Source organism: Malaclemys terrapin, chromosome 13 (genome assembly GCF_027887155.1).
Source record: "Malaclemys terrapin pileata isolate rMalTer1 chromosome 13, rMalTer1.hap1, whole genome shotgun sequence".
Lineage (NCBI taxonomy): Eukaryota > Metazoa > Chordata > Testudines > Emydidae > Malaclemys > Malaclemys terrapin.
In genome coordinates this window covers 12,790,638-13,362,561 of record NC_071517.1, presented here as the reverse complement: position 1 = coordinate 13,362,561, position 571,924 = coordinate 12,790,638, and the positions used below count along the sequence as shown (strand labels likewise).

The following is a 571,924-nucleotide window of genomic DNA, read 5'->3' as shown; positions in this document are numbered from 1 at the left end:
CCGATCCTGCGGGTGGTGAGAGCACCAACCCCAAGTGCTAGGCAGTGCTTAAGAATGCACATGTGCCCGAGATGGCACGGCCTGAATTCATGTCTCTTAACCCCTGCCCCAGCTCTGCCATTGGAGCTGAAGGCACATACGAGCTGAGGGTGTGCGGAGGGCAGGAGCTCCTGTGCATGACTCCTTTAGAGACAGAGTGTGAGGGGCGGGGTGTTGTGTGTGTCTGCCCAGGGCTGGCTCCAGCTTTTTTGCCACCCCAAGCGGTGAAGGAAAAGAAAAAAGAAAAACGCGATTGAGCTGCCGCCGAAGAGGAAGAGAGGGAGTGAAGGACCCACCGCCGAATTGCCGCCGCAGACCCGGACGTGCCGCCCCAATAACGGATGGCGTGCCGCCCCTTTCTACTGGCCGCCCCAGGCACCTGCTTCCTTCGCTGCCCATCCTACTCCCTTCTCCTCCAGCAAACAGGATCTGCTCTTGCCGCTTCGGCCCACGTGCTTAGCCCGTATCCAAGCCTTGCCGGCTGGTTTCCATCAGGAGACATGGATTATATTAACACAAAGCCAGTATTTCTCTGATCCAATCTTGGTCATGTCCCAAGAAGGTGCCCAGAGCCCCGTTTGCCTGAGCACAGTGGGAACAAACAGCAGCAGGCAGTTTTCTTGCTCTCAGTTTCTAAGTCCGCCCCTCCCGCCAGCCAGTCCTGTGCCCAAGGAGCTCTGTCCCTTGGGGCTCTCTCATGCCTTCCTCTTCCTTTCTGCTGGGATTCTCCTCTAACACCCGTGCTCCTGCCTTTGCACCCAGTCCCAGGGACATCTCTCAGGACACTCTTAGCCCCACTCAAGCTTCATGGTGCAGACAATTGTCTTGCAGGAGCTTCAAGTGTCTCCCACTCTCTCACCCCAGCCAGGACTTAATTGCTCATTCCATTGAGCCTGAGCTAGCTGGTTGATGCCCCCATTGGCTTTAACCATGTCTGTGATGTTTATAAATCAAAGACTAGCTTGATGGCTGCCATTGACACCTTCCAGCATCACACTCCTCTTCACCAAGACACGTTCCTCCTAATCCTGTGACCCTCAGGCACTGGGCAGGACACAGCACAGAATCCCATCTACTGAAAGACTGGAATTTCATCCTTTGTGTGTCTCTAGAAACCAGGGCCGGAAAAGGCCTCTGCTGGGGCGGAGGTGGGGAAAGCCCTGCCTTCCGGCCCTGGCCCAGCAGTGTGGGTGTTGCACAACAGCCTGATCGGTCTTGAGGCATAGATGAGCACACAGCCGCTCTCGGGGGCGGGCTCAGCGATGTGATCACGCACAGCCTGGGGCTGTAGCTGTTAGAAGTGGGAGGATAGGGTGGACAGAAGGCAGTGGCATTGGGGGACTCTCAGCCACAGCAAAGGCTGTGCTGCTGCTCTAGGTATGGAGCGAGCTGGGAAGAGCAGGAGCAACAAACCCAAAGCCAGGTAAGTTTCCTAAAGGTTCAGGAACAAGCCCTGGTGCTCCAGCAGCGTTCCACCTACTATTCCAACACACACGGCTTTTCTGTATGATTGCACTAGCTAGATGACTTGCTGTCACTCCTGGGCGTGCAACCAAGATCAGCCATGACCAAAATTCATTTCTAGATGACATCTGTCTGTTGTCCTACAACGTGACCAGGTGGGCCCAGGTGCGATCCAATGGGAGAAGTGGCCACGTCACTAAAATCGCTAGTACATTTGCTACCTTTGTTGGCTGCGCTAGCAAAGCGGGCTAGGACTGAATGGGCACTGAGTGACTTATCTTCTCCCACAAGAAGGGTGTGGACCTTGGCAGAGTAACTAGGGGAAGCCTTCACTGCTATTGCCTGTGCTATGTGCATGAATTCAGGGGAGAGAGGGCCGCAGCCTTGCTTTCATCAACTTGCCTCAGCAAAGTGTGTTTGGTTCTGGTCAGCTCTGGGATGAGAGGGATGGTAGGAGCCAGAACCAGCCAGAGTAGGGACCTGCTGCACTGGGAACAGGGCATCAAATAGGGCCCAGATGGGGCCACTCTTCACCCCAGCATCCCTGGGACTCTGCAGGGGAGACTCACCCATGTACTCTGGGGGCATTAGGATCCATGTGATACCTCCCACCCCACTTGGCCTTGGAAAAACTGCAGAAAGGAGCCATCCAGGCCCCAGCCCCACTAGGAGCAGCTGCAGAACCAGTTAGAGCAGGGAGGGACCTTCCGACATCCAGAGACCTTTCGACTGGACTTTCTCTGCCGATTGCTCCACCCAATCTCTTCCCCTCTGCTTTATTCCACCGCTACCCCTCGACCCTTCTCCACCCCTGCCCTCGCTCCCCTCACCCTTCCCTTTTCTTTCCATGTAGCTCGTTCCCTCCCAACTAACCCCACCAAAAACAAACAAACAAAAACCACAATGTTTGCTGCCATCCCATTGGTCACTCCGCTTGGATGCGATACCTCTCCCTCCGTGTCTGTCTGGTCTCTTTGATTGCGAGCTCATTGGGGCTGGGACTGGCTAGTACCCTGTAGAGTGCCCAGCACAATAGCTTAGCCGGCCCGTAGGCACTAGCGCAATAAACACGATTAGTAAGACCAGGCTGCTGCAGGAACTGGCGTTGGCAACTGGGCTGGTGGCGCTGGTCTCTCTCAGACAAGGCTAAACCGGATTCCCAGCATGGGCTGCGGCAGTGGTATGCTGCAGCTGGTGCCATCTTTCAAATGAGATGTAAAAAGGAGCTACTAGCAGCTGTAGTCGTAGAGACCGTGGGCATTAAAGATCACATGGCACTTTAAGTAAGAGAGAGGGAATTAGCTCCAGTGTCCAGGTTTGGGGTCTTTCCTTCTGCCCGAGCCAACTCCCTCTGCTATTTTAGCTGGCTCCCCTATTCTTCATTTCCTGCCCAAGATGGCTGTATGAGGCTGAAGTGCTCTGTTAATGCAGCTGCCCGTAGAGAGCAGCTTTTCAATGGTGGGTGGAGTGGTTCAGACGCTTGCAAAGCACTTTGGAATCCACCGAGCTGAAAGACCTGGTATAAATGTACCTTGTTCTTACTGCTGACAAGCTGGAGCTGGGATCCACCGAGCTGAAAGACCCAAGTATAAATGTACCTTGTTCTTACTGCTGACAAGCTGGAGCTGGGATCCACCGAGCTGAAAGACCCCAGTATAAATGTACCTTGTTCTTACTGCTGACAAGCTGGAGCTGGGATCCACCGAGCTGAAAGACCCCAGTATAAATGTACCTTGTTCTTACTGCTGACAAGCTGGAGCTGGGATCCACCGAGCTGAAAGACCCCAGTATAAATGTACCTTGTTCTTACTGCTGACAAGCTGGAGCTGGGATCCACCGAGCTGAAAGACCCCAGTATAAATGTACCTTGTTCTTACTGCTGACAAGCTGGAGCTGGGATCCACCGAGCTGAAAGACCCCAGTATAAATGTACCTTGTTCTTACTGCTGACAAGCTGGAGCTGGGATCCACCGAGCTGAAAGACCCCAGTATAAATGTACCTTGTTCTTACTGCTGACAAGCTGGAGCTGGGATCCACCGAGCTGAAAGACCCCAGTATAAATGTACCTTGTTCTTACTGCTGACAAGCTGGAGCTGGGATCCACCGAGCTGAAAGACCCGCTATAAATGTACCTTCATGAGACAGCTCATGGTATCCGACACCATCAGGTGGTCCAGAGACATCTACATGGCACACATCACGGGACACCGCCAGTACCACCTCGAGTGACCGAGACCACTGACCAGGGAAATAACCCACTTCCTTCCCTGACGCACCCCACCCATGGACTTATTTGCTACACCGATACTGACTTGGACTCTTAATACATTCCATGAGTGGCGTACCCGAGCCCACTTATCCACTGACGCTTTAAAAACTCCCTCACCCCAATCTCAGTCTGTGCTGGTTATGTCATATGTATGTATCTCGTGAACCTTGTAACCGATACCAGTAACCCCTCATAACTCGAGCCTGACCCCAGATGTACAGGACCTTCCCTCTTAACTTGTGTGTATTTAATTTTAAACAACTTTAATAAAACTTTTAAATCTGTTCTTACTGATGACAAGCTGGAGCTGGGATCCACTGAGCTGAAAGATCTGGTATAAATGTACCTTGTTCTTACTGCTGACAAGCTGGAGCGGCTCCAGTGCTAAATTCACTTGAAAGCAGAAGAGACTTCACTGGCAAATGAAACCCAGGACAACGCAGCAGGTGCTGCCTCCCCGCAGCGCCTCACAATGGACGCTCCAGCTCCTTGCTCTTCCGGGCACCAAAAGAAGCAGCTGCTGCCTTCACTTTGCTGTGCACACCTGGCAGCTAGTAATGCACTTTCCTGGCAGGTGAGACTTTCCAACTTCACCTTTGGCCCAAGGCCAAGCAGGAGACGTGTGAGCCCAAAAGAGCGCTGAGAAAACCCCCTAGAGGTGGGAATTAAGAGTTCAGCAAGGCAGGCCCATCTCTCCCTCTTCACTAGTGCATAATTACATGTCATTAGTTTAGCCGGTTGCTACAAATGTGCCACCTGCTGTTTGGCTGTGGGAATTACTAGCGGGCCTGGTAGGATTGGCCTTTTACCGTTATTTATAGATTTATCAAAGTGCGCCCATGATGAAAAGCTCGGTACCCTGTCTACACAAACACCGGTCCCCACAGCGCTGCCTTAGTTCTCCTAGGCAGTCCCCCGCAACAGGCAACATTCTGAGTAAACAGTTGAGCTTTGCCCTGAAGGTCAAGAAAATCAGGATCTGTCACTCCTGGTGCTGTTGGCAAAAGCAGCCCAGCAGATCCCAGCCATGGCAAAGAGTCTGTGAGGAACCAGACAGGCCCCAAACCATGGTGAGCTATATGGAGCTCAACGTCCCCTCCTCGAACTGCAGCTGGAAGCTAATGTGAGCTTTGGAGAGCAGATATAACACGCTCCATGGGCTTAGCAGGGCTATGTGGGGAGGCAGTGTGGCCTAATGCATAGCAACTGACTGGGACGTACGAGACCTAGATTCTGTTCCTGGCTCTGCCACTGGTCCACTGGGGTAACCTTGGGCAAGTCACATCACCTGCCTGTGCCTCAGTTTTCCCATACGGACAATGGTACTGACCTCCTTTGTAACGTGCTTTGAGATCTACCAATGAAAAGCACTGTATAAAAGCTGTACAGTGGTGGTGTAGCCATGTTGGTCCCAGGATAGTAGCGAGACAAGGTGGGTGAGGCAATATCTTTTATTGGACCAGCTTCTGTGGGTGAGGGAGACAAGCTTTGACCTCAGCCAAGTCATTCCCTGCCCCCCCCCCCCGTGCCTCAGTTTCCCCATCTGTAACTTGGGGAAATACTTTGAAATCTGTGGTTGAAAGGCACGGACTAAGAGGTAGATATTACTAATTAAACACACTGTGCATACCAGAGGAATACCACCTGAGGAGTTAATAAAAAGGACGTGACCAGCCAGGCCTCCCAACAGAGCTTGAAAAATGCACTCACTGACTCGCTGCTGCCAAGAGGGAAAGTTGCCCTGGTAATTAAGCTACCAGGATAAGGGCCTGCGTACATACTTTATAAGTACCATATTCTTTGATGGTTCCTGACTAGAAAGTCCAGGCCTAGAGGGTATAAATTAATGAGACACAATATCCTCTTGGGAATGTTCCAGTCATTTAATTATACCTGGAAACACTTATTGTTAAGGAAACGGCTTGGGTTTTAATACTAAATGTTGGGGAAGTGAGAGTTGCCTGAAAAACAGGAGAGTGGAAAGTCCATCCTACGTGCCTGGGACAAAATGCAGTTGCCTTCTCTAGACTGAGCTGTGTGTTTTCAATCAGGAACTTTATCACACCCTGACCAATGTCACACACAGAATTATGGGCACCATACAATACTAGCTACGAGCCTGCTGACTTTGTGCTGCCGTTCAACAGAGTCTGTGCTGCACACAGAGCGCGTGGGAACAGACACCTCCAGCAGGGCTGTTTCAGAGATTGGGACTTAATTCTGTCCCAAAGCCCCCTTCTAAAGCGCGGCCCAGCACCCAGCTCTCCTGCTCCCCAACTGGCCTCAACCTTCACACTTGTAAAAAGGCTCTTTCAGTTATTTGTCCATTTTCGCTGTGTGTGAATGGGGAAGGCTACAAGAGTGGGGGTAGGAACAGGGGAGGGTGTGTGTGGCTGAGGTTAAGACTGGAGCGGGGCTGGGAATGGGGTGAAAGGATTGGTCAGGAATGAGGGAGATGTGGGGTAAGAACGGTGGGAGGAAGGGGTGGCTGGGGGGGGCAGGAATAGGGGGAGGAAGTGGTGGCGGCGGGGAGCTGTGGGTTAGGAATAGGAGACTAAGGAACAGGGATCCAAGGGGGGGGCTGGTGGGGGAGTGATAGGGTAGGAACAGGGGGACTGGTGGGGTAGGAACAGGAGGATCAAGGGGGGGCTGGTTAGGGCTGAGATGGGGATGGGGTGGTAGGAGCAGGGGGGACGAAGGGGTGGCTGGTTCAGGTTGGAGGGGGACAAAGATGGGGCTGGTGGGGGAGCTGTGGGGTAGGACCAGGGGGGACTGGTGGGGGAGCAGTGGGATAATAACAGGGGGACCAAGGGGGCTGGTGGGGGAACGGTGGTAGGGACAGGGGGATGGGGGGGCTGGTTAGGGCTGAGATGGGGATGGGTTGGTAGGACCAGAGTGGGGAAGGGGAAGATAGGAGCAGGCGGGACAAGGGGGTGCTGATTCAGGTTGGAGGGGGACAAAGATGGGGCTGGTGGGGGAGCTGTGGGGTAGGAACAGTGGGACTGGGGGGGAGCTGTGGGGTAGGAACAGGGGAATCAAGGGGGGCTGGTTAGGGCTGAGATGGGGATGGGGTGGTAGGAGCAGGGGGGACGAAGGTGTGGCTGGTTCGGGTTGGAGGGGGACGAAGATGGGGCTAGTGGGGGAGCGGTGGGGTAGTAACAGGGGGACCAGGGGGGCTGGTGGGGGAGCGGTGGTAGGAACAGGGGGACGGAGGCAGGTTAGGGCTGAGATGGGGATGGGTTGGTAGGAACTGAGTGGGGAAGGGGAAGATAGGAGCGAGGGGACAAGGGGGGGCTGGTTCGGGTTGTGCGGGGGGAGAGCGGCCTGAGCACGGTACTGGGCGGTTCCTGCCCGGCTGCACCCGCTTGGGGGCAGCCGCGGAGCCGGCCGGTCCCTCCCTCTGGCGGGCGGGGCGGCTCATGGCGGCGCCGGGCTGGCTGCGCCCTCGGGCCCGGCTGGCCGCGGCCCTGCGCTGCGTCCGAGCGGCGCGGAGCTGGAAGCATCGGGCGCAGCGGCCGCCCCGCGCAGAGCCGGTCCAGGCGGCCCTCTACGTGCACGTGAGTGCGGGCCGGGGATGCCCGAGCCCGCGGGGGGGCGGGCCACGTGCGCGCGCCCTATCCCGTGTGAGTGCGCGTGCCCGTGCCCCTGGCACACGTGTGCGCTGGCTCGGGTGCATGCCGTGCCCGTGCAGCGTGTGCCCTTGTGTGCGCCTCTGGCTGGTGCCCCGTAGGGCCGGGGGGGCTCCTACCACCATGTGCGTGGCGGGATGTGTGTGGACGGGAGCTGAGGCACAGGGCAGGGGCGAGGGATAGCCCCTCTCGATGAATGAATTCAAGGAGCCTTGTGAGTGACCAGTGTCATGCAGGCGGTCAGACTAGATCAGTGGTCCGTCCCCAACCTTTCTGTTGCAATAGCATATTCATGTTCCCAGAAGAGTGTGGCGGGCGCTGGACGACCAGCTGCCGAAATGCCGCCGAGAAGCAGCGTCACCGAGAAGCGGCGGCGCCGAAATGCCGCTGCTTCTCGGCGGCATTTCGGCGGCGACACTTCTCGGCGGCATTTTGGCGGCTGGTTGTCTGGCGGCTGCGCTCCTCGGCGGCGGGTTGTCCAGCAGAAGCACTCCCTTGTCAGTAGGCGGGCGCACATAAATGCCCTGGCGGGCACCATGGCACCCGCAGGCACTGCATTGAGGACCCCTGGACTAGATGATCACAGTGGTCCCTTCTGGCCTTAGAGTCTATGAATCCTGCTCCCCGTGTCTCTTAGTGGCCGTACTGCCAGAAACGCTGCAGCTACTGCAACTTCAACAAGTACATCCCCCGGGGCCTAGACGAGGAGTCCATGAGGAGCTGTCTCACTCGGGAAGCCCAGACCCTGATCCGCCTCAGCCGGGTCCAGAGGTGGGTCCTGTGGCAAGAAAGGGGAGAGTGGCGGTTGGGGGAAGGGGAGGTAGTGTGGTTCCTTGTGGCTTTACACCAGAGCCCTAACAGCAACCAGGGAAAGGCATGTGAAAAGGTTGTGAAATCTGCCCTGCTATATTCCACAAAGGCTGCGCTGGCCCCTATCTTTGAACCCAACGAGGAGCTGCTGGGGGGCTGGGCGTGGCTTCTTTGACGCTGTTCCCCTTTCCTGCTGTGGCGGGAGCTGAAGCTGGGGCATTGCACTAGGGGTCCATTTTGGTACGAGGGTGGGGACATCTTGCCTGAAAGCAGGTGTCCCCTGGGGCGTGGGAGGAGGATTCCTCCACTGCAGTGAGTCTGGAGGTTGCCTGCCCAGCAGCCCATTCACCCATGAGACTCCGGGCCTCTCTCCCCTCTGCTCGGCAGGATCAGCTCAGTGTTCTTCGGCGGGGGCACCCCGAGCCTGGCCAGCCCGTTCACCATCGCTACTGTCCTGGAGACCGTCTCCCGCTGCACCCACTTGGCGGCGGACGCTGAGATCACTCTGGAAGCCAATCCCACCTCGGCAGGTGCCTCGCGGCTGGCGGGATTCCGGGCGTCGGGCGTCAATCGCCTCTCCATCGGCATTCAGGTGAGAGAGCAGGAGATTTGTCCTCCTTATCCCTCAGGCACGTTTCCCCTCCTGCCCCCCATGCTCCTCTCTCAGGGACACACTCTACCTTCTCTCACAGGCTCCTGCTCTATCTCGCTCCCTCCTTCACTCTCTTTCTCCCTCTCGCTGTCTCCTCACGTGCCCTTCTCATCCCTCTCTGGGGCTTCCCTGTGCTTCCACCCCCAATCCTCTCTATACCAGGCAGCCTAAAGCACCTCGCTGACGGTCATTCTTGTTCTTTGCAGTCCCTGGACAATGCGGAGCTGAGGCTCCTTGGGAGGAACCACACAGCTGATGAGGCTCTGGGGACCTTGGAAGAGGCAAAGAAGCTGTTTCCCGGCCGCACGTCCGTTGACCTCATCTTTGGCCTCCCCGGCCAGAGTGTTTCCTCGTGGGCCAGGGGGTTAGAAGAGCTGCTTCAGCTGTGTGATGACCATGTGTCTCTGTACCAGCTGACGCTGGAGAGGGGCACCTCCCTCTTCAAGCAGGTCCAGCAGGGCTCTCTGCCCATGCCCAAGCAGGAGGTGGTGGCAGAGATGTATGAATCTGCCCGGGAGATGCTGCGGGACGTGGGATTCCGGCAGTACGAGGTCTCCAATTTTGCCAGGAATGTGAGTCCCTCCCCTCGGCCTGTCCCTTTTGCGGTGTGTCCCGGATCTAAGGGGGGGAGAAAAAACCCAAATAATTCAGAATTCAACTGGTGAGAGGATCTGAGCTCCCAAAGCAGGGGACATGTGCCGGGGTGAGATGTGGGGGAGCAGACGTGGGCCCGGGGGAACTCTCTCTGGATGTCGGGAGTGGGGACGAGTGCTAAGCATGCCCTCTGCTAGCAATGTGTGCTGAGATTCCCTCTCAGCAGGGAGCCGGGGTGGGCAAGGAAACTGGACTGTCTTCTCAGCCCAGGAGAGAGATGGGAAGCCAAGCACTGAAAGAGGAAGCCCTGCTTACTCTGCACGCTGTGAGGAAGACAAACCCAGAACCTCACATGATGGGCCTGATCCTGCTAGGTGCTGAGCACCTGCGAGTCCCGGTGAGACCAATAGGGAGTCACCTTGCCGGAAGTCTTGAGCATCTTGCAGAAATGGGTCCAAAGATATTCGATTCCTTTTCCTGGCTTACTGTGTGTCGTTTTCTCCTGCAGGGGGCGCTCAGTACCCACAACCTGTCCTATTGGCTAGGCAGCCAGTACATAGGGATCGGGCCAGGTGAGTTCCCTGGGAAAGTGAGAGGCACACGGGATCTCACCAGGTGGGGCTGTGTACAGGGCTACTGGGGTCCAGTTGACCTCTACAAGGAGCTGCTGTGAGGAAGCTCATCCTCCCAGGGTTCTGTTGCAGGGCCCTGGGTGATGACTGACCCTTGCAGGCACCACGTTACGCCCCCCAGCAGCCCCATGGCTCTGACCCAAGGGGCAGTGCTACTCTGGGGGTGATGGACTCCAGCGGGGACGGGATGCTGCAGAAATGCCTGTCTTTATCCTAGGAGCTCATGGGAGGTTTGTGCCGCGAGCACATGGCGATAGCCTCCGGGAAGCCAGGATACAGACCCTGGAGCCGGACAGCTGGATGAAGGAGGTGCTGGCCTGCGGACACGGGACCCGGAAGCGGACTGTGCTGAGCCAGCTGGAGGTGTGAGTATTGGGGCAGGGCCAACAGTCAGCTCACCCCAGGTGGTGTCTGACGCCTCCTCCTCAGCCTCTTGGTGCATGTGGCCTTTCCTGCAAGCTACTGAGATACAATAACCTGGGTGCGGGTCACTTGCCGGGACTGTCTGGGTATATCTCACCATCACTTCCCTGACTTTGCGGGGCCTCGAGCATTGATGCACCATTCTCTGCCTGTGGCACATATTGGGTCTCCTGTGGACTGTGAGACTTTGGGCTAGTTTTGGTTGTTGGGTATAGTGTGCGGGTGCTGGTGGTGGCCTGTGACATGCAGGAGGTCAGGCTAGATGATCTGGTGCTCCCTTCTGGCCTTAAACTCTATGATTCTAACCGAGCGGGAGCCCAATCCTGCCGTTCTCCTGCTGGCTAAAGTATGAAAGATGGTGGGAGCTTTGTCAGCAGAGCTGCAGTCTCCCTTGAAGGAGAACAATGTGGACAGCCATTTCCCACCTGCACTCAGATGCTCCCCTTTGCCCTCCTTGCACCTTCAGCTCCAGATGCAGGATGCCTTCTGGAGCCCCATAGAGACCCCGCAGCCCTCCAGCATTGCTCTTTGTGTTATAGGTTGGAGGAGGTGTTGGTCCTCGGGCTCCGCACGGACATCGGAATCACACACCAGGTGAGAGCTGGCTCTCGGTTGTAGCAGCCTGCCCTGGGGGGGGTTGAACTCTCAGAGCAGGAGTTCGCAGCTGGCAGCGGACAGGGCCACCAAGAGGAACCATTTCCAAGGAGAGCTCTGGTCAAGTGCTGCGTGTGGACTGGCTCAGCAAGGAGTGGTCTGTACTCCGTTGGGATTCTGAGCAGCTCTGGAACTCTCCCAGGGATTCCCTTAGTCTGAATTGCCAAGGTGTCACCCCCCTAGCCCAGTACTGCTGCTCTCAGCTGAAGGCCCCAAGGGGCAGATGTTTAAAGGTATTTAGGTGCCTACAGATGCAGATAGGCATTTGAAATGAAAGGGAGTTATGCACCTGGTAGCTTTTGAAAATCCCACTAAGTGCCTAAATGCCTTTGAAAGTTTGGCCCAAGGTCATCAAGTCCAAATGGTGAATTCAGTAATTCCACAAACCTTTACAGTCAGGATACAGGTCCCGGTCCCAGTCACATGCGGTAGGACAGGATTTGATTGTATGTGGCACCTTTGATATTGCAATCTCATGCTTGGATCACACACTGCTGGGCCCAGTATACAAAGTCCAGTAGAAACTCAGAGTTACGAACACCAGTTACGAACTGACCGGTCAACCACACACCGCATTTGGAACTGGAAGTATGCAACCAGGCAGCAGCAGGGACAAAAAACAGTACAGCACTGTGGTTAAACATAAACTACTAACAAAATAAGGGAAAGCAGCATTTTTCTTCTGGATAGTACAGTGTCAAAGCTGTATTAAGTCAGTGTTCAGTTGTAAACTTTTGAAAGAACAACCAGAACATTTTGTTCAGTTATGAACATTTCCGAGCTATGAACAGCCTCCATTCCGGAGGGGTTCGTAAGTCTGAGGGTCGACTGGAAATGCAGTTTACAATAATAGTGCAGTGACTGTGAACCGTCGTGTGTTTAGCAGCTGCTCTCGCACGGTTGGATGGTAGAAACTGTTCATTGGCCAGGACTCATGAGTTGTCCCTTTCTCTAGTCTTTGTCATGAAATATCCTGAGCTCTTGAACTCCCAGCGAAGACAGACAGAGGGTATCTCTGTTTAACATCCCTCCCAAAAGGGCAGTGCATTCAATACTGCATCCCTACCACCAGGGAGTGCAGCATCTGCCCTGGCTAGGAGCCTGAGTCCCCGTGCGTGGGACTTGGCAGACAGGTTCTCCCACCCTTTAGCCCTGACGTCGAGGGGTGAGAGAGGAGTTCAGTTTCTACTGACCAGTCAGCCCTGGTCCGGTAGAGGCAGGTGTATTACCCACAGGGCCATGCGAACGGCTCCTTGGACTGCATGCCACAGCCAGAGATTTAAAGGGGCTGCTGTCCAGACTCCTTTTTTAATTTCCACCCATAGAAACTGCCCCTGTACTTCGGGCGCCCTCGCCTGGAGATGCAAATCTTGTCATTTAGGCAGCTGAGCACCTGATTTCTCTCTGTGTGAACGTAGCTTTCACACGGCCCCCATCACTGCAGCATCAGGGATTGAACCATCTAAATGAAGGGTGCAAAACCATGTGAGAGCCATTTTTGCAGGAGCAGAAAGGCAGGCAGCCCTGAGAAAGGCTAATCCTCTCCGAGAGGCTCACACCCTTCCCTCTAGAGCTTTGTGTGGAATTTGTTATTAGGCAGGTGAAACGAACCCACAAAATAAAAGATCAAAGCCCCAATAAACTCTGTCAAGTCAGTATTTACGATGAGTCTCTCCCTCGCTTCCCTACCAGCACTGGGAGCAGTTTGCCGCCAGCCTGAGCCTGTGGGACATGTTTGGAAGTTCAGAGGAAGTGAAAGAGCTGGAGGATCAGGGCTTGCTGCTTTTGGACAATAGGTAAGGGACGGACTGTGGCTGTGGGAAGGGCCCTGTTCTCTAAGGGGTGGGGTGATCCATGTCCTGCTTTTTTTCCAGGGGGCTCAGGTGTTCTTGGAAAGGTTTGGCGGTGCTGGACTCTCTCCTGCTGACCCTTCTCAACCAGCTCCAGCAGTCCTGGGCAGACAGAACAGCCCCTGGGACCTGAAGCTAGACAGCTGTCAACCAGGAAGCAGCAGCCTTTCCCAGCAAACTCCAGCAGTCCTGGATGGACAGGGCAGACCTGAAAATGGACAGATCTTGCATCCAATCTGGAAAGCATTTCAGAAGGGGAGGCCGATCCTAAGTCTCCAAAGGAACAACTTGGCTCTTGGCTGGAATCAGTTTGGAGCTCTCAGTTTGCAAAATCCAGGATGAGGGCCGGATCCAGGCTTGGAGTAAATCGGTGGAATTTGCATCTGCTTATAGCAGAGAGGAAGCTGGTCTTTTTTTTAATGTGCACAATATTTGCTCAGTGGCTGCTGCAGAAAATAGGGTAAAAGCATTTTCGTTTTAGATTGACTGGAAAGATACATAATAGTGTGGGATTCAGTGACTTAAACTACTTCAGTGAGGAAAGTCAGTCTCTTCTCTGCAGTCAGCATGCGATACTATCTCCGTGCAGCAGATGGAGATGAGTGAAGCAAAAATACTGCAATGTCAAACCCCGTGGAAGGGCGAGCAGATCATTTCCTGCCCGAGGCGCTGGATTGAACTCCTCACGGTCAGCGCGGGCGACCAGACCGGCTAGAGCTACCTCTCATTCTGGCCGAGTTTTCGGAATCCCTCCGTCTCGTGCCCACTAATAAAGCATGTGGGTGCGCCTTGCTCCCTGTCCCCCTGGCCTAGCTCTGTAGCTCTTTAGTAAGATGGACAGGTGAGCTAAGGGCTACCTTGCAAAGGCTGTTGGTTATTCTCTTTGCCTTTCCCTTGGACTCTGTAGAGTAGCTTGCTGGTCTCAGCAGCCGCCACTCAGTACAGAAGCAGGACACCCCAAGTCTAACTCCGTCTTTCCCTTACTGTCCTGGATACTGGAGCCACAAGCAGAGGGGGTATCACAGAGATACACATCCCCCAATGCCAGAGAGCTGGGAAGGTGCAGATTATGCAGCCAAGAATAATACATTATTGAGCTCCATTTTCTACCAGGTGCATTAGCGCCTGGGGTATCAATTTACTTCTGGAGGGAATTCAGTGCTGCCGTGACAGCGCTGGGGAATGAAGTGCTTTTTGCCCACTGACAGTTACAGCATAGGCACTGGCAGGCCAAGGCTCTCCTACCCCATCCCGCTAACACACCATAGCCCTGACTTCGTGCTAAGAGGAGAGTTTGTCTTCTGTGGCCCTTTCACCCCTTGGCCTCACTGCTGAATGGAACGAAGGTTTAGAGACTTGTCTTTAGACGGCAATTCATATGACAGTAGCACCTAAAGGCCCCCATCAGGATCAAGGCCCCATTGTGCCAGGTGCTGTACATATACATAATAAGAGACAGTGCCTGCCTTGAAGAGCTTACAGTCTAATCGGACCAGACAGACAAAAAGTGGGAGTGGAAACAGAGGTCACACAGCAGGTCAGTGGCAGAGCCAGGAGTAGAACCTGAGTCTGCCGAGTCTTAGTCCAGTGCTCTATAGTCCAGGCTACAGGACAGTGTCCAGCCCAGACATCACTTCCCTTTTAAACCAAAACAAATGCAGATATTACTGCACAGAAACTTATGCTTCCTTGTGATCCTTGCCTTCCCCGTGCGAGACCCAGAGGTGAGTGCCACATATCTTGGATCAGATTCAGGCCCATTATATTATGCCTAGCTTTGGTGGAGAGCTGTGCCGCCATTGGACATTCCTCTGGTCTCTGTCGAATGCAGAGTGAAGAGCTCGGGCACACTTGCTGATCTAATCGGGTGTTGTGATTGCTGCATTCATGAGGAAGAAGTTTTGTTTTGAATAAACCAGCCTGCAATAGTTTGGCTCTGACTTAGTCTGGTAATTGCCGTTTAGCTGTAAGATCAATATTTGGATCCCGTGATAGATTACTCATACCGTTTTCAAAACATGGCGGCGGTTGTTCAAACAGAGAATAATCATTTTAATTTGCAATTTGTCATGAACTCCTGGAAGATGAAGAGGTCAGCAGAAAAGCAGATTTCCTTGCAGACAAGAATCAAGACCAAACAAGGGTTCTCTGAGTGCTTTATAATGGAATCAATGCCATACTGCCTGGGCAGCAACTCTGTGGGCAGAAGCACCAGCCGTTCTGCAATGAGCAATAGTTCATACGTAGTCCCGGAGCATAGAACCTGCTTCCGATAGAGAGGATGTGAAAGCTGAGAGGCTCAGGTTAAATGTGATCGTTCAGGGCCACCAGAGATGGGTAGAAGGGATCGTAGTTTTAACTTCTAATAGAAAGCTTATACACCTTGAATTTACCGCCCCTTTCATTCTGCAGTGTTGGGCTATAGTCAGCCTTTGGAAGGAGAAGTCCTTGTGTGGCCATGGAACATTTTGAATGACCTTCTGGCCCAAAGACAAGAATGCTACAGTGTCAACAAAAGTTTATGTTGTGTATTCAGCGATTCCAAAACCAGATTGAATCCTGGGGCTCTGCCCTAGATATGTGGTTGCATGAACTGTATTTAGATTTTTTATAGGTGTTATTAAAGATTCTAAAGAAATATAAGTCCAGAGGTTGGCTGACTCCTTGGTTGTTATAATCGATGGGGAAAATCTCTCTGCATCCATACAAGCTGAGGGCCTGTCCTGTGTCAGGGATTATGAGTAAGCCATGTGCCAGAACAGCTGTAATTATTTTGCATTGCAAATTCTAGGTCTATGTTTCAGATGTTTTTGTTTTGCCTTTTCTCATCTTCCACTGCTATTCTTAGCTCAGAGTGACTAAGGCTTTGGCTACACTGGACTTTCGTCGGTAAAACTTTTGTCGTTCAGGGGTGTGAAACAACACACCCCCTTCCCCCCGCCGCCAAACATCAAAAGTTTTACCGACGAAAAGCGCCGGTTTGAACAACGCTTTGTCGACAGGATTGCTCTCTGCCGACAAAGCTACGGCTGCCCATTGGGCGGTGGAAGTTTTCTGTTGGTCGGAGAGCTCTCTCCCGCTGACAAACAGCAGCTACACTGCGCGCCTTTTAGCGGCATGGCTGTAGCAGCACAGCTGTGTTGCTAAAAGGTGTGTCGTGTAGACATAGCCTAGAAAGTAAAATTCTGAGTGATACTGCAGAAATAAGGAATTTATTATTATTTCTTTGTTTTTATTACACAAGTGCTTAGAGGCATGCCTGGCATCAGAGCCCCATTATGCTAGATGCTGTCTAGACACAGAGTAAGAAATGGACCCTCCCTCAAAGAACTTATAAGCTAAATACATGTGACAGATAAAGGGTGGGAGATAGGAAGTGAAATACACCGGACCCTCGCTAGAACGCGCGTCTGTATAGCGTGAATTTGCATATAACGCGGTCGCGGTCATGGATCCCAAATCTAATTACTTTAATTGCAGTTCATTTTAACGGGGTCCCCGCGTTAACGTGGTACCGTGAATGGATCCCAACTCCCGCGTTCTAGTGAGGGTCCGGTGTAATTAATAGGAAATTCCACTTGCTGCCATCTGTGGCTTTTGCTGAGGAGTCTCCTGCACATGTGAGTTAGGCAAAATTAAACTCTCCCCCATAAGAAATCTGCATGGCCTATTGGTCTTGTCAGATGGCCTCGCTTCGACTGATTTGGAAAGCCAATGCCATTTTTCACATTTGCTGATCAGCTGGTGTATGGCACCTCTGAATGGATTCTGTAGGAGGCAAAAAGGTTTTTTTAAAAGAACAATCAGTTGGCTAGTTAACATTTAGTTAACATTAGTTAACATTTAGCCCTACGATGGCGGTGGGATCCAGAGAAAACAGTGTTCTTCCTGGTGATTTCCAAGGCTGTTGATGTAATTGATTATGCTAATGAACAAATAAGGACATTACCAAAATCAGGCAAGCTCCCCTCCCCTCCATTAGGAGTATGGGTGGGAGAAATGGGAACAAAGTTTGCCGGATGCAACTGGACAAATATTGTGCATTAAGTTACACCTCCACCATCCTCTTGACTTTAATGGGCGTAAATGAATCCAGATGCGTCCAAAATTGGTAGGGAAAGAAATGTTGAGCCTTTGAGAAGAAACTACACCTCTACCCCGATATAACGCTGTCCTCGGGAGCCAAAAAATCTTACCGCGTTATAGGTGAAACCGCGTTATATCGAACTTGCTTTGATCCACCGGAGTGCGCAGCTCTCCCCCCCGGAGCACTGCTTTACCGCATTATATCCAAATTTGTGTTATATCGGGTCGCGTTATATCGGGGGAGAGGTATATATGCAAAGGAGTACTAAAATCAGTACACCAGTATTTGAACCGTGTCCCTTTGAGGAAAGCACACTGTATGGATTGGTATTATTGTTTTTGTGAAATCCATCATAGCCAATTTCAATATATTCACATTCAGATCTACTATACTATGGGCACAGAAAATTCCTGTTACCAATAACTATTCTCCATCCACATTCAGGGCCTGATCCAAAGAAGACAATAGAAAGACTCATCGATGTCAGTGGGTTGTAAATCAGGATTGAAAAGGGCAAGAGAGCCCTTTATTGGCAGATGAGAAACAAAAGCATGCATTGAGTGATGCTGTTCTCACTCATCCCAGTATATACCATTGATTTGGAGTTATTCCTGATTTACACCACAGTAAGTGAGAGCAGACACTGCAGAAGAATAAACATCTGATGAGAAGGGACATAAATATGAAGACTAAATTCCAGCTCTTAAAAACTTACATTTGGTCTATGTTAAATTACAGCTGTGAAATATGGACATTCAAACAGTTGATAATAAAGAAACTACAATCCTTCACATTATGGTTATGGAATTCTGAAACTATCACAGATAGACTGTAACCAATGAAAAAGTATTTGGAGATGACTGGAACTCCAGAAACGCTAGTTAGAGATCTTATTAAAAGGAAGATTTGATTTGCAGAGCATATTTTAAGAGGTTCAAGTGGCAGTGCATGTTTATGGGCACTGGAAGGGAAAGTTGATGGCAGAACATGAGGCAGAAAAAGAAGATTTTGGGTGGTGAGATGATATCCTGGGTGGATTAAAAGGACTGCTCATCCACAAAGAGGTTAGAAGAGGACCATACAGAACGGACTACCATTGTTGCAAACCTCCAGTAATGGAGATGGCACAGAAGAAGAAGAAGTTGACATGAGGGCACATTATTTTTAAAGTCTTTTAATATAATTCACAATCAGTCAAACATGTTTCAGATCATTACAGTTGTTGTTATGGGAGGCGGCATCATCTGCTTGACAGAGAAAGAAACTGGAAACCAAGAGAGCTGGGTTCTCTTGCAGGTGCTGTCACAGATGCATTGCTTGACCTTGAGTAAGACACTTAACCATGGTGTGCCTCAATTTTACCAGCTGTACAATGGGCATAATACCCAAAGTGCTTTGAGATCCCCAACTGACAGGTGCAGTGGAAGCACATAGCATTAGCACAGTCTCACTAAGGAAGGGGAAATAAGACACCTGAAAGGAATGCAGTGAGGTGATGAGGTGCAAGGGCCCAATTATTCCTCATTGACACCTTGATTGTCAATTAGTGGCCTAACAGGTTGAACTAGTAATTTCACCCACTTCCACTGATTAGAATAAATCCCCACTGTTGCTTCCTGAAGTAAGGAGTTTGTCACCCAGGTGAAATACATGCTTAAGCCTTCCCTGAGTCAGTCTCACTGAGCCTAAGAAGCAATGACTCATGCTAACAGTCTCTGACACGTTCCCCTCATTATCAGCCTGCTGGATGCCATTTGGTCTTTGCTTTAGGCAAAGGGGCCAGTTACCTATGCGCTGCTCTGTGAAGTGGTAAGGAATGTGCTCGGGGCTGGCAAGCTTCCATCAGTGCTGATAAGAGCAATCCTTGAATTTGTCCTTCAGTATGTGCTCTGTGTGGTTCTGGGAACAACCAAGGTGACAGTAGAGGGTGACGTATGCCGGAATTAAAGGGTGGGTGCTTTGCTAGAAAGAGTAAAGAACCCGAGTCTGTCAGCCCCAACTCTTTTTGAGGGAGAGAGTATCAGAGGAAGTGGTTTCCCAACCCACAGTGCATATCTGGGACTAAGATAAGGCCTCCCAAACTCATGTCACCCAAGGCCTTCAAACGCTACATAAACCCAGGTGTCTTGAGCTTTTCTAGCCTGAGCCAGTACAAGGTTTCTAAGGTAAATATAGGGGGACTTGCTTCTGTTTCCCTAATATAAATCTTCCCTTTCCCTTTTTAGCCTAATCCAGGAAATTTCCATTACTGAAGATTTGTTACTGGACATTTTTGAAGCAGGAACATGGACTCTCCCTCAGCCTGGGCTACAAAGAAATAGTTTTGCAGTGCTCTGTGCCTTTGACATGAGGAAGCTCTGGGTGTAGGGAGATGCAAGGCCTCAATTTGCACATACAAGTGTGTGGTAGTGATGGCACTGAGAGGCATGAATCCCCTGAAGACATTCCTAGCTTCATTCAAGGGCTGTAACTAGTGCACTACAGCTGTTACCTTAGGAAATTTTGAACAGAGCAGAAATTAGCATCGGTACCTATTGGAAGGCATACAGGCCACATTTGTCCCATCATTCTTAGTTGACGACAGCTTCACTTGACCAAGAAGATCAGTCACATAAGGTCGATCACAACCACACTGTGCTCATCACTGGAAATTGACCCTAAGCCTCAGCTGGCTCTTTTCCTCCAGGTGTTTGCTCCACATCCGGATGCCCTGTCTGATCAGATGGTTGTGCCATGAGCAAAACAGGGATGGGCCCTTGAGCCAGATGAATGTACTTGCCTGGAGAATCTTATACAATAACTGTCTATCGTGATGATGCTGAGCAGTGCAGGTGAGAGGAACCTTCTGTCTGACAAGCACGTAGTGCATGCTGGGACCTTTAATCACTCTCGGTTGCACCGCTAAATTATAAAGAAGGGTCGATGCCATCTGCTTCATTGGTGGGCCCTTGGGCTTCTAGCAAGCTGCCAACGTAGCCCCTCTTTGGGCAGTTTAGGTGCCTTGGGCAGAAAACAAATATCTTTGGAATGAGCAGCAAGCTTCCTGTTGTAACTTGCTTTGGCCATGACCTAGTAGCTCTGGCAGCATTCCCTGCTTTGTAGATGGTGGAGTAATCCACACCAGCAGCTCTGTTTCATGCAATAAATTGCAAATAAATATTCAGAAGGGGAGACTTCCTCCAGCCATGTTCTTGAGCTGTTGTCATGAGGTGGGGTTTTGTACCCACCATTTTGAGAATATTGAGTATTTGGTCTTCTGTTCATGCTCATCAGCCAAGTAGCCAGACAGTGTGTCCATTTGCATTAGAATTGGGATTTCTTTGAGGAGAAGCAGAAGATCCAAATATCCTACTCCCGTGACCTACTCCAGGACAGGCCCAACAAAGAAAGTAACAGAACCCCACTGGCCGTCACCTTCAGCCCCCAACTAAAACCTCTCCAGCGCATCATCAAGGATCTACAACCTATCCTGAAGGATGATCCCTCACTCTCACAGATCCTGGGAGACAGGTCAGTCCTCACTTACAGACAGCCCCCCAACCTGAAGCAAATACTCACCAGCAACCACACAACAAAAACACTAATACAGGAACCTATCCTTGCAACAAAGCCCGTTGCCAACTCTGTCCACATATCTATTCAAGGGACACCATCATAGGACCTAATCACATCAGCCACACCATCAGAGTCTCGTTCACCTGCACATCTGTACAGATATATGCCATCATGTGCCAGCAATGCCCCTCTGCCATGTACATTGGCCAAACCGGACAGTCTCTGCGGAACAGAATAAATGGACACAAATCAGACATCAAGAATTATAACATTCAAAAACCAGTCGGAGAACACTTCAACATCCCTGGTCACTCAATTACAGACCTAAAAGTCGCAATTCTCCAACAAAAAAAACTTCAAAAACAAACTCCAGCAAGAAACTGCAGAACTGGAATTAATTTGCAAACTGGACACCATTAAATTAGGCTTGAATAAAGACTGGGAGTGGATGGGTCATTACACAAAGTAAAAACTATTTCCCCATGCTAATTTTTCCCCTACTGTTACTCACACCTTCTTGTCAACTGTTTGAAATGGGCCGTCCTGATTATCACAACAAAAGTTTTTTTTCTCCTGCTGATAATAGCCCACCTTAGTTGATTACTCTCATTAGAATTGGTATGGCAACACCCATTTTTTCATGATCTCTGTGTATATATATCTTCCTACTGTATTTTCCACTGCATGCATCCAATGAAGTGGGTTTTAGCCCACGAAAGCTTATGCCCAAATTAATTTGTTAGTCTCTAAGGTGCCACAAGTACTCCTCATTCTTTTTGCCAATATCCTGAAGGCATTCAGTCTAGGAACGCCTCTTTATTACTCACATCCTCTCAAATGAAATTAACATGGGGTGACAGTGTCAAAATCTGCCGTGGCGAAGACAGGTTTTTCAACAGGAAAGGTTTTATGAACTAAGGCCTGGCTCACGTGGGTTGCTAAGCACCTTATGTTGTTGACTTCAATGGGAATTGGGGAGACTATAGTGTTCAACAGCTTACAGGATTGGGCTTTGTATTCTCCTTTAATTTGTCAGAAATTATGCCTATTGATGGGATGCTCATTGCCAAACTAATTAGTCAGAGAACCCCAGGACACATGATCAATACCTGCCAAGAATTTGCTGTAATCGTCTTGCTTTATCTTAAAGCTGTTTCTCAATATTGGAAAGCACCACACTGAAAGACACTGTGATGAGACAAACTAAAGCAATTATATTTTTGGTCACCAAATGGTGCTGGAAGTAAAGTATAATACAAAGCTCTCAAAAGCCGAAACTGTGACATAGGCCTTTAAAATGTACGATGAAGAAAATGGAAATATTAAAAAGGCCCAGCAATAAATAGCAGTGGAGGAAGCAGGAAAAGAAACAATGTGCCATTCATTTAATTGGTGTAAAGTTTGATATCACCTTGGTTTGAAAAATCAGTATTTCTTATCTCTTAACATAAAGCACTAATAGCGCCTTGTTATCGTGGGTTGAGGAGAGGTAAATTTAGAGCTAAAGCATGGCCTAAAATGGATGAAAATGAGCACAAAAGAGCTACATCCTTTTGTATGGTCAAGAACTATGCTGCTATGCTGCTATGAAGAAGAGGTGAATCAAATCCACTCACAGGAATTCTGCAATCTGCTCTTCTGGTAGCCCTCATCTTTAAATATAGGGTCAGGCCCAGGGAAATCACAGAGCCAAGCACGCAATGCTTCAATGTGAGCCAGGTGGCACTTTATTATGGAGGGTGCTATGCATCCCACAGTTCTGGAAGATCTCAGCATGCAATGATCAGTTATGAGCCAAGCAGCACTTTAAAACCAGAGAGATGACAGGTCCCAGAATACAATGCCCCATCTTTAATGTGGGGGGAAGCGGTAGGCTTTGGGAGGGCAGCCCACAGAAAGGATAAGTCCCAGCATGCACTGCACCATCTTGAGGAAAGCAAAAAGCATTGCATGTTGGGATCCAGCCCCATAGCTAAGGCGGGACATGAGGTGGACTGCCCCCTCCCTGGACATTTTTTTGTCCCTCCCTCCCGTAGAAATAAGATGTGTTGCAGGTTTTTTCTCTAGTTTATTAGCTTGTCCTCAGATGTGTGATAGTAGGCCTAAGGCCAGAGTAGTAGTCACGGTTCCGATAGCTGAGGTGTGGAGAGAGGGAATGCTATTGACCTGTTTCAGCTAACTGAAGAGTGGCGGCTGCATCACGTTGCTGCTATAAGAAAGGACGTGGGTAACCCTGGTAAGAAAGTGTCTGCAGAGAAGGCCTCCGCATAGAGCTTGCCAAGCGGGGACATAGCATTCTGTGCTGGGAGTTCCTGTGACCAGACACTGCCTTCCTGTTTGAAGGGCAAATAAGGCGAGAGGAGAGGGAAGTTCCTTTTGAAATGTGAGCGAGCAGAATGCTTTTGGAGCGCACACGCGTGGATGGGCTGCCAAGACCGGAACATTCCTTTGTGCCCCAGAAGAAACCTTGGATGGACTGTCTAGGGGCTGGGAAGCTACTGCAGAGTCAAAGGGGATGCAAAGATTGACAGGCACCAGGGCTGTGGGCCCGATCTCCCCAGTGACTGGGGCTGGTTTAGATCTTTCTCCGTTTTGTGCTGCTTTTCCATCACGCTAATAACCCCCTTTGAGGGGAGGTTCAGCCTCGTGTAGGGCGGGGAAGCCGCCTTGCTGAGAGGGAAGGTATCACAACGCTGCACAAAGGCCCAGTGGGCAGGAGGTGCCAGCGGGAGGATCAGGAGAGCAGCCCCAGAGGAGGCGTGGACGGGCAAGCCCCCGAGCCCAGCAGGAGGGCAGGGGAGGAGGAGGAAGATGCAGGCACCACTGGTGGCTGCTGAAGGATATAGGGGCAAAGCACGGGCACCACCCCTCACAGTGCCACGCTGCCTCTTTAATTGCCCCAGTCCTCGGAGCAACGTCCCCTTGCCCCCCAGCATCCTCATTGCCCTTGTGACCTATGGGCAACACAGCCCAGCTGCAAGCACGTCTGAGACTGATACTGCGCATGCGCAGGGTGAACCTGCTTTCCAAGGCATGCGCGCGCTCCCACCTGAGTGGATCGCGCATGTGCACAACCGCAGCCCAGCGTGCGGTGACGAGTCCAGGGAGCCGTCACTCCCCTCCGCTTCCCCGGATCATAGAGGACGGGAGGCGGAGCTTGTCTCCCGAGGAGCGCGCGCAGGCGCTGTGGCTGTGGTGGAGGGGGCGGTGCTGGAGGTTGCCAGGGGGACCGGCCCAAGCCTGTTGCCTGCCCGGGCCGTCCGGGATGCAGACGCCGGCAGCGGCGCCGCCTCAGAGCTTGAAGAAGGAGCCTCGGGGCGGCCGCAGGGTCCCCTCGCTCATCGCCGTGTCCGAGACCATGAACAAGTCGAGCAAGAAGGACGCCCGGACCAAAACCCCCCAGGGTAGGGGCGGGGCGCTGGGACCGGCAGCACCGCCCCCCCCCTCGGCACTGCTGCAGGGACCCCCCCTCCGGGCACAGTGTGGGAGCCCGGGGAGTCCCCTCAAGCACAGAGACCCCCCCTCCGGGCACAGTGTGGGGGTCTGGGGACTCCCCCCAAGCACAGAGACCCCCCCTCCGGGCACAGTGTGGGGGTCTGGGGACTCCCCCCAAGCACAGAGACACCCCCTCCGGGCACAGTGTGGGGGTCTGGGGACTCCCCCCAAGCACAGAGACCCCCCCTCCGGGCACAGTGTGGGGGTCTGGGGACTCCCCCCAAGCACAGAGACCCCCCCTCCGGGCACAGTGTGGGGGTCTGGGGACTCCCCCCAAACACAGAGACACCCCCCTCCGGGCACAGTGTGGGGGTCTGGGGACTCCCCCCAAGCACAGAGACCCCCCCCTCCGGGCACAGTGTGGGGGTCTGGGGACTCCCCCCAAACACAGAGACACCCCCCTCCGGGCACAGTGTGGGGGTCTGGGGACATCCCCCAGGCACAGTGACCCCCCCCTCCGGGCACAGTGTGGGGGTCGGGACTCCCCCCAAACACAGAGACACCCCCCTCCGGGCACAGTGTGGGGGTCTGGGGAGTCCCCCCAAGCACAGAGACCCCCCCTCCAGGCACAGTGTGGGGGCCCGGGGACTCCCCCAGGCACAGAGACCCGCCCCTCCGGGCACAGTGTGGGGGCCCGGGGACTCCCCCAGGCACAGAGACACAGTCCAGGCACCTCTGCAGGGACCCCACCTGCCTAGGCACAGTGACGGGGGAAGGCACCGACAGGGCACAGCACTGGCACCAGCTCCAGAGCCCTGCTGTGCTGTCATACAGCTAATAGGCATTGGTATCATTGCCAGGCAGTCACTGGGGCACGGCTCTGGCACCACCTCGGGGTCCCTAACACATTGGGAGGTTGCACATCCTGCCATCGCCCAGGTAGTGTAGCCAGAGATCCACTAGGACGATCTGGGAGCCCTGGCAATGTTCCCATTGCCCGCTGTCACCACCGCCAGCCATGCATGAAATGGTGATGGAGTGTCTGAGTGGACCTTGCATTGCCTTGACAATCCTGCCTTGGACCGATGGGCCAAAGGGCTGGGAGTATCCAAGTGAAACTGACCTTGCTTTAACAGCACTGTGAGAGCCACACGCTGAACAGGGATAGTCAGTGGTTCTGATACTGTTACCAGCTACCTACTGTGCGTTAACTTTAGAAGAGAAAATCTCATCTCCACCTGCCCTTATGTAGACTTTTACCAGGTCGTTTTTTTTATAGGGAGGCAGGACCCAGCAGGTTAAGTTTTCCAAAAGCTGCACCTATGTTGGAGAGGTAGCAGCAGCTCCAGTATGTCTAATTGGGTGTGTGGTAAGACGTGCTTTAATATTTTCAGCAGGTGATAGAAAAGGAACATATATGCCTCCAATGAGATTGCAGAAATAACTGGGCAGGTCTGGATGGCTTGGCTAGCCCTACCCTCAGTATACATGCAAGTGATTTATCACAGACGCACATTATATCCATATCTAATCCACTTACCCAGATAAATATTGGAGTCCTAGGGAGAATGATTTCCAAATACCAATTATAGTCAGTGAGAACACTGCTAAATCTGCTTCTGAGAAGTGCAGTGATCTCATAGGTTTTCAAAATACGTATTACATAAAATTAGAAGGAGGTTTCACCCTGATATTCTTTTTAACGTTTGAAAGGGATTGAAATATAACACTGCATATTCCTAATTATGTTAACATACCTGTCTCAAAAATAAAAAAAAATTGACTGACTTACTACTGATTTTCTTTCTGGTTGGAGAAACTTTTGTTGCTTTGAGTGAAAGGTGGGGAAAGCCTTTTAAAGCTAGGATTATTTCTTATTGAATAGTGGTAACACTGAGGGTCCGCAACCAGGGTCTATTGTTTTAGGTGCTGTCAAGCACCTAACAAAAAGATAGTGCTTACCCTGAAAAATTTACAATCTAAGACCAAAAGGAGAGACAAGGAAGATATAACATCACAAGGTAATGAGGAGAATGCCACAACTCAGGACATGAGCAGATCAAATTATCAAAGCCGTGATGATCAATATGCATTTATGAGCAGCAAAAATGTCTCCCTGAATATACAAATCTGATATTTTTGCACACATGATAGAGTTTTTGTTTAAGGACTATCATGCAGTTGAGTGTGTAACTGTGTTAAAGTTCTCTATTTCCATTACCATTTGAAATAGGAAACTTTTGTAAAAGTTCTTTGTTTCCATTCTGGGTTGTTGCCTGCTGGAAATGTACTACTTGAAAATGTATAGCATTGTGTCTAGACCAGGGTGAAGGGAATGGGGCAGATGAAACCCACTGCCCATGTTCAAATCATGTGGATACCATGATGTGCTGAGCACGGACGATACCGAGTTGTAGTTTTCCATACACCTTGAAGACTAGTACTGCCTTTAAGGCTTTCTCAGTTGTCCAAAAGAAAGAAGGGGTTTCCCTGGGAGCAGGAGCGCCTCCAGCTTTTCTGCCGCCCTAGGCGGCAGAAGGTCCCACCCCGAAATGCCGCCCCCCGACAGAGGCGGCAGAAGGTCCCGCCCCCGAAATACCGCCACGGTCGCCGCCCCCCAAATTGTAGCGCTCTAGGCGATTGCCTAGGTCGCCTAATGAGTTGAGCTGGTCCTGCCTGGGAGAGGAAGACAAAGTGTTTTTACTTCACTTGTGTTTCAGATAAGAAGAGAGTGAAGACATTTGAGCAACCCTCCCCGCCAATTCAAGAGGAGCCCGAGCCTGTCAGCTCTGTTCTGCAAGGAGATGAAATCCAGGCTCTGGCAATCAAAGTGGAAGATCTAGAGAAGGTGCGTATAAAATCTTGCGTCCCTTGTCACAGGGAGTAACTGCCTTCACTGAAACTTTCCGTTTATCCTGAATGGGGGTTTGGGGGGGGTCTCATCAAAACAAACTATAGGAGCTTTGCTCTTGTTCCACTTGTCGCTGTCCTACTTCTGATGGCCTGTCAAATCATCAGAATTTTTAGCTAGTCTTTGTGTAAAAGCTGCTGAAAGTGGAAGATTAATTTTATACTAAGATCTTAAATGTCAGGATGAACCATCTGGTGCGATCAGAATCACACTTCCAACTTTTTTGTTTCTTTAAAGATTTCTATGGTTTTGAAAAAAATATAGCACCTTTATGAAACCCAAACTAAACTACTTAAGAGGTAGCACCCACCACTAAGCTGTGGTGCAGAAAATTCTTGGGGGAGGCCATTCAGAGATCATTCCCCTGCCCCATCACAGCAGCAGAGTCAAAATAGTTAGGATGTTACTTAATCTGATAACTGTACAGACCTTGGTGAGTTCTTTACTTCCAGGCCCTCCCCAGCAAGATCAGAAGGGTGGAGATGAGGCAGTGCTGTACCTAACCTCATTGGGACTGTGTATTCTGTTTCTGTAGCTCCATACTCCACGCCTTCCCCAAGAAGGGGAGAAAACTCCTATTACCAGGAAGTTCCTCATTCGAAGACACAAACCCCAAGAGGCTGGGAAGAAGGCACAGCTCCTGGTAGCATATCCTGCTGATACTGATGCATCCAAGAGACCACTGAGTTATTCTGGTAGGGTTAAACTTCAGCTCTTACCTGTTGTTCTTGGTTTTGCTAGAACTACCTGTGGCTAGACCTTTCAGAGTCCAGAAATGAACCTGAAATTCTTGTAGTCTGTTACTGTTTCTGTCCTCTGTGTTTGATGAGGGGCGCTCTGTGGTCTCATAGTCTGTCTTGCTTTATTGCAGGGCCAGAAGGACCATTTGTTGATAACTGTGAACAGATTCTCCCGCACAGTATCTTAGGAAGTCTCCAGGAATTTAAGAGAGAAGCCTTAGCTAGAGGAAATGCTGAGGTTGGTTTATAAAGTTGTGAAATGGCTGCCATCAAATGCTGTCCTAGAAGTAGAGTGTGAGTAGAGTTGGATGAATTTTAGTTTATTCACTGAAAAACGGACTTCCAGTTGAGCCAAAGCTATTTGCAAACTTGTCATTTTCAACCCCAAATTTCTTTCTGGCTAGATTCACAAGGGGATTTGTGTGGCATTCACAAAACTGAGGAGGAGGTGGTAATGGTGCCCCCCTTATGCCCAATAGTCCACTGGTTGGGGCACTCAGTATGGATGTGGAAGACTCAGGTTCAAATTCCTCCTTTGGTGCAGAAACTTGAACTCAGGTGTCTGCCCTCCCAGGTGAGTGCTCTAACCACCAAGCTATTGGGTATTCTGGGGAAGCCCAAGTCTTTTCTGTTGAAGCTTCCTACTTTTCATGAAATATTGAAATATTCATTGGGTCACAAAGAGAGAGAAGTAAGATTCTGTAGCCTAGTGGTTAGGGCACTCACCTAGGAGTGGGAACTCCTTGGTTCAGGTCCCTAGTCCAGAGGAGGGATTGGAATCTGGGTTTCCTGCATCCCAGGTGAGTACTGCCATGGGGTTATTGGGGGAACCACCAGCACGGAAACTGGGAGAAAATAGTTTTGGGTCAGTCCAAAATGTGTTTTTTTTGTTTGGCTAGTGAACCGAAAAATCTAATTCACACAGTTCTAGTGATGAGTGCAGTAGACTTAGGTTTAATTGAAAATGCTTCCGAAAATTCTCTGGCCTGAGACATGGTTTGCTCATATGGGAGGAAATTGCTTGCAGAGTAGCTGCAATGCCAGGCCTATTAAGTCGTGTCTGGAGAAGAGTCCCATAGTAAGAGAAATTGGACAGTTCCAGGTTCCAGTTCCATCAGCAGTTTTGCTGAGAGCACCATTACTGAGTAGTACAAGGAGAAGCGAGGTGATGAGACAGTGCCTTTCCTTATGTCTGACTACTCAACGTAGTATAGTCTTAAACAGTCTGCGAGTGATGCTGTGAATGCCAAAAACTCTGTTGATCCAGAAGTGGTTGCATAGAGATAGTGCCAATCCAGAACGTTCTTTTCTTTACCCCTTTGCCCCATTTGTTTTTGTGTTGCCTATGCATGGATGGATAGGCTAATCTAACATTTTAATTTAATAATAATAGCCCACCTTAATTGATTAGTCTCGTTAGAGTTGGTATGGCAACATCCATTTTTTTATGTTCTCTGTGTATATATATCTTCCTACTGTATTTTCCACTGCATGCATCTGATGGAGTGGGTTTTAGCCCACGAAAGCTTATGCCCAAATAAATTTGTTAGTCTCTAAGGTGCCACAAATACTCCTTGTTCTTTTTGCTGATACAGACTAACACAGCTACCACTCTGAAACATTTTAATTTCTGTTCAGTTAGCTCAGCTGATTGCAGACTCACATCTGGATGGTACAGTGGCAGCTTTAGAGAAGTACAGAGAGAAACATGGGGAAGGGAAGAGGAGAAAGTCTCTCTGGGCCCCACCATCACAGCACAGGGCCCTCCAGAACTGGCATCATAATGCGGCACTCAGGAAGAAGCAGCAGAGAGTTCTGAGTAGTGAGTAAAGCTGGGACAACTTAATTGTGTGGAACGCCATGTAAGACTGTGTGAACCAAACACCATCACAGTAAGTTATTACTGCCTCAGGCAAACCAAGGCCTGGCTGATTTGGGAAATTGTATTGCTGTGCAATTATCCACACATTTTCAGGGCTCCCCAGACTCCAGTTGTGCTTGGTCAGTTGGTTCAGCACATTCTGGCTGTGAGGATGGCCTTGGTGGCTTGTACGGCTGTGGCTGGAAGTAGCAGTGAGGCAGATTTTTTTTGGGGGGGGGGAGAAGGAGACTGGAAGAGAGTTACCGTGCTGGAGAGGGAGGTAGCTGGAAGGAGTGAGGCTGATTTTCTGGAGATTCTGGTTGGTAAAAGAGGTGATTCTGTTTTGCTTGGTTTTAGAGTTTCTTCGGAAACCAGAAAATGAACTGCTGATGAATCTCTCAGAGGATTACAGACGAGTCCAGGAAGAGCGGTATCTTATCGACCGGAGCCTCCCTGCTCTGCACTATGGGAAGGTGAGAGCCCCACTTCTTCAGAGTCCTGATTATTCTGGTCTTGTGGAAGGGGGTCATTTGGGCTAGGATGTTAGTGTCATGAATAATACTGTTGGAACTGGCATTGAGGAGCCATCTTTAGGCATCTACCACATCCACTGCAGGTCCAAAATGAATTACGGAGCTTTCAGTTAATTCAAAGAGAAACATCATTTGATTTAAAAATGGTGGTGATATAACAAGTATTGGTTAGATCTAACTGATGCTGCTCTTGTGGGCTCCTTGCTAAAGAGCTTTAGTGCATGGGGCACTGCCATGCAGTGAGCCTCCTACTAAGGACCAGCACAGGCTGGGGAGATGGCATGGTCGTGTGCCAGAAATTACTATTACCAGACAACAAAGATCTAATGGCATCAGGGCTAGATGGCAGAGGTTCCCATTTGGAAGATGCTCTGAAGGGAAATGTTCCTTGGCTAAAACAAGGGAGTCATTTGCTGTGTATTTACAGCACTAAAAAAGGATTCACATCAATGGGAATATATTGTGTTAATATCATTTGATCTTTCATTCAGTCAGAGTGTCCATTTGGATTGAGGACAGGTCATAATTGATTAAATCTTCTTATAAACAATGTGTGATGCCTTCTGCTTAGTTCCTGTGAGACTGAGAGACAGGTTATCATTGCATGGTGGTGACCTTCTTTTTCCTCCCTAGGGTTACCATGTAGGAAGTGAGTTCTGGAGCCAGCCTGAGTGCATCGGAGATGAACTCACTGGTCTGATGATGACATTGACCCAGAGGGAGCGAGGCTACCCAGAGCCTATCACTCATGTAGGGAAACCTCAGAGTGTCAGGATGGAGATGGGTGAGGAAATGGGTGGAGGCACAACATTAATGGGGAGGCGTGTGGAACAGCAAAGATTAACTATCCAGTAGTTTTAAATTGCTGTGAGGAGGCTCGTATTGCTAGGATCCCTTCTGGCAGTGGAAGGGCATTGATGTGAAGCAGCTTACACTGTCGGGCATCTAGTCATCACATGGAGGGACCTGCCAAGTTGAAGGCTGCACTGCTGTAGCCCTAGGTGACACTGCCAGGGCACTCCTAAGATTAAGTTCACACTGATGGAACTTTGTTTCTCAGAGATACAGATGGGGATATTTGGACTGTTGCAAGATCAACTGTCAGGGAGAAAGTGAAACCAATAGGTGTGTGGTGTGTAAACACTGAACTCACATGTGATTAATTCCACAGGTTCCAGATCTGCAAAGGAGTCCCCTTTCCGTCTCACCTGGGATAAGAGTCTCTTCCTGATGTATCGACGACAGGAGCTAAAATCCGTCCTAGAGGAGCTGGATTTTAATCACCCTGTAAGACCAGTGGACTCTCTCCTAAGCACAAGGCACTGTTTTTTAAGGCAGCATACTGTGCTTCTCTCCTTCCTTATCAAAGGATATACTATAGCCTATCTTGACTATGTCTGACTTCTGTATAAGGAGAAAAACTAACAGATGTCCTTTTTCTTTTTTTATGTCTATTACCTTTTGTCAAGGACCTAGATGGCCTGGAAGTGATTGGTAAAGGGCAACCTTTCACTTCTGTCTCAGCACAGTATTTCCCGCTGTGCAAGGAAAATAAGGAAGGCACCACTGAAGAGAGAGTGAGCCTGTAAGTTATGCTTGATGATAGTGATAAGGAATTGTGGATACTGACCAACAGTCTTTGAGGATTTCTCACTTGTCCTTATCCAGAATGGGCCAGGTTCTCCACAGAGGATAGGGAAGTGGCCTTAAAAAAGCCAGAAATAGCTAGTAGAGAACTCCCCCTGTGCAGGGAGAATTCTCCATTGGTGGAAACCAGATGGAGGTAGCTCCACTGCCTCCAATACCGACTGCCCTCCTCATCCCTACGTAAGGGGCCATGTTGAGAGTGCTCCAGGGTGCAGCATAGGTGGAAAGAGGAGGAGGTATGGCGGAGTGAAGCACTGCTATGGTCAGTTCTCCATTGGCAAAGTTAGAGGTGCTCCTGTGTGACTCTGAACTAGCACCGGGGCCTCATGGCTGAGGATCAAGGATCTGAAACCAAATTCTTGTGGCCCACCCCCTTTCCACTCACTGTGCCCTAGGTTAGGCAGGGTGGAGAATCTGCCCCTAGTTATTCCAGACTGTGCATCTCCTTCAGGTGTGTTCAGTCTTCCATCTTCCTCAGATATCTTTTTCTGCCCACGGTGGGCATTACCTTTGGTCCATTCTTTGGTGGGTACTGCCTCTTCATTTAGTAATCTGTCCCCAGCCTTCCTTAGACAGATGTCTTTGTCCATTTCCTCAAGCATGAGTTTCATCTTGCCCATTCTTGGTGGTGACAATATCAGTCTATGTTTGTAGTTCCTTCAAGTTTGGACCCTCGAAGCTGCAGTCCAATGGCACTGTCAGTAATCAGAGGACTCTGTGATTTGATGAGTTTTCAGTCTGTTGGCTACAGTTGAACCCTAAAGATGAAATGGTTAATCAGAAATGAATCCTCTGTTTCTTGGTTAATGCGGTTGTTCTAAACAACCACTCTGTTCCTCAGTGCTTGATAATAACTTGCTTGAACAGTCCCAAGACAATATTGGCCATTGCTTTGTTTAGCAGTGATCCCTTAGAAGATTATCCAGATGTGGTTCCAGAACCAGTATTGGGTCCATCTTTGCAATTTTGTGGACAGCCAGCTCGTTGGATCAACAGCACCACTTTGCATAGGGTAAAATTGCAATTGTTTTGAAATCTGATAAGGCTAAGTTTTTTTTTCTTTCCCAAGTCATAGATATATATTGAATGTAACCAGCAGGGTTATTCTGGACATCATAGAGTGGTTGCTAAACTTGTACTTGTTTTGGAGGGATCTAGAAACAGAGACAGGGAGTTTTGTTTGTGTTTCTGTTCAGCCTCAGTCCACCTCCTGAGGGTGGCAACTTGGTGGGTGCCTTGTAGCACTTTCTGTCAAGGTGGATCTAATAGTTTAAACAGCCAGCTGTAGTATCACTTCATTTGGTCATGGGAAGGCAAATCCTGTGGTTACCTTTTTCTTTCTTTCTCCCCCACAGGATGAAATTGGCATTGCTGCCCGGGTCACCTTTGAAGTTTTGGCGGGTGAGAAAGCTGAATCCTGCCTGACAGTAAGCAATGATGGCACAGCTGCCATATGGTATGATTGGCGGAGGCAAGCCCAGTCAGTTACCTTTGAAGAAACTAAGGAGAAAGGGATGCAATATTTTTACTTTAACACCAGACCAGGTGAGAATTGGATCTCTTAAAGATTACCGTATAGGTTTAATACCCATGCCAAAGCAAACATGTGAGGTGGACATGTTCAGGGGGTTATCTGAGTCAGGCCACTGCTAAAGCAAACACATGTGGTGATTCTCCTTAAGAAGCTACTTGGGGTTCCCAAAGCAGACTAATGCCAGAGGAGATGTGTGAGAAAGACCCTTTCAAGGGTGGTTGGAGGAAAGAGGATGAGTCCTAGCCAGAATTTGTATGGGTAGAATATCTAAAACCACCTGATTTTCTATTGAAAAATTGGGGCAGAATGTGTACTGAGAGTGTTGAGATCAAGGTAAAATTAGGGATTGGAAGGGTGAAGAGAAAAAGTCCATTCAGCAATCTGATGGATGGGAGTAAACCTGGAAGATGGATGGCGATATTAGCTGTGATATCTGGCTGAAAAACAGACATTGACACCAGAAAATAAGCAGATCTGTGAAGTATTTGGAAGAGGATTCAACGGCACAAGAGAACTCTTGTACTCAGGTGACTGATGTGCTCTCTCTGTTATTCTTAGGTGTCATTCTGCCTGGAGAAACTAGAAACTTTTCCTTCTTTTTCAAGTCGGGGAAGGCAGGAATCTTCAGTGAGTCGTGGGAGTTTGGTACTCACCCCATGTTATTAGGAGGGGCTGTCCTGCAAGTATCCCTGTGGGGTATTGCTGTGTATGAGGATAAGTTGGCTGGCCTCAGAGATGAATTGGAGGTAACCAAGTGGTTAGTTGTGTGACTATAAGCTTCAGACTCAATGTGTAAATATAGAATATAGTATGATGTGGGTGCTGCAATGTTCTTATTGCCATAAAATTGGGACTAAGGGTAAGGTTATCAGTTACTTATATAGCACTCAAAGGTGTTTTGTTTTTTGTTTGTCTTTTCTAGTTTTAGTTAATTAGGTAGTTATACAGGTTTTCCAAATGAAGTGGCATCAGCACTCCACATCACCTCAATCTATTTTCATTCCTCTTGTATAAAATCTAATGATGTCTGTCCTAAAATAGTTACTTTGTCCTTTTTAAAAAAAATCCTTCTACCCTTTTTCCTTTAAGTTTCAGTTACTGGTATGTCTGGAGTTTTAATGACCTACTAAGTAAAGTCAAATTAAATAATAATTTTAAAATTATACCAACATCTGTAAAATATAGATGTTTGTGTGATCATTTTAATGACCACCGTATTGGATGTAAATACATCTGTGGATTTAGGTGTCCATGCGACTGAGCATATATGTTAATATATGCCTATAGTAGTGTGTGTGTGTGTATATGTGGATCAAGGAATCAAATCTCTTTTGGTTACTGTGGTGCCCCAGAGTGAGCTGGCTGCACGAGAAGTTGCTGTCATAGTGAAGGAGAATCTGAAGGAGCTGCTTGATCGAATTCGGACACCGGAGCGAGTCCCATCTCCGGTGGATGCTTACATCACAGAGGAAGAGTTATTCCACAGAAAGAATCCAGAGGTACTGCTTGCCACTTGATATTCTACACTGAACTGAGCATAAGTACTCGGGAATTATGATGCCGTGGCCTATGTGGTGCATCCCAGGGTTTCTAAGCAGGAAGATAGAATAGTCTAGCTTGTCGGTTTAATCACTAGATGGTGTTCTAGATAGTTGCAAAGTAAGACTTGTCTCACCTCTCTATTTATCTTTTCCTTTTCTGTTATCACAGTTGCACTATCAGCACCAAGTGGTGAAGGAGCTCCATGAATTGTGGAGGCAACACTTGAATTTTCCCTCAACTTCAGAGGAAGAGGAGATTTCACGCCAGAAGAGCATAGTGCAGTCAGTCTCAGCCCAGAAGAGCACTGTACAGGAAATTTGGTGCCGGAAGAGTGCTATGGACATTGCATTTCAGAAGAGCATTCCCGGGGAGATCCCACGCCAGAAGAGTATTGTGGAGGCGATCCTAAGCCAGATGATTAATGTGGAGGAGGAGGAAGTGAGCCAGCCAGAGTGGAACCTTTCCTTTGAGGATTTTAAACAGGTTCTACCCCTCTGTCCTTGTTCAAATTGTGATGGGTTGGCAAGGAATGGAGGTGTAACCATTTTGAGATTTGCTTGCTTGGGAATAGTCTGGTATGTTCCAGCTCCCAAACGAATGAAGTCGTGTGTGTATCAGAAGCTTGAGTAAATCACTGCAATGAGGTGAGAGGGGTGAGTCACTGAGTGTGTCAGCGAAAGCCTAGCAGGGAATGAATCATCCTTCAGCCCTGCTGACCATGTCCTGGGTTCTCTTGTGAAGAGATTCCTGAGGGAGACTTTGCAGCTCCTGTGTAATGAAGGAAAAAGAATTAGGTAACTGTGTTTAGTAGTATTTAGCTTGTTGGAAAGCTAAAGCTTTTAGTATGGCGGAGAAACGCTTGTTCATCCTGGAATTTAGAATGTGAGGGGCAGGGTCATGGTCCAGCCCCCTCTGTTTTCCTTACAGATCCTTGTGCTTGAAAAGTTCTCTTTATCCATCAGAGGATTTGGAGGCCTAGTACTCACAACAGGGTGCAGACAAGGTATTTTCCAATTCTCTCCCTCACTGCAGTGTTAGTTTGGACTTAAGAGTCCAGACTGGCCTAGCTTATCAGTGCAAGTTTTGCTGCAGCGCACTGTTGGAAACCTGTCTGTTGCTTTTATAGCTTTATTCCCCATTCCCTGCCGTTTTGGATCCCCAGGGTCCTCATTCTAGCTCTGAAGCTGAGGAGTTGCTCACTAGGGTTTCTATCCCATCAGGCTTTGCAGTTAATCCCTGAGGAGGAAAAACGAGAAGCAGCCCTGACCCAGCTCAATAAGGCAGCATTGGCACTTTGTGTGGAACAGAGGCCAACTCAGTCAGACCTCCTGTACCAAACATGGTATGTTACCATTGCAGAGAAAAGCCCTTTCCTGCAAATACCTTTGCTTAGTAGCACTGGCAAACTCCAGCAGAGAGCGGACAAGTGTATCCAGCAATATGAGTTCTATCAGTCCTCTACATGCAAGGTTTTCTACAGCTTAGGGATAGCAGCTGTCCAAGTCGTAGATCCCATTTTACTCTGGAGATAAGTCAGAATATTGATCTCTTGCTGCTTTGGAGAATACTTGAGATCTTTTCATTCTCCGAGATTGTTATCTGGCAGAATATTCTGTGTTACCTTTATGAGGGCCTCACCTGGCAGGCAGTTTTCTCTAACATTGTACTTGAAAAGGTTGTTGTATCCCATATTCTGTCATTCACTCTTACTTTAGGGCTGTAAACACACTGAAAGTTTCTGTTCACCTGTAAATCAGAAGGACACAGGAACTCCAAGATGCAGATGGGAGTCTGATCCACATTGACTCATGTTGAAGAGGAAGAAACCTTATTTTACAATATTTATGGATCCAGCTGACCTCTGTTTCCCAAACTGTTGAGAGCCATGGGGGTATAACTTCATAAAATAATTTCTCCTGAAGCCATCTATGCACAATTGTCCGACCTTGGATGTTAGCACATTGAGTTAGTTGGAAGCAGCAATAGCTCTTACTGGTTAAGGTGTTTTTGTTCATGGGCACAGGGTAGAACAAGATGCTGGGAGAAGCAAAAACCCTGCCTTGTCCTGGCAATGTGCATATGAATCTTCTCCTGGACAACTTCTGGCCATGGCAAATACTGACGGTTTTGTTTCTCAGTTTCCAGCTGTGGCGTGAAGCAATTGATGGTCTGGTGAGCCGCTCCCTAATGCTGAGATCCCTGCTCGGCATGCCTGAGAAGGACACTTCCGTAGAAATTGTTCCAGAAGAAATAGGTAAATTTAGAGTTGGAGCACACCAGCCATTTAAGCAGGTTTTCCTGGGCCTTTTAAGTGGATTTCAGTTCCATTTAATTTTAGGTAATTTACTGAGCTTCAACTGAAATGATTGCTTGAGCACTTCCCCCACTGAGCCCTTTGTGAGGCAATGTATCAGAAAAAGTAGTCCAGAGTATAGTACTCACCCTGATTTGTAGTGTGGTTTCTTAAAGGAACAGAAACCTGTTGGCTTAGCATTAGTATTTATATTTCTATTAGGATTTAGGCCTATTTCTCACCCATACTAATAAAAACATTACCATTATTGTCCCTTTACATGCTAGCCCTACTGCATATTTATTGCTTCTTATGTCCATCCTTAAATAAGACTATACCCGAGAAGTCAGTGTATTGTACAAATGCTAATTTGCAGTATGCTTCCATAAACATCAGATAGATAAGGAGGGAGGGATAGCTCAGCGGTTTGAGCATTGGCCTGTTAAACCCAGGGTTGTGACGTCAATCCTTGAGGGGGCCACTTAGGGATCTGGGGCAAAATTGGTCCTGCTAGTGAAGGCAGGGGGCTGGACTCGATGACCTTTCAGGGTCCCTTTCAGCTCTATGAGATAGGTATATCTCCATAGATTATAGAAAGAGGAAACTACATTGTAATATAATGTATTTCTAATGCACAGAGGCATTGGATTTGCAGCTCTGTACTGGATCTTGAAAGAATGCTCTGGGATCACTGGAATTTTTTGTTTGCAGTGGATCTGAAGCAGATTGTAAAAGGAGGAAAGGAGGACCGGAAAGCCTTGCAGAAAGAAGAGAAGAAGACAGCGGGGGGGAAGGAAAAAGAGGACAAAAAAGGAGCAACAAAGTCAACAGGAAAAGATAGAGAGGTATGTGGTGGAAATCTAGAAGATGGAAAGTGATTAACTGGTTTCTGAGAGAGTATGTTACAGATAACAAGGGTGTGTATATTGGGCTTGTAAACCTCCATCTTCCTGTGGAAGAGTTTATTTCCTCTCTTTTGAATGAATTGCTGTCTCTGATGTGCAGCGTGCTCTGCAATTTGAAGGATTTGAAGGTCCTACCTTTGTCTGTCTTTCTGTGTACGATCAGGAACGTTCAAACAGCAGGAAGACAAAAGGGAAAGATGAGAAAAGAGTAAGAACTCCAAGTTTCACACGGGAGGTGAAAGAATTGACGCCGCTGGAAGGCATAGATTCAGACCAAGTAGAATCTCGCCAGGAACAAGTAGATCCCATTGTACTTGAGAAATACCGTGAAAAACTTTATGTTGAAGTAAGTCTGGTCTTATCTTCCCATGTTTCTCGTTCTCCTGGGTTTTGTGTCACCTTTTCTCAGTTGCTTTTGTTCTGTGCTGTCTCCTCTTCTTTGCCTTTAAGCTTAGCATGAAGCTAGGTGCACAGCTGAGCATTTTATCAGATTAAGAAAACCTAATGAACAAATTGTCAGCAAATGTTAGCATGGGCTGCTGTGTCAACAGATCCCCAAGCTGGAATGATTCCATCATGTTTTCAGCTGCATGCCCCAGTTCTGACCTGGAATTTCTTCAGCATGCTTACAGATTCTTGAGGGATCATCATACTTAATTCTATGTCAGATAATGTTAAACACACTTTCCTTTAGTTCAGACAGCTCTTGTTAGGGATAAAAATATGTAAAATCCAGATATTTCTTTGAGCATTACAAGCACCTTGTTGGGGCGGGGGTGTATATAAGAGAGATGCTTTTGCTTCAATCAATCCATTTGTTATCATGTTTTCATTAAAAGGGGCTTTGTATTGTTTTCTGTTCTAGGTCTATGGCCTTCTGGAGTCAATGGTGGACAATATGGTTTTTCTATTTGAAGAGCTAAAGAGGGATGCCCAAGAGCGGGAGCGTGAAGCATTTTCTGTCTAAAAATACATTGTTGCTGTTCTTTTTAAAGAAATAAATATTCATGTTTCTACAGATCCAGTGTAGTCTCCTTTTCTGTATGAACCTGGCAAAAGTGGCGAAAAAAAACCTGACCAGGATGGCCCTCTTCTCACATTTTGCTATTGAAGATCCATCCTGGGAGACATTCCTAGGTCATCTGTTATTTAGCCAAAAAAATATTGAATAGGGAGAGTTCAGTGCATGGGGGTGTCACAGACTCACAAATGGTTGAGACTAAAAGAAGCTGGAGAAATTCTGCCTATGGAAGAGAGCTGAAAAGTTCCAATAGCTCAAGGCACATTGCCAGTCTTTGTTTCTCAGTCTCCTATCTCTGAAGCCAATGAGGAGAGAGAGAGAGAGTGCACCAAGTGTTCCTGAACCCAACCATCATGACACCAACACAGAGAAATATCATTAGAAAGCCATCTTTTTTTAAAATTTCATCTGTCTCCTTGTGTCAGATTTCTACCTGGTGGAGCTGAATTGAAGTTGGTAGAGTTAAAAGGGATGAATTTGCTCCCTTCTGTTTATTTTTCAGTAACTATTTCAGTTCTAGGTTTTTTTTTCTCTCTGATTTTTTTTCGTGTGAGTTGGGGTCGCATTTTTTCCACCATGAGGCCTCTACTCAGCTGCTTGTCGTACCTCCTCCTATGACTTCTCAACAGTGGCGCTCTTCAGGAGTAGCTTGAACAGGTTAGGATTTGGAATCCAGGGCTTACATAGTGAGACTTTAATCTTCCGATTTGGGTTGGCCTTTTCTCCTGTTTATCCCTGCCAAGGATTTGGTCAAATTGACAGAACATGGCCTCCTGTAGATGGCCTTCCTACCTGACTTGCCCTAAAACTCCATGTTTAAGCAGGAACATCCTCGTCCTTCCCTGCAGCATCGGCCTGGCTGTAATTAGAATTCTCCAGCCAAGGAGCAGAAGTGGACCCTTTTTATAATACTGTTCCCCACCTCAGTGGAGTAGTGCATTGCTAGTGGAGATAAAAGCAGCACTCCCCTGCCTGGGTATGAAATCATCATCCCACACAGGAGTGAGACAGGATTCCAGTGTAAAAGTGCTACAATTCAGTCATCTGCCTTCTCCCTTTTCTTTCTCCTGTTTATATAGTGTTCTCCCTTTCTGTTGATCTTTGCATATGTCTCTCTCTTTGGCCATCTCAATGTATCTGTGTCTCACTGGGGGGCAAATCTTATTCCCCTTACTCCCAGAGCTAGTCCCATTGGAATCAGAATCAATGGAATTGACTCTGTGAGTGAAGAGAGCAGGAGTTAGCCCTGTTAGCCTCTATTTGATCATCCCCTCTCCTTGTGTGTTGGTTTGTTCTCCATGTGCGTCTGCCTGTGTTTCCCCTGCTGCCTCCTCAGTCTGGATTTCCTGGTGTGTCTGTCCGATACCATGGCATCTTTTCGTGGAAACTTATCGATCCTTAATGCCACACCCACCTTGGCTTTAGCCTTGGCTTCAGGACATTTTTCAAATCCAGAGGAAGCTGTGATGTAGAGTCTATCTCAGCTTGGCACCTTGTTTCAGAAACGTGCAGCCTCCCCATTAAAGCGGCTGGACTCTGTGCACTAGAAAACGCTTTGGCATTATGAAGAAAATATATCAATATCTATATTAATTTATGTTTGCAACATGCCTTGAGATTCTTGGGTGAAAGGTTAAATGCAGTGTTGCTAATATTAGATATGCGCACACACAGTAACACTTGTATTATCTGAGATGATTCATTGTATTTGAATAAATTCCTTTTCTGACATAAGCCCTTACAAGTACTAGCCTCAACAGAGGCAGAGAACACCTTTCTACCTGCAGAGCTAACAAGTGGTAAGAGCTGATTGCCCACTTAGAAAGAGACCCTGTTGCTTCAGGAGGCATCCATCCTCCTCCGTCATACACCCAGCATCCTCCTAGCGGCAGCAGGTTTGATGGGAATGTTAGGAGCCACACCAGAGCCATGTTTGAGCCTACCATGACCTTCGGAAGCTGCCTTGCCCCTTTCCATTGGGCTTGGGCTCCAAGTTTCAGACAACAGTCAACATTTGGTGGCTAAACCCCAATAACATGAGACGGTGGTTACCATTCTTCCCCTTCCCGAACGATGACTTTGATTATGGACACATCAGGAATAGGTTGGGGAGCCCACCTGACCATCTTCAGATATAAGGGACATGGGACTTTGCATAAACATCCTGGAAATCAGAGTCATACGGTTACCTTATATGGCTTCCCTAGCTGTTCTATAAAATCCAATAGTGCAGATCCTGCCAGACAACACATCTGTAATGTAATATGTAAACAAGCAAGGAGGTGCCAGCTCATCACCCCTCTGCCAGGAAGCTATCAAGCTCGGAACATGGTATCACCAGCCCGGGGATAACCCTAGATGCTCTTCATCTCCTGGGAGTCAGCAGCAATCTAATAGACTACCTAAGCAGACAGTCTGTCACCAACCATGAATAATCACTGCCAAGGTTCATCACAGAGCCAGTGTTCTATTGATGGGGGACTCCAATCACAGATCAAGAATAGCACCGAGTGTCAGAACTTTTGCTGCAGAAGGAGCATGAACCCTGAATCATTAAGAAATGCCTTCCTTCTGCCATAGAATCAAGGCCTCTTTCATGCCTTCCTACTGATTCGTAGGGTGATATCCAAGATCAGGATGGATAGAGCCACACTCATTCTTGTAGCTCCTTACTGGTCGAGACAGTTGTGGCTGACAGACCTACTACAGATGCCCATCCAGCGGCCTAACCAGCTCCCAGACTGCCTGGTCCCAGTATCTCAGAACCATGGTCAGATACTTCATCCAGACCCATAGTCACTGGATGTTGGCTGGCTGAGTACTACTGAAAAAGACTGCTCCTTGTAGGTTCGGACTATCCTGATACAGAGTAGGAAGATGGCTACAAGAAAGACTCCCCCCCCCCCCCTTGAAATGGGAAAGAATCTCAATGTGATAGCCCAACACAACCTGGACCCAGAGCAGGTTCTGATGTTGAAGATCCTTGACTACTTATTGCATTTAAAACACTTTTTGCCTTTTGTTCAGCTCTGTTAAGGTCCACCTGGCTGCAATTTCAGTTTGCCATCCTCCTTTACAGTCGTGCTCAGTCATCCTGCACCCGACGGGATCAAAGTGCCTCAAAGGCCTGTTATGTGTTTACCCATAGGTCAGAGAACCTTGCATGGGACATCAATATTGTCCTCCGGAATCTCACGGAGCCTCCCTCTGAGGCTCTTTCAGAACACTCATTACAGTGTCTTACTCTCCAGGCAGTCTTTCTAAATGCCATAATTCTGGCAGGGAGAGTCAGTCAGTTGCATGCACTCATGGCTGAACTTCCCTGTGACCTTACTCAGAGACAAGGTGGGTTGAAACCTCATCCTATGTTCATCCAGAAGATGGTCTTGGAATTCCATTTGAACCACTCAGTTAATCAACCTATCTTCTTCCTGAAACCCCATTCTGTACCAAAAAAGAACTTGCGTGTCTCCAGAGTCTTACTTTATTACACTGACAGAACAAACCCGTCCAGACTGGCTCCTTGTTTATCTGGAGCCATAGCCAGCCACTCATAAAGTCAAATGATTCATCACAGAGAATATACCAGAGCATAATACATGCCATCTCAAAATGTTACTAGTTGGCTAGTATCTCTCCTTTTGGATGTTAAGACTCACTCCACCAGAGCTCAAGCGACATCTTCCACCTATTCCAGGAGTGTGGCAATATCCTAAATCTGTAGGGCAACAGCATGGAGTAACTCACTGACCTTTGTCAGCCATTACACATCGGACTTAGCTGCTAGGTTAGATGCCAACATCGGGAGAACAGTGCTACGATCACTATTCAACTAATGCAGCTGAGACTCCTCATTCCCACCATCTTAAGGGCACACTGCTTCCCAGTGACCTACAGTGGGATTCCCGTTGACATATGCTCAAAGAAGGAACGGTTATCTATTGTGCAGTCACTGTCTATCGTGCAGTCACTGTGGCTCTTTGAGATGTAGTTGGTGCAGATCCCATGACCCACCCTCCATCCCTCACTTTTCAGAGTCCTCAGCAACCCCAGGCTTTGCATTATGAGGCAGGGTCATGGCCATTCTGCCCTATATGCCCTTACATTGGAGCATGAGGTGGCACAGGGCACCTGCGCAACCCCTACAGACACCGCTGTGCAAACACACTGATCTTGCACATTTGGGGCCCATGCATGCCCACAGTGGAATTTTCACTGCCAACACCATCTCAAAGAACCACAGCGAATGCAGGGTAAGTAGCCATTCTTTGTGCTGAGTTGTTTTCCTCCAACCTTTGGTGTCTATCAGCATCTGCTAGTCGTTTGAGTAGCATATTGTCTCAAGGAGGAGTTTGTATTTCTTTCCACACTGAACTGAAAGTGTGCGTCCCTTGCTGAGCAGGCAGGGCAAGGAGTAGCCCTTCATTTTCATTATGTCCCATTTTCTCCTAACAGGTGTGGGAACTAGATTTTTGGCTTCCACTTGTCGTGTGGTGGTGTCCATTTCATCCCACTTGGCTCTACAGTTGCAAACTTGGTTGATGTGCAAAGTAGCTTGGTACTTCTTCCTTTCAGGGGAAAACACCCTTGTAGGGCCTGGCTGTATTCAGATGACAAAATCTATTAAGCGCCCCAATGTGTGCCCTTCCATTGGAATATAAGCCCTCAAAAGAGGGTCATTTCTTTAACCAAAGGGATAATGGGTGATCTAGATCCCAAGCTGCCAAGCCATACAGGTCAGGCAGGAAGGATCCCTTTTCCTCCATGCTTTGGCATTTATTTGTAAGTATTTAATAATTTATAGCATGGTATATGAAAAATAATTTATAGGTGGCATATGACTGTATCCCATATAACATCAGAACACAGACATCCTCATAAACAGAAAGTGAAGAAAAAGAAAAGACAGTGACTTAGACCAGCCAGATGGTATTCCTCTTGATTTATCTCCACTACGGAGATTCTGTTGGCCAGCTCATGAAAGCAGATTCTGGTGGTGGTCTTTTCCACTCGCGCTGGGAGTGGATGCTCTAATTCCCAGGGAGGAGCATGATCTGGCATACTTCTTTCCTCCCTTTCCTCTGGTAGGCCGTCTTCCAGACAGCAACAAATCTGAGTTGAGGGTCATCCCGAGGAGACTCAGAGTGGCCCAGGAGGTGGCTGTTAGGTATCTTCCTAGATTACCTTCTCTGGTGTAGCCTGAGGCAGAACCTTTGGCTCCATGGCTCAGGTCGCCATGAGTAGCCTGCTTACATGTGTCTTGGCCTGGCTTTGGAGTGGTCATACGTGGGACTGCTTTCAAAGCTCCCACTCTCTGTGCATCATATAGAGGGGGCGTGGGAGGGAATTAATTACTGATTACCCACAAGAATGTCTCTGCACAAAAGATATATTCTCTATTAAGAAGATGTCAGGGATTTCTAATATTAAAAAAAAAAAAAAAAAACCCTGAAATCCTGTCAGTGATTAAAATAATAGGCCCAGGCTGGGGGAGAGTGTGGGTGGTGATGATGACAGCAAGAGATCTGACTTATTCTGGAATGTCATTCAGTGCCTCACTCCCTGAGCCAGAGTCTGGTAGTTCTTCAGGGAAGGGCCACCACAGATAGAAGCGGAAAATCTCGCTCCCACAACTGAGGAGAGGCTGAAAGCGAAGGGCTGCTCCTTTGGGTGAGGTTTGTTCCAAACTTAGATCTTGTAGAATCCTAACAGATGTGACTGAAAGGGGCTGGGATGCCATTGGGGTTGCATTGGGATCAGCTGGCGGAGTCCAGAGGAAGCTGCAGCTCTGGACTACATTAGAACACTGGCTTAAAAAAAAAAAGTGACTGGCTGGAAGCCAAAGGGGACAGTGACTGAGCGTTTAAACATCCTCCACCCTGTATACACTGTCTGCATTTCTCCTTCCTCCAGTCTCAGCAAAGGGGTCCCTTCATCATTTCCCTATTGCATACAGCGCCTAAAGGGTTCAAGAGAGCTGGGAGTTCTCTGCTAGCCCCCAAGGCTTCACAGGGGCATATCATTGCTGGGACAATAAGAGCTGGGAGCTTTTGTAAAGTCTGTGGACCTGAAGGGGTTAATGAGAGCAGCCAATCCTGCCCGTGTCCTGTTAGAGCTGAGACAGACCTGCCCAGCCAGCTTAGCAACTTTCACACAGTGCAGCAAGGAGCAGAGAGATTTCTGACAGTCTCAGGGAATAACTACAGCATCCACCTCCGAGCACACACTGCCTGGTCCCCGGGGGGAGCAGCGAGGAAGGGATGTAGCCCTTTCTGGATTGGATGGATTTAGGAACTCTGGGATTGAACCTGCACCAAGCCTGGACAGTCAGCTGCAGGGACCAGTATAAGGGCTGATCGGAGCACCGTCTGCCGATTGCACTCTGCAGAGCCGGGGAAGCTGCTCAGAGTCACAGAGACAAGAGAGGAAGCCAGTGCCAGAGGTAAGACTCCTTTCTCCCTGTGCATTGCTGAGCTGGGATGTCTGGGGACCATAGCCAGGGACAGGAGCTAAGCAGGAAGGTGACTGGATAGCAGGGGAGGCAGGGTGGGGGTGGGGAGGAAGGTTCTGGACGCTGGAGTATCTCAGACTGCAGTGAAGCACATTTTTTATTTTCATCACTAGTTTGGCAAAGCTGTAGGATTTTTTTCCCCCCAACAGAGCTCAGGCAGCCCACTGCAGGAGGGCCCGAAGTTTCTGAGATGAGGCTGCTTCAGGATGACTGAGGTAGGGCAAAACCTCCCCTACTCCCCCAACCTGCCCAGGGTACTGGATGGTGGTGACTGGGGCATGTTCACTCACCATATGGATAGAACAGCACGGGGGAGCCTTCCCAGGGTCAGGGCTGGTTTGAAGTGTAGCCCCAGCGCCTAAACCCAACCCCTTTCCTTGGTGTCAACTCCCCCTCCCTGTCTCCTCCCCCACCCTCCCTGGTGTCGGACTGGTCATCTGAGCATTGTGGCCACTTCCACTCAGTACAACCAACTTCCCCGGACTGGCTGGCTGACTTCAGCTCAGGCCTCCCCTCAGGACACCTGCCCTGGGACGGAAGTGGTGGTGCCCCTCTGCCTGTGAAATACCCTCCACACAGGAGAAGGGCCTGGAGTTCCAGACGTCTGGGAAGGGAAAAGAAGATCCCGGGGGATTATGTAATTCCCCAAGCTATCGCAGATCTGAATGGAGACATATGCAGCCGAGGGGGTAAGTGTGTGCTTTGCGTGTGCTTGCATGTAGTTACCTGAACACGTCAGGGTGGGCCCCTGGCTTTGATTTGATGCTGGGTAGGATTTTCCTCAGAACCTGAGTGTTTGGTTGGGCTCTTGGCAAGTTTCACCCTTGGTCTCGCAGCCAGACTCCCTCCCTCTCCCCCTCCCTCCCTGTCTCTCGCTCTGTCTTTTCCTCCCTTTCTATCTTTGTCAGCTGTAAGAAGAGCCCAACCCCTTCCTAGTTCCTGTAACTTATCCCCCTCCTTCAGTGCTGGGTACTACCCTGTGAGCCTGGCACCCAGTGGGGCATACTGAGAAGGGGGCAGCCAGTGGCAATGGCCTTTTGGAACCCAGCTGCGAGTTTGTTAGGAGCATCTCTGGCACAGGGGAAAGCAGCCATGGATGGAGCCTTTGCTGAAGGCTGACTCCTCGCACTGTTATTCTGATTGCTATTTGGATTTCACCTGCTTCTTCTCTTTGCTTTGGCCAACGTTCTCTCTAAGAGGGAGGGCCGTGCACATTGCTAAAGTTAACAAGACTTTTCCCATCTTTCTCTTCTCTCTCTCCTTCTCCCATCCTCATCTTGCTGACATATTCCCTTTCCCTGTCTGTCACCCTGAGTCTTTTCCTCTGTTTCCTCATCTCTTTCAACTATCAGTCTGCCCCCCACCACTCTACCCCAATCATTATTTGTCTCTCTTCCTCTCCCTTCTCTGCCTTTCTCTCCCTGTCTCCTCTTGCTCTGGTCTCTTTCTCTTTGCCTCCCGAGGCCCTTTCTTTTCCCCTTTGCTGGGATCACTAAAGCTCTCTGGTTGGCGGAGACCCTGCAATTTGGTTCAGTGCCGAGCCACTGTGTCCTTCTCCCCACCTGACTGCTTTTTGCTCAAGGTCACTGCAGTAATTCCATATGAGGCTGCCTGGTGCTGCCTTATCTACCACACGGTTTCTGTTTCACTCCCTTTATATTCCTGGGGATATTGTGTTCGATAAAACTCACTGCTTTTAACACCATTGGCAGGGCTCCAGGCACAAACACTCTGCCTCCTCCGTGCTGCCACCCATGTCTGACTTTTGTTTTTTCTCCTTCTTTCGTTCCTGCGTCTCTGGACGTCATAAAAACTGAAAACTTTCTGGGAAGTTTTGCAAGCCGGTGAATAATTGCACGGAGAGCACACGTTGCCGGCTGGAGACAGCCCTGGTGCTACTTGGCACATTGGGAATGTATGGACCTGGGGCTTCTACTGAAGAGGGAACCTGCTGGGAGCTAGAAGGGAATGTCCCGAGCTGAGGCTTTGATACAAGGGAGAATTTAATCAGCAAAAGCCTAGCGTTCACCAGCAGGGAAGGTGGAACTTCGTCAATAACCTTGTTGCAGTCAGAAGGGAAAGTGCTGATCTTGATCCTGAAGGACTTAACTTGATCAGCTCAGTTGTTTTTAAGCAGTAAGGAGTGAATGTCTCTCCCCACCCCCGTCGGGTACTGCTGTCTCTGGTTGCAGTCATTTTACTGGCATTTAGCCGCACTAAGATCTAAAGACAGTAAGCGGGCTGAGCTGGGCTGCACTGTGAAAGGAAATCAATACAGGGAAATGTCTTGAAAGAAACTTCTTTAGTCTCATGAGCCATCTCTGCGGATTCCTCTCTTTCTGCCTCAGTGAGTGTGATGCCTACACTGGCTGGGGGTCGGGGGGTGGCCTGTTCTTCACCGATGGCCATGGGGTTAACCAGGCCATACCCAGGCAGAGGCAGGGCCTGTTCATCTGAGGTGTTCTCTAAGCAATTCTAGGACATGACTGGTTTAATGGAAGGTGGTGGGAGATGCGTACTTTTCATGGGTGTGTTCACGTGAAGCTATTTTCAGCCCCAACTCCGTCATGGAGAAAATGAGGTTCCCTAATGGAGGTTATAGCTGAGTCACTCAGGAAGGGTAAGTAAGGATGAAAACAAGATGTAGCAACTGAATTCCAGGGAGCAGTCACCTCCCCACAGTTGCCTCTCAAGCCAGGAGGTGAGGACTGAAACCACTGTGTCGCCGCACTCTTGGGAGTGCTGGGTCAGGGGCAAACCCAGTCAGAGTGTGGAATTGGGATAGGATCTCTAGCACAGGTCAGACTTGAGCCTTCTCTTTGGAGCAGTGCGGGCAGTGCTGTGCGGTGATCTCCAAGCGTACATTAGCTGGAGCACAAGAAGGGAAGCAGGGGAAGTGAAGGGGATGGGCCTAGAAAGCAAAGGTTGGCCTTGAGCACAAGCAGTCCACGAGGTCACTGGGGTAGCTCTGCAACTCATGGTTTGCCCTTCTCCTGAGGAAGGAGGAAACAACTCATAGGATCCTTACGCTCATTCCATCACCAGAGAATTGGAGTGGGGGAGGGGAAACTCCTGCCCTGATTGTTCCCCCCTTCCAGAAGCTTGGAGCCCCACAGGTTACTCAGAGTAGATTTAAATGACAGTTTTAAGACATCAGTACTCTGTCTACGCTGCAGCCGTTACCGTCACTACCGTTGGTGGAGAGTCATGGGTCCCAATTTCCTTTCTGTTGACACAGCTTTGAAAACCTCATTGTAACATGCATCGTCTTTTCATCGCAACAGGGCTGAGGGTTACTTTCTACACATGCAAATCCTGTCCCTGGGACTCTGGAGGGTGGCTTAGCTGCTCTGCACCCCCGTGTGTGTGTGTGCGTTCGAGTGTGTGTGCGTGCATGAGGGAGAGAGAGAGATACTTTGTGCACATTCGAAAGAAAATTCAATGTAAAACGTTCTCGTTTTTCTGCACCCACCACCTCCACCCTCTATCAAATTAATTTCTCCCTCCACCCGCCTCTCTCCTGCTACCTCTGCTTGGATATAACATTAGCAGTTAGGTGGGCTGTAGCGTGGCAGGAACATGACGGAGACCCCGCATGGGGAATGCACTTGTTTAAAAAAGAACTTGTAGCGAGTGTCGTGCTCTTGAAAGGTGCTGGAGATTCTGTTCTATCTGCAGGACAGGCACAGTGGCAGCAGGAGGCCATGTGGTCTGGTGGGCTGAGCCCAAGGCCAGTGACAGAGCCTTGTGTGTTCTCATCTTGATCTGCCGCGCTGGCTTGCGGAGTGTCACTTGACCTCCGTGTCTCAGTTATCCCTTCTGTCAACGGAGGATCACAGCCTTTCCCTGCTGTGGCGAGGACTAATTGAGTTAATGTGTGTGAAGTGCTTGAGGTTATTGTTACAGGAGAGGCAAGAATAGTGCAAGTTTCCTGCACCAGAATGACCCGAGCCTGACTGGGAGAAGCCACCAGGGCAGCTGGAGGGTAACCCAGTCTCCATGACCCAATCTGCATTCAGCTTCTCTGCTGAGACTGATAACAGTGGGGTCAGTTAGCACCGGGTGAGATGTGGACACCCAGGAGCTGGACTGAAACCACCACACTTGTTTCTGATACACCACTAAATACTAAGTCCAGGCTTTATCTTCCTGTGCTTCAGGCAACAGGGGCTCTGTGAAATGCCTGTTCTCAGACCCTGGGGGGGAGTATTGCTTGGCGTATCCCACCTTCAGATTTACTGGCCCCCTCAGTGTCCATTCCAAGAACAAGGGGTTACCTCGGTAGTGCCGTGAGAGAAACTCGGAAAGAGAGGAAGAGGTTTGATGAACCTGCCAGTCATTTCTCTACAGAGATGCAGGCTGGAGATATCCCCTGAACAAAACTCCTGCATCACACTCTAACTGAACCCAAAGTCTGAGGTGAAACCGTGGCTCCACTGAAGGCAATAGCAAAGTTCCTGTTGACTTCAGTGGAGCCATGATTTGGCCCCTGGTGCATAGAGAGTCTCTAAAAATCTCAGCATTCTCAGACCTCAACATTCTCAGGGTCAGTTTGACTCGCCTAAGCACTCCAGAGTTTGGGATGCTTACCCAAAATGCCTGGGTGCACGGAACTGGGTCAGAAATCTTGTCATCTCTAGCACCTTTGTTTCTGATAGGAAATATCATGAAATAGGCCCACTTGTGGCATTGCAGCACCTGCTTCCCTTGCTGGGATCCAGAACCAGCTTACAAGCTCAGAGAATGGTCAGTTTGAGTGTGGGAGTACAGGTTTGTTGGGGGGAAAGTTTCTTATTTTATCCAAACTGGTGCACTAATCTCAGTTTTGAGCCAATTGTTCTCTAACAGGAGAAGGCCGTGGATAATTTCCAGGAGAAGAATCACAGTTCGACAAGTGATTGGGAAAACAACAGCAGGGGATTCCATATTTATTGCCTCTCAAAGAAGCTCATTTGCTGAGTTTACTTGTAAAAAGGTGGCTGTTTTTCTGACTGCAAGCTCTGCCAATGCATACTGGGATCTAAGAGTCACGCTGGTTTTCTTTTCCTTCTGTGGCATCAGCACCAGTATAAAAAACCCTGTTGACTAAAAGCAGATGCATTTGGAACTTAGTTAACAATTCTGATGATGCATAGAATCGACAGAATGGAATCCATTTCCCTCTCCCATAGTGTGTTTCCATTGAAAAAACAGTATACACCTATTTTTGCCACTATGTGTGACTTAGTACATAGAGGAAGCAGATCTTTGGGGGAAGAAGGTGCCATTTTTAGACAGTTACTTTTAGGAGCAGAACCACATGGTAAAATCCGATCCAAATATTACTGTAGAATACAAGAGGAGATATCTGGAGAAACTATAAGAACCGACTATTTATTTTCTATATGATTTTTCCTTTGGATTCATCTCGATCAAATAAAAATTTAACTTGTTTGCCTTTAGCTGCAGTAAGTAGCAAGGTTAAGTCACAAAATACAAGGCTGTTTGGAATAGAAGTATTATAATTTTTCATATTACATTTAATATGTCTTGATGATAGACATTAAAGGTGAAAATTACTGTAGGTGCTGCCAGAGAGCAACAGAAGTGCTTTGGGAAGCAGACTGGGTCCCTTTTTTACTGGTGATTGTATTTAACACTTTCTGTCTGTTTTCCAGATCAACGTAAAACCTAGTGAGGTAGAACTCTTTCACTGGTGAAGTTGGAACGGTGACTTTCCCACTGGGTCCCAGACTGTTTATTCCTCAGTTCTTCATTGCCCGTTGTGGACTTTCTGCAAGGTTCAGCTATGACTACCTCTGCCTTGCGCCGGCAGGTAAAAAACATTGTGCACAATTATTCGGAGGCGGAGATCAAGGTGCGTGAGGCGACCTCCAATGACTCCTGGGGCCCACCCAGCTCCCTGATGTCTGAGATTGCAGATCTGACCTTCAACACGGTGGCTTTCGCGGAGATCATGGGGATGATCTGGAGGCGGCTGAACGACAGTGGCAAGAACTGGCGCCACGTGTACAAGGCACTGACCCTGCTGGATTACCTCATCAAAACCGGATCGGAGAAGGTGGCCCATCAGTGCCGGGAGAACCTTTACACCATTCAGACTCTGAAAGACTTCCAGTACACAGACCGCGACGGCAAGGACCAAGGCATAAACGTGCGGGAGAAAGTCAAGCAACTCATGGGCCTGCTGAAGGATGAGGAGAGGCTGAAGCAGGAAAGGGCTCATGCCCTGAAAACCAAAGAGCGCATGTCCACCGAGGGCACGGGCATCAGCAGCAGCCAGCAGCTCTCCTATGGCAGGCGGACATCGCAGTATGGAGAAGACTATGGCAGGCCGAGGGGGTCTCCATCATCCTTTAATTGTAAGTGCTGTAGTGCTACCGACCGTGCGTGGTATGGAGGACGTGGGTGTTTCTGACCCAAGGGAAGTGGATCACTGGGTGTCTGAAGTTCAGAAGGAACATTTTGGGCTTGCTCTTGTCTATCTTGGCAGCCCTGTCCAGAACACAATAGTTTAGGGCAGCGGCTCAAAACCCATATCGGTTACTTTCTGGCCACATCACCAGTAGTCTCCACTGTGAAGCAGACACAGTTTTCTTTCTGTTTTAATATCCTGGGGTAAGTGACCTTTGGTCTTCCTCTGGGCCATCCTCACATGCAGCTGGCATTCTGGAGAGTGAAAGCCCAGGCTGTGACTCTACGTCTCACAGAGTCTGAATTTCTTCCTGTCTTCAAGGCATTATTAATTAATGGGTAAACAAGGCACTCAGAATACAGAATTGAAGGAAGCACCACACAGATGCCCTCTCGAACACCGGGAGCTTGTTTATGTTAGGCGGTTGCAACTCTAAAACGTTTCTCTAGCTGCTGCTTTTTTTAATATTAGCCTCAACTACTTTCCAATAGTTTCCTAGTCTCACACCAAGCTGCCTGCTTTGGTGGAGTCCCCCTGCCATTGTGTAGAGATTCTTGTGCTAACAGGGTCCCTGCTGACAAACACAATTTTATTCCTAGCACACTGAGGGGTAATTGTTCCACTTGCATCCTGACCCCTATCCCCACCCTTCTCCTTAGTCAGGCCTGTGGTTGAATTCCAGCTCTTTAAAGGCAGACTGTCTCTCTGAGTGCTCTGTGATGTCAATGACATTAGGAGCAGCTTCCCAAACATTTAGGGCAGTTGCTAAGCACGAAGGTCCTGTAGCCTGAGCTGGGCGGTGGGAATGAGGGGAGAGCAGAAAAGCCGTTGAGGAGGAGAAGGTGGGTGATCATTGCGGATTGACTCCTAGAAACATCCCAACTCCAGAGATTCTGTTTTTCTTCCTTCTCCTTCAATCTGAACTCTTCCTTTTTTTTTTTTTTTATCTCAGCCTCTTCCTCGTCCCCTCAGCAAACCTCAGACCTGGAACAGGCGAGACCCCAGACGACTGGAGAGGAGGAGCTGCAGTTACAGCTTGCACTAGCCATGAGTCGAGAGGAGGCTGAGAAGGTAATGTTTGCTGCCGCTCTCCTGTGGGGTGGGGTGATTGCCTGCAATGTCACGTGGCCCATCCAGGACTGCTGTGAGCAAATATTTCCAGCGGCTGGAGATGGGACGCACACCGGGGAGGGCTCTGAGTCACTTAAGAGAATTCTTTCTCAGGGGTCTGGCTGGTGGGTCTTACTCACATGCTCAGGGTCTAACTGATTTGCCTTATTTGGGGTCAGGATGGAATTTCCCCCCAGGTCAGAGTGGCAGAGACCCTGGATGTTTGTTCCCTTCCTCTGCAGTGTGGGGCACGGGTCACTTGCTGGTTTGAACTGGAGTAAATGTAACTGTATGAGACTGTAACTGAAAGTCTTTAAATCAAGTTTTGAGGACATCAGTAAGTCCACCAGAGGTTATGGGCCTATTACAGGAATGGGTGGGTGAGGTCCTGTGGCCTGCGATGTACAGGACAGACTACATGACCATGATGGTCCTTTCTGGCCTTAAAGTCTATGAGTCTATGGGATCATGGTAGTAAGGCATGAGAGAGAGATTTCTAGGCTCTGTCAACCCCCATGCTAGTGTGCACAGTATTGTTTTCTCACTGGCTGCTCCATGCAGACACAGCACATCAGCATCTCGTGGCATGATGAGGATTTATTGCACAGTTGTTGCCCATTTCATATACTGTGCATACAAGTGAGACTATGACTTGGTGCGTGCACTGTACCAGTACATCTTAAATCAATTCCAAATGGTCTCAGAAAGATAGATGCGGTCCATCTAAATCCTTTCTTCCATGCGGTTGCCTTGAAGATGAATGGTCCTTTTCCATGTGCCATCAGGTGGTTTCAAAGAAGGTAAATAGAATCCAGTCTGGAGATGAGGAATAAGGACTCCCTACAGCTCATATGTAATCCAGCTGCTCTAAATACATTGGGTGAAATCCTGATGATATTGAAGTTAATGGGAGTTTTGCCATTGACTTCAGTGTGGCCCAGATTTCACGCATTGTCTTTCATGTATAAATTACTCTGATTCTATTACTTTAACTATGAAGATTTTATGCTGATGTGCCCAGAACGATTCTGTTATTTCCTTGGCAGATACCAGGGAGAACCTGTGTCCCCCAGGGAGGATGGGTTCTGTACCAGGAATTGCAAACATCCTGGAGAACTGGTCCGTGTACTTGTGACTCTAGCTGTCATTTGAATGCGGTTGTGCTAGTGTGTCTGCATCTGATCACTAAGTTTATTCCACATGACTGTGTTTAATTAGGTCACTTTGGATCATTTGAAATGAGGCTAGACAAAGGTCTGGAAGACACCGTAGAAAGTAGTTCTGTCTTGGCCAGGGGGAGTGGAGGGGAGGGTAGAAAAGATAACTTAACGGGTCTTTCCCATCTCACTGTTATATTCATCATTTTAGAGTCAGCCCCAAAATCCCAGCCTAGAGCATGTGTTGTCCTTCATGTACTTTCCCAAGCTCTCTTATCAGCTGATCTGCTTCCCCCTTTCCAGGCAGAGACTGTTTGTTTACACACACGCAGTTTGAGATTAACGCCAACTGGCACTGCCTCTCTCTAACGATACTGATGATATTTGAGGAGGACAAAGCCACTGAGGGACACCACCAGCCTTTGGGTGACCCCTCCAGGGTCAGGGCTTTCCCGCCTCACTGTAGTCTATATTTAAATGAAGCTTGGACCAAAATGTCTCTCAAACACCTTCTCCTGGCTTAGCCTCTGGTGGTTGAGGTTGTCCCTGTGCCAGGATTGGCTCTAGGCCTTAGCATTCCTCTTTGTGCTGGAGCCACGCACAGTTGCTGGAGGCCTGGCTGGTTATAGGATTGCTACCTACATGGCCACCATCCCTGTTTCTGAGCAAAATAGTCACCATTTCCCACCCTTCCCTTCCTGGAAGCTGTTTGATGGACGTCGAAGAACTTGTCTTTATTTTTGTCCCAGAAATGTAGCTATTTGTAGCTTCCAAGACCTTATCAGGGAAGCTGCTGTGGTTAGTGCTGAGGGAACATTCTAGTCAAAGAGAAGCCCATTAGAACTGCCCATCTAGGCAGGCCGGGCACAACCGGGGAATGGGGGAGGCAAAAGGGACATTTGTTCCCCCCTCCTCCCCACCCAACATTCTTCAAGGGACCCCACATTATGGTCAGAAAGGCCAAAATATGTACAAAGTTATCCAATGTTAAACAATGGAACAGCAGCAGACGGTGAGTCTTTACCTTTTCACAGGTAACCGTTGACACAGGAGCCAAGTTTTCCTTTTTTAAACTCTTAAAATCCAAGCGTTTCCAGGGGTCTAACTAGCCCTTGGACTCCTGGAAGGTTGTTTTGTTTCTAAAATAGTGACCTCCCAGGGTCCCAAACTACTTGCCCCCCCACTCCAAGTAATGGGACCCTAGAGCCACCCTCTGCGTCTAGGTCACACTGCTTCATGCAGAATAGCCCTCTTCCACTGCTCCTGGCTCCGTTAGCACTCATGAGTTCTCACAGACCATCAGGCCTTGCTGAAGGATTCTGTAGGGATGTCAATTGTTGCGGCTGGTAGTTGTGGTCCCATCTGCATGTTTGACCTTTTAGTGGAGAAGGGCCCAAACTGTATGTCCACCAAATCAACGTTTTCAGCATGAAGGGACATGGTCAAAATGCAGTCTGGCTCTTTTACCATTAAAGTGTGGCTCATGGAGCCCCCCTGTCCCTCCCCCCATTCTCCACCTACCAGACTGGGGAAGAGGGGGAAGCTCAGGACCTCTGCCTGCAGCGGGGTGGTGGGATAGGGGCTTCTGCCTAGTGGGGAGGGGGGGTCTTGGGGCTTCAGCCCTGCGGGGCGCACCTGACAGGGTTCAGGACTTCAGCAGGAGTGGGACTGAAGCCCTGAGCCCCGTCAGGAACCTCCCGCAGGGCTGAAGCCTGGAGCCTTGGCAGGTGTGCGCTGGCTCTCGAACTTCTGAAGATTGTTGTATGCGGCTCAGAGGATCAGTACATTTGGCCACCCCTGCACTATAAGATCTTTGCTTAGACCTGGTCTACACTAACCCCCCAATTCGAACTAAGGTACGCAACTTCAGCTACGTGAATAACGTAGCTGAAGTCGACGTACCTTAGTTTGAACTTACCGCGGTCCAGACGCGGCAGGCAGGCTCCCCCATCGACTCCGCATACTCCTCGCGCCGAGCAGGATTACCAGAGTCGACGGCGAGCACTTCTGGGTTCGATTTATCGCGTCCAGACAAGACGCGATAAATCGAACCCAAAAGTTCAATTGCCAGTCGCCGAACCAGCGTGTAAGTATAGACAAGCCCTTAACCTATCTGTATTTCAATTTTTCCATCCGAAAAGTGGGGATAATGCTGTCATCACAAGGGTGTTGAGGATTAACTGGTAACACCCATAGAACTCTCTGATTCTCAGAAACTGCTATAGCAATGCAAGGAGCTGTTGTTATTCTTTATCAGTGTTATTAATGGAAGATCTGCTAATGATGTTCCCATGGCGATAAAAGAGCAGAAACATCCACTGAACTCCTGAGCAGTTTGCAAAGTGTTTAGTTTTTGCAAAGGCTGCCCTTGATATGCTCTGACCTCAGCAAGGGGAAGAAGTGTCACGGGGGAAGCTGTATGGGTTAGAGGCCTGACAAGCCAGGCAGCTAAAAGTCTAAACAAAGCTTATAACCATAAACACAATGCAAGATAGAATCTTATAGGGCCCAGATGAGCCTGAAGTGGCAAGGTGTTTGTCTGTCAAATAATAGCGGACACACAACATCTTACATTAATATACCACCTTTCATCCTGAAGGATCCCACAGTGCTTTACAAGACAACGTCACTGAAGTGCAGCCACCTCTGAGGTGGAGCGCAGCAGCCAGCTTATGACACCACAGTGGGAGGACTTAAGAAAAGTGCTATGGGATCTTTTATGTTCACGTAGTACAGATGGGATGTTGGTGTTACGGCCTCACCTCAAAGACTTTGCATAAGAAGCTACATGTATATATCTAAAAAATGTGAAGGGCTAAGTCAACTGTGCCAGGATTCAAACCTGTGGTTTCAAGGTGGTGTTGTTTCAACCCAGAAGCTTCTAAACCAGCCCCTCCAGCAATGGATTGATGGGCAGAGTGCTAGAAGAGTAGATGAACAGACAGACAAAACAGTGGGTGGGTGAATGGCTGGATGGAAAAGGAAAGAGAGACCGACTGATGATATGGAGGAAAGATCAGATGGATTGGTGCATGGATGATGGATGGATGAAAGAATAGACATTAAGATCGGTGGTTGACTAGCTAGATAGAAGAAAGAGTAGCAACAGATGAATGGATAAATGGCTGAATAAAAAGACTTACTGTATAACAGGCGAGGGATTGAAAGAAAGATGGTTACAAGGAAGGCGATAATTTGGTAGCAAATACAGAGACCTGGGGTCAAAGAAGCAATTTCATTCAGTTCTCCTTCATTGGCAGCAGCCGCTTCCTCCAGCAACCAGCACAGATGAAGAATTGCAATTGCAGATAGCGCTCCGCCTGAGCAAAAAGGAGCATGAGAAGGTACCCCACACCTGGCAGATCAAAGGGCACTTTCCTCTTCTTGGATTCTAGCTTCATGAGTTTCTAAATGGACCTTTGCAGGATTAAACATTGTGTAACTTTCTGCCTTGCTTGGTGTCTTCCTGGGAAGTGGTGTACCCCAATCCTTCTGCTTGGTGCCTGCTTGGCTGTAAACTTACGTTCACTGCTCTTAAAGCTGTGCGCTGAACATTCCTGACAGTGGATTTATCATGAAATGTGCAAATACATCAGTAAAAGAAAACAAGGCTGCTGCTGGCTAATGCCCGAAACTGTAATGCACAGCAACCCCTGACCTTGGTCTCTCTGCAGAGAGTCAGTGCACATCGGTGATCATTTATCCTGTGTCTTTACTGTTCACATCCCAGACATATGCACTGTCCATTTTGACTGCAGGAAGTGAGGGCATGCCAAGGAGAGAACTCACTGCTACAGAGGGCACTGGAAGAGACCCACATGGGTATCGAGGAGGAGAAAGAAGAGGATAAGATGAAGAAAAGTCAGGTGAAAAGCTTTAGTTGGTGGTCTGGATGGCTGGGGACATATATAATCGGGTACAGAACATTTCATCTCTTGGCCTCTGGTTCAAATCTATCCTAGATTGGTAATGAGCAAAGGGATTATTACTTGATGGCTGTTCAGTGGTGTATGTGACTTGATCTGGTGATCTCAGTGTAATTCTTCATGTCTGCATGATTTAAAAAAAAAAGACTGTCCATAACAGTTCACACCTCATTAGCAGCCTAACCAAGGAAACTGAATTACCCCTGGATTGTCCCTCCAGGATGGGCTTGAACTGGCTGGGAGACACTTGCTCTGTTTCTGCTCTGCTGTATTGGTTTTGTGCATAAGTAGAAGAGTTCAGCTGGCCTTGCTGTCCCCCTAGCTTTGTGCATGAGCACTGCATTCACTTAAAGCTTTAGCTGGAATAGATTTTAAATGACATAGTTCTTGACTACAGAGAGAAGCCAGATCAGACCATTCCTGCCCAACTCTAAGATCAGGCTGCTTCTCTGCAGGAAGTACAGACGCCCCCCGGGTTACACAAACCCGATTTACGCAAATCCGGACTTACGGAAAAAGTTCCGTAAGCTAGAAATAGGTTTTGTTTGTTTGTTTTTGTTTTTTTGCATAATGGTCGGGTATATGTTTCCGACTTACACAAAATTAGTTACGCAAGGCGTTCTGGAACGGAACGCTTGTGTAAGTTGGGGAGCGTCTGTATAGGGTGATGTCTGGGGTTACCTGGGAAAAAACCCTCTAGTAGCCCCTTTCGCTCCAGGAGCAATATCGGACGAGGCCTTGCAGGTATCCCTGATCCTTAACTTGTTTCTTTTTCTCCTTACAATTCTAGTCCTCTATTGTGGAGCTGGCAGACATTTTTGGACCAGCGCCAGTAACTTCAACCCATGTTTCAGCTGACCCATGGGATATTCCAGGTGGGGGCAACTCTCAATCTGCTGATGCTTGGGAGAATGGCAGAACCTTCTCCCCTCCAGCTCTGTCCTTGTCCAATTCTGGGGAACCTAACAGTAAGAATCTTTGCTTGTGTTCTCTCTGTTTGCCCTTTCCCCTTATCCTCGGCTCACTCACTGCATTCTCATAGCAACTTTTAACCACACCTGGGCTATTGAACAGAAACGAGAAATGAAGGAAGAAGGGTGACAAATGGTAAACATGGGCTGATTACTAAATGCGTCCTGCCTTCTGGCCTCATTTTGCTTTATGCATTTCTTTCCCGATTACCTGCTCTTTTCTTTTCTTTCTTTCTCCTGCTCCTCTCTAACCTATTTGCCTCTTTGCCCCACCCCTGGCTGTGTTTCAGTTCTCTCTGCAGTGCCTTTGACTGGTTCCCTGCCGGTGTTCCACAACTTCCTGTGTGTCTTTCAGGTCTAAAGTCCAATGTGGAACCAGCAGGAGCTTCTTGGGTCCCCTCTGCAGACCCCTGGGCTCCAATCCCTGCTGCTTCCGGGGATCCTCTAAACCAGATGGCAGCATCGATCAACCAGACCTCCACAGGGCCTTGGGATCTTCCTCCCATAGTCTCCTCCTCCTCCTCTGATCCTTGGGAGAAGACCCCCGTCTCTTCAAGTCTGTCATCAGCAGATGCCTGGGTAAAGGCATCCCCACCTTCTAAAGCTTCCGCTCATGCTACTTCTGCTGCTGATCCTTGGGGAGGTGTTGTTGACAATCCTCCCAGGGCAGGTAAGAGAAGCTCATTTTGTTCGTCAGTTTCCATTGCTACTTGAAGCTCGGATTATTCTTCCTGCCATCCTCACGATACTTACCATCACATCCCCTTCTTTTGGGATCCAGTATCCTCTGATCCTCTAAAAATCTCAGCCAATACCTGCGTCCTGTATTTCCTTCCCAGGGAACGTCTTTGATGGTCCACTTTGCCAGCTCCACTCTCATCCCCTCTCCCGAGGAGGCGAATGTAGCAGATCTTTCACCTAAATCTTGAGCACACTGGGAGACCTAGACCCACTCTTAGCCATGTCTATACACAAAATAGAGTTGTAGTGAAAACGGTACAGCCCCCTGGGAAAAGAATAACAAAACCACAGATCAGGTCTGTCCAGTGTATGGTGAAAGCCCTTGCAATGCCCAAAGGGGAAAACCCCAGGAGGACAGTAGTGTGTGATGGAGGAATTTGCATTAGTCCCACTGGGAAAAAAAAGCTACAAGAGTTGGACTTACACAGTGTGATACCAGTGCTGATAAGGCCCACACGAGGGAAACAGAGCCACAATGTGTAGAAGCACAAATTTGCAGACAAAGAATACTTTCTGAGGGAACAAATTTCTTAGGGCTAGAATCAGATCTGAGTTACAGTGGTGTAAACTTTGCCGTAACTCGACTGAAATCAGTGGAGGAATGGATATTTAAAAGAAGCCAGATTCTGATCTCATTGACACTGACATACATTCATAGTGAAATGACTCTGAATTTAAATCCATGTGAATGAAATCAGTCTGGCCCCTAGTGAATACCTTTTCCTTGCCTTAGTTATTAATTAATTATTATTATTCATGTATTATTTGTATTGCCATTGTGCCTTGGAGCTACGGTACCAGGGCCCCCCTGTGCGAGGTGCTGTACAAACACAACAAAAGATGGCCCCTGCTCAACACAGCTCAGAATTTAAGTAATTCTCAACAATGATTCTTTCCTTTAGAGAAAGGAATTCAGGTCACTGGCATTTCTTTGGGTTGCTAGCTTTGCTCGGTCTATGCAGGTGACGGGTTTCTGGAGTCATGGGGCGTGCCTGTCCCTACAGGTCTGGGATTGGTCTGAACACACCTTCCTGTTGCCCTCTGAGGCACTAACTGTTGGGGCAGCCTGCCGGGCTGCAGAGGATGGCATGTATGAAGTGGGCCCTCCCTTGCGTGCTAAGTTTCTCTGTCTTGTCCACTGGCATTGGTTGGTCAGTGGGTCACTGATTTGGACTCAGTGGCTCATTCATACAGGTAGCTTCAGGACTCACTGACCTATTTAATTCCTTTCTCCCTCTCGCTGGTGTTCTATGTTCTCCTTAACCCCTAACTTCCCATCTCTGCTTGTCTTGCCTCGTTTTTGTCTCTTTTAAAAATTGATTCCCTCTGTCCTTCCTCTGTTGTTTTCCTTCCCCTCACTTCCCTTCTGGGTCTGTCTGTCTCCCTTCTTCCTCTCAGCTTCAGGTGATGTCACTTTTGACTTGTTTGCGAAACCGCCACAGCCGACAGAGCAGCTGGAACATGAGAGCTCACAGGCCCCATCCTCTGTCAAGCCTAACAGCCCTGTTGGTAAGAGAGTCCAAACAGATCAAGGGTGCTGGGGCCGGAAGGGTAAATAGGGCATTGTGGAACGGGGGGAAGTCAGCGGGTGTGTTTGCAAGTGAGGGTGAGAGCTTCCCTGGGGCTCTGTGGGAATATTGTGGCATGCATCTGCGTGATTATAACTCACCATGGCATATGGCCACTGGCCTCAAAGTCTCTCACTGTCATAGCGTCGTACAATTTCATCTCTGCGTTCGACATCTGACTAAAGGGTTAACTATCCCAAAGTGTTTGCATATGGGCAAAGGTGGAGTCCATGCAAGCTACTGTTTTTCCATTAGCTAGAAATACTTGGGATCAGATGGGGCAAACTTCCATTGACATTTGTCTTCTGAGTCTGGCAACAATGCATGCTGTGACCTGCTGAGCAGACAGAGGACGCAGCTTCTTGAAGCAGAGACTGCTACTTCTGAGCTAGACTCCCTGCAACGACTCTCTGTGTTAAGGGAAGTTTGTCCCAGATAAAAGAGAAGCGTTTGTGAAGGCAATCCAAGCGTGTGCTTTGTGACTCTTCAAGACACAACAGTCAGCAGAGAGAGGCAACGTTACTTGGCTTATGGTGCATTCAGTCTGCAGGATGCACTGTTCTGCTTCTCTCTCATGTGACAGTCCACACTTCTGCCTGTTGTTCTCTTGACACTCATTATCCCATCTCTGTTATGCTATGAAGTCTCTGCTGTTTGTTCTAGATTTGGACCTGTTTGGCGACCCGATTCCCAGCACCAAGCAGAATGGAGTTAAGAACACAGAGGTTTTTGATCTTGCGGGCTTAGGAGACTCTCTTACTGACTCCGACAAAGAGAGGAAAGATTGTAAAACTCCAGAGTCCTTTCTTGGCCCAACTGCCTCCTCCCTGGTGAATTTGGACTCCTTGGTGGTTGCCCCCGCAACCCTGAAGACTCATAATCCATTTTTGTCAGGTAGGTCATGGGGCCCAGGGCCCAGTCGAAAAGACTGCTGAAGGATGTTGTGCAGTTTCTGAGGGTATGTCTACGCTGCAGCGTAGGGTTCAAACTCAGGCTCAAGACTAATCCCCATTCTGTCTACACACAAATTGCACTAACCCAGGGTCCCAGGACCCCACAGGGGTGAAGGGTCCGAGCCTGAGTCAACCCGGGACCCAGGGTTCAAGCTCTGTTGCTTTGCAGTGTAAACGCAGCCCCACTGAACTTGTGCTCTGGGAATCCGCAAAAAGTATCCCACAGTCCCATGGGCCAGCTTTCTTTGTCCAAGTTTGGTGGACAGTCAGATTTTCCCACGCTGCATCACGAACAAAAGGCTAGAGCAGCCACATTTTGGGAGGGTGCTAGGAAGTCTGGGATACGGGTGGTTGAACTTGGGCCTGCACAATGCAGTGTAGATGCTGGAGCCCCAGGCTAGGGAACCCAGGGTTCAGCAATTCCTAACATGGGGTTACAAACGAGTGTAGATGCTCAAGCCCTAAGTTAACAAACCCAGGGTCTGCTAACTTGAGTTCTACTAACCCTGGGCTTACGTTGCAGTGTAGATGTACCCTGAGGCTCTTGGTGGGCTATGAGGGATGACAGGTGGGACCTTCGGGTGGCTCATGAGCTGATGTGAATCAGAAGGTCACAAAAGGATCGGAACATTTTCACAATGACTTGGTTTAACATGCAGCACCTACAGTGACTGAGCTCTGCCCTTAGTATCATAGTGAAAAACAAAACCACACTAAAGTTCTGATCCTGGCCAGGAAACGGAGGTCAGCCTGAAACTCATGACAGAGACTTTGGTTTGAATTTAACCTCTCAAGCTAATTTTTTCAGTCTTCTGTCTGAATTTCTGGGGTTGAGTCAAACCCTGAATGTTCCTGAACTACCGGTTTAGCAGTTGAATTTAATAGCAGTATGTTTTGAGACCAGTGACTAGCCTTGACATTTAACCCTATCCTCTAACTTCCTGTCTAGTAGACTATATCCCTGATGATGCTGTGTACTTTCTCCTGACAGGTCTCAGTGCGCCTTCTCCCACAAACCCATTCAGCACCAGTGACCAGATCAAACCAACACTCAATCAGATGAGGACCAGCTCCCCAGTGCCAGGCATGGCCATGGGGATGACCATGAACTCCATGACCTACAGTGCTTCACTCCCTCTTCCGCTCAGCAGTGTCCCAGTGACCCTCCCCGTCTCCATGAGTGCCTTCCCGCAGGCCGGAGCAGGGCCGTTTCCACAGCTACCCAGCAACCTGCCTCAGCCTTTGTTGCCACTGACTGGCTCTGCTCTTCCCCCCGCCTCACAGGGGGTGATGAACCCTTTCCTCTGAAGTCTCTGGATCTGTGTTACGTGTAGTCTCTCTTGTCCCGCCCCCAGCTATTATGGAAATCTTTGCGTGTTCTCATGCAAAGGCCTTGTGGGCACAAGTTCATTAGTTGTGATGGAGGAAACTATTCACCCGAAACTCCTAACCCAACACCTGCCCAGGTCCCAGAGACCAGTTAGCATGAATCTCCTTGCTTGAAGTGCTATAGAAGTACCTGCTCCAACAGTGTGGGTAAAGGACGGCTAGATCTGCCTCTAACGGCAATAAGGACACTCCTGTCATCAGCTGGCATTCCCATGCTCTGCAGAGTAGATGGAGGTTCCCTAAGAAAGGGCTTTAATTATCTAGGGCCCTCCACTCTCCAGCACCGGATGCTGGTACATAGAGAGCCCAGTATGAAGCATCTTAACAGACATTTTCTAGTCGCCATAGATCTCTTAGAGATCATCGTGGGCCCGTCAGTGGGATAGAGGAATCCTTCTGTCATCTGCATGGAAGGTGCAATCACTTGCTGAGACTTGCAGCCAAAATGCTTGCTGGAGGTCAGGATGTTCCCAGGGACAGGAGGAGTACTCCTTAGAATCCCTTTCCTCTGCCAAGTATCGGGGTAGCCCTGTTAGTCTGTATTCACAAAAACAACGAGGAGTCCGGTGGCACCTTAAAGACTAACAGATTTATTTGGACATAAGCTTTCCTGGGTAAAAAAAACACTTCTTCAGATGCATGGAGTGAAAATTACGGATGCAGGCATTATTATACTGACACATGAAGAGAAGGGAGTTACCTCACAAGTGGAGAACCAGTGTTGACTCACTCTCATAGACCTTGGGAAGTAGACCAGTCCTCGCTTACAGACAGCCCCCCCTGACCTGAAGCAAATACTCACCAACAACTACACACCACACCACAGAAACACTAACCCAGGAACCAATCCCTGTAACAAAGCCCGTTGCCAACTCTGTCCCCATATCTACTCTAGCGACACCATCAGAGTACCCGACCACATGAGCAACAACATCAGGGGCTCGTTCACCTCCACATCTACTAATATGATATATGCCATCATGTGCCAGCAATGCCCCTCTGCCATGTACATTTGGCCAGACCAGACAGTCTTTATGTAAAAGAATAAATGGACACAATTCAGACATTAGGAATGGTAACATACAAAAGCCAGTAGGTGAACACTTCAATCTCCCTGGACAGTCTATAACAGATTTAAAAGTAGCCATCCTTCAACAAAAAAAACTTCATAAACAGACTTCAAAGAGAAACTGCAGAGCTACAATTCATTTGCAAACTTAACACCATTAATTTGGGCTTGAATAGGGACATTGTAGTGGCTGGCTCACTACAAAAGCAATTTTCCCTCTCTTGGTATTGACACCTTCTCATCAATTATTGGGAGTGGCCCATATCCACCCTGATTGAATTGGCCCTGTCAACACTGGTTCTCCACTTGTGAGGTAACTCCCTTCTCTTCATGTGTCAGTATATTTATGCCTTTATCTGTAATTTTCACTCCATGCATCTGAAGAAGTGGGTTTTACCCACGAAAGCTTATGCCCAAATAAATCTGTTAGTCTTTAAGGTGCCACCGGACTCCTCGTTGTTTCCTCCGCCCGTCACCTGTATGCTTTTCCCTATGGCCCTGGGGATGACTGAACTCTGATCCCGAGAATCTTTTTCCTCTTCTGCTGTCTCCCATATGTTCCTCTCTTTGGATGCTAATGTTTGGGACCCTCTTCTGTGCCTGCCTTATCCAGATGTTTTCCTCCCCCACATCTGGGTGTCACTCTTGGGAACCCTGTTTCTCTGCTGCTGTCACTTGGATGTTACTCTGCTTGGGTGCTGATCTTTGGAAACCTTTTCCGCTGATGCTGTCCTCTGTACTGTTCTCCATGGGGTGCTGACCTCTGGAACGCTGATCCTTTGTGGATGTTCCCCATGTGTTCATTGGCCTTGGTGCAGATCCTCATAGCCTGACCCCATCTCCCTTAAACTCGACAAGAGACAAAACCCTTCTGAGACAATCCACACAGGCCTGGATAGCTTCAGTTACTGGATCCCAGTTTCAGCCAGTCAAAGCCCTGGTGCCAGGACTGCTGTGCTGAGTGGGAAATACATTGGAGTGGGGGAGGAGGGGCTAATGAACTGGGATTGTAGGGTGGGGACAGTGTGAGGTTAACGTCCTGAGTGCCAGCTGTGTCTTACTTTGAGGACTCCATGCCAACTCCATTAGACCCCTGTGCAGAGGGAGGGGATGACTCTGAGACACTAACACAGCAGAGGGAGGGGTGACGGGACAAGGAAGGGGGAGTTGCCCTGCAATTGTTAGCTCTTTAGTGCATACGTTTAACACTTCTCTAAAGCGGCAGCAGTAGCAGCACAGTAATGGAGACTTCGTGGCTATAACCGAACTTAGGAAAACATGAACTGACTATAAAACAATAAAATATTCTAGTGTATTTTGGTGTGGGGCTTCTGACTTCCAAGGAAATTGGTCTGGGCTTTACCCTTTATTTCCCTTCCTAAGTTTGAAGAAGGCTTTGCTTCCCCCTTCTGTGTCTTTTACCGTCTACCCGTCAGCCTCGTCACAGCAATGCCTGGCCTCTGGATCCAGACCCATCCCTGTTTTGATAGCTGCCCGGTCTCTGGCATTCACACTTGCCTTGCACCTTGGGGATTCATTTACACGTTGCCAAGCAGGTTTACAATGCTGCCATTCTGATTTGCCAGCATTTCTCACCCACTTTGTGCTAGTGTAAATGCCACACGAAGGGCAGGGCCGTGGGGAATCAGGCCCGCTGACGCTACGGTGGTGGGAGCCATGCATGTGCCTGGATGGATTTATAAAGCATCTGTCACAGGGATGTTGGTTTCCTCCCAGAACTCCTGCGTCTTGTTCCCCATATCTGGGATGAGAGTCTGTGCTGTGCCTCCAGGGGCTTTCAGCCACTTTTGCACCCTCCCAATTCTGACCTGCTACAAGGGGCAAAATGGTCCTTGGTGTAAAATAGAGCAGTTGGGGTTCCACCTTGGGCAGCCTCTGGGCTGCTGCAGCCTAGACTCCCTGGTGCAATGGGCAACACCCCATGTTCCTGGGACATCCCCTGCACCAGGCCTGGCAAGGGACCCAGCGTGTAGAGATGCTTACGGTGGCTGTATCAGGGGCATTCCCTCCCCCTCCCCCCAGCCATTTGCAGGCTGTTTCTGGCTCGTGCATACCAGTGCAGAGGCCCATAGAGTCTGGAGCAGGGATGAGAATCTCACTGCTGACCTTTTCTTTTACCAGTGCTGTGGGCTTTCTACTCCCCATTCCTGAGAAATGCCCTTCTGCTTCTCCCCTCCAGTTGTGAACATCCTCCTCCCACCCTGGAGCTCTCTCCAGCACGGCCTTGCTCCTAGTCCGTCTGACCTCAGCAGTGCTCAGCTGCTTCTTGTCCCCACTTGGAATCTTTTGCCAGGCCTTCTGGGTGAGTTTGTCGAGCAGGAATTTGAGCTGTTTCCGTGTCAAAGCAAAGAGGGCTGTCTCTTTAAAGGAATGAGCCAGGGACTTGCTGCCTTGAGCTCTGAAGGACAAGAATTGTTTCTGACTGAGCCAGGCCCCTGCGAGGAGCATCCGGCTCACTGCTGGCCTGCAGATCCTCTGCCCGTGGAGCAGACAGAGGGGATCTCAGTTCTGGCTTTGCTCGGGGTGTATTTCTGCCATTCGCTCTCTTGCCCAGCTACGTTCCCTTGGCAGCTCTTTGGAGATGGTTTGTTGTTTGCCTGTGTGGGGGACATGGACATGTCAACTCCATCTTCTCCTGTGGAACAATAAACATGGCTAACATCTGTCAGCTCACAGGCAGTCTCAGCTACAGCCTTCTGTCCAGGCGGCCTTTACATTGAGCCAGAGAGGCCACTATGTAAGGCCTGGAAGCAGGCCCAGACTGGGCTCCCCCATCTCAAAGGCAGTGATAGCACGCTAGAGGGGCAAAAGCGACTGGGTAGCATGAGGGGCTGTTTAATGTCATCTAGATGGAAAGCACAATATTCCTCCCAAGACAAAATCAGATCCCGCTTGTGTGTTTGACATTTCATGGTGTCCCCAGGCCTGAGTCACCTTACCACCCCCTGCCTCCAGCCAGAGGGAGTCTGGCCTGAGGTGGCTGGTGTCCGCTCCCTAAGCCTGTCAGCCCCTTGACCACTCTCCTCTGGGTTTTGCCAGCCCTGAGTTCGTCTTGCAGGTTAACAATACCTGCAGCCCAGTCCCCGAGTCCCAGTGATAGCTAGTCCCTGCCACTGGCTACTCACAGAAATCCCACAGCCTCTGCCCCCAAAGGAGCAGTGTGTCTCAGTGTGCCAGTTTTACCTTAACGCCCCCCACCCCCAACGCACAGCACTTGTAAGAAAACAAAAGACGGTTTATTTGAGAAAGGATAGCGATTCTCCTAGAAACAAGTGTGACGGATGGAAACAAATGGTTACAATACAAAACAAAATCATCAAACGGAAACTGGGTCTACACTTACTAATAGTTACCTTTCCTAGCTAATAAATTAGGCTTTCCCCTCAACGTTCAGTCTGTTGCAGGGCTGGCTAGCTGGCTTCCCGGGAACCAGTATCCAATTTTTCATGAGCACGCTGCCTCTGCCTTCCCCGATGTCTGCTCAATGAATGGATCCAGGGGCCTTTCCCCACCCTGTGTTATACTGATACAGTCTTTTGTCTTTATCCAGAGCCAGGGTGATCCCCCATCTGTTGTAATGTTCCTTTTTGACCTCCAGGCGATTTTGATTGTTTGCGGTTGTCTCTGATGGTTTTTCATTGAAGGTCTTGGGGTGGAACAAGGCTAAACAATTGAGCCTGGTATTTTTAGTGGCTAACCAGGGCAGGGTGACAACTCCCTCCTGCTTGAATGGGCTACCACTGAGACACATTATCCCCTGGTGATTAACTTTTACTCTCAATCCATAAAGCAGACTTTCAATATAATTACCTTATAGGGTTGCCAACTTTCTAATTGCACAAAACCGAACACCAGGGACGGCTCTAGCTTTTTTGCTGCCCCAAGCACGGCAGGCAGGCTGGCTTCGGCGGCATGCCTGCGGGAGGTCCCCGGTCCTGCGGATTCGGCGGCGTGCCTGCGGGAGGTCCGCCAGTCCCGCGGCTTCGGCGTACCTAGGGTGACTAGACAGCAAGTGTGAAAAATCGGGACAGGGGGTGGGGGGTAATAGGAGCCTATTTAAGAAAAAGACCCATAAATCGGGACTGTCCCTATAAAATTGGGACATCTGGTCACCCTAGGCGTACCCGTCGCCGAATTGCCACAGAATCCGCGGGACTGGCGGACCTCCCGCAGGCACGCCGCTGAAGGCAGCCTGCCTGCTGCCCTTGCAGGGACCGGCAGGGCGCCCCCCGTGACTTGCCGCCCCAGGCACGTACTTGGTGCGCTGGTGCCTGGAGCCGCTGTGGCCGAACACCTTTGCCCTGCCCCACCCCTTCTCCGAGACCCTGCCCCAACTTGCTCCATCCCCCCTCCCTCCATTGCTCGCTCTCCCCCACCCTCATTCACTTTCACTGGGCTGGGGCAGCAGGTTGGGGTGTGGGAGGGGCTGAGGGGTTCAGCTTGGGGGGTGCGGGCTCTTGGGTGGGGCCAGAAATGAGGGGTTCAGGATGCAGGAGGAGGCTCCGGACTGGGGCAGAGGGTTGGAATGCAGGAGGGGGTGCAGGCTCTGAGGTGGAGCCGGGGATGAGGGGTTTGGAGTGTAGGAGGGGGCTCAGTGCTGGGGCAGGGAGTTGGGGTGCGGGAGCAGGTATAGGATGTGGGCTCCGGGAGGGAGTTAGGGTGCAGGAGAGGCTCAGAGCTGGAGCAGGGGGTTGGGGTGCAGGATGGGTTTCCAACCTGGGGCAGGGGGTAGGAGTATGGGAAAAGGTTCGGGCTTCAGCCAGCCGGCGCTTACCTCAGGCGGCTCCCGGCTGGCGGGGCTAAGGCAGGCTCCCTACCTGCCCTGGCTCCGCACAGCTCTCAGAAGCGGCCGGCATGTCCGGGTCCTAGGCACAGGGGTGGCCGGGGGCTCCGCGCCCTGCCCTAGCCCGCAGGTGCAGCTCTCACAGATCCCATTGGCCACGGATCCTGGCCAATGAGAGCTGCAGAGCTGTTGCTCGGGGCGGGGACAGCACGTGGAGCCTCCCTGGCCACCCCTGTGCCTAGGGGCTGCAGGGACATGCCCGCCACTTCCGGGAGCTGTGCGGAGCCAGGGCAGACAGGGAGCCTGCCTTAGCCCCGCTGCGCCGCCAGCCAGACTTTTAACGGCCTGATCAGTGGTGCTGACCAGAGCCACCAGGGTCCTTTTTCGACTGGGCATTCCTGTCAAAAACTGGACACCTGGCAACCCTATAAAATTATTCCTTAAATATCACCCGTACACATCTCATAATGACTATAACTCTTGACAAGTTACAAGCTTTCTCTAGATACCTTACTTGTTATTCTTTATGGATAAATATCCTGTAACACATCGCTGGTGTACTGAGTTTGTCAGGTCTGAGGTAAGCATCATTTGCAAAGAACAGGGGCCCCTTTGCCAAGGAGCTTCTGTGTCACATTATTGCCCTATCCCAAGCTATGAATTTCCCCAATCCTTGAAAGACATGAGAGGCTCTCCCCAAATGAATTACAGTGAAATGTGAAATTCCTTTGTCATGTAACAGAGAGTTCACTTCTGGCCACCACCCCAGACTCTGTACACTGTTCTGGCAACATATAGGGGCTGCAGGGCTGCTATGATACTGTTGGGCCAATGTAAGTGGCCCTACGCTGCCCCCCTTACAGGTAGCTCCCAGTGCAGGGGCCATGCCTGGGGACAGGTCAGTAGCATCCTGCTCTACAGGGGAGTCTGGCCTTCCGCACAGCTCAGTGTTGGCTGCCAGAAATTAGAGCACCCGCAGGACTACTCTAGTTTATACCAGAAACTGCAGATGCCCTGAGCACACAGATATAACCTGCCTTGTGCAAAACTGGTTTAAAGCCACCTTCGCCCCCCTTCTCCCGAAGTTTCACTTTCTGGGCTGTGTCTCGGAGCACGGACTGCTACAGACTGGACAGGGCCACCTCCACCATATCTGCAAAGATCCCTCGTCATTCTCAGCCATCACAAAATTCCAGAGCCTTTTCGGTGTAACCTAGAGGACGAACAGGAATAATATTGTGTCTAGTATCAGGAGGTAGCCGTGTTAGTCTGTATCCACAAAAACAACAGGGAGTCCGGTGGCACCTTAAAGACTAACAGAGCTGTTAGTCTTTAAGGAATAACATTGGAACCAGTCCACTGATCCATCCATGCCATTCTCTTGGCTTTGACCATGCCCAGTGGCCAATACTACAGAGGGAGGCAGCACCTTCACCCCAGCTAAAATGGCATGGGGGAATTTCTGCCTGACTCCAACTGGTGATCACCTTCCAACCTAACACACGGGGGCTGAAATGGGGTTGAAGTGCGAAGGGTTCTTCTAAGGCAAAGTTGAACCAACGTGGACCCTGACCTCCCTTCTTACCCAAGGCTGGAATGGGCCCTCCATGGCAGGGGGGCAGAGCATAGCAAGCGGTGGTGGACTGCTAACCGTGAATGAACACAGAGCCTGAAGTCTCCTCTCTTAAGGGGTCAGGATGGAGGGGTGATGGGGAAAGAAGTCAGCACAACAAGGTGTTATAGCTGATCTTTTAGTAACAATCCAGCCAAGACACAAAGCAAAAATAAAAAAAAGACAGGAAGAAAGAAAACATTTCAAGCCATCCCCTGGGGAAGAAGCGAATGTCATATATTCCTGCTCTCGAAGGGGCCTGCCTTTGCAGTCCTGATATCTGCTCTGCACGTTGATCTTTTTTGCTGCAAAAGCTTTTTCTGTACTTGTTACCTAATCCCCCCCCCCCCCCCCCCCCCCAAGGCACAGCAGGAACAAAATAGAAACAATCTACCTGGGTTTAGCAGGTAATCAATTTAGTCAGGCTCCCTGTGCTCCGGGCGCTGCAGTTACATTGTACCCATCAGACTCCAAGCGTTTGGAAATTCAAGGTGCTGACGCTGGGGTTTGGGGGAATGATCACTCATCTGTCAATTACCAAGCAGCGCTGCTGGTTTCATACCTTCATGACACCGAATATTTAAGACCATCTTCTCTTCACATCCTGCAGCAAACAAACATGGACTCGGCGGGGGGAGGGAAGCCAATCCATTGCAGCACTGAATCAACCCCCTTAGCAAAAATGTGCTTTTCCTCCCACCGTGTCATTAATAAACGTCAGTAAAAGGACAGCCTTGTGCTTTCTCAGGCGTCTTTTTTCTCCTCACCGCTGCACAAATAGGAAATCGATGCTCAAGAGCTAACAAGAGGCAGGGGGAGGTTAATGTGGCCCAGTCCTTCTCCTCTTTGGTGTGAGCTGGGCAGGGGGGAGTGCAGGTGTGCAGGTTACCCAGTGGCGCTTAAAAGCAGATCAATGCCGAGCAGTTAATTGAATAGTAAGGCAGCTGCAGAAGGAGTCTGGAGTGGAGCAATCTCCTTGGTTCAGAAAAGCTGATGTTGGGCAGGGAAAAAAGGCACAACAAACCCATCAAGCCTTGTTATTTTTCTAGGCGTGATGACAAGCGAGCGCTGGGCCTCCATCCAGCGTGGAACTACAAACAACAAGGAACCAGCCACACAGAGCTGGTGTGTGATGTGATGTACATTGTCAGATGCTCTATACTGCTGCACTCTACTTTCTGGCAGATTGTCCTCTCTTGCATACTGGATGAATTTTATTAATATATCCTCATTGTTTCTCTGGGTGAAACACCAAATTATTGTAACTGAAGAGTAAGTGCAAATGGTTGGGAGCTGTTCTGCATGTGCATAATTCATGTTGCAGTCCATTATGGGCAGCCAGAGGAGGCGAATACATTTCTCGGGCTATACTGTGAACTCATAGACAAGAACACAGTTCTCCATTGGTTTCCCAGAAGACCTTGGATTCCAGGGCATCCTGGTCTGGATACCAAACCTAAGAGGGACTGGGTCCATAATAGTCTGTTCATTGCTCCCTGGCCTTCAGGACCATGAAGGACTCATAAATAATAATACTTAGTATTTATTGAGTGGTTTTCATCCATAGATCTCAAAGCACTGTACAAAGGTGGGTCACCATCATGATCCCCATTTTATAAATGAATCAGAGAAGTTAAGGGCCAGATGTTTAACTCTATTTAGGCACCTAATGAGGCAGCTAGGCACCTTATGGGATTTTCAAAGGCACCTACATGCCTGACTCCCACTGATATCGAGTTATCTTGAGTTATCAACACTCAAGTTACTTCTGTCGAATTAGCTGAACTTGAGTGAAAGCAGCCATGCTACGACAGGGGACGGATCACTTGATGATTATCTGTTCTGTTCATTCCCTCTGAAGCACCTGGCACTGACCACTGTAGGAAGACAGGATATAGGGCTAGATGGACCTTTGGTCTGACCCAGTAGGGCCATTCTTATGAAGTAACACTTGTTCTTTTGAATTAACACTATGCCCCTGCTGGCGCTGCACTCACCCGTGAGTCATTAAGACTTCTGGGGCCCTATCCCACAGTTCTTTGGCCTGCAGAAAGCGGAGCCACTCTGTGGCTTCTTTCTCAGTGAACTGTGGGAGAAGTCATCTGTCCTTTCTGCGTACAGGGTGGGGGTGGGAATTGTGGGAAGGCATTGGAGGACTAATGGCACTTTAATGGAGCTAGTCAGCAACCACACTAGCATGGTTGTATTAGCAGCTGACACGTTGTGCTGGCTCCAGCTTTGGCCTATACCCGCGATGGGGCCAGACAACTTAGCTCAAATGCAGTGGTACCATTGCCTTAAGGGCTTCGGTGTGTGAAAGTGATTCAAGTTAGGGGGCAACATTTGAGTTATAACAGGAATTAACTTTGGAGCAAAGACAAGCTTGTGAGGGCTGTCCTATACCTCCAGTTGTGCTGGCCTAGTGCACTACTGCGCATGGGTGAGGGATTTGTGTGTGGCTGGGAGTTGAGTTACCAGGAACAATCAAGCTACACCATGGGGATGACGCTGTAGTAGCACCAAGGCTTACGGTGCTTTTGAAAATCCCCACCTCAGTTCTCTAAAGCTAGAATCTGCTGCTCCACCAAGGAAGGAAACAGCAAAGGCAGAAGGGCTCACACAAGAGATCCATTCGAGTTAGCTACTCACAGGAAAAGTAAAGAAATTACATAGACAAGGGCTACTCTGTTCCCTTCAGTCAAAATGTACAGTGTGGGTGAACATAAACTGATAGGTTCCGAATATTCACTCTGAAAGGAAACATCCTACGACATTGCAGCCCCCAGGACAAATGTATCCCTGGTGTTTAGCTCCATTGAGTTAATGCTTGTTCCATCTGAGTCAGACTACACTGGAGTTACACAAAGGATGAAATTGACCTCCGTTGCTTATGGTGGATGATAAAACCACTCAGCCTTCTGCAGAAGGTTTCAGTCACTGGAATGCCACAGATCAAGAACAGGCTATTTTGAAGTGATCTGGCACAGACAGATCCTGATGATGTCAGAGTGACTAAGGAGGCGCAGGGGGAGTCTCCTACAGTCATTCTGACACATTGGCCTAACCTGATCAAGCTGTGTTGAAGGATCAATGGTGTTTTATGCAGCTTGTGCAGGAGTGGGGAAATTGGCTCCGCCCACATATGGGAAGGCAGCCATCTACACTGGGGGGTAGCAGATGGTGGTGGCAGCTCTTTTTGGCCACAACCACCAGCATAAGGGCACAGAGACACTAGTGACTTGGGGAAGGATAGAGGAAAAGGGAAAAAAATCCTATTGGGGATAGTGTGGCCTTTTTTTCACCAGGAAAAAAAGTGTGTACTTACCTCGTGCTAGGTCACAAGAGGTAACTAAAATGAGGTAAAATCTTAGGAAGACAAGGCAGTTGTAGTGTTAACACACTACCAGGTGGTGATAAACCCATGCTCCCCCAAGGTTTACTTTGAGTTGTAACGTGAAAACTACCGACTACCTTGTCTTCTCTAGGATTTCACCTGATGTTAGTTACCTCATGATAGCTAGCATGGGATTAGGACACACCTTTTCCCCACTCAGGTGGAGAGAGGTGGTGGCTAGAGTAGACAATCTGGATTATTGCCAACTCTCATGATTTTTATCATCTCATGATATTTGGAATTTTTCTGAAAGCCCCAGCTCCTGGAATCACATGAATCTCAGCTTTCATTCTTAAAAAATGGACGTTTCTCTCTCTCATGGTTGCAGAGAAAAACTGGAAAATGTGACACCCCCCTTAAAGGTTCAAAGCCCAGAAGGTGAATAAAGAGCCCCCAGTTTTATTATTGTTTTCAGTCTCCTCATTTGGGGAGCTCTGACTCATGCTTTTTGAATGCCTGGTGTTGGCAATACTGGCAGGGACTTTGACTATGTGTGCAGTGGAGAATGATCACCAGTCCCTTATTTAATGCCTAATATCCCAAGAGCGGTATCCAGGGTAAGCTTTGCTGTACTGTGTATTCCAACAGTGATGACCAAAGAATGGCCATACTGGGCCAGACCAATGGTCCATCTAGTCCAATATCCTGTCCTCTGACAGTGGCTGGTGTCAGATGCTTCAGAGGGAATGAACAGAACAGGGCAATTTATCTAGTGATCCATCACCTGTCACCCAGTCCCAGCTTGTAGCAGTCAGAGGTTTAGGGACACCCAGAGCATGGGGTTGTATCACTTTGACTATCAGCCTGTGATACACTTAACCTTTATGGACTTATCTAATTCTTTTTTTGAACCCAGATATACTTTTGTCTTCACAACATCCCCTGGCAATGAGTTCCACAGGTTGACTTCATGTTGCATGAAGTACTTCCTTTTGTTTGTTTTAAACCTGGTGCCTATTAATTTCACTGAGAGGCCAGTTTTACAGACAGAGGTGTTGGCATGTAGTCCTGTAACAGGGGATCTGGCCCTTCCTGGGAGCAAAGGCTTGGGCCCTAGCCCAGCCTGAACAGAGGACTGCAGAGAGGGGCTCAAACCCCAAAGCCTTGCAGGGTCCCCCAGGATTCAGGCCTGGAGCTGCCCCGGCTCAGGACTCAGACCCAGAGCCAGCAATCGCCTCCCATTCTGGGGATTCAGCCCCAGTCACCCCCCAAGCCTGAGCCAGGGTCACCCCTATCCTGGGGATTCAGAACCAGGGTCACCCCCAGGGCCTGAGCCAGGTCACCCCTGTCCTGGGGACTCAGCCCCAGTCACCCCCCAAGTCTGAGCCAGGTCTCCCCTGTCCTGGGAACTCAGCCCAGGGCCAGCCCCGGAGTGCGGGCAGGCGGAAGGCCTTAGCTGCGGCCGGGCTCCTCCTCCCCGGCGCAGCGCGCCTGTCCCTCCCCGCGGGCCCGGGGCTGTCCGGCCGCTTCTCGTTCTGGGCAGCCGCTGCCGCCTCCTGCCGGCCTCCCCGCAGCCCGAGCCCGGGAGTAGGTCGCTGGCGGCGGCCATGATCTCCGCCCCCCTCCTCCGCCGCTGCTGCTGCCTCCTGTCCCGCCGGGCCGGAGCGAACCGAGCCGCCTGGACTCGCAGGTACCGGAGCAGAGCCCAGGGAACGGCCCGAACGGAGCCGGGCCAGGGATTGGGCCCGGGGTCCGGAGACACGCTGACATGGTCACAGCGCCACAGGATCCCCGAGGGGAGCAGCCCTCCCGGCACTGAGCCAAAGGGGGGGTCGGTCAGGCCCAGGGGGATCCCCCCAGTGCCCCCCACAGGACTGGGGGGAGGGAGGCTGTTCTGTCTGACCCAATGGGACCCGCCCCCCGGTCTGGCGCTGTCCCAAAGGGGCGTGTGGTTCTCTGACCCAGTGAGAGTCCCTGGCTTGTCTTTGAGCCAGCCCCGAAAGGCGGGGGAGAATGTGTGGTTCTGTGTTTTGGTGGGACTGGGAGCGCCCTGTGTTGTTGCTGCTACTGACGCTTGGGTGGTTCTGTCTGAGCCACTCTCTGCCTAGGATACGGATCCAAGGGCGATGTTGTCTGCCCCGGTAGGATCCCCTTGTCTGGCATTGGTACTGATCCATTGGGGGGCAGCGTTCTGTCCAGCCCAGCGCGCCCCTCTGTCTGTGCTGGTGCTGACAGTTTATGATCCCTTTGCTCCCCCTAGTCTGGCCCCGAGAGCATTTCTGCCACACCCAAGAGTGTTGTCCTGCCTGCTGCTCTTATTATGAGGCATGATTTGTATTCTGAATCTGGCAGCCCCTAGGAGGCCCATTGTGCTAAACACTGTACACGTTACGTGCGTGACAAGAGATAACTGGGGGATTCAACAAACAGAATGGGTGGAGGTTATACAAGGTTACAATAAGGTGCCCTATCTATCCTACTGCCAGTCACATCACCAACCCCAGTATAGCCCTATTCCCCTTTGCCACCCCTAGGACTGAGGCATTCCCTTCATCGCAGTATGAGAGTAAGTGTTCTCTACAGCTAGATCTGACCCAATATTGCTCCTGGGAGTTATGTGTTTGTTCAGCCTGCCACGGATCCCGTTCAGATTGGTAATGACCAGGGAGAGATCAGCTGCCGCATCTGCCTGTCCCTGAATCTGAGCCCCATTCCTCCCTGTTAGGATGTTCGATGTCGTGCCAATGCCTGTACATTTGCCTGGTGCAGCATGGATTTTTTGTGGGTTGCAGTCTTTGGAGCTGATCCCAGAAGCTGTGTAATGTCAGGATCACTCCATGCTAATCCCCCTTATAAGTGTCTACTCTACCTGTCTGTCTTCTCTTGGCCCAAGCTGTGCAGTTAACCTTTCCTTTCATTCTCTTCTCTCGCTCTTGTCTTTGCTCTGTCTCCCACATTCCACACCCCCCCCCAACTGGAACCCCCTTCTGGACCTTCTCCACCCTGTCTCCATCTTCTCCTCCTCCTTCATGTCCTATTTCAGGAGTTACTCCATTCACAAGGCCCACTCGGTCCTTGGTCTTCTCCAAAATGATGGCAAGAGAGTGAGAAAAGATGAGCCCCACAAAAAGTGTGGGACCCAAGAGACCCGGCTCACTGAATTACTTGTGTATGTTACTTCCTATCCTTCGTTGGCTTCAAGCCTCTTTAGGTTGGGAACTCTGAGGAAAGACCTTGTCTCTGGATCAGTGTGAGGAGCATCTGGCTTGTTTTGGCACTGTGTAAATGTAAAGTCCCTGTTGCTGGTTTCCTTGGGGAGTGAGTCAAGGCTGTGAGGCCTTTTAAGGTCTGTGGGTACAGTTAGGAGGTAAAAGGAGAGATGTTTGGGGCGGGGAGTGGTTCAGCGGTTCAGCACAGAGGATCCTGGGGGCTGAGTTTCCTTGGGGTGCTAGGAGGTTGTGTGTGGTCCAGGTTGGGACACTGGCTGGAGACTTTGGAGACCTGGGTTCAGTTGCCTACCCCACCGTGTGTAACTTGGGGTGAGTCACTTTGCCTTTCTGTGCCTCGGTTCCCCAGCTGGAAGCGTGGGGAAGATAACTGTCCCCTACCTCGCAGGGGTGTTGTGAGGCACTCACATACTGTGGGAATGAGTACAGGTACCTGCGGCAGAATGAGGTGGCAATTCTGAGCTTTAGATAGGTGGATGGTCTGTGTTGGACAGAAAGGGAAGGGTTTTGGAGTGTGCTCAAAGGAGCCGCATACCTATTGGGCTGGGGGCTGTAGGGAGAAGAGCCATGTGTATGCTGAGCAGGTATCCTTCTGGGGTATGGCTAAGGAGATGGTATTTGGCTGGAGGGAGAGGACACAGCCCTCCCTTGCTGCAGCTGTGCACCTGGGCTGTGGGAGCCGCTCTCAGCTGGGCTATGACACAGCTCCCGCATCACAATGGCAGCATTAACACTCCTTCCCCTGCCCACTGGGGGCGTGCTTGAGCTAGCTTTGTGCTGGCGGGGCCTAAGTCACCTCCACTCAGACCCCTGCAGTAGCCCAAGAGGTTAGTGTCACAGCTCATGACTCCAGCCTTGGGTTTGCAGTGAGGAACCGGCAGCATTCACAGATACAGACTGACCACGCTGCCGCAACCAGCCCACCGGGGATCACTCCAGGCGTGTACAGGGACCTCAAGAAGCCTGGGCCGTATGCTGATCCAGTCCTTAGCAGTTCTTGGGACTTTGGTGTCTTATTCGACTTCGGGGATGAGTGATGCTAACAAACCTCTGTGTTCCTTGTCACAGGACTGTGTTTCTGAGAGGGGGCCCAGCCATGGCCACAGGAGGGAAAAGCAGCCGATCTAGCATCCATCGCTACACCAACCGTCTGATTAACGAGAAGTCTCCCTACCTCCTCCAGCATGCCCACAATCCGGTGGACTGGTGAGAGAGAGCCTTCCCCTCTTCCCTTTTATTGTACCAACAGTGAAGCTGGGTAGGGTCCGTGGGATCTGGGATGGATGGCAGCACAGTTTAAATCAGTGGTGGGCACCCTATGGCCAGCGCCTGTGTATAGCCTGAGTTTTCTATTCGGGACATTTGTGTGTGTGTGTGTGGGGGGGGGGTGGGCATCACCCTGATGCTATGGAGTTGTGTGTGTGTCACCCTGAGGCTATGGAGTTCTTCCCTTCATGTCGTGTATGCTCAGATTTGTGATAACCTTGCGGGGCAGGAGGTGACCATGTGCTACAGGCCAGAGCCCGGAATAGGACTTGATTATCCACAACGAGCACACTGATTGCCTCCCATCTTATAACAGGTCCTCAGCCAGTGTAAAATATATCATTATAAAACCCAGCAGCCCCTTTCTTTCTTTTCTTCCAGGTACCCGTGGGGCCAGGAAGCCTTTGATAAAGCAAAGAAAGAAAACAAGCTGATATTTCTGTCAGGTAACCCAAGAGCAAATGCACTGAGCTTCCCCATGTATGGTTATGTAAATTACACCATAGGCCAAGTGTCTTTGTCTCAGGCTGGTATGTGAATGGCACTGGAGATCCTTTGAGAAGGTTGCCTGATAACCTTGTACTATGTATCAGCATGAGAGGATCAGATAGTTTTAGGGTTTGTCTACACAGAGGTTATTCCAGAATAAGATAGGATATGAATTTAAATAACTATAGCTATTCCTGAATACCATTTTGGGTGGATACACTTAATCCAGAATAAGAGTGCTGTTTTCAGGTTTTGCTCAATCCACTTCCAAAATGGATTAAGCATGATCAATTCTGGTTAATTCCCACCGATAGACTAGTTCTTAAATGGACACTAATTTAAGTTGGGCAAAACCATGCTCTGAAGTGTCCCTAGCCACTGTTTGCCAGAAGCTGGGAATGGGCGACAGGGGATGGATCACTTGATGATTACCTGTTCTGTTCATTCCCTCTGAAGCACTAGGCATTGGCCACTGTCGGAAGACCGGATACTGGGCAAGATGGACCTTTGATGTGATCCAGTATGGCCGTTCTTATGTTATTATCCAATGGGTTCCTTCTTGTTTACAAGAGTCTATGGGGCAAAATCATAGGGGTTAGAGATGGAAATGACAGAGTGACCTAACCTGCATTCCCCAATGCAGACTCATTCCCTGCAGTTTACTCTCCAATCTGATTTGTAACTGTCCTATTCAATGGGGATCCCCTTGGGAGAGTATTCCACAGTGAATAGATTTCATTAGTAGGACATTTGTCCCAGTATTCAGCATGGAACCTTTCTTTAATTGACAGTATTTGTTTTCAGTCGGCTATTCCACCTGCCACTGGTGCCACGTGATGGAGCAGGAGTCCTTCAAGAACAAAGAGATCGGCAAGATTCTGAATGACAACTTTGTGTGCATAAAAGTGGATCGTGAGGAGAGGCCAGATGTGGATAAAGTTTACATGACCTTTGTGCAGGTGAGGAGGTGGGTCTGATGTGGGACAATGACAAGAAAGGGGAAATGCATGACAAGAGGTGTGGGGAGAACCTCTCCACCATCCCTGGGTTAGATACACACATTATGATACCAAGGGATGGCCGAGAGATGATCACTTATCCATGGTTTTTCTTGCAGGCTACCAGCAGTGGAGGGGGCTGGCCAATGAGTGTGTGGCTGACTCCTGACCTCAAACCCTTCATAGGTGGGACGTATTTCCCTCCCGAAGATGGAATTTACCAAGTCGGCTTTCGAACGGTGCTTCTCCGAATTGCCGATCAGGTATACATTTTTGCTGCGTGAGATTTTGTGGTAGGTTTTTGGGTCCTCATCAGAAAAATACAGCACAGAAACCTGGGACAGGGAAGTGGACTAGCCTTTGCTATTAGCACCGATTGTTTGATTTGGAGGGTTGATGGGGAAAATTGGATTTGGGGTTGGGATAGTGGGGACATGTGTGTTTGGGGGACAAGCGAAGTGGATGTGGGGAAAAGAGGGGGGCCAGTTAGTGAGAAAAGCACCGTCTGATGGACTCTGCATAGGGAAGAGGTACAGAGCTCTGGATAGGTTAGCGATTGATTAGAATTTATCGGGGGAGGGGAATCATTGGGTGCTGGACCAAAGAACTGGACTGGGGTCTGAAGACAGAATCTGGATTTGAATAACACAGGGAACCTCATCAAGAGGGGACAAAGGCCATGAGCAGCTGATGGGGCAAGACTGACCTTCCGGCTCTTTCATGGTCTCCTTCCTAGTGGAAGCGGAACAAAAATGCCCTTGTGGAGAATAGCGAGAGGATTATGTCAGCGCTGTTGGCCAGGGCTGAGATCAGCATCAAAGGGGAAGATTCGCCCCCACCTTTTCCAGAGGTGATGGCCAGGTGTTTCCAGCAGCTATCTGAATCATATGATGAGGAATATGGCGGCTTTTCAGAGTTTCCAAAGTTCCCCACACCAGGTCAGTCCATTGTCTCCTAGCTGAGCCATCGCAGCAGAAGGGAGCAGCGCAGGGCATGGAACTGACCTCAGGTGCGCGGCTTTGTTATTGTATTGCAGTCAATTTAAATTTCCTGTTCACATACTGGGCCCTACACCGGGCATCCCCTGATGGTGCACGGGCCCTGCAGATGGCGCTGCACACTCTCAAGATGATGGCCTATGGTGGGATTCATGATCACATTGCTCAGGTAAGCGGGGCTGGGTGTTAGATGGCCCGGAGCGATGGCTCTTGGAGGCATCTTGCTTGGGTAGCATGAAAGAAAACCCTGGAGGTCTAATCGCATGGCTGACCAGGGATGTGCTGTGCCCTGGTCCACGTGTACTGTTTCTGTCTCTGCAGGGATTCCACCGCTACTCCACTGACCAGAGATGGCACGTTCCTCACTTTGAGAAGATGCTGTATGATCAGGGGCAGCTAGCAGTGGCCTATGCCAGGGCGTTTCAGGTAGGCCCACTGTAACTCTTAGCCCTAGTGATAACTTAAGGTTCTGAATCAAAACTCAGAAGAATTGGCCCCTGAGCAGAGGTCTGATCTCAGCAAGAAGCAGCTCATTTCGGACAGTCTAGACTGGAGAGTGTGCTTGGTGTGGGGAAGACTGGGAAACTTGCCAGCTGTCCTCTGGTGCCGAGAGAGAGACAGATACCATGCTCAGCCTGGTTCCAGGCTATCCCAAGACTCCTGCTCAGGTGAGGGGAGGCTGGGATGGAAAGGGGCTGTTGACAGGCTTGTCCCTGACAAAATGTCGGTGGTGATGGGGAGCAGCAGCAGTGCAGCCGGGACTCCCTGGTGAGAGGCTCTCCTGGCATTAGCCGGCTGTTTGGTTCCACAGGAGCGTGATGAGAGCGGATAGGAGCGCCTAGGGCGGCAATGAGAGAACATCGCTGAGCAGTTGGATTTACATGGCATTATCCGAGGCTGGGGATTTCCGCAGGGGAAGGAGAACAAGAGCTGGCTTGCCAGAGCAAAGCCTGGTGACACGGGCTTCCTGAGGCAGAGGGAATTCCAAACAAACCAGCAGGCAGCTTCTTCCCGGCATCTTGGGACACGCCCACCACCTTCCCCCTCCTGGCAGGCTCTGCCAACATCCTCTTCCCTGGCCCCATTCACTGCCTCCCCCCTGAGATCTCAGGCTTAGTCCCTTAGAGTAACGCTGTGACTTTGTGAATGCAGCACCCAGGGGCCTCTGAGAGCTTTACAAAGCGGGGGGGGTGGGGGGGTGGGGGGTGAGGAAGTAGCACTGCCCCCGTTTTACAGCTGGTGTAGCTAAAGCACAACAAGGTGAAGTGACTTGGCCAAGGTCACACGTCAAGTCAGTGACAGAACCGGGACTAGCCCCCAGACCTCTACTTTACTGGCTCCAGTCAAAAACTCCATCGGACCCTCTGGCGGGCCCTGTCCGTAGCACTGAGGGGAAGTTTGTCCGAGCTTTGTGCCGGCCAGGCGCAGAAGCTGCTGCACAAGCACTGGCAGGACGAGAGGCGAGAGGGAGCTCTGGGCCAGGCCGTCGACAGGCGCCGAAGACAGTTAGGTGCCAGATCATTTCAATGACCTTTGGGATCCCCGCTCCTTGTGGCTCTGGAGAATCCCAGCATGTTGCAGAGCAAGTGCAGCACTTGTGTCAAATTGGCAGCTAGTCGGCGTCCCGTCCCCAGCACTGGTACAGCACCAGCAATGGCAGCACACCCCTCCCCCGTGCAGCCCTGCCAACATGCCCCAGCCCTCACCGGACACTGTCAGCAATGGGCATTGTTGTGATGGCAACATTGATCCACTAGCATCTCACCCAGGAACCGCGGACTCGTTCCCCGCAGACCGCTGAGCAGAGAGCAGATGGGAAGAACTGGGCCCTCCCACCGAAGACAGGCTGAGGGAATCTGGCAGCAGCTTCAGATACAGATGCTGCTCACTCTGAGACCTGACGGGGTTTCTTAGGGTGCCTCCCTACTCCACCCCTGTATGCCAGGGTCCCTCCACCCTCCCCACATGTCTCGATTGTGTTTGAGAGTCAATCGGTCCCCTCTGAACTCCCGTTAGCGAATGCCTTTGGAAACGCTCACTTAGACGCTCCACCAGTGTGTGTCCCAGGGCACAAGCACTGGTTGTTGACCCGTGGCTGAGCGCTGGAATGCACGTTGGGGGAGTGTGTAGATCAGGATGGACACAGGTGTTAGCCACCTCGGGTTAACCGGCGATCAGTGAACTGGAGTTACGGCAGGGCCACAATGTCTAGTCTAGACATACCTGGGTGTCTCAGCATATCCGCTCCGGTGTGTCAAGGTCCCTGCACCAGCCCCCCAGTGGCTCCCTGTCCCATCTCAATACTCTTTCCTTGGTCTTAACCCTTTCTCTGCCAGGCTCAGTAACACCACCCTCTTCCTTCTCTCTGCTGACAGGTTGGGGAGGGGAGCGTGTGTGAGAGGTGTGAACCCCTGGTCTCAGAGAGCCGGAGAACTGTACATGGGGCAGAGAGCTGCAGATGGGATGGGGAACTTCATGTTTGGGATGTGTCCTAGGAAGGACCCGCTTGTGCTCCAACTCCTCTGCCAGGAGCATGGGGCAGGAATGTCTCAGGAGCATCGGAGTCATGCATTTGGGCGGCGGGCATGAAGGATGCCCCTGCATTCCTCATGCCCCCAACCTGCCTGGAGTGAAGAGCCCAGAGGAAGTTGCTGGCAAGGCTGGCGTTAGCTTGGCTTCACGAGCTGCCTGCAGGTTGAGGCTCCTCTCCCTGTTACGCAGAGGGGGGAGAGGAAAGCTATTGAACCTGCGAGCCATCAGCCAAAAGCACGGCATAAGTGGGAAGATCCCTCAGCTGAGCACCCGTGGAGACGCCTTCCCAGGGCAGAGCGTGGACACGGACCCCACTGGGAGCTCGGCACCCCCGGCACAGGGAGCAGCGGGTGTAAATCAGCAGGAGAGAGGCTGTGCGTGGCCACACCAGAGCAAGACAAGGTCTAAGTGTAGGGCCCAAGTATGATGGATCTGAGGATCCTGGTTACCTGTCACCTGCAATGGAGGCAGATGAAATTACTGGCCCATCTATTGTCTTGAGATCATCCCAGGAAACTTGGCTTGTCTGAAGCTGGGGACTCTGGCCACGCTCTGCCAGTCTCTGGCAGACGGGGATTCCTGCCTCACCCTGCTAGCCTCCAAAGGGTTTTGCTGCCGAGGTTTCAAACACAAGCAAGAGTGGAGCTTTGGGAGGGACATTCTGAGCTTGACTTTGTGTAAGCATCCAAAGGACGTCTGCTCTCAGCAACCCTGGGGTAGATCTGCGGTAACTCACAGACTCCAGCAGATTTCCCTGGTGTGACGGCGACCCTCCAATCCAGTCTTGGGTGTGCAATCCTTGAACCAGTAGATTTGCTGTTTCCCTGCGTGAGCTCTTTAAAACAGGAGCCCTTGCTCGATCTTGTTAGCGTCGCTTTTCCTTCCTTTGTTAGCACTGGAATGGAATCCTCATTGTGTCTTTAACAGATTTCTGGCGATGAATTCTTTGCAGATGTTGCTGCGGACGTTCTGCTCTATGTCTCCCGAGATCTGAGCGACAGGGTAAGTCAGCAGCTTCGCATGGGTGCGGGAATCACTTGCCTCATTGCTGCCGTCACGTCCGGCGGCTCCCGTGCTTCGCCAGCAATCAAAGTCACTGGCACGAGGGCAACCCGGTCTTCCGCTCCCCGTGCCCAGGCTCCTTCGTGCCTGTGTATCCCCACCTCTGCTGGCTGCAACAGACTGGTCTATGTCAGTTCTGTCTCCTTCTGTCTTGTCCCCTGCAGCACTTCCTGCTGGCTGGGACAGAGATGGGTCTATGCCTGACCTATGTAGGTATTTCCATAGTCCTCACGATGGTTCTGTCTGAGCGCTCACAATCAGTAATGGATTTTAGCCTCACAACACCCTGGGGGGAGGGAAGTGCCATCCCCATTTTATGGAGGGGGAACGGAGGCACGGGGAGATTTAGGGATTTGTCCAAGGTCAGACAAGAAACTGAGCCCCTAACTGAACCCAGATCTCTTGCATCCCCAGACCAGTGCCCTATTAACTATACTGATATATCAGTACACTATACCTGGAGTATCCCTCTCTGCACTGTTCCCTGCAGTGCCTCCTGCTGGCTGGGGTGGAGATTTCTCTATGTCCGGAGTATCCCCCTCTGCCCTGTTCCCTGCAGCGCCTCCTGCTGGCTGGGGTGGAGATTTCTCTATGTCTGGCGTATCCCCCTCTGCCCTGTTCCCTGCAGCGCCTCCTGCTGGCTGGGGTGGAGATTTCTCTGTGTCCAGAGTATCTCCCTCTGCCCTGTTCCCTGCATCGCCGCCCGTTGGCCGGGGTGATCAGTTATAGAGGCTTGAACATACATGGCTAACGCATGTGTGGTGAGGGGGTGGCAGCTCTGACCGGCCAGCGTGTCTGTATTAATGGTGCTGCTGCGTGTTTCAGGCTGGAGGATTCTACAGTGCAGAGGACGCAGACTCCTACCCAACAGCCAAATCCAAAGAGAAGCGGGAGGGGGCGTTCTGCGTGTGGACGGCAGAGGAAATACGGCGCCTCCTTCCAGAGCCTGTGGAGGGGGCCTCGGAGAGGAAGACTCTGGCAGATGTGTTCATGCATCACTATGGGGTGAAGGAAGGTGGGAACGTGAGCCCAGCAAAGGTGAGGTGGGAGAGAGGGCCTCACACTATGGGGAGGGAAATGGAGGAGGGGAAGGAGGGACACGGGGGACACTGGCCTCTGAACTGCGCGGACAGGTGTAGTGAAGGGAGAAGGAATCCAAAGTAGCTATATGGGCACGGGGATTCTGGGAAGGCGTATGGAGATATCGACAGTTAGCCGGACTGGGAGGGGATGAGACGTGGCAACTGGGGGTACTGGGAGGAAGTGACTCTAGCAGCTGGGGATACTGGGAAGACACCATGTGGAAATATTGGCTGTTAGTCACACTGGTAGCTGTGGTTATTGGGAGGAAGGCGCACTGGTGGCTGGGGATACTGGGGGGGAGTGGTGCTGGCTGCTGGGGAGGGAGGTACTGCTAGCTAGGGGTCCCTGGAGAGAGCCACCCTGGGGGTAGGATGCAGTCACCCACTTGAGTTTGTGATGGGAGGCCGTCCTGGCTGTTCCTGTGTGAGAGAGAGGTTCCTGGAGGGCACGAGTGTAGGCCCCGCCGGGGGTGCAGCCTCATCTGGTCCCTGAGGTGGGAGCTGTGATGCTGCTGGCGCCTCGTTTCAGGACCCGCACAAGGAGCTGAGGGGGCAGAACGTGCTGATTGTGCAGTATTCCCTGGAGCTGACGGCAGCCAGGTTCGGGCTGGGCCTGGAACAGCTCAAGACGATGCTGGCGAAGAGCAGAGAGCGGCTCTGCAAAGCCCGGGGTCACCGACCGCGTCCGCATCTGGACACCAAGATGCTGGCGTCCTGGAATGGTGAGAAGGGTCCCTCGGGCTCAGGGGAGTCACTGGGTGTGAAAGGTGCACACGACTCGCTGGGAGTCACGTTCAGCTACTAAAGCAGCCAAGAGGCCTTGTCTAAACCATAGTCCAGGGCTGGATTACAGAATCTGGGGTCCTGGGCCCACCCCATGACATGGGACCTCCCTTGCCCCCCACTGCACTGGGGCACTGCCCCCACGACATGGCTCCACGCTTCATTTGGAGAGCTTGGGCCAGCTCACACCTCTCCGAGCTGTTGTTTCAGGTTGTGTGCAGACTCAGGCAAGTGTCAACCATGCTTGGGTCACATGATCAAGCTTTTCTCCACAACTCCGAGGGCTAGGAGCTTACTTTTTTTTTTTTAAATGAAAGTTGAGATTTGGCTGTTATCACATGACTCCAGGAGCAGGGGCCTTGTGCCCGGACCTGTGGGACCAAGCTCTAACCCAGTGCTGCCATAGTCTCATCTGCCCAGGAGTGGGCAGCCCATCCAGACACTGAGATCAGCTGAGAGAGTGGTTTGAGGGAGGGCTCTTTGAATTAATTGTCCCAGACACCAGGAGGTGCTACAAGAAATGAGATGGGGAGAGACCCAGGGCGTAGAGCAGTCTTGGGCCCAGCCAGCGGGAGGCAGTGCAGAGCCTAGAGTCCCTTTTGGACCCCTGAGTTCAGTGCCTTTAGCCCACGGTCATGGCTGAATTCCCTCCCTTTCTCCCTGTTTTGATTTGTCCTTTGGCTCTGCCTCCTGGCCTGCCAGTCCCTGGAGGGAATGGTCTGGGGGCCTGCAGAGCCTCCCAGTGTGAGGGTAGGGGGTGGGAGGTATGTCAGGCTTCTGGGGCATCCTGGGCACACAGAGGTGAAGGGTGATTGCTCGAGGGGTCCCTGCATTTGTTACTTCACAGCCGAGAGCCGGCCCTGCCAAGAGGTCTTGGGCTGGGAGCTCAGCAGCAGGGCGGCTCCATTCCAGGCAGGGCTAAGTCCGGCCAGCCCTATGCCCTTTGTTCCCTTTCCTTCCCTCTAGCCCCCAGTCTGCCTTCCCCTTCCCCAGCCCCATCACAGGCTTTCCTTGCATCTCCTCCCTGACAGTCCATGGCTTCCCCTCCAGCCACCCCTCCGACCCCTTCTCCTGCTGATGGTCCCTGCTGGGCTCTGCTCTCCATCTGTTGGACTGTGACCTTTCTTCACCTCTGGGGCATCTCCAGCGCCCTGGGTCAAGCTGAGAGGCCCCCTGGGAGATGGGCAAGGTGCATCCTCCCTCCCGGGAAGGCATCTGGCAGGACAGTGCCCCTGCCTCTCCTGCAGGCCTGGTGCAGGCCTGGCCTTTGTTCCCAGGTGCTGCTGAGCTACGTCCTCTCTGGGGCTCTCCGCCTCCCGGTCCTGGCTGTTTCTCTGGGAGTGGCAGGGTTATAAGGGAGCAAACCCAGGGAGGGGGCACTCAGGACTGCTTGCCGAGACGGTTCTCCCATGTGCCAGCAGGGGGCAGCAGAACCTTTCTCCGGTTTTCAGGGCAGCCTTTGTAGAGGCTCCTTAACGCATGTAAACTGTCAAAAGTGTCCGTGTGGCACAGTGGGGCTGCGATGTCATGGGTTCAAGTCCCAGGCTAGGATCAGAGCCCATGGCCAGCACTGACACTGCTGGCTGGCATGGGAGTGAAGGGGCCAGGTGTCTGTCTATCGCTGATACAAGCCCAGGCGTCCCATGGTAGGTAGTAACCTCTGTCCTGACCGGCGTGCCCTCCCAATGAATCAGGCTGCGTGCGAGCTCTCCCGGAGTCCGAGTGGCTGCTGCGCTTGTCTGTCGTGACCGCACGGCGTGGCTGGGGTACTGCAGAGGAGAGGGACTCCGTATTCCACCAAAGGGGCATTTCGGAGCTTTTTTCCTGGCAGCTGCCACTCTGATGAGACGTGATGTTCTCAGGGGCTTACGCTGGTTATTGGGCTGCTTTCAGCCTGGCTTCGACCTCAGCAAAGCGAAGCTCCAGGCGGGCTGTTTAAACAAAGGAGTGGAGATGGCTGGTCAGTGAGCGAGACTCTGTTCTCTCTCTGACCCGTGCAGGCCTGATGATCTCAGGCTTCGCTCAGAGCGGGGCGATCCTCGGCAAGGAGGAGTACGTCAGCCGGGCCGGGCGGGCTGCTGACTTCCTGCGAAGCCACCTGTTCGATGCCAGCAGCGGCAGGCTGTTGCGGAGCTGCTACCGGGGCAAAGGCAGCTCGGTGGAGCAGAGGTGAGTGCGGGAGGAGTCGCTCAGCGCAGCGTTGGGGGGGGCATCAGCATAGAACTAAGAAGGCCGATTGTCTGTCAGATCAGTCGGTCTGTCTCTTTAATCTGCCTCATCTGTTCTGCTGCATTTCAAAGGTGGCCATTGCTGTGGTGTCTGGGCTCCGGTTTCCGTGAGGAGCGGGTTTTCTGCGTCCCTTTGAGTGTCTTCCACCCTATTCATAGCCTCCCACTTCGCAGGCCCCAGCCGTCCCCTTGGGGGCCCTCACGCTGCCCAGCCTGCAGGCAGCCAAAGGACTGCACTCACTGCCCCCGCTGCCAGGCTGCGGAGGGAGAGGCTGACGTTGGCTCGTGCTGCAGGACGTTGCCACTGGTCTAGCAGACTGGCCGGTTGGCTGCAGCCTTGGAACGAGAGAGCAGGGGAGAGACTGAGAAGCAGGATCCCAGCCAGGCCACGCTGGCGTGGCAAGTCCAGAGAACTCTGTGTACAGCTGGAGGGACCCTCTATCCAGGGGGCCTGTCTAGACCATTGTCTGTATGGCCGTGCAAGCCTCTCTTCTCACAGATCTGTCTCCATGCAGCCCTCTGCCCGTGGGTCCGTTCAGCTCTGTCTGCCTGCCCCCTCGGGGCTGGGGTTCTGCCCAGAGGGGCGGATGCTGCTACAGCCTGGGGCAGGTCTGTTTCCCGTGTCTGTGTGTTTGAGGTTAGCTTAATTCAGCTCAGGGTGGATGGGCTCCCAAGAGAGCTCAGAGGAATTAAGGTCAAATCCCTCCCAGCTCTTTCTTATCTTTACCATTTGAAGACACCTTCTTCCCCTGCTGCCTGCAGAATGACAGCTCCGCCAGGGGGCTGAGTACGGTCAACGCCAGTCTACACACAGATCAAGATTGGACAGGATCGGTAACAAAGCTCCATTTATCAAGGGCCAGCACTAGTCGCTGCCCAGAGGGAAACACTCAAAGGGCCCGCTCCAAACAGCTTCTGCTAACCCCCCACTACCCCCGCTGGCCTCCCACGCCTGTGTGCCGTGCCTTTGACTACATCTCCCTCTAGTGGCTGGCCCCTCTCAGCCTCCCACTGGTGGCGAAAGGTTCCAGTTTAGCTTATGCCGGAGGGGCTTTAGTGACAGATCATCCCGTTGGCGACCCCTGCTGGCGTCTGGGAGGCCTTGGTGTGTTTGTTACACGCACCTCCAGAGTGACGCACACCCCGACGCATGGTGTAGACATACAGAGAGTGTAGGGCAGGGGCAGACTTGAACACACACACGTGTGCCCGTGCCTATGAGCACACCCGCACACGTCAGTGCATACGGTGCACATGTGCGCAAGGAGCATGCGCACCAGCAGGTGAGTGCAGATACAGGTGCAGCACTGGTACCTGCACAGACCCTCACGACGCACACGCAGGCCCCCTTGGAGTCCAGGCGCGAGGGAGCCGGCTGCACGCTCGGAGCTGCACAGCACCCCAGCGATGGGCACTTCCTTAATATTTGCCAGCAGCGCCGATGAAACAATGGGACGACTGTGACAACAGACGGCAGTAGCTCCACAATCCGGATGAACCCCCTCACCCTCCACTTCACTTCTTCCTTCCTTGCCACTGCGCTCTCCTGGGCAAACACAAATTAGGCGTGTGTCAACCGGGATGAAGACAATTTGAATGGAAGGTTATTTGCCTGGCTAACGACTGACTGCAGCGTGGGACGGGCTGCACACGTGTTTGTGGACCCTGTTGTTTGCCTGGCAGGGCTCCGGGCTTGGGGGCGAATGTGAGGCCAGGGAGATGGGTCCCTAACCGTATTCCATTCACCCTTCCCAGCACTGGGGCATCCGTTTTGGGAGACAGGGCCTGATCCTCAGCGGTGCTGAGCCCCTTCCTTTCTCACTGATTTCAGTGGGAGTTGAGGGGCTCTGACCTTGTGAAGTCAGAGGATCCAGCCCTTGGTATCTAGTTCAGTATCCGGGTTGGTACTTTACTACTCATGTGGGAGATGGCTGGGAACCATGTGCCGGCAAGAGGGTGTCAGGTTACAAATAACGGGCCAGATCTCAGCTGGTGTAACCTGGCTTAGCTCCAGTAAAGTCAGTCTGCACTAGCTGAGGGTCTGGCCCAATATCCTTCAGGTCATAAGCTGACCACAAGCTGGGCTCAGGAAGACCTCCACTGCATGGGGCAGTGTTCCCCTGCGGAGTGCCCCGCGGGATGGGGGGTCATCTGTCTTCCAGTGTTAACAGGAACCGCAGACCCGTTCCGGTGTGGTGGATCTCACGGTCTTCTGTCCCTCCCTTCCCTGACTGTCTTTGCAGCGCTGTTCCCATTCAGGGCTTCCTGGAGGATTATGTCTTTGTGATCCAGGCGCTCTTCGACCTTTACGAGGCCTCGCTGAACCAGAGCTGGCTGGAGTGGGCCCTGCAGCTCCAGCGCAAACAAGACGAGCTCTTCTGGGACTCCAAAGGCTTTGCATATTTCTCCAGCGAGGCCGGGGACTCCTCTCTGCTCCTCCGCTTGAAGGATGGTAAGTGCCCCGTGGAGCCGGGCTGGGCCCCCAGACTCAAGTGGAGAACGAGGAAGTCTTGAGAACTCATCGTAATGTCATGCTGGGCACAGTGGGGTTTATGTGTAGGACCTACAAGAAGCTGGGCTGTCGTTTTTGTTAGTTGTAGTCGTAGTTTCATCAAGAAGCAGAGAGTGGGATACCCCCAAAGCAGCAGAGTCCTCAGCAGTGCTTTGTGTGGTGGTGCCGGGCATTGGCTAACAAGGGGGTGCTGATATGCAGGGCGTCGCCCATCCATGCTAGTCCTTGCTTGGTTGCAGAGGTCCTTGCAGGCTAGCATGGGAATTCTCTGTAGCTTTCCCAGCCTAGACAGTGAGCGTCCCAGTCAGGCTTGGAGCCTGGGTCTCCAGCATGGCCGTGCAGGCCACTACCCTGCTGCCGTGAGTTGCTGAGGGCCTTGGTAATGGCTTTTAACAAGCAGCCCGGGTTTGACCTCTCCACGATGAAGCTGAAACAGGCCCCAGGGAAAGATTTCCCAGCCCCTGGATCTTTCATGCTTTGTCCGTGGCTCAGGTCTCGAGGCCGCAGCCTTCGCAGACATCTGCCCTGAGTGCGTCTCGGAGCAGCATCCCTGGAGAGGCTGAGCGGTGCCCAGCCCTGACACCAAGCACGCGGACATGCTTCTTCGGCGCCGTCCTGCTGGCATGCCAGGCAGCCATGTCCCCATGGCGAGTGCTGCGCCTGGGGGGCACTGGGCTGACAGGCTCTTGTCTCCCTGTAGATCAAGATGGCGTGGAGCCCAGCGCCAACTCCGTGGCCGTCGCTAACCTGCTCAGGGCAGCCTGTTACTCCGGCAACATGGAGTGGGTGGAGAAAGCCGGGCAGATCCTGGCTGCCTTCTCGGAGAGGCTGCTGAAGATCCCCGTGGCCCTGCCAGAGATGGCCCGAGCCACCGTGGCCTTTCACCGCACTCTCAAACAGGTAGGGAGTTTGGCCAGCGGATCTGTGTGGTCAAAGACTCACCTGTTGCTCCCCCGGCACGTCCTGCTCCGCCCTAGTGTAGAGGCCCCTCCCTCGTATGTTGAGGGCACCTCTGAGGGGGATCTGAGAGAGAGGATGGCGGTGTCTGTGTGAGTTTGCTCTTGCCCATAGGCACATGTCCTTGTGTCTGGGTGTGCATCTGGATTTGTGTGTGTGTGTGTGTGTGCACGGTTGTGTGTATTTGTGCATATGTGTGTATCTATGGGCCTGTGTGTTTGGGCATGAACGCATGCACCTGTGTGCCTCTGTGTCTTGTGGTTTTGCTGTGTGCATTTGTGCATGTGCATGCCCGAATGTTGCTGTGCATGTGTGTGTATTTGGGAGGGGAGACGCCGGAACGGAAATAGCCCTCTTTGGAGCGCTGTCCCAGCCCTGGTGAATGGCAGAATCAGACAGAAGCGCTCCGGGTGGGTGGTAAGAACATGCCTGTCATCCTTGTCCTTAACCGGCTTTAGGATCGAATGCAGGTCATGGGCAGAGCAGGGGCAGAGTCCCTCCCTCCCGCTTTCCCTTGCTTTAATTGTGCAGCTCTTCGCGCTGCTGAGTTGCTTCGTTCCAAGCCAGCTCTTACAAGGGAGAATCCCGCAGTGCTGGGAGGTGACAGTACAAGGCAGAGGGGCTGAGGTCTGCCTGGACTTGGCTTCTGAAGGGCTGGCTGGCTGACTGTGTGTCTGGGCCCATTGTTCCTGCCCCCTGCCAGGTGATTTCTGGGCACCGCTGCCCCGTGGAGTGGTTAGGATTCGGGAGGATGGCTGGGTTTGAAGCCCCACTAGGGAGTATTACCCATGCGCTGTGCCGTCTGTCTGTGATTCCAGAGCACCGTACAAGCACTCGTGAAATCCCACAGCTCCCATGCAAGGGACCACCATCCCCAGTCCACAGCAGGGAGACACTGAGTCCCAGAGTGGGGAAGACACGACAAACCAGGAATTCTACCCTCTAAACACGAGCCAGGCATCCTCTCAGCCTAAACTCCGAGCCCCTCTGTGCAGACAGGGGTCCTTAGGCATCCCTCTGCACTGTCAGATCACCAGAGGTGAGGGAGGGCAGAGTCTGAATTGCTGGGGGCTTGTGGGGGAAGCTGTGCAGGCTTAGTCCCAATTGCTGGTGCCCTTGTTGCCCTGGACCAGCTGGGTGGCGAGGCTGCCGCTCCCCAGCGGAGGCACATTGGTTTGTGGCTGGTGGCATGTGCCCGGGGGAAGGGATGGGGTTCTCTGCCTGGCAGCTCCTGTGGGGATATTAGGGTGTATAGGGCTGTAGGACATACCCTTCCATCCCGCAGAGAGCCCCCGGGGAGGGAGGGGAGAGAGCAGTGCCCTTCAGAGCCCCCAGCTGGCTGGAGCCTGTGTGCAGCCAATGGCCACGGCTTCCCCGTTCGGGAACAGCTGGTGGCAATTCTGCTGTGTGTATCCCCAGGGGTCGGATTAGGCTGGTACCGTAAGCGACTGACTAGGAGTGACTCTGAAATCGCCCTGTGACCATTCCATGAACTCCTTTGCTTCTCCATCTGTTTCTGGTTGGTTTGGTCCTTTGCAGGCTTTCTACTCTCTGCCTTCAGGCAGACTAGATGGATGAGAGGGGAGGGGCGAGGCGGAGACGAATGAATCACAAGGATGAGTGAGCCCATAGCACGGGGGATCCCAAAATTCTGCTTACCGCAGGGGAAGGAAAAGGTCATTTCCCCATCACTGACATGCAGCCACCTCTGGGGTGCCACACGACAGCAGGGAGAAAGCACTCAGCAGCACTACAAAGCGGTTTGGGACAGGAAGTGAAGAACAATTGAAACAGCACGAATCCAGTCAGCTGACTTAGATGTCTTCCTCTCTCCGCAGTTCCTTGTGTCCCTCTGCTTTCTGATACATAGGCCCTACCTAGACTTGTCCCTTGCCATGGTCCGTCTGATACCCCCTGGTCTCTGATACCCCCTGGCCTCTGATACCCCCTTCCTGCCCCTCCCCTCCCCTGGTCTGCCTCTCCCCTGGTATCTGTCATATTCCCTTCCCGCCCCTCCCCTCCCCTGGTCTGCCTCTTCCCCGGTTTCTGTCATACCCCCTGCCCACCACTCCCCTCCCCTGGTCTCTCGGATACCCTGCCCTCCCCTCATCCGTTCTCTCCTGGAGATCTCTGACAAGGGGCAGGGCAGACAGGTGAGCTAGCTAGGCTGGGTGAGGGCTGAGTATTGCTATCCACGACGTTCCTTCCAAAGGGCAGAACAGGCTGCTGAGCCCTGATGTGCTCGTGTCACGCCCCAGGTTAGTGTGCAGGAGACACCTCCTTGCTGAGCAGGTTGAGAGCAGAGGGCACATGCGTGTGTACACGGGCATCAAGTCAGTCTTGGCTGACCCCACCCCCAGTCTGTCTGCCCCCCCCCCCCCCCCCCCCCCGCTTGGCTCGCTTGTAATGCTTAGAAGAAGAACCTGGGGCTGCTAACTCACTGTAGGTCAAGAGAGCCTTCTCCCGCAGGGTGGGAGCAGGGGGAGCTCTCGCTCGTGGGGCCACACTAACCCGGCAGCAAGCACACAGGAGAGGCGAGCAAAAGGCAGTGCCACTCGCTCCAGGGTATCCTGCCTTTCTTAATGACAGTGGCTTGGATCCCCGCCTCCTGCCTGCTCTGTGTTGATGCAGTTCAACACCCAGCCTTGGCGCACAGGCCCCCCACCCCCCACTCAGCGGTTTTGGTTGCCCTAGGTCCACCCCAGAGCCCACATCCCTACTGCAGTCAGTCATGGGGAGTGAGCATCCTTCTCCCCCAGCGTTATCCCCTCCCTCTCTCTGCCTGTCTCCACTCCCACTGGAATTCAATGCAGCCTTCGAATGGGCTAGCAAATCCCGCCCAGACCCGCTGCTCCCAAGCTGGGGACGCTGCTGCAGGGCCCAGCGCAGCGGGCGGCTCTTAGGGCAGCTCCGGTTATGGTGCCATGACCCTAATGGGGATTTACACAGGGCTCTGCCTCTGGTCCCCAAGCATTTCATCCCTGCCAGTCACACACCTAGCGCCTAGAGGCTGCGGTGATGGGCACGCTTGAAAATCAGCGACAGAGAAAGATTCCTATAGAGCAGATGCTCTCACAAAACTGGGTGACTAGGCAACAAAATGGCAGATGATATTCAATGTTGATAAATGCAGAGTAATGCACATTGGAAAACATAGTCCCAACTATACATAGAAAATGATGGGATCTAAATTAACTGTTACCACTCACAAAAGAGATCTTGGAGTCACTGTGGATAGTTCTCCGAAAACATCCACTCAGTGGGCAACGGCAGTCAGAAAATCCAACAGAACGTTGGGAATCATTAGGACAGGGATAAATAATAAGACAGAAAATATCATGCTGCCTCTATATAAATCCATGGTATGCCCCACATCTTGAATACTGTGTGCAGATGTGGTGGCCCCATCTCAAAAAAGATATATTGGAATTAAAAAAGGTTCAGAAAAGGGCAACAAAAATGATTACGGGTATGGAACAGCTTCCATGTGAGCAGAAATTAATAAGTGGGATTTTTCTGCTTGGAAAAAGAGACGACTAAAAGGGGATATGATAAAGGTCTTTAAAATCATGACTGGTGTGGAGAAAGTAAATAAGGAAGTGTTATTTACTCCTTCTCATAACACAAGGACTAGGGGCCATCAAATGAAGTTAATAGGCAGCAGGTTTAAAACAAACAAAAGGAAGTATTTCTTCACACAACACACAGTCAACCTGTGGAACTCCTTGCCAGAGGATGTTGTGAAGGCCAAGACACTAACAGGGCTCAAAAAAGAACTAGATAAATTCATGGAAGATGGGTCCATCACTGGCTATTAGCCAGGATGGGCAGGGATGGTGTCCCTAGCCTCTATTTGCCAGAAGCTGGGAATGGGCGACAGGATGGATCACTTGATGATTACCTGTTCTGTTCATTCCCTCTGGGGCATGTGGCATTGGCCACTGTCAGAAGACAGGACACTGGGCTCGATGGATCTTTGGTCTGATCCTGTATGGCCGTTCTTATGTTATTTTCTCCCATCTGCATCTGGCCTGCACACCCTACCCCACCTTACGGTGTGATCCTGCCCGGCTAAGCCAAGCCAACGCTAGCATGCGGGAACCCAAGGTTCAGTGCAGTCATGTTGATGATTCAGTAGGGGACGCCCTCCCCTTGAGCAGCACTGAACCAGTGTCCCCGCAGCCCCATGCTAAGAGGCCCTTTGCCACTGACGGTGCTGTCTGTGGGGTGAGACGTACAATTGGAGCCCTGTTCTCTTGTGCTCAGTGATACCCCTGGGCTCTTTGCGTGTGGTGACCCCAGTTTCCTGGCCAGATTCTATCTTGGAATTATATTCTGTGACTCAGAGTCCTCCTGCAGGTTCAGTTGAATGAGACGTTTCTTGTGGCTGGCCCGAAATGTTTGCGGTAGTGTTGTTGAGCGCTGTTAAACAGCTGCTTTGTTCCGCCCCAAAAGTGGCTGCATTTGAATGGTGGGGGAAGCGATCCCTGAATAGTTTGTCGGTTGGTTCCTAGGCAAAGAGCTTTGGGATCCTGTGAGTGAGAGGGAAGAGCCAGTGGAGCAGATCTGCAGCTGGTGTAAACAGACTTGGGGAGCCGGCCTGATGTGGGTGGGCTTTACAGCCTGTTTCCATTCACCTTTGCATTCCTTTCTCTGCGGACAGGTCGTTATCTGCGGCGCCCCAGAAGGAGAAGATACTAAAGATCTGCTCCGCTGTGTCCACTCCGTCTTCGCTCCAAACAAGGTACCCTCTCCACAACCTGCCAGAGGGGCACACAGGCTGGTTCTGCTTCCCTGCCTCTCTTCACACCTGGCGGTGGCTCTCTGCAGCCTGCTGGATTCCTGATGCTCTTTCTCCCCCACCCACTCTTCCCCCTTTCCATCCCCGCCTCTCTTTTAAAGGGGTGCCCTACTTTCCCCACACGCCCTCCAGATGCTGTGCCTTGTTTATCAGCTTGGGAGGCAGGGACCATGAATGCCACTCCCCGGGCACCTCTCCTGACACAGAGAAATGGCCGCAGAGGCTCTTTCTGTCAGCCCGTTCCCGGGAAATGAATTGTTACAACGCAGCGTATGTGTTTACATGGGGCTCCCAGAGAGAGACACTTGTTCCAGGGCGGACGTAGCCGGCTTGGCTGTCAGCACTGAATTGCACATGTATCTAGGTTACTGAACTCAGCAACACAACTTCTGCCTGGAAATGCAACATTTTCTTCACTCCCTGCCCCACGGCCTCAACTGAAACCCTGCAAACTCCCCCAGAAGCTCCTCTGATCCCTTAGTTCCTGTGCCAGGAACTCCCCCCCCCCCCCCCCCCCCCCGAGCCTAATGTCCTCTTCCAGCCATTTGAATCCCCAAACCTCCCTTAGATCCTCCCTCAGCCCCAGCCTCTGAGACCAAGATCCATGCATCCACTCTCAGGTCCAGGAGTTCCCATGAGCCCAGTGCCGCCCCCATTTTCCTCGCCCCCAAGTGCCTTGTGCTGTCCGTGCTATGGGCTGAGGGCAGTCAGCTCTGCGCGGCGCAGTTGCCTTGGGCATGGGGGTTTGTCATTCACCCGCATGTTGGATGCAATCCCTTTAGATGTTAAACAAGCCCCTGGCGCGCGGCTGTTCCTTGCAGTTAGCGGTGACTGTATTTTAAGGCATTCCCCTGTGGAGGATGAGCAGAGGTATAACATCTTCCCATCGCTCACCTCGTGTTCTGCTCTCCCAGTGGAACGGAATTGATTCGTCACTCCTGATTAGGGCTGTGCGGCTCTGCCGGCCCCGGCGTGGCTGGGAAGGAGCACAGAGCACCCCGGCTGGGGGCCGGAGGAGCTGCAGCGTTGCTGTCTAGGGATGGGAGTGGAGCTGTCGGATTGCCATGGAAGAGGCAGAAATCCCTCCGAACAGCGTGACAGCTGGACCCCGTGGCAGCTGGACCCCGTGGCAGCTGTCACATTCAGCCGGCAATGTCTCTGCCCCTTTGATTGACAGCTTGCTTACTTGGTAACATGTCGAGCTGAACGAAACAGGGCAGAAAAGAAGGGATGGGGTCAGTGCCAAAGGAGAAGAAAGTTCGTAGCTGTGAACAGCTGGACCGGGTTCATCTCTGACAGCAGCAGTTCAGAACCTTAATGCCAGGAGTCACGCCCAGCCGCACGCTGGAGCGCTAGTGCCAGGAGTTGCATGCCCAGCCACACGCCGGAGCACTAGTGCCAGGAGTCACACGCCCCGCCAGAGCGCTAGTGCCAGGAGTTGCATGCCCAGCCACACGCCGGAGCACTAGTGCCAGGAGTCACACGCCCCGCCGGAGCGCTAGTGCCAGGAGTTGCATGCCCAGCCACACGCCGGAGCACTAGTGCCAGGAGTCACACGCCCCGCCAGAGCGCTAGTGCCAGGAGTTGCATGCCCAGCCACACGCCGGAGCACTAGTGCCAGGAGTCACACGCCCAGCCGCACGCTGGAGCGCTAGTGCCAGGAGTTGCATGCCCAGCCACACGCCGGAGCACTAGTGCCAGGAGTCACACACCCCGCCGGATGCCGGAGCGCTAATGCCAGGAGTTGCATGCCCAGCCACACGCCAGAGCACTAGTGCCAGGAGTCACATGCCCAGCTGGATGCCAGAGCACTAGTGCCAGGAGTTGCATGCTCAGCTGCACACTGGAGCACTAGTGCCAGGAGTCACACGCCCAGCCACACACCAGTGCACTAGTGCCAGGTGTCGCACGCCCAGTTGCACACCTGAGCACTAGTGCCAGGAGTCACACGCCCAGCCGCACACCGGAGCACAAGTGCCAGGAGACGCATGCCCAGCCGCACACCGGAGCGCTAGTGCCAGGAGTTGCATGCCCAGCTGCACACCGGCACACTAGTGCTAGGAGTCGCACGCCCAGCCGGATGCCGGAATGGTAGTGCCAGGAGTCGCACACCAGAGCGCTTGTGCCAGGTGTCGCATGCCCAGCCACACGCCTGAGCACTAGTGCCAGGAGTCACACGCCCAGCCACACGCCTGAGCACTAGTGCCAGGAGTCACACGCCCAGCCGCACACCGGAGCGCTAGTGCCAGGAGTCACACGCCCAGCTGAATGCCAGAGCGCTAGTGCCAGGTGTCGCATGCCCAGCCGCACGCCTGCGCACTAGTGCCAGGAGTCACACTCCCAGCTGCAAGCCGGAGCGCTAGTGCCAGGAGTCACACTCCTGTCCTAGGAGCTCTCCGTGCACCTCTGCTACAACACACTTGCTCTCTGTATTGCTCCTCGTAAGAGCCCTGATGTGTTAGCAGGCTGGTTCGACTCAGTAAGATCAGTCACTGTGCACATCATAGCCCTGCAATGATCCCAGTGAAGTGAATAGACCCTCAGCAGTGCCCGCAGGATTTCAGTCCGGCCCGGTGTATGTGTCTGGCAGGACCCCGCAGCCGTGATGCTCTCTGCAATGGCTTTGGTGCAGCCCATCACTGCCCCGCAATCTCTCCCTGGCTCCCTGGACCCCAGCCAGTCACTGGCTCCTGTAAGTGACTGTGGTCTGTGTCTGTAGCAGCCCCGTCATCTCCTGGCCTTTCTTCCCTGCGCGGGATGGTCACCGTCCATTCTACACAACAGCCCTGTGCCCCTCCCTGGGATCTGCCTCAAGAGCTAATGTAGGCAGCACGGATACGTGCCAGGGAAGGGTCAGCCTGGATTTACTCAGGGCTGCAGCGGCTTGAGGGCCTCCGGGGTGGGAGGTTGCAGCAGTGGAAAGTGGGGTTCTTGCGGGGAGCCAGTGGGTGGTGCTGGCTGAGCGTCGGGTGTGACGCAAGGTGGCTGGGCATGCACAGGTTCCGCTGCAGGCTGGGCTGCCTCACAGGGGTGGGTGGAGGCAACCCCAGAGTGTGCCCTTCCTTAGGATGAATCCCCTGTGGGCAAAGGAGGTGGGGAGGTGTAATGAAGGGAACGTGGCTCCTGGTTGCCCAGAGCCTGTTCTTCTCCTGCTGGCTCCAGCATCTCTCTGGTGCTGGCTTCATGACAGGCTGGCCTGTCCCATGGCTCCAGTGTGCCCTGGGCCAGTCCTTGTTCTGCTCGGGGGGTCTCTTTCCTCCCTCTCTCCCTTGGAAGGATTAAAGCCAGTGACCCACTTTGCCGGAATTGAACGTACTGTTTTGGCAGCGGGAGGCTGAGTCCTCTGGTGCCACTGTTAATAAATTACTCCCTGTTCAACAGCTGGGCCAGCCTTTGTTCTCTGCAACCTGAGCAGGTTCTGCGAGGGGGACTCGGACGACAAACCGACCGGGGAGCGCGAGCAAATCAAATGGCAAGGAAATTCACTTCCTTTCTAGCTGTTTAATTCAATTGCCTCCAACTGCAGCACGGAGCTTTGGAAGCCAAAGCCCAGCTGTTCGAGACATTCACTCCAGCACTGCAGAGATAGGTGAGGGAATATCTCTTGCTCCTCTTGGTACGGGCGATGGAAACTCCCTAAAAGTGGGAGGGCCACCTATGCCCAAACCGTGACCCCGCCTGCCCCGCCCCCTTTCCTCTATGGCCCCACCCCTTACCCGAGGTCCCGCCCCATGCCACCCCTTCCCTCTGAGGCCCCACACCCATGCTGCCCCTTCTCCCCAAGGTTCTGCTCCCGTGCCACCTCTTCCCCCCAAGACCCTGGCCCCGGCTCGCTCCTCCTCTTCCCCCCTTCCCCCCCCCGCATTCCAGTGCCCCTGCCTCTTGGGTTTGCCTTCCCCGCAGTACCAGGCAGGAAAGAGCAGGAGGAAGATTGGTCCCTTGAATGGGTTTCACGTCAGAGCCTGGACTTGTGGAGATAGTTAAAATACCAAAGTGTGGGCTCCTTGGCAACCGCCCGAGCATTCCATGTTTGGCCTAGTCTCTGGGGTTGTCAAAGGATTGTGGGCTGTGACCTCAAAGGATTGTGGGATTGGGAGCAGGGTAAGAAACCACAGCTGGTTTTTGGCTGATGAGCGGAGGAAGGTTGAGAATTTTTTGCCCAATTGTTTGTCGGCCACAACTATTAGTGCATGAAGAACCCAGCAGCCATCTCTGTTTTTAGCAGATCGGTTAGCAGAACCAGAGCAGGTGCCCTCCCCCGCTCCTTTAACAACAGCTGTTGCTCTTGTGTTCCTGTTGATCTCCTGGAGCCTTCCCTTTTCCTGCCTTATAGAAAGGAGCCTGAGCAGGGTTGCACCTGGTGATGGATTTGGGTTATCCTCTTTGTGGTTCCATCTGACTCCGGTCCTGCCAATGGCTATTGAATTAAATGACATGCTAGTGTTCTGTTGCATGGTTTCCATTTGGTTCCTAGTGAAAATTGTGGCACTAAAAGGCTCCTTCCCTATCCCTCTAAATAAACGTTGCCTCTGACATGACGTGTTATTTCCCTGTTGTTGCATCACATCCCAGTCTCTAGAATCACTTTGCAGAATGCAGAAAGAAATAACTTACTTTGGAGTCTTTCCATGTGTCTATAAAAGATTCCAGTAAAAAGAGCAGAGAAGCCCTGGAGACTGACTGACTGATAAACCAGAGACAAGGACAGCCTCAGCAGAGAGATGGCTGTGCTTTGAAATGAACTTTCAGTGCTTTTTAGAACAGCTAGGTATGAGTTGCTAGTTCCTGAGCACAGCCAGTGAAGAGAACAATGGCATTGTTGAGATGCAAGCAGAGGAATGGGCAGCCGCCTTGTGTCACTCAGGATATAAACAATGACATGTAGGAGAACACACAGGAAATGACAACAGCCTGTTGAACAGGAAGTAAAATGTGACATCATCAGGATGGGGAGCTGACTTGTCAATCGTGTCATTCGTAGCACTATGCAGAGGACAGAAACTCTGTTTCAGGAGGATTACGAGATTATGAAATTTGGTTTAAGTTCTACTCCGAACAAAATGCAAAAATTTCAGAGTTCTCCATGAAGAAAAGCTTCATTTCAGATCAGTCGAAACGTTTTGTTTCTATTTCTATTTGAATTTCATAATCTCTAATAAAATTCAAAATTTAAAAATGTTGAAGCAAAAAGTTGTTCCCGGGTAAATAATCAAAACTTTTTGTTTTGAGAACGTCGAAACGGGATTCTTTGATGTTGGCGGAACTTTTTCCCAGATTTTTCTCCACAATGAAATTTCTATGAAATCAACGTGATTTTGTGAAGCGTTTTGATTTTGATGGAACTTCATTTCCCAGGGGAAAATGGTTCCGTCCAAGGTCTTCTGACTGCCAAGACTGTAACAGGGTTCAAAAAAGAACTAGATAAGTTCATGGAAGATAGGTCCATCAATGGCTATTAGTCAGGATGGGCAGGGATGGTGTCCCTAGCCTCTGTTTGCCAGAAGCTGGGAATGGGCGACGGGATGGATCACTTGATGATTATCTGTTCTGTTCATTCCCTCTGGGGCACCTGGCATTGGCCACTGTCGGAAGACAGGACACTGGGCTAGACGGACCTTGGGTCTGACCCAGTCTGGACATTCTTATTAGTTGGGGATGTGAGAGGGGCTCTTGTCAGTTTTCCATAGGGATGGGCCTAACCAGAACCCTGGATTCCAACCCGCCTGAAGCTTGGGAAAATTTGGATCAGAACATCTCAAGTTACACAGACCAGGGTCCATGAAGGACTCTCCTGGTGCTGGTGTCTTCAGCGAGCGAGGTACCGTGCCCTGCTCAGCCTATCTATAATGGACAGGATGTCAGAGGCCTGCACCCGTCCTGGTGATAGCTGCCTCTCTCTCTCTCTGTTGTCTCCGGGGCCTGGGCTGAGAGATCCTGTCTCTTCCACGTGTAATTGAGTCTGACAAGGAGACAGAGCTGCTGAACACAAGCACCTCCTGGATTGTCGTACTAGGGCTTACCTGCCCCCTCGCATTTTGATTAAACAGGGCTGAAAGCAGAAGAATCAGAGCTGAAGTGTCCCGAGTCTCCTGTGAGTCGCTACCTCGGGGCTGCGGCCAGAGCAGGAGCCAGGCGCGGCGTCTCTGCTGCCACTGGAGGGAGGGGGCAGCTCTGTCCTTGCTGCAGCTGAGAGGTTAAGTGCGCAGGGAACTCCAGGCAGGAGCCTGAAGAAAGATGCCTCCATGCTGCTGGGTCCCATGGATGTGACCGGGTTTGCTGCTGCTGGGGCTTTTGACACACTGTGCTGCTGAGAGGTGCCAGGCTGTCAGTCCTAGGGCTGGCGTCCTCTCTGTGCCCAGAATCGGCAGTGCAGGCAGCAGCAGTCCAAGCTCCCCCACGCCATCCTGCCCGTGTGCCTCTGGTGTGACCTGCAGAAACCCACCTCTGAGGACGAGAGAAGTGCTGCTAACTCAGTCTCCACGGCTCCCAGGTCACCACAGGAACTGGACTGAGACCATCAACTCATTTCCCAGCCACTTCCAGTCATGACCGGCCGGGGCTGGGTTCAGCAGAATGACCTGGCAGTGAAAGGCTCTGAGCGATTTAATGATGGGATGTTATTTGCAGACTCAAGGGGCCTGTCTCTCCCCTGCCCACTAGAGGGGGACAGAGCACTAGGTTACACCGGCACCTCAGGCCGTCTCTGGCCCCCATGCAAACGCTACCAAGGGGTGCAGTCCGTGCCTACTTGCACCAGTCTCCGTGCCTGTCCCAAGAACAGGGCAAGGAGAACCAGCCCCAGGAGAGTTCCCGCAGGGAGGATAAAGCTAGGCCAGGGTACAGGCTTGCCTTGAAGTGGGAGCAGAGTCCCAGGGTCATCCAGGGAGTGGGCTGGAGGGCTCCATTCTCCCCAGGGCAAGCAGGGAGCGTGAGCTCCGTGGAACCCACCAGGGAGCATGGTCGAGTGTGGGGCGGGCGAATCCAGAAGGGCTGGAGCTGGGGCACCGCTGGCTGGGGGATTTCAGCACGGCTTCCCCCGGGGATCCCTGGATGTGCCTGGCAGTGCTGCCGCCTCTCCGGCCTGCTTCCCGTCTTCTTTGTGCGGAGCCCATTACGCGCCTTGGCAGTTAACTGGCTCTTTTTCCCCGGCTGCCCACCTCAGCTAAAGGAGAGGAGGGGCAAAGCCTTCAGCCACACTGCTCAGTATTTGGACAGGCTCAGACACCGGGACCCCAGAGCAACTTCCCTGTCCAACGAGACGCGTGGCAGCCTGGGCCCAAACTGCCTTTTCCCCCCACCAGAGGCCACTCGCCCGAAGCTCATCACAGGCATCTCCACCCATTCCGGGTCCCTGCCCACCACACTCCATTTCTCCACCCCTCTCTCGCTCTGGAGACGGCAGGGCTCTGGGGAGCAGCCGTGTCTGGAGTTTAAGAGACGTCAACGCGACGCCCCCGCCCGCCCACCCATTGCTGGCAGGCTGCTGGGGGCTAGCCTCGGCTGCATTGATGTAATTAACTAGGTCGTTCCAGTAATTAATTCCTCGCAAACATCACAGCGAAATCCTTGCCGTAGTGAAAAAACAGCATTGAGATTGGAGAGCTGGTGAATTTACATTGGCTACCAGTGTTGGGGGTTGGGGGGACACCCGAGGCAAGAGAGCAGCCATTGGTCTGTGAGGAGGGAGGAATCAGTGAGTGCCGCAGAAGGACATGTTCATTTAACCCTTTGCTGTGCTGAGCTGGGGTAACAGGGACCCACGCCTGGAATCTCAGGCCTGTCATTTTATATGGTAACATTTCAGGGAAAGGTGCATGATAACCAGGGGTTAATAGCGATAGCATCCTTCGTTTATCTAGCATCTTTCATCCTTTAGACACTTCACCAACTGATGGAAGATGTGGGGCCTGAAGGCCCACTTCTCCTCCCCTCCAAAGTGCAGCCTACTCTGGGGCAGAGCACGGCATCTCTTTAGCAGCCATCAGCAATGCTACCCGGCAGCTTGGGAACGAGAAGTGAAGCAGAAAACTATACAACTTAGGCTATGGTTACACTAGAGAGTTTACAGCTTACAACCCTTGGTTGTAGTGAGCCGGAAGTCATGCACCCCTGTTCCTGACCTGCCGCTGATTTGCATTGTGACCCTGGACGGGTCTTTTCCCTGCTTTGTGGCTCAGTTTCCCGCACCCCAGAGAATGTGGGTCCTTTACCCGCTGTGACGCTTGCTCTTAGAGTCACCCCCACTCTTGTAACACGCGTTGAGCTCAAAGGAAGCTGCATCTGTGTAGTTCTTGCCGTTACTCTTTCAAGGGTCCCTGCATTCAGTAGGCCAGGGGGTCTCGGGCTGCCCCATGTGGTTGTGTGACTATTATTGTGCTCTCTGAAAGAGGTGGATGAGCCCTTCATTGAAGTCTCCTCTGACTCTGAAGGTGGACTAGGCTTGTGGGGCTCTTGCTGATTGGCTAGAAGGGGGGAGTCCAGATTTTACCTGTGAGCTGCAGCCCTCCTTGCACTGCCCCTCTGAGAACATGCCCTGGATTCCCCACTCTCCGGGCCAGCAGGGGCTGGTGGACTGGGGAGGAAAGAGACATTGGTGTCTTTTCCTCTTAATCTTGCCAGTGCTAGGGGCCGAGGGCAGTGTCCTGACGGTGGCAGGCAGATTTCAGTCACTGCCAGAGGCCTGGCACGGGCCGGGGCCTGAGCCTGCTCCTGGGTTAATTCCCTGGCCTGCTAATGGCCTGCGGGGTAATTATGAAGGATTTCATTATCTCCTCTTCCACGGAGCGTGTGCGCGCCGGCCCTGCTTTGTCCTGGCCCAGCCAGAGGACCTCAGGGAGGCTGCGAGAAAATGAATAATGAATATCAGATTGGATATGAATTGGTAATTAATCACTCCTGGAATTAATTCCAGACAAAGCCAGTGGGGCACTGGGGGGAGGCGGTAGGGGGGTGGGAGAGAAAGGATGCCCATTCTGAGCTGGAGCCAGGGACAGGGGAGGGGGCCCTGCCAGCCAGGGAGGGGGCAGCTAGCTCCAGGCCCCTGTGGAAGAGATGGGAGCAGGCTGAATGGGAAGCGCCCTGGGAGAGAGAGATGGTCCGTAAGAGGGCAGCAGTGGCTGCTGTGTGACGAGGGGGCCTGCCGCCCAGATGGAGGGGACTGGGGCAGGACAGCTGTTGGGATGAGGGCGGGAGTTTGGGGCATGTCAGAGAGGACAGTGGGGGGGAGACTAGCCGGGTCTGTGCGGAGCAGGCTGAGGCCTGGTTGGGAGGAGTCCGGGGCAAGCCTGGGGCTTTAGCAAAGGAGCTAGGAGAGGTGTGTGGGTCGCAGGGTTTGAAGCAGGCTCAGTTGGATGTGGGTGGAGTTGTGCTGGTGGGGTGCAGTGTGTGTCAGTGGGTGGGATTTTGGGGGAGTTGGTAGGCGGTGGTTGGGGTGGGGAGCTGACGTGTGTTGTGTGGAAGCGCAAGTTGGGGTGATGTGTGCAGTGATTGCTGCTCTAGGGTGTTGTATGTCAGTGCCGGGGAGCATAGGTATGATCTGTGCTGTGCTTGCTGCATTAGGGTGTGAGGGTTGTGTCAGTGGTTGTGTGTGTGTATATGTGTGCTTAAGAACAGATGTGATCCGTGAGGGGGTTGGGGTATGCTATTGCTGGGGAGTGTGTGTGTGTTTAGGGGTTAGTGGTGTGATCGGTGTGATGTGTACGGTTGTATTGGTGTGTCTGTGCTGAGGGGTGTGGGGGTGATCTGTGTGGGGGTTGCTGGGTTAGGGTAATAGGCATGTGTTGGTGTCAGGAGTGTGTCTGCTCAGGGGTGTGGGTGTGATCTGTGTGGTGGTTGCTGGGTTAGGGTGATAGGCGTGTGTTGGTGTCAGGAGTGTGTCTGCACTGAGGGGTGTTGGTGTGATCTGTGCAATGGTTGCTGGGTTAGGGCGATAGGCGTGTGTTGGTGTCAGGAGTGTGTCTGCACTGAGGGGTGTTGGTGTGATCTGTACAGTGGTTGCTGGGTTAGGGCGATAGGCATGTGTTGGTGTCAGGAGTGTGTCTGCACTGAGGGGTGTGGGTATGATCTGTGCAGTGGTTGGTGGGTTAGGGTGGGAGGCTGGGAACTGTGCGGTACCCCTGCTGCCTGGGGCAATGGGGCCCCCTGAGCCGCTGTGGGGGTACCCTGCAGCTCCCAGCAGCCACGGGCAGCAAGGCAGTGGGAGGACGCCGCTGCTCTGAGCCATAGGTGGCGGGGGACCCTGGAGCTCTGGGCTCCCATGGGCGTTGGGGGCCCCCGGACTTCCCCCCGCAACTGCCCAGCCGTGGGAACCCTGCAGCTCCCCATTTTGTCACGCATATTTTTACTGAAAGTCAGGGACAGGTCATGGGCCTCCTTGAATTTTTCTTTATTGCCTGTGACTCGTCCATGACTTTTACTTAAAATATCCGTGACAAAGCCTTAGCTTTAGCCATGAGCCACCAGTGGCAGGGTTGTTGGACAGCCTCCCGGTGTCATTGCATCCTGCACCAGCACTGCTCTGCCCCATGTCCCCTGCCTTTGTCCCCCCTCTGTCTGGCGTGCTGGAAGGTTTGTCCCCCTCTCTGGGCTCTGTAGGTGGTGTCGGGGGAAAGGGAGTCAGTGCTGAACATGCAGCCCTGGCCTGAGAGGGGGACTCGGTTATTTAGCGTCTGCCCCAGTTAGGAAATCGTCTCCTTGTCAAATGTCGCAGGGCTCTGAGGGGAGCGTTAACTCTCAGGCCGGCTTGGGTCTGTCTGGGCTGCGGCTCTGACTCCTGCCCGCAGGAAGCTGGCATGGCTTAAAAGAGATTAACGCCGTTTGAGCTCAATTAGAGAAGTGAGTTTGAAGCCTGCTGGGCAGCGGGGGTGTTGCCAGCAGCGCTGTTGATCACAGTTTGTTCGTCGGGTAAACAGGACTTGGGTGGGTTTGCGACAGAGTTAGTCACTGCCCTAGCACACGGCCCAGCACCATGATGGGCCCCACGCGGCCGCTCCCAGCCGGGAGCCGACAGGGAGGGGTTGTGCAGCTACACATACGAATAAGCATCGAGCACCCGGCCGGGCACCCCCACTGCACATTGTGCCCCCTGGCGGTACCCCTCATTGTATGCCAGCGCACCCTTGCACAACACACCTCCCTGCACACACAGCCCTGGGCACTACTGCCCCCTGCATGCCAACCCTGCCCAGGCACCCACACACAGAACACACCGAGCCCGCAGGCAGTACCCCTCACTGCACCCTGAGCCCCCAGGCGGTACCCCTCCCTGCACACCGAGCCCCCAGGCGGTACCCCTCCTCTCCCTGCACACCAAGCCCCCGGGCAGTACCTCTCCCTGCACCCTGAGCCCTCAGGCACTACCCCTCCCTGCACACCGAGCCCCCGGGCAGTACCCCTCCCTGCCTGCCAGCCCTTCCCTGCACAGCTCCCATCACTGCACACTCAACCTCTCGTGATACTCAGCAGTGCATGCCCAGCCCTCCTCAGGCCCCACCGTCACCACACCAAGCCCTGTGTGACACCCTTCACCGAACGCTGAGCCCTTTCAATATACCAGCAGGGTGGCTTGAGTGGGGGTTGGCAGGGATCAGCACCTTCCAGGGTGGAGCCCTAAATTACCACAGATACAGTGAGAGGAGAGTGACATAAGAACATAAGAAAGGCCGTACCGGGTCAGACCGAAGGTCCATCTAGCCCAGCATTCTGTCTACCGACAGTGGCCAATGCCAGGTGCCCCAGAGGGAGTGAACCTAACAGGCAATGATCAAGTAATCTCTCTCCTGCCATCCATCTTCATCCTCTGACAGACAGAGGCTAGGGACACCATTCCAATGCAATGACCTGCATTGAGGAGCTCTGGACATATGCTCTGATGCTCACTCTGGTCAGGAGGGTGCCGTACATTTCTGTTGCTAAGAGGGGAAAACGGGCATTTAGGCCTCAGGGGAGACACGCACAAGGGGTGGAGGGGTAGCAGGCTGAGTCAGGCAGGATACGCCATGTAGGGGGGGTGCAGGAAAGGGGACAGGGCTAGAAATGGGGGCAGTTAGTGGTCCCACATTCTTCTGGCAGCATGGGTTGGTCTGTCGGGCCCAGATCTCTTTGAAATAGAAGCATAGGACTGGAAGGGACCGCAAGAGTCATGTAGTCTAACCCCCTGCCAAGATGCAGGCTTTGTTGTGTCCAAACCACCTGAGACAGGTGGCTCTCCAGCCTCCTTTTGAAAACCTCCAGTGAAGGCGTTTCCGTGACCTCCCTAGGCAGTCTGTGCCCTTGGCCTCCTGTTCTTACAGTTAGGAAGTTTTTCCTGAGATTTAATCTCAATCTGCTGTGCTGGAATTTGAACCCATTGCCTCTTGTCCTGCCCCCTGTGGCAAGAGAGAACAACTTTTCTCCATCTTTTTGATGGCAGCCTTTCAAGTAGCTGGCATGTCATCCCCTCCTCCCCCGCATCTCCTCTCTTCCAAACTAAACATACCCAGTCCCTTCGGCCTTCGAAGAGGTTAGTAAATAGCAGCAGTGAAGTGTGGGGGGATGTGATCGAAGGGGCTGTGCTCAGTGAGACATACCCTAAGATCTGTATCTGGTTCTCTTCGCCTTCCATCCTCTCCTCTCCTAGCATGTCTAGGTGTGATGCAATCAGCACTGGCACTTCCCGCGGGGGGGCCAGGGGAGCTGACTGGGTCTTGACTGTGTTCTCACTCCATCCCTGACCCTCTCCGTCTCTGTGTATCCCAGGTGCTGATGCTGGCGGACGGGGACAGCACTGGATTCCTGTACCACCACTTGCCCTTCCTCTCCTCCCTGGAGAGGAAAGACGGAAAAGCCACTGCTTATCTCTGTGAAAACTTTGCCTGCTCCCTGCCCGTCACCTCCTCCCAGGAGCTGCGCAGGCTGCTGCTGCTGTGAGCTGTCAGCCCGTGGCCTCGCCATGCACCCTGCCGTCTCGGTGAAGGTGAAAGAAAATAGACTAACGAGAAAGCCGCGGTGACTGTGCACGGACACAGCGCAGAACTCTGCAATAAAGTCACCTTTTGCCCAAGCCGCCTGCCGGATTGTTCTTAGTGAAACTGACAAGCAGTCACAGCCCTCCATCCCTGCTGGCTCCCCCCGCCCCCATCCGTGAGCAGCTCTGTCTTCTGAGATGGTTTTAGCCCTTGTGTTTCTGTTGTAACAGTGTCTTTCCTCCTCCTCCTCATCAGGAAGACTCACATTCCACAGTTCTCAAGAGCACTGCCCATTGGGGGCAGATTATGATCCCGGCATTCAAATCTCCAGGGACAGGTGCAGTCAGTTCTAATCTGAACCATGCAGTTGAGTCAAATATGAAGAGTCCACACGCAGTGGAATCTAATCATAGCAATGTCCAATCAGGTTGCTCCTTTTCTTATGTAGGTTTGCACCACCCCGGGAGGTGGCATTGTCCCTGTTTATGGGAACTGAGGCACTGCGAGATTCATCTGCCCAGGTTAGACAGGAAGAGCCAGGAATAGAACCCAGGAGCCCTGACTTCCCCTCCCCCTACTCCAATGTTTCTCAGCTGGTGGGTTGCGATCCCTGGGAGTGGGGTGGGTGTTGTGTAAGGCAATCCAGGGCGCGGGGCGGAGGCGGGGGCAAGGGGAGGCACTGGAAATTTTATTACAAATGAAAACAAAGAAAGTCTCACTCCCTGCACAGCCTCCCCTTTCAATGTCAAGGATTCTCCGTCAGCCGCTCCAAACACACACGCACAAATCAAACAAACAGGTTTATTAGCACTGTTAGCATGAATACAGTTTTACTCATACTTTGATCGTAAATGCAAGGACGGTCACAATATTTTTTTACCTTAAATAAGGATCTGCCCTCTGAAAAGGCTGCGAAGCACTGCCCTCGTCTAGCCAGCGTCAAGGGGGATGCAGAGGAGTGTCTAGTTGTGAGCAGTCATGCGCAGCAGTGGCTAATTCAAGTGGGCCACAGGCAGTGTGGTCTAATTCAGGGGTCCCTAAACTTTTTTCCCTGTGGCCCACCTGTGCAGCTTCACTAGGCACTGCGGGCCCACTATTAACACCACTATTAACAACTAGGATGATTAGTAATTGTAATTATTACATACAGCTAAACTATAACACTGTAAATAAAGAATTCCCATGTTTCCTTTTCATTTTAATGTAAACAGTTGTAAGGATAGAAATCCCTAGCAATATGCACTCAAAGACCGGCTTTAAGCTCTTCGAAACCAAACAGTTTTAGTAAAACTACACTTTAAAAAAACACCTTGAGAGCAAAATGTGGTGTTCAAACAGGGCAAACAATGTAGAACTGTACCATGTAAAAACTGAACAATAAGCAACACAACAATGTTAACAAAATTGTTAAAAAACAGTTATTATTTGTTGATTTTAAACTTTGAACCCTCTATTGTGATTTCAATATTTTTTTAGTGTAAAATCTGATTTTAGTGTTGTGTAAGTAAAGACTGAACCGTACTCTGTACTAATTAGGAAAAACAATCAAATATTGTACATAAAAATAGAAAATAACAGTTCTGTTATAACACACTGAGGCAACAAGACTAACACGGCTGCTACTCTGAAAACTGAGGCAACAGGTACTCAACCCGTCTGGTAAAAGAGAATCCAAACCTCAAGCATGCCTCATCGTATTTTCTTACCACTTTATTTTTTTGGCTGGCTCATTTTGTGTCACTGTAGATGGTCCAGGACTTTCATCATCTTCTCCACCCGTGCATTCTTCTTGTTTCTGAAAAAGAAATCCAGCCAGGTCAGAGAGAAATACTGCTTGCCATTTTTTTTACAGTTGTAAGTGGCGTCCTGTGTGGACATTGCTAGGTTACCTTGCAGTGAAATGCATCATTGTACTCGCGAGAATTCAACTGGACATATTGCAGCTTGGGTTTTTATAAATAAATAAAGTTGTTTTCTATACTCTGTCCAGCATATACAGCTCAAAACGTTTCATTGCTATAGCTTTTGCTCACATGAGTCGCATGGAGTTAAAGATTTACTAAGAGCTTGACTGGAGAGCACAGTTACACTGGCGGACCATGCCGCAGCCCTCAGTTTGGGAACCCCGGGTCTAATTCCCTGTGTCATGGGGCGTTTACTCATGTGCAGGGGGGTCTTTAAGAGTCAGTGGTGCAGCCTGCAGCGGCTGCTGGTTTTGGTCCAAGTGGGAGCAAATAGCTCCATTTCCCTCTTGCCACCACTGGGAACCAGCGTACGTGCCTGGTTGGGGCTAATAGCATCCCTCGGTTAAAGCCTGACTCCCCTGGGCTCAGAGAGTTCCGCGTGGGTCACTTTAAACACATGCTCAAACCGTATCAGGTAGAAAATAGAAGCGTGGCTAATTGGGTACGTGGTGCCTGGGGCAGGAGCGGGCTGGGACACTGGCTCCCATTAAAAGCAAAGTCATTGTCAGGCCAGAGGACGGGAGATGTTTCCTTCAGTGCGGTGGAGTCTTCCTTGCACTCACGCCCCCTCACCGGTGGTGCAGGCAGGCAGTTCATTCCCACACCAAAGGCAGCTAGCAGAGCATGAAGCCAGGGAGGGTTCTTGGGGCAAGCCCCTCCCCTCTTGGGCACTGCAGCTGTGTCGGGAAAGCAGGGGGTGAATTAGTCAGTACTCAGTCTTCCAGCTGTGGCACTGCTTGATCTCCCCTTTGTTTTTCCCTTCTTTGTAGCTCTCCCATTTGCTTTGCCTCTCCTACTCCTGTGCCGGCTCTCTGCCTAACTAAAGGAGCCAGAAGAGATTTAGGGGCCTCTAACCATCACCATGGAACAGGCTGTGGTGGAGGGATGCTACTCTAGTAACTAACCCTATTGGGCCTGACCTGCTACCTTTGTGCTGGCTGGTACCATAGGTACAGACACAGCCCAGTGATAGGGTTACCCATGGGAGCAAGGGACCTGAGTAAGTGTAGCAGAATCGGGTCCACCGTAAGAGAATGAGGACCCGATACATTGGCTTGACCATCATCCTCTCAGCCCTGTTGTCGCCTGGGTGATACCAGTCTCAGCTGCTTGCCCCTTGGACTCCCAGCTCAACTCCTCAGGAGCATGTTCACCTATGACTAGGGTGACCAGATGTCCCGATTTTAGAGGCACAGTCCCGATTTTTGGGGCTTTTTCTTATATAGGCTCCTATTACCCCCTACCCCCTGTCCTGATTTTTCACACTTGCTGTCTGGTCACCCTACCTATGACTGATGACTGCACAGGAGGCAGAAAGGGGAGGGGACAGTGTGACACTGGAAAGAAGAGGCAATGACTCTGCTGGGCATGTGATGGATAGAGAGAGGGGCGGGGTCTCCGAACCCCGCTGCTGTTCCTAGAAGGGAACTAGCGAACGACATTTCTGGACCCCATGGCAACAGCCTCACTCCCCGCCTAGCAGCTCTATTTGCATTACCTACAGCAAATCTGGAGCTCGACTGACCTGGTGACTGAGCAATTTGCTTTGAGAAGTGCCAGTCAAAAGGAGATTAGACCAGCCTGATGTGCCCCCACAAACTAACAGCTAGCAAGAGAGCCCGCAGCAGCTGGGGGAGCAGTGGGCAGTGCATCCAATGTAGCTACTGACTGGCCATTGCTACTGAAACTTGATTGCAATGAAACCAACATTTAGCACTTACAAACAGCTGAATAACCCTTTACCTTTCCAAAGTGGGGATGGTGTCGGAGAAAAACTCTGTTATTCTCCGACAATGGGGATGACACAGACAGAGAAGTCAAGGCACAAAGAAGCCCAATGGCTTGTCCCTGATCACACAGCAAAGCAGAATTGATGACTACCCATCCTGGGGTCAGGCTTAGTCCAAAGGTTTCACTCTGCAGACCTGTGTGTAGGAGACTGTTTTATTGCCCTAGCTCCTCACCACAGATCCCCTATGGGGCAGTTCTTGAAATGTTCCATTCTGTGAACCACCAGGAGGGGCTGCTTGGACTATAATGTCCATCCACTTGACTTGCAGTGCATTAGGCTGCCCCTCAGAGCCTTGAATTGCCTAACTTCTAGGCAGACTCCAACTTCCTAGAGAGACCTGGGAGGATTCATTATATGTGCCTATTTATTCCCCATTCTGATTGGTTGAAGCCGTCCTATAACCACCAGGCTGCAGGTTATAAAAGCAGGCAACAGCTCACTGCTCCCTTTGCTCAGAGGCAGCATTTTTGGAAGACAAGATGGTTGCCAGCCCTCAGAAGAACGATTTACACACTAGGGTGTTGTGCAGTGTAAAGTGGGTCTCTTGTTGCCCCTCTGCTGGCTTTGTGAAATAGGAACAGCAATCCTTTGGGACAGAAACATTACCTTGCTCTTGAATCACAGTGAATGCTGGGCTAAGGTTGAAATTCCAATAAGCCAACTTGCTTTCCCTGTCTTTTATTTACTGATTTATCTTTTTAAACAGGTACAGAGAATACACAGAGTTATACAGGTAAATGACATAAACAGGAGGCAACTGATGGATATTAACAGCCCTGTGTTACATGGGCAGTAGAGTAAGAAGCGAAGCTGGGGTTTGGTGTAATAAGTCTGTGTATACAAGTAGCAGGCAGACATGCAGGTGAGCCAGTCCATATGCTATAGCAGAGGTAATTGGGTGCTGTAGTCTGCAGAATGCTGTCGTAGAGCAGAAATAATGCAGTTGTGTGTCATTGTTTTAGTTTCCTGCATGTTGTGTTATTGGGGAGGTAATGAGGAGGTCAGAGCTTGGTGTTTTAGTCTGCCAGAAACTATGCTATAGCTCAGTAATGCAGTTGTATTGGAGTATTTGATTCTCCTGGATGCTTTGCTCAGGGAGGGACAGTGGGGCCAGGTCTCAGTGTTAGAGCTGGTTGGAAAATGTTTTGGGTTTTTTCCCTCTGGAAAATTTCAATGAAAATTTTGATTCAGAAATGCCACAGTTGTGTCTTATTGAAGTTGTAGTTCATGTTCCCCCTTCCCTGCTTCTCCTCTATGTACTATGTTCCCCAGTTGGACTACACCTTCTATGATGCAACACCGCCAGGACTCCCATGATGCACTGCAAGAAGGGAGGCCATGGTGCACCATGGGCAGTGTAGTCCAGCTAGGAGAGAGGACTGGAGCCATGAGGCACCCAAACTGCAATTCTCATAAAGAAGCATGGTGGTATTTCTGAATCAAAACTCTTCAACTTTTGACATGGGAATCATTTCATTGGTTTTTTTTGTTTGTTTTTTCAGAAAACTGCCTTTTTGACACCCCCACAAAAAATAATCAAAACCCAAAAATTTGTGGCTGAAAATGTTTGGTTTTCAGCCAAAAGTTTTGGGTTTTGATTATTTTTTTGTGGGTATGTCAAAAGTTGAAGAGTTTTGATTCAGAAATACCACCATGCTGCTTTATGAGAATTGCAGTTTGGGTGCCTCATGGCTCCAGTCCTCTCTCCTAGCTGGACTACACTGCCCATGGTGCACCATGGCCTCCCTTCTTGCTAAGCTGCTGCAGTGCATCATGGGAGTCCTGGCTGTGTTGCATCATGGAAGATGTAGTCCAACTGGGGAGCATAGTACATAGAGGAGAAGCAGGGAAGGGGGAACATGAACTACAACTTCAATAAGACACAACTGTGGCATTTCTGAATCAAAATGTTTCAGATTTTGGTTTTTGGGTGTTTGGTTTTTTTTGATGAAAAGTTGAAAGTTCCATGGAAAACAGACACTTTTAGAGAACATTTTTGTTTAGTCAAAAAAACCAATTTTCCTATCACTAAACGGTTTGACCAGCCCTAGGGGGACTGGTCTTGCTCCTATTGAATGGGAAAACTCCCATAAACTCCAATGCTGCAGGATCAATCCCTAGCAGAGGAAATACAGTCGTGTCCCAGTGCTTGAGTCTTCCAGATGCTGGAGGTACCATAATGCAGTTCATGTGTCCGAGCAGAAGGTTCCATGACATGGAGGAAGGAAGATACATGTTTCATCATCATGGCAGCCCTGGTTTGTGTGTTCATTTAAAGGCGTTCATGTTATTTATTGCATGGAGATCAGAGAGAGATTTTTTAACAATCTCTTCCTTCTAGGCAGCATGGGGCATCTTTAATGACAGTAGATCCCTTTGGTGGAATGTAAACTTTGGTGCTCTCCCCTACCCCATTTCTGTTTGCAAACAGGGAAGCACAGTACTTTCAAAGTCTCTCTGATATTGTCAGGCTCCCTTTGAAACGCAGGCTGCTTCCTGCTTTCCTTTTCACCTCGACAAAAAGATACTGTAATCTGGAAGCGTGAGTCGCAGGGGAAGCAAGAGCTTTGTACTGTACGTTGCCAGCTGGTTGCGTGAAGAGCTTTCCAACGGAGTATGCCAGGAATCAGGAGTAACTGGCCAGGAGAAATGTCTTTGAAGTCAAGAAGGAATTTTGCACCTCATCTCGTGAGCACTTTTTACTGTCCTGGAAAAGGGAAAGAGAATAATAATAAAAAAAGGCCAAACTGTTTTTGGGAATCTATCATAAGAATATAAAAACGGCCGTACTGGGTCAGACCAATGTTCCATCTAGCCCAGTATCCTGTCTTCCAACTGTGGTCAGTGCCAGATGGTCAGAGGGAGTGAACAGGACAGAGCAATTATCAAGTGATCCAGGCCCTGTCATCCAATCCCTATTTCTGGCAGTTAGAGGTTTAGGGACACCCAGGACGTGGGTTGTGTCCCTGACCATCTTGGCTAATAGCCACTGATGGACCTATTCTCCATGAATTTATCTAATTCGTTTTTGAACCCAGTTATATTTTTGGCTTTCACAACATCCCCAGGCAATGAGTTCCACAGGTTGACTGTGTAGAAGTATACACAGGTTGTGTGAAGTACTTCCTTTTGTTTGGTTTCAACCTGCTGCCTATTAATTTCATTGTGTGACCCGCTGGTTCTTGTGTTATATGAAGGGGCTAAATAACACTTCCTTCTTCACTTTCTCCATACATTCATGACTTTATAAACCTCTATTATATCCTCACCTTAATTGTCTCTTTTCTAAGCTGAACAGTTCCAGTCTTTTTAATCTCTCCTTGTCTGGAAGCTGTTCCATACCCCTAATCATTTTTGTTGCCCTTCTCTGTACCTTTTCCAATTCTAATGTATCTTTTTGGAGATGAGGTGACCAGAAATGCATGCAGTATTCCAGGTATGTCATTATGCCATTTTCTGTTTTGTTATCTGTCTCTTTCCTAATGGCTCCTAACATTGTTCGCTTTTTTGACTGCTGCTGCACATTGAGCAGATGTTATCCGAGAACTATCCACAATGACTCCAAGATCTATCTTTCTTGAGTGGTAACAGCTTATTTAGACCCCCCTCCTTTTGTATTTATAGCTGGAAGCGTTTCCCAATGTGCATTACTTTGCATTTATCGACATTGAATTTCATCTGCCATTTGGTTGCCCAGTTTTGTGAAATTCCTTTGTAACTCTTTGCACTTGGTTTTCACGTGTTGAGGCCAGAGGCTTTATGGTTCACTTGCTCCAGGAGGTTAATGGTCGACCCTTTGGATTTGTATGTGTTTCTCTTAACATTTAAATGTTTTAGCCGGCACTGTCTTGTTGTTTCGATTCATTAGCATGTGGGGCCATGGAAAATGATTGCTCCCAGGAACTTCTGTTCCCATTGGACAGAGGGTCAAACCCTCCAACTTGGGGAAAGACCTGACTTTCACATCTGGCCCTAAGCTCTATCATGGGGTGACCCAGACTTTCGAATCGGAAAGCCCCCAAACTTCACAGCTGGCTCCTATGCGCCAAGATGACCCCCCTGATCTCACCGGAGTCTCCCCAAGCTTGGGCAGAGTTCAGGGCAAACACTGGATGCAAAGTTTGCCACTTGGGCTCCTCTCTAGTTTGCCTGACTTTCAGAAGCTATTATGGGAAAAGTCTTGAATCCCAAGCGTCTTCTTCTAAAGGGAAGTTCATCAGGATGGCAGCATGGCCAACTCTCATGATTATCACACATCTTGAGACATTTGGTATTTTTCTCAAAGATCCTGGAGTCTGGTGATTAGATGAGAATCTCGGCTTTCATTTAAAAAAGAATTTAGCCCTCATTGTTGTGGAAAAAAGGTGACCTGAGTGCCCCCTAGATGCCAAAGCCAGCAGGCCAGGAAAAAAAGCCCCCATTTGATTATATTTTTAAGCCAATCTGATTTTTGAATGCCTGGGATTAGCAACAGTGGGATTGGGTGTACACTTCTGGTTTCTCAGATCACGGAGGCTAGCGCTGGAAAAGACCTGTCAGGCAGGGATGCTGGAACAATTTGTATAGTGGGGGTGCTGAGAGCCATTGAACTAAACTGTAAACCCTGTATATAATGGAAACCACTTCAAGCCAAGGGGTGTTGCAGCACCCCCTGCATCCATAGTTGCAGTTCCTATGCTGTCAGGCTTGCTAATCCAGCCACTCTAGCTCCGGGCAAGAGCGTTCCCTTCGGTATATTTACAAACACAAGGAAATGTCAGTGCAGAAACTGAACTGACCTCAACGTGAATTGGAAGGGTTGCAATACAAGGGTCCAGACATTCACATGTTAATGTTTCTGGGGCAATGTTAACTTGGCCCCATTGTGTTCAGACAGATCCCAGAAACATTGGTCGGTACATGCTGCCCTCTCTACGCACAAAATTAATGCCCCAATGCCCAGCTCCAGCTCAGCGCCCCCTAGCTGCCAACCCGGTGCAAACCAGAGTTAGTCAGGTGCCCTTCCACAACTGATCTGCCCCAGCGCACATCCACTGTAGACAACTCACTTGTGACAATGGGGGAGAGTGCTGGGCATTCAGGATGCCGTTCTGCCAATTGGTTGTTGAGAACTCTCTGATATGACCTACTGGCCAAACCAACTGAGTGTTTGGGGGTTAGGAGCAGAATCCTGGGGCTGGCTTTTCTCTCTGTAGGCTCTCAGCATGATATAGTCCTTCCAACTCTGAGCAGCATCAGCACCTGACCCTGCCATCCCAAGGGTGTTTTGTGACGATGCCGGCCTGGAGCTGTTAGCTGGGAATGGAATAAATTCTCACCTCCAGGGCGGTGGCACCGCTGGAGCCTGGCTGAGAGGGTGCTCCCTTCTCCATCGCCCCCCCCCCCCCCCACCAGTCCCTGCTGCAGTGCAGAGCCTCTTATTTAAATTTTAATTGCTCATGCTGAGTTGAAAAGGAAGGAATGTAGGTTAAGACAGGAGACAATCCTCACTGCACCATGGTGAAACGTCTATTTAAAGGGCCAGGAGCTGAGTTGGGGAGGGTCTGTCATGAAAAAAGAGAATGGTGGGAAGACCAGAGCCTTCCCAGCACAGGCAGTGGATGGGAAAATCACAGAGACACCTGCGCAGCGAAGCTGAACATAAGTAAAACACCCTCCCCAAAAAATCACATATATCAATCTGCTTCAGCCCGTTCCTTTGGCCTCTGGGGATGCAGCCTCTTGCTTTAACTCAATTGAAACTTTAAAAAGGCTTGGTTTCTTCCTGACAGATGAAGACATCAGTGTCAGCACCCGTAAGATTAATCCTTGAGCCAGACGCAGGCACAGTTGTTAAATTCACAGTGCTGAAATCCAGGGAGATACCATAGGGAAGGGTCCTCAAACTTCATTGCAGTGCGACCCCCTTCTGACAACAAAGTTACTACACGAACCTTTGGAGAGGGGCTGCAGCCCGAGCCCTGCCACCCCCGGTGTGGAGCAGGGGTCTGCAGCCTGGGCCCTGCCGCCCCCAGTGTGGAGGGGAGGTCTGCAGCCTGGAGTCGGGGTGGAGCTTGGGCTTCAGTTTCCGCCCCAGGTCCCAGCAAATCTAATGCCAGCCCTGGAGACCCCATTAAAATGGGGTCCCAACCCTCAGTTTGAGAACAGCGGCCATAGAGCATGGCAGTGAATGAGTGCATGAAGGGGCACCCTTTGCATCACTAGAGAAGTAGGAATTCTCCAGGGCTTTGCAGCCAGAACAAACACACAGTGGGAGGACGAGGTACGCCCTGGTCACAGCTGTGAGGAGAGGTCCCCCAGGGCTCTGTGAAGTGATGCAGGCTGTAAGATGAGGTGGTGTTCCCCAGGCACTGCTGGGAGGAAGCTCGCTCCACTGGAAGGGTAGCTGTTTTTCCGTTGGGGCTTGGCAAGAGGTGTCAAACTGTCCTACCATCAAATGCTCCTCTCCTGTCAATGGCTGAATTCATGGAGCAACTGAGCCGATGACCCAAGAGACAGAGCAGCATAAGAAGCAAAAAGTTAAACTCTCCCCAAGAAGCTTCCTTCCTCATTACTGTTCCTGCCAGTAACTCACCAATTTCCTTGCAAATTACGTTGATTTGCTGAAACTGTTGTTTTCCACCCCTTGCTTGTCTGCACAATTACATTAAGGTTTTGTTGACAGCCACGGTGCACAGACATGACAAGAAGCAGCGATGTGAAAAGTTTCTGCTCAGTGACTCCCATGCTGATCGTGTTCTGTGTTTAATGGGGCCTGTGGTGTCTCCTTCTGGGATGCTGTGATGCTGTGCCCAGGCTTCCGGCATATGGCGCTTGTGAGCTTCCTTGTTAATGAAGATGTCAGTGGGGTAACTCGTGGTGTGTGGGGTCTGTGTCAGAGGGCAGGGTTAGGAGGGACAGAGCGTTGATCTAACTCATCCTTGTTGCAGAGTGCCATTGCAGAATGACTAGCTTCAGAGTTTATCCTGAAGTATTTCCTCCCTCAAAATGCCTGTCGAAACTAAGGGGTGCCTTGCCTCTGTAAAGGATTGGTGGCCAGATTTTCAAAGGTATTTAGGCAGCTAAACAGGGGGGTGACAGACCCAGGGGAGCAGGGGAAAGCTAAAGCCTCTGTCATGGAAAGATTGTTTGGGCTCCACCCCTGCCTAAACTCCCTCATGCCCGGGCATGGGGTTCGAGGTGAGAGCAGGACCCAGAGCGGTTGCCATGGCACCCAGGATCAGGCCAAAGAGCAGGAAGTGGGCTGGAATGGGCCCGGCAGGAGAAAGGATGTTCCTGCCCAGCCTAGAATCTGCTGCCTCCCGCATCGTCCCCCACCCAGTCTCAGTAGCCCCCCCTCTATCCCTCTGCCCCCCCTTCACAGGTAGTTCCCCCCCCCAACTCACTCAAAGATGCAGATAAGTAACTCCCAGTGGGAGTTAGGCACCGAGGCGCTTTTGAAAATCCCACTAGGCAACTGTCTCCATCTTTGGGCACCTAAATACCTTTACAAATCTTTGCTGTCATCCCTTATAAGTCAAGGTACAGTATTCTGCAGTGACTGCAGGATAATCTAGCAACACCACAGACACTTATAAAGCCAGAGACCTCTACTGCAATGTACTGGGCTATGTTTTAATAAGGGTGATCACTTGTGGGATTCTGATGCCTTTTTCAATACAGGAGGAATTCTGTAGACTATTGTGGTGTTTTTTAATAGTGGCATACTATAATATATTGTATTTTTTTAATATCAGAGAAATATTATAGCATATTTACTAAAGGGGGAATTCTGTAGTCTTTCTCTCTCTCTCTCTCTCATAGTAAGAGTGGAATACTGAAACATACTGGCTTCATTTTTGTGTCTCTGTCCTTCTAGCCTTCACCTGTCAATCGCTCTCAGATCAATAGGTGCCCACTGCTGCTCGCTGACTGAAATAAAGAACCAGGTCTGTCTTTTTGTCCATAAGAATGGTTCTCAGGCTGTGGTCAGTGGGGTCCTTCCTTGCTGGTGGTTTGCAAAGAACTGGCAGGTCACATGGTTCCTTTTCTTTGTTTTGAACTGCTCCATAGTGTTAAAAGAAACTAAAACTGCATTAGATAATCTCCCAATGTTACTTTTCCCCGCAAACAGTCATTGTCATCAGTGGTGGAGTGTTATGGACTTGCGAACAGTTGGGGAGGAGACTGTGTTGCCAAGTGTCATGATTTTATTGTGAGTTTTGTGATATTTTGTGTTTGTCTTAAAGCCCCAACTCCCAGAATCATGTGAATCTAAGTTTTCCTACTCAGCTTTTATCTTAAAAACAAAAAAGTTACTAGCTCTCCTGATTTTAGAGAAAAACTTGAAAATGTTACCCCAGTGCACCCTCGTACTCAAAAACCCAGAAGGCAAAGAAAAAGAACCCCAAATGTATTATTATTTTTAAAATCTCATGATTTTTAAGCCAACATCATGATTTTTGAATGCTTGAGGTGGGCGATACGGAGGTGATCTGTACAGTTACAAATGGCAGGGCAGATGCTCCATGCATCGTGGCTGGGAGCGGAGGGGAGCCCAAGACCATCTTTCTATTCAGCTGTGAGCCGTGATGAAACATCATGGTGAGGCATGTGGGATAAGAAGCCAAGTAGAACGGGGTTTTCCCGACTTGACCACCTGCCCCACCAACCCCAAGTATTCAGACAAACACAGTTTTACAAAATAATGCTCAGTGGAGCCATCCTGGCCAATTGCGCATTGATTCCAACAGGCCCATCTGTTCTCCCAGCCCAGGGCAGCCAGCCATGGCTGTGGGGAATTCAGAATGAGATTTCATGGGACTCAAGGCCTCACACTGAGGATGGCCACCTAGGTCAGATGCATTATAACCAAGTGCAGCCATAGCACTGAGGGGAGTGTGTGAGAGGAGCTGTGAGGCCACAGGCCCTATAAACAAAGGCCTGGCACTGACAGGCAGGTCTCAGAGGGGTTCCAAGGCCAGAGGCCACGTAAGTGAGGGCCTAGCGCTGGGGCGAGGGTTCATGAGAGGCTGGTACTTGAAGAGTCACTGTCAGGCATGGGGCTGAGCTCGCCACGGCCGGCATGAGGAGGCTGCTAGTGCCCGCAGTGTGCGTGTCAGAGAAGCCGAGCTGGCTCCCGGGAGGCAATTATCCTGAAGAAGGGTCTCCACAACCCTTCACAAATGGGGGCCTCCTCACTTAGTCAGCTGTCTGCTAATGAGCCCCCGGGGGAAGGCTGAGAAACGCTGCTGCCATCCTGCCCCCATTAGCATAAATGTCAGAGCACAGCAAGTGCAGAGACAGAGAGATCAGTGCAAACCAGGAGACCTGAATGGTGAAGCTATTGTGTGACCTGCTCACTGCAGCTGCGGGGGAGATGTGGGCGGAAAGGGAGGGCTGGGTTGTCTTCTCCTGCTGCACCTGCTACACAATTCTACCAAGGGAGGCCCAAAGGCCTGTCTGTTGTGCAAGGTACCACCTGGCCCACTGCCTGCTAACTAGAGGCCATACCACATGGGCATTGTGACCCACTTTGGGCTGGGGAAGGGGTTTGGTTATGCACAGACTCAACTGCAGAGGCCCAGACTGCAGGGGAGGGAGGGGAAAGCTGAGCTGGGGAAGGAGATGTAGGGAAGGCTGAGACATGAGAATGGGGAGGGCAAGGGATGTAGTGGGATCGTTGAGTTGTAGGCAGAGGGGAGTAGTTGTCCTTGTCTGGGGTGGATAAATGCTGTCTGCACAGTAATCCAGCACATAACCATCAGCTGAGCCATGGAGCGCTATGGGGTGGGGGGAGATAGCTTGGCATCCATGTGATGGGGCATGTGGCATGCTGGACACGCTTCCTTCTCTTATGCCTTCCCCCCCCTTCCTTCATCTGCCCAGGCCAGGGTGAGCAGCACAATTCGCACAGGCTGAGCTAGATCCCAGCCTTGCTATGCCATCTGGCCTCCGCAGTGTCACCTGTCCAGGTCACCTCCACAGCTGAGCCCCACTGTGCCCCCGGCACCCCTTGCTGGGAGCGACCGCAGAGCGGAATGGACAATGGTGCAGCTGGAACATGAGAATCCACAGAAAGGGTGAGATCCTGCAGAGCTCAGGCTTCCCGTGCTCCCCGAGGCCCAGGTGCCCTGCAGGCTAGGTCCCGCAGCTGCTGTTGACTGGGCCCCCTCAGCCCGGCTGTTGGGAGTAAATGTTGCTGAGAGGTTTTTATAGCCACTCAGGGAGAGGTAACTCATGTTGAGGTGAGAGGAGAACATGTGGCTGTCGTCCCCACTCCCCTTAGCTGAGCTCCCATGTAGGAGCCACAGAGGGAGTAGGGATGGCATCTTGGTCTGAATATGGGGGGATTGGTCCCACACACCTGCTCTCCTCCAATGATCCCCACATTGCCCTATGGACCATGCAGAGGAGGGGTGCAGATTCCCTCAGATGGGCATAGCAGATCCCCCTCCGCTCTCTCCGGCCATGCCAGGCCCATTCCCTGCATCCCCCAGCGGCAGAGCCAGAGCAGCCTTGCTGCTGACCTGGCCTTTCAGGCTGCACTAGCGAGACTTTCCCTTTAATACCCCAATTAATATTCCATGGCAAAGCCGGCGTTGTGTGATCGGCAGCTGTTTCTGGAGCGCTGAGCTTTTATCTCCGTTTGTATTGATGTTACATCAATGTGAGATGGGGGCTTTGAAATCTGTTTGTTATTTGCGATGGCGGAGCCGCAGGGGAGAGCCAACAAAGCACGAGAGCGGGAAGCAGGCTGCTGGTGAGACGCAGCGAGGGGTGGGGGGAAGTAAATGTGGGGTAAGCCTATTGGGTGACTACATAGCTGAATGCATTGGGGATGGCAGCTAGATGCCACTAGCAATCCAGCTATCTCTATGGCCTGCATCGCCAGAACATCTGAGCGCTTCACCAGTCACCAATGGATCTGGCCACACAGCACCCCAGGGAAGTAGGGGCCCCACTTGACAGGTGAGGCTCAGGGTGGATTAAGTGACTTGCTCAGCATTGCAGAGGATGGGGAAGGAATTGAACCCAGGTCCGCTGTGACCTGGTCCAGTGCTCGGTCCATAGATTTGAAGGCCAGAAGGGATTATTTGATCACGTAGTCGGACCTCCTGTGTAACCCAGCCTGAGAATTCTACCCACTCACTGCTGTATCCCATCCACCAGCCCAGCTGTCCTACGCTGCAGTGAGGGGCTGGGGGAATTCATGGGGCTCGTTCCGAGCCCGCTCAGCCCTGCAGCGTGTGGGACAGTTTGACTTGAACTCAGTTGTCCCTGGGCTCCTGATTCCTCTGAGGAGAGAGTGTGAGAAGAGGAGCAGAGATGGGGAAAAATCAGATAGTAAAACAAAGCTGGGAGGGAAACGAACCCAGCGAGGCTGAGAGGGGCAGTCTGAGGCTGTCAGGGCTGGGATCAGGCTGTGTCTTATTTTATTCAGGCCTGGAAAGCCCCAGCACGTTTTTGGATGTGCCCACTCCTCCAGCGTTGGGGGCGGATGGTTCTTCTGTCTCTAATGAAGACCACAGCGGAGCTTTGGCTGGAAGCTCTCTCCCCCACCCCTTCATTTTTTTTTTTGCTATTTTGGGTGTGTGTATATCTGCGTCTGATCCCCCGCTCCCCGGCCTTGTCCCTGGTGCAGTCACTCCCATCTGTGCGAAGTGGGTGTGTCCATATCCCTGGCAGTTCACTCCCGGGGTTGCACTTGCTTTGCACAGATGCACAAGGCAAGGCAGAGTCTGCCTTGGGATCGGCAGGGCAATACACAAGAAACCATCTTCTCCACCAGTCTTACCAACCCACTCCTGCTAGAGTAGCCACAGTGGGGTTCTCCTACATCGACTTGCATAGGGTTACCATATTCTGTACCTCCAAATGGAGGACACTCCACGGCCCCCGCCCCCGCCCCCAGCCCCGCCCATACCCCCTCCCCAACCCCGCCCCCTCCCCAAAGTCTCCGCCCCCTCCCCTGCTTCCCGCGAACATTTGATTCGCGGGAAGCCTGAAGCAGGTAAGGAGGGTGTGGGGGGGAGGAGGCGCAGCCCAGGCTAGCCCCCCCGGCGGCTCCAGCCTGGGTCGGCTCGGGCCCTGGGGTGCCGGCCCCGGCCCGCCCAGCACTGCCGGACCCCGGCTCCCCGGCGGCCCGGCTCCCCGCGGGCCCGGCCGACCCGGCTCCCCGCGGGCCCGGCCGACCCGGCTTCCCGCCGGCCCGGCTCCCCACGGGCCCGGCCGACCCGGCTCCCCGCCGGCCCGGCTCCCCGCGGGCCCGGCCGGCCTGGCTCCCCGCCGGCCCGGCCCCCCGCGGGCCCGGCCGGCCCGGCTCCCCGCCGGCCCGGCCCCCCGCGGGCCCGGCCGACCCGGCTCCCCGCCGGCCCGGCTCCCCGCGGGCCCGGCCGACCCGGCTCCCCGCCGGCCCGGCTCCCCGCGGGCCCGGCCGGCCCGGCTCCCCGCCGGCCCGGCCGGCCCGGCTCCCCGCCGGCCCGGCCCCCCGCCGGCCCGGCCGGCCCGGCTCCCCGCCGGCCCGGCTCCCCGCCGGCCCGGCCGGCCCGGCCCCCCGCCGGCCCGGCCCCCCGCCGGCCCGGCCGGCCCGGCTCCCCGCCGGCCCGGCTCCCCGCCGGCCCGGCCGACCCGGCTCCCCGCCGGCCCGGCTCCCCGCCGGCCCGGCCGACCCGGCTCCCAGCCCGGACCCCGGCCCGGCACCATGCCCCCGGCCCCGCACCGCCGGCCCCGGCCGAGCACCACCCAGCCCTCCCGATTTTCCCGGACATGCCCGGCTTTTGGGGATTTCCCCCCGGACGGGGATTTGAGCCCCCAAAAGCCGGACATGTCCGGGAAAATCCGGACGTATGGTAACCCTAGACTTGCATTAGCTACCCTTAAAACTTCCCCTCTTATCTGTGACACCGCTGTTCAGGCTAAATGGCCTATTCTCTTCCCCTGCATCCCCACTCCAGTACATGGAGACTACTTAAGCGCTGCAGGGGGCCAGGGGAGATTTTTCCCCCCGGGCTGGAGCCGTGCAAAGCTGCTTATAGTACAGACTCCATCCCTGCAGGCCGCCTTTTGCTCAGATGCATGCGACCCTAACGTGCGATGTCAAATCACATCCAGAATCCTGGACTCTACAGGCCCTCTGCTGAGTGGGAGCAGGGGCGAGTGATTTCCTCAGCAACATCTTGCTTTTAATGGGCTCTTCTCTGCTCTCTGCACCGCAGACTTGCATTAGATGTCAGGCAACAGGACTAAACAGCCTGGCGGTGCTGAGCAAGGCTCCCCAGCCGCAGGGCGAGGGTGGAAGTTGGAGTGCAATGGAGCAGATTTCTCTGTTGACTTTTCCTTTGCGTCGGACGCCCGTGTGCTGCTGATCCCAGCCCTGCTGCTTCGACGCCTGCCCCTTTCGTTTTTCATCCAGGCTGTCGGGCTTTCCTATAAGGCTCCCTCGTGTCCCTTAGGAGCTGGAAGTTCTCTGCGACGAGGAAGGGACATGCTGTAAAACTGCGCCCGTCCCTGCTCTCGTGCCGTGTTTGCCATCTCGGATGCTGCCTAATGGGGGATACCGGCCATTAACAGGGCTGCTTATTTTGCAAACAATTATTTTATATGGTTTTACAATCATATAGTGCATTAGGCTCTGGAACAGCATGTTCATTTGCATGCTTCCCTGGTGAATTGTGGGAAAGAGCTATAATGCTTCCAAACCAGCTTGTGCTGCTATTCATTGGACCGCTGATCGGCTTTTGATGCTTTAATTAACTCTGTTAATGGACCTTCGTGGCTGTGATTAAAGGGTTACCAGAACTTAGAGCTGTGCTGTTAAACGAGCCCCTCTGTTGAGTCCAACATGCAAGCTAAGTGCTAGGGGTCCAATTTAGCCCTGACTTGGCTGGAGTTTCCACCACTTACACCAGGGATGGATTTAGTCCTGTTTCTCAATAGCTTTGAAGTACAATGTATTTACCACGCCTTCCACGTCAGAGAGGCTTCGCTTTCAAGGCCCTTCACAGCCTGCCTCTGCCTTGCCTGTCATCTCTCCTATGCTATTGAGATGTTGGCCTTCCTCCACTCTACCAGTGATGCTAGCCTTCATCGCCGACTTGCTCAGCTTTCAAATAAACATCTCTGTGCTCTGTCTCGGGCTGGCCTGGGGGGAAAGCCCCGTAAATACCCCAAAGCCACCTCACTGTCGCCTTTCAAATCCCTCCTTAAAACTCTCCTTTACTACAGAAAACCTGACACCAGTTCAGCAGCTGCTGTGCTGAGACCACCACCCATTTGACAACGGATATTGTCTCATTGCTTCCTTGTGCCCTCCCCCTCGGTCTGGCTGGATCTGCCTGTTGTCTCGTCTCTGCTCCCTGTTTGGAGCAGGGACCATCGACGTTCTGTGTTTGTACAGCCCTGAGCACATTGTGATGCTGGCCCATGGCTGGGGCTCCTAGGTGCGACTGTGATACAAATAATACATAATGCACATTCGTCCTTGGTGTAATTCCACTGGTCAGTGGAGTCAGCCTAGCTTACATTGTGCTCACTGTGCCTGGAGCCCTAGCCCAGAGGTGTGCTGTCAGGCCATGATCTCTCCCATCTAGGACTACAAATCTGACTGTCTATCTGGGGGCACTTTTTGAGCTCAGTTGTTTAATGTTTTGGCTTTATTCCTGCCCTACATTTCATTCACTTTTCACCAACATTTTCACCTGCAAGCTTTACTAGCTCCTCTATTTGTGCAAAGGACATGTTCAGCTCAGGACATCAACCACTTGAAAGCACCTTTTTCATAAGAACATAAGAATGGCCGTACTGGGTCAGACCCAAGGTCCATCTAGCACAGTAAGCTGTGTACCGACCGTGGCCAATGCCAAGTGCCCCAGAGGGAATGAACCTAACAGGTAATGATCCAGTGATCTCTCTCCTGTGGTCCATCACCACCCTCTGACAAACAGAGGCTAGGGACACCGTTCCTTACCCATCCTGGCTAATAGCCATTTATGGACTTAACCTCCATGAATTTATCTAGTTCTCTTTTAAACCCTGTTATAGTCCTAGCCTTCACAACCTCCTCAGGCAAGGAGTTCCACAAGTTGACTATGCGCTGTGTGAAGAAGAACTTCCCTTTATTTGTTTTAAACCCGCTGCCCATTAATTTCATTTGGTGGCCCCTAGTTCTTATATTATGGGAACAAGTAAATAACTTTTCCTTATTCACTTTCTCCACATCACTCATGATTTCAATCCACTCTCCCCAATATTTCTTGCCAGAGCCCTGCCCAGTGAGAAGACCATATGATTCCCATTCTAATGGGCAATGGTCTAGTGGGCTGGGCACTAAACAGGGACTCAGGAGGCCTGGGTTCTATGGCTCTACCACTTGCCTACAGGGTGATCTTGGGCAAATCGCTGCACCTCTCTGTACCTCTGGTTTCCCAACTGTAAAACGACACTTGGCTTGATTGTAAAGAGCTTGAAGACCTGCTGATGAAAAGTGCTATGTAAGAGCTAAGTATTATTATTATTATTATTATTTTATTTATTATATGATTTATTGTATGCCTCCATTCACAGCTACATGGTATGGCTCAGATTGTGGAAGGCGAATAAAGTAGGAGAGAAGCTTTGTGAAAAATATTGCTGAATAATTTCAGATAGCAAATAAATCTGTGAAAATGGTGATCTGCTCGCAGCCAATCAGAGGTGGCGTTCATCGGCTAGAACGTGTCACGAATTATTTGCTGCTGATTTAATATTATTATTTATATTCACGTGGTGCCCACAATGTGCAATGCAAACAGAGAGAAAACATGGTCTGTGCACCAAAGAACTTACCAAAAAAGGGCCAGGTTTACAATTGTCCAGCACCCATAAGCGGGGCCAGATTTTTCAAAAGAGCTCAGCACCCAATATGCAACCACAGGGCTGAGCAAGTTGAAAACCTGGCCATTTATTTCAGTTCCTGCCTGGGCACTGAGATCTCTTGACAAGTGGGCCCTGTGACCCTGATCCTGCAACTCGATGAAATCTGAGTGGGCACAGAGGTTTGCCCACATGTATTTGATTGCAGGATCAAGGATCAGAAAGACAAACAGATGCAGGCTGGGGATGGGGAGAAAACCCCAAGCAATGTGGCTGCATGTGTTGGTAGTTCAATATATGTATATATAAATGTTATATGAACCATTCATTGATGATCTCCAACTGCTCTTCTCCTGGGCCGTTATTGGCTGGCTGATTTCATGTAGGCATGGCAATAGACCTGGATCTTAACAATATATGTGAATGAGGAGTGGGCTTCCAGACCAAAGTGCCCCTTGCAGGGGATGGTATGGCAGGAGCTCATAGATAACGGTAGGAGAAGTGGACAAATGACTCTGGTGTAAATGGCAGAGCCCCACGGATGAGGGTGGATAAGCAGGGCCAGGCAGAGCCGCCTAGGGCCGTCGCTGTGCTTGGATGGGTTAGCTTCACTTGATAGATGAAGAGCTGCAGGGTGAAATGACTTGCTCAGGACACACGATGAGGTTGTTCCTTTCTATAACTCTGCTCATTGCAAATATTATGCCTAGTCAAGTCTCTGGGGTGTCATTAGGATCTTTAAACTGGTGGGTTTTCTAGTGCTTTGAATCATAATTTTCAGTGTGCACGGAATTGGCTCCCACAGGGCGAAGATTGCATTCCATGATTTAGTGAGGATGGTCCCTGCCCCTCGAGCCCTCTGGTTGTCAGCTGCAGGGCATTAGTCTCCCCTGGGAACTGGTTAGAGGAAAGCCATTTCCATGAGACATGGAGGAGTCCCCTTCTGTCTCCTTGCCACGGCTAGACTCTCTGCTTGAGGCCAGCGGTGCTGAGATTACTGCTTTGTGTTCCAGCCAATGCCAGGATTCACCCCTCTTCCGCCCCCACCCCGCCCGCCCAGCCCTCCCAATACCATTATTCTGCACAGGAAAGAGCCAGACTGGCTCAGTATGCAGTCAGCTTGATTCAGCCTGAAACGCGAGTAGCTGCCTGCCACACACAGAAGGAGTCCAGAATCCACTTAGCAATGGACGCAGGGGTGAGTCCTCCTGACTCCTTTTAAAAGTCCTTGTTCCCTGCCTCGGACAGTGGAAAAGGGGGCAGTGAGCTGGGGAGTGTTTTGGTTGAGATTATTCCTGTGTAATAGCCTTGATACTGTGCAGTCCAAGAGAGGCTGGTCTAGTGGTCTGGGCTCTATTCCTGGTTCGGCCACAGACTCCGCATGTCACGTCACCTCCGTGCGTCAGTTTCACCCTCTCTAACATGGTGATCATCTACATTTGGCTCAGAGAGAGAATTGATTTGTTACCAAGCCCTGCTATAACTCCAGGGCTGTTTTTTGCCTCACGGTAGAGCACTTTGTACCTATACGGGGCTATATAAGTGCTAGTGTAACCCAGTAGCCAGGGTGTGTTGTGGGTCCCTAACCCACAGAGGGTGTGGGTCTGTCATCGTTCTCGGCTAGAGAGACTGGATCTTTAATTCAAGATGTAGAGAGACTTGTGCTTCTAGCTCTGGAGGGCCCCACTTCAATCCAAGATGGCGGCTGTCATGTGAGCGGAGGCTCATCTGGGATTCGAACTACATTAGGCCCCAGATACTTGGGCTCCCTCTGCCCAGAGGTGTGTAACCCACTGATCAGTGAGTGGTACATGTTCTCCTGTGGTGAGTTATACAAACCCCTCCCTGGCCCACGGGGTTAAAAGATCATACTGGGCCCAGGTAGCCCACCCTTCCAGGCCTGCCAGATATGCTACGACTGGAGAAGCGGGTTAGAAGGGAGCTCAGGAGCCCAGGTAAAGGGGGGGTGGACACGCTGCAGCAGAGAGGAACCCTTCTATGGGAAGCTGGACAGGTGGAACCTGAGGAGAGATCGCAGAGCAGGTATGGCACCAGGCAGAGCCTTCTCCAATCACCGCCTCCTTTGAGACCAGCAGGTCTTGCAGGGCTCTGCTCCTTTGGACCCCTCGTTTCTTTTTGAATGAGTGACTGTTTGGGCTATAGGGGCGATGCCCCAAACTGAAGGGCTCTAGCTCAGGGAAGCAAACTTGGACTTGCTGCAGGGACGACTCTGCCGGTGTCATCTCCCACAGGGCCCTGGGCTGGAACCAGATGCAGAGGGAGGGCCCAGGTCTCCCTACCTCATGCCCATAAGGGTGAGTCCCAGATGTGGGTGGAAAGTTGAAGAGTCCTGGCCTAAGATCTGGAACAGGCACCTCTATTGCCCTGACCGAGGCAAAGGACCAGAAGTTGGGTGTTCTAGGCACTAGGCCGCCCGGGCCTCTGAGCTCTCTATGACATCCCATCTGTGTCTGATCCACAGAGGGTGTACAACTCCCAGCTACAGAGCCTGGCTTTTCCACCTGACTCACTCTGGAGGGTATCGGTTAATCCTCAGTGTTGACCAGGATGGCAGCTGTCACACCATTATGATTTCGCCCAAAGATCTCCAAGTGCTTTACACGCAGTCATTAGTTTATCCTCACAGAATCTGGTCCCCACCCCGGCCCTCCTGCGGTGGATGACAGTCAACATCCCCATTTCAGAGATGAGGAAACTGAGGCCCGGAGCTTGTGCCTTGAGTTAGTGACAGAGTCAAGACCAGAACCCAATAATGTCAAGCCTGAGCAATGATTGCAGCGAGCCAAAGTTTAAAAAAACCTCCAACCTCCCAGCCTATTAAAAGCCATGAAAAAGTGAGAGTGGGGTGGATCATCCTGGCTCCGTCTGAGGTGAACTGTGATGCCGCAGACAACCGAATGCATTAGCAGGAGCCGTTAGGAACAGCAGTGGCACATTTAGTGTAACACATTCTAATACAACTCTCCCTGGTGCGGGGAGCAGGGGAACCATTAAGAGACATGCGAACATGCTCTTCCCTTCTAACCTGGTCTGTGTCAGTTTGCCTATCTGTGCAGAAAGTGGCAAGCACGGGGTCTGTTTGCTGGCGCTGTGTGAGGAAGCGGTAATAATTATCAGCCAGGCAAAGAGAGAACACGGTCAGGACTGGAGAGCGGGAAGCCAAGGCCGAGCAGTTTAATGAGCTGGAATTCCTTCTCTCCGCTTCCTTTACCTTCCGCACCACTTAGTAGTATTCTTTATATTCCAGTAGTGCTTGGAGGGCACAACTGAGATCAGGGTCCCATTGCAATAGGCCCTGTACAAACCCACCGTATCTGAGCCCTGAAGAGCTTACAATCCAAATAGACAAGGCAGACAACGAGAGGGAAGGGAAACAGAGGCAAAGTGCTTTGCCAGTGGTCATGTAGCACAGCAGTGGCGGAGTTGGAACTGAACTAAGGTTTTCCGGCTCCCAGGCTGATGCGTTATCCACTAGGACACATTGCTTCTTGTTCCCTTCCACTTGCATTTGTTCCCCTTTCTCCCTCTTTCATCTCCCCACCCCTTTCGCCTCTCCCTGTCACCCAGTAAGAGTTCAGCCGGTTCATTGACTGTAGCATAAGTTCATTGATCCCTAAGGAACAATGGCTGGCTGGCATTTATCGACAAGCCCAGGCTGGCGAGTTCCTCGTGGCTACAGGAATGACGGGTCGGAGAGCTCCCCTGGGGAAGGCTTGTGTTGTGCCTCGAAAGTGGCATTGGAACAACCGTGATGCGGGTTGGATGTGAGCCATGATGCCACGTGACTGGGATGTCCCCGTGGTGTCGCTGGAGATTTGTGCCGGCGATCAGTGTATTGATAGAGAGGAGAGGCAATGACTAGCTAGTGCCGCTAATGGTGGAGAGTGGAGACGTTTACTGTGTGCGTTTCGCTGTTGCAGGATGTTTCAAGGTGTTGCAGTGCTGGTTTGATTGCTTCGGCCCCCGGATTGTACGGCAGGCACAGGAAGTTGTGACCTGGGAGGCTTTAAATATGTACGTTGATGGGGAGAGAGAGCAGTGTCGCTTCATGGAGCACCGAATTGTGACATGGGAAACTTGGGGTTTATTCCTGGCTCTGCCACTGGCCTGCTGGGTAACCTTGGGCAAGTGACTTCACCAATCTGTGCCTCAGTTTCCCCAGCTGTAGAATGGGGATCATGACACTGACCTTCTTTGTAAAATGCTTTGAGATCCACAGCTGAAGAGTTGTTATTCTGCTTCCCTGTACCCTCAGTATTCTGATACAGTAGAATCTGTATTAGGCACTGTACATACACAGCTATAGATAATGGACAGGAGAGGAAACAGAGGCACAAAGAGGGGCAGTGGTGGGGAAACTGAGGTAGACGGGGGCACCTTTGCAATGCATTGATGAAAAGCTCTATCTAAGAGCTACGGCGTATTGTTCAGTAGGGGTGGGCATGGGATCGTCTCCTCATGTCGGACCACGTTCGAAGGGCTGAGGAGGTAGGGTATTATCCGGGATAACTGGATTTAGGTGGCAAGGGATGTCTTTTTCTCTGAGAGGGGGAATGGGGACATCAGCACTCCTGTCTCTGGGGTCAGCTGGCCGGGAGTGCCTGGTCCAGCGCATTACTGATAACAAGCCGCTGGTGGCTAGCAGGGCCATGGGCAGCCCTGCAGATAGCAGAGTGATGGCGGCGCATCCACTAACTCGCCGAGGCGGTGAGAGCCCTGCCTCTTAACCTGATACCTGGTCCACACTAACCCCCCACTTCGAACTAAGATACGCAACTTCAGCTACGTGAATAACGTAGCTGAAGTCAAAGTACCTTAGTTCGAACTTACCGTGGGTCCAGACGCGGCAGGCAGGCTCCCCCGTCGACTCCGCCTACTCCTCTAGTGGAGCAGGTGGTTCCCACGGCTGGTCCCCTGCTGTTTTTCTTTTTTTGCAGGCACAGGTCGATGCTTTTAACCAGTTTTAGTACTTTAAGGTCTCCATCTCCTGAGGGGGAGCTTCCCGGCAATCTCATTAATTTATCACGGGACTGGCAGCTTCGGCTGCCACTCAGTGGAAACAAAAACAACGGCTTAAGGCATCCAGCAAGTTGTTAGCTCCACAAGAGGACAGCAAGAGGTGGCTCAAGTCCTGACAACCAGAGAAGAAGGGAGCAGGGTGGGAGGTGGCCGTGGGCTGAGGGGGAGCTGGGTCCTTGTGGGAGCAGCCATGCAGTAGACACTTGGCTATTACATAGCTATTAATTCCCTTTAAACCGGTTTTTGGTGTTTACCAACTACAAGTAACTACCATATTGAATCCAGATTAAACTCACCGTTTAGAGACTTCCTGGCAGTGCTTCTGAGTTATGTTGGTGGGGGGGGGAACGTTGGTGTATGGGGGAGGACAGGGACAGGGGGAAGAGTGAGGTGGAAGGAGCGCAGGGTGCTGAGCGTCTCTGAGAGGGAGCTAAGAGGGGGTGGATGTCCCTCCCGGGGCTAGGCGCCTGCCGGGAGCAGAATGCAAGGGAGGAGTGGGGGGAGGGGGTAAAGAGAAGGGATGGGGAGAGAAGGAAAAGGGATGGAAGGATGTGGGGACGGGGAGGAGGGATGGAATGGACGAGAACTGGGAGGGAAGGTGATAAATAGGAGTGTGGGGGTGGTGACTGGCAGTGCAATGCCTGCAGCTCTGTGCCATCCATGGGAACAGCTCTGGCCTTCATGTCCCACATGCATTATTGCTCTGGGAAGGTTCCTCCTGCTCTCTGAGGGGAATGGCGCTCAATCCGTAGTGCAGGTGACAGGACAGGTGTGCTGAGCTCAATCACGTGCACCCGGAGGCGGGCAGAGGGCGAGGTTGGAGCCAGAGCGGGATCTACACGTGGCATTATTTCAGGGGTGTGGGTGACTCAGCACCTTCCCTCTCGCAGTGCCACTCCCAGTTGGCTTTCCAGCACCTGGAGTTGTGGGACACAAGTGCGGGTGGCTGCCGGACAGGACTGCTAGGTGAGAGACCAGCTGCTCCGCCAGGCTCTACGGGGGAAGCCTATTCCAGAGCACCAGCAAATAGCCAAGCCAAGCATGGGGCTAAGCAGCTAGGCAAGGACCAGAGAGCTGCCAGTGGTGGAGAAGAGTCCGGCTGGAGAACAAGGGGCTCTTTGCCGATGGGAGGGAGTGGGGAGAACTGGGCAGAACAACAGACGCTTGAGTCGCTGCAGCTGGAGAAACCCCAGGCTTCAATGCCTGGTGGGGGGAAAGCCTGCCAGGAGGGGGCAGCGTGGCAGCAGCCCTGGTTGGGAGCCCAGAGGCAGGCCCAGAAGCCGCCAGGAAGGCAGCGGGATCGTGGTACCCATGTGCTGGGGTGGTCCAAGAAATCTGGGCAGATCTTGCTGGGCCGGTTCCTATGAAGCCCCTGCTGTAAGGGAAAGATGATGTCTGCTGGTGCCAGTGGTGGTGATGGCACTTGGAGCCAATCGCCACTCTGGCCCACTGAGAGAAGTGTGGGGCCCTGGCACGTCATGTTTGCTGGAGCCTCATCCCTTCCCATTTCGCTTTATGTACGCAGACGTTACAGAAGTTGATGGGGGCCCTGAGCTTGGGACCCTGATACAATTGTCCCCCTTTCTCTCCTCTGGTCAGCCCAGCCCCTGCATTCACAGGGAGCCGGGGGAAGGGCGGGCAAGCAATAAAGCCATGCGGGGGTGTAGGAGGGAGAGGGCGGTTGTGTGAATGCCGCTAGTTTGTGTTTTTTGTCCATCTCAATCAACCGCACAATCCATTTCTCGCAGCGGTGGAGATGAAAAGGCCGCAGTTAGCAGAGGGAGTAGCAGGTGCGGCCCTTGTTACTCTAAAGGCCAATTCTCTCCCTACCTGTGACAGCGCTGGCGGAGAATGCGGGTTGCCACAAATGCCTCCGACAGGCCAATCTTCTGAGATGTCACAACCCGAAGGATTCGGGGAAGGCGGCTGGGGGCTTTGTTCCGAGCTCAGGTGTGTGCCAAGGGGGCCGCAGGGAGCTGAGCGGTTTCATTCTCTTAGCCGCTATTATGGGCTGGTAAATTAAACAAGCCAGTGGCAGAGAACAAACAGCAGTGAAGTCTCCCAGGAAGACTCTCTTGTTAATCAGAATGGAAAAGGCTCCTTTTATTTAAGGATCTGAAAGACTCCGAGGTGTGTGGTTGAGGCTGGCAGCTTGGGAGGGGGAAGGCGATGCTACACTCAATACCAAGCCTTCGCTCCTGCTGCGTTCTAGATTTGAAATCGAAAAGGGTTAACTCTATAGGTGCTGGCCTGGCCTATTGTGCGGTGGGACGGTATTTCAAGTGCAGTGCTGCTGGAATGACCGCACTGCAGATGGGGCATAGGACATGGGGCACCAACACAGAGGTGAGGATGCCCCCGGTGCCTTATCCATTAGGCAGCGCTGAAATGGTTAAACGTGTCACGGCTGCTTAGTTCCTAGTTCTGCTTTCATTGAAATCCAGGGCAAAACTCCCACTGAGTTCAGAGAAAGCAGCATCAGGGCTCAAATTTGTGAATTTCCTGGGCCGGATCCCCAGCTGCTGTCAACTGGACAAGTTCTGTCCAAGTCAATGGAGCTGCACTGATTTCGTCCAGCTGGGATCCGGGCCCCCGGCTTTAGGAGACACTTAATGGACCAGATTCTTAATTGTATTTCAGCCCTTTGCATGGCCAGAGAGAATCTCAGCCATCGTTTCTTTGCGAGGAGATTTCAGTGGTTTGATGTATGGCAGGAGTTTTTAAAAACTCCCTGTGTCGTCCTTCCTCTAACACACTTTGTGCTTCACTCCTTTCATCTGAGAATCTCAAAGCATTTCACACACGATTAGCTAAGCTGCACTGAAAGGCAGGCAAGTGCATTTCTGCTGCTTTGGGGTTCTAAGCTCCTGCCAACGGAGGATCTCCCAGCTCTTTATAGACATAAATCCATCTCCCAGCCACCCTGCATGGCGGGGGTCGGGACTATCTCCATTTTACACATGGCGGAGGAGAGCAATGAAATGATTTGCCATGGCCAGTTGTTCAGCAAGGATTAGGGTGTTTCACCAGATAAGTGATCCGTCCCCTTTATTTTAGGGGGGTTAGTTTGGATTAATGGATTGAGGCTGAGAATCAGGAAAACTTTCCTAACAGGGAGAGGGTTATCGAAGCATTTTGTGCCCTTCTGAGCCCTTCACCGGTTTCAATGTACCCGTGGGAAGCACCATTGTCCCCATTTTACAGATGGGAAATTGAGGGACTAACGGCCAGACGTTCAAAGGTATTTAGGCACTGAAAGGTGCAGCTTGGTGCCTAACTCCTGTTTAACAATCCCACTAGGCACCTATCTGCATCTTTAGCACCTAAATCCCTTTAACAATCCGGCCCTGAATGACTTGCCCAAGACCACAGAGCGAGGCTCTCCCAAGTCCCAGGATAGCACTAACCCCTGGGCCATCCTTCCTCAGGAGTATTCTTACCATGGCACAGAGAGAGGCAGTGACTAGCCCTGGGTCACGGCCCAGCGGAGAAGCAGACCCAGATCTAACAGTCCAATATCTTAACCTCAAGGCTGTCCAGCTATTAAAGTGTGAAGTAGTGTCTCCGAGAGAGAGATGGGAACGCCGTTCCAGGGCTAGAGAGCACAATCTAGAGCACAGTCCTACATGGCCACCGAGCCGGGCCTGACGAGGCCTGCTCCATCTCACTCGTCTGTTATTCTATGATTAGTCACCTGTCATGCAGGGCATTCCCCCACCTGCCGGGTGCATCCCCCCACAATAGCAGTCACTTCCACCGATGACAACCCCTCCTTTCCTGCACCATGCTCCAGGAGTGTCTCTCCACCGAGCCACGGGGCTACATTTGCTGACGGTTTGGGCTCATGCCACTGCACCCTTGACAACAGGTGCGAGTGGAATTGATGCCTGCTTGGGCACTTTCAGAGGATGGCGCAAGTGGTGCTAAAATCTGCACCAGGTAGGAAAGAGGAGTGTTGGGGATGTGGCCTGTAACCCGTACCCATGTGGTGCTCTCAGAAGCGGACTGGGTCATGAGTGAGGTGCAAATACTTTGAAACTGCTGGTATATGTCTGAGGCTGGAGGACATCCAGCCCCAGCTAATCTGCATGGCCCCAGCGGCGGCTCCAGGCACCAGCGCTCCAAGCGTGTGCCCGGGGCGGCAAACTGCGGGGGTGCCCTGCCGGTCCCTGCGAGGGCGGCAGTCAGGTAGCCTTCGGCGGCATGCCTGCGGGAGGTTTGCCAGTCCTGCGGATTCAGCGGCAATTCGGCAGCAGGTACGCCGAAGCTGCGGGACCGGCAGATCTCCAACTGGCATGCTGCCGAATCCGCAGGACTGGGGACCTCCTGCAGGCATGCCGCCAAAGGCAGCCTGCCTGCCGTGCAGGGCGGCAAAAAAGCCTGCATGGCCCCATTAAACCAGCCAGGGACAATATGAGAGACACGCAGCAGCACCTAGTTCCCATTGTGGCTAATCTAAGAGACAAGGGTCCAGGACCAGAGGCTCAATGGACCTCATAAAGCCTCAGTTATCGCCACAACAGTATTTAGAGGCTGTTCGTTCATGTCTTGCAAAGCCCCAAATGTTGGCTAGCTGCTCAGTCCAAAGGACAAGTGTGCTAATGTGGAAACTGCTACGTGTTGTGCTTGTGTGTGCCTGAAAAAGGGGCCATACCGGGTGAAAAAGAGCTCACTTTTGGTGCTTCCGCTACTCAGCAAAGCCACTGCAAGGAATCAGTCATGCCTACTGCAGTGAGTTGCACTGAGGTTGGGGCAATTCTTATCGCACCTGATTTCCCCTGCATTTAAGGACCGGCACGTGATTTGCTAAGATTTCGAACCTTCACTTTCCTTCTGAAAACTCAACACTGCATTCTGGGCTTCCTCCCCACTGAACCTGCAAGTGCCCCAACAGCCATACGCTTCTGCAAATCTAGGCCTCCCAATAACTGGTTCACAGCAAATTACCGACAGACTAATAGCAGCTAATTTAGTGGGAGTTACAGAGGCTGGTCAAATCAATCGATTAAGGCGAAATGTATGAGGGAAATCAATAGATGTATTGGGTAATTAGCCAATGTGGCGAAGACTGTTTCAAGGTGAGGTGAATGAATCCTCAGCTGTCCCTAAGGTGCAGGCAGGGTCCATGTCAAAGTGGAGCTGGCCAACCATAGCAGCAGACAAGCAGGGCTTCTTTGTGCATGGGAAAGGTGGAAGAACCTTGACTCAGTGGTCAGTTCTTGGCTCTCTGGCCTTGAGGGCTGCTGGGCAGAGAGCTTCAGAGTGGGGGAAAGGTGATGAAATGTTCCCTGAGTGTGTCTGCACTTGCCGGGGTGATAGCTAGGAAATCAGAGATGCAATTCATCATAAAGCCTCTTTTAAGTATCAGCTCAGAGAGGCTGCTGGTTGGATTGTATGCTGAGAACCTTGCACTTCCCAGAAGGCTTCTAGGGAAGGAGTCCCCAGTCACATGCATCTCTCTGGAGAGGGAAGGACGTGATCCTGAATAGCAAATCTGCAGGGGAAGGTGGGAGAGGCAAGCACTTGCTAGTTCCAGGTTACCTGCGGATGCACTTACTGGAGGTGTGTGGCCTGTCAGAGGCAGGCGAGCAATTTATCTGGCGTCAGGGTGAGTGTGGATGCTTTCTCCGTTCAGAGTACTTAGCACAGATTGCTGCCTTTACATTCATTTCCTTGGCTGACAGCTTAAATAGTGGCCCTGCTTATTTTTCTCCTTCGGTTTGACATTATCCCATAGGCATGAGGAGTTAGAAAATAGCAATAAATTAAAGGGCTGGTTAGGATGCCCCTTACCCTTGGAACTGCTCCTGGGTAATCCCACCCTGATTATAACTGGGGAGCAGCTCTTGATGACACGCTGTGATTTTACAGCCCGATACAAGGGTCAGAGAGATTGTCCCCATGCCCCAGGTAACTGAAACAAATGGTGGAAATTCAGGAAGTGGTGGCAGCAAAAGCAATTATAAACAGGCCTTTGGTAACCCCCACCCCTTCCTCTGCATGCTCTGTGTTCTGGGGCGCTTGGAGGGCCTGGCTGTGACTTGGGGCTTGATGCGCCGGTTACTGGCTGTGGTATCCAGTGATCACTCAGACCCCGGTCCTCAAAATATTTAGGAGTCCTTAGATGCTTATTTATTTTTGAGGATCTGGGCCTCAGAGTTTAAGGTGCTTGGGAGAGATTGCTCACAGAATCCCACCCAGACTCTCTAGCTGGGAAGCTCAGCCCTTAAATATACAGTCTCCAGTATCCCCAGTACGGGATACTAGACTTGACTGAATATAGCAAATCCTTTTCTCTTGTTCATCATCAAGTGAACACGCCGTGGCCAAGAGGACTGTGGATTTGCTGGGAGCGCTGCTCATTAGGGGCTTGATCTGAAGCCCTTGGACTCCCATTGTCTTCAATGTGCCATGGACCAGTCCTAAATGGCCTGACAATCCAGTACTTAAACAGTTTTACTTTCTGTGGGACTGCCCCTGCTCCCATGGAAGCCAATGGGAGTTTGGCTGTTGACGTGAGGCGCTCGGAGACTTCGGCGATGAGCGCTGTATAGGAACCTATCCAGACCAAACTAGCCTTCCAGGGAGCATTAGCATTGTGAGGATCCAATGAACATGCAATGCTGGATTTTCCTCCCAGCTGGGGATGGACCAGCACCGCCGAACCATGGCACAGCAGCTGACACCTCCAGCCAGGAAGTCTCTCCCCCCCCGCTTCTTCTGCTCCTGCCACACCCCCATGTCAGCATTTCTAGTGGGGATGATAATACCCAGATTTCCCATCATGCTTCCCGTTCGGGTCAAAAACCCAGTTCCAAGGAGCAAGTCTTGTGTAAATAGAAAATATGGGGGGAAATCAAGGAGCCGGCCTCATCCCTGGTATATAGTTAAGGGATGGATTCAGCTTGAGACTGGCTTTGCTCTGTAAAGCCCTGTGCGTTGCAGTTCCTATGATCTCCTAGGCTGCCGGTCTCCTTGCATTTGAACCCAACCGGTGAGATCAGTTGGGCCAGTCGCACTGTCGGTCCCTAGCTCTGTGTGGCTGGGGCAGGATGTTTTCAGGGTGAAGGGTCTTCCTTCTAGGATTCAGTTTCCCCTCTGCACCCTGCCCCTTCCAGTCCTGACTCAGTCCAAGCGGACTGACCTCAGGCCTACCTGCTTATCCAGGCTTTTGCCTGAGCTGGGCTAGGGAAGGGGCTGCGTTTCTGTTGGTGCTTGGGGAGTGTCTGTGTTGCAGGCAGCGTTGGTCTAAGGCACGGTCACATATAGGAGCTGATGGCAAATTGTACGTGGGCCCAGAAGTACATCTCGTCAATTGGAAAGCTAGTCCATGAGGTTATTTAAACTTTTCTGAAGGGCGGTAAAGGTTTCCGGTTCCCGTTGGCATCTCAGGGCGGTTGACTTGGGTCAGTTACAGGATCTGGACCAGTCTGACTTTCCTTGACGCTGGATTTTTAGCTGGTGTAAATCAGCAAATCTCCATCAACGTCAGTGATCTCTGTATTCCCTGTGCAGCTAGTGAAGTTTTCCTCTTCTCCTTCCCTTCCGCTCCCGCCTCCCCGCCAATCCCTTCTGGCAGGGGAGAGTGGCTAGAGACAGGGTCCTTTTTCATCGTTGACAGCCCATGAATATTCATGGGGGAATATTAAAAATGTCCGCCACATCTAGAATTAGTCATGGGGCTCTGGATAGATCCAGGATGCTTATTACAGTGGCACTGATGTCACCCACCCGTTCTTGCTGTCACATACCAGGTCGCGTGGAGCTGCGGCCAAGGTGTGATTGAAGTGCTGGCCCTCATTACTCATTATGAGCGGCTCTGGCTCATCCAGCCAAGCAGGGCTGGCTCCATCCCTCTACCCTAGCCAAAGCGCCGTGGCGGTCGGGAACTGTTCGCAACTCCAGGCAGAGGCATCTGGACCTAAATGCATCCCCTCAAATTAAGCAGTACCTTCCCGAAACACGACGCCACTCTACATAGAAGGGCACAATGCTTTTGCCTCTGATTTTGCAGCTCAGCGTGTCCATAGCTTGTGCCTATTTTGTTCCCGCAAAATTCACAAGAAAGTGCTTTGCTCAAGGTTGCCTAGCCAGAGATCCTGAGGCAGGGTCCCCAGGTAAAGCTACCTCACGCGTGACATTACAGGGCAAATGGAGAAGCAGCTTTATTTCAATCAGACGCTGACACAGAGAAAGGCCAGCCACTCAGCTCCATAAAACCAGGAGTGGGGAATTGCCATCCTCACACACAGGACCTCTAGTGAGACCTCCTCCTCTTGCTTAATGGCACAGCCTGAATCTCAGTACGCCCTACCTTAATCTGACTGGCAAGGAGTCACCCTCTTGGTCTTGCTTAGGAGATCATTATAAGGGGAGAGTCAAGAAAAAGCACTTGGGCGTCCTGATTCCCAGTCTCTTGCTCTAACCACTAGATTACACTCCCTGCAACGGCTGGGAATAGAACCTAAGAGTCCCAGCTCCGCGTACACTACTCCGCCAACTAGACAACACTGCCTCTTCCCATACCACACACCTTCCCTCGCTTCCCCAGAAGGGATCTGGCAGATGGTCGGTGCTGCCCTGGGGTGGGAAGTGGCATGGTTTCGCTGTTTTGAGCCCAGCAGAAATTCACCTTTTCCCTTTGTTCCCCATGAGGTAGGGACACCTGGCCCCTTTCTCCTTCGAGTTCTGGTTAAGTAGAAGAAAATCCTCGAATGAGCTGGGGCTGTACGAATGCAGACCCCAAATAGCTCAGGATTCCTATCTGCATCCTGAACAATGATCAGGTCCCAGCTCTTCGCGGGGGCTTTCCCTCTGACACTTCCTGCTGTCAGTGAGCTCACCAGCATTTCCTCCGTGCTGTATTTGGGGGGGGGGATATTGTTAGTCATGTGAGATTTCCACCATGTGGCGTTAACGTCACATGGGAATGGCTTGTGCAACCTTGGTGCAGCTAAATTGACCCCGGATTTGTCCTGTAGCCTGAATCCTGGATGTAATCCCAAACCTAATCTGGATCTCAGCGGTGCTCCCTTGCTCCATTTCTCATTATTTCTACTGATTCTGATCTATGTAGAACTCTTCCCTGAGGATCAGAGTCTGATCTCATACACAGCAGACGTATACTGGTGTAACTCCATTGACTTCAGTGGTTTACACCAAGAGCGGGATCCCTACATCTATCTCCCATCGTGTCTCTCTCCATCTCTTCTCTTCTATCTTCTGTCTACTAGATTTATATTCTAAAACCCACAACTCGGTTGCTGAGAAATGAATGTAGCCAATAGCTAGTTCGTGCATGTCCATGCAATGCTATTGTCCTCCTGCAAAGCTATCCATCCTGCCAGCAGAAGGAACACGAGTGAGCTGACAGATCTGCTTCCCCAGGCTGCCATGACATTGACGGTGGTTTTAATAAGCTTGGAAGTGCGTGAGCCCGGCGCAGGCATGTTGTCTCAGGCTTTATGAGGAAGGCAGACAAAAAAAGTAAATCAGTGTTTGCAGGAAAAAAAAAAAAAAAAAGGACAAAACTGTTAAGAGAGGAAAGAGGAAAAAAATATTGTCAAGCTTCTGAGAGGGTGGTAGGCACAGCAGAGTGAGAAACAAAATTTAATTTAAAAGGAGAGACATGCTAGACAGAGTCTCTTTCCCTTCCAGAAACTCAGACAGAACGGAACACATCCGCACACCGCAGCTAATAGAGCCCAACTCACCAGGCCTGAGTCTCAGATACTCCATACCTGCATCTGGGGCAAGGAGGGGAGGAAAAGGAGGATTTAAGCCACCTGTGATTGTCCAGGGGCCTGCTTGGTCCCAGGTGGAAGTTAGAGCAGCCTCAAGGAATGCTCTAACTCTTGCTCCATTTCTGATGGTCCCCAATGGCCCTGGGGTAGCAGAGAGGAACCATAATGAAGTGCACTTCAATGCCCCCTTTTGATGCCCATCCACTTCCTATGCTGAGTGTTGGGAACAGAGTTAGTATACAGCAGCAGTTCTCAAACTGTGGGTCGCGACCCCGTTTTAATGGGGTCGCCAGGGCTGGTGTTAGACTTGCTGGGGCCCGGGGCCAAGCTCAAGGGCTTCAGCTCTGGGAAGTGGGGCTGAAGCCCTTGGGCTTTGGGCCCCACCCTTCTCCTCCTCCCAGGGTGGTGGGGCTCAGGCTTTGGCTTTGCCCCCCGGCCTGGGGCAGTGGGACTTAGATGGTCTCAGACTACAGTCCCCCTTTTGGGGTCGTGTACTAATATTTGTCGTCAGAAGGTGGTCACGGGGCAATGACGTTTGAGAACCGCTGGTGTAGAGGCTTTGTTAGCTATAGGCCAGGTGGTAACATCTGTGCTCCAAGAAGCTAGGGTTCATGCTGCTACTGTGGTTCAATCCTGGTTTGGGGTGGAGGGTGAGGCTGTGGCATGCTGGGTGCTAAGCCATGCTGTCCTTCAGATAAAGCATTAAACTGAGGCCCCTGGTGCGTGTTCCTGGTTGCCCAGTTGATATGGTGGGTGGGATGGAGTTATGGGATAACCACAGAGACCTGGCCAGCACTTGCTCTTGGTGCAAATGGATCCTAATCTCCCAGGTGGTATGTCAGCGACTCCTGAGCATTTAGGCCAGAAGAGGGCTCCGCACCCACAAACGGGGCCGGACTATCAAAGTGCTCAGCATGCCATGGGCCCCCCAATGTGCTGAGTTCTCTGGGAAAAGCCAGCTACTCATTTGGGGGCTGTCTCAGGCTGGCTGGCCCCTTCAGGGGAGTGAGACTCAGCTTGTCCTGTGATGCAGCAATTATCCCCCAGCTTAATTGCAGTGATTGGACACAGCTGGGAATCCTTGAGGCGATGGTTGAAGTTTGTATTTTCATACGGGGTTTGTCTGGGAGCTCCAGGCAGGAGCCTGGGGAGCCCCTGCCCTGACAGAAGGGTGAACCTGTAGGGGTGATGGCGCCTGAGAAGAATACAGGTACGGAGTGGGGCCAGGAGGGCACCGGGGAAAGGCTGCTGCTTGGCTGAGGGGAGCTGGAGTAGCCAGGCCTTGCCTGCTCGCTCCAAGGTCCCTGTTCTGGAACACAGAGAAGGGAGCCTGGGTTGCCCTGCTGGCCCACTGAACGTGGCGGGGTGAAGACCCCGGAGACCAAGGGTGGAAGTATTAACAGGTCTTGACTCGATCGAAGACTTGACGGGAGGCCACTGGATTCTTGTTTGTTGGACTCTGTTACCCCGGAAGGGGGGAGGCTTTAAAGTGACCTGGCTGGAGGGATGAGTCATGACAAGAGGCACCACTGCAGGGCTGGAGCAGCTGTCAGCAGGGGGCGCTAGACAAGGAGATCCCCACTGGGGCACTGGTGGTGAGTCCAATCCTCTACAGGCTCCTAAATGGGAACTGAGCTCTTGGGAAAATCTGGCCCTTGATGGTTCCTGGGCTTGCCCTGCTGGTGGCAAACACATTATTTTGTGAACCGCTGAGAGACGTCTTCCAGGATGACTGACTAGTGCAGTGCAAAGCCACAGGGGAGGAACCTTCGGGTCCGATCAATGGGAAAACTCTCACCAACTTCAGGAGGCTTTGGACCAAGCTCTAAATCCTTTGTCAAGGCAGGCCCTAGCAGAAGCGGCACCAGGGTTTTGCCGCCCTAGGCGGCAGCGCTCCTCCTCTGAGCATTCGGCGGCGGGGGGTCCTTCCGCGCCGTGTCTTCGGGGCACTTTGGTGGCGGGTCCCGGAGCGAGTGAAGGACCCGCCGCCGAATTTCCGCCGAAGACCCGGAGCAGAAGGACCCCCCGCCGCCGAATTTCCACTGAGGACGGCAAAATGCTGCCCCCCAAATCCTGTCGCCCTAGGCGACCACCTAGGGTCGCCTAGTGGAAGCGCCGGTCCTGGGCCCTAGGCATCCCAGGCCAGACACAGAATGTGCAGGGAAAATCTGAGCCCCAAGACTGAACTCTCCTAAAAAGCCTTCTCACGTGGGCAGTCTTTGGGGTTTTCTTTGCATCGCACACCAGCTTGCTGTCTGAACAATTGATTTTGAATAATTTGCTTGTGGACTTTTTTAGCTACAGTGTCTCTAAGGAGAGCAGCACCCAGCGCTGATGAGCTGCAATTTCCGACCTCTTCTTATTTGAACACAACCACATGGCTTCATTCCACAATAGATTAATGATCAGCATGTTCCTGGGCTGAAGATTTGTTTAACATACTTCAGCCTGGTGTGAACTGTCACAGTTGAATAATTAACCTCTAGCGACAGAAGCCCAGAATGGAAATCCTGACATTATGATTAATGATCTAGTTTGTTATGGTAATGTCTAGAGACCAGCCAAGAATGGGGCCTCATGGCTAGGGCCCTACCAAATTCACGGTCCATTTTGGTCAATTTCACAGCCATAGGATTTTAAGAATCATAAATTTCAGAGATTTCAATCTGAAATTCCATGGTATTGTAACTGGGGGGGGGGGAGGGTGTCCCAGACCAAAACAGAGTCGTGGGGCGGGGGGGTGTCACAAGGGTAGGGAGGTTGTGGTATTGCCACCCTTACTTCTGTGCTGCTGCCTTCAGAGCTGGGCGGCCGGAGGGCAGCTGCTGGTCAGGCTCCGAGATCTGAAGGTAGCGCCAGCAGCAGCGCAGAAGTAAGGTTGGCAATGCCATACCATGCCACCCTCACTTCTGCACTGCTGCTGGCGGCAGCGCTGCCTTCAGAGCTGGGCTCTCGGCCAGCAGCCACCGCTCTCCAGCTGCCCAGCTCTGTGAAATCGGGTCTCCCCTACAATAGCCAGATTTCACAGGGGAGATCCGATTTCACAGCCTGTGACACGTTTTACACAGCTGTGAATTTGGTAGGGCCCTACTCATGGTGCAAGGCGCTGTACTAACGCAGAGAAGCAGATGGTCTCTGCCGTGAAAAACTACAATCTATATAGATCAGACAGACATGGGCAGGGGTGGGGGGAAGAGTAGAATACACCCTTGGCTGCAGACTTGGTAGCGTTAACAGATGAGTAGAGAACCGGTTGGGATAGAATAAGCAACAATCCAAACTCTTGCCCCAAACTCCAAAAAATTTGACAACTTTTTATCTCCCTCATGATTTAGAGCGGGATAGAATTGGTGGGGTGACGGGGAATGGCTTTTTTCTCAAACACAAATTTTTGCGGCAAATCTCTGCGTCTTTCAAAATGTTCTCTTTTCTATTTGAAAAAATGAATTTTTCAGTTTTCAAAAAACAATGTTTTCAGGGGGTTTTGGGGGGAGGGGAGGTTGCTAACTGCAAAATGGAAAATTTCTGTGCATTTTCATAATGAAATATTTTTCTTTCAAAAATTTTCATGCAAAACACCATTTTCTAACCAGCTCTAATAATTTTTTTCCAAGGTTGTGGCCTTAAGTCAGGCAGAGAAGTGATGAAATGCCGTAAGTGAGCGCCCTCTGCTCAGGCTTCCAGGCTAGCTGCAGACCTTCTGCCACTTAACCTTTTTGGGACATACAGGTATTTGTAACCCAGTCCCTCCGTGTGGCGCTCTGTCACCCCCTAGTGGTGGCTGGGCCACGCATAGCAGTTGAGGAGTACAGCTGGGCAGGAACCAGAATTTTGGTCCCTTGGAAACTTTTACTTTTCCAAGTTGTTTTTCATTCCAAACTAGAACAAAAAGTTGGAAATAAGAAATTTTCTGCAGGATGGAAATGTTTAAACACTCAATTTTTGTAAGGATAAAATGGAATTTTTCAAAAATGTCTGGGTGGGCAAGAAATTCAGATGCCTGGATGCCTTGCTTAGCTGGAGAACTGGCCAGTGTGGGGAGCAAACGGTCTTGGAACTTTTCAATTAATTTTTGACCAGCTCTATTGATGAACCTGCTATAGGTTTGGCTACCCCAGAGTGGGCTCTTTAGCTCAGGCAGTAGAGTGGTATGCTTTAAGATCCATGGGTCTCAGGTGTTATTTCCCCACTGCCAATGACTTGCACCGTGTTCCATATCCAACCCAAAGATGAATCCTGCTCTTAGGCAGAGCCAACATCTGGGGTATCCCCTAATTTCAATGGACTTTTAACTCCAGTGACTATAGTAAAGCCACCAACAATACACACTTGTTCTCTTTTCCTCTCTCATACACACATACCCTAAAACAGCACTGACTCTTCCAAATCCCCACGCAGCATGGCCTTCCCCCCTTTGCTGGAAGTTTCAGGTTTCAAATTTCCTTGTCCTTCAAACATCCAATGCACGCTAGGTTCACAGTGGCAGGGAGCATCAGGCAAGTGGTGAGGTGCTGTTTGGTAATCAGAGGTGATAGTGTTTTCCACAGCTTGTAGCTAAAGATAAGTGTCTTTATCTAAACTGTGACCCAAGCTGTCTGCAAAGGACAGGACAAAGATCTGGTGTGGCCAGAAGTGTGTCTTCATCTCTGCCTGTATTGCTAGATTAGGTAGACTCTGTAAATACGAATACAAGCATGCAGTTACTGTGATCACCCGGCATCTGGTTCCCAATTCAGTAAGGTGTCTAACTCAAAGCATGGGAGATGTCCCATTGGGATTACACATGTGCTTAAAGCAGGGGTGGGCAAACTTTTTGGCCCGAGGGCCACATCTGGGTGGGGAAATTGTATGCAAGGCCATGAATGTAAGGCTGGGGCAGGGGTTTGGGGTGTGGGCTCCGGCCTGGTGCTGCTTACCTTGAGCAGCAACGGGGTGGCAGCGGCGCACAGCAGGGCTAAGGCAGGCTCTCTGCCTGCCCTGGCCCCGTGCCGCTCCCGGAAGTGGCCGGCACCACATCCCTGCGGCCCCTGGGAGAGGGAGGGGCAGAGGGCTCCACATGCTGCCCTCACCTGCGGGTACCTCCCCTGAAGATCCCATTGGCCACAGTTCCCTGTTCCTGGCCAATGGGAGCTGCGGGGGGCAGTGCCTGCAGGTGAGGGCAGTGCCTGTCGGTGAGGGCAGTGTGTGGAGCCCTCTGCCCTCCCCCCCCCCCCCGTCGCCGCAGGGACTGGATGCCGGCTGCTTCCGGGAGCAGCCCGGGGCCTGCGGTGCCATAGGAGTGGCAGTCCCTGATGGGCCAGATCCGGCCCACGGGCCATAGTTTGCCCACCCCGGCTTAAAGTTAGGGATGTGCTGACGTACCTTGCCGGACTGGGGCCATAATATCAGCCTAAATTCTTACTTTATATGCATATGCCATATAATAATAATAATAATTAATACTTCTCTATAGTGCCTTTCCAACAAGGGTCTCAAAGCATTTTACCAATCTTAATTAATAAGATGAAACCCTTCCTCACATAGAGCTTATTCCTGCTCTCATTGAAGTCAAATGTGAAACTCCCACTGACTCTGCTGGTGGCAGGACCAGCCTTCAAACTATAAGGAGGATGCAGACTGGCCAGTACGCCCAAGCCAAGGTGTCTCAACACCCATTAGAACCCAGCTTTTGTCCCCAGCCCTCGGTGGAGCCAGCTCATCTTCAGAGTTTGGGCAGAATTACTGGGTCCTGAGCAGGGTTTGGTGGAATCAGACCAGAGTTGAGAGGAAGGGGTGAAATCTGACTAGGTTGGAGCAGTCTGCTGGTTCTGGAGAGAAGTGGATGTAATGAACAGGGCTGGTCAAAAATGATTTTTTTCCCCATGCAAAAATGTTTTAAAATATTTTCGCCCCTTTTTTATTTTCTTTTTTTATTTTCTGGGTAAGAAAATATATTGATTCAAAATGCTGTGACCAGCCTTTGTTTGAGTAGCTGAAAAATTCCCCGTTTGTGCGGGTTTGTTTTTCAGAGAGAGCATGTGGGGCAGGACCGGAGCTGATGCATTGGCTTGCTGGGATTTTTCCCAGCTCCAGTCTGAAGCGTGTGTGTGTGTTGTATCGCATTTGCTGTGGCAGTCTCTAGCAGGAAAACACGTTACCTTTCTATTCCTCCTGGTGACTCCCCCCTCCCCCTTCCAACTCCAGGTAGAATAATTGCTCAAAAAAACAGACAGAAGAAGAAACAACAACCTGTCTCCAAGGCCTGGATTTACCCAGATATGCAGCACGGTGCATGTGAAAACCATGCCAGTGTCCGGGAGAACTCACTCCTGGTGAGTTAAAATCCATCCTGTAAAATGTAGAACTTCTCTGACTGTATCCACACTGACTCCTTTCTCCACTTCCCATCCTATTCCCTCCTTCCATAGCAACCAGATCCTTGCCTAAATAGCTTAATACCATAAACCCAATCCCAAACAAACCTCCACTCCCTCTCCCTACCCCCACCAACCGGCAGGTCCTACCCAAACAAGCCCCCTCCTTTGGGTAGTGGTCCACTGGAGGAGAGGGCTTATGGGTTGACACATTCTTTATTGGGCTTGGCCTAGGTTGCCTGGGCCAATCTGATAAATTCTGGAGCTTCTCCAAGGCCAGGGGGTAGAGTGGGGAAGTGGCCAGGAGAGCTGTGAGAGTCGAAGGTGGTAGCTAGTTCCACTGAGATAGACCTCAGCCAAGGTCAAGATATGTGTCTGCATTGGGCATGGATTTATCGGCACCTAAAAATTAAGATTAGGGCTCAGCTAAGGAGCTGGACTGAGTTTTGGACTGGTCTTTCTTTCTCCAGTCCAACCCCTCTGGCTCTGAGCCAACACACTGCTGAACCGATTTCACTGAGATGGGACAGAAGCTCTCCTGAGAGCCAGGAGACAATTTCTCTCCTGTTTCTGGCCAAGCTGCAGCTGCAGTCTCCAGACAGCCTCTTATATAAGGCATCAATATTTAAAGATGAAAAATGTTTCCTCTTGGAGTCGTAAAGCCACTTTATAAAAATTATGTGTGTTCTGGTCAGGGCCCCCGGGAGAAGGGTTCACCAGCTGCAGAGAGACACGATTCCAGGTGAATTGTTGGGGCAAAGCACTGGCATGGCTGAGTCTGGCTTTCCTGGCAGCACAGTGATTTGTGACAGCCATCAGGCCGCTAGATGCTCCTGAATGTGAGCTGCAGGAGGCGCTGTTAGCTGCCTTTGTACCTGCCGGAAGGGGTCAGGAGCTGTTCTGCTACAGGAGGAGCATGAGACGAGCCGCAGAGGATCAGTCTCTATTCCCCAAGCGCCATCCATCATTCCCACAGCGTGCAAGCTCCTGAGACGCGTTCATCTTCTTTCTGCATTGTGTAAATCCCCGATTCAGGAAAGCATGTGTGGCAGTGCCTTCCTGAATCAGGGCCTTTGTGTTTCATGGCACTCCCTAGGGCAACGTACTGCAATGGGGTTGTTCTCCCCAAGCGCCTTGGCTCGCTTTTCTCTAGAGCGAGACGTGCGGGGGGTGGGGTGGGGGGGAGGTCCAGTTTGCTCAAATTCCATTCTGGGAACTAACGTCTGCAGATGGAAATTCCCTCCCCACTTTCTCCTGGATCCACTATCCTCCTTCATTTTCTGTCTCAGGCCGTCACACTGTGTGGCTGTGCAGCTCCCAAACAGCTGCTGTGTTGCACCCCAGAGGTGGCTGCATTTCAGTGACGTGGTTGCTTTAGGATTCATTAAGAGAAAAGGTGCTGTATAAATATTCTCTCTTCTTCTCTGATTCCCTTCCCACTTCTCCAGCCCTCCCCCCCCAACCGTCTCTCTTTCTCCCCCTTTGCTCATCTTTCTCCCTCTCCTTCACCTCTCCAGCCAGTGATTCCTCAAGATGCACCTGGTCACACCCAGCCTCCCTCTGAGGGGATGGGCTAAGGTTGGCCTCCTCTGTGCTGAGGCTCCCCCCAAGTGTGCATGCCGCTCAGGGGAGGAGCGCTGGCTTTGCACCGGACCTGGCATAGCTGGAGTCAGCTCCCAGAAGCCAGGATGCAGTGTGAAGATGCGGGGGGCGGGGGGGAGGTGACCAGCTCTCTTCGCACTTTGCAATTTTCTAAGGGGGCCTGGTAATAACTCCTCATGGCACATCACAAACTAGGGGTGGGGAATGCCTTAATTAGGACCATCCCATGGGTGTCCGGCCCTCTGCACCGCTTGACGTCTTGCATTAGGTACATGTTCTGCAGCTGCTCCTGCTATTTGTTTGTCTTAGCTTCAAGTCCTCTCTTAAAGCAGTGAGGTCACTTGGAGGTCAGTCGCAGCCGAAGAGCTCATGCTGCCAGTGCAGCCGTATCCCGGGAGGCAGGCACAGGTGGCCTGGGCACTACCAAATAACTCTCTACCTTCCACTAGCATCTTTCATCTGAGTGTCTCAAAGCCCCGTGCAAACATTAAGGACTTGAACCACAATGCCCTCTCGGAGCTGGGTCAGAGCATCACCCCCATTTTACAGAGGGGGAAACGGAGGTATGGGGCATTTATAAGTTTATATTGAGGCTCCTGCTTATACAAGAAGTAGAGATGGGAATAGAACCCAGGAGTCCTGCTGTCTAGCCACTATGCAAACGGTACCCCTTTCACTGGCAGGGACTTCAGCCTGGGGCTCCAAATGTCCTGACCTGTCCCAGTCCGTTGCAACATCCTTTGGGCTCCGGAGCTTGATCCAGGGGCTGTGCATGCAGGATAGCTACGAGAGGGACGTACTTGGAGACAACATTAAGGGATTCCAGTTCCGAGCCTCAGCAAAGCTGGCATTTAAATTTAATTTACATTCCAGGGGTTTTGTCCCCCTGTATTGCTGTTTTCTTCCATAAATTGTACACTATAATCTGTCGGCAAAACATGCCTCTTTCTGCCAGGCAGCCACCCATCTAAAGCCATCCAGGCGCTTTGCCGCACAGTCTGCCCTGGCTGCCTTACTTTGCAGAAAGGTGTCGGCCTCTCGGTGTTAGAATGTGTTTCAGATTGTACGAACCGGAGCCAAGGCAGCATCTCAGTTCACACGGAGCAGAGGCTTTTCCACTCAACAGCTTGGCAGTTTCTGCTAGTTGCTAACATGTCACGGCATGGGGAGAGTGAAGAAGAGACATGCTCAGACCTGTCCCAGACTGGTGTTTTCCTAGCACCGCTCGGTGCAGCAGGTGAGGGATAGAGACGGGGAGAGCAAGAGATCTGTTGGCGTTAAGGCAGTGAATGAGCCTGAGAAAAAGGGGAAAACAGGAAAGAAGAGGAGAGGGAGAGGAAGTGTAGGAGAGAGCCCCCCAGGGTGTTTAAAGGGATAGAAAGAGGAGACGGGCAAATGGATGCAGATGGGCAGAGAGGCAGATGAGAATGGTGCTGACTGTGAAAGAAAAGCCCGGTGGGACGGGAAGGCTGGGGGCTGGAGGTGGGCAGAGCTGCCTGGAGAAGCAGACGACTCCTGCCAAAAACCATTAGCTTGTTGGTGAGCTGAACAGACGACTTGTCACACTCCGGAGTGGATCTGTGACCTTCCCCTCCCTGGGCTGTCATTGCCCTGAGCGTGGACTGCTTGTGGGGGGAGAGATGACAGAGGCAGAAACCACTGGGCAGCAAACCCCAGAGGGAATCGCTTTCTTCTAGCACTGAACAAGGAACTTTATCCAAATAAGGGAAATGGTGTTCGCCCCAGACCTATGCATTCTCTGCTTCACTGTATAGTAGGGTGACCAGACAGCAAATGTGAAAAATCGGGATGGGGGGTGGGGGGTAATAGGAGCCTGTATAAGAAAAAGATCCAAAAATCGGGACTGTCCCTATAAAATCGGGACATCTGGTCACCCTACTGTAGAGCTTCCACCAAGAGGCTTTCCCAGATCCCCCTTGCATGGCTTCCTGCCATAGATTTAAAGAAACAGGCCATGCATCCTCATGTCTTACCCCCTCCCGTTTCCCTGTACTAACGGTCTTTAACAAGAATAAATATTTATTTAACAACAAATTATAGATCCAGACGAGTCACTGGCTTTGCTGCTCCTCCACATCCGGTATCTTCTGGTCTTGGCCGGTTGATTCATTGGAATTATCAGACCCCAAGCTGTAGACTCCGGCTCAGTCTGCTTAGAACTCTCTTCAGCAGCGTCATCGCCCTTCGTTCAGCCCGCAGAGCTGCTACCAGAGTGATGTGGCAATTCAGCTGTTTGGAATTAGCTGGATATTGTCCTGAGCACCTTGGATCAGCTTGAACTATGCAGGGTCTTGGGGGCGTGGCTATGTCCAGGGACAAGAGTTGGGCTTGTCCCGTATGTGTCCCCATCCAGTACTGGGTCTCCTGGTTTCAGAAAGGATAAGCTGTGGATGCATTCCAATAATTGAAGGGGGGGAACAAACCTGACACCTGTAAGATCTGATGTGTCGCAGCCTCCCTTCTTTCCTATAGGGCCATGCAGGACAAAGGGCGGTATATTGTCCTGAACCGTCAACCCATCAGTCAATGAGCTGGGTGTAGGCTCTGGTGACAATGGAGAGACGGCTGGAGTAGAGAGGAGTCCTGGGAAGTGCGAGTATACTACTACTTATCAATGTCACTTCTGGACCGATGAGGTCACCTGGCCCTAAACGACCAGCTGCTGATTATCAGCTGATGTGAAACATGTTCTGGTGGCTTTCCGGTCACAAAAGGGAAGTCGGATGATGTCCAGCAAAGAGCAGACTCTAGCGAGTTGAGATGGCTGGTGGGCGGGTTGGTCACAGAAGGCGGGGCTGGTAGGGGATGGCTGAAGCAGGTGGTTGGTCATAAGGACGGGGAATGGCCGGAGCGGGCCAGTTGTGGTTGTAGGGAGAAGCCTGTTTCTCACCTTAATGCCAATTGAATCTACCTCGTGAGCACCTTGACCTGACTGCTCGTGTTTGTAACAACTCTGGTCCCAGCTCCCAAAGCCACTTGTGATTAAACAACAAACTGGGTCTGATGTATTCCAAACCCTGTGCTTTTAATAATCACTAGGTAGAAGCTGCAGGGATGTGTGCTCCTGCCTCCCAAGCGGTCAGGAGGGAGGGCCTGGCTCACCTGACCCTCGGCCAGCGCCTTAGAAGAGCGACCACCCTGTCAGAACAGTGACCTCCAGCTGGGCTGCTGAGTCCCCTCTGCTCTAAGGATTTCCCTGCTGAATCGTGGCCGGTTTACTCCCCGCCCTCCCCCGCTTCCTTTCCCTGTCAGTTGACTCTCGAGTTGCTGCTGAAGGCAGATACCAGGCTCCAGGGCCCCGGAGTGGGTTTGGAGGTGAAAAATCTCCACGGACAGCAAATAAAAGTTCCCCTTAGAGTAGCACAGGCTTTGAGGTTTGTGCTGGAGAAAATCCATCTCAGAAGTGCCTGTTCTTTCTCCCGCCTGCTCCGCTCTCTCTCTCTATCTCTGTCCTTTTGCTTGAATCTCCCTCATCAGACTTTAATGACGTTCCCAGTTACTGCCACTAATGAAGGACCATGACTTTCACTAACCGGCCAGCCGAGATGGATTCTTCATGATTGACTAGATAGCCCGAGAGGGGCTGCGTGACAGCTCTCCTCCCAGGAGCTTTAAACAAATTCTCTTGTCTCTAATCGAGTTCCTTCCAGGATTAATGAAGCCCCGAGATCACTTTTATCTGCTGGAACAAGATGGAGCTGCTTCCAGAATCAAAGTCCCCCAGTGAGCAATGAAATGGCTGATTCGGGAGAGCACAGAGCTGGGGCTGGGGAAAACAAAAACAGGAGCAGGTGGGGAGGGGTGGGAGGAGCAGGGGGTTGGCTGCCCCTTTTACAATCCAGGGTGGGTATCCCACACGCAGCACTGACGGACTGTTGCCCTCCATCTGACACTGATTTTTGTTTACCTTGCCAAGGACAAAGCAGGGAATAGAAAGAGGACAGAGTGCATGAGATAGCTCAGTGCCTAGCCCAGCCAGCAGGAGGCGCTGCAGGGAAGGGGCAGATGGGGTTGTGCGTGAGGTGAAGCAGTTTTCACTCGGGCCAGCAGAGTAGAACTGCCTGGTGATAGGCTGAGGGTCTGCTGCGCGGTGCTGGAGAGGGATGTAGTTTTGTTTGTTCTGCTTGGCTTTCTTCCTGCTTCCTTTCACCACCCTTCAACCTCCCATGGGGTGGGAGTGATGCACACCTGAGACCCACTGGCCAGCTCCTCTCCCTCCGCCAGTGCAATGAGAAGCCCTTCCCACTCTGCCCCACACCTCTGACCAGGGCAGTGAGCTGAGCGCCAGTCGCCGTGAGCCCAGGGGTTAAGTGGTGCCAGGAATGATTCCCCCACTTGACGCTCAGCTCCTCACTCTGGCCATGGGTGACAGCAACGAGACGAGACGAGGGGAGGAGAGGAGTGGCCTGGTGAAACAGCATACACTGGCCTGAGCAGGTGCTGGAGGGCTGGGAGATTAGCGAGCCCTGTGGGATGTAGGAGTCTCAGTATGTCTGGCAGAAGCAATGGCACAAAGAGGGGATAGACCAGCCTCTGCAACGCCGGAGACAGTCATCTCTTTCCCAGCCAGCAGAGGGCAGTGCAGGGAATGGGATGGAGGGAGCCACCGCCAATGCCACCCAGTCCAGATGTGGAGTCGGATGCAACTGAACAATAGAAGGGCGTGGGGCTGTTGGTGGGTCCTTCGAGGAGGGGCATACGTGTATTTGCAAACTGCCCATGTTTGCTGGGCCATCTGGCTGGAACTGATGACAGCCAAGCCTCGGACCCTCTCCCTGGGTTTGCCTCGTGGTGGGGTTATTGAGTGGCCACTGCCCCATGCCCCGGCAAGCGGGGGTGGAGGGGAGGCTTGCGTGACTGGCCCTGGGTATGAAAAGAATGGCAGCGAACGAGGCGCTGGCTAAGTCACTCCAGTGCGTTGGCTCCACTGCATCACAGTATTTAGATAGAAATCTCAAAGCTGGAATGTAAATTGGAAGCAGATTTGGGCTCAGGGGCTTGATGCAGATGTTAAAGGTAGCTCGGGTGCATAAAACAGAGAGAATGGCATGAATCAATGGGCCTCTCCCTCTCCACGGCTAACACATACGCGGGCACAGCCAAGGTGGAGGACTGAACTATCTGAGATGTGGTTCTTGCCTGCAGTCCATTCCCAGCCCCCTAGGTCCGTGTTCATGTGAGAGGGGTGGGGGAAGGGTGCGGGACCTATTGAAATGCTTGGAAGGGTTTTGGTGTGTGATTGGCTAGCTGGGAGCTGTGTCAAACAAAGGAGAAGTGCGTATTCACACGCGTGTGCTGGGCATGTGCAATGAAGGGCATGTGCACCAGGCACCTGTATGAGGGTGCCTGGGTGCTACATGTGGGTGGCACATGTGTGCAATGATGCCCTGATAGCATATGTGCACAAGGGTCCCTAGGGAGTGTGTGAGGCTGGGATGTGCGTACGAGGTGTGAGTGCTTGGGCGGCACGTATGCGTGTATGTGCAGGGTGCGTGTCTGAACACCCAGGGGGCAGATGTGAACATGGTGTAGGTATGAGCACCTGGGTTATGTGTGTGTGTGCGTGCACACAGGGCGCCTGCCTGAGTGCCCCGGTAGCATGAGTGCCCAGGTGTGATGTACACATGGTGCATGTGCTCAGGTGTCCAAGGGGACTAGTCTTTGCTTCGCTTCCCCAGGAAAGCACCTCCTGGCTGGTGCTGGGCAGTTCACTGGTCAGGCAGGAGGATGTGGGGTTTCTTTCTGGACACTGCCTAATGCTTTGCCTTCCCTTCCGTTCACCGAGGGCTCTCAAGCGCTTTCAGGCTACTCAGCTGCCCTGGAAAGGATGGTAGCTTAGCTGTGTTCATGGCACAGAGGTCCAGCACTGGCCAGTCACCCTCAAGGCTGTCTGGCTGATGGATGGGGGGGGCAGGGAGTTCCCCACCAGCTCTGCCACAGCCCCCAGAGAGGTGGGGAGCTGGGAACCCAGTGGGGCAGGTGCTGCTGGGGCAAGGACTGCTGGTTCTGTCACAGCCGGAGGGTGCGGAGGTGTTTCCTTTAGTCCCTTTGCTCTGACTCCAGAGGTGCACAACTGCACAGACTGTTTATTCAGAGCCCTGTTTCTATGGCAACGTTCCATTGTGTGTGAGCTGATAGTGCGCGCCCTCGGTGGAGCCTCCTGCTCATTGAGATGCACCTGACTGCACTGCAGGGCTGAGGGGAAGCTTCTCTGCACAGGCCGGGAGGCAGGGAACCCCGGGCCTACTGTGGCGGGGGAGCAGCGCAGCTGGAAAAGCCCTCTGAGGCTATGGAGTCTGTCTGCTCGCTGGCCATGGCAGAGGTTACACAGATACCACCCTTGAACTCAGCCTTAATGGGAACCACTGAAGTATCCTCGTCCTGGGCCAGTACGGCCCCCGGACCCCCAGCTCGTTCACAGTGATTATTACAAGCATCTCTCCCAGAGCAAATAATGATTGAATTAAAAACCCAGTCCCCGCGGCCCCCTAAGAGCTTCAGCCTGTCTGTCAGCAGCTGTCTGGGATGGCAGAGGGGAGGGGAGGGCTGTTATGTAAGATCCTGGCAACACGTGAACTTCCCTCTCCAGCACCAGCCGCTTTGCTTTCCCGAGAGCTGTGCTTGCCTGGCTGCCCCATCCCAGCCCTGGCCGGCCCAGCCAGTAGGACAGCGGAGCGGCCCCTCCCACTGGGACAAGGCCAGGTTTGCCCTGTGGGACTGTGAGGAAAGGTATAGGGGATTGTAGGGGCAATGGGGAAGGCGTAGGAGGCGCTCTGCTAAGAGCGGGAGAGGAAGGGCTGGGGGCTCTTGAAGGGCAGGAGGGGAAGGTCCTGGGGATGGATTCCAGTGGAGCTTTCCCAAGGATGGCAAGGGGAGCTGTCAGAGGCCTTGCGGGGTGGAGAGGAAGGCTGCCCTTCCCTGTCACCCCACTTGTCCCCTATGGGTTAATTGGGGCCTGGGCTTCAGCACAAACCAGAGGCTGGCTATTGGGGTGTCTCCTCAGGTTAGGGTGACCAGATGTCCCGATTTTATAGGGACAGTCCCAATTTTGGAGGCTTTTTCTTATATAGGCTCCTATTGCCCCCCACCCCATCCCGATTTTTCACACTACCCTACCTCAGGTGCATGGTTCAGCACAGTCCTTGGTATCATGTGACAACTGCCCCCCAATTCCTCACCTCTCAGGACAGCGGCTCTCTGCTTGTGGGCTAGGGTAGCCAACTTGGTAATATTTAAAAAACGGACACTCCAGCAGGAGTGCCGGAACCTCCCCTGCCTTGCCTCTCCCCCCCCCCCCCGAGACCCTGCTCCCCGCCTCTTCCCCCAAGGCTCAGCCACCATCCACTCCTCTTTTCCCGCCCCCCCACCCCCATCACTCACTGCTTTTCCCCTCCAACTCCTCCCTGCCTGGGTCAGGAGGGACTTGCCTGTTTTGCCAGGGCTGGGCGCTGCAGCCACCCGATGCAGGTAGGAAGCGGCCCTGGCTGAGAAAGGGGCTGGTGCAGGTGATGACCCAGTGCCTCCCTGCCTCCCTCACGCGCAGTAATAGGACTTTGGGTGTCCGGTCAGTACAGCTGACTGGACACTATCAGGTCCAGTTTTTGATCAGACTTTCAGGTTGAAAACCAAGCACCCGGCCACCCTAACGTGAGGATGCCTGGGGCCAGCGCTGCTACTCCGAGGGGGAGATGGATGATACAGGACTACTGCTGAGAGGGGACAGAACCCATGTAGTGTCAGCTCTTGTGCTTTCCAGGCCCACCGGCACAGGAAGGTGACTGGAGAAGGCATTGTCCGGCAGCCTCTCCCTTTGCTCCAGGACCCTGACACAGGGACGGAGGCTGATATTTGGGTTTGCACGTGTGCGGCAGACCCTGTATCACAGAAACATGCCAAGCTCGTCTTTGTCTCTGACTCTCCGTGGCAGTCTTAGCCCCTTGCTACCCACATGCTCGTAAAGGACCCTATGCATCCAGGCCCAGCTACCAGATTGCTCAATGGCTCCAGCACCAGAACCCTGGTTGGCTAGTGCTCATTCTCTCTGCAGCGTATAGACTATCCTTCCTGCTCCTTCCCACCCACCAGAGGCCTGGCTCCATCCAGGCCCCCCTGCCAGAGCACCTTCCTTCCCCGCTGTGTTTGTCAAGTCCTTGGCATTCTCACTAGGCTATGCCCCCACAGCCTTCAGCATTGTGGAAAATTGGAAAGAGTCCATTGGAGGGCAACAAAAATGATTAGGGGGCTGGAGCACATGACTTATGAGGAGAGGTTGAGGGAACTGGGATTATTTAGTCTGCAGAAGAGAAGAATGAGGGGAGATTTGATAGCTGCTTTCAACTACCTGAAGGGGGTTCCAAAGAGGATGAATCTAGACTGTTGTCAGTAGTAGCAGATGACAGAACAAGGAGTAATGGTCTCAAGTTGCAGTGGGCGAAGTTTAGGTTGGATATTAGGAAAAACTTTTTCACTAGGAGGGCGGTGAAGCACTGGAATGGGTTACCTAGGGAGGTGGTGGAATCTCCTTCCTTAGAGGTTTTTAAGGTCAGGCTTGGCAAAGCCCTGGCTGGGATGATTTAGTTGGGAATTGGTCCTGCTTTGAGCAGGGGGTTGGACTAGATGACCTCCTGAGGTCCCTTCCAACCCTGATAGTCTATGATTCTCTGATTGATGTGGTACTGTGGGAGGGTGGAGACTGCGTGGCTCACTAGGCGGGGTTGGAGAGGGATGGAGCCCCATGTGTCTTTCTTTATTGAGGGTCCCACAGATGCTGGCGTCCTCTCCCCTAGCCCCTGGGATTGTTTCTTAGCAGAACGATGAAGGGGAAGGACCAGACAGCAACATGGCTGTTCCCTGGGAGGTGACTGATGAGCTGATGTAGCCTGTAGTTCCCAAATATAATTTACTCTGCAATTACTGCCTGCTCCCTGCAAGGTGAGTGCCTGGGCGCGATGGGGGTAGCATGGGCCTGCCTGGGGTGGGGGTGCATTTAAAAGCAATAGAACAAGCTGAGCTCAAGAAATGGATTCCCCATCCCTGTGTTGGGGGCTGTTGCTTTGGGCACCATAGCCCTGAGTTATGAGCAGCAGGCCCGTGGGGAAGATGCGGGGGCAAATATGGAGGGAACTGTGCCTCCAGGCTCAGGGTTCTCGAGCCTCTGGGGAATCTGGAGTGAGCAGTAAGAATCGCAGCTGCTCTCCGCAGGAAATCTGTACTGGGCTGGGTATTAGAGAGGAATTTTCTGAGCTGTGGCCGACGCCAGCCTTCTTACAGCCTGTCCTGTAATGATGTGCCTGCAGATTGACTGCTGATAGCACGTACAAGGATTGAACTGGGGTGGTGGCATATGTGGGTGAATGGACATGCATGTATGTGTGTCCGGGAGCCTGTGTGTGAATGTGCATGGGGGGTGGGGTGTAGATAGAGGGCTCTAGTTTAGCATCCTATTTCCTCACCTCATGTCTGCAGCCCTGTCCCACCGGACCCACTTCAGCCCCCTAATCCCAACCTTCATAGCCACAGGCTGAGCCCAGAGGGAGCCCATTTGCAGGGCTGCACTTCCGAGCCTTATGCTGAGTTCCATTCCCTGCTCTGCTGTGGGGAAGCAGGATGGAAATGGGGCTAATGCAGTTTCATCCTTCTGAGGGGGTGGGGGAACAACCCAAGCCCCACCCTTGTGACTGTAACAGCCAAGCTAGAAATCCGTTTTTCCTTGCGCCAACCTATGGTAATTTGCTGAGTCCTCCCTGAATCAGCACGTCTTGGTCACATCACCTCAGGGCCTGTGAGCTGCAGATGGAGACAGGGAATTGCTGCCTTTAGCACTAGATAAGAGCTGGGCTTTAGCAGGTGAGCTGAGGGTTGCCAGCCCTCCAGGATTGTCCTGGAGTCTCCAGGAATTAAAGATTAATCTTTAATTAAAGATTGTCATGTGACGAAACCTCTATCACACAACTATCTAGGCACATTGGCTGGGATTCACGTGTCCCGTCCAGTGGTAGACTACTCACTGTTTTTTCTGTGCTGCTGGGGCCAGGGGGGCCTCCTCCTCTCCCCAGTTGACAGAGGCTATGTCTACCCTGGCAATATTTGGGAAGTTTCCCACCATGCACTGGCACCAGTGCAGTATCTCCCCTAGCGGTAGCAGTGGATGGAGCACTAGTGTAGACCAGATTCAGGTAAATCTCTGTGTAATCTAAAGCTCCTCTGACAGTTCTAGAGAAGACAGGGCCAGCTTTAGCACAGGTTCATGGGTTCCAGTGCGCCCACAGAATTCAGGAAACCAAGGGGGCAAAACCAGGCAACATGCATTTCTGTAGCCCATCTGTCAGGCATCATCTAGATATACTTGGTCCTACCTAGTGAGCGCTCCAGGATGAGCTCTCCGGGTCCTTTCCAGCCCTACATTTCTATGACTCGGTGGTGAATTCTGGTAGCATTTGGTGCTTTGGAGGTAGGAAAGGGGAGTTGTGATTCAGATGCAGGGGAGTGGTGTTGTCTACCTGTGCTCTGTTTGAGCAGGCTTTCCTCATGTGGACAGAACCTTATCTTAAAGCTAAGCTGCTGCCCTGTGGAGAACCTTCTGCTTAGAGCGAGTGCACTGAACCAATCCCTAGTGCAACTCCAGTTACGACCCGTAAGGAACTCAGTGGAGTTCCAGCAGGGATGCTGTGATAAATGAAGGGGGCGGGGGAGTAGCTCCCTTTTATGGACACCCAGCCAGCTAGTTAGCTACAAAATCCCTTTTAGTAGCTGTTCTCTACTTGCTTTACCTGTAAAGGGCTTTTAAAAAAAAGCCCATAGGTAAAAGGAAGGGAGTGGGCATCTGACCAAAAGAGCCAATGGGAGAGCTAGAACTTTTTAAAATTGGGAAAGAACTTCCCTTTGTCTGTCTGTCTGTTGTTCTCCGGAGAGAGGGGACAGAGCAAAAACAGGGCTGAAGCTATGCTGTAAAAAGCTGTGAACCAGGTATGAAAATCACCAGATCATACCTAAAAACTACTCAATTTGAAACCCCAGATATGTAAGTAGATCAGGAAATGTCTAGAAAGATGCGATTAGGTTTATCTCTCTTATTTCTGTAAGGCTTGTGGACTCCTCTGTGCTAACCCCCAAATATTTTGCGTGTAACCTTTAAGCTGGACCTCAAGAAAACCATTCTTGATGTTTAATTATTATATTTAATCTTTTTAAATCGAGCAATAGCCCAAGTTCCACATGTCTTTTCTTTTTGTTTTTAATAAAATTTACCTTTTTTAAGACCAGGATTGGGTTTTTTGTGTCCTAAGAGGTTTGTGCATATGTTGTTTAATTAGCTGGTGGTAACAGCTGATTTCCTTTGTTTTCTTTCTCAGCTCTTCCCTAGATGGGGGCAGTGAAGGGCTTGACGGTACCCCATAGGGAGGAATTCCCAAGTGCGCCTTCCTGGGCTGAGGGGTTTTTTTGCACTTGGGTGGTGGCAGCATCTACTGATCGAACGTTAGAGAAAAGCTGTAATCTTGGGAGTTTAATAGAAGCCTGGAATGGTCAGTATTAATTTTTAGAGTCCTTGTGGGCCCCCACCTTCTGCACTCGAAGTGCCAGAGTGGGGAATCAGTCTTGACAGATGCTTTGGGCGCGGTATGTTTTCTGCTTCATGTCTGTCTCTCTTTCCCTGGAGTTTTTATTACTAGGCTCTTTCGTGTTAAAAATAAACACAAACCAGGATTTTTTTTTTCTTTTGAGGTTTCTCTGCTTGTTCCCCACCTGGCATCACAAATGTTGGTGTGCTCATGGTGATCTCTGTGGCCACTGATTGTGGAAGATTGTGACTGCACGTGAGGAATAAGCAACAGCGGCCGGAAGCCCAGGGGAGACTCAGCAAACAAGGATCCTGTTCTCCTGCAGATGTCCCTCATCAGAGGGAACAGACCAACATGAGAAGCGGAGGTGAGAAGAACTCCCCACTTGTCATATGGTGGGAAACTCTCCAGAAATGGCAATCTTTGCCCATCTCATGTAGTCCTGTTCATGCCAGCAGATTTCATTATCTCTACGGCTTTTCTCAGGGTCGCGTCAAGGAAAGAAACCAGCTATTAAAAGAATGCTTTTCTATATACAAATAAAAAAACCAAAACAAACTGCTCAGGCAAACAACCCACAACTCCTAGAAGGCTCTTTCCATAGTTTTCTCCCAGGCCCCTTTCCCCTGTCCCCATCTCTCTCACTGCTGTCCATCACCATCATATCTGAGCTTCCATGTAAAATCAATAGCAATAGTGAAGTCCCTAGTGGACTTCATGGAATCTCTGGCCCTCTGTTTGAGATAGGATTGGAAAAAAAGGGGGTGGCATGACAGGAAAAAGGCTGCCCTTTATACAATTGGCTGGTTCCCAACCCAAAAGCCACATACACCTCCCTTCAAAAAATATTAATAGAGCTGGTTGCAAACTGCAATATTTGTCCCCGTGGCAAATTCCAGTATTTCAACATTTGTTTTCATCGTGCCTCAGAATGGGAAAAAAGGAAATATCAACATTTTTTGCAAAATGAAATATTCCAAAAAAATGTCCATTAGCGAATGTCAAAATGATAAACTGTGACATTTTCAATATCAACAAAAGGTTTCACTTGTAAATGAACTATTTTGTCTTGAATCAGCATTTTGACTTAAAAGGGGGACATTTAAAAGGGTGTCAATTTGCAATGAACACTTTCATTTTGAATCCAAATGTTTTGTTTCATTTGGAAACGTTGAACTGAAACAAAATCTTTTGTTTTGATTTTCCCCAATCAAAATTTTAAAAAATCATCAAAATTGACATTTGCCTGTGGAAAACTTTGACAGACTCACATTTTTTTTACTGAAAAATGCTTCATGCAAAAAAAATATTGACGAGATGAAATTTTTAAACAACCTGAATCACACCAAGGATGCACTGTATCGGTTACTCTGGTAGCTTAACAAGCACATTATTCCAGTACAGATGATCTGCCGCTTTTCCAAGAGCGGATGCATTGTCACAGCATGCCAGAACAGTACTCTTCCTTCTCAACAGAATGTCTTTCCCCAAAAGCATGAGCAGGTCATTAAACAAGCTTCAATTGGGTAAAACCTAAACCAGAACCAATCTGGATTAAGAATTGGCATTTTGATAGGATCCAGTTCCATTGCAGGATCTGGAGACCTGAAATTACCTTGGGAAAAATTTACACCCATTTCTCTTGACCCAGATCAGACTTTTATGGGTCTTGCATGTTTGGGACCTTGATCAACCAGAATATGTTTTCAGCCTAATCTGGACATGTGCATCCTTGCTATTTGGCATCCTGGTTTGTATGTGTCTAGTTGGTGTTCCAGGTACCATGACCGCTATCTGTTTGGGTTTTTACCCACTGCTGACCTCCCATTGGAGAGGAAGGGGCTAGGAGAGCAGTGGAAATGGCCCGCTCGCCTCTGGGGCGTCATTACACTTAGAAGTGACTACTACCAATGACTAAAGACTGACACTGCTGGGCACTGAAGGACGTTTCCTCTAGTTTTCACACCAGAATAGTTGGTGCCCAGGATGTTGGATTTTGAGTCAAAGAAGGGGAAAAATTGAGGAGGACATCTGGCTTCCATGTAGTGTATGGAAAATGCACCAGTGAGATAACAGAACCTGTCCACAGTTGAATCTTAAACCTGGGACCAGGTCCCATGTATCACTGCTGAGTGGGTGTCTCCTAGACCTTCCACAGCAAATGGGGAGGGGGGACCAAATACTCAGCTAGTGTAAATTGGTGTGACTCCACTGCAGCCAACGGATCAACTCCAGTTTACACCAGCCTAGGCTCTTGCTAAAGTCTGTGCTGCCTCTATGCACTTTCCGTAGCGTTTCCATTGCCTCTCGCTACAGGGACAACTACACACAAATGTACCAAGGCTCTGCTCTGAAGATGCCTTGCACTTAATTATTTCTAATTGGCCTGTCACTGAAGAATGAAGGCAACTCTGACAATGTTATCTGACAGGTGCCACTTCATTGTTCTCCCCAAGTTTATTATTTTTCCCCCCAGGATTGTGCCTTGTGAAGTTCAGATTGCGCCCCTTCGTTTGTTGCCGTTTATCTATAATTTAGGACGGTTTTTAGTTATATTGTAATTGAGTTTCATGTGTCACAGCGTGTCTCAAACAGAAAATATAAATATTTAACAGGCTCCACTGGTAATAAAGATTCGCATTTGCCTCACTTTGGCTCCCAGCACATGAATATTCTGCACCATGCTCCGTGGGTATTAACTTCATTCAGATTTATCCCCTGTTATGCAATGTGATGTTCATGGCAGATCGGAAATCAGATTTTTTTTTTTTAAAAAACCACAAAAGTTAATGCCATTCTGGGTAGGAAAGCCACTGAAAACAGAGCTGCTGTTGTCGAATGCAGCTCAGGTTTACGCAGCTTGGTGCAGGCAGCCTCTGGCACCTTGTCTACACTAGATCTCCTACTGGTTTAGCTTCAGCAATGGTAGGATATCTGAGGGGGAAAGCTATGGGACAAGTAGAGATGAGGGTCTCTAAGTAACACCCCTTTCTAAAGTGGAGAACCTACAGCCTCAGCTGCACTTAATTAGCTCCCAGCCATAGTATCTCTCCTGGCTGAGACCCCTGAAAGTTGGCTGGTCTCGGCAGGGGATGCCACTGAAGCGGAGCGTGTCAGGGCTTTGGAGTCCTCTCCAGGGGTGCCAGAACTTCAGTGCATCCTGCCACGGACCTCCAGGGAGAGAAGGAAACATGGGCCATGTTCCTGACTGGCAAGAAAAGTGCTCGGCGGGTGGGTGAGAGTGCTGTGGGAGAAGCAATAGACTGCAAAGGAACAACACAGCACGGCAGGTCAGGCCACGGCTTAGGCTGACCATTAAAATAGCCCTGTCTCAGGTGAGCAGGACTAGATCACGACACAGATAAACTTCGCACCGTGCTTTGTTCCTAACAGGGAGGGAGGGAGGCCGCTCCAAGCACCCTGGAAATTTGGGCAGAGGTGGGGCCTGCAGCTGGCAAATGCTGACTGGCAAAGTCTGGCGCCAACCAAGTGAGGTAAGATTTCTTATCTCCTCTTTGTCAAAAGGGCAAGAGCACGCTGGGGGCACCGGACAGTGCATTCAAAATAAGAGCTGTCATCAGCCAGTGAGGGTGATGGGGGGCAGGATTGTAGAATGGGGCTGTTGTAGCCGGGCTGCAGCTGTTTGAACAAGCTGAAGCCCTGAGAGCCCATTGCCATGTAACTCAGCTAGCAAAGGTTTACGATTGTCCAAAATGGAGGAGACTAGAGCAAAGTCCACCACCTCACTGTCTCTGACATGCTTCCTTCTGGCCGTGCTTTCCCGCTCGCTGAGCAAGGCTCCAACAGCCGACGTGGGGTAGTCACTGATGTGCAGTAATTGGTGAGACCCCCGTTAACACCAACAGGGGATCTGCCCCATTGACTTCAATGGAGCTATGCTGATTTACAGCATCTGATGGTCTAACCTGAGCTTTCAGTCCAGCATGTGGAGTATGGCTGGGACCTCACAGTGGTGTGCTTGGTGAGACGTTAACAGAACGCAAGGTGGTGTGTGTGAGCGCGCACACACACACACACACACACACACACACACCACTTTTCAGCCTTGCTCATGTTCAGTGACAAATTATTCTGAACCACTCAGTTGAGTCCCTCTGCCCAATGTGCTGTAATAAAGATGAAGCTGAAGACTCAGGCCTGGACAACAGGGATAGCCAAGTAGTGAAGGTAAGACAATGGCCTATTTATACCGTGACTAGCTGGGAACCTGTCAAATGACAGGGCGAAATCTCAGAACCATACGTCATTTGCGGTTATTTTGCTTGTACCTCTGCACGGCAGTGCCCAGACCACTACATGGTGGTTGTATGTTTGGGTGGTTGCTCCTTTCCACCTTTTCAGCAGCAACTTGAGTTAGTAATGACAAGAAAATCCAATTCCAGCTGTTTCCACCAAAAGCAGACAATGGAACAGGTAGAGAACTCCAGCATCCCAAGCTGCCCTATGACGTTCTTAAGTAAATGCTGACTCAGGTGAAGTTAACCGACTCCTTCCCAGTAAGGAATCCTCGTGATCTGCCCACCATAATAGATGGTCACCAGCGAACAGAGCTGGAAAAACCAAAGTCACATTTGACATCTGCAGCTCACAAGCTGCCAAATGGCACATGACAAGGCGTGGGAGGGAAATTGTGTCTCCATGGACAATCGGATAGATATACATTTTAGTGTAAGTATGGTGGAAAAAATTAAGCACAAGGCAGCATATAATTTGAGAACAGTAATGGGCCCAAGGAACAGCCTAATGTATCTGAAAAGGGTGAACAAAGCAAGACATAAAAATACCTGTTTTTTCTAAAGATGTCCATCACCATGGTATCTAGATGCCGTATAGCCCTAAGAGGAATTCTCAGCAACGTTAAAACTCAAGTACTCCTAATAGGTAATTAAGACAGCTCACTGGGACCTCTTGGTCTAGGGGTTCTAAGGCAGCTCATAGAGCCAGGGGTACCAGTGAAGATGCTGAGCCTTGCTGGCCAGTTCTGTGGCCCAATCTGACCCCTGCCTGCCACCAATCACATTCCTCGTCTTGATGTAAATAAGTCATGAGCAGCTCAGGAACAACCTTCCCAGGGCCCTTCGCCAGGAGTGACGAGACAGACACTGGGATGGAAACTAGCAGAATCGTCAAGTGAGAAAGTTGGCTTTTCCAAGGCAGGAATAACAACTGCAGTCTCAAAGGGCAGTTGGAACGGCCCCAGAAGTCAAAGAGAAGCTTATGTTTGCATAATGATTGATCCAATAGAGTCAGCAAAGTCTTTTATGAGGCATTCAAGGCAGGAGTCCAAAGAACAGGTGGCAGGTGGTTGAGCACGTCTGCTGAAACACTGACACATTCAAACAAAACAACGAAAAAAGAGAAGAAGAACTCAGAACAAAAAGGAACAAAGGCAGCTTCTCCCTCAGCCAGCGGGGGCTCCCGTTCGTGCAGCTGATGCAACAGGCACCTGACTTTTGATCCAGTCCGGTGTCTCCTATAGGCTGAGCCTGTTTGTGAAATGCAGGTGGATCAATGGGCAGCTTAACGGTGCGGTTTAGCGTGGCACAACTGGCCAGGTGCATTGGGGCTCATTTTATTTTGACCTTCCGATGAAGCAAAGTGGGTGCCATTGCTGGAGGAGGGATACCAGACTTGATGGACTGTCTGGTTTTGATCTGTTATGGCCAATCCTATGTTCTGTTCTCTCCTGCAGATTTCAGTGCCTATTTCTGTGCCCAGGTTGTAAGCGTTACCAGAATTTAGCCCGTTCTCTGCTCCAGAGCAGCGGTTCTCAACCTATTTACCATTGTAGGCTGCACCCACTACTACTTGTAGGGTCCTGAAGATGTCACATGGGCCGCAGCTAAGTGACCTGAGGGCCGCAGGTTGAGAACCACTGAGCTAGAGCAATGGCAACTGCTCTCTAGCGAAGTCCATTTTCTGCTGAAATACAGTCTGGACTGTCTCCCCTTTAGCTGCTGCACTGAGAGGAGAACAGGCAAGGGCTGAAAAGCCTGGAAAAGAGTCATTAGCATCTTACGGCCGAGAAACTAGGCGGCTATACTCAAACGCCAGGCGTTTTCTGTAATCAGCCATGCTTTGCTTCCGCAAAGAGAGAAAAGAACCGGAAGTTAAATAGTTCCCCCCTCAGTTTCAGTTCTGCTGTTCCAGGAGCATCTGTAACTCCAGAGCGATCGCACTGAGCCAGGGAGAGATCAGGGACAAGGGTGGGAGAACCACACCATAAGCAGCTGTCAGTGCTTGTGATGTCTGAGCTGGCACATACGGTAAATACAACCAGAAGCTAATGGGGGGGAGTTAATTGAACCACTGGATCAATATCAAACATTTCCAGTGATTGCCCCAGGCCCGTTCATAGACCGGAATGAAGCCTAGTTTGATGCAGCAGCTTGTCAAGCTCCAGATACGCTGCAGCCTGTGATGTTTTCTGAGGTGCCCCAACCTATCTGCTGAAGGTTCTCCAGGTGCAGATATATCAGAAATCAGAGATACCTATAAAAAATAGTGCCACCCAGAACCAACTGGACCAGATTTGCCATTGGATGAGGCTACCCTGACCTGTTTTGTTTTTATTACCAGACACAGCTCTATAGAACAACCTGTTCTTGACCCACAGACCTATCGACAGGGCTCTACACACCTGGCAACTAGCCAGCGCTGGCTGCTATGACTGTCCTTTACTCCGTGTGCTGTGAGGATACACAACCAACTTTCTGGTCTCACAGCCCCACCTCCTAAAAGTGTGCATTAGTCAAATCCTCAGCTGGAGTAAATTGGTGTAGCGCTGTTGAACTTTGCCATGTCTGGGGGGCCTCTTGCAGCTGGTTTCAGGGTGTGGAGCCTATTCGGGTTTCTCTGGATTTTAGTCATGGAATTCCTTCTTGCTCCATGTGGGTCTGGAGCCAATCAATTCCCTCACAGGTGTTTTAAGTTTCCTGTATGTTGGTTCCAGGTGATCTCATGTGGTTTGGGGATTTGAAATCCTACTCCAGGTGCTTCTATTTTCCCCTTTTTACCCTCTAGAGAGTCCAGAGGGATTCGCATCCAGGAAAGAAAAGGCTCTGAGTCAAAGCAGAGTCCAAGGTTTGGCTGAACCACTTCACGTCTTCCTCTCAATTTCCTCCGAGACTGAACCAGACAAAACAAACGGCACTGGGAAGGGGGGACTCCCTGTTCCACTGGAATCCTTGGGCAGGGGGTTGTTTCCAAATTCCTGGCTGGATTTGCACGCCAGATCCATTCCCTCCTGCAGGGGAAAGTGTCACGTTTCCACAGACGTTACCAAATACTTTTGTTACCTTTAATAAAACCCAATGGAAGGTGACCATTACAGGAGAGCAAGAACAGCTCTTCTAGGGGTCTAGGGTCTTGTTCGGCAGCTGGGGCTTTGAGAAGGGAACTAACGGAGCTGGAATGCTGATCTCTGCCACCCCAGGACCTACGACCGCCGTGAGATGCATCCCGAGCAATTATTAGTAGCATCACGCTCCTGGGCAGGGCTGACGGGTAACCTAGGGTGGACCTTCCAATGACCATTCCCTTTAGTGTTGGATACATGGCTGGTGAATCCATCGGCTGCTGCACAGGCTATTGCCGGTAGGAGTGAGGAGCTGCCAAGTGGGGGTTAGTGACAGAAAACCACCCAGCCCTCTCCGCGCAGCTGGGCTTTTCAGCATCTCTTTTTGCTTCTGCTTCACTGTATTACGAGCCGCGTGGAGACGTGCCAACAGACTTACTATTGCAGAGTAAATTCCGCCCTGGGCCGAGCACTAGCCCCCGGGTTATACACCACTTCAACCCCACCGAAGCCCTCCTGCTGGCTCGCTGCTCAGGGGGGAATTTCATCCACTCTGGTACCTGTATAGAGCCAGGAGGCTGCCCGTCCCTTCCAACCCATACGCAGGCAATTTAAGCTTCCTCTCCTTCAGCCTTTTGCTGCCACATATTTCTATAGAAGGACCCTGATTCTGGTCCCTTATCGATGGAATCACCTTGACAAAGGCAAAATAAAGATACTACATAGTATTATTTGTACTGAGGTAGAGTCTAGAGACCCCAGTCAGGGCTCAGGGCCCCATTGTGCCAGGTGTGGGACATTACTGGTCCCTGTCCCAGAGTTTCCAAACAAAGTAAAAGCTGCCATTGCAGTCACTTAGTCCTCACTGAAAGCATCTCCCCGACATGTTAATTCTCTTTCAGCCCCTGCCTGCCTGTCTAGCCTAAATCCACTGTTAGACACACTTCCGCCTCTGTACCGAGCACCATTTAAGCATTTGCTTTTGTATTTCTAGTCAAAGCTGTAACCACCGCCAGCTCCACTGTGTCAGGAGTCTGCACATTATAAACACAGAAGGAAAAGTTGTTCCTGTATTTCCAAGGGAATTCATTAAGGCGATTACGATTCACGCTTTGGAAGATACAGGGCTGGGTTGTGCGATTCAGCTGAATGATGTCGAAGCAGCTCAAAATCTCAGTGCAAACGGCCACCTCGGCTTCTGGAAAACAGCCCTTTGAGTCATGAATCGTTGGAGCAAGGGAGCAAGCCAGAAATTAAACACAAACGCATGTCTCAGTCGCCGACCTGATGGAATGTGGATTGTGTTTGCCTTTAATGCAGAGTCACCGTCCATTCACCCCTCATCTCCTTTACAGATACACCCTCTTTCTTTCTCGCACACGCATGTGCACGCACACATTTTTCTCACTTACACACTTTCTCTCTCTCTTACACACACATACACACACATGTTTTCTCAGGATTGGTTCATATCTAAGCCAGGCTGAAGTGCAAAGTGTCCCCTTGGTTCTGAGAGATCATAAAGCCATAGCAAGCTTCTGAAAACTCAAAGTGCTGGTTTCATTATGTGCAACGAGAAAAAGCATTTCAAAGCTTGGAAGGAGGCTAATGACAGGCTTGCCAGGAGATTTTCAGTGGCAGAAGCCCAGGCTCCAGCTGAATGTATGTTTAAAAGGCAAAGTGTCAGGTTTGTCTATAAAATAATAACTAATAACCTATATACAATGACATCACTGTCCACCTCAGTGCTGGGGCGGTGATTTAGAGGCACTTTGCCTGTGTGAAATGAGAACATCTGCTCTCTGCTGGAAAGAGAAGGAAGATCTTCTCATCAGCATTAAATTTAAATGAGCCATCCCTCATTTGCATATTTCTCTGGTGCTCTATTTCTGTAAAAGGGTAACTTGGGACTGAACATGTCGACCGAGGTGCAGGACGCAGGTTCTCCTTCACTGGATTTTTAAAAGCAATCAAATAAGACTTAGAAGAATCCATCCATTCAGCTAAGTTTCTTTCAGCCCCCACCACCTAGCAAAGGTCTGCCTATCTCTATGTGACCCCATCACAAGCTGAGCACCTCCCAAGCATCACTGTATTTATCTTTCCACCAGCCCTGGATGGGGTGGGGGAAGTGCTGGGCCCCTCATTTTATAGATGAGGGTGCAGCGAGGTCAGGCGACCTGCTCAGGGTCACACAGAGAATCTACAGCAGCAGAGGCAAGATTTGAACCCAGCTCTCCTGAGGCCCAGACCAGTGCCATCCTTCCCATTGGAACTGGTCCAGTGTGGGATCAAAGTAACTCCACCAAAGATTCAGTGGACCAATTTTTTCTCTCTGTTCCACCTGTGGAACCCCATTATATGTGTCGCTGGGAGCAGTACTGGGTCACTTTTTGCAGAACCCAGACTGAATATCCTGTCCATAATCCTCTCTTTAATGAGGAGAGGAGGAAGCGCACTCTCAAGCAGGATTGATGTCCATTGGGAACAGCAGGGGTGAGGCCCAAGACTGATGACCATTGAGACTGACCCCTGTTCTTTCCCTAGGTGAGGCTCCTTTCTGGTCATGCCCAAGAGACGCCACCGCAGCATCCAGCATTTCTCCCCGGCTCTGAACATAGAAGCATGAGGCAACTCAAGAAGAGAGGGTTTGATCCTGCACCCTTTACTCACCTGAGAAATCCCATTGACTTCAAAGAATTTGCCATGTGGAGTAAGGACTACTTGTGTCAGCAAGGCCTGACGAGCCAGTCTCTTAGGCTTAGATCTTCAGAAGGTATTTAGGCACCTGATACTCAAAATCAATGGGAATTAGGCACTTCAATACCTCTGAGGAACTGGAGCTTAGGGCTCAATCATCCTAAGTGTGGCAATCTGCCTTCTAGCTTCCCCTTGCTCCAAAGAGGAAGTACCCTGCCCCAGGTCTGTGTGCAGGACACTGGCCCTGGCATGTTGGTGTAGCGACACTATCCAGCATGTTGGGGGCATGGAGCCAAGGCTCCATCCACTCCTTGCCACATCCCACCCAGTCCCTGGGGGGCATGGACATATCAGCTCCATGCAGGCTCCTCTCCTGGGAGCACTGCACCAGCATCAGCTGGGTGTCCAGCCCAAGGAAGTCAGAGCGTCCTCTGACTCCTTGACCCCCTTGTGCAGCCGCAGGCTGGCTGTCCCTGGGAGATGAACTGCATGGGGAAAAGGGCACCGAAAGGGTGCCGTGAATAGTGACTGAGGATATTTGACAGAACTGGGAACCCAGACAAAAATTTCCCCGTGTAAACCTCAGCGCTCAGCCTTGTGCAGGTGTCTGGCCCTTTGATTGGACCTTGGGAGGGAAATGTAAACAGAGCTGGAGCGAGTCGCGGGTGGTTTTCTTTTTTTTTTTTCTGCTCCTGATGCTTTCTGTGAATTAGAAATGGTTTTAAAATCCAAATGAGGCCAGAGAGAGTGTGAAGGAGGGCACCGCCATCAACACAGCTGACATCATGATATTTAAATCTAGGCCCCAGGGCACAGGGGAGGGGGTAGGATGGGGAAAGAGGGAGGGGAAGAAAAATACAGGGAGGCAGAGCCCGGAGGTGTTGGCTTGTGTGAGAATGTGCAAGTACAGACCTGTCCCTGCCTGCCAAAGCCTCTGCAAGTGTGAAGACGCCTCTGTATGTAGAGCAGACACAAGAGCTAGATTCATCCCTGCGCAGATGCCAAGGCAGACTGAGAGGAGGCATCTTGGGCCTCTGCCCTAAGCTATATTGCTGCACCAATGGCCCCGGCTGCATCTCCTCCTGCCCCAGTCCTGCCTCTGTCTTCTCCAGACTGCCCACTGCTCTCACAGCTGCCGTAGCAGCAGTGCAGAACTGGTGCCTGGGCATGGGGTCACCCTGTTCTGGGGGCGTTCCCAGTAGAGGGGGCCTTCCCCCTCCCTGTGTAGCCCCTTTGCACCACCCTAGCTGCATGTAGGAGCAGCAGGGACACAATGAATAGGTCCCGCACTGTCTACTTGCTGGGCACGTATCAGTAAGGGCGTGAGTCTTTAGCTGGGGTCTCCGCCGAGCCCTTTCCCTCCCCTCCCCAGCTCAGAGCAATCTTCTGAGCTCCGACTCTGCAATTTGCAAATAGAGTTCAACGTGGTCCACATTATTTTTAATTATATTTTACTTTAAAAGGCCATTAATTACAAAGATTTCCCAGAAGAGACCTTAAAAAAAAAACCCTTCCACATCAAGGGCTGTCTCAGCGAGCCTGAAAAATGAATAATTATCGAGCAGTATTCAAACAGCCAGAGCTGGTGCTTGAGCAAAAACTGGGGCTGATAAAGATGAACAGCACTTACCAGCAGCGGCTGGAGAGATGCTGCCTGGGGTGCTTCGTTCCTTTGAGACAAGGGAATGCACCTGGGCCCCAGTTCAGCAAAGCAATTACACATGTGCTGAACTCCCGTTGATTTCAATGGGACTTAATGCTGAATGGGGATAGACTTAAACACATGGTTACTGTTAAACATGTGCCCAAGCTCTTTGCTAATTGATGCCCTAATGATAAGAGTTTGGGGTCTGGGAATCAGAACATCTAAGTCCAAATTCACCCCTAAATCCTTGGAGCTCCCCCCGGGAGGAATAAGGTTTCTAGATACTCTTCCTACCTCTGCTACTGACTTGCAATAAGACTTTAGACAAATCACTTAACAGTTTCCCTATCTGTACAATGGGCATAATAATTCCTCCGGCACGGGGGCTTCATGAAAGTGCTCTGGGGTCCTCATATAAAGACGCCAGAGGAGGGCACAAGATTGGTATTTTTAGTTCTCCAGAGACCATTTTCCTCCCTCTTCCAGAATCTCTTCCCTATTTCTAGGTAGGGGAGCTGGGGAATACGTCTCTGTTGTATTAACCAGTCTGGAGCCGAGCCCTCTGTTCTCACGGGCTCACTAATGTCAGCTCCGTACTGCTTCATCACATTTCTGTGAATTCCTACGAGACAGACTTGAGCTTCGCCAGTGGCGCTTCCTTTCTCTTTCTAGATGTGATCCTTCTCCTATGGAAGTTCCCCACTCGTCTCCTCCCACACCCCACCGTCCCCTCTTCCCCTCACTGTCCCATCACCCGCTCTGGCTGCATTTGTGGGTCCTCTGGCCCTGGCTGCAGCTTGGAGTTCCTCGAGAGGGTATGAATAGTTACCTCTTATCTACCAATATCCCTTATTAGTGCCATGCACTCACTTAACATTCATTTATTTTAATACCATTCAGCTCATTAATTTTAAGTGAGAGAACTGGAGGGTGAAATCTGCTGCTTAGTCACCAGGAAAGGACACTGTTAAGGCCCTTGCTCTCTTTGCTTTACAATCACACCTGAGCTGTAACAGCCGCCTGCCCCCCCCCCCAATCTAGGGCCAGGTTCCCCCTGCCTCTCGCCACTGACACTGGCACCAAATGGGTGTAAGAACACAACCATTCTGCTTGGGCAGCATCATGCAAGCACTTTGCTCAGGGGGAACCAAACCCACAGCTTCATCCAGTCCTGGGCAATTAACCCCTTCTCCTTTGTGCCTAGGATGTGCCATATGGGACTGGAGTGGTGGTCCATCCAGCCTGATAGTGACTAGCACTTGATGGAAAGTGACAAATCTCCAGAGTGCAACTGGCAAATTGCCCAGTGCTGCACATAGGGAAGGTGGGTTCTTTGGACCCTTTGTCTTTCTTTTCCTGTGCTGTTTCTCTTCCTCCTCCTGAGAGGTCTCTCCCTCCCCGCAGCGGTGTAGGCTTTCCTGTCACCTCCTCTTTCTGTCTCACCGCAGAGCAAGGCCCTGCCCAGGGCCAGCAGGGAGAGGGTTAATATCTTCTTTGCCAGTGGAAGAAAGGCTGCACCTGTAGGGGGATTGCCAGGGCAGCAGGGCTCAGCTGCGGCAAATGAAGAGATTCCCCAGCTGGCTATGAGAACCAGCCCCTCCCGAGTGGAAGGTGGAAAAGCCCTTCTGGATTACATAGAGCTGCACTAGTGGATGAACTTCTTTTAGAAGCCAGGTTGAATAGAGTGTTTTTGGCTGGACTCAGAAAAACCCAGGTGCAAGAAATCATCTGGATGCCTAGCCCCATGGATGGTGCCTCTCTGCTCCCAAGTTGTGGCCCAACAGACATAGAATATCAGGGTAGGAAGGGACCTTGGGAGGTCATCTAGTCCAACCCCTGCTCAAAGCAGGACCAATCCCCAGACAGATTTTTGCCCCAGACTCCTAAATGCCCCCCCCCTCAAGGATTGAGCTCACAACCTGGGGTTTAGCAGGCCAATGCTCAAACCACTGAGCTATCTCTCCCCCGCAGATACCCTCATCTCTGCTATTGCTCTCTCTTTGTGCTGGTTCGTCCTGCTGACCGTTCTCATCTTCCTTCCTCTTTGTGTCCTATCTACCTGCATTTCCACCGCTAGCCTCCTGCTTGTCCCTTCAGGAAACCACCCAGCTCTCCCCACTGTTAAGAAGCTTGAAGCTCCGTGACTAGTCCCTGAGCAAGGTGCTTCTCTGTTAGGATTCCACAAAGGAGCAAGACCCAGTACCGGATGGCTTCTGCAAGAAGTGTTGCTGCAGGTCTGCAGGAGAGTGTATCGTGTAGCTGAATGGTCCAATGTGCCGAGGGTATTGAGGTAGGCCCCTGGTCCTAGATTGTGTAGATGTGTCCAAAGGTTGGTGGATTTCTTGTTTGCTGGGATTGGGGAGTGGGAGTGGAATGATATTCCTGGACACAGCACCTTCCTGGGATGAGAGGGAATTTAACCACCTCAGCCTGACATGGCAGGGCTGCGGGGTGAATTGTCATGGATATACTACTGTAAAACTCTGCACTGTTCTTTCCTTGCAAAGCTAGATGTGCTAAGAAAATAGAGAATTGGGCCATCAAACCCAGATGCTCCCCCTGCAGCTTCGGAGAAGTTTGGATCTGAACTTTGAGGCTCATGTCCATCTCAGTAATGGGGCAAACTGGGACCCAGTTCCAAACAACCCCAAACTAGTGGGGAGGGAGGGCGTTAGGAATCAGATCTACTCTAGGTCTGAGCTTTGTGGTGTGGGCTCACACTCTAATGAAAACCCCAAATCCTCCCCTGGAAGTGTAGATGGTGATCACAGCTGATGCTTGTGGTGAGGCTTCGCTGTCAGAGGCAGACGTGGTTTCCGTGGTCCCAGGGGTCATGTCAGCTCTTCTGCCAGCATCTCTGCTGCATTGCTCTGTGATCACCATGGCGAGGCGTGGCCGTTATGGAGGCGCTCTTGCCCTATGAACTAGGGTTATGAAACTGCTCTTTGGTGGCATTGCAGGAGGGGGCTCCTTCGTTTGTCTTGTAGCGCAGCCTGGCACTGCTCCGAGACACCCCAGTTGCTTGTGTCGAGCTCTGTCAGCTCACTGTAACACAGCTGGAGTATCCAGGGCTCCTGCAACGAGCTCGTTTCTCTCTTGTCTCTTCCTGTCAGAGCGGATTTGAAGATTCATTTATAGAGGGAGCTGGTCATAGAAGTGTTGCTGGCTCTCTGCTTTTTCGCAGACTGCAAACTAGCTGCAGCATCTGTGTTACATGGGAACCAGATTAAACACTACAGTCTGACGGGGTAGGAGAGAAAGACTTTGGAAACTGGAATGTCCACTGACTGGAATCCTTGGACAAGGAGGAAAAGGCAAGAGATGCAGCCTTCGGGGTTTAGAAGGCTCTTGAGTCAGGCCCAGGAAGCGCGAGGAGTGGCTTGAGGGTTACAGATGCATTTGGATCCAGTGGGCTCCCTGGATATAATGGAGCTTTCTGGAAGTGACTCCCACAGATGTAAGCAGTTGCTGATGGCGCAGGTTATATGTGGGGGGGACAGGTGGGAAGCATAGTTCAGAAATACTTCTAGGCTCATCTCTCCTAGTATAAGCAGAGCCAAATGCACCCAGTCTGTGCCTCTAAACCCACATCAGAACACTGTCAATGGCCCCTCTCCTCCTTGACTCCAGTTCACAGATCTGAGCACAAGCCAATCCCGGAGAGCTTGAGGTCCAGATGTGGAGGTAGGCTTTCTGGGGCAGTGAATACCTTTTTGTTCTGTGTTTGTCCAGCACCTACCACAACGGGGCTCTGGTTCGTGACTGGGCCCCTAGGGGCTGCCACAATGCACATAATAAACAACAGTAATAAAAATGGATCCAGATCTAAGCTGTGCATCGGGAACTCTCTTCTGTTATAGAGTCACTGCAGACATGAGCCGGAAGAGAAGCTGAGGACAAAACCCTTCTCCCTAATAATTTGCAAATAATTCAAACAGGACTATCTCTCCAACAAGCAGCAGGTCAGTAGGTTGGGTTTAAATCAGATGTATCTGAAATGTGCTGCCTTCTTGAAAGTTGTGCTGTGTTTTTGCACAAGCACTCTCTCATTCTTCAGCAGTTATAGAAAGCTATATCTTACTTATGTAGCACTTTTCCCCTAGTACTGAAATGCAGCCACCTCTGGTGTGAAGCATGACAGCTGTTTAACAGGGGGGTGCAAGGTGGAAGTTCCTGCAGGCTGGGCTGTGTCTGAGGACCCAAAGGCTTTTCAGAACATCTCGCTGTGCATATGTATTTGCTGAGATGTAAGATTTCCCTCTTGGAATGGATGGGAATTCTAACAGCCACAGGGAGATGCCTTGCTCGCTAATGTGCTCTTGACTCCTGTTGGGGTGGGTGGTAGTTAGGATTTGGCCAATACAAAATAAACCAGAATTCTTCTTTTAAAGAGATGGGCTTTCTTTTCGTAAATCTTTTGGAGACGTCAGCAGCCTTGAAGGGAAACGAGGTCTTATTTAAGGGGATAAACCAAAGACTATATATTTCAAGATGAATCACACTCTACCCAAACACCTCCGGTTCCTGGAATCGAACCAGGGGCCAGTCCACCTTCTCAGTGAGAGAATCCTAGTCAGGATGTTCAGAAGTGGGTGTGCGACTTGAGACACCTTAAGGAGGTGTGGTGTTCAAAAGGCGGGTGATCAGCGCTTCCTGGAAATCAGGGTCCTTTAAGGTATCTCAAATTGAGGTCACTAGTTGCTCCTGAAAATCTGGGCTATAGATAATGCCAAGCAAATGTCCCCTCTGGCTAATGAACATTTGCACTCTGCACCATAGACTATATAGGCAGGAGACTTCCCCTCTACAGAGTTAGTGGTTGTGATCCATCCAGAGTGTTTTCTTTCTCCAGCTACTTATCTAGCTCTTCATTTGAAAAATGATTGAGGTACAATAAAAATCTTCGTTCAAGAGAGCAAATGATTTAACCCCACTTGCTGCCCTTGGGAGTTAGTTCCATCAAACAATTGCTGTTACTTCTCCTAGGCCTTTCATGGCAGCCTCCCAGAATACTTCCCACAAAGAAACACCCAGGGAATGCTTAAAGTTAAGAAAATGCAGCATTAAATCATGGAGCCCTGTCAGACAGGGGCCTCGGAGCGCTAGATCTGAACGTTGTGGCGAAGACACTCACACAGGCTGCGTGTATGGTGCCTGTGCTATCATACGTGTTTAGGGGGCGAGGGAGGAGAATGAGCCCCTTTCCAAAGAAGTTATGAGCTCAGTTCTGAAGGGGCTGTTGTTTGGCTGGGCCTATCTGCGTGCAGGGAGATGCCTGCCATCATATGCACCGCATAGAACATGGGCGTCTAGCCTGGTGATTTTCAAAGAGGATTATTAGCATAGTGTTCTAAGAGAATGTGCTAATAAGTTATTAGTCATGTGCTCCTTAAGTGGTAGACATTAGCATATGTAAATGCCCTGGAGCCTAGTGCTGCAAGCCTTATGTTCCCTCCAGCTTGCTGGCATTCTTACTGGCTATGTTGATACAGTACCATGTAATTGTTTGTCCACGTTACCTGTCCCAAATTGCTCACGGACTAAGACCCTTCATAACAATGGCAGATGGATAATAGAGATGGGGAATGGACGGACAAGTATGACATTACTGAGTTGATGGCATGGCTGGTTTGGGTAGTTATTCCTGCTGCCTGGGGCTGTATTTGGTCTCTCCCAGGGCAGGGTCATGGAAAAGGGGATGAGAATGCAGGAAGGGAAAATGGGAAGAGTGGTCCAGTGGAACTTGAGATGTGGGTTCAATTCCCTGTTCTGCCTGTGTGACTTTGGGCGAGTTACTTAGTCTCTCTGTCTTAGCTCTTACAATAGGGATAATAGTACTTTTCCGTGTGGATAGATGGCAAAGCGCTCCGGTACTGTGATAATGGGGGCTTGATTGATGGAGTGGGGCACGCTAAAGAGAGAGGAGCGGCGTGATGGAGGGAATGGGGTAGAGAGAGGAGAGGAGTGATGGAGGGAATGGGGTTGGGTGGCAGGGAGATCAAAGGCTGTGAGTGGCATAAGCATTAGTCTGAAGATGGAGGGGATCGGATCCTCTCTCTCCACAACACTTTCCTGTGCAGTCAGCTACCTTTAAGGTAGATGTCAGGTCTCAGGTCAGGTGACTAGCACCAGGAAAGACAGTCCAGTTCCTTGTCAGCACTCCTGAGTGTCACACCTTTAGTACAACCAGGAGCATCTATGTGAAGCAAAAGCAATTCTGATCTCCGTGGCATTTACTCGGTGCATTGTTCTGAGAACAAGGCCAGTTTGTCTGCGTCAAATAGCTCCTTAATAATATAGCGGAATTTGAATAAGTGGTGATGGGAGTCCTGTTCTTGCGGACAAAGTGTGACATTTTAAATGAAATTGCATCTTCTTCTCATTTTTAAGGCATGAAATGAACTTCATATCTTGATGCGATTTATCATTCAGCAGCTGAGCCAGATGCCTATATGGGTTCAATCTATAGCTCCTGAGATGATAGAAATATTAGCCTGGCTTATTAAAATCACCCACAGCTACCGCAGCTGTGTGTCAACAGGAAACAAACAAATAGTGACTAGTTCTCATAGGAATGGAGTCTCTGTTAACGTGTGGGCAATATGACTGTTGCTAGAATAGTTACAGATGTCGTTTTTTTTTGTTTTTTTTTTGTTTTTTTTTTTTTTTTGCCATTACAAGCTAGTGCAGCTCCTGGGTATCTGATTCCAAATCCAATCACAGAACCAGAATAGGCTTTGTTAAATATCGGTTCATCTAAAGCTTCCCAGTGAACATGAAACACAGCTCACGCAATTTTTCTTCTGAAACCTACATTTGTGCAATAATAACTTATGTTTATTCAGCGACTTTCATCCATAAAAAGCCCAAAAGGTTTAACAAATAGCATCTTCCCTGCTGAAATGCAGCCACCTCTGGGTTGGAGAGCAGCTGGACAATAGGCACCCAGAACTAAACAGAAAGGTGCAGTGAAAGGGAGACATTGGCCAAGGGAACATGAACGAACAACCTGCTCTTATCTCAAGAGGCAGCATGGCCTCCTGGGTGTTGGGGGATGTGGACTCTATTTCTGGCGCTGTCACTAACTTGCTGACTAACGGTGGCTAAGCCACTTCACCCCTCTCTGCCTTTGTTTCCCTTCCTGCACTTAGTCTGTGTAGGTTGCAAGCACTTTGAGGCACAGCCGGTCTCTTGCTATGTGTGAAGAAATCCATGAGCCTTGCAATATCTATGCTGAGATTGAGAGCTCATTCAACCTCCCTACCATAGACACATAGACCCCATTAAGTAGGTGCAAGTTATACTGAGATGTACATGCATATTTTTATCCATGGTGAGAATGTCCTGTAGCGAGCTCTGTGCACATCATGCACAGTTCTTGGTTTTGTACTTGTGTGCAGCTCCTAGCACAAAAGAGTTGGTGCAGTGAAGGGAGTGGACTTCGGTGTAAATAAACTCTGCAGGCTCATGGCCCCTTCTCTTAATTCAAGCTTTGACCAGTTTCACCTTTGTAGGTGAGGCTTGCTTGTTACATTGACACCTGCATGCCTCAACCAAGATCAGGGCCCTGTTGAGCTTACAGTGGGTAGGAGGGCAGGTGAAGTGACTTGCTTAAATAGAGTGGTAGAGACAGGAAGAGAATCCAGATCTGCTGTGTCCTAGTCCATTGCTTTACCTATGGGACCATGCTGTGTCTATAGGGCTTGTATGGCATCTCGTCACTTGGTTAATTTCAGATGTTGCAACACCTGGCTTCCTCTTCCTCCTCTAAAGAGCAGAGACCTAGTTTCTCTAGCCGCTCTGAATGGCTCACATGCTCCAGTCCCTGTATCATCTGGGTTGCCCTCTCCTCACTCCCATTTCCATCTTTACAATATCCTTGTTATAATTAGGTGGCCAGAACTGTGCAGGGGAGACAAATGTGGCCTCATTAATTTCTTGTGCCGTATTGAAATGATGTCCTCTCATTACATCTGAAATCTCCTTAATATGCATCGCCAAGTGCTGATACTTTCTGCTGCTGCTGCTAAGGAAAGCATTTGCTGCATTTCAGGATTTGAGCCACAATTCCTCCTACACCCTCCCCCGACTCAGCGTCTTGTGGTATATGGCTCCTGGAGCTGCACCCCTTTTCTTGTTTGAAAAAAATAAATCGCTGGATTGTCCCAGGAACAGCGAGAGACCTCCTGTATGTGCAACTTCCCCCATTCCACGAGAGAAAGGGGGATGCAGGGCTGCCTAGGTAACAGATTGGGAAGGTGTCCTTAAAAGCAAAATTTTCCAATTCCCAGAAGGAATGTAATTTGACAAAATGTACAAATTAAATGCAATGAATCAATTGTAATTAAAATGGAGGCAGCGTGTAATCTGGTAACCCACTTAAAGGCTCAGAACCTCATCTCCTAAAAGTGTTGGTTGAAATGGATTTGGAGCAAACCATGACACACACAGGTCCTCATTATCAATATACAAAGAGAGTCAGATCAAAAGCATCTGTGTCCCATCTATCCATACAGAGCATGGAGAATCACTTGATCTAACATTGCACCTTGCACATGTAAATATGTTTTGTGGACCTTTCTGTAAATGACATTATTAGTATAAAGACCTAGAACAGTGCAATTGGAATAGCATTCTCTGGGGAGCAGTCAAGGCAGAGAGCCAGGGTTGTGTTAGCACTAACACAAATCCAGATCTTCCACTATTCAAGGAATTTGGTGTTTGCGGGGTTACTGGAGTGTGGTCCAGTGGAGAGGGCACTGGGAGACCTGGCTTCAGTTCCTGGCTTTGCCACTGACCTGCTCTGTGACCTTGGGCCAGTCACCTCTGTATCTGTTTTCCCCTCCCACCCTTTCTGTTGGGAATGTAAGCTCTTCCGGGCAGGGGCCATCTCGGTGCAGAGCCTAGCACTACAGAGCCCTGATCTCAACTAGGGGTCTCTGGGCGCTGTGAGGAATAGTGGGGAGTGGTCTTCATATCTCCTCAGACACTGCACCTTTGCTATTTAACAGGAACAGAGAGTTTTGAGCCAACAATGAAATTGGAGGGGCGTGAGTGGCTTTTCTCTCCCCCTAGCTTTATGCAATGGGATGGCACGTAGTGTGCATTAGAGCTGGGGTGGCCAGACTTACCCTCCAAGCCAAATACGACAATCTTCAGAAGTTTGAGAGCTGGGGTGCACTTTCAGCCCCATGGGAGGCGCCTGCCAGGGCTTGGGGCCTGTGTGGAAGGAATTTAGCAATCCATTTCTTAGCAGGTAGGCATCCCCATCACAACCCCCATAGTGTGATTGGTATCACTGGTGGTGTCACAAGGCTCAGTAGAGAGGCCAAAGAGTGACTGACTTTCTTTCCCCCCCTTGAGGTGCTCTCTGCAGATCAGACCTAGACACCCTGGCAAATAGGGTAGCAGAAGCACACACTGCTGCTGCATGTGCTGTGTCTGTTGTGTGGATAAGGGACTCCAGTCTGGTATTTCGCACCAGGATGGTAACCCAGGAATTTAGTGTATTACCAGCCAACTCCCACCCACCCATCTCTGAGAACACCTTCTTCAGGACCTGATCAGCAAAGACAGACCCACCTACCCCCCCTCCCAATCCAGTATAGCTGGTGGGGGAAAAATGGCCTTGAGTTGGGGCAGGAGGGTCTCTCAAATAGTCCCAGATGGGGTTGGTCCCCTAAACTGTCCCAGATGTTGGAAAGGATCCAGGTTTCCATCCTATATACTTGAGCAATCAGTATCTCCTCTTTCCAGTACACTTCCCCCCCCCCCCTCAACTCTTCCACATGCACTCCCTTACAGCTGCCCAACTCCATGAGTTTCCCTGGGGCAATTTGGCTGATGTCTATGGAGCTGTAGCTTTGGGAGTGCACCTGAGGGAAGAGCATGGCCCTGAGTGTGACTTAACTTTCCTCTGCCTCTTTGGACACTTTCCCGCTGCGAATTCTGGAACAGAGCCAAGTTTGCCTTGGAGTTTTGCCAATAAATGTAATATTCTGTCCCAGCCACAATAGCACAGGTCTGAATCCAAGATCAACCTTGCTCCCAAGCCTGCAGGATTCAGCGCACAAAGGGGAGTGCAGGTGCTGGGTCAGGGAGAACTCCTGCCTGTTGTTCTCTAGTGGTGGCTTCTGGCTTGCTGAAGGCGGGCTGCTGGCAGACTCTATAAGGGGCTGCAACCCGCCCTTCCACTGAAGAAGGCGAGGATAATGTGACATGAGGAGGGGGAAAGGACTCTAGGAGTTGAAAAAAACACAGGGGGACTAGACCGGACGAAGGGATGGGAGGGAGGGGGAGGGGAATGCAACAATTAAAAGCCTCCAGGAGCAAATTTTAAAAGGGGACCCTCACTCAAACCGGTCTGCAGCTTTGCAGGTACACTCAGGTAGCTGTGTTTAAAGGGGAGAGTGTTTGAAGGCATCACTACTTTGGGGTGCAATAAGTCATGACTTGTCCTACTTCTCTTTGTCACAGAGTGCATGGCAGCCACCCCTGTGACACAGACCTGTCTGGGGTAGGGTGACCAGATGTCCTGATTTTATAGGGACAGTCCGGATTTTGGGGTTTTTTTTCTTATATAGACTCCTATTACCCCCCACCCCCTGTCCCGATTTTTCACATTTGCTGTCTGGTCACCCTAGTCTGGGGAGTTAGAAGCTTCCATTACTTCAGTTTTCTTTCAGCAGCCCTCTTGGAGAGGTGAGATGGCCCAGTGGCTAGGGCACTGGGGTAGGAATTAGAGCAGGGAATAGAACTCAGGTTTTCTATCACAGACCTGCTGTGTACCATTGGGCAAGTTCTTGGTCTCCTACCTTTTCCCTACCAGTCTGCTTTGACTGTAAGTTCCTTGGGGCAGGTACTGTCTCTTACTCTGTGACTACCGCAGGGGTCCCATCTTGGCTAAGGCCTCAAAGCACTACAGGCGTGCAAATCAGTAATAGGATCTTGAGCTGCTCCCCCTTCCCATCAGGTTACTGTACAGCCCTATCCAGGTACTCCGTTACCTCTCAAGCCATAACAGTCCAGTTCCCAGACCCATCCACAACCTTGGCAGACTCCCATAACTGCAATCCTCCCTGGCTGCTCTCCTCCCAACATCACATGACCCTCAGCATTGCATCCCCACTATGTCTCGCTTAAACCCTGGCTGTTCCATTCCCTTCTGGGGCCGACAGAGCTAATCCCCTATTTCCTTGGCTCTGCTTCTTGCCTGGGCATCCAGACATCAGAACGATTCCAGCCGCCTCACCTACCAGTTACCTACCATGAAGCCTGCTTTGCTCAGGCTTGTGTTTATCCTGCTTTCCTCAGCCCAGCTGTCTCTGTCTCTCCAAGTGGCATTTCCTCCCCGCCCACCCCTCTATCCCCATAACCATTTCCTTCCCCTCCCTCCCCCCCACACACCATGGCTTCTCTGTAGAGCCCTCCTGAGTGGTGAAAGCCCAGCGAGCCAGCAGGGGGAGCTCTCACCGCACCAGCCAGGGAGGAGGGGGACCTGCGGGGATAGCATGGCTTACCCAAGCCAGGGGCGTGACGGGATCTCTGCCCTGGTTTTGGCAAACGCCGGGCTCCCCTAGAGCTAGACCTCGCTCCCTTGCAGACGCTCCTCCACGCCACTCTCTGGGCACGCTTCACCTCTGATATCGCTCCCCCTCTCCTCCAGGCCCAGCTGCACCGTCTGCTGAGGACATATGGCTCCCTCTTCCCTTGCACCTCCTGGGGGCCTGTAACCCTGGAAATCTCCCCTTGACGCCTCGCTTCCCAGAGTCGATTCAGTGTTGTCCGCTCCTGCCCAGGGCTGCCCCGAGCCTGCACCAGGAGTCACTGCAGGGAAGAAATCTAGTACCTCCGCAGGGGTGTGTGACAGGACGTGTCAGGAGGGTGCCCGTGAGCATGCAGGGGAGCGCCCCGGGCAGGGGCACCTGTGCAGGGGCGGGGGCGGTGCGCCGAAGCGCGCATACCAGGGTGCGATGGGGCAGCCCCCTGGCTCGCTCCAGCCAAAGCAATGTCTCGTCCGCCCTTGGGGGGAATAGGAGAAGGTACAGGGGAGAAACAGAACTGACCCTAGCGCAAGGCGGATGCTAGAGTGAGAGCGGAGCCAGCGCGGGATCGCTGCCCAGACCCGGCTCCTGCGGGCGCAGTGTGGGGGTGAGTGTCGCCAGAGCCTCCGGGGCACCTGCAAAGAAACCGAAGCTGCTCTGGCGAACTCTAGAGAGCCCGGGGACCAGGCGCCCTGGGGGCCTCGCTAAAGGCGCCTGCACCCTCGGCTCCCCCTTCTGCGCCGCTTCCGCCTCTGGCAGCGCTGCCTGGCCCCAGCCCAGCCGGCTCCTCCTGCTCCAGGCAGGTGCTGCCCAGCCCCACCCAGCCAGCGCTGAAGTCGATGACAAACCGGCCCTGGGGACAGCTCGGGCCCTCGGTCTCTCCGCTCTCTTACCCTCTGCCCTCCTTTCCCGGCCAGCGCGGCTCAGCTTGCTCCGGGCTGTCGGACACACAGATCCGCCCAAGCGCCCTCCCTGCCCCTGCTGGGTGCGCTGCCCTCCGGCCCGTTCCCCTGCCCGGGACCCCACCTCCAGCATGGGGCGCTACAGAACCTCGCCTCCCCCCCCAGTGCAGCCACAGTCCAGCGCCCCTCCCTCCCCAAGGGGCTCTGGGAGCTTCGAGCCACAGCCCGGCCGTGCGTGCGCCTCAGCGGCCCCCCTGCTCGCTGCCCGGCCCGGGGAGGCTCCCCGCGTGTGACGGGCTGGCCCGGGCTCGCTCATAACCCCCACCCAGGCCGGCGCGGGGATTCAAGTGCCGCCCCCCTCCCTTGTCTCCGCTAACTAGCCGGAGCTCGCGCTCTCCCTGTGCAATTCAGGCTCGGAGCCCCAGAGGCAGGCAGCCAATCCGAAGGGGGGTTCGCCCCGTCCTCCAGCCCCATTGGCTGCCCGTGCGCCCGGGCTGGGGTGGGAGGGGTTCCCAGCGCTCTAGTAACTGTCTCAGATTCCAGCTGTGGCCCCCGCCGCTGTATCCCTTAATTGCCACCTCCTGGAGCCAATGGGAAAGGTCCGAGGGGCCAGGGGCGAGCCCAGATTGGCTGCCACGGTGGCTCTGGGGAGGCGGTGCCCGGGCTGGAAGTTGGAGTGAGGGATCCAGCTGTGAGGCGCGCGGAGCTCTCAGCTTCTCGCTCGCTCTGCCGTCCGAGAGGCAGCGCTAAGGAGGAGCATCCTTCGCGGGCTCCCTCCGCCGCTCCCCCCCACCCGCGCGTCCCCTCCCCCCAGATAACCCTTGCAGGGCAGGAGGAGCCCAGCCCCCAGGGGAGGCTCGTGGACCCCAAACCCCCTCCTTGCCCCAGGGGGGGTCCCCCGACTCTCGCCCTCCAGGACCTGCCCTGCCATTGGCACGGCCAGATGTGCAGACGGGAGGGACAGATGCGGACCCGCTAAACGCAGCCCAGGCTGGACTGGGAGCAGCCCCTGCGCGGCTGGTGCGCGCTGGAGTTGGGAGGGGAGCCGGGGAAAGGATTCCATCCCCGCTGCAGGGGCTGAGACGGTACCTCCTCCCGGGCTGGAGCGGGATCCCGGAGGCAGGCAGAGGAGAGCAAAGTGAGGAGGAGCTACCGGGACCGGAGGAGGGGGAAGCAGAACCGGGCCAGCCAGGTCCCGGCTCGGCTTCGATCCGGCTCCAAATGCCTGCAAAGGGGGGACCTGCGCTCATCCAGGCGCCCACCTAGGGAAAGAGGCTGCAGCCCTGTGTCTGAAGCTTCCCCGAGCCAGAACCACCGAACCGAGCCAGAACCTTATCCCGAACCCTCCGCAGTCCCCTAGTCCCACCCAGCATGGCTGCTCCCTGTAGGTCCCTGACCCTCTAATAACCCCCTCCCGCCTCGGGCACATTTTTCCTTCTCCCGGTTCGGACCCGGGTCTGCTGGCCGGAGGATGGACGAAGATGGACCGAGAGCAGCCGAGGAGCAGGACCCAGAGCCGGGCAAATCCAAGACTTTCATCCGCCTTAATGACCTGTCCGGGAATGGAGGTCGCTCGGGTCCAGGGGACAAGGACGCAGGAAGTGGGGACTCGGAGGTGGAGGGGCTCCCCTACCCGGCTCTGGCCCCGGTCGTCTTCTTTTATCTGAGCCAGGAGAGCAGACCCAGGAGCTGGTGCCTTCGGGTGGTGTGCAACCCATATCCTTTGCAAGCTGGCAGGTGGCACTGCCAAGGTAAGCCTGGGCACCCCTCTCCAACCCTGCCTCCCTTCCACGGGGCTTCCAGATTAGAGAGCTCCCTGGACCTCTTTGCCCCCATCCCAAGAAGTTATCTCCATGAAGGCGGCTTTGCAGGGCCAAGGCTTATAGGTTCATGGAGCACCCTTGGACGCCAGCAGTTGCACAGCTGGAAGCTCTCCAGATGCTGAAAAGGCTTGGGGTGTGTGTGTGTGTGTGTGTGTAAGGGGGTGGGGAGGGAGAATTGGAAAAAGAGCCTGGACTTGGTGAATATTGTAAAATTACCCGCAGACTCCGCTTTCAGGTTGAGGGGAGGGGGGAGAAAGCAGAGACGCGATGCAAATATTGATAAAACAAAGACCCGAATATTGACGAAAACAGTCATTAGAGTGGCTCGTTGCTCCGCTCAGGAATCCAGCTCCGAGGAGACTCTCCCTGCGTTCCTTCCCAAAGTTTGCAGCTTTTCCTCCCGTGGAGGAGGGGGCTGGAGGGGTGGACGGGTGTGTGCCTGCAGCTCAGCTCCCTCGGTTTTATTTGTCTGTCTCCAATTCATTTCTTGGAAGTTTTTCCAGAATCTATCGAAGGGGTTTCTCAATGTTTCCTCCCTTAGTAGGCAGGGATTTCTCCGGGGTTGAAGTCATAACATGGGATTCCAGAAAAGTACTAGAGAGAATGGAAACAATATGTAACGCTCTGGAGAGGGACAGCAGGTCTGTCTGGGAGATGGAGTTGCACTCAGCCCGCTCCCCCTCCTGTCTTTTCGGTGAGGAGGTGAAAGGGAATGAAATTGAACCTGGATAAGGCTGGATTGCGCTGACACAAAAGACCCCTCCACCCTAGGGGTTGGTGCAAGTTCCTCTTGGAAGGCCCTGATGATGCCAGCTCCCTTATCTACAGAAGTTGTGTGTGGGGGGAGGGGGGATCTATCCTTTAGCCTCATTTTCCCCATCCCCTCTAGGCGCGTGACCTATTGTAGTCAATGGAAAGACTCCCATTGGGTTCAATGGGTTTTGGATCAGGGTCCCTGGCTAGCATTTCCTTTGCTAGGCCCATAGTCTAAAGCCCCTGAGAGATCGCCCCCAAGAGAGGTTTGCATGGATGTATGCGTGCATTTACTTTTAACCCAGCCTGGGATTCCCCCCCATCCTCTTCAACCCAGCAGCTGCTTAGACACCACAATGGACCCTAACCCCACACCTATTCTACAAACATGGCCAGATTTCAGACACCTTCACCCCCAATTAAACTGGGGGGGGGGGATAAGTAGATAAAATCATTCCCTCTCCCTCTCGCAACGACCAGACATCTGTTTAAAAGAACAAAGGAAAGGGAGCAAGAATGGGTGTTTAATAAAGCGCTCCTGGGTGCAGATTAGATAGGAGAGTCTAGGAAAGCGCAGACCGCTCCATCTACTACAGTGATGGGAGAGCGTTTTACACTTTAAATGTATAATTACAACATTTGCATGACAAAAAGAACCACAGAAGGAGCCTCTCTCTTGCAAATCTGTGTTCGTGGTAGCTCATTTCTCACTCATCCTGTTTTCTATGCCATAGTTACATAAAAAAAAAATCAATGGCAAACCTTTAAAGAGGGGGGCAGTTTACTGAAGTGTTAGATCTGGCATGGCTAAGACATGTTAACTAGGGACAGGAAAGGAACATAAAGCGATGGGGACGGGGGGCTAGGGAGAATAGGAGGGGAGGGTTCCTTACGGTCGATTTTGAGCCTGGCTCTGGTGTCCTTAAATAATTTAACTTGTGCAAGGCAGGTTGTGGCACAAACTTGCTTTTTCATGCAATCCTGAGTGCTGGTGCTCTCTGCAGCCCCCAGCCAGTCGGAGATGATGGTTGGGCTGAATACTCAGTGAGGAACGCATCCTTCTAAATCCATCACTTAGGCTCTTCTCCAGGTGCGTTAGCTGTAGTGTAATTACAGAACCTCATATTTAATTTAGGGGCTGCTGCTTGACTGGAAGGCTCCAGGAGCCTTCCATGGGATTTACCAGTCTTTTCCACTGGTCTCTGTTCATTTATTGAAGGGCTACGTGATGATTCTCCCATCCCCCTTTCAATCACTACTGGAAATGAAGAATGGGCGCTCAAAGGACTTGATCTAAAGCACATTGAAGCCAATGGGAGATTTCCCCATTGACTTTAAGGGGATCTGGGGAAGGGCCTGTTTCTTCTAAAAGCTGCTTTCCTTTCTCTTGTGCTGGATGTAAAAGACCAATAAGGAGTAGTTTGAGTGTGGGGTTTAGGAAAAACACAGAATTGGGCCCTGGGGAGTCATAGATTGCAGCAGTCTGCTAAAAATCAGAGACCATTCAGGGTTTAATGGAAGAAATTAGAGGTCACCAGGGTGAGCCATGATTCATATGGTTACCTGCTTGCTTGACTCCCTCTTCCTGGTCCAGGATTGCGGGAAAGCTGTGTTGTTGCTTTGGGCAAGTCTAATCCTCTAAGAGAAGGGGAAATAGCACTGTTAGCAAGGGGGCTTTCTTAGCCCCTTCTTTAAAACCCTCCCTGGTGTCAGAGCTGCGCTCAACATTTTCTTTGTAGCGTTACAGACGCTTTACCGCCTCCAAACTCGTTACATGTATTTTAAAATAAATAATAAAAACACAAACCCAATTTAATCAGAGCTGTCTGACTGCCAGTAGGGTCGTGTACATAAAAGACAGCATCTTCCTGAGTAAATAGGAGGAAGTTATTAAATCCATTCAGCTCTTTCAGGGAGCGAGCTAGTCAATTACACACATGCCGAATACCTGAGTCTGTAGTGTAGAGGGTGGGAGTAGGTGATTAACATCTGTTGTCTGGTTCCCCTTAGCCCTCCCCAATTTCGGGCTAATCAGTGAGGGGTTAAATCAGGGTTAAGTTTGGTTGTTAGAGAAACTTGGCGCTGTTCTTCTATAGTCTTGAATGCTGTTTTACTTTTGTGATGAGGATAATTTATCTGATAAACAGTCTGTTTCATTCTTAGAATAGAGGTTTCAGTTCCCAATCACATGAATACTTTCCAATGGTTTCCCTAAATCTCATTCACACTAGCTGAGCAGTTCAATGCTGCACTTATTTAAGCATCTTAGGAAATCTTGAAACTTGCTAAAGCATTGTCTTTGGGAAGGAAATATTTGCTAATGTCAGCCTGCCAAACAGAATGGGCTTATTATCTACCATTATGAATATTATTATTTACCATTGCTGATCTCGCTGTGTTTTCTAGCCTCTTTTAATGATCGTTTTGAGACAGGTGGCATCTCAAAAATGTGCAGGTGTTTTCAGTGGATTCCTTATTATTCCCCCAGCCTGTCTTGCTCATACGAGGTGCCTATTTCAACTTGAAAAGCATCTCAGTACACAAGTCTGCCAGTGCAAACAGGTTAACTTTTGTCCTTGGAAAATTAGTGTTGTTTAAAAAAATAAATCTTCCACCAAGCACTTGCAGGCAGCAGTTCAAAGGGAGCTCAGCCACTGATGGCAGCCTGGGAAGCTGGCATTTCCACTGATGGTTACCTGTTCTCGATTCATTACTGAGAGAAAAAAACAGAGGGCTTGGAGCCATATGCCCTCACTGGGTAGCAGTGCTGTGGCCCTCTGGTCACCCCCCCCCCCCAAATATGTTTTCAATGTTGCTGACCCAGAAACCAGGGAGTTGAAAATGTGACTCAACCTGCTAAACAGTGAGTGAGAGGGATATTTTCTTCACCCCGGAGTACTGGCTGAGTTTGATCACTTGCTGAGGATCAATACATTTGAGATGTTATTAAACAAGCTTGCTTTTATTGTTGGTTGCTTGCTGCTGGAGTGTTGGGAGTTTAGCTGTCTGCCTGTTGACATTTTTTCTACTCCTTTAGCTCGGTTGTTCAGAAAAGTGACTTATCAGATCTTTAAGAACCGAGGCCCCATGGTAAAAGCATATCATCAGAAAATAAGATCAGATCACATCTGGCCAAATTCTTTGTTGCCACCAGCTGTTCTTGATCGAGCGACAGTGGTTTGGGTCACATGGCTGGCAAAATCCTCTCCGATCCACAGTGGTTTTGACAGGGGAGAGCTGAGCTTTCGTTAGCGTGTCTCAGTATTTTTTCTTTGTTTTACCTTTTGTCAGTTGCGGAAGTTGCAAGTTCAAAAGGCCGGACTCTTGTTTAATTGTGTCTGCTCCCTTCCTATTTCTTCAATTCCCAAGTGCCCTTTTTATTAATTCAACTAATTCAGTCCTGGTACTTGTCAGATGAGGACAGGTTGTGGAAACGTACAAAGTCCTGACTTGGCAGGGCCTCTATTTCAACATGGGGTTTGCGGTGCACTAATATAGCCGATCAACGTTGTCATTTACTGGGGGTATCACGGTGTACTGCCAGTTCTGGTCCTGTGCCCTTGGCTTCTCCTCTCTCCCTAGGGAGAGAGCTTGAGTGAACAAAGCTCCCTTTGCTGGAGTGGCCTGCAATTGCACACAAGGCTGAAGTACCACTAATCCAAAAGATGCTGGTCTGTCTCTCCAAGCTGTTTACATGACCTTGATATTAGAGGTGATGAGGGGGATTTGGGGTGGGGGAAGGAGCAGGGAAATAGTAGATCCGCTGAGTATTCAGCATGCACTCATGCAAAGTTCCATGGCAGAATGATTCCTCAGGGTTCTCTGTAGTGTTTCAATCTGAAGGGTTCACCTCCTGGGCCGTAAGGGCTTATATTTGGTTTCTGAGAGCACAATTGTTATAGCTGGGTTGGGGGAGGAAACTTCTTCCCCTCTCTCTCTCAAATTTTGAAAGGTCTGGACTGATCCAGATCTCAGACGACCCAAAACTGGGGGATGTTTGGATCTGGTGTCTTGATTCCAAATCTATTTAAGTCCCCTATCTCTCTGTACTTTCAAGTATCTACATTCAGAGGGCCAAATTCTGCCCGCCTTACTTGTGCTGTGTAGTAGCTGACCCTGCAAGGACCAGCATGGATTTCAATAGGAGTCAGGCATTACTCAATGGTGACAGAATCTGGCACGTCTTCTGTACAGCAGAACCTGCTGCTAAATTGTGTGGCCCCAACGGAGCCTGCATCAAAGATGAGTGCAGCTCCCTTTACTGAGATCCGTGCGTCCACGTGAGGTCGGAAGGAGAGAGACGCTTTTCACCGGAGTTCTGGGATTCCATGAGTGTGTCTTTGCTGTGTCAAGTTCTGGCAAGGGGACTCTGTGTGAAATGGGGGGGATTTTGGGGGTGATGCAGGGCCCCTGCAGCATGCATAGGAGAAATCAGCTGTGTGTGGCATTGGGGTGGAGGGTAAGATGCGCAGGCACTTCCTGAGTTTGAGGGAGGGAAAGGTAGAGTGCTTTGGAGCATGAGTGACATCCTGGAGGCATCTGTCTGATTGTCTGTATATGAGAAGGTGCTACTGAGGTCTGACCTTGTCACTGTGATAAAAGGATCCACTCTGTTCTGGGTGAGGAATGTCTGTTTAAAGACAGGAGAAGGCCAAATGTTTGTGTTTCATACAGGCTCACAATCAAAGTACTGTATTGGAACTTTTGACCTACAGGTGACATTAAAAAAGTTAAGAAAAGCCTCCAGTACCGAAACTAGGGCTTGTGTGTTGCATTAAGGGGCCTTCTGTAACAGAGAGTTCACCACAGAGATGTGTATCTGTCACACACACAAAAAAGGGAGAAAAGCCCGGTTACTTAACTTTTATTTTTAAGTGAAATTGAATCTACCATGCAGGCTTGGAAGGACGACAGCCAGGCACAGGGGCTAAACAAGGCTGCTCTGCTGATCAGAGCCAGAGAATTAGGATGTTTTCCAAGAGCTGTGGAGTGTCTGAAGAGCAGGCATGGAGCAAATAAGGAGGATGGAAACTGCTTTGTACTGAAAGAGCTCTGCATAGGAAAATAATACAGAGCTTATCTGAAGGGGACCGTGGGCCCTTGTTGTGGCAAATTCTCAGTCTCTCCTCACCCTGTCCAGATAGCTTCTGTCTGGAAAGTGAAGCTCATGTGCCTAGAAGTAAGAAGACAAGGAAAGTGTATTTCCTTAACTAAGGGTGGAGAAGGTGCCACTTCTGGGATACAGACTGGTTAACACACTCCCCTCCCATGGTGGTGTGTCCTGTGAATCAGCTTTCACTGAACGGAAAGGTTTTGAGTCCTGCTTGTGGTGGCTCCTGGTCATTGCAGTCTCTTCTCTCCTGGTAATTGCTCCCTATAAAGAGGGGGGCGCCATTGGCTAAATCTGAACCCAGATCTAAGTGTTGAAATCCCCACCCCCCCCTCAAGATTCAAGGGTGGTGTTTGGCTTTGCTGTTTTTGCTTCTGATCCATTTATAGCGCCTCAAACCTAGATGGAAAATCCGAGTTCTGCCAGGAGTTGGGGTTTGAAAACCAGATGGAACACTGCAGAATCTTGCAAGTGCAACCGTAACCCAGCCCACATTCACCAATGGGTTCATGAGCCTTGGCAAAGCTGTCTAAGGCCTTGGCTTTTTAATGCAATCAGGTGAGTTTGATCTGGCCCGGGGGGGTCTCCCCTCTGGCAGTTCCACACTGCTCTGAACCCTTTCCATTGGAGACATTGCCGTTCAAAGGCTCTGTCCCGGTGAGGTGCTCGAGGGCCCTCAGCTCTCACTGGAAGTCTTTGCAGCTGCAGGTGTCCAGCCTCTTCCAGGTCTGGGCCCTAAACTGTCATGGCATTGAGCCAAAACCCAGCTTTTACTTGTGCCGTGGCTAGACTCCCATGAGGAGCTGAGCCTGTTCTGTGCTCAGTGCTTAAATTGCCTTGAAGATGGGGAAAGTGGCCAAAGTTTCCTACAGCTGAAGTATCCCGTGTGATGGTGCAAAGGGTAGGCTGGTGGGGTGTAGAACAACCACCTCCTGGACCCTAGCACAGAATCCTATCCACCCCAGTGACTCCTTTTATCTCTAACCCTCTCCTAGCAATGCCTGACACTGCTTCGGTTCACTGAAAGGAGAGCAGGAGGGGCGGATCAGTGATTAGGACACTAGCCTGACACTTGGGAGATGTAGGGTCAATTTCCAAAATCTCTGCCACAAATTTCGCTTCTGCCCTTGGGCAAGTCACTTAGCCTCTCCGTGCCTCAGTTCCCCATCTGCAATGGAGATAAGAGACCCGCCCTACCTGGCCGAGTGGTTGTGAGGATAAATACACTAGAGATGGTGAGGTGGGGGTCATGTAAGCTCTTGGCTCCGGAACTACCTTTGTTCTGTGTTCATGTAGTGCTTAGCACAAGGGGCCCTGAACTGTGCCTGGGAGTTCTAGGCACTCCCTCTGCTCTCCAAATCCCACCTCTAGCCCCTAAGAGGCCATGGTTGCCTCTGCCAGGCCTGCCTACTATTCCTTATCCAGGGAACTAAGTAAAATTAACCTCTATCGTCTTGTTCTGAGTATCATTACCCAGGGGACCGAACTGGGTGGAGAGTCCCGACCATGTGGAAGTGAAAGGGAGGGCTTCTATGGCCTCCTAGCAAAGGGGTTGGTGCTGGGGCGGAGAGGGGAGGGAATATGCTGCAGAGCCAACCTTGCCTTTGCCCCACCTTACTCCCTTCTGCACCTCATAGCCATGAAGTCTGTAGGGCCCATTCCACAGCGAAACTCGGCAGTAAAGCCAACGGGCAGCTCCCTGTCTGTGCTGTGTGAGGAGAGGTAATCTGCTCATTCCCACTCTACCCCCACCCCTCCAGACCTGTGGGCCATGCACAAAGGTAGAAGCTTGTCTAGGGTGGTGTCTGTCCCCTGGCAACAGCTCCCTGGTGTAACTTGGCGGAAGGCACGCTGGGTAGCTAAACTGCAGCAAAGGGCCACGAGAGACGACTCTGCCCTGGGTTACCCCGGGGTAAATCTGGAGGAACGCCACTGAAGTCTGTGAAGTCTCTCTAGATCCAGGTCAGCATAAATGAGGTCAGAGTCTGGAGCCAGGAGAGGTCTGCCCAAGCGTGACTCCTGGAACAAGACCCCACGCTGATCATTGGGTGGGGTATCTTTGAGTGAATTTGGAGGAGGGGGGTAAGATGGACAACACCCCCAGTAAAGAAGATGGAACTTCTTTCAAAGTCCTGCTCCGGGGGAGGACCAGCCAAGTAGATGGAACTTCTTTCAAAGTCCTGCTCCGGGGGAGGACCAGCCAAGTAATCATGAGGCATCTCATAGTGTTTGAAAACCCTCGAGGTGGGGAAGGGGTGAGGGGGGAATGGTATTTGCCTACTGTGGTATGACACAGCAGTCAACAGAGCTCTAATTACTGCCTCCCAAGCAAAGCCAGCAGAGGTGCAATCTTAATCTAACGAACGCACTGCACCTCCACACGTATCTCCTCATCTCTGTATCGTGCAGACACCACTACATGGCTGAGCCGCGAGCATGGTTTGTTTGCCTTTTGTGCGTGTGTGCATAGTTTTTAAGGAGATCCTTCTGTGTATTCCCTCTTCCAGGCAGTTGTGTCACATCTGGAAGTTTGTGTAGGAGTTTATCCAAGCGCTGGAGTGCAGTACAGCTTTTTCTCATTTAAAAATCACAGGCTGGCATTTCGAACGGGGGTAGGGGGGAGGATTGTCTGCCAAAGGGGAGGCTGGAGCAGAGGAATTGTAATGACTTCCAGAAGTTTTCTTTTTCTTTTCTTTTCTTTTTTTTTTTTTTAAGAGTGCATGTACAAAGGGTTGACTCAAATGCAGTTAATGGTTACGTTGCTCTCACCTGTCCCTGTTGCAGGCTGGCGTCTTAATGATCTGAGATGTCGATGGGAGAGTTAGCAGCTGCAGGCTGGTTTGGGGGGTACTGGGCGGAGCCCAGAGGAGGCTAATGGCTTCTCCAGGTTGAAAGAGGTAGCAGTATCCTGCAAAGGGACCACGTTCTTCAGTCGGTGACAGTCTGGTTTGATTTCTTGCCTCCTTGTAGGAAATCCGGAACAAGGATTCCCATAAGAGGCGAGTAAGGCAGAATCTCCAGAGACCGGGTTTTAATTTTGGAAAAGAGTAAAAGGAATTCCTGGAGTGGGATCTCTCGCCTGATTCCCGGAACCCCTTGCTCCTATTCCTGCCTCTTGTTGGTCCTGTCGACATGGAAGGAATTTGCACTGATGTAACTTACTGGCATGGACCCTGCTTTAAATCAGTGCAGTACCTCTGCATCGCTGGAGTTATTATACTGGTGCAACGTCTCTAATGTAGACAGGGCCATAGCTGCGCAGGCCTGGAGCGTTCCCTGATGGGGAGGCAGATGCCTCTTGTGCTCACTCCCATCCATACTTGTAATGATGAATCTGCATAGAGACGTTCTTCCCAGAGCACTTAGCACCGTGCAGATTGCGTGTGTGTTTCTGTTAAGTACAGTTACATGCTACAGGGGCGTGTGGACAGAGCGAATGCTATTGCTGACATTCTGCTGGGAGTGAAGTAAGCTGAATGTTCTGAAATGTTACAGCACGTCGCAATGTACAAATTGCAGTTCTTGTTTCTGATTGAATTATGTGTATTGTTAGAGTGCCCAGCTGGCCCCAGCCAGGTTCCAAGGCCCCACAATGGCTCTCTGCAAGAATGAAGTTTTTTGAGGAGTGGGGAGGGAAAGTAGCTTGACTATAAAAGGGTTCTTCTATATGTGTGTGGTAGGGATTCAGAAGAGGTGCCACATTTCAGGGATGGGAGAGAAAGGGTGTGCATATAACCACACACGCACATGCCTGCTCTCCTCGTTCTCCATAGAAATGTAGCAGCTGCTCTGTAGCAGCAAGGCTGTAGACAAGTTTTTTGTGGTTTCCTTAGGAGTGGGAATGAAGAATAGTCTCCAAATGACACTTTGGGGGGATCTTAGAGAGGCAGATTGTAATTAACCAAGTTGGAATTTGGCCAAGCCACTGAAAGTAACACCCTATAGTCCTCTCTGCGCAGGACAAACCACCATGTTTAGCAAGTGAGCTGCTGCAGAATCTAAACACGCCTGTGACCCGGGATGGTCTGGCTGGATCTTTTAGATGCAGCTGATTTGTTTTAAGCAGGTTTCAAATCCATGTTTTATGCTGATTGGCCAAATCTGTCTATAGGCCCTGTTGTATTTAAACTGTGCTTTGGCAGGTTTGGTTGTTTGAGATGGTTGGGAAAATGCCAGTTATTGTGCCCAGAAAATCTCAAAGATTTATTTTTGTTTTGTTTTTTTCCCACAAAAATGTTTTGGTTTTAGGATGAAAAACTGAAAATGTTTCCATTTTTTTAAAACTTTTTTTTTAACATGTTTTTGATTTGAACAACAAAAAAACCTTCCCATCCACCGCTCCAATTTTTCCTAAAAATATTTGTTTTTCAGTTTCCGGTCTCTTTACTAAAAAACCTTGCAATTTTTTACCAGAATGAACACTTCCGGTGAAAATTTTCATTTGGGTCAAAAAGCCCTTTTCCATTGGGGAAAATGTTTAGAGGAATGACCAGACCAGCCATTTGTTGTGTGAAAATGTTTGCCCTTGTTGTCAGAGGTGCCAGGGGATCTCTAAGGATCACACCTTGCTGGTGCTTTGACCACTTCAGAATTCTTTGAGTGTGTCAACAAGCATGTGGATAAGGGTGATCCAGTCAATATGGCACTTGGCCTTTCAGAAAGACTTTGATCAGCTCCCTCACCAAAGCCTGGCTCTTAAGCAAACTAGGCAGTCACGGGATAAGGGGGAAGGACCTCTCATGGATCAGTAACTGGTCAAAAGAAGGTTTCAGAGTAGCAGCCGTGTTAGTCTGTATCCGCAAAAAGAACAGGAGTACTTGTGGCACCTTAGAGACTAACAAATTTATTTGAGCATAAGCTTTCGTGGGCTACAGCCCACTTTGTTGGATGCATGTAGTGGAAAATACAGTAGGAAGATATATATATAATATACACACACACACACACACACACACACACACACACACACACACACACACACACAGAGAACATGAAACAATGGGTGTTACTATACACACTATAAGGAGAGTATCCGAGGGGTAGCCGTGTTAGTCTGAATCTGTAAAAAGCAACAGAGGGTCCTGTGGCACCTTTGAGACTAACAGAAGTATTGAGAGCATAAGCTTTCATGAGTAAGAACCTCACTTCTTCCAATATAAGGAGAGTGATCAGTTAAGGTGAGCTTTTATCAGCGGGAGAGAAAAAAAACTGTTTGTAGTGGTAATGAAAATGGCCCATTTCCAGCAATTGACAAGGAGATATGAGGAACGGGGGGGGGGGGGGGGGGGGGGGCGACGACTAAGCATGGGGAAATAATTTTACTTTGTGTAATGGCCCATCCACTCCCAGTCTCTGTTCAAGCCTAATTTAATGGTGTCCAATTTGCAAATTAATTCCAATTCAGCAGTCTCTCATTGGAGCCTGTTTTTGAAGTTTTTTTGTAGTAATATTGCAACTTTTAGGTCTGTAATTGAGTGGCCAGAGAGATTGAAGTGTTCTCCAACTGGTTTTTGAATGTTATAATTCTTGATGTCTGATTTGTGTCCATTTATTCTTTTGCATAGAGACTGTCCGGTTTGGCCAATGTACATGGCAGAGGGGCATTACTGGCACATGATGGCATATATCACATTGGTAGATGTGCAGGTGAATGAACCCCTGATAGTGTGACTGATGTGATTAGGTCCTAAGATGGTATCCCCTGAATAGATATGTGGACAGAGTTGGCAACGGGCTTTGTTGCAAGGATAGGTTCCTGGGTTAGTGTTTTTGTTGTGTGGTGTGTGGTTGTTGGTGAATATTTGCTTCCGGTTTGGAGGCTGTCTGTAAGCAAGGACTGGCTTGTCTCCCAAGATCTGTGAGAGTGATGGATCGTCCTTCAGGATAGGTTGTAGATTCTTGATGATGCGCTGGAGAGGTTTTAGTTGCGGGCTGAAGGTGATGGCTAGTGGCGTTCTGTTACTTTCTTTGTTGGGCCTGTCCTGTAGTAGGTGACTTCTGGGTACTCGTCTGGCTCTGTCAATCTGTTTTTTCACTTCAGCAGGTGGGTATTGTAGTTGTAAGAACGCTTGATAGAGATCTTGTAGGTGTTTGTCTCTGTCTGAGGGGTTGGAGCAAATGCGATTGTATCGTAGAGCTTGGCTGTAAATAATGGATCGAGTGGTGTGGTCTGGATGAAAGCTGAAGGCATGTAGGTAAGTATAGCGGTCAGTAGGTTTCCGGTATAGGATGGTGTTTATGTGGCCATCGTTTATTAGTACTGTAGTGTCCTGGAAGTGGATCTCTTGTGTGGACTGGTCCAGGCTGAGGTTGATGGTGGGGTGGAAATTGTTGAAATCATGATGGAATTCCTCAAGGGCTTCTTTTCCATGGGTCCAGATGATGAAGATGTCATCAATGTAGCGCAAGTAGAGTAGGGGCGTTAGGGGATGAGAGCTGAGGAAGCGTTGTTCTAAGTCAGCCATAAAAATGTTGGCATTCTGTGGGGCCATGTGGGTACCCATAGCAGTGCCGCTGATTTGAAGGTACACATTGTCCCCAAATGTGAAATAGTTGTGGGTGAGGACAAAGTTACAAAGTTCAGCCACCAAGTTGCCGTGACATTATCGGGGATACTGTTCCTGAGTATGGACTTATAGTCCATCTTTGTGTGGAATGTTGGTGTAGAGGGCTTCTACATCCATAGTGGCCAGGATGGTGTTTTCAGGAAGATCACTAATGGATTGTAGTTTCCTCAGGAAGTCAGTGGTGTCTCGAAGATAGCTAGGAGTGCTGGTAGCGTAGGGCCTGAGGAGGGAGTCTACATAGCCAGACAATCCTGCTGTCAGGGTGCCAATGCCTGAGATGATGGGGTGTCCAGGATTTCCAGGTTTATGGATCTTGGGTAGCAGATAGAATACCCCTGCTCCGGGTTCTAGGTGTGTGTCTGTGCAGATTTGCTGTTGTGCTTTTTCAGGCAGTTTCTTGAGTAGACGGTGTAGTTTCTTTAGGTAACCCTCAGTGGGATCAGAGGGTTGTAGAATGTGGTGTTGGAGAGCTGCCTAGCAGCCTCTTGTTCATAATCATGATCAAAAGAAAGGAAACAAAGGGTAGGAATCAATTGTCTGTTTTCACAATGGAGGATCTGTGAAAACAAAACAGTGAACAGTGAGGTGGCAAAATTTGCAGACAATACAAAATTAATCAGGACAGTTAAGTCCAAAGCCGACAGCAAAAAGTTACAAAAGGATCTCACTAAATTGGGTGACACAATAGCAGATCAAATTCAGTATTGATAAGTGCAAAGTAGTTCACATTGGAAGAAATAATCCCAACTATCCATACAAAGTGATGAGATCTAAATTAGCAGTTACCACTCAAGAAAGAGATCTTGGAGTCATGGTGGGTAGTTCTCTGAACACATCTGCTCAATGTACAAAAAAGTGAATGGAATGTTAGGAAGCATTAGGAAAGGGATAGATAATAAGACAGAAAATATCATAATGCCACTATAGACATACATGGTACGTCCACATCTCAAATACTGCGTGCAGTCCTGTTGCCTTACCTCAAAAAAGATATACTAGAATTGAAAGAAGTGCAGACAAGGGCAACAAAAATGATTAGGGGTATGGAACAGCTTCCAGACAAGGAGAGATTAAAAAGGTTCATCTTTGACTAGAGACAGCTAAGGGGAGGATCTGATAGAGGTCGCTAGAATCATGACTGGTGTGCAGAAAGTGAATAGGGAAGTGTTTATTTCCCCTTCACATAACACAAGAAGCAGGGGTCTCCCGATAAAATTAATAGTCAGCAGGTTTAAAACAAAAGGAAGTACTTCTTCGTACAGCACACAGTCTACTTGTGGAACTCCTTGACAGGGGATGTGGTGAAGGCCAAAAGTATAACTGGGTTCAAAAAAGAATTAGAGAAGTTCATGGAGGGTAGGTCCATCAATGGCTATTAGCCAAGCTAGACAGGGATGCAACGCCATGCTCCAGGTGTCCCTAAACCTCTGATTGCCAGAAGCTGGGACTGGACGACAGGGGATGGGTCACGCAATAAATTACCCTGTTCTGTTCATTCCCTATGAAGCGTCCAGCACTGGTTGCTGTCAGAGACAGGATACTGGGCTAGGTGGACCATTGGTCTGACCCGGAATGGCCATTCTTATGTTCTTATGACTCAGCCTAGTCTGGTAATGCTCTAGCAGCGATGTTTTAGCTGCGTCTACTGCCCCCTTCTCCCCCTGACCCGAATTCCCTCTCTACCTCCAGAGGGGTCGTCCCTGCTCTCATTGCCTAAAAGCAGGGATTAAGGGGCTATCCATAAATACGTAACACTTTTTGGGTGATTTCTCCCCCCCCCCCCGATCCACCACCCCATCGCTTGTAGCACTTTGCAACACTGAAACAAATGTAAAATTAAGGACACCTCCTCCACCCCCTTAATGCATTATGTAATTTATGGACTGCCCCTGAAGGAGATGCCCCTGCTCCACTCACGGGATGACGCATAAACTAGAATCACCCCTCCCTGGGAGCCTACCCTGGAGCATGGGTTTATGGCGTAGGAGGCTGGCTGAAGAGATCCCATCAGACTGAGATGAAGGGATTTTTGGGATGATTGTGGCTTGGAAGGGACAGACTTCTGCCTGACGGTGACCAGGGAGGCTGGAGTATTTTCTGGCCCACTGTGACACAGAGGGCAGACCAGTGCTTTTCCTTCCCAGTGGGAGTGCTGCTGGGAGCCTCGACTTTATTTTGAAAGACTCCTACGTGAGTTTGGTCTTTCACTACAGCTAAAGGCATGGGGAAAATGCCCTTGCACATCTGTTTGGATTTGCAAGCAAATTTTGATTGGATCCTCATCTGTGAATTTGGCCGAGCACTAAGAAAAAAGGAAGAGGGAAATTCCCATGACTTATTTACATACAGAACCAAATGAATCTCAGTTGATCAGGCTTTAGGACCCCGCTCATATTTGGTGTCTACAAACCTTCTAGCAAACAAGCTCCCTTAGTGCAAATACCAGAAATGCATGGTTTTCTTTAAGCTTGAATATTCACTGCAAGCAACTTTCCGACGCGATCTTAGTCTCTAATGTGGGGTCGTGTACCGGGCGTGTGTTTTACTTATGGCACATCATCCGATCAGTGAGCAGAAACAATGCAATGCGTCTGAGGGAACTAACCGTCCTGGCCTGCATTTCAAAGGCTGAGTGTTCCCTAGTGGGTTGCTCGTGAACTTTTGAAATGGAGGCATGCACGTGGGCGTGGAGGCGGGGAATTGTGCGCAGGAATTTGTGATTTTAATGTCACCGGAGGAGTTCATGGTTGTCCATTTTCACCTCGTGCTGTTTGAGAACAGACCATGGAGTGCAATAGTGTCTCAGCCCCCCAGTTTCTCTGAATTTAACATGTTTCCTACTACATCTCTACCCCGATATAATGCGGCCCAATATAACATGAATTCTGATATAACGCGGTAAAGCAGCGCTCCGGGGTGGGGCTGCACACTCCAGCGGATCAAAGCAAGTTCAATATAATGCGGTTTCACATATAACGCGGTAAGATTTTTTGGCTCCCGAGGATAGCGTTATATCGGGGTAGAGGTGTACTTTTTTGTCAACGAGGCTTATTTTCCTCTGGTACTTTTTCTCTCCCTTTCCTCTTGTGCTCACCTCAAGGTAAAAATGCCAAGAGCAGAAACCAAGGGACCGCTAGATCACAGGGGAGCGGTTTAAATATGGGGGGCAGATGTTGGGCTGTAATGTGCATTGACTGAACCTTGGGTGGTCTGGTGGCCAAATTCCTCTTCCTTCCAAGGCTCAATCCACTCCAGCACAGGCAGAGTGTGGGGCTATTTATAGATGTTACCAGAGGGTTTGACTGCATCCAAGGACCAGGCAAATAATATAGCTTCTTGCATATAGGGCCTGATCCTGTGTGTTGCTGAGCATTGACTTTGATGGGAGTTGAAGGTGCTTGGCATCTCTCAGGATCGAGCAGTTTAAAATAGTTTGCAAAGTCCTGCCCATAGAATTGGACTGCTTGTACTCCAGGTAGCTCCTAATTCTGCATTAGATTATTCCCAGTCCCTTGCTTTCTAAAGGAACAATGCCCCTAAAGATGAATGAAGTAGGCTCTTCTTCCCCACCTTAACCCAAGTTGCAGACCAGAGGGTATCTTGGTCCTTTCTGAGTGGGGCTATCCATAAAGGTCCCCATGTGTAGGGGTATGAATGATGTCTGTACAGGCTCTAAGCTTCTGTGCTTTTGTCACTTTCAGCTTCCTTCTCAACACCGTTTTCTACCAGAAGCTTTGCACATATAGTGTCTTGATTCAGCCTTCTTCCATCTCAGGTGTTGGGAACTCTAGCTGTTCGATGCAATTATTCCACCTTAACTGGAGAAAGCAGAAATCCCAGTAAAAATGATGAATGATCTAGCCCTCCTGCTCTGTTGAATTAATGCCTATTTGGGCAGGCAGGCAGGGGTAGAATTAAATTAATATCTGACTTCTGACTGCTACTGTACCTGGTTATTGACTTATCTCATGCTGTAGGAACACGCACATCTAGGGACGTAAACTTAGGATCATATTCTGCTCTGGGTCATTTTGAAGCTCTTTCGAGATTCATCACAAACTTTAGGGTCAGAATCCCAATGTCTTCAACAAAGAGCTGAACTCTGTATCTAGCCAATTGTAAATCTGAATAAGTGTGTTCCTCGGTATGGGTTTGTCCCACATATCTTGGAGATCTCTTTTGCATAACCTATCATTTAGAACCTTAACTGGATGACTTGTTCCTGAAAGGAATGGGGGAGTGATTTGTCTCAGGGACAGCCTGAGGTTTTCTGTGCTAGGTCCAGGGTTCAGTTGCAGCCCAGATAAGTAGGAACAACTGGAGGTTTCTGTACTGGGATTCCGATCTCATGTAGTAAGAGGAGAAGGCAGGGTGGTCACCAATCTCTGGCACCTGTTCCAAGGTTGAGAACCCATGGCCTCTATGAACTGAGTTAGGTGATCTGAGTCCACTTCCTAGTGGCCAGAAACCTTGTTGGCAATCCCAGCAGAGTGGCCCGTAACTGAATGAGCCAATGGAGACTGAACTCCCTTCACCTCCTTGTAACATTTGATTCCATGTGATGGTTTTGTTTGGGTGGGTATATCTAGGAGGCAGCAGCTTCATACCCAGGAAATGATTTTGGTCAGAATTATTGATGCAATGAGGCCATTTTACTTATCTATAAAGCAACAGCATCCAAAAAGAACTGCATCCCAACTAACCAAGCATTTCTCCCAAGATCTAACTGCCTATAGTTTTCGTTAAACAGAATTCGTAAGAATCTCTGTAATAGCAGCATCTGGTGACGCCAAATAATATCTCACCCTTTACAAGCAATCCTGGCAGGGCATTGTTGGGAAATCTGCATCGGCACTGCAGGTATGTCATGGACACTGAATTCACCTAAAAAATGGGCCATGATGCTGTGGCACAAATGATAGGCAGAGAATTCCAAGTTAAAATGGATATAGTTTAACTACCCATGATGATGAAGAATTCAGGGTTAACGGTTAAGAGGGGATGTTCAGTCACAACATTGGGATTTGTGTTCCCAGTTTGCTGAGCTCTGAGGTGAGGGCCTGACCCAGAACCACCAATGACTTCAGCATCTTGCATGATCTCGGTAGAAGTTGGGGATGCTCAGGGTCATGCCTTTTACTAGCTCAAAGCCTGGTAAGTGTCTGCTTCTTGCAGGGCTTTCCAGGTAGAGCCGGCAGGAACGTTTCCACCCAAATGAAATGTATTGTTTTGTTGAAGCTGACACAGCTGTTTCGCGCGCCGCAGCCACTCAGGATCTCCCCCTCCCTCCCGGGTTTGAAAGCCTGGTAGGGAGGGCGAGCAGCGGTGTGCGAGCGGCAGCAGCGGAGGTGAGTTAGGGCGGCCGGGGCACATTTTTAGGGGCGGCATGGCCCGTGCCAGAATGCCGCCCCTAAAAATGTGCCGCCCCAAGCACCAGCTTGTTTTGTTGGTGCCTAGAGCCGGCCCTGTCTACAGCTGGGTGGCTTAGGGTGGTTACTGGCCTGGGACGTGGGAGACTTGCAGTGCCTGCTTTGGGATGAAAAACCGTGCTCCAACTCAGGCAGAGCAAGGGCTTGAACCTTGGTCTCCCACATCCCTGGTGAGTGCTCTAACCACTAGGCCATAGAGGGAGACACGCATCCTTTCTACCCCAGCTCCCTTTTTTGGGAAGGGTTTTGTGTTCATTCCAATGCAGAATCAAAACAAGCTCCAGAACCTGGGATGTTGCCGTGTAACGCAATCGCTGTCTTCCAACCAGCTCAGCTCCTGCCTAGCAGTGGGGCTCGCCAGCTGGAGACCTTTGTGCCTGTCTGCAGGTTCTTCGCTGCATGTTTGGGGGTTCACTCGGGGAAGAAAGGCCGGCTCTCTGCCAGGCAACTGACCCCCTGCAGGGGAGTACTTGGCCCATCCTGTTCATGTGCTTGGGATAAAAGATGCTCAGGTGCCATCTCCAGGGGGGGTTACTTTGCTAGACATGGTGGTCACCAGGGGGCTTAGACATGCCCGTTCACACAGGCTTATGTCTGTTTCAATAGCCCGAGATTTGTATTCCGCTCTACTTTCTGCATTCAATCTTATCAACTGCGGATAAAATGGAAACCTGACCTTGTCTCCTCAGAGTGGGGCGAGCCCCGAACTTCCCAAATCTCTCAGGGGTGTCTGTGTCTCCAACCCTTCTGTGCCCCTTCCTGGAATGCCCCACCTCCCCGTCTGCTAGCGTTGTTACATCCCCATTCGAAGGCCATGGTGCTCTTTTCTTGGGGGAATCCCCCAGCTGCTCACGCCCCTGCATTCCCCGCTCGGAGCCGTTCTGGGGATTTGCCATCTGCTAACAGCTGTCGCTCCCCTGCCATCTTCCTTCATCCGGTCCCTTCCTGGGATCCCCTGTTCAGAGTGGAATCCTCAGTGCACATTTTGATCTCTTTCTGCCATCTGTAAAGGCATGTGGTAACAACTGTGGGTTGTTAGCCTGAGGAAGGATTAACTCTTTGTGCTCCTGTATCCTGCTGATCCTATGCTGGGAACTGGTAGCTGTCTGTTTCCCTGAGGGAAAGGGACACTGTTCTGTTCTCTTAGCAGTATATGCTTAAAGACCATGGATGGCGTTTCCTTTGTTTTGACTAAAGCAACTTTAATAAATATGGGGAAAGATCCAAAGGGAAGGTTTGTTCCCTTCTCTAAATGCTTCCTACTGGCTCTCTGTTTGCAATCTCCTTTTGTCTAGTCATAAGAAATCGTCCTCTTTTTATTTTCTCTCACCAAGGCAGAATTGATGTGGCGTGTTCTGCCCTTGTGCGGTGTAAGCTCTGTGCCATTTTATCAGGTGTGATGGGGGAAAGGTTATCTGCTCCCCCGCCGTCGCCAAGAGACCATGTGTGCTGGCTGCCGGCCTACTGCGTATGTACTAGAAGAGGCTTTGCCGTTGCAGAGCCAGTGTGGTATGGGAGCGGCTGGCGTGCCTTTGTTTTGATTTTGGATTTTCCTGATTAAAACCATTCTTTTCGTGGCACGGCACAAACAAGGCTCTCACTGGTGTACAAGCCCAAGGTGGGGCATGGCCGTTTGGAAACAACCAAGTGCAGGATTTAAAGAGCAAGGGGCATTTGGCAGAGGGTTGTGTGTGCTCAGGTAACCAGTAACAAGGTCTGTACTCAGGAAAAGGAAAACGCCTGCGTATCTTCTCTCTCTCTAAAGTACCCAGCTCAGGAGGTGGTTGTCCCCACGTACACGCGCGCTTTCTGAGACCCATCCTGCTAAGCGCTGGACACCATAGTTCACCTGTAGCACTTGGAACCTCCCAGGATTGTCTGGGGTTGGTCTCAGAACCAGCCCTGGACTGTTGTGTTGGGAGTCGGTGGCAGGGAGAGTCTGCAGGCAAATTAAGGAGGAGCGGGGAACCCAACGCTGTTTCTTAAGAGAGGGTAATTCAGCCGCCAATGCGGAGTGTGGTCTGAGCTTACAAAGGACTCTGCTCCCACATCAGGAGCTTGAATGACACTCCCTCTATTAGGGACTGGGATGAGATCTTCATGGCGGGGGAAGGGTTACCCCACCTCTGACTCCACTGGGGTTTTGGGCTCCTTTATTGAAGCATCTGGTACTGGCCACTGTCGGAGACAGGATACTGGACAGGCTGGACTAGAGGTCGGACCCAGTATAGTAATTCCTATGTTTCTGTGGAAAGCTCATTGAAGACAATGGAAAGATGCCATCTGACTTCAGTGGCCTTTGGCTCAGGCTCTCAGACAGTGGCACACACAAGGTGTCATTTGCTGAACATACTCTACGCTGAACCGCAAGCGCCGAAAGCTGATTACGCCTCTCCTGGCTGCATTTGACGGGCTAAATGTGGGCTATGTGCTTTTACAGTGTGACTTGTGGCTCTCCTCTATCTCCGCTATGGAGATGTGGCCCATGGAGACCCATGCAGGTCCCAGCAGGCCGTACTCTATCCTGAACCAAACATCTGCACCTCTGACGCAAGGGCAATCCGCTCCATTGTACACAAACTAGGGATGCGGTGAGTTCCAAAGACCTCGGATAAGCACAAGTCCCTGGTGCAATTAACAACCTCTGAAAGGCAGTCTCTTGGCAGGAAGGTGAGTTGGACTCCCTTAGTTAGGAAAGAGTGAATCAATAACCTCTTGACACACGATCACCATTCACTTGTGTTTCCTGTTTAACTCCAATCTATTTCCACCTCTCTGGGTGCATTTAGTTACCTTTTATTAGATGTTGCTATGGTGACAGTCTTCGCTAGGAGGCTTTTGTTTTATCATCACTGTTCCTCCGGTAACCTCTTCCCTTAAGGTGGAATGGGCCATGTCCTCTTCTCTACTAGCATCCTTGACACCTTTAGATATGTAGCTCTAATTTGATACACCCAAGGAATACATAGCATTCAGTATAGAGTTTTACATATTCAAAGCACTGTCCAAACATTAATGGATTGCTCTTCCCACCACCCCCTGTGAGTATTCAAAACAATGTGAATGATCAAAGGTCCCTCTTGATAAGAAACTGCTTTTGATAGTAGCGCGGGAAGGTTTGCCTGGTACCTGTCCAGAAATAAAGGAAGAGCACGAAAACAATCCAGGGCACCTTGAATTGTCGCCTCTTGTCCCTGTAAATGGAATCTGTCTTCAAGAGGATGTTCAAAAACAGTCAGCGCCTCCCGTTTCTGTAGATCCACAAAACTAGGTCTTCAGCTACCAGTGACTGCAGATTGCAATCTTAAAAATGGATGAGCAAGTTACAGTCAAGGTGAAAATCTCTCCAAATCATAACCTTTTGCTATAGAAGGACAAATGTAACTGGTCCCCCCTCGCCCCCCGCTCCATACACACACAAATGCCCTGACTGCATTCAATTGTTGTATTTTTAATGCCCTTGTTTTCCAGCTGTTTTTTTTTTAATTATTTACTTGGTTTTCCATTAATATTATTTTACATTGGGGACAGAATGGAGATTGGGATGTGTGTGTGTGATGAATCTATTCAAGGAGTTGTGATCTCTGCATTTCATTTTGCAGTTCAGCTGGAAAGCTCTCATTTCCAAATACACCCACACACAGACGCAGCGAGAGAGCGAGAGAAAGAAAGACAGAGACTCAAGGGGGATGGGGAGGTTGGGGCGGGGAGGCACTGGGGGAGAGTCATAAAGAATGAAATGCCAGGGAAAGATAGGAGATGGGTGAGCAAGTGGGTCACATGCTTATCACTCAAGATTCCAAAAGAACAGGGGACATCGCTGTATTAAAAAATTCGGGAGTCCCTGGAAGTGAACAACAGTGGCTGAATGTCTGCATGGCTCTGAACGATGGCAGCAACCTAACATCAAGATCAACCCATGCTTTTCTGATCCCTTAATGGCTGAGAGTCAAGCAGGAGAACGTCATGTGCCCCTGGGGACAGAGCAAGTTTGCGGTGTGACATTCGGAGAGATTTAGGGCACTGGCTGCCATGCAAGTGATGTAATTGCAAACTCCTTCCCGTTTTGGGGTAGGATGATTAATGAGCTGGAAGTTTATGCCCTGCTCTAGTTCTGCCTGGCGTGTAGAGAGGTTCTTCTCCATCTTTAATCAGAGACACACGCTGGTGTTTCTTCCTTCCCCCCATGCACTCAAAACTCAAGGCCAACTGGTTGTCAAAGTTCTCAGCAATGGCAGCCAGACTCCTCCTGGCTGAGGGCTGTATTGGCAATGAGTGAGCCCGGAGCCTCAGAGCCCCATTTAGATTGCATGTATTTTCCTCTTTTAATAAGGGGGAGCAGCCTGCCGAAACAACAAGACCTCAGCTTGCAAGGCTCCATCTGAAGCTGGGTTACTGACCCGTTGTCTCTTCAGGCCACCCCTCCACGTTAAATGCTCGGGCAGTGGGCTGCATTGTAGATCTCTGTGGACGTGCTGACTGCACTTTGGCTGACCCTGCTCTTGTACGTGGCAGCAGCGTGTGATGATGAAGTCTCTGCCTTGGAAGGCGTGGCTTTGAATAAAGACTCCTAAGGATCAATACAGAATTGGGAAGATCATTGCTCAAATGAACATCGAGCCCAAGTTCCCTTGGCTCCAAATTGATGGTGCAGGGGGCTTTAGAGACAAAAAAATGTCAGTATCCCTGTGACCCCCAATTTGGACCTGAACCCAACTCTCTTCTTTGCTAGGCCTTGAAGGTGGAGCTTCTCTAGAAGAGGGAGAAGGTTAGTTAAGAGTTTGTATGAGGTTTCCATGTCCAATGGATGCACACGAAGATAAAGGAGCCTCAGCTTAGCTTGCTGTGGGTGGGTTGGCTGAGCAGATGAGTGCATGTGAATTTAAGGCTGATGAAAGGTTTTGTGCTGACAGTTCTGGAGAACAAAATTGTCTTTGTCAACAGAACAGGTGCAGCTTCAGCAGCAGTATTCCTCAACCCTACCCTGCGGAGACCGCTGCTAGGAGCGAGAGAATAATTCCGTCCTCAGAATCGATCTTTGGCCTGCCTGCTTAACATGCCAGCAAAGATGTTAACGAGCGGTGATTGTAATGTGGAGACCAGTGCATTTGGACTAAGAGACCCCCGGCTCTTTACATAGGTCAGTTGACAGATGGTAGCAACTTTGAGTTACTACTGATCCGAGCTGGACTCAAACCATGCCCGTAGAAGAGAGGTACTCTGTAATCTACTGCTAGTCCCGTGAGAAATTCAGTCCCCCGAAAAGCTATTCTGAGGTTGGTAGATGATTCATTCCATTACTCCAGACATGCTTAGTTCATGCAATAGCATTCCTTGGGGCCAATATTTCTTCCCCTTCCAAGTTTCCTTATTTTGATATTTCTCAAACTTTACATTCCTGAGCATGATGTGGGACATTGCTGAAAAACTTGGAGTCTCCTCCTTAACGAGAACCAGAGCAGTTCTAACATCCCAGAACGGCTTCTCTGTAACACCTCTCTGAACAATGAGGAGTTCCGTTAAACCACCAGCACTTCAGCCAGGATGTTTGCCTTGCTTTGTCCCAGAACCTTCAGCAAAGGTCACCAGCCTCTGAGGCGCCATAAGTCTTAAATTATGGTGAGAGGATTGTCAAGCTGTCCTGCGGTGGCTCCAAAATGTGAATACCAACCTCAGGGCATACTGTTAAGAGCCAGGACACAAACCCCAAATTGCTTGTGAGTTCCATACATAGAGTTCGCCAACCAATTATCAAGTGCAAATTCCTCAGGCACTATGACAGCCTTACCATGGAGTCACAGACAGTCCCCTTGGGCACTCCAAATTTCTGTCTTGCCATACAGGGTAAGCCTGCCTTTGTGATAGATGGTCTCTTACACCAAGAATCACAATATTCAGGTTTCTTCCAGTCCCAAATGACCAGGCACTTAGCCCAGGTCAGTTAAATCTTAGATCTCACACCATAGGCAATGCTTGTAGTCAATCCTAGAATAAGCGATCTAAAGAGTTATTAAAAAGGAAATGAGTTATTTACAAGGTTAATGCAGGTAAACATATGTACACCACTGGGTTACAATCTTAAATTTCAAAAGGTAATAAAAGCTTCTATAATAAGCAAACTATATGTTCTTTAGGGCTAACCCAGGCTAAGCCACAGGGGATCCCTTGCTTATGCTTAGAAAACCTTGCCCCCCCCCAGAGTCCAAGCAGCATAGAGATACAATTCCTTCTTGTTAAGGGTTTTTATTCCTTTCCCTCCCATGTGCTCTGAGCTGCAAACTCTGCTGATGGGAGGAATTCATTTTCATGACTCGTCTTTGGGGGGTGGGGGGGGAGGGGCAGAACAACAAAGTATTTTGTTCTCTTGTAATGTTCCACAATAGTCCATCTGGTGTCGATGGGCCTTCCTTGTTGGCCAGGACATAACACCTTCTGCTGGAGACCAGCACTTTACACCAGTTAATGTCTCTCTCCTGCCTGGTGACTTACACAGTCACAGAGGCATACAATACAAATGCTTAAAGATTACCTTACAGTATAGGATATAGAGGCTATAAGTGAGATTAACACATGCATCAACTCATAAGCATTCAATAGAGTCCAAACACATTCTTTTATAACCCTAGTACCTATTTTACCAATAGTAACACACAGGTGAGCCAGACTGATTCCAGCTCTGCCTTCGTCAGTATTCAGCTGAGACATGGGGACCTTGGCATGGGTGGGCACCTGCTGTGCCAGCCTCACAATGGCATTCTTTTCACTTCAAAATCCACTCCACCACCGCCTGGCCCGTTGTGCTGTGTTTGCCTAGAGCGTGTGCTTTGAAAACACAGCCTCCAAACGTAATTCCAGGGACGTTTACTTTAGCTGAATGCCACTGCTGAAGCCGGGGCTGTGTCAAACAACAAGACTGCCAGACTGGTGAGTTTACTCCATGTGGTTGAATTTGTGGTTGCAGTTGGGTGGGGAGCAAATGTGGAAGATGTGGCGAAAAGACCATTTCAAGTCAGTGATGGAAATAGCGAGTGGTATTGCAGGTTGAGTTTTCCCTTCCTGAAGTTAGGAGGTGGCTGTTGTCAGAGCCTGGCCTGGTGGCTAGAGCAGGCATCAGGCCTAGTGTTTGAGCAGGAGTCGGTGGCCAGGAATGGGAGTCGAGCGTCAGAGCTGTGTTACTTGGAGTGAGGCAGAGCTGGAACAAGCCGGCACTTTTGCAGCCATGGGCGAGTGCTTTGAGCAGCTGCTGGTGCTGGTCTGCTGACTCTTCTCCCAGGCAGGCGGTGGTAGCCAACCAGGCAGCCTACCGCAGGCCAGATGCACTGGTTAGTTTGCCCGGAGACTGGCTCGGCTGCAGGCCCTGATTCCTGACAGATGTTATGCCAGCAACAGTCTCTTTTAAAGGATAGATTCAAACAAAGGGTTTTCCCCCTTATATGCTTGAAAACTTCTTTTTGTGTGTGGGGGACAGAGAGGAGGAAGGGATTATAAATGGTCATTGTTAATAGTGCTCCCCAGAGTGAAGTGTCATGCACAAGCAGAGACCCTGGTCAGAAGGGCTATTTGAACAGGGAAAGAGATGGTGAAAGTTCTAATAATAGAAAGCAGATGGAGGTGGCAGGAAGAGATCTTAGGCAATGTTGTGAGCTTAGAGATGACGTTAAGGGGATACATTATCTATTTCACCTGGCAGTGGCTTGCATGCGAAGGAGATGGGCAGCCGTATAACCCCCTAAGCTAGATGGATATTACGGGGTAGCGAGTATTGTCTTCAGGGTGCTGCCCCAGTAACACCTGAGAAGTTGGAGATGACCACTGCTATTAAGCTAATGTCGCTGACGTCGAAGCAGTGACTTGGAAATGCCATGGGAATGACTGACAGCTAAATGCCAAAGGAGAGATAAACAATCAGGACTAAAACCTAGCTAAGCTGAAAAGCCATCTCCGGTTACTGAAAACAGGAAGAGAAGCTTTACGCGCCCAGGCAAGCTCTGCCCCTTTAAGGAAAGACCTCCCCCGTGTCTTGACTTTACCTCTCTCCGTCTGCAGGTGGGATGGTAGGACACCTTCAGTCTGACACCTAACGCTGGCAGGGTAGCTAGAAGCAGAGATGATATCATGAAGCTTAAACCATGTGCGGGGAAAATGAACCCAATTATCTTTGCAATGTCACAAGAGGGGCAATGGCATACACAGTGATGCCATGAGCAAGGTGTGGAGACCATAGGATCTAAGTGAAAGGGCTGGTTTGTTGGTTTCCTCAGTCAATTAACACATGCATGCTGCCCTCCTGATGAGGCAGAGGTGGTAACAGGATGCGATACCTATGTCCTGGCCTTGCAGCCCTTAGCACAGTGGGGTTAGGGCTAATTTGGTGGTAATATTGGCACTGCTCAGCGATCGATCTCAAAGTGTGTTACAATCACATCGCTATTTTACAGAGGCACAGTGACTTGCCCCACGTCGCACAGCAGGTCAGCTGGGGACCGAACCCAGGGGCTGGATTTGCTGTTGCCCTGCACCTTGTCTACTCCCTCACACCACTGCAAAGTGAGTGCCCGCCGGTGAGGGTAAAATGCTGCTATTCTGATTGGGTCACTGTAGGCCCACTTTGCACAAGGTAACAGGGCCACAAAACTGGGCCCCAGGCTTAACCATGCTCCTAGCTCAGTGCCCGGTCTGCTGAGCTGCACTGACTATCGCATCCATATAACCCCAGGGAGGAAGACTTTGTGTGTGTGTGTGTGTGTGTGTGTGTGTGTGTGTGTGTGGGCGAGGAGAGGGAGATCGAGGGGTGATCTGTATGTTAGACAATCTCAGAACTGTTCACTGAGGCTTTGTGGCTTGGCTGGAATGTCCTTCCAGCGGCTGCCTACCCAGAATGATTAGCTTGCGGTGGAGAGGGCAGCCGGCCACTCGCCCTCTCTTGTGGTTTTAGGAAGCAATACTTGGAGATACTAATGAGGACCTGGTTGCTGAGAGGCAGGTTTTATCTATGCAGCAGAGCACACTGAGCTAGGGCTGCAGCAATGCGTAGCAGTTGAGCACGGGAGTAGCTCTCCAATTTGTCGGTCCTCATTTTCTGCCTTTAAAAAGAAAAATCCTTCCTTTCTCTTTCCCTTGTTCCGTCTTCTGCCCTTCCCGAAAGGCAATGCTTTCCCTTTTTCCCCTCAGTCACCTTCGCATTTTCTCCCTGGTTCTCTTGAGCCACCTGTCCCATCTACCGCCTCACCTCGACTACGAAATAATCGAGTCCAGATGCCAGAGGGCAGGGCTTGAGGTAGTGAAGCCAGGCTGTCTGTAGTCCTTTTAAATCAGGAGCTTGGAGGAAAAATTAAACCCGCCTTCTGGCTGAATATGTCGGGTTCTCTTTTCCCAGTTCCCTCTGAGCTCTGGATAAAAGGGATGTTGCTGTAGACACTCAGCTGTCTAAACTCAACCCTTTTGTCCACCCCGCCTCCTCCTCCAACTTCTCAGTCGTACTTTATAAGTGGAAACCAAAGTACACAAACTGATGCTCACGGCCTCCCCTGTGTTTGCCTGATTAAAATCTTAAATTCTTCCATTTTAGAGATGAGTTGGGTATCCTGGACTGAGCCAAGAAATCTCTATGGCAACAGTTGAAAGAAACTTTTTATCACAGTTCTGTGGTAGGGAGAGGGGTCATTTCTGGTGTAGTGATTTATCTATTTTAAAACGAGGTAATATTTGCGGTAGCGAGCACTGGAAGAGTGGGAGATGTGTGGAACTTCTTTCAATTGGCGTCTCAGCAAGTATTGTTGATCCTCCTCCTCCCGTCGTCTGTCTTGTTCCCCCCCCCCCTTTCTTTTCTGAGTTCTGAGAAGCATTTGTGTAGGTTATCATCACTGGAGGAGTGTGTGTTGTGTGCATTTTATTCCGTGCTTCACTCTAAAGAGACGATGAGAATGAATTATGGAAACTTCTTTTTTTAAAACATGGCAACTGCCTATGATATGCTGGAGATAATGGATCTGATTCTGCACTCACTAGAATTTTTTTTTTTTCACTGATGTCATTCCCTTGACGTCACTGGGGAAATTTGATTTATGCCAGTGTGAATGAGAGCAGAATCGAGCCCTACATTTCTCCTGGTCTCTGATCTGGGAACTCTTCCTGGTGTGAGGCCATTAAATGTACTGGGCCGGTGTGAGAACTTCGCTCTCTGTCAGTTTCGCTTGGGTGGTGATAGCATATTGAAGCGGCGGCTACATATCCTCCGCTCACAGTGGCTATGCTTATTTTGAAGAGCCTCCATGTTCTTGTCCTGATCAGAAAATCTCAAGTAATACTAAAGGAGGCTTAATCCAAGCTCGCTTTGAGCTGGTTGCACTCCAAACTGCTGCCTACCAGAATAGCGTGGTGGCCCAGAGACAGCACGAGTCGAATACGAACCAGACCAATGAAATGAACTGAAACTAAGATTCCATCTTTGCTATAAAAGCTGCATATTCCCTGATATGCCTGTTGCTTCTTATCACATGTAAACAAGCTATGACCATATTCCTTGAACAAGACAGCTACATTTTCGGGGGGCACATTTAAAACAAGTGTGCTTCTGGCAAAGTCCTGTAGAACTTAATAGCCCTAACAATAAAATAGGTTTTTAGAGTAATTCCTATAGTGTAAGTCCCTTTAGAAAAATCCTATAATCCTGAATCCTTTTATATAATGTTGTTAGCCATCGTTTTATGTCTTATAGTAAGGATACAACTTTCTATTAAATTCCATAGGGTAATTACCCTTTCTATAAGTGGTTGATTTTTTTTTTAAATCACCCTATCAAAAATTATATGTCTGCTATAGGCTATCAGAGGAGGGTTTTTTTTAATTGCTGTAAAGGGTATAATTTTCTATTAAAGCCTATAGGATTTTTCCATAGGGGTTTATGCTACAGCAGACAACCAAGTGTAGACTTCGTTGGTGAATAATTGTTGTAACCAAGTCTCCAACACAATAACACTACATATGTGTCCTAAACTACATCAAGGCACTCAGTATGCCAACTCTTTTGCCATTGGACTAGATCGAATAATTCATTCTGAATAAGATACTAGATAAACATTTGTTTGTTAAAGGAATGTCTGTCCCTGCCCCCAATTTATTTGAAAATATTTCAGAGTATTTTGCAAATTTCATTTTCCCTGTAGCTTGCTATGTGGAATTCAGGCTGTTGTCGGCGTAGTGTACTTACACAGCATGCCCTGTTCTCATCTACTGGCTGATCCACAAAGGAAAACAACCTGCTACTGTTACCAACAAATGGAGTTACTCATTTAGTTTAAGTGGTGGAGTGTTATGGTGCCAAAGAACTTTGAGTGAAACCCTCTGGACAACCCATGCAGGGGGTGAGGTGAGGGTAGGAATAAACAGTAAAATTTCAGAATGGAGAGGGGTAACTAGTGATGTTCCCCAAGGATCAGTCCTAGGACCAATCCTATTCAACTTATTCATAAATGATCTGGAGAAAGGGGTAAACAGTGAGGTGGCAAAGTTTGCAGATGATACTAAACTGCTAAAGATAGTTAAGACCAAAGCAGACTGTGAAGAACTTCAAAAAGATCTCACAAAACTAAGTGATTGGGCAACAAAATGGCAAATGAAATTTAATGTGGATAAATGTAAAGTAATGCACATTGGAAAAAATAACCCCAACTATACATACAATATGATGGGGGGCTAATTTAGCTACAACTAATCAGGAAAGAGATCTTGGCGTCATCATGGATGAAGATGTCCACGCAGTGTGCAGTGGCAGTGAAAAAAGCAAACAGGAATCATTAAAAAAGGGATAGAGAATAAGATGGAGAATATCTTATTGCCCTTATATAAATCCATAGTACGCCCACATCTTGAATACTGCATACAGGTGTGGTCTCCTCATCTCAAAAAAGATATACTGGCATTAGAAAAGGTTCAGAGAAGGGCAACTAAAATGATTAGGGGTTTGGAACGGGTCCCATATGATGAGAGATTAAAGAAGCTAGGACTTTTCAGCTTGGAAAAGAGGAGACTAAGGGGGGATATGATAGAGATATATAAAATCATAGTGATGAGGAAAAAGTGAATAAGGAAAAGTTATTTATTTGTTCCCATAATATAAGAACTAGGGGCCACCAAATGAAATTAATAGGCAGCAGGTTTAAAACAAATAAAAGGAAGTTCTTCTTTACACAGCACACAGTCAACCTGTGAAACTCCTTGCCTGAGGAGGTTGTGAAGGCTAGGACTAGAACAGGGTTTAAAAGAGAACTGGATAAATTCATGGTGGTTAAGTCCATTAATGGCTATTAGCCAGGATGGGTGAGGAATGGTGTCCGTAGCCTCTGTTTGTCAGAGGGTGGAGATTGATGGCAGGAGAGAGATCACTTGATCATTACCTGTTAGGTTCACTCCCTCTGGGACACCTGGCATTGGCTACTGTCGATAGGCTACTGGGCTGGATGGACCTTTGATCTGACCAGTATGGCCATTCTTATGTTCTATTGCACTTAAGCTGGTCACAAAAGTCGCATGATATTGTTTGGTTGGGTCTGGTCAGGTTTCTTGTTTGACTTCTCATGGAAAGTGAATTTTGTGGTAAGTATTTGAGTGTAATGTCAATTGCGTGAATATTTACAGAAAGCAAACGCTGCAATGGCTTTGTTTAAAAACTAGAACAAAGGAAAGCTTGGTTTCAGCACTGAGCCATTTCAGGTTATAACTGTTATAAGGGAGAACTGCATGACAGTTCTGAAGAAGACTGTCGCGTGGGTCCTTTGACTTATGACACGGTTTGGTCCGATCTGAAAAAGCAATGACAATACCATGTAGCATTTGCTGCTCCAGCCCGGTTTGCAATTGTATGGTAGCTGGGACCTAAAAGCCAAAGTAGGCTGAAATCCAAGTCAGTGAGTAATCTGCATTTTATATTCCCTCTTGGCAGAGCCAGGGTTACCATTACTAGACCTGTGAACTGTAACACAATGTTCTAGTGTGTACTGTTCAGCTCCTTCCAGTACAGCCCCTTCTGCTAATGAAGCAAGTGGACGCTTTGTTGGTTCCCTGTGGGCTTGTGCAAGAAGTTGAGGGGTAACAGGACGTCTCTCTAGAGAAGCAGAACAGAGAAGGTGGAAATTGGGCAGCTGAGGTGTTTCTGCATTTGGAGACGTCTACTCAGGGAATATCAGGGTCGCAGTGGAGATTTAACCATGTCATTTATCTCTCTCTTCTGGTGCGATTGGCAGGCTCCGAGGCAAGAGACAAAAATAAAGGGGGTGTGGGGAGGGAAGGGATTAAAATCTAGAAGTAAATACATCAAATTCATCTTCATGCCAATTACTGCTGTTGATGCTCTCCTTACTAACTGGTCACATTACAGTCGCACACAGAGGGAGACCCCAGTTGAGATCAGCCCCTCATTGCACTAGGCGTTGGACATACATATAATAAGAGCCAATTCCCACCCTGAAGAGCTACGTTGTAAATAGACAAAACAGGCAAAGGAACCATAGTTCCCATTTACAAATGGGTGGACCCAGGCACAGCGAGGTGAAGTGACTTTCCCAAGGTCATACTTAAAGATTGTGACAGAGCCAGGAATCGAACGCAGATCTCCTGGGTCCTAATCCAGTGTTGTAACCATTAAATCCTCCTCCCTGTTGCTGGATGACAAATATACCGAGTGTGCAAAAAGAGCCAGTGTGGCCTCTATCTGTTTTGGGAAATACAGTGTAAACTTTGGTTGCTTTTCTTCACGTGGGAACTTTCCATAACTTCTGTCAGCAGTGTGAACCTGAGATGTTTCCCTTAATGTGGGTTCGAGGGACAGCACAATCTTGCTTCCAAGAATGCTGTGGGGAGGGTGCGTGGGGGGGAAGGGAGTTGTTACACTTTAATTTTACCAAGTGCTGATGGTGTGAGAGGCTGGTCTAGTGGTCCGAACACTGGATGGGGAGATGGGATCTCCTGATTTCTAATTCCAGAGCAGCCACTGACTCACTGCCTGACCTTGGGCAACTCTATGCTCAGTTTCCTCCTCTGTAAAATGGAGATTATAACTGTGCGTTTTACACAGGAGCTCTGAACATTAGTTGATGCTTGTAAAATATTTTGATGTAATATGTTACATAAATGCTAAGTTGTCTTATTTTTTCTGTACAGTAATACACATTTTTGGTCATACACTCTGTGCCAAAGAGGGCTGAGGGTTTCCTTCCATTCTATAGTCCATGTGCAACTATGCATTCTGGTTACCCAACCTGTGCTATTGCTTTGGGATTCCCCTGAATCATGAGGAAGGCCCTGCTGCTGGGATATTCCTCTCTAGACCAGGGCAAAGCCTCAAAAAATATTCCACACATAATCTTTCACATAAGAACACAAGAACGACTGCACTGGGTCAGACCAGAGGTCCATCCAGCCCAGTATCCTGTCTACCAACAGTGGCCAATGCCAGGTGCCCCAGAGGGATTGAACCTAACAGGTAATGATCAAGTGATCTCTGTCCTGCCGTCCATATTTCACGTATTTATTCCGCTGTATTAGAGCTCCACAAGTATTCTAGCAAAGGAGTTTTCTGGCAGGCGCGTTTGTGACATGGTGATTTTTAAACAAGCAGCACAGAACAGTCACAGAAAATGACTTTTGAATTTATAATTTGAGAGTAGTTGCTCAGGGACCCTGATTATGTTTCTCCAGCCGGGGAACAGAAACACACTGTGTGACTTGTCCAATCAGCTTGAATTGTGCGTCCCAGCCACTTACAATGATCTGCTTGTGAATGAGCTGCAAACCAAGAATTATTTGCTGATATTATTTAGTGAATCATTTGAAATAATGACTGAATTTGCAAGAATTGAGATCTGTTTGCAGACAACAATATACAGAAAAAAAATTGTCCCACAAATTTCCCCTCTAACACACTATTTACTTCAGTTCTACTACTGATGGAGAATACAGAAGTAAATGCAGTTCCTTCAAAATGTCCAGTATGTTAGCGCAGCAACTGGGAAAAAGGGAGGAAGGGGACCTGGGTCTGAGCCTGAAACAGATGTGGTGTGGAACTGGTGAGAGAGGTGGATCATCTCTATTTTGGTTTGAGGGGCTGCTTTTACAGTTCACAAAAGGCAAACTGAGTTGCTGCCATTAGGAAATCCGAGGGTGTCTGTCTGGTTCTGATCCAAGTTTGGAGAGACCCGCTTCCAGCCCCACTTCTGGATGCATTTTTGCTAATGCTTCTGATTCATATGGATTCTGTGATATGCCTCACACCTGGTCTCTCCAGTCTGGAGACCCTAGCAGGAATCCAGGAAATAGATCAATGAACAACTGTGACTTGCAGAGCTGGTGACGTGAGGGAGAGGGATACCCTTCGCTGATGATGTGGCTTCCTCCCTCGCCTCGCAGCAGGCAGCTGAGGTACCCTGTGTCTGATATTCTTCTGCTTCTCCCTCATTGTTTGCTTAGAGCTGTGTGAATTCCACCCTCCCCAATTACAGGTGTCTCTGGCTGGGCTTAGGGTGCGAGCCCCCCATCTCCTCATAGGACAGCCCAATGACTAGGGCTGAATCCCAGGGATTAGAGAAAGGAAAGACCTGTTAGATCAGCCAGTTTCTCCTCCTGCCAGGGCAGGATCAGTCCCTATTGCAGAATTTCTGATGCTTTGTCCAGTCTCCTTTGAAGTCCCAAGTGACCCCCTTTGGAAGGGGGCATGAGGGGACAAAGTACCTGCTTAAAAAACAGCTGAAAAGCTCAGGTTTAAGCTATCTCTTTTTATTTAAGCTCAGCTGGCATTAAAGTCCTGACAGTTACCATAGCAACCCATGCCACGTGATTTCACAGGTCTCTACTGTATGCCTGGAAACCTGTATCACCCTGGCCTCTAGTAACCATGGCAATAATGTCACATGGTTCCCACCTGTCTCCCAGGTAACCTGGCAGTATCCCATAGAGATAAGTACCTGAGCTAAAGGGCATGGAAAGCAAGTGGCTCTCACCATCCCTGCAGTGTCTCTAGGGGACTAGAGCCTTTTAATAGCCATGGTAACTAATAAGCACTGCATGGTGACACATACCTTCTGTATCCATGGTAACCAACGAACATCACATAGCAACATGTGCCTCATGTACCCATGGAAACCTGCTCGTTAGTTTTAGTATTGATGCATTTAAAAAGAAATATCCATGGTGTTTGTCCTGAGATGAACCTGCAGATGTGAACAATGGCAGAGTTACGTACACTGTAGAGAACAGGGCAACGTGAACTCCCACCTGATTGTCGATCTGAACTTCTGCTCTACCCCTGCCAGAGACACTGTGGGGATCATGTCTGAGTGATGCAGGTACCTACTGTGTTAAAAACCTGTCCAAGATTGAGAAGAACTACCATTGAGTGCAGTGGGAACAGAATCAGGCCCATATGTTATCAGTACTATAGTGTGTAGAGGCAGGAAGGCTGTTGGACGCGACAGATCCCTGTTGGGCTGGGCAGAGATGGAGAAAGGGTGTATCCCAGCCTGCAAGGCCTCATAGGAGCGATAGACATTTCTACTTGTCAGGTCAACAAACCTGGTGCTGATGGGTACAAATCCCTCTTCTCCCCTCTATTTTCCTATTGAAGTCTCTTCTCCCACTGTCAAACTGGGCGCAAGCGTCCAGCTTGCCCCCATGAGGGGGAGAAGGGCAAGAATGGAAAGCAGAGGGGATATAGTATAAGACAGTGAATTAGAACAGTGCCTTGTTGCAGATCCACCAATCAACATGTGGCAATAGATCTTGCAGGGAATCCCTGAGATCTTCTCCCCATCAGACCCCAGTGCAGGTGTGAAGCTGATTCTCCCATCCTGGTATCTATGACAAAGGAAGGACGCTATGCATAGAGCCTCAGATAGGAGAATTCTCCCTGGCCAGAGGGCACCCAGGAATGGGGAAGCCTTTCTTGCATGTTGTATCTGCCATAGGTTTGAAGGGCTTGGCAGGGATGGGAATTCTGTTGGAGTGAGTTATTGCAGAAAGATGGCACGTGAAATAAGAGACTTTCTGCTTTCCTGAGCACTGGCTCCAAGGCTCTTAGAGCTTTTCCTCTTCACTGGGTGCACCAGAATGTGGTGGCCAGAGCCTTGGCGCCTCGGAATATAGTCTGACTGAGACCAGGAAGAATACACAGAGCACCTGTGAGGTGTATCCCATGGGCACCACATCCTGGGGATGATTTAATTGGATGAATGGCTCAGAAACATCTGACGGGCTTCTGGCTGCTGATCTAAAGGAAAGTTAGAGACGTTTAGGAGAAGAGGGCTGGAGAGTAACTGAAAGGTTTTAGAGGAGGATATCTGCAGGCCTCCTCCTCACTACCCATCTCTGATGCCATCTGGTCCTCTTGTATTCTTGGACTGAGATTTTCAAAGCCATCTAGGTGACTTGGAGACCTGTCTACTTTAATGGAAAATAGGCATCCAAATCACTTAGTCGGTTTTGAAAACCTCCATCTTGGTGTTCCTGAAGATGTCATTAAATGCGGAGCCCACGGAATGGAGTCGGCACTGGGATGTGTGTGTGTCCCGTGCTGCAAATTATCCAGTTGGCATGCACTAAGATTGGCTCAGTGTGCCCAGACGCTTAATAACACACGGGATCCCCAAGCTGGAGGGAAGAGGGACACATCTGGCCTGGCTTTCACAGGAGGTTTGCACCCGTTGTTGTTGTTGCTGATGTCAGCTGGGGTTGTGGCTTGCTCCACACCTTCGTAAACCAGGCCCATGTATTAGTAGCCAAATGAGAGCTGGAGGATGCTGAGTCTAACTGACTGGCACGTGCATGCGCCCTTGTGTTACAGGTCCAGTGGGTTACTTAGCACTACTAACAATCTGGCCCATGCAGTATGTAACTTAATAAAATATTCTTGTAAATATTGTGATAGTTTTCCCAGGTATACACACAGCACAGGATCGCTGGGAGCAGAGCTCCACCCATTATTAGCAGCAAAGGATTTAACAAGTGTGACCTGTTTTTCTAGTCACAAGTTTGCCCACTAGCAGACTCAGATTTTTAAGAAGTTGTTCATTTGTAGTTGTTCAACAAGCATTTCTTGCAAATGTATTTCAGCCCCCTTTTTTTCTCCATTTGCAAACATACACACATTGCACGGCGTATTCGTGAGGGTTTTAATAATTGTTTTCTTTCTGCAAACATTCAAAGCAAATGCTCACGGGAATGTTTGCAGAAAATTTTTAAAGGCTCGTGAATTGAACTGGTTAAACTTTTTTTTTTTTCAAAATTTGCACTGAACTTTTAACAATTGTTTTTTTTCCCCATTGGCTGACATGTTCTCACTGTGAACTGTCGTGTTGGGCAACATTCTCAGAAGTGCCTAAGTCCCACTAAAAGCCAGTGAGACTTGGGCTCGACTGACTCTTCAAACCATTTGAGTTTCTGTTCTGCTCTGACTTTTTGGGAGCTACAGGTGCTCAGAACTCCTCCAGATTAGGCCCATAAACCTCTAGACAGGCTTGTGTCTTAGCTCATATCAGCCTGTGCAGTGTCCTGTGTGTAACACTGGGCTGACATGTGCCCACATGCAAAATTATGCTGTTATAGATTCTGTGTTCTGGGCCCCATTTGGTTACCCTGGGGGAATTCTTTGCTGGGCTCTCTGCTGAGTATAGAGATACCGTCATGGCTTTCTTCTAGGCATCTGGGGCCTCTGTTTTTTCCCCCTTGATGATCCCAGCTCTGCTGAATTTGATAGCAGGGAGTCACCTTTCTGATTATTTTTCGATGTATCCATCTCCTCCTGCACTCCTGCTTGTCAAGGTATCCCAGTCCTACGGGGGGCAGTCAAGGACTATGCCTCCTGGAGTCGGTCTGGCTGCACACGATTGTGTCCCTTTCCTACTAGAAACCCCCCAATTGTAAGGAAATGTCACCGTGTGCCACTCGCTTTGCTCTGTGAAATGCATCCCACGATGCCGTTGGTTGAAAGTACTTTCTCATTTGCTGCCTTTGTTAGACATAATGGTGTGTGGAATACAGGGTTTAGGATGAAAAGTACCTGTGATGAGCCACATTAAATGGCAAAAGGAAGGCGTGAGATGGCATCCAGTTAATTTGCCATTGAGTTGAATCATAATCCATTCACACAACCCTTCATTGTGCTGTGACCAAGAAGCTGAGGCAGTGAGCACATTATAATCCCAAGTGCCTAAATCCTGTGCATCCTGGGAAACTGACCCCTTGCTGACCGTGGGGGTTAGCAGTGGGTCCTCCAAACCAGCACTGCCAAGGATCTCACTGCTAGAGTTGACAGGACCAATCTGTTGTCGGCACCTGTGCAGAAAACATTGATAGAAAAGTTTGCAGATCTCTGCCAAGACAATGAACAGGGCAGGGTTAAGGCAAGGTGGGTCCTAGGCACATCCTCACATAGGGGCCACCCATGCCAGGGTGACCTCCCTCAGTGCTGTGACAGGACTCCCCCTTGATTAGGTGATCTGGTCTGCTCTGGTGATGGGGGGGCAGATGGCTTCTTCCTTGACTCTGGTGGCTGCTGATGACTGAAGCAGGCAGCACGGCACGGTTACATTTTCAAGCTTTTATTTGCAACCAGTGGGTTAGATTTTTTTTTTAATTAAAACTGAGATTTTTGACATCACCAAATTCTGAGCGGGAACCCCAGACTCCTGCCCATAGTAGCTGCAATCCAGCTCTGACAATGAGCTTGCAAATCTGTACGCAACATTTCTTTCCAATTCGTCTTCTTTATGATCCCTATCCCATCTAGGAGCCCCTGTCGTGACCCAGGAGTCCACTGTGCCTGGTGGTGTACAATCACCAAACATGATAGTCCCTGCCCCACGGAGCTTACAATCCAAGTAACAAAATCAATGATACCTGTACATATTATTCCACATGCCGCCTCTTCGTATGCGCCCCATTGCTGGGAGCTGCCTTAGGACAAGGTGCAAGTTTAATTTTTTTTTTAAAGCCCCTTCTGCCCACAAACAGGCAGCTTAGCGTAACTGTGCTGAGAATGGACTTGGTAGAGCCAGACTCATTTTCAGCACTGGTTCCTAGAATATCAGGGTTGGAAGGGACCTTAGGAGGTCATCTAGTCCAACCCCCTGCACAAAGCTGGACCAATCCCCAATTTTTGCCCCAGATCCCTAAATGGCCCCCTCAAGGATTGAACTCACAACCCTGAGTTTAGCAGGCCAATGCTCAAACCACTGAGCTATCCCTCCCATTGCTGAGAGCTGTGCTAGTGGCGATGGTCTTTAGAAGCGAAACCAGCATCGGGCATCAGCAGCGGGTTAGTTGTGTTAGGTCAGAGTTTTAAAAGAGCCCAGCTCCTATATAACTGCCAAACTAAGTGGGCAGATTTAAAATACTGCTCCGCATGGTGGGCGCTGGACCATATTGAAAAGCCAGGGTGAAATCCTGGCCCCACTGAAGACATTGGGAGTTTTGCCACTGATTTCAATGGAGCTATGATTTCCACCCCCAATTCTTATTTAGGTGTCTAGATGGGAGTGAGCCTTTTTGAAAATCTGCCCCCTGGTGCTGATGCATCATAGGACCCTTGGACGTCCTGTGTTAGGGAAACTTTCCAAAAATCTCCCCTTCCTGTAAACGCTGGCGGTGGCTGCTCCGTGCGAGCCTAACAGACTTGGTTTCAGAACCAGCTGCAGTCCTGTCTATGCAGTGGATCTGAATGTTGCTAACGTCAGCACCAGCATCCCTTGAGCCTTTCCCTAGTATAGGCAGGGCTCTGAAGGCAGCTTCCTCATCCCCACTGATTGCTGCCCATCCAGCAGGAGCAGAGGGTGTTTGGGGACTGTCACCGGGTGAGGGGGTATCGTATTTATTGATGATTGATTTTAAACCCCTCCCCTGTTTCTCGAAGGGAAGGAGGTACATATGGGGAGGTGGCAGGGCCCGGGCTGCAGCCATCAGCCCCTCACTTTGTGCCGAGAACACCCTGCTCCTCTGGCTTAAAAAAGTAAATCTGGAAAAAAACATTTGTATTTGGCCAGAATGGGACAGCTCAGCCCCTCCCCCCCCCCTCACTCAGGCCTAATGAAGTCAACTCTCCATTTGGCAGGGGTCTGAAAATGTTTGGACTCCATTCAACCAGCAGCATGCTGTAAAGAATAGCAAAGATGTGTGTATGGGGGGGAGGAACACAACCTTGTGGGCATCTTGCCCTGACAAGTGTGTGGCGGCTTTCGGGATTTGCATTAAAATCTGAGCCCTGTACCATTAGCAGGGTCCAGACTGCGTGATCTGACACAGCCCTGGGATGGAACTTTCTCTCTCCCAGAGCTGTGTTAGCAAAAGGTCCGAACTGCAGTGAGAGGCAATGCCCAGCCGGCTGCAATTCTGCGGCAGTTCTAATGAAATGCCAGGGGCTTCCATCCATGCCTTCGCCTTCTTCAGCTCAGTGATCTCTGCGCTTCTAGGGTCTGGGAGGCTGAATTGTAAAGACACCTTTGCTGGTATCGGAGGAGGGCGGCAGCAAACTCAGTGAAGTTTAATTAAATCTGAAATCCTGGCTGTTTCTCCTGGGCTTCAGCTCAGGACGCCGCTGATTGGAACTCACAGAAAGGAAATAAACTGAATTAGAACAACTTCAAGGCCATTATATCCCCAGTTAGTGTGAACCAGGGACAACTTGTGATGGGAGACTGAGCAGGGCTGAGGCTTTTGTGTTGATAAACAAGAAAGAAAGATTTGTTTGACCGTTGTTTGGGGGGAATATGTGAAGCCAGTCCTGGTCCCACTGAAGCCTATGGAGAAGCTCCTATTGATTTTATTGGGACCAAGATTTGAGACATGGAATATACGGTGTGTTATAGAAAGGAGAACTGTGTCCAGTGAAACTCGCCACAGGTTGGATGTGAGAGGTCAGGGAAGTAGTTGGGAAATAAAATCGGAAGCTAAGACAGTAGGAGTTTGAGCTGCCCTGGTTCTAGGCTTGATCTGATCATGCCTGCAGCTGGTCAGGAACATGTCGCTGTTTTCTCAGAAGATTCTGATTCATGCACAGTGAATTTTTCCACAGAAACAATCTTGTTGAAACCAACACATCATCTGAAAGGCTTCTCAGATCCAGGATAGGATTTCTGTGGGGAGGGTGAGAGAGAGACTGATCCACCCACCCCACAACAGCCAGTAGCCTTAGTTGGAATGTGGGAAGCCAGGCTCAGGCTCCAAATCAGGCAGAGATCTCCCACATCCCGGGTGAGTGCCCGGACCACGGGGCTATTGGCTGTTCTGGACTGGGTCATTCTGGTGGGTTGTTTCTTTTGGCAAAAAGTTCCAAAAGGTTTCGGTTTTGTTCCAATTGACTTTTTGCAAAATGGAATTCTTGTTTTCCAGCCAGTCATGTCTGAGCTTTGGAGAAACTCCGATCTGATGAGTGTGGCTAGGACCCATCTTGCACTTGCATAAACCTTTCCATTCAGACATCTTCAGTAAGCTTTTGGGAATTCTGAGTAACAATTTCACTGCCGACTCGAAATGGTGCCCAGAATCGCGGATGTTCTTGAACCTGGGATTGATGTGTGGTTTCAGGTGAACTTGCGCATGTCCAAAGCAAGCAGGATTTGATCACTTCAACTGGGTTTTACTTGGAGTTCTGGATTTGTTCAAGCACGGGGAGTTTGAGCCCAGTGGAACTCAAACAGGACAAAAGGTTCCCATAAATCCTTCAGAACCAAACCCCATTGAATGATGCATCCAAGCATTCTATGTATATAAATCCACTAGGTCTCCTCACCCGTCTGAGGCTTCATATTATCATTCACATTTTACTAAGGGAGAAACTGAGGTGCAGAAGTCAAGGCCTGTTTTTCCCCCAGCACTCCAGTTGGTGTCAACAGGAGTTATGGGTACTTAGCAAAGCTCAAATTCTCGAAACTGTTAGCAATTATCTTTGAGAACTTCTGGAGGACTGGAGAAGGGCAAACATAATACCTATCTCTAAAAAAGGGAACAGAGAGGACCTGGGGAATTATAGACCAGTCAGCCTAACTTTGATACCTGGAAAGATACTGGAACAAATTATTAAACAATCCATTTGTAAGCATCTAGAGTATAACAGGGTTATAAGGAATAGCCAGCATGGATTTATCAAGAATAAATCATGCCACACCAACCTAATTTCCTTCTTTGATGAGGTTTCTGACAGTAAACGTGATATATCTTGATATTAGTAAGGCTTTTGACGAAGTCCCATGTGACGTTCTCATAAGCAAACCAGGGAAACGAAGTCTAGTTGAAATTGCTACAAGGTAGGTGCACAGCTGGTTAAAAAACTGTATTCAAAGAGTAGTTCTCAATGGTTCACTGTCAAACTGGGGTGATATATCTAGTGGGGTCCCAGCGGAGTCTGTCTTGGGGCCAGTACTATTCAACAAGGGCTGTCAAGCGATTAAAAAATTAATTGCAATTAATCGCGCAATTAAAAAGATTAATTGCGATTAATTGCGTGATTTAACAACAATAGAATACCATTTATTTTAAATGTTTTTGGATGTTTTCTACATTTTCAAATATATTAATTTCAATTACAACACGGAATACAAAGTGTACAGTGCTCACTTTATATTTAATTTTAGTGAGAAATATTTGCACTGTAAAAAAACAAAAAAAAATATTTTTCAATTCACGTCATACAAGTACTGTGGTGCAGTCTCTTTATCATGAAAGTTGAACTTACAAATGTAGAATGTGCAAAAAAACTGCAGTCAAAAATAAAACAATGTAAAACTTTAGAGCCTACAAGTTCACTCAGTCCTACTTCTTGGTCTGCCGATCGCTCAGACAAACAAGGTTAGTTACAATTTGCAGGAGATAATGCTGCCTGCTTCTTGTTTACAATGTCACCTGAAAGTGAGAACAGGCCTTCGCATAACACTGTTGTAGCTGGCGTTGCAAGATATTTACGAGCCAGATGCGCTAAAGATTCATATGTCCCTTCATGCTTCAACCACCATTCCAGAGGACATGCGTCCATACTGATGACTGGTTCCGCTTGATAACGATCCAAAGCAGTGCGGACTGATGCATGTTCATTTTCATCATCTGAGTCAGATGCCGCCAGCAGAAGGTTGATTTTCTTTTTTGGCGGTTTGGGTTCTGTAGTTTCTGCATCAGAGTGTTGCTCTTTTAAGACTTCTAAAAGCATACTCTACACCTCGTCCCTCTCAGATTTTGGACGGCACTTCGGATTCTTAAACCTTGGGTCAAGTGCTGTAGCTATTTTTGTGTCTTTGCGTTCTGTCAAATCTGCTGTGAAAGTGTTCTTAAAACGAACAACATGTGCTGGGTCATCATCCGAGACTACTATAACATGAAATATATGGCGGAATGCAGGTAAAACAGAGCAGGAGACATACAATTCTCCCCTCAAGGAGTACAGTCACAAATTTAATTGATGCATTCTTTTTTTAACGAGCATCATCAGCATGGGAGCATGTCCTCTGGTATGGTGGCCAAAGCATAAATGAACATACGAATATTTAGCATATCTGGCATGTAAATACCTTGCAGTGCTGGCTACAAAAGTGCCATGTGAATGCCTGTTCTCACTTTCAGGTGACATTTTAAATAAGAAGCAGGCAGCAGTATCTCCCATCAATGTAGACAAACTTGTTTGTCTTAGCAATTGGCAGAATAAGAAGTAGGACTGAGTGGACTTGTAGGCTCTAAAGTTTTACACTGTTTTGTTTTTGAGTGCATTTATATAACCAAAAAAAAAAAAATCTGTATTTGTAAATTACACTTTCACGATAAAGAGATTGCACTACAGTACTTGTATGAGGTGAAATGAAAAATACTATTTTTTATCATTTTTACAGTACATATATTTGTAATAAAAATAATATAAAGTAAGCACTGTACACTTTGTATTCTGTGTTGTAATTGAAATCAATATTGAAAATGTAGAAAAACATCCACAAATATTTAACAAATTTCAATTGGCATTCTATTGTTATAAGTACGATTAATTTTTTTAATCGTGATTAATTTTTTTTAGTTAATTGCATGAGTTAACTGCGATTAACTGATAGCCCTATATTCAACTGTTTTAATTAATGACTTGGCTAATAGATTTGAGGGTATGCTTATAAAATTTGCAGATGACACCAAGTTGGGAGGGGCTGCAAACACTTTGGAAGAAAGGATTACACTTCAAAACAACCTCGACGAATTGGAGAATTGGTCTGAAATCAACAAGACAAAATGCAATAAAGACAAGTACAAAGGACTTCAAATGCATGACTACAAAATGGGGAATAGGCTAGGTGGTCATACTGCAGAAAAGGATGGGGGGGGTTAAAGTGGATCACAAATTGAATAGGAGTCAATACTGAGATGCAGTTGCAAAAAAAGGCTAATATCATTCTGGGGTGTATTAACAGGAGGGTCATATGTAGGACATGGGAGGTAATTGTTCCACTCTACTCAGCATCAGTGAAGCCTCACTGGAGTGCTGTGTCCATTTCTGGGTGCCACACCTTAAGAAAGATGTGGACAAATTGGAGAGAATTCAGTGGAGAGCCACAGAAATGATAAAAGGTTTAGAGAACCTGAGCTATGAGGAAAGGTTAAAAAAAAAAACTGGGCAGGTTTAGTCTTGAGAAAAGAAGGCAGGGTGGGGTGGGGGACCTGATAAGTCTTCAAATATGTTAAGGGCTGTTATAAAGAGGACTGGGATCAGTTGTTTTATGTGTCTACTGAAGGTAGGACAGGAAGTAATGGGCTTAATCTGCAGTGAGGGAGATTTAGGTTAGAAAATTTTTCCTAATTTCTAACTATAAACTCTGGAACAGGCTTCCAAGGGAGTTTGTGAAATCCCCATCACTGGAGGTTCTTAAGAACATCTTGGACAAACAGCTATCAGGGATGATCTTAGGTTTATTTGGTCCTGCCTCAGCGCAGGGGACTGGACTTGATGATTTCTCGAGGTCTCTTCCAGCCCTACAGTTCTGTGATTCAATGAAAATCTGGCTGAAGAAGGCTTGATGTGCATACCTAAAATCAATGGTTGCTTCAATTAAAAAAAAATGTCCTAGTTTTTGCCCAAAGTCACAGCATGAGCCAGTGACCAAGTGGGAACAGAATCCAGGAGTCTCAACTCCCAGTCCCCTGCCCTAATCCCTGGGCAACACTACCACTGCGTAATAACTGCTTGGATGGGAACCTAGCGGCTCACATCTCCTGCAGTCTGTGTTTTTTTTTAGAGGTACATTAGTAAAGACTATGAAGAGCCTTACAACTAAGTGACATACAAATGTGTATTGGACATAACTCCGCAAGCCAATCTAGGTATTCCAGGATTGAAACCGGCAGAGCAATGGCTAACGATTCAGATGCGAGGCTCCAATTTAGGTCTATATTTGAACAGCTAATTCTAATGAATGCTCCTGAATCAATAGCTCTGTGTGACTTAACGAACACATCCCAATTTAGGGTTGACCTAAGTGGCCTGGATGCTTTTGATTAAATACTGTGCATTTAAAAAAACCCAAATGACCTGTCCTCATCTGATCAGATGCACTAGCAGAGACACTGTCTTTCCCAGCCAGAAAAGATGGTCTTGTGGCTAAACCATTCAGGGTTCAGTTCCTAGCTCTGCTATAGACTTGCTTTCTGACATTGGGTAAATCACTTAATCTGTCTCTGCCCCAGCCCCCACTTGTAAAATGGGAATGATAATACTCCCTTTGTCTGTCTCTGTCAAGTGTAAGCTCGGTGGGGCAGGGAGTGTCTCTTGCGACGTGTCCATACGCTGCCTAGTACAACGGAGTCCCGATCTCCACTGGGGCTTCTGTATGCTACTGACAGACAAATAATGGCACCATTGTTACTTGTGTAAGCAGAGTCTGAATGAGCTCTCCCCTGACATCTAGTGGTGAGCTGTGGAAAAGGACTTCAGGAGCTGATCTCATTTGCATGGACACACCCACCCTGCCCAGGTGCTCAGCATGATGGGACTGCTTGCCCAAATGATCACTTGTGGCTGGTTTTGGATCCCCAGTCTCCTTGTTATTGGGGCAGGAGCAATAAAGGGTTGTTATCCTTGTGTGAATCGAGGGCAGCAGAACTGTACCTGTCATGCCCCGATGGAGGGACTCACCCTCAATGGAATGGCACTCGCTAGGCAGGGGACATAGGTTCCAAAGCCCAATGAGTTGAGTGAGGTTGTGCCCTATTCAAGGATTCCAGATATCAGTTGATCCTTCCTCTTTCCACAGTATAATAAAAGAGCCAATTTAGACTCAACTGAGAGTCTTATTACATACCGCAGAGCTGAAATCACTGATACCTAGATCTAAGTATTGGCCTACTTTGGGATAGTGTTTTGACTGCAATGTCTATTGCAAGTTGCTGCTAGTGTGGACCAGCAGTGAGGCTCCCCCACTAACAGCTGAAATCACTGAGAGCCGTGTTAAGTGGCGGGCCCTGAAGGCATCTTGGCGAGTGGCCATCTGGACGGCTGGTGGAGCGGCGCGGCCAGCAGGGTGGCTGGCTTAGAGGCACGGTGAGTGGCCAACAGAAAGGCTGGTGGAGAGGTGTGGTCAGCAGTTGTGGCTGGCGGAGAGAGTCAGAGGAGAGCCCCGCAGAGAGGTGCAGCAATCGGCTGGCGGGGCGGTGAGTGAGTGCCCGAGCAGCGGAGCGTGTAAGGTGCCTCCTTATCCCCACCTCCATCCAGGGTGGGAGGTGAACTCTGCAGATGAACCTCTGAACTCTGGGGCTGCACTGGCCAAGGACAGCAACTGTGAGTGGGGTGCAGAGAAGGGACAGGCACGTCAAAGGGACTTTTGGGTTGCTGGACTTAAGAACCTGAGGGGAAAAGGACACTGCCCAACTTATTTTGCTGATGCTTTATGTTTATGAACCCTAGTTGCAGTGTTTTCCCAAATTAATGCTGAGTTACTTCCCTCCTTTTATTAAAAGTTTTTGCGACACAGACTCTGTGCTTGCGAGAAGGGAAATATTGCCTCTTCGAGGCGCCCAGGGGGTGGTGTGTAAATAAATAAAGATATTGTATCTCCTGGAAGGGACCTTGAAAGGTCATCAAGTCCAGCCCCCTGCCTTCACTAGCAGGACCAAGTACTGATTTTGCCCCAGATCCCTAAGTGGCCCCCTCAAGGATTGAACTCACAACCCTGGGTTTAGCAGGCCAATGCTCAAACCACTGAGCTATTGGCCCAGGTCACTAGGTGGGGGCTCAAGCCGGTTTTGTGTTGTATTGGTGAAAAGGAACCCCTAGATATTGAACCCGGCCCTTGTTGCTGCTGGCTCCACCTGGCCGAAGGGTAACACTTGAAAGGCTTCCTCGAGTCTAGAGGCTTCTGGTGCAGAGGGAGCTTTTGCTGTAGGCTGAGCTGAGCAGCATGGCCTCCCTTTGCTTGGATTGCATTCGTGCACACTTTATTAAGGTTTTGATAAGCTGATGATTTAGCTGATGCCCAGCGTCAGCAGTTTAATATTTTCCCTTTATTGCTCTTCCTAGAAAACGTGTGTGTTTGGGGCGGAGAGGGATTATAACGTTAGCATTTGAATACTCAGTGGGAAGATTTTGAGGGCACGGGGGTCACCAGCTCTGTGGATTTGATTATTACCTTGAGTGTCTTCAGGTCACATGGGCACGTCAATACGGGCATCAGCGTGTGTGTGTTTGTATCCAGGGGCCCCAACCGAGACAGGGGCCCCCAATTGTGCCAGGCATTATACATACACATAAGAGACAGGCCCTATCCCGAAGAGTTTACGATCTCAATAGATGACACAGACAAAGGGTGGGAGTAAGGGAGTCTTATTCTTTTCCACATTTCACAGATGGGAAACTGATCCACAGAACAGAGCAGGGTCTAAGGTCACGCAGAAGGTATCTAGCGGAGCCAGGAACAGGGCTCAGGTCTCCTAAGTTCCAGTCCAGGGCTGTAGCTGTGAGATCATCTCCCATGGCAGATGGACATTTATCTGGGCTGGGGAGAGGGGAAGTTTCAGTTCAGTGGTTGAGCCGTGGGGGCAGGACTGTTTTGGGTCATGCTGGGCACTGTACCAGGGCAAGGAGGCTCCAGGATCACCAGCATGAGGGCTCCCAGTATTCTGCACTACTACATAGCCCATCTCCTACTGCATTGCTTCGCCTTGTCTGCCCATCCTCGAGCAGAGGGGACAGCATACCCGGTTTCCCCGAAAATAAGACATCCTCCGAAAATAAGGCCTACTTACAGTTTTGCCTCTCGTTGTAATATAAGGCATCCCCCCGATAATAAGACCTCCCCGATAATAAGGCATCCACCGATAATAAGGCATTTTTCATTTCTGAAAAATAAGACATCCCCTGAAAATAAGACCTAGCGCATCTTTGGGAGCAAAAATTAATATAAGACACTGTCTTATTTTCGGGGAAACAGGGTAGCTGCTAATCTCCACAGGCTCCTGTTGCACGCCCAGGTTGGAAAGTTAGGACATTCCCAAAACTGCAGCGAGAAGATTGACGTAAGACTGGGCGTCTGGAGGGAATTTATGGGCCCGTTTCATCCCATATTGCTACCTTTCGCCGCCTCGTTCCTTCCCTCCCACCGCCTGGCACTGCTGCCGGGATGGAGGAGAGAACCAAGAGCATTGGGGGAGGCGGCGGGGGAGAGAGAAGTGGGCAACTCTTGCGGCATTCGCCGTGCAATCGCTTTGCATATGGCTGCGTGCCAGCGCTTGGCGGGGCAGGGTGGCTGTTCCTCCCCTGTGCTAGGCAGGATGGGGCCATCCGCTCACTGGAGGTATTTATACTCCACGGCAGAAATGGGAAGGCGGATGCCATTCTGTTTACATCCCTGGAGCGGAAGCAGAGTGGGGGTAGGGGCGGTTCTTGGCACTCAGGCCTGGATTTGTATGTGGCTGCCAGATAATTTGTTGTAACTGCTGGCTGCCAAGGAGGAAACGGCTTGATTCTTTTTCGTCCTCCCTCTTCCTCCCCACATCTTGCCTTGTAGGAGTGGGCAGCTGAGGTGTGAGGTGGGTTATGGCTAGTGTTCCCAGTCCATGTCTCTAGCTGTCTGCAGAGGAAATTCAAGGCCGCTGAAGTCTGGTCCCCCATCATGCCATGTTACGCCTTGCGTGTGGCATTCTCTGGCCACCTGTCACGTTGGTGCCAGGGCCCCTTGCGGCTGCAGTCTGTCTAGGAAGGGATGTGTGGGCACGTACCAAGCGGTGATTTAAAATCTATTAGCCGGCAAGTGTTTAAACACCGTGCAGCGATCAAAGACCTTGGTGGTTAAAAGCGGATTGTTTGGCTCTGAGCCATCGCGGCCTGGTTTGCAACAAGCGCTAAGTGGGGTTTGAAAACCTGCTCGTGAACCTGTTTTAAAACCCCATTTGCCATCCTAGTGTAGACAAGCCCTTTGAGCAGGCATGGCGCATGGGTTTGGGTGTGGCTTCTCGGTGTCTTGGCCTGTCAAATGTGTGTGTGTGTGATTGTTGTTTGGTGCTGTGGCCAATCACGCCCCATCAGCATGCTATGGGGTCTGTCTACCCTGTACAATAGAACCTCAGAGTTACGAACCTCTCAGGAATGGAGGTTGTTTGAAACTCTGAACAAAATGTTCTGGTTGTTCTTTCAAAAGTTTACAGCCGAACATTGACCTCATACAGCTTTGAAACTTCACTATGCAGAAGAAAAATGCTGCTTTCCCTTTATTTTTTTAGTAGTTTATATTTAAAACAGCACTGTGCTGTATTTGCTTTTTTTTGGGTCTCTGCTGCTGCCTGATTCCGTACTTCTGGTTCCAAATGTGGTGTATCGTTGACCAGTCAGTTCGTAACTCTGGTGTCCGTAACTTTGAGATTCGACTGTAGCACTTTGCCGAGGTATGTGTGTGAGAAGGGCTCAGGCTCCATTAGGTTAGGGTGTCCCCTTGTGTCACTTACTAATGCCGGAGAAGGGAGATCCATGCCTGGGGAAGTGTGGGGCTTTCTGGGTGAGGTTGAAGGCAGGCCTTCTGGGATGCCCATACTTCTGCTTTTCGGGGGGTCCCTGAGGATGGGTGAGTGGAGGCTCCTCCTCCAGGTGTGGGGGAAAGGAAACAATACTTGCCCCATCCCATAAAGCACTCTGAGGGCCTCGCATGAGAAGCATTGTACAAGGGCAAAGCATTATTATTAAGGGGGCTAGGCTCTGCTGAAGGGTGGCCCAGGGGTTAGACTGCTAGCCTGGCACATAGGAGACAGGTTCAATCCCCTGCTCTGCCTCAGATAATCCTGAGTGGGCTTGGGCAAGTCACTTAGCCTGGTGATATTGCACTGCCCTGTCTCACACAGGGTGCGTGGGGATAAAGATACCACAGAGAGTGAGGTGCTCAGGGATTACCATGTAGGTACCTTGGATAGATGCAAGGCTTGAACACTGTCTTAAATGCCATTTGCTCCATTTGGCCTCCTGTGATTCAAAACCAGTTTGCTGAGGTGTTATGGATAAGTTGTGTTAACATGGTTCCCAGCACAACTTCATAGCCCTTTGTCTAGGCCGGGAGGAGAGGGCGGAGGGAAATAGCTGCCTGACTGGAATTTAAATAAATAGGCCAAGTGCCCTTAATTAAAAGGGAATAATAAAGGAAACCCCCAGTGTTCTTTACCTGTGCAAGAAGATTCGATCCAGCTCAGAGCTGAAGACGGCAGACTTAATGGAGTAAGTCTGGGTCCCCAACAAGGCATTGCCTCTGGTGTATGAGATTTTAGGCTAATGCACCTGGGTCTCTTCATTGGTGCAGTAGCTGATGTGGGGCAGGCAGGGTACTGAGTACAAAAGGAGTGGGTGCGAGCATGTCTTGAGACTAGCGTGACTGAGGGCCTTTCTCTTTGGCCCCGTCCAGCCGTTGTAACCCACTGGGTCAGTGTGTGATGGGCGTCCCCCTCTGTGCCTGATTCACAGAGAATGGGGGGTTGTCTGCGCTGCAGCTCGGCACGTGCCTCCCCAGCCCAGGGAGACAGAAATGAACTAGCTCTGCTTGAGCTAGTGCACTAAAAATAGGGGTGTGGACGTTGTGGCTTGGGCTAGCTGCCTGAGTCCAAGTCTGCCTGAACCTCTGGGTCTGAGCTCGGGCGGCTTGCCCGACCCACCACCCAGGCTGCAACGTCCACACTGCTATTTATAGCGCACCCGCTCAAGCGGCGCTAGCGCAACTGCAGTGTAGACATGGCCTTACAGCCCCAGTACAAAGCCTGGCTCTGGAGTGTAAGCTGGGGAGTTCTGCTTTGGGGGGTCCCCAGCGTCCGCCAATGTGGCAGCTGTCGCCCTCCTGCACAGGACTGACGTGGCAGCCATGGAGGAGGGTTCCCATTGCTGCAGGGTTGGGGTCCCTGAGTCTCCTCGTCACTTGTTATCTTGCAGTTGTCAGTGCAATGAGCCACACCTGCACTGAGCAGGCTGCAGCCTGGAGCATCTCCAGCTGGGGCGTGCATTGCCACAGTGTTTTGTAGCAGTGTGTCAGGATCTGTGTGTGTAGCATTGTGCCGTGTGTGTGTGTGTGTGTCTGTCCGGCAACTGTTCTGGGTAGGAGGGGCTGGGTCTGTGCCATTATGCCAGCTGGGGTCTCGCTCTGGCCGCATGTCCCTGGACTCCAAGCTTTCCCCGGACGGCACTCGGGATGGAAGAACTTTTGTTTTTTTTCCTTGGTTGCCAGTAAACCATTTTGTTTGTTGCGGCTCCTGCTGCCATTTGGTGACATAAAATCTGGTTTCACTTGGTCATGTCCACAGCCAGAGACCCCATTGGGCAATTCCCCGTTTTGCCGTAGGAGGAGCAGGGGTTTTGGGGGAAGTGCTGCTACCTGGAAGAATCCAAAGCAAATCGGTCTTTGTGCGTGTCCAGCATAAGCTATGTCAGATCAATCCATTAGCAGGAGTCCAAAGGGGGGGAAAGAGTGGAGCAGTGGGGGAAAATAGGGCTGGTGGGCAAGGCTGGTAGTGCTGCTGGGGCAAGGAGATGGGCATGCAGAATGTCACAAACCAGGGCGTGTGGGCTGATGGGGCTGAAACACACCCGTTTGAAGCACGAGACCTGAAAGTAAACACTGTCCCTTTAAATTACATCCTGCCCTCTTCATTGTTCAGAGCTAGCAACTCCAGCCTTGATCAAACCTTCCTGCAATCTAAGCCACAGGATCTGAGGCCAAAAACGAAGGCCATCCAAACCGTGAGCCGGCTGTCTCCTTCGTGCTTTGGAGAGCCGTCTTGGTTGATTAAGAAATTGTTGCATAACCTCTAACAAGGCTCTTTTCCTCTCTCGTTTATATCTCCTCTCCTCTCTCCCCTCCAATTAAACTGGCATGTGTTTTCCAAGCGAGGCAGCTGCTGCTGCCCAGATAAAGTGGCTGGGGCCTCTAGTCCCTTATTTACGGTATCAAGTGCAGTGGTTCTCAACCTATTTACCATTGTGAGCCACCTATGCAGCTCTCTGTGTTACGTGGGCCGCATCCACGCAATATATATACTGCCTGCCTGGCCCTGAGGATGTCACATGGGCTGCAGCTGTGTGCTGATTGGGCTGCGAGTGGCCTGTGGCCCACAGCTTGAGAACCACTGATCAAGTGTCACTGTCTACTTGATTTGCATAATAGGGGCTGGAGGGACAGAGGTCTCTGGGCAGACGGTGGTGCGCACTTGCATCTATAATTGTCACACTTGTTCAGTAACGTGGGATGATATCTGGGGTCTTCATTAGACCAGAAAATAACTATGAGGCTTCTAGGGGCAAAAAATTGCCTGGCTTGTAATTTTATCCTGAGTCTCATGGTAGTCTGAATTTTTTCTTAAAGCCCCAGTACCTGTGAGCTGGTGATTATAGGATAATCTCTCCGCTTTCATTTTTTTGAAAAAAGTGTGTTTCTAGCTGCCATGGTTGTGGAGAAAACTAGAAAAGGTGACCAGAGTGCACCCTAAGGACTCATAGCACAGAGGACAAGGACAAAATAAGCTCAATATTCTTATCTTAAAAAAAAAATCCCCATGAGATTGGCTGGTGAGATGTTTTTTAATGCATGGGGCTGGCAGTGCCAAGCTAGTTGCTAGTCACTGTAGCAGAACTGTAGAGCTAACACACAGCTGGTGGCCCAGAAGTCTTTAGGTCAGCTTCAGCGCTGGGTTTGCAGGGCCCTGAGCAAGCGTTGGCTGGGGAGGGAGGCAGAGAGAGGCGTCTGGGGATCTGAATTCTCTCTTGCAGTGTACGTGATGGGGAGGTCAAGGGCAAGAAGATCAAGCTGCTCGCCACTAAGGCTGACGTTCTCAACCCTGAGGGCCCTAAGCAACCACTTGCCTGGCGTGGGTTTAGGGCCAGCCTTGCCCCTCCTCACCTCCACTGGGCCTGATCGGGCACCCATTGACCCATCAAGAGCGTTGCTGCTGGCCTCAGTGGGAGCAGGGCCAAGGCTGTTGATAGCCCTAGAATCGCCAGTTCCAAGCAGCTGGACAGGAAAATACCTGAGCCGCTGCTGAGTGCCTATTAAAACTGTGCAGAATTATTGAGAACTGCTGCCTGGCAGGAGGGGAAAGGAGAAATATTTATCTTGGAGAGGCAAGAACGGCAAGAGGGAGGGAGCCAGGAAGGATGGCTGGGTGGGGAAGGATTGGAACGTGCTGCAGTTTTGGAAAGGTCGGGGGAGAGGGAGACGGGATGGCTCATTTTTCTTCTCTGTGAAACTTAATAACCTAGCGAGACAGGCAGGGTTCCTTTGGCCCAAGCCCTCGCTTTATTACTGTCTAGCGATTGCCCAGGCCGGCTGGGGTGTGGAAACGCTGCCGGGAAACCAGAGCCTTTGGCCTTGTTGTCAATAAAAGGAAAGAGGGAGTCAGCTTCCCCCATCTCCAGGGAGCGCTGAGGGGAATCTCTGGAGCTGCCACCTCCGCCCACTGGGGCTTTTGGTGCTAGAGAGGGAGGGGGCCGTGCCCTGCATCGCTTCTCGAGGCTGGAACGAAAGAGGAGAATACCCTGGTGACATTTCAACACTGTGCAGTTTGGCACAGGTGGCAGTGGTTTGGCTTTGAACTTTTTTCACCCTCCCCTTTTTGCTTGAGAAGCCAGCTGCGGAAGAGCAGGGGGCAGCAGACCAGGAGGCAGGAGCATTGGTGTCGGAGGAGGGGGAAAGCTAATAGGAGGGGGCTGGAGGTCAGGGGGAGGGGCATTGGCGGAGTGGGGGGGCAGCCGCACCAACAGCAGTGGGGTGCAGCTCGGGGGGAGGGGCAGCAGCACCAACAGCAGTGGGGTGCAGCTCGGGGGGGGAGGGGCAGCAGCACCAACAGCAGTGGGGTGCAGCTCGGGGGGGAGGGGCAGCAGCACCAACAGTAGTGGGGTGCAGCTCAGGGGGGGAGGGGCAGCAGCACCAACAGCAGTGGGGTGCAGCTCGGGGGGGGAGGGGCATTGGCAAAGTTGCTGGAGGAAGCTCACACAGTGCCTACCCAACGAAGCGTGTGCGATCAGTGCCCTGATCTCACAAGGGAGGAGACTGGAAGCTACGCAGGGATGTCTTATTTCTTCCTTCCTGCACGAGCTGGGGAATACATCAGCCTTGGGGAGTGCTGAGTCCAGGGGGATGAATGTCCCCTGGGATGCAGCACTGCCGGGCTGTGCAGAGGTAAAACACATGCTGGAGAAGGCTGCGGACAAATTCTAAGGCTGAGATGAAATCACTTGTGCTGTCCCAGCTGCCAGTCAGCTGCCTCCTGCTCCCAGCTGATTATCCCGGGCTGGAGTGCGGAGATGCTAAGTACATTTAGCTCTCTCCCAGGAGAACCTGCCTTCGGAAGAAACCGGCTGGATGCTGGAGGGGGTTGGACCAAAGTGGTGGGCTCATTAGTTTGTGTTTCCAAGAGTCACTGTTAACTAATTAGAGGCTGGAGGCCAGAGACCAAGGAGGGAGGCCAATAACTTCAAAGGCTCCTAAAAGCGCGGGGATTAGAGATGAGCTGATTCTGTTTATTCAGGGGAGAGAATGGCAAGTCCAGCGTGCCTGGAGCTTGCTGAGACGAGCCGCTTCCCAGAGGAGCGTGTGCAGCGAGGTCTCTGGGAGGGCTGCGGGGAGGCTAGCCCTGAGCTTGGAGGGGAAGCCCAGGGAGAGAAGGCACCGCAGATGAAGTTACCAATGTGGGCTTACGACTGCACCCTGTCTCCCTCTGGGCAGTGCCCTGGCTGCGTGGCTCGAGGCGCGCATGGTACAGGCCTCCCTAGGGCCCCTGCCAGCCAGGAATCCCTCCACATAGCCTCAGTAGCCCAAGTTCCATTGACATGAGTCACTGGGAACATCAGGTGCAGCTGATCTCGGTTCTGTGTCCACTACCCCCAGAAACGCTGTCCAGTACAAGTCCCATTTCCTAGCATCATCCTGCACCCCCCCACCGCTGCACACCATGTCCCCCAAGCTGGGAGTGAAGGGTCTTTGTAAACCAGCTGGACGTACAAGGGCTGCAGCAAAGCCCCATTGGAGCAGGCCAGCATGCAAAGCTGGCAGGGGCCTATTCTCTGCTTTCCGGAGCCATGGGGGCCTGGCGCACAGAAGCTGCTTGAACGATATTCCCGTCTCCAGTTTCCCAGACAATCCCGACATGAACCCTTGTCCCCTCTTCCAGTGTCAGTGCAGCCCGGATCATCCCAAGCAGTTTGGGTCTGATATTTATAACGGGGCTCATGCCACCAAATTCAGTTCCCAGCTTCAAACACGTGTCAGGGGTTGGGGTTGTTCAGCTCTGGGATTTGGCCCGTTACAAAGGGGATGCTGGGAAGATGAAGACCTGGGTCTGGTTTACAAACATCCTGAAATTTCCTGGGTGTCTGATCTGGGTTCTCTCTCTCTCTCTCTCTCTCTCCCCTTGTTTGTTGCTGCTGGGTTCAGAGGCTGCTTTCCTTCCTCCCACCCCCAAGCACCCAGGGAGTTCTGCTTTCCTATTTTGGGCCGTTCCCAGAGCTGGAGAGGCAGGTGGGCCCTGTGGGAGGTGGAACTGCACTAACATCTCCCGGGCCTCATTAACTCTCCACCCTGCTCGATGTGCTTTGTGCAAGCGGCTGGCTTTTGCTGGTCCCCATCACATGCTGAGCGCTGTGGTGTCTCTGCATGGCCCCTCTGGTGGGAGCCAAGCGGCTGAGTGTGCTGGTTGACAGATCTGGGTGTTTGCAAGTGTTAAGCACTGGGGGTAGCAATGTTGACAGGGTGAGCGGCCCCCGTTATAAATGGCAGGCCTGCTTCTCTCAAGCGGTCTGCTCCTGTGAAGTGCTGGCACTCGTGCTGTGGATGTGCCCCGGCCTTTGCCATAGAAGAGATGAGCCCGGCTACAAGGGCTCTGTGCATTTGCTCTGGGAGAAGGGATGGGATCGGCTCAATAATAAACCATGATAAGGACACATGGGAAACTCTGATAGACATGGACTCCCTCCCCCTCTCCCTTGCTCACAAGCCAGCAGTGGGGCTCAGTGGAAAGCCCAGGCTGATGTAATGTCTTAATTCAGACTGTAACTGCTTGGGAAAGACCGCCCCGGAGGAGCTAGGGCTGCCATTAGCACGTCATTCTGGGGGCATGTTGTTGGAGGAGAGCTGTGTAGGTCACAGAGCTTTTACATTCTACCACCTGGCATAACAAGCGCTGCTGGTCTCTGGCACGGAGGGCTGTGTCTCCTCTTATTTCATGGGGATTTCAGTCCCCAGCTGTCAGGAATCCTGCTCCTCTTGCCGTGCCCTGAGTCTGCTGATGGAAAGGACCCCAAAGGGCCAAGGAATAGGACAGGATGTGAAGCTGTGGGGCCACATTCTCTGCTTGTGTATGGGGCCAGCTGTTGAAAAGAGCTGCGTGCCCAGCTTCTCCCATTGAGGCATGTATGAGGTTGCTCACCAGTCTGTCCCTGAACCTCTCTGCCTGAGTTTTCCCATCTGTAAAATGGGTGGCATAGGGAACTGAATCGTCATTAACCCTTTGTCTGTCTGCAGAATGCTGTTGAGATGCTCGTTACTGTTGGTAACTGTAACTTGGCTGCTATCCACCCGCCATGAACTTCATGTTATTCACATGGGTAATTTTTATATCTGATTTCTGAAAATATATATGTATATAAATAATATACAGCTTGGCACGTCCTGTTCCTAAACACCTGTTGTTTATCCAGGAGGCCTCATGGTCTAACTAGCCCAACAGCCACTCCAGTCTCCTGGGGCTTATGGAAATAAGCAATAATGCCTTTTTAAAAAAACCACCATCATCAACCCCCTCTTCTCCGGTCCTTTCTGTGGTTACATGGAGACTTCGATGCTAGGCCTGACTTCGTGATCTGCAGACCCCAAGTTGCCCGAGAAGAGGTTTGAATCTCCTCCCCCAGTAGCAGACCGGGCAGTTGACACTGGTTATTAGTACATGACCAAGTGTTTCTCCAGATGGCTCCTTGTTTATTATTTGCCATTATTATGCTAGTGCCTAGATTAAGACCCCCATTGTGCTAGGTGCTGTACAAACATAGACCCGTCCAGTGGCCAGATTTACAAAGGTACTGAGGCTCCTATATCTAGTAGGATTTGCAAAAGTGCCTAAGTGGGTTAAGCACCTCAACTCAGTGATTTCCAATGGCCGTTAGGCACCTAACCTGCTTAAGTGCTTTTGAGAATCCCACTAGATGTCTATCTGCCTTAATGCCTCTGGGAACGTGGCCCGCAGACAAAGGATGGAAAGGGAAGCAGAGAGGTGAAGTGACTTGCTGAAGGCTACAGCAAGTCAGGGCAGAGCTGGGAATAGAGCCAGGGCTCATAAGTCCCCTTCTAGTGCCCTATCCCCTGGGCCATGCTGCCTCTGTGCCTGGAGTCTCTTGGACTGCTTGGGTGTATGGCTACGCCTGTTGGATTCCCGCTGTAGATGAAGATCCAGCCTGTCTCCCGCTGGGCACCATGCGTGCATCTTTGGCATGACTCTGGAAAACCACGGACAGGGAGGGAGATGGGGTGCTGCTGCTGTTTATCTGTGTTTTAAAAAAAACAAAACACCTTAGCATGTCAGTCACTTTTAATTATCACCTGAAGGAATTAATCTGCATTCTACACTAATGGCCGGGGAGAGGACAGGGTTCTTTAAAGCTGGGTGTGTTTGTCAGAGCCGAACAAAAGCTAACGGGGTGGAGAATCTGAGATCTGACCTCTGAGAGTAAGAAGCAGGGGACAGAGAGATCTAGTTTCCCTGGGGAAAGGAATGTGCTCCGGAGATGAGGGCTGGCCTTATGGATAAAGCACTGGAGTGGGACTCAGGAGACCACGGTTCAGTTCCCAGCTCTTTGAGGGAGTCTCAGTGTGACCTTGGGAAAGTCCCTTTTCCCTAGCTGTAAAACTGAGACACGGAGCCCTGCATATCTCCTGGACATGCTGTGGGGCTTCCTTCCCCCGTGGTCATGAAGGACTTCATAGTCCTCAGCTGAGAGGCATTGGAGAAACGCAGAATGATACAGAAGCCAGAAAGCGTGTTCTCGCCCGAATCCAGCCCAGTGTCCCTCGCTATGTCCTTGAGGGGAAATGGCTGGGGCTGTAGGGACCATTCCCCTTGTCCAGCCCCTTGTAAAGGTTTGTGTAGTGAGGCGGTCTGATTCCCCGCTACCCCGGAGAGAGACGAGTCCCTCGGGACACCAGAGTGGGCAGAGCCAGGGAGCTCTGAGCCTGCCCCCCAGAGGGTCAGGCGTGGCACCGGAACTATAAAGACCTGACCCCAGAGCTCATGAGAGAGCAGCTGCCGGGGATGTCTCCGGCCTAGCTCGCAATTGGGAAACCTCCGCGCCAGCTACCCAGAGGAGTTGCCGACTCTACCCCTCGCCACCTATCCCGAGGAACCCATGGTGCTGGACCCCCCTGAGGACACTACCCTGACCCAGGTACCTCAAGAGGGGGAGTCTGGAAGTAGCCTGGGGGCAGCTGACCCTAGTCTGGCTGCAGCACTGCCAGAACCCATGTCCCCACTGACGCAGCAGCGAGTCTTCTGCCGCTGCTAGGGCCCCAGGCTGGGAGGCAGTGGAGTGGGAGGGCCTGCGTCCCCCCTGCCACCCAACTTGCGGGTGGCCGTCTCCCCCTCTCCCAGGCCCTTTGGAACCTAGGGTCTAGGCTTACTGTTATATACCATTGTTGCTCCACCCCTGCCTGAGTGCCTGAGCGCCTGACTCACCATTGCCCCGCCCTGACCTTGGGCCTGGGCTTACTGTGTTTATTTCTGCCCTCACAAAGGCTGCAGAGGAAGACTCCTGCGGCCGAACTAATTCCCCACCAGACATCTTCCCGAGTTTAGCGAGGCAGTGTGGTTCCCCGCCGCCCCGGAGAGAGACGAGCCTCGGCTAACCTCTCGACAGTGTGAAATGGAGGAGCCTGTTGTTTCATTTGCTGCACTTCCATCTCCCTGAATGGCAGAGGCTTATCTGCGGCTGTTGCTTTATCAGAGCTCTGCAGAGAGATCTTTTAATTAAGGGCTAAAACTAGCCATGTTGCAAAAATTATTCAAAAAAATCTCTTTCTCCGCCCTCCCCATCCCACAACCTCCAGCTAGCCAGGCAGACCCCTCGCTGTCTCCTTCCCATCCACGAGGTCACGTTGGAGGGTCCAGTTACCACCTAGGAGATGGAGAGGCTAGAGGATACTGGAGAAAAGCTTCTCTCTCTCCTTTACCTTGTGTCTGCCCTCCCCCTCCTCCCGACCTTTTCTTTCTCTCATCATTGTTCTTTCTTCCCCTATCCTCTTCTTCAGAGTAATTTCTCATGCTCATCACAGTGAATGGGAGACATGTCAGGTGTGGGCTATGGTCCGAGGGGAATGTGTGGGCCTAGGGCTTGGTTCCCCAGTACTCAAGGTGTTTAAGGGATCACACCCAGTATTCTAGCTAGTCCTAGAGGGCAGTAAATCTCACTTTTTAACCCCCTCTTCTCCAAGCAGCAGAGAAGACTAGTCTCAGCCCCTACACATGTGCTGGATCACGTCACAGGGTGGAGGAGCTGTGCAGACTCTTCCTCCCGCACCATCAACGACTCCTTGCACTCGGCCTACGCACCTGTCCGCAGCTGGGGTTTGGAGGATTCAGAATGGCAAAGCTTAGGGACAGATCTGAAATCCACCTCCTGCCCTGCAAAGTGTGGGATCCAAGGGTGTGGTTCAGATCAGGTCTATCTGAAATCCACCTCCTGCCCTGCAAAGTGTGGGATCCAAGGGTGTGGTTCAGATCAGGTCTGTCTCTAATTCTGACTCGTAGCCTTTCCTCCCTGAGCCGTACCTGTGCTGAGGTTGTGTTGCCCTTGCTCATTTCCAAAGACTTTCTCATTTGACCCTAGACCCGACTCTGCAGAAGGGAACTCGTGCACCGGCTCTCAACCTTTCCAGGCTACTTGTACCCCTTTCGCGAGTCTGATTGTCTGGCGTACCCCCAAGTTTCACCTCACTTAAAAACGACTTGCTTACAAAATCAGACCTAAAAATACAAGTGTCACAGCACACTACTGAAAATTTGCTGACTTTCTCATTTGTAACCAAATCATTATAAAATAAATCAATTGGAATATAAATATTGTACTTACATTTCAGTGTATAGTATACAGAGCAGTATAAACAAGTCATTATGTGTATTGAACGTTAGTTTGTATGACTTTGCTAGCGCTTTTTATGTAGCCTGTGGTAAAACTAGGCAAATACCAAGATGAGTTGATGTACCCCCCTGGCAGACCTTGGCGTACCCCTGGGCAGAGCCGTCCCTAGGTTACGGCGAATTGGGGCAACCGCTCCAGGCCCTGCACTTTGGGGGGTGCGCATACTGCTGGCTGGGCAAGGCTAGCCCCTAGTTCCACCCCTTCAACCTGAGGGAGAGCACGTCGGGAGGGAGAGCATGCGGTGCTGCCGCAGCGTCCGAAGCCCCAGGAAGGCAGGCAGCGTGGCCCCAGCCCTCTGGAGCCCAGCGGCTAAGCCGAAGCGGGGCCCTGGGAGGGCGGAGTGTGGGCAGGGCCCCGCCTGGTTGTTTGGGGAGACACCGCCTCCCCTGCTCAGCGTGGTCGGTCCCAGAAGTGACGGATTTGTCACTTCTGCCCCGGGCCCTGCACCCCCCCCAGTGACGGCCCTGCCCCCAGGATTATGCGTACCCCTGGTTGCGAACCAGTGAACTAGTGGGTTAACTTTCTGTCCTCTTCTTTCTCTCCTGCTCCTTTCTCCCTGAAAAGTGGCTTGGCCAGGGTGTCCTATAGACTGGATCGGTACCACCCGCACAGCTTTGAGTTCTCCGAACCCTGGCTTCTTCCTCTCCTGCACTAATGTGGGAAAGGGGGCTAGTGTTGGACTAATCCCACTCCTGGCATCCCCCTGCCCTCTTCTTCCCAGAGCTGGGTTCCCAGCCCCTGGCTCTCCCGCTTGCCTTGTAGAAGGAAAGCACTAGGTTATAACAGGCTGCTGGTTTTTATAACCCTGAGAATGAAACTTGGAGACATCCGTCCGTCTCAGGGGACTGGAGGTCACGTCAATGCAAAGGAAATCTCTGACAGGGAGTGACAGCTATTTAAAAAAAAAAAGGGGGGGGGGAATACCATGCTGAGATCACATCAAGTCAGGGATGGAAGAGAGAGCGGGAACTAGAGACAAATGTGCTTTCCACGCAAACAGCCAAGGCCGGAGATGGGTTGTGCCGTGTGGGCGGCGAGGGGATAAGAGCCACCAGTTTCTGGGGAAGGGCTGTAGCGGTGGAGGGCCCCCCCGGACATTGCAGAAGAGCTGACTGAGATGATCGCTCCGCACCCTTCTCCCCCAAATCACCTGCTAAAGAAACCTCCCCAAGCTCCCTTCCCAATAAAAGCAACTCCCTCCACCAATAACACCCCTCCCACGAGCTGGATCCTCCCTATCTCTGATCTGTGCCCTGGGTGTTCTGGACTCAAGGTTCCTTTTCAGGGAGCCGTGTTGTGCCATCTGGGTCTCTCTCGGCATTTACCTGGGAATCTCCCTCTAGGAAATGGTGGATGCTGGACTAAATGGCTTATTGGTTTCCTCTGTGATAACCCCCCGTTGGGGTCAGAGAGTCAGACTTAATACGTGTCTGATTCTTGCAAATTTAAATGTCGAAGACACTGCGTTGCCAAATTTCATATGGAGACTCTCACTATTTGATGTGTTGTTCGGGTTTTTTCCTCCTCAAACACCCAGCTCCTGGAGTCATGTGAGAACCTCCACTTCATTTCAGCCCTCATTTCATTTTCACGTCTATCTAGTCCTGCTGTTTACGGAGAAGAGCTTGAAAATGGGATCTCCGAAAGGCTCCAGTCCCTGAAGGCCACCGGTATTGTCTTTCAAGTCCCATGGGCTTTAAGCCAATTCCATAATTTCTGGTGGAGGGGGGGCAGCTCTTTGGAATGTGAGCTCTTGGGGTTGGCAGTGTGCGGCAGACACTGCCCATCGGGGAGACCACTCAGTGAGCCGCACTCAGTGACAGCTCTAGATCTGCAAACCTCATGGTTGTAAAGAGGTGGAGCTGCTCACAGGACACTCTCCCTGGGAGGCTCTTCTCAAGTTGTGTACAATGCGCTCTTTCTACCCCTCCACCAATCTCCCTAGTCCAAAATAGCTTTGATTGGGTCGGGGGTTGGTGAGATAGGAGGAGGGTCAGGTATGGGGCCTTCCTCAACTAGAACGAGATGGGGCTACCATTTGAGAGGCTTAAAATGCCAGCTGTCCTACAGGAAGGGGAGTGTGGTTTTGTGTATCTATCTATTTATTTATTTTTACAGGAGCTCGTTGTTTGGTTCAGTGGAATCCCCCTCCAAGGCAGGGGGAGGTTTGAGGCTTTGGAACTGTACAGAAAGGGTTGGATCAAGGGATGGACAGTGCAGTTTTGTTTGATTTGTCACTGAATCGGGTCACCTATGCCTAGCGCCGAGCGGCTGGGCCGCCGCATGCCCGGGTGTCTCCATTGCTGCAGTCCCCTTTGTCATTTTACACCTTGAATCTATAGCTGTGCTGATTGTGAAATCAAATGGCGGAGCTGCTGGGGAGTTTGTGAGTGACTTGTGATCACACAACCCGGTGTTCAGAATCGCAGCCGGGAGCCGCGTGCTATAAAAGGCAGAGAGAAGGTTAGGATGCATGGGGGGGAAACGCCAGGGAAAGTGTGTGTGTGTGTTTAAAGCATGTTAAACACCAAGGTTAGACTATCCTCCAATGAGATCCTCATGCATGAGAAGTAATGGAGCTGATGCGTCCTAGGACTTGGGGACAAAGATGTGGAACCAAACTCAGCCCTTGATGGCCTTTGGACCAGGGCTGGTTTTGTCCCATCATGTACTTGGACTGGAGGGTGCCATGGTCTGAGCAATAGACTGGGAATCCGAAGCTCTTGAGTTCTAATCCTGGCTTGGAATTGACTCTTTCTGTGTCTTTGAGGAACTCCCCCAACCTCAGCGCATCCAGGTCCCTGTCCATCAAATGGTGGTCAGACTGACCTGGCTCGCAGGCTGGGGAGAACGGATTAGTTAAAGTTTGCAAAGTGCTTTGGGGGGAGCACAGTCCTGTCTACAGGAGGTGCCAGCTGATTGCCCAAGTGGCCTTTGAGAAGCACATACCACTGCTTATCGTGACCAGCTGTGGGAAAGATAGATTGAAAGGTGGAAAACGACCGCGAGATAACGAACGGTCTCTCCTGCCTTGGAGTGGCTGGTGTGTGCAGAGATGGGAGTGCAATGGCAGGTTGCACTGGTGCCTTAGTGAAATCACTAGTCAGATTGTGAATGGTGAAACAAAAGCCCACCTTATCTGGTGAGGTTGGGCTGGAGATGGATAGATGGGCATGTGCCGTGTGAGCAAGCATCCGCACACACATGGTCTCCCTAGCACAGAGCGCGCTTTCCCCAGCCACCGTCGTGCCTCCAGTTGCTCCATCTACAGGATTAAATCTGACCAAACTCATCATGACACTGATGAGCTGATTTCTTCCTGGAACCATCTAAATCAAATGCTTCATTGGTTTCTGATTCCCCAGCTGCCAACGGGTCCCTTGTGCAGCTCCTGCAGGAATCTGCTGCACGCTTTGCTGCTTCCCCCATTTCTCACATGGCCACCGAGCAGCATGAATAATTCACTGTGAACAGTTTATCTTGCTAATTTATTAACCAGACAAATGTTGCCTTATTCTCTCCTCAAACTGTCCATAAGCCAATCATGACTTCTTTAAAGCTACATGAATTTCCTCCCCAGACCCTTGCCACGACTAACTCTTGACTGATTATTTGCAAATAGTTCATTGCAAGTGTTAGTTTGATAATTCTAAATAGACTGTCTTTGATTGGATGCATAAGTCAGATGGTGGGCTTCTGGCCCCTGATTGGATAAGCCGTAACTCTTAGAATCAGTTTTCTGCTGTGAGCACTTGCTTTCTGTGAATATTCCTTTTCCACAACCATTCTGGTGAGAGCAGTCACGTGGTAGAATACACATGGGGAACAAGCGGAGAAAGGGAAGAGGGAGCAAATCGTGCTGAAGTGAATTTGCTTAAAAAGTGAAACAAATCTGGATGGAACCTTTCCTTGTTAGCCTTTGTCCAGCTGGTTCTGCTGGACTGGGAGAAGAGGGACCCACCAAACTACTTCTCTGAGGGTACCGAGGGGAGGAGCCAGCCATGTGGTTCTGACTCTCCCTGAGGAGAGAGAAGTGAAGCATTGGAGACTGAGGCACTCGAGCTGTCTCATGACATGGGTTTCTGATAGCCCACAAGGGGGTGGATGGGGAGTACAGGGGCTTGAACCAGTGAGGACACTTGAAATTCAATGGGACTTTGGCATCTAACTCCCTTAGGCTCCTCTGAACATCCTGGCTGGTGGCTGGTTCTTATGCTGTACCCTGGGCTTCTCAAACTCTTTCGTAGTGTGGACTGCAACACAGTAGAGCGAGTCTCTTGTGGACCAGCTCCCCTCCGATGGTGACCATGTTGTGCCATAAAGTATCCATGGCGATTGACAACACAGAAAAATAGCATTAGGGAAGGACTGAATAATTACATATTGGCACCTGCCTTTTAATGCAGTTTGGTAGCTGGAAATAGAAGAGAAACAACCAACTACCTGGTCCGGATGGGTTATTGGGCCCCATACCTTGCACCAGTGCAATGTGGGTGTGAAACACTGCCATGATGGTTTGGTAACACTTTACAACCACGGTGTACTGCTATAAATGATTGTGCAAGGTGCAGGGCCATGGAATCTCTGGACCCATGACCGCAGCCAGGTCTCCACAGACCTGCTAGAAGAAGAGAGCTCTAAAGGGCCCTTTATTTCAGGGCAGGCATCAGCAGTGCCTAGAATCCAATTTGGCTCTGAACTTTTCCTCCTCCTTATAGTGGTTCTGATCTGGGATTTGGTTTTGGTCCAGTCTCTACATTGCCGGGACTCTACATGACAAAGCTCCAAGCCCAAAACTCCTGGTGGCATTGTACAGCAGTGACCTGAAATCGCCCCAGCGTTGCTCGTGTGCACTGCACAGCGCTGGCTCTGGATCGTTCCTGTAGGATACTGTCGTGCTTCTTCATAATGGGGAGTGGAGGATGCAGAAAGAAGAAACCCAATTTCCCCGGGCTCCTTTACATTGAATTAAAGAGACGACTCCACCAGGCAAACTTGAACATTGACGCGAGCCACGAACTGACGGGGAAGCCAGCGGAAAGAAAAAGAAGGAAAAAAATCAAAGGAGACGTGGAGCTCCGTGTGTCGGGCTCTCGAAAAATCAGCTCTGAATATGCAGGTTTTCATGGAGAACAGCCACTCGAGAAAGCTGTGAGTTGGCCCCTCTGAACTCCTCCCTGGAGATCTGTCTCTCTGGATCCAGGGAGGCTGGGCCAGGGTAACTTATGAAGGAAAAAAAAGATGATAGCAGGGTGGTTTTTTGTTTTGTTTTTAGTTCACTGGTGACTGACTCCTTCCCATTTCTGGGCAGCCTTGTCTCAGGACTGGGGGTGTTAAAAATAAGCACCTGTTCCTTTTCCACCAGTCTGTTTCCAGTTACCCTTTTACAAAGAGACCATTAATTAAGGGGGGGGGGAGGGTTGCTTTTCAGAGATGAGTCTAGTCCCACTTCTTTGCAATCCCAGGTACGGGGAGCCAAGTGGTGCTCCCTTCGTGTTGTTAAAGGTAATTATTATACTGGGCCAAATCCTTCCAGCTCAAGGACTGGGACAGAGATTTGTGTTACCTTTCCCAGCACAGGGGCAGAGAGATCCTTGTCTCTTCCTTCTGCACCATCCTTCCAGGTAGATATGGGGAGAAGAGCTCCTCTCTTGCTGGGGATATTGTTTGTGGTGGAGGGGGCAGGGAGCTCCCTTTCCCTTATGGGGGGTAAGGAGGCTGTGGTGGTGAGGGGTGTGGAGGTGAAGAGACCTATGTTCCCCTTGTTGAAGGGAATAAAATGGGAGGAGGGCTAGAGCCCTCAGTCTCCCCTTCGAGTGTGGAACGGGTATCATGGGAGAAAGTGGTTTGTTTCCCCTGTTCACAGCAGGCTGGTTTCTTTTGGCCGGGGGTTGGAAGCCAGGTTCTTGCTGCATCCCTGATCCCCTAGCCCATCCCACTCAGCCCGTCTCCCATGCGCTCTGCCTTGGCAGGATGACTGGCAGCTGCTGTAATTGTGTCTGAATGCCAATGATCCACGAGTGAAATTTGCAGAAATTTGGAAGGTAAACAACTCAGGGCAGAAATTTGCTTTGCGGGATCCTACGCCAGAAAAAGTTTCCAAGTTGCAAAAGAAAAGTGCTTTGTCTCTTGTTTTCCCCTCTGGGTGCCCTGTAAGGAGAGTGGCTGGAGCCCCGGGTACCAAAGCAGGAGGAGGTGAATCTGTTTGCAACCATCACTGCAAAGGGACCCTGAAACGTGCTTGGCCCAGGGAAGATGGAGAGTCCCTGGGAGACTCTTCATCTTCCTGCTGTCGGATCCCGCCCTGTGCTGGGATGTAGGGGAGCAGCGTATTGGGGTGAAAAGCTGCCATGTGGCTCCGAAAGCAGGATTTTGCTCATTGTGTGCATGGACTTGAAGCATCTCAGATAAAAGGCCATGCTGGGGCTCCCAGTGCTTTACAGAGCCTACCCGGCTGGGAAGCGGTATCCCTGTCTCCCACGTGGGAAAGGATTGCACATTCAGGTTAAGTGACCTTGCCAAGGCTACATAGCAAGTCAGTAGCAGAGTGCGACTAGAACCCAAGATCCTGGCCTCCGCATCTCCTGCTCTGCCCAGAACCCCCTCACACTCTCCTATGTAGCCACACGCCCTCCTGCTTTAAGCCCGACGGTAACTGCTGGCTGCTCTCAGGTGAGCTCCTGTCTCTTGTCCTCACTCCGAGCCTCATTTGAAGCTCTTTTAGGGTGTTGGAGTTTCCCCTTATAATAACCCAGAGCTGGTCTCAAAAATGGGAGGAGAGATACTCAAGCACTTGAAATGATTTGACTATCTCAGGTGACTCTGCCTTGTTCCGCCGCCCCAGTGCGGGTCACTGCTGATCTCCCGTCATCCTCCAGTGCCACCCTGAGAACCAGGCTACTAACCCTACCAGAGGAGACTCTGCAGCATCCTGGCACAGATGAGAGAGAACCCAAGGCACCAAATCTAAACTCCCCGTCTGCATGGTCCACGCCTGCCTGACCCTGAGGTTAGCACCCCAGAGTCCTAACAGAAATGGCTTCACTTTTGTTTCTCTACCATCCCTGGTTCTCCCTCCTTCCCTCTCTGCTCCCTTCTTATCTCTGTTTCCCTTGTCCCTGTCCCCCCAGGCCCACTTCCGCTCTTCCTTCTGCCATGTGTCTTAACACAACCTAAACCAGGCATGGGCAATAGTCAAATCTGCACCATCTGCCAACGCATGTGAGACAGAGGGGCTTGGTCAGTAGCAATCTGCTTCCTGTCTATGACAGGAGGGCAGGAGAGTTCACCCAGGCTGTCTCCCACTCCCTGGACTCAAGAGGCATCTCAAAGGGTGCTATAGGTACTCTCCTGCTGGCCTGATTTCTGGTTCTCAGCTGTCTGTCTGGGGGTGAAGGGCTGTCAGAAGGAGGAGAGACTGCTGAGAGACTTCAGCCTCTCTTACCATCTCACCTCCTGTCTCCTGGGTGTAAAATATCCTTGTATGTCTGTGATCGTCCCTCCCAAGGTACTGTCTGCTCTTCCCCGCTGTGGTCTATCCCCTCTCCCCGTATTCCCGAGGCTATCCCTTGGCACGGTTCCCCTCTTGCCCCACTCCTCCTGAGGCTCTTCCCAGCTGTGGTCTGTCCCCCAACCCCATAGTCCCAAGGCTGTCCCTTGGCACAGCTCCTCTCCTGCCCCACTCTTCCCAGCTGTGGCTTCCCGCTTCCCCATTCTCCTGCTCAACTTGAGGGCAGAAACATGAAGCAACTAAGAGTGACACTGACCAATTCCCCACTCCTGCCCCAATCACTTTATTCTCTTCCCCCTGTCTGTCCAGCGTCACTGGTTCCCCTACGGGTGCCTGCAGCAGCAGCCCCCTGCCTGACACATTAATTACAGACGCCCGGCCTGATGCAGCCATACTGTCTGACTCTTAAGGCTTGGGATCCAGATTGTGTCCCTTGTAATTAAGATGAAATGAGCTACATCAAACTGATTTCTGGAGATGCCAAGCCCAGGAAGCGCCCGGGGTTTTTGGCAGTCAGAACTCCCCCTAAACCACAATATGACACAGGCCAATTGTTGGGAGCTCCTCTAGCACCCCCTCCCCGTACTGGCGGTATGTTGTGGGCCCGGTGCCCTGAGCGCGCCTTGCCCCAATGCACCACGCTATGGTATAGGCGGAGTATCATGAGCTCCTGTAACTGCACGCACTCAGTCACCTCCTTCTGGCCAAATGTGAGCACCTGTCGACCTGTACCAGAGAGAGCCTGTTCTTGAGAGATCGGCAGCCCCGTTCTGCAGTCTCCAAGGGTTGGGCTGCTGTTTAGATGAGCGTCCAAAACTCTGGACTCTGACCCCTTGGCGGATCTCACATGGCAGTGTTCCTGAGCCGCTGGTTGCTGTGTTCCCCTAATGCCGGCTGTCATGTCTGGTATTCCACCCGGGAATCTCAGATTGCCCTTATATTTACAGACCTTCCAGACTGGCCTGTCAGTTCTGCTGTTCCTGGGGTGCTGATTGTCTGTTACAATATCCGTGTATTGTTGTATGTCACTGATACACAGCTATGCAGATAGCCTAGTGGGACAGCGGATAAAGGCAGTTTATATGAAACCTGTCTACAGCATGCTCTCGAGTGGGTGTCAATGGGATACTCCGTTTGATCTCTCTGATCCCTAAGGAGGGACTGGGTGCACGTGTTTGGGTTTTAGTGGTGCACATCCTGGTGCTGGCTGATCCTCTGCGTAGAGCTGAATTTCACCCCCAGGAGTTGAATTTGATCTGGGTGGGGAAAACTAGTTCTGATGTCAGATGGCTTGAGTCCCTCCCTAGAACTTAGAGATGAGAGAGACAGGAGTACTTGTGGCACCTTAGAGACTATCAAATTTATTTGAGCATAAGCTTTCGTGGGCTACACCCCACTTCTTCGGATGCATCTGAAGATGTAGGCTACAGCCCACGAAAGCTTATGCTCAAATAAATGTGTTAGTCTCTAAGGTGCCACAAGTACTCCTGTTCTTTTTGCGGATACAGACTAACACGGCTGCTACTCTGAAACTAGAATACCAGAAGATGAACTAGCCCAGTGCAGGATTATTCCCTAAGTACAAGTCTGAATTGTTTCAGCAACAAGCGACGCAGCCCCTTCTGTTGGGATGTTGCTCCCTCGTCTAGTTCACCTTTGGGGAGAAATCTCCCCTTTTTTGTTACCAAATATGTCCTGATACCCACTCTACCTTTTTCCCAGTTCTGTCCAATCACAGCTGATGATTCAATCCTGAAACTCCCTCCCCTCCCCCTGCCACTAAGTGATTCTTCCTCCCTCGGATGCTGTTTCTAGAAGGTGGTCCCATTTCCTGTGGCCCTGTGAATTATCTCTGAGCCATGCAGTACGTACTTCATTCTCTTAACCTCTCCTTGAGGGTTAAGCCTTTCTCTGGATCCCCTCCAAAATATTGTCCCAAAAAAAAAAATGAACCCCAGATGGAACGTGAACCCGTAATCCCTGGCTTTGGAGGCCAGTGCCTTATCCGTTATGTATTTATAATGTACCAGCGATGTTAAAAATAACAATACTGATGTGCGGGAAGTTTTATATCTGAAGTCACTGAGCTAAATAGTTCTTTGTAAATCCACTGGTCCAGCTGTTTTGGCTAGTGCCTGCCGAGAGATCTCCTCCCTCCTCTGCATCTCACCGGGTTCTCCCTAGCCATACTGCCCTTGTATTGGGGGGAACACCTAGCAGGTATTGCTGATGCTCTGAGCATGTGTATAGACTTCTTTGCCATCAGCCTGAAGAGCAGTTACCATCTACCCTCAGGGATTATTCCTATTGGTGTTTGTATTGCGGTAGCAAGCAGAAGCCGTGACTGTACAAACCAATGAAGAATGTGGTTCCCTCCCAAAGGAGCTTACAGTCTATCCAGGCAAATGGTATACAATAGGGGGAGGAGAGGGATTCAATCAGAGGTGTAGGTACCTGTGCAAAAGCTTTAAATGAATGAAGGGCCAGCTCTTCCCAGCTGGGCCGCCAACCGAATCCTCACAACGGGTTGGATTTCCTGCCGGCGGGGTGGGACTGAAGGAGGGATTCAGTGGGGAGGGCTAGGGGCCTTTCCGCTCGGCTTGTGAACGGGGAAGGGGAAAGGAGACGCCTGGGTGAGAAGTTGGCAAGCAGGTGGGCAGAGCTGACGCTGCTGTGGTTGCTGGGGACCTGGGGTGACTCGAGCCAAGGAGGGGCAGAGTTGTGAAGGGGCCTCGAAAGGGAGGCCGAGAAGCACGAACTTCCTGGGGCAAAGCAGGGGGAGGGGATCAAAGAAGGAGCTGGGTGGGTGCCAGCGTTAGAGCTGTCTGATCTGGAATGGGAAATGCAGCATTTCCTCCCCGCGCTCTGCCCGCCGCGGAGGGGCACCGGAGCCCCGTCTGTTCACAGTGTCTGCCACTCTCGCCTTCTCATTAGCTCCCTCCCGTGGCGAGAGGCCCCTTCCCTGGCTGGGCTGAGTTCTGGCCTGGAGGCTCTGCGCTGGCAGGGGAGCACTCTGTAGTAGCTCCATTCAATCCCACCCAGCTGTTTTTATTGGTGCTCTTGCTGTTTGTTTGCCTGCCAGAGGTTAGAGGGATTCCCATAACCCTCTGCTCCAGACTGCCGGGCCTGGCTACCCCATCCTCCCACACACATACCCCCCCTCCACCCCTCCTCATTTCTGTGGAGATTCAACATCTGGAGTTGATTGATTAGCTGCTTCCAGAACAGAGCCCCTTTCAAAGCATCCCTGGGGAAAGGGGGTGGGAGAGAAAGCTCCTTTGCGGTCAAACGGCTTCTTCACACCCTGGAGTCAGCAGATCATAAGGGAAGCTGGGAAATGCAGCTCTCCCCACCCACACAGCCGGCAAGCCCGAAGGCACCTTCCGTGCTAGGTTTTACTCATCCTCCCATGCTCGAAGGCACAATAGCCTACAGATCCCTTCCGAACAGGGACGGGCGTGTCCCAGAGCTGGGCCACTCCCTGGCATGCGTGCTCCCTTTGCCTGTCGTGCTTTGAGATCCTGAGGCACATGGCACTCTCTGAGATTTCAGACAGCAACTGGCTGATGGGCCTTGGTGAGGGCTGGCTGGTGAAATCCCAGCTCCCGCTATGCTGTGGATAATGCTGGTGGGTTGGGGGGAAGCAACCATCAGACCCAATGGGTGTGCCTGCCTTTGGGTACTAAGGTTTGCATGGTGGAGAGTGTATGTGTGTATCTTTCTGCAAGCCAGGACTGAGTATGGATAAATTGGTAATAGCAATGACCAAGACTGGCTCCTTTTTTCACCGATGACTGGCGAGAATGGTGTGACTGTTCCTTTGTGGTGCCAGCCTGGCTGTTGCTATCCATAAGTTTGGTGTCCTGAGGCTGACTTCTGTAATAAGGTCTCTGCACCTTGGGATCCTTTGGAAACTGAAGTTGGTGCAAAATTCAGCGCTTGCTTATTAAGTGGCATGTCATGAAGTCGAGACCCTGTTATACCAGTGCTCTGTACTCTGCACCAGCTACCCATCAAGTTCCAGGGGGAGTTTAAGGGCTCTGATTTGACCTAAACTGCTTTGGGATCCTGCCAGCCTGGGTGACCACCCCCTTCCTGGTGTGATACTGTCCTATAATTAAACCCAGGTGTGGGACTCTATTCTGGTACAAGTGGCTTACTTTGGTTTAAGGTAGACCTGTTCCCAATTGATTTAAACTGGACCAAAACAAGCCATTCTTATATGGAAATCAGAGTGTCTATGTGGCCTTCTGCACCTGTCTTACTAGACCAGTTTCAATTCCCACTTCGCGCTGTGCGACACTGGTGTAGCTTTCCTGTGTACACAATGCTTAAGGGGGTCGGGCCTTGGCTGTGGTGGGTCATAAAGCGAGCCATTCTCTACCCCAGGACCTTTCCCCTCTCATCTCTCCTTGCTTAAAAAGAGTCTCTGTTAAAAGGTGACCGAGCTGGACGCTGCTGCCTTTGCTTTTACTCCCATCAATGCCTCCACGCACTCATTCTTTCCCCGCTCCTTCCTTGGCTGTTTCTACTTTAAGCTTTAGAGTGACTTTAGGACCTCACCTTTTTTCCCCTGGGGCCTTAACCTGGCCTTTGCTTGCAGATGCTCACACGGTGCACCATTGCCAGCACACGCAGGTGCTAGAATTTTTCCTATGCAAAATCCATCCCCCGTGGGCACAGGTGACAAGAGCCTGGCACGTGCATAGCTGCATGCACATGAGTGGAGGCCACCTTTAGAAAATCAGGCCCCTCATAGTTAATATGTGTTAGATGGCTGGATTGTTATGTGGATGGTTCTTATTTTCTCTGCAGAAGGGCCCAATACAGGGGCTGATGTGTAGCCTCTGAGTGAAAACTGCTAGTGTAATAAACTCCTTCCTGGGTAGACCTGGAAAAACTCGCTGGTTTTTTTCAAGGGTTAATCCAGCAGTTGCATGATTCTGCGGGGAGGGTGAGCATCAAGCAAACCCAGCACAACAATATTTTGATTGGATTCCCTGCCCCCACCCGTGTGACTGGAGTTCTGTATTTCCCAAGCATTTATGTGCGAGAGGAGAGCTGAGGGTTATGCGAAAGGGGACTGACCCTGCTTGCATCTGTTACTGTGCCGTCTGTCGTTCAGCAAAGAGAAGGACTCAATGGCTTAGGGAGACATGGAGTAAAGGAATCGCATGTTCTCTGGACATTGCACTGTGATTCCTGATGTATGGACTATTAGGGTTATCCTTCTAATCTTCCCTTCTGCCTGGGTGTTTCTATCATCCTTCCAGACAACCTGGATTTTAGCTGCTGGACCTTGGTCTGATTGCTGAACCCAATTCTCTTCTGTGATGCAGAGGAGAAGCCAATGACCGTACAGCTGCTCTTGCAGTATTGTCAGCCTGGGCAAAATCAGGAAGTACAGTACTGGAAAATAGAGATAAGACTTGAAGTGACCATCCTACAACTGTTTCGTCCAGACCTGGCTGTAGGGAGACCCTAGGTGGTGACATTAAGCAGCACAGGTTGTGTGTAGCCCGTCTGGGCTGGGAATTACCCAGCCAGAGAGAACCACAGGGGCCTGTCTGCATCCAGGAAGTTCAAATACAGCCAGGATCCAGACTTTTGGCTGCATTATCCAAAATGAAACGGGCTCTCCGAAGTTCCCTCCTCACTAATCCTGATTCAGAAGGACTTGAAAGGGAACAGGGTCACAGGAAGGTTTATTTCAGCACTTTGTCTTTCAAGAAAAAAAACATGAGCAGACAAGAAGTTTTAAACATTTTTATAAAAATATCTACGTCTGCTGAGTGCAAAACTCCCTGTTTTACCAAATGTAGAAAATGACTTTATATGGTGAAGCATTCACAACTGTGGTGTGGAGGGGAGGAATAGTGTCTGTCATCTGAGGCTCTCCACGCACTTTTGCAAGAGTTGGTAAGAAATCAGCTTCCTTCTCGGCGCTATTTCCAGAAACTGAGGCACAGAGAGACTAAAGCCAGAACAGTTCAGACTTGGATGGCTAAAGTTAGACATCTAAATCCATTTCCATCTGAAATAAGTGGCCTTATTTTAACAGGTAACGCCCATTCACGTCCCTGGAGTTGCACCAAGAATAAGTATGGCTCCTTGCGCCTGCATTTCCAGGCTGGAATTCACGCGGGAATGAGCTTCCTCACACTTGGCATTTCAGCTTCCAGTCGCAGTCAGACCCGAGCGCAGAGGCACCTGAGTATGGAAAGCTAATGAGAGGAAAATTATCTGAACTCCTTTGAACTTCAAAGGAGGTTTTGTTCAGGCTGAGTCTTATTTTAGCCAAATCCGTTCAATGCTCTCCATTGGGGAGCAGAATCTACTCAGTTATAGAAGACGAATCACAGCATTTACCCGGCATTACCGGACACTGCCCCTTGCCATGTATTTAGCAATGACAGGTGCAGGTGCCAGCAGAAAGGACAATATGTAACCAAAACCCCTTTGTCTTTCTCTGTGAATAGTCCCAATGTGTGTACACATCCACTCAGACACGTCCTGTGGACAAACAGTCACTGAGCGCTTTCCCCGCACGCCACTTGTTTCCCTGAATCCTAAGTACTCTGTGAACTGTGGTGAGCACTAAGCTGCTGCTCTTTGCTCTCCATCTGGCTGATACCACCACCTGCTTGTGCTGCCGAACTATAGAGGAAAATCCTTTTAAAGGAAAGCTCCCTCTGTCTTGCTTAGCCAGGCAATCTGAAAGAGCTTGGGGGGTGTCAGTCTTGCCAGGAATAAACCGTGAAATGCATTTGAGAGTAAAGCATTGACTCACACGGGAACCCAAATTTGAACACCTTTAATCTACATAGGGAGATGGGGTGGTTTGATGAACTGGGCCCAGCACTGGGTGTCAGGAGACCTGGGTTCTATTCCTAGTGCTTCTGCGAACTTTGGGCAGGTAACTTTACCTCTCTGAGTGCCGTTGTTGTTATTTGTATTGCGATTGCACCTCGGAGCCCTAGTCAGGGACCGGGACCCCATAGTGCTGCATGCTGGACAAACATCAAATCAGATGATGGTCTCTGCCCCAGAAAGCTTATACTAAGTATAGACAAGAGACCACAGATGGACAGACGGGGAGCACAAGGAAAATCAGGACAAGGGGGATGTTGCCTCGTGCTCTGCATACCTTGGCTCAAGTGCTTGGAAATCTACAAATGACAAACTTATTGTTCGTATTATAATTATCTGGATCCAAAACCAGACCTTAATTTTGGGACTAGGGCCTGGTTCTGAAATAGCACCAGAATGCGCTCCAAATCCGAATGCCTCCACGTTTTGCCTGGAGCTGAGAACTGGACTTGAGCACAGATCCAAGTGTTGTGCCTTGGAACCATTTATACCTTTAGTTACTCTCAGCATGTTCCTTCTGGTAGCAGCTGTCTTGTTAAAAATGTGACTTCCTTGATTGCTTTCCCCAATAGGGGAGTCTCCGCAATGCAACTGCAGAGTGTCTGTCCAGCATTAGTGCTGGCTTAGCAATCATCTAAAATACCTTTGATATCAAGCATAAATGTTAAATTATTCTTAATGTTGTATAGAGACACAAAGTCTATGATCGTTGAAGTAATGAAAGAGCCTTTGTAGAAAAGGCCCTCTCTGGGATCGCAGTCATTGCTACAAATGACTTACTAGGGGAGGAAGGACAGTATAATGGTTAACGTGCTGGTCTGGGATTCAGAAGACTCAGGCCTTGGCTACACTCAGGACTTCCCAGCGCTGCCACGGCAGCGCTGTAAAGCGCGAGTGTAGTCGTGATGCCAGAGCTGCGAGAGCTGTCTCGCAGCACTGTATGTACTCCACCTCTCCGAGGGGAATAGCTTGCAGCGCTGCGAGCGAGCGTGCAGCGCTGCAGGCTCTGATTACACTGGCGCTTTCCAGCGCTGCGCTCGGGGGGGGGGGGGCGCGTTTTCACACCCCTGAGCGCAGCAAGTTGCAGCGCTGTACAGCTCCAGTGTAGCCAAGGCCTCAGGTTCAAGTCTTTGATTTGCTACAGGCTTCCTGGGTGATGTTGGGAGAATTACAGTTTCTCTGTGCCTTGGTTCTGCACCTGTGTAATGGGCATAACAGCACTTCCTTCCCTCATAGAGGTGTTGTGAGGTTGTGGGTGCTCAGATACTGCTGTAATGGCGGTCATATTTCCTTAGCCTGGTTCTCAGCAAAATGGCCACCACCTGCCTGCAGCTGAGCATTGCCAATTGTGATTAAAAGTTTTATTTTTCAGATGTGTTTTGCGGCCTCGCAGAATCGTGCTTCTGTCCCTAAGACCAGCTCACTGGGCTGAGCAAAACAAGCAGCGCTTTCCCGCTTACATTGGATAGATAAAGCACGGATGAGGGTCCAATCCTGTGAAGTGGTGAGCTCCTTCAATGCTCATTGAAGTCAGTGGGAGTTGAGGGTGCTCGGCCCTGCCCATGAATCTATAGCTGGCAGCGACCTCGGGAGCCAGGAAGATAAGCGCTGTGCACCGCACGCTAGGCTGATACTCAGTCAATATTTGTACACGGCGCGAATGAACGGCTGTGTAACGTCCATGTCATTTATCACCGAGGTGTCTGGGTTTGCACGCTGTCCCGCTCTCTCTGCTGGTACCTGCCGTGCCTGTTCTGATTCTCCACTCACCTCCAGTCCAGTCTGCTCCTGGTGAGATCTGGGCTGCTTACCCTAGGAACTATTAGATTGCTGGGAAACATGAGAGATGCCAAGAGCAACTTCCAGCTGAGATAAGAAGTGGCTAGGCTGCCTGGTTGGCAGTCCTTGGCACTCTAGAGGAAAGAGCTACCCCTCACTTGGAGTCATGGGAAACGGGCCTGGTTTTGCTCATGTGTCACTCGCAGATGTCAGCTCCCCAGGGCAGCTCTGACGATCAGGCCCAAAGCGGAATGGCTCAGCTGAAACGCCTCTGGGAACGTGTCGTTCTCTTGGGCTCACCCTGCCCAGCGCTGAGGAGGTTTCCCTTGCATTGGCATCAGTGGGCGTTGAAGGCACTCAGCACCTCGCAGGATCTCCGCGTTAGTTTGGCATTGGAGCCATTCCTGCTTCCTGCTTGGTCTAACCACCGCTTTTCCATGCTCTGTCAACTTCTCTATTTTCTGTGCAGCCACCATGACTGCAATGCGCCTGTGGTTTCCATTTGAAATTAGTGCTAGCTTTGGAGCCCAGCTCCGACAGCCCTTACACCACCAGTGCTCCCATTGAAAGGAATGGGAACCCTGCCGGTGGGGGCAGCTAGTGGCTGTGTCTCTCTCCCACACCACAGGAAGTTGCTCTGAGGGCTTGTCAGGTCCTCTGTCACGGGACACGTTTGGCATGGCACATCGCTGATGGGATGTGAAAGGCAGGATCAGGGAGAAATCAATTAGCACGCAGAAAAGTACCCTTGATCCAGACCGTAACCTTTAATCCAGCTCAGGCCTCGTAGAATGAAGGCAGAAGAAAAGAAGCCTGGCAAAACGTATAAGGCTGATCTCCTTCCCCTCCGCTGCTATGTTCTCACTAATGTATTTGCTGGCAGCGCCTCCGATCCCTAGAGCACGAGCAATGCAGTTCAAGCAGCTCTTGACAGCCAAAAGCAGGAATGTCAAACCAGGCACGGGACTGGAACATCCTGAGGGAGGTTAGGGGAGCGTCCCGCTCGCTAGGCCAATATGAAAGAGATTGCGGGGAGGAGGTGGGGCAGAGGGAAAGTTGCCACCATGAATCTTGCTGCTGAGAGGGTGTTGGATCCAGGATGGGGGGAGCCTAGGAGAGGAATTAGAGTATGAGAGACATTTGGGAGAACAAAGTCTTACTCTCTCCCCTCCCATCTTTCCCTGCACCCTTGGCTGATGAAGAGGGGATATGATCTCCAGTACCCTATCTGCTAGCTGTCTAATCCTCTGTCTCCAGTGACATCCTGGTCCCTATTTCTTCCACACCTTATTATTTCTGAGCTGGCCAATGTAAGAATTCCTGGGGCCTGGAAACCTATAAGTGTCCTTCGATGCCTCCATGCATCGATAGTAGTTGTCCTATATTAATGGTAGGTAGATGTGGTGTACATGTGAATGCTGGGTGAAATTCACGGCAAGCGTTAGTAGGAGCGGTTCCACTGATACCACACCTATGTACGTCAGCAGTGACGCTGGACTGTCTGGTTATGCACATCCCCACGGATTTGCAATGGCACCAGAGCTTCCCCATTGGCTAGGATATTTGACAGACAGCATGCTCTCTTACAAGAAAAATCTGTTTTGTATTAAAATCCTGCGCCGTGCAGAGCGACTCTCTGCCTTGCTGCCTGTTAGTTATTTTGTAAGATTCTGTGTATTGGGGAAAAAACCACACCGACTTTGTAAAATGGGTTTTGAACTGGATGGGGCCTGATTTTCACCAATAAAGGATTGAGTATCCGTATTTGAAACTCCCCCCTTTGCGGAGGGCCAGCATGAGGCCTAGACCAATCCCACTCCAAGCCTAAGGGTTTACGTGCTGCCTGGGTCTTGTGCTGCCGTCTTCATAGGGGTGGATTTACCCTATTTGCAGAGACCTGAGGAATGTGACTTGGAGTGGGGTGAGTGGATCACGCTGCTCCATGTGGGGAAGGACCATCTGCAAAGCTCTGTGCCATGGGGTGGAAAGGACGAAGCATTTGATTTGCTTCTGAGTGTAATTCAAGGTGTTGATTTTGATCTTAAAGCCCTGTGTGGTTTGGACACCTCAGGCATGGAATAGCACCGCTGCTTTTGCCAACAGTCCTAGCTTTGATGGTCTCGGGGCAGGGTGTTCTCAGGGAGGGGCCCTTAGCTGCAGCAGTTAATTTCCCCCATAGTCTGCTGAAGCTCAGGTTTGTTGACTCAAGTGAGGTCTTTGTCTTCACTCAGGTGTTTGGCGAGTGACCTTATTGGGAAGTAGTCCCATTAACTGGCATGTGCCCATAAGTTTTGTTGATTTCTTAACTGAGTACTGGACAGGTGGGGGGTATTTTAAAAAACCCTCTTATTTTACCAAGGATGCATCCACCTTTAAAATGTTATAACAGGGCAAGAGAGGGAGAGAGGAGAGGCTGCCCGCCAGGAGCTGAGAGTTGACTGCACTTGGTTACTTTATTACAGCCTTGTCAGGGAGACTATCCCATCATTTACCACCCACTGCCAGTACGATTGATTACGTGAAAACAAACACACACATTTCATATTCCCATCAAAGTTACCAGTAGGGGAGCCAGCGGCGAGTTGAAATTTCCCAGACTGCCTTCCGAAAAGCAAACACTATAGCCGTGTCCCAGATTGGTCCACTGTCCCTACTGCAGGCTGGAGCATTTGGGGCCATTACCGTAGAATATTATAGCATATTTTTAATAAGGGTTGATACGGTCACTGCACTTGTTACAAGTGAAAGTGATGAGAATTTTATGAGGTGTAAATGGATTGCGGGTGCTTTAAAAAGACAGTGTCATTTTCTCTCTCTCTTTCTTTCTCTCACAGGTATGCTTCTCTTCCTCTCCCCTTGCCCCCCCCCCCCAGTTCCTCGTTCAATTTGGTAGAAATTTTTGCCTACTTACAGGCGTTGAGGAAAAGGCAAATATTAGCACTGCTAGATTTTCTAATCCTCGTTCTTGTCTGAGTCCTCGTTGCCGTGGTTAGTGAACTGTCTTCTGGCTGCAGGATTCATTAGAGCCCAGTCTCAGGGGTTTGAAGGGAAATCGGAACAGCTGCTAATGAGGGAACAGTAATATCTAGACCTCATTTCAAAGCAATAATGGAATTAGGGGAAAGACAAACACAGATCAGTCTTGCGCCTGATGGCTTTATTTTCTGCTTCCTTCTTGCTTTTCACTTTATTAGTTAGAATTAGAACATACATTTTACATTAGAGGGAAGTTGATTAGATCACACGGGATTGGGAAGAGTTCCCAGCTATGGGCTGAAGAGGAGAAGTTTGAGCTTGCTTGGCCATTCGGAAGAGCTCTCACCACAGACTGCGGAGAAGTGAAAAGTGCATGGGGAGGATGAGGAAAAGTGGGGTCAGGAGAGAGAAGGAGACAGGTCTGGTAAGGGCAGGAGTGGAGCCTGAAAGTCTTTTTAGCCAGGCTCATAATACGATATTAATGGGAAACTAACGGCAACTTTGATTTTGTGGACATTTTTTTGTTCTGCATTAATTTTTAAAATGCACTTTGCTCCCATTACAGCATCCTGCTGGGGCTTGGGTTGGGAGGCTCCTTATTATAACTTGCCTCTTAAAAGGGTTTTGTGGGGAATTTGGTGTCCGAGTGCAGGAGCCCTGTGTGCAGAGGATGGCAGGAGGAGGTGAGAGGATGTGGGGGAGAGGTACATGTTCCCACTTCTCCTTTCGTTTTTCTAGACGTCGCCCATGCTTAGTAACCGCCAAATGGCACCTCCTTTTGGGTGATCAGTTGTGCAGTCTTTAAAAAGTGCCATAAGGCTGTGGGATTGGCATGGGGAGTGCAAGAGAAATAATGGTCATAGAGCTTGTCTATACATGCAGTTGTTCCTGATTAACTCCATGTGTGGACCCCCTTATTCCTGGACAACAGTGCCTTGTTCCTGTTTAGCACAAAGTACATTCATGAACAAGGCACTCTTGTTCTGGAATAAGAATGTCCACACATGGAGTTAATCAGGAGCAATGCCATGTATAGACAAGCACGAATTTGACCACAAGTCTGCGTGCAGATGACATTAGAGATGGGCCCAAACCAGGCCATGAAGATGACTAACTGTAAATATTGGGGATGAGTGAAATCTGAGACCGTATCAGTTACTCTTATCTTCCTTGTGGGCCAAACCAAAACTCTGGATCTGAATGAAACGCCCCTTTCCCCTGTAAAACTTTTGGGGTGGTCAAAATCCAGGCCTGGATCAGAATTTTGCAGCAGGAGCCCATCTTTACAGGTTCTATAGAGTGGCTCACTGACAGTGGTGCCAATTCAAATATTTCTTGTGAAGGACAAATGCCTGTCCCCATTCCTCCTGCCCATCAGGGATCCTGTTCTGCTCATCCCCCTCAGAGGGGCCTCAGGTTTCCCTTAGCCAGGGAGTCTCCCCTCTCTCTGACCCACTCCATTCTTGGTACTCATTTGCTAACGGCAGGTGTAATCTCTATACCTGAAGATACCATCTTTACACTCTGTGCATGAAAAGAATTACATAGCAAATTTGCTGCTTGGTTTTCTGTCTCTCCCCGGGCAGGAATAAACCTGCTTTCAGACCCTCTGTCTGGGAGCTTTGTTTCCTTTATCATTACACCGGGGGAGAGAGACGCCTGGAGGATACGGCCAAGTGCCCCCTCCTGTTACTGGGCAGCCCCTGCAGGAGAACATGGTGTGTGCAGGATGGGGGTAACCAAACACCAGGTGGGAACATGAGCATTTCTGGATTCCGTGGGTGTGTATCCTGTGGAACTCTTGTGCAGTCTAAGCAGCGTATGTGAGCTAGCCAGCTGGAAGAGGGTAGGGCCACCTGGCTACCAGTGGTGCCTTAGTGGCTAGGAGCCTGGAATCTGGGGACAGTGTCGGTGTATGCCAAGGCCGACTGGTGACTGGATGCTGAGTTCCAGCTGCGTTCTCCTGGGCCTGGGATTTATTTGAATCTTATCCTTGAAGCAAAGCTCACGGGGTGCAGAGCCCCTCTGCCAGAGAGTGCTTTGCCCAGACCCCTGTGCACTGTAACAGCTGAACTTGAGGCCGTGGGGAAGAGATCCCAGAGCTAAAATAGAGAAGCATAGAAACTAGAGATGTCAAAGTCCTGTTACTGTATCTAGGGCAACCTGTCCACATGCCAGGTTATAGCTTGGGACACACAGCTGTCATTCAGCTTCCCCCCGAAACTGATGCTTCATCCACGGGGACCTTGTGTGGCTGAATTTAGCAATTTGGTGGGTTTAGTAAACTTTTCAAAGGAGGCTTTTGAAGACAGTTTTACAGCTGTAAAAATAAATACATGCTCTGGTTTAAGCCACTTTATTGTAGTGTCCTACAGCCACGTATCTTGGGAGCAGACTTTCTTTCACTTCCTTTAACTATGGAGATAGCTTTGGCTCGCATGCCATGCAGCCTGCATTTATACATGCAGCCTACATAGAACACCACATGCCCCATTTTTGCATGGGTCGGTCTGTATTTGTGTACATACCGTAGTGACCCAGGCTGCCTGCACAAATGCAGGCTTTTGCTCCAACAAATGTGTGCGCATTCAAATATTGTGTTTGCAATTCATGTAGCTGGCTGAAAAATGTAGCCTCTCTGTGACTTTTGTAGCATAGACATTGTGAAAAGAGGGGGGCATGGGATGGCTCAGGGAATTAGTGATGGACTGTAGAGTATTTTGCATATAGGTTCAAATCCAGCCAAGGTCAGTAGTGACTGTAAGTTGCTGCCACCCAAAAAAATGACCATTTCCCTCCAAATTGGCACTAACTGACCCATTTGCCAGCAATCTCAACAGATAGGCCAAGGCCTAAATGGGCCATGAAGAGGGAAATCCCCCTGCTTCTGCCCTGCCCCCCAAGAGATTTTGGAGAGGAAAAGTTGCACTGCTCCTTCATGTGCTGTACCTCTTGGCCCACACTTGGGTCTCAGCACCAGCACTCATGTGCAGTGTCTCATCGTTACTCGGGGTACCCCTAGAGCTCTATGGGTCTGATTCTCTGTCACCCTGCACCTCGTGTCGTCCCTGACAACCATGCAAAGTGGGAGTCAAACGCCACCGCATCAGAATGGTGACACGTTACAGCCACTGTGCCCTGTGTCATTGCCTCTGCAGCCAGGGGCATCATGCTGAGAACCAGGCCCTGCGTGCCTCACAGAACCTCAAGAGTGTTTACTGCTGACACCAGAGCTTCTCCGAAGGAAATGCACCTGCTCTCTCTAACCCCCAGAGCCTGCTCCGAAGGAAGGAATGGAATAAATCCATTTTAAATACCTGGTGGTGACAGGGATTCGGAGACAGCAGGGCTCCTGAGGCTCCCTGAACTCACCCTTTGCTTATGCCTGTGTAACGCCGTTGACTTCAGTGGAGTTACTCCAGAGTGACCCCAGAGCCAGTGAGGATCAGAATCGCTGCTGCTGTAGAGTATCTCTCGCAGCAGCGTTAAGGGTGACGTGTTGTCTGTGCTCTGACTGTCCTGGCTTTTGTCAGGTCTTGTCAAACCCCGACGTTAATTAAATGGAGTGTTTGGTGTTTAATAGATTCCCCCGTGAGTCCCATGTGAGAGACGTGCCAGCGGAGCTGCCCTTCTCTTGCCTGAAGGTCTCTTTACCTGACTCTACCCTCGACATTACTGTCAGTGTCCGTCTTTGCTACTGAGTCTCAGAGATGGACGGTTCACCCCTTCTGCCTTCTGTCCCTTTCCCTCCCTAGGCATCTATCCATTTGCCACTCCCTAGCTGCCCTCAGCCCCGTGCTGTGCGTTCATGCGTGTGTCACGCTTCCCACGCATGCACACCCACTTAGAGTTAAAATATCAACACCTGGGTGCATTTTTATACCTGATCATAAAAAAAAAAAAAACCACGCTGATTAACCTGGTGCTTTTCATCCCATGGGATCCCAAAGGTAGGGTGTGTGTGTGTGTGTGTGTGTGTGTGTGTGTGTGTGTGTGTTTTAAAGGCCCTTGCATAACTACCGCCTTCCCCCCAGAAATATGGCAGCTGTTTAACAGAGCTTTACACCACCGGACCACACAGAAAGGCTTTTTAGATGGGAAAGAGCGAATCAGATTGACCATTCAGAAGAATTTTAGGGAGACAGGTGGAAATCTCCCAAGAGGGAATTTGAGCAGGCCACCGGGATCATCACCCCTGTCCAAGAAGTGCTGCCAGCTCTGTAGTGTCCAGTAGGCCCCAGGGCCTCACGTTGTGTCTCCTCCAGAAGGGGACGCCTCCCGTGGCCCAGTGCCACATGTGGCCTAGCACAGCAGGTGTTGAAGACGTCCTATTCTCCTCCGGAGCACCTTAATGCAAACAGACACATACAGGACGCCCAGCACATGCACCTCTTCGCTCTGCTCTGGCTTTTCACTTTTGCAAGGAAACGTTCGCGTCATGTCAGACAGCTTTAAAGTCACCGAGCCATACGATGCCCCCAATGCTGCGGCAACATCGGAAATCTCTTAGTGTGCCGCAAAGGCAAGTTTGTCATCTTCTTCTCTTCCACTGCTCCTGTCCTCCTTTTCCTCCCTCCCCCATCCCTTCCTCTCCTTGGGGAATGAAGAAGGTCTGACACACGCAGGCTAATTCCCAGTCAAACATCCTCTGAAGAATGACAATAAAAAATAATGCAAATGTGTCCAACAGCGGCTTACATAACAGGCCATAATTTTGCTTTAAGCAAGGAGGGAAAGAATACGAAACAGCCCCCTGGTTATATAACACCTTCAGAGGGACTGCTTAAGCAGACAGCAGCACAAAGGCTAATAACATGGAACTAATGAGGGGTTTCCGAGTGGCGTCTGACATGGGCTTTTTGTACAGCGGGCTCCCACACCTTCTGCGATTTATAGGATTAATTTTACCGCTGCAGCAGGCGTGAGGCTCTGTGTGCAGCAGACTCTTCTTCAACATTCGTCTTTGTTGACAGAGCTGTTGGGAAGCCCAAAGGCCCCCGAGTCCAGGGAGGGGGAGAGGGATGGGAAGCTGGGTGATATCAGAAGCGAGATTTGGGTGCTTTTAAAGGGTCGAGGTTGGTGGGGAGAGCAAGATTGGAAACTGGAGGGTGGTGTAGATTGGGTGCTGGCTGATGGGGGCAGGGTTGGAATGCTGCTTTACTGGCGGACGGATTGGATGCTAGTTGATTTCAGGGGAAGGAGGAGGGGAGGGGGATTGGGTGTTGGTTGGTCACAAGGAAAGGGACAGGTGCTGCCTGGATAGTGGGAGGAGAGAAGGGAAGGAATAAGGATTCAGACCTTGATTGCCTGGGGGAGAGGAGCAAGGGACTGGTTCCACAGCAGCAAGACCAGGACATTCCAGAAACTTGTTTAACATTCCACCTGGTCCTGCAGCTTCCTAGAAAGGGAGGGAAGGCTAGAGACCGCTCCCTGCGGGCTTGTCCCAGGCTCTGGCATGTAGAGCTCTTCTTAGTCACCTGGCCAGCCGTCCGCACAGGCCCCAGGGCATGGACCTGCTGCAGCCCCCCCAGCTTTGCTGGCCCTGTTGATCTAGAAGATGCTAAGAAACAGATGAGGTGTGAAATGAGACCAGGCCGGCGTGTTGCTATTCCCTGCAGCTGTCCCACAGGGCACAGTAGAAGGTGCCTTCCTTCCTCATTCCTCCAGGCTCCTCTGGGCTTTCCCCCCCACAGCTGTCTGCAGCAGGCTGGCACGGGTCTAACAGCTTTCCCCACCCTCTCCGGGACTAGGGATGAGCCGGTCGGGACGAAGGCTGGTCAGTGCATGGAGGGGGCACGTAGTGCAGTCCCCTCCAGGCTGCTGTCTCTTTTGCAGGGACTCCTTGGCACAGCCTGAAATATCAATCTTGCCCTGGATTTCCAAGTCAGCACTCCCTGATTGGTCCCTCGGAGGGCATCGCTGCCAGTGGGCGGGAGGCGCAGCTGAGATCCTGGCTGCTTGCGCTCACTGCAGGGCACAGACATGACTCTTGAGCTGTTGTAAAGCTCTGCCCAGCCCTGAGCTTTATCCCAGCAACGGCTCCAGGCGGCTTGACAGCACATGCTGCTGACACCACACAACACGCCAAGCAACCCTGTTGTGAATCCCTCATTGGCACTGCCACCAGCCCATGGCACCTCCCTCGGCTGTTCTGCACCTTCTTCTGCTCTTCCACCGTCCCCACCTCCTCCCCACCCACACTCCCATAGGGGAAAAGTCCTCCAGGAGTTAGTAGGAAATTAAATCCCTGTCTGTAGGTTCTATAGGATGCTTCCTTAGCCCTATAGACAGGTGATCACCCAATTACTTTCCTGAGGATTTCAGAGTCATTTTGACTGACTCCCACTGCAGTTCAATAAAACCCTCTTGATTCCTTCCCGGTGTTAAATGCTGTAGAACTTTTCCATGCGGGGCACTACACTTTTGTCCCTGTGTTCTCTTTCGGCTGTATTTGTGTAGCAGCAGCAGTGAGAGTAGCTTTTGTACAGGGATGTAGGGAGATCAGCTCCCTGCCCTGACGAGCTCACCATCTGAATTCACGTACAGGAGAGTGGAACGGGAGAGGCAGCAAGCGGAGTGGAGTGAGGGGCATGTCCTGTTAGCTCTGCTCAAATTTTAGGTTTATATGTAATTGTGGGACTCCACTCCTCTGTCTGAGCTCTGATATGTTTTCTGTTTGAGTCAATGCTCCAGCTTCAGGTACACGAAGGGTCAGAAAGTTGCTGGGAAGAGGTCTGTACTGTGCCTGGCACACTGGGGTGCTAGTCCATGAGGAGGGCTCGCAGATACTCTGATCTATACTGTGGAAATGTTTTCAGAAGGGGCCTGCTGGGTGGAGAAGTGGGGGACTGGGACAGGCAGAGAGCTCCTGGTATAAAGAGCTGTGCGCTCTCCCTTCTTTCTCCTCTGTTCTTCATCTTCTTCAGGCCTTCTGTCACCTCTCCCCAGCTCCCTTCTTCCCTTCAGCATCTAACCCCTTGGAAGAGTGGAGCTCTGAGTGATCAGCGAATGAGTGATTTCCCTTGAATGGCCATGATGTAGTGTAGGTGCTCTGGAAGCCACATGCCTCCCGGTAGCCTGGCAGAGGGAAAACTATGCTGTAAGCCTTGGGGCTTCTGTCCGCTCTATGAGTGGGGGAGGCAGGAGGAAGGAGACACACACAATCGGTGCTGCTGAAGTACTAATCGAAGGCGGCTGAGTGCACGAGGACAGAGGATTAGGGTTTACCAGCTTTTCACCCCATAAATGCAAACCTGGCTACCTTCACTCAGGGCCCTTTGTCCCCTGTTAAAGATTCTACCCCGATTTGAGTCCACTCTGGATTGCATGCCCTGCCCCCCTTCTGACGCACAAAAGAATATGCCATGTGGGATGGTCCTGAGCCCATAAAATTGGACAGCTGGCAGAGTGTCCGGAGCACCCTGATCGATTTCTTGGACCAGCTACCTCAAAAAAGGGACTCTTAGCCTCTTGCCTCAGACTGCCAGCGAGGTTCCCAATTAATGGCTGCTTGGATGGCTTTTGTACTGTGGACACTTGTTGTAACACAGTAATGGGGATACCCACAGCTTTGTTTCCTCTCTGCCTCAGCATGAGCAGGTTTTGTTGGTGATTAGACTGTGTCAGTTCCCTGCTACACCAGCCTGTCTGCCTCTCCAGCAAACTCTTCAAGTCTCTCCCAGCCCCAGCCTCGCCTACCTGGCAACAATCACTGAACTCCAGCCCCCGAGCTCCTCAGGGGCCGTGCACTGCAGAGAAACATCTCCACCACTGTGCGTCCACAGGAGAGATGAAGTTCGCTGCACTGTTAGAGTCACTAGTCACAGCTTATTAATTTTACTGGGGTAAACACATCCTCCCCTTCAAACACAGTCCTGTGTTGGTTTATAGTCAAACTGAAACAAATTTATTAACAGAGGAGCAGGTATAAAGTGATACCAAGTAAAAGGCATAAAGGTTGAAATGGTTATAAGCAAATAAAACTGAAAACATGCATCTAAAAGTCTAAAACTTCCTCTAGCAAGATACAGTCTCTGTTCAAGATGGTTTCACTCATAGCCTCCTTTCCAGCCTTTTCCTGGCCAGCCTGGTCTGGACCCGTCACAGAGATCAAATCGCTTGGTTTCTTTGCCTCCAAGGTGAAAGATAAAGATGGAATCTTCTCTCTGTGTTCCTAATATCCCCAAAGGGATGTCTTTGTCTTGGGGATTCAGGCTCTTGTGTGTCTCTGGGGTACAGGACCCATGTTAACTCTCTGTCTTTCGAGTTCAGGATAACCCCCACTAATTTAACTCAATGGCTTTGTTTACTGCTAATACGTAAATTGAGGTAAACCCACATTCCTTTGTCTAGGACAAATGTGTTTATCCAAAGGCTGGGCTCTCTGACCTTAAACAAGTTTTAGTCACAGCATACAGAGGGAATTCATAACTTCACATGGAACATTAACACATGCATTTTACAATGATATTGTTAACCACCGTGTTAGCTTTCATGTGATTCCTCACAAGGCATATTTTGAACAAATGTTATTGCAGTCATGTGTAGGGTGTGAATAGAGGGGTACCTAGGGTCACACTTGTCCACTAGGTAATGTGAGCTTGGTCCTCCAATTCATTACATGTATGTCATGAGATGGTAATTACAGCCGTGTGACATTTTTTTGACTGCAACGTTTTTGGACCTGAAATGATTTTTTCCCCTGATTTTTAGAAATGGCCAGAGAACCAAACAATCAGTTATTTGCACAGCTCTGATGAAAATGATTTTCAGTCACTATAGTATTTTGACACCATATACAATGGTTAGGTGGTTGGTTTTGTTTTGTTTTGATGTACTCATGTGGGCTATAAGTAGCAGCCATGCACCTAAGAAATGACTCAAGCAGATGAGAATGGATGTCACTATTTGCACAGCATCTAAATATTATACCACAACAATGAGCATTTCACCAAGATCGAACTGCACATGCAGTCAGTCCAACCGAACGTGTAAGACTATCTATAGTAGTGCCATTTGCCGACTCTCAAAAATACTGCAGGTCCGAGCGGGATTCAAATCCGTGACCTTGCTGTAAGAAATCCCATGGTCCATTGACCCTGTGTTTATTCTTTTCCATCTTCTACATTGTTTCTCTAGATGCAGATAGAGACTGGGCTACCTTAGGCAGACGATTTGTGATACAGTATCTGGATTTTTTCCCTTTTAACATAAAAGAGAGACTTACAGTGTAGTTTCTGTAGCTTGGGGGGGAAAAACTGGCTTTTATCAAAGGCTGACTTACATGAGACATCTATCACTCATGCAGTCCCCTGAACAGTTGGTCTTTTAATTTTTTTTCTCAACAGCCTTTGCATGCAGTTTGCTCATCTCTTGTCTAACCGAGGGCCAAAAGAGTTACGCCAGGGATGAGTTGCCCGCCACTTCTCCCCCCCTCCCTCCCCAGCAGCCTCTTACATAAGGCAAAGCCGGCAGGTGGCAGCCTCTGGCAGGACAAACTCATCCATCTGGGCCCCAGCGGGCAGGAATTTCTGGGCGTTTGGTGCCATTGCTGTTTCTTCTGATCCTATCAGCGTTTTTTTAACTGCCCTCAGTCCATGATGTGCCCTGCATCTGACAACATTTATAAGTCAAGCGAGGAGCCCACAGCAGCAACAGCAGAAATCGGTGAGATAAGCAACGGGCTGTTTTTATTTATAAAAACAAAAGTGGAAACAGACACTTTAAATATAAGGAATAAAAGCTGGAAAGCGAATACCGATCTCGCTGGGCAGATGTCGTTTTAAATACCTGAACTGTGACGGAATATTCATCTTTAGCCCAAGGGCTGGTTTGGTTTAGTGCTTCGAGCATTGCCCTGGAAGACAGCGACTTCTGCGTCCTAATTGTTGGTCTGATACTGACCCCCCCCGGCCACACCCACACACAGACACGCACACACACACACACATACTCTCTGTGCCTTTGAGCAAACCACTTAACCTCTCTGCCTCAGTTTCCCCATCTGTAAAATGAGGTCATTAACACTGCCCTACCTTCCAAGGATGTTGTGAATATTCATGTTTGTAAAACTCTGCGCAACTGCAAAGTGCCCGACAAAGGCGTACAATTCCCATTGAAGTCAGTGGAAGTTGCAGGTATTTATCCAAAAAGAGGACTTGGCTCCATGTAGTATTCACGTTACCAGTCAGAATCCTGGCCTCATTATTCTATTTAAAGAGAGTTCTTGCTCCACAGACCTTACTGTCCAGTGAAAGATGTGAGAAGTGAGTGTAACGAATAAGCACAGGGCATAGGCGAGGGAGGGTGTGAGTAACAGTGCTAGCAGCTCATGGCTGGGGAGCCCGGCTGCGTGCATAGCTGGATTTGAGTCATTCACCTGTTTTAAAAAGATAGAAAAAAAACAAGAAATCTTACAGAGCCCATTGCTCTCTGTGACCCGCCTGCCCTGCCTTAGTCACTAGGATTAAAGTGAGAGAGGGTCTCAAGATGCCAAGATTGTCACTAGATTGGAGCTTCCCCAAAGCTCAGGGGAGTTTGGCTGGGGGCTTCTGGCTCACCCACTCCTCTAATGGATGGAAGGGAAGTCAGAAAGGGTAAAGGACTAATAATAAAGACCCAAGTAAGTATGCCATTCGGAACTGCCTGGGAACTAGGAAATATAGGGCCAAATTCTCAGTTGGTGTAATCAGCATTAACTTCAGTGGAGAGAGGTCGATTTCCACCTGCTCTGGATCAGCTCCGTAATGTTTTATGTTTAATCGTAATAACAAGACCTAGCTCTTTTCATCAGTAGAGCTCCAAGTGCTTTACAGAACATGCCAGTATCACGGTCCCTATTTTACAGATGGGCAGTTGAAGCAAAGTGGGGTGCCTTGCCTGAACCCAGACTTCCTGAGTTCTCGTCCAGTGCTCTATCTACTAGGCCACACAGCCTCTAGATAGCACCTTTGGGAAGAGTCCAAAGCACTTTACACATTGTCTGCGTCCTGCACCACCTTGGCGAGCAGGTGACAGCTCACATGCCTGGTACCCTGCACAAGGGCTAGAGAACAACTCCTGTTTGCATGGAAGGCCCCGTGGGATCGGTAGCATCCCCTAGGAGCTCCTCGGAAAGACACGTGCACACAGAGCAAACTGCCATGGAAGGACTGAGGGTGGCCTCAGCTCTATGGGGAGTGCAGTCTGCAGTGGCAAGGATTTCGCTGAGCCCTGAGGCTTAGGCCCCTGAGCTCTTCCCTCTGGCGAGAGATGAGACTGATGAGTATAAATAGGCACAACCCAAGGCCTGGATTTGGTGGCTTTAAAAAAGAGATTGGGGGAGCTTTTCAAAGGCACCAGTGGGAGTCAGATACCCAGCTCAATGGGAATTGGACACCTCACTCAGTGCCTTTGAAATCATCCTCCGTGAACCGTAAGGTGGGACAGAAGGTGTCAGAGAGACTATGGGGAGGAGGGGAGGAAAGGTCAGCTCGGTGTGGGGGTGGGGAGGAGAATAAATAAATATGACCTATGAAACGTCTAACATTTGTTAAAATATCTGCCACTCTGCTGATTAATAAATATATCCTCTCACTGCCCCAACCCCCCATCCTCTGTCTTACACGCCTCAGCGTGCCAACCAGTCCTTGTGGCTCCATAGAGCCGGGGATGATGGTCAGGGCCGCTGAGAGCAAGGGCGGACCGGCTAAACAGGGCTGGGGAAGCCGGGCCCTGAGCCCCTTCCGGACTGCTGGGGCCCGGGAATTTGTACCGGCTTCCCCCACTTCGTCGGCCCTCATGATGGTTTCATTCATAAGATTAAGAACCTGGCCCAAGATTCATGGCATGTATTCCCCATCTGCCTGGGGCAGGGACTATGGAACTGGAGGTGGGAACTGGGACACCTGGCTTCCCAGCTTTGCCATGGTGAGACGTGTATGTATGCTTATCTCTTGGGCAAGTTACTTAGCCTCCTCGTGCCCCAATTACCCCATCGGTAATCTAAGGAGGAGGGTGGTACCCAGCCTGGAGCTCTGCAGATACAAAGGGCTCAGTATTATTAAGTTGCAGGAGCCAGGGATAGAGACACTGTGTGCAGGTCACAGGTGGAGGGAGATGATTTGTTTAGTTTGCTGAAGATGAGCACCTTTCCTGACAGTTTTTTCGAAGAGTGTTTTTTCAGGCCCTGCCCCCTCCCTTCCCTCTTAGAAGGGAGAACACCCATTTCCCTCTGCCTAAGCGGCCTTTCCTTCTTCAGCGATGACAGGGACTGCTGAAATTAACAAGATGATGAATTACTCTAATTGCAGCCACTTCCAGGGTTTCCTCCCCTCGGCCTGGGCTTTGTGGTCCTCACTTAGTTATTGTATTTTATTGATTTCCTGACCCCCCCTTGTTACCAATATTAAGGAAGCACGGAATTAATCAGCAGTCACTCTTGACCCCGCGGAGCAGTAACTTTTACACCCTTTCTCCAAGCTGGTTTACATTTCCCTCTCTTGAATCTTTCATGGGCTTTGCCTCATGTATTTTTAATAGTTTGGGATTTGGCTAAAGCACACGCTGGCAGCCAGCAGGGATTTCCAAGGCAGAAGGAGAGAAGTGGGATTATAACCTGTATCTGTAGAAGTGGGATGTGAGGGTGGGGAGTTAGCAGGGGAGCGCAGATCTAGAGTAGGTTGGGATGATAAGGGTGGGCCAGGGAAGATTTAGGGGAGGTCTGAAAAGGGTCTAGAGACAGTGGACTTGATTCACCATTGACCTGCACCATATGTGGTTCTTTTTACACTACAGCACAATGTTCCCCCTTGATAGGATTCTGCCCAGGTGTAAATTGTAGCAATCATTGTGAATAATTCAGGGCAATAGTAAATCAGGCCCAGTGCTCTCCTTGCAGGGTGGTGCTAGGGTTCGGTCAGGGAGTATAAGCAAAAGGAGGGGTCCTTGGGGTTCGTTTACCGTAGTGGTCACCTTGATCAGAGAACAGATCTTGGCTCCAGTGGCCTTATGGGGCTTCGTGAGGGGAGTTTAGGAGGCTGCCAGGGGAATTGGTGTAAGTTTGTTTGCCCCGGTACATCCCTTGGATGGAGCTGGGCTGTCATCCATCTGTCACTTCCACTGCTTTATTAATACATTGATTATTTTTTTTGGCTCCTTGCACGCAGCCCAGCGCCTGCCAAGGAAGCCTCTGTAGGGAAAGGGGATTCTTCTAGATGGCATCTCTCTGGGCACAATAATGTCTCACTTTGGCAGCTGAGCCAGTTTCTCCCTGCAAGGAACTGCGGAGGAGGGGAAGAGACCGTCCCCTCCATCTGTGCACTTCTCTCGGACGGGACCTCGACCATGGGCTTGCGTTAGCTTCCCCTGTGTCTCTGTGGGACACGCCCTCAGGCAGTGGGATTCTTAGCTATCGCTTCCCTTTGGAGCTGGGTCCTTCCTTTTAACATCTGACCCCAAAGCAGGGAGAGTGTGTTCCCCTGGCTCTGCTCCAAAGGCATTCCTCTCCCTCTGGCCATGTGGGGGAGCTGTGAGGGATGGCCCCAGGATGGAAAAGCCTCTCTCGGACAGATTATCCCTTCCAGTCTAACAGACGTGGAACAACAGGAGATGCTTGAGGCAATGAGAACGCGGGGAGGGCAGCTCACCCTGCACCGTCCAGTTGAGAGGCACTGAGTAAGAGTCACTCAGAGCCAGCAGGGGGTGGTACTGAGCAAGGTGTGCTGTGGACCACTGAAGGACAATGGGATGGTGGTCCAACCATCACAATAGCAGAGAGCTGGACGGTACTGAGGAAGGCAACAACAGCCTCACAACAGGGCTGTGCGGCTAAGTGGCCCTGGTACTGAAATGACCAGAGAATGAATGGGAGTGGTGTACATCAGTCCCAGCAACGAGAGTCTGACCGTGGCAGTCACTCTTAGGGGATGGGTGGTAGAACGCAACATGCAAGTGTAACCCGAACACCTCCTGGGTGTGGTGTTCTGGCCAATCTAGTGGCACCGAGACCACTTAGCGAGAGAGATCAAATGAGTCTGCTCTACAGTCTTAGCTAACAGCCAGTTGGCTTTTAGCTCATGCGGTACAGGCTTATGCACTAAGCCCCAGAGATCCCCGGTTTGATCCCGCCCACCGATGACCGGGTGCTGTCGGTGTTACACAAGCACAGCAGAGTGTGCTGCTGCAGTGTATAAAGTGCCCATACGTACACACAGCAAGAAAAGCACATTAGTGCAAGGGAGATAAAGGCTCCTCCAGAACATGGGGAGCTACAAGGGGCCCCAGCCCCTGTGAGTTAGGTACGTCGCTATGACCAGCTATATCACCGCTGGTGCCAAGATTCGTTAAGTGCACTATTGTGGGGTACAGTTTTTGCTGCCCTCTGAAACATGGCAACATGGGTGCCTTACATTGCACTTGACATGCTCAACTTTTGTAACGTGCAGTGGGAGGAGGGGAGCATGTTGTGTTGCTGATCTCTCTTAAACATGCCTTATTTTCTGTGACACCCTCCCCCTTCAACCTGTTGGTGTATTTGCCCAGAGCCCCATATTGACATGTGATTGCACAGGGCCCTTTGCTGAGTAGCAGACGATGCATCTCCCATTTAGAGGCAGGGACGCTGCCTCTTAGGACAATAATAATTTGCCTCTTGCACCTTGGGTACTTTTCGGTGCACACCAGACATGCATCTAATGGGATGATTTTTCTGGCTCTGGGTACAAAGGACAATGGGCCAGACCCACGGAGCAATGCTGATTCGGATCAGCTGAGGATCTGACCCAATCTCTCTTTGCTCCCCTATTCCAGTAGTTGAAGAGGAGACATTTCTCTGTAGAAGGAACCCTGGCATCTCTCTTTTCAAGGAAGAAGCTGTGGGGTATTTCCCCTGATTCCATCTCTCCAGATCTATTAGGATCTCTCCTCTCTTTGTGTGTCACTCTCTCTTTCCCCTTGTCAGTTCAAGTCTCTTGACTTGACCAAGGAATCACTTTGATGGGTGCACAGTTTGCCTTGAGTATGTCGTTGGCATTTGTGGATTGATACCATGTGTGGCCATGAAAGCCATCTCACAAAGTCCTTTCTTTCACAAACTGTTATATAAACCCACTTTTATACTGCACTTGTGGACGTCACTGAAGCTCTGTCCATACCCATAACATCATTGTTTCCATAGTAACTAGCGTACTTCCAAGGGGACACAGTGGAAGGAGACTAAAAAAAGGATAAAAAGGGAACAAGACAAATATGTGACATATCCCAACTATGTGCCGGTGTGGGATGCAATAAAGATTTTACTGCCACTTGTTTAGGTCGTCTTGCATAACACTCTCTCTCCGATAGCTCCAATACTCATGAGTAATGCAGTCGTCACAGACCAGTGAGAATAAAACTTTATAGCATCCCATATTCTCCTTATAGGGCAGAGGATGGGCACAGGCGCTGTAGAGATGTTAGACTTAGTTCGTTTCTCTGAGAATCAATAACGAGATGAAGGGTGCTGACCAAGCCTCCAAAGCGTATCTGGGTAAGGCCTCCAACTCTCTGCATGGTCTGTTTCCATGACGATCCATGCCCCCAAAAGCTTTGATTGACTGTCCCCCCCCCATTGTGTGATCTAAGCAAGATGGTCATTTTTTGTCTGCTGCATCGGCGAGTACATTGCATGCCTTCTAATGGAGATGTATAAGGGTACATCTACACTGCAGCGGGAGGTGTAATTTCCAGCTCAGGTTAGGGTTGACAATTTTGGCTGGACGTTTTCCTGGAGGTTTTATCACATGACATAATCTTCAATTAAACACTAATCTTTAATGCCTGGAGACTCCAGGACAATCCTGGAGAGTTGGCAACCCTAGCTCAGGTAAATGTGTACATACACTAGCTTAGATCACATTAGTGCACTAGAAATAGCAGTGTAGTCACAGTAGGGTGGTCAGTCGTACAGGCCAGCTGCCTGAGTACAATCCTGTCGGCGCATACTTGGGGAGTTAGCCCATGCCCCCACCGTGTAGCTACATTGCTATTTTTAGCAGGCTAACTCAGTCAGAGGTAGTGCACATACGTCTACCCAAGCTGGCAATTGCCTACGGGTGTGTCTGCTGTGCGACTGAAGGTGTGATTGCAGCTCGGGTGGATTTACCCGCACTAGCTTTGATTGAATGAGTGTGCTAAAAAAACCACTGGCTTCGGCACTGGCTGTACGAGCCCACTCAGAATCCCGTGTAGATAGCCGTGTTCCTAGCCCACTCGGAAGCACGTGGATTACAGTTAGTGCGGGTATGTCTAACCGAGCTGCCTTCTCACCTTCGACGGCAGTGTCGACCTACCCCAAGGCGGGCAAGAATGAAACGCAAGGGCCTGCGTTTAGTTTTACTGGATGCTGTGAGGAGCTCTGGGAGAGGGAAAGAGAAGGCTGAGAACGGAGGGGTGGGGTGCCTTGGGGAGGGGTTGTGGGGTGGTATTGCTGAAAGGAAGGGGAGTCCTTGAGCACTTTGGGCAATCGGCCCATAAGGTAAAGACACTGAGGCTTAGACCTGGTCTGTCTTTCACACAAGCAGTTTACCCAGCCCTAATTATGGCCCCAGCAGGTTGCCATGTGTCTCACCCAGGACCTGCTGCCCCCCACACAACATTTCTCCCGGCCCTTCTGTGGCTGCCCATGGAGTCCTCGTGCCTGTCCCATTTCACCCGGTCAGCGTGTCCACATCAGGCTCTGGGAGGGAAGGTGCCCTCGCATGTCTGTGTGTGTGTTTGTGTGTGTGTGTGGTGCAGCACAGCTCTCGGCCCATGTTGTAGCAATTACTTGGGTTTCCATGTCTCTGCCTCCCTCCCTCTTTCAGGCTGTGATCGCGGAGTCTGCATTTGGTCCGGCTACAACTCTGCTTTCCATTAGAAATGTTTGCCAGTTAATCAGCCAGCCAGACATCTCTTTAGCCCTTGCCATATTCTGATGCCTTGCGTGTTTCCATGTGCACATTGTTAAGGGACTGTTTGCAATAACCTGATGCTTCTGACATTCAGGGATGATGATTCCCACCCATTACACATTTTACAAGGCAGGGGAGACCTTAAATATTACACAGCACCAACAAGGATTTTACTGTATTTAATATAGTTTAAATTATAACCCCATACCCCTGCTTACAGCAGTGCTCCTGGAGCAGTCCATAGGAGGAGGTTCCCTTATACAAGACAACCCTTGTTTTTAATTGCATCATCGTGAGCAGCTGTCAAGGGGTCTAATGGGCTGAATTCTCCTAACTTTATCCTGGGTGTTATTGGCCTCTTCTGGCTCTGGGTCAAGAACAACGCAAGAGGGGCCTGCAATGAAGAAGATCTTGAGGAACGTGTACACAGCGGGGCAAATTCTGTGCGCTGACACCCACACAGCCTCAGTTACGTCAGTGTGAGGGATGGGGAGCCCAACCTGGTGCATCAGAAATAGGTGTGGCTGGAAAACGAGAATTGTTTGGTGAAAACATGGTGAGGTTTTGGCCTTGGTTTTCATTCTGATGTGGCGTGGAAGCAAAGACCTGTCAAAACCGCACAAGGGGAAGAGAGCACCACCCCGGAATAGTCAATAGCCCGCTGGCGAGGGCACGCACCTGCAAGGTGGAAGACCCAGGTTTAAGTCCCTGCTCCTTCTTTTGCTTATACTCCCTGATCTAACCCTGCCCAACCTGCCAGGAGAGCACTGGGCCTGATGGACGATTGCCCTGAATTATTGCTATAATATTCAAAGGAGCTCAGCACCCAGCATGCACCAGTTCGACTGAGCTGAAAGTCTGGCCCATGGTGTCTTGGAGCCACCAGGGATTAGCTCTGTTTGCCAGGGTGCCCTCTTCTGGTGGTCCACCATCACTTCTGCTCCAAGGACCGCGATGTCCTCTTCAGGACACAGCCCTCTGGCTGTGTCACACACTCGCTTCTCCCCCCTTCCAGGAGAACTGCAGTCCACTCTCCAGCCACTTCCGTCGGTGGCAACCGCAGTCTTCTCTTTAGCTACTTCCCCAGTGGCCAGGAGCAGGGGGGGGAGAGGGGACAGACCCGGGCCCACCCACTACTCCGGGTCCTGGCCCAGGGACCCATAAATAGCAGCCACTTGCTGCGTCCCCTCTAACCCCTCAATCTGTTTCCCTGGGCCACTTCCCCATGGCCCTAGCACCTTCTTCACCCTTACCTCAGGCCTTCGGCATGCTAGTCGTAGCAGCCAGCCAGGAGCTCGCTCTCACTCCCCTGATCCTGCCCAGCACTGCTTGGTCCTGGGTGCTAGCTTTCTTCCACCTGCAAGGCAGCCAGTCCACCTCCCTCCTCAAGCTCTAGGGAGTGACTGAAGCTGCTCTGGTCTGCGTTCCTTCTTATATGGGCCAGCCCAGCCACGATTGGCTGCCTCCTGTACAGCCTCCCTAGGGCTGCTTTTAACCCCTTTTCTGCCTGTGTGGGGCAGCCGCTCCTTCACACCCCAAAAGGGTCCTGTAAGGAAAGGTAGCCAGAGACTCGCATGGGCGGGGCTAGGCAGGTGAGTTGATGTGGTGCAAGGGGCGGGAGAGACCATGTCAATGCCTGCGTTAAGCCAGTCAGCATGCCTCGTGTGAAATTGCCGTTGCCTGCAGCCTGGGCAGCCCGGGTCTGAGCTGAGTGGTCATGCCATTAATCAAAAGCACCATGTCTTCTCTTCCAGCCAGCCTGACACTCTTCCAGCCAACCAAGTGCTCTTTAATGATTACAGCTCAGAGAACTGGTTTGGTTAAGAAAACGGATGTCGAGCCAAACTATCAGAGCCCCTCTTGTGGCCTTTTGGTCCCTCTGCTTCCCATCCCGGAGGCAATCCAGAAGCTCGGAGACGTAATAACAAAACAACTAACGTGTGTGGGAGGGGTGGGGTGGTTGATGTCCTCAAACTTCACAAAAAGGCTCCTCTCAAGCGCTGGTAAGGGATCAAGGCAACTTATCCCAATCAGTTCAGCTGTCTGTGCATAAGAAAGGGGAAGACTGATAATTCTGTACTGCCTGAGTCTAGTCGGTGTGATCTTCACCATCCAAGAAAGGCATGATTGCAGCAAATGGCTGTAGGGACAGATGTCTGTAGTGGGAGCCGCAGGGTAACTGGAAGAGACCTTGTCCTGTCGGGGGGAGTGGGGGTGAGTGTATGTGTGGGAGGGGGTGTCAGGGGAGCAGGAGGTGTCTTGCTTAATTCTGATTCTGTTCTCTGCAATATTACCTTGAGGAGTAAATAGTTAGGAAATCAAGTATCAGAGGGGTAGCCGTGTTAGTTTGTATCTGTAAAAAGCGACAGAGTCCTGTGGCACCTTATAGCATCTGACGAAGTGAGTATTCACCCACGGAAGCTTATGCTCCAATACATCTGTTAGTCTATAAGGTGCCACAGGACTCTTTGTTGCTTTTTAGTTAGGAAATGTTTTTGTACAGTGTCTTGCAGAAATGGAGCACTTCGCAATTATTATCCAGTTAAACATTACAAGCTAAGCAAGGCTGCACTTGAGGGCATACCTCCAAAGATACCCAGGTGCTGCAGGAGTCCGTGTTGCAGTACCTGGCATTCTTCCCTCTGAGTCAGCGCTAAGCCAATGCCCAGAAGTATGGTGCTTGGAGATGATATGCTATGAAAAGTGTTTTCCTCTGGATGAGTCTTAAGACCAAGGTTCTGGACACCAGGACTGGCCCTAGACCAAATGGCACCCCAGGCGAGGAGTGTCTTTGGCACCTCCTCCATTTGTTAAACTTTTGAATACCTTATTTTTTGTTGCAGTTGTAGCCCATTTCGTGACTTGGATGCACGCTTTGCATTTATGATTTATCCCTCTCATATAAGATGATAAATTTGCACTCTAGGATCTGTAAATCTGTATTTATTCATGCTAACAACAAAAACAGCCCCCCAAGCCCAGCATCCCAGGCATCACCTGCCCTAAATCCAGCCCTGCTGGCCACTTGTCATTAACACATCACCTCTCTCCGGCCACACTGTTTGCAAAAGTACAACTCAAAGTGTTGCCAACTCTCATGACTTTGTGACTGATATTTAGGGATCTTTTTTAATACCCAGATTCTCCAATCCTGGGATTATGTGAGTCTCTCAACTTTCATTAAAAAATAAAAAAAGTTTTAACCCTCCTGGTTGCAGAGAAAAGCTTGAAAATGTGAATCTTAAAGGCTCAAAGCCCAGAAGGCAAACAAGAAGAATCTAGGGATGATTTTTCAACTAAACTGTTTTTTTCTGATCTGATTCATCGCAAGTAAAGCTTTTGTGGAAAAGGCTCAATATCAATGGATTTTTTTTGACTCAAAACAATTTTGCAAAAGAAGTTGAAATGGTTAACCAAAACTCTTCTGGTTTTCTGGTTTCAAATGACTTTTTGTTTTGAAAGTTAAGTTAATTATAGTAAACAAAATGAAAAAAAGTCAAAATTGGAGCAAACCATTTTGGAACTATTGAAATGAAACATTTCAGTTGACCCAAACTGATCTTTTATTTTTCAGATTTTCAATTCATTTACAATTTTTGAGATTTTGACTTTTTGTCCTGATTTAGAGCAGGAAAAAATTTCAAAATCTTGAACATTTTCATGGGATGGGAAAACTGTTTCCTACCCAGCTCCAGAAGAACCCCAAATTGTGTTTAAAATCTCATGATTTGGGGAGACTTGACTCATGATTTTGAACATTGGGGATTGGCAATACTGAACCCTGGTCTCTTTGTCAAGTTCTAATTTAGTTTGCCAGGCTAAATTCTCCCTGGATACAGCATTTTTCATTCCTCACCTGAATAGTTGTGTAGCGTTGCTCTTGCATTGCTAAACAACTGCAACATCACCTTTCAGAGGTGGCCACATTTCAGTAGTGGGGGAAATCTATTTGGTTTAACAAAGAGAAGGTTAAAGGTGACTTGACTACAGTCTATAAGTACCTACATTGGGAACAAATACTTAATACAGTAAAAGCTGTGTTATCCGGCACTTTACCAATTGGAAAGCTCTAGAAACTGGCATTTCGGGAGGGGATGCAGGGCGCGGGTTCTGGGAGGGAGTTTGGATGCCGGAGGGGGCTCGGGCCAGGGGATTGGGGTGTGGAAGGGGTTTTGGGGTGCCGGATCATGGCGGCGCTCACCTCGGGCGGCTCTCTGCAAGCGGCGACATGTCCCTGCAGTTCCTAGGCGGAGGAACTGCCACATGGGCTCCGTGCACTGCCCCTGCCCTGTCCCAAATGCTGGCTCCACAGCTACCATTGGCTGGGGACTGCGGCCAATTGGAGCTGCGGGGGCGGTGCCTATGGGTGGAGGCAATGCCCCTGGATGCGCCTCCGCCTAGGAACTGCAGGGACATGTCACCACTTGTGAGGAGCTGCCCGAGGTGAGCACCGCCACGATCTGGCACCCCACACCCCTTCCCGTGCCCCAAGCCCCCTCCTGCACCCAAACTTCCTCCCTCTTAGTTAACCAGAATTTTTGACTTACCAGCAGCCCCCATTCCCCCAACATGCCGAATAACACAGCTTTTACTGTAATGTGCTCTTCAATCTAGCAGTGAAAGGTTAGCGTGATTCAATGGCTGGACGTTGAAGCTAGAGAAATTCAGACTGGAAATAAGGTGTAAATTTTTAATGGTCAGGTTAATTAACCACTGGAACAATTTACCAAGGGTTGTGGTGGATTCTCCATCACTGACAATTTTTAAATGAAGATTGGATGTTTTTCTAAAAGACCTACTCTGGGGATTATTTTGGGGAAGTTCTCTGGCCTGTATTGTACAGGAGGTCAGACACGATGATCATACTGGTCCCTTCTGCCCTTGGAATCTATGAATCTATGAAATGGTTCCTGTGTATAGTCTGCATTTCAGTTTGTAAGCCTTTGGGGGTATGTCTACATTGCGATTAAAACCGTGTGGCTGGCCCAGGCCAGCTCAGTTGACTCAGGCTCACGGGGCTTGGGCTAAGGGATGTCCCAGGGCCCAGGCTCCAGTCCGAGCCTGAATGTCTACACTGCAATTAAACAGCCCCGTAGCCTGAGCAAGGGTAAATACACTAAAGATGAAATTTCAAAAACACCGGGACAGATAATCACCCCGCTCCTGATTCTCCGGTCTGATTCTGAAATTGCATGGATTACAAGAATCTCCTGGGCTTGTCTTAATTGGAAATGAACCAGTTTTAAACAGCTACAGAAATATAATACACACACCCTCCCCCTGTGCTTGTATTTCCCAGTTCAAATCCAATGGACGGGAGTTTCTTAAGGAGTCTCATCTTGAGTAAAAAGCAGAAAGTCAGTTCCCAGGTGAAATCCCATTGAATGTAGTGGGGTTGCATCAAGTTAACTAGCAGCAGGGTATGGCTCTATTTACAAGTCTGGTTCTTGGTTCCAAACTAAGGAGCAGGGAGTTCGCAAGGGGCAACGCTCAAGTTGGGCAACTGCTGCCAAAACGTTCCATGAATATTTGTTTAAACAAATTTGCATCAGCCCCTCTGGAGCTCTTTGTGTGTTCGCTCTCCAGGAACTTTCATGCAATCAAACTTTATTGGCATATTTGCTCCCGCAGTCGTTATGTTAAGATCGCATGCTTGAATCCGTCTGGAAACTGAGTCTACTAGTGACACTCATTCAGTCAAGGAACAGAAACAAGACCACATGGTTTAGATGGCCCAATCACAACTATGCAATACAGCTTGAACAACAAGTGGTAGACTAAACAAAATATATAAAAAGATTGCCTTGATTCTTGTGTCTGGCTGAGTTCCACTCAGCGCAGAACCAGAGGGATAGGGACAGGGTAGTTTGTGCCGTACACCTCCAATCCCCTTCCCTCCTGTCCTGCCCCTCCCCGCCTGAGCTGATATGGCCCCTCCGCTAACACGGGAGCAGCCACAGGGCTGCTATCATTCATGCTGGTTGATTAAAGCTTTGAAGGGCAACTACTCCAGCTGCGGATTGCCAAAGTACAACAGTGCCCTTTCCTTGGATAGACCCCTGACATGCCCTCTGCATTGGGAGCTGCTGGGGTGGGTGAGTGATGCCCCCAGACTGAGTTATTCTCAGTTGGATGCTTAAGCCAGTTTTATGACCCTTTTGCACTGCCAGAATGGTGCAAAAGGGTGATAGCAGCGACCAGCATCAGAGCATATGTCTTCATATTATTTTGAATGACAGTTAAATCCATCACCATTGAGACCTATTTGTCCAGATTCAGCGAAAAGGTAAAGAAGTGAAATTTGCCAAGTAAATGATTATTTACAAATGATTCACACAGGTCTAGATTCCACCTGAGGGGGCATTTCCCATTGCTAACTTGAGAGGATTATATCTTGGAGTAAACACGTGGAAGTGCATCTTCTAGTGCTACACTGAATCTAAGGATTCATGACACCCTGCCAGTTCTAATCCAAGGGGCAGTCCGACAGATTACACCTGGGTGTATAAATGTTGACAGTGCATCTTCCCTGGAAGAATCCGAGGGGGTGAATGAAGCTTGCAAACTAAACTCCAAAGCAAGGCAGCTGTGGCAGAGATATGAAGTCCCAGCAAATGCTGAGAGCCAAAAAGATGGAAACGTAGACGCCTGATTTCACTTTCAAAAGAACACAGGGAAAAAAATCCAATTAAATGTCCCAGATTGTGATAGGAATCCTATAACCCTTCAACTGGGCTTTACATTAAGAGCCTTTCCTTGCATTTGGACTCACGCAGTCAGAGGCAAAGCTGAAAAGGGGGTTATTATTTCCATCTGTGAGGCAGATTAATTTTGAAGGACTTTTAACTTTCCTCTTGAATGGCCTGAATTAATGTTTTAGGATTTGAGTAATTTTTCCCCCCTCTTCTCAAAGGCCGAACCCTGGAAGTCCCATTATGCTCTTGTCAAAGGGGCTATTTCTGGAACTGATGATATGAATGAGGCCTAAAACTCCATTCTCATTAATGGCTGCAGCTTATCGTAGTGTCACTCCTAAGCTGGGGGATCTCACTGACACTGCAGGGAAAGGCTGTCATTTCAACCCAATTTTCACATCACACTGGCACAAAAATTCCAGGCCCCAGAAGCACTTTCTGTGTGCTTGTCTGTGAGCTGCAATTCCACAGAGCAGAGCTTTAGCTGAGCACAAAGGAAATGACTGCAGCTCCTAGTACTGGGAATTCAGGAACCGACTTGGTACCCAATCCTCTCGAGTGCAAGGCTTGGCAAGGGACCTGCGTGACTGGGACTGCAGGAAAGACGCAGGAAGCCCTCCTCGCCCAGACATCAAGGAATGGCTTTGTGCCTGGAGCGTCTGGAGGGATTTGGGCTTGGCTGCTTCCCCAAAACATAAGGAATAGCGTGGAGCAGAGGTGTCAAACACCCAACGCGTGGGCTAGATCCAGCCTGTTTGATGGGTTTATGTGGCCTCCGAGGCACATTCTGATTCTGTCGACTCTGAGGTTTCATTTCAAAATAAAAGTCAGTTTTAGCCTTCTTGGTTCCAAAGATAATCTTGCAGTTGTGACCCTGAGTGTAAAGCAATTCCTGAGTCTGCAGACCGCCTGAAACCATGACTATGGGGAGTGTGAACTCCCTCCTCCCCCGCCACTGTCCCCATTAATCTCATTAGGGGGTTAACGGTATACCTAACACTGACACTTTAAATGTCCAAACTAACTATTTGATGGCTATCCTTCATGTGATGGGTTGCGAAAAGGGGTGAAAAGTGATGTTTCTGAGGGGGAATTGGGAGATTCTGAAGGGAAGGAAATGCAGACGAAAGAAAAGAGGAGAGGGACAAAGAGGAAAAGAAACAGAGAATACAGAAGGGAGACAGAAAAGCAACAAAAGGTAAAAATAGCACTGATCCTAAAGGTGAGCCTATTTGCTTTACTAAGCCATGCTGAATGCCACAATAAGTGACTCAGCAATGATAACCCTAAAGGGTTAGCTAATACATAAGGGCCCTATTCTACCCTTGATCTCTGTGCAAATTTGCTATTGACATCAGTGGAAGTCTATGTAGCCCTGTGCTGCTACCCTGACCCATGGACGCTAGGTAAAAATAGAATTTCTCCTACTCCTTAGATTGAGTTTGGCACTCGGGCCCTGGAGCCTTCCCTAGAACACAATCCTGGACTCCGAATTCAGGGAGTAGCCTGGAGCCCTAGTCACCTATCCCAACAGGAAATAACATAGAGTCCCCTCCCTTCCTAGAGCACAGGTAACAGATGGCGCCCCACTTCCTTTGTGCTTGGGAAACAGCCTGGGGCCCATTTCTCCCCATTGGTACCCTCGACACTCTCAGTACAGAACTTGGAAGCCCGTTCTGTTGTTCTCCCATGATTTTGAGCTGGAGCCCTCTAATGTCAAACGGCTTCCCACACCCTGTTAGTGGTAGAACTGCCAAATACTGCGCCATGAGGTGAACCTGAAATGTGAGTCTCGTAGGTTTGGGAAGAAATGTGTTCTGGGCCTGTTTTTTTTTTTTTTTTTCCTGGCTCCTAGCATATGATGTAACTGTCAGTTTTCTTCATGGGCAGAACCAAGAAATGAGCCGTACGAAACATTTCAAACTCTCAGAATGCCAACCCTGTCAGTGATTTTTTTCTGGTTAAAAAAACCCAAAAAAACCCTCAAAACCCTGTGACTCATTTTCCATGTCCAATTGCAAACTTCACACCTTATTTTCCCCGTCTGATTGGCTCTGGAGTCAGAAGTTACACCAACCCCATGTTGGTGACGTTGGCGCATTCAGGAGGAAATAAGAGTAGCAGTGGCATATTCTCAATGCTGGTGAGACTAAATGAACATTGAGCCACATCGCTGCCCATTGCCTTTGAGTTGTTTAGGGAACGGATGTAGCTGGTGGATTGATGCTGACGTTAGGGCCATCCCACAGTCCTTTTGTTAGTGCTGCCTTGAGCAGCAGCTTTTCATTTAATTCAGTCACTGGTGAATTTAATCCAAAACTCTGCCACCAAATCAGATTAAACATATTACAATGTCCACCTGTTTTGATCATCTTAAGCAGTGCGGGGCTGGATAATTGAATCGTGGGTTCTTGCCTCTTAACTTTGAAAAGTCAGGTTCTGCCACCCACAGGAAGGCGAGTAGCGCCCTACTCAGAGCTAGAGCTGGTTGTAATTTCTTTTGACAAAGTGGTAGTGGCGGTGGTGCTGAAAAATGGTCTTTTTTCAGAAACAGACGTTTTCATGGTGAGTTGAATTTTTTTCACATTTTTGATTTTTTTCAGGCTTTTTTGTGAATTTTTTATTGAAATGACACCTCTACCTCGATATAACGCTGTCCTCGGGAGCCAAAAAATCTTGCCGCATTCTAGGTGAAAATGCGTTATATCGGACTTGCTTTGATCCGCCAGAGTGCACAGCCCTGCCCCCCCGGAGCACTGCTTTACCGTGTTACATCCGAATTCGTGCTATATCAAGTCGCATTATATCGGGGTAGAGGTGTATTATTGGAAATCTGAAAGGCATTATCAGAAATGTTGGATGAATTAAAACCGGGTTTTTTATTTAAAAAAATCTATAAACATTCCTATAATAACGTCGATACATTCTCAATAAAACTGTGGATGCAATTTATAAAACTACAAATGGGGCCTTTTTGAACCATGGGACAAGGAAATAAATAGCTTTGACATTTAGAATTATTTATTTATTTGTCGGTCAGTGTCTTTTTCATTTTCTGAGCAGAGCAGAATAGCGTAGCTGAATTCGACGTATCGGAGCCGACTTACCCACTGTGAGGACGGCGGCAAAATCGACCTCCGCGGCTCCCCGTCGATGACGCTTACTCCCACCTCCACTGGTGGAGTAAGAGCGTTGATTCGGGGATCGATTGTCGCGTCCCGACGAGACGCGATAATTCGATCCCCGAGAGATCGATTTCTACCCTCCGATTCAGGCGGGTAGTGTAGACCTAACACATTTAGAACTAAGAACTCCTCCTGCAATGGGAGTTTCTAGTGTTTCATTTGCGTTCTACATTGCTAATGAAACATGAGCACATCGCAAGGTAGTTGCTCAAGACCGCTTGACTGGAAGTATGCAAGACATTAAACAAGACTTTTGACTCCAGAGCCAACATTTTCCAAAGGGGCCCCTGAAGTTTGAGTGTCCAACTTGAGACATCTTTGGCCTGATTTCCAGAGGGGCTGAGTATCTGCAGCTCCTTTGTCTGCCCTTTGAGCTGGCCGTGCAAGTCCCAGCTCTAGGCGACATACTCCCAGGAGTCCTCATTAAGCTAAAAATAGAATGTAGCCGCAGTGGCCCTGGTCATGTCAAGTACATACCTGTCCGAGACCTCAGACTTGTACTTAGAGCTTGCACCGCCCTGGCTACACTTCTATTTTCAGCTCATAACTAGCTTGATGATTCCTCAAGCTGGGAATCACACCCACAGCTGGAAGGGCAGACGTACCCAATGACGTTATCTGGGGTCTTCAAAGCAATAGCCAGACTGGATCAGACTGGTGCCCATCTGGTCCAAATCTACTGTCTCTGACAGTGACCAAAACCAGATGAGTCAGAGGAAGATACAAGAAACCTGGCTCAGCAGCTCTGAAAATCAGGACGCTGATGTCTTTAGCTGAGCATCCCAATATTAGGCTCCTGAATATAGTAAACATTTGTGTAAATGTATTCCTAGTTTCTTAAAGAGACAGTGCACATACCTAACACTCCATCCCTTCCAGAACTCCGGATTGGAGTTCTTGAGGGAAACCTTGATAACCCTTTGGGGGCTTTAGGAGCTGGAACTAGGGGTGTTGCTGCACCCCCTGGCTTGAAGTGGTTTCCATTATATAAAGGGTTTACAGTTTGGTTCAACGGCTTTCAGCACTCCCACTGTACAAATTGTTCCAGCGCCCCTGGGTGGGAATATCGGGTAGAGCGGGTCTGTTGTCTGGAGTCCTGCCTCTCTAACTTGCTGCCAGAATCCTTCTCTAGTCCCTATGCTAGAGCCATTCCAGTGACTTCCCTTCTAATCTACACCAGGGCAAGATGAGACTCGGACCCACAGGTGTAGGGTGACCAGACAGCAAATGTGAAAAATCGGGACAGGGGGTGGAGGGTTATAGGAGCCTATATAAGAAAAAGACCCAAAAATCAGGACCGTCCCTATAAAATCGGGACATCTGGTCACCCTACACAGGTGTGAGACAGGCACTTGGAGGGTTCGTTTGTTGCAGGGTGTAGATCTGCGGGAAGCAGGACTGTTTATTTCACAAAGCAGTAGCTGTGCTTGGTGCTGCCCGAGCACATAGGAAGTCACGGTCCCTGCCCCAGGGAGATTACAGCGGCCAGATTTCATTAGTTCACTCTGGTTGCCTTGCATTGCTGGAGCAGCACAAAGCAGCCAGAGCATACCAATGAATCCAGCCCTAACTACTGGTACCCTTTGCTGAGTCTGTCAGTCAGGGACTGGAGAAATCTCTCCAGTGCTCCCTAAACCCCTGTTCCTCTCCTTCCCTTTGCCCCCCAACCCCCATGCTATCAATGCTGCAGCAGCAGTGAGAAAAATTCAATAAAGCACTTTCTGCTCTTGCTAATTGAAGAGTTTTCCTTTGTCAGCCACTCGGCTCAAACAACGGTAGGTACAAAGCAGTTGCCATCAGCACTTTGTGCATTTCCGAAAATCCCATTAGCAGAAGAAAGAGCTTGAAGTTTCCTTGGGCTGGAGGGGTGGGGGACTTCAGCTTCATCAGCTGTGCATTAGCATCTCACCCATAGCACAACTCACTCTCCTCGCCTGCCTCCTCCGCGGGAATATTTAATCAGGGTGAAGTGTTATACTAGACTGAAATTTATTTGCTTCAGAGAGCAATATGCTGATAAGTGGGCCTGCAGATAAAATTAGAAAATAAAAATGCCAGCAGCCAATAAAATCCTGTCCCACTCTGATTTGCTTTTTCTCCGGGAGGAATGTTTGTTACTGCAAAATTGCACACGGCGAGAGGGATTTCTAATGCTTCATAGAAATGGCACAACAAAGAGACCCCCGTCTGTTTGGATGGCTGGCAAATAAATTACTGCCGGAAGCATGGTGGCTGGCCCCAGTAAATGAAGTAGGTACAGTGCTCCTGTGCCAATTCAGGTGCTCCTAGTTGGCCAATTAAGAGGGTGGGGCAGCACCTGGTGACTATAAAGGCTCAGGAAACAGCACCAGGAGGGGGCAAAGCTGCAGTCGGGAAGATCCTGGGATTGGGGGAGTTTGGAAGTTAGCGCCCACAGTCTAGCCAGAAAGAGCCTGGTGAACTGAGATCCTGCACTGGGGAGCCCCACCAAGGCAGGAGACAGGCAGATACAGGAGGGCCAATGTGGGTAAAGACTAAATATCTTGGGTTGTGGCAGGGGAGTGCTTTAATTATGGTCTGGACTTAGGGGGAACAGATAGCAAGTGTGAAAAATCGGGATGGGTGTGGGGGGTAATAGGAGCCTATATAAGAAAAATATCCCCAAATCAGGACTGTCCCTATAAAATCAGCACATCTGGTCACCCTAGCTGGACTGTGAGGGGGAGTGGTTGAGCAGCCAAGGGGGGCACGCAGGAGGTGGCTGCCCTGGTATTGGCTTTGCAGGCAGAATGGGAAGGAAACCTGAAGCCTTGTTTGCAGGAATGTTTGGGGCTCTGAGCAGTAGGAGTAGATGGGTTCAGGCCTATGGAGCGTGAGAGTTTGGATATGCTGTGAGTCAGGTCCATGGGCAGGCACGGCTGTGTTGGTGTTCAAGTACACGTGGCTTGGGGCCCATACCTGTGGGCTCATGGGGTGGGGGGTGGGGGGATGCAGTCTGAGATATGAGTGGACTCAGGGTAGGGTGAATCAGGCCCATGGGGAAATGTTACTGTGTGCTTCTACAGTAATTGGTCTACAAGCATAGAGACCCGGAGTATGGCTGGGCCTGCATGAGTGCCCATGATGCGGGGAGGGGGAGGGGGTGGAGGGAGGGCATATGGTGTCTACTACACCTAGTGCCCCTCTGCAGGGGGGGGCAGCTATAACAGTCCTTATGCTTCCTGAGTGCACCAACCGCTCTGCTAGCAATGCAAGCTGACTCCGAGATCTGTGCCCCATAGCCCCATGTCCTCTGCATTGCCAGCAGACCTGGGGGGTACATGCAGTAGCCACATGCAGGGGGGCATAGAGGCATTTGGCCTGAATCAGATGCATCAGCTGGGATTCTTCCTAGGGGGGAACTGGACTGAGAAGCAGGATTAGAACTCAGGATTTCCTGGCATGCACTCTGGTGCTCAGACCACTAGACCTCACTGCCTCACCTCTCCAGGCGCATGTTTGTGTATTTGTTTGCAAAGGAGTTTTCTTACCCAGGCATGGAAGGTGCAATGGAAGTGCCAGTTGTTATAACAACTCAATTCAGGGTCTAATGAGCCGCTGCCCTTCCTTGCCTGAAGTGTTAGGAGGGTTAATTAATGCTGGTAATACTAGTAAAGCGGGAGCCATTTCTCAGCAATACAGGAAGGGTAGTGGGAATTCCCCATATGGTGAGTGTGGCTCTTATCTCAGCTGGCTTCTGTGTCTTGCTGCCAGCTGGCTGTTCAAAAGACAAAAGGGAGGGGACAAAACACGATGATTGGTTCTTGCTTCCTATCCCGGTGAGGTGCCTCTGCAAAGAGCTCCTCCACAGCACAGCTGAGAGCGGTTGAACGGAGTTGGCACCAGACAAAGGCAGAAGGCGACATTTTGAGATGCTGCCGGGACCCCTGGGGGACAGGGGAGAGGCAAGAACTGAGTCAGGCCCTTAGCTCTTCCGGATGGTGGTATTAGGACAGAACCAGGTGGCATGCCAAGCTCTCCACCCTAAGGAATCATTCTCCGGTCCTCCTCATCTCTGTTGGAGGGTAAAGGGCATTGAGCAGTGGTGACTATCCTTGGTGGCCTCCTGGCTGCTGTGGCCTCTAATGGTCTGGAGGTTTCCTTGGATTTGGATAACATGGTAACAGCTGACTTGGTACCTATGAGTAACTGCTTATTGCCCCCTAATGGTCAGCCCAGAGAGATGGCATGAACCTGCTGGCAGCAAAGGGAGAGCTACGTCAGCTCAAGTGGTAAAGATCTGTGTTGCTGAAGGAGCAGGGTTCTGGTCTGCTCTTTCCCACTTGTGTGTGTGATTGATTTCTAATACCTGGCTCTGTTGTTGAACATGGGTTCCTTACAATGTGCCCCTGCGAAAAGGACCCTGAGCTTTTTGGATGCTCGCCCAAACTGTTTGAAGCTGTCTGGTGTGGCAAAACAGGGTGGAAAACCAAGCAATCCGGCTCCCTCCCTCAAGGGCTCTCTGGAGTACGGAGCTTCTGTTCAGGCTGGGAATGGGGTAAAGAGTTTTATTTTTATCCTGGCACTTCCGCTTCCAGTGCGGGTCAGAACCAAGATGTGCCACACCCCATGATTTACAGGCACCACACATGTCAGGAGAGGGTCACAGGGATGCAGGGGGGGCCTGTGGCACCTGAAGCAGGTGTCAGGCTTTGAGGGAGGAGCTAAAAAAGTTATGGCCTGGGTGGGGTGAAGAGCAGGCCTCGAGCTCTCACTGTGGGGGAGAAGGCTGGCTGGGACCAGGAGCCAGGGAAGACTGGTGCCAGCAGGCTTCCCCAAGGGAAAGGGAGAATATGGGAGATTTGGACTTTGAGTACCTCAGGAGTGGGTAGAACTTTTACATGACCTAGCCAGAGGGCTATTGATCCAGAAGGTCCTAGAGACTGGGTGGAACAGCCGAAGGCCTGGAGAGAAACATCGGCTGAGCCACTGATCCATGCTATAAGTGGGTCTGCTGGGATGGCAGGTGGCCACAGTTTCCTTATGTAACATGACATGCTAGTTGTGTCACTTCCCACGTTACCAGATAGGCATGGGGTAAGAAGCTGAAGAGGAAGAAGTGGCTGCCAGACAGGTGGCTTGAGGCATCGTGAGGGCACAGATGCAGACTGGGAGCATCATAGTTCTCTGCACTCTTTGTGCACCTCAGCAGGAGGAGATGCAATTTGAACCTCAATTGTAAATGAAATACAGTAAAATGTCTCCCTCTCTGGGTTTTATCCCTCCCTGCCTGGCACAGCTGTGGTAGCATGGCAGAGTGACTGCTGTTCCTTGCGTTTGGAGCAGATCCTGGCTCTGTAGCATCTACCTTGCCTGTCTCTTGCACAGAGGCCCAAGGCCAGTTTCTGGTCCATTTAACACATTGCAACCCCATTGAAATCCGTGTGCTGCTGACAGCAGAGTTTGGCTGTCTGTGTTCATTTCTCCTAAGGGTGAGGTTAGGTGCAGACACCAAATGCTCTGTGTGCGGCAGGGTTGGTGTCATAGAATCATAGAATATCAGGGCATCTAGTTCAATCCCCTGCTCAAAGCAGGACCAATCCCCAAATCCCTCAAGGATTGAACTCTCAACGCTGGGTTTAGCAGGCCAATGCTCAAACCACTGAGCTATCCCTCCCCCCTGAAATGACTACAGCAGTCTGTTACCCTCTGGTCTCCGTTAGATCTGGTGATCTTTCCAGCAGCTTTGCCATTTGTCATTTGATCATAACTTACCCAATGGATATAGTAATGAGCATTAATACATGGGCAGCACCATGGAACCGTTTGTCTAGTTGTGGGGTCCTGCTTGGGACTGGTTCTCCTCTCACTTGCTTTGAAGGCTGGTCTAGGGGTTGAGCTGCTAGGCTGGCACTCTGGAGACCCTGGTCTGAATTTCCTGCTCTACCATAGACCACCTGTGTGACCTTGGGCAAGTCACTTAGTCTGTCTGGGTCTCATTTCCCTGTAGGTAGAAGTGCCCAATCTCACTGGGGTGTTGTGAGAATAAACACATCAGAGTGTGAGGTGCTCAGATACTACGGCAATGGAGGCCATCTACGTATCTTGGATGGCTAGTACCTCAGGATAACTCCATTATCTTCTGTGTGTTTGTTCCAGATTCTCACCCAGGTAAGTGAGAGGAGACTAGGGCCCGTTATGAGCTTGACTGCTTGTGTAGGGGTAGATGAAGGCAGGATATTTGAGATTCAGGGCCCTGGATCTGAGTCCACCTAGCTGGAGCAGTAGGTTTGAGTCCGCATCAGGAAGCAGCAAACTGGGCTACTCCACTTGGGAGAAGATTAAGGACTCAATAGCGGGCTGCAGTCATGAGTTGATTTGGTGGGGGACCTGGGGAAGTTTAGCCCTCTGGGGGATTGAGTTGGGAGGAAGGGTCTGCCTGCGGGAAATGGGTGCTGTCTATAGCTTTAATGTTCTGGTGCCCTGTGCCTGACACCTGAGACTCAATGTGTGTCTGTCTGTGTTTTGAAAGTGGGCATGTATGAGCCAGGAGCGGCTCAGAGTTGTCCCACCTCCTAATCAGTCTTCATTCAGTTTAAATACTTCCTATAAATGACACACGGCCTGGAGATAACAGCATTTCATCCCTGCTGCGGAGCCCTGGAAGACCTGAATCCCAACGCTAGCTGGATAGAACGCCTGTCAGCTTTCCCTTCTGTGCGGCACTCTGCGTAACTTCTGTAATCCCCCGTGACCTGCTTAGCAACCTGACAATGGGCTCAGCTCAGCTCAGCTGAGTGCTCAGACAGGGATTCCATACTTGCATCAGGCGCGAAAACAAAAATCAGCAAGTAACCCACCCTGACAAAAGACAGCGTTTATTCCCTCCTGTACAGATGAGCGATTGCTTGGGAGGAGCCCTTGCAAATCCATGGGGGGTGGGGTTTAAAAGGAAAAAGGTATCCATCTCTCTCCACCACCACCCCCTTTGCCTACCATAAAGCCTACCACCCTACCATAAAGCTTGAAAAGAAAATGTGCTGGGAGAAAATGAATGCAAAGAATATTCCCCACTCTTCACCCCTCCTTGGGACAGATAACCCTTTCGCTGCGCTGCCTCTCAGCAGCTGTCAGTATCTGAACACAGCCTTCCATGCTCCCATACCCAGCAGAGCAGGGGAAGGAGGAGCTGGATTGGCCAGGGGAAAGCTCCCTGGGTTTTTTAATTATTTATTTTCACATTCCAAATATAAGCTGTATTCCGAATATGTGCTGGGCCTGTGAACTTCAGTCAAGATGACAGGAATTGAAAACAAGGGAGAAAATAAAGCCCTCCTGCCCACCCGTTGCCACATCCTTCAGCTCCTGGCCTTTGCAGATCCCTGCTGGATGGAGTCATGTGCCTCGCTTTGCAAGTCCCTTGGTGTGACGCTACAGAGGCACTGTGTTGATGGAACTCCAGTTACTGCTGTGTAACCTTCTCTTGGGAGCTGCCCCCTGGTTGGCCTTCTGCCCAACCCGCTGAATGCACATTCAGCAGTGGTACCTGTGCACATCAGCACACAGCTGCTGCATGGAGAGGTGAGAATTGTCCTTGCTCTGGAGCACTTGTTGCCACCCTCCTCCATTGCAGGCTCAGTGCTGGGCTTGTCTTTCCTTGGCCCAAATCTTTCTGGGGACTTGGGCTGGCATAAGAGGTGGGGGGCGGGAACACACTGCCAAGTTCTTTAGTTGTAGATTCTGGAGCAGCTGTTGGTCTTGGTGCTTTAGCACTTTGCTTGCTGGAGAAGGAAAGGACAGCAATGCTTGGTGTCCCGCTATCATCACTTCTGGCTTCCTGCAGTCAGCAGCCGCTTGGCCTGTTGCATTGGATGCTCCGTGGGTAATGACAATGAGCTTGCACTTGGCTTTGAGAAGGCAGCATCTCAGCTCCTGAAGTGTGGCTGTTCCAGTCCAGGCTGTCTTATGTGAATAACCCTGAGCTTATGGAGTGGATACCACTGGTCAGATATTGATATACTGCTTGAGGTATTGGCTTCTGTAGGGAGCATGAGGCTTTTCTTCCCCTCTGCTTTCCTTTTGGTTTCACCAATATAATTCCATCGCTGTGCTGTGATTCTTCGACTAAACAGATTTGACTTTTTAATCAGCTTTACATGTCAAATCCCCACGTGTTCCCCGCTCAGGAATCAGTCCCTTGTGTATGACACGCCCGATGGGAAGACACTTTGACATGACGCAGCAAGGGGAGTAGCTGTGCATGGTGAAAACCTGGTAGCTCTGCTTGTGACCTTGCCATGGTCTTAATAGGAGGACCCAGCCTGCTGTTATGCAGGCAGGAGGGGCCCAGCTCTGTATGGCCTGCTCATTAGAGAGAGGTTTGAGCTCTTAGTTTACCTACACCTCTACCTTGATATAACACGAATTTGGATATAACGCGATAAAGCAGTGCTCTGGGGGCGGGGGCAGGGCTGCACACTCCGGTGGATCAAAGCAAGTTCGATATAACGCGGTTTCACTTATAACGCAGTAAGATTTTTTGGCTCCCGAGGACAGCGTTATATCAAGATAGAGGTGTATGGTAGCAGGCTTCCCTGCAGAACCTAAGCTTTAAGCAGCCCCCTTGGGAGGTACTAAAAAGGAACACATTGATTTAGACCGCACCCATAGACTGAATGGGACTATGTAGCAAGCAGTAACTGTAACCAACATGTTGGCTAAAGCTACAGACCTACAGTCACTGTGCATCACCCCTGTGAGCTGTGATGTGAGAGACGATCCGAATAGTTTTCCAGGTAGCGTATAGTTAGTATACACAAGTGCTATTCCTTGAAGAATTGCCTGCATTAGTCAATGTCGCTCTGTTGTCTACCTTCCTACTGGAAGGGGAATTCCAGGCAGCGAAATCCAGTTGCTGAAGGCTAGATTCTGGTTTCCTTATTCACATTGAATAACTTCTTATTCCATGAGTAGCTCCGTTGACTTACTGGGATTTCCCGTGGAGAAAAGTGCTACTCAGGGAGAGAAAGGGGATCGGAATCTGGCCCCAAATACTTTGCTTATGGTGTGATAAGTTGTGCAAGGCTTATATTAAATATTAGACCTAATAACACTAGACACCTCTCCATGCTGGGGGGACTGTAAGCAGTGCAGGCATTTTCCAGCTGTAGTTACCTGTACTACAGTACCCCTGTGATATCTCTCTGGAGGTGCACAGCGCCCATACTGGTCAAGTTCCACCTGGGTTGCAGCCCTGACATGCTTTTTTAATACTGCTTGGTCTGTGGTGTCTGCTGCTATTCTGCCCTGAGGCTTCCCCCCTCTCAGTCCATTTTGAAGCCATCACAATTTTCCACACTCTATTGTTGGTTATCAGCTGAGGAAGGGTGTAGGAAGCTGCTGGCCAATTCCAGCTGGACAAAGAAAAGGGGAACTATTCTTTGTAAGTCATTGGTATTTGTATTGCAGCAGTGCTCCCTGAGCTCAGGGCCCTGTTGGGCAAGGTGCTGCCCATAGACCGAATAAGAGACCGTCCCCGTCGCAAAGAGCTTACAATCTAAATAGACAAAGTAGTAATGTCCCATTTTGCCGATGGGGGAACTGAGGCACAGAGATTAAATAACGTTCCCAAGGTCAGACAGGAAGTCTGTATCAGGGATTGAACCTAGATCTCCTGAGTCCCGCATCCAGTGCCTTAACTACCCAACCGTCCATCCTCTGGTATCTTTAGGGGAGGTCATGTGACAAGGCCATTGTTTTCCCTTTTCCCCCATCCTCCTTCACGCTGCAGCGAGGAGCCACACAGGTCAGCCCTATGCTGCTACTGCCAGGCATCTACAACAGACACACCTCGCGCTGGCCCTGGCAAGTGGGCATTAGGAAACCCTGGGGCTCCGACCCCTGGGGAAGAAACAACCTGGAAATGGCACAAAGCAGGAGAGGGCACACGCTGCAGCGATAGCCTGTCTGCACGAAAGGAGCCTCTGTGCTCAGCCAGCCGGGGAACCAGATGATACCATGTACATGCGCCCAGGAACTTCTAGCGAAAGCAGCACCACCTTCTACCTCCCAATTTCCATTGACAATAGACGGCGTGAGGAGAATTACACCTGCCTTTTGCATTTTCCATGGTCCTGGAAGAATTTACATGACACACGGCCTGTTCGTGGAAGCTTTCGTGTGTCTGCTCTTATATCACTAAGTAGGTTAATTCTAAGTGCACTCGGTTCGGCGCTGAATATTTTGCACAACTCTTGTCTGACACACATTCTATTGCTGACCTGGGATCTTAAACAGTCTTTTTTATTCTTCATTTTCTTTAAGGCTTTGCAGTTCATCACTGGCAGAGCTGTGGAAGTCCCTGGCTCCACAGATGGATGCTGGCCAACCCAATCAAATGCAGGGAACATCTCTTGCCATCTCTCGGAGAGTTCCACCCCTCCTTTGCTCGGCCATGTATGCATGCCCCCATAGACTATATTTGGGATAAATATTCCAGGCTGTAACCACAACCTGACAGTTGGAATTTCTGTTCCAATACCGTGTAAACACTTTTTCAGAATAAAAGATCCAGGTTGCCAGCTAAACAAATACGGACTCCTCTGCCTGTGATTAAACAGGAATCTATGTAGGAAAGTCCACAAGAGAGGAATGCCCCAAGGTCCCTGTCCCATCACCCACTGAGACACCTGTCAGGTCGTCTTCATTTCTAACCTTTTATGGCAAATAACAATATAGTAGGGGCTCACAAACTTTGTCCAGCTCGGCCTGCATTGGAAGTGTTTCAAATTCCCAAAGGCCATGCTTCCATTGTATACAATGGAGTGGATGGAAGCTGCTGTCGTCTTTGACACAGAGATGTGACCCATGGAGACTACTGCAATGCATCATCTTCATTTGATTGAGTGGATCGAGGTGGCAGAGTGCATGATGGGATCTGTAGTCTCCATGGATTGTCTCGCTGTCTAAGATGAGGGCGGCCCCTGGTTGCATTGCTGAGCAGCCTGGGTATTACGTACAAGGGCTTCTACACAGAAATCTACGTGCTTCATGTAATTTCTTTCTTCCCCTCTCTTTGGCTGGCCTGTTGGGCACCTTCTCTGTCTGTTTTCCTCTTCAGCTAACTGCCCAGCTGGGGGACATATCCCACCTCTGCTCCACTATGTTTCAGTTCACTGGGGTTTGGCTTATGGAGCTTTTATTGCCCATGGAAAAGCTGTGTGTGGCCAAGCCTGTGTTCTATAGTTGTGCCATCCAGTCAGCCTGTCCTGAAGCTATTTAGTCACTTCAGAGCCATGCTGGGACCCCAGTGGTAAACACTGCAAAGATCCTGTAGTGCAGCTATCTTATAAACCCCGCCAGAGAGATATCTTTGCTCTTTAGTGCCGCACGAAGGAACAGTTATGGTCAGACACCTCAAGAATGTGCCAGAGCCAAACAAAAGGCCGTGCGGCTGCCAAGCTGTGACAAGGGAAACAAATGAGATCTCGAAACATTCTGGATGCAAGGTTAAGTGTCTCGATCAGACACGTCGCTCTTTCTCTTGTGGCTGGAGACTGAGGCTTTACAAATGTCCTTCAAATGAAGCTGATGCCAAACCCAAGGTTGAGGCAGGTGAGTCTGGCACTAGGTTGAGTGGTAAAGCTAAAGTGCATTGAATTGGTCCCTTTCTTTATCATCTTTTTGTCCACAAAAAGAACAAGAGTTCTAAGGGACCTTAGAGACTAACAAATTTATTTGAGCCTAAGCTTTCATGGGCTATGTCCACAGTAGCCTTGAAATCACTGGAAATGTCCACTAGAGGGACACAGAGAAATTCCTTTTACTCGATACCAGGTTTGAAACTTCCTTATGTGGCTTTGTTGCTGCTGCTACTGCTCCGGTTGGCCTGTCCTAGAAAATAACAGCTTTCAAAATCTCTCCCAATGCAGCTCAGATATTTAAAACTCTTCTAAAATGTGGCCGTCTGGGGGGGTGGATTTGGTTGACTCCCACACTCTCCTTCTAGGCAGTTGGTTTATGTTCCAGCCAGTGCTGATTTGGACTAAGAATGGAAAGTGCAATCGCTTATTTACTTCAGTGCCTTTCTCTAAAATGCTAGGAATGGAAACTGATTATGCCCAGATACCATTTTGGTACTTGCATAACACAATGATGGCAGATTTTCCCATGGTAGCTTTGGTGGGATATGGCTAGCATAGAAGACACTATACAAAATAAAGTTGCAGGGTGTTAGATTGTGTGAGATGATGGACTACAAAATTTAAAGCGAATTACGTAAACTTTTTATAAATACACAAAGTATAGGATTCCTGTAAAAGGCTAGGTAGGAATCTAGGCCACAATTCAGCAAGTGCTCAAACGTGCCTTACCTTACATCTGTGAGCAATCCCATTGACTTCAGTGGGGAAAATTCAGCTACTTGCTTACATACCTTGCTGGCTCAGGACCCTAGGGAGAAGGTTTAAAGAAGGCATATTTAAAAAGAGATTTTTCAGAGCTCAAATGTCCAAGGAAAAAACCCAGGTTGCCAACTGTGACTCCGAAATAACTGAAGAACTCCCCCCCCCCCCCCCCGCCCCCATAGAATCTATGCCAGGTTTCACACGAGACCCAATGCCTATTAGAACAGAACCTCAGGAATTTTGGGGAGTTCTGCAGGGACTCCCAGCCAGTGCTGATGTGTTCAGTAACACTGAGAGGTTTTTCCATGATGGTGAGGCTCCCATGAGAAGTCCTTAGTCTAATTTGAGTGGTCTCTCCCCAGCCAGAAGTTTGTATCACACAGAAGTAATCATACCAGCTGGTCACTTCAAGCAGAGATTGCAGTCAGGATGGGATTGGCCATCTTTAAGGAGACCAGACTTGGGGAGTGTCAGACAGAAAAAGGCCTGCTTGTAATAACTCTGGCCAACCTGCTGTTCCTTCTTTCCTTCCTCATTACCTTGGTGCTCTGCCTTCCTTCTATCTATGAGCGAACATGATGTGTCTAGTTCTAGTAGACCCTTTCCAGCTTGTGTCTTGAAAGGGCTGTTGATTTCCTTAACGGACCTCCCGTGCACCTGGTTCGAAAGGCTCAGCATGTTGGTGATTCTCCTCAACTGTGTGACGCTGGGCATGTTCCACCCCTGTGAAGACATGGCCTGTGATTCCCCGCGCTGCAGGATTCTCCAGGTATGGGCATGTATTCACTTTACTGATCTTACTCCAATGGAGGGGCATGGCAGGGGCTCACAAAGCCCCCCTGGTTGTGAGTGCTCACAAGTACCCATGGGACTCCAAAAGGAGACTCCCTGTTTCCACCTTCAAAGCCAGACACAGAGAAAACTAGCATGATCACAACTATGTCAGTATCTGCTTCCAGCCGTATGCCTTGGGGAGGTTGAATTCTTGCCTTCATTGGGGGGTTTCAGCCACCAGTGGCCAGCCATTGATTTAACTGCACCAAGGCACACTCAGTGGTGACAGGCAGAGCACCTATAAGCCAGCGCAACGTAGCCCAGCTTGAAACCAATTGGGTTTTGTTTTTGAACAGTCAGTTTTGCAGTGCAGACAGAGCCTTAAATGCTCTCTGATCCCCCCCACCCCTTCAAAAAACATTGGTTCCTTCCCAGTAGACTAGGGTGGAGGCACGTGGGGCAGGGAACGCACTGCTGCTGTATGAGCTGTGTCTGCTTGGTGACATGAATCCTCAGTGCTTTTAATCAGGGCCTGATCCAAACCCCACTCAGATCAATGAAGAAACTCATTGACTCCAATGGCCTTTGGATCAGGCCTTTCATACCTTTCACCAGCACTAACTTTAGCATGATTTTTAAAGTACCAGTTGCTGGAGAACATGTAGTGAACTATGTCTGGGTTATCGTCCTCTACAGCTAAAATAGCATCTCTCCCTGGGTCTACAGTGCACTGGCTCTTCCGTCACCGGTCAGGGGATTGACATCTGACATGACATAATGTAACCGTGTGCTGTGTTCTCTCACCATCGGATTCACTCCCTTCTCTCGCCACTCTGCTGGGGGCAGCTGTTTTTCTTCTGACCTCCTGCTGCTGCTTTGTTTTCTAGAGCTTTGATGACTTCATCTTTGCCTTCTTTGCTGTGGAGATGATAGTCAAGATGATTGCACTAGGGATTTTCGGGAAGAAGTGCTACCTGGGAGATACGTGGAATCGCCTGGATTTTTTCATTGTCATTGCCGGGTAAGTCAGGAGAACTCCAGGGCGTGGGAGGTGTGTGGTTCTAGGTATAGCTCTCGATGATGGTTGGCAGCACTGTTTTACTAGCACAGCTCCGAGGAAGAGGAAAGCGCCAGTCCCCACTGGGTAGTGAGAGGACCCTACTAACTCTAACCATGTTCCTGCATGATTGTAGTGATCAACTTCTCTTCCCAGCGGGGCAAGCACCCTAGCCTGGCGGTAGAAGAGGAGACCACTGGGACATTTATTTTCTGCAGTGGATAGTACAAGATGCTACATTTTCTGCCTGTATTTCCAAGTGCCTGCCATCCCCCTATACCACATCCGCCTGCTCAGAAGGATTGCAGCCTTCCCTGGCAGCCCTGCGTTTACAGACAACAGCAACAAAAAGAGAGAGTGGGGGGGAATGTTACAAAAACTGTTTTCCTTTGTTCTCCGCCAGCCCGTGTGCTTTCCATACTGTAAGATTTCTCGGTCGGCAGCTCCAGGCAGTCTCAGCTGGCACTCGGCTAAACTATTTTTTTGGCTCCAGAAATATTGGTAGTTTGTGTCATGCAGATTGCCCAAATGGATGAGGTTTCAGCAGCTCATTTCAAGCGAGGAGCTGGTTCCAAGGGAAATATTTCAGTGAAATGTGCGTGATTGCCCTTTGTTGTTGTTGTTGAGGGAAAGCGACCAAGTTTTGCCTTTCATGAGTGTTTGCTTTTCACAGGCACCTGGTTTAAATTAAAAGCTCTTCTAGCACCCGAGAATCTCCTGGCTGTGGCTGGAAATCCACAAGAAAAATTCCTGGTCCACAGCCAAAGAGTTGAGTTGCCTTGACACATTAAGGGCTCAGAGGCCCTTGCTTCACCTCCCTACTCGTGCGGAGAGCCCAAGGACCTCTGGGAATCGGGCTATTTTTTCCTTGTGTATATAACTGGAATTTCCTGGAATGGATTGGTGGATCCTAGAAATAAACCACAACTGCGTCATTTCCCAGGTTGGGCAGTCAGCAGCAAGCTTGTGGGCTACTGGGAGGTGGTTGCGTGTTTGTTCAGTTGGCTTACGGCGTGTGGTGCATCTCTGCATGCTCAGCCTGCCGAAAGCACAAGCCTGCACATGTGAGGGCAGGATGCTGGCAACAGCAAGGGGACGCTCAATGGAAATGAGAAGGTGGCAAACCCAAAGCTGACAAAAGGAAATGCTTTTTTTGTGTAATTAGACTGTGGAACTCACTGCCACATGATGCAGTGGAAGCCAAAAACTTTGTGGGATTCCAGCAGGGATTGGATACTGTTATGAGAACAAAGAATATCCAGTGTTACTATACTTAATGCAAGCAAACATTTTGGAAGAGACATTAACCCTCATGCATCAGGGTTTTATCTAGTCTCTACTAGAGGTCAGGTGATTTCTTGCACTTTCCTCTGAAGCACCCAATGCTGGCCACTGTCGCTGGCCACAGAGACAGGATTCTAGACCAGACTGACCATGGTGCTGATCCATTCTGGCAATTTCTATGTTAAGAAAAGAAAAAAAGCGAGCGTGTGGCTGGATTATAACTCATTCCCTCACTTGAGTTGGGTTTACAGTCTAGGTAGGCCCTCATGAGTATGGATTCTCAGCACAAAACTGCCCTAATACCATGTTAGCCACCAGAAAAGGAGCTGGAGCCCTGCCCTATTATAAAGGGGAGGGGGCTGCTGGCAGAAAGTTCCCTGTAAGGTTTGTTTTCCTCTGGAACAGTCTCTCCCCAAACCCAGCATCTGAAATGCCCACATTTGTTGCCCATCCAGGCAGACTGCCAGGCCTCTGTCTGAGCAGCCATTGGCAGAGGGCCAAGGCAGCTGCAAGAGGGATTTCTGGCTGGTGGGAAGGCACAGGGAGAGTTTTAGTCACCTAGCTAATGGCAGAATGAGGTGTGCTAGGTGGGAGGTGCCCTGGGCAGCTTTATGCTTTTTAACCCTGATGTTACTGTGTTTTCAAATGTATGTAAGGGTGCCCGGAGCTTTGGAGGGGGCCTGCTTCGGTGGGGAGCGTCTTGTAGGCTGGAATGGAAAGAACTGGCTGGCTGGCTGCATGTTTGTCACAGAAGAGATGGTGCAAGAAGTTCAGCGGCACATGCACCACCCTGGAGAGTCCACTGGCGTCGGCGTAACCACGAGTGCAAAGCTCGAGGGCTAGGGGAGGCCCTGGGGACCCTGAGGAAGGAGTATAGTGTGGAGCGTAGTCTTACTTACAGGTTTCCTGAGCCGGTTTGTTTTGATTCATTTCGAGGAAACGCATGGTCTTTGTCAAAATCACAAGCCAGATTGTGCCCTTGTGTACATCTCCCTAATGGTCCTATGGGTGTAAAGAGGGGGACACAATCTGGCGCTTTATAGGAAAGCTTCACTTGTCCCCTCCTGCCTATTTACTTTTTTGTAAGATACTGTTACTTAGGAAAATCATAGGAGAAAAGTGTGGTGGGTGTTTGCCTACAAACTGTGCGCCCATCTAGTCTGCGCTAAAGCATCATCTTCTTCATGTTACCATGTCCTGGTTTTAGCATAGGCCCTACAAGTTTCGGGCTTGAAGTCAATGGGAGTCTTGCCATTAACTTGAATGGACTTTGGATCAGGCTCGTTGGCGACTTTTGTTGTGTTTTTTTTGTTTGGGGTGGGTTTTTTGTTTTTGTTTTTTGTTGTTGTTGTGTTGTTCTTTTTACTGGGGCTGTTTGTTTGGGGTGTTGTTGTAGTTGAGGGAATAGGGGGTTAGGGAGAGTAGGGTGTAATTGCAAATAAAACTGGACATGCAGAATTTTGAAGACCCTCCTCACCAAACGATAATTGTAATGGTTAAATTCTGAGATTACACCGTCTCCTGTAAGGGTCTGGCTGAATTGAACCAACAGAGCAGGGAATTCAGGACGATGAGGCAGCCTTCATGGGTGCCACTCTGAGATCCTTGCAATATCCCTAAGAGGAGAAGACTGTGTGACCCTCCGGGCTGCACAAGCCAGGCTGGAATAGCCAGATGGCACTGATATGTCGCGGATGAAATGGCTGCCATTTAACTCTCTTCTTCCTAGTCTTAATTTGACCTCAGGCTTTACGTTTGTAATGACATTCTGTATTCCTACTTTTAGTGATAGAAGAATACTTTTTAAAAGGGAAATAAAGTGGCCAACCAAAGAAACATCCTGGCCTGGGAATGCAATGTAATGAGCACAGGTCAGTTAAGGTTCTGCCATTGCCCGAGGGTGGAATCTGTTCAGTAAAAATGTTTTGGGCACAGTGCAGTGGAGTGGATAATGCACTGGACTAGGAGTCCAGAGTCCTGGATTCCATTCCCAGCTTGGCTACTACCCTGCTGGGTGACTATGGCCAAGGCACTACACCGTTCTCTGTCTCTTTGGACTGTAAGCTCTTTGGGGCTTGGAACTGCCTCTTAGGTGTTTATAAAGGGTCACCTTGTGTTAGGCACTTATCTCATATAATCCTAATAATAGTGAGGTAGTGATTACAATTTTTTAAACTGAGTACACAAATCACCTGCCCAACTCTTGCGTTTGGGCCCTCCGATTGCATTGGGATGCCCAAATACCCCTTTCCCTTGAGTGCAGCCATAAGAAAACCCTATTTCTTTCTCCTTCTCCTAGGCACACAAATAGGTGCCCCAAACACTCCCGCTTTGTACAGTTCCCAGAACGTTATCTCACACACACACACATCTGTTCCAGAAGATCTGCAGCCTCACAGTTTGACCTCCTGCCAGGTCAGCTTTGCCTCTTGCTGAATGATTTCTCTTTTTTGTATGTTCATGAACTGTTCCCATCTGGGCCCTGTCAAAACCAATTGGGCTGACAAAGGATCAAACTAACTTTAAATACAAAGCAGAATATCTTCTTCCCAAGGAGGTTGGGCTTCTTCTCTGTTTATTACTCGCAGTCATTCCCCTCCACTTCTTTAGCACTTATTCTTTTCTACGGGATGGTGTCCTACCACTTCTAAAAGTGTTTTCCTCTCCTCAATTCAGTATCACTCCCTACAACCGTCCCTCACTTGTACCCTGTAGAACACTTTGGGGGGTGTGGACAGCTGAAAGCAGTAGAGAGGTATGGGATTAGCACATGGCAGATGACAACGCAGGGGCTAGTACAACATTTTCTTAGGTATGTAATTGGGCCCATAATTGGGTGAGGACTATATTATTAAATAAAATGCCTACATTCAAAATGTCTCCCCTGAGTCAATATCTCAACTGTACGGGGTCAGATTCCTGAAAGACCTTCACTTTAAGCTTAGTTATCTTGCTGCTTTTGGCTTCCCTTGTGGCTGCTGACAGAGCAGCTGCTTTTGATGAACTCTGAACCTGAACCTCTGCCAAGCACTGCCATGCATGACATGTGGAGGATTTCAGGATAGCGGTGTCCTTAAAGCACATCAAGTGGTGCTTACAACCAGGAAGCGTTTATAAGAACTGGCATTAGACCTGACCTGCAAAATTCCAGTCTAGGCCTGGTACACTGGCCCCTTTGAAAACCGAACCATGGTCTCCTAGCTGGCTGCTGTAGCATGTTCATTGCCCGCTCTAGTGGATAGGGCACATTAGAGATTAAAGACCCACACTTTCCTAGTGCAAATGCTGGACTTTGTTTCCTCCAGCATTTTGGTTGGCAGGTGGCTAGGTGAAGGGTGGAACCCCTGAAATCCCCGTGAAGCGCAGTCCGGTTGATGAAGATTCGGTTTCTTGGAAGCATTCTTTCTGGGTTTGCTGATCTTCCTTCAGGAGCTGAGGAAAGGGGGGTAAAAGACAATGGCTGAAAATGGTGTACGTGGCCTTTTCCCTAAGAAGGAGCAAGTTATGAGAGAAGTAGCTGAGGGTGAGAACTGGAGATGGGGGAGAGCTGAGCTGAGGTGTAGGTTTTTGTGCTGCTATGATGATCCAGACCAAATTCTATAAATAATGTGATAGAGAAAAGAAATTTGACAGTGGATTTTGGTTGAAAGACTTTGCCCCCCCCCACCTGTTTGCTGATGACCGTGTGCGCGTAATCCTAGGCAAGTAACAACTTCCATCCCCTACAAATCTTTGTTGCAGAAATAGCTTCTGCACCAAGACCCACATTCTGAGGGCATGTCTACTCTTACCTCTGGAGCGATTGATCCAGCAGGGGTTGATTTATCGTGTCTAGTGAAGACCCAATAAATCGACCGCCAAACGCTCTCCCGTCGACTCCAGTACTCCACTGGAGCAAAGTGTAGGCGGAGTCAACGGGGGAACGTCAGCAGTCGACCTACCGCAGTGAAGAGTGAGCTACAGGCAATTTAACTGCTTTGTAGGCCAGTTTTCTCATCCTGTCCCTCCCCATGCGCACGCACACACCTTATTGTCCTCGTGCCCAATTTTTTGGTGTTCATGGTTTTGAACAAACTCTCTTCTCTCAAATCAGAATCTTTGTTGCAATCCCGTGTCACAAGACATCCTTTCTGCCTCGCCACCAGCCCCCTTCCTCTCAGTCCACTTTTTTCTGAATCCCTTGGGGAAAGCGGATCTAGTTTAACTTTCAGGCTTTATGATCTGAAAGGAAAACAGGAGCTAACACCCTGAGGAGACCCAGCAGGCTTGTTCCTGACACATCAGCAGCAACTGTTCTCAAAGGTAGCCATGTGCCAGCCGGGTATCTCCCCATTCCCTTCAATCAAAACCCTCGCACCCTTTCCCAAAGTGCCTGGCAAGAGTGAATATAGTGATGGGGGCTGGGGTTGGGGCTGGATGGTAGCTTTGGAAGCTTAATTACAATGCTGGTAGCAACAGGGCAGGCTTCTTTAACCCACAGGTGAGCTGTATTACAAGTCCCACTCCGTCCCAATGCGTGGAGGATATGACCTGTTATAGCCCCCAGTTACAGAGCCCCTGGACTCTTCAGTTCAAACTGTAGCAGCTTGGGCTTTTAGCTCTGGAGGTCCCTGATTCAGTTGCCAAGATGGCAGCTGTCACACTTCCACCATCCTGCCCTCCAATGATACTCAATCCTCATCCATAGGTACCTACTCCAATGCTGAGAGGGCAATTCAGTCTCCAGGCTCTGCCTCTCTGCTGAGATGGTCAGCTGTGAGGGAGAAGGGATGCCAAAACAGTAACTGTTTGTGGCTTTCCCCTTGCTCCTTTCCCCCCTTTTTCAGGGCACAAAGGGGGGGGGGAAAGAGGGGGAGAAAACAAAGAGGGAGAGAAAAATGGTGGCGGAAACGAGAAACAAAGAAATTTAATGTTTTGGGCTCTCTTGTCAAAATTGCAGAAAAATGACAGTGAACATTTTCATTTTAAGAGGGGGAAGGGAGGGCCATTTATTTAAGAAATAGTTTTGAGTGACAAAGTCTGACCAGATCCATTCATTACCAACTCCAACAGCCCACACACAATGGGCTCTCTGGATCAAATTCTTCCTGACGTAAGCTAGCCCAAGTTCACTGATTTACAGCAGAGTGTTGCCTGGCTGTGACAATTATGTCTGGACCGGTGTCTCTCATTTAAATGTCCACAACTTCATCACCACCTGCCATGTTAAGTGAGACATACAGTCACATCCATGCACGCTTATTTTCACTGCTTCCAGACTGTTCAGAAGACCCCGCTCTCTCACAAAATGTATAGCTTTTAGACGGTGGTAGCTAGCACTGCTCAAGGGAACCCCTTCAAAAAGAGTCCAGTACAAAGCACCAGCACAAAGGAAGTTCCCACGCCAACCAGCTGACTATCAGCCGTGCCACATTCTGCAGCCATCAGACATCCCTTGCTCTTATGGGCATGTTCCTGACATGCTTAAAATCAGATTCAGAAGATCTCCAATCAATGTCTTTTTCAGCTCTGCCATCTTCTGCCTCCCCTCCAAATACCAGCCTGCCCACTGCAGAGATAGCATCGTGATGGGGGAATGGAAGCAGAGCTGTAAATCTTACTGCCTGCTTTTTGCTCTTATCTCACCAGCAATGCATTTGTGCACTGCAGGAAATGTTGTGCCCCATGTGGTTTGGAGCAGGAGGTGGAAGGTTTGCTGGGGGAAAGCAGCAAATTGTACCTGAGGACATGTGGTACATTTGTCGGCCAGCATCTATAGCTCAGAAAAGCCTCTACCTTGGGATAGGGCAGGCTCAGTTACAGGCTTCACACTCATCTGTGTGTTTCTTGTGCAGTCAAACATCTCTTGGAAACAAAGTCAAACTGGTTGATCAGAAGAAGTCCAGGAAACTTGCCCAAATGAGGCAGCTTTTACTGTCAGTTTCACAGGGTTTTGCTTGATTCTAGTGTTGCCATTCCAAAGAAGTCTCTTTCTTGTTCTGTTTACTCAGGAATTTGCTGTCACCTCTTAGGCATTCAGAATATCACTGAACCAAGCTGTCAGCGAGGTTACCTCTGAAAATCCTAGCGTCTGGGTGGTCTCTGTGCTGCTGGCTGGTTTCGCACCCATTGTCTCCGGGCTCCCTATGACATTGGTCACTTCTGTGGCATGCCATTAAGTACTCGTTATCTATATTAAACTGTCCGGAGCAATCCCATGAGCTCTTGAAGAATAAATGATTTATTTGTGACAATGTAATGCAATTAGCGCTAATTGTACAGTATAACGTCTGCAACACATCTCTGTAATTACAGGAAAGCTCCCTGGCTATGAGATCTGATAATGGGGCACTGCTCAGCCTTTTGAACCATGGCTTCAGCTGTAGGTTACAGGGAGGAAAAGAGAAGTTTTGATGAATCACGTAATTATGTTCCATTATTCGAAAAGGGAGGATTCTGGGAGATGAGCGCTCGAAGGTTAACGGGAGTTGCAGGGCAGACCTTGTTTGCCATCTAAAGATGATTTGCTGTGACTTCTACCTCTAAGAGTGCATGATCCTCACGCATCGAGGTTGAATATTTACACCCAAAACCCCGCGGAATGGTTTACAGTTCAGTGCTGTCTGAGAAGAGCTGGTGAATCAGGGCTGTGGGAGGAAGATGCAATCTGACTGGCTGGCTCTTAGTCGACTCTGGCTGACTTTGTGTCTTCTAAGCAGCAGCTTTCCTCCTACCCTCCTTTCTCCTTGGCCATCCCATACTCTACACACCTCGCTCCGATGGCTCTTCTTGGATTCAGGGCCTCTTGCGGAGGAGATGGAGCTGTTCTCCAGACCGATCCCCAATTATAAATTAAACATGAGAGTCACAAACTGATAAGTCCCAGCGTGATTCTGAGGGCTGGTTCCTCAGCTGGGGTCAGTCACCATAGCACCATTGACATCAATGTTGTGCAGCAGCTGGGCTGGAGGGGAGAGGGACACTCAATGAGGGAAAGTGGCCATTGGAAGCTCCTTCCCCTCTCTCCCAATGAAATTTCAGCAGCAGTTTGTGCCCTTCCAGCCATGTCTGCTGCTTGCTTTCCATTATGAACCCCACTGACAGCTGAGCTGCTGCTGGGGTGCCTCCCTCTCTCCCCGTAATATGTTGAGTGAATTTTGTGCTGAAGCCAGGCGCTGGATTAACAACCCTGGAAACTGAAGCCTTCTGCAGTGGACAGGGCTCCAGCACTGTCGTCTTTCCTGACCCACCCCACGAATGGGCCAAGAGGATCATGTTGAGTGAGGGAGAGGATAGTTGAGTTTAAGGCCTATTGAGCCCTTGGTCTCCCTGCTGCGACTTCCATCTGGGGCAGTGGCTTCTGTGCTAGGAGCCCAAGTCCAGGCGGAAGTGCACCAAACGGATTGTGTCCATTCCTAGCAGCCTTCCCCCATAATGGGTCTCAGGCACTTTGAGCCTGCGTTTGAGCTAGTGTCCTAGAAGCAAAGGGCTCCTTTTCCTAGTCCCCTGCTGTTTCAAGGGACAGCCAATGGGATGATCCCAGAGGAAGGTGCTACTCACTCAGAATAATGATGGCAGAACCAGATCCTGATAGAGGCTGAATTGATACCCCCGGATCAGACCCAGATTTTGAACCCCTGGAGGATTCTGAACTTTGCAGTTTGAGCCAGTCTCTAAACTGAATTCCTTCAAGGGTTAAAGAGCACCGGAGATCATAGGATCCCAAAGCTGTCTCAACCCGCACACTCTCTTTCAGTGTCAGCTTTGTCACTGGTACTCGGAAAGCCTTTGAAACAGCAGCAGTTCAGGCTAAAGTCATTCTCCACTTAGAGAAACCTGCTGTTCAAAAGAAACCGCTGGGCGGTTTCCCTTGCGGCCACATTCGGATTCAAACCCTCCGGTGAACCGAATACAAAAAGTAATAGCGTTTGTTTTCCCCTCACTTTCGCTCAGCTCTTCGGCATCAGCCCAAGTTGCTGCCGCTTCGACAGTGTCATTCATCTGGTGCCCCAGCTGAGACACGTGCTGCTATTGAATGTCGTGGATCCGGCAGACAGCCGAGGTCCTGAGATCTTTGCACCTCTGGTGCTATTATTTCCTATTCAGTTTAGCGTGATTAAAACAAATGTCTATTTTAATAAATAAATAACACCCAAGAGTGGAGCGCACCTGGTGAAGCTTAAAGAGCCGTTTTCTGAGTGATAGTAGCCCACAGCAAAGCCTTCAAGGAGCGGGAGCAAATTTAATTCTATTTTTCCAAGCGATGTCTGTCTAAATCAGGGGTAGGCAACCTATGGCACGTGTGCCAAAGGCGGCACGTGCGCTCATTTTCAGTGGCACTCACACTGCCCGGATCCTGGCCACTGGTCTGGGGGGCCCTGCATTTTAATTTAATTTTAAATGAAGCTTCTTAAACATTTTAAAAACCTTATTTACTTTTACATATAACAATAGTTTAGTTCTATATTATAGAAAGAGACCTTCTAAAAGAGGCCTTCTAAAAACGTTAGTGTATTATTGACACGTGAAACCTTAAATTAGAGTGAATAAATGAAGACTCGGCACACCACTTCTGAAAGGTTGCCGACCCCTGGTCTAAATAATCTTCCCATCTTTTCCATCCCTCATTGATGAATATTACCTACTCATTGCCACAGTTTGTAGAAAAAGGGAGCCAAGGCAACCACCTTTGGATGCCCTTTATTGTTTGATAAAGCTGGGCATATCTATTACAAACAGTGAAATGCAGCTGCATAACTTCATGGGCATAACTGAGAGGCCCCAGAGTCTTGTGATTGAAGCAGGGGTCTAGGACTCAGGGCCCTGGCTTCAGTTCCCAGTTCTGCTGCAGACTTTCTGTGTGATCTTGGGCAAATCATTCAGTCTCTATGCCTTAGTTCTTGATCTGTAAAAGTCCTTCCCTATTACCCCCTATCTCCCAGCAGGATTGTGAGTGGTTGCAAGGTGCTCAGGTATTACGGTGATGGGGGATTATGAGTTCCTAGACAGACAGAAGGCAGAGATGGGACCTAACCAAGTCCCCCTGATCTGAGACACCAGCAGAGTTTGGGGGAGTTCCTGTCTCTGTAATGGGGTGAATCAAACCAAGGGGGCCTACAGCTCAAGGGCCTCTCCCGACAGTCTCCCCAGTAACCATGTCCCAATCCCCTTAAGGTTTTATAGGTTAAAACCAACACTTTGAACGCAGCACAGAAACTTAGTGCAGAGCACTGGTGTAATGTGCCGTCCGTAGAACATGCAACTTGATAAGCTAGCAGCTGCATCGCCCACCTCGCTACCTTCAGTTTCCAGGTAGTCTCAACGTGCTATGTGGAATCATGGATCTTCTTAAACAGCAGGTATTTAGTAAAGGAAAATGCTACAACTAGAGGCACAAATAGGCTTCCACACAGCTCAAGCTCCAGCTCTTGTCGCCCTTCTTAACCAGAGGTCGCATCCTGTCTGGAACTCTACACCGCCTACAGACCTCTAGTGGTTAGATGGCATACTGCAGGTAAACATATCATTACACATGTGGCCTCACGTACAGCATTTTGCTGTAAGTGTATCTCGAGGTGACAAGGGCATGTGTAATGAGGGCAAAACTTGCACCTCCCGGAAAGGTCATGTTCTCCTTGTTGAGTACAGATGGTGTGACCAGCGCTGCTACCTGGACCATACTGCAGCTGCATTCCATAAACTCAGCAGTGACAATAATCCTCCTAACAGAGAGGTCCAAAACTCTCCCCTGTCACCCCAAGCCCCCAACTTGTTTGCTTGAACCCACAATCCCTGTCTTCAGAGACACGGCCTTGGAGCCATGGAGCTGCCATGGTGCAGACATAGTCCTTTCATCTGCAGAACCTAGTGGCAGGGGCATCTGCAGCAGCATTCTGTGACTTTGGTAGCTACGTTTTCAATAATGTGGGCATCTGGCCTTCCTCCATATTCACGTCTTTTCATCTGTCTCCTGGAGCAATAATGCATATGCACAAGTTATTCTCCAGTCAGCAGAAATCCAACTGCTCTGATGTGCCTTTATACACAATTTTAATATTTTAAAACGATGTGCCTGACTTGTTTGGTCTCTTCCTAGTTCTGTATTTGTTCTTTTGAAGTCATTTTCCTAGGTTTCTTCTTGCAAGCAGCAGAGACAGAGGGGGTTAGGAAGGGTAGGGCGAGGAATGAAAGCCTAAGAAGAATGATGAGAAATGCTTATGTCGCACATTTATTGGCATGTCTGTTCATTGTGTAAAGACTTGCTGGGTGGGAATAGATCACTTGGCCTAACAAATAGCAATTCTAAATGATCTGGAGAAATGGTCTGAAGTAAATAGGATGAAATTCAATAAGAACAAATGCAAAGTATTCCACTTAGGAAGGAACAATCAGTTGCATACATACAAAATGGGAAATGACTGTCTAGGAAGGAGTACAGCGGAAAGGGATCTGTGGTCATAGTGGATCACAAGCTAAATATAAGTCAACAGTGTAACATTGTTGCAAAAAAGAGCAAATATCCTTCTGAGAGGTATTAGCAGGAGTGTTGTTGTAAGCAAGACACGAGAAGTAATTCTTCTGCTCTACTCCATGCTGATTAGGTCTCAACTGGAGTATTGTCTCCAGTTCTGGGTGCCACATTTCAAGAAAGATGTGGACAAATTGAAGAAAGTCCAGAGAAGAGCAACAAAAATGAATAAAGGTCTAGAAAACATGGCCTATGAAGGAAGATTGAAAAAACTGGGTTTGTTTAATCTGGAGAAGAGAGGACTGAGAAGGGACATAACAGTTTTCAAGCACATAAAAGGTTGTTACCAGTAAGGAGAAAAATTGTTCTCATTAATCTCTGAGGATAGGATAAGAAACAATGGGCTTAAATTGCAGCAAGGGTGGTTTAGATTGGACATTAGGAAACACTTCCTAACTGTCAGGGTGGTTAAACACTGGAATAAATTGCCTAGGGAGGTTGTGGAATCTCCATCATTGGAGATTTTAAACAACAGGTTAGATTGTCAGGGATGGTCTAGATAATACTTAGTCCTGCCAGGAGTGCAGGGGACTGGACCAGATGACCTCTCGAGGTCCCATTCAGTCCTATGATTCTATGAAACCCCCTTCCAGAGTCGATGTCTCCTCATTCAAATCTCTTCGAAACATTCTGCTTACAGACAGTTCTGCTACATGACCATGTGCGTTTTTGCATTTGTCGTTACTCCTATTTTTTTTTACAATAAAAGGACTCTATCGTTTTAAATGTAACTATTTTTAAAACCACATTCCCTCAGTAACACCTTATTAAAATCTGATCTATTCATCAATCTAGATGAGCCTAGACCAAAATATCAAATCCAAAAATACATAAACAGTGATGATGTGATGAGTGAGACCTTGTTCTGAGTTTTGCTGTTGGCCCCTGTGTCAATAATGTGTCAAGGAAAATCTGTATGTGTGGAATCTGGATTTATATGCCCCGATCCTGCAAAAACATATGCAGGTGGTTAAGAAGTTTTACCACAGACTTCAGTGGAGCCAGGATTTCACCCAATGTGGATAATCCTGCTAAAAGCAATGGCTGAAGTCTTTGCAGGATTGGGATCTAATTTTGACACCCAGCCTACCCCTTCTTTCACCATGAATGCTGTGTTTTTCCTATGAGCATTCCTCTGAAGTTGGATGATGAAAATAAACTTGTCAGTGTCACTTTCTGGCTCTCCTGCTCTAGAACCCTGCTATTATATTTGGGATGCAAACAATGAGTTTACAGCAAAATAAAAATCTGCATTAAACAACAACAAAAAGCTCAAACTGTGTCTTGATCTTAGGGTTTGTAAAAAAATTCAAAACATAACATTTTAAGTGTGACCTGACTTGACAGTATCCCTTAAAAAATGCTTTGTTTCCAGACTTCTGCTTTCTTCCCCACCAAACGTGACAGTCCTGTTAGTGACATTATAATCATTCCCACAACAATTAGCGAGTGGGAGCGTGGCATAGAGGAATGAGTCAGGAACCCCCAAGATCTAGTAACAGTTCTGCCACCCCAGTCTTGGGAAAGTCACTTAACCTTTCTGTGCCTCAGTGTCTCCAGCTGTAGAATGGGGATACTTTATTGTATACATCACAGACCTATTGTGAGGTTAATGGGGCAAAGTTTGTATAGTACTTTGAATGGGTAAATGTTATATAAAACTCTTAAGTATTTTGACTTGAGTATGTATCTCTCTGTCCACCTGTGTTTATTTCACTGCCCTCTGCGGGATAGACTTGGAATCGCTCAACTCTCATATAGAACAATATAGGGGGTAGGGGGCCCACGCTCTTGCAGCGGGAGTGTCCGAGTTCTTTCCCGGCTGTTTTCAGTTGCTATGGCATGCAGTACAGTGACAACCATGAAATTTCTTACAGCATTTACATTATTGTTACAACTAAACCGCTCTCTGAAAATTCCCCTCCTGGATAACAGAATAATCTGCAGGAAGCTACTCCCCTGGAACCTATACAAGAACAGTAACCAAAGAGAGAGAGGGAAGAACTGTGCAATGTTCTCTCTCATTGACTTTATTCAGATATGCAAATAAGCATAATTAATTCTTCCAGAAACCTTTCCCGATGGGGAAGACAGAATTGAAAGTGTCTCTGTGGGCACTCTGCATATAATGTTTGATAATCTAACATTTCTCCTGCAGATCTTTCACGTGATCCCATGTTTGTGTTTTCTGTAGCATGCTGGAATACTCCCTGGACTTGCAGAATGTCAGTTTCTCAGCTGTTCGGACTGTCCGAGTACTTCGGCCACTCAGAGCCATTAACAGAGTTCCCAGTAAGTCGATTCCCTGTTGTCTTCCCTTTTTCAGTTCGTTCCAGCTCATTATTCCAGAGACTGTGGAGCTGAAGGAGCAACTGGGATGCTTTGCATCTTTTTTCTCAAGTTGCACTAAAAATGTTTGTCTATGTGTCTTGAGTGGGCTGGCTCCTACAGCTGCTATTGTATTCCCTGGTCCTTTTGTAGTTCCTAACACCAGACTGGTTTTAGTGAATAGTCCATCCATCTAACCATCTTTGGAAACAGGAGCAAACTGGTAATCAAAAAGCCAGTCACAGACCAGCCACGCTGTTCCATTTGTTTATCTGGTACGCTGCCCCCTCCCTGCTAGGGAGCTCCTCTCCGAATCACTTTGCAAGTAGATGAAAAGTTAGTTTGGAGGAAGGACTGGTGTGTGATGTAAAAGGCACTGAGGAGAGTGACTGATCTGGTCTGTCTGTTTTTGGAGGGGGGCGGGTATAGATCATGAGTGGGGAGCACTTGCCATGCTTGTATTGTTACAATAGTTCAAGGATACACCGTGGACCACATCTTCAGCTATGCTGCAGCAGCTTTGCATCTTCCCTTCCTCCGCTTCTTAGGACTTGTTTACACAGGGGCAGGGCCGGCTCCAGGCACCAGCTTCTCAAGCAGGTGCTTGGGGCGGCGGCTCCGGAGAGGGGCGGCATGTCCAGGTATTCGGCAGCAATTCGGCGGAAGGTCCCTCACTCCGGCTCGGAGCGAAGGACCTCCCATCGAATTGGCGCTGCAGATCGTGATCGCGGCTTTTTTTTTGTTTTTGTTTTGTTTTGGCTGCTTGGGGTGGCCAAAACCCTGGAGCCGGCCCTGCACAGGGGAATGTATAGGCAGAACTATACGAGTATAATTTTATTGCTATAGTTATAGTATAGCTTCCCCTGTAGACACTCTTATTCTGGACTGAGAGAGCCTTTTTTCCATTTAGGTTATACCACTTTCAAAGTGATATACCAGTATAGTTGTGGGCCGGAAATTTTCCCCATAGAGACAACCCCGGAGTCACTACTTAGGATCCCCTAGGCTAGGGCCATGTTATTTGTGTAAATCAGCAATTCTCAACCTTTTCCACAGTGGGACCATCCTCCTATTTAGCAACATGGGAAGGACAAGGTGGATGCGAGCTGCTGATTGAGAATTCATGATTTGTCTTTCAGGGAGTTCAATGATGCTATGGCCCTCACCAAGTTCGTTATCGTCTTTAAGAAATTATGCGAAACCTTCCTTTCCCCCAGAAGTGATGCTCCACAATAGAAACAGACCCTTCTAGGGCCAAACGCCAGCAAAAAACAAACCTACCCCAAGTAGAGTTTTGGCCCTAAGAAGACGGAAGTGTCATTGCTGGAGACGCCATTTGGCCCACAGGGATTTTGCTATTGATTTTAAGTATTCAGATGATACAGGGATGGGCAGCAAGATAAAACCAGCAGGTAGATAGATAATAAGCGTGGTCCCACTCATAAATTCTGAGAATCATGTGTGCTAAATGCAGATGCAACATCACTGGAAAAGATACACTGGATTCCAAACACATAGAAAGTCTCTAATTCACCATGGTTATCAGCCAAATTAAATCTAAATCAGAAGAGCAGCCCACCTGGTTGAACTAGCCTGTCTCCTCATCGGGCGCTACGTGGCCCCCACTCTGTCCAGCGATGCTGGAAATTCCTAGGCTGTAATTATTTTTCCGATCCTGTCTATTAAACTTAATCAGGTTGGCTATTTGCTGTTGTTTTTATCATTACAGTAACTTCAGAACCCTGTTTGTAATTCCCCCCCCCTGCAGAATTGATGGATGGTGGAATTTATCTGCCGCTGTCTAACTGTGGATGTAATTCACTTAATGGATTTGCAAATTCTGGGGGATTTATCCTATCTCTTATGTAGTGAAGCTAGAACAGAATAAAAACATAAGGTGGGAATGGAAGAAAGCGAGCTCTGATAGATGATAAATGCAGGAATTAGAACAGGTTGTTTGTTATTTAGGAGTTATGTAGGGAGGCTTATCCAGTCAGAGGAGGGACAGCGTGGACTGGAGGTGACAGCATCCGGTAACAATGAAAAAGGCTTGTTGAGGTACGAAAAGTAAAAGAGGCCACAGTGAAGGTTTCCTTAAATAAAGATCAATATAAGCAAGAGACCGAATGCAAGAGATGGAGAGAGAGAGGGAAAGAGAGATGAGCAGAATATTACAGAGATGTCGGATGAAATCAATTTTTTTGTGTAAATGTCAAGTTGAAGTCACCATCAATTTGTCTTTGGTACAGAACTGAATGTTCCCAAACTTGTATGAATTAACTGCCATCGGAAGTCCTGTATTTTAAGGAGGAGACGGGATTTAGAAGAGATGAGAGGAATTAGGAAGGGAAGGGGATTTTAATTTATACTGAAGGCTCTAGAATTACTCTAGAGGTAATGTGAGTAGGAGGAGCTTATGGGCGAATGGCAGAGTTCAGTCTAGGTTAAGAAGGAAGAGAGTTAAGCTGAAAAGTTAGGGAAGGAGAATTTTGAGAGGAAGGGGAGGAGTTCAAAGGGGAAGAAGTGAGGGTGGAAAGATGGTGGGTTAGATGCCCCAGTGATTGTGAAGAGGTGGGGCTAATGGCGGCATGTAGGGTTGAAGGGAGAAGGTCCCAAGATCCTTGTCAGGAATTCAGAGATGAGTGGGGGAGCTGTAGTGCCTGGAAGACACCCGCGGGTGAAAAGGACATTGGGTGGGAAGACAGTGGGAGATTACTGAAGGGAGTTGAGCAGTGAGTGGGTGGAAGGCCACTTGGGAAAGGACAGGGTGGGGAGAGCTTAGCCTGAATGTGAGGAATGAGGACATTTAAAGGCCACTCCCCCTTTTGCCTCAGGTATGCGCATCCTGGTCACGCTGCTCTTGGACACACTGCCCATGCTGGGGAACGTCCTCCTCCTCTGTTTCTTTGTCTTCTTTATCTTTGGCATCGTGGGAGTCCAGCTGTGGGCAGGGTTGCTCAGGAACCGCTGCTTCCTACCTGAGAACTTCAGTCTGTAAGTATGAATAAAGGCTCCCTATCTGACCTGGGAATGAGGCCGATCGAAACCTGTCTAAGAGTCAATTCTTGCTTCCATCGAAGCCAATAGGAATGTGCCATTGACAGCAGTGGGACCTGGACTTGGCTGTAAGGAACCACCACTGCTGTGATACTGAATTTCTTCATGGGTTTCATGAAAGGAATGCTCCAGAGATAGGTGCTTTCTCAGCTCAGTGAAGAATGAGCTTAACAATACATCAATCTAATAAACCTCTGGCATTAAAATAGGTATCTGCAGTACATCTCTGTTAATGTGACCTATGTGTCTAGAGGGAATTTCACCCTCTGATCCTGATGTAGTGCAAGGAATGGTAATTTCCCAGCTTACAGAAACACAATGTAAATGTGAGACACTTCTGCCTGGAGATCAGTGATTGAGGAATTCCACCTGGCTGAGGAAACAGACAGCCAGTCTCAGCTGGTATCAGGAGACTAGTGCCTGAGAGACAGGTGAGATGGATAGACTGGGGAAGGGACCTTAACTGGGAAATTAGTCACTGGGGAATCCTGGCTAACTGTAGGCCTATTAGCATGTCAAAAGGTAAGTGGCTGAGGGATATAGACTGAGGTCTGGGTTGTACTTATAAGTTGGGTTGACATAGTTACCGCTATGTATTCACACCCCTGAGGGTCATAGCTATGCTGACCTAACCCCTGGTGTAGACGTGGCTAGGTCAATGGAATCCGCTCGGGGAGGTGGATTGCCTCTGTTGTAGGAAGCATCTAGACTATGGTGCTACTGCAGCGTATCTGTGCCACTGTAGTGCTCATAATGTAGAACGGAGGTTCTCAACCTTTTTCTTTCTGAGCCGCGCCCCCCCCCCAACATGCTATTTAAAACCTCCACGGCTCACCTGTTCCCCCAACAACTGTATATATGCATATAAAAGCCAGGGCCAGTGTTGGGGAGTAGTAATAAGGGCAATTGCCCGTGGCCCCCACCACAGGGGGCCCCGCAAAGCTAAGTTGCTAAGGCTTCAGCGTCAGCCCTGGGTGGTGGGGCTTAGGGCCCTGGGCTTCAGCCCCATGCGGTGGGGCTTTGTCTTTCTGCTCTGGGCCCCAGCGAGCCTAATGCCAGCGCTGCTTGGCAGACCCCCTGAAACCAGCTCGCAGCCCCCCAGCGGGTCCCGGACCCTTGTTTGACACGCACTGGCATAGACGAGCCCTGATTGTCTGCCCCTAAGGATGTTAGTGGGTATAAGCACATGCACCTGGAATATTCGTAGCTGAGAGATATTGGCCTGATGTTTCTGTCTATTGGTACTTAGTGGCTGAGGGATCCCAGCTGGCATTGCCCCTTTGTGGGAAGATCCGTGATGATGGGATCTCAGGTGGGAGGTTCGTGCCATCTCTCCCTTTGCCCATTTTCCCATTCTATGGTGTGTTGTGTTGCTCTTCTAATCCAATAGCTTTTCACACTCACTCTCCAGTCACATGTTTACTCTTGGCTTAACAGGCTTTGCAATTTTTGTATACAAGATGAAAAACTCAAGAAATACATAAATCAGCAGAAACTAGCATAAAGCAACCAGGAGGTTACTCAAGCTGGGTACTGCCTTCCTCTGCAAGTGGCACAGTTACTCAGCGTGAGCGAGGGTGACGGGATCAGGCCCTGCATGTTCTACAGTAACATGCAAATGAAATGGACTTCACCCAAATCAGTGTATTATTGCCCCTTTGCTGAGCAGAAGCCAGGTTTAGGCCTTGCAGGTCAATTCTGCGTTCGGAGCAGAAATCGGTGACTTGGATTCCAGCAGTTTCGTAGCGTAATGTGTGTGTTTACCAAATGTACATGAGTCCCGGTTCCTTGAAATAGAGGTGGTCACAGACTGCACACGGGCAGCTTGCTCTCTTCAGGTCTGAGACCCACCTCTGTCCTGCCCCAGAAGCAGCTACCTTTCGCTTCTGTCTCTCTCTCTGGCCTAGTCTACACTTAATAGCTATGGAGCTCAGGGACTTGAAAATTCCACATCCCCGAGCACCGAAGCTACACCGACCGAGCCCTAGTGTAGACGCAGCTAGGGCAATGGAAGAATGCTTCCGTCAACCTACCTGCCATCACTTGGAGAGCTGGAGTTCCTATAGTGATGGGAAATCTCTTCCGTCACTATTGGAAGTGTCTGCACTATGACAGTACCGTGGTATAGCTACAGCATCTTAGCTGTGCCTATGTAGCAGCCATAATGTAGACATGCCCCCCCCCCCCTCAAATCTCAGTTGCTTAACAAACAGTTTTCTCCTCCTGCCCCAGGAGACTTGTCTCTGGGAAACTCCCTGTCTCAAAGCTGCTCCTCTCGGACCACATGGCTTTCAAAGGTGAGCCAGGGCATCAGCTCTCCTTTTGTGCAGCGGCTTCATGTACAAAGAAACCTCAGCGCTTTCACTGCCAGACAAAGGAGAGTGATTCAGCCAATCCGCCCACACTATTTCTTTAACAAAGTGCTGGGGGCTAATGAATCAAATGACCCCAATGGTCAAGACATTAGCCCCTTTCGGTGTAACAGTATATACAGTACACCGCTACCTCGATATAACGCGACCCGATATAACAGGAATTCGGATATGACGCGGTAAAGCAGTGCTCCGGCGGGGGCAGGGCTGCACACTCCGGTGGATCAAAGCAAGTTCAATATAACGCGGTTTCACCTATAACGCAGTAAGATTTTTTGGCTCCCGAGGACAGCATTATATCGAGGTAGAGGTGTACCAGTATACAAATAATCCAAAGCCTGGAGGGTCACTTGGACCCTACTCGGTTCTAAACCTCCAGAAGACAGGACCATGCTCCCTTAAAAATCAACATTCCACAAATATTCCCTACTCCCAAACAACACCCCAAACTCCCACCCAGATATGCTCTGCAGGAACAAAGGAGGTTGTGACAAAAGTGCCATTTCAGGCACATGGAGCACTGCCTTTAATTGTTGTACAGTGCTTAGATACCACCCTGACAGATAGGTGCCTTAGAAAAACCTGAGAGAGAGAGATCGCTCAGATTCAGCATACAATTACTGCGTGACCTTTTCTGCATGTGCCAAGACACTGAGACCTAAGCCCCATTCAGCATCTGATTGTTTATTTTTTGGCGGTAGCAGTAGCACCTAAAGATTCCAACCAGAAAACTGAACTGTGCATAGCCTGCATTAGGCTGTAGGCTGTGCAAACACACAGGAAGATGCAGTCCCTCCCCAAAGAGCTATTCATGTTCATCGATTTTTAAGGCCAGAAGGGACCGTTCTGATCAAACTTTTGTTTGCTGGCTTCCAATTTCTCGGTTATTCTTGGCCAGACCACTTGCCTGGAGTATTAACACTTTCAGAACCTTACTGATATTCTAAATATCCCCTAGTACAGTGGTTCTCTGCCTTTTCCAGACTGGGACCCCTCCAACTCTGCTCTCCCCTAGTCTTGATCTAGCCTGGGGCAAGGTGGTCATCATGCCCTGAAACCTATTCACTAAACCCCAGGAGTCACAACTCCCAGGCTGAGAACCAGGGCCTTAGTATTATTCCTCTTAAAGAACCAGCGTCCAAAACATCAAAAGAGACGCAACAGAACTACAGTAAATATAACTATACTGTCAGTACTAGAGGTGTGAGGTCCAGATGCAAAACACAGGATCTGAAACTTTGTAGGTAGCCCATGAATCATTTTGCCTGTAAACTTACAGAAGTTAATCAAGTTGTTGCATCTGTGCCCAGAGGGAGAATCTCAGTCCTCTCCTTTCAGCTCTGAACATTGTGTCACGCCTCTTGTAGATTTCATTCTCTGGGAGTGGAGCTGGAGTTTCATTAACATGGAAAGATCCTTTAGGTAAATGGGTAATAGAGCAAATGAACTGATTTGCAGTTGGGTAAATCCAATGCAGCTACTGGTTTGGGTGCTGTTTAATTTAACCAGAATTCCAGGGGTTTAGCTAAGCTTTGGATGGTATTAAAGGCAATTCTGCAGGAATTAACTGGGCCGAACTAGGCTTAAAAATAGCTTTGCAAGCTTTAGTGGGAGTCCAGGTGGCATTAAGGAAATAGCCATTTATTGAGCAAGAATAAGCTAGTTTCCAGCTGGCCACAGTGCTGTTTTGTCTCCCCTGGAGCATGTGATTTGGACTTGCTTGTTGTTCCACGACCACCTTTGGAGGGAATTTTCAGTTTGTCTGACATTGAACTGTCACCTTGAGCAGTGAACAAGGTGATCACAAGAGAGCTAACGGAGGTGTAGGGAACCTTGGGTGGTGCTTGCCTTGTGAAGGAGTCTATCCAAGCAATGAATTCTCCTGCTGCACAGATGTTCTCAGCAACTCTGGGAGGGCAGAAGATAAATTCGCCTTAACTGACTGATTCCCATCTGACTTCAGTGACAACAACTTCATAAAGGATGTAAAATTTGTGGGCCACATGCTGCTCTCTCTTCCACCAATGTAAACCAGGAGTACATCTGGGTGGAGTTACTCTTCTGCAATAACATTAGCAGTGTCACTCCAGATTTACACCATGGCAGCTAACAGTGAAATTTGGCCCAATGTGTCCAAGCTACCTCTCTCCCTCTCCCCACCTCCTTTATTTCTTTTTCTGCTTCTCTCTTTTTTCCTTGCCATTCAATAGCTGAAGAGAGGCTGTGCGTGCTAGTGATTGTAACAGAAGAGTAAGAGTCATGATCCCTGAGAGCTATTCCTGGCTCTGCCGCTGACTCTCTGAGTGACCTTGGGCAAGTCCCTTCGCCTGTCTTTGCCCCAAGCCATGTCTACACTACGGACACTACAGAGGCACAGTTACATCAGTGCAGCCGGGCTACAGTAGCGCCATACTGTAGACACTTCCTACGCTGATAGAAGGGGTTTAGCTAATCCTCTCCTCCAGGCTGCGGTAGCTAGGCTGAGGGAAGACTTCCGTTGACCTAGCTGCATCTACACCGGGAGTTAGGTCGGCTTAACTACGGTGCTCAGGGATATGAATGTTTCATGCCCCTTAGCAGTGTAGCTAGGTCAATTTAGTTTTAAGTGGTAGACCAGGCCTTAGTTTCCCAAGATGGGCATAATAATATGAAGTCACATCAGAGGGCTTCTGCAAGGTGAATTAAATAGTTTTGTAAAATGCTTTGAGATCCTGGATAAAAGTTGTTAGATACCTGCAGTGTTGCTGTTGTTGTTATCTTGACAGATTGCCTTTAGGCACTGTGCAAAACCCAACCTTGTCTGGTCTCTTTAAGGCCCTACACGGTAGAGTTGAAAAGATACTATCAGACAGAGAATGAGGATGAAAATCCCTTCATCTGCTCCCAGCCTCGGGAGAATGGAATGCGTTACTGCCGCAGTATCCCGACACGGAGGGAAGAAGGCCTGGAGTGCACCCTGGACTTTTACGCCTATAACGACACCACTAACACCTCCTGCGTCAATTGGAACCAGTATTACACCAACTGTTCTGCTGGGGAGCACAACCCCTTCAAAGGAGCAATCAACTTTGACAACATCGGATATGCCTGGATCGCAATATTTCAGGTGAGCGGGCTCCCATTCTCACCCCCACTGAGAGGGAGAGTTTGGAGGTCAGGTCAAATCTACCTTGATCAGTGCTAGGTTCACAAATATCTGCACGATCAGACCTGCTCTCCTATGGCTGTTCCATACACAGAAAACTCTTGAGCAGTAATGCGAGAGTCCCATCGGCTGCCAGGAAGGCAATTCGATGTCCAGTCTGAAGAAGCCTTCCTCACCTGGGGTGAAATTCACTCCTGTGTAGATGGTCTATGCACCATTTAAATCCAATTTAAAGGATTAACTGGGATTTAAGAGGTATACAGGCTTTTCTGCAGGTTCTCTGCACAGCAGTGAATTTCACCCAAGAGTTTCCTTCCAACTCAGTTTGTGCATCACTTTTCTTTGCATCATCAGCTCTTGGAACCCTGGAAGCATCATTGCCATAAGGCTTTTTAACATGAGGTATGTTTCCAATTACCACTTTGAGTGGCATTAAATAAGCAGGTTAACAAATGGTGTATGAACCTTTGTAAGCACAATGAGTCCAGCCCACTATTCTATGCTATGCTCATCCCAGACTGAAACATACCAGTGTATTTGAGACAGAGAGCAAGTTACCACTTTAAGCAAGAATCTGGCCCAAGAGGTAGGAGGAAAAGGCCATTTCCAGCTGCGGTGAGAGCGTACTGTGTTACATTGGCTTACGTCCTTCTCCTCAGCGGGACTCTATTTTAGAGCTGCACAACTTGGGTGAGCAAATGCTGCTCCATTGAGGTTAATTGGAAAGTTTGCCGCTGACTTTAAGGGAGCAGGATTTTGCCCTCCGAGCTATAGTACGTGGCCTTGGTGCAGCGCAGATTGTCCCTGACCAGTGCGAAGGGCATCCGTGCTGTTCCTCCTGTGCTTCATATTAAAGCTTAGGCCAATGGAGGTGTTGACTGGTGGGCTGATTGTTCTTTCTCCTGCCTCTCTCAGGTCATCACGCTGGAGGGCTGGGTGGACATCATGTACTTCGTCATGGATGCTCACTCCTTCTACAATTTCATCTACTTCATCCTTCTGATCATCGTGAGTGATCTCTCAGCCCACCCAGTGGGTCGCACGCCTTTCGCTCAGGCGTACGGGGAAGGACGTAGTCGTGTGAATGGGCAGAGGAGTGGGCAGGAAGGGGGTGGGATATAGCACTTCATCCAGGCTGGGAGAGGTGGTAACCAACTCGTTGGAGGACATGCAGATGAGTTTTACGTACATTGAAACAACCCCATTTCTCTTTGGTAAAGGGGTGAAATGTGTTGCGCAGGGGGTGAATTTCTGCTGTAGTTGTACATCTAGCTGTATTTTGCTGGAGACATGAATGGAAGTAAGTATATGTTCCCCTGTTCTACACTGGGTCCCCCTCCTCCTGTACGGTGATACGTCACCCTCCTCATCCTTCTTCCTGCTTTGCAATAGACTCCTCCTCTTTCCCTTTTTATTTTAAAAAAATGTAAATGAAACAGTACATGAATTTCGTGCCGCTGTAAGGTGTCGGCCTGCTCAAACTCCTTGGGTACATGGAGCCTGTCCAAGGCTCCACCCACAAGAAAACACCGTCGCGTCTACTTTGCTGAAAAATGTCAGACAGATGGTCCTGGAGGCTGGAGCCCTCAGTGCAGCACATGTGCTCAGTTGTTAGTTCAGCCTCAATCCCAGCCTGCTGAGGCCCATGTCTCTGGAGACTGCTCAGACTGCCAGCTGGGATGGCTTCTGTGTTGTGGCCTCCTGTCCTGTGAGGCATGGACTAAGACCACCAAAATCACTGCACGTTGGCCACAAAACACCATTGTGCTCATTCGTAGTCGTTACCAACCAGTCCTGGGTTTGAACCGGTGACCTGGAAGTTAAAGTCTGTTTAGTCTATCACTAGTTCTCCAAGTGTTTCTGTTCTTAATTAGTGATCGTTCTTCCTGTTCTGCAACAGCTCCTTGTGCTCTGTGCATCCCAAAGGCAATGCAGAGCAAGGCATTGGTAGCCTGTGCTGTTGTGGATTCCGAGGGACTGGGGAGAAGGCAAGACTGAGAAGTCATTGGTTGCTCTTTTGAATCCAGGTGGAATAGTGCCCATGATCTACACAACACAGAATCTAATGAAACCCAAGTTTGGAATAAAATATCAAATCCTTGGCTGCAGACAGCTGATGCTCTTGAGTAACAATATCCCCATAAATCCGGTTAACAAAGATTTCACAAGCCACCCACACACTGCCAGAAGAAAAAGCCTCCTATCAAAAGGGCTCAGTGCTTTCATTCTAATGCAGCTAATTGTGATAATTACAAGCAGTGTCTGCTGAGACATAAAACAAAATACAAAGCCAAACCAAAGAGGACCTCAGATATTTAAAAAAAAAAAAAAAGCAAGCAAAGTCTCTTAGTCAAAATAAACGTTCCCTCCTCTTTGATATATGACGTCACCCGTGGAGACCTGGCGTGGGAGGCACCACAGTGGGGATTCTGAGAGGCTGTCTCCTGCATGCCCCTGCAGGGCAGACAGGACAGGGGGCCGCCCGCCCTGTGAGTGAGTCAGTGTGAGATCTCTACTCTTTGCTGAAATATTAGCCCTTGCCTATGGTGTGTCCGTGTCAGATGTGTCCAGCCTCCACTGCTCGGACATGTTCACACACGCCCACATCCATGGCCATCTCAGCCCCACTTTTTGTGTCCTGCCACTGGCTGCCACCACCTCCTCCCCACTGAGCAGAAACTGCTTCTATTCTCACCTTTAAGCTCCTCCTCTGTATGGCCCTGCCTCACCTTGCGAATGTAAGTCCTTCTTGCACGTCCACCCCATCATTTGCTCTGTCAATGACGCCAACCTCCATCGCCTGCTTTTCCCACAAGCACCGTCACACTGTCTCCTGTCCCCTCCCTTACGCTGGGGGAAAAACTCCCCCAGCAGATTTCACAAAGCTGCCACTTCATCTTCTTTCAGATCCCTGCTTAAAACCCATCTCTGCTGTGATGCCTGCAAACCACCATGGTCTGTCTTTGGCTAAACTAGTGACCATGTGCGATTCCTGAGTTCGCCCTTACGACTAACACACATGCATATTGCTTTTTATTCACCCGTCCACAATATCCTATCTTAGATTTTGAGCAGCCTGGGGCAGAGACAAGCTGTGTTATTTGTTTGTTCAGTGCCTAGAAGAGCTGTGTGAACAACTGACTGCTTGGTTCAGTGGCCAAACCGAAAAACCAGGGGGAAAACATTATTCTAGTTGACCCAGAATAAAACTTTTCAATTTTTGTAGAGAAATGTAAATGTAGAAAAAAATGTTTTGTGTCAAGTAAAACCCATTTGGTTCAACTCAAAATGAAATCTTTTGTTTTCAAAGGGTTTTAACTTTTTATACTTTTTTTTTTCCCAAATAAAATTGAAGCAGATTTGAAATGCAAGTCATTTTGAATAGAAAAATCAAAATGTTTTGTTTCAACTATTTTTTTTTCCAGCCAAAACCATTCAGCAAATTCGGCACAACTTTGCAAAATGTTTTGGTAGACCCAAATGTGCGTTTATTTATTTATTGGTGGGGGAGGGGGGGAACCTATTGTCTGAAAAATGTTGGCCAGCTCTACTGACTAGAACAATGGGTTCTGATCCCTGTTTGGGGTCCTTTATTTCCATTGTGGTAGCAGCTATCAATAGTCATCACACACATACCCCGCCACCCTGTCTCTTGGACTGATGGCATCTTCTGTTTTCTTTTAGGTGGGCTCCTTCTTCATGATCAACCTCTGCTTAGTGGTCATCGCCACCCAGTTCTCTGAGACTAAGCAGCGAGAGAGCCAGCTGATGAAAGAGCAGCGGGTCCGTTACCTATCCAATGCCAGCACGCTGGCCAGTTTTTCGGAGCCGGGTAGCTGCTATGATGAACTTCTCAAATATCTGGTTTACGTTGCCCGTAAGGCCAGCAAACAGGTGGTCAAAGGCTATAGAGAGGCAGGGTTCAAAATGGGTCTCCTCTCCAGCCCGAGGAATAAGAGTGGGGCCGAGAGGCAGCCATGCAAACATCGGCAGAGGAAAAGGTCATCAGTGCACCATCTGATTCACCATCACCACCACCACCACCACCACTACCACCTGAGTAATGGGAACCTGCGGGCACCACGCGCCAGCCCTGAGATCAGCGATGTGGAAACCAGCTCACTCCACAATGGCACCAACAGGCTCATGCTCCCTCCCACAACATCTAATCCCCATGCTGCCCCCAACGCTGCTGCCAGCAACGCAGAGTCCGTGCACAGCATCTACCATGCAGATTGCCACTTTGAGCCCATCCACTGCAGGTCATCCCTCCCTCAGCCTGGCTTGAGTTTACCAAGCCCAGAGGGGCTCCCCAAGAATGTGGTTGGCAGGAAGGTCTATCCCACCGTACACCCAAGCACCTCCCATGAGATGCTGAAAGAGAAAAATGTAGCAGATTCTACAGTGAACCCTGGAGCCAGCACGCTAACCAACCTTAATATCCCTCCTGGGCCGTACAGCACCATGCACAAGGTCCTGGAGACCCAGAGTACTGGTGAGTGCTGGAGCTGGGGGTCAGCCTTTGGTTGCATTCCAGAAATAAGACCTAAGTCCTAATTCTTTTTTCTTTCCGCTGAATCTTTCCAGGATTCTTTTCAGTCCACAGTACAGATACGGGAGCTGGCTTTCCAGGTAAGGCCAAGTCAGGATCTTCCCGCCCACAAAATGCATCCCGAGTTCAGAGCCTGAGTGGAAGTCTCTGCTTCCCAGCTTTGCGCCAGCAAAGACCTAGGGCAATGGAGTATCAGGAAATCTCTGTTTTTTGTAAGAATCTGTCTTGCCTGGCTCTTCTCCCCAGACCCATTGACCACCTCAAATCACAGCATTTCCTAATCAGACTAGAGCTGGGCCCAAGGCGCAAAGTGCAGATCTGGATCTCAACTTGGCCAAAGCGCAGGGGTGTTCTGGCCCATCTTTAGGCAAAACACTGCCCTCAGTGCAGGCTGTACCGCCCACTCTTTGGCGTTCGGTTTGGGTTTGGATAGCCGTCTCTCTAGGTGCTTATATTGCTCCCCATTACTGTAGTATCTGAGTGCCTCACAGATTGGAAAGACTTGATCCTCATAACGCGGCCGTGAGTATGGTTATCCCCATTTTACAGAGAGGGAACCAAGGCTCAGAGAGATTCCAGGCCTGATTTTTCATAGCTTCTGATCACCTACAACTCGAATTCAAGGCAATGACAACTGCCGAGGCTCAGCATGTTTGAAAATCAGGCCCTAAGTGACTTGCTCAGAATCTTGCCAGAAGTCTGCGGCAGAGCCAGAAACTGAACCGAGGTCTCCTGAATCCCAGGCTAAGACCGTCTCTGTACGACACTCCTTCCCCCTTTACAGCCTGAGGTTTGGGAACATAGTCAAATCTTGTTCAAACTCTCTCAGCCTCTGGGGGCTGGAAGTCCTTCTAGGCGACGCTTTCTGGCATGTCCACTTTGTATCACAGTAAAAAAAAAGAAAAAAAAACAATGGCCTTTTGCTCTGTTTTAACCTTTCCAGTTCACCCTCCTGACTGGAACCTTGTGTGTGAAGTGGACACGATTTTCCAGCCATTCCGGAACCCGACAAGCGATTTGAATTGGGCTCTGAAAATGGGCAAAGGTTTTGGGGCGAGGGCGGGAGAGGTTGGTTTTTATTTCGCCTAACCTGGATGGTGATATTGTGGCTTTGTCAGGCATGCACCTGCAGATGTACCCTCCCATTCCGCTTGCAGGCAGCTCTGATAGGAGCATATCCTGCCTGTACTGTCAAGCGAAGGAACCCTCTGTCAGCTGGGAGTTGCCCTTGTGAGGAACGATTTGAGAATCATATGTTTAGGGGGAAGCTGGTAATTCTGAAGTATCAGCAAACAGCAGGAGTATGAAAGTAGCTCTCTGGCTGACTCACTGTCTCTAATTACAACGCCTAACGCTCCAGGTTCTGGAGGAGCTGATTACTTTCTGTTAGCCCTAATCGCCAAAGGTGGTAATGATGAGGTGGTAAGGAGAATAATGAGGTGGTAAGGATCCCTTGGCTGGTGAATATGTCTCACTGTGGGCAGCAGAAAACCACTTAGTATATAAAGGGAAGATACTTGGAGTTATAATGTTTCTGCATGACCCTCTTTAACCTGTTTGGGACATGCAGTATAAGGGTTGGGGGAATCTAAGCAACTGGGGTTTATAAGAGAATAATTCCTGACATAGGGAGATGCTCAGAACAGGTATCAGGCCTTGTTATTTATTTATTTGCTGTAATGCCCGCTATGCGCTTTCTAAACACTTCCAAAGGACAGTTCCTGATCTGGATCCTACCACCACAGATCAAGGATAAGAAAAGGAGAGTGGGTAGAGATGAGCGAATAACAGGGTTTTTTTGGTTTCCTGGCGATTCTGAAAAATCAATACAAAATTTCATTCAAATTCCCATCAAAAACAAAATATTTCAACAGTTTTGGTGAACCAAAACGTTTAAAAAAAAGTTTGTTTTATTGTGTGTCAAACTAAATGTTTCATTCTCCGCACAATGAAATGTTTAATTTCAAAAGGGGGAACTATGCAAAAATGAGGGGGTTAGTTAAACAGAAATTAAAAGGTACAGTGACTAAAGTGAAATCCCTGCAAGCTGCATGGGCGCTTTTTAAAGACACCATAATAGAGGCCCAACTTCAATGTGTACACCAAATTAAGAAACACAGTAAAAGAACTAAAAAAGAGCCACCATGGCTTAACAACCATGTAAAAGAAGCAGTGAGAGATAAAAAGACTTCCTTTAAAAAGTGGAAGTCAAATCCTAGTGAGGCAAATAGAAAGGAGCATAAACACTGCCAAATTAAGTGCAAGAATGTAATAAGAAAAGCCAAAGAGGAGTTTGAAGAACGGCTAGCCAAAAACTCCAAAGGTAATAACAAAATGTTTTTTAAGTACATCAGAAGCAGGAAGCCTGCTAAACAATCAGTGGGGCCCCTTGATGATCGAGATACAAAAGGAGCGCTTAAAAACGATAAAGTCATTGCGGAGAAACTAAATGGATTCTTTGCTTCAGTCTTCACGGCTGAGGATGTTAGGGAGATTCCCAAACCCGAGCTGGCTTTTGTAGGTGACAAATCTGAGGAACTGTCACGGATTGAAGTGTCACGAGAGGAGGTTTTGGAATTAATTGATAAACTTAACATTAACAAGTCAGCGGGACCAGATGGCATTCACCCAAGAGTTCTGAAAGAACTCAAATGTGACGTTGCGGAACTGTTAATTAAGGTTTGTAACCTGTCCTTTAAATCAGCTTCTGTACCCAATGACTGGAAGTTAGCTAATGTAATGCCAATATTTAAAAAGGGCTCTAGAGGTGATCCCAGCAATTACAGACCGGTAAGTCTAACGTCAGTACCAGGCAAATTAGTCGAAACAATAGTTAAGAATAAAATTGTCCGACACATAGAAAAACATAAACTGTTGAGCAATAGTCAACATGGTTTCTGTAAAGGGAAATCGTGTCTTACTAATCTATTAGAATTCTTTGAAGGGGTCAACAAACATGTGGACAAGGGGGATCCAGTGGACATAGTGTACTTAGATTTCCAGAAAGCCTTTGACAAGGTCCCTCACCAAAGGCTCTTATGTAAATTAAGCTGCCATGGGATAAAAGGGAAGGTCCTTTCATGGATTGAGAACTGGTTAAAAGACAGGGAACAAAGGGTAGGAATTAATGGTAAATTCTCAGAATGGAAGGGCTAACTAGTGGTGTTCCCCAAGGGTCAGTCCTTGGACCAATCCTATTCAACTTATTCATAAATGATCTGGAGAAAGGGGTAAACAGTGAGGTGGCAAAGTTTGCAGATGATACTAAACTGCTAAAGATAGTTAAGACCAAAGCAGACTGTGAAGAACTTCAGAAAGATCTCACAAAACTAAGTGATTGGGCAACAAAATGGCAAATGAAATTTAATGTGGATAAATGTAAAGTAATGCACATTGGAAAAAATAACCCCAACTATACATACAATATGATGGGGGCTAATTTAGCTACAACAAGTCAGGAAAAAGATCTTGGAGTCATTGTGGATAGTTCTCTGAAAATGTCCACGCAGTGTGCAGAGGCGGTCAAAAAAGCAAACCGGATGTTAGGAATCATTAAAAAGGGGATAGAGAATAAGACTGAGAATATATTATTGCCCTTATATAAATCGATGGTACGCCCTCATCTCGAATACTGCGTACAGATGAGGTCTCCTCATCTCAAAAAAGATATACTGGCACTAGAAAAGATTCAGAAAAGGGCAACTAAAATGATTAAGGGTTTGGAACGGGTCCCATATGAGGAGAGATTAAAGAGGCTAGGACTTTTCAGCTTGGAAAAGAGGAGACTAAGGGGGGATATGATAGAGGCATATAAAATCATGAGTGATGTGGAGAAAATGGATAAGGAAAAGTTATTTACTTATTCCCTTAATACAAGAACTAGGGGTCATCAAATGAAATTAATAGGCAGCAGGTTTAAAACAAATAAAAGGAAGTTCTTCACACAGCGCACAGTCAACTTGTGAAACTCCTTACCTGAGAAGATTGTGAAGGCTAGGACTATAACAGAGTTTAAAAGAGAACTGGATAAATTCATGGTGGTTAAGTCCATTAATGGCTATTAGCCAGGATGGGTAAGGAATGGTGTCCCTAGCCTCTGTCTGTCAGAGGGTGGAGATGAATGGCAGGAGAGAGATCACTTGATCATTGCCTGTTAGGTTCACTCCCTCTGGGGCACCTGGCATTGGCCACTGTCGGTAGACAGGATACTGGGCTAGATGGACCTTTGGTCTGACCCGGTACGGCCTTTCTTATGTTCTTATGTTTCGTTTCAATTCCATGCCCAGTTTGGGCTTTTTTTCAATAAATGTGAAGAAAATTTCAAACTGAAAAGACCAAATGTTTCAACATTTTTGGAATTTTTGTTGTTGTTTTTTGACTCAAACAACTGGGCAAAACTGACACGGATTCATGAAATGTTCCGGTGTCACTGATTTTGCATGTTTTGGCCGACAGATGCGGGTGGAACTGGGAATTAATAATATTGTTAGCGAGAAAGCAGAGCGGCGGTGGGATCTGGAAGAAGCTCTGAGCTTTTATGGATGCGTAGGGTGCTGGCTTGTCCCCAGCCCACAAAGGACCCCTTGCCACACCCAGAGACTCTTTTCCAGGCAGTTTTATTTCTCAAATATAGGCAAAAACCCCACAAACACAACTCCTCCGCCCAGCCAGGGTTATAGATCCCAAGGGAGTTTCCCCTTTGCCTCTCTCAATTCCTCCTGCTTTAGGGCCTATGGCAGGATTCTCCTGTGCTCTGTTCACTGAGCACTGCCTCCCAGGGCTCTCTCTCTGGAGACCCTTTCCCCCCAGCAGGTTCCCACTGCTCCCCTCCCAGGGGACAACAGCAGCCACTCCCAGGGAACTTCCTGCTGCTCCTGCTCCCATTACCCAGGTCTCCTGTCTGGCCTGTCTCCCTGGTCTCAGGTAGTATGAGGTGAGCGCTCTCTGCCCCTTTTCGGACTAACTCTCAGCCTGACTCACCTTCTCTGATAGCCCAGCTGGGGATCAGCTGACTAGCCACAGCTGCCCTGGCCTTTTCCCTCGTAAAAGGCCAGTGCTGTGACAAGGAGCAAGAGACTATAACTTCTGTCGGGCCTTCATGCAGGCTTAGGGACCAAGCAGACTCCTGTTAGCCTGTATAAGGAGGAGCTAGACAGAGTGAGTCACATGGTAATAAAATGAATGAGTTCCCTTCATTTGAACCCTTAGCTTCCCTGATCCAGGGACCAGACTCCTCTTACCTCGGCTTATTTGTGTTTTAGGTGCCTGTCAAAGTTCTTGCAAGATTTCTAGCCAGTGTGGGAAACTGGACAGTGGTTCCTGCAACCCGGACAGCTGCCCCTACTGCATCAAGACTCTGGCTCGTGACCTGGAGCTCACGGACAATGAGACGGCGGACTCGGACAGCGAGGGGGTGTATGAATTCACCCAGGACGCCCACTACAGCGACCAGAGGGACCCTCAGCGAGGGAAAACCAGGGGCAGGAAAACCAGCCAAATCCTGGCTTTCTGGAAAGTGGTTTGTGAGACGTTCCAGAAGATCGTGGACAGCAAGTACTTTGGCCGGGGGATCATGATTGCCATTCTGATCAATACCCTCAGCATGGGGATTGAGTACCACGAGCAGGTGAGCGGGGCCCATTCTGTGTTGTACAGAGGCTAGCTAGACACTCCCTGGAGGGAAAGGGCTCAGCATGGAGACTTCATTAGCACAGTCTTCTCCTGCTCTCATAGCCTTGCGGAGGGGATTTTTTTTTTTTTTACCATGAACCGCGTGATTAGCCTTGACCCCTACTTAGTTGCTTGCCAGGCCTGGCTATGTTTTTACCAATTGCTGTTCAATGGTGCTTCCTTTTTGCGTTAGTGAGTGTTGGAGCCCTGGTTTGGTGAGGGGCATAGGGAGCCTTTTGCCTCTGTGTTGCTGGTTTTGAATTCAGCCCAGGCTGGTGGACATAAAAGCTGACCCCATGTGATGGCTGTTTGGGGGCCTACATGAAATGAAGCTGATGGGAATTAGGCCATGTCCCAGTGAGCAGGTGTCCTCATTGAAAAAAACCCAAACCAATCCCCAAACCAGCACCCAATAATGCTCTTGTTGGCTGTCTCAGTAAGAGGCTGTGTATTTCATGGGCCACGGAGGCTGAACTACCTCCTATCCTTAGTGGTGGCTTCTCCCGGTCAGACCCATTGGCAGGACTGTATGGCAAATCTCAGTCTGCTTCTGCTGTAACTGGACTGTGCCTGCAGAGAGAACTCCAGGGCCTGTCGATCTGGCACCATTCATCTGTGCTTATCACGTTAGGTCTGGTACGCATATTGTCCCAATCTAATGCTTACTCCTAAACCTCTGCACTGATCAGGCCTGGTAGCGCTCCATTCCCATGGTGAATCTCTGCTTTGTGGGTAACTTCCACACAGGCATTGTAGCCCTGCGAGTCAGTGGCAGCTCCTCCTTCCGAAAACCTCCCTAGGACATTCAAAACCGCTTGGATGGAAAGGGCAAGAGGCTTGTGGCCTGACTCTCATTTACAGTCAATATAAAGGGGCCTTACTGAAAGTGAACAACAGGCCCTTGGATTTGGGGATTTTAGTTCTCTTGCAGCATGCTCCACTTCCTTTTTTTAGATCATGACTTGGGCTCTTCCTCAGACCAATAGTGATGGAGGATCCGTACTACAGTATCTCACAGCAGTTTGGTGGCCTCAACCAACCTTCCTGGTGGATACATCAAAAAAACCCAGGGATGAGTCCAAGCCATAAAATTCCAGTGCAGACGTCCCCCAAAGTCTGGAGTGCTTGGATTTGGGGCTTTGGATCAGGCCCATCCCAACTAGTACCCCTTGCTGGCAATCTCAACCAAGAGGCCAAAGGCTGAGCTAACTGGAAGTGCTCCCACTGGCAGGGCCATGCGCTGATGCTTGCATTGCTTGTGCTGTTCCTGTCCAGGGAACTAGCAGAGAGCCTCAGTTTTAGTCCAGCGTGGCAATCCCAGCAATGTTGCCCAGGGCCAACAGACTTTGGGGTTCACGCAGCAAGGGTCAGCGCCACTGCAGGCATGAAAGAAGGTTTTATTCCCACTCCCCTAGAGAGGTCGGCTCATAACGAATGCTCCTGTCTCTCCAATGGATGCTGTGGCAACTATCCTGTGAATCCAAAGTAGACTAATTTTGGAATCTCTAACCCATTGTCTCATACACCCTAGTCCCTGAGGGCAAGAGGCTTCTGTCCATGATACACATATCTAGACCCCATAGCTAGTCTTTAAGAGGAGAAGATGCTGCCATGTTCTTCTCCTCTGGTACACTGAGGTCCCAGCTTTCAAAGGGATCTTCACTCAGTCTCTGGTTTTTCACCCCAAGTGATATAGCTGCAAACAATGTAATGCCTAGTTTGGTGGGTGCATTTTAGACATCTAAGCACCTGATATCACCTCTTCTGAAAATTGGGCCCTGATTGTATTACCCAGGGGCATGTGCACACAGGCCAGGCCATTGGGTTATTGTGGGTGAGTTCTGTGTTGACTTTTGGTAGAAGAGCTTACCTGGCTCTGTGCGTATGCCTGGTAAAACCCTTGTTACCGCAGGTCTCTCATTAGACAAGTTGCTGGAGGAATATACGGTAGCCAACAGCCCTCCACTGATACAGGACTGAGAGATGTGTTCTGATAGCGAGGCCCTTTCCATTTATTCCTCTAACCAGTGATGCACAGGAAGTTTCCAGGACATCAGAACTGGGTAGAACAATTCCTGTCCTATGGCCAGTGTTTTCTGGGAACTCCCCTGCACTTTGAGCCTTTATTGTTTACTTTTCTCCTTTTCTGACATGTTTCTTATTTGTATAGTCACTTGCAGTTGGATGCAAAGGCATTTCTTCCACTGTTTATACGGTAGCTCCCCGTGTCAGCACGGTAGTTGGAAACTGAGCAGACATAATTCCAGATTCCAGTGTCCTCCTGTGGTATTAACGCATCAGTGACTAAACATTAGGAAGACTCAGACCCACTCAGTGTACTAAATGTGTCCCTTCAAACCAGCACATTCTTTCTGAAGTCTTAATACAATATGGCTGGCTAAGCTTTGTTTTCAGTATGTATTAAATGGAGATGCACTCTGCAGTCCTACAGGTAGGATTAGTCTCATGCTGTTTCACCTTCAGTTGGTGACCTACTGGAATATTTCTGTACCGCTGGGAGAGAAAGTGTCTGATGGTGTTGGAAATTCATCATTCTTTTATTAATATCTGGGGATTGTTTCTTAAAAGCCTGAGGGGAAAAATAAAGAAGAAGATGGAAAGTTCCTATTTCCCATTTTGATAGATGAACATAAGAATGGCCAATGGTCCATCTATCCCAGTATCTTGTCTTCTGACAGTGGCCAATGCCAGGTGCTTCAGAGGGAATGGACAACAAGTAATCATCAAGTGATCCATCCCCTGTTGCCCATTTCCAGCTTCGGGCAAACGGAGGCTAGGGACACCATCCCTGCCCATCCTCTAATAGCCATTGATGGACCTATCCTCCATGAACTTATCTAGTTGTTTTTTGAACCCCATTATAGTCTTGGCTTCACAACATCCTCTGGCAAAGAGTTCTACAGCTTGACTATGCGTTGTGTGAAGAAATACTTCCTTTTGTTTGTTTCAAACCTGCTGCCTATTAATTTCATTTGGTGACCCCTAGTTCTTGTGTTATGAGAAGGAACAAATAACACTTCCTTATTTACTTTCTCTGCACCAGTCATGATTTTATAGACCTCTATCATATCCCCCCCTTAGTCATCTCTTTTCCAAGCTGAAAAATCCCAGTCTTATTAATCTCTCATATGGAAGCAGTTCCATACCTCTAATCATTTTTGTTGCCCTCTTTTGAACCTTTTGCAATTAAAGGTAAAGACAGAAATGTTGTCTATATATAAATCTATTATGTTGGTCTTATTCCACTGGAAACAGCTAAGGGCTGATTCACCAAGTTCGGTGCCCATGGTAAGTTGCACCTTTAAAATATGCCCATGCAAGTGCAGTTTTTGTGTGTGCAACGGAATGCCTGCACAAATTTGGCACCCTCCTCTGGAACGTTTCCCTCTCTAAAGCTCTTCCGGTACCTTGAATGCGCAGTTTTATTTTTAGTGCTGCTGGAGATGCTGCTTAATCCAAACAATAGATCCCTGGTCCTGAGGAAAGGAAGAGCCCAGGAAAGCTACTTCTGCTATAGCAGCACATGAGAAGCTCCTGTAGACTCATCCTCACTGAAACTATGTTGGACCAAAAGCAGCATGGAAATGCCATGTACTCTGAGACCTCATTCAAGCAAGACCACCACCGCTCTTACACACGTTTAGAGGAAGTGCAAGCATCATCCGGGGAGGGCTGCCAGTTTGTTCCTTCCCATATCTGCCCCCAGGAGGTCCCAGCCATTCATCCCTCCTTTCCTTTGTCCCATTAAAAACAGTTGACATTCCCAGCACCAGTGTTGTGACTCTGAGGAGCTACCACTGTCAAAGGGCACCACAGGGGAGCGTGAACAGCCCTATGGGCTCTGAGACAAGGTTGAAAACACCATAGGCTGGTAGATGGGGCCCAAAGGATTATGAGGGGAAAGAGGTGGTAAATTATGGGTAATGAGATGAAGTTGGTAGGTAAGGGAGGGACCCCAGGGGCTGTGAGTGGAAGATTCTTCAGATGGCTTTTTGAAACTACTTCTGTTCCCATTTCCTTTCTTCCAGGCACTTGGTATGAATAGTGAATCATGTTTTTATTAGTTCATCCGATTAAAGTGGTGGCAGAGAGCAAAGAGGTGTTTTTCTGTAAACTCAGGAGGCTTATACACTGCAGTTTCATAATCTGACAGTTATGAGACTGGGAATTAGGACAGAGAAATGCTGGCCCAGGTCTTTCTGCAGAGATTATAAACAGTGAAACATGTGATTTTTCTTTTACAAAGTGAGATTTACAGCCTTCGCCTGAAAGTGCAAGTGATCGACCTCACCAAATTTATCTTCATTGGCTGATTGTTTGAAAAGAAATGAGGGGGCTTTAAGAGTACTTGACTTTATGAGTTTCTATATTAAGCTCGCTTGCTTATTTAATGAATATTTATGGCCTGGGCTTTTCACACATCCAGTCCTGGGTGAGCCAGGCTATATTAGGCTAAATTCTCTCAGGACCTATTTTATGGTGCTGGGTCAAAAGAATGGCACTTAGAGGAGAGGGGGAACGGACGCACTAATTACCAGGATTACGAGAGCGAGAGGATGGCCCAGGGGTTAGGGTACTGATTTGGGACTTGGAAGATCCTATTCTGCCTCAGAAATCCCAGGCGACCTTCAGCAAGTGAGTTACAAAGGATGCATTGACATTTGAGCTGGGCTGTGTGATTCCCAGCTTGCACAGACACACCCGTGCTAGCTGTGCCCACAGGTACGTACTCGGGCGGCTAACCCAACCCACCACCTGTGCTGCCGCGGGGATGTGGCTATTTATAGGCACTAGCGCAAGCAAAGCTAGCATGGCTATGTCTATGGGAACTGGGAAACACACCTCAGATGTAGACATACCCGTAGTCTTTCGGTGCTTCGCTTCCCCATCGGTAAAATGAGGCTATTCCAATACTGAGCTGCTTTAAAAATCTGTTTTGCTGAATCAGTTTTAAAATGAAATAGAGAATTTCCCCAATGTGAACAGGCCCTTAGACTGTCACTCACCAACATGCATTTTCCCCCTGCACATTACCTCTGAAATTGTACCCCTCCATCTCTGTGAGTGAATAGGAATCTAAGCTAGTGTCATTTGAAGGTCAGGGGACCAGAAAAGAGGAGAATTGCAAAGAAACCAACGTGAGGATGTCATTTAAAGTGGCCTGCACACCCTACTTTTACTCATGCCATCACACAGCTCCACAGCCTGTAAATTATAACTAAGACTCCCTTGCACTCTGTGTGGTAGGTGGCGTAAGGAACAATAGGGAGTTGAGCTGAGATTAAGGGAACCAAGTTACTGTGCACATGTAATGCACCCCAGAGCAGAGAAAGGAGTCCGGGAGTTCTAAATCCAAGGCCTCCCCATTTGCTAACCACTTCAACGGACCTTGTAAGTTTAGCTAGTGCTGGGGGAGGTGGGTGTTACATTTTAAAATATGTTAGTGTTTTGTGCTTAAGAACCTAGGCTTTCAGGATTGTCTTTTTCTGAAATGACCCATCTGAGTGATTCACTGATTTCCCCCAACTACTTCACATCAAATCACGCTTCAGCTCAGCCACTTGGAGTTCCGGCCTCTGCACAGGCATGAGGGTCAGCTTAGGACCTGGACGTTTTTTACCACATGCATATTCCCATTTTAGAAGGTCCCATTCCCCAACCGCCTTCAGGACTGTAGCTGTGGTTCTTGCATACTAGATATAGTATGAAAGTACTAGATAGAGTATGAAGAAATTAAGGCGTGTTTAGGATCACATAACACTGTCCGGTGGCTGCGCTGGGCAGGCTTGGGACCTTTTACGGATTGCTGAGTATTCTAATATGACTGGCAAATTGATTGTTCTTCCATGGATGAGTTCAACACCTATACTGGAAAGGAAACAGACCTGTATAGAAAGTGGCAATGTGCACTTCAAAGCTCTGAATCTGTAGGAACTTTAAAGAATGAATGAGTTCATAGAAAGCCTTTATGGCCTGAGGCGCTCAAATCTAAGTAGTATATGTATGTGCATGCCAGTGAATGTATTCAGCAGCAGTACTGGATAGGGGTGGGTGTGTTTCAGGAGATACAGCCAGCAATAGGCAGGTAATGTAGCGTATGTTTTCATGTATTCTGCTGGTTGTATTTTTATTATTTGTTTGTAGCCACATTGTACTAGAACTGTGAAATGTTTTGGCCCAAACCTTTTTGTTTTAATCAAAAAATGCAAATTCAGGTCAGCCAAACCATTTCCTGAATTCATGTCAAATTTGCTGAATTATATCAGTGGGGAAAAAAAAAACAACGTTTTGGTGAGGGGGAAAGTCAGAAAGTTTCCTTTCAACATTTGGAAATGAAACCTTTTGATTGGCAATGACCTTTAATTTTGAAATTGAATTCAGTTTTATTAAGTTAAAAAAACTTGAAACGGAAACATTTCAACCCGAAAATATTTTTTTCCCAATTTTTCTGGTATGGCCAGTGAACTGAAAAATCAATTATTCGCACAGCTGTCCACTGTCCAGTCCCTGCCCCAAAGAACATACAGTCTAAATAGACAAGCGTGGGAAGGGAAACCAAGGTTCAGGGAAGTGAAATGACTTACTGGCTGTCATGCACTAGATCAGTGGCACAGCTGGGACTAGAATGCTGGTCTCATGCATCCTAAGCCACCACTGCATCCACTGGACCACACGGCCTCTCAGGTGTAGATATGTACATGTACTGGTGTATGTATGGGTGTGTTGTATTTAGGTAACAGTAGATACCTGTTTGGTATCTGACTGTGTATTCAGCCATCAGTAAGCATGTTTGATATAGGAATCATGTCGTGTGTGTAAGTATTCAGCTAGCAATTTGTGTTTAGCATTATATGTGTCTATTCAGCTTGCAGTATGTGTATATTCTGCATGGGCGTGAGGACATGTGTCTGCGTATACATGTAATGTGGCCAACACTTGTGTATATATATATGTGCGTGTCCCACACTTCGTTTTCTCATCTCTGTAACATAATTAGATGTCAGGATGCTGGGTGACAGAAAAAAGGAAAGGCTTTTTTTCAGGGAGGATCTTGACAAATCACTAGATTGTCAAGATGAGCGCTAGTTAAAGCTACTTTTGCTCTTTCTCCTGTTTGTTAAGCTTGTTAGTGTTCCAGCCAACATTAAAATCCGAAATCTCAGCAAAACGGTCTTTCAGGAAGCTAACCTGCTCCGTGAAAGGAAAGGGCTCTCCGTTACCTGCGGGCGCAGCATGATGTACGATTCAGTCCTTACCAGGCTCACCTAGTGTGGAGGAACAGAAATGCTGGGTGCTCATGGGGATGAAAGGGACTTGTGACCACTGTAAGGACTTGCTGGCTATTCCTCATGGGGAAATTTGAATAACCTTCAGCTCTCTAGACTCGTGTTAACAGTTTCAGTGCACTAAGGGAACTATGAGTACTGAATGCCCAGGATCACACAGTGAGTATTTACTGTGCATCAGCACTGTATATTAACCTGGTTAAAGAGAATCTGCACCACTGCAATCACAATGAGGCTTTCACATATCAAATCAGGATATGTAATGTATGATCCTCTGCCTCCGTGAGGGACAAGACCCCTGATTTGAAAAGAGGGCCCCTGATATGCTGGGAATAAATCAATCTGAAGATCCAGTGATCACAGACTGAGCTAAAAGAATCATTGGGAGGCCGCGTGGGGACCCAATGACTAAGGCTATGGTTTTGTCACAGTGGTCGCAGAAGTCACAGAATCTGTGACTTCCAAAGACCTCCGTGACTTCAGCTCTGGCGGCTGGGAGCTGCAGGGTCCCACCACCTCCCGCAGCGGCAGGGAGCTGTGAGGTACCCTTGCCGCCTGAGGCACCCCGCCACTCCCAGCCGCCATGAATAGCGAGGTTACCACTTCACTCCCAGCTGCCGCTGCAGGTGCAGGGGGGGGAATACTCCACAGCTCCCAGCCACTGTGGGGGACAGAGGGATCCCCACAGCTCCCCACCAGCTGTGCCGGCAGGGGGACTCCCACAGCTTCCCGCCACTGGGGAAGAGGAAGGGGGACCCTGCAGCTTCCCTCCGCCGCTGGTGGCAGGGGGATCCTGGAGCGCTGAGTCCCACTGGTGGTCAGGGCCCCAGAGCTCCCAACCACCCTACAGCTGCCCAGTCCCTTCCCATTTTATCATGGATATTTTTAGTAAAAGTCAGGGACAGGTCACAAGCTTCGGTGAATTTTTCTTTATTGCCCGTGACCTGTCCCTGACTTTTACTAAAAATATCCACGACAAAAACTTAGCCTTGCCGATGACACATCCTGGTGACACATCAAGTTGGATGTGTGAGGCAGAGACTCTTATTGCAAACCACATGGCTGTGGAAAGACACTGTGTAAAAGCAGCCAAATGCCCATTTAGCCAGGCTTGAGCCCAAATGACGAAGCAGAGAGAAGGCGGCCTGCAGATGATTAAACCATTCCCAGTCCCAAATTGCAAAGTGGCCTGCAACCATGTCAGGTCAATGGTAGCAGTAATAGTTAGATTTCACAGGAGTGCTTTAAGGGCTCAATTTAAAACCCACTGAAGGTGATGGGAGTTTTCCGATTGATTTTATTAGGCTGTGGATCAGGCCCCAAAAAAGCAAATTGAGGCAAATTGCCTTTTTTTAAGTCCCTAGATTTTTACTGAGACTTTATTAAAACAAATGAGAAGTAAAAGGAAGAGACCAATAGAAACGCAGGTAAAAATCATTAGCTCCCGATAGAGAATTACAACTGTGATCGAGGCACTTTAAATATGTGCTGAAATTGCTCTGTTTACTGTTGAACCAGTTGAATCATTTGCCTTTCGGAAGTACAGATTCTGCAATGATCCAGGTTCACGTGGCCAGCATTGTTCTTTTGCTTTGCAAAGGCGTGTCCTGCTCAAACATGCTGTTAGAACAGAGTATTTCTTTGGGGTTTTTTCCCCCAGTTCTGGCCGTAAGCCAGATCATGTCGTCCGGCTGCTTCTCTTTTAAAGTCTTCCCTTGAAATGAAATGCCCAAGCCTCATGTAAGGCCTGATGCTGAACTATTTCTTCTAAACAGAGGGTGGAATTGAGCAAGGGCTTCCTTAAGGTGGAGTTTTTTATAACCTAGTTTGCATTGAACTGCCTGAATGTTCTGATTTTCATGAATTACACTCAACGTATTCATTTGTTTAAGTAGTTCTTGAATTCCAGCTGCCATCTTTTGTGGGGTTTTACTGTTGATAATGTAACAAACGGGAGGCAGGTCTGGATTAAGAAGTTCCAATCTGAACTTTCCAAAATTCCAGTTTGCTCAGATCTGGGGCTTGAATCTGGCTCATTATCGTCGCTATGGATCCAGAAGTTCAGGTGTGTCCTGATCAGAGAAGGAGAAGTTGGTTCAGGACCATCAATCATCTTTGTGAAAGACAAATCAGACCAATTATAAGGGTGAATCTTTGGGACAGGGCCTCAGGATAGAAACATATAGTATAGGGTAAGTGATTGTTCAAGAGGTGAGAGAGGGAGGCAATTGACAGCAATTTAAACAGGAACATTCCAAATGGAGCATTATCAGCTGTAGCAAGATGTTATCTAAATCCACAAAATAGCAGCATCACAAAACAGAAGCTGATGTGCAAACTCAATCTGCAGAAGGCAAAAGTAATCTTTCCAGGCGCTGCGTAAGCTCATTTGAGTGTCTAGAGCTTAATTCTTAGTGCATCAAGCTGCAGGGGCCTTGAGTAGGAAACTATACAAATGATGTAATGTTGTCACTAGTAATGTTACAATCTAATAACCTCTGCAGCATGAAAGTATCAGCCATCTGTGCCAAGGTGTTTTAGGAAAACTCGCTGACAAAATGGATTAAAGGGTCTCTTTATTTATGTAAATAATCAAGATCAGGAGAAAATTCTGTGTAAGACTGAAACATTCCTAATCAACATTATGGAGTGTAACGTCTGTGCAGATTGTAATCGGGGGATTAAGGGTCTCCGCCTCTGCAGTAATATGAGAGAAGTTAGTGACTTTGGAGGAACCATTGCAGTGATTGTGTTAGAGATTCAGGCCTGTTACACCCGTGACCCAAATACAGCCTTCTACACGGTATCTAAGAACTTCTGCTTCTGTCTGAATTCAGAGTAGAAGTAAGGAGGTGGGGCAATGGAGGAAAATGTTACATATATTGAACCTCAGGTATTGTCAGGATTTGCTTTGAGTCTTGGGGAAAAGTTCAATTAATTGGAGCTATAAAGTGCCGTTCACAGGTGAGCTGGCCTTTAAGGGAGGGAGTCTTAGCAGGTGATGGGTCTGATATTTTTTATTGATACTTAGGCAACCATTGCAGCACAGGGAGGAGAATAGGGTTATAAGAACTAGCCAGCATAGATTTGCAAAGAACAAATCATGCCAAACCAACCTAATTTCCTTCATCAGGGATACTGGCCTAGTGGAAGGGGGGAAGCAGTAGATGTTATACATTTTGATTTTAGTAAGGCTTTTGACACAGTCCCACATGACATTCTCGTAAGCAAACTAGGGAAATGTGGTCTAGATGAAATTAATATAATGTGGGTGCACAACTGGTTGAAAGCCCATCCTCAGAGTAGTTGGTAGTTTGCTGTCAAACTGCAAGGGCGTATTTGGTGAGGTACCAGAGGGGTCAGTCCTGAATCCAGTACTAATCAATATTTTTGTTAGTGACTTGGATAATGGAGCAGAGAGTGTGTTTATAACAATGGTGGATGACATCAAGCTGGGAGGGGTTGCAAGCACTTTGGAGGACAGGATTAGAATTCAAAAGGACCTTGACAAATTGGTCTGAAATCAACAAGACACAATTCAATAAAGACAAGTGCAAATTACTTCAGATGCACAACTATAAAATGGGAACTAACTGGCTAGATCAGTGGTTCCCAAACTTGTTCCGCCGCTTGTGCAGGCCGGGCCGGTTTGTTTACCTGCCGCATCCGCAGGTTCAGCCGATCGCGGCTCCTGGTGGCCGCGGTTTGCTGCTCCAGGCCAATGGGAGCTGCTGAAGCGGCGCGGGCCGAGGGACGTACTGGCCGCCACTTCCAGCAGCTCCCATTGGCCTGGGCTAGATAATAGTGCTGCAGAAAAGGATCTGGGGTTATAGCGGATCACAAATTGAATGAGTCAACAACATGATGCAGTTGCAAAAAAGGCGAATATCATCCTGGGGTGTATTAGTAAGAGTGGCTATGTAAGACACAGGAGGCAATTGCCTGCTCTACTCAGCACTGGGGAGGCGTCAGTTGGAGTATTGTGTCCAATTCTGCATGACACACTTTAGAAAAGATGTGGATAAACTGGAGAAAGTCCAGAAGAGAGCAACAAAAATGAAACCTGACCTATGAGGAAAGGTTAAAAAACTGGGCATGTTTAGTATTGAGAAAAGAAGACTGAGGGGGGACCTGATAACAGCCTTCAAATATGTTAAGGACTGTTATAAAGAGGACTGTGATCAATTGTTTTCTTGCCTTGTCTTCAGTGGACATGGAGGTAATGGGCTTAATCTGCAGCAAGGGAAATTTAGGTTAGGTATTAGGAAAAGCTTTCTAACAATAAGGGTAGTTAAGATCTGGAACAGGCTTCCAAGGGAGGTTGTGGAATCCCCATCATTGGAGATTTTTAAAAACAAGCTGGACAAACACGGGTTAGGTTTACTTGGTCCTGCTTGAGGGCATGGGGCTGGACATAATGACTTCTTGGGGTCCCTTCCAGCCCTGCATGTCCGTGATTCTATGAACACAAGGCTCCCTCCAGCTGGACAGGAAAGGAAGAGGTGCCGGGGCTCTGAACTGTCAGGCCCAGAGGTGCCAGGGCTTAGCCCTGCCAGAAATTTAGCACTGATGGAGGAGAAGAGAGGAGAGGTTTGGGGGTTAAAAGGTCTGTAGGGTAGGGCAGAGGAGAGGAGTAGGTAATGCAGTCAGGGGTAAGTAGGTGATGGGGGAAGGGGAAGCAGAGCTAAAAGCAGAGGGAGCGCTCCCGTTCTCTCCTTGGATGGCGGGGGGACATCAAAGCCACTCCTCCTCCTCCTCCTCGGTGATGCGGTGAGAACTCCCCCTGCTGGTTCAACCTACTTTCACCACCAAACCCAGGAGCAGGAAAGGAGTGAGTTCCATGGGGAGGATTGGCAGGAGGAGGGCAAGGGTGCGGGTTGCAAAGGAAGAGGGGTATAATTCCAAGCAGAGAGGCTGAAAAGGGGCAAGAAGGTGAGAGTGAAAGGAGGAGATGGGGCAGCACCAAGGTGAAAAAAACAGTCTGGGGGGAGGAGGGAATTCAGACAGGGCAGAGCCCTTAGTGAGCTCAAAGAGTTTGAGCTCCATGTGGAAAGAGAGAGGATGGATCAGAGGGGGACGGGAGGGACAGGGCAGGGGTGGAAGAACATCGAAGCTGCTGCTGATTGGGCAGGCTGAGGTGTCAGTGATTAAGGATATTTAAAAGATGCTGTGAACTAATTTAAACTGAGCGCCGAGTTCAGACGGTTAAATGTAAAAGCAGCGGAAATCTGCTACGGATGTGAGTGCCTGCAGCAGTCAGGGAGTCCAACAATGGGTCCATCCTGCAAGGTGTTTTCAGGATAAGCCCTAGAGGGGCTTTGTGGTTACTGTAATCCTGAGCTCCCATCCTTTTTAAGGCAAGTAATCTCTTGTCTCGGAACACAGCTAATGGCTGGGGGTGAGAGATTGGTTGGGCATATTGGGGCAGCTCCATCCAGCTCAGCACTGAACTTAGCAGAACGTCAGCATCTCAGGATCACAATGTTGTGTTGCCTGCTGTGTTCTGGAAGAGCCACATCCGGGATATAATATGAGCAGGGCTCAGGTCACCCTTTGTCTTATCCAAACTGATTTACCCAGGCCTTGGAATAATTGCCTGGTAAGTTGCATTAATGGCATGTTCTCTCCTGCTGACGGTGCTAGTGGCTTGTGTCAGAGCATGGAACATCATGCCCTCTCTGACCCCTGCCGTACCAGATGAGGAGGTCTAAAGAAGCCTGAATTCTCTTTAATTGGTGGATTTGTCAGGCTTTCAGGGTCAGTAGATTTGAGGGTGTATAAATAAAGTAAGTGACATTTTTAATATCTATTTGATACCTCCTTGGATTCTGTCCGGTCTTTACAATTGTGTCCAAGAATTCTCCCTGATGCTGACTATTAGCTCTGTGTGTCATGCAGCTCTGTTAGCAAGTGGGTTTCCGTTCAAGTTTATCTAGGGTTACCATACGTCCGGATTTTCCCGGACATGTCCGGCTTTTTGGTCCTCAAATCCCCGTCCAGGAGGAATTTTCAAAAAGCCAAACATGTCCGGGAAAATAGGGAGGCATGGTAAGGGGACCGCCTCCTCCCTGGGCTCCAACTTTCCCGGCTCCCGCCACTCTCCACCGTGCGCCGGGGCCGAAGCAACTTCCCCAGCGCAGCAGCAGCCGGGGGGCGGGAGGGAGGAGGAGGAATGCGGGGTGCTCAGGGGAGGGGGCGGAGTTGGGGTGGGGACTTTGGGGAAGGGGCGGAGTTGGGGTGGCGCCGGGGGTGGGGAAGGGGTGGAGTTGGGACGGGGGCGGGGCCCCGTGGAGTGTCCTCTTTTTGCAATATTGAAATATGGTAACCCTAGTTTATCTCATGCACATGGCAGTGAAGGATCGTCTGCATGGAACACGCCAGATCCTCATCTGGTGTAAATTGACACTGAATTCCATTGAAATCAATGGGGATTGTGCTGTTTTACACTAGCTGAGGATATAGCCCATAATACTTTGCCTTGCCTTTCCGTTTGGCTCAACTTGCTTCGAATTCAACATCTTCCTCATGAGAGCTCTGTGAACCTAATCCATTAGGCCCTGATTGAAGAAAGCATCCCTTTTCAGGAAAGCACTTCAATGGGATTTAAGTACCCGCTTCAGTCAATGGGACCCATGCATGTGCTTTTCTGAACTGGGGCCTTCCCTGGTGATTCTGTCATGAGATCGCTATGAATCACATCCATTAGTCAGGACATTTCTATCTTCATTCAGAGTCTTGAATTCATAAAGAGATCACTAGCTCTGCATTGGTGTATATCCCACCTCTCTATTTAACTTCATTACACATCTCCACTGCCCCATACCAGCTATTCTTAGCCACATGATCAAAACTTTGGCAGCAGTTTGAGGCTTATCTTCCCTCACAGCCTGTCATCTTTTCCCAGCTCAGTGCTTGTATCTGTAATATTGGGTTAATCTTACAGTTGCATAGGCTATGCAGATTGCGGGGAAATGTTGTGCCCTAAAGATTTGCATGTGCTCCTTTTAATTAGCTCGCCTTTAACCAGAATTTACCCTTATTAAAAGTTTGCTGTTGGAATCTAATGGAATCAAATCAGTGCTAATGGAAACTGTCAGAACTGTTAATCACAGTGATGGCTGACATTCAAAACCCATTCCCTGTTGTTACTGAGGCTAATTGTTTTCATGGACATGGACCTAATGGGGTCATGCAACTGTTCGATACACAAAAGGAATTGATGGCCTTTTGTAGGAATTAATGTATCTTTATTGACTCTATTCCCAAAGTTCTTCCAGAATAAGGCACAAAAATACAATGTTGCTTGGGAGACCAATACATGGAAAGAGGAAAGTCTGGCTCAGCCAGAAGACTTTTCCCAAACTCTGGAAGTTAGTTGGATTTGAAAGCTACAGGAGATTTCATGCAACAGGGACAGGCTTGGAATTTTTGGCAAGAAGGTTCAATTCTCCGAATATTTGGGAGATAATTCTACGTGGCTCACTTGTCCTCTCTTTTCTGCTAAAGTATTCTGCAGTTCCTTGACAGGAAGCTGAAAGTATCAATCCTATCCCGTTCATTTTGTTCAGACACTGAGGACTACACAGGCTTCATCAGATTGTCATTTACAGCTGTTTGTTTCAACTGCCAATAGTACCCATATGTCCTCTCTGCTCTACTCTGGCAGCGTTGCGCTCAGACTAGGACTCAATGAAATGGGGGAGATGATGTACTTGCTCAAACCTTACTGTGTCATCCTGGTGTGGAAGACACATCAGTTATCTATGTGTAGTTGGGGACTTCTCCTTCTTTCTTCATGGCTTATATTTGCCACTTTGACCCACATTCTAGCTGATGTAAATCAATGTAGCTCCACTGATGTTCTTGCTCTGTCGAGTCACACCAGCTGATGTTCTTGCCTGTAAGTGTTGCCTAGTTACTATTTATTGGGTGATTTACCCATATTTAATCCTCTTTTTCACTCTTCTTGTCTCACTCCAGAGCTTTGTCCCAGCGCCTCTGCTGCCTTATCTTACCTCATTCTGCCTCTGCCCAAACGCGGTGTCCCATTGTCACCCTATTTAACTCCCTAAAGTCGAGGAGATGGGAACCAAGGTTCAAAAGCCTTTGTCTCAATCTGCTAAACGTGCATGTTGGAGACTATTTGTTAGAATTGTTTCTTGATGTCGTTAGGAAACAATAGGCTTTTCCTCCATGGAAGACAATCAGAATTAGGGATAATGTTACATGTATAAGAAACCCAGTTTCAGCAAAGCTCCGTGAGAGCTGTACAAAGACAGGGTGAGTCTGTTTTTCCCTTGGTATATTCTCGAGTGCTAATGGCGAAGGAAGTTTGTACTTAGTTTAGATTAACTAGAAATCGAAGGCATTAAATCTCAAGGATTTACCAGGTGTGACCAAGTGGAAATGTAGCTTTTGTTCGGCTTAAGCTCCTTCAAAAGCTGGGCAGAGAGATGAGCCAGTTCATGTTTTTCTTGCATTTTCCAGGAGACTAATCTTCCTGAAATCTCAAGCGAGGAGAGAGATGCTCTTCTACATCTCCTGAAAGATGTAGGACAGAAGGCACAGCTCTAGGGGTTGGGGGGCAAAGGTGATTTGAAGACAACCTTTGTGTCCTCTGAGCTGCTGCTGCTAGGGCTTGTAATAGAGCAGATCCTCGTCCCTTCCCCACCGCCTGCCCTGCTCCAGGGCTGGTTATGGGCAGCTCTGAATCCCCAGACTGCTCAGTGTTACAGGCATGTCTTTTTGTGCACCCAGCCCACACCCCAGTGCCAGGATTTGTGAGTGTCAAGGTTCCTTCCCCACTCTGAACTTTAAGGTACAGATGTAGGGACCTGCATGAAAACCTCTAAGTTTCTCTACCAGCTTAGATCTGCTTTTGCTGCCACCACTCCCAATGTGCTAAGTCCCTTCCCTGGGTAGCCTTGAGAGACTCTTCCACAAATTCCCTGGTGAACACTGATCCAAAACCCCTTGGATCTTAATTCAAGGAGGAATTAATCATCCCCCCCGTTCCCCCCACCAATTCCTAGTGAGTCCAGATCAATCCCCTTGGATCTTAGAACAAGGAAAAATCAATCAGATTCTTAAAAAGAAGGCTTTTAATTAAAGAAAGAAAGGTAAAAATCATCTCTGTAAAATCAGGATGGAAAATAACTTACTTAAAGAGCCCAGAGGAACCCCCTCTAGCCTTAGGTTCAAAGTTACAGCAAACAGAGATAAACACTCTAGCAAAAGGTACATTTACAAGTTGAGAAAACAAAGATAAAACTAACACACCTTGCCTGGCTGTTTACTTACAAGTTTGAAATATGAGAGACTTGTTCAGAAAGATTTGGAGAGCCTGGATTGATGTCTGGTCCCTCTCAGTCCCAAGAGCAAACACTCACCAAAACAAAGAGGACAAACAAAAACCTTCCCCCACCCCAAGATTTTAAAGTATCTTGTCCCCTTATTGGTCCTTTGGGTCAGGTGTCAGCCAGGTTACCTGAGCTTCTTAACCCTTTACAGGTAAAAGGATTTTGGTATCTCTGGCCAGGAGGGATTTTATAGTACTGTACACAGGAGGGCTGTTACCCTTCCCTTTATAGTTATGACAGTGAGGGAGGAAAACATAGTGCCATTTACATCAGCCCCATGCTGCTTCTCTGCTGTAGGTATTTTCCTTATGGCCCCTGGACTCAGCTGGACTCTGCAAGTCCTTTTTCAGAACCTTCCCAGGGAAACAGACCCAGTTTGGAGGGGGTAGAGATTGCTGTTCGTTATTCATTTTAACAAGAGCTATCTCCTTCCTCAGTAAAGGTGATCTGCCCCTGCCCTTTATGCTTTCCATTGTCCCTTAAATCAGGGCTTTGGAGCGGAGCCCAGAGCGTGGAGCAGCTCCGGAGCAGTGGAGCTGCAGGCTTTTGCCTGGAGCTGGAGCGAAGCCGGAGCACAGCTCCAAAGCCCTGCCTTAAATCCGTTCACTGCTACAGTTTTCCTTTCTCTCTCTCTGTTGTCCTATGTTGAATTGGCCCTTTTAGAGACCACCCTTCCTGTCACCAATGACAGGAAGAGCTCACTGCCAATAATGCAGCTGCAAAGGCCAAGCACCCCAGTGAAGCAAGTTAAAAATGAACAGAAAGTTTGGAATGGGAAGTGAGAGCCTCTGTCTGCATTTACAGGGCCCTGTCACTCTCTATTCTGAGCACCTTACAATCCACATTAACGTGAACTAGGAACCTATTAGTTCCCACCCATGGGGGCCACACAGGGGAGTTACAGCTCAGCACGTTGGTGTGCAATGCTATTCACACCCCCATAATCTGAACTGTGGGGCACTGTAGACATAGCCTAAGTGACTTGCCTCTGGCAGCACAGGGAGTCTGTAGCAGAACAGGGAGTTGAAGCCAGGTCTCCTGAGTCCTAGGGTAATGCCCTAATCACTGGACAATCTTTCCTTCCCAAAAGGAGTGTGAGATCAGAAGGGGCAAGATGGTAAGTGTCAGGGAGAGGCAGGGCCAGCTCCAGGGTTTTGGCCGCCCCAAGCAGCCAAACAAACAAACAAACAAAAAAAGCCGCGATCGCAATCTGCGGCGGCAATTCGGCAGGAGGTCCTTCGCTCCGAGCGGGAGTGAGGGACCGTCCACCGAATTGCCGCTGAACAGCTGGACGTGCCGCCCCTCTCTGAAGTGGGTAAGCTGGTGCCTGGAGCCAGCCCTGGGGAGAGGAGTAGTAGGAAGAGAGGTCTGGTCTAAACTACAGAGTTAGGCTGACGCAAGGCAGCTTACGTTGACCTACCTATGGAAGTGTCTGCACTTAAATTTCGCTCCTGCTGATGTAACTGCCCCACTACACCAACTTAACTCCACCTCCATGAGCAGTGTAGAGTCATGGTCAATGCAGTTAAGTTGACACCGCGTCAGTGTAGATGCTGCATTTTTTTATGCTAACTGTTACTGGTTTTCAGGAGCCGTCCTACAATGCCCCACACAGGCAGTCCAATGGGTGCAAGCGCTCCTAGGGAAGACACGCACTGCTGACTCAAGGAGCAAAGCGTAGACATGCACAAGTGATATAGTTACTGTGGCAGCTGTATGCTGACGTAAGTTAGGTCGATTTGTTTTGTAGTATAGACACGGCCTTGAGAGGAGGATGGAAGAAACTGCAGAACATGGCAGAAAGGAAGGAGAGTTCCTCTTGTTTGACTAGTTCAGTACAGTTCCTGGAGGGAAAACCATCTTCTGAATGGCTCTTGCAGCATGTTGATTATGGCATCAGATGTTCAGCTCTGACAGGTTTCAGTATCAGTTTAGTCTATTGCAAAATCTCCTGTCTGTATATTTTGATGAGATGAAACTGAGCCTGGTTCCTGTCAGTTCCTCTTTGTAAATGCCTGCGAATCCCAAACTACATGTACTCTGGGGGCAGGAGAGGAGGTAAACTTGACTAATGCTGCCCCTTCTGCATGTGACCAGGCCGGCATGGCAGGGTGGATTTGGAGAGGAGCGGTGCAGAGTTGAGTGAAGTCTGAACACTGTCCAAGCTTTCCTGGAAGCCCACGCTATCTGCTTATGTGGTGACAATCTTGTATCAGTGAGATGGGTAAAAAGTGAAGGAGCTGAAGCCACTCAAAATAAAATAAAATAAAATAAATAAATAAGAAGTCCTTGCAATCTTGCTTCTTTCTGAACCATCTTCCATCGAGAGAGCTCTTTATTTTGAACCAATTCGGCAGAAGATCAATCGAGAAAGACGAGACTGTATCAGGTTCTGATTAAGCATAACTCAGGTTAAAGCCGTCAACAGACACATGACAACAGCTAAAGTCATTTCCTTGTATGGGCCCTCAAACACAAGGAATGTCACTGCCAAAAATATGGATTGAGTTTCTATTTATAAAATAGCAAGACGGTCTGGAGCTAAGAGGAGCTATATTTACTGAAGGGAACAAAAGCACTTCTGAGGATGGCCAGAGCACTGCAGAGCTTCTGAAGTCTGCCTAAACTGTTCTGGGAGTGGACAGAAGCTCTGGGGAAGCCCCAAAAGCTGCCTCAACCCTTCTGAAGCTGTTCCAGAACTGTACAGAGGCACGCAGGCATGGTGGAAGTAACGAAGTGTATGAGTGTGATGAGAAGAGAGGAAAGGGTGTTTAGAAGACTTGTGGTTTATTGGAGGAGATCAACTAAATCAAAGATAAAGCTTGGCAGCTTTGGGCTGTTTCTAGCGTATGATACTGAAGGCCTCCTTGCTACTCAAAGTGGGCAAGTACTGGGGGGTCCCAGCTCTGGCTGGGGAGAATTGGGGGGGGGGTGTAATTACTCTTGGACGTAGCCAGGAGACCCTGCAGACTGAGGCAGATGCTCATAGGTTGTGAATGATGTTTCTGTGCTTCTGACAGCTGTCCCACTAGAATGGAGCCGGTAGCCAGTTTCAACCAAATGCATGTCTGATCTGAAATGTGAGGAGAGGGGGAATTGCCTGTTCTTAACTCAATGCTGGGAAGTCTCTTCATCTCACTGTCCAAAGCAGATTGATTGAGCGAACTGCTGACTAAATACCAGTGACAGGAACAAGGCTCAGTGTCAACCAGGAGTAAGCTTTGGGAAAGCCCTGGTAGCATCAGTCTCTGCCGGGTTAGTTTAATGAGGTTCGACGAGAATAGGCTAGAGGGTTGCTGTACCCTTCCTCCTCCCCGCCCACGTAACGTCGCACAGGGTGGGAACCTTCAGTGAGTTTGATGCTGTTGAACAATGCCAGATTGGCAGCTGGGAAGATCAGTGTCCACCCTAGCTACGGAGCTGATGCAGCTGCAGTGGAACCTTTCGTCATGCTGAGCTGCCAAAACTGCTTCAATCCAGAGCTCTGGGAGAGAAAACAAGAGTTCACTCTCTGGGCCCAGCCAGGTCTTGTCCTCTAAGTTGAGTTGTCATCGAGCTGGTGTCTTTTTAGCGACTTGGACGCCTGTCCCCTAGGAACTCAACCAGTCCCCTTCTCCCCGTGTGTATCGTGTCTTAGCCATACATCTGGTTTTTGCTCAAACTTGCAGCATGCAAAGAATCTGGGAGACGACTGGATATCAGAATCAGGGCCGGCTCCAGCATTTCTGCTGCCCCAAGCAAAAAAAAAAAAAAAAAGCCACGATCGTGATCAGTGGTGGCAATTGGGAAAAAAAAAAAAAAAGCCGCGATCAGCGGCAGCAGTTCAGCGACAGGTCCTTCGCTCCTAGAGGGAGTAAGGGACCTACCGCCCCCGAATTGCCGCAGGTGCCACCCCTCTCCCTTGGCCGCCCCAAGCACCTGCTTATTAAGCTGGTGCCTGGAGCCGGCCCTGATCAGAATAGATTGCTGCATGGGATAAGACAGACAAAAGCTCCCCCATTTGTGCATTAGCAGCTGTCCCCACTGATTTGAAGGTCCTTTTATGTTACTCTGTGGCTCTTTGTCCTGTATCCTATTGTAAATCTGACTCTGATCCATATATTTCATCTGTCTTCACAGATATCAGAGAGCTCTCTGATGCAGTGGCCTCAAACCCAGTGGCAGGAGGCGAAATCTTGCATCTGTGTCCTAAAATTGTTGCCGTGGGGGGTGGGGATTTATAAAAGAAAACTCAAATATCTGTAAATGATGAGTCAGTGAAATGTTGTTGGTATTTTCTGGGAACTAGCTGAGGTTGTTCTTTTCCCTCTTTCTGTTGTATCTTTCCTTTGGAATCCTGGGTTGCCATGGTAATGATTTCAGAGCGATTTTATTCTGCAACGTTTCTAGCAGCTGAGCACTTTGCATCGTCTTCTGGATGCACAATGGGCAGAATCAGTTGGATCAGAGGGGCCTTCTGGCAGGTCATCCCCGTCCATCCCTTGCATTGTGGCAGGACTGATTTTGTTATTGTTAGTGGGTTAAGGATAAAATCCTCTTTGGAGCTTTCTGGCCTTTGCTCAAATGTCCATGCAGGAAGGGAGGAGGCAGGGACTGGTGAGAAATATTGTTCAGACTGCATAATTCCTATTGCTCTCATCTCATCGTCAACTGTAACTGGGAAATTAAAAGTGGCCAACTCAGGAGAATTTCACTAATCCTCAGCTGTACCCACCAGGCATTTACTAGTGTAGCTTTCAAGCCAGCAAACAAATGCACTCCAGCAAATAAGCACATACATACTGAAGTGATGGGTACTGCAGAAAACCCCAAGGATACGCCAACACAGCACAGTTAACCCGGGCTCTTACCCTGGTTTTAGCCCACCCCCCACTACCATCCATACAGAAAAACCTCTGGCTTGTGTTTGAAGGCGCTTTAAGCTGGGCTACTTTATCCAGTGGGAAGTGTAGGTGAGAACGCGGGCTCTGCTTTAATGTTGACTGTCACCTGCCCATTTGGAAGTGAAGATGTAGGGTCCTGAGCCACTCGAGTGCTGACAGTCCTCCACTGCCCTTCCCAGGCTTCCCCCCCGTGCCCCCCAAAGACAGACAAGTTCTCCCACAACTGACTGGGAAAGAATCGTAGGGCATCTCAGCACAAAGAATTATGGGACGTGCCCCCAGAAAAAACACAGACAATTGCAGAATTAGTGAGGACACAGTAACATGGGGTGGGGTTGCAGTGAGGACACTCTCTCTTGGGATAGGCCTAGACCTGTGTACTAGTCACTCAGATTAGCAGTGCAAGGAGGCTAAAAAGAGGATGTGGAGAAAACACTGGAGAGCAAGGGATGGGGATGTGTGGTGTAGACATAGCCTAAGCCACCTTTGAACTTGCCCTTAGCCAAGACAAATTAGAGATATCAAATGACAGTGGGAATTAATAGGATGAAGACATATACGTTATTCCTTATGTCCTCTAAGCCGGGACTCCCGTATGATGCTCCAAACCCTTCTATCTAGATTTCTGAAATTGTGGGGCCTGTCTGAGGAGTCCATGAAACATTTTGTCATTTGTTATTTGCACCTACAGGCTCAGCTGAGATGGGGGTCCTATTGCAATAGGCATTATAGGGACACACAGCAAGGGACACTCCCTGCCCTGGAAACCTTACATCTAATCGAAATGAGTAAGACAATCAAAGGGTGGGAAGAAGGAAGCATGATTATTCCCATTTTACAGACAGATGAGCAGAAACAGAGAGGTTAAATGACTTGCCCAAGATCACCCAGGAAATCTTTGGCAGAGCTGGGAGATTTTCTGAGCTCCAGTCCAGTGCCTTAACTACAAAACCCATCCTTCCTTCCTACAGCCCATTCCCATCACATACACGGACAGTCACTCTCAGACGTGTACCGTGCCTCCTGTATTTTGCAAGAAGAGCACTCGGCCCTTGTGATGCTTCCCGGGGGTACTCAGGGTTGCACGGCACCTTCCTTAGCACCAGGCAGTCTTGTCTGTGTCTGCCATGGCTCAGCTCCCTGACTCCACCAGCCCCGGGCAACACAAGCATTGCCTTCCAGGCCCCTGCAGGCCTCGCACGCTCTGCGCAGGTTAGCAATAGGCACCCGCTGACCCCCAAATCCTCAGAGCGTCCCCCTGGAGCGCTCAGCCTCCTCTCCGGTGAACACTCACAGAGCTCTCCGATGCTCTACTCCCAAAGGGGCAGCATGCACCAGCATCCAAGATTCAACTCAGGATCACCGCTCTACTTAACACACAGAACTGAGCTAGGTTTAGCGGTGTATTTCTAGGGAAAACAAGAATACGTTTGTTATCGGCAAACAGACATTCAAGTGACAGGATGTACAACTATTGGAAACAAATGACTACGTATAAAATAAAATCATAGCCTGCTTTCTGGAGCCTAAACTTAACGCACAAGGCATTTGCGTGTCTTCTACAAGATAGATTGTTCCAAGTCCTTTTCCCAGGTTTCAACCAGGATGGCTGAAATCCCCCCTTTCACACGATCGAGGCAGCTTGTCTTCACAGACTGGAGGATTCCAGAGCGTCTCTGATCTGTGATCTTCCCTCAAAAACAAGCCCTTTTCCCTGCTCCCCACCCCAGCTGTTTACCTCTTCCTGTTTGTTTTCTTTTGTAGTCTCCACAAGCCCTTCATTGACATTTGACTCAATATGCTAATAGACGTCTGTTGTAAGATGCACAGTACATAGACTCACGCCTTCGTTAGAGACCTGACGTGACATTCTTTTGGTGAAGCCAGGGGATCCTTGTACCCCTATGATAACCCTGTGCTCGCTGCCAGTTGGCATCAAGCGGTCCTTGGATCCCAGCCCCCTCTTCAGGAGGCCCCATCTTAGACTGACAATAGCTGATCCAATCCAGAGAGATTGCTCCTGCCAAGATGAGATGTCTTTGAACCGCAAGGAGTGCTTTTGGCTGCTTCTCCCTAGACTCTTCAGTCTAAGCTTGGGAGAGCCTGGCTTTGACAGCAACAGCTCAAGTTTCACTTGTTCCTCTCCAGTTGCCCATGTTACTTGACTCCATTGTGATTCCCCCTAACTTGCACGATTTGAAATCAGTAAGCAGGGTTCAATACGCTTCTCCCGTGAGCAGCAAGAGAGGTTTCATCCCATCTGAATCATTCTGCTTACTGGGAGGGGGAAAGAAATGAATTCATCTCTGTGAGTTCCAGACACAATGTGCCCTGCAGAGATCTCTTCCCCCCCAATGCTCTGGGCTGATAAATTTGCAGTCTCCTAGAACAGGAGCCAGAACAGCGGAAATCATTTCCTTACAGCCACAGTGGATGCCCTGAATGGCTCAATTCTTGACAACGACAGTAAGACCTTATTGATGCTCTCACATATTCTCCTCTGCAGGAGGCTTGGAAGACCTACATTGGATTATCCACATGGTGTTTGAGAGACACGGTGCTGTCTTTTCACATCATACGTGCAGCCAGAGCATGTCAACATACTGCTTGATTCATCAACAAATGGACCATAGTGCACATGCAAACGCACCATTCATAGCACTGGGTGTATCCGGGACAATCTCACGGACACTACAGCTATGTAGCCTGTAAGACTGGGGGCCCGGGAAACAGAATTTTGTATTCACCAAAGCCTCCGCTAAAATCTGGTCCAATGATTTCATTTGAATCACACTTAGATCTCACTCTTTCAAGGTGCTTGTGGTTTAATCATAGGGAGCTTTCCTTTTAATTAGTCGCTGCTGCCTCCAATGAGAGAATTAGCGAAATCTTCTATGAATGAAGAATCTCAATCTAACACAGATGCACTTTAATCTAATTGGAAGGAGGTGGTATTATGCTGCAAGTGAGACTCATGTTTTGCATTGAGAATGATCATAAACTAAATAAATCTTGTGTTCTCCAAAATCAGCAGTTCCCCACTAAATTCAGGGCCCTCTCAGAGTATTTGAGACAAACTCTCTTGTTTATGACAGTGTGAGGAAGAACAACTTGGTCTTGTAGGAAAGAAAGTTGCACATCCTTGGCAACATATCCTAGCAACTGGTTCTTTGTCAGGAATCTTTGACTATCCCAGGTATATTTTGTCAGTATCGCTAAAGAGAGCACTTGACATGTTCACCAGCTCTTAAGGTATGTCTACATTGCAATTGGAGGTTTGGATTGCAGCACACATAGAGATATCTCTACTAGCTTTAATCTCGCTAGTGTGAGTACCAATAGCAGTGAAACTGCAGCACCAAAGACTTCAGCGCAAGCTAGTCACCCACATAATTGTTCAGGGTCCCAGACAAGCTGGTATAGCGTACTCATGCTGCTGCAGCTCACTGTGTTAGTTGTAGTGACCGAGGCACAGGCAGCTCGCCCAATAGTATCCACTGGGCCAGGATCAAAGGCAAGAGTCTGGAGTAAGATGGGGCAAAAGACGAAGCCTGTAGCAGTAGCAAGGCAGAGTCTGCATTGTTGCTTAGCTGGGTCCCTGGGGCAACTTCCTGGTTTAAATAGTTGATGTGGACCAATCAGGCAGCCACAGAAGTTCTGTCACTCTGGCCTCTTTGGCTGGTACTTCCTGCATTGCCTAGCCCTCCAGTAATTGTTGGACGCTGCTCAGTTTGGCTCTCTGTGGGGTGATGGAGGCATCTGCCACCTAGGATCCTACAGTGCTGAGTTCTAGATCTGCAGATCCTTACATTGGTATTTGCACTCGCTAGATCAAAGCTAGCTCAGGTGGGCCTATGTGTGCTGTGGGCATACCTCTGACTGCAATGTAGACATACCCTACGGCAGGAGAGTTTTTGAAAGTCATATTTTTGTATGTCTCCTTGGAAACAGGACAGCTGAGACTGTTCAAACTGCCTATGGGGATTTGGACCCCCAATTGGGAATCTCAGGTCCAAATCCCCCAGGCAGCTTTGACAGTCTCAAGCCACGTGTACTTTGGTAAACAAAGACATGGTGAATACGGTGCTCGTGAAAGGGAGGCTGAATGGAAAGCGCTACAGACTGAATATGGGTGGTTTTTCCTTCAGAGTTACCTGGACTCTGTCCATGTCGGCCATGGGAGAGCCATGACGGGATTCAGAGGAAGCAGAAATGGATGGATTTTATTTTTCCTCAGGCATTGTTTGATGAGAGCGAAGGATAAACCCTCTGCCATAGCCTGGATGCTGGTATGAGGGACACTGAGCTCCCAGCATCTGCATTGCCCATCCTCATGCCGTCTCCCCCACCCCCCTCCTGAGCTCTGAAAGTGCTTGGAGTTAGAGATCCGGAGAGCCCACTAATGAGTGGTGCGGGCTACAGGATGACATCCTTGCTCTTTGTAATGCAGGAAGCAGGTTATTTTCAAATCTCGCATCTAATGGCTTTCCTGCCAGATAAACCACATAAGCCGCCTGTATTCCCCACTTCAGCTCCCAGGCCATCTCTCTGGCACCAGAATGATTTTCCCACAGCTTGAACTCCAGCCAGAGCAGTGACACCAATTACAGATTTTGGTTACCTCAGGATGTTGCTTTCTGAGATGATTTACAACAGCATCTGTCAGGTGAAGCCCTTCTGAGCTGTGGGCTGATTATTAACAATGCTTTCCGGTCCTTCTGGCAATGAGTGGGGAGACTGGCTGATTCCCACTGACAGGTCCCTGTACTTATCTCTCATCTTACCAGGGTTAAAGCTCTGCAGGGCACTTGTAAACAAAGAACCGGTGTCCGGGACGCGTTGGGATTAGACACAGCCTGCATCAGGTGCCTTTAATGGCTTGCTTTATGCACGTCTCTCATGTGGGGAATGCAGCCTCAGCTATCTGCCTCTGTATACATAGCTGTTGCTTTTAATAGAAGGATCAGGCTTGAATAGGCTGCCAAAGAACCCAAGCAAGTTAGGTGCCCCGCTCCCATTGAATTTCAGTGGGAGTTTGAAGCCTAAATCCCTCAGCAATTTGGGAAATCCCACCCATAAAATCTACTACCAGGTCTGCCTTTGGCTCACGGTGTGACTTGGGGTAATCAATTGGCCCCTCTTTGTCTTTTAGTTTCTCCATCTGTAAAATGGGGATGGTACCTGTACACCTAGCAGACGGAAGGCGCCAGTTAAGTGCAAAGTATTATTACTTTTTTGTACTTAATCTTAGATAGGGTGACCAGATGTCCTGATTTTATAGGGACAGTCTCGATTTTTAGGTCTTTTTCTCACATTGGCACCTATTACCCCCCACCTCCTGTCCCGATTTTTGACACTTGCTATCTGGTCAGCCTAATCTTAGATTCCCTCCTTGACTGGCTTCATTTTTTAATGTTTCTTCCTGCATCCTCCAGGAATGGATAGCTCATCTATGGGAGAGGGAGACAGGTTCTAGCCTGGCTCATGACCATCAGCAGAGTTCACTGAGTTCTCATTGCAGGGCCAGATTTTCCCTCTGTTATACATGGGCAACCCTGTTCAGCAGACATACCGTATCATGTTTTTTATGGCAAAAGGATTGCACAGGTGTAGTTGATGGCAGACTGTGACCTATAGGCTCCAAATTACTGGTAATGATGTGTGAGGAGGAAAGATTCCAAGAGCACATTTCTTTGCATAACGAAATAGCTGCCATAAAGAAAATAACAGCGCAGGCTGTCTCTGAGCCTCTGCAGTTATGAATGAGTTGGCAGTTTTCATGACAAGTGCAGGCTTTTGAAATTGTCCTGGGATGGCACTTGACATACAAGTTCTCGGCCGATTTATGATTTTGTGTGTGTGTTCCAGGACATAGATCATTTTAAACCAACTGTGTGTTTAATAGCGTGAGTTAAAGCAGTTTTATTTTAATTCAAGATCAGCAAGAAAAATAATGTCAAACTCTAGCCCCAGGTGTTACTGATGAGAGTGACGCATCAAGCTGCAAATCGATACATAACCCTTTGTTTTCTTTCCCTCTGGTTCCTCTTCAGCACATGTAAATCTTTTGCCTTCCGCCCTTTTTGTTCTTGAAAAAGTAAATATTTTCTGAGCTCCGGCCTCTTTCGTGGGCTGAGTACTGTTGATGTCATGAAGGGAATCAAAAGCACTTTGAAATGGCTGAGGGATCCGAAGTGCCCAAACAATATCTGTTAAGCACACCCGGTAATTCCCTTCCATAACATTTTTTTTTTTTGACACAGCCATATTGTCCCAATCACTAGATAGGGATTTAATTTTGTTATAACAAACTCCTGCCGGTGTCGGTGCAAATCCGGAGGGATTACAATCTGATGTCGGAACAATTTTGGTCCAGGTTTACGGAGTAAATATTATGCCAGGAGGGCGGAAGGCAAAGTGAAATATAAGATTCAGCGTACGTCTGTGGAGATTTAGACATTGAGAAACAAAGAAAGAGAATTCAGTGCAAAAAATGGCTTTGTCTCTCTAATCTGTGTATTTATAAAGCCTTATTCACTGTGGGTATCTCGGTGCACTGAGACACAAATGATTGCAAGTGACCACATCCTGTGTAAGGCTACGGTGACATCCTGGAACCACCCCTGTTGTGCCTAGGTATTGCAACACTTCTGTTCCTGTCTTGCATGGTTTCAGAAGAGTGGGAACTCTTGTATTTAGAGCCCTGCAGCACATGCTACAGTGGTGTCAGGTCACAGATTAAATTGCCAGCTAATTTTAGGATATTCCTCGTCTTATTTTGTCAGTTGTAAAGTTGCTTAAATTTTACATGTTTAGATACTTTGCTGATTGGGACCTAACTCAGGAGAATGAGAGTCACAGCTCCCAGATTCTATTTCTACTCTGCTATAGAGTCACTGGGTGACCTCAGATAATTCACTCTTTGTGCCTCCGTTTACTCTTCTGTAATGTGTTTATCATAGTTGGTGCCTAGCTCACATGTATATCAAAAGGCTTAATTAGTGTTTGTAATGTGCTTTGAGATCCCCAGGTGAAAGGCACTAGAGAAGCTCAAAGTATTAAATGCAAGTCTGGTAGCACCACCTATTATTAAGGTTGCCTGACACTTCCCATTATAAGACCCTGTTTCCAGCTGCTTGTATTTCTGCCTAATTCTATTTAGAGAGTAGGTGCAGAGTAAGATTTTCAAAAGTGTCTAGTGATTTTGGGGTACCTCCATTTTTAGGTTCCCAATTTGAGAAACCTTAAAGATGAGCGATTTTCACATTGAGGGCACTCAGCACTTTCTGGAAGTCAGGTTCCTTTGAGGCATCTCAAGTTATGCACCTACGATCCCTAATCACATTTGAAAATCTTAGCTTTAGTCTTTATGTAAGATTAAGATACCTAGTAAATTAAAGAATAGACCCGTAATTGATGTGTGTGAGAAAACACTCTGGTTTGCCCTTTGTATAGGATAATCTGTGTGTGAGTTACAGATAATGCTCAATTTCTCTATTGGACAGTGTTACAAATGTCTCCTGTTATAGTAGTAATCAATCAAATGCACATGGTCTACTAAGGACTGTTGCACTAGCCAGAATGACCATGGTTGATGGCATCACACCAGGCATCAAAGTGGTGATGCTATAGTTAATGTGGATTTAATGGGTGGATTTACCTCTATAATCTATAATAAGTGCTATATTTTACGCTGTCCTGTTGGAGTTTTTCCATCTGCTATCTTGCTCTTTTACTCACTTGGCTGAAAATTATACTTTTAGTGACATGCACTTTACATCACCATTTGCATCCTTCTGTAATTGGCCCTGGTCTATTTTGTGGTCTAAATCTGAGCACCTCTAGAGAGCAGATTTGTATCATGTAACTACTCCCCCCCCCCCCCCCTTTGTTCTTAATCGCAGCCTGAGGAACTCACCAATGCCTTGGAGATCAGCAATATTGTCTTCACTAGCCTCTTTGCCCTGGAGATGCTGCTGAAAGTCCTCGTGTATGGTCCATTTGGCTACATCAAAAATCCATACAACATCTTTGATGGGATCATTGTAGTGATCAGGTACAAGCATGGTGGTCTGGTTACAAGGGTTTCTGTTCTCTGGACTGTTGAATTAAAACAGAGGATAATGGATAAAATGGCCTTTCTGGGTCACTTAGGCCCCTGTGCTCCTGTGTTAGCTTTTGTACCCCATATGTTGTTTCTCCATAAATTCTCTACTCTTCTGAAAACTCCCTGTAGCAACCCACCTTGTTCCTGTCTTTGGTAGTTCATTAGATATGCAGCTATCCTTAGTATAATGGCCCTTTGCCAAAGTTTTCCATGTGCCCAGCCATGCTTTTTTGTGATACCTCGTTTAGAGCCTTATTTAATAGCACGTGTCCTTTCTGTTCCCTCATATCTATGCCTACTTCTGAGTTCCTCTTTCATAGTCCTCCCCCGCACCTCAAAGTATACACACCCCATCTCTCTGACTTCTGTGCATCATTAATATCATGAATTTGAATCCTTGGATCATTATTTTCACCTTCTGTAAGAACCCTATGCAGTGTTAATTAATTTGCTGTGACATATTTTATACCATCTACTGTATATTATTAAAGATGCCTATAGATAAATGACTGCCCACACCCCTGCATGCCAAGGCTAGCTTTGTGGGGTTTTGGTTGCCTGGTTTTGATTTTGTTTGGGTTTTTTTAGAGAGAGCCCCAAACACGTCCAGATATTGGGGAAGTTTAGACATAAACTCTTCAGCTGACAAATGCCTTGTTGGGTCTTTGTGCCCACTTCCCCACTGGGCACATGTGAACACTGTAATTGTGCATTCAGATGCACTCAGTGATTTACAGGCATGTTTTTGGCATGCTCTAATGGGACTCCATTCTTTGCAAATCTGACACTAATTCAGGTATCAGAAGGCACTGTCCGTACAGACCTTCCTGATAGGCTCCCTACTTCACATCCCTGTTTTCTCTGAGCTTCACCAACTTGGAAAGCGGATCTTTCCTTTCACTTCTCTCTCCCTTCCTATCGTCGCTGTCTCCGTGCATTTATGTTCAGTTCTTCCTTTTCCACACCCAGTCCCATACTGTTAATCTCTTTTCTTCCTTAGCGTCTGGGAGATAGTGGGACAGCAAGGCGGGGGCCTGTCAGTTCTGCGGACATTCCGTCTCATGCGAGTCCTGAAGCTGGTCCGCTTCATGCCTGCCCTCCAGCGCCAGCTAGTGGTCCTTATGAAGACCATGGACAACGTGGCCACCTTCTGCATGTTACTGATGCTTTTCATCTTCATCTTTAGGTGAGTACATGGCATGGATTCTGATTTCCTTTCATGCCCTGCTCTGGCTCTGTGCTTTAAGTTTCTGGTCCAGTGACTAGACGAGAATGTGAAGAGAATCCATAGGTTTCATGATTGCTCACAAAAGTAAATAACTCTGTCTGTGCTCTCTTGAAGAGAACTGCTGAATGAGAAGCACAGTAGCCTCCATAACAGGTACGGGCACTGCAGACCGGCCCCTGGCTAGAGTCTTGCAATTCTTGCCAAATGTCCTGTCTGTGTTTGTGAGGGTGTTCTCCAGGGAAATCCCTTCTGCTGGGTGATTCCCCACGGGCTTCGCCCCAAGGCAGCAGGCGTATGACATCACGTTCCTGCTGTGGTCCAGAGGGCAAGCCGGAAGCCTTAACCAAAACACTGTCTTTCAAAGGGCAGAGAAGAGAATGCTCCTAGAATAAACCTGTCTGAGTCAGTCTCATTCACACATGGTTCTTTTATCCCCTTTGCATCATTGCTTCACTTTTTCTCTCTGTGCAAAAGGTTTGGGATTGGATCCACTTGAGATTCAGGCAGCCCAGAACTTTGGGGGTATTGGAAATCCAAACCCAGGTGCAGATATTGAAAACTACTCCGATCTTTCTAATAAGTCAAACCTGCTCAAAATCCAACCCCGGATGAGCCAGTCTCTAATATACAGGGGGTAAGGCTGGCCTTGCCCAAGATATACTGAGGGGCAAGGGCGGCTCCAGGCACCAGCGCAGCAAGTGCGTGCCTGGGGCAGCAAGCCGTGGGGGGCGGCCTGCCAGTCGCTGTGAAGGTGGCAGTGAGGCGACCTTCGGCGGCGTGCCTGCGGGAGGTCCGTCGGTCCCAGTTTCGGCGGCAATTCGGTGGCAGGTAAGCCGAAGCCGCAGGACTGGCAGATCACCCGCAGAAACACCGCCGAATCCTCGTAACCAAGGACTGCCCGCAGGCATGCCGACGAAGGCTGCCTGACTGCCATGCTTGGGGCAGCAAAAAACATAGAGCCGCCCCTGCTGAGGGGAGAGTTGGCAGGAAGCAAATTAAGGCTCTCTTTCCTCCATGGAGGGAAGTATTGCTCCCAATAACTGTTTGCTAGGCAGACAATATCCTGAGACCACTTTATGCTGCTTTCTTAACATCATCTTCAACTGCATCTTGCCTTCTTCTTGTGCTCAGTATCCTGGGGATGCATCTTTTCGGCTGTAAGTTTGCTTCGGAGCGAGATGGAGACACCCTGCCGGACAGGAAGAATTTTGACTCCTTGCTGTGGGCCATCGTCACGGTTTTCCAGGTACAACAACAAGAACTCCTTACCAAGCACGCACTGTGGGGCTGTAAGTGGGGGGGGGGGGGGGGGAGAGTTTAGATTTGCTTTCCACAATGCTCTGCAGAGCTCACTAAAACTAATAGCTGAGGGGGAGAGAAACCAAAGAGTATCAACAGGGGGGAGAGGGGAAGCATTTTCTGATGATATGAGACAAGACATGGAGATCGGATGAAAGGGGAACTCCCGGAGATGCCAAAAGCAGCAGAAGAGAAGGCTCTTGCAGGAGCAGTGGTAAGATTCTGCGGAGCGACAGAGGGGTAATTAGTCTGAGTAAAGGACGGGTCTGCGAGCAAGGCTGACACAAGTCCAATGAGAGCTGCAAAGCACGACAGCCAGCCTGGAGTCCTGTCTCCATAGTAAGGAGAATCTGCTTTATGGCAATCGTTTGTACTGAGTAGTGTATTGCTGTTGGCAAATCTAGACTGTGTATTCCGAGTCTTTGGTGGATCTTTATCTGTCTTTGCAGACAGAACAAAATGCCAGTGCATGCTACACGGTGGTCATTTAAAGCTCTGTACGGGCCTTGATATCAACTGGAGTTCCATGCACAGAGTTAGGGCAGCTTGCAGCCCTTGGGGTTAGAGTGTGGGGGAGGGGAAGGGGAAAGGGGAGGGAGAGGGTGAGGAATCAGGTGCTATCCCTGTCTTTGCTTTGATTCACTGGGTGACCTGAGCCAAGTAACAATCCTTCTGTGCCCGTCTGGAAAGTGAGTGCACTTCTCTCCCTTACAGCGCTGTTGAGAAGCAGCCATTGTACAGCATTAGTATTACATATTACCAATGTGCTGGGTTCCCCAAGAGTAGGTTCTTTGCCTGTTTAAGGCTGAAGATACACCTCTGCCGACCTGGAGCGTAAGTAAGAGCATGTAGGAAAGATGAGTGTCCCTAGTCATATAACCCGAACGCTGGGTTACTAGTGAATGTTGGACTGTTGTGATGTCCCTTTACGCTCACGGTGCTCCTTCTCCATAGATTCTGACTCAAGAAGACTGGAACAAGGTCCTCTACAATGGCATGGCATCAACCTCTTCCTGGGCTGCTCTCTACTTCATCGCCCTTATGACGTTTGGGAATTACGTTCTCTTTAATCTATTGGTGGCCATCCTGGTGGAAGGTTTCCAGACTGAGGTAAAACCTTACAGAGGCTTCCCTCTTTATCTCTTGGTTTCCAGAGCGAGGGAGGGTCTCGAACCAACATCCATCTGGAATTTAGATTTACAAAAGGGAAACTGATGAACTTAAATAGAGAGAGAGTGTGAAGGAGAAAAAAATAGCTCTTATTTTTTCTGTTTCTTAGCTAGGACCAAGTGCAATAAACCAGGCTGTTTAACTGAGCTTAAATGAAAAGCTTTGTTAGCATTAATATAATTGCAAGGATTCAGCTGTGAGTCAGTCAGTGCTGATGGAATAAAATGCTCTAAGAATGTCTTTGCAAGGGGCTTCGTTGTGTTTGGGAGCCAGATAAAAAGCCATCCCTGTAAAGTTATGCAGGCTGGTGAGAGATTAGTGACATAATTATCTTTCTGGGATGGTCTGTGTTGTCGATCTCTTCCTGCTTGCGGCTCAGTGACACTTTTGCACATTTTTAACTTCATTGTTCCTAGGCTATCGATTGATTCTCAGGGCTGGGAGCCTCTGTTAAATATCCTCTACCTTCCATAAGGATCTATGGGAAGTCAGCGAAGAGGTCTTAGATCTGAATTGAACTTGACCCTGTGTCTTTCTAACAAGCGGTTCATAGTGAATGAATATATAATGAACTCCCTGAAACTAGCAGACAACCAGGGCTGCCTATGACCCAGGTCTCTGCAGGCTAACAGAAGCAAAAAAAAAAAAAATGTTCATGAGGAAGGAGAAGAGAGAACTTTACGCTTTGCAGAAGGGCTTAGATAAGGAAGTACAAGCCAGCACTATTCATCAGTATCTAGTAGTACAGGTTGTAATTTAGAGTGATGTCTCAGCTGATGGCTGTGTGTGTTGAGGGAATAATAAACATTAAAGTTTGTCACCTCCCTGTGCCATAATAATCCATCAGACCATAACTAGCTATTTATACAACCTGATTATTTTGATATTTTCCAAGTGCCATTTAAGGGGATAATTTGTTGAATAGTTCTGGGATGAGGGTGTAGGTACGTGTGTTGTCATTTCACACTGGGTTAGTGTGTTATTTTTAATTGCCTATTATCATATCCATCTCTCTCTGTAAGTTGTTTTCTCTGTCATGGAAAATGGAGTTAAGTTGTCAAGTTCTTCTGAATCACAAAAGATTTCTTTTCAGGAGGTGGCATGTGCTTTGCCTAAGTAAAAGTAAGCACGGGTAAAAAAAACAAAAAACAACAACTTGTCCTTTTGTGGAGTGATGTCTGACTTGAAACTCAGCCTCTCTCTGGTCAGTCTTGTTCATTGATTCTAGAATGGCCACCTGATAGAAATATCACTTGCTGCAACTAGCCAGTAAAGAAAAGGGCTTAACTTTTTAAAAACAGCATAACAACATTTCACTGAGAATGCAAATCCAGGTGTTTTTTTGAGGAAATTAGTTTGCCTCTAGACATTAGAATAGAGAGATCAGATTCTGATCTTAAAATCACTCCTGTAAATCCGGAGTAACTCCATTAAAGACAGGGGAGGCATGCCTAATTTAGGCCCCAATTCCGTAAAGCACTAACACGCATGCTTAACTTGAAGTCGATGGTACGTATGCACATACCTAAAGTTAAGCATGTGTTTAAGTGCATCCCTGAATCAGAGTCTTACACTTGGTGCAACTGAGGCCAAAACCTGGGCCTCCGGTCTTAGTTCCAAATTCTGATGTCTGTTATGTTTGTGTCATTCCTATTTAACTCCGTTGATGCTAATGAAGTTACTCCAGATTTACACCGGTGTCACTACCATTGGAATTTGCCCCTTTTGTGACTCAGACTTTTGTAATATATGGTCATCTCCCCCCAACCCCCTCAGCCCCTGGCGAATGGTAAGAAGTTCTCTGTAGTCTTCTAGTCGAATGAAATCTTGTACGCAAACCTCTCAGTTCAGTTGCAGTTTTTTTTAAGGCAGGCATGTAGATAGGGTGGATGTTTGCTGGATAGGGTGAGCCAGACCCTCAGCTGGTGTAAACCGGCATTATTCTCTTGACTTCAGTAGAGCTACATCTTCTTACATCCGCTGAGGGTCTGCTCCTGCCTATTTTATTCAGCTTTACAAGCAAAAAAATGTTTCCATTTCTTGCTAACACACATAGCAGGGGGCCATCTCCTAAGTGAAATTAGGTGAGATCATCTCCCATTGTAAATAACACCAAGCTTTTATCTCAGGTGATTATTCTTGGGTCCTTGACCCTCTATTCCTGGTTTATTTGTTTTTTTTTTTTAATTTCATTGTCCTTCAGATTTCTTCACAGAGTGTGTTGCTGCTGCCTTTCTCTCTCCGATCCTTGAGTGCCTTTCCTCCAGCTGCAAACACCTTGTTAATGTTAGTGCATGCCTTTGCAGGTCTTTTGGTTGCTAAGCAGCAGATGTACATATGCGGTTAAGAAACAAAAAGAACCTGTTCCAAACTTTCAACAGAGATCCCTGTATTTCATTGTAACCTGACTATTATGCGCAAAGGGCACACACAGGATTTTCTGCAGCCTGGGTTTTTTTAATGTACATTCTGTGAATTACTTAGATTCAGAATTTGTGTCTGAAACCACAGCAGCTCTAAGGTGTGGAAGATTTGCTGTGTGACTCCATTTGATAGAGCTGCTAATACGATATTACTTGAGTGAACTATCCGGTCTCTGCCCTGGGGATTTATCTCTGAAACAAACAATGACTCCTGGTAAGAGAGCTTTTTGTCAGACATAAAGCTCCTCTCCTGGGGGACTTCATGATAATGTTATCTCTGAAGCATATTCTTCCATTGGTAATCCTCTCAATTTCATGTTCCCCTTGGTTTCTCTTCCTGTCTCTGGCAATCCTCAGTTGCGAGTTTGTCTCATCTCCCTTCTTTGTGCCCGTTGTTCTTTAATTCCACCTTTCCCATCACAAGGCAACCAAGGTTCAGTGAGGACGGGGTTGTGTATGCATGCAGAGCACTTACGTGCTTTATACATTAACTAAGATAAAAACCCAGAGTCTGTGGTGTAGTACCAGACCATGGCTAAACAATCTGAGACAACAGAACCTTGACTTCTCCTGGGACTCAAACAGAGGGAAATGATCAATTTTCACTCATCAGTGATTTAGATTTTGTACTGTATTTTTGTCACATCCTATACTTTTTACACTCCAGTCAGTTTCATTGGGATTATCCTTATGAAGGATAATTGTGTGTTTAATCTTTTGCTGGGTTATTCATGTGTTTTATTATTAGAATCAAATTTGATAATACTTTAAATTACATGTACAATATATGCTTGGAAAGACATTGCTATCCCTGTTTGGATCCAAATTTTAACTTACTGTTCTAATGTATAGAGGGATGCAAAATCCAGTACCTCCAATAAATTAGCCCAGTTGGCTTAGCAAGAGCTGTGCAAATAATGGATTTTTCAATTCATTGGCAATTTCAAAAAATCAGGAAAAATTGTTTTGGGTTCAATAGAAATAACATTTTTTGAAACGTTTGGTGAAACAAAAGGTAAAAAAAAAATGTTTTGGGTCACATAAACCTTTTGCTTAGATTGAGATTTTTTTCCCTTTTTAAAATTAAAGGTAATTTTGAAACAAAGGAAAAGTCAAAATGTTTTGTTTAGAAAATATTGAAACAAAACATTTTGCCTTTTTATAAAAAAAATAGGGTTTGGGTTTTTTTTATTTGACTGAAACAATTTCACCAAAATCGACAGAAAATACACAACATTTTTTTTTTGGGTTGACCTGAATCTGCATTTTTCACTGCAAAATGTTGATTGAAAAATTTTACCCAGCTCATAACCCGTGCCGAGATACCAATGTGATAGGTGAGAGATACACCAAAAATAATATGCAAACTCCTCCTACTGCCTCTATAGTGTGCAGCTACATTTAAAAAGGCCATTCCCAAAGCTGCACATGTGTCTCCAAACATGCTTGAATATGCTGAGAAGTAAACACAAGTCTGTCAAGTCAACTTTTGCTGTGGAAGGGGAAATGCAAAGGGGAATAATGATAAGTGTTTTCCAAGTGGAAAAGGATAAAGTAGGTACAAAAATGTTGTTTTGGGGGTATTTGGGGCCCAATCCTGGAGGGATTACTCAGACACAACCCCCAGGACCTGATCCAAAACCCACTGATGTCAATAGACTCCGATTGACTTTGGGTCAAGTCCCCACTGATTTCAATGAGAGTTGATAGGTCCCAATCAAAATAACAACATATCTAATCTATAAAAGTTTCTGATGGCTTCCCTTGAACTAGCTATTTCGTTTGGCTTTAACGAGGATCAGTATTATGTGTTAATTAAACGCATGCATTGCTGCCTAATGACAGCATAATAAATACAGATTTCATTTTGCAGCCACAAAAAACCTGAGCATACATGGTTTTAATAATCAGACAGTATTTCATTAATGCGAACAGCTATCACATTGGAGCTAAATCAAATACTCCTTTTGAAACACTTCTTTTAAAGGTAAGGATGATCTCTTCTAAGGGCTGTGCTACCTTTCATCCTTTCCTTGCACTGAACAAAGTCAGTGGCGTCTGACGAGTCCAGAGTGTTGTGACCTATTCTGCTTTTTAATCTTGGTATGAAATTGCCGCTGATGGGTACATATTATCCTTCTCTACCCTTTTTTCTTTTTACTTTGCTTCCTTTTATCTCTCTATCTCTCTTTTTATGATCCACTCTCAATTTTGATGCCGAAATTGTAAAAAATCAACCCCCCCCTCCTTCCCCTTCCCCCATTTTTACTTCAGGAAATCACCAAGCGAGAAGACGCGAGTGGGCAGTTAAGCTGTATTCAGCTGCCTGTCGACTCGTCGGTGGTACGTAAGAACTCAGCATGAACCCACCCAAACGCCGTCTGGTAGTTGTCTCTCTCTGTGGTGACTGGTCACACACCATGATGCTGTTCTCATTGTAGTAGCTGTCGTTCCTTTTGTCGTCATTGTCAAGCGAGCCTTGATTTTAAGTCTCTTCCTTCTTTGTGGAGTCAGACAGGTCAACACAGACTCCCCAGTCTCACCTGAAACTGTTCTGGCTTCCTGTGTCTTTTCTGTACAGGAATCGACTCTTCCCACTCAGGAGAGCTCACAAATGCCTCTTTTAAACTCCCCTCCCCCGCCCGCCCTTTGTAAACCTGAGGTATGGGTGATGCTGTTTCCCAGGCATGCTTGTCAAATACCTCCCTGATCACGCACGCTGCTCCCTGCTTCTGGACAAAACCTCATCCCCCTCATGCACGTCCGCCCTAGCCCCTCTAGCTGCATGTGGTGGAGTGGAGAGAACTGCCAAAGACTGAAAGGACCTAGAATCAAGGCTGTCTGTGGACACTTGTGTGTCAGAGCGCTGTGCTCTGGAGAAGTCAATATTAGCATTGAGGCAGCTGCAGTAGTCACTGATGGAAGAAATGCTTTAGCTCCACGGGGCGTTATGGACTGGTTGCTGGAATCGCTGGGTGACATCCTCTGGCCTGTGTTATGCAGGAGGTCAGGTTAGATGATCATAATGGACCCTTCTGGCCTTAAAATTTATGAAGCTATGAAACCAAGCACTAACCAAACCTTGCCTCCCCTGCCCTTTACTCACCCAACCCTTCCCTTCTCATGCGTCTTTCCTTTTTCACTTCCACCCCTTTTCTGTTCTGTCCTGCGAGCTCTGGCTTTTACTTTAGCACAAAGGCACTTTCTATCCTGTTCAGGTACATTCTGCCCTCTTTCGTACTTGCTGGTTTAGCCACTGTGCCATATGGTCCATCTCAACATACTCTTATATTTCAAAGGGATTTTAACTCCATGTTCTCTCATAAACCCTTTTCCATCCAGAAAGGCAAACCGGGAGCAAAAGAACAGGTAATGACCACGAGGCCCTGCGGGGAGATGCTTGCCTGCAGCGCACTTAATATGTCACACACCGCATTAAAGGGGGTGATGGTATGTTCTGTTACAGCTACAGTAGGCTGCTTCAAAGACACGGGGTTTGGTGCTGTGGGGACAGAAGTTTGCAATCCCCATGTGGTCCTGCTCCTCCTTATTAATGTGCATCTCTTATCGCCCCTGAGAGTGCACCCTTTGTCAGTGACAGAATATTTGAGGAACACAAATTAAGTAATGAAACCTATTTGCATTGCTTATTAGTTTTTAACGACCCATTAAGGAAAAATGAAGTGGCAGGCTTTCTAGGAGAGAATACTTGAAGTCCACATTCCAATAAAGAGACAGAGCATTTAAAAATTCAACTAAATTCAGGCCAATGTTAATTTAATATTCCTTCTTGAAAGTGGCAGTCCTCGCCCTTTGAAATACTGCCGGCCCTGCAGGGTGAGTTTCCTCAAATAACAGGGTGATCTTGCAGGACAGGAAGAAATTTAAAAGGCAAGGACTTCCTTTCACGCTCTCTATTTCCGTGACGACACTTCTCTGAGAGAGTCCACAGTGTGATTGGAGAAAACATAACTGTTTGGCTGAACCAAAGAAAGAGTGTTTTCCTTTGAGAATGTGGGTCCGACCCTGGACTCTTTCGTCAAGCAAAACTCCCATTGAGTTTCTAGGTGGGCTTTGCCTCAGTAAGGAGTGCAGGTCTGGGTCTTGTATTGAATGTCACTTCCATCAGTCTGCCACTCTAGCACTTCCCTCCTAGCTGGAGCCTGTTCTGGCTTTTAAAATCAAACATGTACCCAAGCACCAAACTTCATTAGGGTGGACCAGGGCTAGTAGTGCAGCTTAGTCTTCACTGTAGGTGTTGGGTTCTCTTGTGCACCTAGGTTCTCCTAGAGCTAAAGTAAGATTCTGCTTGGCTTCTCTCTTGTCATTGCATTTCCCCTCTTCCCCCTTCCCCTCCCCATATACATCATACTAAGGGAGGGGGCCATTTTGCCAGAATTATGGTTTCAGTAGTAAATCAACCCCCTTCAGGTGGGAATAATTCTGGCAAGCTCCATTCCTGGCTGATGTATTGTGATTATACCACACCCTAAGTATTTTTCCTCAGTGCCAATGGACAGAATCAAAAAGGGCTGAGCTGGGAAGGTCTTGATTCCGTCTATGTCAGATGTCAGCAGTGCCTGAGCTAGGCATTGGCAGAGCACCATAAGCAATGGAAGTGATGAGCCATGGTAAATTATTTCACACCATTCAAGGGGGACTCGCGTTAGTTTCCTGGATAGGTTTCTGATGACAGACCAAGATCAAAAGGGGAAACCCCTCGTCAACTCCTGGCATTCTAAATTATACAGCAGGATGCAACTCCCCTAAATAAATAGGACAGTTTTCCCACTTAGTATTGGGTGAAATGGGCAGCTTGGGGAAGCCTAATTAGCTGTTATTGGGTTGTCTCCCTTTGGGAGCTGGTCTATCACATACCAAGTGCTCTTAGGGCACTTGATGTAACTTTTCAGAGACAGACACCAGTTATCTGCTGAAACCTGCCGTCAAGTGTTTATGCCACTTGCTGAAGTTTGGATTATTTCATTTAAGCTTCAGTGGAAAGAGCTGTGTTCAGTGCTTGTGTGTAAACAGTGCTAATCCCCAGTCCCATGTTAATGGTCAAGGACAAAGAGAGTCAGTTTTTCATCCAAAGAACGTTCATCAGGTTTACGTCCTTTCCCTGGTGTCTGCCCGGGGTGCAGCTCCAGCCTAGGAGGTCAAGTGGTTGTCTTCTGACCCCAGCACTTGGCTGCTTTTGGGGGCTATACAGTAGCTCTGCCCTTTGGGAGTATAGTTAACAGTATGTGGTATAAATATGTGCATGCCTCATTGTGTGGAAGGTGATGTCCCATTGTGGTACAAATTTCAGTGGGTCAGTAGGTGTGTTTTTTGGAGATGGGACCCATTGTTCAGAAGGCATTTCCATACTACCCATAGCAATTATCCTGGTTGCTAAGCTGCTCTGTTTTGCTCTAGGGAGATGCTTCTAAGTCTGATTCTGAGGGGGATCTTTTCCCTCATAGCCTGGAAGAAGAGGGTGGACTTAAGAAAAACTTGTCAAACCCAGCCTGTAAGTAACCACGCTGGAAATCAGTCCTTCTAGGGCAACTTCACTTGATAGGAGACACAATGTGTCCAAAAGAGGAAAGCCCTTCTTGGGGGAGTGTTTACACAGTATCTCAGGCCATTGCAGACTCTATCAAGGTATAACTGATTTTAAATGAGTCATGGATCATGACCTAAAGGCAAAGATATATAATGGTGTTAGTCCATTATCTCCCAGTAAAGCCCAAGAATCAGCCCATATACTATTGATATGGGGTTTATACCTGGGGAAGGAAACAGCAGGGAGCCGCTGCCTGTAGTTACCACTTTGACAGGCAGCAGAGCTGTGATGCACTAATGCTTGGAGAGCAGGCACGGGGAATGGTCAGGATGAGTTTTGCAGGGAGACATATTTATTGTCCACAAGGTAGAAGATTTAGGGAGGTAGGAAAAGGAGAAACTGGGGGAGTCGAAGCTCAGGGGATAAGAAGGAGAGTGTGGGGCCACAAAGCACACTCAGCAGTGTTGTAGGACTTCTGTTGAAAGAACGTGGAGGAAGGAGTACAGAAAGGGAAGAGAACTGGGGAAGAAGAGCATAGGGAGAGGAAGTAGGGAAAGAACTTACAGGAAGAAAGGGTGGGACATTGTGGGAAGCAAAGCTTGGGAGGAGATGAAAGAAATTAATGGAAGGGGGAAGTTGGGGGGGGGCATGGTTGGCAGATTGCTGGTGCTCCTGAAGCAGCAGATGACAAACCAATGTCTGTTCTTGGCTGCTGATCTTTAAAACGGGTTTATTTAAGTCCCCGCGCCATGCAATTTCTGGTTTTAAAACAAAAACCCAACCTCCCACTCACTCATTAAAAATCTCCTTTGTCCCATTAATTGAAGAGTTCTCTCCTTTTCGTGAAATGACGTTATTGGCCCCATGTCCTCCCCATGTTCTGATTAGAGCTGGCTCCTTTAGGGCCATCACGTCCTTTGTCACCCTGATTTTGGATGCAACCTGAAGGGTGACGGAAAATGATGGTTTATTGCATGTTCCTAGAGCTGCAGTATCTTAAAAACTCCTTGTTTCTTCCAGTGATGGTACTGAGCGACCTCCCAGAGCTGAAGAAGAGTCTGACCCCGCCCCTCATCATCCACACAGCTGCCACCCCAATGCCAATGCCAAAAAGTGCCGTGTTCGGAGATGCAGCTCGGGGCTATGAATCTCGCAGGGCCAGCAGTGTCTCCATGGATCCCAATGCCTATGAACTCAAATCACCGGTATGCAGCTCATCTTCTTGACCACACTTTGTGGCTGCTTTGTTTCTGTTTGGTTTGTGTGGCTGTTTCCAGCTGTGTGGGCTGTCTGTCTGTCTGTCTAGGTGTTTATACTGTGCTCGCTGCCTTGGTATCGCTAGGCCTGCCCATTGGGAACAAGCACGAGATGGTGGCAGTGATGTTGGGTTGACTCTTTCCATGTTCTTGTCCCTTCCTCAGTCCAGCATACAGAGCTCCCCCCACAGCCCTTGGAGCGCAGCCAGCAGCTGGAATAGTCGCCGGTCAAGCTGGAATAGCCTGGGGCGGGCTCCCAGCCTGAAACGCCGGAGCCAGAGTGGGGAGCGCAAGTCCCTCTTGTCTGGGAACGGGAAGGAGAGTTCGGAGGAAGGGGAAAGCTCGGACGAGGAGAGGTCCAGCCGGACTGGGAGCGTCAACAGCTCTTTACCTCACCGCATGGCGTCGCTGGAAACTAAAGGCTCGTTCGATCTCCAAGATACCTTGCAGGTGCCTTCCCTGTACCGAACCAGCAGCATGCACAGCAGCCGGACCGCTGCATCGGAGCATCAAGACTGCAATGGGAAAACCTCCTCAGGAGTCTTGTTACAGCAGCTCCAGATGGATGATGATGACGCTGATGATGAAGGCAACCTGGTAAGACAAAGCAAGAGTCGGTGGCTGCTGCAGCTTCTTGGCTTTCCTGTGTTTAACTGACACCCGTTCCCGTAGCAGAACAACGCTGCTGAGCGCTGAGTAATAGTCCACTGCTCTAGCACCAGACATAAGAACATCGTGTAAATCACGCGTAAAAGCCACAGGGGGTCCATGGGTTATGAGGTCATCTGGGACAGCTTAAATGCTACCGTGATGTTTAACGCTGCACTGCCAAGTGGTGTCGGGTTGTGCTTCAAGCTGAAGTAATCTTGGGGTATCTGTGGGGTAATATTGAGCCCTCTGGGGAATAAGGACGGGCTTCTCTTACATCTTTGCTGTTATTGATTTAGCACCATGGGTGTGCTCTGTGCATTACATATAGACAAGCCATAGTCCCTCCCGGAGGCACCGACTTTCTGAGTTCCCGGGGACGTGCTCGACCCCCATTCTGCCCCAGACCGCGCCCCCACTCCACCCCTTTCCCCCAAACCCCTGCCCCCGCCTTTTCGCATCCCCATTCTGCCCCACCTCTTCCTGCCCCATTCTGCCTCCTCACCCCCAGTGCCTCCTGCATGCTGCTGAACAGCTGACCACCGGCGGGCAGGAGGCACTGGAGGCGAGGTGGAGGAGCTGATCGATGGGGCTGCTGGTGGGTGCTGAGCACCCACTATTTTTTTTTCTGTGGGCGCTCCAGCCCCGGAGCACCCACTGAGTCGGTGTCTATGTTCCCTCCCCTGGAGGTTTCTCCACCTAGGCTTCACTGCAGCCCTGGCTGGAACACAGATTTTCCACTCCCCGTGTTACACCTATTGTCAGCCTGCACAGACACAAGTGCCGATTCTGGATGCATAACCTGTGTCCCTCAAAGGGACTGAGCCCCCGTGGCCTATCAATTTGCAGCAGGTGGCGTGGGGGCGGGTTGGGGAGGGTGAAGGTTACAAAATGAGACTTGGGCTTTGCAGCAGGAGGCACAATTAAATGGCTTTGAAGGAGCCCCAGATATTCTTAGCTCTTGGACCTGAGCGTGGTGCCTGTTCTGTTCTTAGCGCTTTAGATGTACTTTGTAGGGGATCATGCAAAGCTTTTCTTTGATGTTGTTCACACCTTTCTATCCCCCGCCTTCCTCCCCATCCCAACTTTTTTCAGTTTTGGGTTAGGATGAGTGCCAAAATCTTAAAGCAAACTCAGTGAAACCACCAAGTTCCAATTGGTTCCATGTTGGAGCAATGAGAACCTCAAATCTCACCTGCTTTCTCTGCAGAACCATAAATGGCAACATACAGGGGAGAGGGCTGATGTGGTCCATCTGGGATGTGCAGCTGTGTTTGGAAGACTGTGTCATTTGGTTTCAACTTCTGTTTTTCAAGTGATATTAGTCATGCAGTGGACATAGCCTGGCTATCTGTGCATTTTCTGAGTAACATTTGGCTAGTCTGTGTAGGCGCACAGGATGCAGGTCGGGGTGGGACAGGGGAGGAGACCAGGGTATAATGAAGAGGCATTAGTCCAATATGTATGTCTCTTTCAGAGGTCTGAGAAGTGCCATTTAGAAAATGTTTGCTAAAAGCATGGCAGGGGGAGAAAATCAGCTGTAATTTTGCACTGATTAGAGATGCGAGGTGGTTAAGAGGCATTTCCCATTTTTACATTTTCCCTGGATCTGTGTTCTCAAATGAATGTGTGTAATTTGCAATGAGACGCTGTGCCCAATTTGTGTAAATGCCAGAGCAGTTTCAGCATTAGAGTCACTGCAACCGCACTAGAGATGCATCTAAATACAAAGAACCAAACTGAGAGCTGTCATCCACCCTGTCCAGCCCCTTTAAGGAAAATCAGGGGTGCAGGTTAACACCAAACTTGGCCTCCAGGCAATAAGGAACATAGAATGTGACTTATCAAATAAAAACCTGCAGACCACCTTCCCCATGTATCTCAGCTTCTGGAGGTCTCCTGGAACTTTATCTCCCTGTGCGTACAAGCGTAAATGTGACACCAACATCTCATTTTATTGAGATCTTTCTCTCATTCATCCCTGACCTTTTTCTATTATGTTAGCAAAACCTGCAGGGGGACGTTGCAAAGGCTAACAAGACCTTGAAACATCTTCCGTAAGATACAGCAGGAGAATTTCGCTCCCTATCCGGAGAGTTACAAACAGGATGAGACAAGAACATGTGAGAAGCAAATTGCTAATAAAGGGAGAATCTAAAAACATATACAGCTCACCCGAGGGTCTAGGCTTATTCTGAGTCGTGAAACTGCCCTAGCTCTCGGACAGCTGGCTTGACAGCTAGCTAAAATCAAACTCTAGGCAGATAGCGATTGACACTACGGCAGCAAAGTCTGATGATCTTTAGGATAATGGTCTCCGTGTTCTTGTCACGAATTGATGTCCATGAAAGCCCCACCAGTCCTGCTCCCCTTCAATTTGACGGGAGCAGGATTGGGGACTATGGTGGGGGGGAGGGTGTACTCCAACCCATGCTGAACAAGGAAAGGCTTAAACCCCATTCATTGCCCTGGAAACAAAAGCGCAGCCTGTAGGGACTGCATCAGGCTAGGAGTGAGGAGCTATAGCCCACTAGGCAGATGGACAGTGTTGCTGACTGCTGTGCCTTGTGAACTAGGAATCGTGAAAAGCCGGAAGTTTCTTACGAGGTGGAATGCTTCTTGGAAGGAGGAGAGGACTGGAGGCTGGGGAAAGGCCCTGGCCTTCTTTCTCCTTCACTCCCTCGGCAAGGAGAGGACTGGGGCTGTGGGGACATCCCGCCAATAAGGGAGGATTTGTTTTCTTTATTTGGTGGTTAGGTCACTTGGGCACACAAGACTGTGTGGAATTAATTGCTGAACCAGGAGGAAGCCAGGTTTGTGGGGGCGGTGGGGGGAGCTTCTTGGTTTGTGGTGTGTGTTAGGCCTGTCTACTCTAGGAAATTAGGTCTGTATAGCTATGTTGCTGTGGAGTGTTAAAAATCCACACCCCTGAAGGACGCAGTTCAACCAACGTAAGCCCTGGTGTAGACAGCGCTAGGTTGACAGGAGAATTCTCCCATTGATCTAGGTACCACCTCTTACGGAGGTGGATTACCTACTCTGACAGGAGATGCCATCCCGTCGGTGTAGGTAGTGTCTTCACTGAAGTGCTACAGCAACGCAGCTGCAGTGTTTTAAGTGTAGACAAGCCCTTAGTCTGCTTAGACCAGCGATCCCAATAGATTGGGCAGTGACTCCTGTTACTGTCCTAGAAAGGAGATAAATGGGTGTTAGCCATCCATATTTGGACAGAAAAAGGCAGGCATCCGCCAGCATCTGAAACCTGTAAGTTGTCAGTTGTAAATTGACTGGGCCTGGAAAATGCAGCACAGCACAAACACTGGCTAGTCTACCTTAGTGAGCATTTCAGATGCAATGAGCAACCAGCGTGGGTCTGAAATAGGCCTCGTTCTCCATCGTAGTGTTAGTCTGGGCAAGTGTCTGCAAACAGTGATTATTGGAGAAGCAGCTGGGGCAATACTGAGACTATGAAAGCAGCAGGTTGAGGAAATATCTTAGTACATTTCATTGGTACTGGAGAATGAAAAATGGAACTTTGAGAATGTTAATGGATGCTAAAGACGACCATAATTGCAAAGTACATACTGACGAGAAACGGAGGTTCTTTTGACCAAGATATAGTTAGCTAGCCACAAATCTCCTTTTTTAAAATATACTTATTCCACTCTGTCTCAGATGTGGACTCTCAGGCTATAATTTTAACTGATTGCTTTAACCTGGTTCTTAACCTCCTAGAAGTGCTGCAAACCACTTTGGTCACCCTTGAGATGGAATTTCTAAGAAAAGGGCCTGTAATTATTCTCAGAAGAATCATTATTAAAATTATCAAAAGATCATGATCTTATTGCTAGCTGGAGACTTTTTTATCCTCCGTCTCAAGACCAGATTTCTTTCCCGCTTACCTGAACCAAACACGTAAGTGGCACATCAGAACATACTGCGTGCAGTATCTCGTAGTTTGCATCCTGCAGCTAGTAAGTTGGTAACTGACTGCAATCTCGGAATGAATTTCTGAATCAGATTACCGCATTACTGCATCTTTAAGCTGAGATTTTTAAAGACTGTAGTCTTCTCTGCTTTCCATGGACACAGTATAAATATTTACTGTAAACAGACTAAAGTCCCTGTAGTAATGCTTTAAGATCTGGGTTTGCTCTGGTGTACTTTGCCAAACTTCCCATCCCTATTTTATTGTGCTGCGCTATGAAATGGATTGTTTGCTAGACCAGTGTCCTCCCAGTGTTTCAATGGTTCTGTTGGTAATAGCTTGTAAACCACGTGGTGCACGTTTGAGATGGAAAGTGCTATATTCTGGTAAAATAAGATTCATGTTTCTTGGCTCGTCCTCATTGTGAGGGTTCTCCTGAATTCTTCCACAGAGACCACGAGTTTTCTCCCTTTTTCTAACAAATAATGAAACAGCGGTTACTGGAAAATAGTGTGTAGATTGAAGAATTCGTTCCCTCAGTATTTTGAGTTTCCTGCTCTGATTTCCTCATGTCACTTTTTGGGCTCTTTGCCCCCAATTTAACCTGGGTAGAACAAGAGGAAATTTCAAGTTTTTTCCAAAGAAAATAAACAAGCTGGACTCTTATTTAGATCAACGTGATCCTAGAGGACTAAATGTGCCCTTATGGAGCAACGCCCAAAAAGCTGTCCTTATTGGATGTACTTGATGTTTTCTGCACTGAACTAAAAACTAGAACAAGGGCCAAAGTCTGATCTCCCCGGGCCCAGTTTACATTGGTGTCACTCTATTGACTGCCATGAATTCACACCCAATGAACACTGGTGTAAGTGAGACCAGAATCAGGCCCATTACCTTTTCTTCACAAAATAAAATCAAGGGACCAAATTCTGCTCTTGGTTGCACAGGTGTAAATCTGGAGGAACTCCACTGAAATAATGGCCCAATACAAATCTGGATTTATACAGGGGTAACTGCAATCGGACTCTGACCTGAGATCTTTGATGTTCATATATGCTGGTCCAGTTTTTTGTTTCTCTCTCTCACTCACAGTGAAATTTCCACATTCTGCAAAAGGTCCATTGTAATGTAGAACCAAGCTGGTGAGAAATAGGAGCAGAAAGAGGGGAAGCTACTTAGTCTCAAACCAAAAGACTCTTCAAACACAATCCCCCATATGCAAAGTGAGAATAATTCTTTTTGTGCTTTGCACTAGTTTTGTAACAAGCTGATCAACAATCAGGGAATCATCTATTTTACTATCTCAATCTTCCCCCGCTCAGTGTTTGGAATGAAATAATCCAGTCCTGAGATTCATAATACATCTTCTAGCTTGCATTCAGTTGACTTGTTAGGCATGGATGGTTTATTAACAGATTTTTTTTCCTATAATAAAAATTTTATAGATCAATGTCTCTGTATGACTCCAAGACGTATATCAGTCATCTTTTAATGTCAGCATTCTTCCCTTCTGCCCTCAGAAGCACATTAATAATATCCAAAATTCCTAACCAGGAAACTATTTTTCAATAGATCTCATTAATGTAGTCTCTAAAGGGTTCTCTATTCCCCCTTTGATGTTTGAACATAACACTGGTTAATATCAATGGGAGTTATGCACGTGTTTTGTCCACTGGATAGACCCCTGGGGCATGTCTCTCTTTGTCAGCTGGGTAGAGCATTGAGCACAGAGGGAGTTTAGCTTCAATAGGCCAGCAAGATCATGCCCATAACATTCTGTCTAAACGAGCAACTGAATTAAAGGGTTGTTGGTGGCTGTTTTTCTTCTTGTTCTTCCACATCTTTATTCATCCTGGCCAGGTGTGTCTTACGAACAAATAGATGTGATTTAAATAACATAATTGATATATCTCTTTGAACATAATGCAAACTCCAGCAGCAATCAGGCTGATTGTAAGCAATGCTGTGTATCTGGACTTTGCAGAGAAAGCATTTGATGGGGGTCGGCTGGAAGTACTCGTTTTTTATTTCACAGAGATTTGGATGTGGCTCAGATGATCGTGGGCCAAACGGTGCTCTCAGTTACACTGGTGTAAATCTGGAGTAACTCCTTTGACTCCAGATTTACATGGATATAACAGAGACCAGAACTTGGCCTTGTATAAGGAAGCCAAAGCTTCAGTAATGACTGATGGATCCATGTCCCAAGCCTTTCCCATACATGTTGAATAGAGGGACATGATGGAAGTTCACTTTTCCCCTTTATTATCTGATGTAGCCTTTGAACTGCTAGCTGCAACAATTAGACAAAACCCAAAATATCTTTGGCATTAAAACTGGACGAAAGGAACATAAAGAGGCATTCTGTGCTGCTGACGCATTACCATTCACTTCAAATCCCCAAGATAAATACCAGAAATGCTTTGAATAATAGATCCTTTTGGAACCCGTCCAGTGTACAAAATTAACTGGACCAAGTCACAGCTTTTACTACATGTTCAAGGGCTGGGGTAGCTATCAAGGTTCTATCTAGAACTTCATAAGGTGGTTTCAGTTTGTCACCAAGCATTTTCATTAAAATGGACACTGTACTAGCTATTACCAGTTGCTAATGAGACTCCTGGCTGAGTGCATATAAGCACAGAAAGCATTTCACCCATTCCACTCAATTACACTGACAGCTCCAGTTTTTACCGTCCAAACCAGCTCAAACTGCTAATTGCTCAGCTCCTAGGGGGAATGCGCAGGCTTGTGCTTAAACTCTCTCATTTTATGCACTCCCAAGGTGCCTGTTTTGACTAGCAGTCTACTGGGTAGGGCACTGGACTTGGAAATCAAGTATCACAGGTTCAGCCACTTCTCTGCTGAGTGACCACAAGCAAGTCCCTGCACCTCTCTGTGCCTATTTTACAAATGGGGATAAAGACATTGATCTTCTTTGTGGATAAAAAGTGCCATTGGGCTTGATCCATAGCCCATTAAAGTCTAGTTGCTCAGAATAACTGATTACAACTCACTGTACAGTTGTCATTTTTCTTTTAGAGCAAAAGATGGAGTCGGGGGCGGGGGAAGGGGAGTATACAATCAGGATACAGGAAATCAAGGGATCAATGGATTATTTAGTCAGAGCAAATTGTTTCAAGTTATTTGTCATGCGAAGGCAAGACTGTAACCTTGAAAGTGGTCATCCTTTTTACATCAGACCCATGATGAAAACTTGGGCCTTATAATTCACTGACACCCTATGTACCATTCGATTGTCCTTTCGGTGCTTGGAGGTGCTGGATGGATCCTCTGTATGCAGTGTGAAAAATTCGGCTTTTGCTTTCACCCCATGCAACTCTATTGGCATCAGTAGGTTTGCAAGCAGTGTATGTGTACAATGTGGTTCCATAGGTCGATATCAACTACAGCTCAAACTATAAGAAGTTTGAGGTAGTTCAGTAAAGCTATAAATATTAATGCATAGCCCAGCAATTGGGATAATAATGGATGTATAAATCCAACAGTTAATTGATTGATTATAAATGATAATCCGGTAGAAGTTTACCTTCAGAATGTAGTGGATTTCCAACTAAAGGCAATATCTGAAGTATGAAATTCTAGTGTGTTGGAGGAAGGTGGGTAGAACCTGTGCTTAGTTTTGTTTTGTGGAAATCATGTTTTAGTTTTGCAAAATCAAACCCAAGCCATGGTGATTTTTTGCCCATTCCCCCTTTGTCTGACCCCCTCCTAATGTGGGGGTGGGGGGAGGATTCAGATAAATGGCTCTGCTTTAGACCTCTCCCCGGTTGGAGATTCATTAAGGACTAGATTGTGATACCCTTATTGACGTCCACTAGCAGTTTGCTGCACAAGTAACCCCATTGATTTCAAAAAGTTGGCACATGTTATAAGCTAGTATTCAGTGCAAGTAAGGGTACCCCTCTGCCCTGAGGGGTAGGCACATTGCTATGTGGTTTATGGTATTGTGGAAAGAACAAATCTAATATCAGATACAGCTGTACTCTATGGGCCTCATCCAAAGCCCATTGAAGTTAATAGAAAGATTCCTGTTGACGCTAACAGAATTTGGATCAAAGCCCTAAAATCTGCCCTCCTGTCTTAAGCCACCATGGTATAAGTACTCTATTAAAATGGTAAGGCAGGTGCACACTTGACATTCTGTTAATGGACCAAAGTGGAAATCACTGGTGACTCCTCCAATATCACAGTGGGTGCACAAATATGTGACTCAGTCATAAAGTTCAAGGCAGGAATGAACCAGGTCATCTAGTCTGAGCTCTTGTATATCCCAGACCTCTGTACACCACCCAGTCACCTGCACACCAACTCCAACAGCCAGAATTAGACCCAAGTGCCACAGACACAGGAGTCCACAAGTGGTATGCAGACGTCTGACCCTCTGCCCTTTTTATTGGCTCTAACATAAGCGCTATATGTTCCTTTTTTACTTAGAATTAAACCTCGGAAGACTGGGGCAAACATCTGTTAAGTATCCAGAATGTCTGAGGCAGACTTCAGAGTAGGGATTTTACCCAATACCCTTGTCCTGCTAGTGTATTCATGATGCTATAAAAATCATGGTAACAGAGTTTTCAAATGGTCAGAGAGTCCTGTCACTAATCAGCGCAGACCTGGGCTCTGCTGGACTAAGCCCCCGTTTTTGCTGACAGTGCCATGCGCAGTGGGGTCTTTGCTTTTTCAGCTCATAATCAGCTGCTTTGCTGAATGGTGATTGTCATTTCTGCTATGGGGAAAAATGCGACATCTTAGCTTTGTGACTGCTAGGTTTGGAAGACCCTTTTTTAAAAAACAACTTTCTCTGCTTTTTTTCTTTATGATAACTTTTAAAATGTCGTCTCCGTGTTAGAGTGGTGACTGTGAGCAGATACCATGCGCAGCAGTGCCTGTCCATGCAGTAGATTTCTTTAAATGTATGGCCTCCCACTTCCTTTACACAGCTGTGCTTAAGACATTTCTGTAAGTGGAGTTGCATGCATGTACTCTTAGGTATCATCAATCCATCCCTGAGGTGCACAGCAGGGCATGTGTACCCATGCTGTCAATTTCATTATTTTAGTCTTGTATTACACACAAGAAATGTCATTCAGAAATGACCCCAGCTCGCAGGCCTGCCGTGCTGCCATATAACTTCCAGGTTGACAGGGAGGAGGAGAAATTAAAGCATCACAAGGGTTTCATGCTTGGCTGTTTGCTTTGTCTGGGTTTCACTCCATGGCTGATGCTTGCTGTAGTTGCTCAGAATAACTGATTACAACTCACTGTACAGTTGTCATTTTTCTTTTAGAGCAAAAGCGAGCGTGTGAAGGCTTGGATAAGGGCACACCTACCTTCCTGGTGCAAAGAAAGGGATTCCTGGTCTATCTACATCTTTGCTCCTCACTCTAAGTAAGGCAACTTCCATAATAATGTGATAGCTATGGGTAGAATTGAATGCAAGTGTTACAGTGGATCACTCTGCCCCAGTACCGTGAAGATCAGAGCCTTCATTGTATGCCAGACTGCCTATCTCCCAGTCGGTGCATCGATGAGGGTAAAGCCCACGGGCCTCTCTAAGTCTTGGAGACAGATTCTTTCCCCTGCTCCACTCCTTATGTACCACTCCATTGACGTATAGTAGCCATACGGGTTGCTGCAGCTGGCTTGGGAGCATTCCCCTGGTGCAGATAAATTGTAGGATTGCTGTAAACCCTAGTGTAAGGATGAGCTGTGGGCACATGGGTATGTGGGCTCTTAGCTTATAGTATCTTTGGGATCAGGGGCTGCACTGTAGCTCATAGCCAGCCAAGGGAGCAGCCCCTCACCAGGATCAGGTTCAGCTCCCAGAACAGCCCACAATATGGAGGGTGAAAAGGTGGTTTAAAGCCATCTTTGCCCTCACCCATGCCCTGTGCCTCCTGGAGGTGCGGCACGGAATCTGAGCCCCTGTTTATTCACCCGGGGTACCTGAGGAACACTGCTTCCTCCCTTAGGATAGGTGGTCCTTTGGTCCTAAGGACTTGTGGACACCAGCTGTCACCCCCATATCAATAGACAGGTCCCAGACATTGCTTCACGTACACACGCTGTTCGTTTAAGAAAGAGTGCAGGACCCAATGAGAGCCTTTGCCCTGGTGGAGATGAGTACCAGGGGAAGCCATGCTGCTCCAGGCTGGGAAAGCTATGCCCTAAAGTTCAAGGGGTCAGAATAGCTGCTGGAGGAGGCAGCAACCAGTTGTTTGCCCAATAGTCTGTGGTGGTGGTCAGAGATGGTGTGTAACTTACAGTCCCCTTCACACAGATTCTCATTGAACTACTCTCACCCATTCTACCAATGTCTGGGTGACTTCACAAGGAGCTGCAAAGAGGTGTGTGTTCAGTTAAACTGGGAGCCACTTTAACTGATCCCCTTCTTCCAGTTCCTCAGTGTGTAGTGAGGGGTGTGGGTGTAAGTAGCTCCAGGGGAGTCTAACTTAGTGTAAAGGGATTGAAGCTAGTGTCAGGGGATCTAAATTGCACATCATCCTTAAATCTGGCCCTGTGAGCCAATGGAAGTCTGTAAGAGGCTGGCAATGCTTGCCTGGAATACCTCACCCTCTTAGCAGGTGTTGAGCCTGCTGGCAGAGTTAAGTTGGTCCTGCTTGACTCACTGGGGCAGGCAACTGGTTACTCCATCCTGATGGAGCACTGGTTACTCTGTTCCATGACGCTGCCAGCAGGAGCCCTCTGGGAGGTGGGAGGATCTAGGCTGTGGGCTGAGAAGTCCTAAGGGAGGAACCCCAGACACAGCCACGCTTGAGAGAGAAGGCTTGAACAGATCTTTATTATGCTGCTCTTAATTTCTTTGTTAATAAAGCCAAGCATCCAGGGAATGGGTGAGCTTTTGACTCTACACAGTAGGTGGGAAAAACACCTGGGTACAAGGCTAAATACATCCAATGGTATCTAAATTGGTGTGACATATGCATTGGGGGGACCAAAAGAAAGTATTACACCAACTTAGACTCCTCTAGACTTAGACTTGCCTCTGAATTTGGCCCTTTGTGTTCCCTTTCTCCCATCCCCCAGTCACACTCCTCCAGGAAAGGCCCGTTGCTTACATAAAGGAGCAAGAGTCCTTTGTTCTTTCCAAGGGTCAGCTGCTATATGGCCATCTGGAATCAGTGCTCTGATACACGTTCATGCAGCAATGTCATGGCTTGTCCTAGGGGACGCCTTGCGTTTTTAAGCTGGAGGGCCCAAAGCAGCATTATGGTTCATTCATACAGTGATTACATAGACTTTTAGAATCAGTCTTTGGGAAATGTAATACCATGTTATAAATCCTGCATCAACGTACGGCCATCTGTCATGCTAAATAGCTCTTGTTCCTTTGTTCAGCATAGCATTGTTTAGCCTAGCACACTCAAACTGGGTTATTTTCTAGCTAGAGATGGAGCTAAACTAGAGCCTTGAATCCAAACATGTCTTTGACACTAGGGGTAAAGGAGAGCTTGAAATCCGAACCTGGCGATAGATGTAAGTTGCAAGTGGCTGCTCTCTTTACAGTGAACCAAACCCCAAATGCAACCAAGCACCCCTAAACTTTGTGGTGTTTGCAAACTGGGTTCAAACTTTGTGGCTTGCACCCTTTTCTGTTGATACTGAGAAAAATGTGCTAACACATGGCCACCCTAGAGGAGGAGTCGGGAATCAGCAACGCATCTGCTTTTCAAGCCGACTGTTCAGTTCTCACGCCGTGCATAAGGCTGATGCTTTGACAAAAGTCTTTCAGACCAGTTAGGTGTTAACAGCTCATTATGTGTCTTTTTTTCCATTTCTGGGCAGATTCCGTCTGATGTGCAATAAAATCATCACTCACAAGATGTTTGATCATATCGTCTTGGTTATTATTTTCCTGAACTGCATTACCATTGCCATGGAACGGCCAAAAATTGAGCCCCACAGTGCTGTGAGTATCGGAGTTGTGCTACAGGTTAATGATTTCCTGAACTCTCTGCTGTCACATTCATTGTGGAGCCACCAAAGCCCAAGCCACACTGGACTGTATCTCTTTCTCTGCTCTTGACTTCATGCTACTGAGAAAGAGGAGGCCAGATCCTCAGCTGACCTCCTTTGTCGCAGTAGTATGAGAAAGAGAATCCTCGTCTCTGCATAGCTATATTGAAGTCAGTCAAGTCTATGCTGATTTATACCAGCTGAGAAACTGGCCCTGAATTCCAGCTCAGGGATCAGATCTTTAGGGGCCATGCGGCTGCTTTGTGCAGCACTGACACAGTGCTTGGACCACAAACCCTGTCTAACTGGCCCAGAGAGGATCCGCCAGTGAGGGTTGAGCATGTGGTGGTACAGAGCCAACATGGGGGCTATTTACCATCCACCCTCCCTGCTGCTTGCAGTGTGTGGGACATGCATATGGCTAGATAAAAGAGAGCACCACACGTAGGGACGTCCCCTGCACTTTCCTGGTCCTGCAGTATGTTTTAGCTCTTTGGGATCATTACAGGCCAGCGTAAGTAGGGGCAGCTCTCAGGCTCTGACACCGTACAAAGGAAACAGCCAGGCACAGAGCATCACCAGCATCAGGGCAGTGCATGGGATGGCTTTAAGCCATCTCTGCATGCTGCTCGGGCCTTGTGCTCTGAACATCATGGCTGTGTCCAGGGATCTGGCCCCAGCTGGTTATAATTTGCCATTCATGGTTTATTTAAAAGAAAATCGATCCTGCCTATGTGGTATTAACTTCAGCAATAAACGTACCTTTACAGCACATGCTTGAAGTGGATTTTCCATGATGCTGCCAACAGACAGGGATTCTTTCAGGCATTCAATCCTCTGCCCTCACCAAAGTTTCTTTCGTCTGATTCTGAAACATACAAGACCAGCACTCGTGTGCTGGGAAAGACATCCATGCTTCCACTTTTAATATCCCATCTCCCCGGGCACAATCAGACTGTTTTTATACATGATATAACCAGGACATCTGTCTCCATTTTCTTCTCTGATAAACATTCAAACACTTTTACTCTCTCAGCGCAATGTTAGCTCCTTCCATCTGTTCTGCATCGGCGTATGGGTGGTGGGAAGGGATGGGGAAAGCTGTTCATTTTGTACTTTTCTGGCCTCTTTGTCGATCATCTTTGTTGTGACATAAGCAAATTGAATGGATACAAGCACTGTAATTCCATTTCCCCGAACCATTTGTTTTAATAAATTGCATAATGATTTTTCAAACCAGACCCTCATAACATCAACTCCTATCAGTCAGATGGGCAGAATCATCCACTTGCTCTTTTATTTCTGTATCGATTGCAGCTGAGAGGTACACTAGGCTGTTTCTGACATATTGCAAAAGACTGTTCATATTACAACAATATAAATCCCTGTTCCCTCAGTGCATGAGTGCCTTGCTGTTTATTGCTTGTGGATCTTGAAGCTGAGATCTTAAAACTAAGGTTCTCTGTGCTCTTCCTGTACATTAAAGATCCCCTAGCACTCCTCCTCAGAGAATAAGCATGCCCCAATCTCCTTAAGCCAAATTTCTTTCCTTCACTGTTGTGCAATAAGTGACTGTCCTCCACCCCAGAGATGGCTGCATTTCATTGCATGTATACCGTAGCAAAGTGCTTTGGAGTCTTTCTATATAAATGTAAACTCTCGTTATCATTTTGTCATCTGTCAATATGTGAGTCCGGCGGGTTTTCTGAGGATAGAGCTGAGGAAAGGCGCTGGGTTGGTAGCCCTGGACAGTGAAGCCTCTGTATCCACAGAATATGTATAGCACGGATAGTAGCTGCAATGCAGACTTCCTCACAGTTCCCCAGCCTGGCCCGGGAGGGGCCCACCATTAGGGTGAGTGGTGATCAGTCGTCACAACCCATTCGGTACTTGACCTCTTCTGAGTCTTGCAAAGTTGCCAGTTAATGCCACGGGTGGTGGTGGCTTTTGTGATCCATTGGGAACTGGACTTTAGCCACCAACCAGCCAGCAGATGGCAACAGCTCTGGGCTGGATCCAAAACAATGAACTTAGACAGGGAAGCATGACCTATTTGGGGCACAATGTTATGACAAAGGCTCTAGCACGCCACAGAAGTCTCACGGAGCTCAATCGATTTAGTTTAACGGAGAGAATGTTAAGGGGTGACTCGATCACAATCTATAAGTACCTAGATGGGGAACAAATATTTGATAATGGGCCCTTTAATCCAGGAGACAAAGGTATAAACACGATCCAATGGCTGGAAGTTGAAGCGAGACAAATTCAGCCTGGAAATGGTGTACCTTTTTACAGTGAGGGTAGTTAGCCATTAGAACAATTTACCAATGGTCATGGTGGATTCTCCTCCATCACTGGCAATCTTTAAATCAAGATTGGCTTTGTTTCTAAAAATTCTTCTGTAGGAATTTTTGGGGGGAAGTTCTATGGCTGGTGTCATACGGGAGATCTGATAAGATGATCACAGTGGTCCTTCCTGGCCTTAGTCCATATGAAAGAGGCCTATAGCATGGAGCAGGGTTCCTGCAGATCAGGATTCTGTTTTCACCAGACACTGCTGTTTTTCCAAACACGCCTGCCAGTTAATGAAACAGGCTTGTCATTCAGGCTGGGAGTTTTCAAAGTTTTGTTTTACAAGGTTTGGATCCCCTTGAAACTATTAAAACAAAAACAGCCTTTTAATGAGAGTCCATTGATGCCGCTCTCCGTTAACTCACTTTTTTTTAATGAATTGGACATGGCGAATTTGGATGGTGCCTGAGCTTATTTTGAGCTCCCAGCCATTGTTTAACTTACAGATGCCTTTTTTCGACTTCTGTTCCCCATTAGACATTGTCAGGCAGGCTGCTCGGACAGCTGCTGCACATGTAAAAGGCTAGCTTGGGTGGGATGGACATGCTGCTCACTTGAGCTCGCTCTCTGAGTGCAGGAACAGATGAACTGCTCTGGATGCCGGGCTGCCTCCCCAGCTAGTCCACTGGGGGAAGTTGTCCTGTCATTTCACATCGATGACTCCTAGTGACATTAGAGGGTTTCATGCAGCTGATGGAGGCAGAGATTTTCCAAAGCTGGTGAAGGGATTTGGAGGCCCTGTTCCCATTGAAATGAGTGGGAACTGGGTGTCTGTATCCTCTAGGCAGCTTTGGAAATCCTGTTGTAGCTCTTGGTATTGTGGAGGATCTTAGAAAGCTAGAGCAAAGGACTTCTTTGCTGTCCCAACTTTCTTCGGAGGTATTAAATGCTGCTGTCTGGACACACCTGCTGAATATTTCAGAAATAGGGCCAGATCCTCAACTGGTGTAAATCAGTATAACTCCATTGAAGTGATAGCAGGTGAGAATCTGGCCCACACATTTCGGAGCATTCCTTCACATTCTGAATGGCTCTTTAGTGCCATGTTGGGTCCCCTTAGAGCCTTGTCCAGAAACCCTTGCACAGAGAGGTATTTTATTTGCATAGATGTTCGGGGAAAGGCTGGAGTGTGGTGTTTTTTGTTGTTGTTGTTGTTGTGGTTTTTTTATGATGACCTGGATCCACATGCAAATAAGGGCATTCGTTATCCACTCCGTGCTCTTTGTTGTTCTCCAGTTTAAAAGCCATCTGAACTGGGCCTCTGGGACATTGCTCCAGTCAAGGTGCGGAATGGCCCTGGGTGAGAACAAGGGTGGGAGCAGCAAAGATGGGGAGGAAAGGTGAGGTCTCTAGTGCTGTTTGAAAAGGGAGAAGTGAGAGGATTGGGTGGGAGCCTGAATTGGAGGAGCCCAAAGTGTGGCACTTGAGGAGGACAGTGGTGCTGCCAGTGGTGAGGGAGGGTGAGGCACTCTGGTCTTGCTAGGACTTGGAGGAGATTTCTGAGATGCGGAAGTGGACAGAGGGGAGAGAGCTCAGGGGCAGAGAGGCAGATGTGAGAACCATCAGCCTGGGGATGGTAACCATGGGAGCCAGTGAGGTCACCCAGGGATCAAGGTGAGCTGGGCAGAAGACAGAAAGCAGAAGGGGGGACCCAAGGGTGGCACCACAGGAGATGTGAGAGCGAGGCAGGGCACACAGCCCCGTTCCAGCTGACAGAGCTCTTGCCTGGAAACACAAATAGTTATTTTAGCTTCACTTGTTTCAAATAATTGTACTTTGCCTTCCAGAGCCATGGATTTTCTAACCGCCTAGAGCCAGTTCTCTCCCTGTCCCAATTAGAGCCGGCCAGTCAGAGCAGGGGAGGCAGTCTCTCCACAGCAGGCCTTCCTGTTCCGGAGAGTAGGGGATGCGGTGCGTGGAGACTGCACTTCCAAATCACTGCATACTTGCCAAAGAGAAGTGTAATATTCTATTCTGACTCTTTTCTACCTGCTATTACCATTTCATCTGTACTGCCTAAAGCAGGTGCTTATCCGCTTCTGCAGATGCTTAGCCCCACCGCACACTTGCCGACCTTTTGTGCAGCACTCTCTTGAAGACCATGGATGTTTTCTATCATGCCTCATGCAGTCACAGCAGGGGTCTTTAAGACTTGATTAATTACGGACACCAGGATGGAAACAAGCTACTTAGTGATTCCTGTGTCACTCTCAGTAAATCATGGCCTGGCAAATGAGTTTCCATGGTGTTTTCTCGTAGTTAAATTGCAGCTGGTTTTTAGAGAGCTGCATTTCTTAGAGAACTGCTCTTTAGGGAGCAGTGGAAATAAATCCAGCGTCCCCAGTAATGTTACCATAATGTTACAGGGAGATGTTTTAGTCCCTGTGCGAGAGTGCGCACATGCACACACACACAGTGTTTCTGTCTTACTCCCCCTACCCCCCCAACTCTCCAGCTCACGGTACAAGCAATCAGAGATTGTATAGAGATTAGGGGAAAGTGTAATTTATTTAATGATCATCATTAAAAAGAAAGGTTTCTGCTGGTTATAGATAGGGAATTAGTCCACGCTTTCATCTGTAATCACTAACTGCTTACACAGAAGGAAAGCATGGTTTAGTGGTTAGACCATGGGACCGGTTTAGAGCATAGGAAAACTGCTGGGTTCTGTTCCCAGCTCTGTCATGGTCTTGGGCAAGTGACTTAAACTCCTTGGGGGCAGATTCTCAGCTGGTATAAATGGCTGTAATTTCATTGACTTCAATGAAAACATGGAGACATTCCAGAAGACTGGAAAAAGGCAAATATTTTGCCCATATATAAAAAGGGAAATAAGGAAAACCTGGGGAACTACAGACCAGTCAGCTTAACTTCTGTACCTGAGAAGATAATGGAGCAAATAATTAAGAAATCAATTTGCAAACACCTAGAAGATAACGAGGTGATAAGTAACAGTCAGCATGGCTTTATCAAGAACAAATCATGTCAAACCAACCTGATAGCTTTCTTTGACAGGGTAACAAGCCCTGTGGATGGGGGGAAGTGGTAGATGTGGTATATCTTGACTTTAGTAAGGCTTTTGATACTGTCTTGCATGACCTTTTCATAAACAAACTGGGAAAATTCAACCTAGATGGAGCTACTATAAGATGGGTGCATAACTGGTTGGAAAATCATTCCCAGAGAGTAGTTATCAGTGTTTCACAGTCATACGGGAAGGGCATAACGAGTGGGATCCCGCAGGGATCGGTTCTTGGTCTGGTTCTGTTCAATATCTTCATCAATGACTTAGATAATGGCATAGAGAGTACACTTATAAAGTTTGCGGACAATACCAAGCTGGGAGGGGCTACAAGTGCTTTGGAGGATAGGATTAAAATTCAAAATGATCTGGACAAACTGGAGAAATGGTCTGAAGTAAATAGGATGAAATTCAATAAGAACAAATGCAAAGTACTCCACTTAGGAAGGAACAATCAGTTGCACACATACAAAATGGGAAATGACTGCCTAGGAAGGAGTACTGCAGAAAGGGATCTGGGGGCCTTAGTGGATCACAAGCTAAATATGAGTCAACAGTATAACACTATTGCAAAAAAAGCAAACATCATTCTGGGATGTATTAGCAGGAGTGTTGTAAGCAAGACATGAGAAGTAATTCTTCCACGCTACTCCATGCTGATTAGGCCTCAGCTGGATATTGTGTCCAGTTCTGGGTGCCATATTTCAGGAAAGATGTGGACAGATTGGAGAAAGTCCAGAGAAGAGCGACAAAAATGATTAATGGTCTAGAAAACATGGCCTATGAGGGAAGATTGAAAAAACTGGGTTTGTTTAGTCTGGAGAAGAGAAGCCTGAGCGGGGACATAAGTTTTCAAGTGCATAAAAGGTTGTTACAAGGAGGAGGGAGAAAATTGTTCTTCTTAACCTCTGAGGATAGGACAAGAAGCAATGGGCTTAAATTGCAGCAAGGGCAGTTTAGGTTGGACATTAGGAAAAACTTCCTAACTGTCAGAGTGGTTAAGCACGGAAATAAATTGCCAAGGGAGGTTGTGGAATCTCCATCACTGGGGATTTTTAAGACCAGGTTAGACAAACATCTGTCAGGGATGGTCTAGATAATACTTAGTCCTGCCTTGACTGCAGGGGACTAGACTAGATGACCTCTTGAGGTCCCTTCCAGTTCTATGATTCTATGGCAGTTTACACCAGCTGAGGCATGGTTTCTCTGTGCCTCAGATTGCCTTTCTGTATAGTGGGTATCCAACTTACTTTACAAGACTCATTAAGCCCCACAACAACCATGTGAAGTACTCTGAGATCCACAGTGAAGGGTTGTGAGACACCCGCTATATATCATGCATAAGGAAACTCTCCTTACATCTGTCAAGCATCCCAGAGTACTTGGGACGAGTGAAGGAATGGTATAGAACTTGGGAAAGTGTGGAATGGCCAACGGATACATGGAAAAGAATGGCTTAGATTTGAGAGAAAGGGCATGTGAATTTCAAATGCATCCTTTGCTTATTTCCCCCATCACCTGTGGTGAAGCAAGCGGCATCCTATAGAGAAAGCTGGCAGCTGTCCATGGTACTGACATACACAAAGGCACATAAGAAAAGAGATCTATAAACAAGTGAAGTGTTATCATGTAAATGTTTGGACATCTTCTTCAGGAGCAAACATTCCAAGACTTATTTCAGCATAAGATCAGGAGAACATTAAGCAACTGCCCAAATAGACATCTCGAGAGAGAGATTTGGAGAGCAGACTATAAAACCTTGTCTCTAATTTTCTTTTCTTTTTTTTTTTTATAGGAACGAATTTTCCTGACGCTGTCCAACTACATCTTCACAGTAATCTTCCTGGCTGAGATGACAGTTAAGGTAAATGAAGCCAAAGCATAAGCTTGGCTGTGCTGCATTAGCACCATTTTATGACTTTGGATTTCTAAAGCCCCTGTGCCCATTTTTCCAGAGATCATCATGTCTTAATCTGCTCTGCTACTTGGGAAGGAGGCGTAACCCAATAAATATCAGGCACCTTATTTTTAGTGCATTTTTCAGCACCATCATTCCATTGATGTTATGCCTGATTTATAGCAGTATAGATGAGATGAGAGGCCTCAAATCAGCAGTCCATCCCTTTTCCATAGAGCACTTAAGCGCATGCTTTACTTCAGCCGTGTGTGTAAATCCCATTGACTTCCATGACCTAAAGATAAGTTTACGTTGAAGTGCTTTGCTAAAGAGGCAGTGTGACCTAGTGGCTAACGTACTGGACTGAAACTCAGGAGACTGGGACTCTATTCCTATCTCTGCCTGCCACTGGCTGTTGGGTGACCTTGGGCACATCATTTCACCTCCCTGTGCCTCAGTTTTCCCATCTGTAAAATGTGGATAATGATACTGACCCCCTTTGTGAAGTGCATGAAAAATGCTGTATTACAGCTGCGTAGTGGTGATTTGTTGTTATTTTATTAAATGTGTACTTAAATGCTTTTCTGAATTAGAGCCTGAATAAGGCCCAAAGATTGGCAAGACTTTTTCCTGTATATCACTCTCATATAATTCATAACATCTCAGAAGTATTCCCCTCTCATTTGGAAACTTCCCCCGTCTTCTGTAGTTGCAAATCTGGTGGCCAGCAATAGCCTATAGTCAGGACCTCGAAACCACTTCTCTTCCCCGGTAGCCCAAATAATCATGTGATCAAATCTTCTGTGCAACAGCTATACATTAATAGAACCACTTTTGCACAACTAGGTTTAGCTGCATTAAAAATACATCAGCTGTTAAGGGGCAATCTGCGGTGTGTTTTGCAGAGTTATTTTTACAGTCCTTACGGTATAACACTTTACAGAATTGTCTAATTAGGTTTCTATACTGGGAAGCAAATGGACTCGCAATCACTTATCTGTGAATAATGTATTAGCTGCAAGTCGCTAACTGGAAGAAACATACTGGCTGAATTAGTCATAACTTGTTGCCATTTGGGCAGGTGGTGGCGCTTGGCTTGTGCTTTGGGGAGAAGGCCTACCTGAAGAGCAGTTGGAATGTGCTCGATGGGGTGTTGGTTCTCATCTCGGTCATTGACATCCTGGTTTCACTGGTATCGGACAGCGGCACTAAAATTCTTGGAATGCTGAGGGTCTTGAGGCTACTGCGAACGCTCAGGCCATTAAGGTAAGCAGCGATCTGGGGCTAGATAAGATAGAAAAGGGGTGCAGGTTGGCTGCGCAAGCTTCTGGTTGGGGATGGTTCCCTGAATCTCTCCATGCAAAGAAACGGAACTGTTTTCTGGAGTGCAATGGAAGGGCCCAGTGAGACAGAAAACGCAGGGTTTGCTGCCCAGTCACACCTCCAGCTCTGTGCACAACCTGTCGTTGCCTTTACAACAAACTCCCAGCCTGATTCTGAGACATCACAGCCTCGGGTCCTGTTCGAGTCAAGAGGAGCTCCAGGCACTCAACACATCTCAGGGTCAGGCTTAACTGTGTAGAAAACTGATCAGTGCCCCCTTTGCTCATTAACGCACACATTCCCTGCTATTTGTGCTCTCATTTGCTCTGTGTGAAGTGTTTCTTAACAGCTCCTTTCCCCTCTCCCTTCAGGCAATCAATGGCTTTTGTAACCAAGAATAAAATTAGTAGCAGGTGGCAGCGAATTTTTAAAGATTCAGAGACCAAACTGTTACTTAACCTAAATTGTGAAGATTTGTTTTCCTTCAAAATCTCCATTAATTTCACTCTGATACTAATCGTAAGAATGGCCTGATGAGATGAGAGCACTGGTCCCTCTAATCAGGTTTCCTGTCGGACAGTGGCCAGTATTGGATGCTTCACGGACAGGAACAAGATATCTTTTAATGGACAATTGTGCAACAACCTGCCCATGGAGGAAGTTTCTTCCTGACCCCAAGCAAACCATGTTTGGCCTATGCCCTGAAGCATGAGGGTTTATATGCTTAATAAATATGATAACCTATCTAATATAATTGGGGATGTTCTTGTTATGCTGGAACTAACAAGTGTATCATCCCCACAGTCTCTTTACACACATGTTGTATTGCACTCCCCCTCCCTTCATCTGGTGTTTTTTCTTTTGGGGTAGGGATGTATCTCTTTCTTTCTGTGTGTTTATGCAGGGCCTAGCAAAACAGCCTCATTCTGACTAGGCCATCTGTTTGCTACTGCAATATGAATAATAAAAAGGTCACACCATCTGTATATTTCTGACATACTCTCCTCTGAAAGAATCACAACATAGACTTTGTCCACATGCCCTGTTAGAGCTGGATCGAAAATCCATTAAAGCATTTCCATTGCCTTCAGTAGGCTTTGGATCAGCCTTTTAGTGGGTGTAAAACTAGAAATGAGCAAATAATTAGCAACTGCTAATATTTTTGCCAAATTTTGCCATATTTGTCACAAATTGCATTGGCCTTTACGTCTTTTGCCATTTACGCGCTCAGAAGTCCCCAGATTGTGCGCACACAGTTCATGGCGAGCATTAAAGATTCAGATTTTGAACTCTACTGGTGAGTTTTGATTGTGTCTGTTCCCTGATTGGGTGATCGCCACCCTGAGAATCAAGTTTCGGAGGTGAATACTTGTGATTGTGGGTTCAGGTTTGGCTTTCTTCAGGTGTTTCCCAGTGTTTCCTTGTTGTTTGCTGATTCTGTGAACGTTCCTGAGAGCATGCTTGTTTGTTAGACTTTTCCACAGAAAGCCACGGGGCAAAAAGGGCACTCACACAGTTAAAATAGATCCACTTAAAGCAAAGGTTCTCAACCTGGGTCTTGGCCCCAGAAAGGTCACAGGGGCTCATGGCCACCCTGCCTTTCCCATACTGCTAAATGGAATGGGGATCCTGGCTAGATTCAAAGGGGTGGCCCCGGAAAGTCCCACTATGGAAAAGGGCATGTTGCTATTAAAATGATTAAGAACCATCGGTTTAAAGGTTCAAACACACATTCGCAGAAAATTGTTCACAATATCTACCCAGCTCTTCTCTCTCCTTTTTAATACCTACACAGGAAAAGTACAAGATAATTGGAATTTCTCTAGGTAAAATTAGTATCTATTTCACATCCGCTTCAACTGAGAGATGCACATCAAACTTGGAGAATCTCCTCCCGGGAAGGTTATTGGTTTTCTCAATGAGCCCGTGGTGTTAGATCACATCTAGATAAGATGTTTTGAGTGCGCTTTACATTAATCTATAATGTTTCCTGATTATTTTATTTTCAATTTAAGGCTTTGATCCTGTTGTCAGTGAGACGCCGTACCTGTGTATGGGTCAGCCTGCTCAGGATTGGGGTCTTAATTCACATGAGCTGTCCTCGTTCATGTGAGTTATCCCATTCACCTCAATGGGATTCTTTGTATGAGTATAAACTTCCAGTTGGAAAGGGTATTTGCAGGATCAGGCCCTTACATTATTTTGTTCCGTTGGCGTAGGATGTATTTTCTCAAGAGGGTACATGAGTGTTTGTGATTGACTAAACTGCACAAACACTTCATAACGCAAAGGAAGTTTTTAAAAGATAACAATGAAACTGTTCCCTAAATACGTTCACAATCGATTCTGTTCCTCTGTAATTAGATTTGTAGCAAATGAAAAGCCAACCGTTAAAGTAGGGGCTTTTCAGTAATTCATAAATCTCCACACGTGGAAATCCATCTGCAGTTATGCACATGCACATATGGACTCAGCTGACCATGGTGGCCTCCCTGCCCAAGGCACAGTAACTTATTTTGCTGTCTCATTTAAGAACAATAAATTTTGCATTCTTTAGCTCCACCTGTTGGCACAGCTGTGTATGTGCAAGTGTAATTGGATGCACAACTCAGCCTCCTCTTGTTTTAATCAAAATGAAGCACATATTGCCTGGGAAATTAGCTGCTATTAATGTAGGAATGTCAATTCAGTGTATGAGATTCACTTCAGATCCTGGACCCTGCACAAGGCCCTGTGTGGTGCTTCAGCCAGCCCAAACTTTTCATGAATTGGGGTTGTATTTAGCAAATAGACTCAGACAAAATCATTGAGGGGGGGGAACGGACAAATTTTTTAAGCCGCAGCTTTTCACTACTACATTTTCAAGATGAAACGTTTCTACTTTTCATTTCAAAATCGGTGTTTTGTTTACAAATTTAGCTAAATGTATTTTTAAAAAGTTAAACGCCCGAAAATGAAACAAACACACACACGCAAATATTCATTTCCGGTCAAATGAAACATTTCATTTGTTTTGAAACAAATTGGGGAGGGGGTCATTTTGGCAAGAAAACCAAAATATTTCCGTTTCAGGTCAACCCAAAATTATTGGCCACCGAACTGAAAAAAAATCAGTTATTCACTCCGCTCGAGGCAGGGACCGGGTCAGCAAGTGACGACTTCTGGCTGCCATTTGCCAACTTCCTGTATATGTGTGAGGGGTAGAATTGCAAGAATGGCTATAAGGCAGTGTGATGGGATGTCCACCCCACACAAAGCCTGAAGGGGGGGAAGGTGGCTACGTGTGCCAGTTAACCGCCTGGGCTGCACCTAGAGGAGGAACCAGGGAGCAAGGGCTAATTAGAGATGAAGCTCATCAGGACAGGAACAGGAGGGGCCTCTCTATAATGCCCAGTAGTTGAAAGTGGAACGGGGTGGGAGAGATGGAAACTGCTGTCACTCTGAAGGTGTGGGAAGGTATGGTAAGAAGCAGCCCAGGGATACAGCAAAAAGGGATAGACCTTGTGCAGATCTTGAGTGCGTGTTGTAGGCTCCTTGAACTGGAAACCAGTGTAGAGGGTGGGCCTGGGTTCCCCTACCAGCCACTGGGGAAGTGGCACTGTTATGGGGCAGTGAATGGGAAGACTGCCTGGGACAGGGGGTTCTGAGAGACTTTGATATATGCCCCCCAGAAGGGGAGGGCTACAGTGACCTGGCCAGAGGCCAAGCCACAAAGCGGGAGCAGTCGAGTCTCAAGCGAGTGAGACCGGGACAGAGACGGAGTGAGCAATGTGAGGAAGGGGCGTCGACATGGTACAGCTAATCCCCGGATGCGACCAGAAGGAGGCGCTTCAATGGTGAGTGTAGCACCCCAGGACAGGGAGACATCAGGAGAAAAATCCCTGTAAGAAGCCACCGCTCTACACCTCGCAGCATTGAACGTTAGGAAAGTGAAGGGTTTTTGTTAAGTTTGCTTTGGCTCATGGCAGCTTGCCTTGATTTATGGCCCTAGAGGTTTGCTACTTATAAAAGACCTTCCTGATTGCTACTTTGTCTTATTTCACTGTGGAAAACCCCACTGCCTTATATAGTACACACAATTGTGTATGCAAAATCACATATGCAAATCAAGTATTTGCATGTACACCTGACCAGCAACGTGTGCGGCTGACCATTTGCATGAAGAAATACCCAATCTGCATACGTGCAAATCACGTACATGCAGTTGTGTGGGCGTAATTACACATCCCAGTCATTGAATATCAGGCCTAAAGCTATACAAAGGGGTATTCAAGCCCCACTCTAGGCACAGAAGTTTGAAAATGTCACAAAGAAGGAGCATTCCAAGGTGTTTCCACTGCTCTCTCTGATGTACCAGCCTGTAGAAGAATTGCTGATCCAATAACATTCCTTCCTAATTCCACTCTATATGCATCCGAAGAAGTGGGCTGTAGTCCACGAAAGCTTATGCTCTAATAAATTTGTTAGTCTCTAAGGTGCCACAAGTACTCCTGTTCTTTTTGCGGATACAGACTAACACGGCTGCTGCTCTGAAACCTTCCTAATGTGTCAACTTGCTGTTGTCAGGATCAAGTGCTACAGCTCACAATAAAAGAGAAATCCAAATTAAAAATGGATTCAGAATTAATTTGGATAGGTTTCAACGCTATTTTACTCTCTTCAGAGCTTTGGCTTCAGCTTCCAAAGCAGATGTGTAAATTATTCACTCTTCCTCCCATCGCTGTATGAAATAGTCATTTTATAGCTTCGCTCCTCTTTATCATATTATCACCTTTGCTATTTTTTTCCCCCATGGAGGAAAGCCTGCATTAACACTGAGCTGCCACTTCTTTATACCAATGGGCTGAGCAGACTAGCAGGCTTAAAGTTAGTAAATATGTTCCAGCTGGGATGAGATTGACAGCAGTCTTGGAGCATCTGCATGCTTGGAGTTTAGCAGCATTGTGACTGCTGAGGCCAGCAGAACCAAGAGAAACTCAAGGGATTAGCATTTTTTTCATGCTGAAGAACTTCCGTGACTCCAATTTCTTCATTTGTCAGATGCCTGACACAGGCTGAAATGGTCCTTAATGCAATCTCAGCTGGCTACCGTGTCACAATGTCCGGAGGGCTCGAATCAGCTGGATCGTTCAGCACTCAATTGCCGGAGCAGTGGACTGGACAGCATGGGTTTGCAGGCAATAATATCAGCAGGCTCTTGGGCAATATTGATGAGGTGCTGGGATGGTTGAAGCCATCATGATGGAGCTGACACTAATGTCTCGGAAATGCTGAGATTGCGTTACTTTGCGGTTCTATCTAGGACCTTATCCGGCTCTCACTGGAGCCCTTCCGTTGACCTGGTGGATCTTAGCTTCAGTGCCTGAAGGCATGAGGACTAGGATGTTTTTTATTAATTAGCGTTTAACCTTCTGACGGGTGGTGGCAGCAGCTGCAAGCGCCAGCTCTGTATCCAGAGGTTCCTCTTAAAATTACAAAATAAAACCGTCTTGAGCCCCCACCCAGAAACTTGGGAAAACTAAATACCTTCCCTGGGCATCGCTGCTAGTCTGTACTTCCCCCCTCACAAGCACCGAGTCTGTGTATAATGAAAAGAGAACATTTATTAAGGGGAGAGGGGACGCAGCATTAATTTGGGAAAGCACAGCAACGATGACTCAGAAGTATGCAGACAATAAGTAAACCACCCGCCCCGGAGGATCTTGGGCAGGAGTTCTTTGCCTCAACTTCCCACCTTGCAGCGTGGAAGCCCAATAGATGACCGTCTCTTTAACATGCGTCTCCCCCTTTCCCTCCACTGCACCCCGCTCATGGTTTGTTGTCGAACGTCAGCAAAGCATTATGGAGTGCATTCAGGTGGGTTCCCCTCCAGCGAGTGAGGCCTCTGCCATTGCTCTGCTGAGTCCATGGTCTGGCTGGGTCCAACCCTACAGCCCCATGCGGTTAGTAATCATTCTTCTAGGATTTGTTGGGCAAGAGGCTGCTTTTGCTGCTGATCTCACCAGGCTACCTTTAGCTGGGTTCTGAGGTTCCACCACTGAACCCAGACCTTAGTGATTTCACTGGGTAGTGGGGAGCCTGCCGACACTTGCATTGCCTGTCACTGCACGCTGTCTCCACGACCGATGTAAGGCTCAACCCCTAGACCTGGAGAGGAAGGGTCAAATGGCATCTGGGACCTTTAAACAAACTCCTCCCTACCAGATAGGAAGATCTGTCCCCACCCCCTCTGAGTGTCACTTGGATATGACTCACCACCCCATGTTTAGTGAGTATGCCTTTTAATTGTACAGTAAGGATCAAAGCATTTAATTACCCCTGCTTTCAAGGCTTAAGTGAATTTTAACCCAAAACAGCGAAAATTAGTCACTTGGCAAAGTAGGTGGTGTGTCTATGCTAATAAGGTCAGCTCATGAGGTCTTTTCCTCCAATTTCTCTACAGCTGACGGGAAAGCTCTCCTTCAGCCCGTTGGCGTACATCTGGGATTACATTTTTCTTCAGATTTTTTTCTGTAGGCCTGGGGATAATGTTACAGGAGAAGCAGCGGGGTGTTGTGCAGGCTGCCGTGCAGACGTGACGCAGATGCACTGGATTATATTCTGATTAGGAATTTGAAAGAACCAAAGGGTTATATAATTTCTTAGCCCCTCTTTCTCAACATGCATCCTCTGCTGGCCAATATAGAAGAATGACCTCCTATTCCTTTTCCCTGTGTTGGAACTCAGATGGTGTCTTGTCAGGAAAATCACTTTGTTCCATCTTTAATTTGATGGTGCTGGTGAAAGTTCCCAGGCCCTGGAGACTGAATTTCTTCATTATAGCCACAGAATAGAGTTTCCTCACGAGAGGAAGGGTGGGGAGGGTGCTTGCCTGGGACTCAGGAGACCTGGTTCAATTTCCTACTGTACCACGGATTTCCTGAGTGACCTTGGGCACATCACTTAATCTTTCTGTGCCCCTGTTTTCCCATCTGTAAAATGGGGATAATAGCACTTCGTGTGGGGCTGTTGTGAGGAATGTGTGTGATTGTGAAGTGCTCAGATACTACAGTTATGGAGAGGCATAAAAGTACCTAGGATTCATATACAGAATAGGCATCAAACTGATTGGGACAGTGCAGGCTTTCCCCCTAACATGCTTAAGCCCTGATCTGGGTGTATTTCAGTCTTCACATGCTTTACTCTGTCAGCTGAGACTATCCAGAAGGGTGCTAGTGAGGACAGTGTTTGTTGTTTGTGATGTGGATCCCTGCCTGCCCAGAACTGGACTGAGATCAACAAACATGTTTAACATTGTGTGCCAAGCTGCCATTTGAGGGTAATGATTTGTTTTGGTTGCTGCCAGCCTGGCTTAGATTTGCTTCACAGCCTTAAAGGTTAAAGACTTCAGAACTCCTTACATTCCCTGAGCCATCCAGTCCTCTCCAAACTCGGGACGACAGCACAGAGCAGATCAGACAGGGAGCAGAGAGTGTAATAAGTAACAACAACTGCTACCTGAGCACAACAGCCAGGTTGCAAAACAGAAGCATCTGCCTTTTGTGTTGTGTTGGTAGGGAGTGGATAAAAATATCACCATCTGTTTCTTTTTACAAGGGGAATTGACAAGCTACCCTTGACATTTAGAGTAAATCTTTTACCAGAAAGAAGGAAATATTTTTTTTTTTTTTTTTTAGTTTTTCAGGGTATTGTTTAAAGCCAACAATTCTGAGAAGAAGAAAAAAAGGAAAACAAAAAAAACCCACCATTATTTTATGGCCGTGCACATAGCTCTGGAGTTTAACTCTACAGGCACAGAGACACACAAGGAATAATGCAAACTTTCAGAGAGCATGAGGCTTATCCGTCATGCACCTCAATAAAGCCAAACGTCGCTGTCACACGTCCGAGCCCACAGTGACCTCTGCTGGGGGAATGACACAGTCTGGGGAGGATGGAGATTAGACTAGAACTCAGACTGGGAGGTAGTTTAAGATGGCAAGAGGCAGGTTATTGAGATAGGAAAGCAAAACATACCAAGGGGGGTGGGGTGAAAATGCAGAGGGACAGAGCTGGGCAGAGCAGGGAGCCCCTGATAGGATCAGTGTAGAATGGGGACGTCAGTCAGGAAGGAAGACATCCTTGTCCCATCAGTGAACAGGTGCTTTACATTTTGAGTACCAAGTTTTCAAAGGAGCCTTTAAACCTATGTCCAAAACACACACACACACACACACACACACGCACACCCCGCTCTATGGGTGCAATTGCATGTTTTTTGTGCATCAATGCCTGACTTTCCATGCCTACATTTGTAAGCAGCTTGACCATAAAGACTAGATTTACAAAGTGTTAGCCCCCTAACTCCCATTGATGTCAATGGTACTTTTGTAAATCTCACTAGAAACCTATTTGCCCCTAAATACCTTTGTAAATCTGTCCCTAAATGACTTGATGGATTTTTTTAATATAAACAAGCTTAGTCTTCTGATTCAAGTATTGCCCTTGGTATAACGATGTAGTTCATCTTCTACTCCTTTGTTTTCCTGCTTGTTTCTATCTTGCTATTGATTGCTTGTGCCTTCTCCCTTAGCCCTACATTATAATCTAATCTACAGTTATGAAATTCGAGGTAATGCCAGAGAGATAGGGAGAAATCCTGTAGCGTTGAAGGTTACTGTTTATGCTCTTGTGGTGAAGTTCTCAGTTGACTCACAAAAGTGGTTGAATATCTGATGTCAGCAGTGAATGGGTAGAAGTAAGATAGGATGAAGGTAGGAAATGTAGTGGCTCAGGAATCTGTGTTGGACCCAGTCCTGTTCAAATGGTGTATTAGTGGTCAGGAAGAGAGAAAGTGGAACCAAGTGCATGCATTTGTGAATGACACAAAACTAGAGGCTGGATCCAAAGGGAGATGGGATCCAGACCAGAACCGAGAGAGCTTGTCAAATTGCATTATAGAAAAATACAAAGTGATGAGGCTTTGATGAACAATGGGTGGGGGGAGAGATGACATCCTGGCTATGTGCTCTAGAAGGCGCTAATCAGAAGATAGATCTGGGAGTGACAATGGGTTAGATTAAAACCATCAGATCTATCTCTGGCAGTACAAGAGGCCAGAGGGACCACATCTGACATACAGTAGAACCTCAAAGATACGAACGCCAGAGTTACGGACTGACCGGTCAATTGGACACCACGTGAAACCAGAAGTCACCAATCAGGCAGCAGCAGAGACCAAAACAAACAAACGAAAAAAGCAAGTACTGTACTGTGCCTGTATTGCAGCTTAAAGGTAGGCACATCTGGGCTGCCTGTCCTCACCCCCACATGCGGGGCAGCCACTTACAGCTAGGAAGTGAAGATGCTGGAGCTGCCAGCCCAAGGCAGCCAGAGCCAGCGGAGCAGGACCAGTGCTGGGGTCTGCGCCGCTTTCACCCCTCCCTCGGCCGGGAGGCGGACACACTGGTTTCACCCTCCCTCCCCCAGCCAGGAGGGGGACATGCTGTTTTCACACACACCCCACCCCCAGCTGGGAGAGGGACAAGCTTGCAAACTCAGTGGGACCCAGGGAAAGAAGCTGCCTGCAAGGAAGCTGCCGGTGCTGGAGCCAAGCCTGGAGCGTCAGCTGCTGGAGCCGGAGCCCGAACTGCGCTTTGTTCAGAGTTACGGACACAACCTCCCTTCCCGGGGTGTCCCTAACTCTGAAGTTCTACGGTATTAGATTGGGAAAAGGTGCCAAAGCTCTTTACAAGAAAGATACAAGAACTGAGAGTGCTGCATAAGGGGTCAATCAGAAGACAATAGAATTTTTCAGGTTGCCGGGGGAGGTGTGCCTTACATGGAGAGGTCACTCAAATTAGATCTGTATTCATTTTTTAATAAGGTGGTTAAAAAGGACATGACTGAGGAGGTGTAGGCAATAGAGTGGGAGAAGAAGACATGGGAGTACTCTGTACTTTTCCCTTTCTGTGAGCCTGCTCGAAAGCCCAGTGCAGTTAACAGAAGCCTTTCCACTAACTTCAGTGGGCTTTGGATCAAGATCTGTGTACCTAACTCTTTCTACGTATGCATTCCCACCTGAACCTTCTCTTCTTCCCCATTCCACACACGAGGCTCCCTGAGTACATATGAAGTTTCCCCAACCTCCCTTAGAACTCAGTCCCGTCATAGCACCTTGTACTCTCTTGTTTTTCAGCCGCACCCCATTTCAAACAGCTTTTTTCCCTAGTCCACACTTATGCCTGTGCCTCAGAGCATGGAAGGATTCAGAGGAATGTTGCAAGGACAGTGTCTAACCTGCTTCTTGTGCCTGCTTTTTCCCCTAAGGGTCATTAGTCGAGCACAAGGACTGAAGCTGGTGGTGGAAACCCTGATGTCATCCCTGAAGCCTATTGGGAACATTGTGGTCATCTGTTGCGCTTTCTTCATCATCTTTGGAATCTTGGGAGTCCAGGTGGGTTCCCTGCAGGGCTCTTTGCCTGGAATCCAGGCAAAGCTAGAAATAGAGGCAAGCCCAAATAAAGAGGAATATCTTGGTATCTTTGCCACTGTTTGCGAGCTACAGGTCTTTGAGGGGCCCAGATTAAGGTGAGTTTCTTTCTGGGGTAATTCCCCATCCAGGAACTGAAATATCATGAAAAGAGCAAGATTCATATTATTCCAGCCCTAGCCATGGCTTACTGAGTCTTTTGCACTTTTCACAGGCTTTTAAAATGAATCATAGGCTAGACTTCACACACGTGCACTCTTAGTACCAGTGGACGCAGCCATGAGTATGAAAAATTATGGTGGTATGACTTCAACCTCTTTCTTGGTTCTGTCGGGGAGGTGAGATCTGTGGGTTAGCAGGTGGGTCTAACCCCCTTCAAGCTGACCAGTGCATACAGTAATACTGCTCTCTAAGGGCACATCTACACCACAGGTTAAGGTGTAATTGTAGCATGAGTAGGCCAGGCCCGCATTAACTTTAGCTAGAGCAGATAACACGAGCAGTGAAGATGTGGCTGCATGGACCCTGATGTGGGCTAGCACCCTGAGTATGTAACCAGGGTTCCCAGTGGGCTTGTACCGATGTCTGGACTGCCACGTCTTCATTGCTATTGTTACCGGTGTTAACTTGATTAAAGCTAGTGCGGGTTTACTAGCACTATGAGTACAACTTAATTTGCGATGTAAACATACCCGAAAACAAGCACTGACTGAGGGGGCATGCTGATCCTGCTCAGCGTGTCAGCCAAGAGTCATCCTCACCATGCCCCCTCCATCCCCACCATGAGGACTTGTGCTCTGCCTGGCAGAGTTCCTGTAGCAGAACATGAACTGAGCTACACCTAGGCTGTCCTTCCCCCAGGACCAACCAGAGCAGAATTTGAGTCTATAGTTAATATAATCCGATCTCTACCATGTCCCACTAGGAAATCCCAGTCCAAGGAAACTATTCAATTCAATTCTGTCTCCTATCTGTGGTATTAAAGTTGGAGAGACAATGTCCCCTTTTTCCCCCAGCTTTAAACTCATGGAAAATAGAAACTCTAACGTTCATAGCTGGGAATCCGCTGGCTTCTAAGTGCAAAGGAAAACTTGTCCCGGTAGACTCAGTGCAGGGTTCTGAAAGTTTACATAGTTGGAAGCTGGTGAAAATATTGATTTCTGAGCCTTCTGCTGTGTCAAGCAACCTGGATACAATCTGCTGTCGTCATCCCCAGTCCTTGGAGTGCAGGAGCCCAAGGGAAGAGACTGGAGAAAAGTTTCCATCTCCTTGTAATAATTTCTAATCATCTGAAAAAGAAAGAGATTCTATCTGATGGATATTTCAGCATGGTTTCCTCTTTTCCTGGTGAAGTTTATTTGATCTGTCAAAGCTGGCTTGGAAACTGGCTCCCAGTTTGGAAAGAGGGCTTTCGTAACATTTTATATTAACGAATGTACTTTAAATAACTAATAAATATAGCATTCAAACCCGACAGAACAAAAGGGAAGAATCATCCCATGCATGACAATTTTTGCATCTAGGTTGATGTATAGGTACAGCACGATATCCATCCATTACACTTCACATCCATCCATTGCCCTAAACAGGACCATAAAACTAAGCACATCCCATAAAATAAAATAATCAGATCCAAAAGAGTTTATAACAGGAAAAAAAAATCTGTCACACTGAGCTGTTTGAATTTCCTTTCTGCTAATTGTGATAGCTCTCCCCAGTGCCTCTCCCGGTCTTCTATTCAGTTGTCACCATTCCACATTGACACATTTACAGCTCTATATACAAACATTAGAACTGATCCTGCAGTCAGCATGCAAAATTCCCAGTGATGTCAATGGGAGTTCTGCATGCTGAATAACTGTAAAAGCAAGGCCATCATTTATATCAAAGAAACCAAATCTTAGATTGCTCAGCATTAGCATGGGTTTTTTTTCCTCCATGTAAGTATAAAATGAAGATCGATAGTAAGATTCAATCTTCTAGAGTTAACAGGAAAAGGCAGTCCCGGCCCCAAAGAGATTACAGTCTAAATAGACCAGACAGACAGAGTAGGAAACAGAAGCACAGAGTTTGTGATTTGCCTAAGTGCAAGAACCTAGAATGGAACCCACGTCTCCTAAACCCCAGTCTATTCTCCTGCCCCCTGGATTGCATTGGAATGCCTGCTACTTATTTATCATATTACATAGATTTCTGAAGTGTGCATCATGGTAGCATGTGGATAGTCATTCACTGCCAGGAGTAGAAAAGCCAGAGTCCCTCTGAAACTTTGGACCTTCGATTTTCAGAAGTGCTGAGAATCTGAACCTCTAGCATGAGCTGCCAGTAAGCGTGAACTGCCAGCGCTCAGTGTGTTTGCAAATCAGATCCTTTTATGTTCCTCTCCAGTTTATGGTTGTGTAACAGGGCCCATCTGAATATTATTACACCCCTAGTCATGAAGATATTACACTCATAGCCAATGTATTAAAATCAGTGTTCACCTTCCTGTTTAATTTGGAAGAAGCTATCTCCATGCGGATCCTTAAGGGAGCTATAGCCGTCCTAGATCTAAAAGTTTTATGGCTACAATAGATGTTGGTTAGCTCTGTGAGTCAGAATCCCTGCCCTTCTAGTGGAAAGTGTTCTGCTGCCAAAGGAAATACATTAAGTAATGTATGGGTTTGTTTTGCTCTCCAGGGCTTGTATTTGTTTTGTCTAGAACAACAGATCATAAAGAGTGAGCATCTCTTTTTTCAAATACACAAGTGATATTTAAGGAGCCTGAATAGAAGGCTGCTCTGTCCCAGGGAAGCGTGGCAAGATGCTGTCACTCAGCAGAACAGGATTTCCTATATGTCTCGTTCACTCTGATTTCACCATCAATTGCCACGTCCCAAATAGAAATCATGCGCTGCCATTTTCTGTGCCGCTTTGCAGAAAGCAACAAGTCTAGAATTAAGCAGCTGATGCTTCTCTGAAGTGTAAATCAGGAGTAACCCCCCCTGGAGTCCATGGTTTTATGGCCATGTAAGGGAGACCAGGATCTGGCACCAGGGAGCAATAGGAGTTCATTCTTTAACTCTGGTTATAAAAATATTTGCAGAGACTCTCCTGAAGAGCAGTCTAATGATTGATGGAGAACAGTTCTCAAGCAAGGGGATTTAGTGTCATTGAAAGTTGCTGGGTTAACAGCCCTAGAAATAGAAGTCTCATTGATCCACCCCACAGGTCCAGCAGGAGAACGAGGCTCTGCCCACACCACTCCTCACTTTGACTATTGGGAATAAGAACATATTCCATTGCTCTGACACATTGATTCCTTTTTTTCTCTGCCAACAAAGACTGTCAACCAAAGGGCAGAATTAGGGCTAATTTTGTTGGCCACTCTTGTAAGACTTTTCACTGGCAACTGGACTGAGACCACCATACTCATTTCACATAGGTCACTGACCAGCCATCAGATGGTAACACTTACAAGCCTGGGCTGGATTTGAACCAGTGCCCTAGAAGCAGAAGGCTGTAGAGGATAGTCCTAGGGGCTACCCAGCCTCCTGCAAGGAGACCTTCAAGATCAGTGTCCTAAATTATGTTAGAGGAGGCATTCAAGCTTTCTCTCAGTAGGTACCTTTGAACTAAACTGTCACTATTGTTATGCCAGGCTTCATGCTTTGAGTGCCATGCATTAACGAGGCTTTTACCTTTAACTTGATTTGATTGTGTGGGCTGCACAGTAGGTCCCGAGTGAGCTGTCCATTCTGTGCAGGTAAACAAAGTGGATTTACCCCTCCTCTCATTCTTCTGTTTTACAGCTTTTCAAAGGGAAGTTTTTTGTCTGCCAAGGGGAGGATACCAGAAACATCACAAACAAATCAGACTGTGCAGAAGCCAGCTACAAATGGGTCCGGCACAAGTATAATTTTGATAATCTCGGCCAGGTATTACTGGAACGGTAATCTGCTTCTTTGCTCCTTTACCTCCTTGATTTAAAAATCTGTGCATAATTACTTATAGGGTTTTCTTACAGGGGTCTAAGCAGCTACAGTCACTATTCACTTCATATACACCCACCCTGCATTTGTAAATCCCGAATGCAATGCTTCCAAGCGTGCACACACTTCCTTTTGGAATAAGACAAGCACAAGTAGCTTCACGGTGTACTTAATTGCTTCACTGCTCTATAATAAACTAAATACATCTAGCAGCAGGGCTTGACTAATGTGGCTGGACATCCTGTACCCGGTGCATCTCAACATCCCATTCATTTACAACTGCCGATGGAGCACATCCTTATTTTAGCAGCATGGTAGGGCCTAATTAGTAATGAGCAGTGGAGACCTGGAGGGCGAAAATGAAGCTGCCTTTGTGTTTGGCTTTGTGGTTTTCGAATTAGCCCTTATTGCTGGACCGGTGTCTGACATTGACAGGTTTTTGCTGCCAGGAAACCTTGGACATCAAAAGTTTCCTATTATCGGCAAGGTAAAATAGTAGCACAAATGCAAATCCCAAAATGGAGAAGGGCAAAGGAGAGTTGAATGTGACAGGTAAAAGAGAGCATCTAATAAGCTGGGTTCCAACTAAATGCAACTTTTTCCCTTGCATTTCTAGGCCCTGATGTCTCTGTTTGTTCTGGCCTCCAAAGATGGGTGGGTGGACATCATGTATGATGGCCTTGATGCTGTAGGAGTTGACCAGCAGGTATGTTTTGCCTAGTAGAGAGAAGCCGCCAAAGTGGCTATGGTTTGGTTTTCATTTTACAAAACGTTGTTCGTCTTGCAAAAGTGAAACATTGGGAGGTGGTTTGGATCTGGGTTCCATTTTATCCAAACCAAGGCGCGGGCATGACAGAGGTCAAATGAAAGGTTCCAACTGGGACCCATCTCTACTAGTTATACACTGCAACAAAACCATGCTATGACATAAGTGTCAATAGCTCATTGTACCCACTTATGGTGCTTGAAGAAATGTCCAGCGTAGCTGTAAAATGGGGAACCCTACCTATCTGAGAGGGGTTTTGTGAGCCTGAAGAGTCTTTGAGCGCCTCTGGAGAAAGCTGCTACTTTGTCTATGTACAAATTCCTATTATTGCTGGCCTGGGAGAGTTGCAAAGGATTCTGTTGCCTCACTCTTTGGCACAACAGACCATTTATGCCTCTTCAGTATTCAAGTGACTTTGGGTGCCCAATTCGTGACACCTCAAAGGAGCCTGATTGTGCTTAAGACACCTTTAAGGTGTCTTAAGTTGAGCACCCAACATCTCTAGCTGCTTTTGAGAAAGCAGGCCTTGCTGTTCTGCTCCGTCTACCTCTTCAGGGTATGTCTACACTGCACTGCGGCTGGAAGCAAGCCTCCCAGCCTACATAGACAGACTTGTGCTAGTGGGGCTCAAGCTAGTGCGCTAAAAATAGCCATGTGGCTGTCTCAGTTCAGGCCCATCCAACCCCTAGGCTTGAGACCCCAAACTGCAGCTGGACCTGCAACTTCCACATTGCTCTCTTTAACATCCCAGCTCGAGCCTGACTAGCAAGAATCTGTCTACTCTCAGTTTGCTCCATACTCTGCCTGTTGTAATTCAACTGGCATCTATCTCCCTCCAACCTGTAGCCAGTTATGAACTATAACCCTTGGATGCTCCTCTACTTCATCTCCTTCCTGCTGATTGTGGCCTTCTTCGTCCTCAACATGTTCGTGGGGGTCGTGGTGGAGAATTTCCACAAGTGTCGGCAGCACCAGGAGGAGGAAGAAGCCAAGAGACGGGAGGAGAAGAGACTTCGCCGGCTGGAGAAAAAGAGAAGGAGTAAGGAGAAACAGATGGCTGGTCGGTAGTCTTTCCACATCTTTCTGAGTCCTGCTTGACCTTTGACACAATCCCCTAACCCCTGCCTAGCATCTGATGATCATTCTCCTCCAAACAAAAGCATGTCCAAGCTATGAAATTTGCATGAAGGAAACAGCGCCATGTTAGGCTGAGCAGGAAGCCATGGCTGCATGATTTGCAATGACCTTTTCATACAAGGTTATTTAAAACCCAAAAACCCGAACCTGGAGCTTCGTGGATAGCACAACTCAGCGTTACACAAATAGTGACAACTGCAAAGATCAACAGTGTCAGACTAGGCCAGAAATCTTCCAAGTCTCGAGCACTGTTGCTGATAACTGGATTCACTATTTGGTTTATTACAGCCTTGTAATGCCACGGCAACATTACCTGTCTAATTTATCAGGCAGGTTAATTTGTTGGCAAAGTAGCTCTAGGGCTATTCAAGGATGTAATAAAATAATGAAGCCATCTTATTCTAGAAACGCTTTTTAAAAACACCCTATAGATACATATCAATGAGTTTGCTTGAGAAATACAGATTGAAAAAGAATTCAGTAAGACAAATTAACCAGATGAACTGTCATTGATGTGAGATAAATTGAACGATAAAGCTTGACACAAACTTGTGGCCCTCTTAGAATAACGTAGCTTTAAAAATTCTGTAATGTAGAGTAATGAAAGGATGCTAGACCTGCGCACTCTGTCAAAAGTCTAAAAACCTGACCTTTTTCTTTTTACTTCAGTTTTGGTTTGGTTGAAAAAGCAGGAAATAACATTCAGGTCAGAGGTCAAAGGCCAGAGGTACTCTTCTCCATCTTGCATGCTTTCTGTTCTGGTTGCATTTTTTCAAATGCCCATCTCTTCATGGTATCTCTCTTGTTACCCTCTCCCGTTCGGTCTCCTTACTACTTGTCTCCACTCCTTTCACATTTCATTTTCTATCTTGGACGGACGTCACTGATGTTTAAGAGTCTGTCTCCGATCAGGAGCTTGTGCTAGGAATCTGAAAGCTGGTAATGTTAAATCTGAAAGGTTTATAAAAGTTGCAATGAGCTTAGTTATACTGCTGCAGCACAAATATCACTAAGGCTCCCATTCAGAAAACACTTAAGCCCATGCTTAAGCCCATCCCTTTGCAGCATGGCTCTTAAGCATGTGCTTCGCTTGAAGCATGTGCTTAAATCCCATTGATTTCTATGGTATTTAAGCACAATGCGTATATGTTGTCCCAAATAGGGTGCTTTTCCGAATCAGGGCTTAAGGCCCTGATCCTGCAGTGAAAATGGCATGGCCAGAGCTCTGCAGCTGCACAGCGCCCGATTGCCTGCACTGCAGGATCTGGGCCTAAAGAAGGAATATTCTAATATCCTGGGTACATTATAGCATCTCCAGATTCCTGCTCAGAACTGCGGCTCAATCAAAGAAGAGACTGTGCCCCAGTTCCTTTCTGGGTGTTACAATGAGCCCAGTGAACTTTGGGAGATGTAACCAGTACTGTGTGGCTCTTCACCCAGTGTGGACGCAATTAATAAAGCTCCTAGTTAAGGATCTTATCTGTCAGTCTCAATTAAATGGGATACAGCTGATATATCAAAGGATTTTTTCCCTCCAAACAATTAATATGTATCGAAAGCGCTTTAGGCTAGTCTGAATTCCCAGACACAATTGCTGAGTGACCGCTGCTTCCTTAGACCATACAGTTACATGCTGGATGCCAATGTCCCTTTTGTATGGTTTGGTTTTGGAAAGAAAACATTCTAAATGTCATTAGAATAAATATACAGAGATATTATGAATGACCTTATTTATAATGCTAGAAGAAAAAAGATGAATCAGACGTAAGGCTGGTCTGGGAAAGAATCACAAAGCATCCTTGGAGATGTGGCTATTTGCATTCAGTTCTGTAAAATGTCTAATTAAAGAGGTAATACTCAGATCGTCTACTGAGGAACAGAAGACTGCTGAGTGCTAAACCTCCTTAAAAAAAAGAAAGACATGAAGCCTTCCAAAGCTTTAGAACAAAGCTTTTCTCAGTTAACATTCAATGAAAATGTTGGTTTTGACTGGAAAGATCCAGTTTTGCTCTCAATGACAAGTAGGTGTCATTGCTTTGCTTTGCCATCTGTAGTTGTAACTGGCATGCCATTTCGGGATAAGGGGCTTGCTTCTACCCTCAGATCCACGATAGCAAAACTGGGGTTTCCTTTATGTCAAATTTCAGAGTAACAGCCGTGTTAGTCTGTATCCGCAAAAAGAAGAACAGGAGTACTTGTGGCACTTGTGCATCCGAAGAAGTGGGCTGTAGTCCACGAAAGCTTATGCTCTAATAAATTTGTTAGTCTCTAAGGTGCCACAAGTACTCCTGTTCTTCTTTATGTCAAAGTTGGCCTTGTCACTGATTTTGTTGTTGTTGTAGCTAATAGTAGGAATGAGTTTAACTGACTGCACGGTCGTTTTTTTTAAATGCTAGTCTATTCCCATAAGAAGACAGAGTGCTGCATATGAAAAAGAGAAACATATGGGCATACCAATACAGAGCTTACATGACAGATGTAGAACCTAGCTGTGTAGTATGCAGGATTGCAAGCAGCAAATTTAGCCATTCCTCTGCTAATGTGAAATTCATCCTCTGCTAAAGCTTTTGCATAAGTCCTCCTCAGACCAAGTGGTATGTAGGTCTTATGCTGGGGTGAATTGGCCCTACCTTTTTAAGGGGGGAAAGTTCTGTCAGTTAACCTGCCGCAACCTCATTGAGTCCATTGGGGTCGCACTGGCGTAAGTGGGGGGAGCATCTGGCCCTTAGTTTTACCCCACTGTATCAGAAGGGGCAGGGATAGCAGATTCCACTCACCAAAAAGATATCTAGGAGAGAACATTATTCGAACTCTTCGTGCTACAGCCATTACAGACCTGGCTAGTTGACGGGAGAACTGTAGAAACTGTTGAAGGGGAATGAAACTCTTGCCGCGCGTCCTGCCAGATGATTAATGTCGTTTCATTCTTTTAGATCTAATGCTGGATGATGTAATAATGGAGAGCTCAGCCAGTGCAGTGCAAGGTACTGGGAAATCTTAACGTCTCGTCTCACTTGAATGGCAGTGCTGTGTAACTAACGGCTGGCCAATGCTGCTGTGAGGCATCCCACTAAACTGTGTGTGTGGTGGAAGTCTTGTTTGCTTACTTCATGGCACAGGTGTATCATCTTTAACTGGCAGGTCTGCAGACCTGACTCAGGCCAGGCACTTGCAAATCTTAATTTACACCTTTTATCGGGGGGGGGAAGGCGGGGGTTCTGTTTGTTTTTTTTAATCATTTTTCCGGTTTTCATCCAAACATTGTCAGACTTTTTGTTTTTGAGAATAGTGACTGGATTTTGAAATGGGTCCTGTGTTGTTCACACTCACTTTCTAACCGTAAACCCTTAGGAGTTTCTGAACATTCTGCAGCGGTATCCCTGGAAGCCAAATGACCCAGCTAAAGTAGGGTATTTTTCCAGAACTAGCTTGTTGCATTGCTAGTATTCCAGGAAGAGAAAACCGGCTAACCTCAGAGTGAAACCCAGCCCCTGTGCATAATGCTAGTGCATAGCCCTACAGCAGAAGTGGGACATAGACCCCATGCTGGCAGTTTGCACAGGGGTAGATTTCATCCTCCATGCTGTCAAACTTAAAGCCACAGGAAGTCCCCAGGTTATTGGGTCCAGCTCGACCAGGGACAGGTAGAGAAGATAACAGCCTTGGGTGGGTCACAAGGTCCTTCATACCAGCTGAGAGCTCTGTGCAGATACCTTGAGCACCTTGGGGAGATGTACGTGTGCCATATATGGACAAATTCTCTGTTGTGGATCTCAAGGACCTTCCCCCATCTGGCAGAGCACAGCTGTATGAACTAAGTTGTAGGGAGGTCACTCACTGAATTCTGGGCTTTAGCTACGGGGCCCCATTGAATGGCCTTAATTCTGTGCCAATGGGGTCCTGAGTCAATGGAAGGTTAGCCATTAACCCCTGAGGAGCTGGGGAAGGAAATGTGAGGTTAGCACTTTTATTCTCACTGCAATTTCCCTACTAGAGCTAGTGGAAACTTTTCAAATTTTAATGATTTTTTGTTTTACCAAAATTTCAGAATTCAAGGGGAAAAAAATGTTTTCTTGATTTCTAACCAGTTCGATTCACACCACAGCCCTGTCTGCAGAAAGAATGTTTAAGTTTCATTAGTATCTACAAGCTGTAGTACATCAGATCTTGTAACTCAGGTGAAACAAACTTCAGAGTCCTGGAGAAGACGGGGGAGCTCTGATTAGAATTGCTAAGAATCTAATCTCACCCTCTCCTGTCTACTTAACTCACTTCTCCCCCTTTCATTCATTCCTCACCAGAAGGTGCTTCAGGCTGCAGATCTTTCCTCTGTTTTTTTTTTTTAAGAAGCAGCAGCTTTGATCTCAGCAGTAGTTCTTTTTTTAAATCATGAATTGTTAAGAATTTTAGTCTGAATAATTAAAGATTTGTTAATATTGAAATAAATCCATAAGTGCATTCAAGGAAAATTACATGTCCAAAAACCATTCCAGTGAAAGGGCAGCCCAGTTTGAGACAATGAGTCTTGGTCCTGCTGTTCTCAGTCAGGCAAAACTCCCATGGAAAATCAATGTTGCTCATTCATTGGTGAGAAATAACTCAGGCAAAAGGAAGATCCTGATCTTCTTAGAATGAAAATGCCCCAACATGCTTTAATGAATCTGAATCTCCTCACCATTGCCACTCCTTGTGTTTTAATATCCTTGCCTTCATCCTCTCTGTTATTGCTAGGAGTCCAATCCTCCACCCCTTAATCAGACATCAGTGCCTGGGGAAGGATTGAAGGAGCAGGCCCTAGGTTTTTTTGTTTGTTTGTTTTTAATTTGGTTGTGAGCATCTTCACCACATAAGACCTCTTCCGGTCGCCAAGAGCTTCATCTAGCATTTTGTTTGTTTTGTTTTGTTTGAATGCTTTGATCTCATTCCAAAACTGGCCATTATCCAATGCAGACTCAGAAAGAAACGTATAGTTTACCTTTAAAAGTGTGTGATTGTCAGATCTGTGCTTTTGTATTTCCTTCGTTGTCTTTTACTGGAACCAGTATTATTGAATGTGCTGTGCTGCTCTTCAGTCATCAAAGTGAAAGAATAGAAAGTCCTCTTTCTGAATTGTTGTGTGATGCTAAGGAATTAATATTGATGTTGTACTAGTCAAACCTTCTGTAGCATGATGAGAAATCCTAAGCTGAGGACCCAGAACTTCCATATGTCTTTGTATTTTACAAAGGGCTTCCTTTATCTTTATGTGACGATGAGATGGAGTACTGTGTGTCTGTGCTGTTTACTGGTGTTTAGTGGAGATTACTGTTATTATTTTGGATCTATATCCTATCACAGCTGGAAACTTCTCAGTGGGAATAATTTATCATTTTCCATTTTGCTTTAAAAATGCCACTCAATGTTATAAAAGCCGAATAAAACAATGTGTTTACATGTAAAAGTTCCTTCAGTGCAAAACATTTTAAAGCTAATTCTGTCAGTACAGTTTGTAAATCCAGCTGCTTAATGTGTTCAAAGTTCACTGTTTTCCTGTTTACATCCCCAAAGTAAATACAGACCTTTACAAAGAAGTGCATTCCTTAGTGGAACTATGCCACCCTGGTGAATTCCAGCTTCCACTGGTTGTGCAGTTCAGCACAGTTCTACTCTGAAAAGTGACTATGGAAAAATGGCAACTTCCTACTCTCCAGGGATGAATTCAGAGTCCAACCTGGTCTCTTGCTGCGTTTTATTCCACTATCCCTACCAAGTGAGCACAGCTAGTAGAAAGGGAGTTGGATTCTCTTTTGGCTCCTGTATCCTCAATAATATTGTTTGCTGAATTCCATCCACACAGTCTTAATTGTAGGTGATATGCAAGCCAGAAATAACGGAGCTTGACTGTCAGTTACGATACTAGCAGTTAGGAAAATCACTTTTATTCATACACGGTGCAAGTGAGTCACTGATCGTATGAATCACTGAATTATGGAATCGCTTTCCAGAAGGAAGCCACACTGTAATAGTTACTTGTTACAAGAATGGTTTGATTAATATCCAAGATTATAGAATCATAGAATACCAGGGTTGGAAGGGACCTCAAGAGGTCATCTAGTCCAACCCCCTGCTCAAAGCAGGGAACCGACACCCATTGGGGTGGACCGACACCCATTGGGCTCCTTGGTTCCACTTCCTGGCACTTGTTAAGGCAATCCTTTGTAATAACGACCCCACTGCATGGCGCATATAATCATCATAGGACCCCTATTCAGGAAGCTGCCTGGATGAGGGCACTGGAAATGACCCACTAAAACCAAGTGCCCACAATGTTGGGCAGCTGTGACAATGGACTCAGCTGCCCATCAGGCTAGAGCATCATTTCCCAGGAGTAGTAGGGAAATGAGACTTATGAGTAGATTGTCCAACCTTCATTGCGTTAGTTGAGCTTTCCAGTTTAATTGTATCTAAATATTAGCGTTCGTTCCTTCTCCTGTCCCACTCTTCACCCAGCCACAGCAAAGCAGTTTGATTTAGAACCTGTTTATCTGCCAGATTTGTCGTGGGCTTTTGCTGTATCTCGCATCCTCTTGCAGTCTTATTCTGCCTTTTTTTTTTCTTTTCCTTTAATTCTCTGTGTGTCAGGAAGTGAGCTAACCTTTCCAGTAATAACCTAGACTAATCTGGAGCTCTTGTTGTTCTTGACACGGTGTATTGTAACAGTACGGTAATGTGGTGTTGTGTTAGTTGTGAGCTTCACCACCTGGAGCTTAACAGATGTCTGTATTTCCCAAGATGTTGGTATTGTTTAGATTTTTTTTCTGCAATAAATATGAATACTGCCGTTTGATAGGGGGCACGGAATTTACACCTGGAGAGTGCCAATCTGTGTAAGCCATCTTAAATACGGCTTCTTTATATCATCAGCAAGAAGAGCAACTGCTCTGTTCAAAAAGTTCCCTGCCTACCTAGATACAGTAGCTATTAATTTGTAGCCCACAGGCAGCACGGTATTTTTGTTTGTGGTTCATTTCAAGGTAATATCTGTGTTCCGCTAATATGCATGACCAGCATGTTGAGAAAGGGAAAACGAGTGGTGGTATGATTTATAAACAGGGTTGAGAAAACCCCTATTAATAAAGTTACTGGCAGGGGCTAAGTATCAGAGGGGTAGCCGTGTTAGTCTGTAAAAAGCAACAGAGGATCCTGTGGCACCTTTAAGACTAACAGAAGTATTGGGAGCATAAGCTTTCGTGGGTAAGAACCTCACTTCTTCAGAGGCAAGGGGCTAAAATATTTACGGCCTGTAAATTAGTAGTGTTGCAGATGTGTCGGTGATACTGACTTTCAAATTCAATCAGGAAAAGCATTTGACTTTGAAAAGTCCAGGGCCATGTTCACTGAAAGGTAAAAAAACAGTTAATGTTTTGGGGAAGGTTTGGCAACCCTGTTTATAAGGCCATGCTGTTACTAGTCCAGGTGCAGGATCTCTGCACAGGTAACATTTTACAACCTCTCTGTAAATCCCTGCTATATTCGAGGAGCTGCAGTGCTCTTCTGTGGGATTTGGAATTACCTGCCAATCAAAGCTAAAACATTTGAATTCCAGTATAATTATTCATATGTAAATCCACTGCAAGAAGAGGCAGAAATGTTGACATTTTCTTTTTTGAATGTGAATTATACAGAAACCTAAGAGAAATCAGTGATCAAATTATGATGGTGTTTCTTTTTGAAATTATAACCTGGTTCGTAACTGGGCCCTATTGCTAACTTAATTGTATTCAAACATTTTAGTTAATTTCTTACTCATAATTTAGCATAATGTGATCAAGATATAGTGGCTTTATGGAGATTTATGCAGATTTTGAGATCCCTGACAAAAAGTCGGGTGAGTCAGCAAGCCACCAGTTTTGGCTTTTGTTAAGTGCTCAATAGATTCAGCATTAAAATTTATTTTATAGACCTTTTCATTGCTGTTATGCTTTTGCACTCCAGTACAGATCACCTTCAGCATATTGCACATCCAAAAGTGAATATTAATACTGCCTTTTATTTTATGACACTTGAGCAGAATGTTGGGAGTTCCAAACCCTTCCCATATAAGCTGCTAAATGGCTTGTCTCTGGTTCTTAAGCGTTAAGGGAAAAGTCTGTCTCAGTGAAAAAACAAAAATTCTGTGATTTTCGGGAACTCGTGTCGTGAGGCAATGGGCATACAGTGAGGTTAAACCTATGGATTTGGTTGCAGAATCATTGGCCATCTACACACCAAATTATATCCCCAGCAAAACTTAAAATTCGTTTTCCCTCTGGGTAACTGATACCTATACTTCATGGCTTCATTATGCCCAAATTTCTATTTGGAATAATGTATCAAACCCCACATTTGTTCAGCAGTGCTAAATCTCGAGCCATGTAATTCTCTCGGCTCAATAATTTTTATAACCAGTTGATCATCTAATTATGAGGATAATATTATACACTGACATATTCAAGACAGTCCTTTCCACTTCAATCTGCATTATAATGCCTCCTTGAAAATTGTGCTGAATTATATACTCAGCCTTGGCATTTCCTCATTAGAGATTAGGTGAGTAAATTAGTTTATCTCCTGAAACATTCAGGGTCTGAAGAGCATGTGTCATCCCCAATGCAACTGAGCATGGAAGTCTAACAGTGAAATCTACAATTCCGTAATTGTGTATAAATGGAGGATTATTTTTCTAGACATTAAAATAGACTGATCAGTTTTCCACAGTATTTATTCAATGTTTTTCAGAGCTCTGACCGCTGAAGTGTCAAATTTTGTCTAACCCCATAGTTCACTGCAAAGGAGATGAGATGAGTTTTTTGCCGTCTCTTCAAATAAGACCAATAAAGGAAGGGCCTGTGTTCTCGAAGCCATTGTCAATACCGATCTTGTGCAGTATCTGATTGTTGAACATGCTCTTCAGCTTCTGTTTTTGTCTATTTATTCTTTTTGTTTCCCCATTAAGTTAAAAAAAGTAGGGCTTTTTAATTTCTGTACAATGAAACAGTTCCTGGAGCCCACAATAGTCCCAGTTGTACTCACCTCATCTCTAATACTAAAAGGCTGAGTATTGTGCATGTTACATTAAAGATGTTTAAATGGATCCATGTTGTTGGTAGCCATGCTACATATTAAGGCTGGTAACATACCACCCAGGGAAAAAACCCAAAGCCTTATTGTGATCAATGTGGAAAGCCTCAATTTTGGAGTTTGCAAAGGGAAGGTGAACTTATGTTTAAGAGACACAGAGTAATGAGCTGATCTGCCTCTCCACTCTTCCCGCCCCCCGTTTCAGAAGCACAGTGTAAACCCTACTATTCCGATTACTCTCGCTTCCGGCTCCTGATCCACCAGATGTGCACGAGCCATTACCTGGATTTGTTCATCACTGGAGTGATCGGCCTCAATGTGATCACCATGGCCATGGAGCATTACCAGCAGCCAAAGGTACCGGGAGACAAGGAAGCTGGTGATAGCCAGTGATGGAATGGGGGAAAGAAATGTTCTCAGCTTTCACTGAACACTAGAGATGGGCAAAACAAGGGCCGGTTTAGTTTTACAAAACTTCATCTGTTGGGTGATGGTTTTGCATGATCAGCATTGGTGCCTTAGCCAGTGAGGCAATGTGGTTGGAGCAGAGGAGTGGGAGTTGGAAGTTCTGACCTCTGTTCCCAGTTTTGCTGCTTGACCCCTTAACTAGTCACTTAGGGTAGGTCTATACAACCGTCCGGTGGTGTGACTGCAACATATGTAGGCGTAGAGCAAAGCTAGCTCAAGTAACAAACAGCAGTAAAGCTGTGGCGGCATGGGCCAGATGCTTGAGTGTGTGCCCAGGGTCCCAGGAGGGTGCCTCTAACCCATGCTACCCTGCTATTGTGACTTGATCTGAGGAAGTAACTTTTCTCTGTACCTCAGCTTCCCCATCTCTTACCCTTTATAAATACTCCAAGAACGTTTAAAAAAAAAACCTACCATAGTGGTAAAAGTTGGGATGAACATTCCTCTAGCCAGTTGGCAGCGATTTATTTTTTCTTGAAATCTTCTCCTTGACTAAGTGTTTCTATGGTAACGGTTAGTAAGAAGACTGTAAAGTTTCTGGGTCAATTCCTGAACTCTTTACCCAGGCAAATCTCCCACTGCTCATGTCTACACTAGAAGAGGTGTATTTGAACATACATGTTATAACTAAAACCACCTTGTCTGTACTAGGATTTTAACAGCTTAGCTAATACTTAATAAAAATGCACCTTTCCTCATGGAGACATGGCCAATGGGAGATTTGCCTCAGTGCCTACCTGGGACATTCAGCAAGCAGATACATGTAGGGCCTGATTTTCAAAGGTTCTGAATACCATTGCCTTCAGTTGAAGTTATGGCTACCCTGCATTTCTGAAAATCAAACTCTTAATCTATTAAGCGTGTCAGGCTCCTGTATCTTGGGCCTGTTCCGATGATAATAAGAACAACCTGTACTGGGAAGACGACTGCCTTGTGCCGAAGAATGAGATGGAAATGGCCGCTGCTGCTGTATAAATTGTATTTCTTTTTATTAGCTCCTTTCAAAATGAATAAATGCAAATCATAATAAGGGTGAAATGTTCTTTGAGGCTAGACAGGACCTGCATGTCTAATGTAAATAACAAGTAAAGGGAAAAAAAGACAGACCCTCTCCTCTCCCCCCAACCCATCATAAGCTAGCCAAAAAGTAAAAGGGCACAAGCCCAATTTCTTTTTCCTTTCCAGGTCACCTTTAAATACACTGGGAAGCACATTGCGTGATTCAGTCACTTTCTGATTAAATCAGTCATTAACTAAGAAGCTTGTATTAGAATTACTCTAGGGCCTGTGCTTATTAAAGTCATTCCACAGCGACATTTTTACTTGTATTATAAAAACATTCATCATATTTTTCCCTTAAGGAAAGTAAAATTCTTTATCTAAGACCCCACTGTCCTAAGTGTACATAATAATGTTAGAATGAGAATAGTCACACGGAGGCGAATAGGATTACTTCTCTGATTAAAGTCATGCATGTGCTTATGTACTTTGCTGAATCAGAGCCCAGGTGACTAAATCCAATCTGGAGTCTAATTATTATCCTGGAGATGTTTAAACAGATAAATGTTCTTAAGAGCTTTATATCCAACATAATATTTCACCGGGGTGGTGAACGGGATTGGTAATGGGATATGGATGGGAAGGGACTTTTGTCATCAGGACACTGGTCAAAATCCAGTAGAATCATAGACTAGAATCATAGAATATCAGGGCTGGAAGGGACCTCAGAAGGTCATCTAGTCCAAGCCCCTGCTCAAAGCAGGACCAGTACATATCGCTGCTGAATAATGGCCACTTTACAAGCCGTGCTGCCGTAAGGACAGAGGCATAAGCAGTTTGAACAACTATTGATCAAATTCTGCTTTGGCTAATTACATTCTACCGGTGCAGTTTTGGCTGGGCAGAGTTAAACTCTTCTGCAGTGTTGCAGTGAGCTGTTTAATAGCTGCGGCTTTCTTCCCCAGATACGGCTGCATTTCAGTGACAGGAAAATTGATTTCTCTTGATCGATATTTGGAGTAAATTGTGCCATGAAGCCACAGTGTGCAGTCAGGGGGTTAGTACTGAGATGTATGAGAAGCTCTTGGTAGATGTGGTGCCTCCTGGGGAGCGCAGCTGCTGCCTTTGGAGCAGGTGAACTCTCCGTCACCAGGGAGCTGGCTCTGCTTCACATGAGAGCTTGGGACCAGCAATGGTGCTGGACTTGGACAATCCTTGTTGACCAGTTAGACTGGGGAGGATTGCACTCATGGGCCCCACAGCACCATAGAATCACAGGACAGTGGAAGTATGGCATTGCTCGGCCTCGGTACAGGGGCAGAATGTGGGAGAAAGGGTCTTGCTCTTTCCCCATCCCCCCTTTCCTGCCCAGCGATGGCTCACAATCATGGCATTAGCTTGCAGAACGTCTGATGATCCTTTAAAAGCAACTGCCATGACCCACATGGCCTTACTTGCCCCTTGGAAACACATCCAATTCTATTATCACCTCTTGAATTACTTAGCAATAAACCCCGGGATGCCATTACCTCACTTGCAGCTTTCTCACTGAACTTTACGACACAACCTTTCACACCCCAGCTAGGGATCTGTGTAATATCACCCTCTCCCACATCACCTCCCAATGGCCCATACCCAGCTATTACTGTCACACCTTTCAGCAATGAGAAATATGATGCACATTGCTTACAAAGGAAATCTGCCCTCTTTTACCAATATGACCTTTGGAATAATACCACTTCTACCATTAGCTAGCGATCGACTGTGTAATAGGTGCCCTGCTGGCAGTGATGACTATCATTAGCAGCAAGGTGGTGACACAAGCAAAGGGGAAAGAACTAGGGAATTCAATATTGTCTGATGCTTTATCCATATCTCATGCCTTGCCGTGAGCTCAAGGTGAGGCACTAGCCTTATGGCTAATTTCCTGTTGCTTCTGCCAAGATTTGTACAAACCTTGGGCCAGACTGTGGCTCACACATTGGTGCACGAGGGCAGGTATGGTGCAAAGTGCCTTCCCCTTGCTTTGAACATGCAGAGTGCTAGCACACAAGGCCTTTGCACCACTTAGGCCCACGAATGCAGCCATTCCTTGGTGAATCACTCTCATGTAAATGTTTTGCAGACTATAGACCTCAATGCTCCCAGCGTTGAGCAGTCTCAAGAGGGACTTGAATAGTGCACAGGCTTTGTGCAGGCCCTCTGCACAGGGGTGAATGGTGCGGGCTGTGCACGGGGCTGTGCACAATTGCAGTCTCTGCACTCTCCTAAACGCAGGGACTTCTCCTTACTAGTTCCTCCTGGGACTGAAGTGAGCAGGGAGGAAGAGGGGCCATAACCCTGATCCCCACTCCTTCGTCAGTCATCGTTTATTTCTTATTAAATGCAAATTCTGGTGAAAACAGGATAGCAGCAAAACTGTCCAGCCAAGTCAGCCACTAACCTCAACTTTGTATCCGTGTTCCAGGTTCTTGATGAGGCACTGAAGATTTGCAACTACATCTTCACTGTCATCTTTGTCTTGGAATCTGTTTTCAAGCTGATTGCCTTTGGGTTTCGCCGGTTCTTTCAAGACAGGTAACAAAGATTAAATCCTGCAAGTCTGTGACAGTAGTAAGGGCTCAATAGATAATGGGCCAAATTCAAGGGTGATGCAAATCAGGGAAAGATACTTGCGCCGGATGTGTAACGTACGTCACTAGTGAATTTGGCCTTGAGACTTCCTTGGGAGCTGCATAGGGTCTAAATCTAACCCTGTGTTCTTGTTATATCATGAAATGAATTCTCGCCTTACCAGACAGCTGGCAAGTCTGATCTTTCTTCCCATTGTGGACTGGATAGAGTTGTCCTGGTGAGATCAACAGACCAGGAGGAACTGCAGACATTGGCCTCTGTTGGCTTAGGATGAGCTGTAACTGAGTTAAGATATTTATACATTTAATATTGGCCCCCCTCAAACCTCTGACCTCGCATTTTTCATCTTCCTCAAGTCAAATGTCAGGAGCATTGGATTCATGCCAGACTTCATCCCTAGAGAAAATCATTCCTCCCCAACTTCTAGCTAGTTTGACATCACTGTTGTGCTCATCCTTTCTATCTGTCTAGCTCAAGTCTTTCTAGAGTGCCTTTCATTATGGTATAATCTTGGTATGTTACCTTCTGCCCAATGTGACTGTGTTACAGTGATTGATTGGACATTGGACCATAGCCTGCAGTTCTTACTTGGACAAAACTCATATTGAGTTCAGTGAGAGTCTTGCCAGACAAAAGGCTGAATAAAGGCTGCAGGATTTGGCCTAATGTCTGGATCATCGGGTGTAAGCCCAGTCGTGGTTTTATATTTTCTTTGGAGTTGGCTGATTCCATAATCTAAAAATAACGGGTTTTGTGCAATTCCCCTCAAAAAAGTTTCAAAAGTTTGTGTCTGTGAGCATTAGCACCACTGAAATGACTGGAATTTGTTTAAAACAAACCAGCGCTCACTGCAAATACATTAGTAGATGTGATTTTGTGTTGTCTTCAGATGGAACCAATTAGACCTGGCAATAGTGCTGCTGTCTATCATGGGTATCACTTTGGAAGAGATTGAGGTGAATGCATCATTGCCCATTAACCCCACCATTATCCGGATAATGAGGGTGCTCAGGATTGCTCGAGGTAAGACAAGAGTCAATGTGAAAATCGTTTTTATTTGAGGTGCAGTGAGCAGTTCTGCCCATGAGATGACTGGGAAACAACTGCATGTCACGTGCCCAGTTTAGTGCACTTTGTTCTGGCATCCACAAACCGTAAGCAAATAAGAGAACAAAAGAAGGGGAAACATCCCAGAAGAGCCAAGGAGCTGAGCCAACTGGCCATGCATTTCTTAAGAGCACTTGCAGATCTAGATCTTCTTAGAAAAGAGAATCCACTGTGAACTTCATTGGTGGGTGAACCTGGAAAAGCAAACTTTGGCATGCTCAAGAAATCAAGCATGTCTCAAAGATCTGGAAACTAGATAGGGGTTTCAGGGCACAACACAGCCATAAGCTAAAGAGTTAGCAATTGATTTAAAAAAAAACAACCCCAAGATGGTTAATAAATTTCATTTCCCTTGCCACATGACCTTGTGGTATTGTGTGAGACAACATGTCTACTTTGCTTTGTATCCAGATGTACCCTAGCGATGATGATGATAATACCTACTGCATTTGTGAGGCTTACTTAGTTAGGGTCTAATTTTCAGAAGAGCAGAACACCTGGAGCCCCAGCTGATGTCAGTATAAACTGCAAGTGCTCAACACCTTTGGAAATCAGGCTCCAAATGTTTGTAAAGTGCTTTGAGAGCTTCATTATTGTCATGCCAAGGTGGTGGGGGTGTTATTTATTCTAATTGGAACAAAGAAAGAATGGAAATAGATGAAATGTAGCTGAAGCCAGAAAGGAAGTCTCAGAAGAAAGGGAAATGTCTGTCACATTAGGTACATTTCAAAAGGAAAAGCACATGCAGTTTCCACCGAGAAACTCAATCTTACAGACAGGAGCATGCAAATCAATGCCTACGTAAATCAAACATGAAGGCAGGCAGCCACAGAACTCGGAAGGTAGTTAGTCCAAACCAAGAGGAAGAAAAAAGAGATCCAGGGATGGTAACTTAGGGAAGGTTATTTGCAGGGTTATATATTTAGTACTGGATTCCAGACCCAAGTAGGAGAAAACCCTAACGAGCCAAATTTCATCCCTGGTATAAGCCCCACTGAAGTCAATAGGGGTGAATTTGGCTTCCTAATTGTTTAGCTGTAAGCAGAATTCTAAAGGAATGTACATCTGGTAAAATCTTGACCTTTCTAAACCTGTTTACTTCCCTCAGCAGAAGAGACTGTCAGGAGAAAAGGTCATTCTTACATTCCTAGCATTGTGTCAACATTGCCCAATTCAGAGAAAGCGAGAGAAGGGTGATTCTTTCCTGAAGCCTCAAGACACACGATGCTGCTATTCACAGGATTCTAACGGCATCTGGACAACCCAGAGCTCTATAACAAGGCCTTGAACTTTAGTTGCTAATGGAGAGCACGTGACATGATTTCATGCTTGAGGGATCTTCCTCTCTCTAAAATCTGTGTCTTCACACTAATGCTGCAGCAGTAATATTATGAACCTATCATTTTCTGCAGTGTTAAAGTTACTGAAGATGGCTGTAGGGATGAGAGCCCTGCTGGACACAGTCATGCAAGCGCTGCCTCAGGTAATTCATTGCCTTCGCAGAAAAAAATCTCATCAGGACCAGAGCTAAATTCTTATTGCAGAAGGGTGCTCATGGACCATCTCCCTTATTTTTGTCTTCACTGTCATTAGAAAATTGTGTTTACCATTAGAAGCTCAGTCTCAGATGCTATCCAGGTCATATCTCCCCTCAGGCAGTTTAAGTTTTGTATGAAAGAATACGGGGAGAAGCAGGTGTGGAAAAAAAAATCAACTAATGTTGTCCCCCCCCCTCCATTTCTTTTTCTCTTTCCAGGTGGGGAATCTCGGTCTTCTCTTCATGTTGTTGTTTTTCATATTTGCAGCTCTTGGAGTGGAGCTATTTGGCGACCTTGGTAAGTTCTCTACAGACATAGCGTTGCCAGAAGCAGAAGGAATAGTTGTATAGAGGGGCAATGTGAAAGAGCTCATGTCTAAACGAGATTCTTCTGGTTGATCACACAGAATGCGATGACACTCACCACTGTGAGGGGCTAGGGCGGCACGCCACTTTTAGAAACTTTGGGATGGCCTTTTTAACTCTCTTCCGGGTCTCAACAGGAGACAATTGGAATGGGATAATGAAGGTAAGAGATCCCCGGAGAATGAATATTGACGGTAATTTCTAATCTTACAGGCTGTCTGTCACTGTTTCAAACCAATAACAGCACTCAAGCTATGACAGCCCCTGGACTTGTTGATTCGGGGCCTGGGCATTTTCTCAAAGCAATTCTTTTTCCTCTTGCCTGACAGCGCCTGGGTTTGCTGGCCTTCAGATGCATTGTAAGTTCCCAGGCTTTTCCTGAGGTGGTGGCTTGAGGACAAGGAGGGCGATACAGGGAGTTTTCTATGGAGTGACATTAGTTCAATTGAGTAGCTTGTTTTGTATAGGGAACTAGAGTCTCCGGTAGGCTCATTATTATACACTGGAGCAAATAACACAATTGTGCAAGTGATGAGGTCTGGGTCAGTTAGGATAGTTGCACTTTAACCTTGCAAAATGGCTTTTCAGAATGGAAACTCTAGGATAAGCCAGTCCTCTGGGAGTATAAAGGAGCAGACAGGTGCCACCTGTTGGAATGCACTGAGAATAGTTAGTGTTGTCTTTGAGCCTGTGTTCAAGGCAGTATTCCCCTCCAATGTCACCTTGCACACCTGACCCCAATGACTGAGGTTTTGCTGGTGGGTCGTTTGCCCTTCTAGACAGATCTGAAAATCTTCCATGAAACTAGTCTGATCATCTGTGTGTGCTCAATAGACAGTTAATCCATTTGGGCCTTATGCTGGAGCAGTGAGTGATCGATGGCCGGATCAGGCCCTCTACGGTTAACTGGAGCTTCCTCAGCTTCCATAATCATTTTCCCCCTATCACCAGGACACGTTGCGTGACTGCGACCCGGAGTCCACCTGTTACAACACAGTCATCTCGCCCATGTACTTTGTCTCCTTTGTGTTGACGGCCCAGTTTGTCCTGGTGAACGTGGTGATTGCAGTGCTCATGAAGCACCTGGAAGAGAGCAACAAGGAAGCCAAAGAGGAAGCAGAGCTGGAAGCGGAGCTGGAGATGGAAATGAAAACTATCACCCCAGGCCCAATCCCAGCCTCGGACCTCTTTGCATGGACAGGCGGTAATGGTGGAGAAAGACCTGAGAGCCCCAGAGGATGTACCAATCCCATGCAATTCAAGGTGGATTCTCAGCTCTCATTATTTTATCCTATGGTGAGAATCTCAGGTGGAGGGTGAAGAGCAGGTTGGCCTGCATATTTGCTAAGGGAGGATATGCACGAATTCGAATGAAGGACTGAGTATACTGTGCATTGGGGAGTTGTATTCCTCACTATCTGTTGACTGAATTGCTGCATGTTTTGATAATCTATGCTACAATGTAGAGATCCTGAACCAGTCTTCGCGCCAGATTGTCACTTCTGTTCAGGTGCAAAGAGTTCTGTGTCTGTTCTAGTGATGGGCCCAAGCCACAAAGTTCAGATCTGGCTCCAAATTTGGGGGGATGTTCTAAGCCAGGGTTTTGGCTGGGGGGGCGGGGGATACATTTTGCTGCATTTTTTTTCTTTTAAATGCTAAATAGTTTATATAAAATATAAATGTTAAGTTTAATATTTACCCCCATTCTGAACCAGTGCTCCCAGGGAAACGATTACTTTAATAATAGGCGAATCCACTGAGGGCTTGATCCTACTCCCATTGAAGGCAATGGCACCGTTCCTATTGACTTTAATGGTGCAGGCTCTGGGCCATAGCTCTGTAGCACTGCTTATATTTGTGAGCTATAAACGAGTTCCGCTAGTCTCTCAAAAACAGTTTCTGAAGGAGGACTGGGTTAGTGAGGGGATCCAGACGTCTCCATATTTAGTTAGTGGGGCCGTGAAGTACAATTATACAAACACAAGAATGGTCCAGTCTCTAGTCAGATGCCCACATAGCTGCAAGATCTGGAACTGTGTTTAATTTTTACACCCACCTATTTAGCTCTTTTTACGTATAAAATAGAAAATCTTGAGTTTCACATGAGTGAATTAAAACACGTTTGTTTGCCCTGTTTACTAGGCAAACGAATGAGTATTCTTATGGCTGTAAAACTCATTTGTGATCTTTAGGAATGAAGACAGAGTAAACTCTAAACTCACGTTCAGTTCCTAAGCCATTGGAAAATGTCTCTCGCTATTAAAAATCACTGAGGTATGAGATGGATCCCAGAGCTGTCCTGACAGCACAAGGCAACGTGATTCAGGGTAATGAGGGGGACCTCCTTGGTAAATTACATCGTACTGCTCCTTCACCAACCCCATAGACAGACACATCCACCCCCTCTGAGCACATACTGCACACCGCAGCTTTTGTGCTTGGGGAGCGATGGGTTGATTGTGCCCTGCTTGGGTAAAATTGGCCAATACAGTAGCTAGTCTCAGAACCTAACGTTCTCTCTCAAGCAGAGAGTTGCAATCCTGCCCTGCTGCTGTGTGGTGAGCAAGTGTATAGACCACGTCCTTTCCTCCACACTAAAGCATCCCTGCAGCAGACAGCAAGATTTTCTCCTTTATCTTTTCAATCTGTTTGGTTCAGTCTGTTCTAGAATTATCCTACATTGATCTTATTCTGCATCCTCTATATATATGGGGGAGGGGAGGTAGAGAGTAGAGAGAGAGATTGATTGATTGATTGATTGATTGAAGATAGTATGGCCAAACAGTCATCTTCAGCGAAGTCACAGATCAGTGTGCTGACCAAACAAGTAGGTGGAGAAGCGAAACAATCAGAATTATACCATCCGCTGTTTGAGAAGCTTTAGAAATTTCATTTGGCCTGTCTTCTCTTTGGAGCGGCTATGGAGGAGGGTTTATTCCACCCTCTTGTATATTTTCCAGACTCTGTTCATTGCTCTTTCCACCAAAACAGATGCCTTGAAAACCTCAGGACGGTTTTATTCTGAAATAACTGTGATGATTTTCTTTCCTTCCTATCAAAATCTCCACAACGAATCTGGTGTTTGAATACATGATGGTAGAGGAATACAGTTCTCCGAATGCACTCCTGCAAGGTCATGTGGTCAGCATGCGCCTTTGCCTGCATATTCCCTAGAATATTTGTATTGCGTGCCATTTGACTGTAACGAAGGTCCTCATTTCATTGTACATATTGGCAGTTCCCTGCATAAAAGGGACAGCTTTTAACTGACCCCCGTACTGTTTGTGAAAATTAGATGTTATCATATACAATATTTCTGCTGTATGCACAAAGGTGAACATTTTTAAAGGTGGGAGCTTGAAGTTAGGAACCTAAACTCATATTTACCTAATCCAACCCATGTAAGTTAGTGGCCTGATATTCACCTGTGCTGAGCATTCACAACCTCCATCGGAGAATGCTTGGCACCTCCAACAGCCAGGCCGCTTTCGTTTCTGTGGTGCCCAGGCCTGGATTTAGGTACCTAACGCTAGACTCCCATGTTTGAAAACATTGCCGTTAAGTGTTTCATAGACGTCTTACAGCAATAGTTTCCTTTAGAAGTTCCCAGTAACAAGCAATTGGATTCTGTTACAATGGCCCTGCCAGACTCCTGCAACTCAGAATAACTAGTTATGGTCGTTCAGGATGAGAATAATGTCTGAAGTTGGGCCCAAGCCGGAAATGTCCCACCGTTCCCCGGGGCATCTGGCTTCGGTCCTGTCTTTAGTGATGTCTGAGAAAGCTTCTGACTGTGAAATTACTGCACTGTTCTCTTTCCTCCTCTATCTCATCCTTTTCCTTCCTGATCATTTCTATTACTGCTAATCTCTCTCTGAAAACTGTGGTTTTCTTCTTTCTGTTTTCCCCTGTCCTTTTACTCTCTCTCTCTCTCACTCACTCTCTCTCTCTCTCTCTGACTTGCCTTATCCTTCTGCATGCTATACGGCACCCCTCCCAGGAAAGACACTTGTTTGATACCATATCACTGCTGATCCAGGAATCTCTGGAAGGAGAGTTGAAGCTGATGGACAACCTGTCAGGCTCTGTGTGCCATCATTATGCCCTTCCAGCTCCTGAATATTACAACTCTGAGAAACAGGTTAATATTCCTAATTTCCTGCACAGTCTCTGTCCAAGTCAATTTGACTGAGACCTGTATTGAAAAGATAAAGTTGGGGGTGGGGTTTAATCTAAAATAGCCACAGGGATTTTGAACCCCAAGTCATCAGGGCTGTTTTATGGGAGGGCAAGTTAATTTATCTTTGTTTAAGATATTATATATTCATGCTAGAGCAAGTGTGCAGCATTTAATCTCCCCTCTTTAATGTACTAAATCCAAAGCTAAATTTCTCTATACGTGAGTGGCCTTAGGATGATGAACAAATGTGGCCCAGATCCTGAGATTGGATTCATGCATTGCAACTGTACAGGTGCAGGGATCCAACCGTGCAGACTGGATTGTAGGATGGGAGCTCATGGACCAGATCCTTGGGTGGTGTGAAATGGCATCTCTCCATTCTGCAGTGAAGCCCCATACACTAGCTGAGGATCCAGCCCCATACGTCTCTCTAAATAGGCCTCTTGCAAGTGGATCCTGATCTCCAATCTGAACCCAATTAGGGGAAGCAAGACCGTACTTTAGCAAGTGCTTACATCCCAAAGAAGTCAGTGACGCTTGGGTATGTGCTTAAAGTTAAAAAGGCACTTAAGTGCTGTCTTCAATAGGAGTGGACTTAAGCATGTGTGTAAGTGCTTTCCTGAACTGGGGCCTTAACCTGTTAAAATAATGCCACTCAATTAATTTTTTTTAAATTAATCTGGTTGAAATAAAATTCCTGCTTTCTCCTATCCATTATTCCTTAGAGCAAACACTTTTCATATGACATAGGCTAATTCAAATACCCTTATTTTTTATTGTTTTCATTTTGACTGAGAGAAATCCAATAGTGCTGTAATTTTTTGCTAAAAACATCTGATCTTTAATTTATCAGATAAAAGTATCTGAAGATTTCTTATTAAATTATTAGTATATTTATTTACCAGCTCATTGAGCACTATAAATTATTCAACTGTTCTTTTCGTTTGGCAGGGAGAACAAATTTGGATACAATGAGAACTATACTTTTATAGGTTTCACAATGTTGGGATAACTTTTTACCCTCTAGTTGTTAATTATCACTTTCATTATGCTGGGGATGATTAACCAACAGACAGAGGTCTCCCTTAAAAACTGTGATGGAAGAGACGAGCTAGCTTATTACCTTTTCTGGTTCCTCAGTCCTGGGGACTGCTGAGAGTTTGTATGGCTGTCAACATAACTTAGAGCAGCTTCGGGGCTGCTCTAAACTATCCCAACTAATAATGGCCCCCAAAGGTCCATTACACCAGCCAGGAATTACCTGCATCCAAACATACTGGCCACATCCCCTTTTTCCTCACCGTACCCTGAGGCTGTGGAGAAGGGCCCATAGAGGCTGGCATAGAGTTGGTAATATCAGTCCGATGCCAACTAGGAATCCATCTGCCATGCGGGGGGAGTTCTCAACTGCCCTATTAGGGCATCTCTCTGGCTCCTTTGTGCTGCCTCAGTGGCAGCTGGGTTTTAATGGACTCAGGTGTGCAGGAGCTGCAAGTGCCTCTCATCTACGTTTCTTGGTTCCATCCACAACCAGAGACAGAAGCTCTGGGATACAGTGACTGATGCTAGAACAGCTCTGGCACTGGCAGTTCATGATATTCCTGACTCCAAAGGACACACTGGAAATCCCACCAGAAAGCCTGTCCAGTAAGATTGCTAGCCAGCCCTGTGTCACCGATCCAGAGGGTGAGAGAGTTTGGATAGAGTTCAAAAGAACAATCAGTCTCATGATTATCTGAACCAAACCTCTGACCCGTATGAAGTTCACCCATCACTAGATTTAATTAGCCCCAGGTGAACTAGTATGACACCATTTCCAAAAGCAGGCGTGTGGGAGAAACCAACTCTTTGCTAGGTTGGATATGGCAGGCTCCGGTCTCCACAGCTTCTCTTGAAAGACGCATTGCTGTGGAAACAGACTGTTTAAGATAAAAGTGCTAATCCTTTGAATTAAGAAAGGAAATGCTGACGTACTGGGAGCCCTAGAGGCAGCACTGTGGATCTATGTCTTGATGTAGAAGCTGTAATTGTGCATGAATCCGTTTTATATAAGGCCTATAAAACACTCCCTTCACTAACCACACACCCATAGAGAAGTACATGAAAATCGGTCAGACGGATATCAGGTTTGAGAGAGAGTGCTTGGAAAGTCAAGCCTACACTTTAAATCCAGCATCTGGCTTTGAGGCTGCTGCCAGGAGTGACTCTGCTTTGTTAGGAGAAGACTGCCCTTTCTTTTGAGCAGTCTAGACAGCCACCCCAAAGCACAAAGCAATGACACGTTGTGCTTCCCATTAGATGGACATGTGTACCTCAAGAGCGCCCGACACTGAAGGCTGCATATTTTGCTTGGATTTTTTTTTAGAGAAGACCTATCAATGGAGCAGAGATTTTCAAACATATTTAGGTGTCTAAAGATGCAGATGCCCAGTGGGGTTTTCAAAAGCACCTAAGTGGGTTAAAAGAACAGGAGTACTTGTGGCACCTTAGAGTTCTTTTTGCGGATACAGACTAACACGGCTGCTACTCTGAAATAAGTGGGTTAACTAACTCCCATCAATGATTCAAAGCCCATTAGCACCTGATCCAAATCCCATTGAAGTGACTGGGAAGAATCTCACTGACAGCAGGAGACCATGGACCCAGAGACTTGATTCACACTTGGAAAGTAGATTGAGATCCTATCTCCCTAGATACGTGTCATTCCTTACACTGCATTAAAGCAGCATACATAAACAGCTGATTGCATCCTATTCAGATGATTTTGGTGTTGAGGGTATCTCACATGGATCCAAACAAGATAGGCTGGAGTCAAACAGAACTGCAACATTGCCATAGCATTTAGGGATAGGAGCTATCAGAGAAGTTTGGAGGTTCTCAATGCCTCTAATAGTTAGATGTCATTAGAATAATAAAGATACATATTTATATATATATATATATTTCCTAAGCTACTGTTACTTTCACTTCCTGTTGGTGTTGTGAGAATAAATACATTAAAGCTTGTGAAGCACTTTGAAATCTACTGATGAAAAGCATTATATAAGAGCCAGATATTATTATTATTATTATTATTATTCCTCAATTTGTAACATAGAAACCAGTATTTCTCACAGCACCTTTAGTGTACCATTGTAAATTATGTTGTGAGTTATTTGTGAGTATTTAAGGCTGAATGTAATGGGTTTTCTTACCCCACTTCCTTATGGTTTTATCTACCGCAATGACGTGCATGGCATAGATGCTCTTATTTTAGGGATAATGCTTCAGTATTTAGACGATGATACTTTTTCAAAAGATTTGTGTCCTGGTTTCTTATGCTTAATCATCTCTCCCTTGTTTAGATCCCTCTAGCTGAGATGGAGGCTCTGTCTCTGACGTCAGATATTCTCTCTGAAAAGTCCTGGTCCTTAGCTCTGACGGATGACTCTTTTCCTGATGATACTAACACACTCTTACTTAATGCTCTGGAAAGCAATGTACATACACTGGTCACTATATATTCTGATGTTTACAGGGTTCTAAATACTGCTATCCCATGGTTAATCACAATGGTATTTTCAGTCCAACCCTATCTCCAAATAGCACCTAATCTTTTATCTGAAGAGGGCAGTTTATTTTATTTTTTGTATCATATGTAAAAACATTACATTGTCTTCAAATAAAATAAATAGCCCACTCACCCACCCACCCCCAAAAAATAGATGGTGTGAATCTTGAAACTTTCTCTGCATCTGAAACAAATCCATGTTTGTGTGCATAAAAGACACACCCATGAGCAAATATATCATGTGCCCTATGCAGAAGGATTATCTACTTCCCCTTGGTTTGTAACAGACTAGATTTTGTGAACATAGGTGCCCCCAGTGCTTTGGGGATGGGTGCCAGATACACTTTTTAGAAATACACCAGCTGCGGATCTCTCAGAGATGCTGCTTGTTTTGTGAACTCGCATTAGCAACCAATATTGGATTCCTTTCTCTTTTTTTGTAAGAAATTACCAGTATTTTGAGCCCTGCTTTAACCATCTTCTTTTTGCAACATTAGACATTTTTAGCTGATGTGTAGCGGTCAAGTGCTTTTTTGCTGCTGTACAATAGACATAACTTCTCTTCCAACATTTTTGGATCCATTCTTGTTTTCTCTGTTGTCGTCCATATACCTATCTCTGGATGTTTGTGTTGTTGATAAATTTTCTATCATTCTAGTTGACTGTTATCCTAATTAATATTTATTTGGGCTACATCTTCTTTAAACCGTGACAATATTTCCCATCATGCTTCATGGCATCATGTACAAAAGATTTTGTAAACTACATTTAACATTTTGTATGGAACATTTTGTTTCAAAATAAGATATCTAGTGGAGGTGGGCTGAGGAACTCAGAGTTCCACTCTGGATCCAGATTGGGTAGAGATTAGGAATCTGACAGCACTGAAGTCTTGTGAGCTGTTTTTCATGGGATCACCTTTCAGCCTTTCAAACGGCTTTCATGAAATTAGCTGTTCTCTCAAGATTTCTGCTATTTGAGGCTGAAATCTCAGAAGAGTTTGGCTGCATCTGAACTGGAAAATAAGCCCCTTCTGAGTTTGGATCTTGCTTGGAAACCTGAACAAGGAAAGTGGATTTGGATCTGATCTCGAATCCAAATGGATTTGAATTTGAAATTCCAGTTTTTGGACCATCTCTTGTATTAAGAAAATGATGTATAGACAAAGATGTGTGCATGCAGGTTGGTGAGGAGGATTTCAGAACAAAGTGTCAGCATTACTGGTATTGAACTTGCCCTCCTCATTTGAGTTACAGCAGGAGACTGCAGTCCCTAATGAATGTCATTTATATCTAAATCAGCAAATTCATGAAGACTGAAAATAATTTTTTATGGCCGTGAACTTGGATTTGGTTGGCCAATTTTACAACAGTGATCCCCTCCCCTCCCCCCCTTTTTTTTTTTGTAAATTCCATTTAATCTTGTCATGTTTTACTGTGTACACAAAACACTCTAATGAAATTTTGCTTCTAAATTAGAAAAAAACTCAGAATAGCTATTTCAGAAAAATAGTAATGCTCAGAGTAAGTGGGGGATAAACTGGCCAGTAGATAATTTTTAAACTACTCTGAAAAAAGGGGATCAGCGATGTACTTTATTGAACTACATTGGCATGTTCCTCCATTTTCTATGATTTCTTATGGAGTCCTTTACAAAGGAGGTAGTTCTTTTGTTAGAAATACACAGCTAGGCTTACATTATTTCCATGTTTGATAACACCTTATAATAATAACATAGGAATTACCCTACTGGATCGGACCCAAAGTCCATCTAGTATCTGTCTCTTGACAGTGGCCAGTGCCAAATGTTTCAGAGAAAGCTTGGATGAACCCTGCACTAGCAGATGTGGGATAATCAGCCCCCACATTAGGTCTTATTTGTATTTCTAATAGAGATTGGTTTACGCCCTGACAAATCAAATTTACTATCCTGCCAAAAAGTGTCATTAATAATTATTACTTGAAAAGCAAAGAAAAAAAATGACAGTGGAAGTCAAAGTGGGGTACAGCTTCTGTGAACTATATTGGCCCTTCATTCTTAGACGAGGAGATGACTGTTACTTATTTACCTTTGCAAAAGTCTAACTGACTTGGGAGGGGACATATGGGAGGCTTGATTATCTTTGATATGATCAGAGTTATGCAAAAAGCATGTGTGCATTGTTGGGCCTTGAGGCATGATGCTTGTTTCAAGTATTCCTGAAATAGTCATGGTTTATTACTGCCGTGTTGCTTTCCTCTTTTTCCCAGTATTTTTATGTGGTTCATTCTGTGTGATGGTTTAGTGACACTACAAAATTAAGGGGATAGCTTCCTAGTAGATCCATTTGTGCAAGTTTCATTTTGCTTCATTTTGTTTCAGTAGAACCTTGTACATATTGACAATTTGCATGCACCATCGTGCCCCATATTTATTGCAATGGGTGTTGCTAGGGATTCCAGGTTCTCTGGGTCTTCCAACTCTGTGATGTTTTCTCTCTCTTCTTTCGTAGACTGATCACCTCTCCAAAGATGACACTCTGACACTGTCCCCCAGCAAGGACTTGCTGAGTGTGAGAAAGCCTTTCGTAGGTCGCACCCACTCTTTGCCAAATGACAGCTACATGTTCCAGCCGCCGTACGCTGGCTCCTGTGCCAACTCCCAGGCCGAGAGGAACGCATCTCATCAGAAATCGCAGTCAGGTACAAATCTCTCCACTCTGACAATATCAGGACTGGGGGTTTCCAAGGGTACCTACGGAGCTACCTATGTTGTTACGTATCATTTGTATCAAAGCTACCTAGATAGCTGTGTATCAGTTCTGATGGCAATTGGATCTCCAGAGCCCTAAAATGGTTTTGAAATGCCCATCTATCCAGGGCTACCCTGAGGATTCAGGGGGCCTGGGTCTTCAGCGGCAGGGGTCCTTCCTGCTCTGGGTCTTCGGGGCACTTCGGCAGCGGGTCCTGGAGCGAGTGAAGGACCCGCGGCCGAAGACCCGGAGCGGAAGGAACCCTCGCGGCCGAATTGCCGCCGAAGACCCGGAGCGGAAGGAACCCTCGCTGCCGAATTGCCACCGAAGACCCGGAGCGGAAGAAGCTCCGGGTCTTCGCTCTGGGTGTGTTCGGCGGCACTGAAGGACCTGCCGTCGAAGACCCGCCAAAAACTCTCGTGGGGCCCCTGAAAAATTTCGTGGGGGCCCCTGTGGGGCCCATGGCCTGGGGCAAATTGCCCCACTTGCCCCCCCCGGGCGGCCCTGCATCTATCAGGTCTAAACTAACAAATTGGCCAGTCTAAAATAAAAACTTCCTCTATCTGAACCTTGCATCCATTTTAGAACCAAAACTTTGTAAAGGGTTCAGATGAAAGAAAGTGACTGGACTGTCGGGAGGGCAGCATTTATAGTCTGCACGTGGTTGGCAGCAGTGGACCCGTCTTGCATTCTGCCCTCCTATCGCTGCCTTCAGGGGTCAGAATTCTTAAGAACTGTGGAAGCTCCACCAGTCTCACCCCAGCAAACTAAGACCCGCGAATGAAAAACCCCAGCAGAAGTTATCTTTAGAGGCGTGTTTGCTCACTTCTTGTTTCTGAAATATTGTGACGAGGTCTGTTCTGCTGTCCACTCTTCTTCTCAGGGCAGGATGGCCCAATGGTGCTCCTGAGCCCGTGGGTCTGTCCTTAGATGCAGGGCAGCACAGCCTAGTGGCCCAAGTCTGTGAGGTGGCCCTGGAGCTCAGGGCAGTATGGCCCAATGTCCAGAATCAGAGGAGCTGTCCTTATATGTAGGGCAGCACAGCCTATCAGCCAGCGTCAATAAGACCCCCCTTCAGCACAGGGCAGTATGGCCTAGCAGCCAGAGTTAATAGGACTGCCCTCCTGCACCAGGCAGTATGGCGTAGTTGCCAAAAAGGGAGTAGGCCACCACGTAGGGGTAGGTTGGTGGCCGAGGTAGGAGAACCTGGGTCCTCCCTACTCCACCGGGTCCCAGCCCAGGGTCAGCGCAGATCCCACCGAAACAGGCTGACTCTGTTCCTGGTACCACATCCAGATCAATGTCTGGGTCCCATGGGCTACTTCCTACTGTGTCTTCCTGCTACATAGTCCGCAAGTCCTCTGGTTCTCCAGGGTATTCAGCAGGTGATGTTCCCAGTGGTTCCTTCTCCTCGTGGGCTTCCATTGACAGCCGGGTATTCGCCTGGGTCTCGGTGTATGTGGCCTCTGCGGTCTGGGGCTCCAACAGCTTCCAGGCAGGAGCACACAACACATATCCTCTCTCCTCCCCAGACTGAGTTGAACTGCTCCCTCTTATAAAGTGGTTCCAGTTGGAGCTTGCCCAGCAGGGAGAGGGTGGCGTGGCTTCCTCAGTCCATAGTATGGGGTTAACCCCTTCTGGTCCCGGGCAGGGCAAATATACCCGGTCGCAGACACATTCTCCCAAATGGATTCCCATTTCAGAACATTTTCAGGTTAGCTCACCCCTCCCTAGATTGACAGGGGCATGATTCCTCTTGTGAGACTGAAGAAAGATAATGAATTCTATTCTTTAGAGAGAACAATGAACTGGAGTTGGGGCAGTCTTTATTGCTTCATAGCATATGAAGCAATGAATGTGGCCTAAGATTGATCGAAGCACTGGAGCAAATCTGACATCTGTAATCAGTCTCCAAAGTGTTTACTGGGAGTGCATTACAAAGCAGTACATGTTATCCCTGTTGTAAAACCAACCATGACATCAAAATGAAAACCAAAATAATGGTCATTCTTCCCTCAGGAGAATTTCAAAGTCCTTTTCTGTGTGTTTCTCAGAGTCTCCAAGGAAGTACTAATAGGTTAGATGTGTGTCATGCTTGGGAGAGAAGCACAGTCTTGTGACTAAACAGAGCGGGAGTCAGGAAATCTGCAGTCTGTTTTCAGCTCTGCCACTAACACTTCCTGTGGCCTTGAGCAAGTCACTTAACCTTCCTGTGCCTCATATGCCTCTTTACAGAGGGAGCTTGTGAGACTTATTGTTTGTAATGCACTTTGAAATCCTGGGATGGAACACACCATGGGAATGCTAAGTTGTGGTATTGTGCAGTGACAAGACACTGACAGGCTGGTTTAGAGAAATAACCGGGTAGAGTTTGTGTTTAAAATGTAAATTACTGTTCAAAGATGGGATTTCCCATTCAAAGGTTGTTTGATGGAGTGGACTGGGTTGGACAAGAAGAGTTCTCAATTAACATAGAGGGCCAGGTTGCCATAGACTGGTGCCACAAATTGCACCTACGGTAGCATCTGTGCAAAATGGGTAAGTGTATGTTTAAAGGACCCTTAGGGCATGCAATTTCTTAGGTTTACATGTGCATTTTTTTCAAGTGCTACCCCTGGTCCATATTGGCCATCAGGATTTCACTGTTGGGATAGTCAATATTTTGGGGGTGCAGTTGGCAGAAATTCTTGTGTTGCACAGGAGGTTATGCAATACCTTCTGCTGGTCAGTTAATATAGTTCCCTTCAGTTTATCTGCACCTGCTCTTAATGGACAACAGCTTGTAGGCTCTTGTCCTAGGTAAGGCAGAAAAGATTTTCCCGAGCATTACCATTTGCAAGCTTCTAACAGGGACCTAATTTCATAGAGCTGTTCCGAATGATACAAGATTTGAACAGATTAGAAATGGGATGTTGAAATTTGCATAGTAATAGGAATTCAAACGCACAGCTACAGTTTAACAGCAGAAATAAAATGTGGAAACAACAGAACAAGACGAGCCTGGGGTTGGAAAGAGGCGATGGCATAATATAAAAGACTTAGGGCCAAATACTGGATTCATTCACATCAATGGAAAGACTTGGGATGAAATCTCAGGCCAGGGTGGACAAACTTTTTGGCTTGAGGGCCGCATCGGGTTTTGTAAATTGTATGGAGGGCCGGTTAGGAGAGAGGGTCGTGGCCCAGCCCCCACCTCCTATCTGCCCCACCCCCAGGACTCCTGCCTCATCCAACCCCCCGCCCCCCGTTCCCTGACAGCCCCTCTGGGACCCCTGGCCCATCCACTCGCCCCCCCCCCCGCTCCCAGTTCCCTGACCGCCCCTGGACCCCCGCCGCCCCATCCAACCCCTCCTCTCATTCCTGATGCCCCACCGGGACCCCTGCCCCATCCAACCACCCCTTCTCCCTGTCCCCTGACTGCCTCTGGAACCTCTGCCCTTGACTGCCCCCCGCCGCCCCATCCAACCCCCCCTCCTTCCTGGCTGCCCCCCCGGGACCCCTGCCCCAATTCAACCCCCTGTTCCCCCCCGACCATCCCGACCCCTATCCACACCGCTGCCCCCTGACCACCACCCCAAACTCCCCTGCCCTCTATCCAACCCCCCCTGCTCCCTGCCCCCTTACCACGCTGCCTGGAACACTGGTGACTGGCGGTGCTACAGCCGTGCCACCTGGCTAGAGCCGGGCCACGACGACGACGCCACCACGCAGCACAGAGCACCAGGTCAGGCCAGGCTCTGCAGCTGCGCTGTCCCAGGAGCTCACAGCCCTGCCGGCCAGAGCATTGCGCTGGCGGCGGGGGAGCGAGTTGAGGCTGCAGGGGAGGGGCAACAGCAGGGGAGGGATCAGGGGTAGCCTCCCAGGCCAGGAGCTCAGGGGCCGGGCAGGACGGTCCCACGGGCCAGATATGGCCCGCAGGCTGTAGTTTGCCCACCTCTGTCTTAGCCCATTAATGTCTATGGCAAAACTCCCTTTGACTTCACTGGGACCAGAATTAGTGTCTGTGTAGCCCAAGGTCACTGAAACTTCCTTGGCTTTTTACAAGATCCTCATGTTGCTGTGGAAGGAGTTTCTGGTGCTGTGCATGTTGCTGCTTAATCCAGGTGTCTTTGCTCCTACGTTGAGCTAGCTTACAAACCAAACCCGGGCTTCCTCCTAGTCCTTTCTTTACCCTGAACTTGCACTGTTCAGTTCCCATCTTGGTAAAATGAATAGCATCGGCTGCCACCACTTGAATGTGAGGAGCCTGCATTACTCCCTGGGGAATCCTGGATCAATAGTCCCATTTGGAAGTAGGGCAGATATTTAGGAAAAGCTCTTGCATGATTCTGCAAAGCCACGTTGGACCCTGAAGTTTGTGCTGGCCATTGATGGACTCTGTTTTGATGACTTGTTAAGTAGCTCAGATTTAACAGGGTATTGGAAGTAGGAGTGTTTAGAGTAAATGTGATTTTTTTTTTTCTGGCTATGATCATCGAGGGCTTAGAAGCTAAGAATGGTCTGACCTAGTCAGGATTTGGATTGGAGACCTCCAAGGAAAACCTAAGATGTTCCAAGAAATGATCCTAGCAATTCATCCTTCCGCTGAGTCAGCACTCAGCCAGTGACCCAGCATTGGGGTGGGGGTCTGTACTGTTTCCTGATGAGAGAAAACGAATGTCCTATTCATAACCATGTCATAACCAATTAAATACTTCGTGTTTTACATCTGCATCGGTTGCTATAACTGGACAAAGTATTCTATACACCCTGTTCTAAGCAGGGCTGCCCAGAGGGGAGGGCAAGTGGGGCAATTTGCCCCAGGATCCACAGGGGCCCCCACGAGAATATAGTATTCTATAGTATTGCAACTTTTTTTTATGAAAGGGCCCCCCGAAATTGCTTTGCCCCAGGCCCACTGAATCCTCTGGGCGGCCCTGGTTCTAAGATGCTATATAGTGTTGCTGGTACCCTTTAAATGGCTGCCTTATTCCATCTAAAAAGTGGCTGCATTTCAGTGAATTCCCACCTGTTTATAGTTTGTAATTCTATAAAATGTCATTAGCAAAAGGGGCCATAATCACCAATAAATAATAACAACAGTACAATATTTCAACCTGAAAAGAGTTTTGTTGTCAGAAAACCTGGCATTTGCAGGAGGTATTTGTTTGAACATTCTTTCATAAGAGGACTGTTCTTCTGTGGTGGAATATTCCAGGACAAAGGAGATTCTGTGGGATGCATTCCATGTTAAATGAATTACTTTGAAAAATGTTGGCCTTTGAGGGGAAGGCTTTGTAAAGTTTCCAATGTAGCCAGCAACCACTTCAGGTCAAGGAGAGCCTCTAGAGCAGGGGTGGGCAACCTATGGCACACGTACCAAAGGCAGCACGCGAGCTGATTGTCAGTGGCACTCACATTGCCCAGGTCTTGGCTGGGGGGCTCTGCATTTTAATTTAATTTTAAATGAAGCTTCTTAAACATTTTAAAAACCTTATTTATTTTACATACATCAATAGTTTAGTTATATATTATAGACTTATAGAGAGAGACCTTCTAAAAATGTTAAAATGTATTACTGGCACGCGAAACCTTAAATTAGAGTGAATAAATGAAGACTTGGCACACCACTTCTGAAAGGTTGCCAACCCCTGCTCTAGAGAATATTTCCTCCTCCCATGATGCTTTGTGAAACCAGCCTGATGTTGAAACTTGCCACCTATTTTTGCAAGTGCAGTTTTGCTCACTCAATTTATTGCAGGCATACATGCCGATATTTAGATGCAGCTAGTTGATTTGCAGATAGTCAGGTCAGTAGATGTGTGCTTACTGGGATCTGCACCCACAAATATAGAGGCTGAGTTTCAAAATCAGGCCTTTTAAATGTTTAGGTGAATACCACTCTGCAAAGTTATTCATTGTAAAGGAGGAATATAGGAATGACCAGACTGGACCAGACTAGTAGTCAATCTAAATCAGTGTCCCTGACAGTGGCCAGTACCAAATGCATCAGAGGAAGGTGCCAAGAAAACCCCATTATAGATAATTATGGAATAGTCTACCAACAAGTAGGGTGACCAGATAGCAAGTGTGAAAAATGGGGGCGAGAGTAGAGGGTAATAGGTACCAATATAAGACAAAGCCCCGAATATCGGGACTGTCGCTATAAAATCAGGACATCTGGTCACCCTACCAACAAGGGAGTTTCTCCCTGATCTCCGGGAGTTGGTGGTTGAAGTAAATGTTTTTTGTTACTAAAAATAATTCATTGTGCAATGCCTGTCTGGTCCAATGGGAGAGTTTTCACTGAAAGGTTACTAAGCTATGGGAGGCATCTGCTGATGAATGTGTGTCACATTCCTGTTTCCTGTCCTTTGTCAAGGTTCAACAGCCTCCGTGCAGTCGCAGCCTGCTGACACCAGTTCTCTCCTGCAAATCCCAAAAGATCATTTTCACCACATAAAACCTCATGGCAATTTGGACTGGGAAAGCAAATCCAAGATCCCCCGAACTGTGCATTCTCCCTCTGCAGAAAGGTTACTTCGTAGGCAGGTAAGCAGAGCTGTGACTGTGAACAGGCTGTAGTTCAAGACTGATGGGTTACTAAGCTTTATATCGCAATTTCATGAGATCTGTAACCCTCATCTAGCAATAATCCCCAAAAGATTGGTCAATTTTTGAAGAGAAACCCATTGAATGTTCTCTAAAGAGCCGTGTGATGGCTTACATCTCCTTTGGCAATAGGAAACGTTCTCCGTTTGATTAATACTTTGTCCTTCCTAGCCTTTTCATTGATACAGCCAAGTGTTCCTTAGGGGTCATTGGAGTTCACTGAACTAGTTCCTAACAGCCACGGAATGCTTTCCCCAACCTTTGAGAGTGCACAATGATTGCCGATAATCCTCCCCAATCAACTCTATGATTGCTGTAATTTCCTCGCGTAGGGAAGAGCCATCACTTTTGACAAGGAAATGTGTGTTTGGCTTTTATGTCTGAACAAGCCGAAGTGGGAAATGTACCCTTTCTAGAGCAGTGATAATCAAGTTGAGTTACTTTCGTTTTTATCTAAGCTAGGAGTATTTTCCTCATGAGATTAGGAGAAAAAATTCAGACATGCCTAAGTGATTTAGGAAGCCAATGCTACATCCGCATTACAAGTTGGGATGTGATTCCCCTGCCTGTGTACACATAATCATGCTAGCCTGAGTATAAATAGCAAGGTAGCCGTGCTAGGATGGTTAGCAGCAGTGAAGGCACAGCTGAGCCATGCCCAGGGCCGGCTCCAGGCACCAGCCGAGCAAGCTGGTGCTTGGGGCGGCAGATTGGACGAGGTGGCATTCCGCCCAATCCTAGGGCAGCATGGCCGCTTTTTTTGTTGTTGTTGTTCCGCTCCGGCCGCCCTGTAGGGGGCGGCGGTGCGGAGGACGGGAGCGCCCTGCAGCAAGCCTGGCAGGGCAGTCCTCGTCCTTCCCTCCCCGCCAACAGAAGCGGAGCCCTCCTGGCAGGCAGCAGGTGGCGCGGCAGGAGGGACCACGTGGCAGCGCCCCGCTGTAGCCCTGGCCGCCCCCCTTCTCTCTCTCTCTCCCGCCCGCTTCCTCTCCCTCCCCCCCCGCTAGCCGGTCCCCCTGCACCCGCACTCCGGCGCTCAGATCACTGGGGTTTTTTTTTGTTTTGTTTTGTTTTTTTGCTTTGCTGTTCTGGCCGCCCCATTTTTTTGGGTATGTAATGCCTCCGCTGCTGCTACCCATGCTGCCTTTAGTTTAATATCTTCTGTTTTCTAACAAATATATACCTTAACAACAACCCTCCTGGGTTTTGAGGACACTTATTCTTGGCCCCATATCAGTTTTCTTATTTCCAGTGATATAGGCCCTGATTCAGCCAAGTACTTAAACATGTGCTTAACTTTAAGCACGTTTAAGTCTGTCCCTGTTCAGTAAAACACTTAAGCGTCAAATTAAATACATGTTAAAAGTGTTTTGCTGAATCAGAGCCATATATTTGGCTAATTTTTTAGCTCATCTTTACCCAATAGTTAGTTTCCTGTGTCTGATTTTCTATATATATATAATATACATATAAAATATTGTGTGGTGTGTGTGTGTGTGTGTGTGTGTGTGTGTGTGTATGTAAGTGTATATAAATAAATGAAATGCAGAGTGGATCATTTTTATTTTTCCCAAAATAATGTATACGTGAATGAAATATATCCTCCTTTATTCAAATGATCTTCCTTTTTTACACTGAGAAAATAAGACAGTTAATTTATTGAGCCCTAAAAATGAATCTGAGGCACTAAGGTTAGCAGTTACATTAATCTGTAATATTAAACTGACAAGTTAAATTCCCAATGTGTATTAGACTGCACCAGGCCAGCCAGGCAGCCCAGTCGACACTAATGGGGAAACTAATTGATTTAATGTTTCCAATTCATGAATATCTTCCCTCAGCTTCTGATAGGTAACAGCCCCAACCTTTTGGCTGGTATTTCTAATATAAATTACCATGTTAGCCATCTTCTTTAACTCCATTTTCTTCATATTTTCCATAGTAGTTACTGCTGCATAAGACTACAGGATAATTCTTAATAGACCGTTGGTTTGCACTTTAAGAGCAAGAACTGCAGCTGCTATAAATCAGCACGGCTCAGTTGATTTCAAGAGCTATGCCAGTTTACACCAGCTGAGGATCAGGCCTTAATGCTTTAAGTTTAACACACAGAACTCCAGGTAAAACCAGTGGGAGATGCAAACATGTACGAGTGTGTAATCGTACCCAGAATGTTCCCAATAGTCTATCCTATGTCACAACATGTGAGATTTTCAAAAGGGTTTAGCACTGGCCTAATCTGCTCCCATTGAAATCAATGGGAATTCTACCATTCTCTTCAATGGGAACACAGACTAGAGTACGTCTACATTGCAGAAAAAGGTGTACTTAACTCGGACCAGCTAACTCAGGTTAAAATAGCAGTGAAGAAATGGCAACTTGGCTTTTAACTCAGGTTAGCAGCTTGCGTTTAACTCCAGGCTCTCAGATAAACATTGCAGTCTATCGTTTAAACGCATTAATACAGAATTTCGAATTTGTGGTCCAAATAAGAGGCGAGCATGCAAACTCTATCAAGATTCCAGATACATGTTAGTAATATAAACACACACTTTTGTGTGTGTGAACATATACCCACACTAACACATTTTTATATTATTATGTATATGTGTGCATATATATTTGTGTATGTAAACTTTCCTGCAAATACTTGCACGTGCTTAATTTGAAGTATAGGGGAAGACTTATTAAACTCAAAGGGACTAATCATATGCTTACATCTTTGCAGGGTGTGTGTGTGTGTGTGTGTGTGTGTTGCATAAAGCTTTGGAGGATCAGGGTGTGTGTATATCCTGTAGTCTATGGGAGTTTTTCCCAGCAAAAAACAAACTGGTTGATATTTATAGACTAGTTCATAAAGTTTCATTTTAAAAAAGTAATTTTCAGCTGCTAGACGACAAAAGTGTTATTACAATTAATAGCCCATATCTTCATCCTGGTATATTAAAGTGGGGCCAGCTGTATTTTTTCTTTTTCAAATATTGGAAAAAGGAAAATAAACAATCTCCCCAAGATGAGACATTTGCATGAAGAGCTATTAAAATGGATTTATAAACCCTTTAGCAAAGGGGCACACAGCACTATGGAACACAATGACTCCTGAAACTGGATAGGTAAAACTGCCATGTAAAGGTGCTGCTCCGAACCAGTTTGCAGCTATGGGGAAAATAAGCCTGTATCTGACTCCCAACAGTGTAGGCAAAACATCCCCTGAGGAGTCTGAACTCACACTTCTAATAGGTGGAAATAATTACAGATGCTTCACTCTAGAGGTACAGTCATCCATTTCACATTAATAAAAATCATCTTACCAACAAGAATTTTCAAGTAATTCTATATCCTATAAATGTATTCAATACCAGCCAATTCTTTGAGATTTAGGGACACTTAGCATTTTTAGGATCAAGGATTGGGCCCTTATTTATGTAGTACCAGCAATGTCCTCAACCACATAATAGACAGTCCTTGCCCTGAAGATCTTATATAAAATTCCCCCCCTCCCTTCTTCAGTCTCCAGTGGGGTTTGACCATTGGGGCGTGAGTGCTAAAAGCATGTGCCTGGACAGCTTGAACTAGAGCAGTGGCTGGCAGTAGTAACTGACTGTGTTCTTATGCAAACTAGTCCCTAGATAGGGCCAAAGATAGGCACTGTGCTAGTGATGTTCAGATTTGCATGCTAAAAAAGATGACTGCATAGAGAACAGGGCACACTGGGAATGCAGAGGTAGGATAACTAAGCCCAGATACGGCAAACACGTATGGGTATGCTGGGGAGTAGCTCCATTGGACTCCGACTACTCATGTGAGTATGGGCCGGCAGGAGCAGGGCTTAGTGCATGGGCCGGGGGGGGGTGTGTGTGTTTATATTTCATTAACAATGTTCCAAACTCCCTTCTTTTAGGGCTTCAGCTCATGGCCCAGCAAAGCACTTGGGCACAAAGTTAACTTCAAGCATATGTGTAATCCCATTGACTTCAGCCGGACGATTTGTGTGCTTAAAGTTAAGCCCTGATCCAGTGCCTAATGAAGTCCATGGAAGACCTCCCATTGACTTGAATGGGCTTTGAATTAACCCCTTCCTCATTTGCAGAAGTAAAAATAAGGCCAAACCTTGGGTAAAGTTTTGATGAGTGTTTTGGTTTGGGTTATCTAATTCTATATACTTTAGGGATACAACCTGAGAGTGGATATTCTTAAAGCATTAAAGTCCAAATTCTGCTCTAACTTGTACTGGTGTAAACCCAGAGTAACTCCAATGAAGTCATAGTGTTACTATAATATGTATTCTATGTTAGAATATAGAAGTCTTTTGATTTTCTCTGCATTTGTGTTAGTGGTTTTTCAAAGCAGAGTTTGGCCCCAGGCATGACAACCTGCCTTATTAACTTTGTGCCTTCCTTGTACTAACCTTTGTTTGGTGTGTCTCTCTTATCTGACAACTATCCTCATCCCCAATGCCTTGGCGCTCTGCTACAGGTGGCAATAAGGAATGACTCCTTGGACATGTATTGCTCTGAAAGCAAAGAGAATTTGCATGCTGAGGTGAATGAACTCTCTGATACAAATGTGCCAGCTGGATCCACAGAGGACCCATCAGAAGCAAGTGAATCGGCCTGCTGGGGCCGATCAAGTGTTCGCACTCAGCATTCCCACAATCGGTATAATATATCCAAGCACACACCAGCTTTGTGTGCATGTACAGGCTCATATCAAGAGACACTTAGAGACTCGATGGACCAAGAAGTATCTGAAATAAACAGCTCTTTGGAGCCTTTCACTTCAGGAACTTGTACAGCCTTGAGTGCCTGTTCAGTGGTTCCACCTCTAACTCCTAAGAGGAACATAGGCAATAGCAGCAATGTTACTTTGAAGGACCTGAAGAAATACTACAGTGTAGATACCCAGGGTCTTCTCAGAAAACCGTCATCTTGGTTAGATGATCAAAGGAGACATTCAATAGAAATTTGTTCCATGCAAAACAGCCCTCAGCACCATTCCACATCTAGCTCTTCTGGCTTCATAAGTCAGGTCTTAAGTGAAATGGAAGGCTTGCAAGGAGCCCGGCAGAAGAAAAAACTGAGCCCCCCGTGTATATCTATAGATCCACCAGATGGACAAAGTTTGTTACCTAGAGGATCTCATGGTATTTCACCTCCCAGTGCAGACATTTGCTTGCGAAGGCGTGCACCATCTTGTGATTCCAAGGACTCAATGGATATAGGAGATTCGCTGCTTCCAGACAGTATGTCAACATCTCCTACCCCAAAGACAGACTTGTTGACACTTCCTAGTTTTTCCTTTGATCAAGCAGAAATGGATCCCTGAATTATATTTCTGTTGGTGCCAAATGTTTTCTTCCTTTCGTGTAATAAAAAAAATACAAATTAAAAACAAACAAAAAAACCCTCTGTATTTTCAAATGGCACTGGGTAAAAATTTCCAAAGAAAGTTGAAAGAACCAGCTGGTTAAAGAATGGTTAACCTATATCACGCTTACTTAAGCATATGTTCTGCTTAGGTAAAAGCAATACATTGTGCAGAATCTATATGTATATTATATTTTATTAAATTAATTGACTCTAGTATTGCGGGATGTAGTACATTTTGTGACTAAAATCTTGTTTAATTTTCTTCTATTTTATGTATCTCAGAATATTTCTGAGATAAGGTTTGGGTTTTATGGACATTTTAACATAAAATACATATTTAATCCTTTTTTGTTTTGGTTTGGTTTGGTTTTTTTGCAAAGCACAGGGTATAGCCAATTAGTGCATTACAGAGGAAATATATTCCACAGTCAACAAGGAAGGAGAATAATTTTGAACTGTAATGTAACCCCTCCCCCCCTTAAACTTAATCGTTTTCTGTGGAAAATAGTCATTTGAATATTTTACAAATGCAATGGAATTCTTTTTAATAATCGAATAATTTTCCAAACTAAAGTTAAATCACCCATCAGAGTCAAAACAGATGCATGAAGATTTCTAATGTAAAGAGAATTTAACTGCATACTAGCATGACACAATATTGGTTTATTAAAAGGTATTACATATATTGCTGCTGATTACAATGGTGGTTCTTAAAAACTTGTCAATGGATGCAATTTTCAAAAGTACCCAAGTGATTTAGACACATAATCCCATGGGCACTTTTTACAATTTTACCCAATATCTTTAGATACCTAGAACCCAATCCTGAGCTCTCCTGTGAGCAGTTTTACACTAGTCTAAGTCCATTGAGTTCAATGGAGTTACTCCTACTTGCACCTATGAGAGAGGAGAATCAGACCCCTAAGTAAGATCTGCAGTTAGCTAAACTCCATATAGCCCTGATCCAGGAAAGCATTTAAGCACGTTCTTATGATCATCCCTGTCCAGCAAAGCACTTAAACCTAGATTTTTGAATTATTTAGGAATTGTTGCACTGCAATGCCTAACTGATTTAAGAGCCTAAATTTCATTTTCAAAGTGATTTCGGCACTTAGGAGCTAAATATTATCAACTGCCCATGGGATTTTGGCTCCTAAGTGCCCAAATCTCTTTTAAAAATGAGATGTAGGCTCCTAAATCGGTTAGGCATTGCAATGCTGTGCACAGCAACGCCTAAACACCTTTAAAAATCTGGGCTTGAAGCATGAGATTAATTTTAAGCATGTGTTTAGTCTCATTGAAGTCAATAGGAGTTAGGTGCTCAAAGATAAGCATATGCTTACGTGCTTCCCTGAATAAGAATGCTTTGCAGAATCAGAGCTTAGCTGAAGGTCATTACCAAAAAGAGTAGGGAAGCCTGCAATACAACAACTATTTATCTTAGGTAAAACAGACGAGTTTTTCAGTGCCACAACTGGGAGCTAATTTGTAAGGCCCTACTTTCAATTTCCTTCCAACCTGGAAAGACTTTAACCAGAAATTCTTTCAAATTGTGGTACGAGAATAAATTAAGATAGAATTTTTACCAAATGTTTATAACATGTCCTTAATGTCAGTCATCTCCAAAATTCATAAACTCTGTGCTAAAGCCCCATGCAAAACTCTGTTTGTAATATCAAAGTCAGGGAGAGAATGCAGAATATGAAGCACTGCAGAATTTGGCCCAATAGGCCCAATCCTGCTCTCAGCTACTCCAGTGTGAATCTGAAGCGAACTTCATTGAGCCTCAATAGAGTCGACTTCAGATTGAGGCTCCTTAAAGACTAATCCACATTTCATTTCAAGTATGGGAGTAGTCCCAATTAAGTTAATGAGACTACTACTATGCTTAAAGTCAAGCACATGCATAAATCTTTACAGGATTTTGCAGATTTAGCCTTACACCAGTGTAATTAAGAGACGGATTTGAGGTAGTTTAATTCAAAATGACTAGTTCTCTTATTCAGGAGATTGAAATTCTTTGAGCGCCACTGATTTTTTTCAAACTCCTAGGAAACCTTGGTTCCAAGTCCTTTGGTGGGCTCAGAGATTCTCCCAGTGTTCCTTTTTTGTATCGAGATTAGCTTCAAATAAATATACACAAGGAAGATGCCCTATATTTAATAGATCTATGTGAAGATTTAAATTACTTTTAATTTCACTTGAGGAAGTTTACTTTCCTAAACAATCATCATTGATTTTGCAAGTCCTGTACAAAAGTCAGGGATTATACAGCAGGAAGCAATCAATTTATTTTAAAGATTAACATTCTGTACTGTTTCTTCCAAATAGATTATTTCTTGGCTAGGATGGTGGGCTGCTTTTTTTTTTTTTTTTAAACCCTGCTCAAGAGTCCTAAAATGTGCCTCACACAGAGCATTCTCTCTCATAATCCGAGTCCAAGTCCAAAATTAAACCCAATTAAAGCAATCGTTACAAACAAACCTTTCATCAGTGCTTCACCCAGATCCCATTTAAGGAAATAATAAAATTACAGTGCATTAAGCCTGAGAAATATTCTTAATCCCTTTTTGGTTTTACATGCCTAATGAGCTTTAGACTTTCCTTTTGACCATACCAAATAATCCAGCAAAACGGTTGGGCCACTAAAATTACTGTACCCAAATTTGCTAAATGACTTGCAATGTGTTTCTGTAGCTGGAGTGGAGCTGCATAGTAAAAGGTCTACACAACACAGTACCTTCCTGGTAATATAACATGCAATATGTTAGCCTGAAATCATGGTGCAAGAAGGTGAGGTAGTGTCAATCCATGCTCACAGGTCCAACTGTAACAGGAAGCCTAACAACTGTCTAACTTAAAAACTGTTCTATTTTCAGTACTTGGGGTTTTGCCTACTGACAAGGGTTGTGTGAATAACAATAAAACAAAGTTTACATCATACATTCATGTTCAATAAAACCAATCAATAGAAACATACTGTACGAAGATGCATTCAGGAAAAAAAATGCATGTAAAATCATTTGTTTTCTAACTGATGAGAGTTTTTTTCTAGCTGCCCTTTTGAAAAACAAATATATGTACTACAGAGTGTGCAATAATCTTAAAATCATTTTAAATACCTTTGGGGGGTTTTATAGAAGTTGACTTTTTTTTAAAGAAAAATGTAAAAAATCCACAGGAATTCTGTAGAATGGTTATGTTGATTGAATTTTTATATTTTTGTAGAAATCTGTAGAGAAATTGTTAAAAGTGTGCATAGCATCTTGGAAAGAGAAGCAGCTATGTCTAATATTTTCTTTTAATAAATTTGGGGCCAGACCTAGTATATTCCAAGATTTATAACCTAGTTCCAAAGACCGCATAAAGGTAATGGTTAGAAGTGAGTAGCTAAGCTAAAGTTCTAGGATGTTGCAGTGCTACACTGCTAAAGAACTGTACTGGTATAAAACATGTCCACCCTAAGAAGTCAGCCAGCCCTGATGCTAATGCACAGTCCCGTGGCTCTCCAGTTCATTCAAAGCACACCAGCACTTTAATATTGTGGATTTACTGTAAACAGATGGGAATAGAATATTCTGCTATTGCCAGTCTTACGTGTGAGAGGAAAAGAGATGGTGATCGTGTCTGGAAAAATGTAAATTCCATAGTTGCAGCCATTGCACATAACTATACAGATTACAGGTTATTTAAACTGTAGATAATTTGGAGGAAGGGGAAAAAAACACTGTTTTTGGCTTCTGTAGATTGCACTCAACACAAGGTTTGGTGTAAGGCACAAAGAAATAAAAAAGATTTAATGTTGTAAATTAGGCTATGCCCTGGTCCCCCTTTTCTGCCCCCTTGACTATAATAATCCATGTACACTGTTACACGAGATGACTAGAGTAGGCACAGTACCATTGCAATGTCCGTAACAATCTAGCATATATGATAGAACTTTGTATTTAATACTTAATATATTGTTATACTGTATCAGGTATATAGACCAAAAACTCGGTCTTTGATCAGGGCAACAAAAGATGGTATTAAAGGGGAAAATTGGGTTAAAATGTTCTCTCTTTTTTAAAAACAAAAATGAGTGTAAATCTTTACAAATGACAAAAACAAACGTGTCCTATTAAAAGCTTTTGAAAAGAAAAATGCGCACTTCACTTCTTTTATTGTTGATGATGCTAATCTATTTATCATTCAGACTGCTCGAAACGATGATCTGCCCAAGTTCTAATTGTAAACATGACGGAGGGGACATTGTATAACTTAGCTGAAGCAGACTGGCAGGGTTAAAGAATGGTTAGCAAATGTCAATCCTTTGTGAAGTGATTGGCGTTACCCCAAAGATTAGTTTGGCCCAGCATGTCGCCAAGGGTGTGTGGCTTTGCTATAAACAAGGTAGTCATTGCACGTTAGCAGTTGCATTAGATGGGGACTGAATGCAGTTTGGCTAGCGGCTGTATAATAAAAAATCCACAAGGAAAGGGAAAGGACTTTTTCTGGAGCTTTCTGGTAATAAGCACTTCAGTGAAGGCTGTCAGTGGCAGACAGGAGAAAGGGATGGAGTTGATCTGTGCCCTGAAATCTTCTTTTGCTGTTAACAAGGAAGCTTTGGAATTCTCTCTCAGTTACTAATCCTGGTTTGGTTACCTGAAGCATTCTCTGCTGACCTGCAACTCATGCAGTCATTTACATCAGTGCACGCTGAGTGCAATTGGGGTGTAAAATGCGACCGGTCTGATTTGGTGGTAGCCTTTTGCACCCAGTGAAAATGACTGTACTAGTTGCAAAGCAATGGAGAATCAACACTTATATGTTAAACTTTTTTTTTTTCTTACAGGTCATCAGCAAGCAGGATTTGAACCCTTTACCTTCAGCACAGATCTCCATGAATTTAGTGGCTAGGAGTAGCAGCTACTTATCTTTTGAATACCATCTAGTGGAGAGGGTACACAGCAAACTCAATCACTGGGTTATACTTAGTCAAGTGTATTTCTTGTGTTTGATTTGCTTGGGTGGCATCATCGAGGTAAGTGCACTCAAACCTAAAAGGGGCCCTGCTCCAACTGAGTATCGGCCCACTACAGGGTGTTCAGATCCAGGGCTTTGGTTCAGGTTCATCTCCACATTGAAAATGATGACCTAACAGCTGATTTTATAATATTCCTATAGGGTGAACGTTACCCTGTGTAAAGGACTGGGGCAAGGCTATGCACCCCAGAGGCCCACTGGAGCCCTCAAAATACAGCTTTGGCTGGGCTCAGTCAGTGCCTTCTGCAGGCTGAGAGTTCAACCCTGCAAGGTGCCATGATCCAGCAAAGCAGTTAGACACAAGCCTAACGTTACGCATGTGACAGTCCCACTGACGTCAAATGAAGCAAGTGCTTAAGTGCTCTGCTGAATCGGGATAAGAACGCAGAGCTGCTGGCAGGATGGAGCTCGCTGTGCACAGGGGTGGATTTAACCCTTAGGATGTCTCCATTTAGAAAGGGATTTGAGGCAATGTGCTCCCAGAGACTGGGGTTCAGAGACCGTCCTCATGGGAAAACTGCTTTTTGGACTGGACAGGAAGTTGTTTTGTGAGCACTTTCAGGAAAACCCTTCAACTTTGTTTTTGTTTGGGAGGTGTTTTTTTTTTTTTTTTTGGAAGGCTCCCATCCAAACGGGTGGTTGATGGAACATCTCCTGTTTCTTTGTATCTTCCTGTCTCCCCTTAGTATTTTGGTATCATTAGGTAAGTAATTTGAATGCCACAACAAACTGGCTTGGTTTGCTAGGTCCAGGGGGTTCTGTGTTTTGAACACAACTTTTTCTCAGCTCAGTCAACACAATGAACGTGGGCTCAGCTAACTGTCATGTTTTTCCAACCGGAGGGATGCATTGCAAGAAGAACGACATGCCTGGTGCACTAAATCCTACTGGCGGTTTAATAATAATTATTGGCATGCCATGTGTTCTAAGGATACAAGGCAGGAGACTATTATGCGGCTATTTAGTGGATGCGGAGCAAATATTGCTTTAAAAAAAAAAATCTTCACTGCAGCCTCTGCTGCTGTCATTCAGAAAACATGGTGAGAAAAGGGAATCTAAAAACAGAAGGCATTCTGCTTTTCTTTATTATTTTAGCACCCCTGGAGGCTCCTACTGTGCTAGCCCAGAGTGAGAAAGTCTCAGTCCAAACAGATACAAGAGATGGAAGGTTGGAATCGAGCTGAGCAAAAATTTTTGTTCACAAAAAAATGCTGTTTCGTGTCTATGCTGGGGTGTATACCCCACACTGGCTCTGAAAGAGTTAACTGGAGCTGGAGTGCTCAGAGCACTTTCTGCCCAGGCCTAGTTAAAGATGAGTCCTAGCAGGGTGGTTGCTGTAAAAAGAGGAAGCCCGAAGTAGGGTGAGGAGGTTGCTAGCTGCATAGGGGGGAGAGACAGACCAACCTCTGCATCCTTCCTCTTGGCAGTGGAGAGACCAGGAGAGTCCAAGAAGAAACTTAGGTGAGAGTTGGCCCTGGGATCCTTTCCTGAGTAGAGAAATGTGGCAAGAAGTCAGCAGGGTGGAGCAAGCTCTGGCTGTGAGCCCTGATTAAGGGGCAGGACCTGGATCTGTGAGGAGAAATCCCTGGGAGGCATTCAGCTGGGGAACTTGGGAGGGATGAAAGCTCGAGCCTGAGGAGGGCCATGGTGGTTTGTTCATATTTTTCATTGAATTTACTGGGGGACTCCAGAAGGAGCCTTGAGTGGCTCTGCACCCTAGAAAGAAGGCAAGGTTGTGAAGCCCAAAGCCGAGGAATGGAAGGACCATTGGGCCTTATGCTGGAGACCTGTCATAAGGTCTTTGAATTGCTTGCTGGAGAAGGCTTTGTTACCCCAGAAGGACTCGGAGGGGGAGGGACTGTAAGTGACCTATCTGGAGGGCCGAGTCACAAGAAGCAGCAAACCACTGCAAGGGTGCTAGATGAAAAGAGTCTGCTATTCCATGACCTGCCATGAGGGGGGGGTCCCAGCAGTGAACCTTCCCTTCTACAGGGACAACTGAAATGCTTACCAAGCAAGTGGGGATTTTGGCAAATTGTTTTGGTCAGGAAAACATAAAACATTTCAGTTTTCCAGGCTAGAGACACAAGGGACATCCACAAAACTGAGGGGGAAGAGGTACTGCCTCCCCCTTCCTGTCCAGTAGCCCATTGGGCAGGTCATTTACCTGGAGCAGGGACTTGAACTTGCATTTTCCGCCTCACAGCTGAGGGCCCTAACTACCAGGCTGTTAGGTATTCTGGGCAGGGCTCTCTCAGGCTGTCCTGGGGAAGCTGTTCCTCTTTGTACTAATACTTGCATTGTCATTGGGCCAGAGAGAGCGCTACACATAGGGTGACCAGATGTCCCAATTTTCAGGTCTTTTTCTTATATAGGCTCCTATTACCCCCATCCCATCCCAATTTTTCACATTTGCTGTCTAGTTACCTTAGCTACACACTCTCTAACCAGCTGACTGGAGCACTAAGCTGGAAGGAGTGAGAGTTGGGTTCCTGTCCTTACTCCAGACAGGGGATTCAAACCTGGGCCTCCCACAGTCCAGGTGAGTGTCCCAACCACTGGACTACTGGGAGGAGGGAGAGTACTGCTACTTCATTTGTTTTGTCCCTTGTGGAGCTAGCTTTTTTCCCCATATTTCCTTTGCTTTTATTTTTATAAAGGTTTTTTTAATCAGAAATCAATTTTTCCAGAATTTTCATTTCCCAAAAAGAGTCAGTTTTGTGTTGACCTGAAACCAATTTTTAACTCCAAAATCCATTTTTCACACTGCTGTAGGCTGGAGTAGAAACAGGTACAGGGGTGAAGTGGTTTGCCTCAGGACAATAGCAGCGATGGCCCTAGAACGCGGATCTCCTGAGTCTCTGTCTGGTGTGCTAGGTTACTGACTAGTCCCCTAGTGGGTAAGCTGCTAATCAACATCAATAATCCTGATTTTGCAATAAGAATGTAGGAAACTTTTGCTGCCACCTAGCGGATTTGGTGATATCTTTTACAAGCTCCTTCTGATGTGGGAGAATAAAAGGTTGTATGAACTGACTGTAATGTTCTTGCTGACTGGGTACAGGGAAAATCATCTTTGAAAGACAGATTCTGGCTGATGCTCAGTCAAACTATTTATGCAGGGCCTTGGCTTTTAGTTCAGCGTCCCAGAGGCAGCGCTGTAATAATACAAAGGGTTTCACCTACGCAGTCTCTCTTTAAACAACTTGGGTGTTAGAAACAAGTCCCATAGACTCCTCCAATGGGAAAACCCATGGAAAAAGGGGAGATTTCTCCGACTGGGGGCATGGTGTATGCCGACCCACGGAACAGGCTGCTGGGCCAGCCCACAAACTTTGTCAATCCTCCCCGGATCTGCGCAAAGCCAGGAGGACATCCAAGCAGCTGCCCTAAGCATCTGTACCAGTTCTGGGCTTTTGGCAACTCCCTTTCCCCCTAACAGCACGGCTCTAGTGCTAGGGCTTCTGCAGAAGGCGGCTGTCCCAGGGACCTTCAAGAGATCTCCCCAGCATTGGTGGTGTGAAGTGACACACACGCACAAAGGTAAGACAAAAGGGTGGTGAAGAAACAATGTGCGTGTGCACACACACACACTTGACCTGCCTTTGCCCCACCAAGAACTCCAGATACCTAGAGCAGTCTTTGTGTGGGGAGAGGGAGCGGGAATACCCTATACAACCATGGAGGTGTCTGGCCCTTCATTGCACTGACTGATGCCTGCAGAGCCAGCTGTCATAGAATCCTAGAATATCAGGATTGGACAGATGTGAGGAGGTCATCTAGTCCAACCCCCTGCTCAAAGCAGGACCAATCCCCAACTAAGTCACCCAGCCATACACACCTACCTTGATTTCAAAGCTCTTGCAGTACACTTATTTGAATGTGTGAAATGTACATGTAAGAACAGTGAAATAAACATACATGGTTGATTATAAAATGAGCAAAAGGTTTAAACCTGGCTTCCTGTCCTGATTTTAAACTCAGCTAATGATAGCCTGCATCTTTGAAATGGCATTCTTCACGTCTTCTCCTACAGTGTTGCTGTGCACTGTCAAATTGCTGTTGCATTCCTTCCCAGAGGTGGTTGTATTTCACTGCTAAGTGAGGTGAACCCTGTCTCTTACGGACTCCCATAGGTGTTGTGAGTCTTAATTAATGTTAGTAAGTGCTTTGAGATCCTCCGGTGCTAACAAATTGATGTTATAATAAAAGTAAATAGAATCTCATAAACAAGCCAGGGTTAATTTGAATAGACCTTGTCAACCTCCCTCTTTGCTTCTGAAATTTTCTCTGCAATATGCTGATTTCAGGTTAATCTACATACACTTAGTTCTGATTACTTTGTTCTATGTCTACCCTTTGTCACTTAGTTAATGACTGAATGCTTCACTTTTCTCAAAATGGCTGGCAAAATTAATTGGCAATTTTCTTTAATTCTCAGCTCACCCAAACATTTGGATTGGTAGAAAGATGCAAATGAGTGTACTGGGTTAATTGGATACTGGATATAATTAACTAATGCAATGTTTCATTGTTGTGAGTAACTATTTTCAGAGAGCAATTTAAAAGCGCTTCTGAGTTTCTAGCATTGCCTGAAAGGAGCTTTAGGTTGCAGTCAAGTATCAGAGGGGTAGCCGTGTTAGTCTGAATCTGTAAAAAGCAACAGAGGGTCCTAGGTTGCAGTGTTTCCTCTGATCTAATCATTCTACAGAAAGAGACAGCTCATGCTCCAATTTCAGTGGAAACCAACCAAACCCATTATTTCAGGTCATGTTTAAATAGGTAATGAAATCAACAGTCCAGACTTTCTCTTTGGTACTTACATGGTCCCCATTACCATAGTAATTGTGCACCTCACATGCTTGAACTTATTTATCCTCACAACACCCTTATGCAATAGGACAGGGCTATTATCCCCATTTTACAGTAGGGAAACTGAGGCACAAAGCGGCCAAAGCCTCCTTTTTCCCCCCACCAGCCTGCTGCACACTAACTGTCCAAGTGGATCCTGCTGACGTGCACTAACATTTTGAAGTGGAAGTAGATTAAAGCAAACTAACAAACAGTGTGTTTCAGCGGGATCCACATGGACAGTTAGTGCATGGCAGGTTAGATTCACACTCCAGCTTGCTGTGAACTAAATGTTTGTGTAGGCAAGCCCTTAGTGACTTGCCCAAGGTCACACAGGAAGTCTGTGGCAGAGCAGGGACTTGAACCAAAGTCCAGGCCAGTGCCCTAACCCCTGGAGCATCCTTCCCCTCACAGGCCTTCCCATTTGCTGCCACTGTTACTGAACAGTTGGTCTTGCTTCATTTTACTGCTGTAAAATCGCTGTGCTTTTTGATGGCGATTTCTTGCTCAAAATGAAGCATTCCTGCTTCAGCAGGTAAAACTTGTTAATTATATCTTAGTGAGTGTGCAAATGTGTTTGGGCAGAACAGAGCTGGGCTGTATGGAATATGATTTAACATAAGTGTCGTTAACTGTTAGTCTACCAACTCAACAGATTGCTTCTAACCATGGCTTATGGCCATCTCTAACACCTATTGGTGTTGTTTGTAACCGTGTATACACATACTGCTCATTACCACGCTTATCACATCTACTAATCACTTATTAGCCTTCCGTAAGCTATTTATAAATAGACCCTTGACATCCAGCGTGACTGTATGTTTTAGACCCCGATTCTGCAATGAGATGACCTAGAACTTCACTGAAGTCAGAGGGGTCGTCCCACAGCAAGGTGATGTGCAATCCGAGCCGCTGACCGTATAAGGACTAAGTTGTATTTTATTTATAAATTGGGCTAAGAAGGGCTTTTTTTAATACTCAAACTTTTCAAATGTATCAGTTTTGTCTTAACACTTCAGCTTTAAAGCAACAGTCAAATATTTGGGGATAATTCTAAGAAATGATAAACTAACCTTGAGTCTTTCAAGTTAACCATAAAACCTTAATGTATAAACTGCAACTTTCTCCCTCAATGGTCCCCTTTAGCCCTTTTCCTCTAACCCTCTAACTGACACATTATGGGACATATTTGCTTCGCTTACACTGAAGTCAGAGAATTTCATATGATTTCCCTCCTTTGTAAAGTGCTTTGAGATCTATGGATGAAAACAGCTATACAAGAGCTAGATATCATTTATTATTATTACTCATGACGTAGGGCCTCATCCAAAGCCCATTAAATTCACTGGGAATCTTTCCATTGACTTCAATGGCCTTTGGATCTAATCCTTACGGCAGCATAAATGAGAACAGAATTTGATACTAAGCCTCATTAATTACCTTAAACCTTAACCCTGTACTGCAAGACTGGGTTACAGGAATAAAGTGCAGTGTGGGTCCAGGGGACTGGTGCCAGGACTCCTGAGTTCTATTTCCACTTCTGCCGCTGACTCTCTGTGATGTTGGATTAATCATTTAACTGTGCTGTGCTTCAGTTTACCCAGGTGTATAATAAGAATATTTATTTGTACCTTGCAGGTGTTACACGGCTTGACAATGCTTTGAGATCCTCAGAGAAGGGAGCTAGAGCAGTGTTATTTATAGATTAAAAAAGACAAATGGACAAATTTGCTCATGTGTAGGTTGTGTGCTGGTCACTAGATGGCAATGCTACTTAGTCTAATTTAGAGGGATCTGCTCAGAGTACAGCATTTTAGCTGAAATTTTTGAGTTGAACTTTACATTTATTGGAGGAGTTGCTTTTATTTATTCATTTTTTCCTCTCATTTAAAGACATGAACTTACTGGTGTTTTGGTATTTCAGTCACTGGAATTGAAGGTTATTTCTGCATTGGGTAAAACATTTTACATTCATTTCTTTGCAGGATTATATATTTAATGTACCCTGACATTTTGTATTATTGCTTGAGTCAATGGATGCTGTAACTGGCCAGGATTCAAAGGTCTTTCTCTAACTATAGAGACGAGGTGGATGAGGTAATATCTTTTATGGGACCAACTTCTGGGGAGAGAGACAAGCTTAATGGAGCTCTTAAGCTCACAAGCTTGTCTCGCTCACCAACAGAAGTTGGTCTAATAAAAGATCTATTAGCTCACCCACTATTACCTCACCCAACTTGTCTCTCTAATATCCTGGGAACAACACTGCCAACAATAATGGAAGCTTTCTCTAACTATCTAATACATTAAATACTGTACAGAAATCCTCCAGAGATCCAGCAGGAGAATGAAAAGAATGGCTAAACCATTTAATTATTACTTGTGTTTTCAGTTCCTTTATACAGGCACAACGGTTCCAGTCATTCATAAGCTACTCAGGAAGGAGTTAATATAACAGAGGCACTAACTCAGTGATATGAAGTGATAAAGGATACTTGCAATGAACTGGTTAGAGAGTGTGAGAACATGCTTCTGCTGCCCCCTCTTGGACGGAAGCAGAACTGCTCATCCGTGAGTCAAAGTCTCAATACAGCTAAGGGGGAGTGTCCATTAGCTCAAGTGGCAGGGGACTCTGTACTTGGAGCAGGATTCCTGCTGCTGTCGTGGAATTCCAGCTAGCTGTTTTGTGATGACCATAAAAGACTAAGTAGCCATAGATCTGTTACAGCCCATTAGAGAGGGAAGGTAATTTGTTGGGCAGCTGGTCAGGGAATAGGGAACAAATGTACCATGAGGTCAATGTGACAGGTGGGCTGAGCATAGGGGGTTTGGGTCTTTGACACTCAGCACACTCTAGTGATATATCCTATTTGTCTGCAGTTGTTCGTGCATCCAGCTAAGCTCTCTTCACAGCTAAACCTCTTATGAGCAGAGGCATGTTACACCTGCCAGGGGTTTAATTAACCTCTTAAGACACTTAAAAGCATGTTCACGGAATTAATCTATTGAGTGACAGTGAGATGCTACAAGCATTTGGGAGTTTGTGCTGCCAGTCTCAGCTCGGCTGGCAGCTGGTGCTGCTGCTGAGGTTTCTGCAGGACACACTGGGAAGCCCTTAGCCATGGCTAGATCATTTTTATTGCTTATCCTGTTTGTCACTTTCAATATGAAATGTAGCAACAAACACTCACAATGGGAAATCACTGCTACATGCAGTGTGGTAAAGGATTCATATTTATACAGTCAAGGGGCCTGATTCTCTCTTGCTTTGTGTCACCTTGATGCAGATCTGGGGTAGAAACAGCCCCCGGGGACACCTCCCCCAAAAGGGGGTTCCCAAGCCAGCACAGAGCTAGCAGGATTACCCGCCCCCTCCCGGTATAGTGAGCATTCTAGAATCTGAGAGAGTGTAGCTGAAGCACACTCTCCTCCTCCCCGCTGCCTCTCCATTCCCATTTCCTTTCCAGTGAGTTGGTACTAAAGGGAGCAACTTGGTAACAGCCCCTGCACCTCCTTTGATACCTATGGTGAGAGGAGGTCCTTACTTTCTACTCCTACTATGCATAGCCATATGGCTTCAACTGGGGGACTGTGTCCAGTTTTGGACATCACACTTTAAGATGTGCACAAGTTGAACAGAGTCCAGAGGAGAGCAACAAAAATGATAGAGGTTTAGAAACCCTGACCTGGGAGGAAAGGTTGAAAGAATTGGGCATGTTTAGAGAAGAGAAGGCTGAGGGGGGTACCTGACAAGTCTTCAAATAAGTAAAAGGTCTGTTATAATGAGGATGATGATCAATTTTTTCTCCATGTCCACCAAGCAAGGAGTAATGGGCTTAGTTTGCAGCAAGGGAGATTTAAGTTGGTTGTTAGGAAAAACTTTCTAAATATACAGATAGTAAAGCTCTGGAACAGGCTACCCAGGGATGTTGTGGAATTCCTATCATTGGAACAGGTTAAACGAACATCAGTCAGGGATAGTCTAGGCATACTCAATTCTGCCTCATTGTGGGGGATGGACTACGTGACCGCTTGAGGTCCCTTTCCAGCCCTACATTTATTTCTATGATTCTGTGACAGATATGACAATTTCCTGCAATATCCTTGAAAGCTCTCAGGTATGAAGTGTATGTATTATGGAGGGTCAGGATTGTGTGTAACTTCTTTATGGAGAAGCTGTGACAAATATTGCAACCCCATGCAGTATCTTTGGGGTCCATTGGTTTTAAATGAATGGTTTTATGCAGGGTTGTGCTCGAATCCAGGGGTTCTCAACCTTTTTCTTTCTGAGCTACCCCCCTTCCGCCCCGGACATGCTATAAAAACTTCATGGCCCACTTATGCCCACAATAACTGGTTTTCTGCACATAAAAGCCTCAGCCGGCATTAAGAGGTAACAAGCAGGACAATGGCGTGGGGCCCCATGCCACAAGAGGCACTGCAAAGCTAAGTTGCTCAGGCTTCTGCTTCAGCCCCAGGTGGCAGGGCTCAGTGCCCCGGGCTTCAGCCCCATGCACTGGGGCTTTGGCTTTCTGCCCTGGGCTCCAGCAAGTCTAATGCTGGTCCTGCTTGGCAGACCCCCTGAAACTGCTCATGGCCCCTCATGGGCCCTGGACCCCTGGTTGAGAACCACTGCTCTACTCCATGACAGAGGGCTACCACAGCTCTCGCAAGAGTTAAAAACAGAGGGTAGTGATTACAGAAAATTCACCAGGCTGAAATCTTCCCCTCCCCACTCCAAGAGGTATCCCCGCTTGGGGAGATCACATATATTAGTTCAAACCAGATTCTCCAGAGATCAGCAAACAGAGAAAGGACTCTAGCATCAAATATAACATAGCATGAGTCCTAAACTGACGCAGGGCCTTTCTTCTGATCCAACAAACAGGCAGGACTTTCTGCCCAAAGAGGGGCCCCAATCCTTCCTGAGAAGGGTTGGAAGGACTTTGGCCTCCCAAGGTCCCATAAGACTGATGGGCAATAGCTTGTGTCTAGGAACTTTTATTGGGTTTTTTTATGTTTTCTCTGTAATGCTTTCAAGAATAAATGTGCTTGCTTACAAAGACCTGTGTGGTAACTTGTAACTGCTGGCAATCACAGCTGTTCATAGCCTTCAAAGAGAAAGCAATGTGCAGATGCTGGCCTGTTCAGGCATCCTGTCTTGTTGGGATTGTCACAGTGTAGGCAGGGATGTGTGCAGACTAGAAAAGCCCCCATCAGGAAGGAGAGATGCAGATCTCTATCTAAGAGAGGTGACAGCTGAGGAGCCAGGACCCTAAATTTGTGCCCTTGGTGGACTATGGTGGAGTAATACAGGTGCATTTGCCCTTGAATTGTGGCACAAAATAAACCTACATGATTGGCCCAAGGTCCAACAGCAAGTCAAGGGCAGAGGTGTGAGTAAAACCCAAGTTTCCTGATCTCACACTCAGTCTGGTGCCCATCTGTTGTAACTTGCCCCTTCCAAACTGCCTGACATGTCTTACAAAAGATAAAGCTTAAAATAAATCAGCTACTTCAAAAGGAACAACTCATGCTATTTGTGGCACTAACAAAATGATGATCGCAGCAAACAATAGCCCTGGAATTATTTACAGCTAACTAATGCGATATGATTAACAGCAGCAGTGTAAGTAACATCCCAAAAACCAACAAGAATGAATTATTCAGAAATATTCCAAACATCAAAACGCGATGTTGCATTAATTCAGAATGACTAGCTGAGGAACAGATCCAGCCAAAGAAATGCTGAGACAAATTGGGAGTAGAGAAATGTCTTAGTACTAAAAATTGGTCATCTGTGTGTAGATGGTCATAAATCTGCTAGGATTCTAAAACTGAGTTAATTCAGGAAAAATAATTTTCCTTGCCTACTGGCACCCAATAGCGTTTGGGGTGGGGGGGAAATGGAGACAATTATGATTGCTGTAATTAACTAGGAAGTAACAACATAAAGAAAGCTGCATGTTGTGGGAATGTCAAAATTCAGATCTGGATTCCAATGTTGAACATGGTAAACTTCGGACCTGGAGTTCTAGTCAGCCTATTGTAAGATACAAAGACGGGTCAATCTGGATCTGAGTGCACCCCGCTGCACGCTTGTGGAGTTTATGGGTCTTCAGGAACAGGGGTCTGGGTTGGGCCCTTCTGTACCCAAAATATTAGGGGAAATTCTGGGAATCAGTTACTGACTTTATTGCAAATGAGTAAAGCTCTTCTTATGAGCATGAAAACACTGAACATAAAACAAGAGAAAAATCAATTAAAGGGATGACTAGAAAAACTATAAATTTTAAGCTTTGAGATAAATTGAACCCATGAGTCTATAATGTGCTTCTTGCAATATTCTGCTACTAATTTTGTATTAAATGTAAGCAGAATTGTTGACATGCCATGCTTTCTATAGGCCAAAGTAAGGAGGGTCCAGAACACACCAGTATTCAGTTGAAGCAAAACAGGGTGAGAGTACAGGCTATTGCTGTAAATGTTATATCAATGTTTATTTGTATTGTGGTAGCACCTCTAGAGGTTGTCTGTACTGTATGGAGCTGCACTGAAACGACACTCAGAACCTCCCATTTGGTTCATCTTTCCTCTGCTGGAGTTAATGTAAAATAGGCACTAAGGGAGAAATCCAGATCCTATCAAAGTCAATAGGCGTTTTGCCATTGACCACAATGGGGTCCACACTTCGTCTTCCCGTTTCCCTGAGTTACTGTATTCTTGTGCTGAGCCACATTTCTCCAGCAACTATTTGTTTTTACATCAAAGACCAATGCAGCCAATTAAATCCTGATATTTAGAGCTGGCAAACACTAAAACTATAGATCCCAGAGATGGGCAGGAGCAGAGCACAATCTCCAACGAGATGTAGATGCTGACACCAAAAAAACTACCACCACGCTAATTTATCCCCACCACCTGTATTTTCCAGTGTGTCCTGTCTTCAGGGGGCCTTATTCTCTGCTGCCTGGCACCCCGTGTGCTCATTTACACCTGTACAAACTAGAAGTAAACTGCTACCTGCAAACTGCATGAAGAATTCTAGTGTGGTGCCATTTTACTCTCCTGGTGCACAGGTTTAAATGCTGGCAGAAGGGGCAGCACAGTGGTCTGGCCATTGTATTCCTAGTTTCAAGATTGTAAGCTCTTTGGAGCTGGGGCTGTCTCTGGTTTTGTGCCTTATGAAGCATATTACCAGCAAATACAAACTCTTACATTTCCCAGCTAAGCTAACATTCCCCATGAAGGGCCTTTAAGTGCTAATGTTGAACCTGAATACCTAAAGGATGAGAGAGCAATTAAAGCAACGTTCATGGCTAGACACAAGTAAACCCAGCCACTAGGCTAGCTGCCAGGGATCCCAGCACTCAGAAGCAATAGAAGGTCAAGACAAAGCCTGTATCTTGCAATGAATGCAATCTAACTGCAGCCAAGTTGGTCTCAGTCATATTTCCAACAGGAGCACATTCCAGCGGCAAGGCGTTGCAACTGAGTAAACCTGGCCTTCCACACCCATCTGTTTCGCCTATGCTCCTGCTGGCACAGCGGGTCGGAATTCAGAGCAGCCTCTTAAGTGAGGAGGATGCAGGCCATGTTCCTGAACTAGCAGACCAGTCTACTGAGATCCAAGGGCTGGAAGTTGCAGCTAGACAAATTCCAACTGGAAATAAGGTGTGAATTTTTCACAGTGAAGGTAATTGATCATTGGAACGACTTATCAAGTGTTGTGGTGGATCCTCCATTACTGACCATTTTTAAATCAAGACTGGCTGTCTTTCTCAAACCTCTGCTCTGGTTCAGATAGGACTTATTGCAGGGAAGTCCTATGGCCTGTGTTATACAGGAGGTTAGACTAGATGAGTACAATGGTACCTTCTGGCCTTTGAATCTTTGGATTGCTGTGATTGTGTGTGGTCTGTTGACCTATATGACTGAGGAAGCCTTCAGCAGGAGAATTAACTCTTCCCAGGCTACACAGCCATTGACTGGAGAAACAGGAATGGAGGAAATGTAGTACACCATAGTGACCATAAAGTTTGCTCAGTAAACGTGGGCTGAGAAGGCTTAGTGAAGGACTAAGAGCTCTGCCCGCTATCCCAGGTGTGTTTGGATCATACCAAAGACTGCCCCGGCACTCAGAACTATCCAAGAAGTGCTGCCCCAAGTCCTGATGCCTAGAAAGTTCATAGGTGGTCTCTATTTGGATGACTCTTCTTTAAAATTATTTGCTTTGGGAGTAAGCTCTGCTTCTCTGCTGGAAACAGTGCCCCCAGATCAAATCAGAGACACATCCAGGGGTTGGAGAAGCTTGTGCTGCTGCTGCCCAAATTGTACCTGGTTCTGTGGGTAAATAAAAATCTTGAGTCTCCTCCTGGGGCAGCAGCCTGGTACCTTTCACCAGCATTTGCGTACAGTGCCTCTAAACCAACTTGGCCTCGCTTTTGCCTGACTGTCACAGGGCATGCACTGGGTTTTATCTCAGCATGCCTTTTCCTATGCTAACATGGAACACCTGTCCTGCGGGTAGTAAGTGAAAAGCACCTTTGTCCTGCAGCAGCTGTGGGGAATGGGATGCAAATTAATTAATTCAACTCCAACCTCACATTTCCCTGCAAAAACTGACAGAGTTTTAAAAGCTTAGTAGTTCTGGGACCATGTGTGAGCTGCCTCGCAGGCTCACCCAGGGGAGAATGGTGCTTCCTTATTCCCCTGCATAGCTACTTGCACTGCTGGTCTGTGAGCAGGGAAGAGAGCAGCTGTGGCAAACTAACTACATACAGGAGGGGGGTAAGTGGGAAGACTGACATGGGTCATAGGGAAAATCTTGCTCCTCCCACCCAGAAGTCAGCGCTGCTGAGCCATTGCAGAACGTGAAATAACCTGCCCAAGACTGTTGCAGCTCACGGCCCTTCCAGGAACAAGGAGGAAACAGGGACGCAACTCTCTGAGTCACAATTCAATCTCTGCTGTACCTTTTCTCGGGGCTTAGCCTGTGGTCACTCCACAATTGAGCCCCTTACTAGTGTGGCCTTGTCACTAACAGTCCCCAGCTGCTTATTAGCTTCTCTCTCTCTTGTCTGATTGACAATCTAATTCCACGAGGGTTGGGGGGCAAGTCTAAGGGGGAAAACCGTTTGAGAGGGATGGCAGATTTTCAGAGAGACATTAATAAGCAAACTATCGTACTGCGTAGGAAAGATAGTAAGTATGCCAAGAAACCACCCTGGATTAGCAAGATCTTCAATGATCTGAAACTCAAAAGAGTCCTCCAGAAAGTGGCAACTAGGTCAAATTATGAAGGATGAATATAAAAAAAAACCCCACAAGCATGTAGGGACAAAATTAGAAAGGCCAAGGCACAAAATGAAATTAAACTAGCTAGAGACATAAAGGGTAACAAGAAAACATTCTACAAAAACATTAGAAGCAAGAGGAAGACCAAGGACAGGATAGGCCCATTACTCAATGACAATGACAGAACACGCGGAAATGGAGGAAGTGCTAAGTGCCTTTTTTGTTTCAGTTTTCACCAAAAAGGTTAGTAGGGATCGGAGGTCTAACATACTGAACGCCAGTGAAAATGAGGTAGGATCTGAGGCTACAAGAGGGAAAGAACAAGTTAAAAATTATTTAGACAAGTTAGATGTCTTCATGTCTGCAGGGCCTGTTGAAATACAGCCTACAATACTCAAGGAGCTGACTGAGGAGATATGAGCCATTAGCAATTTTCTTCAAAAACTCATGGAAGATGGGAGAGATTCCAAAGGACTGAAAGAAGGAAAACATAATGCCAATCTATAAAAGGTGAATAAGGACAACCCAGGGAATTTCAGATGAGTCACCTTAACTTCAGTACCCAGGAAGATAGTGGAGCAAATAATCAAGCAATCAATTTGCAAACACCTAGAAGATAATAAGGTGATAAGTAACAGTCAACATGGATTTGTCAAGAACGACTCATGTCAAACCAACCTAATAGCTTTCTTTGATGGGGTAGTAAACCTTGTGTGTAGGGTGGAAGCAGTAGATGTGGTTTATAGTAAGTCTTTTGATACAGACTCGCATGACCTTCTCATAAGCAAATTAGGGAAATATAGCCATGATGGAGTTACTATAAGGTGGGTGCAAAACTACTCTCTGGGAATGGTTTTCCAACCAGTTATCAGTGGTTCACAGTCAAGTTGGAAGGGCATATCGAGTGGGGTCCTCAGGGATCAGTTCTAGGTCCGGTTCTGTTCAATATCTTAATCAATTATTTAGATAATGGCATAGATAAAGTGTGTGGATGATACCAAGCCGGGAGAGGTTGCGAGTGCTTTGGAGGATAGGATTAAAATTCAAAATGATCTGGACAAACTAGAGAAATGGTCTGAAGTAAATAGGATGAAATAAGAAAAATGCAAAGTACTCCACTTAGGAAGGAATAAACAATTGCACGCACAAAAAATGGAAAATGCCTCAGAAGGAGTACTGTGGAAAGGGATCTGGAGATTATAATTTATAGTGAATCACAAGCTAAATATGAGTCAACAATGTAACACTGTTGCAAAAAAAGCAAACATTCTTCTGGGATTTATAAACAGGATTGTTGTAAGCAAGGCACAAGTAATTCTTCCATTCTAATATGTGCTGATAAGGCTTCAGCTGGAGTATTATGTCCAGTTCTGGGCATTACATTTCAGAAAAGATGTGGCAAATTGGAGAAAGTCCAGAGAAGAGCAACAAAAATGACCTATGAGGAAAGATTGGGGGAAAAAGTGGATTTATTTTTGGAGAAGAGAAGACTAAAAACAGTTTTCAAGTACATAAAGTGGTGTTACTGGGAGGAGGATGGAAAAATTGTTTAACCTGTGAGAATAGGACAAGAAGCAATGGATTTAAATTGCAGCAAGGGAAGTTTAGGTTGGACATTAGGAAAAACTGTCTGAGTAGTTAAGCACTAGAACAAATTGCCTAAGGAGGTTGTGGGATCTCTATCATTGGACGATTTTAAGAACAGGTCAGACAAACACCTGTCAAGAATGGTCTAGTTGTTATTTAGTCCTGCCTTGCGTGCAGGGGACTGGACTAGATGACCTACTCAAGTCCCTTCCAATCCTACATTTCTATGATTCTTAATATAACACTTAGCCCTCTTTGGAGCCTTGTCCATTGACACACTTCCGAACAATGGATAAAGGCTTCAGTGCAATACTCGGGTGGTAACTTCTGTGCATACTAATCTATCCAACAATCCACTATGTCCTTAGAATGTCTCCAGTGTTTCAACTGGATGTGGCATCTGTGTTATTAACTAAGACTTTGATGGCTTGTCTGGATGAAGTTAGGGCTTTTATTGGTTTCAATTAAGCAGATCCTCTTGAGACCACCTGAGATGGTACTTATTAAGATGGGCCAAAGGGAGCGCCCCCTCTTCTGCAAAAGATTCTGTAAGAGATTGGAGTAAAACTGGACCAGGACATTCAGCACTGCTCACTGTAGGCCTTTTGCTTCCCCCCCAAAAAAATCTACTGACTGGGTTTTACCACCTTATGCCCATCATCTTCAGTTGCCCATTCACATTGGCTATCAGAATGTTTTCCATAAAGGTGATGAACAACAAAGTCTGGGGTTTTGTTTTTTTAAATCCCTCGTACTTTCTAGATACAGCATCAAAGTAATCCTTGTCTCCTTTATTTCCAAATAGCAATGGAGGTTTGGACAGCGATTACTTCTTGACTGGTCTCCACATTCTAGCTAGAAAAGAGACTGGAAATCCAATTGTTCAAGTTGATTGGTGGCAGCAGCATGCTTTATGTCAGTGGTTCTCAAGCAGGGGTAGGTGTACCCTGGGGGTATGCCGATGTCTTCCAGGAGGTACATCAACTCCTCTAGATAGTTACCTAGTTTTACAACAGGCTACAAAAAAGCACTAGCGAAGTCAGTACAAACTAAAATTTCATAGAGACAATGACTTGTTTATACTGATCTATATACTATACACTGAAATGTAAGTACAATATTTATATTTCAATTGATGAGACAGTAAGCAATTTTTCAGTAAGTGTGCTGTGTCACTTTTATATTATGTCTGATTTTGTAAGCAAGTAGTTTTTAAGTGAGGTGAAACTAGGGGTACGCAAGACAAATCAGACTCCTGAAAGCTTTATGTGAACTGATATTGCTGCATCATCTGGTGCAATAGCATTAGCTGGCCAAACAGTGTGTGCTGGAAAGTAAATAATGCTGTTGGAGTGAACCTGTTCAAATAGAAGGTAAACAAGGGTTGTGTGGTTGGGTGCTAATGCTGTGTTCACAATACTACACCAAAAGCTGCATTGGTTAGGCATGTATTGTATTAAATGGCAGCCTTAGAACTAGGTCAGCACTAATGGTCTTTGCAAAAAAGACTCTATGAGAAGAAGACAGACAGAAGGGGAGGCAGTCAATGAATAAGAGACATGGTTCTGACTTACTCAACTTTACTTAGATACTTGGATATCTGGCCAGGTTTAGTGCAGCTTAGAGAATTTCCTGAAATTATGTTTCAGGGATCCCAGCGAGTGAACAAAATCTCATCCCCATATGGAATTGTCCTCTACCACATACTCAAGCACTTGATATTCCTGGGAGACCATCTCTCCTCTTTGAGTTGCCAGGCACAGCTCTACATTTTGTCATGGAGTTTATGGTGTGGAAGGGGACTAGTCAGACAAGAACTCAGATATCCCTTCTCCTCTGAGTACACATTAAAGATGCCATAATGGTTTGGTTAGAGTCGGGAGCTGCCCCAGTATTTTTGTATGCATATAGTCTGGGATGAAAGGCCCTATAAGAAGTCAAGGCACAGCCAAGAGGGCAGAAGCAGCATAGCTTGTAGCAGCTGCTATAATTATTTCCAGTATTTTATTTACATAATTACATAAAAAGCATCTGAAATTCAAATTCCCCCAGTATGGTAATTCCCCCCCCCATTCATCACTCCAAGAGATAAGTAGGGCTGGGTGTGTGTTGTGTTCAGTGCCAGAGATTGCAATATAGGGCCCTGTTTCCAAAAAGCACCTATTGAGTTTCCAGATTCCAGGGGTGGGGGAGCGCAAGCCCACCCACATCTAAAGGCCCCTCCCCCAGCCTAAAGGGAGGAGCCACTGGACGCAGGACTCAAGTCTGTTTCCAAAAGAGGCAGGTGAGAGCATAGCTGGCCATGGGGAGTATTGGTAGGAGGAGTTGGGGAAGTGCTTTAGTTAGGGCTTTGGCCTTCTGAAGGTGGTTACTTGCCTAACTTGCTCTGAAAACAGTTAAGCACCAACAGTAGAGCCTAGATTTTAGAAGCCGGGACAGTCCTTACTCACGCTAGGAAAACGATCCCTTGCTGATAAATGGATGTCAGCAACAGATGCAGCTGAACTGGTGCTGAAAACTTTACCCGAAAGGGCAGATGAGAACAAACTGCGTTCGGCACCATTTCAGCCACCAGGGTTAAACCCAAGTAACAGATTCAGCCGCTCCTGTTGCTGATACCTGTTGTCAGCAATGGGTAATTTTCCTTGTGTAGGCAAGGCTATAGTAATACACAGACTGGGGTGCATGTCCTTTCTATGGACATGTAGGAGCATCAGGCCCAATGCTACCCTAAGCGCCAAGTGCCATAGTTCCTCTCACATGCCTTAAGAATTTGCCTTCTAGAGGGAGGGAAGGAAGACCAGTAATGTCAGGGGTTATCCTCTCGCTCTTCGGATTGGTTGGTCAGATCTGGCAGGGCAAGAACCACTCCTCCCAGCATGAGCACCCCTGACAACAGCACCCAGGGGTGCAATGAACAGTCAGCAATGGCCATGAGCCCAGTGTTGCTGCGGGGAGACTTGAACCCCTAACCTTTTACAAAAGGGGAGAGAGTGGCCCAAGGAGCCACTCCTGAAACAGGAAAAGGTGGGGAAAATACACCTCCACCTGCTGTTGTGCACAGCAGAGGCAGGGAGTCAAGGGAAAGCCCAGGCAGCCGTGGTTTTTCTCCATGCAGGGAGGGAAAGGCCGGTCTCGCTGCTGGCTGGGAACGCTGGGTGTGTCCCCAGGAGGGCTGGTGAGGAAGTGAGCTGGATTTCCTGCCGGATGAGGTGCGCTGGGATTAGGTTGGAACAGCCCTCACAGGGCAGCCGGGGCTCAGCATCCCGCCACTCCAGGGGCTTGTTCCACCCCAATGTAATACGCCGCACCCCACCCAGGATGTTACCTTAAAGCAGCTCTAAAACCCCACCAGGAGAGGGGCCTCCACTTGGAGCGGGGGCCACGGCCGCCCCCCACATGCAGCCCTGGGACCTTGCTGGCCTTCCGGGGGGGGGGGGGGGCAGAGGTAGTCCCCGGCTTTGGCACCTTCCCCGGGGAGCAGAGGGGCTGGCAGCAGGGCGGACCCAAGCCGGCTAGGGGCCCCCGAGGCGAGCTGCCCGGGTCCCCGCCCCCCCCGTCTGCCGTGCGAGCCGAGCGCCCGCCCCAGCGTGGCGGAAGAGGGCCGGGCTGCCTTTCCCTCGCCGAGCCTCCGGGCGCTGCTGCGCTGCCCGGTCTGTCCCTGCAGCTCGGCCCGGCTCGGTCCCGCACCATGGAGGCTTTCTGCGGCTCCCGCTTTTGGGTAAGCGGCGGCGGGCCGGGGCCGGGGCATCCCCCGGCGGGAGCAGCGCCCGGGTCCCCCTGGTCATCAAGGGGGAGGGGCGCTGTCTTCCCAGGCGAGCTGTCCCGGGGACAGACAGAGCCCCCTCCCAGGACGGACTGACGGGGGGCTGGCTCGAGCGGGGTGAACCCCCTGCTAGGGCGCTGGGGGGGACACCGCTTGGGGGTCTGGCAGCGGGAGCAAGGAGCAGTCCGGCCCCGGGAGATGGGCTGGAGGCCCCCGCGGGCTCTGTCCCAGCGATGGGGGAGATTTGCCATGTGCCTTGGGCTTAAACCAGGAGGTTTCAACCTTTTTTTTTTTTTCCCCATGTGCAGACCCCTAAAGCATTTCGAATGGGGACGCAGACCCCGTTGGAAATTTTGCATATAGTCTGCGGCCGCCCCGGGGGTCCCTGGACCACAGGTTGAAAACTACTGGTATAAAAGAACCCAGAGAGCCTGGGACTTTGGAGGAGAGGCAGCTCCCAGGCAACGGGGCTGGTGTGTCTGCTCACTGCTGTAGGCTGGCAGGGGTGCAGGGCGGGATAAGGAGGGGTTTAAACCCCGGTGGGCACCATAGAGCTTTTCCAGCCTGCCGTGTTGACTTCGGAGCAGTCCCAATGGGGCTGGGGAGATTTGGCCCAGTGGGGTGGCTGAGAGAGCAGGCAGCATCTCATTGGTAACCCCAGAGCATCAGCCCGCAATGATTCCACCAGGGCTGATCAGGTTGAGTGGTTGGTGCCCTGTTACGGGGTTGGTGCCCTGTTATGGGGTGCTCTTGGGGCTGGATGGTGTTAGACCTGGGCTGGGCTTTTCAGAGGTGCTGAGTGCCTGCAGCTCTCACTGACTGCAGTTGTAGTTGTGAGTCTTCTGAAAATCAGGCTCTGGACCCTCCCACCCCCCATCCTTGGACAAATCGCTTAGCCTCTCTGTGCCTTAGTTTCCCTGCCTTAAAATATGGGAGTTATAAGATACCACAGAGGGGGTGTGGGAGGCTCAACTCACTCCTGTTTGCAAAATGCAGCCCAGCCTAGTGATAGAGCACTGGGCCGGACTCAGAAGGCCTGGGTCGTACTCCCAGCCCTGTCACTAGCCTGCTGGGTGACCTGAGGCAAGTCGCTTCATTGGTTTGTGTCTGTTTCCCCATCTGTAAAATGATTATTAATGTGCTTAAAGCGTGTTGAGATCTGATGAAAAGGATTCTATGGAAGCTGGGTATTGTTGTTTTTTGAGATCCTGAGAAGGAAAGTGCCCTCACTTACAGCTGTCCTGAGGCTATTGATTTCTGCAGAGTTTAAGCTTCCATTCTTTTATAAAATTATTTCTAGCCCTTATGGTTGAGAAGATCACAGTCAAAATGCCAGCTAATGCTGTGGTGGTCTCTTGAGTCTGCAGACAGTACCTCGGGTACTGCTATTCAGAGTCCAGCCAACATCATTCAAAGGGTCAAGAACCGTATCAGTTTCATGATGTTGCTGTTAGTGAAAGTTCTGAGCAGCTACAGAGGCAGGCAAGGGGGGAGATGGTAGACTAGCAGAGACTTGCCCCACGTGTAGCAGCTGAGTAGCGCTGGGTGAGGAACATAGAAGCAAACTTTCCTTTCTTGCTGCAGCCAGAAGGCTGTGAAGTGCGGGAAAAAAACAGAAATCACCTTCTTCTTCCCAGCAACTAGGGGGGAAACTACACATTTATCAAAGACCTAATAGCTAGAAGATAATACAAAAGATGGAGTCCCCAAGCAGGGTCAAGCAGCAACACCCTGGTGGTGTTTGTGTGGCACAGTGCTCTGAGCTTCTCACCAGGGCTTGCCCCTGGACTTTGCAGGTGGGTCACCTTACTCCCCAGTCTCATCTTTCATATCACCTCTAGCTTGCAAGGCTAGTCCTCTAGCTAGCGGGTGTCTGGGGAGCGTTTCAAACTCTGACCATATGAAACCTGCTAGAGTATTAATTGTGGGGATGTGTTGTCATTACTGTAAGGTGTTGTGAAGTTTAAAAGCACTGTATAAATGCTAAGTGTTATTAACAAAATGTACTCTTCAGCGTTTCCCCAAACTGTAGTAACAGCTGTTAATAATCCGCAGAGCTCCAGATCTCAGTACTGTGACCTGATCCACACAGGCAAACCCAAACATCACATGGAGCTCAATGAAGTCGCTGCGACTCAAGTCTGTGTGACAGATTTGGAGCGGCTTTGTAATAATTTATGAATACTCAATGAGGACCTGGTTATGAGGTTGTTTACTGTATGAATTATGTTGGTTTAGTTTAATAGAAGGCTGTTGAGGGAAAAACAAGCAGGAAGGACAAAGAATGGATCAGGATTAGAGGGGGGGTCGAATAAATGATTTTTCGGTTTGGTTGCATTTCCAAAAATATTTGAAAAAGTCCATTTCAGGATGGGGAGTTGAACCTGGGTGTCCCATGTCCCAAGTGAGTACCTGAACACCTGGGCTAATGGTTACAAGGAGAGAGACAGTAGCGACATTATGAACACTGCCTCTGCCTTCTGGTTCGTTTGTGAAAGGCCGAAAATATTTGTATCATATACGGGAAAAGTTTTGGGTTGACTGAAATTGCATTTTTCACCCAATAAACTGTTCATCTGAAAAATTCCACTCAGCTCTGCTCAAGCTAAGCTGTTTTCCAAAAAAAAATGAGGGCTGTTACAGGACAATGGCAGAGCCCTGTGCTCTGAGGTCTCTGGTTTCACCTCCTGCTGAGCCTACAGGAGTGGTTTTAACCAGAAGGGCCAAAGCCCAGGAATGCAGAAGAACAAAATAATCCCGGGACTTTAAAATGGGACACGTTCTTAAGAGAGGAGGGAGTTGTTCAGAGGGGTTAGGCTGATACACAGGCACCTGTGGGGGCTCTCCGAAGAAGTTGGGTATGGAGATTACCATCAGGTAATGGTAAGAGAGACATGCACATAGACCGTTTTAAAATCTTTTTTTCTCTCTAAAAGCTTTGTTCCTGCTGTAAAATAGACAGTACTTTGCTTTTAAGAAGGCTGTTTGGTCAGTATATTCACCGTTGGTCACAGACTCCAGAAGGGAAAAGCCGCGGGTGTCAGAACCTGTTGGACCTGCTGGGTAAGCTTGGTTGATGCACAAGATACCGTAGCCCAGGGTAAGAGTGGGAGAATTCCAGTTTGGGAGAGAGAAAGGCACAAGGCCGAAAACCTGTGGGGTACACTCAGAGAAACCACAATGTGGAGAGAGGTCTGGCTAGCCCTGGAACTTTGACAGCATGTCCATAGCTGTTTGAATGGGGATGGATGTAAGTACATGCTAAATGCTTTGCTGAACTGTGGCCCTAGTCTGTTGTGATAGAACAGTAAAGTATTTATTTTATTAATGTGCATACAATAGCAAGGATAAGATTTTTCAAAAATGCCTAAGGGCTTGTCTATATGTAGCAGCAATGCTCACTCCAGGGTGTGATTTCTAAAGTGCATTAACACGTTGCACACTAACTGGTCCGTGTAGACCCTACTGATGCACATTAAAAGTTCCCTAGTGCACTTTAACCTAGAAATTACGTTCCTGTAATGTGCATTGCTGTTCCGTGTGGACATGCCCTCAGTCCTAATTTCAAAAGTGACTTGGGCATTTAGGGGCCTAAGGATAGATTTGTACAGGTGTTTAGGAGCCTAAAGCTGCAGAGAGGTACCTTGACCCAGATTTTTAAAGGTATTCAGGCTTTGCTGTGCTTAGCATTGCAATGCTTTTGTTTCATTTAAAAAAGGGATTTAGGTACTTATGAGCGACAATTCCATTTTGGCTCCTAAATGTCTAAATCCCTTTTGAAAGAGATTTAGACTCCTAAATCAGTTAGGCATTGCAATTCTGAGGGCAGCAATGACTAAATATATTTAAAAATCTGGGGCCTACTGGAATTCCCAAAAATACTTAAGCACCTAACCTCCCCAAAATGAGCGGAAATCTTAGGTGCTTTTGAAAATCCCAGTAGGTGCCTATCTGTGCTGTTAGGCACATAAATATCTTTAAAATTTGTCCCTAAGTCACTTTGAAACTGAGATTTATATGCTTTTGTCTGTGTTCAGTTCACTATCAAATACATCATCTGTAGATATGGGGAATTATGTCTTGCTAGTAACAGAGAATACCTGTTCGATCAAGATTTCCACTATCTCTTACTACTAGTATAATCCCTTATAAACAAATACAAGTGAAAGCAGTATAATATGACTTGGCAATTATTCACCACACAGATCAAAATGTTAATTACATATAAAAGAAATATTCTCTTGTTTAACAATTCCCAGGAGGACATTGGTCCAGAGCACTAAACTGTGCCATAGCACTATTTGTTAACAAAACAGTGCGGGGGGCGCCCCGCAATATTTACGTGTGAAATGTACCGGCAGTGATGCAGGCTCTAGGTGTGGTGTTAATACTTTATGCAGTACTGTGACACACAAGTGTACTCACAAGTACGGGAGCTGGGGGAGAAGTTTTATAAACACATGGAGTTTTGCTTTTGAGAGTAGTTAACCATTTCAAAAGTAACTATTGGAGCTGCTTACCTAGGGATGTGGTGGATTCTCTATTACCTGTAATCCTTAAATTACAATCTGGATGTCTTCTGAAAGATGCAGTGTGTAGCTCAACAAACTGTCCGGTTTGATGCATGAATTATTGGGTGGAATTCTCTGACCTGTGTTATGCAGGAGATCAGATTTGAGGATTGCACTGGTCCTTTCTGGCCTTAAAACTATGAATTTTTTTCTAATTCGTTAGGATTATTTTCTTTAGGAGCCTAAATCCCCTGAGTGCTTTTGAAATTTTTACCCTAGATCCCTGAGGTGCTTCTGAAAATCTCCCTCGGTGTTTTTACACTTCTGTTACAACCGTTTCCTTATCTGTCTGAATTTCAGTGAAAACAATTGTGGGTTTTTTTGTTGTTGTTTGTTTGTTTGTTTTTTAAATAAAATTCAATAAAAGCAATTAGAAGTTTAAAAGTGATCCTCTGTTTCTCCCCAGCCCAAATGGTGGAAAGTTCGAAGTATTCTTTTTAAAACACATCCCAAATGTAATAGCATAAACATGTTTGAATACAGCTGTTCATTTCTGCCTTTTGGCTGGAGTGTGGATAGTTTGGATAAGAATGCTTTTTAACTGAATAAATGTAGCTGTCTTGAATTTATCACAGAGCTTACTAGAGTTTTCTTCTTTGTTTATGGTGGTGGATATACCAGTACCACAGCATTGTATATGAATCACTATTTTTTTTTTCTTCTATGTCCCTTTAAAACCTCAGCCCCTCCCCCTCCTGCCCTCAGCTTGCGAGAAGCCCCACATATCTGCATGCTTCCTGTGAAACTCCTTGCAGGATCAGGGGCCTAGATTATAAGATCATGGTCAAGGGACTTTTTTTTTTCCTGGATTTTAAAACCAGAAGGATCCATTATGATCAAGTAGTCTGACCTCCTGCGCAACATAGACTAAGAACTTCATCCAGTAATTCTTGCATCAAGGGCAACAATTTGTTGAGCTAGAGTATATCTTTTACACCGGGGATGGCAAAGTTTTTGCCCTGATGGCCACATCTGGGTGGGGAAATTGCATGAGGGCCATGAATGTAGGGCTGGGGCAAGAGGTTGGGGTGCGGGGTGTGGCAGAGGGCTCAGGGAAGGGGATTGGGAGCTCAGGGCAAGGGGTTGAGGTGCAGGAGGAGTTTGGGGTGTGGGCTCTGGCCCGGCGCTGCTTACCTCGAGCAACTCTGGGGTGGCAGCGGCGCGCAGCGGGGCTAAGGCAGGCTCCCTGCCTGCCTTGGCCCTGCACCATGCTGCGCTGCTCCCAGATGTGGCCAGCATGTCCGGCAGTGACTCCTGGGGGTGGGGTGGGGCAGGCAGCTCCGCCACACACTGCCCTCGCCTGTAGGTACCACCTCCAAAGCTCCCATTGGCCGCGGTTCCCCGTTCCCGGCCAATGGCAGCTGCGGGGGGCAGTGCCTGCAGGCGAGGGCAGTGCACTGAGCCCTCTGCTGCCCCCTCCCCCGCTCAAGCGGCCGCAGGGACTTAGTGTTGGCCGCTTCCGGGAGCGGCACAGGGCCAGGGCAGGCAGAGAGCCTGCCTTAGCCCCACTGCACCATGGGACTGGCAATTCTGCAGGCCAGATTGAAAGCCCTGACGGGCCGGATCTGGCCTGCTGGCTGTAGTTTGCCCTCCCCTGTTTTAGACAGACTTCCAATCTTGATTTAAGGACTTCATGTGATGGAGAATCCACAACATCCCTCGATAAGCTGTTGCAGTGGTTAATTAGCCTCACTGTTAAGACCTTGTGTTCATGTGATTTATTTTTTTATTTTATTTATTTTTTTTGTACCATACTTGAGCCTCTTATCTTTACCAAGGCCTCGGATTGCTTCAGAGATACACATACATCATACTCAATCCCTATATATGTTCAGTGTGTCTGCCCAGGCAAGGACGGTCTTTATATTTGTGGCGTTTGTATTGCACCAATGGCATTGTCTATTGTAAGGAGATTATAGCAGTGTGGTGCTTTAATGGCTGGCAGTATTTTCCAGGTCAGCAGGAGTTGCATACAACTAACTGAGCGCAGAACTTGGCCCAGTGCTCTTATGAGTGACACTTAAAGCTTTCCAAAGAGTGAGGAACATGTTGAGGACAGTACGCTGGTGACCTTACATGACCTGCTTTGTCAAAGAATGCAAGTTAACAGTTCCTTTTTGTGCTTTGTCCAGAGAGGTTGTGGTTTCTGTTCTTTATGCTATTTCAAATGTATCATGCCACCATTTTAGAAGGAGGAAGGTGAAGGACAAAAATTGTGCTGTGCATACAAAATAATAATTTAAATACTTTGGTCTCAGACACAGCAGTATACGAACATGAGTAGGTATTATTATTAACCTCATTTTATGGATGGAGAAACTGAGGCAGAGAAAGATTACGTGATTTACCCCAGGACACACAAGTCAATGGCAGAGTTAAGAAGAAAATCCAGAGCTGCTGGCTTTCAGTCATCTGCTCTGACCGGTAGCCATATAGCTCTCAAATCACTAACACGAACATATTGGGCGTTTATGTATGAGGACAGTATTTCTAAAAACAGTAATGTTAATACCTGCTTCCTTGCAAAGCACCAGTGCTTAATTCTCAGAGTGCCACACACTTCTCTATGCCAAAGACTGCATCTTCAGGGAAAGGAGAGAAGGGAATTAGTGCTCATCTTCCTTCAGAGCATAGCGAACTATGTCTTTAAAGCTCAGTTCTTATCTCAGCTATATGATACTGGCCACAAATTGCCTGCTATTTTATTGCATCGTATATCATCTACCATGTCTGTGCACAGTCAAATAGGAAATTAAGCAATATGTGACCCATGTACTCGAGAGAAGTAGACCATAATGTTGATGCAGTTGTTACTTTGCTGGATCTGTCAGCCCCTCCAGTAAAGCATTCGAGAATATATTTCCGGGGATGATCCTGCACTGGGCAAGAAGGATGGGCATGATGACCTGTTGTTTATTACCTTATTGGAGGCAGCATGACCTAGTGGATGGAGACCCGAGTTTTATTCTTGGCTGTGCCACTGGCCTACTGGGTGACCTTGGACAAGTCACTTCACCTCTCTGTTCCTCAGTTCCCCATCTATAAAATTGGAATAATGATACAGACCTCCCTTGTAAAGCACTTTGAGATCTACTGATAACAAGCACTATATAAGAACTAGGTGGTGGTATTATCTATCCCTGGTTTCTGTGGTGTTGGGTGTATTGACAGAAAACCTTTTTGGTGCTCAGAGTGAACAGGAGCAAAGTCCTGTCACTTTCTCTGGGAGAGGGCGAATGCCAACAATTCTTTTGAGCTAGAAATTATTTGCTCTTTCATTGGAACCTGACACAAACTGGACAAGGAATGAGAGAAAGTAGGAGATGACTCCTGGCTCTGCTGCGAGGACACGCTGATGTTTCAGCTAGTGCAGAACAAGTGAACCCTGTTGTATTAGTGGCACAAGCTGGGACAGGCAGGTTCCACTGAGGCTTCAGCGTTTAACTGTAGATTTTGATTTGAATCTATTAAGCCCTCCATGTTCCTGATCTTGGCCATTGTAGAGAGCATCTCCTATGGCAGTCCCTCTAGTTCAGCTGTGCATAAGCCAGGTATTTTTGGAGGAACGTCTTCAGCTCTATAACTCATGGTCCCCAGTTAGTCAGGTTTTGGACCTGAGTACGCAGTAGTCAGCAGTGGACTTTTTGGCTCATGATCTGCTCTGGGCAGATGCTCATTCTGACATTACTAGTTATGTAACCAGCTTTTTGTGAGTGTGGATAATGACATGGAGCCTGGTGGATGAAGCTGGTTTTAAGTGCCTGTGATAATTTCTTTCAGAGAGACCCCAGAGGGGTACAGTGGTCACTGCCTACCCTTCGTAAGGGCTCTTGGGCATACCTCCTGGTGGGTTGGTCATGACTTACTGGTTTGACTGAGTTGAACCTTCGGAGCACAGCAGGCCTTCCATTTATTCAAGCAGTGGCTTGAGGGTCAGTGGAGCGATGGAGTCCTTGCTGATGGGTGGGTCAGGGGTGGTTTAACGAGTGTGGGGAGAGCCGTCCGGGGATGCTGCCCATCACAGACAGCACATTGTTTCTTATAATTCGTTTTTAGCTGAGGAAAGATGGTCCAGTGGCTAAAGTTCCAACCTGGGCTGTGGGAGGCTGGGCTCAGTTCCCTGTGTGAGCTTGGATAAGTCACTTTGTCTTTCTGTGCCTCTGATCCCCATTTCACGACAGGGACGTTGTGAGGCACTCAGATACTATGGCAATGTGGGGCCATATAAGTACCTAAAATAGATAGAATGTAATTGCACCAGGAGACTCGAGGAGTAGCTGTCTGTTTTTATAAATAAATAGATAGGCAAATGATATGTTTCAAATGAGAGAACAACTAATTAGTCATTTTGGAGATCGGCTCAGGGCTTATTCCTCTCTTGATACCCTCATTTAACGCACGATTCTCTGCTCCCCAGATCAATCTGTGCCTTAACATTTGACAAATGCCTCATTTTTTCCCATCTTACTTGGAGCTAATCTTATTTTATCCAGGGATTCTCAAGTGATGCAGTTGCAAGAAAGACATAACCTGCAGCAAAGCTGAATTCACATGAAAATGAGCAAGATGTCTGTGCTTGTCTTTAGCATAGCTCCAGGCACAAGAATGGAAGCTTTCCATAATCTGCAGGCTGACACGATGTCCCTTCTTTCTGAGTCAGGCACTCTGTGTAACTGGGCAGAGTTGGGTCATGTGACTTTCGTTCATTCTGTCATTCCAGAAACAAATCTAATGGGTCATTTGGCACAAAGTGTCCCCCTCAAATGTGAGTAATTTCCCCTCTTAGCCACTTATGTGTTGCATTTAACCTCGTTTTCAATTCAAAGCAATGCAGGGGGCTTGTGAAGGGGAGGAAGTGGGCTATTTCAAGAACGGGGTTAGTCTTTGTACTGGCAGAATCAGTGCCGATATAGTTCAATACATCTATAGTCAGTTTATTTTAAACAAATAAAAATTCAATGTAAAAGTCCCTGGTGGAAAAGTTTTTTTATTTAAAGCCCAAATAAATTTGTGAAGTTTCAAGTTATCCCATTGCACTTTTACTGTAACATTAGTTCCAACAGAGGGAGTCTAGTGGCTAAAGCAGGAAAACTTTTAGGGACAGACTTCTGCTGTGATGTTGGCTAGACTACATGGTCTCTGCACTTCAGTTACCCCACGTATCAATAGGACATCACAGAGGTGTTTAATGTTTATAAAGCATCTTAAGATCCTTGTATCCCCATGTTTACTGTGTCAACAAAGATGACAAAAGGCAGTTTGGTTTATCTAAAAGTGAATGCTATTAGTAAAGAACCACCATAAACTATATTATTGTGGCTTATTTTATGCAGGAGGTCAAACTACATTATCATAATAGTTTCTTCAGGTCTTGGAATCTATTAAATTTTGCTTCCCTAAAAGGATAGTTGTGTTACCAATATCCTGAACGCAACTAATGCCAATTAAGCATTCCAATAATATGATGATAGCATAGTATAAATGCATCATTAGATCTAGAATAACTTGCACCTATCAGCATACTCCTATGTGCAGTCAACAGAGTGGACGGATGCGGATTTTCACATCTGTAGAAGAAGAGATTCAGAAGTAAACTGTAGCACAGAGAAATGTTCCAGTATATGAGAATTTGTGACACTCCCTGGTTGACTGTGGCCGTTAATGGAGCCCATGAAGATGACACTTCATTATAATGTAGGTTTGTTTGTTTTTTAATCATGACAAGGATAATCTTGCTCTGGTATTGGAAAAACACCACCTCCGGATCTGGTTAAACTGAGAAACGTATGGGCATCAGTTTGGCACCATCTTTGAAAATGTCACAGTTCTCAGGCGCAAGAGAACAGGGCCCATTCTAGTCTAACTTTTACCACCCATCCCCTACTGCTGTACGGCCTAGGGTCGTCTTGAGTGCCAGGCTGTGGTAAAAGGAATGAGCAAGGGTAGAAGCAGGACTAGAGGAGAGTTTCTAGGATGCTGTTCAGTGTTCAAGCATAAGAAGAGAGAGCCAAAACAGTGCAGCATTCAGGCTTTGTTCCATTCTCCACATACACTGTTCTCTGCCATCATGCACATCCTGAAAGGAGAATTCCTAAATATTATAGCACCTCCTACTGGGAAGCCATCTATCTTAATAGATATGATGCTACTTGGGGCAGGGAGATGTCAGGTAGCTTATTCCCTTGAAGGCTCTTACAATGAATTGGGAATAGTTGATCTAATTGCCTCCCTCCCCAAAAAATCTTCTTGGGGAAGTGTTAATAGTACAAGAAGCCCTAGCCTGATGATCTAACTGTACATGGTGGGCCTATGTCCAATTATACTTCACTTGGCTGAGCTAAAGGAAACAGCAGCCGTCACAGCTGCCAGACATCTTTATAATTATCTTTTTCTTTTGTATGAATGTCATGGCCTTGATCCTGCAGTGAGGGCCATATGGGCAGACACCCGACCCCTCACTGATCTCGGGGCAGGATCAGAGCTGAGGTCAACTTAACAAAATTCATGCCATTCTCAGCCATTTCAAATGCTAGTGAATATATCCTTTAGCATTTTTATTAGAATTGGTTGGAAAAGGGAAAAACTATTTAATGTTTTTTTTTTCAAATGTTGAAGTCATTTTTGTTTCAAAAATAATGTGTATTTTTTTTCATTTTTTTCCCAAATTTTTTGCAAAATCTTTTTTCAAAAATAAAAAACGGAAACTTTTGGAATTAAAAATGTCTGTTTGTTTCCCCTGCATCCTCGCCAGCCCCATGCAATTGAATGAATGGATGATCGGGCTCTTTTTTATTCTTTGCCATTTTGTAAATTTTCCAAACTTTCTAAACTGCTGAAAAGTTAGAGTGGGGAAAGGAAAAATGGGAGAATGGGGGAGAGAAAGAAAATGAGTGAAATGGGGAAAAAACCCTCCAAACCCTGGATATCACTTATTGTGTTATATTCAATACAGACAGGGAAAGAAGACCGAGAAAAAACAAACACAAACAAATTTAAAATGTTGACATTTTGGGTTTTGATTGATGATGTTGAAAATAATGAAATCTATTCATAAAAAAGTTTAGTTTTGCAAAAAGGCCTTTTTTTTGTTGAAAAAAGGTTCAAATAAAAATTGCAGCCAGCTTAATTTTTAATATGTAGCATTTCCTTTTTATATGCATTTCCTGATTTTTGTCTCAGTAAACAAACTGGTCAAAATTGTGCATTGATTAGTGACCTGCAGTATTTCACTTTGCACAAAGTATCTCCTCTTCAGTGAAATACAAAAAGCATCATATAATTCAAATATTTCAAGACTGTCTGTCTAATTTTTTTAAAGCATTTAGGCTCCCACCACACAATTGAACTGTTGCTCTCATGTAGAACCTCATTGGAGCCAGGGAACTCTGTATGTGCACCAGGGTCTGCTGTGTAGCTCCAACTGCAGGATCAGACCCTTAGCTTGTACTTTGATAGCCTAACACCATCTCTTTCTGCTAATGTTATTGACTAGTTTTTCTGGTAACACAGTTCCCAGTGTTCTGTAATCAGTTATCTGCAGAGATATGCCTGCTCTTTCTGTAGACAGTTTTAAAATACTGTTCTGCAAAAAATCTCTACACCTTATTGTTTACAAAAAATCTTCCGTCTTATTTATTATATATAATTAATATTTTTAAAGCACTTTGAACTTGAAAATTGCTATACCGGTGTTAGGGAATATTGGATACATTTTCAAAAGTACCTAAGTGATTTAGACACATGCATATTTCAGTGGGACTACGTCACTTAGCTGCTTTTAAATTTTTTCTTAGATAATGTTGGCCAATGAGGACTTCAGCATTGGACTTCAAGCATCGTGTTTGTCTAATGTCTGATACATCCTTTATTCTCACAGGGAGATGGACTCAATGGGTCTCTTATACTTCTGTGTGCTATTAATAGCATACTGTTCCAATATGGAGAAAGCATCCTATAAGAGATAAGGGAAAAGCAAGGCATTGTCAATGAAAGGTGTCAATACACTTAGAACTGTTTGTAGTTATTCTGGCTTATAGACATCAATTCTAAATTAAACTAGATTTTTTGTGGGGGTTATATTTCTTGTACACTAAAAATTGGTTACTATTTAACAAGCCTCCCATTCAAGCTGATGGGTTTATATTGCACAAGAATTATAACATGCACAGAAGCGGTTTGTTCAATGGCAGAACAATGTGACAGTGTTCACAGACCAGTTCTGCTTTTCCTCTAGTTTCCATTACAGGATTATCGCTTTCTTTCATGGTCGTGATCTGATCCCATCTTTCTTCCCTTCCTGTTTTGGCAGCCCTATGGGACAGGGCAGCCAATTCCACTTAGGAAAAAAAGATAGATGAAAAGACTTTTCGAGTGAGGGAGGGGGTCCTATCCTGACTTTTGAAATCATATTTTGTAAGCTCCTTTTCACAACATTTCAATGATGTTTATCATGGTTTAGGGCCAGATTGTGGAGCTCTTGATGTTTCTGGTGAGCAATTACTTGCGCAGATAATCCCATTGAGGCCAGTGGGCCTATTTTTATGAGTATTGGCATTGAAGTCTAGCCTTTAGAGCATATGATTTTTGCTGCAATACCAGTCGGAGTTAGCTAGTTCAAGCTGTTCTGTAGGCATCCCATGTGCCTTAACCTCAGTGTATAAACTCATAGCCAAACTGTTTCATCTACCTCTAACCTGCCATTAGATTTGATTGCTTCAGACGTTGCCCACAAGACTTGACATTCATCTGAACATTGTCACTGCAACTAAGGAATATGAGCACTTAGTCACTTTAAGTGGCATGTGGCCTTTGGATACTACATCAGTGAACACCTGTATTAATGTGATATTGAAGACAGCTTCAACCAGATCCTGCCTGTGTCTCATCAGCACCGCAGTGAATCTGTTAGCCTGACTGTTCCCTCTTCTGCTACAATCCAAGCAGCATTAAGAAACTTTCTTGCCAACAGTCCCCTTTGATCTGGTGCTTGAGCGTGAGTCTGTCTCCCGTCTCTCTCTAGCTGGATACCCAATGTGCCAGTGCACAATGGAGTAGACAAGGGGGTATAAAGAGGAGCAGAAACTGGCACCTTTGTCATTTTAGCTCTTCAGTCCTGTTTCTAATCAAGCTACTCTTGTTCTGACTGTCAAGATTGCCCCCCTCTTAGTTGAAGGATGATGGGAATTTTTTCAGTTTGCAACACCCCTCCTTCAAATGCTCTATTCGTCAAAGCAGATCAACCTGCTCAGTTGTACCCCCAAGAACGGTATCAGAGGTTAGGCTCCTGGTTAGGACAGTTAACCGAGGTCTTTTTCTTCGTTCTGCCTTGTGTAACTTCAACACTTCCTATGAGGTCACTTGGACTTGACTCTTTTCTGGAAAGAATAATCCCAAATCCCTTTGCTTTTGCTCTTGACTTTTATTCATAAGACCTTGCATCACTTTATTTGCTCCATACTGCCCTCTCTCCAAGGCAATACTATCCTGTGATTCAAAACCACAATATTGCTGCTGCTATTGGAATCATTACTCTGAGTATGTGTGCATGTGTCCTTTGGTCTTCGCCCTTTTGCAGCCCAGGGCAGAGTTTGGCCCAATGCACGTGTGCAGTATTGCCAGCTCTCACGTTTGTATCGCATGCTTCATGATACTTTATGCTTTTCTTAAAGTCTTATCCCTGGCATTGTGATTACAGCAGAATCTCAGCTTTCATTAAAAAAAAAATTAAAGTTCCTACTCTCACAATTGAAGAGAAAAGCTTGAAAATGCAACCCCAGTGTAACCTAATGGTTCAGCGCCAGAAGGCAAAGAGAGAGAACACAAATATTATGGGGTTTTTTAAACATGATGTTTAAGCCAATCTCATGATTGTTTAGGGGTCTGACCTATGATTGTTGAATGCAGAGAGTTGGCAGTACTCTGTGTGGGACTCTCGATGACAGAATTTGGTTCAGCATTGTGTCCTCTCTGCAAACTCGATTAAGGTCAGTTTGACACTGTAAAATAAACCGTTAAGGAAATCCTTATATTTTTACCTCTAGAAATGAAAACTCAATGTTTTCAATGTTTTGTCCTTCACTAGCACAGAGAACAAACTCTGCATTGCATTTTGTAAACTAAGATCTGGTGCACGCACACACGAAAAACTAACAGTCTGTGAGCCTTGTGGTAATATAAACTCTTGTTTCCTTGTGACCCCACCTTTGATAAGCAAAGTTGCTATGACATAGTTGCAAGCAGTAGATAATATCATTACCCTTGCCCTGGTAAAACTTTCATTTGTAGAATTAGGTGCAGAAAGTGAGTTGAACAACAATCACCTTGGGATCAATGAAGCATGTTGTGGCTTCTGTATATAAGGGTGAAATAACTTTTTTTTAGGAATGCAAATTATTTTGTTCCCAAAGGGTGAAAGGGCTTCTGGAATTCAACGGCTCACTAGAGACCTTGAGCAGAATTATCATCATTTGTATTATGGTACTGCCCACAGGCTCCCCTGAAATTGGGTACCGTTGTGATAGGTGCTGTATAAACGCATAGTAAGAGAGAGAGTGCCTGTCCTGAAGAGCTCACTTTCTAAATAGACAGAAGGTGGGGCAAAGGAACGAAAAGAAAGCATTATTGTCCCGCTTTACAGGCGAGAGCGTATGAGAGGAAGTCTGTGGCAGAGCCTGAAATTGAACCTGGATCTCCTGAGTCTCAGTCTAGTGCCTTGACCACAAGGCCACATTTTCTGTTTTAGAGGAGGTGAGATGATATTGGAGGGAAATACTGCACAAAAAAAAATTGCCAGAATTTGCAATAAATGTTCTTTTCAGAATATTATTCACCCAGCAACAAAGCTAAGCAAATGGTCTCCTCATCACTTAAAGTGGATGAATTCTACCAGATCTACCACGGGATATGAATATCACCCATTGAGCCATAGATCCATCACCTGTCTTTATCAGCTTTCCTCTCTTCTCCCCTTCTTCTAACCTTTTCTATTTCTCTGCTGCTCTCCTCTTGTGTCAGCCTCCTGCCACTCTGACGTTAACCTTAAATAACGCACCAAATAGTGATAACCAACACAAGTCAATAGTGTGGTACATATTAACTTTGTCCGTTGTGTGAATGCTGGTTATCTTCTGCTTGTGTCCATGGCCTTCACCTTTCCAATGGTTTGAGTGAATTTGTATGTATCTTTCCTTTTGGCTCTCATGACGCCACCTGTACTCCAGTACTTTATCTCAAAGTTCTTTTCTTTAAAGTGAGAAAATAACATATTAATGAATGAATTCAATGAAAATAATTGCCCAAATCACACGAAATATTATTAAACTACCCCTAGTTCTGAGCTATATGAAGCTTGCCTTGCAGGTATATGGTGGAGCATTATTACAGTAACATCTGTACCTCTCATACTGTGAAGCCAACATTTAAAGCCAGCATGAGGGATTCCTTTTTAATATCCATTAGCCTGATATCTGGATCATAGCACAGAGGATAGGTAAGATTTAAAACAGAGGTCAAGACCATTCATGGTCTTGAAAGTTCCCACAGAACCGTGTGTATGGGTCAGAATCCCCTTCCCCTTCTTAATTTTTTTCAGCCAAGCTTTGTGCTGACTGTTATGGTTTTTCTCCTGCTCCCATTGTTTAATGTCCCTGTCATAAAGCACTATGGGACCCTGGATGAGTAGCTCAGTGTAGATTAAAATGTATTGCAGTTTGCATTATGGGCATGTCCAAGTTAAGAGTGACCTTTTCAAGGGAAATCCCACCCACACACACCCTCCCCCCGCAAGGGGAAAGGATGGTGGGAGAGTACTGTGCACTGCAGCGAAGTAATGCTGCTCACAGCTTCTACTTTTTGATGGCCTGCCTGAAATCTGGCTCCCATTTGAATCTGGGTCAAGTGAAATGAACTTTGTAATCAAAATCCTGATCCTGACACAGCGGAGTACTGACTGAAGGTTTGATAAACACAAAGGACTAGAATAAGAGAGGTGATTCAAGTCCACAGCGAGGAAGGGTGTTCTTGGTGCTATTCTTGACTGATTAGCAGACAAACAACAAGTTCACAACCTGCATGCATTATCGAGAGGCCTTCTCTGTCGTAATGCAATAACAGACATTGCTAGTCTCTCTTCTGTTGTCTTTATAGTCGAGTGCAGTTACAGGTTAAATAAATTCCATAGCCAGTGAGTTAATATCAGGACAATATAAAACTATGGCAAGTTTAGTGCTCTGAGAATTCTGCGTCTTGACAGCATAGCCATCCAGATGGTTGCACATTATCACTACAGCAGAAGTGGTGAGGCTTAAAGAACATTGCTGCCAAATTGCCTTCTGCAGGCTGTAGGAGCTGTGGAACTCCAGCAGTCTGGGATAGGGAGAGGTGCCAGAACCTTCTCAACAGCTCCTTTGAAGAAGTGGGCTGCCAATTATCCTACTTAAGCCTTTGCCGCTTGTGGAGAAGTAAGCCATGAGCAGCTTCTCTGCAGCTCTGCTGAGAGACGCAGGCTGCCCCATCCTCTTTGTGAAGATCAAGTTCTGAAAGAAGGTAGCGATCAGCAATTTCCCTGGCCTTCCCCCGGGCAGCTCCAGTTGAGGGGGAGAGGTGATCCCTCAGTGACTTTCCACAGATTCTGCCCTATCTTCTGTAGGGTGAGCGAGCTGCTGGCAGATGTGACGATCATTGTTATTGAAAGGGATCCTTATGTGAAACTCTCACACACCCCTAAATGCACAGGACTTTTAGGAAGGCAGAGCAGCAAAGGGCAGACATCCCCAAAACTGGGGGTGGGGATTGGGCTTGAAATCTGAAACAGAGCTTGTATCCGAATTTAGCAAATCATCCTTCTGTCTATAGTAGACGGAAGCAAAATGCCAGATGTGAACATCCCTGAGCTTTTAGGGCCTCCTCCTGAATGTTGTGGGTCTGAGCTCACCTTCAATTGGAATGAGTTGCATCAAGCTTCTAAGCCAAGCAGAGCCGGGTTCAGGAGATGGGCGAATAGGGCCGGGGCATCTGGGAGTTTGAGGGGTGCGATGCAGGGAGTATCTTTGCACTTGTGTGTTTCTGGATCGCAGTCCCCTCATTTTACACACCGGCTTGATGGCTGTTTAGTGACATTTCACAGCGATGACCTAGTTGGGATGTTCTGCACTGAGATTTGGTGGTGGTGTAGGTTTTGTCACTAGCGCGATGGATTATAATTCAGCAGTAAAGTGTAACTGGCTGCTCCCTGAAAATTGCTTCAGTCTGATGAGAGATTTTAAAGGGATCCCAGTGTCCCTGCTGATACAAAATTCATACCTAACTCATTGATTCAGAGCAAAATAGAATGTCAGCATTTCCCTCCCCTCTCCTGAAATAGCTAATCAGCAAGAACAAATTAGGTTATCCCTGGAACATCGTCTGTTATTTAGATACTTTCAGTGCTTTATAGATAGTTCCACCTATGTTCGTTATCTTTTATTGGCCATAAATATTTAGGTTTTATTAACTATTTCATGCCTTATAAGTTGCTGAGACACCACAATGATGGGCAACCTGATAGACACTGAGATTGATAGAAGTCAAGGCTTGAAAATGTTATCAGACACACAGAAGCCAGAGGAGTAAACCTACTAGTTGGGGGTCAGTATGAAAGCTGAGTGGAAAGCCCAGTAGTGAGCTCTATGGCCAATTATCTGCCAGAAAGCTCAGCAACCACCCATAGTTGCTAAAGAAGGAAGGTGCTGGGGATTCTTAGCAAGGTGCTGTTCATGGTTCTTGCTAAGGGGTCTCCAGCTTTTCTTTCAGTCTCTGGCCAGTGAAAATTTTGAAGTCCCCCATCTGTCTATAGATGCATAGATACAATGGTATATAGATACTGGAAAGGAGGTGACTTGAAGTCATGGGGCTGCTCACATGCATAAGGGAAACAAGATTAGCCTTTGCTATTCGGAAAGGTGCCCCATTAGTTCAGCTTTGCTGTAAAGAGCTTGTTCATTTTCATCACTGACTCTGTACTCTCTGCCCTGTTCATGCTGGGTCAGCGTCTCCTTCATTATCAGCAAAGGCTTCGTTTTAGGGGGGAGGTTCTCCAAAGCAGCAATGGGATTTCGGCGCACAAGCCCCATTGACTTTCAATGGGTATTCTTCCCTTGGCGTTTGAAAGTAGCTGTGCGATTTCTTTTGTCTTGTTTAAATAAGAGCTAACGCAGACCTTTAAAGGTGTCGTCAGATGTCACCAGGGTGGTGCTCTGCTCTAATCAATGTTGATAACAGTCGGCTGTGTGCGTGTGTTCCCTCTGCGTGCTGCCTTGGCTCTGTGCAGATAGCTGGCACAGCAGACCCCAAGAGAAACCCCAATGACCACAGACTCCGATAAGGTACGAAGGCACCCGGCCAGGTTTATTGCCAAACAAAACACAGTCTCTAGCTTCCCGGATCAGATGTCTACAGTTTTGCTAATACATATGTGCTTCCCGACAATGGATCGGCTTAGTCAGTGGCAGGATGTACCACTGCCCCTTAGGCCAGACAAAGACAACCCCTCGGGTGCATTCTTATACACAGGTTACATCTCACTCCTGACATATTGAGGTACAACCCCTCTACGTAGTAAGTTGCTGCCTATCACCTTGCACATGTTGGTTCGAACAAACCAACCCTATCCATCATATTCTCCTTTTAACCCTGTCTTTAGGATGCATCAGCATGCTCTTGTTATCTGAGGAATGTGCTAGTATTGGGAGTGTTCTGGTACCATCTTGGCACGTGTTTATATCACTTGTGCCCAGTATCTTCTAGGTATGTGTGTTTTTGCAACATCAGCCCTTTTCATGCCAGGTTCTGTGAGCAGGGCCTGCCTCTTGCTCACAGCAAAGTCTTGACCATTACTTTAGCTCAGGCCTTAGGCCTCATACCAGGCCTCTGATACAAGGACTTATGTTTCAGGACCTCATCTTACTACAAAGGGTATGTCTACGTTGCAGTTAAAAACCCCTGCCAGCTGACTCAGGCTCACGGGACTAGGGATCAGGGGCTGTTTAACTGCGGTGTAGACATTTGGGCTTGGCCTGGAGTCTGGACTAGGACCCTGTGCAGTGGGAGGGTCCCAGAGCTCGGGCTGCAACCTGAGCCCAATTAAACAGCTCCTTAGCCTGGGCCCCCGTGAGCCTGAGTCAGCTGGCATAGGCCAGCTGCAAGTGTCTAATTCCAGTGTAGACGTACCCGGAATGGGCTTTGCAGCCATACAGTCTGCATTTCAAAGGGAATAGAGCAGGGGTGGCCAACCTGTGGCTCCGGAGCCACATGCGGCTCTTTAGAAGTTAATATGCGGTTCCTTGTATAGGCACCGACTCCAGGGCTGGAGCTACAGGCGCCAACTTTTCAATGTGCTGGGGGGTGCTCACTGCTCAACTCTTGGCTCTACCACAGGCCCTGCCGCCCCTCCACCCCTTCCCGCCCCCTCCCCCCCTTCCCGCCCTCTCCCCTGAACCTGCTGTATCCTCGCTCCTCTCCCCCCACACCCAGCCTCCTGCATGCCATGAAACAGCTGATCGGGAGGTGCAGGGGGAGGACGGGGGAAGTGCTGATCCGCAGGGCTGCTGGTGGGTGGGAGGTGCTGGGAGCACGGGGGGGGGGGGAGGGAGCTGTGGGGGGGCTGCTGAAGTATTACTGTGGCTCTTTGACAATGTACATTGGTAAGTTCTGGCTCCTTCTCAGGCTCAGGTTGGCCACCCCTGGAATAGAATAAACTGGCTTTGTTTAAAGATCAAAGTGAATGGAGGGCTGGAGCAGATTCCTGGGTAAGTCTGTGCTTCCAGTAGGTGACTATCGCAGATCATAGGGAGACCCATTTCATCATGGTCATAGTCATAAAAAAGGGCAAGTTTAGGGACCTTGCTTTTTTCTTTTCTATTTACCTTGAATAAATTAAATGATGTCTGAGTCTTGTTTTGTTGTATGCTAGTCTCATGTGACTCTTCTCCCTCTCCAACGCTCATCCCTCCTCCATGCTCTCTACAGTGAACAAAATTACTAGCGGAGACAAAAACAAAGTACAAGGTAGATGACAGTTGCTTTAGCAATTCAAATTGGAAACAAGGATTCTGACTAAATAAATGTTAAGAGACAAGTTCCTGCTGTGAAGGAGGTTTGTGACTGTCCACTTTGTTAGGATGTCTCATGCTCCTGTTAGGTTGAGTGGGTGGAAGCTTGGAGCAGGGAACAGGTTTGCTTATGAGTCTCTTAAAGTGCAAGTGTTGCTACTTTCCTCCTAGCTGCAGGAAACCTTCCCATAGGGAGAAGAGAGAGAGAGTGGTGTTGTGTGGTTTTGTAGGGAATTACAGTATAATGGTCTGACTGCCCTCGGCTTTGCTTACCTCACTGCCTTTATGCATGACAGAGGTTGCTTGTAGGGATGGATAGAATGGTTTGGGTAAAATAGAAATCCTTCTAAGCCCCCCCACCCCCAACCTTTGCGTAATACTTAAAACCAAACCTTTTCTGCAGCTGATCAGATTCTGACCGTGGCATAAAAGGGTACAACTCCTTTGAAGTCAGAGGACATGTTCCTTCTTACACCAGTTAAGCATGTAGCCCAGTGTCTTCGTTTCATCTTTGCCAAAGCTGCAGTATTAAACTGTGCGACTACCAGGATTCAGACAACCCTGCTAGAAATTTGCCTGTCTGATCTTGTAGTTATGTTTGTTAAAGGGGCTACCTTGTATATCTCATAAACTGACACAACCCTGCCTAATCTCTAGCAGTTCATCAGTGTGACCATATACTACTATGAATAAAACAACGAGGAGTCCTTGTGGCACCTTAGAGACTAACAAATTTATTTGAGCATAAGCTTTCGTGGGCTAAAATCCACTTCATCAGATGCATGGAGTGAAAAATACAGTAAGCAGTATATATATTACAGAACATGAAAAGATGGGAGTTGCCTTACCAAGTGTGGGGCAGTCAGTGCTAATGAGGCCAATTCAATTAAGGTGGAAGTGGCCTGTTCTCAACAGTTGACAAGAAAAGGTGAATATCAACAGAGGGAAAATTACTTTTCTAGTGCTAACGAGGCCAATGCAATCAAGGTGGATGTCGCCCATTCCCATCAGATGACAAGAAGGTGTGAGTATCAGCAGAGGGAAAATTACTTTTTGTAGTGACCCGTCCACTCCCGGTTATTATTCAGGCCTAATTTGATGGTGTCCAGTTTGCAAATTAATTCCAGTTCTGCAGTTTCTCGTTGGAGTCTGTTTTTGAAGGTTTTTTTGTTGAAGAATTGCCACTTTTAAGTCTATTATTGAGTGTCCAGGGTGATTGAAGTGATCTCCTACTGGTTTTTGAATCCTACAATTCTTGATGTCTGATTTGTGTCCATTTATTCTTTTGTGTAGAGACTGTCTGGTTTGGCCAATGTACATGGCAGAGGGGCATTGTTGGCACATGATGGCATATATCACATTGGTAGATGTGCAGGTGAACGAGCCCCTGATGGTGTGGCAACTCCCATCTTTTCATGTGCTGTTTTATTTATATATATATAATATATATATTGCTTACTGTATTTTTCACTCCATGCATCTGATGAAGTGGGGTTTAGCACATGAAAGCTTATGCCCAAATAAATTTGTTAGTTTCTAAGGTGCCACAAGGACTCCTGGTTGTTTTTGCTGATACAGACTAACACGGATACCACTCTGAAACCATATACTACTATGGTTACTCTAAGCCTTATCAGCAGATTGCAGCTGTTTAATTCACGTAAACAGAATCTGTTGCTTTCAGAGTCTCTTTCTTTAATTTGGAAGAAAAACAAATAAAATAGCCTGGAAGCCCATTTGGAGAAGTTATCAGTTTACAAGGGAAGTTGGATAATTGGAAGTTTGCAATTATATTGATAGCTGGAAGTCCAAAAAACACCGAGTCAAACATAGCAAGAGGTTTATACATATATAACATTTATCTGTGTTTCAGATAGGTCTTAATTTTAAGTTTCCTGTAAAAACTTATCAAGCTGTAGAAGATTTTAATGGGGAGATTATAAAATTATCTACTGCATTTAAGATGTAACTGTTATCAGCTAACTTAGATAAGACAGAAAACAAGTTCCCACTAACTACAGTGAAATGTCTGGTTCTTAGTTTTGACAAGTTAAATTATTCACCCTCTTAACTTTTTTATTTGCGGAAGGTGCTCTCAAATCAATAGGTACAAACTGGGAACAAGAATCTCAACATCTGGAGTTGCATATGGAAAGTGTAGCAAGGAAGCTAGCAAGCAAAGATGTTTGCAAGGAAGTAGATTTTCCTTCTTACACACAATCTGTATTCTATTGGGTTCTGTTTACAGTAGGGATTTACTTATTGTTCCAGGAGGGTCAAGATTTTGGCCATAAATGCAGCCTTTTTCCAGATTCTCAAAGTTACTCTCAACAAATAGTTTGTTTAAACCTGATGATCTCTCTTAATACCAGATGTTCGTGTTAGATGAGCCCTCAAATTTAAGATTTTTACCTTGAAAGTGTCATTTCAAAGTTGTGCTGCAAATTGAGAGTGCCGTGAAATGCACACTGGGGTGCCCTAGACTCAGAATAGCCTAACAAATGCTGTAATGTCACTAACTATAGATTATGGTGACCTTTTTTTAAATAGAACTAACAAAACCCTAACAAATACAGGTAAATGTAATGGTTTTGCATAATACAATATGTAAATTTTTGTTCTAAGTTACAAAGCTAGAAGTCGTCATTGTAATAGACAGGCTTAGCTGGGGGAATTTACTGTATGGGATTACACAACATTTACAACTATTACTCATAGCCCTTCTATTGGGACAAAGGTCACAAAAGATCAGTGTCACAGTTGCAGGGTTCTCTGCACCTCTGTCCCTTCACTGGTCCCTGAGTGCACACCCACAGGTGCCAGGCCTGGTGTGTTTACATCTGCTGAGGTGCAATTCCGCAGTTCTCCCACTCTTATATGGGGCCCTGGGCTATGGCAGTTTGTGTATCCATGGTGCTTATGCAGCAGTTCTGACTGAGTTTGGGATTCTGGGACCAGTGGTGTACAGCGATCAGATGGCCTTCTTAAAGCACAAGTATTGTTTGTTTTACCAGTGGGAACAAAGCTTTTAGAGAAAAATGGATTTTAAAATAACAAACTGTCTACATGGATGTGTATCTAGCCGAAAGCACTACCACGCTGTCATAGTGACCTAGGTAGGCCTCGCTCCTCCAGAAGCTCCTAGCACGTCCCTGAGTCTCCATCTAGTTCCCTCAAAAAACTGCTTTCTTGAGAGAGAATCCCATTTTAAACCCTGTTATAGGTTAGGGGAGGGGGATTGGTTTTGTTCTTTTGTGTTCCTGGGCTTTGACCCTTTCTGGTCCAAACCAGTTTTGTAGGTTGGCTATCCTGCGCCATTCTTTTCCTTGCCACCTGTTTCTCTAGACAGCCCTCTACTGTATTAACCCCTTATATTCATACAGTAAATACCCCAATAACAAGGCCAACATGCAGTGTTCATCAGTTATTACAGAGCAGCTCCAAATCCATCACAGTCAGGATCTTGGGTTTGCATCTTTTTTGAATAGCACTTCCAGCAGCTCAGTGCCCCTACACCCTCTCGCAGAGTCCGGAAGTAGCTCCTTTCAACAGCCATTGTAGCCAGAAAGGCTCCCCACTAATTCATGTCCATGCATCTTTTCTTCAGGATCCCAACATTTCGGTGCACACCGACAATCCGGACCTAACACCGTGTTTTCAGAATACCATCTTAGCATGGATCCCTAGCATTTACCTCTGGGCTGTCTTACCCTTTTATCTCCTTTATCTAAAACACTACAAAAGAGGATACATCGTACTCTCCATGCTGAGCAGGTTCAAGACGGTAAGATCTTTCTGTAACTCGCTGCACAAATGCGTATCCTTGAGGTCACATGTGTGAGTGGAAGCAAAGATATGCAAATTCAAGGCAAATGGTGCATAAAAGGGGAACCCAGTACCAGGTGGAAGATCAATGACCTTATCTGCCTCTAGATTAAAGTTAGCAAATCAATACAGCTTTACAAATGTTTGATAATGAAGGGCAGTCTCTGCCCTGGCCAAGTCTGAGTTCAGGCTCAAAGCATAAGGCTGATGCCACTTTCACTGGTTTCAATGAGGTCTGGGAGCACGTAAGGGCAGCTGGATCGGGCTCATGGTAGGTAACAATATGCACAGAGATCCCCGAAATACCTAGGCATTGTCGCCAGAGGTTACAAGCTACCCCTCTCTCTGGCTTGGATAAGCAGAGCTCCCGCTCCTTGGCTGGTGCAGTGAGAGTTCGCCCTCCAGTGTCAATTTACTTACCATCACGATGATCTCCTTAGTACAGCTATCTGTCAATCTATCTATGGATTGATCAGTCACACTTATATGACCCCTATATCTGAGCACCTTATAATCTTCAATATATATATCATCACAACACCGCGGTGAGGTAGGTATCCCCATTTTACAGAGAGAAACTGAAGGCTTGTCTACACGGTGGGGCAATATGCACTACGGTGATGTAATTTCTGAAGCACACTAATGTGCGGCATTAGTGCGCAGTAAAGGTTCCATAGTACTGTTTGAAACAATACTGCTTTAAAGCACACCAGGGAATATTTAGTGCACATTAGCAGGGTCTACAAGGACCAATTAATGTGCAACATGTTAGTGCACTTTAAAAATCACACCCCTGTAGCGCAAATTACCCCACCCGATAGACCAGCTCACTGTGACATGCCTAAGGTCCCACAGGGTTGTCTGTGGTGGAATGGAGAATTGGATCTAGGTCTCTCAAGTCACAGGCTAGTACCGTGACAATTGGCTCAGGTGTCCTCTCTATGAAAGCTCACACACTGCCCTTCACAGAGTTGCTTACTAAAATTTTTCTAATTATCTCCATCTTCTTCAGTTTGTGACAAATCTCCCCCACCCTCTCCGACTAGTGAACAGTAACACTGGAACTACCCTGCAGATGCTGCCACCTTTCTCTCCATTCACCTTCTCAGTTCATGCATCATTGCGAGCCATCTCCCGCGTAGGAGCTATAACTCATACCACATGGAATCCATCTGTGGACCTCCCAAAGCCTTCATCTTGTTGTTGGGCTGGTTGAACTCCAAACAGATTTGCTATGTCCCTGATGTCTTCAGGTCGTTCTTGAAACAGGCATATATGCTGACAAGAATTGTAACCTAGAGAATACAACATTGCTGCATCATCTTGCCCTGTGTCCTAGCTCCAGATGAATGGAACACAACCCACGGGGGTAAATTGTCACACACACACACACACACACACACATACACACCCCGTCACCTCTTTAGATTATAACTTCAGAAACTGAAACAGCAATGGAAAACCTAATGGCCAACTCAAGAGCAAAGGCAGGTAGCGATAAAAGCTCCCTTTGCACACTGTAAATATATTAATTAGCTAATCTTATAGAGCACAATGAAATGTTTTGCGAGGGTATGGGGAGCTGAACACTGAGGACGAGTAAAATCCATTAAGCCCCACCACCAGCCACTGTGTACATAAGATAGATATGTGATGAATCACTTCATGCCTCACTGATTACAACCCTGAATTCAACCTCCTCTGCTTAGAATCTACCTGCAAATAGGATGAGCCAAGTAAGGGGAGTAAACAAAAGGAGGGGAAAGGGTTAAAATAACAAGATTAAGGCTTGTACACACCTCAGCAATGTAAAGGATGTTAATGCTCTTGAGGTTGGAGATAGATGCAGAGACCTGAGAGAAGGGCTTGCTGGAACTCACCCCTGTGCAAAGGGCCAGCACGAGACCACTTAATCCTCACTTAAGACCTATTTTGAGGGTTTAAGTGGTACATAGCTCTTGTGTTGGGCCTCCGCTCAGGAGTAAATTTCACCCTATATGTGTAAAACAGAATCAGGGATTTTCCAAGCAGCTATAAATGCCTAATAATATTTAGCATTTATATAGAGAGCTTCTCTATTTCAGGAACTTTACAAACAAATATATAGGCCCCATTACATCCCTGTGAGGTGGTTCAGTGTCATTGTTATCCGCATCTTACCAAGGAGAAAACAATGTGAAAAGGGTCAATAGCTCGTGCAAGACCACAAGAGAATACGGGTCAGTCCAGGAGTAAAACTCGTAGCTCCCAGTCCAGAGCACTTGTCACTAGTCCCATTTCTTTCTCTCTCAAATTTGTACCACTGGATTTCCAATTACAACTGATTAATATAGTGCAAATAGGCAGATATGTATGTCTGTGTCCATATCACATTCACACCCTCCCCCCAAAAAGTATGAGACCAGATTCCCAATTGGTATAAATCAGTGTACATAAGAACTTACGCTCCCTTGACGTAGCTCATGGTTTTGTTCACCTGGGTGAAGTAATGGCACTGTTTTATTTTAAATCAGCTTCACGTTGATCAAAATCTAACTACTCTGCAGATCTGCACCTGGAGATGAATTGATCAGATGCCTTCCCCGTTTAACACTTATTCTTCTTTTAGATTTTAGGTGTTCTGCTATGGTGTGTGTGCTGGGCAGACCTATTCTTCTCCTTCCACGAACTCCTACAAAGCAGAACCCCACCCCCTGTCTATTTTGTCACTCCCCTAATTGTTGGCATCACAATGGTTAGTATGCATTCCTATCAGTGGCTCTTAATGGGAGTAGCTTTCGCAGATATGAGGTAACCCTTTGTGAACTAATGGGGTAGAAAAACCTTTCTGTGCAGTCTCCTCTAAACCACAGGTTTCTACTGGTCCCCAAAACCACTTGAACTGGTCCAATGTTGACAGCCTCAGCAGAGAGGTTGAGGAGTAGATGGGCCATGGAAACTGAGCTACCTTCCCAACACTTGAATTGATGCTCTTATTGGTTGGGGCAGGATCGCAGGGTGCTGTGGGGTGAAGCAGAATTGCTAGCTCCATCATGTTATGTCTCTCTGGTGGCCAAACAGAACTTTGGAAGGATTGTCAATCCAACATCTTCCACTGCCATTAAATGTTCTCTCTATTTAAAAAAAAAAAAGTTGCTACATGAATTATTAATATTTTTTGAGTTTATGTATGAAAAACGTTGCTTACTGAAAAAAGCCTCCAGTGCAAACAGTCTCCATTGAAGAGATTATTAATAATGTCAGTTTAATGGAAGGGTTTGTTCTACATCATTTATTTCCTAATGTAAAATTCTCCATGCTACCTTACTTGTGATTGTTGTGTAGAGAAAGTGACTTGTCTTTTATGTTCGGTTTGTTCTAACCTCTCCTGAGCAAAGCAATGTGTTGCAGCCCTGTTTGTGCATTATTCTAACCTCTGTCAAACTGTGCCTCTGATTTATATTGTTGTTGGGTCTTTATTGGACAGAAACCAAAAGCATTTTATTTAAGAAATCAAACTGGCTTTGAACTGTGGACGGGAAGATGAAATGCTAATCCTTATCCATTGAGCTTTTACTTCCTTATGTGGAATGAAAACATTCCTAGACAGGTTATAATTTCACCTATCTAGATGGAAGAAGTGAACTTTTTGGTGAAGAGCCAACAAAGTTTAAAAGTACGTTCACCCTTAATGTTAATTTGGCACAAACAAGAGAAATTTCAGTTAAAAGAAAAAAACAAATTTCTGAATCCGAGTCCATGAAAACAGGGAGAGAAATTTTTTCACAAGGGCCCTGTCCTGCTTTCATTAGGCAAGTGAAAGTTTGTGATTGACTTCCATGGGAGCACGACTAAACCTTAAGTGCACAAGAAACCATGTTTGTAAACTTGTAATTTTAGTGGGGTGAGGGGTTATGATGGGCACCCAGTGAAAGCATGAACGGGGAAAGCATTGTCGGGCATGTATTTATGTGTTCCTGTGTTTACTTTTCACAGGTGTTAGCCACAGTACTCGTTCAGTATGAGAGGCTGCGAGGGATTCAGTCCTCAGGAGTGCTCATAATATTCTGGTTTTTGTCTGTTCTCTGTGCCGTGGGTCCTTTCCGGTCCAAGATCATTGCTGCAACAGCTCAGGTAAACATACTGTGCTTGTGTAGGGGACAGCTAGTATAGCATTACCATGTCTTTGAAGGATAGATGGGAATGAGTCACCCAGTTTAGAGTTCGTATCTGAACCTGAACTTTGCCAAACAAAGGGGAAGTTTGAATCTGGTCTTTGGAGCCAATCTGTCTGTAATTTAAAGGGAACTTTTGAGTCACATCATTGCATGCCAAGGGAATGCCCAGACTATGCTCAATCAAAGGATGCGTTGGACACCTGGCAGGAATCTGAGGGCTGCACGAGTTTCACATACAGTAGAGCAGATTGCAGCCTTTTAAATAAGGAACAGTGGTAGTAGAGACAATATGTCTTAATATCCAGTACCCCTGCTTGGATCATACAGCTTGGCTGCACTGTATAACTCTCTGGGCTGTACAGTCAACTCTTGATGTGATGGGAACAGGATTTTCACTCTTTGTAAGCAAAGATCAGAAAGTTAAAGGGAGAGGAAAGAAACCTGTTCTGATATGATCCATGTTTAAAAACATAGCCAGTTCCGCCACAATGAGAGAGGGACTGCCATATCCCTGATCAGAGCAGATTTCCATTGAATCTATTGAATAAGTCCCATGGATTCAGTGATTAGATAATTGAAGGCCTGGAGAGAAAAGCAGCATGTTAAGAACACTAAGCATAAAATCCGGGTCCCATTAAAAATCAATGGGAGTTCTGCACTATTTGGTGATTTAAATGATTATTTATTTATCATCATTTCTGTAGGCGAGATCTTGATATCCTGGGCTGTGCAAAACATGGAGTTTGAATTGAACTATAAATGATAGCCTGTGCAATATTCATTTAGAAAATAGTACGTGCCAGAGTGGGATGCCCTTGTGAATTAACTGGTGTAAATTTAACAAGTACAGTAATAATGAATTTTCTTGTTATGGCCCCTCTCACCCTCGCAGTGTAACCGGGAGGCTAAAACGCAAACAGAATCAAAATTCCATCTCGCTAATATAAATAAGTAAAACTATTGAATTACATCATGATGCAGCACCGAAAGCTTTTTCCTAGGGGAAGAGGCTTTATCAATGGCTAATTCTGCAGTTAATCTAAATCAAGAGGTTGGATGGTCTACAGACCTGGACTCTTAAACCAAAGCCATAGGCAACATTTCTTCTATTGTCTTTGCAACCACCAACTGCTAGAAACGCCCCCTGTCTGACTGTAAGGATTAGAGATTTTATATGGTTAATGAGAGTGTGCACAATTACATTAGTCAGGATATAAACAAAAACCGTATAAGGGATTATCCAGTTCTGCTATGAGGAGTAAGTCAACCACTAACTGATAGGAGTTGGAAAAAAACTTCCCCTAAGGGAAGAGTGTACAGTAATTGTCTATTACAAGGTTTCTTGTCCCTTCCTCTGAAGGCATTTGGTACTGGCCCCTGTCAGAGACAGGATACTGGCCTAAATGGATTCCTCTTTTGATCTGACATTTCCTATGATTGTAGATTAAAGGCATGATCCTGCACATATCATCACCAGGATCTCTGAAAAAGATTTCACTTAGTCCTGATTCAGAAAAGTAACCGTGTTCAGGAAAGGCATTTAAGCACATATTTTAAGTCCCACTGAAGTCAATGAGACTTAAGCACATGCTTAACTTTAAGCACATATTTAGATGCTTTAATGAATAGGGACCCACATTTATAAGCATTATTCTGCATAGTAAGGTGTTTGCAGGATAGAGCCCTAGGGGAGAAAATGCACTGCCAGAAAGAAGCTCAATAATTGAGTAGGTTCTACAAGAATTGAGTCTAATGAAACCAACCCTTTACTGTTTTTTCTCTTTCTAGGGCCAAATAAAAGACAGGTTCAGATTTACCACATTTTTCAGCTACTTTGCACTGATACTCATTGAGCTGATCCTTTCGTGTTTTAAAGAAAACCCTCCATTTTTCTCCCCTATTAATTCAGATCCTGTAAGTATTGCTATATTCCTCTGACTGTATTTTATAGAATGTCTTAGGTGACATGTAAGGGAGATATCGGTAATTAGTCTCTACCGGGAGGAGTGTTCGGGTGGCTAGGGCAGTGTGTCTCAAGCTTTTAGGTTGGCAACCCATTACGTGAAGTCAAAAATGTTCACAATTTGCCCTCTCCTTTTCCTCTCCCCCCCATTATATGTACTAAGATTAAAAATGCATCCGTAGTAACAGTAACAATCCTGTGTAATTGGTTCATGTGTGTGTTTCAAGAGGTTGACAGAGAATGCTTGCCCTTGAAGGGGAATTGTGTTCAGGGAATAGGGGAGCAAGATTTTCTTTGCTTTATATTATAATAAAATTTTCAACACGTCATGATCCCCCAGTTGAGAAACACTGGTTTAGGAGATTGGTAATGATACATGGAGCTTTTCACCACTAGATCTCTGGTTCAAATCCAGCTCAGAGCAGTTGGTGGCTGAAGATAGAGCTCACTATTAGAAATACTGAGATTACCACACCTCATTTATTAAATTGTTATGCAGCAGCAAATATATTTATGAGAATTAAAATGTGATATTAATTGTTCCAAGGATTATCTCTGGAGAGATGGACTTCAGTTTGATGGATGTCCTCTTAATGATATGTGAAGCCATTAGGGTTTTAATTTATTAATAAATGAGCCCTTCCTACAGGACTTTAGGATGGATAAGGAATAACCTTAAGATAAGACAATAGTGCTGTCTAGAGGTTAAATTGCTTCTCTATCTTTTTAAGCAGTTTTCATAATTGGATTTATGTTTGAACCAAGCTGGGAGAGAATGCTGAATTATAGAATTAATTTCTGAAACGAACATTTCTGAAAGCAAAGAATGACATTTCATTTTGTACAAGTGTGATTAAAAAGCAGTATGAGGTGTGGTTGTTAAGGAACGAAAGGAGTCCTGTATGAAATGGAGAATGAAAGAAATCAATTTTATGTCATTATTAGGACATAGTGCATAAGTTACTCTCCATGATAGTCCAAAAACGATTAAAATGTGTTTTGTCCTTTTTGAAGCATTGTTATTTTAAACTTCTTAATTATTTTTTTTATTTAACTTTCTTGTAGAATCCATGTCCGGAGTTAAATTCAGGCTTTCTTTCAAAGATGACATTTTGGTGGTTTACACGGTGAGCATGTCCTTCTAAGGCTTTTATAACCCCAAGGATAACCTCCATTTTTGTTGGCAAAAATACAGGACTTCTGACTAGGGTGACCAGATGTCCCGATTTTATAGGGACAGTCCCGATATTTGTGGCTTTTTCTTATATAGGTGCCAATTACCCCCCACTCCCGTCCCGATTTTTCACACTTGCTATCTGGTCACCCTACTTCTGACAGCCAAAAAATTCCCTTGTAGTATCTACTGGATAAAGTTACTCGCTTCCTGTTCCGTCTTGTGTGATGTTTCCCCTGAGAGGTGCCAGGACACCAGTGGTAGCAGTGAAAGAGATTTAAAAATCTGTCCATAAAGTGCCCACAAGATTCATAATACCTTTCAGAACTGTAGAGGTGAAACTGAAGAGAGGCCTAATAAACGGTATATACAATTTGCTTGCTATGCACTGGAGTGCTAACATACGGCAAGAGAGTTGGTGAGTCATAAGAACATGTTGCACAACAGGGATAATATTGCAACCTCTGGGGGGATGTCTTTAATTTCCTGTGGAAGTTTTCATGTACTGTGTTTGTAAAGGGTTTTTCTGTACAATAAGGAAAGAAAATCGAGTCCTCTATGTAGCATGACAACTTTCAACAATAGAATTGTTGGTGTTACACATGAGTTCAAGGTGCAAAGTTCAGATCAGGATTCAGATCCAAAGTTTTGGCCCATCCCTGATAGAGAGATGGGCCAACTGCAAAGTTCACATCCAGACTCAAACTTTCTTTGAGGGTGATGGCATCTGGGATTTTTGCTTCAGCTTCAGTGATAATAGTTACACTGGCATTAGCAATGTCCTCTTACTGTCCTGTGTGTAAACCCAGTAAGACCATTTTTAATAAAGTGTGTCATATTTGCAAAGTTTCTAAGGGATTTGAATGCTCAACTCCTATTAGAAATTAATGAGGATTAGCTGTCCATATCCCCTAGGCAGCTATGACAACTTCACCCCTAAATATGCCATTGAAAAATAATAATTTTCAGTTATATGGGGGAAAAATCCCATTTTCCTTTGGTTGTTTATGGTCTCTTGATTTTTATACTTCATTCAGCTCAGACAGTGACTCTCAACTAGTTTAGTTATTTTAACATCCTAACACTTCACCATTCTCATGCAGTAGTACAATTCAACTCAAACACTTCTGGAAATGGTTTCTTTATTGTTCTTTAAATTGTTTTAATTTCCTTGTTTTTTTAAAAATCATGACAATATTTCCATAATGTATTAGGTTTTAAAAATATTGTTTACTAAACCTAAACGTGGAACCTAAACTACTTGACCTCCTTTCCCTGCATTTGTAACTCGTTTTTGCTTTAGGATCTGATTATCACTCTTGGTTTAGAGAGAGATCCCTCTTCTTTTGTTAGCTAAGTGGTACTGGAGTTTCTAATGTTAATAGATGCCTTTAATTTTATCAGCCAAATGGATTTGGAACTATTATTTTTATATTCATACAGCATGGCAATTCTTGGTTATAAGAGGCCTCTGGAAGATAAAGACTTATGGTCACTGAATAAAGATGATACCTCCAGTATAATTGTACAACAACTGCATAAAGAGTGGGATAAACAAAAAGACGAATGGAAACAGTAAGTGCTTCCACATTTTAGCAAACCGAGATTGGTCTCTAAATTGTCTGTACGTTAAAAATGAGTCCTGCTCTGAAAAGGGACGAAGGCCTGGTCTACGCTATAGCGTTGCTCCTGCCGATGTAAGTTGCCCGCTACACAGACCTAATAACTTCATCTCCGCGAGAGGCGCAGCACTTAAGTCAATGTACTTAGGGTAACTCAGTGTCTGTGTAGACACTGCGTTAGTTACATTGCCTGTTGACTGTCAGCCACTCATGGGCTCACAGCTGGAGCCTCTCTGCCCCGGGGCTGACAGCTGGGGCTGTTGGCCCAGGTTGGGGGAGGCTTCAGCTGCCAGTGTCCCACAATGCCCCATACAGTTAAGTTGGTGGAAGCTCTCCTGGTGAGGACGTGCACCACCGACAGATGGTGCACGTGTGGACGTGCACCACCGTGGTAATTACAATCTAACTTGGATTGACTTAGGTCTTGTCTACACTACAAAATTATGTAAAATGGCCACCTATTAACTCAACCAATCTGTTTTTCCAGGAGTATTAAGTCATGTGTGCTTGCTTTTAATACACTTTTACTCCTGTTAACACTGCAGAACCAACACGCTTATGAGAAAGTGAGCTGGGGTCTTCTCTGGCTCAGACATCACCTGTAGAATTGCTAAGTAAGTTATAAGTGCAGAATCTCCACTGCTGGTGGTGTGGGAGCCAAAAGGACCAAACAAGGGTGGCAATTTGGGTGGGGGAAGATCTCCTTACTCGAAACTGAGCAGACTTCATCTGGAATCTCTGAGACACAATAGATCTGGAGCCTGATGATTTCATTCTGAGTCAATTTTCAGAGTAGACTTTATGTACATCTTAAGAAACAAAAGGAATCCCCTCCCCCACACACGCGTGTGAGGCTTTCACATCTCACACCACCTTCAGCCTTTGAATAAGCTCCTGGGGTGAGGAATAAGGGACGAGACGCTTAGTTCAGCTTCTCACTTCCAACTAGTAATAAAGAAGTTTTTAAAAAATGACCAACATTGCTTATGAAAGAGGCCCCTGCTCCCAGCGAAGTTAGTGGCAGAATTCCCGTTTCTTCAAGGGTAGCCAGCATCAGGCTTGGCCTTTGCATGTAGTTCTCACACTAGACGAGATGTCCTTTCAATCTCACGTTCTGTCCTAATCTGATCTAAAAGGACAATTATTTGTTGTGACTGTCTCTCTCTCTCACCCACTGACCGGTGTCAAAAGTACTTCTAAATAAATAGATCTCACTGAGGATGTGCTTATAGCTGGAAACGTCAATAATTGGGTCCTTCATTTCCATTTCCTCTAATTGTGGAGCTATTTCTTCTCCGTTCAGAGGTTTTCCTCTGTTTCCCTGCTCCATGCAATCATGCCAAGTTGGAAAGCCCCCATTATTGGTTAGCCACTCTCTCACAATAGTATTTTTGGCAGAGTTAAATGTGATGGGGGAGTTTTTGCTTTGCAGGTAAGATCTGAAGAGCTTCCAGTACTAACACCACTGGCTCTTCGGTTCTTTTAATAACTTGTCTATTTTTATGGAAGGATGTAACTTGCATTGTGTGGGATCTGGTCTCTTGGTGCACGGACATAAATCCAACTTCGCCTCATGAGATTTGTGTAATGAGGGCAGACAGTTTACAGAGATGTCGAGGGCCCAGCAGAACTTCCATTCTGAAACTGTGCCTGGGGTTTCGTCAAAAAGTTCATTGTGTTTTGATTCTTTACAGTGCTGGTAGCCACCCCTTCCCACCCCCTCCCGCCCCCCCAAACAAAGTGTGTTGCTTGCAAACTGAGCAAATCTAACCTGGCAGATACTGAGCGAGAGAATGAACTGTGAAACCCGGTGAACTATTTTCAGCAAATAATTTATTTGTCTGATTTAGCCTTGATTTTCTGTTCACAGATGGTCTGTGAACAGCTCAGAATTTCCACGATTTTGTTCAAGGAATGGTGTATGTGAACACATTTCTGCCTCTGCACTCTTTGTCACGGGTATCACTTTGAGAATCTGTGGACTGTTCAAATTTCAGGCCAGTGGAGTCCTCAGCTAGCTCCAAAAAAAAACTACCCGGTCATTGGAAAAAGTCAAAAAGCCCCTGTCCTGATGTTATTAACAAAAGAGGTTAATTCAAAACTAACGTTTCAGTCGTGGCTGCTCCCAGGGTTGTTTTCCTGTCCTTCCTTGTAGCTGATCCTAACCTCCTTTCCTCTAGAGGCTTCACCCACCTGCATTACATTCAGGGTGGAGTTTGATAAGCCAGAATTGCCTCAGTGAGTCAGCACAGTTCCAACACCTGCTGATAGAGGGGGGACAGCAAAAAATCCTGCCAGCCTGTTCTAAGAGAGCTGAGGGAGTGAGAGTATCAAGAAGATGGGATTTCCAACAGCACCTAGGGGAATTAGGCACCCTAATCTCAGTGAAAGTCAGTGCGTGTTGGATGCCTGATTCCCTTCGGTGCTTCTGAAAATCCCACCCAGTGTCTCGAATAAAATTATAATAAATGTATCACACTTTTCCTCACTAGCTCTCAGTGTTTTGCAAAGGGAGTATCATTATTCCCATTTTTACAGATGGGGAAACTGAGACACAAACAGGTGAGGTGGCTTGCATAAGGTTACCCAACAGGCCTGTGGCAGAGCCAGGAACAGAACCCAAATCTCTTGTGTTCTAGTTTGGGGCTCTATTCATTGGGTCACACAGCCGCCACAATGCTCCTGAGCTCTTGTCGTAATCATTTGTTTCATACTCTTAGGAAAGAAGACGTGGCATACGTGAAGACATCTAACCATGTGCTGAACCATGTTGGTGATGGCCCAGAGGAGGCAGAAGTTCTGATCCGGGATAAGAGGCAGCATAAAGAGCCTTCCTTCCTCAAAGCATTGCTAAGAACTTTTGGCCCATACTTCTTGATCGGCTCTTTCTACAAGCTGATCCAAGATCTGCTTTCTTTCGTCAACCCTCAGTTGTTAAGGTTGGTTTCTCCTATCAGTCGTTTTTACCCACAGTCCTCAAGAAGTCTCAGCTTCAGAGAAGTGCATGCTTCTTGAAGTGCATGATTTTCTCCACACAGTGTTGTGTGTGCAAGCCCAACAGCTTTTGAGGTGAAATGGCAAAAGGTGGCCGTTCTTCCTTGTGTACTAAAAGGGAAATCAGACAGGCCTGACTAGGACACCTAAAAATGAAAGACCCATAAATTGGGCATAGCCAAAGGGCTGCCATGGGCTAAAAAATGGCCTATTGCATTCTGAGTGGTGGCCTAAAGTAGTTTATTCTTTACTGCTGAGGAGCATCTGCAGCCAGGCAGGCAGAGCACTGCATGCTGGGATCAGTAGTTTTTACATGGTGGATATCTTCATCAATGATGAAGGCAGCTGCAATATACCTCATTGTATACAAATGAAGTGTGGCCCTTAGACACCTGGCAGGTTGCCAGTGTAGCTCTTGGCTGGGACAGGTTTGGGAGTTCCTGCCTTATATGTAGATTTATTCTAGTCAGAGCCAAGGCCTTGCGCATTCTCAAAGGTGTTGCAGTGGTGAGAACGTGGGGTGGGGTGAATACATTTTCCAGAAAAAGGAAATGATCAGATACAAGAAGGAAGGTTCTTGCCAAAAGTGAGAAGCGGGGTTAGTAGCACCTTTCCCGCCTTCTCTTGCACTCTCCTTACATGGAGTAAGGCTCATAAAAATACTTTGCTCTTTGTCTCCCTGGGAGATCGGCTGTCCCAGCCCAAGTCATAAAAGGACTGTGCATCTTTGTAAAGTGGCATCTCACTTCTCTTTCTGTGTTGATTTATTCACGGGGCACAAAGCCCGCCAGCTCATTAACGAGGAAGAATGTAGTGAGGGAAATACCAGAGTTGCAGGGAATAGCAGTTGTGTTCCATCAAACAATCATTTTTCACTCTCTATCTTTAAAAGACGCACCGACATTTTAAATGTTTATGGAAAGAATAGTGGAGAATGGATTACGGCTGTAAATGAATGTAGAGGGTGGGGTGGAAAAAGACTGGGTTTTATGGTATAAAAACCTCTGTTAAAATAATGCTTTGTGTTGAGCTGTCTTCTGAGATCCTGCTGATATGTGAGTGCTTTGCATAACACACAAGAACTTGTTACAAAGAGGAGGATCCAACCCACCATATCTGCATTTTGTAGTTTAGATATCTCCTTCCAAAGCCTTGAGGGAAGAGGAGAGCAGGCTTTTAAGGGGAAAGTGGGTTAAATGTCATTGTATCCTGGGAACTTTTCAAACTTATATCAATTCACGGACAAATTTAACGTCCTGATGGATAATATCTCAAGGCACATTGCCATGCATTCATGTAAGCATCTAAACTCTTGTGAGCCGCCTCAGGAAATTTATTTCTTGCAGCTGGAAAAAGTAGGGCGGTTTGGCAAGTTTTGATGCATGTAAAACAATAGTTTTATATTTCTAGAAAGATCACTAAGTCACGTGCTGGGTCCATCAAGAAGAGCCTTTACAGAGCTCCCCACCTAGTGTGCGTCAGTCCGCTGATGCTGCCTGGAGCTGCTCAGGGGAAGGTGGGTTTGGGGCCAAAAGGGAATGTTAACCAGGGACTCCATGCTTTTGCCACAAGTGATTTGGGGCCTGATCCTTAGCTTTTGCAAATCGTTACTGAAGTCCCTGGAGCTATTCCAGGTCACACCAGCTGGTGCTCGGGCCCTTTGAATCAAATCATAGGTCCCACTTTCCTCTGATAAAAAAAGGCAAAATTATTGTGGCAGAGCTTAATTATCTGATTCATAGTGCCAGATCCACTTTACGTGGCTAGTGACCTGAAATTAGAAATGCAGTTACTGGGGTTATTGTGCATTACTTGATATTTTCTGCTTATTAGCCATATCTTTACCATGCAGGCCTCACTGGGAAAGCAATTGCCTGTAGTAGAAGTCAAGGGTTATTAATGAAGATAAATGGCTAGTTTAATGGCATCACCATTTAGCTAAAAGGTAGATGTGAATGTCAGTTCTTTACGGATACATCTAGGAGAATGGGGTTTGGAGCCTATTTCCCTGAGGGAAAAGCCATCCTGAGGCACTGGTGGTCCAGGAGTTTGAAGAAGGTTAGGATGAGGTGATGGTTTGACTATGACCTGCTGTGATGCAGTTTTGGAGGAGAGGAAGAAAAAACAATTAGAAACAAGGTCCAGACCTGTGGGGTAATTGAATGATTGTCCTCTGCCAAAGGGGCAGAATTAGGTGGGGATCCATTAGCCCTTTGGCATTTGTAAGTAGGCTGAGGGAGCTCAGCTGGGAGAGAGCCGCAGGAGAACCATGGCTCTCCAGCAGAGACGGCGTCACAGTGAGTGAAATAGACTCTTGTCTGTGAAGGGCCGGAGGTAGGACTTGGAAGAAATAGGGAGATTGCTGGGGGAAGCTGCTGGCGTCCCTGTGGAAGGGATGCAGTGAGGAAAACCCTGAGAAGAAGCAGTGGGTAGCAGCACAATTAGCTCAAGAAGGACAGACGCGGGTTTGTTTTGGAATGTTGGTGTTGACTGTTTGATTGGACTTTCATAACCGCAGAAGGGGACCGAACTTCCAGAGGGCCAGGCCACAGAAGGCGGAGATGGAGACATGCTATTGAGGGGCTATGGAAGTGGCTGCCAGTGGGGCATTAGAGATGTGTCCCTGTAATGCCTTAACTTGACACTAGGGAGTGCTCTTAGGGTGAGTCCAGTCTCCTACACCTGCCTTATGTAGTAGACAGGCTGGTGTCCCACTGCATGTGTCACTCAATTTGCAGCTACATGGAGCTACTTAGAGAGGCCAGATAAGGAACAGTGCATTATAGAGGCTGGAGCTCAGCAGAGCCTGATGTTCGGCCTTGTAGTCCATCTATTGCTGGTTAGTTCACAACTGGGCTTTCTCTCTGGCAAGATCTAATGTTTAGCTGTTGTATCTAATGCTATTTGAATAAAGCCATAACCTAGCTTGTAACCAGGAGAAATTTTTGTCATTTGTGAGAAAAGGGAGTATGTGGCAACCTTTTTAAATTGAGATATCCTATCTCTTAGAACTGGAAGGGACCTTGAAGGTCATTGAGTCCAGCCCCCTGCCTTCACTAGCAGGACCAAGTACTGATTTTTGCCCCAGATCCCTAAATAGCCCCCTCAAGGTTTGAACTCTCAACCCTGGGTTTAGCAGGCCAATGCTCAAACCACTGAGCTATCCCTCCCCCCTGCTATGGATAAGAGAAGCTATGTGCTGTGTTATGTTATGTCCCATTAATCTCTCTCCTTGTTTTGTTTTTCTTCCCCAACTTTCTTAAAAACAGCATATTAATTGGCTTCATTAAGGATAAAGATGCCCCATCCTGGTGGGGATTTTTGATTGCAGCTTTGATGTTTTTCTCTGCTGTGCTGCAGACTATAATACTTCACCAACATTTCCAGTACTGCTTTGTTACTGGGATGAGGCTGAGAACTGGCATCACTGGGATGATATACAGAAAGGTAAGACTGGAAGCATGTAATTGGTCAATGCAACTATATATAGCCAAGGAGGAGTGATCTTAGCCATTAGACAATAAGGAGAGAACAGGCTCACGATTATGGGGAGAAAGCAGTTTCCTGGAAAATAAAATGAATGCTCAGTTTTCTAAAATGCCTCACTGCACCTTAAAGTACTTTCAGAAAGTAGCAGCTGAGTGTAGGTGTGTTGTTGGATCACCAAACATGGCACAGTCAAATACTGGTTTTATTTAAATATTCAGAATCAAGAGGTGCATCCTTAGTCATAACATACAATTATTTTCTGAGATGATATCTAATAAAGAGGCATCATGTACTGATCAAAATGGAGGAGCGCAAAACAAAATATGTCTCGTGAAATTTTATTCTCCAAATGAATTAAAGATGATTTAGGATTGACTTCATTGTTTTATTCCTACTGGAGAAGTATCTACTTAGTAGGGTATCTGGCTTTCCTATTCCCTGAGGATTTATTATCTGCATTTCTCCGCATGTGTCCAAGATCGATAATTATCAGGGTCTCTCACTTTTCAGTCCTTGGTGATCACAAACTCAGCAAAGCGCTCCTCTACTGTTGGAGAAATTGTCAACTTAATGTCAGTGGATGCCCAGCGGTTCATGGATTTGGTGACTTTCCTGAACATGTTATGGTCGGCACCACTTCAGATTTGTCTAGCTTTATACTTCCTCTGGCAGGTACAGGAACCATCACATTTGTCATAGTTTTTATATCAGTGACACACAGCCTGGTTTTTGTTTGTTGAATTCGCCACCATTTTCAGAAACCTCCTCTCATCTGTCTTGTTTTGGCATAGAATGATTGACACCAACTTACCAAATTTCCTGCATTTGATTGAATAAATGTACCCTGGATGAGTGGACTTCAGGCTGTTACACCCTTTAGAGCAGTGGTCACCAACCAGTCGATCGCGATTGCCTGGTCGATCCTAGAAGATCTCCCAGTCAATCATGATCTCCGGCAGTGCAGCATGGCTGCCACTAAGGCAGACTCCCTACCCCGGCCCCACGCCGCTCCTGGATAGGGTGACCAGATGTCCCAGTTTTATAGGGACAGTCCTGATTTTTGGGTCTTTTTCTTATATAGGCTCCTATTACCCCCCACTCCTGTCCCGATTTTTCACACTTGCTCTGTCTGGTCACCCTACTCCCGGAAGTGGCTAGTGTGGCCGCGGGGACAGGGGGTCTCCTTTTGTGCACTGCTCCTGCCTGCAAGTACCGCTCCTGCAGCTCCTATTGGCCAGGAGAGCTACGGGAGGCAGCGCACGGAGCCCCCCAGGGGCCGCAGGGGCACGTTGGCCCCTTCCGGGAGTGGTGTGGGGAGGTGCAGGAGGGGGCTCCGGGCTGGGGCAAAGTGATCTTGGGTAAAAATGTTGGAGACCACTGCTTTAGAGGTTTTCTCTTTCTTACTGCTGTAAAATAATCTAACTTTGCAGTACACAGCGACATAATGAGCCACTGGTGACTTTGTAGCATTTTATGTCCAAATACAGAGACAGACCCTCTGACTCAGGCTGAGGGTGCCCTCCCTCATGTATTAACATTCAGGGTGATTGGGGTTTTTTGTCAATTACAGTTCCCTGTATCAGAGAGAAGTCAGGGGAAATGCCCTCCCTCTCGGTTCTCCATTCCCTGCCTGTAAATATTTGGTATCTTTTCATATACGGACTGTATTTTTTTTTTCTGAGGTTGTGGTGGTGCTCTCTACATCTATTAAGATGCTCTATTTGCATTAGTCCACTGCTGTATTCCCCTTCCACCATGAGCAATTTCACAAATAAATTGCAAGAACTCTCAGATATCATCGATGCTAGTATAGTACTGGTCGCTCCCGATCAATACTGTGATCTAGACTTTATACAACAAGAAGAGGGGAAGCAGAGTCAGAATGCCCCAGTGGGAGGGTGGAAATTCACACTGTTGTTTCAAATACGTGTTAGTGAAGCAATCGCTTATTCTTTACCAAACCCAGCTTCTTTCCATGCTATCTACCAGAGATGACCTTATTTCATGGAGAGCAACAACTTACATTGTCTCTTTTCCTATCAAGACTTTAGGGCCTTCTGTGTTGGCGGGGGTTGCAGTGATGATCTTACTAATCCCATTGAATGCTGCAATTGCGATAAAAACCAGAGCGTTCCAGGTAGGTAACGTTAAGAATAGTCCATAACCCAAGGTGGTGGCTCTTCTAGAAAGGTGGAAGGAGTCAGAGTCTTTTTAGTGCCTATTGAATCGAAAGTGCAATGTGTTTGTGTACGTTGGATGAGATGCTGTCAATCAAAAGAATCATGAATGGGACTTTTCAGTATCATCCAGTGTTGGCTTAATTCTGCTGCTCCCATTGAAATCAATGACAGTTTTACCATTGATTTCCTTAGGAGCAGAGGGAGGCCAGCACTGAACACTGTTGAAAATCCCACTCCATTTTTTTTTTTACATTCCTTCCCTGTGTTACTACAAATAACTCAGTGATTCAGCTTCATGAATCTTTAAAATCTGATGTTACTTTTCTCCATTGATGTTGCTTGGGTCCTGTTTTGCATTTCACTCGGCTTGAATATTGAAGCTGGACAGGTCATTTTTTATTACATTCTCTGACACAAGCCAAATGCTATTGTGTTTGAGTTGCAAACACTGCAGGGGAGTATTTTAAAAGAAGTCACTGAAACGTAAAGACAATACTTTCTCTCTCTCTCTCTCTCTTTTTTTTTTTAACCTTCCCATACCACCTTTTTTTTTTATTTTTTTTTTAAACAAACAAATCTGCATTCCAGACCTCAGCTGCTTGAGAAAATCCCTTGTAAGAGGCTCTTTGACTTGACTTTGGATCAAAGCCATAGATGAAATGAAAGGGGCCCTGAAGAAAGCTTGGGCGAGTAATTAATGAGCCGGGTCTCCAAGGTTGGATCCCTCTGTGGGATCATGGCCACAAGAAGGACAAATGTATACAGAAGATTAGGCTATTATTTTGTTTGCTTTGAGTACATAAGAGCAAATATAAGAGCTATTCTTAGTGATAAACAGAGGTTGTCAGCCAGACTGAGTCCAGATTAAATCGTTACACGTTATCTGCAGAATCTCATCTCTTACCATCCATGAGCTAAACTGAACAAGTTTCATTTTAGTTAGTGCTAACAATTTTAATACTAATGGAGATTGCACTAATAATTTAAAGAGCCAGGTCTCCTCACAGACCTCCCCTAGTGCAAGCAAGAAAATTGAGTGTTTGAATGATTCACTGTTCAAGCGAAAGATGTGCAGAATGATGCCAGCTGCTCTTCCAAGCAACCCCCAGTCTGAAGGGGACCTCTACTGGGACAAGAGGATAATTCCCTCATCTCCATTCAGTTGGTGGCCCCTACTGTGAGTAGGGTGACCAGATAGCAACTGTGAAAAAACAGGACAGGGGGTTGGAGGTAATAGGCGCCTATATAAGAAAAAGTCCCCCAAAACGGGACTGTCCCTTTAAAAACAGCACATCCAGTCACCCTAACTGTGAGTGCCTAGAAAGAGGGCAGATGTGTTGGTGTACTTGTGCTATGGATTTCTATCCTCTAAGGTAGAAATTAAAACTGCCAATTCATTTCTTGTAGACTATTGGAAAGTCAACAGATGAAGATGCCTTTCATCCGTGCCAACCCTGGCCAAATTTGAACTGCTGACTTTAAGATGAAAGGAACCTTTGTTCCATTAGCAATTTCTGTGGTCATCCACACTCCATGAGTAGTGCAATACTAATGCAACAAAGTCCTTTGGCTTGTAGCTGGAAAAATCCAGCTAAGAGATTATGCTGAGTAATGGGATGTCATAATCTCTTAGTGACTGTTAGGAGTTAGGTTTTTTTTTTTTTTTTTTTTTTTTTTTTTTTTTTTTTTTTTTTAAGGTAAAGAGCCCAACCCTTGAGGTTAAATAGTGTCAGAATTGAAAAGTAAATGTAAATAGTGACAATAGCTTCAGCTTTAGTAGCAGAACAATATACTTACATTCCACAAAACCTTGAGACAGCCAACAGATCTGCCAGTTAATCACTACCTAATAAATATTAGCATTTCTTTTCTCCCTTGACCTATAAGGAGGTGGTTAGGGCTGAGTAGAGAGTGTGTGGATTCCAAGCAGGTGAGGTGTTACATTTAATTTTTTATTATATCCACATTCTATCCTGGGGATTTGATCTGGGGATAATGGAGTGGAGACGGTTTTCGTTAAAATACACTGCTAAATAATGAAGGGCACCCAGACATTTAAATAGGCACTTCTAAAATTGTACATCAGTAAAAATCTAAATAAAGAAAGGAAAGAATTAGGGTAGCATTTTCAATAGTGCCTAAGTCCCACTGGAAGACACTTTTGAAAATTTACCCCTAGACAATAAAGTTGATTAGAATGCACTTGTATTTCTAACAATTTATGTGATACACTGCCTGCCTTTTGTGTCTGCCTAAAAATATAGATAGATTTTTTTTTTAACAATGTTATTCGGAATAATTTAGGTGGAACAGATGCGGTATAAAGATTCCCGCATTAAACTAATGAATGAGATTCTGAGTGGCATAAAGGTTCTGAAGCTTTACGCGTGGGAACCATCCTTCCAGGAGAAAGTGCTGGAGATACGAAAGAATGAGCTCCGGGTTCTGAAGAAAGCAGCATATCTAAATTCTTTGTCCACCTTTGCATGGATCAGCGCACCATTTCTGGTAAACTTCATTTGTATTGCTTCCACAAATAGGTATGAAAGCTATCAGGGCACAAAATAGAAGGTGAAATGCAGAGCCCTTAAATAGACTGTCTGCATATCAAATGGGTATTGGAATAAACATGTATATTTAAAAATCATACATACGCTTTAAAACAATTTAATACTTTACTGTTCTGTGACACTGTTCATCAAAGTAATTTTTAAGTGACGTCTCACAGTTAGAGCTGGGCACAAAATAGCTTTCCCATCCTGTGGAAATTTTTGAGATTTCAAAAAATGTTTCCGTCCCAAATCAAGACAAAAAGTCGAAATCTTGAAAAATATTGTGCACCAAAAATCAGGGGGAGAGTAGGGGGTTTTATATTGGGTTAATCAGAATGTCTTGTATAGATTTCAGCCTCATTTTATGTATTTATTTATTTTACTTGAACTTAATTTTTTAAATGAAAAGTCATTTTGACCTTAAAAACTGAACTTTTTTCATTCTGGAAATGTCAAAATGGGAAGTGTCAACAATTCTGAAATGTAACGGGAAACTTTTTCATGAAATTGTTTGTGGGGAAAAGATTGGTTTTAAATTGGCATTTCTGATGAAAAAATATTTTGTCTCAAAGTTCCTGAGCAGTTCTCCTCACTATGCCCTCATACGACATAGACACAGACATTGGGGGCAGGTGAAGAGCCACATTCTTTCCTCCCTCTCAGACTTTCCTGTTAAATTCCCTTTGATTTAGCTGTAGATCTCATGCATTCTCATCACCAGTCCCCACTAGCTTGTTGTGTGTGATTGTAGCTATTTTGTGAGTGGTAAATATTATTGTCCCTATTTTATGGAGGGATGCACAAGGTTACACAGAGTCCGTGGCATAGTTGGGAATAGAAGCCAAGTATCCTATGCAGTAAATACTAAGAAATTCCTTCTTGACTTACTAGAAAATGAGTTTCTCCTTTGCTTTCCTGCCAAGACTCCTTGGTTTATGTTTTTGTGGTTAGTCTCCAATGGCCAATGATACTGAAGTTAACAATGAACAAGTTGGAGTGGAAGGAACAAGAAAGTGGCCTGAACTTGTCACAGAGCACAAACCACACCCTAATAAATACACCTTAAACTTTTATGTACTCACAAGAGTCTTGCAGTTCTTCTTTAAATCTCAACTTTCAATGAAATATAATCAGCAAATAGTCTTGTTCTGTAGACATTAGCATCATTTGTGTGGTACAATGGCTTGTCTTTTAAAGCACATTGGGATTTGATATATGAAAAGATAAAAAGCAGTAGAGAATTGGTCCAGTTCTGACTCCAATGATTTTATTTCTAACGTTATCAGTTAGGCCTGAATGCTCTTAACAAATCAAGAGGGCTTTTTTGATCAAACACACTTTCTGGCTTTCAGGTTGCACTGACCACATTTGCAGTATATGTCAGTGTGGATGAAAATAATATTCTGGATGCAGAGAAAGCCTTTGTCTCCCTCTCCTTGTTTAATATCCTAAGGTTTCCACTCAACATGCTTCCACAGGTCATTAGCAACCTTGCACAGGTAAGGAAGGTCTTGTTCATTATTTGCTTCAAATTCAAAAAACAATGGTATCTCTTGATTTTAAACTGGACTGTGAAATATGACAATTCAAGGTGTCTCCCATACTCTTTTTAATGTTCTTTTAGTAGCACTGCACTATTACCAGCCTTGTTGCTTGTGAACGAGCCTGTGTTTTGTGGCATTTCGTGTGAGTTTTGCTTCACTTAAGCAAATTTACTTTATCTCAAAAATGACACAGCTCAGATCTTGACGTTTGGGCTACAACCCATCCCAGGGAAGGAATGAGTCATGGTTCATGAACTCCACATGGTAAAAGCATGAGCCTGCTTCCCTCCTGACGGGAAGGAGACTGGTTTCTCGTTTTAAAGACTATGAAATAATGCCTCCCTTTTTTTTGTTAGACAAGTGTTTCCCTGAAGAGAATTCAGCAGTTCCTGAGTCACGATGAGCTTGATCCAAATTGTGTGGAAACCAAGGTGGTTACTCCAGGTAAAGAGGAGATGGTGTGAATGATGGGGGTGTGCATGTGTGTGTCTGTGTGGGTTTGGAGAGGGAGAGTGCATAGAAAACCCCAAACTTGCAATATTTATCAATAGGCTACTTGGATTACAAAAGAATCAATTAATAATAATGCCTGTGAATTCAGAAAGGAAGTCCTTTCCTGGAAAATGCTTGTTTGCCCTCAAGACAATGTGGAAACTACCAAGGTTTCTGGCTGTATTCGTGAGGCATGAGCTGTTCTTTTAAAATGCTCTGTATTTGAGTCTGTATTTGTAATGTAATGGATACTAACAGCGTATCATGCTTTGGAGCATCAGCTGATCATCAGGGGCCAGGCAGGGCCATGTTTGGCATTGCATAAATGCATAGGGGTGATACGCAGGTTTTGGGGGGCAGGGAAGGTCACTTACTTCTGTTGGCCACTGCCAGAGGCACAGGATCCCAGATTCAGTCAGAAAACGGTCTGATCTCATAAGATTCATGAAGCGTTCTCCTGTAACGCATTCTTGTTGTTGTTTGATTTAAAGCTTCTTTTGTCTTCAAGATTCGAAGGGGGCAGGAGATGCAAGGCAGCTGCCATGTGATTACTATTACAGGCCTACCATTCCACAAGAAAATGAATAAAGCCTGATGATCTGTAACTTGTTAGGTCAGCAATATGACAGGCCTAAACTTGGACATGGACCTCCCCAGCAAACTGCCAACCTTTTACTGACTATGGAATAGTCCCTTGAGTGATGTGATGTGATGTAATTATCACAGCGGGATGTTGAAAACTGTACTGGGCAATTCAGGTGATAAGCTGCTCTAGGGACCAGTCCTGCTGGGGCAGGGAGATAAACAGCTTTCTCATGTCTCAGTTCTGTGATTTCATTTACTCTGAACAGTGTTCCCTTGTGACTGAGCAGACCACAAATGTTACTTCCCGTGCCAAGAGAAAAGGGAATGGAAATGAACACAAAACTTCCGTAGTGTTGTATAAATAAATGTCCTCCAACTGTTCTCCCTTTTCAGTAGAAAGGCCTCACTCAGCACCATTATGCACAACACTTTTCCCACCCTCTCTATTATGTTCTGTTGTACAGGCTACGCCATCACTGTAACAAATGGGACATTCAGCTGGGCAAAGGAGCTGAAGCCGTCTCTGAAAGAGTAAGATTTCTTTATACAATTCCAGTACAGCACCTACCTGCTTCCCTCTGTTTGTTGTCTCTAGCGAAATCAGTTTCAAGGTTGTTTAACGTTAAACCAGTAGGGCGTTCGGTTTCATTGTTACAAAGTTATATTATCCAATCTCCTGCACACCTCTTTGTTTTTTAAACATCAGACCAATTTGCTTGTCCCATATTATTATGCTGTACAAAGCCTAAATATTACAGAGCCTAGAAACTGCAATGACGGGCATATCGTAGGTAGATTAAGGGACAGATGGATTAAATTAATTTCTAATGTAAATAATACATATTTACTGGCCCAATCTGTTGACCGGGAAAATCAGATTATCTGATGGGCTGCTAGTAGTGCTATTGAGAGAGTTAGGATGTACATGTTGGGCCTTGAAGACTTTAGTTCACGGACATAAGAACACTTTTTCTGTTCTTCGAAGGATTTTGGGTCATACCCATCCCCGTGGTATCTCAGGGTCTTTTTGAGAACCTCTATTTGCAGCCTTCTCCCCGAGCCTCCCAGTTTTGGTTTGACCCCCCGTTTGAACAAAGTCAAATCTAATTGTGGCTAAAAAGTTGCACATTTTGCCTAGTTTCAGGTCAAAATCAAAGGCACTCGAGCATTTATAACACGTTAGCACACTGTTGCGTAAGTAGAAACTTTGCCGTGGCTCCGGCCTGCTTGAAAAGCGCAGGTTCTGCAAGAAGCTCAACAGAGACAGCTTGTGTTTTGTAACAAAATCTGAAACCAGGGGAACTTCCCTGTTCTGGGGTTTCATTCTGAAAGATCCATGCAGTTGTAACTAGAATTATTAGCCACCAAAATCACTGTCCCTTAAAATGCTGGGGAGGGGAATATGCTACTGGATATGGAGGATAATGAGGAAAGGTTTTGAATTTTGGTGGTCAATCCTGCTTTGAATGCTTTTTTGAAAGCTTGGTTACATATGAAAAGCTCCTGTAGGTAATGAAAGGAGTCTGAGGAATGGCTCCGGTCCCAATTCTGCGTCTAGTTCTGTGCATATGGGGCTGGCATTGACTTCAGAGGGACTATGTAAAGTAGAGGGGTCCAATCATACAGATCTGTAGGAGAATTAGGGCCTGAGTCAAGACTTTAGACCATTTTGGAAGAAAATTATATTTGGAAGGGTTTTGCTTTCCCCTGTCGTGCCATTATCAATTCTATTTACTAGCACTATAAATATTTTAAGTTAAATGGTTTAAACAAGGCACTTAATCCCTCAACATTTCCAGCCAGGTGTTCTTGCTGAGAAAGGCCCTGAGATCATCTGATTCCTTCCAAAAAGGTTATTAACCCTTTTTCATAAATTCTAGGACTGGAAGGGACCTCGAGAGGTCATCAAGTCCAGTCCCCTGCCCACATGGCAGGACCAAATACTGTCTAGACCATCCCTGATAGCCATTTATCTAACCTACTCTTAAATATCTCCAGAGATGGAGATTCCACAACCTCCCTAGGCAATTTATTCCAGTGTTTAACCACCCTGACAGTTAGGAACTTTTTCCTAATGTCCAACCTAGACCTCCCTTGCTGCAGTTTAAACCCATTGCTTCTGGTTCTATCCTTAGAGGCTAAGGTGAACAAGTTCTCTCCCTCCTCCTTATGACACCCTTTTAAATACCTGAAAACTGCTATCATGTCCCCTCTCAGTCTTCTCTTTTCCAAACTAAACAAACCCAATTCTTTCAGCCTTCCTTCATAGGTCATGTTCTCAAGACCTTTAATCATTCTTGTTGCTCTTCTCTAGACCCTTTCCAATTTCTCCGCATCTTTTTTAAAATGTGGTGCCCAGAACTGGACACAATACTCCGGCTGAGGCCTAACCAGAACAGAGTAGAGCGGAAGAATGACTTCTCGTATCTTGCTCACAACACACCTGTTAATACATCCCAGAATCATGTTTGCTTTTTTTGCAACAGCATCACACTGTTGACTCATATTTAGCTTGTGGTCCACTATAACCCCTAGATCCCTTTCTGCCGTACTCCTTCCTAGACAGTCTCTTCCCATTCTGTATGTGTGAAACTGATTTTTTTCTTCCTAAGTGGAGCACTTTGCATTTGTCTTTGTTAAACTTCATCCTGTTTACCTCAGACCATTTCTCCAATTTGTCCAGATCATTTTGAATTATGACCCTGTCCTCCAAAGCAGTTGCAATCCCTCCCAGTTTGGTATCATCCGCAAACTTAATAAGCGTACTTTCTATGCCAATATCGAAGTCGTTGATGAAGATATTGAATAGAGCTGGTCCCAAAACAGACCCCTGCGGTACCCCACTTGTTATGCCTTTCCAGCAGGATTGGGAACCATTAATAATAACTCTCTGAGTACGGTTATCCAGCCAGTTATGCACCCACCTTATAGTAGCCCCATCTAAATTGTATTTGCCTAGTTTATCGATAAGAATATCATGCGAGACCGTATCAAATGTCTTACCAAAGTCTAGGTATACCACATCCACAGCTTCACCCTTATCCACAAGGCTCGTTATCCTATCAAAGAAAGCTATCAGATTGGTTTGACATGATTTGTTCTTCACAAATCCATGCTGGCTGTTCCCTATCACCTTACCACCTTCCAAGTGTTTGGAGATGATTTCCTTAATTACTTGCTCCATTATCTTCCCTGGCACAGAAGTTAAACTAACTGGTCTGTAGTTTCCTGGGTTGTTTTTATTTCCCTTTTTATAGATGGGCACTATATTTGCCCTCTTCCGTCTTCTGGAATCTCTCCCGTCTCCCATGATTTTCCAAAGATAATAGCTAGAGGCTCAGATACCTCCTCTCTTAGCTCCTTTAGTATTCTAGGATGCATTTCATCAGGCCCTGGTGACTTGCAGGCATCTAACTTTTCTAAGTGATTTTTAACTTGTTCTTTTTTTATTTTATCTGCTAAACCTTTGTAACCAATAAACTGATATAATTTGTAAACAGGGTCTTATAATGGAAAGTGTAGGTCAACCTTATCTATAGGCATTGCTACCAGCTCTTCTGATACTCTCAATGAATTTGGTGCATATGTAACACTGACAGACCCCAGTCATCGGCGGGATTGAACCTAGGACCGCTGGAGCTTAGTGCATGAGCCTCTACTGCATGAGCTAAAAGCCAACTGGCTGTAGAGCAGCACACTCATTAATCTCTCTAAGTGGTCTCGGTGCCACTAGATGGGACACAACACCACACCCAGGAGGTGTGTGGGTTACACATACTGCACGGGTAATGAGGAAATTGTCCTGAATCATAAGTGGGGCTCCTATGTGCTACTTCAGTACAAATAATACTCATAATAAGCATGCTTAAAAAGAAGTGGTGGGGGGAACCAACAACCCAGCTACATTTACTATATCGCTTTATGTGCATTTGCTGAGGTAGGGGGGGATTGTGAGTGCATACATCAGACCTGACTAAAGGAGCTGTAATGTCTTTAGTAAACTAACGTTTAATTAATTTTCAGCCTATTTCCTCCACAGTATAAATTTGTTGGTCCCCAGTGGTTCTTTGGTTGCTGTTGTTGGCCATGTTGGCTGTGGGAAGTCTTCACTGGTATCAGCTCTTCTTGGTGAAATGGAAAAGCTAGAAGGACATGTGGCAGTGAAGGTGGGTTCTAGATAGGATGGTACGTCAAAATAATGTATGAACACACCTAGCATATTATATACATGCACATAGTGAATTGTTATATATTAATACGCTATGTATATATAGTCAGCTTGGACAGAGAATTCAGGGCTGTCTGTACTTTTACCAACTTCTCTGGATGCTTGTTTGGGTTTTGCTCATTACGTTTCATTAAATTAAACAGTTGTGGTTTTTCCTGAAATTTCTACTGTACATCAGCAATTAGTGCATGTGTATGTACAATATATATGTACTGTAGTGTGTGACTATGTATGTGCATATTACATATAGATTTGAATTAGCTCTGTAATTGTAAATCACAGTTCATTAAAGGTAAATCCATTCCACAATGAATAGTAAATCACAGAGGTTTGTTTTTTTTCATTTTAGGGATCTGTTGCTTATGTTCCACAACAAGCCTGGATTCAGAATGCCACCCTGAAAGATAATATTTTGTTTGGCCAACAACATAATGAACAGAAGTACCAAAATGTCCTGGAGGCCTGTGCTTTAAAAACTGACCTTGAAGTACTTCCAGGGGGAGATCATACTGAGATAGGAGAGAAGGTAAGGCCCTTACTCGCAACATGCACAATGATGTCTGCTCTGTCTGTGCGATAGAAATAATGCTTTATATTTAGACCTTGATCCAGCAAAGTTTTTAAGCAGATGCTTAACTTTAAGCTTATGTTTAAGTCCATCCTGTTAAACAAAGCTCTTAAGTATGGGCTTAACTCTAAGTGCGTGATGAAGTGCTTTGCTGACTGGGGATCATAGACCTGATCTTGTGAGATACGGAGCATCCTCCACTCCCAATCAAGTTCCGAGTGTGCTAAGGAATTCTGTCCATGGCAGTTTCAGAATCCATGCTCCTCCACGTGGTGGGAATGTGATACAACTCACACCAAGCATGGTATAGGATCCTCTCCTAACTCCATATTCAAAATAGAAATCAGCTTGTTACACAACTGTTTCCCAAACTAAAGATGGTTTTGCAGAGGCTCACAAGTTTCATGCCAGCGTGGGCAGTGTTGTGTGACCATGAGTGGATATATTGAATCACCTGGAAAGCAGGAACAATGTGGCAAACATTACCGTTTCAGCTGAATCTTGCTTTGAATTTGTGTTTTGTGTCTCATTTGGCAGATTTTGGTTTTGATTTTTAGCAGCCCCATTTAAGAATTCATTTGGTTCCAGGGCTCTTGTAAGTTGCTACAAATAATTTTCCATTTGTAAGTTGCCAAATTCTTTCCTTTCAGATAGCAGTGCATGCACAAGCAGCTTTATTAGAGTTCCGTTTCCCCCTTCAACTCTACCTGTGCTATTCTATTCAGGCCCTTCTGCTGTGCCCATCACCATAGCATCTGAGTGCCTGTGAGCCGTAAGGATGCCCCTGCTATTGCTTGGATTAAATTGTGTTGTAGGTGATGTATTTTGTCCTCTCCTTCCACCTTGCAGGGCATCAATCTCTCGGGTGGCCAAAGGCAGAGAGTGAGCATTGCCCGCGCTGTGTTCAGTGACGCTGATGTGTACCTGTTAGATGACCCTCTTTCAGCTGTGGATTCCCACGTTGCTAAGCACATCTTTGACAACGTTATTGGACCAGAAGGGGCACTTAAAGGAAAAGTAAGCCTGTGTTGGGATTCTCTTTTCTATACACACACGTGATCCAGAACTATCAGGGGTTAACTGGCCTGCTATTTTAACGCTGGGAGTTGAGTTCTGAATAGCTCCCTGATTTCTTCATTTCATTGTACTTTTGGAAAAGGTGCCCATTGCCAGATGCTCAGTCAAGAGCTATTGTTCTGACATGTCCAAGGGTGGGGAAATAAAAGCTCTTAAGCCTGGATAGTGTTTCTTCAAGTCCTGTGGAAACTTGTTCTCCCATGGAAACTAAAACCTGACACTGCTGAAAACAAAATATATGGAGGAATTTAGAGCAGCCCCGTCCTTACTGTTGCTTGTCACTGTCCTGGGGCAGCTCAGGGTGGGGTGAGGGTGGGGGAATGTTGTGAACCACTTAGCGTTTCTACAGAACTCTGTGGTATTCTGTTGTCTAAAGGTTGCTGATTCAGGGTCTTGTCAGATCTCATGTGCAGCATCAAGCTATGTCAGAGCTCCGAGGGGAGACCGCAAGAAAAACAGTCTTACAGGAAGCGGTCTTGATGATTCAGCAATTGGCATTCGTCGCTGAGTCCGCACTGAGCTAGTTTCCCCACTGTGGTGTTAGTGGGCTGCTGCCATTTTTAAAGCGAAGGCCCTGTCGCCATTAAATATTCCTTTAATTCTCTTCACAAGAGTCAGGGGTTTTACACCTAGTGTCTTAGCCGAATTCCACTACATTCTGTCTAAATGCCTCCTGATATTTCACCCGTATCCAATATTCACTTTTTATCCTAAAAATGTTACATAGTGATTGCTGAGTGTTGTTAAACAGCTGCAGCGTTCCACCCCAGAGGCAGCTTGGTAGCACTGACTTGTTTCATTCTCCCATACAGACCCGAATGCTAGTGACCCATGGCGTCACCTTTCTGCCTCAGGTGGACCATATTGTGGTCCTTGTGGATGGCAAAATCTCTGAAATGGGATCCTACCAAGAGCTTTTGAAGCAAAATGGGGCTTTTGCAGAATTTCTTCGAAATTATGCACCTGATGAAGACATAGACGAGGATGAGCTAACAAGTACAGCAGTTCTTATTCGTCTTAAATCGTAGCTTTTGTATCAATCAGGTCATGAATTTCCCTATATATAAATATAACCTGCTCCTGCGATACATGCCTGTAGGGAAATGTAATAGTCCAGCCTTAGATTCCTTTTTTTTTTTCTAGCTAGTAATGAAAATGTTAGGTACTGTGAGGGTTGTTTTTTTTTTACGCTTACTAAGCTGGCATGGTGTAAGTTAACCCATCCAGTGTACTGAATGCAAGTTGGTAATACTGAAGTTTAAGTAAGCAAACATATTTCTTTCCTCTTGCAAAAGAACTTACCCAATCTGCCTGAGGCTAAGTACTTGTTTTCTAAGATCATGTAAGAAATTACTTTCCCTCAGTGTTTTTAATACAGAGAAATCCTTTTTATGGTTGGCAAAGACAGGATCAGTGGGAAAACATAGTGCCCTTTGGATTCTGTTTTTCCAAAGGGGTACCCAGAGCACAGTATTTCTGTTACATAGCATGACACAAATGTCATTTTAATCTGGATTTCTTCTAGGCCTAATTTGTCCCTGATTAGATGGTGGAAGATGAAAGTATTTTGGCAAATGTTTCCTGTGTATGGCTGTATTCCCATAAAGTTTGGCTGCAGAAGTGTGTATCCTGACAAACAAGATGCCAGAGGTTGTACACAACCTCTTCTAGCAGTAATAGACATTTACAGCAGCTTCCTAGACTCTCAATCCTTCATCCCAAGATAATGGGACAGCAGGGCAGGTTCTGCTCATGAGTTTGGTTAGATACAATTACAATATATTGCTACTTAGCCCTTACGGCACATAGCTTCCAAAGTGCTTTGCGACATTAATCTTCACAACAGCTCTGTGAGATGGGAGTGTTGTGGGGAGACAGAGGCATAGAGAGGATGTGAATCAGCCAAGTTGCAGAGGGAGTTGGTGTCAGAGTTAGCTTAGAAATCAGGAGCTTCTTGCTGCCAGTTCTGTGTTCGGATCACACCAAACGCACTAGCTCCCTGCAATTACGCGGCACTGCAGTTTCAAACAGACTTCCGAAGCCACTGTGAGCTTCATAACGCTTATCCTTCAACTAGCGCATTTGCCTCTGGCTTTTGACACCAGTTTCCTATAAGCTGCCCTCAGCAGAAAGCTAAAATGCAATCTTTTATTACAGTGCTGGAGGATGAAGAGGTCTTGCTCGCTGAAGATACACTCAGCAACCACACTGATCTGGCAGATAACGAGCCTGTGACAAACGAGGTCCGCAAGCAGTTCCTTAGGTAGGCCTGATGTCCTCTTGTGAATGAAGCCCTCAGCTGGGCTGAAGCACATTTTAAGGAGCCCGTCTTTAACACGAGCAGCTAATTAATGTTGCTCTCCAGTCTGACCCACTGTACTCTGCATCTTTCAGCATAGACTTTAGTTTCGTCTTTGTATTAAAGCCTCCTGTGTCCTTTTAATTTAAAATTATAACATACAGCACAGGAGACAAAACCTGTACTCCTATGAACCCGTTAATGAGAAGTGTATTAATATGAGCAATGATGTGTTGCCATGAATAGTTACACACACAGCTTCAACCTGCTGCCGATTAGATTAATAATATGCCTTTGCAATAGCACCTTTCATGTGAGTATCTCAGAACTCTTTAAAAGCATTAATGAATGGAGCCTTGTTCGCTCCATTTTACATGTGTGGAAACAGAAGAAGAGAGAGATTAGGCACCTGAGTTTCAAAATGTTGGCCTTAAAATTAGGCACCTAAATATGCCACCTGATTTTCAGACGTGCTGAGCACTTGCAACTTCCGTCGACTTCGATAGGAACTGACTTCTCAACGCCTCTGAAAATCAGACCATGTAAGTAGGTGTCTGACTATGGATTTGTGTGTCTGACCTTGGGCCCCCCATGTATACACCTGTGACTTGCCCTCAAGTCTCAGAGGGAGTCAGGGGCAGAGCTGGGAGCTGCGCCCCAGTCCTGTGTTTGAACCGCTATGCTATGCCTCCTCTCCGCTAATAAATCCATCGTTTCGACTAGGCAAATTAGTGTGATATCTTCAGAGGGAGAATGTCCCAAGAAGATGTCCACGAGAAGACGAGTGTGTGAAAAGAAGTCTGCAGAGCCGCCTCAACCACAAAAAATTCTCACTGATAAGCTCATTCAGGCAGAAACCAGCGAAACAGGAACGGTAGGGGGTTGTTGGTTTTTTTTCCCTTATTTTTCTCCAATTATAAAAAGTCACTTTTTATTACAGATATAAAAAGCTATTCTATTAAATGTTTCATTTAACATATAGAGACATTGGCATTGCAGAAGCCAAACAGACTATAGCATTTGTCCTACTGGAGTAGGCTGCTCCTGCTTTAAATCTAGGGTCCTTCCAGCAACTTCTGCACCTGGCTTGTGCTATATATTTAGGAGAGAGAATTTCTTCCTGGTCCTGCTGTGAGCATCTTATGTCCTGAAGCATGATGTTTGATCACTCCATCGTCACACGGCACAGGTCTAAACGTTGTTTGTTTCAAAGTGATCAAATCCCTTTTTAAATCCAGCTGTAGGATTTGATTCTCACCCCCTGCAGCAGCAAATTCTATGGGCCAATGGCATGCCATGTGAATACGTGTTTATTTTAATTTAAATTTTAGCTTTGGTTACCATTTGAGAGAGATTTTTGTTACACGCAAATGTTGAGACAAGTATGTATTGCAGCCTGTGTGCTACATTGGATTGGGATCTGCCTTGTAAGAGTAACTGTGATATATTGAAGGATGACGGATTAAATTGGGGGTGGAGGGGATTGAGAACTCTGAGCACAGGAAAGAAAGAAAATATAATGAAAATAACCAGGGAGTTTGTGTCACCAAAGAGGGGTCTTAGATTGTCACACAACTGAGCAACAGTGAGAGTATTTTCTACACATTAAATGTTGTAAATGCTCAGTGTCACAGACATCAGGGGAGCTGTTGGTTAAGTGTTATTTGTTGGTGGTGTCGATTTTCTTTATGAGCTTTTGAAAAGCACCTAAATCAATGGGATTTGTGCATCTAATAATCTCCCCTTTATATTCTTTTAGAGATTTCATTGGGGCCCCTCTGTCCCTTCCCACAATAATGACTTTTTGAGCCAGAGTTGTTAACTTGGAGATAGAAGTTTTACCCTGTTACTTTGCTTCACACATTTCTTTTGTTCAAGTGCCTCTGTGTGATTTTTTTCCCCTCGAACGTTGGGCCAAGACTTTCAAAAGTGACTCATGAATGTTGGGTGCCCAAGCTGAGATGTGGTAAAGAGACCTGATTTTTTCGAAGGGTGGGCTGCTCAGCCCTTTCTGTAAATCACCCCAAATCACTACTCACTCCTGAAAATCTCGACCTTTGCCTTCTACAGCCCTCAGCTCTGCTCCGCTACCTTTCACCCTATATCTTTAAACATTGTAATAAAATACAGTTAGTTGGAAAAGAGAAAAGAAACCTGAATATTTCACAGCAATCACCACTGACTCTCAGTAGAGATGCAACAGAACTACCTGTTTTGAAGCTGCGACCCGGATGTTGAGCTCAGTCAGATAAATTTCACTCCCTGCACTACAATATGTTAGTATTTTTGACAATTTCCAGTTTACTGGGCCGTCTACTGGAGAGATTTCCCTCTGGTCACTCTTGTTATTTCTGTGAACTCCAGACAGCAATTGAATGTACTTTGTAAATATATTGTGCTTTACATATTTACAGGTAAAGCTGACAGTGTTCTGGCAGTACATGAAGGCTGTTGGCCTCGTGACTTCTTTAGTTATATGCTTCCTGTATGCCTGTCAAAATGCTGCTGCGATTGGGGCCAATGTATGGCTTAGTGACTGGACCAATGAACCTGTCATAAACGGCACTCAGCATAACACAAGCATGCGAGTCGGAGTATATGCTGCTCTGGGACTCTTGCAAGGTAAGAGCATTTCATCAATTAATACAGTTAAAATATTTAGATGCACCCTTGCTGAGCAAAGAGGGGCATATTGGGAAAGACATAACAATAGCCATGGGGGGCTCTGAGCTTCTAAAGCCTGAGCAAGGGCAGTAGAACACCACAAAACTGGTAAAATTTGTCCGAATCAACACTTCAAAGACTGCATGGTGGAAGTGAAGGAAGGATTGAGAAGGCTGGAGAATGATGGAAACTGAGACGGACGGGAGAAGGGAACGGGGCTGAGAAGTAGAGGAGGGTGTGAATTCCTGGATGGTAGAGGTGATGCAGAGGTCAGGATTGAGGCGCACTGTGTGGAGGACTTGTAGAAGGGTGAGGGAGACTATATTTATAGACAATAAGAGTTGGCTGTCTGGATCCTGCAGACCTTACTCCTGTAAGTAATCTCACTGAAGTCAATGGTTAAATCACCCGTGACCAGCATGTACTGGGACTAATGTGATTGAAGGCTGTAGGGCCCTGATGTAGTAATGAGGAAAGTCTGCTGGCACGATAAAAACTGCTGGATCAGTAAAAGTCAAAAGCTGCATCTTGTGAACGGCGTATTCACAAACCTCTGCACATTTCTTCTTCGTATAACAGGCCTGCTAGTGCTGATCTCTTCCTTCACCCTGGCGATGGGTGGCATCAACGCAGCCCGAACACTCCATGCTGCCCTGCTGGAGAACAAGTTTCACACCCCACAGTCTTTCTTCGACACAACTCCCACAGGCCGAATCATCAACCGCTTCTCTAAGGACATATATGTGATTGATGAAGTGATACCACCCACCATCCTGATGTTCCTAGGAACCTTCTTCACCTCTGTGTCAACTATGCTTGTAATCATATCGAGCACTCCGCTCTTCGCTGTGGTTATAATACCTCTAGCAATTATATATTTCTTTGTACAGGTAACTATGTCTGACTGCCAACCTGATGATCATTATGGTGCTGTTCCTACTCTTTAGTTTAGAGCACTTAATTTAGGAGCTTGGAACATATTATCTCTGCACTGATATTACTGGTAATAGCCTCCCCAGGGCAGTGGTAGGAGACGCGTCTTTTTAAATCTTTTGTTTAGCTTATAAAAAAGACCAGGAGATGACTTGATTATGGTGTTATAAGTACCTTCATGGGGAGAAAATACCAGGCATTAAAGGGCTAATCTAGTGGGAAAAGGCATAAGAAGACTCAATGGCTGGAATTTGAAACAAGACAAATTCAAGTTGGAAATAAGGCACAAATTTTTAATGGTGTGAGTGATTAACCACTGCAATGAACTGTCGAGGCAGGTGTTGGGTTTTGTTCTTTTGATGTCTTCAGATCAGGACTGGATGTATTTCTGAAAGATATGATTTAGTCTAACATAAATGATTGAAGAAGAGCTCTGGGTAAGCTTGAAAGCTTCTCTCTTTCAGCCACAGAAGCTGGTCCAATACCAAATATTACCTCACCACCTTGTCTCTAATATCCTCGGACCAACATGGCTACAGCAATACTGCATACAAATGATTGGGCTTCTTTACAGGGGTAACGGGGTGAAATTCTCTGGCCTGTGTTATACAGGAGGTCAGGCTAGATGGTCACAATGGTCCCTTCTAGCCTTAGGATGTATGAATGAGCCATGGAGACTGAATTCCCTTCTGACTCCTACATGCAGGGCCTCTAAGTCATGCAAAAAGTCACGCTCGGTGGGCTCTGGGGCAGGCCTGCATTGCCATTGTGTATGCTGTATCTGTGGGTACAATTCTGAATTTTTTGGTAGGTTCACAACTTTTTGGCAGTGAGATGCCATTTTCCTTGATTACATGTGGAGGCAAATAGGGCCCGATCCAAAGGCTACTGAAGCCAATGGAAAACCCTCAGAGTGTGGTCTTGTCACTATCATTTAAGTAGCCGTGGTTAATCACTATTGTTCTTTACTGTTAGCGTTAACGTCTGGACTGTTTCAGATATTTTCTTTGTTCGCATAAATTACTAATATTTCTTTTGTGTGTTTGTGTTTAATGATGGCAGCGGTTCTATGTGGCTACCTCTCGCCAGTTAAAGCGCCTGGAATCTGTTAGCAGATCCCCCATATATTCCCATTTTTCGGAAACAATCACAGGGGCCAGTGTCATCCGAGCCTATGGGAGAGAAAATTCCTTTGTATGCCTGAGTGACTTGAAAGTGGATGAAAATCAGAAAAGTTATTTTCCTAGCATTGTTTCCAACAGGTAAAACCAGCACAAAATTTTATATGTCATTCTTGCTGAAGCAAGCATATCTTTCCGTAATCCTTCAAGTGATCATTTACCCCTGTGTTTGCTTATTTAACAGGTGGCTAGGTGTTCGAATTGAATTAATAGGAAACTTTGTTGTCCTGTTTGCTGCCCTCTTTGCTGTGTTAGGTAAAAATAGCTTGAATGCTGGCCTGGTAGGACTGTCGGTATCCTACGCATTACAGGTGTGTATAATTTTGTTGCGGGATGTTGCAGAATATTAACTCATACAGAGCACTGTTATATGACTGACGTTTAATAAGCACTCAGAAAAGACAGAATTAATAGGTAAGTAGTGCTGTTCAGGGTTATAATAGTAATACCTTACATACACATATTCAGTACTTAAAACGTGCACAAATGCATACAGTATATAGGACTTGCTTCCCCCACCAGTGAAATGTGGTCACCTTTAAGATGGACTACAGTTGTTCTTTAATAGCCCACAGGAACATTGCACAATGGTTTAAGACAGGAAGGGAAGAAAATTATCTTATTCAGATGAAGGTCCATAGGGAGTTTAGGTAGGCAGGATATACTGTACTTCCCGAACTTCCTAATGAGTATCCAGGCTCTCCTGCTAAAACTTTACATGCCTGTTTCTGAGATTGCATTTTCCCAGCATGCTCTTCAGGCTACATTCAGGCTCTTCAGGGGATGGGCTATTTCTGGATCACTGGATTTTCTTTTTGGTACTGTTTAAGGAGACCTGCACATTCCTTGTCCAGACATGGTGTCCCTGTCTGCCTTTCTGTAGTTTCACTGTAGCCTTGGGCAAGTGATCACTATAGGTACGGTAATCCTTATTTGGATGAGAATGCTGGCTGTGGATGAAATTTCAAGGACCCTGCAGGTGGCTGTTAGAGGGCAGTCCCAGCAGAAGTGACCCAACTGAGATCCGGGGAGTAGCCCTGGTTCCAGCAGGCAGAGTGAAAAGTTGCTGGTTGCTTAAGGCCATGAAGAAGGTGTAATTTGTTGTGGGAGGCCCAATTTGCAAGGTCTATTTCATTTTGATGAGATTCTCTGTAGGTCCATCTGGTATGGTGGTTATTAAAGTTTCCGTCATAGATGGAAGGATGCTGGAGTGATGGTAGAGGAGGAGCAGGCATAAAACTCACCGGATACATGGCAGTAGAAGGTCTCTCCAAATAGTGTTGCCATACACCTGACCAACATCACTAAAACAGGCCAAAGACAAAATATTCAAAGTGTAAATCAAAAAAGAGTGGCATCAATACAGGCAATCTCCACAGCTCAAACCCAAGATGAAAACTTCCAGCCATTCTTGAGGGAAGAAATAGAAAAGCACTGAAATCAATTAAAATAGGAAAAGCCTGCAGCTTTGACAGTGATATCACCAGAACTACTACAACATCTTGGGAAAATAAGTCAGCGCTGGTTGTCCATCTTCATCCGCGTCACACTTTTCAAGAGAAGAAGAAAACTGGAGCTGTCTTTTTTGATCTTACAGCAGCTTATGACACCATCTGGCACATTGGTCTGCTGTATAAGATGTCAGGAGTTCTTCCTAGATGAGTTGTCATGGCAACTGAGCAGATGGCTCTGAGGCAGACATTTTTAGCTGGCTCTGGGCCACAAAACCAGCATCTGGAGATTCCAGAAAAACGGACTCCTGCCAAGCTTAGTACTGGCACCAACTGTATTTAATGTATTCACCGATGACCACCATCTCTGGGCAGCTCAAGGACACTGACTGTATCTGCTTGGCCTCAAGGGTCCGTGACTTCCAAAAGGTTGAAGAGAACCTGAACAGTGATGTGACTGCCATAGGTGACTATTGCAAGAAATGGAGACTGAAACTAAGTACATCAAAGACCGTATCAACATGTTTTCATGTACACCATGCTCCAAGCCAACTTGAGCTTAACATCAATCTAAAGCCACTATACGTAGGGTCACCCTAGATCATCCACTGACCTACAAATACCACCTCACAAATGTCATTTAAAAAAAGATCAAGAGCAGAAACTGTCTCCTGAACAAACTTCTGGGGTTTTCCTGGGAAGTCAGTAGGCAAAGACTGCATAATTTGGGACTTGTTCTCTGCTACTCAGTTTGAAAATACTGTGTCCCAGTTTGAATAAACTCGGCCCATGGTAGCCTAGTGGACATGCAGCTTAATCATATCATAAGAGTTATCAGAAGCATATTGAAGCCAACAAAACTCGTTACCAGTTACATAGTCCTAGTCAATATTCCTCCACCTAATATACGATGTCAGAATGCAGCCAACAATCTGATCACCAAGATACAGCAAATTCCAAACTTGCCACTGTTCAGGGATATATGGGATGTGCCCCACCACTGACTACGTAGCAGAAATCCTCTCTGGGCAGTGCTGCATGTTGGTTTCCATCCTCTGGGGATCAGTCAAAGATTTCTAAAAAAATTAGACCAAATCTTTTTTTTCTTTAAAAAGGGACAATCCAGATGCTAAGACTGTCAGGGAAAGGCCTTCAAGAACCTGCCGATAATTGTAGTTTACAAGACGTCTCCATTCTGATTGCCTCATGACAATTGCAGTAGGTTAGACATTCGCATATAAGGCTCCTCAAAATGCTGCAGATTTAACTAGCAAAGTCAAAGCAAAATGGTGATCTGTAGGTTTGACCCTACTGCTTGATAACATAGTCCATCCTGGTCACTTCCAGTGGAAGACTGTCCAAGATCAGTATACTGCTCTGTAATTACTACTTGCATTATGATACCACTTAGAGCTCCCAGTTAAGGTCAGGGCCCCGTTGTGCTAGGCATTATACATATGCACAGTAAAGGCCAGTCCTTACCCCCAAAAGCTTGCAGTCTAAATACGTAGACAGACAATAGGAGGGAGAAATGAAGTAGTATTCCCATGTTAGGGATAGGGATCTGAGGGACAGAGAGACTAAGGGTGGAATCTACAAAGCAACTGAGGCTTCTAACTTCTGTTTAGCCTCCTAAATTCTATTGATTTCAGTTGAAATTAGGAGCCTAAATAGAAGTTGGGAACTAAAGTAACTTTGTGGATTCCACCATAAGAAATGATTTAACCAAGGTCACAGAGCAAGGCTATGGCAGAGGTGGAAATTCCAAGTCTCATAATTCCTCTCTGTAAACTTCTTGCCCTGTGGTCTTTATTATTCTTAACACAAAGCTAATTATGTATATTGTAGTTCAAGATGTAGCTGTAGAAACAATATATAACAAAGAGAAATATTAGAAACAGCATTTTATAAAGTATACTTTGCTATTCTCCAAGGGGTAATATTTTACTCTTTATATTGTCCAGGTGACAATGTCTCTGAATTGGATGGTGCGGATGACTTCGGACCTAGAATCCAACATTGTGGCTGTCGAGAGGGTGAAAGAGTATTCAGAAACTGAGACTGAGGTCAGCTCCTGAACTGTTCGCAATCAACATGTTTATTCTCAGAAATCCATAATTTCCATTTGTTTCTTTCAACACTTAGACAGAGGAGGACCCTGCTCTGAGGACCTGACAGCGTAACCTAGACAAATATGATGTTCTAGACACTAGTTTGGGTTTGTCTGTACTACTCAGTTTTACTGTCTTTGTTAACAGGTTGTAACATAGTTGATGCTAAACATGAGCCCAAATTCTCTGCAGTTGTAAGTGGGAGAAATTCCATGGAAGTCAGTGGAACATTTTTCATCAACAGAAAACTTGGCCCACAGTCCGTGTCTACATATAGAATCATAGAATATCAGGGTTGGAAAGGACCTCTTAATCACCTTAGCTGGTTCTCCTGTCTCCCATGTTTTTGTTCAGAAGCACACCGCAGTCCTCTGCCCCCGATGCTTGCAGCTGAAGCACTATGAGATTGCTTCCCAGCTTTTCTCAACACACACTGCCATAAACACAGTTGTGCAGCTTGGTAGATAGACAGTTATGCCTGGAAATAGGCTGCTCTGTGAACGTTTTGGACTTGATTAGTTGTAATTCAGAGGAATGTAAGGATTAGGGTATACAGGATGAGAGAAGGGCTTGAAGGTGAGGTGCTTGAACTTGATATGGTAGCAGAGAGGAGGAAGCCAGACAAGATACACAAGAGCAACAGAGGGTCCTGTGGCACCTTTGAGACTAACAGAAGTATTGGGAGCATAAGCTTTCGTGGGTAAGAACCTCACTTCTTCAGATGCATCTTCAGAACCTCACTTCTTTAGATGCACTTCTCTTGCATCTGAAGAAGTGAGGTTCTTACCCACGAAAGCTTATGCTCCCAATACTTCTGTTAGTCTCAAAGGTGCCACAGGACCCTCTGTTGCTTTTTACAGATTCAGACTAACACGGCTACCCCTCTGATACAAGATACACAAGAGTGCATTATGGACCAGATCCTCATCTTGGGTAAAATGACGCAGCTCTGAAGTCAGCGGATTTACACTGACTTACACCAGCTGAGGATCTGGTCCTATATGTTGAGATATTTCTGCAGTCATAAACTATAAGAACCAGTCTGGATGCAAGTGAAGGAATCTGTTTTTCTGGCTTATTATTCCACCATATCAAATAATAAGCAGACAGAAGTGAATTAGTCTCCTGGTGAGATTTTTAGTAACCCTAAAAGTTTAATGTTTTAAATCGCAGCCTGCAGCTTTTAAAACCTTAAGGGAATAATTTCTAGCTACTGTTCTCCTTTAGGCTCCCTGGATAATTGAAGACAAGAGGCCACCGGAAGACTGGCCAACACAGGGGGAGGTGGAGTTTGTTGATTACTCAGTAAGATATAGGAAAGGCATGGATCTGGTGCTGAAAGGCCTCAGCCTCAGAGTGAAAGGTGGAGAAAAGGTATAGTACAGCCATTTATCATATGTGACTCTGTTGCTGATGTTACACATGGGATTTGCAATAACAAAAGTGGATGGGCTGGATCCTCAGCTAGGCTAAATGGGCCCAGCTCCATTGAGGTCTATGTCCATTTACACCAACTGATAATCTGGCCTGATGCGTTCACAATGCCTTAGAAACATCCTGAGAAGTTGCTACAACCACTGTCTCTGCTGAGATACAGTGTGTGTGAGTGAATGAGGGATAGTCCATTCCTGAATAAAGAGAGATTCCAGTCAGTTCCTGTGTCTGACAACTCTTGGCGTGGGTGGAGGTGTTCCTGTTGGCCCAAATGCCTCCCTTCTTCTTACCCAAGCATCCAGCAAAGGCTTTATCTTGTGGGCTTTGCTCCTTCTCAGTATATTTGAAAGTGCTGGGCCTTGCATGACGTTCCCCAACGAGCCTATTTTGTTTCTCCTGGGAGATTCCCCCAGTTAGGAAGCTATGGTTAAAAAGAGGGAGAATAGCCCTAGAGCTGCGCATCCAGAATGGGAGCCACCTTCTAAATGTGAGACTATGTATTTTGCATAATCACATCATCAAATTCATACATTATGTACCTATTTATAGTTGATATTGCTCAAATTCTGGGAATAATTTGAGACACAATTGACAGAAGGACCATTAGGGAGTGAGGAAGATCACAGTAAGGTTCTAGTCTCCCTTCTTAATATCAGATCTTGTATAATTGCTCCTTCAGTAAAGCTAATACCCCATTTATAAATGTGCTTTGTTCCTAATTCTCCAATGTGTGTTTTAGATTGGAATTGTTGGAAGAACTGGAGCTGGGAAGTCCTCCATGACTCTCTGCCTCTTTAGGATTTTGGAAGCTGTAAAGGGAGAAATTAAAATAGATGGTGTGAGAATTTCAGAGATTGGTCTTCACGACCTACGATCCAAGATAACAATTATTCCTCAGGTAAGTCAGTTGTTTTTACATGACTCTGTTTTATAACACTCCCAGTTGAGGATGCTTCAGATGTAAATTGAAAGTCAAGGTAAAGGATTTAATCCAGCTGTGAAAGAGGACCATAGTGTAGATAACTGTTCGCTATTGGATTTCGCAAAAGTAAACAAGGCAATTAGTTCTAACCTCACCCCATGATTGGGGTTCATAAGCTCAGCAGAAAGAACAGAGGAAGGATAAGTTAGTAGCCCTAATTATGTCTCATTTAATTTGACCCTTCTAATAGTTACATTGTTTTAAAGTTTACACATTATATTAACACTATGTAATTATTGGGGGTGACTTATTTTTTGTATAGTTTAAATGTTTTATTGGATTTTTACAGACTATAATATAGCAGGGAAAAATGTCGTACTTGCAAAGGCATGTCCTAAAGTCTTTAAGTGTCAGAAATATCAGTTCCATGTGTGGGCCTCACCCTCCAAACACTTTCTTGCATGAGTTTCTTGACTCAGAAGAGAAGTCCTATTGGACTCACTTAATAGCACAGTTCCCATGAATAAAGTTACCCATGTGGAATGGGTGCTATTCTTTGTTGTTAGGAAATGAATATTGTTCTGGAATTCAAGGAATCCTCATCAGGCCTATGGAGCCATGCTATAGCCCAGGGGTAGGTAACCGAAGGCAGCACACGAGCTGATTTTCAGTGGCACTAACACTGCCTGGGTCCTGGCCACCGATCTGCATTTTAATTTAATTTTACATGAAGCTTCTTAAACATTTTAAAAACCTTGTTTACTTTACATACAACAATAGTTTAGTTATATATTATAGACTTATAGAAAGAGACCTTCTAAAAACATTACAATGTATTACTGGCACGCAAACCCTTAAATTAGAGTGAATAAATGAAGACTCGGCACACCACTTCTGAAAGGTTGCTGACCCCTGCCTTAGCCTTTGAAAGTCAATATCCTTTTCTAAGGTGAGTGTTAGTGAGCATGAAAATATGATCATCATTATTTAACATTCATATTGTGGTAACCTCTAAAGGCCACAACCAGGTCAGGGTCCCGTTGCACAAGACACTGTACAAATATACAATAAATGTCAGTTCCTGCCCCAAAGAGCTTACAATTTAGAGGTGAGCAAATAATTGATATTTTCAGTTCAGTTGCCAACCTGAAAAATCCACATACACCCCCCAAACTCTCCTGTTTCGGGTCCATCCAACGTGACCGTTTTTTTGGGGGGTGGGGGTGGGAGGGAGGCTTTTCTCACTGAAAGGAAAAACAAAACCAAATAAAAAAAAATTCCGGTTACACAAAATGTTTCACTTGACCAAAAACTAAACATTTTGCTTCATCTTTGGGTGTTTTTTACCCTTTTAATTTTTTGGGAGGTGGGGGGCGTTGTTTTTAGTTAGTTAAATGTAGCTAAATTTCATAACAAAACATTTCAAAACAAAATATCAGAACATTTTATTTCTAAAATGTCAAAATGAAACATTTAGACTTTTTTTTTAAAGAACTTTTTTTCCAGCTGAAACTATTTGCCAGCTTCCACCCAAATTCATGAACAGTTCTGAACATCCCAAAACGGCATTTTTTGGCAAATAAACTGTTAGCTGAAAAAAATTCACCCTGCTCTATTTATAAGATATTGTTGCTAAGCTGGGACCTTGTATTTCAATGTAATTTAGTGTTTCTGTGGCACACAGATAGGATAATAATAAACTAACATACCTTTGCTATGAGAGCACAAATGTTGATGCTTATTTTGATGTTTGGCTTATTGTGGCCAAATCCATAACAGATTATATTTAAAATGTTCTTAGAGCTCAAACTGAAGCTTGCTAGGCCTTTGGGATGTGGTCCAGGGCCTACTGAAATCAGTGACAATACAGCCATTGATTTCAATGGGTTTGGATCAGGTTTTAGTGTCCTAAGACCACGGCTGCTTATACTAATCATAACTTCTTCACTGCTACCTTGTCATCTCTCCATTAGTTTTATCCACCTATTGTCTCTCATCATATGATAATTGTAAGACCTTTGGGGTAGGAATTTGTTGTTTTTTCCAGGTCTAGCATAAAGGGGCCCTGATCCTAGATGGAGGCCTGTAGGTGCTACCACAATGTCGCTGCTAATGAACTAGGATATCCTAAAGCAGATCATTGAAATGTTATCACTTGTGTATGTAAAACATTTAAAGTTCTTGTCTAAAGAAAGTGGGTTATTTATACAGGACCCTGTTCTTTTTTCTGGAACGCTGAAAATGAATTTGGATCCATTTAATAAATATTCTGAGGATGAAATATGGAAAGCTCTTGAGTTGTCGCACTTGAAGAGGTTTGTCAGCAGTAAGCCCAATACGCTGGAGTACGAATGCTCAGAAGGGGGAGAAAATCTCAGGTAACGAATGTCCTGAGACACCATTGGGGTTTTGGTGTCATAAGGAATATCAATTCTCTGCTCCAGGCTCTACTGAGCCCCTGACTCAGAATGTGCTGAACAGGGATGCTTTTCTAAGTCAGGGCCTTATCTTCAAGGGCTCTGTTCAATTAAAATGTACAAAAGAGAACTCAGTAATGTACAAATACGACCTGCGAAGATAAAACATTGACTCATGATGATGAACTGTTGCCGCCAATAACTAAATGGATGGTGAAGACTCCACTCCCTTATATACCCCAAAGGTATTGTCTCCGGGATAAGGTTGAGACCCACTGGTGAGGCATGTGGGGGAAGGTTGTGCTGCCCTTACTATACCTGTTTCCTGCATAAGTAAGAGATGCCAACCTAGCTCCTTTTATAAGGACTCAATTCACTGTAAAAAAAAAACCCTCACAACTCTAAAACGTTCTTCTAATTTTGCCAGTCCGCTATTTTGCTAATGCTGGACTTGATGAAAGTGCCTCTGGAGATGTACAATAGAATAGCAACTACAGTATGATGAAACATCCGCTTCTTCAAATCCATGCTAGGCCCTTTGCATAACAAGCCTTTGCTAGCTATAGTCATTCAGAGCCATGACGGAAATGATGCTCATTACTATTTGTAGTACGGTATTTGGTAAGTAAACGTGTTTTAGAGCTGGTTGAATAATGCTGTTTATTCATCAAATAATTTATCTGATGAATTTTCTCTTTTATTTTTCACTTTTTGTATTAGCTCTACAGGTAGTTGAATAATATTGGACAAATACATTATTTGTCTAATAACTTTATCCTGTCAGCAACCAGCTCTAACATGCATATTAAAGAGCCTGTCTGTGAAAAACCTTGTGTCTTTGCTTTCAGTGTCGGTCAAAGGCAGCTTGTCTGTTTGGCAAGAGCCCTCCTTCGCAAAACAAGAATCCTAGTCCTGGATGAAGCCACTGCAGCTATCGACCTCGAGACAGATGATCTCATTCAGATGACAATAAGAACTCAGTTTGAAGATTGCACTGTACTGACAATAGCACATCGGCTGAACACAATAATGGATTATACAAGGTAACTTAAAAGCAAAGCGATTAATGGTAAACTATATGGAATGAACATCATAATTCTGAAAAAAAACTATTTTTTGTTACTTTTCTGATCACCCTTCAGAAATTTTTGACAAATCAGACAGCATCAGGCTCACAGCCTCAGGGACTGCTCGTTTCTGCAGCCAGCAGGGGAGAGTGGCCTCTAACTCTCTGGCTCCTCCCTTTCCTCTCCCTTGGCTTCCTTCCTGCCAGCTTTTATGTAGCCCCTGGCTAACGAGGCCGGCAGCTGTTCCCTATTTGCCACTTAGGCCTGGGCTTACTCAGCCAGCTCCAATTCCCCTTTCCTGATTGGATCTGGTGTGACAGAGGGCTGGCTCAGGGTTTCCTAGCTAGCACCCCGTCACATAGATCATTAATAAAAATATTAAATAATGTAGGGCCAAGAACCGATTTCCGTGGGACCCCAAGTGAAATACACCTGCTCAATGATGATTTCCCATTTGCAATTATGTTTTGAGACCTATCAGTCCGGTTTTAGCCATGTTGGTTTTTGTATCAGTCAAGTTTAATCAAAATGTTTTTTGCTACCAAGTACCTTACAGAAGTGTAACTATATTACATCAACATTATTATCTTTATCAAGCAAATTATCATCAAAGTTGCTATTCATTCTATCAACTAAACTTGTCATTTCATCAAAAACTCAGTAGTCAATATCAAACTGAATCAACAGATGGTTTATCTCAGAACTGTTTCACACAGCAGAGGCGTTAGCCTTAGCTTGAATTTACTATGTGGTATAGTTTGTTTCCTGCTCTGCAACATGCCAAAATTCAAATTCAGTGCAGCCCATCTTTCCCGAAGAGTTGTCTTGACAGTGTAACCCTGCACGCAGATAGGAATGTTAAGAGTATTGAGTGTTGGGGAAACCTCTGAAATTCCAATACTATTTCCCTTCTCTGTAAGTCCATCTCCAACTTTTCTTCTCTTCCTCCTCTTAAAAATAAAAGCAGGCTTGCATGAAGTTGAAAGGTGCACTCTGTGTTCCTGTCTGTTGGATGATACAGAGTGGAACATGATGTTCCAATATTAACATATAATTAGGGTTACCCTATGTCCCGTTTTGGCCAATCCCCTTTTTCAGCTCTGTCCCTGCTTTTTCACCAAAACTGCACATTGTCCCAGCTGTAAGGCAGAGCGGAGAGTGGGAGCTACTGCCAAGGGGTCAGCTGAAGGCAGCACTTGTCAGCCAGCAGGAGAACCGAGAGCGATGGCTGCTGCCTGGCACGGCGCTCAGCGGGTTAGCCCCAGCCATGGGCAGTGCGGGGAGGGCAGCTCTTGCGTGGGCAGGGTGGGGGTGGAGGCAGGTTGGGCCAGCCCCAGGCCGTCCCGTTTTTACTTTAAGAAATATGGTCACCCTACATATAATTGGAGGAAAAAGAAACAGTCGAAAGGGCCCCACTTTGCCTCTCAGTGAATTTGTATGATCCTGTTATCAAATCTACAGGATCTGTGCTATGCCCCAGCTTTTAAACAGTCCCTCCAAGAAACCCCTTCAGCGTGCCAGATGCCCAAGGGATCCCATTCCTCCTTAAGGGTAGGCCACGCAGCCTCAAGAGTGCGCCTCAGCAAGTATTTGCAGTGACACCAGACAGCCTTTTCAAAACAGAGTAGGATTTATTAATCAACTGACACACAGCTTACCTTGTGCTTTAGGTTAGTATAGAGCAATAATGGTTAAGACACAGTCTGTTCTGGCCACCAGCGTTCTACCCAGCCAAGTTGCCATGGAATCCCTTCTGGCTCTTTGTCAGTCAAAAAAAGAGCAGATGTGACTCTTATCCCAGCCAGCGGATTTCTTTCCCCTTTGTTCTTGATCTGGGGCCTTTGCTCTGCTTTCCTAAGAGGTGGAGAGAAACCTCTTTCCTCTTGATGTTTGGTTGCTAGGTGTGAACATCTTAGCCACTGGGATTCCCTATTGTCTTCCAGCTTCTCCATTTATATGGGTCAGTTTCAGCCAGTCCTTTAATGATCCATTCATTTCACCCAGTCAGCTATATGACCCGACACTGGATAACAATGCTAAGTACAGAGGAAAACTGAGGCATGCATAGGAATCATCAAAATATTACCAGAAATTCTCACTGTCACACTGTTATGCTTCTAGACCTACAAATCAGGTTATGAACAGTAAAGCAGAAGCAGTATAACTAAATATGTGGGCCTGATTCTGCTTCCATTGGCTTAATTAGGAGCAGGTCGTGTGTTAGTTAACTTACCACTGTACAAGTCTCACAACCCCTTTGAGGCATCTCCAGTTCCTGTATGGATCTGTTTTGACCAGCAATGGGTATAATGTTCTTTATATGTTAAAGGTTTTTTAAATGGATTATTACTACTGGGAGACTGGTAAAACCATGGAATTAATGGCCTTAATTTCTGAGATACTGACTGACTTTTTTGGAGGCTGTGGGTGTTTGGCACTTCTGTAAATTAGGCATAAACTCATGCTGAGGTGTTATGTGTAGCCTGTTGCGTTGCAGCATGTGAAAATGATTCAGCATAAAGAGAGAAGATTTGGAAAAATGCCTGATTTCACGGTTGAAGGAATTGAGTTCCTTATAAGGAAAGCTTCTGCAATACCAGTTTTCCGCTTTTGTTTTTTACAGGGTTCTCGTTCTAGACAAAGGAACAATAGCTGAATTTGATACACCTTCAAGCCTTATAGCATCAAGGGGTGTCTTCTATGGTATGGCTAAAGATGCTGGACTAGCATAGCAAGACTTCTATACCATTGAACGACTGACTCGTCCCAAAAGTGACTCATGAATGTACTGTATTTTACAGAACAGTCTTTGTAATAGACTAAACTTGTGATACATGAATTGTTACAACTTATGATGATGAGAAAATGAAATTTATATTTTTAAAAATATTTTATATATACATAAAGTATTTTATTAACTGCTTTTATTTTTTCTTAAAAGAATGCCAAATATCCTGCCAAGGAAATGTATGTATTGCAAGCCAACATGTATTGTATTCTGGTTTATCATTAGTAAATTAAAACTAGTGATATAAAATACATCTGTCTCTGTCTTCTGTATAAAACACATTAATTCTAAAATGGAAAGACTGACAATGTTCTGGGATGACTCCAGTAAAAAGAAAGTAATCCAGGAATGTTTCACTTGTGTAAGTAAATATCCCTGGGGCAAGAGCGTTGTACGCGGCAGTCCCAATACTGCAACCTGTTCTAGTGCCTTCATGGAGCTTCATTGGGCCAGAAGGCCAGAACAACTTGCAGAATCATGGTCTATAACATTCCTTCCTCCTCCCATCAATCTAAGGCCTGCAAATAGAACTAACCAATTGAAAGCCTGGTGAAGTTAGTAGGAATCTGTACCAGGGCTGTCGATTAATCGCAGTTAACTCTCACGAGTAACTCAAAAAAATTAACTGCGATTAAAAAAATTAATTGTGATTAATTGCGCTGTTAAACAATAGAATACCAACTGCAATTTATAAATATTTTGGATGTTTTTCTACATTTTCAAATATAACTATTTCAATTACAACACAGAATACAAAGTGTAGAGTGTTCACTTTTATATTTTTTTATTACAAATAGTTGCACTGTAAAAATGATAAACAATGAAATAGTATTTTTCAATTCACCGCATACAAGTACTGTAGTGCAATCTCTTTATCATGAAAATGAAACTTACAACTGTCGGGTTTTTTGTTGCACTCAAAAACAAAACAATGTAAAAATTTTGAGCCTTCAAGTCCACTTGGTCCTACTTCTTGTTCAGCCAATCGCTAAGAGAAATGTTTGTTTACATTTATGGGAGATAATGCTGCCCACTTCTTAATTACAATGTCACCTGAAAGTGAGAGCAGGCATTCACATGGCACTATTGTAGCTGATGTCGCAAGATATTTATGTGCCAGATGTGCTAAAGATTCATATGCCTCTTTATACTTCGGCCATTGTTCCAGAGGACATGCTTCCATGCTGACGACGCGTGTTAAAAAAATAATGCATTAATTAAATTTGTGACTGAACTCCTTGAGGGAGAATTGTATGTCTCCTGCTCTGTTTTACCTGCATTCTGCCATATATTTCATGTTATAGCAGTCTCAGATGATGACCCAGCACATGTTCGTTTTAAGAACACTTTCACTGCAAATTTGACAGAATGCAAAGTTACCCATGTGAAATTTCTAAAGATAGCTACAGCACTCGACCCAAGATTTAAGAATCTGAAGTGCCTTCCAAAATCTGAGAGGGATGAGGTGTGGAGCATGCTTTCAGAAGTCTTAAAAGAGCAACACTCTGATGTGGAAATTACAGAACCCAAACCACCAAAAAAGAAAATCAACCTTCTGTTGATGGCATCTGACTCACGATGATGAAAATGAATATGCGCCGGTCTACACGGCTTTGGATGGTTATCAAGCAGAACCCGTCATCAGTACGGACGCATGTCCCCTGGAATGGTGGTTAAAGCATGAAGGGACATATGAATCTTTAGTGCATCTGGCGTGTAAATATCTTGCAACACTAGCTACAACAGTGCCATGGGAATACCTCTTCTCGCTTTCAGGTTACATTGTAAACAAGAAGCGGGAGGCATTATCTTCTGCACATGTAAACAAACTTGTTTGTCTGAGTGATTGGCTGACCAAGAAGTTGGACTGACTGGACTTGTAGGCGCTAAAGTTTACATTGTTTTATTTTTGAATGCAGGTTTTTTTGTACATAATTCTACATTTGTAAGTTCAACTTTCATGATAAAGAGATTGCACTACAGTACTTGTATTAGGTGAATTGAAAAACACCTAATACTATTTTTTACAGTGCAAATACTTGTAATCAAAAATAAATATAAAGTGAACACTGTACACTTTGTATTCTGTTTTGTAATTGAAATCAATATATTTGAAAATGTAGAAACCGTCCACAAATATTTAAATAAATGGTATTCTATTATTGTTTAGCAGCACGATTAATCATGATTAATTTTTTTAATCCCTTGACAGCCCTAATCTGTATGTTATAATTGGCTCTGGATAAGGCCGGTAGAGGCATGATTGAGAGGGAGATGTTACTTTTTTGGTACAAAATGAAAATGAGTAAAAAGTCTCTAGTTCGGATTGCACAGCCAGCTAAGCATATAAATACTACTTTTAGTATCTCATTCAATATTTTTCTTAAGTCAATTGTAATCATGGATTGATACATATGACTTGGTTTTTCCAAAGAATACATAGATGTAACACCTGCCATTGGATGATGATTGGGCTGAATAATGATAAAGGAAAAGTTTTAGCTGCAGTGATTGTCCTCAGGATCTGAAGTGATTTCCATTTTTCTGGTCTTCCATTTCCTACACCAACCACCACAGAAAGCAGTTTATGTAGTAGAAAAGTTGCAATTTTTTTTCTATGAGCTAAAGAAAAATTCTATGTCCATGTCCATCTTTGAGAACATAATAATAATTTATTAATTATAAAAAGAATACAAGTTCAATAGAAACAGGAATCTAGAGCCAAGCAAGTCATTTAATACTTAAATAATACTTAAACATTTTCATGTAGCAATGCACAAAGATAATGAATCCTTGATGGTCAGACACAATAATGTTCACATGATACAGTTATCCAATTAATTCAGTTAGCAAAGCTAATATGCTCAGTTATAAATTGCATAAGGTATAAGTATAAAAATATTCCTTTGAATGCATAGATAGCTACCAGCAACTGCGTAATATAATCGCTATACCAAATGAATTTAGTCAATCCAATGGCTGACCTTTTCACTGGTAAAGCATACCAGTTCATTCATAAAAACGACAGTACTTTTACAGATAAAATGGCTTCTGAATGGCAAAAGCCTAAAATAGGTCTCTTCTGTCAGTCAGTAAGAATGCAGGTCAGTAATTATATGGTGAGCAATTGTTCTACTATATAAACTTCCATCACAGTGGTTAGATCAACATCAGTAAGCTGGTATAAAAGAAACAGATTGTCCCTGGATCAGACTGCACCGCATCTCTCCTTTAACATTTATGCCATGAGAAGAGACTTATCTTGTTACAGTCTGTTCTACTGATATTATCCATTTTATAAACCCTAAGTTAATGTGTAGTGCTTAAATCCAATTAACTAAGAGTTAGGAAGTTAGGTTCTTTGGAAAAGAAAGGCACTAAGAAAAAAATCTTAATAGTGGAGAGTTCAAATCAGCAGTCAACTATGTTCTCCCTGTTATCTAGACCTTTCATCCATCTAATTCTCAGTACAGTACATATTCTATAGCTAGGTTAACAGATTAGGTCCTTTCTGCTAAAGAGGATGGTTTTGTAAATTAAAAAAAAAAAGTGAATAAACTGGATAAAAAAATCCTTAACAGATTACTCAACTTGAATGTTTTCCAATGTATTTATTCCAGGATTTCATAGCAGAGGAGCATAACACTGAATTTCAGTTAGCAGGAATGTGAAAAGGTGACCATGCAATAAGAAACATAAATAGTTGTCTTTGAAAAAGAAAAAAAATGCCTAGAAATCCCAAGATTCAAATGTCATCCCAGTTTTTAAAATGCTAAGCATTTGACTAGCTTCCTTTTTACATAATAAATTTACGGTTTCAAGGATTGATCTGTTCATGAAAGGATGAGTTGGAGGAAAATGGAACTGCAATATTTGTGCTCCTTTCTCATGTGGAAATCACATTGACTTGTCCATGGAGTGAAAAATAACTGCCATTTTAAAGCAGCAGTAGAGAAACTTCTTGATCATAAAGCAACAAAAGAGAGAGGGAGAGGACCTTTTGTTATCAAACATTTCAATACCGTGTGTTGAGAAGCAGCCATGAGATTTAAAAAACCCTAGCTATTTTGGTCAATGGTATATTTACAATTTGGGTAACAACTGTAATTTTTTATCTTCAACCTGAGAAATATTTATAAATGAGGTTTAAGAAACCACATCTAATTAGTAACTTAATACTTAAATGAGACAAATGGAGTTTTGTGCTTCTTCCACAGACTTAAATCCTTCCATTTTCCTCCTAAACAAGGGGTATGTTTGCTTGTCACCTCACGCATGTATCTCCTATTAATGACAGTGGGATGTCTGTGCACATTAAGTAATTTGGTTCAAACACTAAATGGGTTTCATGTTCTGTCCTTCAGCATAAGTGCTTCTGCTATTTTATAGCTAACAATTATTAGAACAATTTAAGCTTTTCCTTGAGAGCTTCTAACTCTACAGTGTTTGAAGTCAGGGATTACTGTTGTGTAAGGAACAGAGTGCTACATGAATAGACTCAGAATTCTACCATTGCTTTCTTTTCATAAGCACAGTTTCATATCAGAGCAAGTTAGTCTGAGATGAGCTGTAGGTTGTAACTGTGCATGACATGTCAACTTTATCTCAAAAGTAATAAAATAGAATTTTTCAGGATATTAGCCCTTATAAGTTCATTGCTTTAAAGCACAAGATACAAATATTTTGTTTTATGCTGCTTTAAACAGTTAATAAGTCAGTTTTGATGCTTTCTTGTTGTAACAAGGCCTTTCAGTCAATGTAGATGCAGCATTTCTAAACAGAAAGTTATTGTCGTTGATTATTAGAACCAGCTCCAGTTCTTGGAAATCCTGAAGTCTTGCAACATCTTTGTCCTTAAATAAATAAATTAAAAATGCAGTACGTTAGTAGCATCCACAATAAATACTGCACAGGAGTTCAGTTTTGCAGATTTAAGGAGGAAAAAACACAGATGTACGCTAGCAGGGGGCAAGTATTTACCCAGCAGTTTGACTCCATTTTGCTTATCTAGCTATAAGGCAGACACTCCTATTGCATGTTGCATTACTTTAGCATTCTATTTACTTTAGATTTCATACTTTTTTTAAAATGTAGTTATTTTAAGTGGTATGGTGTTTCCTAATTGGAGACTTCTGGCTCTTCTATTGTGTAACTCTGAGAAAATCATTTTACCGCTCTCTGCCTCTGTATTCTGATCTGTTAAATGGATGCAGAACTTGCCTCTCACAGGAGTGCTGCGAGCCTCTGGCTAGTCTACACTGGCAAAAGTTAAAGCACTGCCACATAGCTCCCAGCACTGGTGCACTGTCTACACTGGTGCTTTACAGCTCTGAAACTTGCTGCGTTCAGGGGGGTGTTTTTTCATACCCGTGAGTGAGAAAGTTGCAGCACTGTAAAATGCCAGTGTAGACAAGCCCTGAGTTAACTAACTGTATACAAATGGGCTGTGAGATCCTCAGACAAGTGCACAATATTTTAATAAGCTCAATTGACCACTTTGTGATCAGTCTGTTTGGCTTCATTGTTGTGTGATTTGGGTTTGGCCGAATCCTTCTTCAGGAAGTCTAATTCTTTTTGTTTCCAACGTGCAGTGTCAACTGTAGACTAATGTGCCAAGCAAATGTACAACAAATTAAGGTTACCAATAGATGAAGGGAAGATTTATAGTTCAAGGGAGTTCTTCAATATTATTGACAGGCAATGAAAATGATTAGTGGAATTAAAGCTTGTATTATGTGCTTTAAAGATCTATTGCATACTATCTATAAACAGCTTGGAACAGGGTCCTCTGGGACCCCTTACCCCAATAATCTTTTTTCTTCCTCCCTGACCTATCAAAAACTCTCACATTGATCCATGCTTCCACTCCAAGAGGCCCTGAAGCCAGCTTCTTCTGGAGCAAGCAGCACTCCGACCAACCCCATTCCTGACCTGGCTGACTCAAGTCAGAGTGAGTAAAAGAAGGCACTCGCAAACAGTAAGTAAGCAATCAGGCGCTGATCCCCTAAGTGGCCACACTTTGTAACTAGACAGCGTTAAGACTTAATTTTTTTGTAATCTCAGAAAACAAGTGTCCTCTAGTTTTGCTGACAAAAATCTCTAAGAATTAGCGACACTCTTACAGAGGACATTTTGAACAGACTTAGCTGGCATATTTTAGAACTACTTATTCCTTTGCAACCCAAGAAAATGAATCTTTCAAAGAGTCAGAATGTCATCTTATACTGGGTGCAGGTACGGTCCACTGAAGTCTGTTAATCTAGCACTAATCAGATTAGCTCCACCATTTGACGCCAACAACATGCTAAGGATTTGTGTGTGAAGGAAGGGTCACTCGTGAACTAGGAAAACAGATACAAAAAGTCCAAGTCTTCCATTTATTATGCAGACAAGTCCCATTCCCTTCAATGGGACATTTGCCTGTGTAAGGACTGCACAAACTGTACCTAACTCAAAACATTTTCCCTACAATTTAGTTGCTTTTTAAAAGGAATGTTTAAAATTTAATTAGATTAGTAAGGCTCACCTGAGTATCATAAACCTTTCAACCATTCATGACAGTACGTCATGGGGTATGTTATTACACTGAATTTCTGAACATAGTTAAAAGTGAAATATAAGTCACACAGTACAGAATACCAGTGCAGGAAAGCCATCAAGAAGTTAGGGGTTTAGAGCTTATTTTATTAAATAGGAAACACGGTGGCAGACCAAAGCACTCTCATTTAATAAGATGTTCCACTGTACAATTTACAGAGAGGAGCTTATTTCCAAAAAAAAAATAAAAAAAAAAAAATTCCAGTATAAATAAAGGTTTAAAGAGTTGCTGAGGATTTATTTAGCCACACAGCTCTCAGTGCCTCACAAGCACTGTATAGCTAAAATCAGTGCAGGTCTTTCAAAGCGCTGAAGTAAGGTAATGTGAATAAAACAAGGCAATTCAGCTATAGCTGATGATCTGACTTTAACCTCCCAATATGAAAGAATACTGTTCAACACAATATTTGTAATATAGTGTTATCAGTGAGTGCATGGGTTGATCATGGATCAATCCCAAACTGAGAAATATGCTGATGGGGACCGTTAACTGTAGGACCCAGGATCTGTGAGATTTTGCAGTCAAAACAACCCTCTAGTTTAGGAAACATGAATTGAAGATTGGAAGACAAGAGGGAAAATTAGGTAATTCTGTAAAGTTGAATATCTTGCATTTAGGGTCTCATCTGAGGATCTCCAAGCGCTTTACAAACACCACACCCCTCTGAATTACCTAACTACTACAATCCCCCTCTTATCTTGATGCACATAAAAGTTCATTGACTTGCTCAAGGAGTCAGAGTGGGAACCAGAATGCAGATATGATTTCCACTCTTCTGCTCTGTCCCCTAGACCTAACTTGTGGATGGAGGGAAAGGAGGAAGAAAGGTGTATAAAATACAAAGACTGCTCCTTAATGTCTTTTTACATGATGTTAAACAGTAAAGTAACTGACAGTACAGTTATAGCCAAGTGCCTCCCTTGTCCCAGCCCCTTGGATAGTCTCTTATCCTCCATCCAACCTCTGCATCTTTCTTCAGTGCTGCAGGCCCAAACTATGCCACAGCTATGCACGATTGGCTGATGCGACCATCAGATGCCCTCCTACCAGTCTTGTATGCATCTGACTGAGAAGTTTTATCCCTTTTCTATGGATCCTGAAACATTCAATAATAGCCCACTTATTCCATGATCAGGGGATTGTAAGAAAGCTCATTACTGGTTATGGATCTACTATATTTCTCTAAGACAACAAACATCATTAAAAACACGACGTTTGCCACTTTGCAACGATAGCAGTACGCCAAATCTCATATTCAAAGATGTAAGGAATATTGCAGGTTGCTTGAGGGATGAATGATGCATTTTTAATGATACCCACAACAGCAATAAAAATAACTTTTGCTTAAAGTTGAAGGTTCTTACCTTTCTTAATACCGTATTTGGTAATTTTCTGATCTTCTCTACATGTTCTGGATTAACACCCAGTTCACTGCAACTCACTCTGAGCAGTTCCTTATAGGTTAGTTCTTGTCTGTCCAGTTCAATTTCAATGAAGTCATTCTCTCTAAGAGAAAGGTTCTGAATTCTCACCTTAAGCACCAGTTCTAGTAAAATATATACGTACAGATATTAATACCTATTACATATAAGTATGCATGATCATCCAAATAAGAACTGGAAAAAAATAAATGTGACTTCATTCCATCAGTAATACTAATAAATCTCAAAATGTTATCCTAAAATCATTTCATTCATTATTTTTGATTTAGTTTTATTTAATGTGAATGTAGGTGAAAAGAGCTGGATTCTGAGCTCTGGAGACTGAAATCCTATTCAGGACAAGAACAGCACAGGCAGTGGCCATGTAAGCTTCCACATAACCCATCAACTTCCCACAGCCTTAGTCTGAAAGGACAACGGCTAGAGGTGAGGATGTAGCTCAGTCTCCATGTTTCTCGTTCCTTCACAGAGAAGCTACAGCAAAAGTGCCACTTGTAGCTGTTTCTGTGGAGTCCCATTAGGAACTTATCTGCGATAGTCACATTTATTTTATATAGGCCAATATACACCCATAGTAATAATCAAATACGGACAATATTACTTATAATCTAATTGAGTTACTACTGCTCTGAACAATGTGGAGTCCGGTGTCACCTTAAAGACTAACAAAATGTATTTGGGCATAAGCTTTCGTGGGTAAAAAACCCACTTCCTACTGCTCTGAACTGGATTTCAGCTAGCAACATTTTTATCTTCTATTACCAATTTTCTGAGCAATCCAATACTGCATAACTCAGTGCTCTGTTATTGGTGATCGCACATTAAAATTCATATGGATCTTCTCACAGCTCCCATTCAAAGAGAAGTCTGGACCTTTTAACTGCAATTCCAGAACTGGCTACACTGAACTGATGGGGTGGTTTTACTAAATATATATAATATAATTACCCCAAGGAATGATAAATAATACTTCCTCTCTGTACATTAAGTGGTCAGCTCCCCGTACAGGTTGAGATACCAAAGCTTTTCCCTCAAATTAATTGGACATAGGCCTGTGTTTTGTATTTGAGTCTAGAGTTCTGTACCACAGTTATGGTGTTAGACTACCCTCGCATCTGTATGTTTTTACAAAACCTTAGATGAGTAAGAAATGTTTTCATTGATATTTGTATTAAAAATTCCAGTGGATACAATTTTTTTAAACATGCCCTAAAATGTCTGTGACACAAACAAGGAATCATGCATAAGAACATGAAAGTGAAAGACTAGAGAAGCACTATAGACATGAATAACATTGACTAGCATGCATCCGATGAAGTGGGGTTTAGCCCACAAAAGCTTATATTCAAATAAATTTGTTAAAAGCAACAGAGGGTCCTGTGGCACCTTTAAGACTAACAGAAGTATTGGGAGCATAAGCTTTCGTGGGTAAGAACCTCACTTCTTCAGATGCAAGTATCCTCTGTTGCTTTTTACAGATTCAGACTAACACGGCTACCCCTCTGATACATAAATTTGTTAGTCTCTAAGGTGCCACAAGTACTCCTCGTTCTTTTTGCTGATACAGACTAACACGGCTACCACTCTGAAACCACTGACTAGTCTATTTTCATTCTCCAACACGACAGCATCCAGGAAGAACAGAGCAAAAAAATAATAGGAGCATTAATTTTTAAAATTTGTAATAATAATTTAATGTTACCTTGCATATTAAATGGGAAAGTTCCAGGGAAGAAAAATGGCTGAAATGTTGGCATAGGCCCCAGACATGAGCCATTCTGTTGCTGAGATACAGGCTGTTTTGATGCAGCTGGAGAAGGGAAACTTCTGCTCTGAGGCACAGATGCCTGGTGAATGGGACCATTCTGGACTACAGGCTTCGGGCATTCTGGCATGGTACAGGCTCCGGGTGATGTCAACATATCTTCATTATCAGCCACTGCAGAAGCAACATTTTCATGTTGTGATGTTGCAGAAGTGCATGCTTTGACTCGAGGTAATGAAATGGGATAATCTACAGCTTGCAATTCTAAGGATACGGGGAAGCTTCCATTCAGCGAGCCTGTGGAAGGGTCTGGAATGCTGTTACTCAGTGTGTTATAAACATAAGGGAAAGGTGGATTAGCCAAATAATTCGGGACAATTGGCAAGTCTGAGTCTTGCTTCAAATCTGCAAGTTCATCCTCTTCCACTATAGAGGAAAGAAAAAGAAGTCCAGTGAATAAAGTTAGTTATGACTAGTTAAGGAGAACTAAAATTGTCCTAGTACATTGTGGTTTTTAGACTCAGACTGTTTACACACACCCACACAGAGGATACAAGACCAAAGAAAGAGCTCTAAAGCTCTACGTATAGTTCACATAACTGTGCTAAGGGGTTCCATAAAAACAAAGCTTATGTGACTAGGATATTCCACAAACACCTCTACTTTCCCCCAAACACTTGGACTGATATAGAATCTGCCATCTTTTAAGAAAAATGTCCTGTGGCCAATATTTTGTGCCATATTATCAGCTGGCATAACTTCATTGTCTTCATAATGGGCATAAACCAGAGGAATAAATGGAGGGCAGTAGATTTTGAGGTTTGCTGTGAATACCAAGAGAGTGTGTGGAGGGGGAGTATACAGTATCTTTAGAACTGAAAGAACTACTGACTCAACTGTAGATAGATATTAACAAAGGCAGAAATCAAACAGAAAGGGGTGCAAAAGGTAGGAGAAACTCAAAGATTCTGAATAGGCTTCAAACTAATTCTCATCTTTAGTAGCAACATTGCTACTTTGATAGTTACAAGCACAATATACTAATGGATCCCTTAGGGTTGCTACTCTACCACTATACTTTTATGGAATAAGATACAATCTTCAATTGAGATCAATGCAGTTAACCCCTTAAATAAGCTTCCTGATATTTTATGGAATTATCAGTCATATACTCTAAAGGCTTTATATATATTAGTAAGATTTCCCTCTCCTTATTTCCATTTGAAAATATGTATCAAGCCGCAAATTTTGTAGTAAACAAATTCTGTGACATTTTCATTTGTCGAAATTAAGCTTTTTTCCCTTCCACATACAAAAAAAAAAGTCACCATAAAAGCCCCGCTGAACCAACATTCCTGAAGTTGTGGTTTCTTTCTCAGTAAAGACTCTGAAGGCCAAATGGGAATTACTGCCACAGAATTGTAAGCTTTTAAATACAGATTCAGCACCCACCCAAAAGCACAACAGAGCAGGACCATAATTATTAAAATAGATCATTACTGGAGTCTTCAAAGTTTTGATATTAACTAATCAACTTACCTCCCAATGTTTTCCTAATCTCTCTCTTTGAGGTTAACTGGGCTGGCGTTTCTCCTTTACTTGTGAGAATCTCCTTATCAGCACCAGACTCTATCAGATAAGACACCACTTGAGCATGGTTCCGTTTGCATGCCCAGTGCAAACAAGTCCTGCACAAGGAAAATGTTGGTGCTATATGAAATAACCATGCTACAGGAGATGAATTTTATTCCTACCCGCTGTGCATAAAAAAGTCAGGGCCTAGCTTTCCCAAAAAAGAACAACATTCATTTAGCACATATACTAAAATTGGAATGATACAGAGAAGATTAGCATTACCAAGCTGAGATATATTCCTTGAAAATTTCTTGTAGTCTGCAGTGACACCTGCTGTTAGTCTTTCCCTGCAGTAATGCTTTTACCACCACCGTTACTATTTTTGACAACAGCAGATGGTTTCTGTTTAAAGTTTAACTAAATCTCTCACCTTTTAGCTTTTAAAAGCTAAAAAACTAATTTCAAGAATATAAATCACTGTCACCTTCCGCATCTTTTTACATTTGTTTTTCCAAAGAAGATGACCGAATATATTATAAGCTTAACAGTAGATCCTTATTTCAAGTGATAATTTAAATTCATAGAAATTTTTAATTTTGTTAATCAAAATAAACAAGAATTTTTTTCTGTTCACCACACCAACCAAAATGAAACAGACTAGTTCCTGAGCAAAGATCTTCAGAGAACCAAACTAATTTCAATTTGATTAAATCTCAAAACAGAGTTGACGAGAATAATTTTTATGTTCTGAAATAACTCCTCACCAGGACATTTTGAGGTACCTTACAACCAAAAGAAGAATTGAGCTTTCGTATTACACTGGTTTTCACCAAATTATCACACTGACATAAACACTGGTAAATTGCCAATAAATAACTTTGCAGAACCCTAACTTTTTTAGTGGATCAATTTCAACACTTTTCCCTATCTCAACTTTCATATAAACTGTAGTCCTAGTGGCTTTACAAAGATAGTGAATAAGACAATTGGAGTCAGATCCTGATCCTGCAGTCCTTACCCAGGCAAAACCCCTAGTAAGGAATATAGGATGTGTCAAGATAACGACCGCAAGAAAGAAATTCTCAGATACTGGCAAGGGAGAAAAAAATATATTCCAAAAAACGTACCCCTACTTCATACAGACAGAGATTTTGGTGAAGGAAAGAATTCACTCACAAAGAAGGTCTGTAGTTTTGGTTTAGGCAAAAGGCACATTTCCCCAGATGGTGGTGGTTCTTTAGAGGAATCCCCAGAGTTGATCCCCTGAAGAAATGTAGGGGCGGGTCAGTCTCCCTGGTGTTTATAAGAGTTTACAATGTGTCTGCATGTTATAATATGCAAAAACTGTATGGCCATCCCATTTTCCCCACAAAGCACTACCTCACAGCTTAAGAGCAGTACCCTAGTTTCAATGATTTTCTAGTGCTGTTTCTCCACCACCCTTCCCAATGCTGTTCTTTAAACTGCATGAAAACCCTTAATCCTTTTCCAGACTAATAGAAAGGAGAGGAAAGGATGTTTAGAGTTACATACAAGCAGAGTGAGAAAGAAGTGGTGTAAAGTCTCTTAGAAAACTTGTGTGATAAAAAGATTCACTTCAGTCCAAAGACCTGCTCCAGGAAGCATTTGTTTGTTAAGGAAAAGGTGTGGTCACACCTGTCTAACTTTAAACTTTAGAATACGTTGTGTTCTGCCCAACAGCACCACCTATGACACATCAAGAGTTTTTGCAGTTGTTGATTTTTTTTGTTTGGTTGGTTGGTTTTGTTTACTCCTGAAGAAGGGGCTGATGGGAGGAAATAGTATGGTAGTTATAAAGCCTCATGCATGCATGTGAGAATCAGACTAATTAAAGCAAGAGAAAGCAAAGTACACACAGAATCTTGCTTGTTTTATATGCCAGTATGATTAAGACTGTCCGGCAAGAAACAAAGGGCCTAATTATGCAAATTTTTATCACTGGGTTTAGTATTTCTTTGTGGAAGAAGCCCCACAGAATACAAAGCAATAAGATTATTAACTGTAGTAAGTGCTGTTGTGTAG

At 47.4% G+C, this 571,924-nt stretch overlaps 7 protein-coding genes across 20 annotated transcripts in view; 6 read left to right on the top strand and 1 right to left on the bottom strand.

Moving 5' to 3' along the window:
* Nucleotides 1–7,192: 7,192 nt before the first annotated feature.
* RSAD1 (radical S-adenosyl methionine domain containing 1) lies at nt 7,193–15,660 on the top strand. Of its 2 annotated transcripts, none has more exons than XM_054047899.1 (9): nt 7,193–7,330; nt 8,040–8,173; nt 8,600–8,804; nt 9,071–9,436; nt 9,967–10,030; nt 10,308–10,455; nt 11,053–11,107; nt 12,860–12,963; nt 13,042–15,660. In XM_054047899.1, exons 1-9 carry the CDS (start codon nt 7,193–7,195, stop codon nt 13,148–13,150), a joined length of 1,323 nt encoding a protein of 440 aa, XP_053903874.1. In that variant the 3' UTR covers nt 13,151–15,660. The 2 variants fall into 2 exon arrangements, with proteins under 2 accessions (XP_053903874.1, XP_053903875.1); XM_054047900.1 differs by having other exon boundaries at nt 7,268–7,330; nt 8,008–8,173.
* Nucleotides 15,661–23,924: 8,264 nt separating this feature from the next.
* Nucleotides 23,925–39,034, top strand: MYCBPAP (MYCBP associated protein). Of its 3 annotated transcripts, none has more exons than XM_054047500.1 (19): nt 23,925–24,063; nt 26,815–26,942; nt 27,541–27,700; nt 27,877–27,983; nt 29,384–29,567; nt 29,964–30,079; nt 30,773–30,923; nt 31,311–31,426; nt 31,609–31,724; nt 32,687–32,798; nt 33,142–33,331; nt 33,879–34,066; nt 34,673–34,819; nt 35,031–35,345; nt 36,083–36,204; nt 37,001–37,116; nt 37,867–38,000; nt 38,224–38,406; nt 38,926–39,034. In XM_054047500.1, exons 1-19 carry the CDS (start codon nt 23,925–23,927, stop codon nt 39,025–39,027), a joined length of 2,826 nt encoding a protein of 941 aa, XP_053903475.1. In that variant the 3' UTR covers nt 39,028–39,034. The 3 variants fall into 3 exon arrangements, with proteins under 3 accessions (XP_053903475.1, XP_053903476.1, XP_053903474.1); XM_054047501.1 differs by having other exon boundaries at nt 23,926–24,063; nt 32,690–32,798; XM_054047499.1 differs by lacking the exons at nt 23,925–24,063; nt 26,815–26,942; nt 27,541–27,700; nt 27,877–27,983 and adding an exon at nt 28,241–28,319.
* Nucleotides 39,035–45,242: 6,208 nt separating this feature from the next.
* On the top strand, nt 45,243–65,276 carry EPN3 (epsin 3). 7 transcript variants are annotated; one of them, XM_054048073.1, is made up of 12 exons: nt 45,243–45,523; nt 45,742–45,807; nt 46,111–46,281; nt 51,250–51,954; nt 52,960–53,078; nt 57,535–57,618; nt 58,033–58,140; nt 58,991–59,075; nt 59,527–59,841; nt 61,311–61,421; nt 62,144–62,374; nt 63,425–65,276. In XM_054048073.1, the coding sequence occupies exons 4-12, from the start codon at nt 51,381–51,383 to the stop codon at nt 63,739–63,741; spliced, it is 1,944 nt and encodes a 647-aa protein (XP_053904048.1). In that variant the 5' UTR covers nt 45,243–45,523; nt 45,742–45,807; nt 46,111–46,281; nt 51,250–51,380; the 3' UTR covers nt 63,742–65,276. The 7 variants fall into 7 exon arrangements, with proteins under 7 accessions (XP_053904048.1, XP_053904049.1, XP_053904050.1 ...); XM_054048074.1 differs by lacking the exon at nt 46,111–46,281; XM_054048075.1 differs by lacking the exons at nt 45,742–45,807; nt 46,111–46,281.
* A 10,881-nt stretch (nt 65,277–76,157) lies between these two features.
* On the top strand, nt 76,158–112,512 carry SPATA20 (spermatogenesis associated 20). Its single transcript, XM_054047950.1, has 16 exons — nt 76,158–76,331; nt 78,937–79,074; nt 79,516–79,580; nt 80,428–80,582; nt 80,741–80,884; nt 81,358–81,559; nt 81,658–81,788; nt 81,941–82,045; nt 85,079–85,153; nt 86,039–86,251; nt 86,825–87,017; nt 89,079–89,247; nt 91,550–91,758; nt 92,519–92,718; nt 97,439–97,519; nt 110,312–112,512. Exons 1-16 carry the CDS (start codon nt 76,249–76,251, stop codon nt 110,480–110,482), a joined length of 2,334 nt encoding a protein of 777 aa, XP_053903925.1. The 5' UTR covers nt 76,158–76,248; the 3' UTR covers nt 110,483–112,512.
* A 76,899-nt stretch (nt 112,513–189,411) lies between these two features.
* On the top strand, nt 189,412–465,064 carry CACNA1G (calcium voltage-gated channel subunit alpha1 G). Its single transcript, XM_054047819.1, has 38 exons — nt 189,412–190,248; nt 308,790–308,901; nt 309,794–309,927; nt 323,949–324,046; nt 326,917–327,076; nt 332,326–332,617; nt 333,572–333,664; nt 336,341–337,151; nt 337,244–337,288; nt 342,470–342,834; nt 372,332–372,483; nt 373,535–373,720; nt 374,894–375,008; nt 376,016–376,171; nt 384,073–384,166; nt 385,223–385,407; nt 385,624–386,055; nt 395,346–395,446; nt 397,865–397,988; nt 405,205–405,273; nt 406,388–406,572; nt 416,938–417,064; nt 420,892–421,017; nt 421,688–421,777; nt 422,684–422,897; nt 425,908–425,958; nt 432,279–432,430; nt 436,008–436,117; nt 437,064–437,197; nt 438,694–438,764; nt 439,038–439,116; nt 439,226–439,347; nt 440,136–440,480; nt 443,185–443,325; nt 446,709–446,843; nt 449,406–449,595; nt 456,007–456,176; nt 460,710–465,064. Exons 1-38 carry the CDS (start codon nt 190,004–190,006, stop codon nt 461,556–461,558), a joined length of 7,260 nt encoding a protein of 2,419 aa, XP_053903794.1. The 5' UTR covers nt 189,412–190,003; the 3' UTR covers nt 461,559–465,064.
* Nucleotides 465,065–485,882: 20,818 nt separating this feature from the next.
* ABCC3 (ATP binding cassette subfamily C member 3) lies at nt 485,883–558,752 on the top strand. 3 transcript variants are annotated; one of them, XM_054047165.1, is made up of 31 exons: nt 485,947–486,083; nt 510,392–510,568; nt 513,218–513,343; nt 514,585–514,722; nt 516,555–516,680; nt 517,795–517,856; nt 519,347–519,478; nt 522,246–522,464; nt 525,789–525,966; nt 526,519–526,680; nt 528,053–528,145; nt 530,493–530,696; nt 532,093–532,239; nt 532,641–532,728; nt 533,826–533,892; nt 537,401–537,527; nt 537,939–538,115; nt 539,007–539,174; nt 540,047–540,230; nt 541,392–541,497; nt 542,257–542,407; nt 543,948–544,155; nt 544,777–545,087; nt 546,193–546,392; nt 546,496–546,622; nt 549,727–549,828; nt 551,101–551,247; nt 552,047–552,205; nt 554,441–554,607; nt 555,495–555,689; nt 558,337–558,752. In XM_054047165.1, the coding sequence occupies exons 1-31, from the start codon at nt 486,054–486,056 to the stop codon at nt 558,443–558,445; spliced, it is 4,587 nt and encodes a 1,528-aa protein (XP_053903140.1). In that variant the 5' UTR covers nt 485,947–486,053; the 3' UTR covers nt 558,446–558,752. The 3 variants fall into 3 exon arrangements, with proteins under 3 accessions (XP_053903141.1, XP_053903142.1, XP_053903140.1); XM_054047166.1 differs by lacking the exons at nt 543,948–544,155; nt 544,777–545,087; nt 546,193–546,392; ... (5 more) ...; nt 555,495–555,689; nt 558,337–558,752 and adding an exon at nt 542,002–542,075 and having other exon boundaries at nt 485,883–486,083; nt 542,257–542,371; XM_054047167.1 differs by lacking the exons at nt 542,257–542,407; nt 544,777–545,087; nt 546,193–546,392; ... (5 more) ...; nt 555,495–555,689; nt 558,337–558,752 and having other exon boundaries at nt 485,884–486,083; nt 543,948–544,033.
* A 2,395-nt stretch (nt 558,753–561,147) lies between these two features.
* The window catches only part of ANKRD40 (ankyrin repeat domain 40), a 14,770-nt gene continuing 3,993 nt past the window's right edge, over nt 561,148–571,924 (bottom strand). Inside the window, exons 2-5 of one of the 3 annotated variants that reach the window (XM_054047168.1) lie at nt 569,846–569,994; nt 568,244–568,732; nt 566,464–566,645; nt 561,148–563,354 (exon numbers count right to left, since the gene is read on the bottom strand). In XM_054047168.1, the coding sequence (XP_053903143.1) occupies nt 563,208–563,354; nt 566,464–566,645; nt 568,244–568,732; nt 569,846–569,994 (967 nt within the window). In that variant the 3' untranslated portion in view covers nt 561,148–563,207. The remainder of the gene's footprint in view (nt 563,355–566,463; nt 566,646–568,243; nt 568,733–569,845; nt 569,995–571,924) is intronic. The other 2 variants (XM_054047169.1, XM_054047170.1) reach the window with 2 other exon arrangements.

Excerpts from the sequence above, each read along its gene's own strand:
- RSAD1 (XM_054047899.1), top strand. The coding sequence starts at position 7,193 with ATGGCGGCGCCGGGCTGGCTGCGCCCTCGGGCCCGGCTGGCCGCGGCC. Across the intron at positions 8,174-8,599 it reads CGCCTCAGCCGGGTCCAGAG|GATCAGCTCAGTGTTCTTCG; the intron begins GTGGGTCCTGTG and ends TCTGCTCGGCAG. Across the intron at positions 11,108-12,859 it reads ACATCGGAATCACACACCAG|CACTGGGAGCAGTTTGCCGC; the intron begins GTGAGAGCTGGC and ends CTTCCCTACCAG.
- EPN3 (XM_054048075.1), top strand. The coding sequence starts at position 51,381 with ATGACTACCTCTGCCTTGCGCCGGCAGGTAAAAAACATTGTGCACAAT. Across the intron at positions 59,076-59,526 it reads TGACCCATGGGATATTCCAG|GTCTAAAGTCCAATGTGGAA; the intron begins GTGGGGGCAACT and ends TGTGTCTTTCAG. Across the intron at positions 62,375-63,424 it reads TCATAATCCATTTTTGTCAG|GTCTCAGTGCGCCTTCTCCC; the intron begins GTAGGTCATGGG and ends TTCTCCTGACAG.
- CACNA1G (XM_054047819.1), top strand. The coding sequence starts at position 190,004 with ATGGACGAAGATGGACCGAGAGCAGCCGAGGAGCAGGACCCAGAGCCG. Across the intron at positions 308,902-309,793 it reads CGCGCTGCAGGATTCTCCAG|AGCTTTGATGACTTCATCTT; the intron begins GTATGGGCATGT and ends TTTGTTTTCTAG. Across the intron at positions 449,596-456,006 it reads TCATCAGAAATCGCAGTCAG|GTTCAACAGCCTCCGTGCAG; the intron begins GTACAAATCTCT and ends TCCTTTGTCAAG.
- MYCBPAP (XM_054047500.1), top strand. The coding sequence starts at position 23,925 with ATGCAGACGCCGGCAGCGGCGCCGCCTCAGAGCTTGAAGAAGGAGCCT. Across the intron at positions 30,924-31,310 it reads GAGTGTCAGGATGGAGATGG|GTTCCAGATCTGCAAAGGAG; the intron begins GTGAGGAAATGG and ends TTAATTCCACAG. Across the intron at positions 35,346-36,082 it reads CCTTTGAGGATTTTAAACAG|GCTTTGCAGTTAATCCCTGA; the intron begins GTTCTACCCCTC and ends CTATCCCATCAG.
- SPATA20 (XM_054047950.1), top strand. The coding sequence starts at position 76,249 with ATGATCTCCGCCCCCCTCCTCCGCCGCTGCTGCTGCCTCCTGTCCCGC. Across the intron at positions 86,252-86,824 it reads GGAACGTGAGCCCAGCAAAG|GACCCGCACAAGGAGCTGAG; the intron begins GTGAGGTGGGAG and ends GCCTCGTTTCAG. Across the intron at positions 91,759-92,518 it reads GCTCCTCCGCTTGAAGGATG|ATCAAGATGGCGTGGAGCCC; the intron begins GTAAGTGCCCCG and ends GTCTCCCTGTAG.
- ABCC3 (XM_054047165.1), top strand. The coding sequence starts at position 486,054 with ATGGAGGCTTTCTGCGGCTCCCGCTTTTGG. Across the intron at positions 540,231-541,391 it reads AGACGAGGATGAGCTAACAA|TGCTGGAGGATGAAGAGGTC; the intron begins GTACAGCAGTTC and ends CTTTTATTACAG. Across the intron at positions 549,829-551,100 it reads ATTCAGAAACTGAGACTGAG|GCTCCCTGGATAATTGAAGA; the intron begins GTCAGCTCCTGA and ends GTTCTCCTTTAG.